This window comes from Zalophus californianus, chromosome 1, assembly GCF_009762305.2.
Source record: "Zalophus californianus isolate mZalCal1 chromosome 1, mZalCal1.pri.v2, whole genome shotgun sequence".
In the NCBI taxonomy this organism is placed as follows: Eukaryota; Metazoa; Chordata; class Mammalia; order Carnivora; family Otariidae; genus Zalophus; species Zalophus californianus.
In genome coordinates, this window is record NC_045595.1 from 123,481,250 (window position 1) to 124,022,298 (window position 541,049).

Here is a 541,049-nt window from a genome sequence, read left to right on the forward strand (position 1 = left end):
GGTTGCCCCCTTGATCCAAGAAGACTGATCAGTGTCGTGCATTAGAGTTACCTGCCTGTCAAGCCCCTTCCTAACCACAAGGTCTTTCAAGGAGTTCCTCAATTCCCTCAACTGGGAAAATTCTAGGAAGGCCCTAAGTGGCGCCCTTCCCCCTTGTCCCCGTGTTCAATAACCAGAGAGATGCAACACTGGGAGCTCCTCCTGCCAAAGGTCATTGTCACTCTGGGGCAACATGTTTGTCTTTTATTCGCCATTTCCTGGCCAACTGAGCTGGACAACTCAGAAGTTCTCTTCCTGGAGCCTGAGAGCAAGTTTTCCAGTACCAGAGTTTTGTTTCTTCCCCAACACCATCACCACCATCATATCCATCACCACTTGCTCCCAGACCAGTCAAGCATCAGTGTCTCCTCCTGAAAGAACCCCCACTCCAAACGCCAAAGGAACTTCACAGGTGCACCAGAAGCTCCAAACTAAAAAGCCTTAGCAGAGCATGGGGCCAAGAAGAAAGAAGACATAAACAACATTAAGGACACCCTGCCAAAGAAAAGAATCCTCCCAGATCCACATCTCTGGTCCAGACTCTGAGATTACCTATCTTATGGCCTTGGCCTTGTCCCTTAGTCCCTCAAAGTTCCAGTTTCCCCATCTGTAAAACAGGGATAACAAGACATCCTTCACAAGGTTGCTGGGAGGTGTGAACAGGGATCGTGAATGTGCAAATGTCCTTCCTACTGCTCAGGCTCAGGAAATGCCAGGCGAATGTGAAGCTAGTTAATAATAATGCTTTTACTTGCTCTGCACCTGAGCTAACATGTCCCAGTCTGGACAGCTGCACCTGGGAAAACAAAGTATCAACTGCCTTATCTGCCCGTGGGCATAGGGCATTATTAGCTGCTTCCTGTAACTTCTGGTATCAAATGGGGTCATTTCTTTTATCATTGTTTATTCGATGATGCTTTGAACAAGCATTAACTAAGCACCTACAATGTGCTAGGGGCAGAGATACAAAGGGGAAAAAATCACAACTGCAAGAAATCAAAGTATAGTGACAAAAACAACCAGATATAACTCATAATTAGCCCTTAGTCTAATACATCCTCGATCAGTGAATTGTAATGGAGCGCAGGGAAGCAGACTGATGCCTCCAAGCTAAACGGGGCCAAACAGATCTGGAAGGAAAAGGAGAGCTTTAAGTTCCACCTAAAGGCCGACTGGAAACTCACCCAGAAGACAAAAAAAAGAGATGCGTTTTACACAGAAGGCCCAAAAACGAAGCCATGGAGAAAGTGTCATGGTGCTTTTGAGGAAATACAAGTAGTTGGCATAACTAATGCAGGTGCTAGGGAGGGAGTGGGGCAGGGGTTAAGCTCCAGGAGAGAACGCCGCTTGGATTTTGGAAGTAAGAAGGGTTTTAAGAACTAGCGGGAGGTGTCCAATTTGGCTTTTAGAAAGAGAGTACCCAAGCAGCCTGTATGCTGTCCAGTTTCTCTCTCCCTCTCTCTCTCCACATACACACAAGGGCCCCTCCCTGAGGAGATGTGGTGAAAGGAATAGAATATTGGAGAAGGTGCTTGGGGAGGTTGAAGGAGCATAATGGAGAAGAGAAGGCGGCACAGACACACAGAGCTCCTGGCAGGACCTGTGGGCTCCAGATACTTTTCAGGCTGTAGGACTGATATCCCGGGATATCCACACCAGGGATATCCAGGAATGGCCTTGCCCTGCAAGATATCCCGGGATATCCACACCAGGGATATCCAGAAATGGCCTTGCCCTGCAAGGATCTCAAAAATGTGACATTCAGGTACAGTGTGGAAGAACCTTCTAAAAATAGGCTAGAATCAAGCTGCATTTTCGGCCTGTTCCTCCTTCTTTCTTTTAAAGATTAACTACCCTAAGGCTGTGCCAAACAAAACGAAACAAAAACAAGGGTGGGTCAGGGGAACAGACTCATGAAGGCCTGAGCAGGCACTGCTGTTTACTCACCAAGGCTGACAGCATCATATTGTTTCTATGCCTCAAACATGCCAGTAATTCCCTTAGGGAGAAGTAAAGTATGATGGGAGGGTAACTTGTATTAAATTTAAAAACCTGAGTCCTGAACAGTTGATCTTTATAAGTTTTGGGCATTTTGACCATCAACTGTCACAACCCCTCTGATGATGGAATCTATTACTTCTACTTGTACTCACCACAGATCACCATCAGTTGAGGTGACTTTCAGAGTCTTTTTGGGTTTTTTTAAGTTCAAGCCCAACGGGGGGCTTGAACTCGCCACCCTGAGATCAAGACCGGAGCTGAGATCAAGAGTCAGACACTTAAGCGACTGAGCCACCCAGGCGCCCCAGAGTCCTTTTAGAGAGAGATGATTAACAATGTGTCCCCTCAAACATGCTCTCCTAAAAGCCAATCACCAGCAACCTTCCATTAGCTGGGTTAATATTGGAAAATCTCTCTAATGCAAAAGGGTCTAGAACTAACACAAAAGGGGCCAGGGCAAGGTCACATTTTATTTATATTTCCATCCCCTAGGGCAAGTACAGTGCCTGGCATACTGTTGGCATGCAATAAAATTTTGTTGAAAGTCTAGACAAATAAAATGTGTAGATTGTTGATTAATTTAGTAAGACAATTTCCAAATTTTTGGATTTTTAAAAATTGGTGTATGATTTATATATAATAAAATTCACCCTTTTAAACTGTACAGTTTGATGAGTTTTGACAAATGTATATAGTCATGGAACCACCACCACAATCAGCCCCCCAAAATTCCTCATGCCCCATTGTAGTCAAGTCCCCTCCCCAGAGTACTGGTTCATGACTATGGTTTGCCTTTTCTAGAATGTCATATTGATGGAATCACGGAGTACATAGCCTTCGAGGCTGCCCTTTTTCACTTAGCATCATGATTTTAGCTCTGCCTATGTCGTTGCTTGTATCAGTACTGTATTCATTTTCATTGCTGAGGAGTATTCTGTTGTTTGGATGTTACACAAATTGTTTTCCTACTCTCCCATTGACGGATACTCAGATGGTTTCCAGCTTTTGGCTATTATAACTAAAGCTGCTAGGAACATTCCCATATAGATCTTTGTGTGGGCACATGTTTTCTCTCTCCTGGGTAAATACCTACAAATGGACGTGCCTGGTCTTATGGTACGCGAACAAATAACTTGATAAGAAATTGAGAAAGTGTGTTCGAAAGTAGCTGTATCATTTTATATTCTATCAGCAATGCATGAGAGTTCCGGTTGCTTCATATACTTGCTAACATTTGATATGGTCGGTCTTTTTAATTTTAGTCATACTCACAGTGAGAAGCATAGCTCATTGTGATTGTAATTTGCATTTGCCTAATGACTGATGTTGGGTATCTTTGCGTGTGCTAACCTGGCTGCACGTAACATGTGGTGAACCAAATATTTTTTTTTGAACCAAATATCTTTTAATGAAAATTAAAGCTACATTATTCATATAGATTTTTCCAATATATTTCAATTAATATTCGAAACTGAGAAAATACTTTTTCATTGTCTTCTGTTTTTCATGGACAATTTCTAAGATGAATTAAACACTTTTTTGACCCCTTAGCGTTCTTAACCATTTTCTTACAGAGATGACTGAGGCACGGCACCCATACCAGTCAACTATGTTAGTTTACAACTATGTTAGTCGAGTAAATTAGGTTTGTGTTTCATTTTCACAGTTTTTCTCTCCTTCTCATCAGGGATACTACTTGTCGCTGTCCCTGTGCTTGTCTAAAATTGCACATTGTAATCTGCTGTATAATTAGCTACGCGCTTGTGTAGTTACTTAAGAAATGAACATAAATGGCTCTGAGTACGAGCCTGAAGTTCGGTCTCTTCAAGAATCAGGCCCGTAGGCTTCTCCCAGGTACCTGATGACATACGTTTTATGGCTTATTTCCCGATCAGGACTCTGCTTGAGAAATAGGTCAAGTCAGCTAAGAAATGCCCCCCAGGATCAGTGAAGAGAATCTCTCTCAGCATTTCCAGATATACAGAAAGTTTGGGGGGACTCAAAGTTTTGGGGAATGCAACTCTGATGCACCCCAGAAGGAACCAATTTTTCTATTCTATGGCTGTAATGATACCAAGTAAAATACAGTTCATGCTCTAGTATGGTGTCTTTTTTTTTTTTTTTAAAGATTTGTATTTATTTATTTAACAGAGAGAGAGAGAGAGCATAAGTAGGCAGAGTGGCAGACAGAGGGAGAGGGAGAAGCAGGCTCTCCACCGAGCAGGGAGCCCGATGCAGGGCTCAATCCCAGGACCCTGGGATCATGACCTGAGCTGAAGGCAGCCGCCTAACCGACTGAGCCACCCGGCGCCCCTCTAGTACGGTGTCTTAAAATAAGTTCCCAGCTCTCTTTTTTGTTGGCCGCAACAACACAGTTCCTCCTGGCAGAGAGCCTCATGCTGACTGAAACTCCCATAGGGATAAGAAGCAGGGGCACCTCCTGCCTGGAAAGTTCTGGATTCCAATGCAACTCCACCCCTCCCAGCGACTGCGGCCCCACTGCTGCCAGTTTCCTCATCTATAAAATGACTATAAAGTACATACTGCCCACCTCAGAGCGCCTTGCGCCCGTCAAACAGGAAAGAGAACGTGACTTTCCTGCGTCAACAGTATCTGGCTACAGGAGACCAGTCTTACCACCATGGCTCAAAGGGAAGCCTGACTCATGCCAAGGCAGAAAGGTCCTATGAAGAAAAACAACAACAAATACACAAATACCCTTTGAACAGGACCGAGGAAGGACAAGAGCCTCCCAGTGAGACGGAGTGACACAGGTGCCGCCTCGGGAGGAGGAGAAACAAAAACAGATTTTGAGCAGAGAAGAAGCAAGAGACCCCGATAAGCAAGGGTAAGGAAGGGACAGGAAGTCCAGAGGCTGAATGAAGAAACAGCAACGCTGGGCATGGCTTAACCCTGGCCTGCTGTCCGCACAGCGACAGCCACAACCTGGAGTTTGCAATGGGCAAGGCTTCCAGGGAAACTTCAGCTCCTTCATTCCCACTTCAGTGTGGCTTATCCATCAGAACAGATGCTAATTACATATACTGCCCACCCTCTTACTGCATTTCCTAATAGAATTTTTATCCCAGCCCGAGTTTCTCAACAGTCTAAAGTAGATCGTCTGTTTAGAGGAAGTGCCTGGTCATTCGATTACTTCTAGAAATATTTTCTCAAGATTTTCCATGCAAGCAACAGACCTTCAGAAGGCAAAAAGATTCCTAGACTCTTCCCAGAGTGAGCACTTCAAAATACCCTTGGGATCAATGAGCCGGAGCCAAACTAAATAGGATGCCGACGGTGAACCCTAGTTCTGGGTCTTTTTTCCTCTAATACCATCCTAGCCGGAGCAGGAGGGAGAGAGGCTGTTCCCACAAAGAGAGAACAATAAATCCATTTAGCAGTTTAATCTGCCCCTTCAACCATGTACCTCCAAGTCTCTAATTCTATCAGGTCCTTTTATATGGACCCATTTTTCTGTAATTATTATCGCAGTGTGATTGAAGAAAGATAGATTCATCATGTGGCTTCCTCCCCTAAGTCTTTTATGTTCAATCAACCAACAATTAAATTTTAGATAATATTGCACATGCTAAATCCTCTGCTCTCCCTTGCCTTCTCTCTAAACTGGAGAAGGTTTTGTTTCAGTACGAATAGCAGGTGATATGTACAGATGGCTGTGCATAAAATTCCAACATAGTTCATCTTCTCTACAAAAACAGTAACCTTTCTCAATTTTCTGAGGTCATTCGTAGTGATAAAAAAGAAAGCCAGACTTTACCAAGGAATGTGTAATATGTTAATAATATCCCTCAGAAACTATTCATTAAAAATTATTATTGTTTTTTTATTAAGTTCCAGGAAATGCACTTAGCTCTTTACAAGAATTGCCTCACAACCCTAAAGTGTGGTAAGTACTGTGATTAGTTCAATCTACAGGTGAGAAAACTGATGCTCAGAAATGTTAAGGAATCGATTCAAGATCTCAAAGGCTTTGAGAATGGAAGAGCTGATATCTGAATCTAGGACTCCAGAGCCCAAACTCATAATGACTATGTCATAGCTATTTGTCTTATTTTCTTTCTCCCATCCCTCTCCCATAATGCTCATCCTTCTTTTCTCCAAAATTTATGCTTTCCCTTAACAAAACTTTTTTGAAAACCTATTAGACTACATGCCAGGCAGGAGGCTAGTTGCTGTAAGGCATCCCTGAATTCTCCATTTCGGTCACTGGCACTAAGTTAACTCCTATCTCCCATAACCTGATACGAACATCCAGGTACCAGCACTAGACCCCCATTTGTAGGATGAGCCAGGTGCTCCTTGTTTGGACCAATGCGACCTTAGACCAGAAAAGTGCATTTCCAGGCCTTTCCTCCATGACTTGATGGTAAGTCACCATTGCTAGGAGCTTGCCTCTGGCCTTGTGCATTCTGAGAGTCAACTCCGTCCCTTCCCCACACCTGACTCTGTATTCCAGCTCAATATTCCAGTTTCGAAAAACCCAGGGCTCTACCATGCCTTTTTAGTTCCATCCAAAGAAGATTTTCCTCACTAGGAGGTAAGTCCCCTGGGAGCAGAGATCTGCCTGTTCATGGAGGCATTCCAAGCTCTGAGCACAGCACCTGGTACGCAGTAGACCCTGGATGGTATCTGCTGGTGGAAGAGACTCGGGTCCTTCGGCTGAAACCCTGGCTGACTGATGGCCATGCTGCTTCCTGAAATAATCCTGATACTTACTTCCTCTTTTGCTGTCTTAAGACCATCTCAGCAGATTCTTGGGAAACTCTACAAGTCCCTGGAAACCCTGAAGCCAGGTGATGATCAGAATCAGGCTGGTGCTGTAATTTTCAGATTGTATGCCTTGGCTTCCGGACTAGGCCTTCTGGCCGCTCCTACAAGGTATATTCGTTGGCACATCCCAGGTCCCGGGCTGGTTTCCAGCCCCTCCCAGCCAGCCTTGTTTGGCAGTGTTCATTGGTTTTTGCCTAGTTTTATCTAGAAATAATTTTTATATAATTACATACAAAAATCATGTAAAATTCATAGAAATATAAGTTCAAAGATGTCATAGCAAGAAATTGGAATGGATAATAAAACTGTTCAATAAAATAGGGCAGATACACACAATGGGCTTTAATTTGGCCATCAAAACATCATAAAGAATTCTGATGACATGAGAAAATGTTTATACAAGAAGTTATAAGGTGTTACATGTAGTATGATCCTACCTATGAGAAAACACATTTTTAAAAAGACCAGCAATAATAGTGGATTTATGAATGATTCAGGTTTTTCATTAACATGTTTCTGCCTATTTCTATATCTCCACAACAAGCATATATTAATTCCATAATATAAAAAAAAAAACCCTGTAAATTTCATGTTACAAACGTGTCCTAAAGCAGATATCACTGTGCCTTGACAATACTGGATTCAAGCTTCTCAGCCATTAGAATCTGAATTACTAGCCTATGGTTATCAGGAAACCAGTTAGATAAAACAAAATGAATACAATTTGAATTTTAATTTACTCCCTTTTTATTTCAAACTAGTGAATAAGTCTACAGACTGGGGTAGGGTACGGCCTGCTCACGTGGCACAGAGCTCAAGTCTTATGGAATGCCTGACACCATGCCCTGTTAATTGCACGCACTTATGGACTTTACTCATTTCTCCCAAAAGGCTATCAAGTCCCTAAGGATATTCTTGGAGTGCCTAACACAGAAGCCACACGATGCCTATTGCGTGAATTAATTTTCAGAGTATACCAAACTAGTTCCAAAGCAGTCAGCTTCTTTCAAAGTTACCATAGAAAAAAAAAAAAATTAAAAAGCAAATAAACAAACAAACCCAGTAAGTCTAATGGAAAAAATCTCTATTCGGTCAAAATGTCCCTCCTCGGGGCACGTGGGTCCCTCAGTCAGTTAAGTGTTGGACTCTTGGTTTCAGCTGAGATCATGACCTCAGGGTCTTGTAGAGCTCCACCCTGAGCTTGGAGTCTGCTCAAGATTCTCTTTCCCTCTCTCTCCCCCTTTGCCCCTTCTCTCACATTCTCGTGCTCTCGCTCTCTCTCCCTCTCATAAATCAATCAATCAATCTTTTTTTTTTTTTACGAAGTTCCTCCTCTATCTCTTTCATCACAATAGCGTAAAAATCCTTGGCCTTTTAAAATAAAAAACAAACTACAAATTCAGAAATAAGCAAGCTGCCTCTGTAAGGCTGACCAAAGTTCTGAAAGAATGAATGAAAAAAGCTATTTCAGAGGTGGATGGGAGTTAGGTGAGGTATCTCAATAGTCCAGCTGATCAAACTGCCAAGTTACTGAGAGAATCAAATCAGATACTTATCATTGAGCCTATCCCAGGGTGATTTCAGGAGCCCAAATAGATTTCCTACATCATAAGCCTGCCAGAACCCCACATCCCACTCAAACATTCCCATTCACTAATGAGTGCTTTAAGTTTCCCAGTGTAGTAAACAACCCTTTCTCTAAAATGTTTCTCAATATAGGTTAGATGAGTAAACATTTTCAATGATACGTGGATTAATATTTCTAGATTAATAAATATGCATTGATTTTAATGTTGACTAGAAAGTATATAACAAAGACTGCAACACCTTAAGTTTATGGTTATCAAAATAGTTGTAAATCAGGCAAAAAGACTCAATTTAAAAAATACTCTTTAGTTAGTACAGTACAGATGAATTTGTCAAATCTCATTAAGTGTACACTTAAGAATTTTACATTTCATTGTATGGAAATTCTACCTCAATTTAAAAAAAGAAAGTAATAGAACAGAATGGGTTGTATGCAGATTTAGGAGAAATCCTAAGGTATTATATGGAAACAGAAGCCTGAAAAATAGTGTGCTCATTCCACAAATATTCACTGAGTTCATACCATGTATGTACTAGACATTGTTCTAGGCACTGGTGACATTTACAACCCAAACAAAGTCTTTCTCCTTGTGGTACTTACATTCTAGTAGAGGAGAGGCCCCGTATGAAAATAATCCCATATATTCATTCTGGTTCACCAAGCACTATTGAATTCACCATCTTTTTTGATCCTAGTAAGGAACCCTTGAAGTCTACAGAGCTTCTACTACAGGTCTACAAACATGGATCCAGTGTACTCCATCTCTAAGCAAGTCCATGTACCCCATCTCTAAGAATATTCTTCCACATCAGTATATTTTCAAGATTTCTTGTATCTTCATTTAAAAAAAAAAAAAAAAACAATCATCTTGGTTTAGAGTAGTTTTTTAATGTTTTCCTATGGAAAAACATGCATTAATCTAAACACAACCAAAAGATATACTGAGTTTATCACTCTTTATGTTACCACTCATAAAACTCATGAAATCTGTTAGTGGTTTTCAAACTTTAAGAGTGCATCAGAATCACCTGGAGGGTTTGGCAAACACAGGTTGCTGAGTCTCAGTCCCAGCATTTCTGATTCAAGAGGTCTAGAATGGGACCAGAGAATATGCATATCTAACAAGTTCCCAGGTGATGGTAATTCTGGTTCCAGAAACACAGTTTGAGAACCACTGATCTAAGATAAACTTCAAAACAAACAACTCTAGAATCTCATTGGCTTAACAGAATTTTGTTTTCTTCATAAGAATAAATGTTCTTCACAAGTTGGTAGAAAGTCTTTTCTTGTTGCAGTCACTCAAAGACCAAGGCTCTGGAGCATCCTGTAAGACCAGGAAGTAAGAAAGTGCTCAAAAAAACAAAACAAAAAAAAGTCTCTGGTATCAAAGGGACACAGCTGATAACCCAGTTTCCAATGGCCAAAGCCAGAACAATTTGAGCAACAAAATAAATAAGGTAGTACTAGAGTATAACCTGAAGTATAAAATACAATATCCCTGTGTCCATACTGATATAAATTAGAGAGAAAAGACAAATCTCATGTGCAGAAGAGTTGCAAATGATTTATGTAGATACTCGGTCCTCAAGGAGGAGCGTAACTCCCCACTCCTTAAGTGTGGGCTGGGCATAGAGATGTCCTTCCAAAGAGGACAGTATGGAAAGGAGGTAAATGTACAATGTAAGAACCTAACAGACACTACTTTAGTCAGGTGATCGTGGTCAACTTCAACAGGGACAAGTCATGTTCATAGTATGCACCTTTAATGATGTGATGAGAATGGTATTTTACCTCTGCAGACTTCCTCCCCAAAATCCAGTTTAATCATGAGAAAAATAGCAGACTATTGAAGGGCATCCCACAAAATATCTGATCATTACTCCTCAAAACTATCAAGGTCATCAAAAACAAGGAAGTCTTGGACACTGTCATAGCCAAGAGGAACCTAAGGAGACATGACAAATGTAATGTGGTGTCCTGGATGGGATCCTGGAACAGAAAAGGACATTGGGGAAAAACTAGTGAAAACCAAATAAAGTATCAACTTCATTTAACTTAAAAATGAAACAAAACACTCAGGTGCAATGAGCAGCCACCATCTCTAAGAATGTTGGTCATCTTGATGAGGGAAAGAGAAGGCTGAAGGTGCTGGCACCTGTAATTAAAGGCTTTACTCCATCACTTTCATTGGCCGTAACTAGTCACATGGCCCCACCCACCCAGAAGGGCACGAGGACATGTGAGAACCACCGTATGCCCAGAGTAAAGGGAGAACACAACTATTAGATGAATGGTACCAGTGACTCCCATAGCACCTGCTTTCTATCCTTTTATTAAAACAGAACCTTGGGCCACTTAGGCCTTGTTCTGCAGATTCTTTGGAGCCAACCTCTAGACCGATGGGCACCGTAACTGAGCATGCTGCATGGTCTCCATACGGAGATTATTTATGCTGCATCTAATTTTCTCCTGCTCCTCCAAGTGGCTCCTAGGTTATGTATCATAATTAATCTAGTCTTTGTCTCCAATGATTCTTTTGATTTTACCTCAGACCCAGCACACAATCACATCCAAGTGGGCTATTTAAGAGTTGTTTGGTGGTTTACTCAAAAGGCACAAATGAGTCTCAGTGCCTCACTCACTTGTTTCAGTAAAATGAAAAGGGCAGCCCCTTTCTCACATGAACCTGCTCCACCAATTTATAAACCAAGCCCTCAATGTGTCTGGTTTGAGAAGAAATCAATATTTCAAGCTTCGTGTGCTTCCCCCTTTCCCTCCCATTACTCAGTTCAGTTCTTGGCCTTTGCCTCTTCCTCGGAACACTTTCATTTCATTTCTCCTCTTTTCCATACCCATCCCCTCCCCCCAAAAAGCAAATACATATATACACACATAAACAAGTAAACCAAGCTTAATTCTCTTTTAATGCCTGGATCTTGATTCTGTTTACATTTCTCTCTGTGTGACTACAGGGAGACTTTAATTTTCATTTTGCTTTCTCCTGTCTGGGAAGTTAAACACATGTCAGTGGGCAGTCCTGGTAACTTCCTCCCAAAGGACATAGCTTGACCTTGAAATTGTCTACAAACTCCAAAAGTATCTCTCTCGTTCAATAAACAAGTGTTCTTTATATTCTTTATAGGCTATCAGACAGCCACAAAAAGATTTTGCTTCTGTGCTGGGGTTTTGTGGCGATAGTGGAGGTGGTGCGGAGGTGGTGTGTGTGTGCACATGTGTGTGTGTTCTCATCTTCCTTTTTTCCTAATGCAATAGTTTTTATAGCAGAGACATACTATGGCCATTCAGTACTGAACACTGTACAAAACATCCAAGCAAGGAATTACTGACGGCCTCATTTCAGCCCTCCCTACGTATTCTGCACAGCTCAGAATTCTCAAAGTGACAGCCTAAGTTTTGTGAACATTGCCCAAAAATATAATCACACCACGATCAAGTGGTTTAACCCACTAAATGTATTTTTCTTAAATTATCTTTTTTACATCGACATTAAGAAATCCGCATTTTTCTTAACAGACTCCTCCTGCTTGAAACTATCCCCATTCAATTAGGACAAATTTGCTACGATGGTTTAGGATTCCTAGCCTTGTGAAAATTATGGATTTTATTTTCTGGAGCAGGAGTATTTAACTCTTTCTATATTCACTATATTTATTTATTTCTATATGTACTTACATGATTGCCATAAGGACCAAACCGATTTAGAAGCTGTTGAGATTAATATCTCATTTGTACACATACCATGTACTTTGGCCCAGGCTCCAACACCATCAATACTTTTCCTAAATTGGCGTTCCCAATCCTTTTATTAGAGATAATGAATTCATCTCAAGGCTGGGAGCAGATACTGATTTCCATGGTCTCAACTGATATGAATCAATCCCCTCAGGGCTGGGAATATGTCTTAATTGTATACTTGTTCTTGAACAAAACTACTGCTTCCATTTGATTTCTTTTCCCCCTTTACTTACCCAAATGATTTTCCTTCTTACTTCACTCATCAGCTTGTCAATTGGAGAACAGGAGCTATTTCCTTTCTTTGTTTGGGATTCTGGCCACAACCCAGGCACCATTTCCAAGTAACTAATGAGCCCTGCAAGGTCCTGGCTTGTGACCACCAACCTCTTCCTCTGGTATATTATATCTCACCAGGAGAAGGACTGAATGCAAGAATAGGCAGTGGGCTGTGGCTTAATGAAGAGCAAGCTGCTATTTTTAAGTGAAAATACCCTAAGTTCTTTTAGTTTTGCCACATGGCAAAAGTATGTGCTTACAGTTAAATCTTAGGCTCCTGAAGAAAGCCCCAGAAGCACAAGTATTTAAGAGTTATAAACTTCTTATAGACTATCAAGAGTTGAAATGGAACACACGATCTGGTTGGGTGGGAGGGAACTTGACCTTTGCTCCTACACCTGCCCCTCCCCCCCACAAAGCTGTTTTCACTGCATCAGCAATGCAAAAACACCAGGATCCCCAATCTGGGGTGAAGGGCAAAAAGAGGTCAAAAGACGAAAGTGTACTTTTCTTTCCTTCCTTATTCCTTAGAAGCAAGGGGATGAAATGTTGAGGTTTTCTTTACCATGATCATTCATGCATTCAAAAACATATGCTTTTAGTGTCTGCTAGATACCGAACATGAATTTAGTTGCTAGAGGCGCAGTACTCCTCAAGAAGAATCCTTATCCTTAAGGGAGAGTTTAGTGGAAAGAGACTGAAAAGAATGAGTGAAGGAGTGAAGGAAGGAATACATGAATGAATGAATGGCAGATGGTGATGAGTCCTATAGGGGAAAAAAAGACAAGCACAGTAAAGAGAAAAAGAAATGGGAGGCCTAGAGGGTGGGACGTTTCTATGAGGTGGTCAGGGAAGTTCTCTCTAATAAAATGACATTTGAGCAGAGACCTAGAAGTGAAGGAGCAAGGAATAGGGGTATCTGAAGGAGAGAATTCCAAGCAGATGAAACAGCAGGTACAAAGGCACTGCAGTGACCTCCTGTTTGCACAGCTGATCATTAATTACTGCAAAAGTTTAACAGTCTACGCAGAATTGAGTCACTGTAGATAAATACTTGAAGTCCTCAAACATTCATTTGACCATTTTTGAAGAAAAATCATTGAAAATGAGTTATGTAACCCTCTGCCTTGTTAGCAATATGGTCTATAATTAAATCTTTTCTGATGATTCCCAAGTGTAAGTATCATTCTTTATTCATGTACATATTAAGCACATCATCTATGTACCATACTCTATTTCCTCCTTACCTATCAAACATCTACTCTTTACTAGGTACCATGTTAGTTACTGAGAATACTATGATAAGCAGAGCAGAAAGTCCCTGTCCCCATGGAGCTTCCAGTCTGATGAGGGAGAAAAGCATTATCCAACCAATATATACCACTATCATCTGAGCTTAGTGCCCTGAAGGAATGTGCAGGGCCTATGAGAGCTCAAAACAGGGCCTCGGATCTTCCAGAGGATGAAGAAAGGTTTTTGTGAGGAAATGACATGAAGGAATTCATAACAGCATTCCAAGAAGCTGGAACAGCATGTGCCAAGGCCCTGAGATGTGCAGGAACAAATTTGGCTTTGCTGTATTAAAGAAAGCAATGTGTCTGGATCCCAAAGAGTGAGGGGAACTGCAATAAAACTGATTTTGGAGAAGGAGACCTTAGTCACATCCTGCTGGACCTTGTTGGCTAAGTTTGGTCTTGATCAAATGGAGAGTCATTTGAAAGGTTTTAGGCAGGAGAAAGACATGGTCAAGTAAGCCTTTTTCTACGACCTCGCTGGCTGCACAGTGGGAATGCAGGGGCTTCAGGGATACTATTAGGGGGCAATCCACTGAGGTACTCGGCAGGTAGAGACAAAGATATTTATTGCCCACACACGGAGAACGGCGGTAGAGACAGGAAACAGAAGAGGGAATCAAGAAGCATTAAGGAAGTAGAGTCAGCCAAGCTTGGTCATGGATTTAAATTCAGGAGATTAAGATGGGTCATGGGTGACTCCTCCTTGGCTTTTGGAGGATACCCAACATTCTTTTGTTCATTTGCCAGGGGAAAAAAAGAAGGGAAAAAAAAAAGACAAGCTATCCTAGCTCAGGCACCAAACACACAGAGCACAGTATCTCTCTTCTTTTTACAGCCAGGCTGGTCCTAAGTTAGTACCCGGATCCCTGGTATTCAAGTCCTCAGTGCTCTTGGTTGAAAGGGTCTATCACAAAAAAATTAAAGGGAAGTCCATAGTCTACATTAGACTGGGGATAAATGAGCTCCTGATCCAAATGACTTCTGTGTCAACTCCATTATTGTGGCACTTAGCTGGTCACACCTACAAAGAAATCAGCAAACTGGGTGACTCATTAAGATTTTCTTTTCCAGAGAGCAAAGCACCTAAATAAAGCAGCTCACATTTAGCATACAATACCGAGAAGGCAACTGAGCTGCAACAGCAGGAATCTGGGAGAACTTCAAGTGTGGCATTTAGGTTTGAGAGGGGAAGTTAGAAATCAGAGAACTGATCTCACAAACAAAAAGCTTTTATAATAGCCTGTCCTGGGTAAGACAGTAATGAGAGGACAAAGAGAACAGCCGTCCTCCTCTTAATGCCAAGGAAACCTAGGGAAGTGACTTCTTAAAAAGGAGGTGAAAAGAAGAATTCTAGTGTCATCAAGAATGACTGTTCTTCCTCTTTGCTAGAAATAGCTGAAAAGAGTCTAAATCACTCACAGGGCCCTAAGAAAGGAGGTGCTCATAAATGAGCTTGAAACCAAATGGTGCTGTATAGATTCTTCTAGGCTCTTGTAAGAATCCTGATGGACTTCATTCACCTGAAGATCATCTGTTCATGGTCACAAAAGGTTAGGATCCCTGCAGTTTATTCGTTTTGTATGCGAATCCATCATAAACCCAATTCCTTTCCTTGACCATATGTTACTTAAAAAAAAAAAAAAAAGTCTTTCTAAGCCTTAAATGCATTATGCCTGTGTTTCCAAACCAGAGAATGTGTACTATGCGGGGGAGAGTGGTGGGGGACAGATGCCATCCTATGCCAAGTAGGGGCAGGAAATGACAGGTTTTTTTTTTAAGTCTACCTTTCTGTAGGAATTAAATTAAAAAAAAATTTTTTTTAAGATTTACTTGTTTATTTGAGAGAGAAAGGGAGAGAGAGCGCGCACACGAGCACAAGTGGAGGGGAGGAGCAGAGGGAGAGAGTCCCAAGCAGTCTCCCCACTGAGCGAGGAACCTCAGTGGGGAGGGACTTGATCTCAGGACTCTGAGATCACCAGCTGAGCCAAAATCAAAGATTTCGACCCTTAACCGACTAAGCCACCCAGGCTCCCCAAGTTCAAATAATTTTAAATTTGAAGCAACAATGACTTCCATAGTATAAAAGACAAACTCCAACTGAACTTTTAAGATAAAGCACAAGATTTCGAATACATTTCATTCTTGTGATTTCTCCACCACCACCTTGAAGGAAGCCCCCAAACTTCCCATAGGGATGGGCAGGTACAGGCTGACCCGTCCATTGGCAAGGTGGGCACAGTGCCTAGGGTCCCACAAGTGCTTTTTGGAGCTGTCAATAATGTCATGTTAATTTTTAAATAAGAAGAAAACAAATAACTCTTAGGTGGAAGAAATGTTTTAATATATAATATTAATGTAATTGTCTTTATGCCAAAATAGTTGTAAAATCTAATTTTAAAAAATTTTTTATGGACTTGGGTAACCAGAAAGGCAAAATTGCCTAGGACCCATGAGAGTCCCACTCTGGCCCTGGGTCCCTCCTGGGGTAAACCTCAGAACAAAAGTGACAGTTGATATAAGAAAGATGTTCAGGTTCAGAGCCAACAGCCAAGAAAGAATTCCTGAGACATCTCTGGTGCAAAAAGGTGGCTTTATTGAAGCACGGGGCCTGGACCCGTGGGCAGAAAGGGCTACACTGGGGTCATGAGGAGTGGCCCATTATATACTTTCAAGTTGGGAGGGGGTTAGAGATAGTGAAAGTCTCTAAGGAATTTTAGAAGCAAGGTTTCCAGGACCTTGAGGGGGCTAGCTATTGTTAGGGAAAGCTCATTTATTACTGTCTAATAAAATCTTAGTCATGAGACCCTTCCGATGTATATCACTGAGTCAGATGCTTGGGGGATGATCGCCAACATGTATCTTGGGAGGGGGAGGGTAGAGATAAAGGAAGTTTCCAAAGGAATTTTTAGATGTTAAAGTAGACTTACAGGATCCTGGGGGTTGGGCTAAGACTGCCTTTTGCCCTTAGCAAAGTATTAACATCTAGGCAGCTGAGTTCCTAGAGGAATGTCACTCTGCCTGTTTCAAGAACTTATCATTGGGCTGTAGATAGTAAGGAAATGCAGTTTTTCTTTTTGCCTTTGTTTACCACAACAACAATGGTATGGTTTAAAGTATGATGCTCCAAATATCACCGTGATTTGGTGGGACAGTGGCAAGCATTTTTAATTTGAAAAGTATGTACTGTTTTAAAGTGTGGTTAAAAATGGCGGGTTTCCTACTGATGGTGGCAATAAAGTTTCCTTTTTGGGAAGTTAGAATTTTTGAACTCTGGTCTGATTGCCTACTTCCATTTTTAAATCATATATCATAATGTTTTTCAGAATTAGTGGGTCGGACTGTTAAGAGGAAAAAATATTTATTGGCTGGGACAAAGCATGTCTCACTAGCACATGAAATGATTCTACATAGCTCTTGCATTATACAGATGGAGGCAGATAATTGATAAAGATTCCCCACAAGAATGAGATGTTCACCAAAAAATGAGGTCGGCAAGTCCAGTCCTACCAGCTGGGATAATTTTACAAGGGTCAGACAGCCCTGGGGCATAAACTGATCACTCTGGGGTCTGGAGGGAGCCGACTCCTGATTCCCAAGAGGCAGCATCACACAATTAGATTGTTTACCTGGGTTTAACACAAATTTGACACATTTTCCAAAAACCACCTGCTGGGGTCCTGTCAAAATGGATGATGGAAAGTCAGAATAATTTTCTGGCCCAGAATGCCTAGCATTCCAATAATCCATTCCATTTCAGTCCTGTTTTGGATGTAGAGAAGGATATTTTCTTCAGTAATATTTGAAATCAATCCATTCTTGCATGCTTTAGCTGCCCCCTGCCCTCCCCAAGCACAGATTCACGGGTGAATTAGAAGCAGCCAGTGGCATCCAGGATCTTCTAAAAGTAGTACCCTAAGCCTTCTTTTTTTTCTTGTATGTCGTGAAGTTGTTAACTCAGAGAGAAGGAACTTATCTACTCCCAAAGCAAGAACTCCTTATGTAATTTTTAATGGCCAATGCAATTTTTCCCAGGTTGCTGGAAGAAAGCTGCCCACAGAAAAATATTCTATATATTTCTTATGAACATTCGGACTACAAAATAAATAAGACACAGACTATGACATTATTACAAACACTTTTTTAAGATTTTATTTATTTATTTGAGGGAGAGAGCGATAGAGCATGAGCAGGGGGGAGGGACAGAAGGCAGTGAAAGAAGCAGACTCCTCACTGAGCAGGGAGTCCGATGTGGGGCTCGATCCCAGGATCCTAGGACCATGACCTGAGCCGAAGGCAGATGCCACCCAGGCGTCCCTATTACAAACATTTTTTAATAAGATTCTCAATTGGTTCATTCACCCCTGCCAATATTTGCTATACCATCATCCTTACCTAGTATTTGCATAAAATATTGTCGCTGGTAATAAGCAGAATCGGGATTTGAATTCAGGTCTGCTTAGGCCTAAACTCTTGCTCTTACCCTCTATATTAGAATAGTGCCTGGAACAAAGCTAGTAGTCAATATATATTGTTGAATCTGAATCTAAATTAGGAAGTGGGCTGCTTAATCCAGGATTCTGAAGTATTTTCTGGAGCTATTTTACAGGTAATCTCAACTCCCAGCATGAAAAGTTTCATTAAAACCTCTGATAGGATTCGAGGGCCGCATCTGATAATGCCCTAACTCAAATATTCTTTCAGGTTAATTTTACTCCTTATTGAAATTCAATTAGGATGAGAAAAATTAACTATTACAATTAAGTAAGCAAAAAGAAGTAAGAGAAAAGATTAAAGTTCTGTTGCTTTAAAGAAAGGAATGTCCAAAGAAACTCAAACCATTAACTGGATTCCAGATCACAGAGTGTACTGCATATATACAAAACTAATTAACTTTTTTTTTTTGAGTACTCATTTCATTCTTGAAACTCCTCTAAATGCACTTCACGCATTATCTCACGTAATCCTTGTGAGGTAGGTATTAATACTATTCCTATTTTTCAGCAGAGGAAACCACAGTGGAGAGAGGTGAGGTGATTAACTCCATGTCAAACAGCCAATAAGTGGCAGAGCCAAGATTCTGGACCCAACCGGGTCCAGATGCAAAAGCCTATGCACTTAACCACTTTGCTCTGTTGCTTCCTATGATAATAACTACTACTTATTGGACACGTCAATGTGTCCCATATATCCTTTATACACATTATCTCATTTACTATTCCCAGCAACCACAGGCTTGTATGTACAAGTGTATATATGAATGCATGCAGATATAGAAATAGGCTTGTGTGAATAACACGATCTTCTATCCCATCACTGTAAATCATCTGACCACTCTTTCAACCCTTTGAAAGAAAGTCACCTTAGATACGTTCAAAGAAAGTCATCTTAGATATTCTATGATTAATCACATGAAGAACTCACACAAAAATTGCTTATGTATCATCTTTCTCAAATTTCCATTAGGTGTTTTAAGTGAATCTTCATTTCAAGATTTCAAGTTGAACAGAATTCATGTATTGTCATGTTCTGTTTTTTTTTTTTTATTTGAATATGAAATACAACAGCACCAAAGGAAGTTCTGCAATATCTTAAAGGACAGAGTTTTAAGACTATCAGAGTTTCAGGACTATCACTGAACTTATAAAAGTTCAGAGGAAAGTCTCCAATGCATAGTTGCAACCAAATGCCTCAAGTCTGTATGTACGTTCCACTAAGTATTATAAGACTCCATTACATGTCCTGGTTCTCGCCAGAGCTAAGGCCTTCTCGTCTTCACTCACTCCAGTGTGCAGTTTATGTCTGTGGGCTGTGACAAGCCAACCAGCCCTGGGCCTCAAGGCCCTGCCCTCGTCCTCTTGCTTCCCAGAAAAACAGTTCAACACCGAAGCAAAATGGTCCATTCAAGGCACCAGCCCAGCCCGAATCTGGTCTGATACCTTCTCTTTAATTAGGAAAGGTGTTTCACCTAATCAAGTGATCTCTAGTTCTCAGGGCCAATGAAGTGGCCTAACTAAGTTCATGCTTCCCAAATCTAAATGTGCACATAAGTCACCTGGAGAATTTTATTTAAAAGGGTGTTCTGATTCAATAGGTCTGGGAGGGCCTGAGACTCTGCTTTTCTAACTCTCTCCCAGGTGGTGCCGGACAGCAGACCACACCTGGAACAGCAAGGTTCTAGTTAATAGGCAAATGCAAAAAATAAAGACCTATGTTTCTGTTTTTGAGAGGTTCATCTTGGGTTCAAATCCAGAGGGATCGAAACAATTTTTCATTACCTTCATGTGGCATTAAAAACTCTGGACAATCCTTAGAAATACCTATTCACTTTTTTAGCCGTAAGACTCCTCAAGGTGATTTCACCCCAAGGAGGGAGGGAGACCGTTATCCCAGACATAAAGTTAAAGGCTTCCCTTCTGTCGCTTAGCCACACGTCCTCTTATGTCCATTTAATCCAAAGAGTAAGCAATTAATGTCTTCCAAATGGTGACTCTGTGACACAGGTGTGTTTACTACTCAGCTTCTCTAACTCAGACTACTTTGGAGGCAAAGGTTGGTAATGCTATGTAAATAAAGGACGATTTTACTGTATAGCTTTATGAACCAAGTACAGGCAGCACAAATTCCTTGGAGAAATGCTTTAACACTGAAGAACAACTTGTGATTCGCATATCAATAGGAATAAATAAACAGTTTTAAGATACCTGAGGGTACTTAAGGACAGAGGTTTTTCAACAAACTTCTTAAACTTCTGTTTATACTCCTAAATTACTCGGTTAATTCTTCTTAGACACTTTAAAAGGTCAAGTTTAGCCCAGGTCTCCTGTCTGAAAATTAATAAGATTTTAATGTAGTCAGAAATGTAGAAGTGGTGTCAAGGTAACTTGATTGACCCAAGCCAAAGAAACTTCTAGAAGAGCAACATATTTTGGCTAGGTTTCTACCTATCCTCTTAAATGTGATATTTTAAAGAACATTTATTTCAACATCTTGGCAGAATTACTAGGTCACTTGCAAGAAGCTGGATAACTCTTTAACCATTTTTAACTGGTCAGAGAGGAGCCATAAAGCATGTAGACAACGCTGAAGGAAAAACAGCTTGTCGGTGTGGCTTCTCCACTTTAAAAGGGATCCTAAGAATCCTAAGAACTAGAGACAGTAGTTCTCCATTAAACCAGAAATGTTTAAATGTTCAGATCAATGAACACTTGAGTCAAGCAGGCAGCCCCACAATGCTTTCATCCTTCCAATGAATTATATCTGCTTAAATCTTTGATGTCAAAAGACTGTAGATGGCTCACCTCCAGACTGCACCACTTACTGTCCGTGTGACCTAGGGCAAGTCAAACTTTCTAAGGTTCAGATTCTTCATCTGTGGAGCAGGGATAATAAGTAGTAAGTATCTATCTTCCTCATGACATTGTGGAACGGAGCCTTTCCTGTAATGGGCAGAAGTACTATTTATATACTCTATACATACGTGCTTGCACATCAATATTGCTTCTACTGTTAAAAGAATGGGGTTCAGTCTGTGAGCTTTAAAAAGACACATGAACCACAAGAACAGTCAAGAACTACCACCTAAACTCCATATTAAATCTATGAAACTCCTGAGCACAGAGAAGATCCAGGGTAAAAAATATAAAGAGATTTTTCCTTCACAAACTGTGGGAAGAGTTCTGAATGCCACTTAACTTCTAAGGTTCAAGTCTAGAAAGACAGTACGTGACCTCAGTGTAACCTTCTACAAGCACACAAGCTCACAGGGCTATGTTTTCCCTTAAGTCAGTTCTTAGGCTTAGGTGTTTCACTGTGACGTCCAGTCCTTCATCTGAGTCAAGTTGATATTTGTTATTTCTTACAACTTTTATCTAGAGAATCTTTGTAAATAACCTCTACCCTCCAGATCTGCCAAAAAGTTGTATGTTAGTATAAAGTGCCATTTTTCTAGCAAAATCAGCTTTTTTAGGCCACATTTATACCTTAGGGTGACACTGCACCACCAGGAATAGAAGTGTCCTCAACTGCTACTTCTTCTTAGGGAAAAATCTAATTTGAATAATGCACAAACTCAGTCAACAAGAACACCAAATGGCAACATATACCCTTCTATATCTACTCTTCTTTCTTTCTTTTTTTTAAACTAATATTCAGCACTACACATGAAATTACTTCTACTCTAACCCAAAACACTAACTATGAAGAAGGGATTTTTCTCCCCCATATTTACTTTGGAAATAGACACCAGCCATAGAGAAGTTAGCTGACTTCACATGCCCACAAACTCACAGCACCTCAGCTGATCAGCTCCCTAAGCTGTGTTCCTTAAGGAAATCTGGAAAGAAAACCTCTCAGCTTTAACCAGGACCTCAGACAGCTGAGAGGGCAGCTCTAGCAGAGCTCTGTGAACTGACTCTAGGCCTAGGAGTTATGTGTGTCACACCCTTCCTGAGAAGTAAGATCCTGAGTAAGACCGTGAAACCTCTGGGTGTTTATGTTCTCACTCAGCAATGGGTAGCACAATCCCAACTAATCTCCAGCTTTGCTTGTTAGAATGACAGCATAATGACCACAGACTTGGAAATGCAAAGATGTTCCCTAGAAGATTATTTGCAAATCACATATCCACTAATGGGTTAATAACCAAAATATATAAAAACTCATACAACTCAATAACACCAAAAAATCCAATTAAAAACGGGCAGAGAATCCAAATAGACATTTTCCAAAGAAGACAGACAGATGGCCACAGGCACATAAAAAGAAGCTCAACATCATTAATCATCAGGAAGATGCAAATCAAAACCACAATGAGATATTGCCTTATACCTGTCAGAATGACTATTATCAAAAAGACAAGAAATAACAAGTGTTGACAAGGATGAGAAGAAAAGGGAACCCTCATGCACTGTGGGTGGGAATGTAAATTGGTTCAGCCACTATGGAAAACAGTATGAAGGTTCCTTAAAAAATTAAAAATAGAGCTCTCATATGATCTGGCAATTCCACTACTGGGTATCTATCCAAAGAAAACAAAAACACTAACTGGAAAAGATATATGCACCCCTATATTCATTACAGCATTATTTACAATAGCCAAGATATGGAACCAACCTGTGTCCATTGATGGATGAATGGATAAAAGATGTGGTATATATATATATATATATATATATACATATATATATATATATGTATATATATATATGCGAATATATATATATTGCCATGTATACAAATGCTGAATCACTGTTGTACACCTGAAACTAATATAATATTGTATGTCAGCTATAAATAATACATTTAAAAATAAAATTAAAAAGGAATATGTGAAAAAAAATTAATTAACTTAAAAAAACGAACAGAAATGCTCCCTAGAGACTATTGTACAGAATAAGGAGTCCCTTCAACACTGAGATGCAGATGACAGAATGCTGGGGGTGTGAGGTTAAGTGGTGAGTGGGTTTGATGAGAAATCTACTTACTTTTAGGTATTAACAAATATATAGATTTGAACAAGAACTAACGCTACGATGCACAGTATTCAAGCTAAATTTCAAAGAGCACACTTAACCACGGTGTTACTCATCAACTTAACCAGAAATTCGTAAATCTCCTGTGCTTCTGGAGTGAAAATCAATATTCAACACAAAGCTTTTTGTTTTGGAGGTTGCTATTTTGTTTGGGGGTTTGTTGGTAGGCTATTTTCTTGTTTCTATTTTGTGGTTTCCCCCCATGCCTTATCAACACTGGTTTCTTGGCCACATCTTAAATTTATAACATATTGACTCAGATAATTAACTGTAGGCATTAATCTTGTTCAAGCAAGTCTTGTCCTGAGCAACAGATAAACGGGAGACCCAAGGAAGAAAGTAGCCACAGCTCCTCCTCTGTCATGGGCTCACCTCATCCCATCTCCCCATCTCTCTGGAGACCAGTAAAGCTGGGGTTAGCTGGAGGGCTGGGTGCCAAGCATCTCCTCCTCTGAGCCCTCACACAGGGGCATATTCATATGCGGAGGGGAGCCGTTTGGGTAATTAGCTTCCATGATAAGTTTCTTCAGGGAATGAAAGGTTTTGAAAGTTTTGAAGTATCTCTCAAAGTGCTTAAGTGAGTACAAAATGGTAGAACAAAACGTACTGAACATTTAGGTAACAAAACATTCCTCTTCTGCTAAAATCACCAGAAAGGTTAGCTGAGGGAAATCAGGATCTGTTTAATTTGAAACTTTTACGAGAATCTACAATGGGGCGTCTGGCTGGCTCACCGGGAAGAGCCTGCAACTCTTGATCTCGGGGGTTCATGAGTTTGAGCCCCATGCTGGGTGTAGAGATTTAAATAAATAAATAAATAAATAAATGAGCAAACACACAACGCTTAAAAAAAGGGAGAATCTGCAATCAAGTCTGCCTCCAATCAAAGAAAAGGACACAGTGCCCTGTGTTTTCCCAAGCCTTCACTGTTTTGACACATAGTAAGAGAAAGAATGAGATCAACATGGGTAAAACTTGCCATTGAATCATCTGATAATAGCTTTTAGAGGTACTGCTAGTGTTCTTGGGTCATGGGTGCTACATACCTAAATGTGCAGGGAAAAAAGAGTGAACACTGTGGTCCTTAATGGTAACTACAACTTGCACTCATGATAAATTATCCAGTAAATAGTCTGCATCCTCATAATGTAGCCAGGTCACTCTCAGAAATTCTGTCCTGAGCAATGGATAAACCAGAAACAATAAACCAGAAATTCTTTCCTATCGTCTTCTGTCTCATTGTTCCTCCCAGCCCCCAGCCCCTAACACACAAACCTAGGTCCCCCCTGCCGAGAGGGGAAATATAAAAGCAAAGAGTAAGCACTTTGTCACAGTGCCATGCCAGGTTACAGCTACCTGGCTCTCCCTCTACTCAGGATAGAGGAAAGTACGGATTATGCACCTGGCAAATATTTGCATGGTCTCCACAGCAGTTAGATTCATCCATTTGCTCACAAAAGTATATGACTACAGCTGAGAGAATAAATCAATTCAATTCAACAAATATTTATCAAGCTCCAGTCTGATTACAGTCTTTTGCAAAGGAAAAAAACCAAAAACCAAAAAAACGCACCTGGCTATTGGAGCGGATTTTTGAAGAAGTCTAGAAATATGCTATTCTTTCCCCTCTCCCACCAAAAACAAATCATGAGGAAAGAAGCAACCAATTCCCTCAAATGATCAGCACAGCAGCATTTCATATTGTAAAATGTAACGCAAAGCCTGCCAATTCTTTTTTGTAAATGGAAAAGAATTCCCTTCTTATCTTTCTGGGAAAAGAGCAATTTTGTTTGTTGTATAAAAAACTGTGTCTCCACTTGCTAAGAAATCAGTGATTAATTACCCAGCCATCGATCACGCATCAGTATTTTGGATATAAAGATTAGAAGAACTGCATATTGAAATAAGTCATGACATCATTGCTTTAGGTTATAAATTCAGACTTATCGGGGATCTACTTAGGATGAATTCTAAACATGCAGTGGAAGGGAAGGGCAAAAGCAATCCCTGCCAAACATTTAAAGAGATTTAGGCTACTTGACCACGAGCCAGGCTCTATTGCCTACTTAGTGACATCAGGACAGCCATGTATAAGCTCTGAGGCCTCAAGTGCTCCATCTGTAAAACAGGGATAACCATACCTCTTTTATCTCATTTGTGGGGCAATTGTAAAGGTCAAGTGAAATAATGAGTATGAAGGTTTGGGGAAAATGGTTACAACCATCAGTATCGATGTTTAACTCCACAGTCCCAAAGACATGGCAGAAGGAAAACCTAAGAAAACTCATATATATGAATATATGTACTACTGTATAGCAGGGTCTTTACAAGTTCAGATGAGCTGTGGCCCCTTTTGTTTTCCCACATGAACAGTTTTAGAATCATGTCCATGACACTAGTTGTAGAAAGAAGGGAAGACATTCTTTCCTTATCCTATTTTCATTACACTTCACGGTCGGGGGACACTTTTTATTTAACTTATCGGTATTTAAGCTGCTGTTGGCTATTAAATATTACATATTTATATATTATATGATTATATAAATAATCCTGGATTCAACACTTGAGGTTAAGCAACAATGACACATATTCCACTGAGATAGAGCATTTCAAACTTAGCAAAATAGAAGAGTGGTATGCTCTTTTTCTTTTTCTTTTTTTTAAACCATCTACTCTGCATTGGCACTAGAGAAAAAGTAAGATAATGTTCTGGACCTCAAAGAGCTCAGAGTTTAGAGTGGAAACAAGCAGAACATTATAGAACCGTGAGGTCAGTGCAGCGAGAAGTCAGCAGGTGTCACAGGGTACAGAGAAGGGGGCTGCTGCCTGAACCAAGTGTTCAGGAAGTAGGGTAGCTAGCATGAATAAATAGAAAGCAAGTGGGCTATGCAGGAATGCCGAGCAATGAGATAGCACTGAAGCACCTAGTGAGTCAGGATGGGCCAAAGACGAAGCTGGAGGGAGAGACAGAGATCCCATCGTGAGGGACCTGGGAATGGGGGGTATAGAACCTAAGTGTGGGGCCGCTTGATTGATGCAGCGAGGGGAGTATCAGGTGAGTGTCACATTGATGAAGGGATAGCTACATGAAGGAGACCCCAACAGTCCTCCATCCAGAACATTCTGCTGTTTTGTGAAATACTGCATCTCCTATGAAAAAAGAAATTTCTTGGGGCGCCTGGGTGGCTCAGTCGGTGAAGAGTCTGCCTTTGGCTCAGGTCATGATCCCAGGGTCCTGGGATCAAGCCCCATGTCAGGCTCTCTGCTCAGTGGGGAGCCTGCTTCTCCCTCTCCTCCTGCCCCTGCTTGTGCTCTCTCTCTCTCTCTCTGTCAATTAAATAAATAAAATCTTAAAAAAAAAAAGAAAGAAAAGAAAAAAGAAATTTCCTGCTAAAAAAGAAAATAGTTGATACATTTAAAGGTAAAAGGGAACCTCATTTATAAAACTGTAATAAATATAACCACAGCCTAGAACATGTTAGTAGAGAAAACATTAACCACACTCTTTGAGGATTCATACAAAATGCCTGTACATTTTTTATTGGCCTTGACCTCTATTTCCACCTCAACCTGAGAAGGACCACTTTATGTCGATAAAAATAGAGTAGAAAAATCAAGGACTCAGCTGGTTTCAGCTTCCTAGAACAAGATGCAGCCCTACAGGTGCTGGGTGGTCAGTCACCTGGAGAATAAAGTGGGCTGTTAGTGAGTCATCTTGAGGAATGCCAACACATGGAGAGACAGATGTGCAGGACCTTTTGAGGTTTACTGGAGAGCCTGAGTTTCAAGAAACTACCCAGGAAACCATCACCTCCACAATTAAGTTAACAGGGAGTATTTTTTAAAAGAAAGACCAGAGGCCTAGGGGAGGAAGGGAAGTAAGGAATGAGGAGTTATTGTCGAATGTGTGCTGAGTTTCAGTGTGGGCCGGTGAAAAGTTCTGGATTTGGACGGTGCTGATGGATGCACAGCAATGTGAATGTACTTGCTACTACTGCATAGTACTTGGTGCTACGTATATTTTACCACAATAAATAAGAGACAGAGAAGCAAAACTAAAAAGTAGCAAGATTTCTAGTCAATTCAGCTAGGAGCCTCATACTATCTTCCTGAATGTGATGCACAGACCAAAACTAAATTGCTCAAGAAATACTTTAAAGAAAGGCGTCACCTGGAACATGCTAGTGGACTGCCAAAGGGGGCAGCTTGTATAACTAGGGCAAGTTTTCTAAAACAATTGAACATCTTCCCCCAAAGGACACTGAGCTCTTCACAGCATCTGGTTCATAACTCTTCCGTACAGCCTAGGAAGATAATATTGTTATTATCCCCATATTATGATGGTAGCTATTTGGTATTTGTTAAGAGTTCTCAGTGAGTCAGCTGCTCTTCATTTCTCCTTTGTTGTAGATAGGAACAACAACAACAAAAAAGACAAGTTCTGTGTGTTGCCTTGTAAAGTAAGCAATAGGACCCAAATCAGAAGCAACACCCAAGGCCATAGCACTTGGCAGGAGGGGTAGCACCCAGCCTGATTTGGAGGCCCTGGCAATGCTTTGTTCCCTCATTCTAAAACCTCACCACCAAGCAGGGCTCCAACTTAGAAAAGAGTATGTATTTGCTTGTCAAATAGCAGATACTTGTTTTTGCACATGCAAAATGTCCAAGTCGATTTAATAAAATTACATCTGAGCTTAAACCACAGAGATAAGAAATTCAATCTCAGGGCTCCAATTAATTAATTGGTTAATAAGAATTGGTTATTCTTTTTCAAAAGGATCTCAAACACTTCCCATGTACAAAATAGTTAAAACTGCACGGCTCTAAATTCTGTGCCTGTAATCCTGGCAGAGTTTTATTTTACAGGTTACAAATAACCCAAAATAATGGTCATTATACATAGTAAGTATTGACTGTTTAATTACTTGAGACTGCCTTATAATCACCAAGTCATTAAGGGTGTTATGAGATCTAAAAGCTACAAGTCACCAGGGTGTTGTGCATCAAGTTATTTGGCAATTCACTGATATGAGATGGAATGGAAGTATTTTGAACTAAAGCAATCTAAACACTTCCAATGGAAGGTGGGCACACACGTGCCAAGCCAACGATAGATGCTTATTATAAAGCCTGATGCTGAATAAATGAATAAGCAAGGTAAACAAAACTCCAAGACAGAGATAAGAGTGGCAGGGACTCCTTCCCAAAGGCAAAGACACCAAGAAGAGCCCCTGTATTACGTGAGAAGCAATACCTTAGTCCAGTGACTCTCAGTTCTGGTTGCACGTTAGAAGCAACTGGGATGTTCCAGAAACCAACTCTACCCAATCATACACCAAACCAATGAAAACCAAGTCGCTAGAGAAGGGCCCAGGTCTGTATAGTTTTTCAAAGGTATCCAGATGATTTCTACAAAAGGCAAGGGCTAAGAACCACTAGTAGCAACAAGACATCCCACATCATCCGCTGTGGCAAGTTTTGGTAGCCACTCTGGAGGTCCTGCCACCTAGCAGAGAAAGCGACCTTTCCATATGGCATGTGGGATACAGGTGCTCATGAAGGTCTTCCCTCTGTGCTCATGTGGCAACCATCTAATTCATTACACCTGACAGATCAGAGCACAAGGTGCCATGGTCTTGAGCCAAGTTAGATGCAAACAACATGGCGACCTATGAGGATGAAGAGCTCATCAAGACAACACATTTCAAGGGTAAATGATTCCTCTCACCCGCCCCCCACCCCGCAAAGTTCCAGAGTGCTACAACCAATTCTTCTTTCCTCTAATAATCTATCTTTTCTTTACAAATTACTGGGAAGATGGGTTTTTTTGAAATCCTAAAAATCAGCTATAGTATCTCATTGGCAATTACATCATCAAATGCCATGTAAGAAGTATTGTGAACTGGATTTAATATAAATCATGCAATTCTGAGCATACATAAATACCAAGAAATCCAAGGTAGAAGGGGAAGCACAACGCTATGTGTGTTTCTGACCTCATCTTCTAAGAATGCCTCTTCCAGGTCATAAAATTTATAAAAATAAGACCATGGAAAGAACTGGTAAGCTAGGCTCAGCTGGCACGTGTGTTTGGGAAAGAAGGAAAGGTTGCTGAGTGCTTACTGTGCATCAGGCACTGTGCTGAGGTCTTCCAGACACAGTACACCTCAGGCTTCTTAACAGCCCTCCACTGCACTATTACTAACCGATGAACAAGTCCAGATGCAGAGAGTGCGTTGGCTGTCTTCACACAACCAGAACAAGGCAGAACCAGACTGGGAATCCAGCTCAGGCCTGCTCCAAAATCCTTTTTACTACACGTCTCTCCACTTACTAAAATGCTAAATTACACTCCAACATGGGCAAACCCCAAGGCCTCCAGGCTTCTTCCATATCCCCCTTCCATAGTCCACTTGGGTCTCCACTCTGCCTGGGCAGCATTACTGCTCCACACTCTACACTCGTACTGTCTCTGCCCACCAATTTTAAGAGTTTTGCTATCTTGTCTTATCCTTAGAGAAGAGGTTCTCAACTGGGGGTAATTTTGCTCCCCAGGAAATATTTGGCAATGTCTGGAGAAATTTTTGATTGTCATGACTTTGAAGTGCTACTGATACCTCATGGGTAGAGGCCAGGGATGCTGCTAAACATCCTACAATGCCCAGGAGAGCCCCCCACAACAAAGAGTTAGCCATCCCAAAATGTCAATAGTTCCATGACTGAGAAACCCTGCATTGGAGTGATAATGTGGTTTAATAAATAGTGCTTTAGTTTCTTCCCCTACAAAATCATGAAGAGTAACTAAGACAATATATATGAAAACTTTTAGCACATAGGAAGCACTCAGAGTCCTAATGAGATAATCTGATTGCACACTTCTGTACAGTAGGACCACCTCAGTTGGCTCTACATTCTTCCCACACAAAGCACAGAGCTTTTTTCATTGGCACTCAACAACTGGTGAAATAATGCATTCTTTGTATTGGAAATTCTTGGTTAAAAAAAACAAATGCCACTATTATCTAAGAAACACAACATTCTCCCCACATTCCTTACCAAAAGAGAAGTGAATAGTATAATTTGTGATTCATTAGAACGGACTATGAAAAGCTACACTGCATCTGAGTATATCATATAGTCACCTCCATATCAAGACGATTGATAAGCTCACTATTAAAATGCTTTGTCTTACTTTAACAGGTTAATTAAGAGATCACAATATACAGACTTGAGGAAATCTGCAACAGGCTCAGATTCTTCTATCTATACCAAGTCTGTTTGACCATATTGATTCTCAGGTCTCGAGTTGAATGATTCAGGACAACCTTAAACTGTAATCACAACATGTCAAATAAAAACACCAAAAGCTTAATCTCTCAATGAGTACATCAAAACTGGTTTGCATCATATCTCAGGTCAGGATCTTTATGTTTTTGACTTCTCAGCTGATGTAAGTTGGAGTCAGCATGGAAATCCTAAAGTAAATGATTACAAAAAGCATTAGGACTAGCATTCATTCAAGTGGCCCTACAACAGGATAATCTACACTCATTTTTGCAGTTTCTGGAGGCATGGCCCCACGGCCCTAACCATCAGAATGAACCCATATGCTTAATAAAAGTGCAGATTCCTGGACCCCACCCCAGACCCATGAATCAAAATTTCAAAGATTGATCCTAGCCACCTATATTTTTAATAATTTCCCAAATATTTGTTTTGCACACTAGAGTTTAAGAACCTCTGCCAGGAGACTGAAACCCCAGACAATGGATTTGCCTCGTTTTGTAAATGTCCAGCATGGGTCTGGCTTCTATAGGCTATCAACAATTCATTTAACATAAAATCCACATCCACTTCCCACCATAAAATATAAGTAGGGCATTTTGTTAATTATTTTGTGCAAATATGCATTTCTGAATATTAATATTAATATTTTATGGGAATATTAATATTTTATGGGAAATGCTGAAAAACTGGAAATGAATATAAAAAGAATTACCAAGGAAAACAAAGCTCAATGCTGGGCCCCAGAATCATCAACATCTATTACGTACCAGACTAGGGATACAATGGTAGCTAGACACACTAGGTTCCTATCCTGATTTTTCCATTATTTATGCATTTAAATTGTTTCCTATGCACTCAAACAAAGAAGCAAGATGATTTCGGAGAGTGGCAATGCCATGAAGACAATAAAACAAGGTGATGTAATAGAGAAAGTCTGTGGGGGAAGGAGGCAGATGTAGTGGCCGTCGGTATTAGATACAAGGATGAAAAGTAGTTTCCTTGAGGAGGTAACATTTGAACTGAGACCCAAGGGAGAAGGAGCGAGTCATGAGGGGGTTGGGGGAAAGTGTTCTAGACAGAGGAAACTATTGCTATAAAGACCTCAAGTTGAGAACAAGGTTCTCAGGAAATTATTACAGGAATTAAATCAGAAATCAGATCACATATACAAAATGTTTTGCAAAACAGAAAACTACTTAAAAGTATAAAGTATTATTTTTTAGGGGCATCTGGGTGGCTCAGTCTGTGAAGCGTCCGACTCTTGATTTCAGCTGAGGTCATATCAAATGGGTCATGGGATCTAGCCCGGCACTGGTCTCCGCACTCAGTGGGGAGTCTGCTTGAGGATTCTCTCTCTCTGTCCCTCCCCACCACGTGCTCGCACTCTCTCTCTCTCTCTCAAATAAATGAATAAATCTTTTTTTAAAAAGTATAAAGTATCATTTTTAGTAGTATGTTAAAACAGTTCCCAGATACAGGCTGCAATAATGAAGGGCCTCAGGTCTGTGTCATATGAAGAATTCATCAAGCAACTTGAGGCTATATTGCCTAAAGAAAGGGAGATACAAGTATGTGTTTGGGGGAAGAAATGAGAAGTCTTCTTCAAATATCTGAGGACTATGTTCTTGTGGAAGGAGATGTAATGTTATTTTTCAAAATAGCTCTGAGAGTATGGAATGAGCTTGAAATGGTAAACAGTTTAGAAAGGCAGAATGTTGGCTCAAAATGATGATGAACATTCAAAGAAAGTTGCAGGAAAATGCACTGACTGGTAGGTAGTGAGTTCTACATGACCAGAAGCGATCAAGGTTGGGCTGAACAGACATCTGGCAGAGGAATGATTTGATTAGATGCCCTATAAAGACTTTTGCAATCCTTTCAAAGTATATGCACTCACTCACTCTCAGTGCTCCTCACACATGCACTGCAACACCCAAGGCCTCCTTAGTCCATGCTTTACAATCTTAAGGAGGTTTTGAGAAAAAACTGAGACATACTGAGGATTCTACCACATTTCTAATTCACACTGTCACCCTGGAATCAAGCATGTCTCCATCTCTGTAATAACCAATGTATATTTCAAAAGGGCAAATTAAGAAACAGGATAAACTAACATTCATTTTTGAAATCTGTGGCTAAGATTTAGTGGTGTTTTACAGTAAACATTAAACAATTCTCTGAACTTATTAAAATACTTTATTTTAACAAAAATATATCTGAATTCCAATAGCTCCCAATATGTGGCATGCCACTGAACAGCCAAAATTGTTAGTAAATAGGTATGTGGCCTTTGGTTGGTTTGGTTTTTAATGGAGCCAGGGCCCAGGAAGATGATTTCCTCAATAAAAGTCCTGACAGAGAATCACTACTCTATTATTTATGTACTCAGACCAATAAGTAAAGTAAAAAAATACTGAGTTGCCACTTGACCACCTGGGACCAAAATGCTAAAGATAAACAATCTAGCCTTCCAAGGACAGAGAGCCCAAGCCAGACTTGGGAGTAAGACTAAAAATAACTTTGAAAAGCTAAACATTATTATGACCTTTATATAAAATATTTATATTTCCACATCCAGATGTATGTGGCTCATATTCAAATAGACTGCAGAAAACATTCTCTTAATACCTACAATTTTTGTGCACATTTTTGTTTATTGTATTAAGTAGGTTTCTTAAAAACTACTTGTAAATAAAATTATATCATGACCCTCTTAGGACAACTTATAAAAGAAACTTATAATGAATCTTTCCATAAAATAAAGACAACGTCTATATAATTGTCCAAAAAAATTATACCTAATTTTATGAATTTCAGGAACACCAAAAACTGGATTTACAAAACCTTAAAATCAAAGCTTTAATACTTAATATAAAGAAAGAATTTATCATAGAATTTTTTTGTGTAGGAATCCCTTCTTAGGGCTATAAAATTACTATTTATGCCTACAGTATTTTAGAAATACACCTATTCCCCCAAAAGGTAAATATAACCTATAATGTAAATAATCCCTTCGTAACTTATTTTTCTTTAGATTCACATGTATCTGATTTTGCTATTTTATTTTTAGAGATTTATGTATTTATTTGAGAGAGGGAGAGAGCGGGGGAGGGGCAGAGGGAGAGAGAGAGAGAGAGAGAGAGAGAATCTCAAGCAGACTCCCCACTGAGCACAGAGCCAGACAGACAGAGAGCTCACTCCCAGGACCCTGATATCATGACCTGCGCTGAAATCAAGAGTCGGACGCTTAATGGATTGAGCCATCCAGATGCTTCTGATTTTGCTATTTTTTTAAGCTTTAATCCTTCAGAACTCAGGTGACAAAAGGACTGAATTAGCGGCTCAGGAAACCCAGGTATCTCTGTTCATAAGCAGGTGCCACTTAATATCATCTGAGTTGCCTAGAAACCAACCCCTTAAATGAGCAGGGAGTTTTAATTCTTCAGATATATCATTACAAGTCCCCAAAGCATTTCTAGCTATATTCTCACTTGACTAATGCACAGAAAAGCTGCGATGCCACACAACAATACTTAGGGCTGGTAAAAGAGACCAAGTCTTCTGTCCCATACACCAATGCGTTCGCCAAGACCTTTCTTTGCAGTCTCCCTTCAGCTTGAGCGGTGCCAAAGTTCTGTATCAACCACTAAAAGAATGGAATCTTTCCTTCCTTCCTTCCTTCCTTCCTTCCCTCCTTCCTTCCTTCTTCCTTTCCCTTCCTTCCTTTCTTCCTTCCTTCCTTCCTTCATTTATTTTAAGTAGACTACATGCCCAGCATGGAGCCCAACACGGGGCTCTAACTCACCACTGTGAGATCAAGACCTGAGCCAAGATCAAGACCTAAGCTGAGATCAAGAGTCGGACACTCAACCAATTGAGCCACCCAGGTGCCCCAAGAATGGCATCTTTAGAATAATATTAACAACATAGTTGGTAAATATCTTTCCTTTCTAAAAAGACCGTACACCTCTTGACACTTGTTTCCTTTTCTTTTCAGGTGACAAGAAAGTAGGGATAATTCTGAATTTTCCAAACATTCTCATCCTTAACTTAATCTTTGTTGTCTTCTTTTGCAAGAATATACAGTCCACCTCTTAGATTAGTAGGCAAAGCTGTGAATTGTCCCCCAAATGCATATTCTACAGGTGGGAAGCATCGTACAATGGAATGGTTCTAAGAAAAGGCGCCATAAAACCAAGAGCATGCAATAGAGTTGCAACTCCATACTGTCAGCAAATCAGAAGTAATTTTCTACCTAAATCAGAGCTTAATTCATTAGCCCACATTAATTCACAAGTTCAATCCAATTTCTCAAAATGCAATAACACAATCTTCCAACCTAATTATCTTCATTGACAGTATTTTAAAGCATTTGCTGAGACACATTTCTTCCTTGTGTCAGACAGGATCAACGTCAAATGAACAGCTTGGGTGGACTACATTCTGTCTAATTGCAAGGGGCTGACATTTTAGGAAACAATCATTTCTTGCAAGGGAGAAATTTTCCCCTGGATGGACACCAAAGGCTACCTTCCAATAAGTAAAGGTTTAAATGTATCTGTTTACAATTGTGTTCAGATTCTCAAGAACATCCTGTGTGTGTGTGTGTGTGTGTGTGTGTGTGTGTGTGTGTGTGTACTTTTGACATTCTGTAGAATTGGAAATATTACAATATGGATGACTTCTACAGTAATTTTAATCACTAAGAGAAGTTTAGGGATCAGAGAAGGAACTTTTAAAAACAGAACAACAAAAAGAGATCATTTGTAATGAAAATACCCTCCCATTTCACTACCACTCAGGAAAATGATGGATATTTCCCTAGAAACAATCATGAGAAAAGAATTGGTTTGTTTTGAAGGCATTTATTTCAATAGCTCATTTACTAAAACCTCCTGAATTTTAATCCAAAAACAGTGCATTTCTATTTCCTTTTAATAATCAAAAGGGAAATCAACCCACATTTTTAAACAGTCATATTTTTTAAGACCCTTTACCGGGGGGCAATATCTTTTAAAAGAATTTTTGAGTGAACTTACAAGCAAAAATTAGTAAAAGGACAAAAAATACCTCCTATTCCTCAACTCAAGTTTAACTTTTATTTATTGCCTATCTTCTAAAAGTCATTCTGCCATTAGGCTTTTGCTTTGTGAGGTAGCCAGGTTTCTCCTAACACTGTTCACTAAGCTCAGTTTAATTCATGCCCTGGGCCAATAACAAATCTACCTATCCAGCTGCAATACTTTAATAGCTTGAATTTCTAAAGTAAAAGTCATCCTTTACTCCTTTGAAAACCAGTTCTGGCAGTGTTAAAGTAAAGGAAACTAAATACGTAAAGAGCTTCAAATATGCAGCATTGAAATTCATGTGTCAGATGTAAACATCATAATACATAATGAAGGACAAGGCCCAAACTCCAGAATCCCGGTTAGGCAATGGGATTACAGATATATTTTAAAAGATGGAGAGTCAATTAAGAAGCACATTATTTTGTTTTGAATCTGTTGTAAGGCATATATGAGCAAGAGTAAACCACATAGAAGCCACGTTCGAAGTCAGTGAACTTACCTTATAAACTTGTCCGTATGTTCCATTTCCAACAAGTTCCACTAATTCAAAGATCCCTGCAGGGTCCTAAAAAAACAATAAACAAACAAAAATTCAAAATAACATTCCAGGCATTGTCTTAATCAAAAGCAAACACTTAAAATAAGCAAGTAAATAACAACTGTAGCTTTTGGGGGCGCTCATGTGTTAATATTAATTACTATTAAAATTTAAGTGAGCTGCAGCTATGCAACTAGTCAAAATCCACTTTGTTTCCATTTTACTCTCCTATGAGATGTGTTTAGATCAGACAAAAGGAGGTATGACTTCCACCAAAACCATAAAAAAGAATGAACACGTTTATCACTGCCAAATGGAAATACACTTGCAGGTACATCAGGATAAAATGAAAGACCCATCATCTAATTTTTCAGATCTTTCTCTCTGAAGCTTCTGAGCTGCCCATTCTGTTGAACGCAATTAAGAAAGGGGTGTTTCTGTATTGTGGGGAAATCATACATAAGGTAGTCAACGGTTCCCAAGCGCTGGTGCAATCAACGTAGCTGCCTCCCCCGAATGTTTTTCCTTGGCTTTACCTCCCCCTCTCTACAACACTGTCCCTGCAAAATATGTTTCTGTGCCTGGTCTTCAGATCCTGCACTACCGGCAGAAAGAGTCCCTGCAGGATTTTGAATACCAACTGAACTGGAGATTTATGCACGTCTTGGCCACCAAACAGGTATCTGCTAACCCTCAGAGTCAGCTAACTCTTAGGGTGCTCAGTAAATGTCCAATAATTGCTGCTCTTTATTACTGAATTCTTATCCCCTCAAATGGAAAAAATATCAAAGCCTGTAAAATTCAACTCAGAAGCATACACCGACTCTGAACTCCACTGCTACCTCACTGGAGAGAAACTGTTTCTTTAAGGGCCTAAATGAGGAATCACAAACTTAAATGTCCACAGAGGCTAATCAAGTAACGTAACAGAATGAAGGGGGCCAGCTGGGGTCTGTAACAACCTGGAGAAGCCATGTCTCCCTGTGGGGGTGGGGCTGGGGGTCACGTAGCTGGACCCACAGCTGTGATTATGTCCACCTCTGAGCACTATATTGCCTGGTCTAAAGTTTTCGTTTTGTTTTGTATGTTTCCAAGATGTCCTAATTTTTAAATGTTAGGCACTAACTCACTTAAAAAAATACTCTGAGGGAGGGACAAATAAAAAAGACTGCAAAAGAGTCAACACTTTTATGAGATAATAAATTGTTAGGGTGACTGAGAGGCAGGGAGGGAAAGCCTGGGCTTTGGATGCAGACAGACCAGCTTTCCCTCGACTGGCTGCATGAACGGAGGACACCCTGAGAGAGCAACTAAGTCTCTGGGCAGATAAAATGGGGATGACACTTGTCCTTGCAGAGCTCTGATGAAGAGTTAGTAAGGGCCTAGCACCACACCCTGCGCATAGCTGGCAATCTGCTCGTGTCTCATAGCAATCATTTTTAAGCTGAGGAACTGCACACCACTAGTAGCATTTAAAGGGCGAAGGGCTGCTTCAGGGCTGCTATTCACGGGGAAGGAGACAAAAGAGTCCAATGTGACAAGTAAGAGTTCTTTAAAGCTACAGTCTTTAGGGGCACCTGGGTGGCTCAGTAGGGTAAGCGTCCAACTCTTGATTTTGGCTCAGGTCATGATCCCGGGGTCCTGGGATCGGGCTCAGTGGGGAGTCGGCTTGTTTCCCTCTCTCTGCCCCTCCCCCTGCTTGCTCACTCGGTCTCTCAAATGAATAAATAAATCTTATAAATAAATAAAGTTATGGTCTTTAGCAAACCAGGCCCAAGACAAGCCCTTTGCTATGTGCCTTCAAAGATTCCACAAAGAAAACAACAAAATAAAACAAAACCCCAACGGTTGAAGCCCTTTATCCCTGAGAAAGAATTGTCATCCGTATAATCCATTGTTATAAAGCCAGGAGGGCAAAAAATCCCTCTCCAGACTCGACCTGGACCTCACAGCCTGAGAAGTCCGGAAGTTCCAGCTACACCCCCCAGGTCAGGGGGTGTGGACGATGTTCCTGACGGAACCGTGTGACAGAAGCAACGGCGAGGGCCCAGAGCTCTGGCAACGGAGACCCCGTGGCTGACAGACCACCTGGGAGGCCTCAGGATGGGAAGGAAAATGGTGTGTGTGAAACTGCTAGGCCATCAGAGCAGCAGGTTCTATTACAAACAGAATTAGAAAGAAATGACGGAACGGGAGGGGGGGGAAGCCCACAAATGGTGGCAGCTGCTGTTTGTTTCTAAGCTGTTCCCAGTAGTTTGTTTGCTCAGTGGTGTTTCTGCAACAAATTTTGAGAGAGGTTCTACATGTGCTCGAAATATCTCAATTGTATTTTCAACATTCTTTTTTTTTTTTTCTTGACTAAAAAACAAAATTTGAATGAAAGACAAAAGCAGGACGGTGACTACCACCGACCAGCTTCTATGCCCAGGGGCCACCCTACTGTATGGACCCATCCTCAGGGCTGAGGTTTAACGGGCTGGTCTCAGGGAGAGCTGGGCAACTGACTTCTAGCTCTTTCCTTTCCTTGAACAGTCCACTAATGGGCCTATGGCTCAGCCCATTAGTGGACTGATGGCTCAGAACCAAGGAAGGAAGTACAATGCCGAGATTTTTGTTCCAACTGCTAGGAGATGGGGTCTTTCCTCTGGACACATACATCCAAGGGGCTCAAAAGCAAAGGTCAGAGTAACCAGAGCTGGATTGGTGACCCACCTTGGGTAGGCAACCAAACTGCAAACAATCATCAAATAAGGGTGGTTCCCCTGGAAATGGGCCTCAGAATCGCGGAAATTTACAGAGGGAGTTTACTGGGGTGTGCCTCAGAATCAAGACCATTTGGCAGTGAAGGAAGAAGAATAGGACTGAGCAGAAGGAATGAGTTCGGCTGTGATGCAGTGGAACCAAAACTTCATCTGATCCCACAGGAGCTCCGGAGCTGGGGTGAACCTCCAAAATTATCCTACCCTGAGGCATGGGGGCCTTTGCGCCCCACCTCCATTGACTAGTGATTGCATGCAGACTGTCCCCAGCCCAGCGGTTATGATCTTTCATGAAATGACACTCTTCTGCTAAGGACAATCCCCAGGTGAGAACAATCACTGGCTGCCTACACTCCCAGCAGGTGGACAATGAGTGCCTCAGGTACAGAGAGGAGATCTGGGTTACACATCACAGCACCACTAGAAGCATCATGGCTAGAAATGAGTACAGGTTCAGAATTGGAAGAGAAGTCTATAAGCTTCTATCTTCTACAGAATGCTAACAGTAATAAGACAAAATGGCACAATTAGAGCAATGGTATTTGCAAGGAGGGGGCTCTCTGAGACCTTAGAAAGCAGAAGGCAGAGATATTGTTCAGGGGCACTTGAACTAAGCCCTGATCCTAAGCTTCCCTCTCCCCTACCCCCACTCCAAGTACCTGGAGAGCTGACGTTTGTGAATACTCCCTTCCACAAATGCAGCTAATTGCTAGGTAGGCTCTTGGGGAATAGTGTGATAGCTTGAATGTGGTAAGCACTCATTCATCTCTTTTCTCCATGCTTGTAGGCCTCTAAGGTAATTTCTCCCAAGGGTCACCAATGACTCAATCTCTTATCTATAATGGTCTCTTCTCAGGCCCAGCCTGGTTTTCCCCTTTGAGGCATTTACATTGTGGAGCACCACCGCTCTTGTTGAAATATCTCCCCTCCCTTGTCTTCCGGCATCCCGCCCAGTCTCTCTCAGAGACTCTGTTTCTTCCACCCAGACCTTAAAGGTAGGCTGACCCCAAAGTTCCAACCTCGTGCTGTTCACTAAGTGCTAATGAATTCATCTCCAAATGACCGTTTTATTCATGTACTCCACTCCATTCATGCAACAGGCCTCACCTTCTCTTGCTGGGACTACTTACTTTCAACCAATTCTTCCCTCCTTCACACTAACTTTCTAAAATAGACACAACACACCCTGCTTTAGAATCCTACACAATGTGGTTCAAACTGAAAGTCAAGGTCCTGTCTCGCTTAGGCCCAGTCTTCATTCCCAGTCTCATGTTCCATCATTTCTTACTATAACCAACCACCTCAAACCACCCGCCATTTCCCTAACACACCACACAGGCTGGGTCTCTTTGCCTGGGTTCAGGATGTCTGTCTGCCAAGATTATTCCTTCTACCATTCTCCACCAAGCAAGCCCATCCTTAAAAGCCCAGTATGCCACCTCCCGTGTGAAGCTTTTCTCAAATTAGCGCCACCAACTCTCTGCCCCCACAGCATGTTGTACATAGCTCTACGATAAGCATTTTCACATAGTGCCATCCCCTCTTCCATTTCTTGCCCTCGATACATTACAAATGCCCTGAAAGGCAGGGACTGTAACATATTTATTTTACTATTTCCCAGCACTTAGCATGGTGTCCAACACATAACTAGACACAATGATTTACCGAATAAGGTTGATGTCCCACTCCCAACTCTCCACAACATGTGTAGAGGAAGCTGCAAAACAATGGGATCAGAATGTTGAGCCAAAGGTCTAGCAAAATTACATCATTTCCTTTTCAATCTAGACAAACTGTCCCAGACCCTACACCCCTTCCATCCCCCTTACCCCGCTTCTAATTGCACAAAACCATCACATACATTAGCTCCCACGGGATTCCCAGCTCTAAAGAAAATGCACGAAGCCTGTTGGTGTGAGCTGTGCTTCAGGTGCATTGAGAAGATGGGCTGTCAGGATGTGGCCACGTGCAATGCAACAAGATGATGTACCTAATAATCATGTTACAAAGACAGGAAAGCTAAGAGACAAGAATCAGCTTAACTCTCTCTCTCTCTCTCGTGTTTGTTTAGCTACTCATAAGGCCAGGATGGGCAGCATGGAAGAAGGTTGCATACACCAAGGCAGAGAGAGCAAATCATTGACATTTACCAAAGTCAGGAATCCCTGTTGGCCATACATGCCTTTATTCAGATCTTAACCTTTGCCAGGAGATGGGGAAGAGAATTTAATTCTAAGGTAGGGTAGTTTACACTATTTCATAATGAAATATAACTACATATCAAAAGGCAAGCTGTTCCATAAAAGAAAATGTAACTTTTCAGCAAGTACTGATCAAGGCAAATTTGGTTAGCCACCATCATAAAGATCACAATAACACCTCACATTTCATGAGCATTTATGTGCCTGGCACTGGTCTAAGCATTTTTCACGAATAGGTCATTTCATTACTTCAATTATGTCAAGTAGATGCTATTGCTGTCTTTATTTTACAGATGAGGGCATCGAGGCACAGAGAGGGGAAGCAGGTGGTTAAGGTCACACCACCGATGGGTGGCTGAGCTAGGATGGGTGCCCGGCTGGTCAGACCCCAAACGCTGGGCTTTTAACCACTCGGTACTCTATCAGCTTCATGGAATCAGCATTCCCAGCCCTTGACTTACCACTTGTTAGCTCTGCTTTAAGTCTCGGTTTCTTCATCTTTAAAATGGGGATAATATTACCTCCCTCACAGGGTCACTGTGACGGCTCCAAAAAGATCTAGACTAGCTCAGGGCCTGACACATACTAGTATTTCAACAAAGAGTAACCTCCTTCCTTCCTTTTTTTTTTTTTTCCTCTTTGGAAAAAAAAAAAAAAGATCATTTAACATACAAGGAATAGGCCACAGAAAAACTCCATCTGTATTTTGTATATTTTCAACTAACAAAGCCAATAAAAGAAAACCTATCGTTTTTTAACTGACACCACCATGCGCTTAGCAAACAGGGTCAGATATTTATGGACAAACAGATGTCTCTTTAGAAATTACTGAGAAATTGGGAAGACACAATAACTTTTCTGGGCTCCTGGGATGTTGGAATAAATTCTCTCTTCCATCAGCGGATGCCATTCAGGCGGCATTGGCAGCTCAAGCCTGGCTTCGCAGCAGAGTGCAGAGATTTACGACATAGGGGTTAATAGTCCCCATCACTGAGTTATACTTTAATTCTTCCAAGCCCTCCGAATGACACTGGATTTATCAGAACACTAAATAACATCTCTAGACTAAATCCCAAAGATTGAAAAAGACAAACCTAAATATATAGCTAGGGTGACTATCTCCTTAGTATCATAAAAGGTGATGTCTATTCTTCCCAGCCCTTCTCCCTTCTCTGAAATGAAATTAAGAGAGGGATTGGGAGAGATTATGGCCAATGGCTTAGATTCTAAACATCCTTTCTCCCAAACTCCTCTCACAGACAGCCGTTCAGATCTTTCACTGGGGGTCACCAGTCCTTGGGCAGGGTGAAATAGACCCCGAAAGAGTATGAATAGCTGATCCGGCTCCCAGAATGACTGCCCACCCACAGATTCCCTACTGACATCTGCCAAATGACTGTGCTTACTCTAAACTTACGGGCCTTGAAAAGACCAAAATGTTATTTCTCTTAGAACCATATTTAGCAGCTGTTTTGTTCGGTTTCAGCCCTAACTGACAAGCATATGCTTACAAAAGCAAAACAGCACAAAGAAAACAAGGAACAGTAGGAGAACTCTCCATATTCATCTTGAGCCTTCAGGCTTTTCAACACCATCGTTCTTCCAAAGTAAGCACAGTGCTGGGAAACATCGTACTGATGCAACATGGCCCGATGCTAGCCCATGCTGTGCTCATAGACAGGCAAGCTCCCTCATTTTTTACTGACCTTCCCTCCTTCCAATGTAGGGATCTGAGGAGCCAAAGGTTTTACCTTTCACAGTGGGGTTTATTCAATCCCTGTGTGCTATCTACACCCTTCACACCCAACTACTTTCCAAGGTAGAAGGACGGGTACACTGGCCCCTGCCTCCTGGCGCTTCCAATCTGATGAAGGAATAGACATGAGCCCATAACTACACGTACAGAGTCATTAAATTACAATTAAATTATAGTGACAAGCAACATGCAGGAAAAAGGCAAGGTGCTCTGAGACTATACACCTGGGAGGTCTAGAATATAATCCAGACTTATCTTCATTAACATACTGCCCAAGCCAGCATCTCAAATAGAACAGATAATTCAAGTAAAAGAATATATTTAAAAATATAAAAATAAAACAACGATTGCTGGATTTTCTCATTTGATCATTTGTGCAGAACAAATTACACGCTGCAGACCTATCGGAGACGATTTACACAAAAAAGTTAGGGTTCAATTTGGGATTCTACTCTTTGCCAGGGTTATCTGACTTCTCATATTCTGGTTTTCCCATCTGTGAAATGGGATCATCCCCCTTGGCCTGCTTTCCTGGCAAGGCTCCATCCTGCATGTGAATGTGCTAGACACCTCCCTGGCTCCACGTGTCCAGTGTTGAGCTTTGGGAAGGGTGGTACTGATGGCAGGCTGACTCCAGGACACCCTCTGACCCCCTATAGTTGGGCCTGGCTACATGGTATTGGTATCCAAAACTGGCTCCTGGCAGGGTCAGGACAAGGTCTCAGCCAAGAATCCAGCAACACCTTCCTTGATGATGGTGGCTTCTAGCCCACGGAATAGGGAGGCCAGAGCCTCCTCACCTCCTGTTTGGTTTGCTACCTGTTTCATTCCACCTGCTACTGAGCAGCCGTTGGTAGTGAAACAGCTTCCCATGCACCTTGCCCCTGATCACCTGCTCACTCCAGACTCTGCAGCTCCAGCCTGTTCTCACAATGGCAGCCTTTAAAATTAGTTCTGCGTGGCTCAGTCGGTTAAGCGTCTGCCTTCGGCTCGGGTCATGATCCCGGGGTCCTGGGATCGAGTCCCACATCGGGCTCCCTGCTCAGCGGGGAGTCTGCTTCTCCCTCTGCCCTTCCCTCCCATGCTCTCGCTCACTCTTTCTCTCTCAAATAAATAAAATCTTTTAAAAATAAATGAATAAAAATAAAATAAAATTAGATCTGAAACCTGGCTCCTCAGAGTAATAGCTGCCAGACCGTAAGCTATAATGGTTATTATCGCAGTCTTGGGGATAGACAATGGCCTAAATACTTTATACTTTTGTTCATATTTAATCCTTACAGTAACCACGGGGAGTACACGTTACGAACCCTCATTTTCAAATGATGAAACTAAGGCTTCAAGGAGTTAAGTAACTTACCCCAAGTTAAATAGTATGTAGTGGAGGCAGCAGCTAACACCAGGCAGTCACACAAGGAGAAAAATGCCTCCCATGAGGATTGTTCTGAGCCCCCAGAAACAACATATGGAAAGCATTTAGCACAATGCACAGTAATGCTTCATAAATACAAGCCCCTGATATTATTATCACCATCACTGCTAGTATTATTAAAAGTTGCCCAAGATGACAGTGTTGGTTAGTAGTAGAGGTGGGAGTCAAACCCAGATATTTTGAATGCAAGTCTGTCATTACTTACTTTTTTACAAATAGCCAATGCTGAAATTAACCTGGGGTTACAGGGATGGTCAAGACCTTGCGGTTTAACAATGGAGCCAGAGAAGGGCCAGTGACCTCCAACCGGGTAGTGTGACCAGCCAAGCAGCTGGGAACCAGAAGTAAAATGTGCCAGGGTTTGCTCAGTGCTCCTGCCTTCCCATCAGAGCCTGGAAGGACTTAGAACATTAACTTGGATATTTATTCTGATTTCGGTAGACCAGTTGCTTGAATCCTTTGTCAACTGCTGAGATTCACCAGCCAGCTCTTCTCATACTTCCTGATGAACAGATCCTGAGCCGTGCCCACAGACCAGCCTGTGCACACATGCAATGCACAAAGCCCACTTCTCTGTTCAGAGACTATTTCCAACTTGTCCGCTGTCAGGGAAAGACATACTAACTCCATAAAGCAGATTGAGAAATTTCTCCAAGATAGTAAGCCAAAACTCAGATTTTAGACAAAGATAGGGGTCTCCACCTTCCAGAACTTTCCTCAACTCTCCCACAGTCTGTTTAAGCTCAAACATGGTAAGTTGCTCTAAAGGTCAGTATGTATGTAAGGGCCCCTACCCTGATCCCTCCCATCACAGGTTGTCCCAGAGATCATACAGCTGTTTGGGGAAATGTACCATACAGCATACAGAGACATGCAAACATAAGATCTCTCTAGGCCTGTTAGGGCAGAGTAACTTTCCAGTATTTGCAGCAACACGAGGCCAAAATTATGGGAACCAGACTAGCAAAGATTTGGGCATTTTGCCTTTTCGAAGATGCTTAGATTAAAAAAAAAAAAAAAAAAAAGGATAGCATTTGCAGCAGAAGGACTTTAAAGACAAGAACTGATTACCTAAATAATTAGGTAGGAAATATTAGGAAACCATCCAAGATTCCATTTTGGGAAGAAGAGCCTTAACCCTTCCCCCAAAGGCATTTATTTATCACCTGTTTCCAATAGACCGATGACACATATTTGCTTGAAAGCGTTTTCAGCACTTCTCCCAACACCTAGGGGCAACCATGTAGTTGACAACAGACCCTCTCTGAGGAGTGAGGAGGCTAATATTGGCTAGATGGATCCCCTATTACTCTTCTACTTCTGAAGAGGAGTGGGATGGCCAAGAGCCACATAGGAACAGACAAGAGCCCATCAACACGTACCTGGGGCAGGGGCCTGTCACCTGGCAGATGATTGTAATGAGCCCATCCCAGTCCATCACTTGGTGTCATCACTAATGGTACAGATGGCTGGCTAGTTAATACCAACTCTTACACAGATTAGTGTAACAGGGCTTCACTGGCGTCTGCTCTATTTTTTTTCCTCCAAGGCTTTTGTCTCTATGGCTAGGCTAGCATAAAGAATATACAGGTTTGTTTGTTTGCTTGTCTGTCTGTTTGTTTTACAAGGCAGATAATTGTTTGAATGGGGTTTGTTCAAGGATCTAAAAAATTTTTTGCCAGTTTCAAGAAGCTAAAGATAAATTTCTCTGTCCCTCCAGGCTTCCAAAGGTGTTAGATTTCCTTTGTCAAGTAAGTCTGGGAACACCGAGTCTAAAAGATTAGCAATTTAGGGGTGCCTGGGTGGCTCAGTCGGTTAAGCGTCCGATTCTTGGTTTCAGCTCAGGTCATGACCTCAGGGTTGTGAGATGGGCCCCATGTCCGGCTCCACGCTCAGTGCGAAGTCTGCTTGAGATTCTTTCCCCTCCCTATCCCTCCTGCTCTGTCCCTCACCCTGCTTGCGCTCACTCTCACTCTCTCACTCTCAAATAAATGAGTAAATAAATAAATAAATATCTTAAAAGATTAGAATTTAGCTCACTCTTTACTGGACAGCCTCTCAGAGCCTTTAACATGTTAATGTTCCCTGTGAATCTCCAAGAGAGGGCAAAGCTTTCCACATTTCCTAAACCTGTTTGGCTAGGGAACACTGTTTAAGGAAATTGTGTCTCTCTAAGCACTGGTGTTCTGTGGAGCACAGGACAGAAGACGATAAAGTATAGAGCAATCTCTCCCTTCTCATCCCCACTTAACCAAAGCTTGCATCTTACCTTACTATAGCAGGGCCTGCTCAATCACCCAATGTACATTTCTCCCATTGTGCCTTAGTAACAAAAATTCCAATTTTTTCTACCTTCCTCAGCCTACTAATATTTTAGGTTTTCTGTTTGATGCAACTGAATTCCAATTGATTTGCTTGAATTTTACCATTCAGATATTTTTATTTATTTATGTTTAACTAACAGTCCTTCTTTAAAGTACTCCTCTCCATTAGCCTTTTGATCTTTGATAGAGATGACAGTCATTACAGTTGTTCAACAAATATTCCAGTTCTCCTGCTGGTATGCTATATGATATCAACTCCCCCGCAACACACACTCTTTAAGTTGGGTGTGGCCACATGATTTGCTTTTGCCAATGCCATGTGAGTGAAAGTGATGTGTCACTTTCAGATGGAATATGTGATTGTTGTATAAAATACTGTGATGACTATGGAAGCATACATGGACATGAAATCGCCACTGGTCTGTGTCTTTGGGCAGCTGAGGAATAGAATCCTCTGGACATGTGGCATGGCCAAGAAATAAACTTTAGTCACATTAAATCTCTAAGACTGTCATCACAGCATATCCTAGCCTATTCTGACTGATAGAATACAAACAACCAAATGGTGGTGATAACTGATAATCTCACTGCATAATGCTTTATGATTTCTGAGACGATATTTCTGAAAAGAGCCACTTTTGACTGGGCACATCTTAATCCCCAGACACTGTGCAAGCCATTTTGCAACAATCATTTTATTTAATCTCTGCCTTGATCCCGTGAGGTACATTGTTTACAAAAGAGAAGACCAAAGCTAGGAGAGTAATCTACACAAGATCGATGTCCAATGCCAAAAATGCACATTCTCCTCACTGTCTCCAACCTGTAACATCTGAAGCCAGCCCTGGGAAAATAAAAATGCTGTACAAAGCTGGCTGGTGACACAGGAATTCCAGGAGCCCTTTGTTACCAGGAATGGGGAGGAAACATTAAAACATGGAGTGTGCGTTCACATGGCTGACCACGTCCTATAGGCCTACACCAGGGCACGCCGGGCTTGTAGTCCCTACACCCCACTGAGGATAGCAGAACTGCAAGTCCCCCAGCTGCTCATTTGAGTCCTTTGAACTCAAAACCTGCTTTTGAGCCACTGTCAAGGTAACCACGCAGCTGAAAATAACCAATTGGGCAACATTTTCTGACTGCTGCCATGGGCAGTTATAATCTCAGCATCTCCGTGGCAACCTGACTGGAATTCTGGATATTCACGCAAAGAAAAACCAGTCTCCGTTCAGACCGGGGCTGCATTTTGTCTCTATTCCACTTTTCTCATTACAAGTTGCTACTGAAGGAACAATGCTTCTTTTATGAAGAATGTTTATTGCTGGTCTGCGGCAGAACAGCATTTTCGTAATCTGGAAATATTTGGAAAGGGGGAACATGGTAATATATCCTTTATTGCCACACGCAAAGAGGTTTTATTGAGACAGGCTCTATTACAAACAACAGTAAAGGTCACCATGGAGTAAGTGACCCAGAATCAGGCCATGGAATTCTATGGAGATGTCAAAGGCATTGTCCAGGCAATGAATCCCTAACAACTACATTGCAATAAATTGACCAGTGCTCATCTCCTCGGCACCGACAAGATGCTATTGTAAACCCCTCCTCTAAATCCCAGTGGCTCCCCTGGCCTACTCTGCTCCACCATCCCACCCCACTGGGTACCTGTCAGGAGGGCACATTTGCTGGAGGAGCTGCTATAATCCATTTCTCAAGTACCCTGCTCAGAAAGGAGCGGGGATGGAGTGTCGGAACCCTGCTCCAACCAGCCAAACGGGCCAAACACAATGTAAATGCTAAGGGAGTTCCGATGGGTGGGAAATCAATTCAGACTGACCCGGCCAAGGAAGGCTGAAAGGAAAAGGTGGGCATCAAGTGGGACTTAGGAATACAAATAGGATTTGCAGAAGTAGAGAGAGCCAAGGAGAGGGATAAAAAATAGTTTTCTTAATGGTGTCATTTAAAAAGGATACATTTAATCACCTGTAGCACTTCTGTCAGAAAAGACAAAAGCTTAGAAACATGCCACCTTTGGAAGAGCATCTTCATTCAGCAAGTTTTACCTCATTTCTAGAAACCATGGTTCCATAGAATTTTATAAGGCAGACAGTTTTCAAGCACTGAACACACGTGCCTATAACAAAGGGGCAGACACACATGGGCTAAAGAGTATATAAAGCCACTGATTTTTTTTTTAAGCAAAATGCTACATTTGTTCCTGGCAACAAAGGGACCAGTATATAAATGGCACTGCTGTAATAATTTGCTTATAGCTACCTTCTCCACCCAACTATGCCCCTCCCGCCACAGAGCAGGGGCTAGGCTCTCTTGAAATTAATATCCTTAGCAACGTGCCCAGTACCCAGGCTACCGAAGGCACTTAATAAATATTGGTTAAGTCAATAAATAATTTTATCAAGACTGACAAGAGAATATATATGTTATTTATTTTTTCATCGGAGAAAATAAAGACATGAGTAAGGAAGACTGTATATCATGAAGACGTGGACACACATTCCTCAGGAGTACACAGAGAAAGTGGGGGCCACATTCAAACATGGAAAGGTTTCCTGGAAAGCTCATTTTCTACAAGGACTTAAGTGTTTGTTATTTTCATATATTTGGTTACACGTGGGTAAGTTTGTATCAGTATTTTTTCAGTAGAGATACCATAGTCAGCCTACCAGGATCTCTGCAGGTTGGGAATTTAGTCTCCTTTACCGATAGGGATGTCTTGGTAAAAACATACAGAAGCATATTGTCCACCTATACCACTTATATTCCTGATTCTCAAATACAGTAAGTGCTCTTTTTTTTTTTTAAAGCTGTGTTTATTTATTTTAGAGAGAGAGCGTGCGGCGGGGAGGGACAAAGGGAGAAGGGGAGAGAGTCTCAAGCTGACTCTGCCCGGCGGAGCCTGACACATGGCTTGATTCCACGACCCAGAGATCACGACCTGAGCCGAAACCAGGAGTTGGACGCTTCACCAAGTGGTGAAGCGCCCCAGTAAATGCTCTTTATTTCCCCTCTTTCATTCAGAATTTGCCATTACCTAGATGAGACCTGGACAGCAGTTTAATTTTCTAATGTCCACACAGAGAAGATTTTAAGAAAAGGAATAATGTGAAAAAGATAACAAAAGGAATACTTATTTAAAAAAAAAAAACAACCATTTCAGTCAAGTGTCATTCACATCCGGCTGGCTAATTGCAATCAGAGACATCTCTACTAAACTGGTGCTCTAGAACCCGTCTCTTAGTGATTGTCTACACTGAAAAGGGAAGAAGACTCTTTACAAATTATTATTGTCTTACTTTTCACCAATATAAAAATACCCCGTTACTCCCCTCCCAATTCCTTGGATTAGTGAGGTTGTCCTGTGAGGCAAAAAAGATCATTCTAGTTCTCAAAGAGAGAGATGGTCTAGTGGGGTCAAAAAATAATTTAATCACAAAGAAGGCAACTTCAATAGAAATAGATATAAGCAATTAAAATATCAGTTCCCTGTCCTGGGAGCCCCTTGGAGCTCGGTAAGTGAGGCCTAGTTAAAACCCTCCCAGGTAAAAGCCTTTTGTTACAGCACAGACATTCTTGTCCTGATTATTGAGTTCTACTCAGTAGTTACCATACCACACAGTACAATGGTAAGCATATAATTCTTGTAGATAGAGTACGACTTCATCGACTACTGTTTGCCAGTGAATATGTAAGTAAAAGAAATCTATGGCCGCATCCCCAAAATCTGACATCAGCTCTCACGTCTTGCATACTTGTAGCAAAATCTTCCAGGAATAGATCCTTCAAACAGCCGTCTCCTGTGCCTCCCCTTCTCAGCCACTACATTCAGATGCGTTTTCAAGACAAGAAACTTGGGGGGTATGTGGCTGGATATATTGTTAGGAAGGTGGGATTTTGTGCCACTGATTGTCAAGGCAAACAATGAATTAAGAATAATGACAATGACTGAAAAATCTGCAGGTCATCAGAATAAACTTTTTCTCTTGAGTAGTACCGTTTGGCTTGTACCAAAGCCACCTGCAGACTAAGATTCTAACCATTAAGTGTGAGGCATGGGAATCTCTAGCAAGCCCTGGTACAGAGACACTAGTTCTCTTTTCCGCAGTGCCTCATGGGTGAAGGTGGAGTAATTCTAAGTTCTCCGCGGGAGAAACACACAGTTAAGAGGGAGACAAACCATAAGGGACTCTTGACCTCAGGAAACAAACTGAGGGTTGCTGGAGTGGAGGGGTTTGGGAGGGATGGGGTGGCTGGGTGATGGACATTGGGGAGGGCATGTGTTGTGGTGAGCGCTGTGAATTGTGTAAGACTGATGAATCACAGACCTGTGCCCCTGAAACAAATAATACATTATATGCTAATAATATAAATAAATAAATAAATAAATAAATAAATAAATAAATAAATAAATAAATAAATAAAATGAAGCTGTATTTAAATTTTTTTAAAGATTTTATTTATTTATTTATTTGAGGGAGAGACAGAGAAACAGCATGAGAAGGGAGAGGGTCAGAGGGAGAAGCAGGCTCCCCACTGAGCTGGGAGCCCAATGTGGGACTCGATCCCAGGACCCTGGGATCATAACCTGAGCCGAAGGCAGTCACTTAACCAACTGAGCCACCCAGGTGCCTGAAGCTATATTTAAATTTTAAAAAATAAAAATAAGATAAAATAAAATAAAATAAAATGGCTTAGTGATGCAGAACTGGGGCTCCACACAAAACCAAAGCAATGGCAGCACCATCAGTAATACTGGCAGAGGAGGCGAGGCAGAGGGGACCTTTCCAAAGTAGAGAAAAGATCCCTGCCAACGAACTACCTGGTTATTTGATAGACTTATTTTACTTTAATCCTCTCCAGGAATAATAAAAAATGACTGAACAGCCTGCATGCGTTTTGGCGATTTCCATATACTACAAAGTGCTCAACGGAGACACTGTCCAGGCGCAGAGCTGGTGAGCCTGCACCTCATCCCACCGGAGGTCGGGTCTTCATCTCCTCCTCAAAAGAGCTGCCTCTTGCTTTGCTGGAGAAGGGCACCAGATCTCACTGCACTAAACAACCACGGCTGAAAGCCCTGGCTTAGAACCTCATTTTTATAACACAAAACTTGCTGCCGACACACATTATGAGCCAGAGATACTCTCCTCCTGTTAAAGTTGGGGGTCTAAGAAGTACTATAAAGAATATCTAAGAATGTAATTCACATATTTTTTAAAATTAGGTACAAAAGCTAGAAAGAGCACTGGCGCTGTAGAAATCATTTCAATCCAAATTTTAGACCCTGCTACTTAACTAGCTGTGTGACTTTGAGCAAGCTGCTTACTTTGTTGCTTTTCCCAAAGTTCTTGGGAATGAAAAGTATCGCCCACATAGGGTACTTCTTCCCTACCATGTCTGCACACACACACACATACACACCAGCCCCTGCTCTACTTCAACTACTTTTTTTAAAGATTTTATTTATTTATTTGAGAGAGAGAGAGAGATCGCATGCACATGGGTGGCGGGGGGGGGAGCGGCAGGCAGAAGGAGAAGCAGGCTCCTCGTCGAGCAGGGAACCCAACGTGGGACTCTATCATGACCTGAGCCTCTTAACTGAGACACCCAGATGCCCCTCAACTACTTTCAATTAGTCCATGCACAAGCGACTTCTTACAAGCTGGTTTTCACCTTCAAATCGTACGAGACCTCATATCCAAGCCTGTCCTCAAACCCACCTCCTTCTTCCTAGCAGAGCTTAGTTATTCCTCCTCTGTGTTTCTCGCAGTATGTGTTCTAGAAAAGTACCATAGCACGTGCCATATATGGTAATTACGTGTTTAAGTGTCTGACTCCCCCTCTAGACTGTAAGTAAGCAACTTGAGGTATTTCTGAGTCATACTGATATCTCTAGCTTCTAACAGTCACACACTCACAGAAGGTCCTCAGTAAGTGTTAAATGAATAAATGGATGTATGTTAACAGTGTTTGTTTCTTGAGCACTTACTTTGTGACTAAGCATTTACGTGCATTATCTGTAACCCTGGCAAGAGTTCTATAAGGTGGACAGGAAAATTGTAATTTTATAGATGAGAAACTAGAGGCCCAAACACAGCAAACAAGTGATGAAAGCCAGGGCTGGACCAACTTAAAATTTGCCTACAAAGAATCTAGTACAACACCCAGCACTTATTAGGGCCTCAAAAACATGGCATCTTCCTCCTATGCAATCAACAATAAGGGTGTGACTTTCATAACGTATTAGGAACTAGGCTCATTGGGGTTGGTTAACACTGTAACCTAGGAAATTTTAAAGAACAAAGCTCATTTCACCAAATTCTGCATAGTGGAATTTTGACCCGTTTTTTCACTCGCACATTAATCATTCCCAAAACATTTTCCAAGTGCCTGCTCCATGCCAGTACGGGGAACCTGCAGGTAAGAAGTCACAATCCCAGTCTTCCAGAAGCCGACACCAGGAGGTACCGGCCTTTGTAGAGCGCCTGCTATGGGAACTTGTGAGTGCCTCAGAGCACATATTCTTAATGAGCAGATGTTGCACTCCCATTAAGTCGGCCATTAAGGGGATCTATGAATCATTTAATGGAACACAGGGCAGCCTGCTCTGTGTAATGTATGTGGCCACAGAAGATTCTTTTAGGAAGATAATGTTCATGTTACAATTGAAGAGCAGCCCACATGTGGACTCCTGCCACCTGCAGTAATGAAGTGAGCCCTTAGGGAACTGATCAGAGTTTCCAAAGAAAAGGCAATATGGCTGCCGCCTAGCAAAGCAGTGAGCAGCAAGACATCAAAGCCACTCATCATTGAGATTTTACCACACATGCCCTGCCAACCTGTCCCTGGAGGAGTCCCTTGTTTCCACCAACCTATTACGTCCATCTTGAGACTGCAACCTGGTGTGCCTCTGCTCACAACACCAAGAGGCATCGTTCAAACAGCATCCTATGTAAATCGCAACCTGGAGCACAACACAGTGTGATGGTAATATACCTTGAATGATGTGTAACAGAAGTGGTCCTGGCTACCAAGGGAACTAAGATTCCCAGACACCTTCAGTGGCCACACCATGACCGGCAAATCCAATTTTTAGGCAACATGTGGGAAGTCTACTATGCCTTTCCAGCACTGAAAGCCTCAGCAAAGCAAAGCCTAATGATCAAGGTGCACTTTCTGCCCAAAAGCATGAGCATGCAATCAGCCACATATAAGACCCTGACAAATTACCTCAGCACTTTAATTTAGCTACTAAAATGCCACCCAACTGAATACAGTCTTGCCAGATCTCCCCTCAGTGTTAATAACTGCCATATCATCTTTGAAAGTAACATAGAAATGGTTGAAAGTGGATAATAAATAATAATGGTGCAAAAGTGTAGCCTCATTTTATGTCTTTTGTCACATAACCACACCTGATCTGTGTTCTGTACCTTCAGTTCTCCGCACCATTGCTCATGGACTGAGCACTTACTGTTTACAAACTCCTCTGAAGAGCCCCTGTTTCATAGGGTTTCCCACATAGTCACCCAACTAATAGAACTAAATGCCTTGGGTAGGTATAGAAGCTGCCAACAAACTGCACTTGGCATTTGCTTCCAAGGAAGAACGTGATGTTGGGTGATGTTGGTCATCCCACCTCTTTTAGGTGAAAGTCCAAGACCATCAACCTGATTAGCCAAAGGGATGCATGTTAATCTAACACCTGCCCTCCATGAAATGAGTGTGCTGGCTTGCGGCTATTGAAGGGGTTTAGAATATTCCACCCCAAAATATGCCACTTTGACATATGGATTATTTTGAACTGAAGACAAATGAAAGGAAGCAGACACACAGACACACAAACTCTGCCCTCTCCCTCTCTACCAGGAAGGGCAGAACAATTCTTATCAACCCCCAGAGACAGCTCTAAACTCTTACAGCCTAGAGACACACCAAAGGAATCTACACAGCAAATCTTACCAATAAGCCCTTATCTTTCATTATCTTCCTCTATATGTCCACCTTCCCACAGTTTGTGCTCCTGGAAGCTTTAAACACTTTTCCTTTGTCTTCTCAATTTTCTACAAGTTTATTGCTTTTCTGGTAAGCGATGCTATGTAAGTCCAAGTTCTAACCACCTCTTTGAGTTCTCATCACTGAGTTCTCTTGTTTGTATGCACAAGGTATGTGTTAAAAAAAAACCCTGTGTTTCTATTGTTAATCTTTCTTTTATCAGTCTAATCTGCAAGGCCCCAACCAATGAACCAAAGAAAAAAGAAAAAAGTGTTTTTTTCCTCCCCTACACTATATTCTATCAAATAATTCTTAACCTGTGCCCATGAGGGATACAAGGTCTGTGAATCTCCTGAAACTAGATTCCATGTTTTGTGCATGTGCATTTTTTTTAGGGAAGGAATCCAAACATTTGATCATCTGAAAGGACCCTATATCCAGACCCTCAGTTGACCCTTCAATAATCCTTCAACATGAGCTAAAATGGTGGCATATTCACCTCCATTTCACAAGGGAAGAACCAACTCTGAGTTATATAACTCACCTGAGTCACCTGAGAAAGGTCAGGGAGCCCTCCTACTCCTAATCCACATCTTTTATTTTAAAGATTTTATTTACTTATTTATTTGTTTGTTTGTTTGTTTGTTTGTTTAATTTGAGAGAGAGAGTGCAAGCATGCAAGCAGGGGGAGGAGCAGAGGGAGAGAGAGAGAGAGAGAGAAACCTAAGCAGACTTGAGCTGAGTGCCGAGCCTGATGAGAGGCTGAATCCCATGACCCTGAGATAATGACCTGAGCCAAAATGAGTCAGATGCCTAACCAACTGAGCAACCCAGGTGCCTAACCAACTGAGTCAGATGCCTAACCAAGCAGATGCCTAACCAACTGAGCCACCCAGGTGCCTCTCCTAATCCACATCTTTACATGGAATGCATCCACCGTCTTTAGGACCCACCCTGCACAGACCACCTTGGCTGGGATAACTTACTACTCACCTAGATTCTAAGTCCTGAGGACAAACTATTTTTATCTATTTCCTATCATCTCTGCATGTATTAGGGGAAGGGACATTTGTGTATTAACAATAATCATAATCAGTCAATTTGATGGCAAGCACCTTTGGTTTTTAGAAATAACTACTTCTATTTTCTGTCCCAAGATACTTGTAGGACAAAATTTCTTAGTATTTATATTAATTAATATTCATTATATACAGTCATATATAATGTATATAAGGCCATAAGGTGTGGGGGGACAAGACTTTGACAAACCTATCATAGATACCAGGATAAGCCTGCTACATGACAGAGAGAAACTTCAAGATCTAGAAGTTCCCAATACTCTAGAATTGCTGAAGACTGACTAAAATTCTAACAAAGTAACAGCTCAAAACCTCCTTTCAAGTCCTCACAAAATCAATTAACTCATTCGAAAAAATCTTAGGCAACTGTACCAGGGTCTTACAGAGAGCACAAAAATCAATCAGGTGTGGGTCCTGCCTTTGATGAGCTTAGGGAGTATGCTTAGAGGGAAAAAAACCGCGAAGCAAGAATACCTGCCCCTTCACGGCTTCCCAGAATGCCTCTTGGTTTTCAATCCTAAAGCTGCAAAGACTGTACCCAACTCTCAGTAAAACAATATCTGGTCAGGGGCGCCTGGGTGGCTCAGTTGTTAAGCGTCTGCCTTTGGCTCCGGTCATGATCCCGGAGTCCTGGGATCGAGCCCCAAATCAGGCTCCCTGCTCAGCAGGGAGCCTGCTTCTCCCTCTCCTGCTTCCCCTGCTTGTGTTCCCTCTCTAGCTGTCTCTCTCTCTCTCTCTGTCAAATAAATAAATAAAAATCTTAAAAACAACAACAACAACAACAATATCTGGTCAATGTGTACATAGAAAAAATGTATACTTGACCCCCAAGCTCAGAACAACTAAATTTAAACAAAACACAATGTGAGAGAAAAGTTTCAAGTTACACTTAAAACTCAGTTGGTGTAACAGCAGAATGATGTGTGCATGATTTTGCAAAGTGCCAAATTCAGCCAACAAAGAGGGTGTGGTCGGGAGGCTGCTAGCTGCAGCATCCTTCCTGATCAGGAAGCTAAGGTGTTAGCATTTCACAGCCTAACAAAAGAGCTTACTCATTGGTATTTTTGCTGTGTTTTAACTACTTGCTAAGAAATTGGTTGGGGCTTTGGAGTTGACATGTAACATAGTCTCATTTTTCTCATTAAAAAAAAAAAAAAAAAAAGATCTGCCCCAGGTAGCTTTCAGGCAGAACATTTGGTTTTAGGAAAAACTAATGCCTGTATCTGTGACACAGTTAAAAAATAATTAGAAGCACCCAAACAAGGACAAGGAAGCTTCAGCAGTTCAGAGAAGGGAGACATTATTTCTAATAGGTAAGAGGGAAGGTATATTTTGTTTAGGGGCCTAAGTTTGAGTCCAGATGTTGAAAGGCAGAATTTAGACAAATACACATTGGTAGGGATCACCCAGCAGAAGGACTAAAAATTGGGCAGGAAAGTTTAGGGCAGGGTAGAGCAGAGGCTACCTGAAGGGACTGATGGAGAGCTGGGTTTCAAGCAAGTTCTAATGTTCACGGTTCCCAAAATTTTCACAGTAGCCAGACTGGTGGCTATGAGAAAGGAAAGGAGGGGTTCGATGAGCATGACCAAAGTCAATGACAGAAATCCCCCCAAAGCTAACAAGAGTCCACCTCAGAGAAAGGCACAGTGACATAACCAATGTGCAGTAATTCAACATATGAAAACAGCACATCCTTGATCTGTCCAAAGACCATCAGTCTTGATTCTAACTTGTTGTTAAATATATATATAATTATCATACACAAGGATCTTTCAAATGCATTCTCTTGTCTCCTAAGAAAGGGAATTTTCAACCATTTTACTAGGCACAAAAATAACCATCCTAGTCTGCTTCTGTCTGTCCAATAAAAACAATGGCCCTCTCCCTTCGACACAATGTGGCATGCCCATATAAGTCACATTTCTAAGAACCATGGTAAGAGGGCCCCTTTATCAGTCTATCTGAGGGCAGACGGCCCTTTCAACCCTCTCTCCTCGCTCAGTGCTCCCTCTCCATTGCACAAGTACAAACACATGGAGAATGTGAAGAATGTGTCTAAGTTTGGCAGAGCTTACCACATTCTGCCTCGTAGAAGTGCCCCCAAATGGTGCGAACTGAAGCAAAACAGCCACAGAAGCAAAAATGCAATCTCGAGGTCAGTGCAGACCCAGCTGCCCTTGTCTCTTAGACATTCCTGGCTGGAATCCCACTGAGCAAATGTGGGGGAAGAGCAGACAAGACAGACCAGAGGATCGGGAAATACCCAGCTGCTGCGGGAGAGAGCAATCAGCAAACCCCTAAGCTAAGCAGGCAAACAGCAATTTCCCTCCAGGGGTGCCCCTGAAGGCGGACTTGTAAATTATCCCAGTCTACTTCTTTGCAATCATGCCCTGACCTGACCGCTGCTTTTCAAACCCCACCTCTTGAGTTACAGGGGGTCAGGAGGAGGTCCGCAAACGCAGCTTTCAGTATTCCGCCTAAATCGCAATAGAATAATGTCACCCCCATAGAGCAGCTTCCTCATCCAGCCACTTCTGAAATCTTTTTTCCCAAAACTTCTATCGTTACACTCACAAAAGGACAAGTGTTCAAGGAAAACCAACAGTTGTTTCTTTCTTTCGTAATCTCAATGTGTCAAGTAAAGGAAGCTGCACAACTTAGACATCGAGTGTAATGTTCATTTCTCAGGTATTTATTCTCTTCCAAGTCGACACAGGAAACGGGCAGGAAAGATCCATGCGTTCATTCTTTGACAAATATATATTAAGTGCTTACAAATGCATTTCATCGATTCTAAGATACTTTTTTTCACATGTTAACATCTCTGGAATTGAGATCCTTCTGAAAATTAAGATATTGGTGTCCTTCTTTTAGTATGTGAAATAAAATAGCATGTTACAGTCGATTACATGTGCCACACAGGGACTGTTTGATACTTCCCAACTGAGAAAAACCATCCTTCCATCTGACTTTGTCCTTCCCTCTCCAATGCATCCTTGCATACTGCTACCTGAGCAATCTCTACAGTATATTTGATCATGTTACCCTTCCCCTGGTTTGAATGAGCCAATGAATTCCCTTTACTTATGGGTACACAGGAAGTGAGAGGCCCTAGGTGACATGTCCCAGGACTATTTTCTCAGCATCATCTTCTCGCATCTCCCGCCAAATGATGAGCATTTTCCACAATGTACCACATTTCCCTCAACTCAGTGTAACTTTTGGGATTCAGCTCAAGTATTGACTACTTGAAATCTCTTTCTCTGACACCTACCCCCCCCCCGCAAGGTTGAAACAGATGTCCATCTTCTGAGGTCCCACCTGTGTACTATTACAGCATTATCACACTCTAATTTGGGCCTCTTCACCTATATCCTCCAACAGACCATGACTTCTGCAAAGGCAGACTGCATCTTGCACGTTTCTAATCAAAGCCCTTAAGACACTGGTACACTGCCCAGCATGGAGCTGGAGATCAGAGCATAATTAATGAACAGATGGGTGAACAAACCTCATAACATTCTCTTCCTTGGTTCACAAGATGACTCATAAGTTCACAAAGTTCATGACTTTTAGAGGTCATCAGCAATCAGAGTTTCATGTCTTCTTTGTTACTCTTAATTTCAGGCCCCTCTTCTCTGAAAAATGACACTCTTAAACTGGATGGTCTCTAGTCCCCTTCTATTCTACAATTCCATTATTTATACTCCAGTGAAGGCTACCTGCTATTCTGCTCATGTAGCATTGATCAAACACTGTTTGTGAAGATGGACTATCAGACTGGCAAAATAGCCTGGCACTCAAGATTCTCAAGGTTGTGTCTTGAGGGGAGAACATGTCTAAACTCCAGAGGAAATATGTCATTTGAAAATGCACATTCAGTATAATTCTAGATCTGGAAATCCAAACACTCCATCCATTATAAACTAAAGAATAGAAGGCTTAACAAAGTGATCTTAGCAGATAGAAAAGGAAAAATTTAGTGATTCTCAATTGAAGAGAGATGATATATTTTTATGAAGTTTACCAAAGGGGGCATGGGTTTTAGAAGTTCACAAAACACTGGTAAAGTAAATGCTAACATGGCATAGTCGTGAAGAACATCGACTCCAGTATTCCCCTGGGTTGAAATTCCAAATCTATCCCTTACTAACTAGCTCTGTGACCCTGAACACTTAATCTCCCCAAGCCTTAGTTTTGTCATCAGTAAAATAGGACTTATCATACACATTATCACAGGGCCATTATAGGAATTAGATTTAAAAAGATTGCACATAGGAGGGGAAGAATGAAGGGGAGTAAGTCGGAGGGGGAGACGAACCATGAGGGACGATGGACTCTGGGAAAAACAAACTGAGGGTTCTAGAGGGGAGGGGGGGGGATGGGTTAGCCTGGCGATGGGTATTAAAGAGGGCACATTCTGCGTGGAGCACTGGGTGTTATGCACAAACAATGAATCATGGAACACTACATCAAAAACTAATGATGTAATGTATGGTGATTAACATAATAATTTAAAAAATGAAGAAAAAAAAAAGATTGCACATGAAGCTCCTCCAACAGTGCTTGGCATTTAGCAGGCCTCTAATGAATGATCGCAATTATTACAGCTATTACTAATATCCTTCTCCAAACACAGATACCATGTTACATGCTCCATTACACTGCACAGGGCACTGGAGATGTACACAGGCACTCAAGAAATATTGGCAAATGGTGACGGTAATGATGATAATGAGACAAAGTAATAAGTATCCATGGAATGACGTTTGATTTTTAAAAATTATATACTGACATTCTATGATGTCACCAGCTTTTTCTTTTTGGATCAGAGATTTTTTTTTTTTTAATTCATGAAATACATCACAGATACCAAGAGTGTTTATGATATATGTGTGCTGTTTATATAAAAATTATAATACATTAAACACAGTGAACGTCCGTGTACTCACCACCCAGCTTAGAAAACAGAACATTACCACTCTCTCTGAAATCATCCGGATGCCCCACGCCCTTCCCTGGTAAACCCTCCCTCCCACTTCCCAGGGTAACTGCTACCTTGAACATTACGTTTCTCATGTTTATCATTTCTTGCTTTTTAAAAAACAAAAACAAAACAGCTTGACTGAGATATAATTCACAAATCATAAATCACCACTTAAAGTGTACAATTCAGTGCTTTGTAGCATATTCACAGACATGTGCGACCATCACCACAGTCAATTTTAGAATATTTTTATCACCTCAAAAAGAAACCCTATACCCTTTGGCTACCACAACCATCCCCTCCTGCTCCCCACCCTCGGCTCTAAGCAACCACTAATCTACTTTCTGCCCCTGCAGATTTTCCTGTGCTGGACATTTCATATGAATGAAATCATCTAATATGTGACCTTTTGTGACAGACATCTTTGACTTAACATAATGTTTTCAAGCTTCATCCATGAAGTAGCACGTATCAGTATTTCATTCCTTTTTATGGTGGAATAATATTCCATTGTATGGAGATACAAAATTTTCTTTATCCACTCACCAGCTCATGGACATGTGGGTTGTTGCCACCTTTTGACTGCTATGGATGGTGCCGCTAGGATCATTCCTGCACAATTTTCCTAATGGACATATGTTTTCATTTCTCTTGAGCATGTAATACCTAGGAACGGACTCGCTCAGTCATATGGTAACTCTGTTTAACCTTGTGAGGAACTGGGTTCACCAGCTCTTATACTGATTCCCAGAAGACAAAAAGATAAAAGCTTACAAATGACTTATGATGCTAAACCAACCTATTCAGCCAAAGGTCGACCCTCAGTGCCAGTGGCAACTCCTCATCTACCTTATAAAGAATTACATGCCAATTATTCGTATATGGGCAGGTACCATCTTGTAAGAATGGAAATTTTCTAGCTGTTAAAGACAGCCAGTAGCAAGAAGAGAAGTGGATTTAATAGAATCAAGGTGTCCCCACTCCCTGGCCATTACTGGTTGACTCCTTTCACTTACAGAAGGCCATTTTTAAAACATTTTTCTTTTAGACTCAGTCCATTATTTTTGTGGATGGCAATTCTAATGATGAAACTATCAAAGGTAGAATATAAAAAGGACCAATATTGAAGACTTAAAGAAATAGCAACCCATTAAGCATAGGCTGTTTTTTCAGACTTATTTTCCAGCAAGTGTGTTTGTAAAAATTAAGGAAAATTTACTTCCCACCAAGAGTCTGAACTGCCAGGAATATGTGGATATCATATGATGTGATATCATATGATGACCAGAAAGTGGGCGAGGGGTGGCAAGAGAGAGATTAAGGAACAAAAACTTCATTTGAGAACCTCTGAAATGTGACATTTGGAAACTCTATTCACACCCTCACAAATCACTGCAGGTCTGACGTGTTGGTCTCTAAAGCCTTCGATACAAGAGTGCTAAGGGCATCTGTCTGCGATTTTCCTACTGAATGCCTGCCTTGTTTTCCATGGTCTGCTGCACTCCTCTTTTATTAGTCATGGCTGGATTGATGGGCAGAGAGAGGTGACAGACCAAAGAGTACATTTCTTACCTTTCTGTTAGTATGTAGAGGGGGTTAAGAAGTTGGCCCATACAGAAATGTCTCTGAATTTTAATATGATATTTCTGAGTGTCTTTGACTCATGTTATATACCATTGCTCAGAAAAATGTGGAGTAGGCTTCAGGAAGCAAGGACTCTAAATACCCCATGGTAACTGGCATGAAAATATGCTGACTGCTCATCCCCTCATGTGAACTCCATGTCCCCCTACTCTTGAAGTGCAATAGTTAAGAACAAAGAGAAAATAAGACAAAACTCCTCCTTGTATTGACTATATTTCAGTTTAAAAAAAAGTGAAAAAAAAAATTTAATTCCTCCTTGCAATGACAAATGGACTTGCAAAGTGACAATATATTAAAAAATTGTATTTAGGGTGCCTGAGTGGCTCAGTTGGTTGGGCAGCTGCCTTCGGCTTGGGTCCTGGTTCCAGGGTCCTGGGATCGAGCCCCGAATCGGGCTCCCTGCTTGGTGGGGAGCCTGCTCCTCCCTCTGCCTCTGCCTGCAGCTCCCCCTATTTGTGCTCTCTCTCTCTCTCTCTGTCAAATAAATAAATAAAATTTTTTAAAAATTGTATTTACATTTGAAACAGAGATATCACTGTAATATACTTATATCTCAAAGGAAATACATCTACAAAGGCTTGCACGCTTTCCTAAAATTCAAATGCATTCAGACAATCCATACACACAGACATTAGTACATAGCTTATCAACGAAACTATTCCTATAACACAACATAAACACTTTTTCTTTTCTACTTGGTTCTGTGGTCGAGATTTACAACATTTACAAAACACAAAAATAGTAAAGCAAAGTGTGACCTAACACCCCTTTAGGGATCCTAACATTTTTATCTTTTTTCTTAACCTTGCTGCTGCAGAATTCTTAGATCTTAGAGACGAAGTGATACAGGTAGAATAGGAGATGCTGGAAAAAGAAAATACAGTGGCGATATGTGGAGGCTTAATTTATGTTGGCCAAAACACAATTTTCCCATTTACTGATTCTTTTCACACCAGTCACAGTAAATAGCACAGAACTTCTGGAGACAGCAAAATAACTGATGTTTTACTATTAGCACTTTTCAAATCATTCCTCCTTAGACTGTCACCTTGTGCCAGCTCAAAACAGACTTCACGACTGCAAGTTTCCACTGTGTAATTCCAACATTGCAATATTTTCCTCAAAGAGGTGTGAAACAGGTCAGTGTGCGGAGCTAATAGCATCAAATTGTTATTTAGGGGGAAAGAACGCACAATGTGGACTTGTTAGGATCACAGAATAGGAAGCCAGCCGCATGAGTCTGGAAGCAACTTGAGGACCCAATCCTTCCACAGTGGTCTGTCATGGAAGGACTGTCCCTGAGCAGCTGACAAAGGAATCCAGACTCCTCCTTGCAAGGCCCACAGATCAGCCCTTCACAATCTGCACCCAGCCCAACCTTCCACCTTATGGGCCAAGATCCTTTGGTCCTGTGCCCAAACCAATACTACCTAACTTTCTCAGATGGCACACTGAGGTAAAGGATGAACCGGCCCAGGGCCAAGGGGCTCCGGCCTTAGGACAGAGTCACTGCCTACACAGACCTGTTACCTTGTGTGGCACTGAGGTTGGGAAGTTCCGCCTAGATGCCACCTATGGGAATGTATTCCCGGGTTCCTGGACTTGTCAAGTCACCATCACAACTCTGTGCTGTGGCGTATGCCATTCCCTCCCCCGGAACACCATCCCCCCTCTGAAAAAATAAATAGTTGTTGTTCTTCAAGATTCCATTCAGATATCACCAGCGCAGCCCTTAGCCTGAAGAAAGGGAGACTCTTTCCTGTTCCCTCAGGGCAATTTTCACCCACAATAAGCCTTTTTCCCTATCTGTCTCCTGTGCTGCAAGTAAGCCTGTGGAGGGCTTATTTACTTCTGCAGCCCTGGAGGTAAGCACCGTGCCTGGCAAATCATAGGTGCTCCACTGCCGTTCTCTGAAATAATTTAGAACTCATCCAAAGCACGAGGAGAACAGAGTGATTTCAGAACCAATCTCTAGCAAACAGGGATTTATTCTGAAGCCTATGTGTTCAATTTCACTTGTGGTGGTGCTTGCCATTTATGGAATCCTGAAGAAATTCTTTAAAGCCTCCTTCTGAAACCCAGCATGCAGTCTAGAAGATCTCAAGCAGATGTGAACAGCAGCACGCAAATTCCCTGGGCCCCTGAGTCTCCCTCCCTCTTGGAGGCCAGTTTAGCTGGAGGCCAATCAATCACAAGAGTCCTGGTCTCACCCTGAAATCCAGCAACATTCAGCATCTAGAAATCTATGTCCTAAAGAAATAATCAGCAATGCATGAGCAATTATGTTCAAGGTTATTAAATGTAGCATTATTTGTAACAGCACAAATTGGAAATGGCCTAAATGTTCAACAACAGGGGATTAGTTAAATAAATTATGAACATCTCAATGCTGGAATACTAAGCAACCATTAAAAAAATCATGTTGATAAGAATTTTTCATGACATAATAAAGATTACTGCCAAAAAGTACAGAATAAACAACACTATATACAGTTTTATCCAATTTAATTAATAGAAACATATATATGAGTGTCTGCATAAATAAGACTAGAAGGAAATATACTAATGTGTTTGGTGGTGTCTATATCTGAACGATGGAATAATGAGTGGTAATAAACTTTACTTTCCTCTCCATTCCCTTTCAGTGTTTTCCAGGTTTCCACTACTAAGTATGCTCTACTTTTGCAGAAAGTAGGAGGTTGAAGTAAGATGGGATGGAAAAAAATCAAAGCAGAAGGAAATGAAGAATGCTCATTGATGGGTTGTCCTGCTCTGGGCTGCACATAATTGTCCAGCCAGGTTCTGGGAAACAGGTCCATTGTCAGTGTCCCAGGACACATAAATAGTAAGGCTCTTCCAGGAATATGTACACAAGGATGCCCAAGATCTGACCTAGCTTCCAGTAAATTTACCAGACTCAAAAATGGATCTAGGGATTGACAGACTTTCTTGAATTGGTAGAAACCATACTCTGGACCCATAATTCTCCTTCCATTCTAGGACTAAGCCAAAGACCTAAAATTATGAGTTTTCTGAATTTCATATTTAGAAATATACAGCGGTTTGAAGATATCACACCAAATTCTTCTCCTGAAGTCCTCATTTTCCTCATAGAAAATGCTAGATCCAGATCTCTGCCAGAAAGACATTTCTTCCCCATCTATATTCTCCTAATACTCCATTTTGTAAATAAAATAAAATTCTATTTTATTCTTAATGTTGTTGAAAAAATACTTTCTAGAAACACTCAAAATGAGGAAGAGATTGATCAGGACAACGAGGGGTAGATGGTGTCACAAAAGGTGACAGGAGAGTCTCCTGAGCATCACATGCTCCAAAGAAGCCAAATGAAATGAGACAGAGCCCAAAAGCACCCTTTGGATTAGGCTTCTAGTGAGCAATGATGATCTTTACCAGAGTGATTCAGGCAGAACCAATGTCAGATTCACATAGGGTAAAAACTCCGAACAATTCTTTCAGGGGCCTGTCTAAGAATGGCAGAACATAGGCCAGTGATCACACAGATCAACAGAAGAATTCAAATCTGTGTTTGAAGCTACGGTGAAGGACACGCAGAAAAGGAGACCAGTGAAAATTCAGGACAAAGGGGAATAATGGTGGAGCAGGTCTAGCCCTGGAAGAAAAGAAAGAGGGGCTAAGAACCAGAGCCTAGTGAGAGATCACTCTTGAGTAAGAGGCAGCTTATCTTCTGGAGCTCAACCTGGTGATTCTCACCCGGGGAGCACATCAGAATCTCTTGAGAAGATTTTACAACCACCACACATTTGGACCACACCTGCTGACCTATCATCTTCAAGGACAGGGAGCAGGCTAATAATGTTTTAAAGTTCCCATGTGATTCTGAGGCACACAAATGGGGAAAGAGGAGAGGGTGAGTTCAGAGGGAAACATGTCCATGGGTCTAAGGGCAGAAAACTGAAGGAAGAGAGGATTCAAAGTTCTGTCAACTTCGGAGGTAGGTCATACTGAGAATGGAGGCAGGAGGTGAGCAGAGCAGTGAAGTCTTAGAATGGTCTCTGGGTATGGCTCAGAGCAAGGCATCTGGGAGCAGGAGGTGGGAGCAGCCATCGTATGGAATGTCCAGGAGCGCCAATGAACACCATGGAATTGTTTCTCACCAGTAGGGCTCAGCGGTGCAGAGACCCAGTGAGAAGCAGATGGTCAGATGAATCTAAATGTGGGAGTTTCACAGGGAATTGGCATAAAAGAACAAAGAAGCAATTTCATGTCAACCTCATAGGGCTGTTGGAAGAATTAAATAATGTATTTAAACATAGCCCAGTGTCTCACACAAAATGAAAGCTCAATAAACGTTAGCTATTATTGTCATTGTTGCTACTGCTATTGTTATTTATTTCTGGAATCAGGCAAAGTGATCCCTGTTTCTTAGGGACCTACAAAATATAAGTCAGCAGTTACTCCTCAATTAACAGGAAAATTCACAAACTAAGTGGGGTGTTAAACCCTTCAAACAAGAGACGCTAATGACGACGTATTTCTATAGGTTTCCACTTATGCTTACTTTTGAATGGTCGGTGGTTGAGCATTCTTGTGATAATGACTAGAGATAACTGGTACCATTGTTACCACAAATATGGCAGCACAAAAGATTTAAAAAATTGAATGGAAAATAACGCTGTCTTTAGAAAGTCCACGTGAGGCTGTTTTCGGGTAAGACATTCGGAGCCTGTGTATTCCATTATTCCTGCCCCACCTCATTTTAAAAGGATCTGTGGAGGTGGTCAAAGACACATGCAGAACAAAATTAAGAAAAAAAAGTGAAGCAATTAGTCTAAGGAAAACTAAAGAGTAGGGAAATATATATTTGGCGCCCAACGGAAATGAATGGACATGCTAACAGGCCCTTTTTCTTGATGCCAGTAGTGGGTGTCAAACTTGGCTGTGAATCACCTAGCAGTGAACGCAAAGAGAAAAGCAGGACCCACAGCATAACAACTCGTAGTTTCCAGGAGTAAGAGAAAATGCTGGGACTGCTGTTTCTGAAGTATAAATATTTCTTCTTTTATACATTGACTGACAAGAATACAGTGAACAATGTCTACAATATCATCCTTATAGCAACACTTAGCTAATTAAAAGATATCATTCTTTCATCTTCAAAAACACTCTTAATTCCTGGAAAAAGAGACTAGGTACCAGAATCAAAGCTTAACTTTCCAAAATTCAGAATTTTGTTCTATATTGTTTATTAGTCCTTTTGGTTCCATAGTAGGCAGAACCACTTAGAAACATATCCAGTTCAAATCTATTAATGTTTCTCCTTTTTGGAGGAAATAAATTCACACATTATACATGTCCAATATGATCACTCCTCTACAAACAAAGTGTAATTTCCAACCTAGAATTCCTTACCAAAGAAAGCCATTCAAACAAAAAATCATGACAACATGATAATGACATGGTCAGACAGGCAGTGTCTAAAAATTATCCACCCTTTCTCTGAAAGTAACTGAAAGATGTGCTGCTTGACAATAAGGGAGTAAACTAAGAAAGAGAGGACATGGGATCCAGGAAAGATCCAACACAGAGGGGCAAAAGATGGCGGTGAAAGGGAAGCCCGGGGTCAGGCTGAGGGCACAGGCATTCCACTTGGAGTGATCAGAGGCTCCAGAAGAAATGACTCCAAGCAGATGGAAGAGCAGAATACCTGCTGTAGCTAAATATACAGTGACCAGGCAGTTCATACACAGGGCAGGAGTGTAAGGATCTGCTGGTCATAGATGACCACACGAGATACCAACCATATAAGCAAGAGCTCTGCATTACGAAAGGGAGGGAATTACTCCATACCTCCATTTCCGACATAAATAAACAATAAGAAATTCATAAAAATGGCTACTTACAGGAGGCAGAGGGAAATGAATAGGTTAGGACAAGCACAGAAGTGAGACTTTTTCAAGTCTACCTTTTATGTTGTTTTAATTTTTGGACCATGTGCATGTATTACCTACTCAAAAATAACTAAAAAGAAAAGAAATATTCAAAGTGAACAAAGAGAAAAGAATGTTGATTCCTTTAAAAAAAAATTACTTGTGCTGGTTTTTCACAGCAACAACTGTTGACCTACACCTGACTTTCTGTGTCGCACACATCTACAGAGAATCAAAGGCAAAAGGTCACAGGACGGGGCTACAGCCTTGAAAATGAAATCAGTGTAGATAAGAGAAGTGGGGAGAAGCATTTCCAATTTATCAAAACATGAAATACAGCCAGTCGGTTTCTATACAAGTAATACTGGCTATGTACCTGTCGTAGGACCTATGTCCATGAATAGAAATGGGGTACCAAGTTGTTCTTCCTGGGGGGACTACTGGAGTTCTGAGGGGTAAGTCTTTGTCAAGCTAGGCTGCTCTGCTCATCGCTGGGGGTTTAGCAACCCTGGCCCCGGCCCACCGAACGCCATTATGAGTTCCCACTCATCGTGACCACCAAAATTGCCAGCCCCGGCACCCCACATCTCCAAAAGCCTCTACTCCTGACTGAGAACCACGGTATGCAATAAGTAAAAAGAATTAAAATTAAAACTTGCCAACTTTTTTCCCATCACTGCAGCTAATTTTCATCAGTTAATTAATTTAATGAATTTTCATAACACATTCGTTAAGAAATCATGAGCAATCTGATCTGACAAATGTTTGACTGTTACTAAAAATAGTTGTGCCTTGAGTTTAAAAAAAAAACTGATGTAAAGAAAATCTGAGGAATCTAGAATCCCTGCCAGCTTTCAGTCAAACCTACTTCGCAGAGTGCACAGTTTAATTTTTTTTAAGTTCATATATATTCACTCATTGATTATGCTAATTAAATCTCTTAAGAGTCCTGTAAGCTTGGCAAGGAAAATATTATTTTCTCCATTTTCACAGGCAGGGAGTCTAAGGCTCAGAGTAGTTAAGTGATTTTTCCAAGCCCATAATTGACAGAACTTGGGGAAGAAACCAGAACTTTTGGTTGCCAGGCTGGTGGTTTTTTTTTTTTTTCTCTCTCTCTCTAGATAGTATTTCCTCTATGCCAAGCCGGTAACACATTGAGTCAATTCAAACATTTAACTCAATAATTATAAATTCAAAATATAGCAGCCTCTTTGTACATAGTTAAGCAGAGATAATGGTCCTCAGGACAGTGTGACTTGAAAACCAAAAAAGCCGACTTTATAAGCCCACACAGGTGGTAGAAGGTGGGTGCAGCTATTATTCCATTTTATAGGTGAGGAAATGGAGGTAGAGCAAGGGGGAAGCACTGTGTTAAAGGTCACACATTCATAAGAGTGGGATTTGAATGCAGGCAGTCCAACCCCGAAGGGAAAACTTAAAATAAATTAAATTTAAAAATAAATCACAAGAAAAATTGGTAGGTGGAATGCTTTAGATATGCAATGAAACGTTCTCTTTAGCTTTGTAAATAAATCAGTAGCCCTCATTAAATTTAGTTGATTTGTGAAAGTGATGTCACAGTATAGAAACAATCATGCAGAGATGCCTGGCGGGCTGGGTCCTTAGAGCGCGCGACTCTTGATCCTGGGGGCTCCTGAGTTCAAGCCCCACGTTGGGAGTGGAGAATTCTTAAAAATAAAAAAATGAAAAAAATCTTTTTTTTTAAAGATTGTATTTATTTATTTGCAAGAGAGAGCACAAGCAGGGGGAGCGGCAGGCAGAGGGAGAAGCAGGCTCTCCGCTGAGCAGGGAGCCCAATGCGGGGCTCGATCCCAGGACCCTGGGATCATAAGCTGAGCCAAAGGCAGAGGCTTAACCGACTGAGCCGCCCAGGCGCCCCAGAAAATTAAAAAAAAAAAAAAAAAAAAAAAACAGAAACAGGGACAAATGGGTGGCTCAGTGGGTTAAGCATCCAACTCTTGATCTCAGCTCAGGTCTTGATCTCAGGGTCATGAGTTCAAGCCCCACACTGCGCTCCATGTTGGGTGTGGAGCCTACTTAAAAAAGAAAAAAAAGGAAACAATCACGCGGCTAGTCCTTTGTCAAATTAACCAGTACTTTAACTACTCAAGTAGCAGACAGTAAGTTATTGATTTTCTACTCCAATAATGCTTCTGTGAAAACAAAATAACTCTGAAATAATTAAATAAGACTCTTGGACATCTTATATGGATGACATGAAAGGACTTAAAATTTTTCTACCCTAAACCTACCAATGTATAGCTTGAAAAGACTAAATAAGTAAATGCACAAAGAACTCCCTAATACCGATTTGGCACAAGATTGCAACAATAATAATGCAAGGCAAACAGCAGTCAAGAAAATAAATCCACTTAGTTCCAACAACTTCAAAAAAATGGAGAAGTTGAGTCCATTCTACTCCACGTAGCAGGTTATGATGGTCATGATGCATAACCAGTGCAGAAGATGATGTTTCCTCCCCCTTCAATTTCTACAGAGCCTCTCAAAATTCTATTTTTTTAACCAAATTTAATCTCTAGAAATAAGGGTATGACATCCTACTAGGAAATTCTACTTAAAATGGAAATTCACAGTTGTCAGATAGTTTAACAGAAAGGGTCATGCTCGTGTCTGATAATCCAAACCAGGTCAAGGGCAAGTGAGAAATTAAGGAAAAGCTCGAGCTCTAGCTAAAGAAATCGCTTGTCTGACTTCTCAGAGGAACTAGAGCTCTACAGAGGTAAGAACAAAAGGGCTGGAGAAAAGGCAGAGTTAGTAAAACTCTATGTGGCCTAAACCCTGTGATAATTTATGTTTGATGCCACAGTATAGGTTGACAAGTATATTTGGGTCTACAGTACCAGGATTACAAACACGCAATCGAGCTAATAATTAGGTAGTCAATGATCCATGACTAAAGAAGAGCTAGAAGAAAAAACACAGCGTCTACCTGCTATTGATTCACTGGTGGTCCCTGCTGCCACCAGACATTCATTAATCACAGAACCTTACCCTGTCTTCCTAGATGACAGAAATCTGACACCAGCGTGCATTCCAGGAGCTGCCTGGCAGGGCTCTGGAGCCAGATCAACACAGAGTCGGGGATGGAGAAGAACCCAGAGTTCTGCAGTGTGCAGCAGACACTCCACATACCAAGAGCAAGCATGGTCCAAAGGCTCTCTAGAAAAGATCCCCTAGATTAACCATCCGGAGAAAGAGACCATGTTCCCATTTTACAGATGGCAAACAGAAGCACCCAGAAGTGTGATATTCTTCAGTTCGCTGGGTCAATACTGAACACCTGAGACAGCAAGCCTAGTAATTTGCTGACAAGGATCATAATAGATCCCATAAGACTCAGGCCAAAGGAAAAGGGGAAGAAGGCAGAAGAGGAGTGTAGCAGGCCCTTCCAGCCATGCTTAGGTTGAGGGGTGGAAGTGGGGAGAGGTAGAAGAGCACAGGAAGAAGCCCTTCCAGTAATGGACAGGAGAGGCAAGGTCAGGAGGAGTTAGGAGGGGATGGGGACTGGGAGGGTGGTCTCCACTGCTGTTTAGTGGGTGAAAGGAGGGGGGAAAGAAAGCAGAAGAAAGAACAGCAGAAAAAGCTGTTAAGCTAAAGAAAGTGGGAGAGAGAAGTGGAAGAGAACAAGAGTGGCTCCCATAGCAGTCAGTGTGGAAAGGGAGGAAGGTAGGCACAGGGAATGATGAGGATCTTGGCAGGTGTCATAAGAAGAATGCAAACATCTATCTAGATGACCTTCAACAGTGCTAAGATTCTATTAACTTTCCAGAATTATCTGTTCCAAATTTAGAAACTCTTTTACTTGTGAAGTGAAAACTGCCTTGTTGCTGTGGTCCATTTTCTCTCGTTTTAAATGGAGTCGGGTTGGGGGACAGCTGACCACCATTACTGAAATAATAATTTTCACTGGCTTCATAGCACCTTGAATAGTCTGGGGGGCAAACACTCCCCCTCCCCTGTTCCGCATTGGCAGGGAGGGCAAGCCAGGCAATGAAGCAGCACCTACCCTCTGCAAATCGGCACTCAGTACATGCATGCCCTTTAGTGGGACAACAGAACTTACACCTCCGTTTTCCGGGGGAACAGAAACATTCAGGAGTTTAACGTTTTTAACTTGAATCTAACAAGTGTTTTGAGGCTCTGGCTATAGGCTAGATTTCCCTGAGTGTGCACAGGGAAACACCAGGACATCCCACTATGGAACACATGAGAATCGAAGAGCTGTGAGCTGTGCGCATCTACCTCATCAGGCTCATCCGAGCATCCGCTGCATCAGCAACAGTCCAGAAAGGAAGGAGTCCAGGTGCCTCATGGCTGCTTCTTGTCTCCAGTGCCTTCAGTAATTACGGTTCTGAGTCAGCTTTCATAACCCGCAGTGAGTGACACACCTACTCTGAAGCACACATTCCGATATAACAAAGCCCATAAAAGGCTAAAGATAAAAGAGAAAATCATAACAGTATGATGGGAATCATAACAAGATATAATTTCCATAAAAATCATCTCGGTGGCAGCTTCTTCTAAAAAAAGGAGCAAAGTAAACATAATATCCCTCGCATTATGTTTATGTTCTGTACCTGGTATAAACTCTATTTCTTCATTAAATAGAAGGGAGGAAAAAGTCTACATAAGGAGCTAAAATACTACATGAGGAATTTTTTTTCCCATTCAATTTGGAAAGTTTTTGCAAAAGTGGATCATTTATTTATGGAAGCCTTAACTTTCTCATCTTATTTAATGAGGAAAGCTTTAGCTTTGATGAAGGGAAAAGACCACAGTGACTCATTTAGCCAGGAAGGGAAGCTTAGGCAAGGGTGGAGACCAAGACTCATCAGGGAAGGCCCTTACAATAAGGAGGCTTGGGTAGTGGCCATCAGATTCATTCTGCCACTAAGGACCCTTCCTTGGCATCAGAAGATGGGCATTCTCTTCTCTTTGGGCTAGGAAGACACCAGAAAGCAGGCAGACATGGATCAAACCCAGGTACTGGCACTCATTAGCTGCCTCGGTTGTGTGACTTAATCTCCCTGAGCCTCAGGTCCTTTGATGGTCAGATGAGAATGAGACCAGTACCTGCCTCAGTGGGTCGTGGTGGTGACGTGAAATGTTAATGGTTTGGGCTTGTACAACACATAACAGGCATCTTCCACTTCCCCTTACCTCCCTGCAACCCCACGCCAACAGAACAGTATGTTAACCATCTCTAAATTTCACTTTCCTCAGCTGCAAACTGATGAAGGCTAATATATGGGAAAGCATTAAATCTATGTACCGATGTTAGGAAATATTATTAGTAGCAACCAGCACTCCTCCCCCAAAACTGTATTTCATGGAAGAAGAGAGTAAGAAGCCTCTCTCAGGCAGTTTCTCCCCCACTTGCTTACCACTAAATGTTGATATACTTTTATATTAGTATCCCCTGAGAGGGATTAAACCATGGTTTATAGTTATTTTCATTTTCATTTTGTGCATTTAATTAATGCTTTTATTTCCGTGCTCATACTCTGGGGCAAAATCTGAGAAAACCAGAATTTGAAATGCTAAAGATAAATATTAACAGTAAGCACCTTGATTTTTACTTCTCCTTGCACCCACAATCCAAAAGGGATATTTAGAAAACACACAAGATTAAAAAAAAAAAAAAAACAAGCATCAAGAGAAAAAGAATTGTAGGACGCCTGGGTGGCTCAGTCATTTAAGCATCTGCCTTCTGCTCAGGTCATGGTCCCAGGGTTCTGGGATCGAGACCCACACTGGGCTCCTGCTCCACGGAAGCCTGCTTCTCTCCCTCTCCCACTCCCCCTGTTTGTGTTCCCTCTCTCGCTGTGTCTCTCTCTGTCAAATAAATAAATAAAATCTTAAAAAAAAAGAAAAAGAAATGTGAGTTTGCCTGGGGTGAAACATGCCTTAGAGTCCTCAGCGCCTAGCAAAGGGCCCAGTACTTTCTCCATCTGGAGAAATAACACAACTTCAATCTACCATCACCCATTAATGAAAAGAAAAAGTTAAAAACTCAATCTGAAAGGCACTAACATCCTTCTACTGATAGGCATTTCCACTGAGTAAATAAGAGGGCCATCTGTAGCCTATAGATGTGCATGGCCTTCAACTCTGAGCTATTTAAAATACACAGACCTTAAGCCCCATTACCTGTACTGTTGAGAAGATAACCTTGATGGACAGGCAAAGCCTGGGATCAAACCTCATCCCACCATCTCCTACACACCACACATGCCTCATGGCTTTCAGAGACACCCCAGTGCACCTAGTCACTCTGAATTGTATTCTCATTCAGGACGCCAAATGTTAAATAATCATAATCAAGACCAAAAATTCTGGAGCTTTCTCTCTCTCTCCATTCTTAGTACAAGCACCACTTTTTCCCCTAATGGCTAATCATTTTTCCTCTCTCCTTTCTGCCAATCTCTGGGTTCTTCCCACCTGCCCCAGTGTTTCTTCTGGCCAGTGCAACACTAGCTTTGCATGGATATCATGCCAGAGAATGGAAATTTATATTCACAATTTTGTAACAAACAAGTAAGGCAAAGTTAAATAGAGAGAAATCAGAAGCCTGATGAGAGCAGCAATTTATACAGGGTTCTTTGGTCCGTGAGGAATCTTAAAAGAACCCCAACATCAATCTAAAGAGGTTCCCAGCATCTGGCTATAGAAATATACACTTCCGGACTGTCAAAGCATCTCCTCTGACAGTGAAGAATAAAACATCTCCTTACTCTGGTTATCTGATGCTGGATAACCAACCACTTCAAAACTCAGTGGCTCAAAATAACATCTTTTTACTATCATTCATGGTTCTAGGAGCTTGCTTCCAATCTAAAGCTGGAATCACCTGAAGGTTTTTCCTCACATGTCTGGCACCTTGCTGAGATCACTGTTTGGCATCCCTCTCTGCACACAACCTCTCCAACCAAGTGTCTTGAGCTTCCTCCCAGCATGGCCATCTCAGAGTAGCCAGACTTCCTACATGGCAGTTGGCTTCTCCCAGGGCAAGTGTTCTGATACACAGGAAATGAAGGCTGCAGGCTCTTAAAACCTTTGCCCAGAAAACTGGCACAGAGTCACTTCTGCCATACTTTATACAACAAAGCAGTCATCAGACCCGTTCAGATTGAACAGACCCCAGTTCTCAAGAGAAGAGCTGAGTTTGAAGACAGGCATTACCACCCTACGCTCAGATAGCCTTGCATGGTCTCTGTCACAAACGTAGGGCTGATGACAGACTGAGCCCCAGTGGATCAGATTTGTGCACATGTAGATACCCACTCCCACGAGACATCATAATCTAAATGCTGGGAGATAGAGGCACTGGTCAACTGTGCTAGTTAGCTATTTACAGTGCTTTCATTGCAGTGCGGGTCACCAAAGTTGGGGAAGTGATTAGAAAGAAAGAGTAAAAGAGTTTTCTTTGATCACTAACAATCATCAAATTTACATATTTACTGCATGTGTTTTAAAGTCTTCTGGGTTTGGGGTGCCCAGGTAGCTCAGTTGGTTAAGCGACTGCCTTTGGCTTGGGTCATGATCCTGGAGTCCTAGAATCTAGTCCCACATCTGGCTCCCGGCTAGCGGGGTGCCTGCTTCTCCCTCTGACCCTCTCCTCTCTCATGCTGTTTCTCTCTCTCTCTCTCTCTCTCTCTCTCTCAAATAAATAAATAAATAAATAAATAAATAAATAAAATCTTTTTAAAAAATAAATAAATAAAAATAATAAAATAAATTAAAGTCTTCTGGGTTTAAAAAAAAACAAATACCATTGGTAATTTCATGGAGGTGCAATAGGTTTAGCTTCAAATTTTGATCATTATAGGAGTTCACTGCTCATCTTCTTGTACTGGTTCTCCAAGTGCAAATGAATGGATAATTAGTTACTAGACAGATTTTCAGGACATTAGCAATGTAATCCTGAGCGTGAATTCCTATTGTGAATATTCATTTAGATAAGCTGCCAAACTTCAGGTTATTTTAAATTAGATCCAGAAATCAATCCCACTAGTACTGGAGACTAGATCTGTATATAAAACTGTTCATTAAAGCCAGGCAAGAAAGAAGTAACTCCTGGAAAGGCCAACTGAGCAATTACACCAAAGCTTATCCCTACCAGTGACTCGTCAATGACTATCTCTGGCATTCTAGGCCCTAGAAGAACACACAAAGGACAAGGCAAGGAGTTTTCTGTTTTAGATGACTATTAAGCCCTGTGGGAGTTGGTTCTCTTTGAATCCATTGTCTTCCCCCTTCCTGATAACTGCAACCAAGTAGGTGGCTTTTTTGCCCTGCTTCTCTGGTTTCATAACTGCCTATTTCAAATTTGCTGAGTGACGTCTTCAGAAATCTCAAACCATCAATTACTTGAGTTCATCCTTGCCCCACACAGTCAAAATAAGGTAGGGCAGCTCCAGTAACTCTTCAGTGTGGGGAAAAGCAGCTCTTCCCTGGTAAGGACAAGGCGAGGGGGACGGTGAGGCAACATCAAGTTCTTCTTGCTTCACCAGCGTCAGGTGGCCAGGGTACAGCACGAAACAACAACTTACGATGACTGGGACCGGCATGGAGGAGAGGGTGCATAGTATCAACATGGAAACCGGGTTAAGAAAATCCCAGGGAAAAAGAGCTATCTGATCAACACATACAAACCAGAATGAATTCTCAAAGATGTTGCCTTTTTTGTGTGTGCAAGAACTTAAGCCTTTTTTTGAGCACCAGAAAAGTTACAGCCGACAGAAGGATTTGGTGATAGAAAATAAGAAGAAGAAAATTAATCATGAAAGAGCCATTCATTGAGCCCTTAAAATAATGCCAGGTAGACACTATGACTAATCCCATTTTACACATGAGAAAAATGGAACACGAACCATACATTTAATAACCTGTCCAAGAGCACTTAGCAAGCCAGGGAGCAGAGCTGGCCAGCAATTAAGTTTATACTCTTAACTACCACTAGTATAGAGGAAGAAAAGGGGTTTTCTGATGAGACAAGGCTAGTTTCTAATCCCAACTCCACCATTACTGTGCTAGTCATGTGACTTTAATTGTTAACCTCTCTGAGCCTCAGTTTCCCCACCAACAAAAGGGAGATACCACTTAGTTCTTTCAATTGCTGGGAATTCCCAGAACATAGACGGTTTTCAATAAATGATAGCTATTTTTATTATGCAGGCCAGAGGGAAAATGGTCCAGTTAAACTAAAATAAACCACAAAAACGAGAAGGAAACCTGAAAGCATTAAGAACATGAACACCCCATGCTGAGCTCCTGAGGAAAACCATACCTTGAAGAGGGCTCCCTCTCTATAGCCTTGACCCTCTCCTCACATGTGGACTGGACACAATCTTGAGAGAGTATGTATAGCCTGTGTTCACAACTCAAGGAATTAATACAGATTTTCCTTTTCCTTTTACCTAGAGATACATAAATATATAATATATAACATACAAAAATATGTTTTCACTCCTATCCAATTTTTTCTAACTCTAACAGGTCCTTACATCTGATTCTAAATTGAGTTCTCTTCAGACACAGCTCTGATTAAATCTCACGGGCTTCAGAGACATCGAAGGATCTTTAATGCTAATAGAATAAAATCCAGTCTCTGAGGTCTGGCCTCCTCTATCTCACAGCAGAGATTCAGGCTTCCATTCTAATCCTATCTCCCCTCATGCCTCATCTGGAACTCCCCTTCGAGGAAGGACAAGGCCCCTCAGCCCACTTGTCCCTGGACATAGATACCTGGCTGGTTCCCCTGAGCATCAGCTCCTGCTCATCTTTTCCTGTTCAAATCCCTTCAACCTTTCCATGCCCCACTAAAGGGCCTCCTCTTCCAACAAAACTCCTGATGTGGTCTGAATGTTTGAGCCTCCCCTAAAACCCAAATGTTGACATTCTAACCCCCAAGGTGACGGTATTAGGAAATGGGCCTTTGGGAAGTGATTAGATTATGGGAGTGAGCCTCATTAATTTTTTTAGGGGCCTTATTTTTTAAAGGGGCCCAGACAGCTTCCTTGTCCCTTTCACCGTGTGAAGATGCTCTAAGTCTGTGACCCAGAAAAGGGCCCTTACCCAACCATGCTGGCATCCTGACCTCAGAGTAATAAATTTCTGTTGTTTATAAGCTGCCCAGCCTGTAATACTTTGTTACAGCAGCGTAAACAGACTAAGACACGCATCCCATAAGCAGTTTGGCCCCCAGTAAATCATTCTCTTCTTCCTCTAAATTCCTACCATGTACTAGCCTTTCTTCTCTCCATTGCACATATGTATAGTTCAGTATTGTGATGTAACTTCCTTCAGAGACAATTCTTCTCTCTCCAGCGATACCATATGCAACTTGAGAGAACATATATGATTTAGGGTATAGGTTTGTAGGCAGGCAAATCTAAAGTCAAACCCCAGCTCTGCAATTTTCTAGCTGTATGACCTCGAGCAAGCTATTGAACCTCTCTGAATAGTATTTTCCTCTCCCGTAAAATAGGATAATAATATTAGTTCCCACCTCTGATTTGAGGGATGGTTCATGCCAGGCACATATAAGTGCTTAATAATGTCAGCTATAATTATTACCAATACCCATTTTTCACACACTTTTCTACCCCCCACAGCACCAACTAGCTAATCTATTTATCTATCTACCTATCCATCCTTTTATCTTTCCATTTATCTGTGTAAGACACTCAATGAATCTTTGCCCATTGCCTAATTTACCTGCACCAATCTTTCTCACTTTTCCATTTCTCCAAGAAGCACAAAGCTGTTCCTAACTTATTAATCTGGCATTGAAACTCAAGAAGATTCTCCAGATAGGATCTCACACAGAGCATGCTGATTTCCAGGAGGCTGAAATGGGAGTGAAAAGTGATCATTTCCTTAGTACAGATATGCTGGTTTGAAGAACAGCTGAATAATTCATTAGGTCCTTTAAAGTGCATTGATCAGATTCTACTCTTTGAGAAGCATTTTACCTTGAAGTAAACTATTTTTCATTCTCCTTTGAAATGAGAGATAGATAACAGACTGCCTCTGTTTAACGAAACTATAATAAAGGTCTAAATGATAACAATCCCTTAGACTTGCAGAGTGCATCACAGTTGATAAAGCACACTCATATCTATCACCCTATTCCATCCTTCCAGCATCCCCATCAGACAACCAGAGAGCTTCTCTCAGTGTGATAAATGGGAATGCTCAGGAATGTTCAAGACCTTTCCCACATGCCAGTTTGTTGGTTCAAATCTTCCAGCTCCTAATTCAGTGTTCCTTTTACAGCACTACAGGATTTAAAACTATTTGCACATCTTTGTAAAGAGATACCCAGCTGGAAAGAATGGAACCCACTGCTAATTTGTATTTTGGTTAAAGTACTTGTGTTATCACCTTGGAGATTATGAATGCAAAGCAAAAATGTCAAATGGTATTTAATGCAGTTCTATACAACATGAGACTCAGTGGGAGACCTCAGTGGAGAGTCTATTTTAATGCTAGCCATTTTCAGGGTCTTTTGTTCTTGTTCTCCTGGCAGTAACACAGGAGTATACAGCTCCAGCCTCCAGGGATTTCCTGTTACGATACTCAGGGTGGACCACAACTGGATACTTTTCCTAGGTCTAGTGTTCTACCAGTCCCCCTCACCCACAGCCTTCCAGCTCCCAACCAGCTACCTGGCTCCCCCTCAGACATAGAGTGTGTTCTATCTGAACACCTGGGCCATTCAGGGGCTATTCCCATCTGCAGCCTGCTCCCTTACCTCATTCACACCTTTGCACAATTACCTCAGAGAGGCTTTCAGCCCATCTTACCTCATTCCCATTCCCCTCCCCCCACACACACACCCAGTCACACTTCCCTACTGTTCCATCATGGTACTTATCACTACCTGACATTTTACAAACTTTTTATCTCTCTGTTTATGACCGGCCTCCCCACTAGAATGTAAGCCCCATGAGGGCAGGGCTTTGACTAGTTCACATCTATACCACCAGTACTTTGAATAGTCCCTGACAAATAAGAAGCTCCCAATAAATACTTGTGGAATAAGGCAATACAGCCTACACATTTCCCTGTTTAGAATCTCTACTTCTTCCAATATGAAAAGATTCTTATAGATGAAACTAAAAGAACAAAAACAAATCTCGCAACTAGGAAAAATGCAAAGAAAATTAGTGCCATGGTAGGGACTCAGAACATGTGGGCAGAAACCCTGGGACCACAGCAACCATGACTGCAACTAGGTGACATCACTAGAGCTGATACCAGGCAGTTGGTAAGAACAGATTAATGACCAACACTCCTCTCCCATCCCAACCAACTGGCATCTCATGGCCTAAGGTAATTCCATCAAATGCCTCAGGCTATTCCTTTTGGAAAGGGGTCCAAGTTATTTCTTGAATTGTGCACATATGGCAGCAAATTGGCACTCATCATGTGGGAGTAGCCCAACATAACATTACACCCTTCAATCTCATGGGATAACAACTACTCAACATCAGTCATGAAGTATTCTTGCTAAAAATATTTAACCTGAATGTAATAAAGAGAAAATCATCACATGTCCAGAATGTGGGATATTATACAGGGCAACTGGCCAGGACTCCAAAAAAGTTAATGTCAGGAAGGAAAAAAAAAAAAAAAAGACAGGAAGACTCTCCTAGATGAAAGAAGAAAGAAAGAAAAAGAAGAAAGAAAGAAAGAAAGAAAGAAAGAAAGAAAGAAAGAAAGAAAGAAAGAAAGAAAGAAAGAAAGAAAGAAAGAAAGAAAGAAAGAGAAAGAAAGAAAGAAAGAAAGAAAGAAAGAAAGAAAGAAAGAAAGAAAGAAAGAAAGAAAGAAAGAAAGAAAGAAAGAAAGAAAGAAAGACAGAAAGAAAGGGTTGGATCCCGGGGTTGGGAATACAGCTATAAAATTAAGAAACCAGAAAAATTGAATATGGACTGCATAACTTACAAAGGTTCCATCAGCTATACCCATTGACTCTGTTATTGAAAGCCAAGATCCAATTTGTCACTAGTCACCTCTACAAGTAATCATTCTGCATTTTCCACATACATCATGTCCTCTGGTTGCATACATCTGGTCACAATAAAATCTATATCCTGAGTTCAATAGGGCTTAGCCTCCATGGAGCATCTTTAATGTTAATTGGAGGAGACAGAGTTTGTAAATCCTTATTTACAAGATGATTAGGAAAATTGTATTTCCTAAGCCTGCCTTTTGCATTTCTACTATTCTTTCCATATATTTCTCCACCCGCTCCCTCTCCCTTTGCAGCAGGGGCAGGGTGCCTATTAACATTTATTAAAGTTCTTATAAAATACTACTTCAGCCACTAAATTGTAAATTCCTTGAGAGTAGAAATGATACCTGGTTATTCTTTGCATTCCTCATGGCAAACACAATGTCTCACATAGAGTACATAGCTCATAAGTGGCTGTTGAATTCTAAAAATCACTATACTTTAAGTTAGAACATGTAATGACTATTTATTGGCTTGAATTTTTAAATGACCCTGACTCTCTGTACTATAAAATGTACTGAGGAACTAATACATTTCTCAGAGTTTGCAACTTTCATTCAATTACCAAGCCTCTTAAACATCTCATGAAATGTTTAACAATAAAGCTACTCTTCACATCTCAAGAAATATTTCTGAAGAAATTGGAAAATCAAGACATTCTTTCCATGTATAAAAAAATTCAGTAAGTGATTCAATAAGTCAGTATTTCAAAATGAGATGGCATGAAGAGCATTTGGTAATATATGTCTTATATCTATCTGTTAGAAAAAGGCCTGTTTCACCAAATAACCCTTGCATTATGATTTACCCACCTTTCTGCATCCCCATCAACTGCATCTTCCCTCACTCTCTTCAATGAGAAATTTTATACTTGCTTATTTCTTTAGTACTTATTGAATTGATGACGGTAATGTGAAAGTTATTATAACATTTAAATATCATTTAACTTTCTGCTTTTCAGCTCACACCTTGCTTTTTTAATTTCCATTTCCATTTGTGAATCTTGACATTTGTAAATGTCCTGCATCATCAGGCTCTGAGACATTCACGTTCTACTTTGCTGAAAACAGACTGCTCGTTGCACTTCAACAATTACATTTCTTTTACACTTGCTGACACTCTTTCATGACGATCTCCAAGACTAATACCTCCACTGGGGCCTCAGGTACCCCCTTCCGATAGTCAAAATGTTTTTCAAGACAAGCTTTCTCTCAGGCCACATAGCATATCCCGAAGAATTACCATGACCTAGTTCTAGAATGTCACTCCAGATAGATTTCAGCCAGCGGCAAACAATATACGAAGCATCTTTACTTTAGCCCCATTTCTAAGAACTGCTCCCTCTTTGAGAGGTTAACCAAAGGAAGTCACCCCCTCGGAGAAAAAGAGACCATGTGTTTGGTCCCTATCCAGCCACTACCTGGCTACACAATCCGAGACATGTGTCTCTGAGTTTTATTTAGTTTCCCCGTCTTTAAAATAAAGCAGTTATACTAGGTCACCCCTCACTTGCCTTCTACCTCTAAGATTCTGTAATTCCATTGAGTGTTCCTATGTGGGACAGAGGACAAACACGATTATCAAATTTTTTTTAAAAAGCATAAACCTTTGGATAGCGCTTCTGTATTTTGCTACCTCAAAGTATTGGGGGCACACTGGCAACTTCCACAAGGTTCTATTAAACCTTAGAGATTAAAACATGACCAAACCAATGCCACAGCAATTGCACTCTTAGGTTTATACCCAAGAGAAATCAAAACATGTGTCCACACAATACCTGCACACAAATGTTCACAGCAGCATTATTCACACTAGCCAAAAAATGAAAATAACAAAAATGTCCATCAACTAATGAATGGGGGAAAAAAAAAGGTGGTACATCCATACAATGGTATATTATTCAAAAAGGACTGGAATACTACTACCTGCCACAACATGAATGACTCTTGCAACTATTATACTAAGTGAGGGAAGCTAGTCACAAAGCTACTCACACATGTTATGTAAACCTATTTATATGAAATGTCCATTATAGGCAAATCTATAAATACAGAAAGTAAATTAATGGTTGCCTAAGGCTGGAGTGGGGAGAGAGTTGGAGGGAAATGGGAAATAACTGCTAATAAGTAAAAGGTTTCTTTTTGGAGTGATGAGATTGTTCTAAACATGATTGTGATGATGGTTGCACAACTCTGTGAATACACGAAAACCCACTGAATTACACATTTCAAATGGATGAATTATACGGTATGTGAATTACATCTCGACAAAACTGTTGTTAAAAATTAACGCCCCAGATTTCTGCCTAAGGATAAAAGAATAAAAAAAAAAAAACTTTCAAAGGAAGCCCTGGGTTCAAATCCCAGTGCCCCCACTCAATAGCTGTGTCATCTTGAGTCAGTCTCTTAAGCCCCATTTCCCTAGTCTGTGAAGTGGGGAAAGCCCTGCAATCTCCCCTCCCCCCGCTGGTGAGGATTAAATGAGGTAACATACAATGTCCAAGATATACTAAGCATTTAATAAATGATGGCTGTTGTTGGTGTTATTATGATCTCATCAATGGAAAATCTGGCTAGCTATTTTTTTAAATGAATTGACTTCAAAGCTCAGGCACTGGATTTAACTGCAAGTTTATAGCAGCTAGTGCCTAAGCAGAAACACTCAAGTTTTTTCATTTTCTGACAAAAGAAGTCAGTGCCACTAACCCATAAGCTGGCTATCCTATCAGTGTAGGTTTTTTTTTTAAGATTTTATTTATTTATTTGACAGAGAGAGCACATGCAGGGGGAGTGGCAGGCAGAGGGAGAGAGAGAAGCAGACTCCCCGCTGAGCAGGGAGCCTGATGAGGGGCTCAATCCCAGGACCCTGGGATCATGACCTGAGCCAAAGGCAGAAGCTTAACGACTGAGCCACCCAGGCGCCCCCATCAGTGTGTTTTGACTCAAGAAGAGGCAGGTCAGTAAAATCAAAATGGCTTTTAGCATAGATAGTTCCAAAGGAGAATGACAACAAACTTCCAGGTAGTCAAAATACTTCAATGACTTCTGCCCAAGACTGGTCCTCAGTGATTACCTTATTCATGCCTGATTTGTGAAGAGTTCTATTTCAACGATGACATAGTAAGTGTTGGTGAAACAGGTCTGGTGCTGGCCTTTGGTGGGGGGGGGAGGTGCAGAAGAAACAGACCTGGTCCCTGCCTTTGGGGGAGTTTGTATTCTAGCATTTAGTCCTAAACTCATGTTAAAATTTACTTTCACCTTAATTTTGCCACTATATGAAAAATAATAAATCTGCTCAGTACATGAAGGCAGGTAGTCAAAAGGAATAGCAACACTCAAGGTGGTGCTCAGGTCTCTGGGCATTTCTGAGGCTCAGTTCCCCTCAGAGCCTGGAGCACAGAACTCTGCACCCCGAGCTGAGAGGTCAGAGTTCTGTTCCTAGCTCCACCACTGGGCGCCATGAGTCTAAACCACTTCACCCATTGGTGTTTCTGTTTCCATCATTAAAATAGGCAGGGCCGAGCCTAGACATCTAATTAAATTTCTCCATCACTTAGGACCAAAAAATGCTTACACTAGTTGCACATAAATTTTTCCCAGCTTTAGTGATATAACTGACATAGAACCTTGTGTAAGTTTAAGGTGTACAACATGACAATTTGATATATGTAAAATTGAGAAATGATGACAATAAAGTTATTTAATGTATCCATCTCTAGCTGCATATAGAGTGCCAATGACAGTGACAGTTCTCAGTATAAATTAATAAATTGGTACAATGTTCCATACAAGATGTAGAACACTCCCCTGTACCCACCCGTGCATGCGCGTGCACGCGCGCACACACACACACACACACACACACACACACACACAACCCAGAAAACATAAAGTGAGGTCCCTGGCAGAAATGACCCATTACAGTAAATTCACCCCTGTGAGAGGTGTCCTCTAGGGAGACAGCCTACCAAACTATCCTCTAGAAAACACACATTTCTTTCCATGGCCCTTGTATGGTACTGCACGTAAAGTAATACTATAGTTCAACTTTGATGCATATTCTTCCTCTGAGGTCATACTATTATCGGCCTTTTGGGTATCCATGATTGTACGCCACCAATACACACACACCTTTATACATATGCATTCAAATTCACACACTGCTTCTAATTGGGCCATTTACTTCTGTGAATTAGTATATCAGACTGGAAATATGAAGATAATATTTATATGGTTTTTAAAAACTAGCTAAATGGTGTCTGCTTTAACTCAATACTTTATTTTTTAAACTTTTTACTCTCTCAAAATACCTTCTTTTGTTTTACTACTTTTTTAAGAACTGCTATCAGAAAATGGGAAAATAAACTTACTTTTGGCAATTACACAGTCATCAAACATCTAACATGGGGTTGGGCAAAATGGGGGAAGGGGAGTGGGAGATACGGGCTTCCAGTTATAGAGTGAATAAGTCATGGGAATGAAAGGCACAGCACAAAGAATATAGTCAGTGACATTATATAAGTATTGTATGGTGACAGAGAGTAGCTACACTTGTGGTGAGCACAGCATAAGGTATAAACTTGTGGAATCATTATGTTGTACACCTGAAACTAATATATTATTGTGTGTCAACTCTACCCAAAAAAAAAAAAAATCTAACATGTACAAAAGTTGTACTATGCACTCAGATACAAAGATGAAGAATATGGGACTCTAGTTAGCCTTAATTCTTAAAGAGCTCATTGTCCAGTGAAACTGTAGTAAAAAAATTTTTTTTAATTTTTTTCATTTAAAAAAAAATTTTTTCAGCAGGGCCTACGGGGGGAGCATGAGGGATGCCACGAATTCCTTTTGGAGGCATCTTTGAGCTTGCCAAGTAGACACCATGAGCAAAGCTCACTCTCCCGAGTTGAAAAAATTTATGGACAAGAAACTGTCATTGAAATTCAATGGTGGCTGACATGTCCAAGGAATATTGTGGGGGGTTTGATCCATTTATGAATCTTGTGATAGATGAATGTGTGGAGATGGCAACTAGTGGGCAACAGAACAATGTTGGAATGGTGGTAATACGAGGAAAGAGTATCATCATGTTAGAAGCCTTGGAGCGAGTATAAACAATGGGTGTGTTCATCAGAAGAAATCAACTGCTTCCACATGTCCCCTCCATAGTACCTGTTTTACTACAATATAAAAATCAGGTCGTGTGCATTTTCATATTGAACTTTTTTGTTAAAAATCTTTTATAATAGTCAAAAAAATTTTTTTCAGCTTTATTGAAATATAATTGACATATAACATTGTGTAAGTTTAAGGTATAAGAAGTGTCGATTTGATACACTTACATATTGCAAATGATTACCACTGTCGTTTCTTTTTTGAGGTGAGAACATTCAAGATCTACTCTCTTAACAATTTTCAAGTATATAATACATTATCGCTAACAATAATGCTGTGCATCAGATCCCAGAACTTATACATTTTCTAACTGGAAGTCTATACCCTTTGACCAACATCTCATTTCCCCCTGCCTCTGAAAAAAATTTTTTTAAACAACCAAATTAATTCTCTTCATTGGTATAAAAGAGTGAATTCTCATTAGTGTTCTAATACCTCTTAGGTGGGTTGACTGAGCAGTTGAAATCTTTGGAAGCTTAGAATCTTCCTATGCACAAATGAGAAGGCAAACCAAGAAGTCTATCACACTCCTTCTCCAATGAAGATATGTGCTTTTGATTGCCATTTTAAGCCAGGTTGAACTTTCCCTCAGTTTTTATAAGGTTCCAGGGCTAAAGCCGAAGATATTTTAGCCAATGTGCAAATCAGTCAATGTGTAGCACTGTGTCAATATGTGAATAGTTACCTATTACATCACTATATAAACCTTACACAAGCTACTAAATAGAGGAAATGACTACAATCACCCAGACCATTTAAAACCAAATTCTTCACATTAAAAAATCTCTGAATTCATATATATCAGTGTATTGTGTTTATATGCACTCCCATTCAATTTACACATGATTAATTTGTGTGCTTCAGAAAAAAGCAATGAAATCAATACCTGCTTTTAATATTCATATACTAATTTCAAAAACCACAATTTAAGCAACCTGCCAAATATTAAAACATGGGTATGTAAACTAATAATTCTTCTCAGATATCTGTTAGCAATGTTATAAATAGTAACACTAATTCACACTAATATAAATGCCAACTTTTTAGCACCTCTTGGCTAAATAGAGAAGTATGAATAATTTGACTATCTACAAATTCTAATTTTAAGAAATTATATTTATCGCTTATGCTATATTTATTACCCATACCTACATAGTATTATCCTAAATTCCATGCAGAAGATAACCCATTGGTAATTTTTTTCATATTAAAAAAAAGGTTTAATGTGAACAATATGGGTTCTACTTAATCAAAAAAAAGGAAGAAATAACAGCAACATGAATGTAAAAATGCACATTTTTTTTCAACATCAAAGTCATCTTGGAATACACACAAAACTATTTTAAGCAGGAATGAGTTTTATTCAGTCTACCTTGCTTCAAATCTCTGCCCATTTTGACTGGAGCTCCATCCTCTCTAGACCCTTTAAACTTTTAACCCTTCTCAGCACATCCTGCCACTGTTAACCCTGCCCTGCTTTCCTTATAAGGCCACAGATTCCTCAACTCCAGCCACAGGTACCAATGACTGAGGAGGGGCAGAGGTTAAGGTCACTGAATTTGGGGAGGGCAATGAACAGCAAGAGCCAGGTGTTGAATGGCCATCTACCTGGACAAATAATTAAGTCAAGAATAATGAAGACAGGTGCAGCCACTATGGAAAACAGTATGGAGGTTCCTCAAAAAAGTTAAAAATAGAACTTTCAGATGATCCAGCAATTCCACTTCTGGGTATTTATCCAAAAAGAATGAAAGAAAACACTAACTTAAAAAGATTTTGCACCCCCATGTTCACAGATGACGTACTTACAGTAGTTAAGATATAGAAACAGCCTAAATGGGTACATGGATCAAGAAAATGTGATATTGAGAAAAATCCTCCCTGATTTCTAGCATTAAACCATCTGCTTTTGATCCCCTTTTCTGATTCAAGTATAGTAGAGTACCTCCATAATCTAAGAGAATGGGCTAGTTTATTAAGCTTGTGAAAGTTCATAAACCTTCCCATTACTCAGCTTCCTTTGCTGTAAAATGGAATGGAATGTCCACTGTTCAAAGCAGTTGTAAGATTTAAATACAATAACAGATTAGGGTAGCTGCCACAGAGTTGGGTGCTTAACATATAGTAGCGACTATTGTTACCCTCTAAGGCCTGTCTCCCTCAGCAACCAAGCACACTTTCTCTCACGTTAATTAAAGATTGCATTTAGAGCCCACTTCCGAGAGGCATTCTAGCCACTGGGAATGTAGCCATGAACAAAACCAAGGGAAAATCCTTGCCCTCATGGAGTTCACAGCCTAGCAGGGGGAGACAGAAAAGCAATAAATAAAACAGAGAAGTAAATTATATAGTGTTAGAAGATGCCAAGCCCTATGGAGTCGCAATTTATGAAAGTGTGTTCTGGGAGGCCTCACTTAAAGATGACATGCGTGTAAGCAAAGACCTGAAAGAAGCGAGCAGCCAAGCAGATGTCTGGAGCAGAGAGGTCCTCGGAGGACCGGGGCAGGAGCATTCTGGACCATCTGAGGAATAGCAAAAAGGCTGGTGTGGCTGAAGCCTACCCACCTGAAGGACGGTAGATGAAGGCAGAACAATGAGGGGAAGGGGGCAGGAGGGTAGCAGATCCGGCCTGACAGGGCCTTGAAGGCCATTGTAAGGAATTCAGCATTTACTTCGAGTGAGTAGAAGAGTAGGAGCCCCTGTTGAAATCTGTACGGTGGCATGATCCAACTTAACCTTTGTTAGGATCACTCTGAACACTGTTGAGGACAGGTTCAAGGTCAAGGAAGGAAGAGGAAGACCAGTTAGGAGACTATTTCAGTAATTCAGGACAAAGACAATAGTGGCTGGCTGATGTCAGTAAAGGTGAGAAGTCGTTGGATCCTGGATCTATTTTTGAAGGGAATATAATACCCAAAGGATTTTCTGATGGATCCAATGTGCGGTGCAGAAAAAAGGAGGGGCCACTGATGACTCCCAAGGATTTTGTCCCCAGCAACTGAAGAGGACCAAGGGGTCCTTTAGTGGGTAATGCCTTTATCTCTCCCGGACCATTGCTTCCTGCCCACTAACAGCCCAAAGGTCTTCCTTGCTTTAAGAATAGAAGAGAAAGCATGTTAACTTTCTGCTGTCCTAATCTCTCCTAATGCCTGACACTAAATTTCCTTGCAAAATTGCACTGTAACCACTGCCTTCACCTCCCCCTGCCTCTACAACAGACACTTCCCCTTCCCTTCCAGAGAACACTCCTGCAGGGCCGGGAGGACATTCCAATCATCCAGCCCAGCCTCCGGAATTCTGTACAACTACCCTTCTTGCTACACTGTAGCATTTGGCACAGCCTCAATACCTCCTTGCTCAAATTCTGGCCTTGGTGGGAAGATCCGGTGTCCTGACTTACTGTAATGACTGTGACCATTCCTTCCACAGTCTCCTTTCTCCTTTACTCTCGCCTTCATTTCTGCTCTCAAGTATCACACTCTAAATTCCTCTCTGTCCCTCTGTGCACTACCAGGACCTTCTACTCACAGCCATTCTGACTGTTCCCTACATGGGGTCCCTAGCCACCAGCTCAGCATCTAGAACATCACTGATTGCACAAATGAACAAATCAACCCGTCCATCAGTCATCACGTCTCTATTTAGTTTTCACCTGTCTCCCAAGCTCCTGCTCTGTTATTACAGCCACAAGCTGCACATTATTGTTCAGTTCTCAGAGTCTAAATGAAACACTCCATCTTAACTCTCCTTCCACATAGCAAGCTGCTTCATTCTGACTACCGTATTTATTTTAAGGATGTAACGATCCCTGTATAAAAACTTTTATTTCCTCAAGACTAAGATTTCTGCAAGAGCCTCCCTTCGGCCCTCTTCAATTCTTTTTACAATGCTACCAGCTCAATTTTCTAAAACACTAGTTTGATCATGTCATCCATCTAATCAATAATGTTTATTGGCTCCACATTGCCTTCAGAAGTTGAGAGACAGAGGGAGACAGAGAGAGAGAGACAAAAGGAAAGAAAAAGAGGAAGGAAAGAGAGAGCGCAAGAGAATATTATCTAGGCTTTATTTTGACTATTTTTTTTCTTTTCTTTTAAATAAACTTTCTTCTTTTTGGCCCCACCTCGCACACCAGTTTTATTCCAAGCTGTTCCTCGGGGCTGCTTTTTAGATACATTTTCTCCTCCTAAATTCTGACATACTCCATCTAGCCCCTTGACTAGCCAAAGGATAATACAAGCCCTTCGCTATATATTAAGAGACTTTTAAAAGTCTAGTCTGTATCAACCTGTCCAATCTTACTCCCCACAAATGCCCGCCAAAAACCCATTTTCTCCCTTCAGATGGTCTCTCCACCCCTCCAACAAGCCTTATACACCACTGTTCTCACAGTTCCCTGCCTGGTTGTTTTCTCCTCCAGCTTCTCTTTGTATCTTGTACTACGTGTTCATCAATGCCACGCTCAAATCCTGAACTGCCCCAGAAGCCGTATACACCCAACCCGACCAAGAGTGGCTTGCAGCATTCCAGTCCTAGAATGTACTGTACTTGTCACTCCTATGCCGCTGATAACACTGGTTCTCAACGTGGGACCCTGGAACCAACAACAGTATCACTTCGTTGAAATACAAATGCTTACGTGTGCCACCGCTCATGGCCCCCCAGCCCTACTGAATTAGAATCTCTAGAAGCTGAGTACAGCAATCTGTGACTTAACAAACTCTCCAGGAAAGGCTAATGCACACTGAAGTTTGAGAACCATTGACGTTTTATAATAAAATTTATCATAAAATTTATCTTGCCAACCAAACAATATGCAAAATGCCAAGAGCAGTATCTAATGCATAGCGGTCCATCCAGAAACTTGAGTTTTGTGACACTGTTCTCAGTAATGGCATCGCATTAAATATCAAGTGAATTTTGCCCCCAGCCCCTAATTTTGAGGGAAAAAAATCATGAGAAACAACGAAAGTACTCTAATTTTTAATATGAACCAGGAAAAAAATTAATATCGTTTTAACCAAAAGTTTAAGCTTTTTAATATTAGCACAAAATTAAATGCTTTTATCTAATGCTAAATAATTTAATATGCAGTAAATAAAGAGACTCTTCTATTTCCTTTATAGTTCAGCTTTGGAAAAATAGTTCTGAAGTTTTGAGGTCTTACCTTAATCATGAATACAGGAGAAGGCACCTAAATAAAAATCCCTGCAACAAGATGAGACCTTAGTTTTAAACAATTTGTATGTTACAGAAGATGACAAGTCAAACCAAGTCAAGTTAGACATTCAGGTTTAATATTCTGCTTTCAGGAAATTCAGTAATAATGAGACACACTTAGGTCCAGCCTACTTGTTTCCACTCTGTAGACCGAAACATTTAAGAAAGAATTCATTAAAAGGCCCAAAATGAAACATTTTTTGTCCTGGATATAAAGGAAATAATTATTAACACTAAAAATGCCATGGGATAGTATAATATGTTCCATTTATTCCCTATATTGATGAACGTTTTTCATGTTTAATGTGAAAAGGATACAGTGGTAGCTATGCCAGGTCCTAGCATATTTTTGTATACTGAGCCTCTTTGGAGTTTTATTGCCAAAATGTCCAGGGTTCCATACCAGTACGTTCCTTTTAATATAATTATTTTTAAAAACAGAAAGACTGGAAAAGACTATGCCAAAACAGTAAAAGGAGTTACCTCTGGTACCACATAATTTTTTTACTTCTTGGTTTTTTTTTTTTTTAAGATTTTATTTATTTATTTGACAGAGAGACACAGTGAGAGAGGGAACACAAGCAGGGGGAGTGGGAGAGGGGGAAGCAGGCTTCCCGCTGAGGAGGGAGCCTGATGTGGGGCTCGATCCCAGGACCCCGGGATCATGACCTGAGCCGAAGGCAGATGCTTAACGACTGAGCCACCCAGGCGCCGCCTTCTTGTTTCGTAATAATCAATTTTTTTTTCAATGAGCATATATTAACTTTCAAAATCTGGAAGAAAAAAGTTTTAAGGACACATTTTTGTTTTATGTAAGAAACAGTACAATAGTTCATTTCTTCATTTAGGAGAAGTGTGTGTGTGTGTGTGTGTGTGTGTGTGTGTGTGTGTGTGTTTCACATCTCATTTAACACAAAAACTCTATGAGGTAAAATCATTATTCACATTTTGCGGATAAGAAAACTGAGTCACAGAGAAATCAAATACATTGTACATAGGACTCAAACGTGCAAAATGACGTTAAAGCTTACTAGAGTCACCCATCGGGAAGCTGCCATCCAGGCTGAAACTTCCACCTTGCCTTTTGGCAAATCCCAAGACTGGTTCATTCCTTCCTTTTGAGAATGTAGAAACAGAAACAGAACAGCAAAAACAACAGATCTGTAACATTGGGTCATTATCCCATTTCTCTTATTCTACACTATGTCCTGATAACTCAAAAGGAAACCTACAAAACATTACACATAGAAATTTGAGAATGCACCTTCATGGTGTCCTCAAAAGGGGGAAACTTCAAGAGGAGATGGCTTCCTTAAGACTGAAACAAATAGCAAAAAGGGAAGAAAAGACTGAGGGAGGGACAGAAATGAGAAAACACACACACACACACACACACACACACACACACACACACACACAGAAGCCCAAAATCTCACTGCAAAAGCAGAGGCAGTAAAGAACAAGAACTGGTACTGTGGAAAACAATATCTCTACTGTGAAAGACAAACAGGAAACACTCTACCAGAAGCAATTTAAAGGACAGATATAAAAATAAAGACAGGAAAGGTGACATATAAGGACCATAGGGGACAGAGATCCAAATCAAGGACACAGATATTTCACAGGATGAAATTCAATAGGAAGGAATACAATTAATAAAAATAGTAAGGGTAAATAAACATATGTGGACTAAAACCAGCTTCCAGGAGCAAAAGTACACTGAGATCTAAGCAAAATAACTGAAAACAGATCCCACCTGCGCCCAAAAAAGTAATTTCTATTTTTTTCAAAACTCATATAACTAACCAGGCAGAAAATGAGGTTAACAACAAAGTAATATCAAACTAGCCCCAAACCTCTCTTTCACAATATTAAACACCACAAGCCAATGAACCATCCACAAAATTTGGTGAGGAAAGGGTGGTGATAAAGTAACTGTATTCCCCAATTATTGTTCACGAAAAAAGGCAAAAGAAAAATTTGAAGCTAGGCAAGAACTCATAAATTATGACAAATACATAATAGTCATAAAAAAGTAAAGTATATATTCCAGCTATTTGAAAGATAAATCAAAAATAGAGAACTCAAAAATATAGTAAGAGCAAAAAACAACGAATTTAGTATAACCAATTTAATGCTAAACACAAAAGGTATCCCTGAAAAACAATGTATTATTTTTAATACCTTCAAATTTGAATTTAACATTTAATCTTTTATAAAATAAGTATATAATATTAAATTGAGATCAGATAACATAACATATATATATATCCAAGCTATAATGTCAGATTGAATTAAACACTGGAAAGAGCAGGAGAAGCATGGGATCAAGGTAGGGATATAAAGTTTCACTCTTTGTTACGCAACAGGGACATTAAAGGCTCCCATTTTACTATTAATTTGCATAATTTGAGAACTACAGGCTTAAATACATATTTAAATTGCATTTTTGAAAAAATTCTATATAGAAAAACAAAAGAAACACTAAGGAAGAGGGGACTTTAAAAAAGAGAGACAATCAAACATATCATAAGTATAAGTAATCAATAAACTCTCCCTCTGAAAGAAAACCGTAAGACTGGGTCCAAAAATAAAATCTTATTCACAATATATACTTTTATGAAATCCTAAAACTAATCAAATCCTAAAACCTAAAATTAATACACTGTCAAATATGTCTCATTTAAAAACAAACAAAACAAAATCATACCATGTATATGCTTTCTTACAGCAAAAATACATCTAGACAAAGTCTAGAAATTAAAAGAAAATAAAAAATATCAAGCAAGCACAAAGAAACACTCTTAAAAAAACAAAAATAATTTCTTCATGATAAGCACTGAGTAATGTATAGAATTGTTGAATCACTATTTGGACAACTGAAACATACGTTAACTATACTGGAATTCAAATTAAAAATGCAATTAAAAATAATAATAATTTCTAAGAAAAGCCATTATTGGGACAGTGTGTTTCTATATTCATAAAAATTATAATCTACTATGAATTTGTAACCCTTAAAACTTTTGTATAACAAATAATACAATTAGACATATAACACACGTGAATGACAGAAACGCAAATCATACCAGGAGACTAGAAAGCTATTTTTGTCTGGTCATTCTTCCAGATGAAATTTAGAATCATTTTGTAAAATCCTAAAACAAATTCCTGCTTGATATTTTTATTGGAATCCCATGTTAACATACAAAGAATAGACACCTTTACACTACTAAGTTTTCCTACCTAGGAACACAGGATATCTTTGCATTTACTCAAGTCCTCAGTATATCCTTTGTTAAGATTTAAATTTTCCTTCAAATAAGTCCTACAGAGATCTTGTTAAGTTCTTTCCTAGATATTTTATAATTTTTGTTATCACTGTAAAGGTATCATTTTTCAAATACATTTTCTAATTGGTTATTTTGGTTCACTAATAAGAATGCTATTGGTTTGGGTATACTTATTTTATATCCAGCTATACTGCTAAATTATTATTGCTCTATTTTTTTTCAACTGATTCTCCTAAGTTTAAGTTATCATCTGTAAATAATGAAAACATCACTGTCATCCTAATACTGATAATTCTTGTTTCTTCAGTCTTGTCTTATCTCAGTGGCTAAAAGTTCCAGAATAGTATATATTATTATTGGTCCTTATCTTAACCCTGACATCTTTGTGTGACACCTGTTTAAAAGGAATATACCAGACAGTCCCTGACTTACGATGATTTGACTTACGATTTTTCTACTTTAAGATGGTGTAAAAGCAATATGCATTCAGTAGAAACCATACTTAGAATTTGCATTTTGATATCTTCCTGGGCTATCAATACACAATACAAAGCTCTCTCGTGATGCTGGGCAGGGGCAGCAAGCGGTAGCTCCCATACAATCATGAGGGTAAGCAACCAATATACTTACAAACTTTCCGTACCTATACAACCAGTCTGTTTTTCATTTTCAGTACAGTATTCAATCAATTACATGAGATATTCAATACTTTATTATAAAATGGGCTTTGCATTAGATGATTTTGTCCAACTATAGGCTAACATAAGTGTTCGGAGCATGGTTAAGGTAGGCTAGGCTAAACTATGATGTTCGGCAGTGTATTTTTGACATAGGCTATTTCCAACTCACAATGAGTTTATTGGGACATAACTCCATCGTAAGTCGAGAAAGATCTGTGTGTCACTTAAGATGTTTACAAGTGCAAATAAAAGAATACACAACTACAGTGGCTTAAACAATGAGGAAATTGTTAGCTAACATAATATGAAATCTGGAGTCAGGACAGTTCTAGGGTTGATTAATTCAGCTGCTCAACAACAATGTAGGGATCTAAGTCAGTTTTTCTGTGATTCTCCAGGCTTTCCCTTCATGATTGTGAGATGGCTCCAGCAATTCTAAGTATCATGGTCTTCTATACAATATCCAAGGCCAGAAGAGGAAAAGTCTCATTTTTAAAAACTCACTTGTAAAAGTGAGGATATCCTTCCCACAAACCCCGCTGACTCCTTCATCAGCCCAGTTGTGTCACATGACTTACCCAAACTCATCAACAAAAGGAATGGAATCCAATCCTTAATCTAGTCCACCTTCTCCATGCTGGGGCCAAGGAGGTGGGGGGCTGGGGTTCACTTCCTCTGAGAATGTGGGAGGGGTAAATGTCAATGCAAATTTAGAGCACTGATTTCAAGAAAGGAGATGGGAATGGCTGATAGGTAGTTAACCAACAGTATCACCACAAGAGAATCTCTGGTGTTTGAAGAGTAGGGATGAAGTGAGCTGTTGGTTTTAGACACATTCTCTATCAAGTTAAGAAAGGATCTCTTCATTCTTAATTTAATAAAGAACAGTTGGAAGGGGGCACCGGCTGGCTCAGTCAGTAGAGCAGGCAACTCTTGATCTCAGGGTCATGAATTCAAGCCCCACATTGGGTGCAGAGCTTACTTTAAAAAAAAAAAAATAGAATAGAGGCGCCTGGGTGGCTCAGTCAGTTAAGTATCAACTCCTGATTTTGGCTCAGGTTGTGATCTCAGGGTTGTGAGATCAAGCCCCACGTCGGGCTCAGCGCTGGGCATGGACTGCTTAAGATTCTCTCTCTCCCTCTCTTTCTGTCCACCCCCCTCCCCAGCCGATAAATAAATAAATAAATAAATAAATAAATAAAGTTTTAAAAAAAGAATAGTTGGGTTTTTTTTTTTTTGGAGGGAGGGTAAATCAAGAATGATAGCTAAATTTTACCAATGCCTTTTGACTGTCGAAATGATTCCAGAGTTAACATCCTTTGGCCTACTAATGTGTTGTATTGTATTAATAGATTTCCCAAGACGGAAACAAAAGTGCTTAAAGGGCATTTTCTGTGTTTTCAGTTCCATATGATTTGCAATATTTAGGCTTCCTCATACAAAGCAGGACACATACACTGTTGCTTATTAATAAACAACACTTCATATATATATTTCCCCTCTCCCCAGATCCCATGTCAAAAAGATTCAAGAGGGAAAGACTAGAGTTAGGGGGTGGCAGGCAGGAGAAAAAGAGATAACAATCCAGGCATGGAGTAATTCAGCTTGGTCTGGGGTAAGGACGGCAGGGCAGGAGAGATGCAAAGGCTACTTCTAAGAAGAAACTCACACTTCATCCACACCAGTATTTGGCACCAATGGCACCTCCCAACACGGAACCAGTGAAAATTGCTCTAAGGTATTTCAGCCCGCTCACCATCTTGGTCCACTCCCCCCACCTCCCTCTCCCCTACACAGCTGGCCATCCACCCCCGAGCTCCTACCAAACATCTGTTTTTATGTCTGTCTCTACCACTACCTTTGGAGCTCCTTGAAGGCAATGCTGGTGTTGAACGTGTTGAAAATTATATCATGCATTTGCAATATGGCAAGCGCTGTCCTAAGTACCTTACATAAAAGATGTTTAATTCCTGCAATAACCCCACTCGTCTTACTATTATCTCCACTTTACAGGCGTGGAAAAAAACTAAAGAATTTACACAACTTGGGGCGCCTGGGTGGCTCAGTCGTTAAACGTCTGCCTTCAGCTCAGGTCCTGATCCCAGGGTCCTGGGATCGAGCCCCGCATCGGGCTCTCTGCTCCGCGGGAAGCCTGCTTCTCCCTCTCCCACTTTCTCTGCTTGTGTTCCCTCTCTCACTATCTCTCTCTCTGTCAAATAAATAAATAAAATCTTTAAAAAATTAAAAATAAAAAATAAAGGATTTACGTAACTTGCCCCAAGTTGCAAAGCTTTTAAGCTGTAGCGCCAGAGCCCAAATGCAAAATCTGACCCCTAAGGTAACCTCTAAGCCACTTTGCTTCCTATAACTCTGAAAATAAATGAGATAAGCCACAAGCTCACAATGAGTCTCAATTATGTCATGATCACCTCCCATATAGGTTACTCTCTGCGGAACTGCCAAAAATGTTCTGGCTGACTTCACTGCCAAGGTGTCATCTGGAGAATCCTAACCAGACGCCAGAGGCCATCATCATTCATTTTCACTCCCTGATTTTAGGACGGCCGAGAACAGGTGGAAGATTTGAACATTTCAGCACAAATCCACACCGGAATAGGCAGCGTGTCCACCTCTCCACCCTCTTCCGGGTCCTCATCCAGAGCCCTCGGCACATTGCCCCCCCAGCTCGCCAAGAATCTCAACACACCTCAAGAAAGAACGAAATCAAGTACGACTGTATCCCTGCCCATTCCCCTCTCCTTTTATTACCACCCCAAAGCCTAAAAAAGCTTGGAATCTATTAATTCTATGTTTACAGCAGGAATTTCTATTCGTTATTACCTGGGAAAGGAAGAGTCAATTTAATACCCTTGATTTCAAAGATTCTATCCAACGAAGCCGGAGCCCATTACAGTCATATCAGCTAATTACTGGAAAGTGCAACAGTCTGCATTTGTAAAAGAAAAAGGTATCCAAGCTTAGCAGGCCCTACCCAGTAGAGAACATAGAAACACGATGATGGCCTTTGTCATTGAATTGCATGTTCAGAGCTGATGGAAAAAGCTCCCCCTTCACCTTGCTCTGTTCCCAGAACGCCAGTTAACTGCCATGGGCCTTATTCCCCTATAGCTATAAGAAAAGAACCACAAGAGCCAGTGAGCACTCACTAAAGCTAATCAATATTTAGAAGCTGAAAATAAAGCAAAGAAATAGACAAGTGTCCACACAGGCAGAGAAAAGGGACTTTTTCCTTGTGCCCCCAAGACTCAGTTCTAGGCTAATTCCTGTGACTGTTTCTGAGATGCTCTGGGATTTAAAGCTGCACGAGATACTCAAGCACACCTTAATCTCTGAGGAATAGCTGAGACCAACCCAGCACGTGCAGAACTCTTTCCCACAGCAGTCAGGGAGGCGAGAGGGAGTCTGCGGCCAAGGTCGGCCTCATCACTCCCAACTTCTATTAGGTAACTGAAATCCATGTATCATCTGCTGCCACACCAAGAGGCAATCCTCGAACTTCATCTGATGCCTCTGGATAAGGGAAAGAGGATCTTTCTTTACATACACCTCACAAAAATAAGCTTAGAAGGTTCCAGCTGACTTCATTCGACAGATATGAGTGCCTACAATGTGCCATAAACGACAGGTGCCAAGGAAATCCAGGGGATTGATAACGAGCCCTTTGGCTAGTTAGCCATCTGCACCATGATGTAACATAATGTCCTTTACCCTGCCTTCCTGCTAGTCACTGGGGAAGCTGCCCCACAGGCAGTGCCTTTTAGAGTCCACGGAACAAAAGTGCGAATACACTGCTGTATGTTCGCAGCGACTTGTCAACAATAAAAATTCACCCGTGTCTCAATTTACTGAGCCTGGGTTTATAAGGAGGTTTATGGTCTGCTCTGTTAATGAGCCACTTTAACAACTGAGGGGAGATAGAAAAGCAATAATTAAAGGCCATTTTGCCATCTCAGAGCCCCTTTCTGCTTCTTGCCGTTAAAGTTCGTAGGACCCTGGAAGATTTCTAATCGTGCCGACATGAAGTCCCACAGTTGCCCGGGACATGGGTTTTTCAATTTCTCAGGAGTCACTACACTTTGATTTCCCAATATCACAATCCCTCCTCTTAAAGGCTGAAAACACACTAAACTGATAGCCAGTCTCCCATCCATTCAGTGCACTGTGGGGCTGCAGGATCCAAACAAGGTAGCTCCAGGAATGTACCTCACTCTGAATTATGTGTTAGGCATTCTATAAAACTCAGATGTAAACCAGACACTATTCTTGTCCATAAGAAGTTTATAATTTAAAGACACTAATGATTCTATGGGTAAATAATTCTAGAACAAGACACCGCTGCAGGTAACACTAAGTATGAACAGAACAAGGCAGGAGAACAAAGTAGAGATTAATGTTAGTAAGGTAGAGGGGTGTCTTACTAACAGGGGTATTGTAGACGGATCAGGGTCACAGAAATAAGAGTGGGTGAATTTAACAAGACCTGTCCAACCACCACTCACTCATGGTGGGATCAGCATTCTGACCTGAGCAGGGCACAGACCTAAAGATCAGGGTTAACCCCAGTCTCATACCAGCCACAGAAGGTCAATTTCTGATCAAATTTTCAGACTCCCAAGTCCCTCCAAAATCAGGAACACACTGCCTTGGAGAGCAGTCGTTCCACCACTTAAAAGGTATTACCGCTATATATTGAGAAAACAGGAAGTCGCAAAAGCACAATGCTCACATTTCATACTTTTCAAATCAGGCCAGCCTGGGTTCAAAGCCAGGCTCCATCATTTCCCACAAGTCACTTAACCTAAGCCTCAGTTTGCACATCTGTAAAATTAGAATAATAGTACAGATCACAGGGGAGCCTGGGTGGCTCAGTCGGTTAAGCGTCTGCCTTTGGCATGGGTCATGATCCCGGGGTCCTGAGATTGAGCCCCACATCGGGCTCCCTGCTCAGCGGGGAGCCTGCTTTTCCCTCTCCCTTTGCCCCTCCCCCCGCTAGTTCTCTCCCTCTCAAATAAATAAATAAAATCTTAAAAAAAATAGTACATATCACAACATTTGACTGTGTTAATAAGACAAGACTTTTAAAATAAGTAGCCCACGGCTTCACACATGGCAAGTGGTCACAGAGGATATTAGCTATTAATATTGGCATTATTATTATTATTAAATAAATTATATTCCAGAACAGTGTCAGGTGCATCTATGTGTCGGTGTGACCTGAGACTCGGCATCTGACCACATCGTGTTCTGGGAACGATAAGGCTGAGGACCAGATCTCTGCCCTAACCAAGGGCAGCATGAACCAGCAGCCTGTGCTGCCTTCCTTCCAGCTCCTCCCTCAGCACCTGGCACAAGCAGACCCCAAAAAGGAAACATGGATTCAGTCTCCACTGGTTTCAGGAACATTATACCCTGTACCCCAGCTGCTCAGAGGGAAGGTCATACTCTCCCAGCCTCCCAACCTCACTGGGGCACACAGGACAAAACTGCTCCTTATAGTTTTCCAGTGCATAATTTGACAGGTCTATAGCTTTTCTCTGCCTCTTTTTTTTATAATATCCAAGACCACGTGAGCCTGGAGGATGACCTCAGCGATCACTGGCTCTGAGCCCCCACCCAATTCTGTTACTTCTGCTAAGTTCCCAAGCCCCATCCCCTCCCCACATTTCCCATAGCGTGCCCTTGCGGCTATAGTGACTCTTGCAATATCCAGCAACTTGTCCCTCCACAAGCGATGACCCTTTCAGTCCTCAGCTGTCACCCCCAGAGCTCAGCTCTTCTGCTCCCACCAAGTTGGAGAATTCCTTTTGTCAAGTGATCATAGCTCCGTTTGGCATCTCGTCTTCCTCAAATCTCTCTGCAGATACCCAATGTCATTGAACTTGATGAAGAGCGGCAGAAGACGTGTCTAATTCCTCTGAGTGAAATTACAGGGTTGGTGGAGCAAAGGTGGGGCTTGGGGTTCCCCAAGCAGCAGGAGTAACAGCACGCACTTTTGCATCTTGTAGCCAGACTGTATCTTGTGTTTGCCAGGGCAAGGCATCCAGGGCCCCGGCGGTGTGCCTAGCTCTCAGAAGGTGTTTCAGAGAGGAACAGGAGGCTGCAGCCTGCTAGGCGGATGTCAGCAGCGTCAGTTTCTTAAAATGCAGAACACATACATCCCAATTATGTGTGGGTCACAGAGTTGCAGATTTGTGGGCCCCAGGATGGATTACTGAACTAGAATTTGCGAACTAAATAAATTCCCTCTAGGTGAAGTATGCAGTCTTATGAACTAAGCCAGAGTAGAGAACTTCAACCTTGTAGTGCCCTTCCCCTGTAAGAAATACATTCTACACTGCAACTTAATACACATGTATATACGATATATGCACAGTAATTTTTTTTAAAGCCAATCGCAACCCATTAAACTCACTCCCACAACTTGTTACACTCTGAAAGACTCTGGAGAGGGAGGAGGGTGGAAATTGCTGGTATTGTAAAAAAGTAGGGAATAGTTAGGCCATCAAAGGCATTGCTAAATTAAGGAGTTTAGCCTTATGCTGTAAGTCATGAGAAGTCATTCATTCCATTAAAAAATAGAGGCAGATCAACAAAATACAGGTCCCGCCCTGTGGAAATTAGAGTTTCCTCTGGGGGCGGGGGTAGTGGTAGGGGAGAAGACAAATGAATTGTCTGTGAACAACAGGGATTGGAGAAGACTTCTAGGCAGGGGGAACAGCATACAGAACAGCAGAAGGGTGAGCAGAAACATTGAGAGAATGGAAAGCAGTTCAGTAAGAAATGGTTTCAGACTGGAATAGCTATTCTAGTCCTTTATCTGGGAAGGAAATTACTATGATGATGTTTATAAAATAGGAGACATCCTTCAGAATACGAGATGACATGAAGGTAAGTACAAGGCAGAAGACTGGACCAGACTTCCCATCTCTCAAGGTCTTGAAGAGATGGTCTTCCTAGAAATACCAGAGCAGCCTGACTCATGGTGGTACAGCTGTGAAGCAACGTCTCAGACACTTGATATTTTAACAGGTGTACTGAGGTGTAATTTACATACCATAAAATTCACCCATGTCACCACCATCCAATTGTGGAACATATTCCATCGCCTCAAAAAGATCCCACATGCCTACGTGCAATCACTCTCTGTTTTCATTACCAGCCCTAGCCAACCACTAATCCACTTTCTATCTCTACAGATTTGCCTTTTTGGACATTTCATATAAATAGAATCATACAGCATGTGATCTTTTGCGCTGGCTTCTTTCACTTAGCCTAGCATCCGCATTGTAGCATGCATCAGCACTTCATTCTTCCTTACTGTGGGATGGTATCCCATTGTACTCCACCTTATTTTGTTTACCTCTTCATCAGTGGATAGACACTTGAATTGTCTCCACTTTTGGCTATGATGAACATTCAGGTTACAAGTTTTGCCTGGACATATGTTTGCATGTCTCTTGGGGAGATATTCAGAAGTGAAATTGCTGAGTCATAGAGTAAACTTATATTTAACTTTTTCAGAAACAGCCGAAGTGTTTTCCAAAGTGGCTTAACCATTTTATAATCCCACCAGCAAAGTATGAGAGTTCCAGGGTATCCACATTCTCGGGGCTATTTTAAAATGAGATTTACATTTATGATGGCATGAAGCATAGTCTGAATATAGTTTTTAACTAGCCGTTCTGGGAACCATGAGGTTCACATGGCCTCAAAATTTATTCATATTCCAAATTTCACTGAAAGTTAGAAAAGAAATGATCAGAGATGTTCATTTGAACCATGCTTGAAATCCCTTAGCATTGACATGCAATATCAAACAAATGATCACAGAAAATTTGACCAAACTATTTGTCAAAGCAGAGTTATCAAGGAACCAAGCATGGCAAATGAGAATGGGCCTTGCACATTAAACAGAGTCTCCGCAGGGACAAAATCTTAATTGTGAATCCCGCAAACAAGCAGCAACTTAGAGAAGGCAGGGACCCAGAAAGAAGGTTAGGGAACTACTGCTTTAAATCTGATGCAACTTGCCTTGGATCAGGTGATAAGCTACCAAGCAGAGACCCTGCTTTCAGAAAAGAAAAGAAACAGACCTGGCCCCTAGGGGACAAAGGATACTCGCAGTAATGCTCCTGCTGCTTTGTAAACCCCAAGTACCTTTTACAAACACACTCACAAATTAAAGGAGGGGGTGGGCACCCAGAGAACCAGCAAGAGCTTTGGTTCAGAGACCAGAGGGACACCACGCTCTCAAACCCCTGCCATTTACATTTTTCCAATCTAGAAAACAAACCCGTTATCTGGGGCTGGGATCTCTGCGCCTCTCACATTTTACTTTAAGTGTCATAGATAGTTCACTGAATGTGTATAATGCCCTCTCTTCACAGACAGGCTTCCTCCTTGGGAGGGACCCTTTTTCTTCCTAGGGATGAAGACCTATGAGGACCTATGCTAATTACCCGCTAGCACTCTTTCTGGGGCCATCAGCTAAGTGGGAGATTTAGGTACCCAGCTGGTCAGGTTCCAAGAGATTTCCCCTGCTAATTTTCAGTCACTCAAGGAAAACAAAGGAGTAAGATTGAGTTACCATGATTTTAAAGAAACAGTGTTCCTCTTCCCCTTCTCTCTCAGCTCCCCTCCCCGGCCCCCACCCTTCCCCCTATCAAAATATGTAAACTTCTGTATTTCACACTTTTACATCTGTTCTTCTCCCAAAATAAAAGCTGTTTATATTCAAGAAATTATGACTACAATACCAGTGCGAGTTACATCTTTAAAATACTCACCGACAGAACATACATATTATTCTGACCGAAGTGTGTGCAATGTTCTTTCCCTGAGTAGCATCCGGGTATTAAGTTCCAGGGGAGCTCGGTAGGGCTTTTGTTTATTCGCATGAAAAGAAAACCCTGTTCTCTCTGACTGGTGCTAGAGCTACCAGTTTTAAAAAAAGAAAACAGAGGGGTGCCCGTTTAGGAATAGCAAACACTTGGCTTTGACCTTATCACCTTATCAACCATACTTGAGTAGGACACCAGCACCAGAACCATCCGAGCTCAGTTTGTGGCCTCTAAAAGAGTCAGTCTTATGAGTTCAACTGGAAAACGGCAGCACTCCAAAACTCAGAGGGCCCTCTCACCCATGCAGATGGTTGCAGGGGAACCATGTCAAATTCAGAGTTTCCTGGGCCTAAACTACCACCACCAAAGGAAACAAAGCTTCCCAAACTTGGTCCCAGGAAGAACTCTTTGAATGACACAGTCACTGGAGAGTAACCCCATATAGAGAGTCACGAACATTCCTGAGTAAAATGCTTGCACAGTTCGATGATACTTTAATGATATTAGGACCTCTTCTGAGAAAGTTGGATCTGTCCCCAGAGCTGCAATATTACAAAAAACTGTATCATCTTTAACTAGGTATTTCTTATATCCAGGCTAATGATGACTACCTCACATCTCTTTTCCCTTTAAAATAGGCCTTCTAAGAGGGGGGTCTGTGAATTCAATTTTTTAAAGGCATCTTCCCAGCAGTAAGTATGAAATTTTGATACATACTCATTATCGAGTTGTATACAAAGTTACCTTAACAACCCCAAATAAAAAACCACCCAATATAAGCGGTGTGTTTATCTAAGACCTAAAGATTAAAATAACAACACCGGACATCTTGGTAGCTAGGTAAAAGGTGTTTATAGATTGTTGTTACAAGAAAAGTCAGATCCTTTAGCCTGCTGCCTAGATTCCAAAAGTCCATTTCATTTTTTGTTTCACAAAATACACAACTCAAAGATTTCAGGCTTCAAACAAAAGCAGAGCTGAAAGTGCTGTGAATATGGATTCCCTTTTCAGCTTCTAGGCAAATACCAGCATCTCCTGGGCTTCAAACTGAATCCCTACAGGTCCATAGGGAAAAACAGGAAATTAGCACTAAACAGATGCATCTTCCTGGTCATGGGGGTGGGGTTTCTGCCCCCTGAATTAAACTTGCTAAAAAAAAAAAAAAAAAAATGGCAACACAAAAAACAGTCCAGGATTATCAGTTGAAAGTGTTGACTTTTGCAGTTCAAGTATCCCCTTTCTTACAAACAACTCAAATGCATATATTAGTGTGAAATTTTAAATTCCGTATTCCTGAAAGTATGTGCCTTCCACAATTTGAAGCCATACGCCTTGTGAAAAAGTTCCAGTTACCTTATATAAATAAATCACTATTTTCTACTCTGCAACATTTTCAGGCATACTCAAATTTCTGTGGATATGCTGTGTTTTCTAAAACAACCTGTATTTAGTAAGTCATTCTTACAATTATTTCTTTAACATATGCTTCTCCCCATTCATTAGGCACCAAGATCCATGAGGACAGTGTTCACGGGTGTCTCCTTCACCAAATCCTCAGTAGCTAGCACAATGCTAGCCACACAGTAGATGCTCCATTAATATTTGTTGAATGAATGAATGAACCAGCATGAAAGAAACGAGAAAAAAAGAAAGCTGTATTTTAAAAATTTAGGCCAGTGATTCCAAACCTCAGAAGTACACCAAAATTACCTGGAGGGCTTCCTAATGCACAGGTTACTGGATCCCATCGCCAGTTTCTGATTCAGTAGGTCAGAGAAGCAGGACCTAAGAGGTGAGCGTGAAGGTACTGCTCCAGGGATCTCACTTTGAGAATGACTGTCTAGGCAGTTAACCTGTCAACCAGCTCTTAGAAAAATCACAATGCACAGGATAACATTTACTAAAAATCTGCCAACTGCAGACTTCTCCACTTCCTACTGAGTAAGCCACGCAGGTCCTTGCTCCAAACTCTATCGAAATTGCCAACACAGGACATACGTGCAAGGGGACGGTACACAGACACATGTCCAAAACAGCAAGAAGTCATTAGTACAGTCGAACTAAAGATGTTTCATTTCTCCAGTGCATTTCTTTATGATGTATCCTACTGTGCGGTTTAATCTATTTTTCTCAGATGGAAATTACTAAACCGCAATGCATAGCCGTTCTTTCTTGCACAACCCCACTTCATTTCACTTACTAATGGGAGTTTCATCTGAGGCCAGGACATGAAATGTAGCAAAGAGGCCCATTTTAAAGCTTACTGATGTTGTTTATATTTTAGTGTCTGTAAGGACCCGAGCAATGATCAACACTCAGTCCTTAATGATCAGAAAGTAAGCAGAGGCATTAATAAGGTACAGATTTAATCTAAACCTGTCACCAGGTTTAACAAAAGGATACACAAAACCAATCTAACAGAATCCCAAGCTCTAACTCTGATCATTGCATAAGTTTTTAAAGAATAGCTAGCATTAACTTTCAAATGTATACGTTTCTCATGACCCTGTTCTGAATTTAAGTGCATTTATATCCAGATTATAACCAGAGAGGGTATTTAATTAGATAATCTTTGCAAATACTTTGAAGATACTAAGTGCTCTATAAATGCTAAATATTATTATTATTATTTAAATATAGCTTGCAATTACTGCTTACAACCTATTCCACCCACCACACTGCTATAATTTGATTACAGGCAGCTAAAAAAAAATTAAAAAACAAACAAACAAACCCTAGAAGTAGAAATGATGAAACAATGTCCATGTGAAGTTCTGGATTTCTACCCTAGGCATAAATAATTTATAGGCATTTTAAATGGCAGGTTAAGGTATAAAATCAAATAAAGCAAGGCAGTTGGTCTCTGGTCTCCACAAAACTGACGACCCCAAAGGTGTGTCAATTTTAATAGTTTCTTACCTATAAACCTGGTGGAGAACAGATTGTGTTCCAAAATGCAAGGCCCTTTACCCTTCTGGTTACCAGTTGCATCTTCCATTTTCTCCACTGTAGTCTTAAAATATCCATAATCATCTCAAAGAAGGTACAACTTGAGATTTTGACTTTAATAATTATCTGACAGATAAAGGCTTGAGCATGGCCCCTGTTATAACATTATCTTCTGGCTCCTCTTGCTAGCTTCTGCAACAGTCGCACATTCGGTGGTCTCTAGTTCTTAAAAAATGGAAACCTTTGAGCCTGATTCCACATGTCTTCCAAACACACCTGTCGAGTGATTTTCCAAAGAGAATGACAGATTGAAGGTAAACATGCCTGATACCCAGTGTACAAGGAAATCCCTGCTAATCCCCAAACGGTTCACATTTTATGGTTTTACATTTTTAAGGCAAGAAAAAGAATAATTAACATATTCTAAACTGACCGTGGTTATTTAAAAAACAAAATCACAAGGAAATAACACTCAAACACCATAAGCTCATCAGAGAGAGCTTGTGCCCCAAAGAAAGGCTTCTGGGAAATCTAAACTTGAGGGAGATAATACATCAGATAATTCTGATGTCCTGACAAGGTCTACTGGGCAAATAATGGCCGTGTGAGTCACTATTGGCAGTGACTTTGGGGCAGGTCAGTTGTAAGCACAGCCATTTCGTAGCTCTATGACTTTTGGTAAATGAACTGATTTTTCTAAGCCTCATGTGTTCCCCTATAAATCGTAGACACCTCCCTCACAGGAAATTTAGAGGAAATCTGACAGTATCAAGAGCCTTAGAGGTCATTTACATACTTTTATCATAAACTGCACTTCTAAGAAGTTATTCTAAGGACACAGAGATGTATACAAAGACTATGTATGTTTATTGACCCACTATTTGTAAGACTTGAGAAGTTGGAAATAAGCAAAAGCTTCACCAGGAGGAATTGGTTAAACATAGTATGAGTCATCCCCACAATAAAATGCTAAGCAGTCATTAAAAACATGTGACTAGAAATTTGAACCCTGACTGAATACCTGAAGAAATTTTAAATTACATACTAATTTCGAAGCCTGATAATAGTATTGTGGTTATGTATTTTTAAGAGTGTTTATCTTTTAGAGCTGCATACTGGAATATTTACAAATGAAATGATACAATGCTTGAAAATAATATGGGGGAGGAAGCGGATGGAGGTGTGGATAAAACAAGACTGGGCATGAATGGATCACTGTTAAGTTGGGGGCTCATTCTATTATTTCTGTCTATTTTACATATCAGTTTTATTCAGATTAAATTCACACTCTATAAAATTCACCCTTTTGAAGTGAACAAGTGATTTTTAGTATGTTCAGAGCTGAGCAACCATCACCACTGCCTAATTTTAAGAAATTAGCAGTCATTTTCCACTTCCCCTCAAGCTCTAGAAACCACTAATCCCCTTTTCTTCTCTATAGATTTGCCTATTTGGGGCATTTCATATAAATGGAATCCTGTAACATATGGCCTTCTGTGTGCAGCTTCTTTCACCTAGGATAATGTTCATCCATCTTATAGCATGTATCAGCACTTCCTTTTATTGATGAATAATATTCCATGGTATGGATATACTACATTCCATTTGTTCACTCATAAATTGGTGGACATTTGGGTTGTTTCCACTTTTTGGCGAGGATGAACGATAATGCTACGAGCATTTGTGGACAAGTTTTTGGTTGGATATATGTTTTCAGTTCTCTTGGGTATATACCTAGGAGTGGAATTGCTGGGTCACGTGGTAACTCTGTTATTTAACATTTTGAGGAACTGCCAACGTATTTTACAAAGTGGATGTACCACTTGACATTACCACCAGGAATGTATGAGCATTCCAATATTCCTTCCACTTTTACCTAAGTTTAAAATTCCCCACGACAAAGAATTTTTTTTAATTACGTTATAGAAAAACATTAACAGCATGCAAAAAGGGTGACTATTACGTTTAAAAAACAGGATGCAGGGGCACCTGGCTGACTCAGTCATTAGAGTATGGGACTTTTGATCTTGAGGTCATGAGTTCGAGCCCCACACTGGATGTAGAATTTACTTTTAAATAAATAAATAAACAAAAGAAGCAAACAACTGAAAACACATTTTTGAAAAAATAGGTTGCAGATAATATAGACAATATGAACATAATTTTTAAAGCTATCTAGTTAGCGGGGCACCTGGGTGGTGCAGTCTTTGGGTGTCCAACTCTTGGGCTAAGCTTAGGTTGTCATCTAAGGGTTGTGAGATCGAGCCCCGCCTCCACTCCACACTCAGCGCTGAGTTGGCTTGAGGCTCTCTCTTCCTCTCCCTCTCTCCCTACCCCCCACCCCGCACGTGTGCACTCTCTCTCTCTCTCAGATAAATAAATAAATCTTTAGCGGGGGGAAGCTATCTAGTTAGCTACGCAGAGAAAAAACCTACTAAGCCATATACCAAAAGGAGTCCTGCAGCCCCAAAGGTCATCCTGGTGGTGAGTCCTAAGAGAATCAAATATATGCACTGCCTTCAGGAAGTTTACTGCCTAGTAGTGAATATAATCCAGGACAGAAAGTTCTTTTTTTTTTTTTAAGATTTTTATTTATTTATTTATTTGAGAGAGAGAGAGAGCTCGAGGGAGGTGAGGCACAGAGGGACAAGCAGACTCCCCACTGAGCAGAGAGCCTGATGCTGGACTCAATTCCAAAACTCCAGGATCATGACCTGTGTTGAAGACAGTCACTTAAGCGCCTGAGCCACCCAGGCGCCCCCCAGGATAGAAAGTTCTGAGTGTGAGGTCAGTTCCAAAAGGGCATACAAATGGGATAGATAACTACTACCTGAGAGAAATCAGGGACAATTTTGTGGGAAAGGTGGCATTTGAATGCTTAGCGTTAGGCTAGGAGGCACAGAAAAGCCCCCCCACCCACCCCCAGCAAAGAGCATCCATGGGGAGAAGGAAGTTGTTCTCTGTGGCAGGAGTAAAGGATCGGTGGTCAGAACTGCAGCGCATGGCAGGAAGCCCAGCTGAATCATAGCCGAAGAGTTCAGTCTTGGGTCTGTAGACAGTGAGGAGTCAGGGAAGGCCGTGAATAAGAAACCCCAAGACTGAAAATGTGCTGCTGAAGAGCAGTGTGGCTGCAGGGGCCAGTACAGGGAGACCACTCAGGAGAAGGCTGGTGGCAGAGTCAGAGGAGTCAAGTCTTGTCACGGCGGCTGCCCAGGGGACCGTCACTGAGGTGCTTGTAGGGAGGAATGGAGCAAAAGGCCTCGTGCCAGAGACAGCAAGGAAGGCCGTGTAAGACTGGGGTGAAATAAAATGTGTTTTGAGAATTTCCAGGCACCCCTAGAGACAACTGGAGAAGAGCCTGGGCGTGTAAAAAGCAGAGAGCGAATCATCTTTCTCTAGAGGGAAATAAGCTTCCAACCAGAATGAAAGAAATTACAAGCGGAATTCATCCAACATTTTCTATTTAAGTCCTCCCTCTCTCTCCTCTAGGAACCTTATATTTATATGAGCAGAATAACATTTCATTCAAAAAATATCACCCAGATTTTCTTGGAATTCTCAGCACACTGCTAGTTCAGGCCCTGTTCTCAGACAGCTACTTCCCCCACAGATATGGAAGAACCAATTTGACATAAAAGCATTTTTCAGACACAAGTTATCCCAAATTCCCTCAGAAACACAGACTCAGAGACTGGCGGTGCTCAGCTGGGCATGGCAGCCATGATCCAATCACAGTAGCTCAAAGCCGGGTGGATGTTAGAACCATACCCCTGAAGGAAGGAATGGCATAGAACAAGAAGGGCATGGAAGACGAATACCGGGGCAGAGACACAGAAACACAGAAAGAAGATTCAAAATTACAAGCTTTCAAAGAGCCTTACAGGTAAGGAAGCAGGCGGTGTGATATTTTCGTGAAGGAAAAATGCTGGGTATTCTTTCAACAACAAAATATTCTATGACCTGGGGCGCCTGGGTGCCTCAGTCGTTAAGCGTCTGCCTTCGGCACAGGTCATGATCCCAGGGTCCTGGGATCAAGCCCCTCATCAGGCTCCCTGCTCCTCGGGAAGCCTTCTTCTCCCTCTCCCACTCCCCCTGCTTGTGTTCCCTCTCTCGCTGTGTCTCTCTCTGTCAAATAAATAAATAAAATCTTAAAAAAAAAAAATTCTATGACCTCCTAAGTAGACAATTATGCAAACAGCAAACCATGACTTATATTCCATTTTGTACTAAGATTGCTCCAGTTAATAATGGATACTGAAAATGATTATGCATATTTCTCTGATATTCTGATAACTACCACTGCACACTATTTTATTATGAGGCAATGTCATGGCAAAGAAAACACCTGTTTAATATCTCTAAAAATCTACAAATGTATCTAATTAAAAAACTGCTCTGCTATTATCATTTTAAGATACTGTCTTCTTATCAATTCCTGCAACTTTACTAAATTCTCATTTAAGGCCAAATTTAATTAAGTGCTCTGGGGTAAAGAATAAATAATGTTTCAAGATTTCTTTAAACCCCCCCCCCCCCCCCCCCCCCCGCCCCGAGACCTCTGACCAGAAGGTTTTAAATGCGGGACTAGTATTGTATCATTTCAGGTGCCCACACTCCACCCTAATACACAAACTTTGTAAAGGCATAGGCATAATAAATGTAGTTTGATTTAAATAATGGTTAATCCATAAAGAGGGGGAAAAGTTTTAAAAAAAGAGAGAGAAGAAAAAAAGAAGAAAGTTTTAATGAATAATGCTGATACCTGATACTAGCTTAGAAATACGCTAGGGGCGCCTGGCTGGCTCAGCCATTACAGCATGTGACTCTTGATCTCAGGGTTGTGAGTTTGAGCCCCATGTTGGGTGTAGAGATTACTTAAAAATAAAATTTTAAAAAAAAAGTAATGAATGCTGACCCTGGGGCAAAGGTCAACCCAGGCGGGCAGAGAAATATACACTGTCATGTTGACACATAAAAAGGAAAAGGTACTATTAGAAAGTTGCAGGACCTTCTGTTATCTTTTTTTCAGGATCATTTTCAATTAGGTGAAATCATTGGGATCAAATGGTAGACTCAAGATTCCCATAAAATTCTATTTAATCATGGAATAGTGTATTTGTGTAGTGCTTTACGGTTTTCACAGTATTGCCATAAACACTTTGATTGTTGAAGTCAGCATATGAGGAAGGCAAGCAGTTGAGTTCATTCCCATTGTTAAATGAATTATGGTTACGTGACTTACCCAGAGTCACAGAAGTACTAAGACATGGACACAGAACCCAGTGCTCAGTCCACTCCACTCACCTACTCACTAATTTGTGCATATATCCGTTTATGCAACTAACTGCAATTACAGACTCAAAGATGAGCAAGACCTAACCTCCAGCCTCATGGAGCCCATAGTTTATTAAGTAGGAAGAAAATAATCCCCACACCATTTATAACACAAGGAGAAAAAGTGTAGCAGGAAAGATGTGTGCAAATCTTCCAGATGAAGTCAGTTCTTAAATCTAGGTCTTAAGAGACAAAGAAATAGCTGGGCCTAGAAGGCAGTGAGGGGCAGGGGGAAAGACAAGCAGAGGTCATCTAATTCTGTTCAAACAGAAAAGTGAGTGCGAGTCCTGGCAGAAACTTAAGAGTATGAAGTCAGCAGCAGCCAAACTTGGCCTTGAATGCCTTCCTCTGTGGGCCAAACTAAGGACAGCCAAAGTGCTCAGACTCAGATATATGCTAATCTCCAAAAAGCTTTCTGGGCTGATCTCACCTCACATGTAGTAAAGCACCCTGGTGGCAAATTTCATTTCTTTTAACACTGTGATGTCTTGAAGGGAGAATGACTCAAGCCTTGAGTTTGAATGAGTAGATTGTTTTCTGTGGCCTTTGTATGTATACACACATTTCATACACCCACATGGGTAGTTTATAACCATGACACTATATATGAGTATCCACATAGATTATGCAAAACATACATAGAACTCTATAAACCTCACATGCAGAGACATCTGAATAGTGTGCATGTCTAGACTGACCCCGTGGGACCAATTCAGATGGAGATGGGTTACTGAGAGAGGGTACTGTGCAGGACAACCATCTGTCCTAGATGATTCAGACAGTCATCTGCCAGGACAGAAAGAATTGGGAGTGGGGGCGGTGCTGAACAAGATGAATTCCAAAGGTATATTAATGCTCCACGGTTTTATGTAGTATGAGCTTACCTGCATGAAGCAGTTTCTCTATTCTCGATAAATACAATTCCATGACTCTGGTGAAATAATTCCTCACTGCCATTTTTTTGTGCTCAGGCAGAAAATGTGTTATTGATTTCTGATTCAGCCACAGACAGTGTGACTTAGAGAAAAGAACACAGAAGAGAAATCAGGAAACCTAGATTCTCTCCAAACCACCCTTTTCGCCTCCCTCACCTGCACGCCAGGGGAGACAGCGCTGTGTGACCTTGGACAATGACTACAACTCTCTGGGCTTCAGCTTAGTATTAAATGAAAGGAGTGGCTAAGGGTTCTCCAATTCTCTTCCAGCTCTAAATCTATGAAATTATGCCCCTCCCCCAACACTTAGTTTATCACCAGAGCTCTAAAAATCAGGACTAATAAAAATGGATTCATTTCATCTCTTTTCTAACCGAAGAAGATCCTATTTTATCTTACTTTCTAAAACCATCCAAATCTTGCATAATTTAAATGATCAGTGCTGTCCCTGGTTGCTCTGGTTTAAATTATGCATTGTTGCTATTTGGGGAAAATTTAGACTGGGTCCAGTCTGGGATCACTGGCTGAGAACAATAAGCCCCCAAAGTGAGAAGGATAAAGGCCTCTCCAGACAAGATCTGCTTTTAATGCATTGAGCTCAGGGTTTACAAAAAGAGCATTGATTATGTACATTAAAGAGCCACGGAAACAGCAAGGTACTGGTTAAGGCTGCAGCAAATTCTCCTAGATGCCACTGACCTTGGCTGCATTTCAGGGGTCAGGCATTCCCCAGGAGGTTCTCGGCAGGCAGGCTTTCCTGAGGGGTTAGGCACAAATGAGACCTCTCATCTAGGGAAACACACCTCTCCTAATTTGGGAAGACAGAGAGACATTATCTGCCCTCTGGTTTGTAGAGATCACCTAGGTGGCCTTGGACTCAACAGCCGGCCTGCACACCTCACCCCCTACAAGACTGGTCATACCCCGGCCCCAGCATCCGGGATGCATTTGTCTCCACATCTGCATTTAAGTCGTCCAGCCAGCAGTTCCCATCTCTAGAGCTGCCCTCAGCCCTCCCTCTTTACACACCTCCTGCAGGCAGAAATACAGAGGCAAAGCACTAAGCCCAGGCCACAAAGAGCAATTTCAGTGAAGCCGGCAAAGATATCTTTTCAAAATACAGGTCTCTTTTTTTTAAAGATTTTATTTATTTATTTATTTCACAGAGAGAGGGAACACAAGCAGGGGGAGTGGGAGAGGGAGAAGCAGGCTTCCCGCGGAGCAGGGAGCCCAACGCGGGCCTCAATTCCAGGACCCCAGGATCATGACAGAGCACAGGCCTCCCGTGTGTGAATCACACTCCAGGAAGGCCGGTGAGCCCTCGTGGTTGCTCACAAGCCTGAAGGCTCTGTGCTCCGTATCTCAGAAAACCTTCCCCAGGAAAAAGTCCACAAGGGACACCTTTGACCAAGCCCAACTTAAAAATCACATCGGAGCACTTTCCATTAAAGGAGCAATGTCGAAATTCTAGCTCAGGAAAACCACAAGCCTTGCCCATTGTTCAGACTCCTTCCCCCTACCCCCCCACCCCACCCCCTCCTGGGCTTTGCCACTTTCCTCTACCCTGTAGTCTGGGCCATCCATCCACCTGATTAACCCACTGGCAGCAACTCCCAGCGCAGAAAGTAGAGCAAATGAACACACACACACAGTCTATAAAGCAGGAAACCACAGACTTAGCCAAAGCACCCACCCTGTTACCAACCCCCACCCCCAGCTGCCCAGGGGGCAGCGGGGTTACAGCTTATTGTAATATCACATGAATGAGCTTTTGCTGCCCAACTATCAAAAAAGCCATTTCAAATGGCATCTATGTTCCTTCTCCACCCCTAGGCTGCCTTGCAGAAACCTCACCTCTTGGAAGGACTAAGGAGAAGAGCAGAAGTTAAAAAGAGAGACGATTAATGAGACTAAAGAAAAAGTACCACTTTGACGATAAAGGTAGCTCTTTAAAATAGCCGTGGAAAATGAGGCAGTGTCAGGAGAAGTAAGGAAGATTCAGGTCTATAATCCCAAGATTTAGCATCGGTCTAACAATGTATGCCTCAGGAGGGCGTGTGAACTTCCAAGCTTCACCCATCCTGCGTGTCTGTGTTGAGAGCCATCATCAATTCGGTCTCACCGACCCTCCATGCTTCAAGTATATATGTGGTTGCTTTTTTTTTTTTTAATTTTATTCTTGGTTCAGGAGAGGAAGAAGCCATCCTTAAATTGGTAACCAATCCTTCTCAAACCTCCGCTGCTGCCGCCACCCCCACCCCTCACCCTCTTTTCCGCAGGCAGCATCTAATTAAAATGGCAAAAAAGCTCTGCCCCCTTCCCCGAAAGAGTGTGTTGGGAGTCGGGGGTGGGGGTGGGGAGTCGTCGAGGCTACACTGGGATTCCTGGTATTCTGATCTCACAACAACAGCAAAATGGATTCTATAGCAGTGATGTCTTAGTCAATACAATGAAAAGGCGTCTGAGGCAATTCACGTGAAGGTAAACGCAAACCAGTGGGGCTGGAGGGAAGTAGATGCTCTCTACAAAGGACTGGCCACAGACACAGGGCGAACACGAACACACACGCGCGCGCGCACACACACACACACACACACACACACACACTCACGGGAGTTCCGGTCTGCCTGGGGAAAAGCAGAGAATACATCCTTTCACCTGCTTAAGTTCAGCCATAAAACTGAAATGTCAGAGGCACCAAGTCAGAAAGCACAGGCAGGGCTAAGTTAAACCATAAATAAAGGTGAGCGGCAGACTGCCATAGAAGAGAGCGCTGAGAGGGAGTCCGGGCGCGGAAGGCGGAGAGGGGGTAGAGGAGGCAGTTGCCATCTACAAGACCAGCATTGCAATAGCCGCCCCCTTGGAGCGGCAGTTTTAGCGTCGTGGGGACAGTCAGGCTCACAATGTCATCTTGCAGGTAGCTGGAAAAAGTGAGTGGCCAGTGCCTTTATTCACGCTGCGGTTATCCTTTTTGCAAAAAGGGACGGTGGGGTCTCGCGCCTTGGCACGAGATGACCGTCCGGGGCGTGTGTGCACACCACACACACACACACACACACACACACACACCAGGAACATTTCATTTTAATGCTCTTACACTGGTGTAAGATGAAACTGGCATAAGCTCCACTGGTTCTCGGGGGAACCTTGGCCACAACCGAAGGAGGACACGTACCGCACAGCCCTTGCGTGGAGGCTTAGCCAAGAGCACCTCAGCAGACCCCGAATCAAAACGAGAAGCCAGGTTCGCTCCGCGTCGCATTCGCCTCTACCCACCAGTCCCGGCCCCAGTTCACGCACCGAGCCCATTCACCCCGACCCAAACCACTGGAAAGAAATCAGAAAATGTTCTGCTCACCCTCAGAGCTGAGAGATCGATTTCATCCAGGCTGCGAGCCGGAGAGTCGCTCGCCATGTCTACTTCTTCGCGGGAGAAATGGTCCAAAACCACCCTGAAGCTTCTCCCTTGGAAATTCCACCTTGGTCTATTTCACTCGCGTCCTCATGCGGGTGTCGCGCCAGAGGCCCCGGGCCCAGCCTCCCCCGCCCACCCCGGCCCCACAGCACCCGATCCCGATCCTCCGCTCTTCGGTCCTACGGGTCCGGGAGCCCAACCTGCGCGGATCTCCAAGCCCGGAGCCGCGGTGCGTGTGGGCTGCGCGCCCTGCTCAGCTAAGGGCGCTGGGGCTGCGTGGGTGTATTTAAATGGGACATGCTTCTTTGCTTGTGCGTGGATGGCGGCTGCATTGGCTGTTATAATGAGACACATCAACTCCTCCACTCTGCCGGGGAGGGGGGGGTGGGGGGGTGGAGAACCACACAGAACTGTCTATCACCGCTTCCTGGGAGGAGTAAAGAAGGAGGGGGGGAGGTGGAGGAGGCGTGGTCTCCGACTGGGGAGAGGCCGCGCTTCCTGACCCGGTCCCTCTGCACCAGCCTGGATGGGGGAGGGGCGCGCACCCTTTCCGCCCAGGCTTTTGCAGGCTAATCTGGCTGGATGTGAAAAGCTGTTCCTGAACCCTGCCGCGCTTATCGTAGGGGCAAAGGGGCTTTATTTTTGTGTGTCCAGTTCGTGCACTGCAACACAATGGCTCTCAATCGCATCACGGGGGGTTTCGGCAGGGTTCACTGCTCTAGCGCTGACAAATCCAGAGGGGTTAAAAAAAAAAAAAGAGTGGGCCTCCCTCCCCCATTAATTATTTGTGGGGCTGGAGTAACACGGGCTGGTGCAACCGGTGCATATAAGGACTTGTGTGCAGGGAAGGGGATCCGCCTCCAGGCGCGGAACGAATGGGGGAGAAGCGCACTCGCACCCTGCGCTCCAGCGGTTTGCTTCGGCTGCGGGGTCTGTCCGCCAGCGACCCCGGGATCCCGGAAGGCGGGTCTCGAGGGCCGGTTACTCGCCAGTCAGGGACTGAGAAGGTTTGCCAGAAGCGGGAAGACGGAGATCTGAGTTCCCTGTTGGCACCGCCACACCCAGGACCTGCCCGTACCGCAATTCCCCCCACGGAAACGACCGAATTGAAACGAGAAGCTTTTTCTCTGGGTGCAAGAGCTTGAATGCTTCAGGTAACTCCAAAGGCAACACCGGGTAAGGAGCACACGCCGCCTCCCAACCCTGCGTTTCCCTTTCAGGCAGCATTTCCGCCGCTGACCTACTCAGACTGATGGAGAAAGTTTGGCTGATGGGTAAGATGTAACATACAAAATGCACAGCGTGAGAGCGATCTCACTCCACCCGCTTTCTCATTTAAAGGCTGAACGTTTACAGTGGTAAACATGACATTCCGTAATCAAAAATATGAAGTCACTTCCCCCAGCCCCCCGGTACAGCCCTTCCCCTCTGGCTTTGGCCACGCGAAATACATAGGAAGAAACGCTAAAATTGAACTTTTCCCCAAATACAGCAGTAGTTTTGAAAGCATTATCTGCACCTCTGTTAATATGAGAATTTACATCTGGCCAAGTGCAGTGAGGAGTTTTGAATCCTGTGGTGTGAAATGTCAGTTTCAAAATAAGACTTCTGAATGAATGAACGGAAGTCAATGCAGTTAGTTCATCATGACTGCAGACACTGGAAGACTTTTTAAACAGCATTCGCTATGCGCTGTGTTTTTGTTGCTGTTGTTAATACTATTGTACTTATTTATATGCACTGGGGAACATGAAACTGGAAAATTGTTCCAACATCTCAATGGCCACACAGTTGTTTAGGAGATTTTGCCCTTAAAACGTCAAACGTTTAAATGTGTTATATTCAGAACGCTCGATTTGATCTCTCATTTTCTAATGAAGTCATCCAGCTTAAGATAAGTAAGGTGCAGTAAACCACCAAGTAATGTAGAAATGACATTAAAAAAAAAACTGTCATTTCCCATCATGGTACTTCCCATCATGGTCCTTATTTTTTCCTTCTCTGTCCCTTTTTTACCCTTAATCTACATGACCAGGTAATGTATTGTCTCAGCGTTGAAAGAAATCATTAAGATCAGGTATTTAGATCTATGAACGTAACTATTTTTAAAACTCCAAACATGAAAAATGAGATAAACATTTTTTTTCATGGACAATCTTCGTTTTATACCCCAGATTTTATCTGAAACATCTTTTCTTCCCACCTTAATAAGCTGTTCAGGCCATGATGATGCTGTGATACTGGCACTAAATTCTACCCTTGGATTTAGAATTTGAAGACTATATGTTCAATACAATGATGGGTACTAAGTGGGGGAGGGCTTCGTAGAGGCTGACTGGATGAGCAGAGTCAAGCGGAGGCAGGGGGGTGGGGGGGCGGTGATGGATCAGGAAATACCATATAAGGAGAGATTACAGTAACCGAGGCACCTTCAGCTAGGAAGGGAAGGAGCAAACTCCAAGCTGTTCGTGCCCAAGGTGAGCTAATAGTGGTGACTGGGCTAAGAGAAGTAAAGGTCAGCTTCTCATGTCTCATTAAGGAACTCGAACATTATCCTTGAGGTCAAGTGTGTATCAAATTTCAGCCATTTCAATAGAAACTCCTCTCATTTTTTGTCATGTCTGTGTACCCCCATCCTATTATCTACTTAATACTTTTCTTTAAATCAACACTTTTCTTTTTTTCTTATTTAATTTAAAAGGAAACAAGGGTGCCTGGGCGTCTCAGTTGGTTGGGTATCTGACTCTTGGTTTTGGCTCAGGTCATGATCTCAGAGTAATGAGATAAGCCCCACATGGGGCTCAGCACTGGGTGTGGAGCCTGCTTAAGATTCTCTCTCCCAGTCTCTCCCTCTCCTCTGTCCCTTCACCCCCTCCCCGCCCACTGGCACGGATGTGCCCCCTCTCTCAAGTCAATAAATCAATAAATCACTACTATAAATGGAAAGGTAGCAACACTTGCTAAAAAATAGAAGGAAACCATCAAAATAAATATAATGGGAAATAAAGCAATATTATTTAATTTTCGCTATGGCTGCCTGCTCCAGGCATCTAGCCTGAGGCCTGCTATTCCTTTGTTAAAAGAGAACTTAGCAAATGCCAGAAAAGGCATTCAAAATTTGACCAAAGTGAGATTTTTCTCTTGGTGTCATCTGAAGGATTCAAAGAATTTATATCATTTATGTACAATTTGAAATCCTGTAAAACAGTACAATATGCTGTTTATGTCTATAAACATGTCTATGTTTATGAAACATCATGTATAAGAAGCATGGACACAGGCAGGAAGGACACAGATCAGCTTCAGGATAGTGAGAAGGGTGCACGAGGGATCTGATGAGAAGGTACGAAGGAGGCTCCAACAATGGTATCTAATTTAAAAAAAAAAAAATCTTAAGCAAATATTGCTAAATGTTTGGAATTCTGAAATCTGGATGTATGGTTCCTAGTTAGTATTTATTGTATTGTTCTCTGTATCTTTCTGTATATTTGAAATATTTTTCTATTTTAAAAATATTTATAAAAAGGAGAGAATCCCAAAGGGGGTTCAGTTCCCTCTATTAGAGTCAATGTTATTTCATGTCACATCCATCCTCCAACTAAAATAAACACTGTGGAAATCAGTAACACAGCTTGTAAAGCTTCTAAAAGCACACTCTGTATACCTTCTAGCCCCACAAATCCCTAGATATAACAGGAAATGTATTTTAAAAAATTCATAAGCATTCTGGAAGACAAAAAGGGGAGCATCAGTGGTCCAGCAATTCAGAGGACTTCCTGGATTAGATAAAGCAGGTAGGATTTGATTGCCAGTAGGTCTGTAAACCAAAACTGTACAGGGTGGGGCCAGGGTGAGAGCTGGGGAGGTTTCCAGCTCAGAGGCAACGGCTACAAGGGGCAGACACTTTCATCACGGTAAGCAACTAAAGAATGGCATTAATCCATTCATTGCATGAATACATAAATCATTTACTCTGTGTGAGGCACAATAGTAGGTCCTGGAGATTTGCTTTCACAGAGGCAAATAATCAAACTGTAAATAAATGATCCATAACTAAGATTACGTTAGATGGTGACAAATGATAGAACCAAAATCAAGCAGGATAATGAAAATCAGTGGGTGGACATGTCCACCCCCAACCCTGACAGATGCTCTCTCTGTAAGTATGGGTGCTTGGGTCAAGGAGAAAAGGTATCATCCCAAGGGCTGCTGACCAGTTGCCAGGAGAAAGGAGACCACATACACATGCACACGCATGTGCACAGACACACACAGAAGGTAAACTACCTGTATCCCCTGCCATGCAGGACACTCTGTGCTGCCCCCCTTCACACCACAGTCAGCAAAGCAAGCACTCAGAATTAGAATTGGCACCACAGGGGTTCCTGGATGGCTCAGGAGGTTAAGCACCCACTCTTGATTTTCACTCAGGTCATGATCTCAGGGTCATGGGATCCAGCCTTGAGTCGTGCTCCCCACTGAGTGGGGAGTCTACTTGGGGATTCTCTCTCCCTCTCCTGCCCCACCCCCGCTCATTCTCTCTCTCTCTCTCTCTCTCTCTCTCTCCAATAAATAAATAAATAAAATCTTTTAGAGCCAACACCACAGATAGGCAAATGAGATTTTCAAACAATCCACCAATTGTTCCTAAAAAGCTATTACTATGAAAAAAAGGAACCAACTACAATCAACAAACAGACTGAATACCCAAAGTTATTGTTCATAGGGCAAAAAGAGATTTTATAACATATATACATATATATTATCCTCAAAAAAATAATACAGGCTCTTACATTCATAAAATAACCAAGTTATTATGAAAACAAACTGGTTAGATGAATAATTAATATATTTATTGAAATTTTTTAAATGAATGTATAGGGGCGCCTGGGTGGCTCAATCGGTTGAGCATCTGCCTTTGGTTCAGGTCATAATCCCAGGGTCCTGGGATTGAGTCCCATGATGGGCTCCCTGCTCAGCAGGGAAGCCTGCTTCTCCCTCTCCCTCTGCCCCTCCCCCATTCGTGCTCTCTCTCTCTCTCTCTCTCTCTCAAATAAATAAATAATCTACAAATAAAATAAATGTATAGATTGAACAATAATTAAGTAATACTATGCCACAGATACTCCTCTAAGCATTCATGCATTAACATATTTAATCTTTATTATCTTCTAAAGTAGGCAATAACATTAGCATACTCATTTTACATATGAGTAAACTGAAGACTTGAAAGTTTAATTAACTTACTCAAGGCAACACAGTAATAAATGACTGAACCAGGATTTGAACTCAGGCTTTTAATCACCATGCTATACTGACTCAAGCTGAACTGAAAGGTGAATTAGTAAGCTAGAAGATTGGGCCCAGTTTTATCCCAAATTGCAGAAGAAAGGATAGATAAAGCAATGAGCAAAAATTTAAGTAATATGGAGAATAAATCAAAGTTCCAACATTCATCTGATATCCATCTAGAGAATGGATAGAAAGGAATACTCAAAGAAATAATAGAAAAATGTATCTTCAGGACGCCTAGGTGGCTCAGATGGTTAAGCATCTGCCTTCAGCTCAGGTCATGATCTCAGGGTCCTGGGATTGAGTCCCACATCAGGCTCTCTGCTCAGTGGGGAGTCTGCTTCTCCCTCTCATTCTCCCTTTGTGTTCTCCCTCTCTCTTTCTCTCTCTCTTTCTCTCTCTCAAATAAATAAATAAAATCTTTTAAAAAAGGGAAAAAGAAAAGAAAATTTATCTTCAGGCTAAAAGCTCCCATTTAGTGTATAAGTAAAAAATACCACCTTGAACACATCATGATGGAATTTCAGAGCATTAAGGATAAGGAAATTCTAACCAGTTCACCTATTTTTCATCAGCAACAATGGATGCTGGGACAAATCAATCTAACATATGGCATAATGGGATAATGAGACAAAGTATTCTAATGTAGAATTCTCTACCCAACTAAATTAGCATTTAAGAAAGTACAAAATAATCACATATTTTCAGAGACCTAGGGATTCAAATGGTTGGTTATTTCTTAAATTATTATTGGAAAATGTATTCTGCCAAAGAGAAAAGTGAATCCAAGAAGAAAACGTGTGACATTGAAAAGACAATGGGAAGCAAAGATAGCGAACCCTGTGTATGACTCATACAAAGTCATTCTCTTTCTTCCTTACTAGCAAAACTCTGATTTTGAGAATTTATCCTCCATGTATTTAAAGAATATGAGCTCTTCCTAGTACCAGAGGGAGACAACATTAACTGGTCTAAAATCATCATATAATTTTCTATTCTTTGTCCTAATGATTGCTTTAGGCACAGACATATCTTGCAACACTGACTTAAGGGAAGTGAAGAGAAGTCTGGTAGGGGGTTATAAAAACGGTTTTCCTCTTTGAAAACTGAAAAAAGAAAAGGGACCAAAGAGAAGAGAAGAGGGCCAGGAACAGCTTTCTGCCTGTGGTAATCATTCTCCAAGATGGCTTCCAACAAGCCTTACCTCCTGGTATTTACACCCTTGTGTAGGGCCCTCTAACATAGAATAGAGGACTGCCAAACCTGGGTAATAAGAGGCATTTCAGCTTATACCTTGTTCTCTTGCTTCCCAACTCGAATGCCAGGGTCCTCAACCTCAACACTATTGACACTTTGGGTCTGATAACTCTTGTTGTAGGGGGCTACCCTGTACAGTGTAGGATGTTTAACAGCATTCCTGGTCTCTACCCACTAGCTGCCAATAACACCTTCCCAGTTATGACAACCCAAAATATCTCCAGACATTGCTAGATGTCCCCTGGCAGGCAAGATCATTCCCAGTTGAAAACCACTGCCGTAAGGGGAACCAATCATCACACCCTGTGGACGTTTCATGCAGCCTGCCAGCCTTGTGAGTGAGCTGCCTTGAGATGGATGTTCCAGCCCAGTCGAACCTTCAGATGACTGTGATTCCAGCTGGCTCTGACTGCAATTTCGTGAGAGACCGTGAGCTACGACAGTTCAGTCAAGCTGCTGCCAAATCCCTGACCCACAGAAACCGTGAGAGATCATATATTTTACTGTTCTTTTAAGGCACTTGATTTGTTACACAGTAATAGGTAACAAATACATTGTCTTCAGATATGGGTGTGTACGGAAATAATTGCTAGAGCTATAGCAGCCATCTTCCTGCCAGGTCAGGATGAGCTTGGGAACGAAAGCAAAAGATGAAAGGTATTAGATCCTTCATGACATCATTAAATCAGTCACTAAGTTAACTAATCCAGGAACAAGATGACTGACCTTCTATTAATGGGACATAATAAGTCTTTCTCAATTTGTTTAAGCCACCTTTAGTTGGGTATTCTGTTATTTGTAACCAAACACTTCTTGTTACAGAAAATAAAAATTAAAACTTTTCATTGTCTTTATCATTGCTGATTTATAAAGTAAAAATGAAATAATGATAACCTATAACTAAAATCATCTTATCATGAAGGTAAAAGGAAGGGAGAGAGAGAAAAGCATGAGAAGATTTTTATCTTATTTGGAGATGTATTTACATACAGAAAAATGTAAGTCAATTATGCATGATTGATATAAGGGTCACCACACAGGCAAATATAAACTGGATGTTTAAGAGGCACCTGGGTGGCTCAGTCAGTTAAGCATCTGCCTTCAGCTCAGGTCATGATCCCAGGGTCCTGGGATCAAGTCCCGCATCTGGCTCTCTATTCAGTGGGAAGTCTGCCTCTCCCTCTTCCTCTGCTCCTCCCCCTCCAGCTCATGCTCACTCTTTTTCTCTCTCTCAAATAAATAAATAAGATCTTAAAAAAAAAAAAGCCAGTAAATCAGATATTTAAGTTACAAACTAGTTGAGTGGGAACAAAAATAGAACAAGGACAGCTTGACAAATTTAATAAAATGAAGAAGAAAGAAAATATAAACCATTGAGACTGAATAGTGTAAAGGATGTGTTTTTAGAGTGGCAGGCCTACTCACTATCCATTCTGCTTTTGTATACTATGATAGGTAGACTGATAGCCCCCCAAAGATGTCTATGTTCCAGTCCCCAGAACCTAAAAATATGTTATCTTAGATGGCAAGAGGAACTTTGCAGATGTGATTAAGTTAAGGAATTTAAGATGAGAAGATTATCCTAAATATCAAGGTGAGCCCAGTGTAATAACAAGGGTACCTAAAAGTGAAAGGAGGCAAAAAAGGAGTCAGAGGAAGATGTGCCATGGAAGAAAGGCACAGAGAAATGCAACATTACTGCCTTTGAAAATGAAGGAAGGGCCCATAAGCCAAGGAATGCAGACACCTGTAGATGCTGTAAAGGCAAAAAAAAAAAAAAAAACAGATTCTCCCCTAGAGCCTCCAGAAAGGGATGCAGCCTTGCTGGCACCTTAATTTTAGCTCTGTGTGACCCATTTTGGATTTCTGACCAGTAGACTGTAAGATAATAAATTTGTGTTGCTTAAAGCCACTAAGTTTGTGGTAATTTGTCACAACAGCGATAAAAAACTAGTAAGACTTACTGTATCCATATTTCCTTTTGAATGATTGTCTCCCTGTGGTTATATATTACTGAGGCTAGTTCCCAGGTTTTCTGCCCATTGGTAGCCAAAGGTTGAGTGAGTATCTGAAATCAGAACTGAGGCAGCTCCCTGCACCGAAAGCTAGACCTTAAGAAGAATGAAAATGGTTAGTGGTCATTTATTCCATTTGTGGTACCCTACCCATAGGTATTTACCAGAGTCCACTTCTCCTTCCTCTTTCTCAGAAGTTGCCTTGCTTCCTGCCCATTTTTAAGCTTGGTTCTCTGTGCTAGTTATCTATTGCTGTGCAACAAACCACCTCAAAACTTAATGAATAAAACAACAATTAATCTCTTTAGCTCACAAATCTGTAATCTGGCCAGGGTTTGGTAGGGAAGACTCATGTGCTCCACAAACCATCAGCTAGGGCTGGAGGACCCACTTCCAAAACGACTCACTCACTGACCTAGTAAATTCGGTGCTGGCTACCTTGCTGAGTGTTCAGCCGAAGCTGATGGCTGGAAACTTTAGTTCCTCTCCAGATCAGTCTCTCCATGGGGTGTTGGGTCTTCTTGACATGGTGGCTGAATTTCAAGAACAAGCATTCCATGAAAACCAGATAAAAGTTTTATCACCTTTTATGACCTAGCCTCAAAAGTCATGTGACTTTAATTCTGCCATTGTCACAAATCTACCTAGATTCAAAAGGAAGACACATATTTCCCATCTTTTGATGTGAGGAGTGTCCAAGTCACATTAAAGAAGAACATGTGGGATGGAAGTTGTTGCAAGTATTTTTGGAAACTAAGACCTACTGCTTGCTTCCAGCCTTACTATTAGTTTTGCATAATCAATATTTTTGTCTTTTGTTCATGTTAACCAGAGTTGGTTTCTGTTGTTGTTTGCAACCAAAGAGTAATGTAGCAGGCATAAGCACAAACATATCAGACTAAGTATAAATATTTAAGTTTCCTTATTAAAAGACAGAAGCTCTTAGAATAGGTGAAAGCAAAGCAAAACAAGCACAGTAAACTAAGAATACACATACTTTCCAAATCTGCCATAGGAAATTAATAAAATTTGACAAGGCCTCAAGGTAAAGTTTGATACTTTCCAAAAGGCAGCAATCATAGATACCACATTCTCAGACCACATCATTAGGAGGTTTCAATATTCATGCCACAGATTTATTTAAATAAGTGATTCACAATTCTTGGAGTTTCTTCAAGAAAACTTGTCTCTCATAACACTACACTTACTTCCAGGGACCCAACCAGAAATTTATCATCATCCTAAACAGCTCTGCCTTAGAAAATAAAATTCCAATTTCCCATTGTCCAATTACAAACCCAATCCTTCTAGCTTTCTCGTAGCCTTCACTAACATTACCACTGGTTTCAGCCACACAGACTCCATTTCTGTCCATTGATAGCATTTGTCATTCTTTTGTAATTGGTTTTGCTCTTACCCTTTCTTCCTTCCCTTTCCAAGCTGGACCTCAAAGTATTTAGGAGGCTGGAATTTAATTTGCTGCATTCTGTGCAGTATGATCTAAAGGAAAGACCATGGTCCCTGGAGTTGATCAGCCTGAGATCAAATCCCAAAATAGAAAAAGAAAAATAATACAGTTGTTTTATAGTTCTCATTTTTTTGTTTCAGATAAAGAGATAGATTTTTTTTAACCTTACTTACCCTTGAAATAATAAGGCCAAGTGACTACATCTCTTTTGTATTAAATGGGTACCAGAACAGTTTTCATAATTATCTAGCACCATTTAAGTCCAAAGACAAATACAATACTTTATCTAAAATATCATTATTACACTTTCCCCAAACACAGAAAACTATTTTTACTAAAAATTTGGCATCCCTTTCAAAACAATATTTTCTGTTTTCATTCTTTGGGAAATTCCTAACGGCAAAGATGTATAGAAATTTTAATATGCAGTATAGTCCCTCAATATTTATTATAAAAGTTTGTTATTACACTGTATGTTCACTAACTGGAATTTAAAAAAAACTGGGAAAAGAAAAAAAATAAAAGTTTGTTTATCATTTTTTTAAAGAAATTTCTTGATCTTTTTAAATCCTGAAGCAGTTTAATTTTAACTATATTCTAGCCGAATAATGGAATTTTTAGCTTACTTTTTCCCTCAGTATTTTTAGAACCTAACCTAGTGTCTTGCAACAGTGAGCATTCCTTACATTTCTGGTCAATGACCAAACATACTATAATAGAAATGATGAAAGGATGTCTATTCTGACCACCAGGCCTATCCAGACCATGTCAAAAGTCTGTGCTGCTTTGCTCCCTGCTAGCTGTCCAAACTAATTTCCACTTTTTCTTTTCCTTCTTTTTAATTTTATTTATTTATTTTAAGTAAACTCTATACCCAACAGGGGGCTCGAACTTACAACCGCAAGATCAAGAGTGGCATACTCCCCCAAGTAAGCCAGCCAGGCGCCCCTCAATTAGTTTCTACTTTTTCTATATAACTTTTCTACAGGACTGTATCTTTTTAAGTCTTAGATTCTAAGCTCCTCGTGCCCCAACATACATAAAATACTTTTCAGTTTTTCATTTCATGTCCATATATTTGAATGGCATGACCCCATAGGTTAGCCCAGAGCTGGGGGAGGGGAGGAGTAGCCCAGCTGGATCTTTACGTGAAGTCATAGTGTAGATAAAGCTCTTATCAGACCTTTCAAGCTGGAAGGAACATTAGAGATAAGCCAGGTCCAACCCTCTCATTTTACAGATAAGGAAACCAAGGTCCAGAGACTATGACTTGCTCAGTGTCACAGAGTTAACACAGGAAAGGGCTCCAGGGACTGAAGGCTTTGTGCAAAAAAGAAAAAAAAAAAAAAGGAGGAAAAAGAAAAAGAAAAAAAAGCACTTTTTTTGCGCTTTTATTGTTACGGTTTCCCCTCAGATTCCTGATTCTCCGTTCCTTCTACTATACCATATTGCTCCCCAGACATCTAACGTACTATCCACTTGTGTTATGCTTTTTATCTTAAGGAAACTGTAAAGTATGTAACTGATCGTATTCCCCTTCAAGTGTGCGTTGCCGGAGAGCTTCAAGCTAAATGTGTAGGTTTGCCATGCCTGGTACTGGCTCTGGCGTGGGAGGAAGAGCCAAAAATGGAGCCAAGAAACTTGTCTGAGTGGAATCTTTAAGCCACAGAACCCAGGCAACGAAATGAGGAATGGATAGTTGTTTTGATCACTTGACCACAGAAGATAGAAGCCAAACGTTTCTAGAGATTTAACACCCTCCGTTCATGCAATTACATGGATGACTTGTAAAGTCTACCCTGGAAAATGGATTCTCTCTCTTAGAACATTTAAAACACTATAGTGGAGTCATTGGTTTTCTTTTCTACCATGGAGCTATTGAGCACTAGGAATTTTCTTATCCAGCTCTATTTCTCTCGTGCCTCACATAATGCCGATAAAGTGGTGGTTATAAAATTAACCAATAAATCAGTGTAGTGAAAAAGCTGGTAAAGGTGGACAGAACTAGCCACCTTGAAGCCAGAAAACTTGAGGCAAGTCTCTTAAGCCCTGTGTCATCATTTTTATACTTGTTATGATTTCGCCTGACTAGTCGATTTTGAGAATAAAGCAAGCGACCTATGGCTATGACTGTGTCAAAAGCTGATAATAAAAATTAGTTGTGGATCCACTTTTCTCATCCATTCACAGAGAGTATAAATTCTTTCACTCATTAGTGTACCCATTCATCAGAAACATGTATTAAATACAGGGATCATCAAGATGGTGCCTTTATAATTTAGGTAGTGTTTCTAAAAGCATGGTCCATGAAGCACTTATATCAAACAAGGAGACAGAGCTTAATTAACATGTGGATTCCCAGAATCATGGGGGAGCAGGGCTCAGGAATTTTCACTTTGAAACAAATACCTTCCCAGGTGATTTTTTTTCCCCATTCCCAAATATTTATTGAGCATCTTTGATGGGCAAGGACCTTACTTGGTTAAACCAAAGGAATAATGGGAGTAAATTATGCTCTGCAAGTATCTTGGTCTGTTTGGGCTGCTATAACAAATTATCATACACTGGATGGCTTAGGAATAACAGAAATTTATTTCTCATGGTCTTAGAGGCTGGGAAGCCCAAGATCAAGGTATTGACTGATTCAGCATCTGGTGAGAGCCTGCTTCCTCAGAGACAGCTATCTTTTTACTGTGTCCTCAAAAGGCAGAAGGGGCAAACTAGCTCTCTGGGGTCTCTTATGAGGGCACAAATCTTAATCATGAGAGTCCCACCCTCATGAACTAATCACCTTCCAGAAGACCCAACCTCCAAATACCATCACCTTGGGGGGTTAGGATTTTAGCATACGGTTTGGAGTTGGGGAGATAACATAAATATTTAGTCATACTAACAAGAGACAAAATCCAATTTAATAAATATAATGAAATGTATTAGGTTAAATGCACAGGGGTCCGAAGAGCTAAGAGCGGGGAGAGGAATTCAGGGACAGAGCTCAGTTTATGAAGAAAAAAAATAGGATCCTAAAGCTGGTTAGATAGATATTCTAGACATTTTACATGTTGTAGGTGATCTTTCAGTGAAGGAGACACCAAAAATTTGCTTAAAATTCTTTGTCTTCTAGTATACACATTGCCTGTTTCTATAGTCATATGCATATTACTATAGTTAATTTTATCTATCTCCCCTCTCTATGGTTTTTTTTCTTTGCTAAAATTTTTTTTTTATTTTTTAAAAAGATTTTATTTGAGAGAGTGAGCAAGAGAAAGTACAAGTGGGGTGAGGGGCAGAGGGAGAGGAAGAAACAGACTCCCCACTGAGCAGGGAGCCCAATGTGGGGCTTGATCCCAGGACCCTGAGATCATGACCTGAGCCAAAATCAAGAGTCAGATGCTTAACCAACTGAGCCACCCAGGCACCCCTGCTAAAATATTTTAAAACAAATATTTAATATCATGTTATTTCATCTCTAAATGTTTCAGTATGTAGCTAAAAACCCTTTTAGGGAAGGTGAGTGTGGACTGTGCTTATCGACTGTTTCCAAAGAATAGTGTATGGAAAGAGGGGTGAAAGTAACTCTACAGTGGAAAAGTCTAGCAAACTGCAAACACTACCTTGGCCAAGTAATCAAAGTTAACATCATCAGTGATGTCATGTTGATAGAATGCACCTAATATGATATGAGAAAGGCACTAGTAAAATTCAAATAAAGCATATAGTTTAGTTAATAGTAATGTGCCAATATTGGTTCCTTAGTTGCAACAAATGTATCAGAGTAATGTAAGATGTCACAATAGGGAAAACTGGGTCTGGGATATATAGGAATTTTGTACTGTCTTTGCAATATTTTGGTAAACCTAAAACTATTCTAAAAATTTTGTAAGTTTATTATTTAAAATGAGGGGAGTGTTACAAATTGGATAGCCTGGAAGAAGTAGATAAATTCCTAGAAACATACCAAGACTGAATCATGAAGAAATAGAAAATTTGAACAGATTAATAATGAGTAAGGGGATTGAGTCATAATACAAAACCTCCCAATAAAGAAAAGCCCAGGACCAGATGGTTTTACTGGTGAATTCTATCAGATATTTTAAAAGAATTGGGGCACCTGGGTGGCTCGGTCGTTAAGCGTCTGTCTTCGGCTCAGGTCATGATCCCAGGGTCCTGGGATCGAGCCCTGCATCGGGCTCCCTGCTCTGCAAGAAGCCTGCTTCTCCCTCTCCTACTCCCCCTGCTTGTGTTCCCTCCCTTGCTATGTGTCTCTCTGTCAAATAAATAAATAAAATCTTTCAAAAAAATATTTTAAAAGAATTAATGCCAATCCCTCTCAAATTCTTTCAAAAAGTTAAATAGGAGTGAACATTCCCAAACTCATTTTTACGAAACCAGCCACATAAGGACTCAACAAAAAACAAAAAAAACAAGCAAACAAAACCCAAAAACAATAGGCCAACATCCCTTATAAATATAGATGCAAAAATTCTCAACAAAATACTTAGCAAAACAAATTCAACCGTCCATTAAAAGTATCATACACCATGATTAAGTGGATGGGACTTATCCCTGGGATGCAAGGATGGTTCAACATACCCAGATCAATAAATATGATATATTGCATTTAAAAAATGCCTAATAAAAATCATATGATCATCTCAATAGATACAGAAAAAGCATTTGACAAAATACAACATCCTTTCATGATAAAAACTCTCAACAAATTGGGTATAGAAGGAATATACCTCAACATAATGAAAGCCATATATGACAAGCCCACAGCCCACATCATACTTTGTGATGGAAAGTTGAAAGCTTTTCCTCTAAGATCAGGAACAAGACAAGAGTGTACATTTTCATCACTCCCATTCAACATGGTACAGAGCAATTCTGCAAGAAAAAAGGAAGAAAAAGCATCCAAATTGGATTGGAAGAAGTAAAATTATCGCGGTTTACAGATGATATGATCTAATATATTTAAAAAAATCCTAAAGGCTCCACCAAAAAACTGTTAGAACTAATCAACAAATTCAGTAAACTTGCTAGGATACAAAATCAACATTAGAAATCAATTGTATTTCTATACACTATCAACAAAATACCTGAAAAAGAGAATAATCCCATTTACAATAGCATCAGAAACAATAAAAATTCTAAGGAATAAATTTAACCAAGGAGATGAAAGATCTGTACCCTGAAAACAAGAAGATTTTGATGAAAGAAACTGAGGAAAACACAAGTAAATCCCATGTTCATGGATCAGAAGAATTAATATTGTTAAAATGTCCATACTACCCAAAGCCATCTATAGATATAATGCAATTCCTATCAAAATTCCAATGGCATTTTTCACAGAAATTTTTTTAAAAATCTAAAATTCGTGTGAAATTAAAAAAAAAAACATGAATAGCCAAAGCAATCCTGACAAAGAAGAATAAAGCTGGAGGCATTATATTTCCTGATTTCAAACTATATCACAAAGCCAGTTATCAAAACAGTATGGCACTGGCATAAAAACAGGCACATATACCAACAGAACAGAGTTGAGAGCCCAGAAATAAACCGTTGCATAAACGGTCAACTAACATTTGACAAGAGCGCCAAGAATACTCAAAAAAAGAAAGGATGATCTCTTCAATAAATGGTGTTGAGTAAGCTGGATAATCACATGCAAAAGAATGAAATCAAACCCCTATCTTGTACCATTCATAAAAATTAACTTGAAATGGATTAAAGACTTAAAGATTAGACTCGAGACCATAAAACTCCTAGGAAAAAAATGGGATAAAAGCTCCTTGACAATGGTCTTGGCAATGATTTTTTGGATATGACATCAGAAACCCAAGCAACAAGAGCAAAAATCAATAAATGGGACTACATCAAACCCCCAAATTTTCTGTACAGCAAAAGAAACAACAAAATGAAAAGGCAAACTATGGAATGGGAGAAAATATTTGCAAGCTATCTATCTGGTAAGGGGTCACTATCCAAAATACTTAAGGAACACATTCAACTCAATAGCAAGAAAACCAAACAATTCAATTAAAAAATGAGAAGAGGAACATAACAGACATTTTCCTAAAGAAGACATATGAATGGCCAAAAGATACATGAAAAGAACAGGTATATGAAAACATCACTAATCATCAGGGAAATGTAATTCAAAACCACAATGAGATATCACCTCACACCTGTTAGAATGACTATTATCAAAAAGACGAATGTTGGTGAGGATGTGGAGAAAGGGAATCTTTGTGAGCTGTTGGTGGGGTTGTGACCTGGTAACAGCCACTACAGAAAACAGTATGGAGATTCCTCAAAAAATTAAAAATAGAAATGCCATATGAGCCAGCAATCCCACTTCTGGGTATTGAAATGAAATAGGAAATAAAAATAGGATATGGAAGAGATCTCTGCACTCCTATGTAAGCAGCATCATTCACAGTAGTCAAGATACGGAGGCAATCTAAGTGTCTGTCAACAGATGAATGGATAAAGAAAATGTGATAAATATAGATTTCCTCCTTTCTAGTGGCCATGAGAAAGGAGGAAATCCTACAATATGGGACAACATGGATGTAAGTGAAGTAAATTCGACAGAGAAGGACAAACATTGTATATTCTCACTTCTCTGTGCAATCTGTTCACAGCTGAACTCAGAGAAGCAGAGAATAGAATGGTGGTTGCCAGGGGCTGGAACGGTGAGGGGCCGGGGAATGAGGAAATGTTGGTCAAAAAGTACAAACTTCCAGTTATAAGATGAATAAGTTTTAGGGATCTAATGTACAACATGGTGACTATAGTTAACAGTATGTATTATATACTTGAAAGTTGCTAAGAGAGTCGATCTTTTTTTTAAGACTTCTTTATTTGAGAGAGAGATTGAGCGCAAGCACGTTGGGGGAGGGCAGAGGAAGAGGGAGAGAGAGAATCTCCAGCAGACTCCCCGCTGAGCACAGAGCCCAATGCAGGGCTCAATCTCATGACTCTGAGATCAGGACCTGAACCGAAACCAAGAGTCAGATACCTAACCAACTGAGCCACCCAGGAGGCCCGGGAGAATCAATCTTTTTTTTTTTTTTTAAGATTTTATTTATTTATTTGACAGAGAGAGACATAGCGAGAGAGGGAACACAAGCAGGGGGAGTGGGAGAGGGAGAAGCAGGCTCTCCGCTGAGCAGGGAGCCCGATGCAGGGCTCGACCCCAGGACCCTGGGATCATGACCTGAGCTGAAGGCAGACACTTAACGACTGAGCCACCCAGGCGCCCCCTGATAGTCAATCTTCAATATTATCATCACACAGGCAAAAAATTGTAATAATGTGAAGTGACAGAGGTTTTAACTAACTCTATTATGGTAATCATGTCACAATATGTATGTATGTGAAATCATCATGTTGTTCACTTTCAACTTACACAATATTAAATATCAATTTTATGTCAATAAAGCTGGGAAAAAAATGACACAGAAATTAATAATATAAATAAAATATGTAATTCCAGCCTCATGATTTTCTCATTCTGTCCTAAATGAAGAGTAAACTTTTGGGGGAAAAAATCTGTTGTTTTCAATAGATCATTACCAAAATCTTAGTAAAAAAAAAAAAAAAGAGGGGAGAGGGCAGGATGACAATGCCACTCTCACACTTAAAAAGAAAACTTGTGGGACACCTGGCTGGCTGAGTCCATAGAGCATGCAACTTTTAATCTAAGAATCATGAGTTCAAGCCTCACGTTGGGTGTGGAGATTACCTAAAAACAAAAACAAAAACAACTTGTCCCAAACCAGGTCAGAGACAGAAAATTTTTACATAATGTAATTCATAACCACCTTCTGCAAATATATTTACACTCATGATAAAATTCTTAAGCACTTTTCTGATGAAACTAATGAGACTAAAGCTTGTCTGAAAACCAGTTATTTATCAACCCAAATGGCTGCCAGTCAAGGATCCAGTGAACTTTAGTTCTGGTTTTTTTATTTTTTTGTTTTTTTGTTTTGTTTTGTTTGTTTTTTGCTTTTTTAGTCTGTTCTATGTTGAATATCTTACTGGTCTCTTTTTCCATAAAATAAGAGTGAATCTTTGAATGGGCCCAATAAGACCTTTCTCCTTGAATGGTAGCAATGTCTTATGGTGAAAAATCTTCACATATGTTCATAATTAAATTATCTGAAAAGTTTTCTTTAATAGTAGCTAAAAATACATCATTCCTTAACATCATCTAATACCCAGTCATATTTGTATTTGGCTATTATATGCATATGGTTCTTAAACTCGCTAAGTTTGGGAATCACAGGCCTCTGTTGGACAGATTGGAAGAGCTGATAATAGTCTCTGGCTTTGTAAAAGGAACATCGAAGTTCATGATCAAGACTCTTTGGTCTACGAGTCCCGAACTTCTCTTATTTTATGGGCACTTTTGATAATTTTGAAGCTACACACCATCTTCCCAGAAATATGCACATCTGCACACATCTGACATTTTTTTTAAGTAGGCTCTATGCCTAACGTGGGGCTTGAACTCCTGACCCTGAGATCAAGAGGCATATGCTCTACTAATTCAGCCAGCCAAGCACCCCAGCACACATCTGAAATTTTTGCCCATAATTTCAGGGGAGTTCATAGAGCTCTTGAAATTCATCCAAAGGGTCTCAGACCCGGGTAAAGAACACACACTTTAAACATTCCTTCCAATTGCCACTCTGCTTCTCTCACAAGGAAGCCCTTATATACAAGACATGCATTGCTTTGTTTCTTGAGGAGAGGACATTGTGCCATTGTCATGGCCTCCACACTCTGTAGTCACATGATAGAGTAGAAAAAGCCCTAAGTTTGGTGATAGAAGACTTAGATTTTCCAAGATAGTTTTTCAGTACTTTGAGCAAATCACTTAAGGGGACAAAGATACGGTATCGGTTAGAAACTTACAGGGCAAGGAACTCTACAATATTATCATTTGCATTTTACAAATTGGGAACTGAGAATTGGAGAGGTTCAATAATGCATCCAAAGTAGTCTGCAGCTTATATATAGATATTAAGTCAGGTTTCATCAACACCGGGCTTGTCTGAATTCAAAACTCACTTTTTTTTTTTTTCAAATTATACTGGTGGTCTTCGAACTGTGCTTAAGAGAATTTTCTGGGAGAGGTTGGCCCCAGCAAGGTGGGGGTAAAGGGTACCTTTGGCCCACTGGTTTTATATATATGACTTTTTAATTACAATTTTCTAGGCTGCAAAAATGTTTGGAAACCACTGCATTTCACTCTGCTGTTCAGTCTCCAGAGGTATACAGCTAATATCCACTTTATTGTGAGGGGTAAGCAAGAAGTGCACGTGCAACAGCTGTGTAAACTTCAAGACATTATTCAGATGGGAAATATTAGTGTAATTGCTCTATTGTGGTGCAATGGAGAGTTTTCCACCTTAAAAATCTTTACTACAATCAACCCACAAACTTGGTGTCGTGTTTCATGCACGTGAGAAAGCATGTTGGCTTGCAAATGGTTTGGGCGCGCTAGTTTAGATCTGAAAGCTCTAAGTAAAGGGTGGTGTCTCTCTATATTTTGAAAAGTTTAATTATTAATACACTATTAAATGCATAATTGGATTATAAGCGACCATGGATACCTCTTCTCAGATGGATTTGAATTGATCCACCTTTCATTTAAAATCCGCAAGCCTAATTCAGAATTCCTGAGAAATTTCAGGTATGATTTGGGGTTTGTCATAATTTAAAAATATTATTATAACTTAAGTTAGGGACTAAAGGTCAATTCTAGGATTCGGAGCCTAGCCTTGTCTACCAGTCTTTCACTTGGTGACTTGGTGAAACCATGTCAGGCTGCTAACCTATTTTCTAAAGGGGCAGTACCATTTTGTATTCCCACCAGTAATGTATGTAATGAGTGAAACAGGAGAATGGCCTCCAAAAGTCTGCTGAAGCTCTCAGAGACCAGGCATCCGAAATCAAAGGAGAAATCTAGAGCGTTATTGTTGAGCTGACTTGTGGGTAGAAATAACATCTTCCAGAACTGAGACCTCTCAGAGGTGGAAAAATGTTTCCATTTCAAAAAAAAAAAAAAAAAAAAAAAAAAATTTTTTTTTGAAAAATCAAACAGTGAAAAAAAAAATACACCTACAAAAAAATTCCCCTTGTATGCTTCATACTTCAAAACAATATCACTTTCATTACTGAGTCATCAAAACTTCCTATTTCTTTTTTAAGTGAAAAGACCAATCATTAGCCTATTTTGTTTTCCACCCCAGCATCTACAGCAAAAACAACTCAGAAATAGTCTTTGGTAGAACTGCCAAGTAGGCAAGGTTTTTCTCTGGTTTCTTCCACCTCCTCTCTTTTAACCCCCCACCTCACTGATGGCCCAGCCCCCTCCCTGCTACTCTGAGCCCCAGCTGTCTTAGAGGATACAATGGGGATACAATGACTGTAACTGTGACTGTGTCTGAAACTTTCCAGGACCAAACCCACCGCCATCTTTCCGACAAACCCACCGCCCGCCATCTTTCCGACAAACCCAACCGCCATCTTAACCTGCTGCAGTCTGACCTTTCTATATCTCCTGTTCGTGCCTATCACATCCCAGCATCTTTTCCCAGCATTTTCCCACTGCCAGGCCCCACCACACACACTCACCTTGTGATCTTCGTGTAAGCCACTTCACCAGCTCCCACACCATCTGCTGACATGGGCAGCTGGTTGCCACCACTGGCTGTGGATTCCATGTAAACGGAGTCCCCTGGAGCTATGCATGTGAACCCAATGTGAATGAGGCCCCGGGGTAGGCAAATTCACTGTCCTGGATGAGGCTATCTAAAGGGAAAGTGCAGGGCTTAGCAGCCAGTCCTCCTCAGGATTCATCTTCATCTTCCTTTCTTCCTCCTCGTTGGACCCCTTCTTTCCTTGTAAAGCACACGCTTTGAATTTAGACAGACTGGTTTGAAGGGTGACGCTGCCACTTCCTAACTCTGTGACCTGGGGAAAGTCACTTAAGTCTTCCAGAAAAGCAGGACAATAATGACACTTACGTCTAGTGTGATCAGGTGGACTAAAACGAGGAAATGTTCGTCAGCTGGCCCAGGCGCAAGCTCAACAGTAACCTGGCGAGGGGCACCTGGCTGGCTCAACCTGGCTCTTATCTTGGGGTTGTGAGTTCGAGCCCCACATTGGGTGTAAAGATTACTTAAATAAGTAAGTAAATAAACTTTTAAAAAAAAGTTACCTGGAGAAGTAATTCTTAATTCTAAGACCTCTGAGGTTCCACCCATGAAGTCCACAAAGTCCCTCTTCAAACTGTGTGGAAATTATCTTTATGCTCCCCTCAGTTCTCCATACTAGTTATAATCTTTCTCCATAGTTTTTGAACATATTTTATCAGATTGATAGTTAATTCAATTAAATCAGACCTTATGTTCTATCATGATCAAATTATTAACACAGTCTCTGCTCCGAAGTTCTGTGCCCACTCTCTAATGTATTTTAGTCTTGAATCTCTTATCCTGTGCACTTCGTCATCCTGTGTTCTTTGTCAATAACAACAACAATAATAGTGGTAGTAGTAATAATAGTTACCATTCACTAAATGTGTTTTGTGTCAGACACCCTATTATGTTGCTCGATTTAATCTCCACAGAGGGTTGACATTTTTTTTTTAAAGATTTTATTTATTTGTTTGACAGAGAGAAACAATGAGAGAGGGAACACAAGCAGGGGGAGTGGGAGAGGGAGAAGCAGGCTTCCCACGGAGCAGGGAGCCCGATGCGGGGCTCGATCCCAGGACCCTGGGATCATGACCTGAGCCGAAGGCAGACGCGTAACCGACTGAGCCACCCAGGCACCCCAGGGGTTGGCATTCTTATTTCCATTGTAGAGTCAAAGACACTGAAGGCAGGAGTTTTTAAGCACATTGTCCAAGATTTCAAGGCTTGTACTGTTGAATCCAGGGATGGCTTATTCTAAAACCCATGTCTACCCTTTGCCCCAGGCAACCACTACCCCGCCTTCTATCTCTAGACACAGGGTCTTTGTGCCTGAGAGACTGGGTTTGCCAGTATATCTTTCCATATAAATGGAATCCTATAATATGTGATCTTTTGTGACTGGCCTCTCTCACTTAGCATATTTTTAAGGTCCATCCATGTTATTCATGTATCAGTAATTCATTCCTTTTATGGCTGAATGATAACCCATGGGATGAATATAGCACATTTTGTTTATCCATTCATCAGATGATGGACATTTGGGTCATTTCCATTTTGCCTATTATGAATACTGCTGTGAACATTTGTGTAGAAAGTTTTTGTGTGAAGAGATGTTTTCAAATCTCTTACTAAGAGTGGAATTGCTAGGCAGTCATATGGGAAATATAAGTTTAAGAAGCTGCTAACCTATTTTCTAAAGTGGCAGTACCATTTTGTACTCCCACCAGTGATGTATGAGAGTTCCAGTCTCCTCGTATTCTTGTCAACACTTGTTACTGACCATCTTTTTTATTATAGCCATCCCGTAGGTATGAAGTGGTATCACACCATGGTTTTGATTTGCATTTCCCCAATAACTAATGATGTTGAGAGCACTATCTAATTTTACATTAGTGTTCTTTGGGTGAAAACACAATGTCAAAGTTTAGTGGATGCTGAGTGAATAATGATCTAGATAGGGGCACCTGGCTGGCTCAATCTGTACAGCGTGTGACTCTTGATCTTAGGGTTGTAAATTCGAGCCCCATGCTGGATGTAGAGATTACTTTTAAAAAATAAAATCTTTTTAAAAAGATCTCAATAAATGTTTCTCTTGTCTTTAATTCCCATACTAAGCTTAATATAGCATTTAAAAATTAATCTGTGGGGGCGGCTGGGTGGCTCAATCATTTGAGTGTCCAACTCTTGATTTTGGCTCAGGTCATGAGCTCAGGGTCCTGGAATTGAGCCTCACATTAGGTTCTGTGCTTATTGGGGGGTCTGCTTGAGGATTTCTCTCGCTCTCCCTTTGCCCTTCCCTCTGCTTGTGTGCACGCATGCACTCTCTCTCTCAAAAACAATAAATAAATCTTAAAAAAAATTAATTTGCTTTTTTGTACTAGTCAAAAAAAAAGCTTTATCCCTGTTGCAGGGGTATGTGTATATGTATTTTGTCTGTAAATAAAGTGGTTTAAATACAAAAGAAATAAGTATATACCCTGGTGGTCTCTGGACCACATGCTCTCAGCCCACCTAAATTCAGGAGGACTGTGATGGTCAGTTCCATGTAGCTCCTGCACCCACCTTGAGTTCCTATTCCTGGCATGGTCTGGTTTGGGCCTCAGGGCTTTCTCCGAGATCACAGAAGGCTGCTTGCCTAATCCTAGAGCCCAGAAGTGCTGGGGCAGGAGATTGGAGGGTAGACTGACCTCCAGAGGGAAGCTCCAGGCTGTCAGGCTGGGAGTTGATGGATAAACATTCTCATACCTTAATGGGACAATTCTTCAGCCATGTTCTACTCAGTCCCTTAGAAGTCCCTTTCTAAGAGTAAGGCACAGTTGCTCACAGCAGAAACCTATCCTTCAACAAACATTTTTTTGGCATTTCTCCTTTCCCTAGAAACTTCCCAACTCCCACACTGCTGCCTGCTTCCTGGGATCATCTCACAAATAAGCTCCCTGATCACAAGTTCTTATCTCTGTCTTTGGTTTTAGGGAAACCCAAATTATGCAAAATTATATAAATGAAAGTTGGCTAAATGGGCAAAGTCAGCCTTAACTGGTTGAGAAGTTAGAAATCGTTTACTTTGAAGATTCCCTTTTATTATTTTTCCGCAGTGGACCTAATGTTTTAAAGATTTCTTCTACAAACTAAATTGCATTAATGAAGTAATAATAAACGTTATTGTTTTAAGGCCAATGACGATCTGCTTTCAATATCAGCGTTTCTCTGCCAGGATAACATCATTTTTGCCAAAGAGCAAAGAAGACTGCAATTTTAACTAGCCCACTTAAACTTATTGTGGCTAAATGTGTGTGTTCCATTAGATTTGTTCAAAACACTTCCCCAAATCTGTTTACTACTACTGTATTAATGATCAAATTGGCACTGAGTGCACGGGTGAACTCCAGAGGCTGGGAATTCCATGCTGCCAAGTTCTTCACGTGATGGACTTTTTGGGGACCAGGGAGGAGGGCGGTGCCCATCCTCAGTTCCTACCTGTATTCAGAGCTTTTTATAGCCTTGTCATGAGCTGCCCCTTCTTTGACTTGTGATATTCCAGTTTGGCTTGCTGTTCATGGCATTTCACAACTCCCCTGTCCGTGTTATCATAAGTCTGCACTCTTCCTACTTAACCCAGACTTGGCAGCTCTGTTCAGCCATCAATCCACATATGTTTGTCATCCCCTGATACTCCATTCTGCCGAACTGCAATCCTCTGCTAAGCTGAGAAATGAAGAGACTGGCTTAGATGGTATAGAGTAGTGGCAAGCACCCAGAAGTCCTGGATTCCAGTCCCAGACCTGCCCTTTTCCAGCCTTGAGACATTAGAGAACTCAGAAGCTCTCTGAACTCTATTTCCCCATTATTTTTTTAAACTAAGACTTAATGGTTTGTTTGTTTATTTGTTTGTTTTTAACTAAACTTTGCACCCAACGTGGGGCTTGAACTCATGACCCTGTGATCAAGAGTCATACGCTTTATGGACTGAGCCAGCCCAGCATTCCAAGGCTTCATGTTTTAGAGCAGTTTTAGGTTCATGGCAAACCTGGGGAGAAAGTACAAAGATTTCCCTTATATCCCCTGTCTTCCCACATGCATAAACTCCCCAACTATGAGCATCCCCCACCAGAGTAGTACATTTCTTACCATCGATGAACCTACACTGACATATCATAATTACTCAAAGCCCATAGTTTACATTATGGTTCATTCTTGGTGTTATACATTTTATGGATTTGGACAAACGTATACTGGCGTGTATTCATTATGGTATCATACAGACACCTTTCACAGTCTTAATATTTCTTCAACTCAAATGTGGCACAACAAGATCAATTCCGAATCCTCACAGGATTTGAGAAGATAAAGACTGCCTGGGTGACTCAGTCAGTAAAACGTCTGCCTTCAATTCAGGTCGTGATCCGGGGGTCCTGGGATCGAGGCCCCGAGTCAGGATCCCTGCTCAGCGGGGAGTCTGCTTCTCTGTCTCCCTCTGCCTGCCACTCCCCCCTGCTAGTGCTCTCTTCCTCTCTCAAATAAATAAATAACATCTTAAAAAAAAAAACAGTAAAGGCAAGAAAGTTCAGAGTAGTGTTGTTTTGAGAGTGAAAAATTAGAATTGTACTTAATTTAAATAACCAAACACAGGAACCCAGTTAAATAAATTATGATGTGATCAACAGACTCTTTGCAGTCATTAAAAATCATGTTGGAGAATAGTTAAAGGTACTGGAAAATTAAGTGGAAAAATTATAAAACAATAAGTACAAGTCGAGGTTATTAGGGTTTATGGGGAGGCAGGGCTGGAGAGTTATCATTTACTGGGTACAGAGTTTCTGCTTAGGATGATGGAAAAGTTCTAGAAATGGATAGTAGAGATGGCTGCACAACATCATGAATGTACTTGATGCCACTGAATTGTACATTTAAAAATGGTTAAAATGGTAATTTTATGCCATGTATATTTTACCACACACATACAAAAAGGTAGCTGGAAGGTTGCAGAGAGTTCTTGACAAGGTCAAAAACAATTCTCATGTGAAGGCATGGTGGTTTCTTACAGTTTGCTCCTGTTTGCATGATCACAATTGATATTCTATTAAATTATTTACTATTTTCAACACAAAAAGAAAAGTGTTTGGTTTAAAATATAATATGCACAGGATGAACCTATTCCTTAAATCTATCTATCTACCTCTTATATCTATGTCTCTATACACCCATATATAGATATATACACACATTACATGCATGCCTGCTTTTTTTAAATTTTCTGTGATGAATATATATTACTCCTACACCAAAACTTTATTTATAAAAATGTATGAAGCATTATATAAACCATAAGGAAATTTTATTATTCATATAAGGGCTTTGGCCTATCATAGTGTAGAATATACAACTGTTGCCTAAGAAATCTGTCTCAGGTCATCTCCAAGACAGTGGTTGACTTTAACTTACAGGAAAAGAAAACCATATATGCCAAGTTCAAAAAGCAATAGATTACATGGCTCATTTGAGACCTTGCAATAAGCTCATTATGTTTGGAGCATTAGTCAGTGAGTGGATGATGTTGACAACAAAGGGCTCTGGATAAGTCTGGAGAGGTAGGCAGGTAACAAATGAACAGTTGACCAAAGTAAAGAGTTTGGACTTTATCCTAAAGACAACAGCAAACCACTAATGGGTTTTAAGCCAATGATATGATTAGATTTGCATATTAGAAAGATTATGGTGTTTGCATCATGGCAAATGGTCTGGAAAGGAGCAACACTGGAAGCAGAGAGGTTGATTAGAAGTCTGTTGTAGTCATCAGGGCCATCTGGACAGGAACGGTCACAATGGATACAAAGCACATGGATCTTAGACCCATTAGAAAGTAGAACTGGTGTCCCACTTGGTATTGATTGGATATGAGAACCAGAGGATCTAAGGTGCCTCCTGACTTTAGCCTTGGGCAATCAGGAGGGGCTCTGACACTCACTGAGATAGGAGTTGAGGGAGGTAGAAAGTAACAACTTCAGCCTGGAACCAGATGAGCTTGAGATCCCTGTGCAGTTGGAAATCCCAGAAAGGGAGAAGTCAGAAGAAGGATCAAAAGTCAGCGGCACATGGAGAGCAACTGAAGCCAGAAGCGTAGGGAAGATTTCTGTGGAAAGAGACGTAGAGGACAGGTTTTTAGACTTTCTTGAGGGTGAAGGAGGGAGAATCTGATGAATACTATGAACATTTTCTCCGGAGATTTCTTTAAAGGATCTGGCTGTTAAGGGAATGAAAAAATCAGGATATAGTTGGGGATTGTCATAGGATCATAAGAGTTCCTTTTTAGCTGAGAGACTTGAGTAGTGAGGGAGTGATTAAAGAAACAGGAAAGTGGAGGAATAACTGGAAGACCAAAACCTTGGGAAGAGACCAATAGCCTCCATCCCAGAGCAAAAAGTGTGAGTCAGGCAGAGTAGGGACACATTTTTTTTAAGACAGGAAATAAGGGGGAAAGACTAGAAGAGAATGCAGGAGAGTTTGTGGGTTGCATGCCTGGAAGTTGAAGGCTTTCTTATCAGATGACCCCTCTGAACTCAATGAGTAGGAGGTGAGGTCATCTATAATAAGGATGGCCAGAGGTCATATATCTGTCAAATGGCCATAGCAGATATTAGGGCATATGATCAGGGAGACGTCATAGGATTTCTAGGCAGTGGAAGCCCAGCTGAATATTTACAAATAGGAATCAATCTGTATGATTTTTCTGCAGCAAACCTCAGGATCCTTGATGTAAGTGAGAAGAAGGCAATAGTTCAATTTTTTGAAGGCTATAGATTTGCCAAGAATCGTAAGTGGGGAAAAGGACAGTGGGGTAAAACAGATGAGGAGTCAAATAAGAATGGACCATAGATTCCGCAAAAAGCTAAAAATAGAACTACACAACGATCCAGCAAATCTCACTACTGGATATTACTCAAAGAATACAAAAACGCAAAAATGCTCAGCATCACTCGGCATCAGAGAAATACAAATCAAAACCACAAGATACCACCTCACACTGATCAGAATGGCTAAAATTAACAAGTCAGGAAATGACAGATTTTGGCAAGGATGTGGAGAAAGGGGAACCCTTTTACACTGTTTGTGGGAATGCAAGCTAGTACAGCCACTCTGGAAAACAGTATGGAGCTTTTTCAAAAAGTTGAAAATAGAGCTACCCTATGATCCAGCAATTGTACTACTGGGTATTTACCCCAAAGATACAAATGTAGTGATCCAAAGGGGCACCTGCACCCCAGTGTTTATAGCAACAATGTCCACAATAGCCAAACTATGGAAAGAGCCCAGATGTCCATTGACAGATGAATGGATAAAGAAGATGTGGTATATATATACAATGGAATACTACTCAGCCATCAAAAAAATGAAATTTTGCCATTTGCAATGGTGTGGATGGAACTAGAGGGTATTATGCTAAGAAAATAAGTCAATCAGAGAAAGACAATTATCATATGATCTCACTCATATGTGGAATTTAAGAAACAAAACAGAAGATTATAAGGGAAGAGAAGAAAAAATAAAACAAGACAAAATTAGAGAGGGAGACAAACCATAAGAGACTCTTAATCATAGGAGACAAACTGAAGGTTGCTGGAGGGGAGAAGGGTGGGGGGGATGGGGTAACTGGGTGATGGACATTAAGGAGGGCATGTGATGTAATAAGTGCTGGGTATTATATAAGACTGATGAATCACTGATTTCTACCTCTGAAACCAATAATACATTATATGCTAATTAATTGAATTTAAATAAAATTTTTTTAAAAAAATACAAAAACACTAATTCAAAGGGATACACACACCCCAATATTTATAACAGCATTATCTACAATAGCCAAGATATGGAAGCAGCCCAAGTGTCCATTGATTGATGAATGGATAAAGAAGATGTGATATATACATACAATGGAATATTACTCAGCCAGAAAAAGAATGAAATCTTGCCATTTGCAACAACATGGATGGAGCTAGAGAGTATAATGCTAAGCAAAATAAGTCAGTCAGAGAAAGACAAATACCATATGATTTCACTCATATGTGGAATTTAAGAAACAAACAAAAATGAGCAAAGGGAAAAAAGGGAGAGACAGAAACAAACCAAGAAACAGACTCTTAACTATAAAGAACAAACAGATGGTTACCAGAGGGGAGGTGGTGGGGGAGGGGTGAAATAGGTGATGGAGATGAAGGAGCACATTTGTGAAAAGCACCGGGTGATGTACGAAAGTGTTGACTCAATATATCATACACCAGAAACTAATATTACACTGTATGTTAACTGTACTGGAATGAAAATAAAATAAAATTTAATTTAAAATAATAAAGAAAAAAAAAGAGTTGACCATAGAATGATGTGCCCATTGTCAAAGCTATATAGAAAGAAGTGAGGTCGGGGAGGAAATGAGGGAAAGAGAAAATGAAAATATCTAAGAATTGAAAGTACCAATGTTCTCAGTGATTCATTTTAAAACAGGACATTTATTTTCATTTTTGTTATTTTTTAAAATCACCAAGTGTCTTGATGCATCTATGCTGTAGGTTGATCATGAAAACTTGGCCGGAATACTGAAACTAAGAGAAGCCATTTGAAATTTCCTTGCCTCAACATAATTGCAAAGACTACTGTATAATCACTCATTTGTTTTTCAGATATAAGACCAGAATTAGACATTAAAATGTATTTTCTTTTCCCATACTCAAGGCCAATATTACTCTGCATAAATAAAGTCTTTGGACTGGGTATTCAATAATATTGGAGATTTAGAAATATTCTTTTTTTTATTATTACGTTATGTTAATCACCACACATTACATCATTAGTTTTTGATGTAGTGTTCCATGATTCATTGTTTGCGTATAACACCCAGTGCTCCATTCGGTACGTGCCCTCTTTAATACCCATCACCAGGCTAACCCATCCCTCTACCCCCCTCCCCTCTAGAACCCTCAGTTTGTTTTTCAGAGTCCATAGTCTCTCATGGTTCGTCTCCCCCTCCGGTTTCCCCCCACTTCATTTTTCCCTTCTTATGTATAAAGGAACTATGGTTATGTAGGTCAATATTCTTAGAGTTAGGAGATGCCTTCTAAAATATATGGGGGTGGGGGGCACCTGGCTGCCTCAGTCAGTAGAGCATGTGACTCTTGATCTTATGGTTATGAGATTGAGCCACATGTTGGGCATCAAGTTTACTCAAAAATAAATAAATAAATAAATAAATACATTTAAAATTTTTAAAATACATGGGTGCAAACCACCAGCATATCTGCAAATTATTTTCAAGTGGTTTTGAGCAAAATCGTATAACAGAGCAAATATAGCAGGGGGAAGCTAGGCCCTGAGACTAGCTCAGTCAGCAACTCAAACCCAAAAGAACTCAGAAGCTTCATTCTGTTAAGGGAAAGCAGGGTAGTTTGGGGAATTGGCACCTTTGGGTCTTCCTATTATGAGCTGCAAGAAACCTCGCCTTTTTTTAAATCCTCATGTTTGCATATCACTTTATACTTTAGATTTGCTTTTATTTTTACTTTGGTTTAGTTCTCATGGGTAGTGCTATTGTCCCATTTTACAAATGAGCATTTCAGTGACTTACTCAGGAAGACACACCTACCAGGTCTTTGGATTCCAGTTCTTCTGCACTGACCTCCACCAAAATATTTACGTGAAGTAGGTGTGATCTGTGCCAATTGTTTTCAGTAGACATGGTGATTGTGTATGTAGTATATGTGTATTTATGTGTATGTGTATGCATGTGTGTGTGTGTCTTACATGCTTTTATGTCCTAGTTTTATTTTGTCAATACCACTTTTGCATGTCATCTGCTTTTTTTTGTTGTTGCTTGTTTTTTGTTTCTGTTTAATCACCTAGAATCTGCTCATAAAAATTAGAAAGTATTTTTGGTGAAAATAATCCTTGAAATATTAGGATTTAAAACAGCAGGAATAAAATAAAATTACTAGAATAAAATGAAATTACTAAAAAAATGTAAGTTTAATGGTGAACACTCTTACCAGTAAAAAGGACATTGAGTTGGTTTCAGGATCTATCATGAGTTTTTCTTTTTAATTAAGAAAACAAAGGTTCAGGAGCTCCTCGAAACATTTTCCACAAATAACACACATAGGACTTCCGTGAGGGAAGTCAGAGTGCTAAGTAAAGTAAAAAGACAGGCCTTGATCAGCTCCCTCTACAGCTAAGATAATCCAGGTCCACAAACAATGAAGGCCTCAAGGTTGGGTAGAGATCAGAGTTCAAATTCAGAAAGCCACCAGAAGCAGAACTGGAGAGACTTATGCCTGTGAGTAAAGCCAGCAGTGGGGAGAGGTACGCATCTAATGAAACACACATCAGTCGAATATTCTAAGCATTGCTTCCTCTCTTCCTGAATAACATCTGGCTTGCATGGAAGACCCTTAGGGTCATCAAGTTTTCACCTTACAAAGATATATGTATATAAGCTTACAAAAACCTGGGCTTAACAGAAGGTTTGTCTTTTTAAAATCCAGAGTAGATTTTTTAAGAAAAGATACTACTTTTCTTTTTTATTTTTTAAGAAAAGATACTACTCTCCTTGGAAACATAAAACGCCCTGATGCTAACTCAGAGCTTGTACATCATCCAGGTGAATACAGAATAATTTATCCAGAGTCACCCAGCCAAGTGGGCCCCTATTTTCCTAACTTCCTGCTTTGGTGTTCTCACTATGGTTCTTAGGAAATAAAAGAGATGCACACAATAATAACATGAAATATTTAATGGCATGGGGGAAATGTTTGCAATAAATTTTTGTGCAAAGAAAGCACATTCCATTATATGTATCACATGATTCTATTTTGGAGGGAAATAGAGAAGGCATGTGTGCTAGGTATAAAAAGCCTGGGGACAGGCTAACAGGCCTGAAGTCTCTAAGTGGGGCAATTAGCAGGACTTGCTCTTTTCCTCTTTTAGTTGTTTTTTAAATTTTTTGGATTTTTATAATAAATAAGTATAGCTGATTTCAAAAAGAAATTAATGTTATAAGCAAAGAATTAAGGGCATCCTAGGAAAGTCACGCTGGCACATTTCAGAAGTATAGAGACAAGTAGCATTAGAACTCTTTCTTCTCAAGGGTTGGGAGGGAGAGGACTCTATCTATAGAAGTGGAGTGTTTGACCAGAGTTGTACTACAGGATGGCTAGAGCTGATGGACAAATGTACACCTAAGAGCCAATGCATGGGCCACAAGACAAATCTCTGGGGTGTAGGAAGAAGTGAGAGCTTCCCTTTAGAGGGAGTATCAGCTTACTTACCACTTACCACTGCTCTTAACATCTAAACGATTAGAAAATATTGATCTATGAACCCTTGTGTTCACTTCTTTAGAGGCATGAAATATTCCTCTGGAACTGATACTTTCTGAAGGAAGCTAATCTTTCATGGCTACGCCAATTCTTTTTCCTACCTTGACTGTATAGCTGATACTCAGACCTGGTAAAACCAGGAAAAAAGGAACAAAGATAATAAGTAGAATGTTGGATGGATGGATGGATGGATGGATGGATGGATGGATGGATGGATGAATGGATGGATGGGTGTATGGACTACTTTCATTTACAGAGCACCTCCTATTTACTTGCCATACTAATTTGTGAGCTGTATAATTCCTAATCCTTGGCATTGCTGCTAATCCTTACATTATTTCTAACTTCAACAGGGAGCCATTATTATTCCCGTTTCAGAGATGGTAAAACTTAGGCTGAGAGAAGTTGACCTACCATAGAGAACAGGATTAGAACCTAGGCCTGTCTGACCCAAAGGCCTATGGCCTCTTCCAAGGTCACTGCCTCCTTTTCTGTACCCTGGAATGGTTCAGCCCTTCTCATTGGATCCAGTAGACTGCTGTAGGGGTAAGAAGAGCACTGGATTAGGAGTCTGTTTCTGGATGCACTCCAGGCATGGAGAGTTGTCTAAATGATCTCCAAATGGCCCCTGGCTGACCCTCTCCCATCTTCATAGGTTGCCCACACAACAGACATTCTTTGCCACAGTTGTTTTGTTTTGCTTTTTAATATGTTGACCCAAATTGACTCATTGAGATAGAAAATCTCCTGCTTAAATTAGAAAAGATGGAACTTGGAATGAAGTTCAGAAACCAATTTAGGATAGAGGATAAAGGTAGGATGGGTTTTCTGAAAAGTGAACCCCAAATGGCAGAGCCCTCGCTGTCAAACTTTATTTCCTTTTCTCATTTCCTTTTCATTTCATGCACCTCTCATAAATGCTTATCTGTCCTCTGTGAACCAACTAATGTTAGGACAGAAAGAACCTCAATTTCCTCAGAGCTCTTTTAAGGGGACCAACCCTAATGTGGTTTCTGTGTAGTTAACTGGTAGGCTCTTGTTAAGTAAACAACCCAACTTTGATACCAGAGAGTTTGTGGTCAGGATGGGCGTTGAGGTTGAAGGGGAGAAGAAGCAGGCTTGGGGGAAATTTTAAGTAGAAGATTTCTCTTCAAAAAAGGAAACAATGTCTTGACTAAAGCTATTCTCTATTCCACCAGTTGGGATCCATCTTCAAGTACTCTACACTGACCACATGCTGCACTCTACTCTTTATACTTGCCCTGCCTTCTACCCTTGACCTTGGGCTATAGGCTTACACTGAGTGATGTCAGAGAAGTTGCTCCATGTCCTACATGAAGATCATTGAGAATGTGTCTCTCTTAACCACACAAGAGAAATTCTTCTCAGTTCTCTGCTCCAGGGAAGCCACCTTTCTACTGATGACTGATATGTTTTATCTTATGAATGTTGGGAATCAAGTAGTTGATTTTCTTTCTTTGTGTTAGCTGCAAGGAAACTCACAGCCAAATTTGGGGATCCGCTTTTAGTAGAGTGTGCTGGGCCTCGTGGCATAATTTGAAGTACCAATCTTACCTCTTTTTTGTTGGATTCCTCCAACTACTTCTTTTCCTTTCCACTAGGTCTCATTGTTCAAATGCTTTAAAAAAAAAAATATTGCAAAATGGGGGCCTGGGTGGCTCAGTCAGTTAAGCATCTGCTTTTGGCTCAGGTCATGATCCCAGGGTCCTGGGATCAAGTTCTGCATCGGGCTCCCTGCTTGACAGGGAGTCTGCTTCTCCCTCTATCTTACCCTCCTGCCTTTCCCCTTGGCTTGTGCTCTCTTGCTCGCTCTCTCTCAAATAAATAAATAAAATCTTAAAAAAAATAAAATAATTTTAAAAATTAAAAATAAATTAAAAATAAAAAATATTGCACTGCTTGTGTCTTTGTAAGTTGCCTTAAATTATTCTGGAACAAGTAGGAACAACTATATATTTCCCACACCATGTTTATCCTAACCTACAGTAGCACCCTCCTTTTTCTTTAAGATTCATGGGAATGGGGTCCTCTGCAAACCTGTTTGCACCATGGGATCCTGCCTTTCTGGCCAACTTGACTGGAATTGACCCAAACTAAGCCACAGATTCTTTCCTCCAGAAATTTGAAATTGGGACTTGACAAATGATCTACTAAGCTGATTCTTTGACCATGTAATATATCTACAGCATTGATTCTCAACATTTGGGACCCTATAAAGTCACTTGGGGCACTTTTTAAAAATATGGATTCATCCCTGATTATCAAGGACGGCAAAGATACATACAGACATGTAACCAAATAGATCTACTGATTGAATTTACCTAGTGTCCTTTCTCTAAAGAGTTGTGACTGGAGAATATGAGCACAAACCCTTAAATGGCCCACCTCTCAGTGAAAATTGTTACCTAGGAAGCATGTGAAACTGAAGCACTTTCTATTCACTTAAGTCCCAACCATCTGTGTGTGGACAGACAGAACTGTGAATGAAGTAAAGGGCCTTTCACTACTGCTGGACTTTATTTTCTGATTGTTTTACTAGGTTTCACTCCCCCACATAGATTTATCTATTTAACATACATTTGTTGAACCCATCCTAAATTGGGAGTCCCTCTGCTGGATGCTATGGGAGAAGGTTGGGGGAGAGAAAGAAAATAGGCACCTAGATGAACTTGACCCTAGGGAGGCAGGTGACAAGGAATGTGGCAGAGGATGATGGTCACATTCTCAGGATATAGCAATAGGAAGGCACTCGAAGCAGCACTAGTGGGTTCTCCTTATCTTGTTTTATGTACAGTAATCTATTATTCTTTCCATTTGTGGAAATAATCAAGGGTTGGCTAAAGTGGCATCCCAATTATGTCCATGAAGAGGCTAGATGCAACCAGGCTCCAAAAACATCTCATTTAAATCTAGAGAAAAATCTATCTGGTATTCTGCATATTAGAACTCCCGCTTGAATTCCTTGCTCAACACCAATTTTCTCAGCTGTCCTTTCTTGCCCTTTCTTTTTATTGTTTATCTACCTTTGAAAATAACAAAGAAATGGAGTGGGAAATGGAAAATTACTCTGTTGGAAAATCTTACCTTCCTAAATGTGAGCTTTCAATGCATTCAGAAATAGTCTATAGCTTTGCTGAGTGCTCCCAGACATCTCCAGCAGCTAGTGTAACCGATACAGGTTCAGGTTGGAGAGAAAAGAAATAACAGTAATATTTAAAATTTCTTGAGTACCTACATGCCAGACATTCTTCTAAGAGCTTAGATGCAATATCTTACTTAACAGTCAGAACAGCCCTTGAATAATTCTATCTTTTCTGTGTAACGGAAGAGAAAACTGAGGCTTAAGAGGGAAAGGGAGATGACCAAGGTCATGCAGGTCATTAGTGGTAGAGAATGGAGCAGTATTTCAGCCTGTCCACTAGAATGCAAAGACTTTATTTTTGATAACTTGTTGTATCGACAGTGCTTCACGCGCACTTGGAAAACCCTCAATAAATATTTGCTAAATGAGTGCATAAGTGAATGACTCTCTGGCTACAGAAGCAAATCTTTAGCAAGGAGGTAGAAAGAATCACACAGCTAATGGATAAGTCTTGTACACCATGGTTTCTGAGCTTGGGTTCCATGTGGCACAGAGGTGTCCTCCTTCAGAAATGATTGGTGGAACAGGAACAGTATTCCATGACCCAGAAGAGCGAGGTGCTAATCTTGGTTCTCTTGTGTGACCTTGGACCCACGACCCCCTTGCCTTTCTGAGTTTCAGGTGTTTTGTCTGCAAAATGAGACCCCAAGAGTACCCCCAAATTCTCTTCCAAATCTAACAGGCTGTCATGCACAAGAATTTTACACTACAGAATTTATCTTCTGGATGAACCACTCTAAGGACAAACTACAACCGGCATCAGGAGCCGTGGGAAAAGAAGCATTCCCATTTTCCATTCTGTATTTGGCATCACCTCCTGTCTTCCTAGATTCTCCGCTGGGATGCTTTACATTGTGGGTTTTTTTTTTTTTTTCCCCTTTTCCTTTCTTTTTCTTTTTTCCATTTTTCTACTTTTGATTTTGAAATAACTTTTGACTTGCAAAAAAAGTTAGAAAAATAGCACAAAGAATACCTGAATACCTATCACATAGTTTCCCCAAGTGTTCCCATTTTTCATGCCACAGTGAAAAGATCACAATCAGAAAGTTAACATTAACAAAATACTATTATCTGATCCACAGTACTCAAGTTCACCAACTGCCCCACTGATACTCTTTTTCTGGTCCAGAATCTAGTCTAAGTTAACATGTTACATGTGGTTGTCTCATTTTGTTAGTCTCCCTTAACACAGAACAGATCCTCAGTCTGTCTTTGTCTTTCATGCCCTTGACACAACTGAAGAGTTACTGCCCAGGTATTTTTCAGAAGATCCCTTAATTTAGGTTTGTCTGATCTTGACTGAATCCATGCTATACACTTTCAGTAAGAACACCATAGAGGTGATTTTATTTCCTTCTGAGGGCATTTCTTCAGAAGGTACATGGTGTCAATTTGTTGCTGCATTACCCATGAGGTAACTTTGATTATTCCTTTTGTTTTTTTCATATTCTACCTACCTCATCAGAAAAACGGAGTAATAACAGTACTTGCCTCCCAGGGTTGTTGCAAGGACTAAATAGAGAAGAAAAATGGTATATGAAGCACTTAACCCAGTTCCTGGGACACAGTAGGACTTAACTATTATATTATTATCGCACCATCGTTTTGTTTTGTTCTTTCTTTTAAAAGCAGATCCAACAATTAGGAACTTGTTTAGGTAAAAATGGGAGTTGCTGATGGAACCGCACTTGGGCATCTGCAGACACACATTTTGCTTTTGCATTTGCTGTTGCAGCTGTGCCCCTAAGCCTGGAGAATTCCAGCAGGCTCAGAAGGATCACAGTCCTCAGTGTTTCTCTGTAAGGGCAGCAAATGTAACTAGAGTGTTATTTGAGTGTTTGGTGATTGTACACTCAGTGGCAGGGGACATGTCCATTCAGCCCCGGATCTGGCTTACAAGATGTCAGGTAACCTTTTCAAGGCCCTGAGATTTTAATAGACTTTGAAGTCGAGTTACCAGATAGGATGTTTTTGCCTGGGTAAAATATACGATTAATGTATAAATCTGGGTTTTACAAGTGACATCTGCACACTGTGTTTATTTAACTAATTGCAGACTGATTGACACATAGATATTCCATAATATTTATCTATTAGTCTGTGAATAGGGAGTCCGATGAATTATTTATTGGTCTAACACATCCTGGTGCTTTTTTTTTTTTTTTTAAGAGAACATTCTCTATTGGAAGTCCTGGCCTCGCCTAGTCAATTAACCTTCCCCTGTCCAGATCTCCTCTCTTGAGGAATAAACCATCAAATCCAAAGTAGCATTTTAGTGTGCAGAGGAAGGGATCATGCCTGCTCACGACCTTAGTCCCCTCCTGTTGTAATCTCCCCAAAGTCAGATGTAAACCTTATTCCCAAATCAATTGCAATTGATGTACACACATGCAGTTACTGTGCTTTTCTAGAAATGAGCTAAAGCCTCTGTTGCAAAGGAGAAAGAGAGATGGCAGACCCCTGTTCCTGCCAAATTTAGCCTCATTGCCCTGACAATAACCAGTGGTGCCAGGGATGGGAACAGGGTGGAGGGCAGGGGAGGTGACAACAAGAGCTAGTGAATCAGAAGTTGTCACTCTTACTTTCCCCTTTTCCTTTACTCTCTTGCTCCCTCTGGTGCTACTTTCTCCCCAGCTCCCTTCTTCCCCAAGGCTATGCCGGTAGTTCAAGTGAGACATGGTGGTGGCCTGTACTGGGTGAGAAGGTGATGATCAGTAGGGTCAAATTCAGAAGATACTTTGAAGCTAGAGCTGATAGGACTTGCTAATAGATTGGTTGAGTGGTGTGAGTGAAAGAGAGATCAATGATAATGCCAGATTTTTGGCCTGAGCAACTCGCTGGGTGCTAGTGCCATTTACTGAGGTAGAGAAACCAGAGAAGAATGAATTTGGGGGTGGGAAAACTCAAGACTTTGTTTTGGGACCTCTTATGTTTAAGGTACCTGTAACAGAGCAAAGGAGAAATGCAAATAAGCAGTTTGGGTACAGAATTTAAAATTTAGGCTAGAGTATAGTGAAAAGAGCATGGGATTTTTTATGGTACATTTGGAGTTATAATCCTATTATGAGACCTTACCAATATATTTAACTTCTCTGAGCCCCAATTTTCATATTTGTCAATTGCACTTATAATACCCATATTTCAGATGCTTATTGCTTTGTAAGAAATCACTCCAAAATATAGTGGCTTAAGATAGCAATTATTTATCCCGTTTTTATGATTCTGGGGGTGGGACTCAGCGGGGTAGTTCTTCTGCTAGTTTTGCCTGAATATCTTATGCACCTGCATTTTACGGGGAGTTTCACTAAGACTGAAATAATCTAAAATGGCCTCTCATCCCCCTTAGAACCTCTTTCCATGTGGCCTCTCATTATTTTGTAATTTAGCCTGAACTTTTTACACGGCAACTAAATCTCAAGAGGAAAAATCCAATGCCGAAGCACTTATCCAGCCTTGGCTTATATTGTGTCTGTTAATGTCCCATTGGGCAAAGTAAATCACCTGGCCAAGACCAGAATCCACGTGGCAAGGGAATACATAGGGTGTTGATTCTGGGGTGTATGGCTAACTGGGGGGCACCATGTGAGAGTCTACCACAATGGACCTGACTGGGTTTTTGTTTTTTTTTAAGATTTTATTTATTTATTTGAGAGAGAGAGGATGAGAGATAGAGAGCACGAGAGGGAAGAGGGTCAGAGGTAGAAGCAGACTCCCTGCTGAGCAGGGAGCCCGATGCGGGACTCGATCCCAAGACTCCAGGATCATGACCTGAGCCGAAGGCAGTCGCCTAACCAACTGAGCCACCCAGGCGCCCCTGACTGGGTTTTTGTGCAGATAAAATTGTCTGCTATGTGGTAGATACTCAGTAAATATTAACTGTTATTATTAAGACTTAACAACCTTCAAAATCAATCCCCAGGACCTATATTTTCTTTTTTACTTATAAAGGTACAGGGGAAGAAAACTAACCTGCTTTTTTGTCTCTTTTCTATGTTCTCCAGCAGAAGTAGAACTATAGTCTTTTTAACTTTGCACTCAGTTGTGCTGCCTAAGAGATGTACTGTGATTATTTAAAACCCAGCAAAGATGTGGTCTAATATTATGATTTTGGAAAAGTAAAAATTCTCATATCTTCTCATTAAAAATGGCTTTGAAACCAAAATTAAAAATCTGAACCTCCATGCTCTTCCAATGGTTTTTCCAAACATAAAAGTTGTGTTTGATTTTTGTAATTTTAACCTAAGTCCATTTTAAATCCTTATTTCTAACTGTAATTCTCCCACTATTTCTTTGCCATATGATATTTTTTCCTACATCAGTCACATCAAGGTCGCTACATATATTTCAATAGTAAAGGAGCAAATCATCCATGCTTTACCCATAGCTCTTCTCCTCCACAAAAACACACAAAGCAATTCATTGTTTAGCAGAGACATGGAAATATAGAGGTGGCACATATGTGTTTTTTATCCCATTCTGGGCCCCAGAATCTTGACTATAATAGTCACACAAAGAATCTGCCCGCCCAAATATCTCTATATCTCTATATAGCACTGTTCAGAAAGGTTCTGAAACTTGGGCATCTTTAAAGATGGCAAATGATTTTTGAGAATGATTGTACTTAGGCTTTGACCACATATATATGTATGGATGTACACACACAAACATTTTATGTATAATAACAAAAGCTCTATGGAGGAGAGCTCTGTTATCCTTGGTAGGGTAAAACTACTTAGCCAGTGGTATTTGGTGAATATTTCTTTCCTTCTTGTATTTTATTAAGTTCCATGAATTAATTCTGTTTGGATTCTGGCCCCAGATCTCAGGCCTACTCATGCTGAAAGGCCATTTCTTTGGGGCCCTTCATTCCTATGGTGGAGCATGTCTGGTCTATCTTCCCAAATGATTTGTAAAATGTTATCTCCTTGTTGTACATGTGAGCCTCCGTTTCCCTGCCCTACCCAACCTTCTGCATCCTGCATGTGTTTCTGCTTATGTGACCCTTGTCTTTCCTTTGACAAGAAAAATAACTTCCTGGTTAGGATCCAAACATAAAATGTTCCATCCATTGGCGGCAGCGTGATTGTCATAACATGTCCTGTGTAACACCTCTAAACACCTCTCTCCATCAAAGCAACACAGGGGTGCTCTTGCTAAATCACAATGCACACAATGTTGTCTGGGTAACAATAGTGAAAGGACCCAAAGCAAATTAGGTATGGATTAATTCAGAGTCTCAGAATTGACTTTTCCCTTTCTTACTGAATTGTTGGTGCCACTTTCATGAAAACCCATGGCTTACTCTATTTCTATGAGTCAAACAACTTCCTTTCTCCCCTCTATTTATAGAAAGGCATTAGGAAATTATTTTCAAATTGGAAAATCATCGGCTATGAAAACATGTTTTTATTCATTTCAGATCACACAGTCCTAGTACCAACTTATGCATTTTCATAAAGTGAAAAGACATTAATCCACTTTTCACCTTATTTTCATACAATAATCACATAGAACTGTATGAGTGAAGATAACCTCAATTATTTTGTAGTTACAATCAACCCTGAATTTCAGTGCTTTAATAAGGTTTATTTCTCACTCATTCTACCTCCCAGTGTGAATTGGCTGGAGACCTCTGGTCAACATGGTCACCCAAGGACCCAGACTGGCAGAGACTCTATCACAATTCATGCTTTCATGATCATCCAGGCAAGGAATAAAGAATGTGGCAAATTGTGCACTGACTCTTAAAGCTTCTTGCCAGAAATACCATATCACTTTACTCACATTTCAGAGGCCAAAGCAAGTCATATGGCCAAGCCTATCTTTAAAGGAGGGAAGGTCTAAACCTATGTTTCTAGCTGGACAATATGTGAAGGGCCCCTGTGATTGTTCTAGCACTTAAGAATCAACTTCACCAAAAATCCAAGAAACCTAAAACATTTGCATGAAGAAAAAAGAAAAAAGGTGGGACGCCTGGGTGGCTCAGTCAGTTAAGCATCTGCCTTTGGCTCGGGTCATGATCCCAGGGGTCTGAGATCGAGCCCCGTATCAGGCTCCTTGCTCAGCGGGGAGTCTGCTTCTCCCTCTGCCTGCTGCTCCCCCTGTTTGTGCTCTCTCTCTCTGACAAATAAATAAATAAAATCTTTATAAAAAAGAAAGAAAGAAAGAGAGAGAAAGAAAGGAAGAAAGAAAGGAAGGAAGGAAGGAAAGAAAGAAAGAAAGAAAGAAAGAAAGAAAGAAAGAAAGAAAGAAAGAAAGAGAAAGAAAGAGAAAGAGAGAAAGAAAAGAAAGAAAAGAAAAAGAAAGAAAGAAAGAAAGAGAAAGAAAGAGAAAGAGAGAAAGAAAAGAAAGAAAAGAAAAAGAAAGAAAGAAAGAAAGAAAGAAAGAAAGAAAGAAAGAAAGAAAGAAAGAAAGAAAGAAAGGAAGGAAGGAAGGAAGGAAGGAAGGAAGGAAGGAAGGAAGAAAGAAAGAAAGAAAGAAAGAAAGAAAGAAAGAAAGAAAGAAAGAAAGGAAAGAAAGAAAGAAAGAAAGAAAGAAAGAAAGAAAGAAAGAAAGAAAGAAAGAAAGAAAGAAAGAAAGAAAGAAAGAAAGAAAAAAGAAAAAAAGTTACTCAGTGCTACCAAAGTAGCAGTGATACGGTCACTCTCTCAAGGGCAATGGACTGTTACCCAGCCACGAAACATTATTGAAGAATTTATGATGACATGGTAAAATGCTCAAGATGTAATGTTAAGTGAAAATTACCAAGGTGTGATATTGTTTTTTTTTTTTTTAAGATTTATTTGTTTATTTTAGAGAGAGAGAGACAGAACAGGCAGGAGAGGCAGAGGGAGAAGGAGAGAGAATCTCAAGCAGACTCCGCACTGAATGCCTAGCCCAATGCAGGGCTCAATCCCAGAACCCTGAAATCATGACCTGAGCGGAAACCAAGAGTTGGAAGCCCAACTGACTGTGCCACCTAGGTGTCCCGGGGTAATATGTTTTCAATATTAGCTCATTAACAATGTTAACAGGAGTTATCTCTGGCTGGTGGGATTAAGGTTTTTGTTTTCCATTTTTATACCTTTCACACTTTCTAAAATACACATGTAAATTTTTATTGAAAATTATAAGTGAACTTAAAAAATACACAAAACTTGTGTCATAGCTTTATTGGAATATAACTTACATTCACCCTTCTAAACTATACAGTTACATGAGTTTTAGCAAATATATAGAGTCATGCAACTATCACCACAATAAAAATTTAGAATATATTCAATGCCTCAAAAGTTCCTTAAGTACCCTTTTGGTCCACCCTTGCACCCCCAACAAGCTGCTCAGTCTATTTTCTGCTGCTATATCATTTTGCTTTTGCTAGAGATTTCACATAAATGAAACTATACAATATGTAGTCTTTTACATATACAATATGTCTTCTTTTACTCAGTCTGATGGTTTTGAGATTCATTCATATTGTTACATGTATCAATAGTTCATTCCTTTTTATTACCAAGCAACATTCATCAGTTGGTAGACATTTGAGTTGTTCCCAGATTTAGGCTATTATGAATAATGCTGCTATAAACATTGCATACAAATCTTGGTCGTATACTTTGAGTTCCCTTGGGTAGATACCTATGAGTGGAATTTCTGGGTCATACATGATGTGTTAGTTTAATTTTTAAGAAACTGCCAACTTGTTTTCCCAAGTGGCTATACTACTTTGCATTCTTATCAACAATATGAGGGTTCTAGCTTCCCCACATTCTTGCCAAAACTTGGAATTGTCCATCTTAGTTTAAGCTGTTCTAGTAGATGAAAAATACATAGCACTTGGACAACTCACTCACAGCTATGTGGTTGGCATTTAGCATGATGGCAGCAAGCTTCATTCACACAGTAGCTGAAATCTTGAGCTCCAAGATTGCAGGCCTCCACCAATCTAACAAAGCTAAGATAAATCTTCGTTAACTACCAAAAGTTTCCTGTCTTCATTACTATAGACTTGGGCCGAGTAAGTTTCTTACCGTAACACAACATAGGCAACTCAGCTTACATACAAACTAACTAGAATAGGTATCTGTGCTTTTTGAAAATGTGTGTGTTGCAGGTAGGGCAATGGAGAAAATTATGTTGTGAAGTTTTCTCTATGCATTAAAGCTAATCAAGGAACAGTAACGTCACTGGATTTTTCTTCCTTTTGTTTTTCTCTTTTGGTTTGACAAGACCGAGTGTGGACTTAATTTATAATTATTTCTTGATGACTACAAGGACAGGAAGCAACTGCTAATGGGATCTTTTGGTCTGGGATGAATCTAGGGAAATGGGATACTTATGAGTAAGAAAGGTAAAGGAGAAAACTCCCAAGAGAAACTATGTGTAAGGTTTATGTTATGTATCGGGAGATGTGTGCACTGTTGTTGATGAACATTGTGCTAGAAGAAAAATGTTCTAGGTTCAATTTTAGGTCTTCCATTTAACAGCTGTGTGACCTTGGATGTGCCATTTAATATCTCTGGTTTCCTCATCTGTAAAATGAGTGTAATACTATCTGACCTACCTAGTACATACATGGTGATCAGGGATGCAAGCAGCCTTATAGAACCATATTTGTACTGAGATTTACATTGTTTGTACATAGTACATTTGTACTTTTCACTTCATCTTTTATCTTATGTGATTGCCAAGTAATCTATTGAAGTAGGAAAGAGTAGTTATTACCTCTATTTATAGACTAAACCAAGACTCTGAGGGTTTGAAATCCCCCAGGGAATTTGTTACAAAAGAAAGACTTCTAATTCCCTGGCCAATAGATTATTATTTTGTGTTGTAATTCTTATATGATATATGTTGTGCTGTAATCTGTAATGTTGTAATTGGAATACAGCCACAGTCAATTCATTTATGTGTTGTCTATAACTGATTTGTGCTACAAGGGTAGAGTGAGTCATTGCCTGAGAGACCACCTGTCTTAAAGCCTAGAATATTTACTATATTCGCTTTAAGAAAATATTTGCTCATCCTTGCTTTAAATGTTTTGTGTATGTATTGATTCATTTTTTCCTCCTAACAATCCTATGAGGCAAATTTTGTTAGGATCCCCATTATCCATTTGAGGAAACCGAGGCATAGAAAGATAGAGCAATTAGATCAAAGTCAAACAGTGAGTCAATGGAGGAGCTGAGGTTTGTCCCCCAAGTAGTCTGGCCTCAAAACTCTTGCTCTTAATCCCTTTCATTATTGGTCTCTCTTACTCCTGCTGGACTGTATTTCATTCGGGCAACAGAAACTCATTGAGCAACTATTCACTGCACCATTCTAGGTAACAAACACCATTCTAGGGATTGGGGATAGGGTAGAACGAGCTCTCATGGAGATCACATTCCAGTGGCAGAGAAAGACAATTAGAAAGTCACAGAATAAACATGCAAGACTGTCTCAGAGAGGGATGAAGGCTGTGAAAAAAGAGCCAGAGTGACGAGGACAAAGAAGTGGCTGGAGTGGGGGTGGCGGCATAGGGGACAGGAAGAGTTGTTGCCAGAAACTAACTGCATATGTGAAACACATTTTGACTGTGATCCTCCCCAAAGCAAGGTGCTTGCTTCTCCTTCTTTGCCTCTCCAGCCCCTGACACAGAGCAGGCCCTCCAAAATCATGCGAGTCCATAGGATCGCTCCTTCCTTCACCTGCCTTCCCCCCACCCCCCGGCCTTTGCCTGCCCCTTCATCTGGCTTTGTATCTGAGTATTCACATGGCTTCTTCTTTCTCACAAAATTATGAGCCTCCGATGGTCATGACCTCTGCTTGGCATTCCATGGACAATCCAGAGTTCTGCCAGAGAGGGCCCTCAAGAATAATTTCCAAATGATTTCTTATCAACTGCCAGCCTGGAGTGTTTCAAAAAGAGCCATGAACTTTGAAATGGCCATTAATACTGCATGTTGTCCATAGTTTTGTCTCTCTTTCCCGAGGTCATAGGGAGGGAGTGGCCGTCATGTGCCAACCACAGATCAGGCGTCTGTCCTCTGTGCGGCTCTGGGAGGCGCGGCGGCATCCGGACCTCGGCTCCATTTACCTGGCCCTGAGCCCTGGGGAGTCCAGCCTGGGGGGGCGGCGGGGAGGGGTTGGGCTTTAGCTTTCGGATACAGAAAGTGGGGAGGAGAGAATGACCCATGTCCCTACAGGTACCACACAAATAGGGTGCTACACTAGGAGCTGATTAAAGGTTGCTTTTAGATTGATACTGTCATCACATCGGAAACACTGCTTTCCAGGAATGATTTAAGCAGCAATTCCATCCTAGTGCCAAACTAGGCCTTTGCAAGCATAAGCAAACCCAGAGCCCCCGTGAGGTAGGATGGAAGGAATGACTGAATGCCTGGAGAGATTCTGACATGGGCATTTTCAGTCCTGGCTTCTGGCCTGACTTTGGATGACCTTTGCAATGGTCCTGGGCAGGCCAACTTCATGACTCCTGTCCTCGACAGCAACTGCCAAGGCCAGCCCCACTCAGCTGGGATGCTGGCTCCGACCCACTGTACCTGCAGCCAACCTGCTGATGCCCACATTTGCCTTTGTGCCTTTCCTTTGCCCTTATTTCCTTCACTGCTTCCTCTTGTTGTTTCTTTCTTTCTTTTCTTTTCTTTTTTTTTAACCCTGATGCACTCCTATGACTACTAGTTGCACATGTTTGAAAATGTCCTATTGCTGAAAAGTGTTTTGTTCTGGGTATGACACTTTTTCCAGAAAGACTGGGAACAAATCCTAGAGACTAGGAAAAAAGCTATTCGTATGTGTATTAGTTTCCTAGGGATGCCCTAACAAATTGCCACAAATTGGGTGGGTTAAAGCAACAGAAATATATTCTCTCACAGCTCTGGAGGCTAGGAATTTGAGATGAAGGTTTTGGCAGGGCCTCATTCCCTCTAACAGCTCTAGGGAAGAATCCTTCCTCACCTCTTCCAGCTCCGGTGGTTGCCAGCAGTCCTTGCCATTCTTTGACTTGGAGCTATATCAGCCTAATCTCTGTCGTCACATGGCCTTTTTCCCTGTGTGGGTCTCTGTGTCCAAGTCTCCCTCTCCTTTCTCTTATAAAGACACCAGTCATTGGATTTAGGGCCCACGCCCATCCAGTATGACCCCCATCTTAACTTGATTACATTTGCAAAGATCCTAGAAGGTCCAATAAGGTCACATTCCAAAAAAGGTCACATTCTCAGATACCAGGGTATCTGAGACTTGGGCATATCTTTGGGGGCGGGGCGCAATTGAACACACCGCATATGCGTTGGGTGTATTTAGGCATGCGAGGTCACGTTTGGTCCACACCATGCTGCCATCTGACATATGGATTGCACTTTGAAAGCCCACCCCCAGTGAGGAAGGGAGTGAATTTGGTGAGATGGCAGAAGCCCAAAAAGTGAGATTGGTCTCACATCTTCCCGCTAGCTGCAGATCAACAGGATTGGTTGGTGCCATAATGTCGTCTTCTGCACATTTTAGACAGGAGTCCAACTTGCCAGAATTTGAGGCGGTCTCCTCTTGCAACTTGTCTGTCCCATCTTTTATTTATTGAGCATCTGCTATGTAGCAGACCTCATGTGAGTCCTTTCTTCCCTGAAAATTCTGAGGTGGAGCCTCTTAGCACTACTTTGCAGATAATAAACCTGAGGCTTCGAAAGTGTAAGTAAGTAAACTGCCCACAAAACACAGCCGGCAAGTGGCACAGGTGGGAGCAGAATTCCCTGTCGTCCATGTCTTTAGTCCGCTTTCTGTTTCACACATTCATTCATGTATTCGTTCAGCTTACAATCATTAAGCATCAATTACGTGTTAGACCTTAGTGATAACACAGAGAAGCAGATGGCCATGGCCCTGAGTCCACATAGTAGAAGTAGAACTCTGGAGGATGCAGAGGAATGAATTATATGAGAAGTCAGGAGAAGAGCATTCCATGATTTCTCTTAACTGAGCTAAACTGTCTGAAAGGCTGTCATTTTTAGCATGGAGGATGTGACCTAGTTTGTCATTTGGGTACACCTTAAAGATCAATGAAAGGAGTTTATCTTTAGAGGGCAGGGAGTTTGTCAGTTAAGATAGCTTACGACTCAAGCCTACTCTCATTCCAGGGACCCAACATTTACAACTCTGTTGCTAGCCTCTCTTTGATTATGTTCCCAAGATTGTAAAACAGAGAGGGCAACCCCTTGAGTTAGTTCAAGGGCTGTGCAAGGAACATGTGGAGTATAAGACTCAAAAGCAAATATGATTGGGTTTTATAAATAACCACTTGGATTGACCATAATGTTTAATATTTATGTCCCACAAATATAAGAGGTTGTTAATTACAATCATTTTATTATCAAAATCCTTCCAAAGAAGGTAGAGAAAGAGCTACAAATTAGTTGGGCTGGCAAACAGGTTGCATGTCACCGAGAATGTTGTAAACCTTACTTGTGTGGTGGTCTCAGGAGACCTGGAGGCTCCTGGTTTGGCATTTGGAATGGGCCCAGTTGCCACCTTCGAGAGTACAGCGCAAGGAGAGATGGTGGGGAAGACCCTGCTGCTCCATATGCTGGAATGCACAGCCTACCCCTGAATGACAATCCCCCACACTGGCGGAGGTTTCATCGGATGGTGTCATTTTCCATCTCACAGGATGTTGGAGAGCTGCCCAGGGAGTGGAGAATACATACAGTCCAAACATCCTCCCTCCGCCTGGCCTCCAAAGCCCTCCGTGGTCTGGCTTCTATGTGCTTATCCACCTTAGTCTTCTACATCCCTCTACCTCCTCCCCGACCTGCCATGAGTCAGCCCAGCTGTCAGTGCACGTGCCCCTCATTAGGCTCGGCCCGGTCCAACCTCCCAGCCTGGCTCAGCCTTTTCCTTCTGCTTCTGTGGCAGATTGTAAAAATGGCCACAGTTAACGTATTTTCCTCGCTATAACCCTACCCCTCTGGAACTTTTCATTTTCCTTCACCAAGAAGTGGAACTTCTCCCCAGCCCTTGAACGTGAGCTGGACTTGTGCCCCACCTTGGCCAGCAGGATGCAACCGAAGTGAAGCAAAGCAAGTTCTAAGCCTAAGCCTTAAGAGGCTGGGCATGCTTTTGTTCACTCACTTGGAACCCTACTGTCACAGTGGGGGCAAGTCCAAGCTGGTCTGCTAGATGATAAGACATATGTGGCTCAGTCACCCTGTCCCTCAACCTGACAGCCATCCAGCCGCTAACAGAGCCACCAGAGGATTGCGGATAGTACAGTGAGTGATGGCTGCCGGCACGGAGATCAACCATCCTGGGCCCAGAGCAGCAGAGCTGTCCATCCCATCTGTGGACGGGCAAGCAAAAATAAATGGTGGTTGTTTTAAGCCACTAAAGCCTGGAGGTGGATTAATAGGCAGCACGCGATAACTAACACACCCTGGAATTGCTTTTCCATTCATCCAACAAACACACACACGACGCCTCCATGTCACTCCATCTGTGCTCGGCTTGGGGGGCTTAGAGTGAACACAGACTATCTCCAAGGAGTTCCCATTTCCTTTGTTTGGGCTTTTGAAGTTCAATTCTTTCCAGATAGGCAAATCCCATTTCCCAGATGTCTTCCCAGATCTTCCCAGTCAGAATGAGTCGCTCTCTTTCCCAGCCTCAACTGAGCGCATCTACCTCATAGCACGCAGCTGGATTCTCTCTCTCTCGCTCCTGGACTGCCGTGAGGGCTGACGACCTGGTCTCTCTGCCTAGCCCGTTCTCCAGTCTGTCCTCCACAGTCTAACAGTTAGCTTTCTGAATGCAAATCATTTTATGACTCCCTGAGCAAATCTCTGCACTGGTCTTCTCTCAGCCCCCAGACACAAGGTCCCAAGTACCCCCACCCACTGTGTTCTGACCCACTGCCCTCCAGCCTAATCTGCCATTCCCAGTCCCCACTCACACTTGTACAGTCTAGCTATCAGTAATTCACTCTTCCCAGTTTTCTTCCAGGAATTCTCCCTACCCTAGTCTGCCTGATATGCTGCTATTTATGTCTTAGGCTCAGTTGTCAACGCCTTCCAGCAAGTCTTTATTGAATCTCTCTCTCTGCCCCACCCCTCCAAAGAGAGTTGTTCACTTCCCATCTCTGTGCTTCGTAATATTGCTGTTGCGTACCATTGTAATTGCTTGTGTTTACACGTCTGGGGTCAAATACTTGTTCATTCAAGGCCTAGGCATTAATATTATCTATATATCTAGCTAGCCCTTAGGTAAAATCTTTTTGGTTAGGAGATAATAAATGTTCATTGAGTGAGTGAACCAATAAATGAAATATGAAACGAATAAAGACTAGCCCTACAGTTCCCCCCCACACACCCCAAAAGGGTAATTTCACATTAACTATATAGCACATGTATCTTATCCTTGTACAAATAAAATATCTTTATTTCCTAAGAGAAGATTTCACCGAGGAGATAAAGGAAGAGAATCAAAGTGTCTTGAGAAAGAGTGAAGAAATACCAGCTGTAATGGGAGATTGATCATCTGAAAACCAAACATTATCCACCGTCCAAATTTGTATGATCGTTGTGAATCCTGGGTCATGAGGTCCAGTCTCTGCATTTCTAAAAAGAGAATTCTAATTTTCTTTAACGTTTCTGAAAAATAGTAAAGAGGACCTACTTTATCCCAGCGCCATTGCCTACTTATTCTTGTCGTCCCTCCCTGAGTCTTAGGCACCACACGCCTTCTGGAGTCCGTCATCCCAGCACCACGCCCATCCGAGGAACACCACCCTCAGCATGCGGGATGCTTTTCCCTCTCTCCCACTTGTCTTCACCCCTCCTTCCCAGTTCTTTAATCAGCTTCTTTTTAAAAAAGCTATTTTATTTACTTATTTATGTTGAAGAATAATTGACATACAAATATTGTATTAGTTTCAGGTACACAACCTAGTGCCTCAATATGCATAGCTATTCTGAAATGGTCACCACAATAAGATGAGTTACCATCTGTCACCGGGCAGAGTGTTACAATATATACTGGCAACATTCCCCATACTGCACATTACATCCCGGGGTCTTATTTATTTTATAACTGCAAGATTCAACTTCTTCTAATCATCCCTGACTGGTCTTTCCCTCCTTTGTCTTTCTCTGACCATTTTCAAGTCACCAAAGCCAAGGAACATGTGTGGCAGAGAAATCTAACTTTATTAGAAAAGAGGACCTAGAAGAGAAGAAAATTTTATGAGGCAATGATAGGCATTCCCTTTATGACAGCAAGGTGGGCGAGGCTAGGAGCAACTAGACTCTAACACAGCCTGGTAGACTTAATTATTCTATCCCCACTTGGTATGATCCGATTCATTGGTCCATAACAAAATGAGAAAAATAAAGTAAGTAAACTAGAATGTTTATGAAGACAATTATTAAAATGAATTTTAAAAACTGCCTTTTAGTCTATTATCTACCTTCCTGGAGTTGTCCTTTCTTTAATGAAACCATTGTGATAGAAGATAGTTTTTTAATGTTCTTATCTGGCAAAAGAGAAAGTTGGTGAGCATATGCAAGTCCACTGTTTAAAAAAAAATTTTTTTTACCGGTCCATAAAAGCCTAAAGTATGGGAACTATTAATCTACTGTTAAGAATTAAGAAAAAAAAGGGGGGTGCTCCAGTTGAGAGGGAAGAACAAGGAAAAGAGAGGGGGATAGATGTCCCCAACTCTAGGAAAACATTTCCAAAAGCTATTCTTACTCTTTGCCCTGTTCCCAATCTGGACTTCTGTACCCTATGGACCTTCAAAGGCATTTTAAGGAGGGTACTCAAGCTATTGGCAATATTTCAAAAAGTCTAAAGAAAAGTATAATTTGCTAAAAAATAGTCTGAATAGACTAGACAGCAAATTTCTCTGCTTGTGGCTAAAAAAAGAAGTCACTATAGTAGCAAGGGTTACCTCATGCTGATTAGAAGCACCCATTAATGTTTATGTGTTTATTTAAAAAAATGGAACATTGCTAGTTAAATATTTTATTTGAAAAAGTTTGGCAGTTTCTTAAAAAGTTAAAGAGTTACCATGGGACCCAGAAATTCCACTCTTCAGTGTATATACCTGAGAGAACTGTAAACACACATCCATAGAGAAACTTGTATATGAATGTTCGTAGTAGCTTAAAAGTGGAAACAACCCAAACGTCCATTAACTGACAAATGGAGAAACAAAATGCAGTGTACCCATACTATGGAATATTAGTTGGCAATAAAAAAAGAACAAAGTACTGATACAGGCTATAATATGAATGAACCTTGAAAACATTATACTAAGTAAAAGAAGCCAGGCAGAAAAGACCACATACTGTGAAATTCCTTTTTTTTTTTAGATTTTATTTATTTATTTGAGAGAGAGAGCACAGAGGGAGAGTGAGAGGGAGAAGCAGACTCCCCGCTGAGCAGGGAGCCCAATGAGGGGCTCGATCCCAGGACCCTGAACTCATGACCTGAGCTGAAAGCAGACGCTTAACCAACGGAGCCACCCAGGCGCCCCGTGAAATTCCATTTGTATGCAATGTCCACCATAGGTAAATTCACAGAAGCAGAAGGTAGACTCGATTAGTGGTTGCCAGAGCCTGGCGGGGAGAAAGGAAGGGGGACGGACCGCTAATGGGTTTCGTTGTGGTAATAACAATGTTATGGAATTAGATAAGGGTGATGGTTGTCCTTTTGTGAATATACTAAAACCCATGGAACTGGGCACTTTAAAAATAAAAACTAAACTAAAAAAGTCATATTCATTCCCTAGATAGAGTTATTTAAAACATATCAGGGAAAATGAAGAGGGGGAAATCGGAGGGGGAGACGAACCATGAGAGACGATGGACTCTGAGAAACAAACTGAGGGTTCTAGAGGGGAGGGGGGTGGGGGGATGGGTTGGCCTGGTGATGGGTATTAAAGAGGGCACGTTCTGCGTGGAGCACTGGGTGTTATGCACAACAATGGATCATGGAACACTACATCAAAAACTAATGATGTGATGTATGGTGACTAACATAATAAAATAAAATTAAAAAACCCTATCAGGGAAAAGGAATAAAAATGAATCTTTGGAGAGAGGGTTGGGAAATACTGCTGTACATAGAGTAAATCTACATCAGGAGTCAGTGCTCTGTATCCTGAGCTTACCCACATCCAAACAAACAGGGTGGCATTCGCATTACCTCTAATGTCTAAGTTCAAAGGTTCCCCACCCCTTCCTATGTGACACTGTGAGTGCCCAAACAGGCCTCTCTGGGCCAAACCACATGGAGTCCCAGGAAGAAGGGAGAAAGGGTCAAATCCTGCTCTGTCTCTCTTTACCCCCAGGCCTTGTTCCCCAGAGCATCACAGGAAACCTTGTGAGCGTAAGGGCTTGTACTTTTGCCTACGGCCACCGGACCGTCTCCCCAGGACCAGACTGGTGGATGGGCCCTGCTCAGGACCAGAACTGGGCTATTCCCTCCATTTCCCTCCCCTCCCCGCCACTCCCCCCGCCCCCAGCCATTTACTCCCCCGCCACTCCCCCCCCCCCCCCCCCCCCCCCGCCCCCAGCCATTTACTCCTGCAGGACGGCTGGCTTCCTGACCCTCGTTCATCAGACACAGTTATACTCAGCCTCAAACTACGGTTTGGCTAAGGCTACCCCCGAACTCCTTCGGTATTACAATCCCAAACGATCTTCCCTACATCAAGCATTTTGAGGCCACGGTTAAAAAGAAAAAGAGATGAAATAAAGATGAAATAAAATTAAAGAGTGGATTTTCTCGAAGTTTTAGCTTTTCGGGATTCTAGTGTCCTATCAATTCCCTGACAAAATAGTGTTACGCCATCACGTGAGGAAAGGAGCCCCAGTCAAGGATTGTTAGAATTTCCCAGGGAAACCCTTGGTGTCAGAGAGTATAGGGCTGGAAGGGGCTTCACAGCCTCTCTGGTACAATACCTCAGCCACCGCAGGGATCAGTTCTAGTACATTCCTGGCTGAGGTCCATCAAGGACCTTTATACAGCTCAGGAAGAGGTGCTCTCCTCTTGTACATTGCTATATAAACTTTTGTGGGTCCCTGCTTTTCCTTTTAGTTAAAACCCACTTTTTATATACTCTATCACTAACAAAAGCATGCTCACCTATCTTGTTTCATTTTATTTTTACACCAATCCTGTAGGAAAGGCATGTCTATCTCTATGTTACCTTTGAGGAAACTGAGTTTCAAAGGCATTAAAGGAAACTCCCAAGGTTGCAGAGTCAGGATTCAAACTCTGAGCTTCCAATTTCTTTTTTTTTTTTTAAGTTTATTTATTTAAGTAATCTCTATACCCAACATGGGACTCAAACCCATGACCTCAAGATCAAGAGTTGCATGCTCCTCCAACTGAGGCAGCCAGGTCCCCCTGAGCTTCTAATTTCAAATCCAATATTGTTTTCACACTAACCTGCAGCCTTCTAGAGCTTTCAGAGAATGGAGACCATATGTTTATGCCTTTTTGTGCGGTGCCTTAATAAATACTGTTTTAGTAAATTAATTCCTTTTCCAGACATAATTTTACTTAGTAGATAGAACGTAGCACAGAAGAATCATGAAGTACTAGATCCGCGCTCCACCTTGGCTACCTACAAGCTGTTTGACCTTGGACAAGTAACTTAACCTTGCAGACCTTAATTCTCTCATTTATAATATGATTTCTTATAAATATTTATATTTTGTTATAAATATATATATCTGCTAGACTCCAAGGATGATCCCTCAATGAGTCACATGGCTTAGTATCTACACCTGTGAATCTGGATTGGTCCTGTGACTCATTCCTGACCCATAGAATTGGTGAAAGCAGCTTGGTATGACCCTGGAGCTAAGTCATGAGAAATCTTTCAGCTTCTACCTTGAGACCCTCAATCCAGGAGCTAAGTCATGAGAAATCTTTCAGCTTCTACCTTGAGACCCTCAATCCAGGGAAAGAAAGCTACCATATAAAAAAAAAAAAAATCTGAATCCTCTGAGATCGTGATGCTTTGAGGAAGCCCAAGCTGGTGGATGGAGAGAGACAGACAGCCCCCAGATGTCCCAGTTTCCCCAGCAAGGAGGACAGACATGAAAGAAGATGCCACTGTGGCTATCTAGCACAACTATATGAAATTCTGAGCCCACAGAACAATGAGGGATAATAAGAAATTATTTTAAGCCCCAGAGTTTGGGGGTGGTTTGCTAAACGACAGCAGAGAGACAGAATGCACAAGGGTGATAACCCTACCTACCGTATGGAAACGGGGCAATCACGTGACATAGTAGGCAGTCAGTAAACTGCAAATTATGATTATTGCTGCTGTACTTCATTCTAGGCCTCATTGAAGTCCTGACTTAAGGTAGCTAATTTATACATACGTCCCACAGATGTACATTTCGCAACTCTGAGAGCAAGAGTATTTGCCCCCCGGGGAAGGTGAACGTCCATCAGCCCAGAGCCCTAAGGAGGGCTGACACTCTGCCCTTTGCTGTAAGTCTTTTTCTCTATTCTTTATATCTAGTTTTGTTGGGTTGGTTCCTGCTCCCTCCGGTCTCAGCATGTCACTAGGATCTTATCGGCTGTGTTTAGGGTGTTCCTTTGATCCACCAATACAAACCACTTAAAATGAATCACCATTCACAGCCATGCCAGTCATCTGTCAGCATAAACTCCGCTCAGTTTTGCTCTTTCCAAAGTGGGGGAAAAAAAAAAAAACTTTTAAAAAATACATTGGTGCTACCAAAAATATTTGTTAATCAAAAGACCAGAAGGTCTTATTTTGTAATATTTAGACCCTAAATGCAACCTACACAGGCCTGTCCCTATGCTTTTAAACTCACACCAATATGTAATCATAAGTTTGCCCAGGAATGATGTCTAACACTCAGCCCATGTGATGAAATGTAGGAGGGCATCAAGACTCGTAAATTGATGATGAAGGGTTTGGGCTTAGGTGAACTGACGGAGCATGTGTTTTTTAAATCAGGAAGAATTCTGTAAAGCCAACTGAGTGGTCACCAATTGAAAAGCAAAGCCACCAATTGTATGGCTTGGCTTTGGTAAGTACATCTGATACTTTTGGGGTTGTTTCCCATTTCAAAGGGCTTTCCCATGTGAGTCTCAAACCTGCCCTGGAAAAAATGAGGACTGCAATTTTCATCCCCATTTCACAGAGGAGGAAACCGAGGCTCAGAAAGGTTAAATAATTTCGTTCAGGTGTCCCAACTTCTAGTCTAAGACTGGTTCCATGGCAATAAAGTAACTCTTCTTAAGCCAAGAACCAAGTTCCAGTTCAGTAAGGGAGAGAAATAGAAATTCATGAATGTGAAGATGAGGTCAACTTTTCATTAAGTTATTAAGTAGGGACTTTGATGGTGTTTTTACCTATGGGTCTATAATTCCTTATCTACAATCCCTGACGTTATATGTGCTTTGAGATTTAGAATATTTCAGATACACACACACACACACACACACACACACATACACACACACAGACTAGCAGGGTATACCTTATAATTGAACATTAATTTTTTGCAGCACAATCTGTAAATATTCCTGCTAAATAAGATAAATTTTATAAATAGCTTCATGCCAGTTCATGTCCGATTTTACCACCACATGAGCTTGCAGCAAACTTAAAAACAAAATAAAAACTTTTGCTTTTCAGAGCTTTTTAGACTTTAGGACTGCAGAAAATGGGTTGTGGAATTGTACTCACACTATGAAAATGATCATTTTCTCGGTGCTCTCTGCTGTCGGGAGTGTCACTTGTTGGCCTATCGGGCTTGTTCTCCAGCTTTCTGCAGGAAGACTGACTGGAACAAACAGTTTGCACCTGCTTGTCTGTCTTCCGTAGCTGGCATGCTCTCAAAGGAAGGGCCTTGGCTAAGTTTGAAGCATAGTTCCAAGCTTTGGGGAGACAAGCCAGTGAGCTCAACTAATAAACTCTTTTATCCAAAATCCCCAAGGGTGAGAGGAGAAAAGAAAAAGAAATTAAAATGAAATAGCAGCCTGCTTTCAACTCCACGAGAGCTGATCATATGATGAAGCCAGAGGCATCTCATCAAGAAAGTCCAAATCTGATGAAGCACTTTTGTTCTGGAAGGCTTTGACTCGTCAGACCTGCAACGAACCCATTAGAAGGTCATCGAGATGGGTTGATAGAAGTGGAATCCATGTATTAATATTCATGGTCGTAATAATTATGACACCACTCCCCATTTCAGTCCCTGCCTGTGAGACACGGCTGGGCCCCTCTCTGTGCCGAGAGGAGACGGAGAACATTTTCCATTGGACACTGAAGACTTGCTGTGTTGTCACAATTGGCCTCTCTTCTGTACTTCAAATGGAGCTGTGCCCCTCTGCTGGCTGGTCATTCCCAGTGACTGCACCCATTGAAAATCATTTTGTGTCCAAGGTGATGACACCTCTTACTGGGAGTGGTTAACATGACGGGGAGGTGGGTAAGTGGATGATATGGCGGTGAGCCCAGCACTCACAGGCCCCAGTGACCCGCACTCTGCAAGGGTCGGTGGGCACCTGAGCAAAGAGCAGGATGGTTGCTGTTGCTGACTCATTGTTGCATGCATGCTCAGCGTATGTACACTCAGTGTATGTATACTGTATATATATTCAGTGCATGTATACTGTATGTATACCCTATCTATGCTTGGCATCTACTCAGTGCATGTATACTCAGCATATGCTGGGAGGTTTGGGCAATTGCCCCACAAGAAGTGAACGGAAAACGCCCACCTGAGAGAAAGCATTTTGAACAAAGCTTTTCTTGTGCGCTCCCCCTCTTTCTTAACTCCACTCACATTCATTTCCCTTGTAGTTCATTCACAATAATCTCTGAAATCTAATCAATTATTTGGTATCTTCCTTGTTATGAAGGAAAAATGTCAGGGCCTCTAATCTCCTCAGGGCTAACTTCTTTTGCCAAGTGATTCCCTTATCTCTTGGTGCACCTGACTCAATTCAATTTTTGAAAAAACTGTTTTTGAGCACTTTCTGTGTGTGCAGAACTCTGATGGCACAGATAATCGGGTCTGAATTCCAAGCCGACTGCTTACTAACTGTGTGAACCTGGACAAGTTACTTACCCATCACAGGATGCAATTTCCTCAATTATAAAATTGAGGTGGTAACACAGGAGAAGTTTGTTGTGAGAATTAAATGAAGGAATAAGAGTGCTTATTTATACCCAACAGACACTCAAGAAAGGTTTATTATAACAAGATGCTGGGGGGACCATGAAGATAAAGAAAACATACATGTTTCTTCGGTGTGGGGAAAAGTATATAAAGGATCTCTACAATGGCTTGAGAGCACAGAAAGAAGTTCCATTAATTAAATTGTGCAGTGGAGGGTATGCATTTGATCTGGGTCTGGACAGAGACCAGAATATCTGAATATTAGAATATTAGAGATATATTAGAGAATATTAGAATATCAACAGGCTGGGGAATGAGAGTGAGGAGATTGAGGAAGAAAGGAAAAAATATGCTTCTAGGCATAAAAAAAAAAAAAAAGTGACACGAAGCAGGAAAGAAGTGGGAAGGAGAAATTACACCACAAGACCTAGACCTTTCCAGTACTGTACAGATTGAAAGTATTTTCCCTGCTAGCCTCACAATGATTCTTTTATTTGTCAAAGAAAGTGTTCTGATTTGGGGATTGAAAAATAGTCACACTAACATCCATTATGCCACTGCAACACATAATAGATGTGAGGTTGCACGTTAGCAGAGTGTGATTGCAAAGGCCTTGAGTGCCCGGAAAGGAAAGAAGATGTCCTTGAACTGTCCTCTAGCGAGAAGCCCTAATAGGCTTTAGGACCTGAGGGGCACGAGTGTGGGAAGGTTTTGCCACCAGTGCGCAGGATGAGTTGAAGGGGAGAGAGACAAGGCAGGGCAAGGGGATTCATCCAGGAGTTACTGTAGCTAAGGCAGAATAAATAAGAAATCATGCAATTTTCCAAACACAAAAGGAAAAGACAAGACTTCACAGCCAGAAGAGCTACTTCAGGAAGCAGGCTTGTGGCTAGAAGACTACTCAGGACTCGGGGAGGCTCTGCTCATGTTCCAGCCCTGCCAGGGGGCTTGTTCTGTCTGCGCTGGGGACTCAGCCATTCACCTCCAGTGACAGTGCTTGGCCCTTTCAACATACAGCAATCCAAAAAATGAGTCACCATGCTTGGCTACCACCATTAAGAAAGTTATTCTCATCACAGCCTGCCTGCCAGAAGAGGATCTCACAGTCCAGAGCATTTGAAACAGGTGAAAAAAGTGGGCAAGCACAACCTATTAAGCGTAGCTAGCTCCTGAACCACAGTGGCAAACAATTTTATGTGATTAGAGAAGCTTTGCAGTCAGTGTAGATTGTGGTTGTCTTTCTTTATATCGGCCTGTGTGTCTGTCTTGCCTGCCTTTCAGCCTTTTCCCCTTCCTTTCTTACAAGAGGTGAGACCAACCCATCTGTTAAGTTCTAGTTGAGCTTTGGAAGAAAATGCAGGAAAGTCAGGTAACTTGAAGATGGTTTGGAATGCGCTATGATCAGGTGGGAACTCCCAAATGTACTGAAAGGCCTTCTGAACAGCTATTCGTTATAACAATTATAACAAAAGAGTTTTCTACTGACTTGACCAAGACTAGCAAAGTACTTCTAAATTTGTACACCTGGGAACTCCCATGACTTTCTCTAGTAAGTTTGAGTTTTCCTCTGGGGAAATCATTCTGCTTCTCTCTTCTCTGAAGGTCAGCCATGAGTGCACAGTAGAAATCGCCTGCAGCTACAGTGCTATGCCTAGAAGCACCCTCCAAAAAGAAATTAAATGCGTTCAAAGATCAGCCATCCTCTTAAATGACATGAATAGGGATGTGAGGTAAGCTGAAGATGCTCCAAGTGTTTGTTTCTTCCTGGCTAGCAGGAATACCCTTGGCTGCTAGATGGAATGAGGTGTGTGATAGAGCTATGGTCTTAAGGGAAAACTAGATGTCTCTGGCTTGGTGTTAGCCATATCATCTGTCCACCCTGGACTTGGCAGAAGCTGTCACAGTATTTGTTTTACAGGCTGATTTGAGCAATTGAATTTGGGAAGAACTTCATAGAAGATGCTGAGGCATATGTTGATCAAGTTTGCAAACAGAGAGGCTCTGACCTTAGCATAGGACTTGCCTACCTGGGAATTATTCAACTTGTCTTAAGTTCTCCCTTTCTTTTTTTTTTTTTTTTAAGATTTATTTATCTATTTGAGAGAGAGAGAAAGTGAGCGGGAGGAGGGGCAAAGGGAGAGGGAGCAGACTCCCTGCTAAGCACAGAGCCAGATGCAGGGCTCGATCCCAGGGTTCTGAGATCTTGACCTGAGCCAAAATCAAGAGTCAGACACTCAACCGACTGAGCTACCCAGCTGCCCCAAGTTCTCCCTTTCCTATATTTCCTTTATTATACCTGGCAGTCAGCTCCTGCCACCCTCTGGGAGAAAGAAATGTGGGTTTCTTTAAATGCTGCCCAGGGACCTCTTTGGCATTCACACCTTGCCTTAAGTTGGCCACTCAATTCCACAGTCCTAGGAGTTATTTCCCTCAAATGTTTCATATGCCAGAGACGTTGTACAAGTCAGTGCATCCCCTTCCCCTAGTAGTCCATCTCCTTTCTCTACAAGTGAAAGTTTTAACACTTGCTCTGTTATGGCCTGCCAGGAACTATCAATACCTATCCCTAGTGATGAGGTCCTCATTGTCATCGGGTGAGTGAGTAAACCATCCCAGAATTCTGTCGTTAGCATCCAATTCCCAGAAACACTCAATGATGTCAGGTTGATTGGATAGTGTTGTTCAAGTCTTCCATGTGCTTACTTATCTCTGCCAAGTTGTTTTATCAGTTCACAAGGGAGAGGTTTTGAAATTTCCAAATATAATTGTGAATCTGTAATTGTGGATTTCTTTCTTTTTTTTCCAGTTCTTTCAGTTTCTGTTTCATGTATTCTGAAGCTTATTATTAGGTGCATACATGTTGAGAACTGTTATTACATTTTAGTGAATTGACCTCTTTATAACTCTATAATGTTCCTTTCCATCTCTAATAACATTCCTTGTTCTGAAATCTACTTTGTTTGATATTAATAATGTCACTCTAGTTTTCTTTTTCTTTTTTTTTTCTTTTAAGTAAGCTCTACACCCAACATGGGGCTCAAATTCACAACTCTGAGATCAAGAATTGCATGCTTTAGCAACTGAGCCACCCAGGCATCCCACTCTATTTTTCTTTTAATTTAATTTTATTTTTTTAAAGATTTTATTTATTTATTTGACAGAGAGTGACACAGTGAGAGAGGGAACACAAGCAGGGGGAGTGGGAGAGGAAGAAGGAGGCTTCCTGCAGAGCAGGGAGACTGATGCAGGGCTCGATCCCAGGACCCTGGGATCATGACTGAGCCGAAGGTAGACACTTAACGACTGAGCCACCCAGGCGCCCCTCTATTTTTCTTTTTAGTTAGTGTTTGCCTAATTATGTTTTGTCGCCCTCTTCCTTCAACCTAGCTGTATTGTTTCATTTAAAGTAGGCTTCTTCTGGACAATATATAGTTGCTCTTGCTTTTGTGCCCAAGCTGACAATCTCTGCCTTTTAATTGGAATGTTTAGACTATTTACATCTGATGTTATAGTTGATATGGTTACATTTAAATCTACCATATTGCTGTTTGTTTTTCATTTGTTCCATCTCTTCTTTGTTTCTTTCTTCCTCTTTTACTCCTTTCTTTTACTTTATGTTTTATTATCTCATTTTAGCTTCACTGTCAGTTTATTAGCCATACCTCTTCAGTTACTTTGTTATTGTTGTTATTTATTTTTAGTGATTGCTCAAGGATTTACTTATACACCTTTAACTTACCATAGTCTCCCTTCAACTTTACATATAGTATAAAATCTTTCATCTATTTCCCTGTTAGTCCTTGATGCCATTCATTTAAATTCTACATATGGTAGAAACCCTACAATTAAAGAATGAGAAAAAGGTGGTTTTTGTATTACCCACACATTTTCCATTTCCACTGTTCTTTATTCCTTTGTCGTGTCAGATTGACACCTGACATCACTTTCCTTCTGCCTGAAAAACTTCCTTTAACATTTCTTGTAGTTCAGGTCTTCTGGCTCTTGTTTGTGTGAAAAAGTAAGTATTTTGCCTTTGTTTTTGAAAGATTTTTTTCAGTGGGTATAAAATTCTAGGTTGCCTGTTATGCTTTCCCTTAGGGCTTTAAAGATGTCACTCCATTATCTTCTGGCTGCATAGTTTCCAACAGGACATATGTTCTTATTCTAGCTTGTTTCTTTTCACTGGCTGCTCTTTATCACTGTTTTTCAGCAAGTTAACTATAATGTGCTCTATGTAGTTTTCTTTCTGTTTATTCTGTTCAAGGTTCATTGAGGTTTTTGGATCTGTAGGTTTGCCATTTTTATTGAATCTTAGAGATTTTCAACTATTATTTCTTCAAATATCTAAGGTTTCCCCCTCTCTCCTCTCCTCTTAGAACACCATATATGCTAGGCCACTTGATATTTTCACAGAGTCCTCTGTTCATTTTTAGACATCCTTTTTCTTTCATTTTTAATTTTTTTTAGATTTTAAAAAAAAATTTAAGTAATCTCTACACCCACCATGGGGCCCGAACTCAACCCCAAGATCAAGAGTTCCATGCTCCACTGACTGAGCCAGACAGGCACCCCAAAAAGTCCTTTCTCTTTTTGTGATTCTTTTAGGATGATTTCTATTCTTAGGTCTTCATGTTCACTAATTTTTCATTTTGTAGTATCTAGTTTATAGTTAATTCTACCCAAGATAATTACCCAAGTTAATTCTTAAATTTATTTAAGAATTTTTTTCTCTAGAAGTTATGCTCAGGTTTTTTATCTTCCATTCCTCTTATCATTATATTCATGTTTTCCTTTACATTATTGAGCATATGGAGTGTATTTCTAATAGATATTTTAGTCTTTTTCTTCTAATTCCACCCTCTATGTCATTTCTGGACTTTTTTGTATTGATTTATTGTTATCCTGATCATGAGTCATATTTTTCTGCTTTTTTCATGCCTGGTAATTTTTTATTAGATCACAGACATTTTGAATTTTTTTGTTTGAGTGCTGGATTTTGTTGCATTCTTTTAAATAATTGGGGACTTTGTTCTGACATGTAATGAAGTTACTTGGAAGCAGTTTGATTCTCTCAAGGCTTTCTTTTAAGCTTTGTTAGGCTGGGTCCAAAGAAGCCTTTGCTTTAGGATAATTTAGTCCCACTAAGAAGGCAACATCTTCTGAGGAATCTGTTGAATGTCCTGTGTATTATGTGGTCTTCCTGCTCTGACTGATAGGAATGTGAATATTTCTCAGCCCAGGGTGAACTCCAGGAATTGCTCAGCTTACTTTTTTGTTTTTCTTTTTCCAGCCTCATGGTTTCACTCTACACTCTCACAGGTTAGTATTCAGTTGAAGATTCTAAGGGGTCTGTCTATAGATCTTCATGTCTCTCTTTTTGTGCATCTCTCTTTTTTTCTAGTACTTTGACCCACTGACTCTAGTTGCCTTGGCCTCCCTGAAATCTGATCTCTATCTTCTCACCTCAAAGGGACTGATGTACTCTGTTTGAGTTTCCCCTTTTCTGCACTGAGTCTGGAAACTGCCTCCTGGCAGTAACTAAGGTAGTCATGGGGAGGGCTCATATCGTATGTTTCCCTTCTTTCAGAGATTACTGTCCTGCTTTGCCTTCTGTCTAAAGTCTGAAAACAATTGTTGCATATATTTCATCTGTTTTCTAGTTGTGTATGTCATGGGGGCAATTCCTATTGCAGTTAATAATTCATAGGCTGAATCAGAAATCTAATTAACATTTTTAAGGCATTTTCTACCACTTTTCTTCAAAGTGACCTTCTAGTGTTCTCAGCATAACATCCAAAATAATTTTATGAGCTAAATGTGGTGTGTGTGCATGTGTGTGTGTGCCTGTTTGTGTGTATATGTGTGTAATTATCCTCCCTGTTCATAATCTATTAGATCCTAAGTTCAGATGGAAAGATTCTTGACAGAGTTTGGGTAGCAAGAGATACCTCGTTACCTGGATCATTCAGTTCTCAAATGAGTTAGTAAGTTAGCAGGATTGGGAAAAGAAAGGATTCTCAGTTGGGGTTTCAATTGGAAATAGATGGTACATTCAAAGGGCTTAATGAAAGAGGAATAAAGGAAGATACTGTTGGTTAAGAGAGCCAACACGAACCCAAGGACTAGCACCTTGGGTGGGGAAGCAGTTAACATCCCTAAACCTCAAGGACAAGGAGAAGGAATAGTGTTCTCAGGGCCTTCATGACAACTGGAGTCCTGGAAGGGGGAGCACCCAACAGAATCTGTAGCTATAGATGGAGTTCAGCCACCACTGAGGTTGTGATGAGGTTCTGAGGGAATGCATATGGGGGAGGTCTTAGTTGAAGTTCTCTAAAAGCAGACCCTGAGGTGAGAATTCATGTGTAAGTGAATTATTGAAAAAGTGCTCTCTGTAGACATCTCTGGAACAAAGATAAGGAAGGGAAGAAAGATTTTCAAGGGTACAGTTTCAAGCAAAGTCCTAGTCCTTGCCTCACCCCACGGATTTTTTCTGGAGTGAAATCATACCCCAGAGTTGTCATAGCTGAGCTTGTCCCACCTCAAGGCAAGGGAGCTGGGCTCTCATCTTCTAACACCAGTTATTGGCTAATCTCTGGGGGATGTGATCTCCTAGGCACTCCCAGCTCTCTACTTGTACTGGACGAAGTGGCTCTGGTGGTCCAAACGTGGTTTTCTGAAAAAAGTTACAGCTGTCAGCCAACAGAAGCAAAGGACACAGAAGTTTAGAAATGGACACATAGAAACGGGCATCTGGGCATAATACCAAGTGTCTACCACAGGGAAGGAGGGAAATAAATACCACAACCACACATTACTCTCTCATCAGCCGTACCCAACTAGAAGCTAGTGAGCAGGGTAACCCAGGTGATGCAGGCCTTAGGCATTAGTCTCCTGAGTCACAGAGTAGGCACTGGAGGGTAGAAATGGATCTGGAGAGCAAAGGGAACATAATTAGGACAGCAGGAATTGATCTAAAATTGTATACATATTTATTTAGTTCTTGAATTCATATAGTGATAGTTTGGAAAGCAAGACATATCTGTATGTGTGTCTAGATATATGTAATTAACATTTACTATACTAATAACCATCATATAACAGCATGGAGTATACCCTTAACGTTACTTCTGTGACTGTAGACCAGCTTCTCTGGGATGAATTCCCCATTTATAAAATTTTAAAAACCCCAAAAGGCATGTTTCCTAGCTCCAGCAGGGAACAGTTATAACAGTGTGCCAAGCGACTGAGATGGAAAGAACTACTTCTGAATTTTACTTGATACTTGAAAACATGTCACTGTGTGTGTGTGTGTGTGTGTGTGTGTATTTAAGTTCCAGGTACTCATGAGATAGAAATTAAAATGTATCCTGATAGCATATTTAAGAAGTTTAGATTCTAAAAAGGCATTGATGCTTGTGATCTTGAGAAGTCCTACATAAAGTCATTTTTGCTTGCTTTTTTGGGTATTTTGCCTGTATTTAATTTCCTTTCTGATATATGGCACTAACTCTGTGGCAAAATAGAACTACCGGTAAAAGCCAAGATTCCAAGGCCCATAATGAGCAAAAGTTTGCACTGGGAGGATATGGGCCAGGTATCAAGTGTTGAGTGATGTAGTGATCATATCCATTCCACAGCAGTGCCAAGGTTATGCACTAAAACTCCATTGGGCACTATTCCCAGTATTGATATAACTTACCCAAGCCTCTTCTTAAGCCCACTAATGGTATATCTAAAATCTGGACCCTTTATAAAAGGGTTTCCCTACATGGGCTTATATATATATAGGGCTTATAGGCCCAATGCAAAGTATATTGGGCTCATATAGGCCCAGTGCAAAGTATATGTAGAATTCTTTCTTTCTTTCTTTTCTTTCTTTCTCTCTTTCTCTCTTTCTCTGTTTCTCTCTTTCTTTCTTTCTTTATCTTTCCTTCTTTCTTTCCCTTCCTTCCTTCCTTCCTTTCCCTTTTCTCTTTCTTTCTCTTTGCCAGTAACAGCAAACCTAACTCATATTAGCTTAGGCATAAATGGGGATTTACTGGCTCCATAATTATACTGGGGAAATGGCAGAGTTATTGCTAGGACTTGGGGGTGTTTAGACCTCAGCTTTTCCTCCACCCGTTCTCTCTGCTCCAGTCTTTATGTTGATTTATTCTCCACGACAGGCTTTTTCCATTTGCGAGGAGGCATAGCCTGGCTCTCATCTCTGCTTTACCACTGCAAAAGGGTGGAAGCTCACCTTTTCTGGTGCCAAGTGAAAAACATCCCAGAGAGAGAGACTTGATTGACCTGATTTGAGTCAAATGTCTACTCCCTGATCAAATGACTATGGCCAAAGGGATTGGCTACTCTGATTGGGCCTTTTGAGTCATGTGCTCACCATTTTGCCAACCCATGGGGTCAGGAATGGTCACGTGAGAAGAGAACAGCTCTCCCTGGACCTCAGGGTTTTAAAGTCAGAGGAAGGAGCAAAAGAAGCAGTGTTCAGGCACCTGCTCTGCAAAGTAATTGTGACTATTTTTTTTTGAATAATTTTTTCAAGGTTTTATTTATTTATTTGACAGAGAAAGAGAGAGCATGCACAAGCAGGGGGAGCGGCAGGCAGAGGGAGAAGCAGGCTCCCCACTGAGTAGGGAGCCTGATGCGGGACTCTATCTCAGGACCCTGGGATCATGACCTGAGCTGAAGGCAGATGCTTAACTGACTGAGCCACCCAGGGACCCCTTGACTATTGTCATTTTTAAAGATGAGATAGCCATGTCTCAGAAAGGGTAAGGGACTCCTTTAAGTCTATAGAGGTAATAAGTGCAGAGCTGTGATTGGTGAGAGGCAATATATTATAGGGATAAGAGCTCACATCCTAAGACCAGATAGATCTAAGCCCAAATCCCAGCTCTGCTACTTACCTGCCATAGTCTGGGATGAATTACTTTTACCTCTCTGCCTCTGATTTCTCCACCTAAATGTGGGCTATATTTATATATACTATATATATGTATATATATATATTATAATTATAGTATCTCCTTCATTAAGATAATTATGAGGATTAAATGAGGTAATACGTGGAAAGTGCCCAGCGGAGTGCCAGCCATAATGTAATTGCTGCTTAAATATTTGCTGTTCTTATTGGCTAGGAATTGAACTTATTAAGTATGTCTGTCTCAAAGCAGCACCTATGTGGTTTGTGAGTCTCACAGGAATTATTGCCATTGCTTTGCTCTGTTCTTGGGCCCACTGACTTTGGAATTTTTATACATGGTCCACAGGCGAATGAAGTTATGAACATAGTCTCCATCGCCACCGATCAGAGAGACCACTACCAGTCACTAAATGGGCTTGAGCAATTGACTGGAAATCCAAACCCAGTCTCAGAAATCAAGGATTCCACCCAAGTCTTATCATCAGAGGACATTCTATCCATTTACCTGAAGAACTAATGTAGTCTCCCAACTGAGAGCGCTAACGTCATCCATGCTCCCCAACTGGACGCAGGCAATGGTAGCCTGTCACTCATTCACTCATCAAATGTTTATTCTGCATTTACTCTGTATAGCCCCTGAGCCCTGCATATTTGATATTTACACATCAAGAGAAACTCTCCTGGATGAAAAACCAAAAGGGTATTGCGTTCTTTGACAGAAGACGGGTCAGGGGAGAAAACCTAAAAATACATATTATCTGACAAAATTCTCCTTGAAACCAAACTTGTGAAAATTTGAAAAAGTTTCTCAAGAGTGAGAAATTAGCAATGGAAATTAAGTGTAGTATCCATTCTTACTAACTCACGGTGTATAAAAATATCAATGATGTTCTCTTAAAAGCACAAAATGTATTTTTTTGTGTTGGACAAAACTTCCATGAGCAAATTACCAAAGGAATGTTTCTGCCAAAATACATGAAGCTAAAAGTGCTTGTGTGAAAGATGCCTCAGCTTGATAACCTGTGAAAAATGCCCATTATTCTTAACCACAGTTTATTGATAGGTATTCATTAATTATAATAATATTTTGTTGATCCATGGATCCTTTCATCTCTAATTTTCAAAGTGCTTTACAACCAGTAATTAATTCCTCCAACATCCTAGAGACATATTTAAAAGGAACTTGCATCAAAACTTGCACTGATGCTCAGAATACCTTACTCAGGACTTTGAGACCCAGACCGTGGTTTTGTTGCCTGAAGCTTCAGAATGAAGAGCAGCCGGTTCCCAAATTGTACCCAGAAAGGGACCCAGCAGAGGGAAACTCTTCATGTGCTGTAAAAGGAAGACAATCAGTGTGTGGGGAAGGCCGCAAATGATAGTGGCACTTACGGCTGGCATGACCTGCTGGCTAAAACAGAACCCATGTGGAGTTATAGGAGAAAGGAAAGTTACAGGAGAAAGTTCTCCAGGTCTCACGAAAATGCCTCACCATTCATAATAGAAGAGAGATCCCATGACCCAACGCCACGCAACACGCGGGCTGTGATACAGAAGAGTAGGAGGAGCCAGGGGTCCAGGGACTGGGCTGTCACACCACGGCTTGGCTGTGTGACCCCGAGTGAGACACTTTCCCTCTCTGAGTCTTATTTCTTCATTCACAAACTTAGTTTGGATTAGTTTAAAGCCATATGTCACAAACGGGCAGCCTGCATGACAACATTGGCTGGTAGCCCTGTTTTCTTTGGCTCACCCAGTGTTTTTTAAAATGCATGTACTTCTGGTGTGCTTCAGCCCCTACCATTCCTTGCGACCTTCCACCCAGTCTTCCTCACTCATTTGTGTCCCTTTCCTGGCCCCTGTAGGCATCTGAGGTCACAATCGCTGGGTTAGATGATCTCAGATGCTACTTCTGACCCTGATACCCAAGTAGTCTAGATCCCAAGAGGTGACGAAGCCTCAGCAGTCAGAATTACAGGACTATGAAGCTTTGGGCCTCTTTTTAAAAATACTTATCAGACTCTTCTATCTGCAAGCTGACGGTATAAACTCCTAAGCTTCTTCCTGTAGATCCCCAACAGCCAAGCTCTCCAGTGTAGTCACACAGTTGGCCTTTCTCTCCCTTGTTCACAGCGAGTGATAGCACACAGCTTAGATTCCTGGGTTATTGTTTGTTTGTTTGTTTGCTTTTCCTAATTCTCTCTCCTTAACTCTTGGAGGCCAGCTAAGAGAATCACCCAGAGGGCAAAAACCTCTTGCCAGGAACCAGGCTTGAAGCAATGATGGAGGAAAGAGAGGTAAGAATGAAAAGGTCAGCACTATGGCAGAGTTTCCCTCCAAATTTAAGTTAGAAAGGAGTCACGAAGGCAGGCTAGCTATTTTAGGAGGATCCTCCACAGATTCCCAAACTTCCTGACTCTTTCGACAGCTCCAGCCCTTACTGCGTGCTTTCCTAGTGGGGCAGGTTTCCCGGAGCCCTCCAGCGCGGCTCCCCGTCTGCAGGGCAATTTGTTCCCGTTGACCCGAGGGCACACAGCTGCCGCAGACCCCTGGAACACAGGTTGTCTGTACAATGCAGCCCTGTTGTAGAAACTTCCCCACACATGTCTGCACACAGGAGTTCTGTCATGAATGCGGTCTGGGTCATGGGGTGAAATGCACAAAGGGTGGAGAAAAAGACCTCTTTTTCAAAAGTTTCTTTTTATAAGCTTTGTCCCCCAGACCCCTACCCCAGACAACTTGGAATTTTCTCTTGTCGCTGAAAAAACATATTTCTCTTAAACACGACCCAGGCGGTTGTGTGTCCCGAAGGAGCTGTTGGCCAAACAGATAAGTGAGAAGACAGTGGAAAAGGACCCAGCTCCAGGTGAAAATCAGGAAGCCGAGTCTATGAGCCACATAACGACTGTGGTTTAGCAATCAACTTTCCTTTATTAAGCGGTTAAGTGCCTTCTTCATGATCTAAGTCAATCGTACTCACTACGGAAAACAAGGAGAGTGAATAACAATCATCCTCAGTGAATAACAATCATCCTTAGCACATTTTCTGGAGACTTTCTATGCCCAGGAAGATTTCTTTAAATGAAGGTGAGATCATACTAGTGTCCTCACTTAAAGCCACACTCTTCTTTTCAGGACATGGTGAAATTTCTCTCAGGGTAGACAGAAGGCTTATGTCATTTAACTCATTTGTAATAAGATATTCAAGGTTTCAGGAGGGATGGAAACATTGGTCCAGAACCACAGAATCTTAGCCATCGAGAAAGGAGATTCAACACTTCCTAAAAAATGCCACAGGTTATAGTTTTACTGAACTTAAGCTGTGGAACCCAGATCTCAAATTCTTGCTCACACACATCTTCCATGGGACTCCTAGCCACCTACTGAAAGTCACCCTCATAGAAATACTTGGGAAAATACCTCTATTTTTCTACTGCTATTATTATCTCCTAACGAACCTCTGAGATTTGACTCAGAACCACTAGATTTCAAAGCAGGCTGGGGAGAAGTCCCAGTGTATGCCCACATCCCAAGGGTTTTGCTCTGGGAGCATAAACAAGTGGTCTATATGGGGAGGGAGAGAGGGTACACATAAGGGAAGGAGGGCTAATAAGTGCTGTTTTCAGTGTTAAAAAAATAAGTGAAAATGTTTATGTAAATGACCATATGTTCGGCCTCAAGCTTTAAACAGATCTCTAGGACTATCTAGAAAGCATGAGTGCAGCACGAGAACCTGTGCCCTGTGAATCCATCTCCCTTGTTATAGCCCTCTGCAAGGTGAAGAGACTCCCAAGATGAGTAGGCGTTGAGGAATTCGACAAAAGGGAAGAGCAGCAAACTAGAAGAGCTCTTGTTCTGCCCTAGCCTGGCCAGTCCCAGAGTCAGGGCACAGAGCCCCCTGGTGCTGCCACACAAGGCAGTTTTCAAGGGTGCCGTGCTCTCAGGGCTCTTTTTCCCTGATTAAAACATGCCCCGAACCACACCGGTGACAGCCTTTCCATGGGGGTTGTCACAGAGATGAGCATCGTTGACCCCTTCAACAGTGTAGACTGCAATCAGGAGGCAGAGAAAATGAAATTCAGCACAAATATGTGAACTTCCCAAATGGCTCAGGTAAATGACATCTTTCAAAATTCTAACACCTCATTTATCCAGGCCTTGGAAAACAAGCGATTCGTCTGAAACTAGATGGGCATAGTACTCTGGGGGCATTCATGGCTGAGCGCTTTGCTGAAGGACGAACACGACCCACCCACCCACCCCCCACAGTAAGGAAAGGGCCAAGGGAAGGCAGGCGCTGCTCCACCTCTGTGCTTACAGTCGCCAAATCTGATGTAGGCAGAAAGCCCACCTGTCTGACTTTCCGGGCTTGCTGCCACCTGACTGGCTCCAGTGGATGTCAGCTCTAGCTGGAATGGATGGAATGTCACCTCCCTCCGGGGGGATGCCTTGTCCAAAGAACCTGCTGCCACATGTTGCTAAGGGCAGAGTTCCTGCTGTATACCCGAATCCCTAGGTGGACCCAGTCAGGGCTTCCCCTGGAAACTTCCCTTCCCTAAAGTCTTACTTATTTAGAAAATTGGAAATAGTCTTGCTTGTCTTTTCTTATCACCAAAACAAAATCTGTTCATTGTAAAAAAAAAATTTGGAATATAAAATATGTACCGGGAGGGGGTAAAAAGGAAAGAAAAACCCCCACCCACTTACTAGAGATAACTCCTATTAGTACTTAGTATCTATCCTTGTTACACATACTTGTGTGCGAGTATATATATTGTAATGCCCATTGCTCGGTAACCTGTATTTTATCCTACTCTATGCTGATCATCTTTCTGTGTCAGTAAATATTCATTCCTCAACAATTGCGCTTTCTGACACCGTCATAAGTGACACCAACTCCAGCATGGACTGCCCGTCTAGGAACTTGTCTTGAGATATAGAGAAGACTGTCCATCTGCTAAGGACAGATGTCCAGGCACCTCGAAACATTCAAAGAAAGATCTAACAGACAGACACAAAATGAATACGGACCCAGGAAATGCACCTGCTTCTTATGAGGCAGAAAACAAGTAAGAATGACTGTCATCACCCAGAGCCTTGAAGCCACCACACATGCCAGAAAAGTGCCAGGGCTGCCAGGATAGTAAAGGGGGCTGCTCATTGCAGAGGAGTCATCCTGCTTAGCGAGGTGGAAGAAAAGGGGCACTTTCCTTCAGGTGGAGCCTTGCCTGCCTGGTGGAACTCTGACTTGGGGCCGCTTTCCTGACTCTTCCTTCTGCCCACGTAGAAGTCAGGGAGAAAGGGTGCCCTGCCCTCGTCAAAAGTGAGGCTTGCACAATTACAAAGTCTTGCCCGAGAAAAGACGATTGTTAGTTCAGAGAGAAGATGTAAGCCAAGTACCATACCGAGCTAGAAGCCCAGAGCCCATGACAGGAGTGATTGCGTCCCTAACACTTGGATTTTCAGGAAAGTTAAAAACCTGTCAAAATCTTGAAGTACACCAGGCACTTCTCTTCTCCACGGTGACAGACCTGCCCACTGAAAACAAACCCAGGGATCCGGGGTTTTCTTTTCTGTTCTGGTTTCTGTTCAGTCCTTAATGCACTGTTGCCGGTGTCATGGCTGAGGACCTGAACATTTTCCCTTGGTCATCTGTTTGTTTGTTTGTGTGTGTGTGTGTGTGTGTGTGTGTGTGTGTGTGTGTGTGTTTTCAGATTTTATTTATTTGAGAGAGAGAAAGAGAACATGAGCGGAGGGGAGGGGCAGAGGGAGAAGGAGGAGACTCCCCTCTGAACAAGGAGCCCAACGTGGGGCTCTATCCCAGGATCATGACCTGAGCCCAAGGCAGACACTTCACCAACTGAGCCACCCAGGAGCCCCTCCCTTGGTCATCCTTTATAGCCCATGTAGGAGAGGGCTCTTCTGTGACTGGGGACATCAAATGGAGCAGAGTATTGTGCTACCTACGTAACTAATTTTGTCTGAGGAGAAGTTCTCTTTCCCAACTTTGAATCAAGCCAGGCCAGCAACTATAACTGGGGACTTCCAAGTTTCTGGCAAGTGTCTCAGAAATGACCTACGAGTCATTTCTGCTTTATTCTTACTTTGCTTAGTAAGAAAAACTGCAGGGGCTTTGCTGTCCATTTATGTTGTTCAAGGTGAGTTAGCAATAAAATTTGTAATTTCAGTCTCCTAGATTGTTACTCAAGCCACAGATAACTGTGGGAACGATCTGGTTCTCCTGAAACTGTTATCCCTGATAACTCTGTATTATAATCCATGATTTCTAGCTGGCCCCATTTGGAGAGGAGATAAAAATGCATACTACTGTGTTAGCAAAACAGCATAACAATATCACTGGTTTTGATAGACATTTTTAGAAACATAAGGGATGGAAAATCTTTCAGCTTTATTTATGTGGATCCAACATTCATTTATTCATTCAACAACCATATGTGAAGCTCTGCCACTGCGCTGGGTGCTGTAGGAAATACAAAGATGAAAAAAGGCACAATTCTGTCCTCTTACCTCCGAGCAGGGAGACAAAACACGTTCACAAGCAAGCATGTAGTATAATTTAATCAGCGCTATAAGAGAAGTAAAGATACACTTTATGAGACTCCAAGAAAGGGGAGGAAGTAGTGAGAGGATGGAAGAAGACTTCACAGAGGAGATGACATCTGAGCTGGACCCTAACAGGTGTGTGGGGATGGGTGGGAGGCAATTCCAGGCAGAAGGAACAGCATTAGCAAAGGCACAGAAGTAAAATGTATGGCTCTGTAGCAAACAGTGAGGAGTTTTGTATGACTTGGCTATAGGATACCTAAAGGGAGGCACAAGGAGGCAATAAGATCAAAAGTGCAAGTCAGATGAATATTTTGGAGGATCTTGAATATCAAGCTAAGAAGTGTTGGATTTTACTCCAGTAGCTACATGACATCGTCAGAGCAGAGGAATAATGTGGTACGAGTGGACTGGAAGAGAGCGAGGGATGAGAGATGAGACTTCTGCTGGCTGTTGCCAGAACGTGGGCAGGAACGAACAGGGCCTGAGCTGGGACAAAGACAAACGAGAAGGCAGAGGCAGAATTCACAGAGCTTAGCATCTGGTTGTGAGGGTGGAGCCGAGGATTTATGCCCATGATGTACTTTCTCTAGGTCAGTGGTTCTCTAGCTTCATCAGAATCACTTGGAGGGCTTGTTAAGATACAGACTGCGGGCCCCATCCCCAGAATTTCTAACTGAGGTCTAGCATGGGCCCCCAGAGACTGGCATTCCTAGCAAGTTCCCAGGGGCTGCTGATGTTGCCGGTCTGGGGGCCATTCTTTGAGAAGACTGCTCCAAGTCCTGCGTGGCTCACCTTTGTGACTCTGGGGAAGCAACTGCAAAGGGACAAGGTGGGGGAGGGGAGGCAATAGTTAGAGTCCTATAAGTGATTTGGAGGGGACTTGTTCTTTGAACTTACAGCATCCTACATGTCAAGAGCAAAAGGGCTTAGTCGGAGATGTTTGCTGTATACGAAGACATTTGTATCCACCTCTAAGCTGGAGTACAGAAGGACATGAATCTAGGGCTCAGGCGGTTTGTCTTTCTTTGAAAATATAATCTTCAGGGAGGCAGGGTGATGATGCAATGTTAGACTCCACAGCCCCGAGTTAAAATCCTAACTTCGCCCCTTCTGCCAATGACTTAACTTCTTGAAGTCTGGGTGACTCTATATTGAAGTTGGGATGACAATGCGAGCACACAGCATTGTGGCGAGTACTGGGGAAACCGACGGGGAGCACTTGGCACCGTGCCCAGCCCGCCGTGGGGCTCAGTGAATTTTGGTTTCCTCCCTACCCCAACCCTTCAAGTGGGAGGGAAGAGGGTGTGGCCGGTGCCGAAAGCCTCAGACGCCCCTCTGGGGCCAACAGCCCCTTACGGCGGTCGGCCCCAAAGTGACCCAGTGACGCCTTTGGCTCCAGCCTGGCCACAGTGTAGCTCTCCTGACAAATGCCCGGACGCCGACTCCCTAGAGCATTCGGGACCGCGGACTGGTCAGCGGTCTTCAGGCTGCTGGGAGAGCACTGGGGAGGCCTGAGCAGGGGTCTCTGCAATGGACAAGGACACAGAGGGAGGAGTCGCTGGAACAAAGGGAAGTTTTGTCTCCTTTAACATTGTGTCCAGGCCCGGCAGGCCTTGATCAGAGCAGTTTCACTTTGGGCCTCTTGAGGCTTTGATCCTTGCAGGGAGGCCCGTGTGAACCGTACAGGATTTTCAGATTGCCCGGGGGCAAGAAATGAGCGGGTAAGCATTTTCTCCCTTAACCAGCTAAATCTGATGTCATAACAGCCCCAGACAGGAAAGCAGAATGCAGACTTGGCGGTGAATCACAGGGGGAAGGGCATCTCACTGAGCCTGTGTCACGGGAACTTGATGACAAAGAAGAGGGCCTGAGGCCCCCGCACCCCTAGCCGGGGAGAAAGAGTTTGGAAAACAGGCTGCTCCATCGCTTCAGCCAGCTGAAGCCGCGGTCGGGGAGGAAGACTGGAGGAGAATGGGGCGTCACACAAGTCGTTCCCCTGATCTGGGCCGACCAAACCAAGTGCGCAGGGTCAGAGTTAGTAGGGAGGTCAGGGCCCTACTTGTCCATTTAGTGGGGAGATGGAGAGAGGGCACGGAAGGGGTTTCACTAAATGACTTCTGGGTGCCCACCCCACGGGCCATTCTGTGGTTCTGTGATAGGAGCTGACAAGCCTGACCGGAGCCCAGCCTCCACTTGATGTAGATCCAATGATGAGTCATGAAGGGGAGCATCAATAATTCAGGTCCACTGGGTCCCCAGCTGTGAATTGGCACCCTTCATTTTTTTAAAGTTTATTTCTTCCCCCCCCAAATACATCCAGTACAGATACAAAGGAATACTACACAGCTGAAATAGGTGCCTTTGCAGAACACTGCAGTGACAAGGAAAGGAAAGACAGGTAACCAAAACAGTATAACCCTGCTGTCAGGTAAAAAATAGAATGAAACAGGGGCGCCTGGGTGTCTCAGTCGGTTGAGCGTCCAACTCTTGAGGTCGGCTCAGGACAATCTCAGGGTGGTGAGATGGAGCGCCCCCCTGCCCTGCCTTTAGGCTTCACACTCCATGAGGAGTCTGCTTGAGATTCTCTCTCCTTCTCCTACTGCCCCTCCCCCAGCTCTATCTCTCTGTCTCTCTTTCTCTCTAAAAAAAAAAAAATATATATATATATATATGTATATATATATATATATATGAAATAAAGCCTGGAAAAATGTCTCAGGGGTGACTCTTATGGTCAAATTACAGATACTTTTTCCCCCTTCTCTTTTCTGCATTTTTGAAATTATTTACAAGTAAGCATGTATTCCCTTTGAAGTAAGAAGACAAAATTATTTAATTAAAAAAATAGGTCCACTATACAAAATGATGCTCTCTTTTACTAAATATGAATATAAACTACTTGAAACTAATAGAACACTGTGTGTTAACTACACTGGAATTAAAATAACATTTTTAAAATTGTGAATATAAACTACATACAGTTTTGTGACCTGTACTTAAGCATTTTCCATGCTGTTAAAAAATCACTAGTATTATTTTTAACAGCTGCATGGTATTTCATCACATAAATACAGCATACATTTTTGTCTCAATCCCAATTGGTTGGCTGTTTATATTGCTTCTGCCTTTTTATTATTACAAATAATGTTACAATCAATATAACTTTCCCATAGGTTTCTTCGAAAATTAGCCCACCTACAGATTTTATCTGGCCCCTAATTGCCTTGGCAGTATTGAATTTCCACAGATTCACACAACTGCAGCAACATCTTTTTCATTATATAGCGATAAACTCTTAATCTTTTTTATAAGATCTCTCTCTCACACTAAGATTTTCTTGTAAGATTTTAGGCATTCGAATTACCAAGACAGTTGTCAATCACAAAGTTGAGTTTTCAAGGTTACTCAGTCCTATGTCCATTTACAGGCAGGAAGCTGAGGCCCGGTGAAGTGACATGACCAGCCCAAGGGCATACATGGTTAATTGTGACCCAGCTGGAGAAACAACTTCCTGAATAGTTTCCAAGGACCGGGAACTTTGGAGGATCGTGAAACACTAAATGATGATAGAGCGGAAGATAGAGAGAATGAGAAAAGACGAGGTGGTAAGAGGGGGAAGGAATGGAAAGATTAATAGGACAGAGGGAAGGCAGGTTTACTTAGGGGGAGAGGGAGAGAATGGGCTAAAAACAGCAACATAAAAGGAAAAAGAAAAAGTAATGAGAAAAATCAGTTGAGATCGTTTACAGCAGAGGTTCTCAACCTTGGCACTGCTGGCATTTGGGGCCAGCTGATCCTTTGTTGTGGAGGGCTGTCCTGTGCATCGTAGGATGTTTTGCAATGTCCCTAGCCTCCTACCACTAGATACCAGCAGCACCTCCTGCCCAAGCTGTGACAACCAAAACCATTTCCGGATATTGCCAAATGTCCCCTGGGGGGCAGGTCAGCCCAAGTCCAGAACCACTGCTCTACAGCATTGTTCTTCACTGAGACCACTGGAGAAATACTCCCCCCACCTCCACCTTATTGCTGGAAAGGAATCTAAAGTACCTCCTGTAAGAGGAAATTGGAAGCAAAACATCTGAATGCATTTTAGAGAATGTCCCAAAACCATAAGGTTGTGTGTGCTGCAAGGCAGGAAAGGAAAATTAATAAATAAAGCCCATTTTTCAGATAAAGAAAATAAGACTGGAAATATATAATTTGCTTTGGGCACTAAGATGAGTCAGAGAGAAACCAGTAAGAGAAACATGAACTTAGGCTCTGACCTTTAGAAAGAAGAAAAACAATTTGATCACTAACCCCTGCCCACTTCAATGCTGGATCTTTGTGAGAAAAAGGAAGGAAATTTCCACTCTACCCTAGAAGATGATGAAGCTCAGGAATTGGTAGTAACATTTAGAATTTTTTTTTTCCTATGAAGGATAAAAGCAGAGAGTGGTTAAGAGTTAGATTCCCTGATCTAAATTAAAAAGAAAAAGTCATTGTGTACCAAACGCTCTAAAGCGCCTTACGTGCATCATCTCCCCAAAACCTCACATCAGCCCTTTCAGTTGGTCCCTGTTATTATTTGACAGAGGACGAGCTGAGGGTCAAAAGTTAGGTAACCTGAGCAAGGTCACACATTAAGTGAAGAGACCGAGATTTCAAACCAGGCCTGCCCAATTCTCAAGGCAGGACAACAACCTCTTGGCATCCCTGCCTCTATGCCATTGTCAAAGCCTACTCCTGTAAGGTCGCCATTCTGTCTCATTTTAGAGTGTTTTTTAAGAAATCCCACGGTTCATTTCATCATGGACATGGACAAGAGTATTGGGCATTGCCTGTAACAGAGGCGTCCCGTCTGGAAGCTCCCGGGATGGGGCGGGGGGGTGCTCACCTACATCCTAACTATGCAGGAAAATCAACAGAATATATCTCATAAGGTGCTGTCAGAGTCCCAGTCCTGGGCTTGTGCCCAACCCAGTCCCTTCCTCTGGCTGCCTTTCCCCGAACACAGAGGATATCTGCCCTGCCCCAACCCCCCACAACCACCGCTGCCCTGGCCCAGCCGGGCTGCCATGTTCCTGGCAAATGCTTTGCTTCTTTTCTTTCATCAACACAATTAGGGCATCAGTGTCAGACTTTAGATTTTTTTTTCATTATTGAAGTATAGTTTCACATACAGTGTTATATTAGTTTTAGGTGTAAAGCATAGGGGTTTGACAATTCTATAGATAAGCATAGTCACCATTTGTCACCATATAACATTATTACAATACTATTGACGATATTCCCTATGCTGTCTTTTCATCCACATTTTTGTGTGTTTTAACTTAAATTCCATTAGCCAACATATAGTACATTATTAATATTTGATATAGTGTTCAGTGATTCATTAGTTGCGTATAACACCCAGTGCTCATCACAGCACGTGCCCTCCTTAATGCCCATCGCCTGGTTACCCCATTCCCCCCACATTTTTTTAAGGCCATTCTTTTTAGAACAGTTTTAGATTCATAGCAAAATTGAGCAGAAGGTGTAGAGATTTTTCATATACCCCTGTCTCCACACAGGCACAGCCTCCCTCATTACCAACACCCCCCACCCTGCCACCGAGGGGTACATTTGTTACCGTTGACGAACCTACACTGACACATCATCATCATCACCCAAAGTCCATAGTTTACATTAGGGTTTACTCTTGGTGATGAATTTTTTAATTTTTGTTTGAAGAACTTTTTTGGGAACCATCCTTGGTATTTTTAAAAAGAACTATGGGATTGTATTGTAAAAGCCATTTTGTTTCCACCAAAAGGAGGACTTTAGAAGGCAAGAGCTGTTTTTTCATGCCTTTCCCCTGGTGCGAAAATACTCTGTGAGTTATTTGGATGGGTAGTACAGATGTTTCATGCCTCCCCTTGCTTCCAGGATGACACAAATAGTTACATTTAGTTATAATAATAGTTATATATTATAGTTTTAATAACAACGGCAGACAGTATTATCTGCTTACTCTGAGCCAGGCCGTCTTCTGCATGAGCCATGCACTTTAGACTTTTGTACGTGAAGAACCGAGGTCCAGAGAAGGTACGTTATTTGTCTGAGGTCATACAACTAAGTAATGCAAAAACCTCATACAATGAAAGAGTGGAAATTTTTCATTATGCTTAAAAAGGATGTCTGCTTTCAATACAAGCCGCAGTTAGGCAGTTCTCAGGGTGCAGCCTTGCTTTCTTCCACGAATATTTATTGAAACCCTCCTATAAGCCATTCAGAGAAGGATGGCGCCTCGGGCAAGATTAGAATTCCTAGCCTTGCTGAAATCAAGGATAGAGATATGCAAGGTCATTAGAAAGTCTTTGTAACATGAAAAAAGTCTCTCTCCTCTTTCATGCCCCCAGGCAGCAATACCCCTCCCATTTCCCCTCTCAGGAGACAGGCAGCACCCGGCACCTCCTTTCTGTTCATCTTCATCCACTCAACCCAGGGCTTCTGCTCCTGCTTCGCCCAATGCCGCCCAAGGTGAACAGCTCCCTCTTACTGGCCAGGGTCCTCCTCCTACATCTTCTTCTCTGTGGCATTTGACACTCTTACCAACTTCCTCTTCCTGGAAACTCCCTTTTCTTGCAACTCTGGCTACTTTCTGAGACCACCCTGTGTCCCACACCCCTCCAACTCTTCTGAGGCTCTCTCAAAATCTCTTTCGGTACAATTAACTTTGAAACTTGGAACTTTAAACATGCTTTGTGCATCATTAACCTACAATGGTTTTGATGAACTAAATCAGCATCACGCCCACCGATGGGATGGGAAAACTGGGAGGGGAAGGCCTTGAGCTTGCCCCGTGATTCGGTGAGAAGCTGCATTCCCAGCTCCAGCACAGCGATGAGCTTGGCTGTGTCTCTTCTGGGCATTTACTGTCAACCTTCAAAGCAGGAGCAGCTCATTGTTTGCTGTGAACTATATTTGGGAAAGACAAAGCCTGCTGGGTATGGAAAGACTGCAGGTTTGGGCAGAAGGTGGGGCTTTAAAGGCCTGGACCCGTGAACAACATTCATTTCATTGAGTGCTAATTTTAAATGTGTATTTTCTAACAATAGGGCCCCAGGTTTTGCTGCCCTTAAAGGGTTGCAGATTTTCCCTCCCAGTGACAGATTGCGCAGCTACATCCCAGAAGACATAAAACTCCTTCCAGTCATCCCAGAATTAGGTCCATAGATTTCCAGTTATAGAAGAGAGCCATTCTGGGTAACGCAGCAGATGTAAATTGTGTGCCTGAATTGATTTTGCATTAATTTCTCGTAGGCTATTTCCATGCTGCTTAAATACCACTCTTTAAAGCTTTTATGGTATTGTATTTTAAAAGCTGATCTGTTTCCACCAAAGAGAGGGCTCCAAGAGGCAAAAGCTGTTTTTCAAACCCTTCCCCTTGTGGGAAAGTATTTTCACCAGTGACGAGTTCTTGGTAATGAGCTGTTTGCACAACTCCTGAGTGCATGTTCTCGTGCTTCTTCTGGATTCTTCCTTTTGCAAGACACATCATGGGGCACAAGCTTCAGCTTTCATACCTCCTTAAAGGACCAGCCCTGCACCCACTGGAAAGGAATAAAGTGGCCATGTAGGGACCGAGGGGCTCAGATAAGGGTACTGTGTGTCCTTGCTGTACGGTGTCTTATGCTGTGAGCTCTTGGCTCTCCTACTTGAACCAAATGCTTCTAGAAACCACCGGATGAAGAGCAAAAAGGTAATCTATAAACCCATCTTTTTTTTTTTTAAGAGAGGGGGTTGGACTCAGACTGAAGCTCACCTTACAACTATCAAAGCATACTCTCTCATATATAAAGCTACATAGCATTCATCAAAGTAACTACATCAGCTGTTCCTGCTACCAACATGTGCCTGGAGCAGGGGCTCTGGAGTTGCACTTCTCCATTGCTGTTGGCCATGTTTCATAGGCATAGGTTTATTTTTGAGACCTTTTCCAAATGGTTTGATGAATTCCCAGTTAAGTCTGAAAGTACTGAGAAAATTGAAAATGCAATCGAATCGGTGTGTGCAGCTATGATGAAACGAAAGTTTCCATGAAAATGTAAAGAAAGGGAAGATGAATGTGGATCAATGACAGGAATCCTTCCACGGGACAAAGAGGGAGATAAACAACAAGGAAGGAGCAATTGACAGTCGGCCAGTGGTTAAAACACCAGCACTGACGTCGGATTTCTTTTATACTAAGATTAATTCAGAAGAAGGCTCTGGACTCAAGGACAATTGGACTAAAAATTCCCTTTAGGGATCTAATCTCAAAGGGAAAGGTAATTTTGCACCAAGCCTCCGCATGTACCAGGGGCCTGCTCATTTTTAGATTCTAGCACCACCTAGAGGCGAGAATGAAATAATTTCCGCCCTCCGCTGAGCCAAAGGAATCTTTCCTCTATTAACCGTTTTCCCGTTTTCAAGGCACGTGCATTTTAATATCTCATTTGATATTCAGGTAATTTTCCTTGAGATAAGAATTCCTACTATCTTCATGGTATAGAGGAGGAAATTCATCTCTCAGCAGCTTACTGTACAAAGAATTTGACCAATTTTTCACGTGACCAAGGGTTCTCCAGGAGTTAATTTTTTTTTAACAATGGTATTCAAGTATAGTTTCCACACCGTGAAATTCACCAATGTTAAATATACAAGTCAATAATTTTTAGTCAATTTACTGAGTAGTGCAGCCATCACCATAATGCAGGTCTAGAACATTTTCATTAGCACCGGACGATCCCCTCAGCGTCTTTCCCACGGAATCTCCCCCCGCCCCCGCCCCAGGTAATCACCGCTCCGCTTTCTGTCCCCATAGATTTCCGTTCCTGGGTGTTCCATATGAATGGAATGATACAACACGTGCTCTTTTGTGGCTGGCGTCTTCCACTTAGCACCACGTTTTTGAGGTTGATCCAGGTTCAGCATTTATCAGTATTTCATTCCTTCTAACTGCTGAGTAGTGTTCTGTTGTATCGATGGGCCACATTTTACTTGTCCATTAATCCGTTGGTGGATATTTGGGTTGTTTCCAGGTTTTTGCTATTATGAATAATATTCATGTGAAAGTCATCTTTTTAAGCAAGAATCTTTCATTACTTAAGGGGGCAGTGAGTAAAATGTGTAGAATGAGATTGATTACCTAATTATGTGTATTGGCAGGAAAATTAGGATAAACTATCTGGAGATGCCCAAGAGAAAGACATCTGGGTCCTATGTTCAATATATATACCCAGGAACAAAGGGGTCTTGGAAATATACTCTTGCAAAAACGAAGTGTGGGAAAATAATCGAGACTGTCCTTTAATGGATTAACAGGATTCAAAGACAATTGTTGTTGTTGTTTAAGTGATCCCTATGCCCATGGTGGGGCTTGAACTCACAACCCTAAGATTATGAGTCACATGCTCTACCGACTGAGCCAGCCAGGCACGCCTCAAAGACAATTCTTAAAGAAAATTTTTCTTGTTGAGTCAATGCAATCTGTAGCAGATACAGACTTTGTTAACACATCTGAGGTTGGGGGTTCCATTATATTCCTCTCATCATGAAGACAGTGTCAAGGGGTCCTTTCAAGAGTTAAAAATAAACTATGGGGTCAGATGCATCTGAGTCTAAATCCAGGCTCTGCCAATATGTTTAAAGCCTTGGTTGGTCAGTATTCTCATCAGCATCCTGGAAGGCAATAGCATCCACTTCATAGGGCCCATGTGAGGACTCGCTAGGATGGTGTATGTAAAGCACTTAGCACAAAGCCTGGCACACAGTGAGTTCTGATGTTATTTTTGTAGGGTTGGATTGTGCCCTAGATACCCAGAAACAATGACCTTGACCTCTGCTTATTCCAGAGAATGTTTTATGTGTTTTCATTGGATGTTTCTGGCTTGAGGTCCCGGCAAACAGAGGTATAAATTTCTTTTAGAGGTGATACAATGTTTGTGGAAATGGAACCTTATTTAAAAAATATTGCTTATCACCCAGAATGCCATAGGCTGGTAGGAAGATGTGGTGCAAATCCGAAGGGAGTGCTTAGGACTTAGGGGGATAAACATCAGAGCAATTAGCATGATAAGTTAGCAACTCATTATGCATATAAAAACATTGCCTAAGACTACAGAGTTTTCTCTATTTATGGAAGCCAGTCAGAGGTCCTGGGGTTTAATCAAAATTTAATACCCTGTGAGGGGAAATATGAAGAATACAAATACTCAGTAAATAGGCAATATGTCAAATGCAGTAATTGCCAGTTTTAAACAGTCCTTTCTGCTGTCCCTCTCCTTGTCAGCCCGTGCACCTGATTTGTCGTTCGGAAAACATGGCCAGAGCCATATTAAGTCTCCGGGAAAACAGATTCTGACATAGTTCCTGCATCAGCGACTCAACAAAACCAGTATCTTTAAAATGACAAAGTGACACATTCAAAAGGATTTAAATCAGGGGATTTTCCCCCCGAGAACATTTGAAGGCTCTTATTTCATGTGAGGCAGGGCAGGTGAGACTTCCAGGAGGCGCACACACCCTGATATTCACCAGAGTGTAAATTTAAGAGGCTGAAGTATCCAGAAATCTTTCCGTTGAAGAAGCCAAGATCGGCGGAGGGAAACTCATTGGATGCGCTGCTGGGACCCAGAAGAATGCAAATACACAGGTGCTGCAGGCCCTACTTAGGGAAACACCGGACGGAACTGCCGTGGTGAGACACAAGCGTGGGGAGCCGCGATCCTATCAGACATGCTGGTACATTGACTTACAGGCACCAATTTTTGTCGCCTCTTCACCACACCGCTTGCCCTGTGACTCTGCAATTTGCACAAGAGGCCTGGGAGCTGGGTTTAAACACGAGACTTGCTGCGGCCCCTGGATGGTGGGCAGGGCGACCAAGTGCCGGTCGTGAGGAGGCGGGTGTACTTTCAGTCGCCCCACTGTGCCTCTGCCATTGTCATGAGAAGAAAATGTTGTGGTCAGCCCAGTGGTGTAAGGAGGAGGAGGAGAGACCCAGGAAGCGGGTCTGGAGGCACACTCAGCCTAGATTAGCCGCCCCCCACCCCCAGCCAACCCGCACACGCACCAGCCAGAGTAGGTACTTGTTGTGTAAAGCCGCGGGATTCTGAAGCTGTCATTATGGTTACTGATATAGATGGCTATTTTATAGGGCTAGTTGGAAGAAACACTGAGAGATTATTAACCTGAGACCTATCAGATCTTCCTCTTCACATTTATTCTATCTGGATAGTGGAAAGTTAAATTTTCTACAGAAACCTGAGCATATCCTATATCAAAAACTGATAGTTGGACCATGTGAGAACCTACAAACAATATCCGTGCAGATTGATCTAGGATGGGGCTTGGGAGCAAGGGTGCTTGGATCTTTATTTAGATAATTCTATCTCATGCAGCCTACTCTGAAGACAATCCTCTTTTCATACCCTCTTTCCCCAAATGACAGAAGACGTGTTAGTTTTCTGTTTTTCTACTTGAAGTCCTCTCCTTCCAAATCCAGCTGGGTTTTGTGCGTCATGAATTCCCATTTGTCAGCCTTGTAGACTAATGTTGGGGGACCCCTAAGAGCTGGCAGAGCCTTCTGGCTTAAAGTAAGAGGGGAGCAGGTATCAGGGCCATGCTGACAGCCTAAGGAACCCCTAATAGAGCTGATCGGACACAGGAATTGGGACAAATCTTGGGGCCAGGTCTAGGTTGGAACTTTATTCCTAATTGCTTATGAGGCTAGCAGGTCCAGATTTGCTACTTCATACATCTTAACTCCCTCTTGGATACATGGAGGGCTAGGGCTCCAGTTCCAGGCTGGAATTCCAGAAGCCTGAGTTGGGTATGAGGTTGGGGTGCTCCGGTGGACAGCAGAGGTATGAAGCAAGGGCCAGTCCCAAGCACCAACCGGTAAGAGGCAATATAGTCAGAACCAGACTGGAACAGCTGGAACATGCTGGAACAGCAGGTAGGATTGGGGCCTGAAGAGATGCTCTGGGCCCCGCTACATGGGCTGGGGTGGGGGTGGAGGGTTGGGTAGGTCCTACTGGCTTTGGCTGGCTAGGGCTCCCAGCTAGTTTGGAGCCAGGCTCAGTGAGGATGAGGTGGGAGAAGTGGTACTGGTCTGGGCCTACCAAGCACAAGTAGCAGCGAGAGCCCTTCCTTCAGGCTGGCTTGCTTTCCTGAATTCTTATCTCTGAATAAGATGAGTTATGAAGACAGAAATTGAAGACCAAAAAAATCACCTGGCATGTTCCAGCTTTTTGGCTGTTTAGAACTCGCGAGAGAAAGGTCTTTCTTCCACTGCCAACCAGGAATTTTTGTACTTCCAAATGTCTGAGCCTACTCCTGCATGCCTCCACCACTTTATTTTCCTGCCAGGAAATAACAGCTTTCTGCCTCCTTGAAGGGGATTAAGTCAATGTCTCACTGAGAGCTGAAGATAGAAGCTAAAGAGGAGATGAGGCATGATCCTAAGAAAAAGAGCTTTAGCTTCTCTTGAAGAGAGGAAAGACAGTAAGTGGCTATCTGCACGTGTGGTGACTTACCATGCCTTTGGGGTGACAAGCCATCCAGTTTGCTTTGGGCTGAGGGATTTCCTAGGACAAAAGTCTTTCTGTATTAATACTGGGCCAGTCACTGGATTTATGCCCTAAAAGATGACAGGGTTTTCAAAGGGTTAGCATATGGATGCAGAGGAACGGAATACCTGGTAATGCGGCTGTATAGGGTATACATTGCCAAGTAACAAATTGTATTAGTTCTCTATTGCTACATGACAAATTACGGCAAATTTAGTGGCTTAAATCAGCACACATTTATTATCTCACAGTTTCCCTGGGTTAGGAGTCTGGGTCTGGCTCAGCTGGTCCTCTGCTCAGGGTCACACAAGGCTATACTCAAGGTGTCAGCTGGGCTGCATTTTCATATAAAGGCTTGTCTGGGGGAAAATCTGCTTCCAAAATCATTCAGGTTGTTGGCAGAACTCATTTCCTTGCATCTATAGAACTCCTGATGGCTTGCTTCTTTAATAACAGAGAAAGAGTCACTGGCCTCAGAGAGGACCCAGTTCCTCTCTTAGGCCTTTCACTTGATTAAGTCAGGGTCACGCAGGATAATCTCTCTCTTGACTAACTCAGAATCACCAGACCTGATTTATATCTGCAGAATCCCTTCACCTTCGCCATATTCTATTGCCTAGAAGCAAGTCACATGTCCCATCCACACTTAAGGGGAGGGGCTTGTGTGGGATGTGAACGCCTGCGATTTGGAATCACGGCGACCATCCTACAAACCTTTGTCGTACAATTCATCTTAGAGCATACTGGCTTATAAAACACCTCTTTAAAAAAAAAATGTTATTTCCTCATGATTCCATGGGCCAGTAATTTGGGCTGGGTTTAGCTGGGCAGTTCTTGTTTGTTTTTTTTTTTTAAGATTTATTTATTTATTTGGGGGGGCCAGGGGTGGTGGGTGGGGGAGGGCAGAGAGAGAGAGAAAATCTCCAGCAGACTCCCTGCTGAGCATGGAGCCAGACGCGGGGCTCCATCTCACCACCCTGAGATCATGACCTGAGCCGCAATGAAGAGTGGGACGCTTAACTGACTGAGCCCCCCAGGCGCCCCTTAGCGGGGCAGTTCTGCTGTTACACCTGAGGTCACGCATGTGATTACAGACAGCCGGCGGATTGGCCCTGAGCATGTTAGTCTAGGAGGTCTCAGCTGGGACAGCATGATGTGGCTCCATAGGGTCTCATCCTCCAGTGGAAAGACCTGGGCTTCTTTATGTGGCAGTCCCGCAGTAACCAGAGAGAACAAGCCCTAGAGTGCAAGTTATTTTCCAGCTTGCAGCATGTTTTCTACTACCCCATTGGCCAAAGCAAGTCATCTGGCAAGAGCTTGAGTCAGTGTGGGAGGGAACTATACAAGGGCATGCGTAGAGGGAGAGGGATTCATTAGGGGTCATTACTGTAACAATTTACCACAATAGCACTGGGAGATGCAATCAAAAATCCTCTTGCCCAGCTGTGGAAGTAGGACCAATAATTACCCGACTCCTAGTGGAACAGGAAGGCTCTACAGCCCACATAACAATAGCAGCTACAAAGTCCTCAAGAAGAGAGGCCTGTCCCCAAGTTTTCTGGATAGTCTGAGCTTTATGGGTTTCACAAATGGCCCTAGGTAGAGGGAGGGACCTTCTGACGTTGGACCTCTCAGTACATTGGCAAGTGCAGATTTGGAAATGGCTTTAGTTTGACTTAGAAAAAAATAAAGCATAAGAGCCTTGAGCAATAGCTTTAGGCTATTGGGATCTTTATAGGGATTTTTATAATTTGAAATTATAATTTAGGGATCTTTATAATTTGAAATCATAACACCTTGTTGCACATTTCGCATCATGATCACCCCCTGGAAAAGCCCTTGATCGCTTTTTCCTTACAGCTCCGTTACTCAAACTGGATAAATTCCAGCACAGACAAGAATCTTTTATGACAATACCCAAACTCCTAATAACTGCAGTCATAAAGGTCACTGAAATATCTGCATCATAGGCTAAAAAGAATGAAAGCACAGAATTTTAAATGAGAAATGATGAGCAAAAATAACAAAAACTTCGAGATTTCACATACATCCTGAATAAATGAAGGAAAGGAGAACGTGGATGAGAGAAGGAAGTGGGAGAAAGAAGCATGGCACTCTTCTTCCTTTTCAGTTATTTACCTGGATTCAATAATGTTTTTTTTAAACGTTAATTCAAATTAGGTGGTGTATTACCTCAAACCAATTTGGTCTTTTCGTGTAGGTTCTGTGGTGGTGGGTATTGCGAGCTTCCCATGACTGGAGTTTGTGAAAGCCAGCGATTTCCTCCACAACTTTTCTACTGGGTAGTATGTTACAGCTATAGGGATTTCGGATGGAATGCTTCCATACATAAAAGCATGTGTTAGCAAACAGGCACACGAGAAGTCATGCCTGTTCCTTAAGCTCAGAAAAAAGACTATGGCCTCCTGCATGGCGGAAGGCTCCAATATTCCTAGAGTAGGATTTTGTTCTTTTTAGCCTAAAGCACGATGCGATAGTCTTCCACTGGATCATGCGACAGACTTGGCTGTACTTCTCTTCAATGTTGGCACATAGGACCTGATGGAGTCCTCGACTTGATGTGTTACTCTGATGACAGTAGGGCGTGGACTTGCCTGCTTCTAACACCATATATCTTAAATACCATGTGCCCATGAAAATATGTTTCTTATAAATATAAGGCACAAAGGCACTCTTGAAAAATTTGACACGTTAGAGACAAAGTTAAAATCTTCTCTGTGATAGTCCCCAACCTCAGTTTCATTCCCAAAGGGAAGCACTATTCTGTGTGAGTCTTCCTACAATGTTTCTCTGTGTTATATACTTAGATATGTACTTATAAACTTTTTACATAAAGGTCATGTTATTCCAAAATGCATTTTTTACCTTTTATCTCCCCAACTTTTTATTGTGAAAGTTTTCAAACATATGGAAAGTTGAAAAAGCATTAGTCCTCATATAATCTCCACCTAGGTTCGACAATTGCTTACGTTCTGCTATATTTACTCTATCTTTTTCTATAAATTCCTATATTTTACTGTATCTTTTGAGAGTTTTCATTCTTTTCTGAGTGAGAGAGAGTACACGCGCACATGCCTGTGTGTTGGGGTCGGGAGCGGCAGAGGGAGAGGGAGAGAGAGAATCCCAGGCCGACTCCATGCCCAGCGTGGAGCCGCACATGGGGCTCGATCTCACGACCCTGAGATCATGACCTGAGCTGAAATCAAGAGTTGGACACTTAACCGACTGAGCCACCCAGGTGCTCCAATACTTCATTCTTAAATACATCACATGCAGCTCTGAAAATATTTCTATCATCGAAACATAATTACCAAGTCCTCTGATTTTGATTCTGAAAGTGTTATAATAACTTTGGAAAGAAAGAAGAGCATAAAGAAGAAAAAGAAAACAGAAATAAGACCATCACCCAGGGCACGTGGGTGGCTCAGTTGGTTAAGCGACTGCCTTCGGCTCAGGTCATGATCCTGGAGTCCCAGGATCGAGTCCCACACCGGGCTCCCTGCTCGGCAGGGAGTCTGCTTCTCCCTCTGACCCTCTTCCCTCTCGTGCTCTCTATCTCTCATTCTCTCTCTCTCAAATAAATAAATAAAATCTTTAAAAAAAAAAAAAAGACCATCACCCAGAGATAACTCACTCACATTTTGCTCTTTAATTCTAATCTTCTTTTTGTTCTTTTTTTTTTTTAAGATTTGATTGATTGATTGATTGATTGATTGATTTATCAGAAAGAGAGCACAAGCAGGGGGAGAGACAGAGGGAAGAGAAAGAAGCAGGCTCCCCGCTGAGGAGAGCACCTGACATGGGCCTCGATCCCAAGACTCTGGGATCGTGACCCAAGCCAAAGGCAGATGCCCAATGGACTGAGCCACCCAGGCGCCCCTAATCTTCTTTTTGAAATACATATTTCTTAAAGTTGATTTTTAAGCAAAAATCAACATTTCCTAAGGTGTATTTCATGAGATGTTAAAAGGCATTCTGTGACAAAAAGAGTTCACTTGTTCACTAAATTTTAAATATATGGGTTTTTTTACGATTTTATTTATTTATTTGACAGAGAGAGACATAGCCAGAGAGGGAACACAAACAGGGGGAGTGAGAGAGGGAGAAGCAGACTCCCCACTGAGCAGGGAGCCCGACTCAGGGCTCGATCCCAGGACCCTGGGATCATGACCTGAGCCAAAGGCAGACGCTTAACAACTGAGCCACCCAGGCACCCCTTAAATATATAAGTTTTTAAAGCTTTCCATGTGATTCCAATGTGCTGCCTTATGCTTGTGCTTACCAAAATGCAGTGTCCGTAAAATCACTCATTTGTTAAAATGCAGATTCTGATCAGTGGGGACCAAGATCCCGCATTTCTAGCATCTTCCTAGTTGATGCTGAAGCTGCTGGTCTGTGGACTCTCTTTTGAGTACGAAGGCTTCACAGCACAAGAGAAGGGTGATGGGATAGGGCAGCGATGTAGTATACACTCAGAAGGCTCTTTCTAAATAACTACTGTACCTACCTGAGGCCTGCTGCTTTAAAAGTCTCAGATTATAAGTTTAGTATAATAATAAAAACAACCACCTTTTATTGAGTAATCCCTACTTCTATGTGCTCTGGATACATTATCCCACTTAGACCTCAAAATGCCCCTAGGGAGTAGTGCAGCAATGCTGTCGATGCCCCATCCCATACCCCCTTGCTCCACGTCCCCATCCACCTAAGGCCATGGTGGACGGTTCCCATGCACCTGCTTACCTTCAGCACCCGTGTTGCTCTCCTGCTCGGCCATGGGATCAGGGAAGCCTGGAATGCCAACCGCTTTCCGATCATGGTTTATTTCACATACACTACTTAAATACAAGAATGTTCGTAGAAATTTTATTAATAATAGCTCCAAGATGTAAACAACCCAAAAATCCATTAACAGAAGAATGGATAGAGCACAGTTTATTTATACACCGGAAACCTGCAGAGCAATAAAAAATAATGAACTGCTGCTGCATGTGACAATAAGGATGAATCGCACAGATACCGTGTCAAACAAAAGAAGCCCAACACATTAAAAGACGTTCAAAGACAAGAAAAACTAATTAACAGTGATAGAAGTCAGTATGGTTATGAGTGGGGGGAATGAGTGAGGAGTGTTAAGGGGGAAAAGGCACCTACCAGCGTGCTGGAAACATTCCATATCATGAGTTAGGTATTGGTTTCGCGTACATATGTAAACGTCTCTCAGGCAGTACTCTTTAATACTTATGTGTTTCCTGCACTTCACTCTATTTTTCATTTCACACCTGAAAAAAAAAAAAAAAAACACCCAGAAACCAAAACCAAAACCAACCAAACAAAAGAGTACAGACCATGGTGGCTAACGGTGGTTCTCTAGCAGCTTAGCTAAGCAGTGCTCCCAGTCAGGCTGTTCTGCCAGCTACGGCAGCTTTACTGGTCTGATCAGCCCAGCCCCCACCACTTGGTTCCAGCGTTATATTAGTTTTAGGTGTGCAATATAGTGATTCAACACTTGCATACATCACCTTATGCTCAACACAAGTGCCCTCCTTGATCCCCATCACCTGTTTCACCCATCCCCCCACCTACCTCCCCTCTGGTAACCATCAGTTTGTTCTCTAGAGTTAAGAGTCTATTTCTTGGTTTGTCTCTCTCTTTCCCTCTTTTTCCCCTTGCTCATTTGTTTCGTTTCTTATATTCCACCTATGAGTGAAATCATATGGTATTTGTCTTTCTCCGATTGACTTATTTCACTTCGCATTATACTCTCTAGCTCCAACCATGTCATTGCCAATGGTAAGGTTCCATTCTTTCTTATGGCCGAGTGATATTCCCTTATATAGATATAGATCACTTTTTTCTTTCATTTTTGTCAAACTTTTTATTTAGTATTCTGTAGTTGCTTAACACACATTTAAATGGTCTTATTAAAGGAGGGACAAGAGGAGGTGCTTGCAGATTCCCAAGGAAATGTCAGAAAGGCAAAATATGGCCAGCATTATCCGTTTGCTTTTTTGGATTACTGGGCGAATAGCACTTTCCTTACGTAAGCATCTGATCTCGGGTTTTTATGCTGAGAACACTGACATCTCAGTTTGAAGACATTCTGAAATCCTAAGAGTAGCATACCCTGGCCACCCTCTAATAGCTAGCTTGTTTGTATAGGCAGACGGAGTCACCTCTCCATTCTAGATGGCTAGATGTTTGTGGAAGGTCTTAGAATTGCTTGCCTCATTTACTAGGAAAAATCAAGATATAGGAAGTGGCCTTTAGGGAAGCTTTTACTTTATATACCACATCTTCTGTATCCATTCATCATCAATGGACACTTGGGCTGCTTCCATCATTTGGCTATTGTAAATAATGCTGCTATAAACAATGGGGGCATGTATCCCTTTGAATTAGGAACACATTCTTTTCAATTCCCAGCGGGTAAGAAGTTGACAAGCAGTTTTGTTTTTCATCAGAAGGACAGCAGGACACATTCACTTTCTTTCTTTCTTTCTTTCTTTCTTTCTTTTTTTTTTTTTTTTTTTTGTAAAGGATGCACTCCTTCCGGCTGATTGAATTCAGCCTCAGGACCTTGCTTTCTTTCTTTCTTTTTTTTTTTTTAAGATTTTATTTATTTATTTGACAGACAGAGATACAGTGAAAGAGGGAACACAAGCAGGGGGAGTGGGAGAGGGAGAAGCAGGCTTCCTGCGGAGCAGGGAGCCCGATGCGGGGCTCAATCCCAGGACCCTGGGACCATGACCTGAGCCGAAGGGAGATGCCTAACAACTGAGCCACCCAGGCGCCCTGACACATTCACTTTCTTGTCCCAGGGCTACGTTAACTTTCCTGCTCTCTTTGATAAAATACAGCCCAAAGGGGTGTTAATATTTTGACATTCACACAACATAGTAGTACTCCACTGTATTGATCACATCAAGTTAACTTGGTGAGCAGTAAGTGGTGAGTTCTCTGGATGGCTTGGTAAGACACATGTGAGCCAGGTGGTGTAAGAAAAACCCTACCAAAATCCAGGGGCAATTCTGTAAAGTTTTTAGAGATCCAATAATCTGCTGCATGCCAGAACATCCCCACTAAAAAAAAAAAAAAAAAAAAAAACAAATTATTGCATCTACATTAAGAAAGAAGAGCAGGCTTATCACAGCCCCTCAGAGAGATGATCACCAGCAGAGGTCTGAGGCCCAGGTTAATGGGTCTCCTTCTTCAAGCTTCTAGGTTTTAAAAACCCCATCTTCCCTTTGCTTTTCCAGCTCAGGGGTAGAAGCTGCTTCCTGCAGACACCATCTCTATGGTACTTCAGTATTACCACCTGGCCTTTTCAGTCCTCCAATGACAGTTTAGTCCATCCTTATGTTAAATGCTCCCTGTTCAAATGACCAACGTGGTTCCTTCTTTTATCAGTCAGGGTTCAAAACCAACAGGAGATTATATATTAAGAGATATCTTGCCAAGAATTACCTTATGCAACTGTGGGGGCTGGCAAGGCAAGGCTGAAATCTGTAGGGCAGGCCATTAGGAATGGGGGGGGCAGCTGGAGCTGTTGGGTGTGAACTCTTCTCTCTGCAGGCAGAATTTCTTCTTCCTCAGGAAAGCCTCAGTTCTGCTCTTAAAGCCTTTCAATGGGTGGACTCAGGCCCACTCAGAGTATCCAGGATAATTTCCCTACTGAAGGCCAACTGGTTATGAACTTAATCACATCTCCAAAATACCTTCACAGCCACATCTGGCTGAGGGTTTGTTCAAAGAACTGGGGACTGACTAGCCCTGTTGATAATCACAGCCTACCCCTAACTTCAAGCTGTGATTGACGACTATACACACGTAGAGCTTCTCGAGTGTCCGAGCATCTCTGCCGCTTTGCCTGAGGACTACCTCAGGCTACGAGAGTTGTGTTGCCTGCGCTACCTGCGAAGTGGGACGGAGCCCGCTGCTACAGCCGCAGGCTGCTCATGGATGTTCTCATGTCAGCGCTTCCCTTTCCCTGCCTCACTTGTCCCTCTCCTCCACTTGTGCTTTCCGGGGTTACCTCCGCAGCAAATTACCTGCATCCCAGTCCATCCTGCAGGGTCTGCCATTGAGAAAACACCGAGTACGACGAGTATCGTTGTCAGCTCCTTTCTATGCCTGCTTTCCCTCCATAATAGCCAAAATAACACCCTACAAATGTATTGCATCCGTCCTCCCGCCTCAACCCCACTTAGAATTCTCCAGTGGATTCTTAAGACTTAGGATAAAATTCAAACTCCTAGCTAAGACGTAAAAATTCTACCTGGCCTGCTGCTGTGACTTCATCACCCCCGAGTCCTCCCCGCCTCACGCTTTGCCCTCACGCTTTGTCCCTACTGTTGGAAACATTTCCACCTCTGCCTTTCTATGGATGACTCCTCTCACCGTCCAGATCTCTCTGAAATGCCACTTCCTTAGAGAGATCTTCCTTAATCATCCTAACTAACATAACACTCTCTCTTCCAAGCCTGGCAAATTCATTATTCACCCCACACCGCCACCATTTTTCTTTTAGGACTTTCTCCCATCTGAAATTCTTTTCTTCTTCTTCTACTTCCTTATTATCTGTTTCCTTTCCCTCTGTGGGCAAGTGTTGGCCTATATTGTTCATCAGTTATCCTCAGGACTCGGAATGGTGCCTATGATACTGTAGACCCTTGTTAAATATTTGGTGAATAAATAACTAATTAAAAAAACACACAAAGAGCCAGAGCTCTTTGAGCCTCTCAGACACTGAAATTCACTTCAGACCATGTCTGTGATTCATCATGGGGATGACTAAGGTGGAGTAAATGTGAATTTTACAAGCACTGGAGTAGAAGTCAAGATACTGAGAGGTCAAGGTGTTAGAAGCGTTACCCATCTGGATGAGATGACCCTAGTAAACAGTAAATAACAATGAAAAAGTCTCTGTGGTTGGGGTGGGAGTGAACAAAGGATGGGTAGATGATAGGCAGAGAGAGTAATAAAATATAAAATTGAGGCATTAGTTGTGTTTTGTTTTGTTTTGAAGATTCTCAAAAATCCCCTCCAGATTTTTTTATTGTATTGTTAATTCTAAAGGCACTCCATATTCCTATTGTTCATTTCTTACCACGTTTAGATGTTATAGATTTTCTTACCATGTTTCCCATAATACTCTCAAACATAGTATAGGGATTCACAGAAAGTAAGCACTCAATAAATATTTGTGTAGTAAAAGAAACTGGGGTTTAGAATGACTGTGTTACTTGCCGAAAGATACTGTGTAAAATATTGACAGAGCTGGGATTTGACCCCAGAGTCCATTCTCTTAATTATTAAACCATGCTGCCTTTGTCTGTGGACTGTTGTAGTAAATAGACTTATGCTTTCCTGCAGAGTTACAACTGTGTATGTTTTTAAAATTCCCCAAATCCTTTTAGGATAAGACTCAAGAATCAAGCAGATCATTTGGACTTCTGTAAATGGGATGGAGAAGGGCAGGAGAGGTCAATGAAGCATGTAAACCTGGGCTAGAGTTGTCGTGATTTGTAGCCTGACGGTGTGAGGGAGTGACAGGAAGCGGGGCACAGTTTGTAAGGCTGCTTTAGCTGGATGTACTCCATCAACCTCATGGGGTCAGCTCTAAATACTTGGGGGGTCTATCCCTTTCTCTGTACCCATTATTTAGACTTCATCCGTGTCATTTAATCTCTTAGTCCTCTGTGCCATAAAATGTGACAAAATAGCTGCTGCTCTGATCTGCTATGAACAGCCATTCTGGGATCATTCTTGGAAATGTTTTTGGCTCTATGGAGAAGGGTCAACTATTTGATGGCATTACACCGCTCTTCTGTAGGCTTACCTGGGCAAGATCTATTATGCATCCCAGGCATACTCTGATGAATGAATATCCTCAAGTGGTGAATGAAGTAGCAGCATATGGTCTGTGTGGAAAACACCCACACATACACTCCATATCATCCGAGACCCCAATTTTTCCCTGGTCGTGACTCCTTCTATCAGATGATCTATTTTACCAGAGAAAATGCAGGGTACTTGGGCCTGGTGCATGGTCTCTGGAATTACCAAGCCCGAGGCAATAATCCTGAAGTAATTCCGAAGCAATTTCTGGCCCTGGGTACAGGCTTTAGGTTTGTAGAGCCCTTTACAACTGGCATAGCACTTTCACTTATTGACTTATGTATTCATTACTACAAGTCCTCCCCTCCACAGGAAAATCAGAAGCTTAGCCTCTAACAGATTTTCAATTAACATTATCTGTCTTTAATTCCTCCAAATGTTCATTCCTAACTACAGATCTCTGGAGAGATCAAACAAGGCCCCCCCCCCCCCCAAAAAAAATCTATTTAGTCTTCCTTGAAGTTTACTGATTTTGGTGCCATTTGTGAAGGAGATAAATTAATGGTCCCTTGGCTTGTGTCTGCCTCAAGTTGGACACAGGTTGAGTAGTGCATACCATTTCTCATAGGAGGTTGTTAACAGTTCATCATGTGCTTATTTTAGACAGGAACAAAGAGCTCTTTGAGGCTCTCAGACACTCTGGGCACCTCAAAATAAAAAGAGTAGCCAAGATAAAAATTATGTTGGAGTAGTTTGCTTCTGTGCTAAGGCTCTCAATTGTGGTGATAAGGAAAATCTGTGTCCTAAGATGGCCGACCAAGCCAGCGGGAGAGTCCCAATCCTTGCCCCGGGGCTCTTCCGGGTTCTTCTCCCTGCTCTGCTTCCCACAAGCACCAATCTGGGTCCTTCTCTGCCCTGCTTCGTGCAGGCGCCAAAAGTGATAAGTATGTGGAAGTAGAAGTGTATAAATTGCCCCATTTGTTTGTGCTCGGGGCTCAGACCTTTGGAGACCACTCTCTTCTGAGTGCGCCGCCGTTAAATAAACCTCCTCTCCTCCAAGATCTCCGGGTGCCGCTTGGTTCTTCCGTCGGGTGATCCAGGCAAGGTTCCGTAATAATGGTAACTATCCAAACTCAGATAAGGTTCAGTAATTTATTTCTCTGGCCAACGTTATGGGAGAAACTCTCAGGCTGAGTACCTTTACTTTCCCCTTGGACCCTTCATGCTCCATCTGTATCTCACATTGGATAGCAATGGCTGTATTTGTGCTGAACAGCATTTTTGCTTCAATAAATAAAAAATGGAAGGGATAAATTTACATTCTTTTTATTTTTCCTAATGAAAAATGAATTTTTGGTTCCCTATTGTATTGCTATTATTTATGATCATTAATATTTGGTCTGATGTGCATCCTTGTCTTCGTCTGCAAAAAACACAAAGGCCAGAGTAACAGAAACAAAAAGAATACTTATCACTTAAACTTTTCATGTAGTATCATTTCAGAGCTGTTATGATGACCATTTTGTTTGTAGTAAAACATTCAGAAACCACTGCATTTGTTGTAGCTTTCTCTGACCAATAAAAGTGTCAAAGAGGATGCTTCTCTCTTCTGTATTTCTCTTAACTTCTAAAAAGGCAAGGTATCTTACTAATGTGTTATGTGTAAGTACATTTTAAAAATGAAATCAGGTGAAACCGATCCCACTACTTATAACAATAGAAAGAGTTGAGGTTGGCTTAAGTGAACAAATACCATGGCTTCATCAGAATTCAGGTTCCTGAATACAATGGGCTGCTTTTCCAGGTGTTGGAAATCTATCATGATAGAAATCTATCATGACAGCATTTGACAACCATTTAACAATTCTTACACTAGAACTCAGTGTGAATATGAAGACAACAGGCTTCGGAATTTTTTCAAGCCCAGGAAGGTAATGTACATCTTCTAGGATGCAGAGTTATCTCCAAATAATTAACTCATGAAAAGAATAGAGCAATAACTAGAGGCACCTGGGTGGCTCAGTCCATTAAGTGTCCTAATCTTGGTTTCAGCTCAGGTTGTGATCTCATGAGTTGTAGGATCGAGCCCCACATGGAGCCCTGTGTAGGGCTCCATGCTCAGTGGGGAGTCTGCTTGAAAGAGTCTCTTCCTCTGCCCCTCCCCCAACTCGCTCAGGGGCTCACTTTCAAATAAATAAATACATCTTTTTTTTTTTTTTTTTAAAGAACAGAGCAATAACCAAATATCTACTAGGAAAACAAATCTGGAAAAAAAACAAACCCAGAAGTATAATGGACAATATGTGTGGTGGCTAGCCACCGAGATGGTCCCAGTAATACTTGCCTCCTGGTATTCATGCTGTGAATACTCTTTTCCCACACTGAATAGGGCTGAGTGGTGTCATCGATAAAGTATTGTTATGATGATTGTTTACGATTTCCAAGGCTAGGTCATAAAAAATATGTGGCTTCTGCTTTGCCCTCTCTTGGACCATTCACTCTAAGGGAAGCCAGCTTCCATGTTGTGAGGTCACTCAAGCAGTATGAGGATTTTTCATGGGAGCATGTGTGTGGTGATGGGGAGCTGGAGGTAACCTGAGTGTCAATCTTTGGAAAAGTAATGGGTGAAGTGTGGTGATTACATAACATTAAACACCATGATTAAATTCAAGAGATTAAACCTAGATACATCAACATAGCTGGATATTAAAAATAGTGCTTTGTCAGAAATCTCACCCATGCAAATAAAAATTCTTCAAACAACAATACACATTTTGCAAGAAAAGATTCAAATATAAAAGATATACAGGGGCACCTGGGTGGCTTAGTCATTAGGTGTCTGCCTTCGGCTCCGGTCATGATCCCAGGGACCTGGGATCGAGCCCCGCATCAAGTTCCCTGCTGGGCGGGAAGCCTGCTTCTCCCTCTCCCACTCCCCCTGCTTGTGTTCCCTCTCTCGCTGACTCTCTCTCTCTCTGTCAGTTAAATAAGTAAAATCTTTAAAAAAAAACACACACAAAATATAAAAGATATACAAATATACATTAACGAATTAAACAAGAGAGAGAATCTTAAATTCCAGTTAACATATAGTGTAATATTAGTTTCAAGTGTACAACTCAGTGATTCAACACTTCCATATGACATCCAGTGCTCATTACAAGTGCACTCCTTAGTACGCATTACCTATTTCACCCATCCCCCCCACCCACCTCTCCTCTGATAACCGTAAGTTTATTCTCTAGAGTTAAGTTTCTTGGTTTGCCTCTGTCTCTCTTTTTTTCCACAATGATCTTTTGTTTTGCTTCTTAAATTCCATATATGAGTGAAATCATATGGAATTCTCTTTCTCTGACTTATTTCGTTTAGCATAATACTCTCTAGCTCCATCCATGTTGTTGCAAATGGCAAGAGTTCATTCTTTTCTATGGATGAGTAATATTCCATTGTATATATTCCGTTGTATATATACACCAATTCTTCTTTATCCATTCATTAGTTGATGGACATTTGGACTCTTTCCATAATTTGACTATTGTTGATAAAGCTGCTGTAAACTTTGGGGTGCATGTATCCTTTCAAATTAGTATCCTTGTACCTTTTGGGTAAATAGCTAGTAGTGCAATTGTTGAATCATAGGTTAGTTCTCTTTTTAACTTTTGGAGGAGCCTCCATACTGTTTTCCAGAGTGGCTGCACCAGTTTGCATTCCCAACAACAGTGCAACAGAGTTCCCCTTTCTCTGCATCCTCGCCAACACCCGTTGTTTCCTGTGTTGTTAATTTTAGCCATTCTGACAGGTGTGAGGTGATATCTCATTGTAATTTTGATTTGTGTTTCCCTGATGATGAGTGATGATAATTATCTTTTCATCTGTCTGTTTAAATTCCAGTTTTATTATGTTGAGGTATGTTCCCTCTAACCCTACTTTGTTGAGCGTTTTTATCATGAATGGATGTTGTACTTTGTCAAATGTTTTTTCTGCATCTATTGAAAGGATCATATGGTTCTTACACTTTCTTTTATTAATGTGGTGTATGATGTTGATTGACTTGTGAATATTGGACCACCCTTAGAGCCCAGGAGTAAATCCCACTTGATCGTGGTGAATGATTCTTTTAATGTGCTTTGAACTTGATTTGCTAGTATTTTATTGAGAATTTTTGTATCCATGTTCATCAGGGATATTGGCCTGTGGTACTCTTTTTTAGTGGAGTCTTTGTCTGGTTTTGGTATCAGGGTAATGCTGGCCCTATAGGATTAATTTGGAAGTTTTCCTTCCATTTCTATTTTTTGGAATTGTTTGAGAAGAACAGGTATTAACTCTTCTTTAAATGTTTTGTAGAATTCACCTGTGAATCAGTCTGGCCCTGGACTCTTGTTTGTTGGGAGATTTATGATTACTGATTCAATCTCTTTGCTGGTTATCAGTCTGTTCATGTTTTCTATTTCTTCCTGTTTCAGTTTTGGAAGTTTATATGTTTCTAGGAGTTTACTGATTTCTTCCAGGTTGTCCAATTTGTTGGCATATAGTTTTTCATAATATTCTCTTATAATTGTATTTCTGTGGTGTAGTTATTTCTCCTTTCTCATTTGTGATTTTATTTATTCGGATCATCTTCTCTTTTTAATAGGTCTCGCTAGGGGTTTTTCAATTTTATTAATTTTTTCAAAGGACCTGCCCCTGGTTACATTGATCTGTTCTATTGTTTTTTTAGTTTCTATATCATTTATTTCTGCTCTAATTTTAATTATTTCTTTCCTTCTCCTGGCTTTAGGCTTTGTTTGTTCTTTTTCTAGCTCTTTTAGGTGTAAGGTTAGGCTGTTTATTTGAGATTTTTCTTGCTTCTTGAGGTAGGCCTGTATTGCTATAACCTTCCCTCTTGGAACAGCTTTTACTGCAACCCAAAGGTTTTGGATGGTTGTGTTTTCATTTTCATTTGTTTCCATGTATTTTTAAGTTTCTTCCTTGATTTCCTGGTTGACCCATTCATTGTTTATTAGTATGTTGTTTAACCTCCATGTATTTGTGGTCTTTCCAAATTTTTTTCTTGTGTTGACTTCATTTCATAGCATTGTGGTCAGAAAATATGCATGGTATGATCTCAGTCTTTTTGTAATTGCTGAGTCTGGTTTGTGACCTAGTGTGTGATCTATTCTGGAGAATGTCCCATGTGTACCTGAAAAGAATATGTATTCTGTTGCTTTAGGCTGGAATGTTCTGAATTTGTCTGCTAAGTCCATCTGGTTCAGTGTGTTCATCAAAGCCATTGTTTTCTTGTTGATTTTCTGCTTAGATGGTCCATTGATATAAGTCCCCTACTATCATTGTATTATTATCAATGAGTTCGTTTATGTTTGTTATTAATTGTTTTACATATTTGGGTGCTCCCATGTTGGGTGCATAAATATTTACAATTGTTAGATCTTCTTGTTGGATTTTCCCCTTTATGATGATATAGTGCCTTTCTTCATCTCTTGTTATAGTCTTTGGTTTAAAATCTAGTTTGTTTGATATAAGGATTGCTACCCCAGCTTTCTTTTGCTATCCATGCACATGATAAATGTTCCTCCATCCCCTCACTTTCAATCTGCAGGTGTCTTTAGGTCTAAAATGAGTCTCTTGTAGGCAGCATATAGATGGGTCTTGTTTTTTAATCCATTCTGACACCCTATGTCTTTTGATTGGAGCATTTAGTCCATTTACCTTCAGAGTAATTATTGATAGGTATGTATTTAGTACCATTTTATTACTTGTTTTGTCATTGTTTCTGGCGATTTTCTCTGTTCCTTTCTTGTCTTTGTTACTTTTGGTTTTTCCTTTCCACTCAAGGAGTCTCCTTTAATATTTCTTGCAGGGCTTGTTTCGTGGTCACAAACTCCTTTTAGTTTTTGCCTGGGAAACTTTTTATCTCTCTTTCTATTCTGAAGGACAGCCTTGCTGGATAGAGTATTCTTATAGCAGATAAGGGATAGCAGATGTTTCCCATTCAGCACTTTGCATATATAATGCCACTTTCTTCTGGCTTGCCAAGTTTCTGTGGAGAGATCTTCAGCTAGCTTTATGGGTCTTCCCTTGTAAATTAGGGACTTCTTTGGTCTTGCTGCTTTTAGGATTTTTTCTTTATCACTATATTTTGCAAATTTAATTACAATATGTCTTGGTGTTGGCCTGCCTTTGTTGATTTTGATGCGAGTTCTTTGTGCCTCCTGGATCTGGATGTCTGTTTCCTTCCCCAGATTAGGGAATTTTTCAGCTATTATTTCCTCAAATAAATGTTCTGCCTTCTCTCTCTTCTCCTTCTGAGACTCCTATAACATGAATGTTATTACATTTGATGGAGTCACTGAATTACCTAAGTCTATTCTTGTGTTCCATAATTCTTCTTTCTCTCTTTTGTTCAGGTTCATTATTTTCCATTATTTTGTCTTCTAGATCCTTTATTCATTCCTCTTCTTCCAGCCTTGTGTTCATTGCATCAAGCCTGTTTCCAACCTCAGTTATTGTATTTTGCATTTCTGATTCTTTTTAAATTCTTTTATCTCGGTAGTAAGGGTCTCCCTGAAGTCTTCCATTCTTTTCTCAAGCCTAGCAAATATCCTTATGATTATTGTTTTAAATTCTCCATCAGGTACATTACTTATATCTGTTTTGCTTGGATCTCTAGCCATGGCCTTATCTTGTTGTTTCATTTGGGATGAATTGCTCCATCTTGGCATTTTGTCCAAGTCTTGGTCTTCTTCTCTGTGTTAGAAAAGGCTGTTATGTTTCCTGCTCCTGAGAGTAATGGCTTTATGGAGAAGAGGTCATACACTGTCCAGGGCCTGGTGCTTCAGGGAGTGTCTCCAGTGTGAGCTGCGTGCACTCTGCTGCTGTGTTTTGGCTGCTCTAGCCTTCAGGCCAATCATCTGCAGAGGCTCTCCCTGCCTGTAGTGAGCAGTGTTTGGTCCTTGGCCAGAGTGTGGCCTGTTTTAACTAAGTGTGCTCTGGTCTGCTTGTTACATGAGATCTCATACCACTTTCACTAGAAATGAAGTTTTGCAGAACACTCCAGTCAGGAGACATGGTGTGGGCAGGGTTTCTGCTGGTCTTCTAGGGAAGACGCCCACCACACTGGAGCTGAGGCAAGCTTGATCGAGAAGGGCGGTTGGGCACAGAGCGTGGGGGTGTGGGACTTGGAGCAAGCAGGGGAGGCAGCCAGTGTCTGGCTGAGCTGCCCTCAGCAGGTGGCTCTGGTGGCCTTTGCTGAGGGGCGTGGCAGGGAAATAGTGCCAGCCAACTCTTTTGTCCCCAGAGAGGTGCCTCAGGGCCTCTCAGGGACACACTCCTGGAAAAGTGAGTCATCTCCCCTCTGTGTGCCCCAGGTTTTCCTCAGATCATCGTTTCCCCACTGTCTGTCCTTGGGTTGCTTGCCTGCCTTCTCTGCTGGAGAAAGGCAGTGCCCTCCGGGCTCTATCTCAGCCAAGCCCACGGACCTCTAAAACTTCAGTCTTTGAGCCCTGCTGCTTGCAAGAACTCACAAAAATCAGCCCCTCTCATTTTCCCCGCCAGTGGCTTTGGGGAAATGTTCTCCTTGTGTGCTCCCCTGTGTGCTCCTCTCTCGTTCTCTCTTTCTTTCCTGCCTTTCTCTGAAACCACAGCTTCCTCTCCTCCACAGCACCAGTGATCTGCTTCTCCCCCAAACCATGTCTCTATACTTCCTACCTTCCATGATGTGGCTTCTTTTCTCCCTTTAGTTGGACAGTTTGTTGTCAGTCTTCAGGTCGATTTCTGGGGTATTTAGGACGATTTGATAGTTATCTAGTTGATAACTATGTGTGAGGGGAGCCTAGGGTTTTCTTACTATGCTGACATCTTAGGTCTCTTCTCCAAAAACCCAGACTTTAAAAAGAGAAGGCCATAGGAAAGAGTGACTAAAAAAAAGAAGAGTTGCATCCAGTGACCCCTCAGACCAGTTTCAAAACAAAGAGAAGTCTGATAGAGCTGGGTTGTTCTAGACAGAAAAGCAGTTAATTAGCCTGGTGAGGGGAAGGTGATGTAAGTCAAGAACTTTTGGATTTTCACTTCACTTTGAGGTCCCTGTGCCTTTATCTAGGGAATGCATCGTAATGTAAGTTTCTTAAAAAGGAAGAAGGGTTATGAAAAAGAGGCTCTGGAAATATGTCTTTAGTTTATTTTATTATTTTATTTTTTAAAGATTTTATTTATTCATTTGAGATACAGAGAGAGAGAGAGAGAGAGAGACAGCATGAGCAGGGGGAGAGGCAGAGGCAGAGGGAGAAGCAGGCTTCCCACTGAGTCAGGAGCCCAATGTGGGACCTGATCCCAGGACTCCAGGATCATGACCCAAGCTGAAGGCAGATGCTTAACCATCTGAGCCACCCAGGCACCCCATATGTCTTTATTTTAAAAGATTTTTAAAAAGTACTCCTTCTGTTGTTTTTCACAAATCACCAAATGTTTGCCTACTGAGTTATCTGGTGCAATTCTGACCTAAGTCCTTTGGGCGACTGCCCAGCAAGTGAATAGTCAAATATCATGGGGAAAACTATTGAATTTTAATTTTCCATGATTTTTCAAATGAGATTTTGACCTGATGTTTAAAAGTTCCATTATGACAGCTGTAACTATATTATATATATATATAATTTATAAAATATATTTTATGTTTTTAAAAAAGTGATTGAGACTTGGGGCGCCTGGGTGGCTCAGTCGTTAGGTGTCTGCCTTCAGCTCAGGTCATGATCCCAGGATCCTGGGATCGAGCCCTGCATCGGGCTCCCTGCTCGGCGGGAAGCCTGCTTCTCCCTCTCCCTCTACCCCTGCTTGTGTTCCCTCTCTCACTGTGTCTCTCTCTGTCAAATAAATAAAATTTTTTAAAAAGTGATTGAGACTTAACAAATACTAAAGAAAAATGTAGAAATCGAATTCTTACTACAGCACTCTAACATAAAAACAACTCATTTCTTTGGGTTCTCCTCTGTGCTTTCTGGATTGGCCCAAAGCACCCCACGCATCAGAACACAGACTTGGGGGAAGAGGGTAGAGAAGACAATTTTTCAATCCACTTTTCACATAATCTGAATAATGTGCTCGGCATGGTTAGAAGCCAAATGCAGAGTATTTAAAAAGTTAGATAATGCCTGCCTTCAGGGAAGTTACATACCTCTAAAAAGGATACAAATGACATGAAAAATCAGAGGCCTGTGCTAGGGGGCGCTGTTGACGCCTCACCCTCTATGCCCGCCGCCTGCCTCTGAGCTTCCCCGAGCCGCAGTTGCGGTTCCCCACCTTGTAGCTTTGCCTCAAGGGCTTCTTGCGGCTTCTCCACCAGCTTTCCCTGAGCCACAGCAGCTTGCTGAACCTGTCTGCAGGGAAATTCCAGAAATGCCCGGGGTGTGGCACTGCCGGGGGTAAAGTTCAACCAATGAGAAATGGAAGCTTGCGGATAAAGACAGCAGCCTCCCCAGCCTTCAGGAGTCCAAGCAGGATCGGGCCCTGCTGCCTTCAGCGGTAACTCCCTCTTTACTCTGAATTGGCTTTGCTGGTCCTTGTCTTGCTTTATCCCCTCCTCCACGTGTGCTTCCTGAGAAGGGGTTCTAAGCAAACGGGACTGCAGGTGAGCACAGAGCTGGCAGGGAAGCCGCTACCGTCCGTGCGATCACCTGAGCATTGTGCGGAATGAGAAGACCTCGGGAGCTCAAGCCGGAACCTGGGGTCGTGAAACGGAGAAAGGGGAGCCACGATGATTTTAAAGTGTGACCAGTCACCTGGAAGCGAAGGAAAGCTTCAAACAGGCCTAGTGAGATCAACACTTGAATGTGTCCTTGTTGAAAAAGCCAGCGAGCTACGAAAATACGCAAGAAGAATCTATGTTTCAAGAAGTCAGGGATTTGGTAGTAACTGGAAGGGGAGGGGAGAGAAGGGGGCTTCCCTTTCTTAATTTCGGTGCTGCTGAGCTGTGTATGTTAAGTTCCTGAAAAACATCAAGCTGTCTATCACATTGGCACTTTCTGTAGGTATGTTACCTATTAGTAAAAAGCGTAAAGAACCACAGGTAGGTCAGTTTAGGTGAATGGGCTGGAAACCAGTTGGCAGTAGGTTATAGAGCAGCTAGAAGGTGAAAAAGGAAAAACGGAATACCCTGAAGAAGCTTGACTTGATCCATTGTCTATTGTTGTCACAAACCATCCCAGAACTTAAGGGCTTATGACAGCAACTGTTCCATTTGCTTATAATTCTGTGGGCCAGCCATTTGGGCTGGGCTCAGCTGGATGGTCCTGTTGCTAGTTGCAGTGGCAGTTGGACTGGGTCAGGGTGATCTAGCATGGCCTCACACCCATGTGAGATAGTTGGTGCTGGCTGTCATCTGGTCCTTTCTCCTGGTCTCTCATCCTCACTTGGTGACAGCATTTAAGGAGGTTTAGAGTGGAGGCTGCAGTCTTCCTGGGGCATAGGTTTGAAAGTTGTACAATGTCATTGCTGCCATGTTCTGTTGGCCAAAGCAAGTCATAAGCCCCGCCTTGGTTTAACAGTAGGGAATGGTGGGGACTGTGGGGACCTAGCCAGCACATACCTCATCTTAAAGGGACAGCTGTTCAGCTCCAACAGGAATCGATGCTATGTGTCCCATTGTTCCTAGACATTCTGATTTTGCACAAAAGTCCAAAACCTAAAACATCACGTGAAATCTTTCAATTTTTATATTTAGCGACTAATTCACAATGTTAAACACTATATGGTCCAAATAAATATGCTTGTGAGCCTTGAACTTATAACCTCTGCCTCAGATGATAGCAAGATTTCGAATACTCGAGACCATCATTCTCCAAATAAAAGTGGAAGCAAATTTAAGAAATCCACTCTCTCTCTTTGGCCTGTGGGGCATCGGTCTTTCACTTTTGGTTTATTTCTGTAGTGTAGGAGACCCAACACTGTCAGCATAATAGGAATTTGGAGAAAACCACCTTTCATTTCCTCCCCTTAGACACCTCTCTCTGCCCTCCCTCCAGCTTAGAACTTACACTTGGAAATTACTATTATTATTTTTAGTTATTTTGTTTTTTTCAATTGAAGTATAGCTGACATACAGTATCCTATTACTTTCAGATATACATCATAGAATTCCACATTTTTACATCATAAAATGATCCCCAAGATAGTCTAGTTACCACCTCGAAATCACTATCATTTTATTGACTTCTGGAAGTGGGAAAGAAGTCCAGACCATGGGTGTGGGTGTGGGGTGTGTTGTCCTCTCTATTCAAGATGGTCTGGCTCACTTTCAGAGAGTAGAGGAAAGGCATCTGCTATAGCTTGATAGAAACACCTACTGTGCGCATCTGCTTTTGTGCTTTTACCTATGTATCTCATTGGCCTTCATGAGTGAGGCTTTATTACCACGTTTGAAGACCTCAGAGAGGATTATTTGCTGGCAGAGTCCCACTGCTGGCAAGTGGCAGGTGGAGATCTGGGGTGAGCTCTCTTGCATGCTGAAGCCCATGCTTTTCCCATTGGTATTTGATCAGTCCCATACCTGTACCTCATATACCTGGGGGTTGTATGTAAGCCCCTGGAGTCTTGAAGAGGTGGTAAAGGACAGTCTCAGGGCCATGACCATTCTGAAGTGTGAAGCTCTAGAGCTACTGAATGAGCTGAAACATGTAAAGAAGAGGTCCTGGCCAACAAAGTCACTGATAATAGCTATTACTGTTATCAGTAGTAGTAATATGGTTGTTTCCCGGTTCCTACTCTGGTGTCCTCAAAGACTGACACTTACTCTATTTCACTCTCATCTTTGCTGTTTTCTCCAGCTTGGTAATTCCCACACTGGCACTCAAATGCCTCTTATTTCAGGCACTTATTTTGAGAAGGGCAGTAACTTTGCACTCACAATTCACTAGAATGTGGGCAGCATGAAGGGCCCCCTGGTCTGACCTGTTCACTGATGCGCCCCAGCACCCCCCAATGGCCTTCTGAATATGTGCTTACTGGAAGCTGTCTCAGTTTTTTAAAAGAAATTTGCCGCCTCACTCTATCATCACACCTCACGGGGGACAGAGGCCTGGGAGTAGCAGAGGATGCTGAGACTCTGAGGCTGACCCCCCTGGGGGCCCACAACTGGGGTGTAGGGTGGGGTATCCACAGATACACAGTTCTGTCTCAAGGTCAGACATGCAGCACTCTGGCTTTCAAGACCCCGGTGCAGAATGAGGAATCTGGTTTTCAAATAAAGGGACGCTGCTGATTTCACGCTTTTAATTATTTAATTAATGAATATTTACATTTTAAAAAAGCAGTTAAGGAACCAGGCACAGAGAGCATTGATTGTGAGGCAGAGAATGGATACATGGATCATTTCCAATGCTTCACGGATGGAAAGCTCACAGGAAACGGAGTCTCCTGAGTTCACAGTTCTCATTCTGAATACAAACCCTTCAGCTATCCATCCTCATTTTTTTTTCTTTAACACTTAAACGTTGTCAACCATGTATGCTTATGAGTGCTCAGCTGGGAGAAGCCTGCTTTAGCTGACAACATCTCTTCCAGAGCCAAAACCACGTGATTTTATTCCTGAAAGGACTCGACCTTGTTCTTAGAATAAATCCGTTGTAGAATGTTGGGCTCTGGGATAAGGAGACTTGAAAACCTTGGTAGGGAAGAGAACAGAACTCATCCAACTCTGTTTGGTTGAGGTACTCTGTCTGGACATTCTTTGCTCTCTCTAGAGGAAGGACCAGTAGGCTTTTCTTAAAAGATGGTGAATATTTTAGAATTTGCAGATCATTTGGTCACGAATGCATGTAAATGAATGGACATGGCTGTGTTTAAATAAAACTTTATTTACAAAAACAGGAGGCCCAGCCTTGGTGTGCCAAGTGCTGCAGTAGAGGTGAGGCTAGGAGTCTGAGTTCTGTCCAGAATATCAAAATATTCTGAACGGATGTTCATTGCCAGGTATTTGTTTTTTTGTGTCAGTGACGTGCTCCAACTGCAAAACTTCGGTATGAAGTTTTAGAGTGGTTTAGGAGACTATCAGCACCTTTGGCCCAGACTATTTTGTGTGAAGAATCCAAGTAGGTCTACATCAGGAGGCATGATGTTCTATTTCTTTGTGTCAAACAGAAGTAGGGTGACATTCACTTATGTGCATTTATTAAGAATAAATTGAACAATTATAGCAGCTTGGCAAAAGAGTAAGTAAGCCTGCATTTTGGTTGGATTGCCATCCCAGTCTCTGACTTTACAACTTCCAAATGATCAGCGTGACAAATTTTCATTTACCTTATGTTTGACTACGGTTTGTAAGTTAAAAATTTAAAATAGCATAAAGGAAAAATAACCTGTAATAAATTAAGTCATAAGACATTCGGTTCCTTTAATGAACGCTTCCAGTCTCAAGTCAAAGTCAGCACTATCTCACATGTGAATTAGATGTCATTAGGGATCATTTTATAGTACCTGCCCACCCCCCTAAGAATAATGCGAATTCACTGACTTCTCGCCTGCAACTTTCTGAGAGCTGCTGCTGAATTCCTTTTCTAGTGTATTTCTAGATTCAAGAATTTCTCAAGGCCCATCCATTTTAAACCTCCAAACTGCCAGTAGTAATTGGCCTCAGAGGATCTTCCAGGGAAATAAAAATATATTCCTGAGCACACTTAAAGTCCTTTAGCATTTGCTCATTTTATACAAGACAGAGTAGAGAGGGATGAGACATGAAGGATCCTCTTTGCCCCTGTTATAGAGGGTGACAGACCTCAGAAAACCCTCAAGTGCCATATCAGATCAGGGATGTTAACAAGACAATTACCTCTATTAAAAAATAATATTTTGTCAGTCACTTAAAAGGGTAAGTTAAACAGAAGATTTGTTGTAGAGGCCTCATTTTGGGGTTTTTTGTTGTTGTTTGTTTTTTGTTTGTTTTCAGAAACCCTTTCCTTGTCCTCTAAAATGGTTTACATAATAAGGAGGTGCTCTGTTTGGGGACCGAGGCTGAAGGAATAAGGGGTGAGGAGATGCAGGAGGAAGGGCAGGTTCTTCCTGAGTATACAAATCTGGTCTGCCCACAGGCTGGCATCTGCAGAAAGGCTTCTCCACCTGCTGTTTTCATCACTCATGGTACATTACAATTTCCCAAGTTAGTACACAAGAGAGGAACTGCTCATGTTTTTGACTACCTAGAGATGAAGTTTTCTTCCAAAGGTGCTACTAAAAGAAAACTGTATTTTGTTTTACCATATGCCTCTCAACTATCTAATGACAGCCTCTCCAAGCCTCTGTGTGATGCCTTAAGAGTTGAGAATTAAGAACATCCCAAGGAAGGGCGAGTCACCGAGTGGACACTTGATACAGAGCAAACGCCTGCACCAGATCTGCTATGTTGAGTACTGTCCAACGACTAAGCTTGGACAATCTGGATAGTTTGAGTGGCTATTCTACCTTCTACCATTTTGTATAATTACAGAATTCTTCCTTCTTGAAAATAAAAATGATTACAGAGATAATCAGATTATGGGGTACAGCATTTGGGGTCATTTCGGAAGATTGCAGTTGATTTAAAATGTGGGGCAGATTCATAACAGCTTTTCAAGGCTTTGAATCTTATGCATTTTCAAGTTGATACCAGATATTGCAATGTTAAAGATAAGTTATTTGAACTTCCATTATTAGGTGGTAGTGGTGTCAGAATGATGGCTAATTAGGCCATGCAGTACACCTCGTGTCCACACCCCATGTGACTTTTGCAGAAAGCCGCCCTACGGAAGCTGCTATTGCAAATAGGCAATTATTGCACACAATCTTCCAGAAAATCCACCCAAGTAAAGCTGGTAGCCTCTCATCTTTGCAGAAGAATATCTTGCCTTTGAGAAGATGCAGTAGAAAGGAAACTGGCCCCAGACACGAACAGTAAGATTTCTTGTCTGAGATTCTGTAAGTTTGGCATTTCATGAGCTCGCCCCTCCACCTCGTTTATTCACCCACCAAGCAGTTACTGAGCACCTCCACTGTGCCAGGCACTGTTCCAGGCTCAGAGGATATACTATGAACAAAACACAGCAAAGTTCCTGCCCCGTGGAACTTACATTCAAGCAGGGGAGACAGATGAACCTTAAGTACATGATATCACGGTGTTCAAAATGGCTTAGAGGTATCCTGTCTGAAATCTGTTTACTGCCTCTCCTCACTTGTGGACAATGACCACGTCAAGGGAGAGGCCACGAATGAACCACAGCAATTTCACTGGTCCCGCCTCCACCATCTCTCAGCTGGGTGAACTCAAGTGAGTCCTTCAACCAACCTGGGCCTCAGTTTCTGAGGAGAGGCTGGATTAAGTGACTTGTTTTTTATGAGAAGGGGAGGACCTTTTAAGCTGTTCTTTTTCATGGTGTTAGGAGAGCATTTTGCACAAAATTAAAAGCCAGTGCATTGACTGTTCTACAGTTGAAAAACTATGTAAAAGTAAACCATAAGAAAGCCTTAGGTATTCCACGCCCACTCAACTCTCTAAATGCCAATCTAAACTTCAGAAATAGCAAATGTCTTACTTACAGCTGCTATAGAATGAAGTCACTACCATCTTCAGCCTTCCGAGAAATTCTTTATTCATAAAGCACAGTCCCACCTCATTTGTGAAATGTTCTCTAGCTGTGACATCCTCTCCTGAGTGTGACACTCTTTCCTACTCACCCAGATTATTGACTCTGTACTCCTGTTTAACCTCTTCCTGGCTCCATGAAAACAAGGATTGGGTCCTCGCTTTTTCTGAAGAATGACGCCAGTGAGATTCTGCCCCGATAATCCATACACGTGTGATAGATGCACCTACAGCATGTTTTATGGGCACAGGCCTTTTGGGAACCCACATCAGCTCTTCAGGCTGTAAGAACAGTTCTGCTTAGTAACATTAGAGCTGGGGTGTACCAAAGGGACTACTACTATTCACAAAGGAAACATGGGTTTCCGGAACAATTCATAGACTGGGACAATGTGAATTAATGAAGATCCTAACCTCTTTGGAAGGCTGGTGGAATGTTAAGGCATATTTAATAATACAAGTTAAGTAGCAAGTATTTTGCAATCAATTCTTCTTAAAGAAGGTAACATAGCTGACAGCTGAATGTCAAATAAGGTCAGGCTTCTACTTATTAATTTGGTAGGAGTTATGAAGCCTCCAGTTCTCTTGAAAGACAAATTGCATTCACTGGTTTGATTTTCAAATGGAGAAACTCAAATTTCAATCAACCCAGCAGCTAAGGGTGATAGGAAATTTTCCAGGACTATAAAGAATCTTTTCTTGTCTGGATCAGATCCCCACGGCCACCTTGGAGGCTTCTGAAGGCTGCGTGCTCTCAGTTTTATCAGCTGCTGTGTAATGAAATATCTTACACGTGTTTTCAAATTTGATCAGGTGGGCCCTACCAAAAGACCGTATCTTGTCATTGCCTTTGGAGGCAAAGTAAAATCTCTGCCTCAATAACCAAATTTAATTCCTTCCTATTGCTCTGTGGTGTTAAGATCTATAGTGTTGACGTTATCAGAAGCACCCAACTTGGGCTGCTGTGTACATAACGTCCACCCTGTCCTTCCAGTCACTGGAAAGGGATAAGGACCACATCCACATCCTTGCTTGGGTGGACACTCCTACTGCAGGACCAGATGGGCAGGGGCATCTCGCTGCCACCCTGAAGCACCTGGGAGCAGCATCACAACATCTTCTAGGAATAAACAATGTCTCGAACCGTGTCTGTATGTACTACGAAGTGAGGGCAGGTCCGGCAGTCATCGGCTGCATTAATGAGGGTCAGAGAAAAATAAGGAGGGTCCGACAATTTCTGGCAACCTAGATCACAGGCACAGGTAAATTCTTGTTAGCAAAGGAAATGCATTTTGGTGTATACCATGGAATTTGTTGTTGAGCATAGAGCTACCAATAAGAAGACAGTCCCTTTTTCACAAGGATAAGCAGGAGGAGTTAGAAAGCCCACCTGATGTTCAGTGCCCTTCTATCAGGACTGCAGCCCTGCCCAGCCAATCCAGAGGGTCCCTGGGGTGGATCCCAGCATGCGTCAGGGCTGCCTGCAGCTGTGAGGATCTCCCTAAAGTCACTGTGTACAGTGTACTTTTCAAGGTGGGAGTCCTTGGAGCTGCAAACGAATATCACCCTTAAGTCCAAACCTCTGTGGGCACTATGGCTTCTTTGGTTCCAACGGAAGGCAGTAGGCTTTCTTCAGACAGGAAATAAAAGGGGAACTGCACTAAGAACCCACGGATCTTCTTCAGTTCTTCCTCAGCTCTAATGGGATCTTCCCTTGCTAAGATGGGCTTGGTTATAAAGTCTCTCAATTGAGTTAAATTGTGTACTTCATCATTGGGAAGGCACCGGAACACCTGATTAAAACACAAATAGGAAGAAACTAGGTCATAAGTTTAAAAGAAAAGATATCTCCTTTACAGAAAATATGCATTCTGACAGACAAAATCTTTGCTAATTTTATGCCACAGCACAGACCTGATTGAAGAGTTGTTTCTCTTATTTGCTACCAGGAGATGACAAGATTTGCTTCCATCAAAAAAAAAAAAAAATCATAGATCCTTCTATCTGATCTACACGGGTCATCGACTTTAGGATAAAGTCAAGCTAGTGGTATGGGAATTCCACTGATGTTAGTCCACATTCAGGTTAGGATTTTGGATTATAATTCCCCGAATTTCACTGGAGGTTCTGGTCTAAGAGGAACATTGCAGATTATATTGCCTCTAACTTTTCATTTTCAAAAATGTTCATATCTGTACCTTTACTTAAAGGTATCAGTTGTACACTTATTTTGCTAATTGAAAATGAGCTCCCCATAGCAGAATACTTCCCTCCTAAATACGTCAGCATGTATTAAGAATACGGATGTGCCTATATAACCACGATAGCATTCTCACACCTCAGAAAATCACTTCCAAGTCATTTACGATAATGGTCCATATTCAGATTTATCCTATGTTCCCAAAATGTTTTTTATAGCTGCTATCCACCCTACCTCCAAGAGGATCCAAACAAGGCTGTGCACTTCATTACATTTTAAAAGCCTCCATGCATATGACCTATTTGGTCGTGGCCTTGAGTCCTCAGCATGAAATAAGGCTATGTCGACTGTCATGTTTCATTAGGAATGATGAATTCTCCGGGCTGGAAGGCACTCCAGCAGTCATGAAGAACACCAACACACTCTTACCCAATTTCTGATAGATGGTCAGCAGATCTCAGCTTGAAGATTTTCTATGACAGAAAGCTGGCTACTTCATGAAGTAACTTGTTCCCCTGTTGGACAACTCTTAACTCTGGTGCATTCTTTATCATAACCCATGGATAGAACTTACCAAAAGATACATTTGGCCTCCCTAACATATGGAGCTGGTTTTAAAACACCTTTCCAAAATTAGAGCTGCCCAATAAAGGACGTGTTTCATTATAATAAGTTCCATCATAAGGATGGATGCCATTTACTATGCTATGTGTTAAGTACATTTAAAAGACTATTCTTTATTATCATAACTACCCCAGTGAATATTCCTCCCAGTTGATAAGCGAAGAGAGGAGGGCTCACAAAGTCAAATCACTACATACAAAGTTCTATCACCAGCAACTGGGTGAGCTGGGTTGAACCCAGCCAGGTCTGACTCATTTTTGGATCTCATCTGCCTCTTTTCTCTTTGTCACTAGACACTTCCAAAGGCTAGGTAACCACCTTCTAAGGATGCTCATGATGGGACCCCAGAGTCAGATGAGAGATCAGAATGCCACTAATGGCTCTTCTAAACCATAATCCATGTTACTTTTTGACTCTGTTTTTTAATGTCTACAAAGAGGTATTTTATTACAACTTGGAAATGTACTGGTTTTTTACACTCATTAAGAATACTCTGTACCAATAATATGCAGTAATAATGATGTGCTTTTGTGATGTGATTCAATTAAAAAAGGTGGGGGGTGATATGCAAACCTCACCTTATCATAAATTGTAGCATTTCGAGCTGCCGTTGCAACCCACACCTCCTTGAAGAATTTGTCACACACTGGATCCTGAATGTTTTCACTTGGGTCAGAAAGATAGCCAAGGACAACCCTGAAATACAAGTACCCTCCAAAATGAGTAACTGAGATAAAGAAGTTCGCAGCAGGCATTGTTTCTAATGATAATGTACTTCATTATGTTACCATTCATGTAACCCAACCACAGAAGTTTTTTTTTTTTTTAAGAAAATCAGAGGAAGCCATTAAAACTGTGTGTGTATAAAACCTCAGTTGCAAAACAAAACAAAACAAATCTAAGCTGTTATAATGTTTGAAAGTTTTAACTATTGGATAGACAGAAAGACCTGAATTTAGTTCCAAGAAAGTCCTGGCAATTTGGCCCAAGGGGGTGAGAACCTTGGAGGATGGGGTTACATTCAAAACATGGGCCAGGGGGCGCCTGGGTGGCTCAGTCGGTTGGGCATCTGACTCTTGATTTTGGCTCAGGTCATGACCTCAGGGTCCTGGGATCAAGCCCTGTGTCACGCTCCATGCTCAGTGGAGAGTCCCCTTGGGGATTCTTTCTCGCCCTCTCCCTTTGCCTCTCCTTCTACTCTCTCTCTCAAATAAATCTTTAAACACACACACACACACACACACACACACACACACACACACACACACACACACACACACAAAACCCATGGGGCCAGCAAATGTGCTAAGTCCTTTCCAAGAACTGTCTCAGTAAATCCTCAACAATCTTATAAAGAAGCAACTATTATTATTTCCAGTTTACAAATAAGGGAACTAAGGCACAGAGAGAGTATAAGAAACTTGTTCAAGGTCATCCAGCTGGTAAGCTGCAGATCTGGGACTCCAGACCACCTCACTCCCAAACCTGTGCTCTCAACCAGGATGAAATATCCCTTTCTCCTGCCTCTCCCCCTATTTCTCTCCCTTTCTCTCTCCCTCTTAACTTCCCTCCCTCCCTTCCTTCTCTTGGGCCAAGAACTATGTCAAACTCTAGGGTACAGAAATGAATACAAAAGACATGGAGCTTCCCTGGGTAATTAAATTTGATGGGTAAGATCAACAATGAATAAATAATCATCCTCAAAAAGAATGAAGTATTGTGATAAATACTGGGTGTGCTTTAAAAGTATGAGATGAGAGTCATCAGGGAGCCTTCCCCCGCCCTTGCTGTTTGCCTGACCCCACCTACCATCTTTCAGCATTCAGTGCAAGGCTTCCCCTTGATTCGCTCCCCCTTCTCCCATCTCCCATTTCTCTGTCTCAGTCCTCAGAGACTTGAACATTGCCCCCCTCTGTACTTCATATATGCTTTGTTTTATCAGAACACCTATAATACTTCACTCACTTTTTGTTTTTAACAGGCTTATGTCCCACATCTAGCAGGTTAATTCTTCAAGAGAACATGACCTGGCTACTCTCATATCCCCAGAGTGCCTGGTGAAAACGAAGCCACATACTAGATGTTGTCTGACATGATCATATACAAACAGCAGACTGGAAACAACAAGAAATTCTTAAGCAAAGTAAGGTAAGTTTTAGAGGTCATATTAGAAAACGATACAAACCCTTATACTTATAGAAGGCTTTGGAGTTAAAAAAAAAACATTTCAACCTCAATCCTGTGAGGTACATGGTACACGATTCCCATTTTGCAGATGGGAAGCTAAAATTTGGAGACATACTACTAACAAAGTTAGATTTCAAACGGAGTCTAAAGCCCTTTCTCACATGCCTGATAGGTTCAAAGAAGATCAAAAAGGCTTATGTTACATTGAAGGCAGAAGTGAGGAAATTGGTCTTAGTAGGACTTTGGCTTTTATGCTAAGTGAAACTGGGACATATTGCAGACACTGGAGCAGACGAGTGGTAGGAGCTGACTTACAGAGGAAAATACGGCGACTGTATTGAGAACAGAGTGTGCGGGGCAAGGGCTGTAACAGGGAGACCACTCAGGAGCTCCTGCAGTAATGTGAGTGAGAGATGATGGCTTGGGCAGTGGAGGGGAAGGTGGAGCCAACAGGTTGTACTGACAGAGTAGGTGTACCATGTGAGAACAAGTGAGGCATCAAGGATGACAACGGGGGTTTGGGCGTGAACAACTAGAAGAATATGGGTGCCATTGGCTGACATGGGGAATTCTGTTGGTAGAGCCAGTTTGTGGGAGAAGACCAGAAATTCAGTGTTGAACCTGTTGAGACTTTCATTAAACATTCACAGGGTAATGCAAAGTAGGCAGCTGGAGAAATGAATCTGGAGTTGAGGAGAGGGGGCCTGGCTGGAGTATAAATTTGAGAATTGTCAATATATCTATATCTATATCTACATCTATGTATACATAAAGCCATGGAACTTTTAACTGGTGTGAGGAGAGAGTTTAGACAGAGAAGAGGACCCAGTGTGCCTCAGTGGGAAAGAAGAAGAGGAATAGCCATCGGAGCGTGGAGAAAAGCAAGGGTGTCATATCCTGGAACCACACAGAGTTCGCCAAGGAGAACTGTGTCAAATTCAGATGAGAAGGGACCACTGGATTCAACAGTGTGGAGGTCCTTCTATTGTTACCCTCTCTGTATTTAAATAATTGTGGATTGATGTCATCATTCTTAATGGTTGTAAAATTTCCCATCATGTGAAATTTCTTTAACCAAGTATTATGACCTCTTGGATGGTTTCTAGTTTTTCATTATTCTGAACAATTTTACAATGAACATAATTTATTCATCATGAATACTTTGTGAATTTACAGGACTCTTTCACCAGGAAAAACTTTAGAGTTAAAATTTACTTCAGGAAAGGCTGTTCCAACACAGACACGTAACCGTGCCTGTTCTCCCCAGTCATCCCCAACACGATTAATTCCTGAAAAAGCTCAGCCATTTTTACAAAGATAAAAGGACATCTCATTTTAGTTTTAGTCTGCACTTTTCCCACTACCTAAAAATTCTTTAAAATGAACGGATTTGACACCATGGGCTCACTTAGGATTTTTTAGAGTTTTATAACCTGAAAATTTTATTTCCACTTCAAATAATGTCTCCTTCAGACTACAGAAGAATAACTTTTAAAATGGATTTAAGGATGGTGTTTGCACACAGATGCTGGCTGCTCATTAAGACCTAATGCAGGGGCACCTGGGTGGCTCAGTTGTTAAGCGTCTGCCTTCGGCTCAGGTCATGATCCCAGGGTCCTGGGATGGAGCCCTGAATCGGGCTCTCTGCTTGGCGGGAAGCCTGCTTCTCCCTCTCCCACTGTCTCTCTGTCAAATAAATAAATAAAATCTTAAAAAAAAAAAAAAAGACCTAATGCAAAATCTGCTGCAAATCTGAAGGAGCATGCAAGTTATGACAATACATCAATTAAAACATTGCCTTTGATGGGGATCAGGTCTAACCAGCTGAAAACTTAGCAAAAAGAACACTTCTGTAACTTTGTTTTTAATTTAAAAACAAGAGGTGACACAATGTGTCCACCAAATTATAAGTTAAGAGCTTGTTTGTAGAAAAAGTATTTAAATAAGTCTACCACAGGTAATTTTTAGTAATAAATTACTTTCCCTGTCAGTTTTCTCATGTTAAAATGCAGAGTAAGATGAAATTCTCTGGATATTTTTTTGGGGACTAAGGTTAGGGAAAACTCATCTGATTTAATGTAGGTGTGTATAATGGGAATTATTTAATGGTTCATTGTTTATGCATCAGTGGAACAGGAGGAAAACTGCAGAAAATAGTTCCTGGTCTTTCCATTCCTCATGTCTGTTGCTTAATATGATTCTGAGCTCTACTTGGGTGGATAATGGTTTCTGTTGAGTGATGGTTACATCTGTACGGGTTGGATAATTTTGCAGGACTTAATGAACTGTTTGGCATATAGTTGCGACATTCAGTGCAGTACCCTGATGTTGACTCTGTTTAGAATTGATTTCACATTGAAATGTGTCTATTTCTATTCAAAAATAACCCAGATGGAAAATGGATTGAAGCTGCATTTTTTTTTTTTAGTGAGAAAATGGCTGTATCCTAGGCCCCGATATTATCTTTGAGAACATTTCCTAATAAAATCAACATGAGGTTTTTTTGGCGCTTTTTAATATATTAGCTGTGTTTGCCATTGGGGCAAAGTGAAAAATGATTGTTCGCGAACAAATGCCTCTTTAAAACAGTCTGAAAATTGTCAGTAAAATAAAAGCACCTAAGAATATGCTTAGCCTGAAATGTATAAGATCAGCATAAAAAAGTTAAAATAAAACTCCAACGATTCCTGAAGAGCAACAGCCCCATTAATGAAAACCCTAGAGCTTTATTAAAGAAAAATTCAAAACAAATTTGAATAAATTGAAGCCTATACTTTGTTCCTCAAGAGGATGACTCAACATTATAAATGTTAATTCTTTTTATATTAATCTACAAATCTGTAATTTCAACAATACCAACCAAAAAAATGAAGAGAACATGAATAAATAATTCTAAAGTTCATGTGGAAGAGTGAATGTTTAAGAGTAGCCAAGATTATTCTGCCAAAGAATATTGATTTGGGAAGTGGGGTGGCAAGAAGCAGTATTAAAGCACACAGCCACAATGATTAAAGCGGTGTCACACTGGGATGCAAGTAAGCAGATTATAATAGCACCTGATGGAGAGACTAGAGATGAGTAAGGATATATAGCAACGCGGTGTATCGTAAGAAGGCACTGCATGTTAGGCAAAGAGTACTGCACATCATTCAGTTCTGGATCAACTGGTAGGCTGCGTGGGGGAGGGGGAATGTTAGAGTCCCTATCTCATTTCTTACATTAAAATAAATTGCAGATGTTAAATGTAAAAAGCAGTATCAAATAAGTACTAGAAGAAAATACAGTATTTGATCTTGGGTTGGGGAAACTGTACTAGGCATGCAAGAAAAGGAGGCAAAAAACCTGGATAGATTTGATTAATAAGATTTTGAATTGCCCCCAAATACTCTAAATATGATTCAAAGGCAACTGACAGATCAGATTTGGAACCAGTGTGACAAAAGAATTAGCCTCGTAGATACTTAAATTACTTCTAAATCATTCAAAGAAAGGGAAACATTCCAACAAAATGGACAAAAGACATGAATAGGCCAGGTAATTTCTAAAAGAACAATTACAAGAACAATATGGCTAACGAACACATTTTTTTGAACCCTCAAAAATACAAATTAATGAAATTCCACTTGAAATCCAACAAATTGGCAAAGATTAAATAAAATAATAGAACTCAGTGTTGGTAAAGACAGGAGGAATAAGCCCCTGAGAGCATTACTAGCAAGACAGCAAGAAGTCAGAGGGTAAAGGAAGCAGCACACTTCCTTGGATTAGAAATTCCATAGTCAGGATTTAGCTAAGGAAACAAGAAGGGAAATAAGATGCTATCTACAAATATATCAACTTATTTATTTTAAAGATTTTATTTTTAAGTAATCTCCACAGCCAACATGGGGCTTGAACTCTCAACCCCAAGATCAAGAGTCCGCTCCACCAGCTGAGCCAGCCAGGCATCCCTATATCTACTTTTTTATATCCATGAAAAACCTGACTATCAGTGAGGTATTAGTTAAAGGAGTCACAGCATACTCACATGATGTAATACAATGCAGCCATTAAATGTTATAGAAGAATACTTAATGACACAAAACCATGTAACGTTATTTAAATAATAAAGAACTTCCTAGGACTGCAAGCTCCTAATTATGTTTTAAAAAAGAAATACAGTATAGTAATATATATGTACTGAACAAAGGGGAATGATAGCAAATGTTAAAGCTGCTAGCTCTGGGCAGTGGGATTACAGATGAATTTAATTTTCTTATTGCTTAACTGTATTTGCCAAATTTTCTGCCACAAAAATAGGTTGTAATCAGAACCACCTACACCTTTATCATTATTATACATTTAGAAAGTTATAAAGAACATCTCTGACTGTACTCTGTGTTTAAATGAAGATTACACAATGGGACTTAAAAATATGAAGGAGAATAAATGTGAAGAGGCCATAGAACCAGAACCAATGACCAGTGATAATTTCTTTGCCACTTCTGGCCTCCAGCAGTTGAAAAAAAATGGTGCTGACAATATGGATTCTCCCTTGGCACCTACATTCTGCACTCCTGGTTTGGAAATTCCTTCTACAAAGAACAGTACAGCTTTGGGGTCCACAAATTATCCATTATCAAAAACAAATAGTTCATCAAATGATTTGGAAATGAAAGACTGTACATCATTAGTTTTAAATTCAGACAGGTGTTTTGAGAGTTTTGTGGATCCCTCTTGTCCTGTAATTTCTTATGAGAATCTGTTGAGAACACCTACACCTCCAGAAGTGACTACCATTCCAGAAGATATTCTCCAGATTTTATCAAAATACCACTCCAACCTAGCAACTCCAGTAGCAGTGAAAGCTGTGCCACCCAGCAAAGGGTTCCTCACTAAATACGAAGGACCGAACATCCGAGGTGTTGGCAACAAAGAAAATTGGTGAAGAAATTCTAATGGATCCACCCATTGTAGAAACTGAACAGAAAGATGAAAGCAGAGCTGGACTTACTTTGTTATTCGCATTGCCCTACATCTTCCCCCTTTTTAAAAACCAACCCGTATTAAAGATGAACATGGACACAGGTGTCATAATGTGTGTGTGTGTGTTTTTTTTTTTTTAAGTAGGCTTCATGCCCAGTGTGGGGCTTGAACTCACGACCCTGAGAACAAGAGCAGCCTGCTCTACTGACTGAGCCAGGCTGGCACCCGTTATAGTACGCTTTTTATTGAGATTGGATTTAGTTTGACCTCGATCTTACAGTTTTCAAATATCATTACTATTTCATTGATTTCACACTGACACTGCCTAATCTGACAGAATGGCTGAGTAATATTAGGAAGCAGGGTAAATAATTTAAAATTTTTAAATGTTACTTAGGCAAGGCCACCCTGATCTTCTCATGGTGAGGTGGCATTGCTGTCGGCTGGAGCAGGGCTTCTCCCCTGATTCTGGCTCTGCCCTGGTCCTGTCTCTTCTCACAACTGTCCCAGAACCTTTCACACCATTTATTTCAGCAGTGCTTTTAAGACTGTTGTCTACAAATGGCAGCTTAAATAACTTGAGGAAAAGGGAGGAATCTGCAGGTCTGGGTAGCTGTACCGCAGAAGGTCTCAGTTGGAAACAGGGACTCACCTGTCAGGCTGTGGGTTTTTCTTGTTTTTACTCCCAGCTTTTTACTTTGTGTCAGTTTTATCCTCTCAGATCAGCTCTTTCCATCACATGGCTGCTGACCTCTCCAAGCGCCCTCTCCAGCTTGAGCACCCAGCAGACCCTGAGCCACCATCTGGAAGGTTCTGATGACTCTTCCTGGGCCCAGTGCCCTTCTATGGATTGTCACCTGAAAGCCCAGGAGGCAGGAGACCCTTAGCTCTTGAGCCTTCTGATAGCTTCAGGCTGCCCTGTCCATTGAGTCCAGGATTCTTCCCATTTAAGTGGGAAGTAGTTCTAAGTTCATGCAAGTATTGTTGGTGAACTCCAGATTATAGCCAAAGGGAAAATAGGACCTAGCCTATTGCAGAGACCAATTAAAAATTTGCAAAGAAATAGTTTGCAAGTATCATGACAAGGCGCTTCAAAGGCTTTGGTTTGGGAAATTTGATGCAGTAAAGACTACCCTCTTGTGGGACACCTGGGTGGCTCAGTCGGTTAAGCGTCTGCCTTCAGCTCAGGTCATAATCCCAGGGTCCTGGGATCGAGCCCTGCATTGGGCTCCTTGCTCAGCAAGGAGCCTGCTTCTCCCTCTGCCTGCTGTTCCCCCTGCTTGTGCTCTAACAAATGAATAAATAAAATCTTTAAAAAAAGAAAAAGCTCACCACTTTAAAGAGAATATTTAAGTTCTCACGAAACCTAAAAGACTGGTTTACACAAAGAAATATTTGCTTCCTCGTAGATGCTGCAGTAGGCAATCAGCAGGCTGATTAACAGGGTACTAATTTTAATCTCTTCCCCGCTAAACAAAACAAATTAACACTAGAAGCTAATTGAAATATCAATGGTTTGGGGAAAAAAAAAAGTCTTACTGGCAAAACAATTAGTAACGACGGCAATAAATACAGTCATAAGAACCGTGAGGAAGTACTGACAGTCAGATTTTGAGGGCTGGATTTGCCGAGCTCCTGGGGCAGAGAGAGCAGAATGACCCCTCTCTGGAATGGAAGGAACTGAAGCTTATCTTGCTTCTCAAAAGCTGGAGACTGGGCGGCTAGATAGGAGGGAAATGGTGGTGAGCATTTGCAGGGAGCGGAGTACCCACGAGGCGCCTACCTGCCAGTGAACCCGTGTCCAAGCTCCACCATTCACACCAACAGGGTTAAAACAATGGCGCTGTGAAGCATTTTGTGCTGCTTCACCTTTCCCCAAATAGCTTAAAGCCTCATCAGGACCGACTGCTGCATCTCACTGTGGAGGCCACAGGGAAAACCCATCCCTGGTGGATGCAGCTCTAGAATCATGGACTGGGGGGCTCACTGCGAAGTCCGAGGCGTGGGAGAGTGCTCGGGGTGTTCCATGGACCATGAGCGAAGTGACAGGATCAGGGCTAGGTTCTAGAAGGATCACTCTGACCACCGAGACTAGATTACAGGGCCTGGGGTGGGGCCAGTTAGAGCCCAGCCCTGGAGAGTTCTCAGAAACATTAAGGGAATGAAGGACTCATTTAGGGCCCCCGAGCCCTTGCTGCCCCACCCAGTGTTCTCTCAGCTTGAGCACAGATCAGTGCAGAACTCACATCTTCTTGGAGAAGATCAAGAATCTTTTGTGTCTGGGGCTGAAGTTTCCAAACTTCACCATCAGCAGTCACTGGCACCCTCCTTTAATACCTTCTCTTACATCCCTGTATTATTGGGACTATTATAATTTAAAAAAATGGACTCACTTTAAAAAACTTAAACAGGGGTGACTGGCTCAGTTGGTTAAGTGCCCAACTCTTGGTTTTGGCTCAGGTTGTGATCTTGGGGTGGTGGAATCGAGCCCCCAGTCAGGCTCCACACCCCGCCTGGAGTCTGCTTGAGATTTTCTCTCCTGCTCCCTCTGCCCCTCCCCCCACTCACTCTCTCTCTAAAATAAAATCTTAAAAACAAAAACACAGACACTAGAGGGGTTGACTTGGCCTGGCCCTAAATCAATGAATAAATTTAAAATGCTATTTTTCTTGATTACACATAAAAATAATAAAAATGATTAAAATAGAAAATATGCCCCCTGTAAAGTCATTTTGCACACTACTGGTGATTCGCATCCCAAACTCTGGGAGACGCCATTTTAGACAAAGAAGAACCTAGGGATGACATGTGCGCTCAGGGTGGGAAACCACGCAGTGAAACCACGTGAGAGGGACACAGCTCTGGGGGGCCCACCTGAAGCACTGCAGCCGAAGTCCCTGGGCGAAGCGGCCAGCCTGGTACTCTTCTCCATCCATCACTGAAGGGACCATCTCCGTGTCCTGCACAATGACAGCCACTTCACTGTCACGCTTTCCCAGCATGCTTCGGTCGTTTATGTTGGCAGAGCCTGTAACAGGAAACAGCGATGTGGAACAATCTTCTCGGCAAAGCACTGTCAGTTGCCCTCCCCGCTCAATTCTTCCTTGCTAAGAAAACCTTAATTTTGTTCAGCTTATCAACAGATGCTGAGTTTTGGGAAGGGGAGGCCCCCCCTAACCCAGGCATGCGTCTTGAGCAGTCTAAGCCAGCTATGGTAATTTTGTGACCTTTACCCATGACTGGCTTAGGAATGGGCACTTGACATCATTGTAGCCAGTGTGACATGAAGAAAAGTCTGCTGGAGGCTTCTGAAAAAGTCTACCTCCTTAATAACAGACACCAGACTGGGATGCTGTCTCTTCCAGCCTTTTGATATTTTGGTTTGGATGTTGGATGAGGCCATGATTCCAGGAGCTGCTGCAGCCATTTTGTAACCACTAGGGGACAAGCAGACCAGTTGAAGACAGCAGAGCAGAAAAAAGAAAGACCCTAGGACTTCAAGTCATTGATCTTGCCAACTTTCTTACCTGCTGGTATGTGAAATAATACATTTTCCTTATTGTTTCACATACTTTTAGCTGAATTTTCCATCTGGTGGCTCAAAGGATTCTGAGATAATCATTAAGCACACAAAGAAAAAAGACACACCGATTCAATTTGGTCAGCTTTTAGACTTACTCTGCGGAGTCTGATGACTTAACTCATGGCCATATAATTATGAATGTCAAAACCCAGAATAGCTTCACAATCAAGAGTCCACTCTCAAATACGGATTAGCATTAGTGGCTTTGGTTTTTACATTCTCTTGCCTCACTTGTGTGGCATGCCAACAGCTTCTGTATCAACTTCCTTCCATTCTATTTTTAAAATCCAAACAAGCTGAGAATGTTGACTTTCACATGTGAAGGGCAAGTATTTTAATATCAGTTCAACCTGTGTTTTCTCCACTCCTCTGCTGTGTATTCAGAAACCTCAGCACGTTTTTCTGCATTCATTTTTTTTTTTAATTCATGCTTTTGGATTCATGCCTTTGAATCCTTGAGGTATCCTACAAACTACAGAAGGAACCTGGCTCTTTTCTCTTCCTCTTCCCCTAGTCACACATTCCACTGCTTCGGCAGAAGGGTTGGACTGGACAGGAGCAAGAGGTGACCCTCTGGGATGGAGACAGTCAGGGTGTAAGGTTATAGTACAGCCCTGCCCTGAACCCAAATGGCAGCATGTTGTACATGAGAAAAAGCTGGCCCTTCCTAAGGAGATTTTACTGCCATCTGCCACAATACTATCCTGTACTTTACTTAATATGCAAATCTATGCTAACTGTGGATGTGAGTGGTGCCCCATAGTGGCCCTGGGTAAAAGAGAAAGGATGGAGCACCTCCCAGAAATTTGGGAGCACTACCGGAGCTCTTTGTAAGGTGGGAACGATTGACACACTTTGTTTCATTAGCAACAAATTGTCTTTTACACATGCGCTTACATTTTGATGATGCTATAAAATTTGCAGCCATATCTTTGGGCTTCACAGTTGGCCCAGCATTCATTTGGACAAAGTCATTTCATCTTTCTCACCTTTAATTTGATCTTTTATAAATTGAGATCATAATATAGATATTTTTCTTTTAAAGAAGGTTTTGTTTTTTTTTTTTTTTAAGATTTTCCTTATTTGACAGAGGAAGAAAGAGAGACTGCACACAAGCAGGGTAGTGGCAGATGCAGACTCCCCACTGAGCAGGGAGCCCGACATGGGGCCCAATCCCAGGACCCTGGGATCATGAGCTGAAGGCAGATGCTTAACCAACTGAGCCACCCAGGCACCCCCACAATATAGATCTTATATTTCACATGATCTTGTGAGAAGATCATGTGAAAGAACTTACTAATTTATAAACTGCTCTACAGTGTTAAATATTATTGGCATTACTATCAGATACTCTGTTAAGGCTACAACATCTAGAGGACACTGCCATAGGAAGGGGCAATTTACTGGCATGTAGCATTTGTATGAGACTAGCCTCCTCTCTGGGTTCATCACAACCCCCCTCTCCTCATCCTGCCAGGTGTGTGAGCCAGAAGGAGGAAGGGAACAGAGTGCCCACAGTGCTACTGCAGATGTGCACTACCTCGGGGCCGCCAGAGGCTTCTCTTGGGCTGGGGGCTGCTGGGCTCGGTGGACATTGCTGCTCTTCACTGTCAGGAAAACTGGGGATGTGAGGTCCCCAGGAAAGTCTCCTCCACACGCACACACACACCACACACACACACACACATTCACACCCCTCCCTCAGTCTCCCTCCTCCCACCACAGTGGGCTCCACATCCCAAAGGAAGGAATACATTCCTGGCATTCTGGGCTGGAGTTCTTAGAGAGAGTGTGGTCCTTGTACATCAGCAGCCCATCTGGAGTTACCCAGAGCACTGAATCTCAACCGTGTAGGGTAAGTGAGTTGGCTACTATTTAACAGGAATGAGAAGAAAAGGACGAGGGGATTTTAGATGGACTTAATAAATGAGAAGCTGAAAATGAGATATTGGTGTAATGTTATCTCCATTGTTATTGTTAAACGGTCCCATATTCTGAAAATCAAATTCAGAACAGCAGATATATTATTACCCTGTTTCTATATAACATATGAGGAAAAAGAGAAAGGGCTCTAGAAAGATTCACACTGAACTGTTAAGAGTGGTGGGTTCTTTCTAGCAAAGAGGGATTTTTGACCTTTTATTCAATATGTGTCCTTAGAGTTTGAATTGTTTGCAACAAATATGCTTTGTATTCTATGTGTTACATTTTATGGTAACTGCAATCCCTTGTTTTTATTAGGACATTGCCCCAATAATTTAAAACCACTTAATTTTGGGGGAATCTGGGTGGCTCAGTTGTTAAGCGACTGCCTTCCACTCAGGTCGTGATCCCAGGGTCCTGGGATGGAGCCCCGCATCGGGCTCCCTGCTCAGCAGGAGGTCTGCTTCTCCCTCTCTAATAAGTAAGTAAGATCTTTTAAAAAAAGAAATAAAACCACTTAATTTTTAGATTTTCTGTCTGCTTTTAGGGAACATTTTAAACATTGTGAGATATAGCAAAATACAAAAGAATATATGAAAACATATATGTACAATTTAGTCAATAAAATAAATATCACTGAATTTATTCACCCAGGCTGAAAAACAGAACATTACCACATCTCAGAAACCCTCAGGTGTCTTCCCATGCAGGCCTTTCCCCATCACAAGAGAGATTTTATATAGAATTTTGTGTTCATCATGCTCTGCATGTTTTCCTAGTCAAAGAAATAGTTTACTTTTGACTTGTCTTTAAATTGCATAAATGGACCCATCTAGTAGATAATCTTTTGAGATTTGCTTCTTTCATTCAATATTGTATCTTCGGGATTTATCTGTGTCTGATCATAACGCATTATTTTCCTCAAATGAGCACAGCAAGACTTATTCATTCTAAATCTGTTGGTGGATGTTTGGGTTGTTTCTAGTGTTTTCTATGATGCACACTTATGCTCTCCATATGTTTCCTGGTGTGCACATGTGGGACTCTGCCTGGGCTCTGTCCTAGGAGTGGAGTTCCGGGTGCTCCATGGCCTCATCAATACCTGGATTGTCCAACTTTTACATTTTTGCCAATTGGTATTTTTAAAAACTGTTGTCTCATTAGATTAATGAGGATGAATATCTTTCAAATGTTTATGGGCCTCAGCTATGTCCTCTTTGGTGACATTCCTATACAATTCCTTTGCCCCTTTTCCTTTGGATGTTGTCTTTGTTTCTTGGTATATAGTAGTTTTTTATAGGTTTTGAATATTTAAGTGTGTTGCAAATATCCTGTTTTCAGTTTATGGTTTATTTTTTTATTCTCTTTATAGTGCTTTTTAATGAATAGGTTCTGAATTTCAAGGCAGTCAGATTTATCTGTCTTTTCCTTTTTGGTTTGTGTTTTTAAAAAAGTTTCAGAAACTGTGAATCTTTCTGGGTTAGGCAGAATAATGGCCCCCAAAGATGACCATGTTCAAATCCCCAAAGCCTGTGAATATGTTATGTTACACGACAAAGGGGAATGAAGGTTGCTAACCCGCTGGCCTTAAAACAGGGCGACTGGCCTGGATCCAGGTGAGCCAAATACAATCACAAGAGTCTTTAAAAGCGAAGGGGATTCAGAGGGAGATGTGGTTACAGAAGTATGGTTGAGACTTTTGGGAACCTTCAGAGAGATGTCACATTGCTGCTTTCAAAGATGGGGGAAGAGGGCCCTGAGTCAAGGACTGCTGACAGACTCTAGCGCTGGAAAAGGCAAGGAACTGGATTCTCTCTGGAAGCCTATAAGGAAGGAACGTGGTCCTGCTGACCCCCTGATTTTAGCCCAGGGAGACCCACGTTGGATTTCTAACCTACAGAACTGCTGGATAATAAATTTGTGCTGGTTTAAGCCACTGAGTTCATGGCCGTTTGTCATAGCAGGTACAGACAACGAACACACCAACTCTACCCTGCTTCAGCTTAGTTGTTTTTAAGGAAAATGGACTCTTCTATTAAGCCCAGATGGACTACTTAGTACTTTCTACCCACTGGTGTTCCCTGTTCCTCCAGTTCAGAAGTTCTCAGCTCAGACTGCATGTGAGCAGCACCCAGGAGGCTCTTTAAAAAAATTCTGGTGCCAAAAACAAAAATAAAAACACCTTGATGCCTGGGCCCCAAACTGGACCAATTAGTCAGAATCTCTGGAAGTAGGAGCCAGACATTAGTATTTTTCCCCCAGTACCACTCCATCCCCTTATCCATTAATGCATCTTTTATGGGGGATCTATTTTTTTAATATTTCTTTTATTTGCAAAAGAGAGCCTTGCGTGAGGAGGGGGGAGTGGCAGAGGGAGAGTGAACGAGAATCTCAAGCAGACTCCCTGCTGAGTGGGGAGCTCGACTTGGAGCTTGATCCCAGGATCCTGAGCCCATGACCTGAGCCCATGACCTGAGCCAAAATCAAGAGTCAGATGCTTGAGACTGAGCCCAGCCAGGCGCCTCCTGGGGGGATCTATTTTAAAGTAAATTGCAGACTTGAATAAACCTCCCCCTAAATGATATACATATATTTAAAGCTCCCCAGGCAACTCAAATGTAGCCAGGGTTGAGACCCATGGGATTAGGTCAAGGGTAAGCCCTTTCTCCTGGGGCAGCCCTTCAACTACAGACTTTGATCAGCCACTCCCAAGCCTGTCCTTTAAGCACTGATACTCATTTCCTCTACATAGCTTCCCACCTATCAATCTCATTGGTTGCCTCTGGACCTTCTTACCCTGCTCAGCAATACCCACCCGATGTTTCTGGTGTTAAATGGAAAGAATACCTGCCTTCCCTGTAGCCCTTGAGTTCTGTAGGACAGAGGCACTGTTTGATTCAATTTTCATATTCTCCCCTTTGTGCTTTTTAGTGGATTAGTGAACACTGAAAAAAACTGTTTTGCTTTGTCAATAGGATAGGCTCAAAGTCTACTTAAGGATAGCCTTATTTTGTTTAGGAAAGCAAACAAAATGTTAGTTTGGTTAAGTGCCAATATTTAGATGGAATAGAAAAGTGGACTTAGTCACAGATTTCAGGACCAGCAGGGGCACTCAGGGCAAGGGATAATTAAAGCTCCACACAAAAGAGATCTTTAGTGTGAGAAAGCAGGTATTTCCTTGTGAGGAGAAAGGGAGAATAAACAATTAGTTGTTTTTCTTCTGTTAATTATTCAATAATTCTGGCATATATTTGCCATGTTAGAAAATTTAACCACAGGTTACTTTAACCTCTTTGAACAGCTGTAAAATATTTTCAACCTAACTTCTCAAACTCCTCTTTGAGAATATGAAATATTGTTCTTGGTGTTATGAATTTAAGCAGGGCTGATGTGTGAGAGCAGCAACAAACCTGCTTCTCTTAGAGTTTCCCCTGAGATACAAAAAACAAAAGGAAATCTGTTTTGTCCATGGGGAAGGAGAAAAAGAAATCCAGCCCCTAAAGACCAGCAAGTAAAACCTCTTCATATTCTCCAGGCCACTTCTTTGGTTTCAAGAAAATGGATAAGAATTATGTAACAAGATTGATCAATTATTGCTAGCCTAAACAAATTGTAGCCTTTGTGAGTTCCGAGAACTTTCTAGAAAATAAGTCAATTTAAAAACTCAACTTATTTAATCATTAGCTCTGTTACTGCAAACTGCTTTGCATTTATACTTAAAGTAAAGCCCAAATGACCTTTAAAAGGAAAATATTTACATCTGTCAATATTTACTTCAAGATTCTGAAATCTTGCTGAAGAAATCAACTGAATTTTATTTGGCTTTGTTTGTTTTTCCATTTCAGCAAACATCAATATTTTTCCTTTCCTACTGTCATTGCCAAACTTAATACGAAAATTTTCTGAGATTGGCTTCTGGAGAGCAAGGCCAGGGTAGGTTGGGGGAAATCAGAGAAACTTTGTTTACTGGGGGAAATAGGAGAGTAAATAAATCCCTAAAGAACTTTGACCTCTATAGAGCAAGAGATAGAAGACTCAGATACTTTTCTAAATGCCCTATGTAAGTATTGAGAGAGAGAGAGAGAGAGTGTGTGTGTGTGTGTGTGCGTGCGTGTGCGTGCATGTGTATGTGTGTACATGTGAGTGTGTGTGTGTGAGTGCGCGTATGTGTGTGTATGTGTGCATGGTAGGTGTGTGCGTGTTGCGTGTGCGTATACGTGTGTGTGTGTGTACATGTGCACGCATATATATGTATCACCACACTGTGGCCTATACATTTTCTGGCTTCAGAATTGCTTTTTCTTTCTTTTCAAATCATGTTCCAGATAAGACAATCTCATTACTCCTCGATATGAGATTTTTTTTTCCTTTGCTCAGTGGAGGATAGAGATGGAAACGGTGTATTTACTGCCAAAAAATTTCAAAACACTCTACAACATTTAGTTTCTCATAGAATAGGGAAGATAAGGAAGTATCTAATTATAGTTGAGAAACTACACTTTATTTTTTCTGGGAATTTATTTTTTTAAGTTTCTATTTAAATTCCAGTTAGTTAACATGCAGTGTAATATTGGTTTCAGGGGTACAATATAGTGATTCCACACTTCCAGATAACACCCAGTGCTCATCACAACAGGCGCCTTGTTTCATTCATTCCCCCACCCACCTTGTTCCCTGTGGGTAAGCGTCTGTTTCTTGGTCTTTCTCTCTCTCTCTCTCTCCCCTTTGCTTGTTTTGTTTCTTAAATTCCACATACGAATGAAATCATGTGGTATTTGTCTTTCTCTGACTTATTTCACTTAGCATAATACACCCTAGCTCCATCCATGACATTGCAAATGGCAAGACTTCATTCTTTTTTATAGCTGAGTAATAGTCCATTGTGTATATACACAATCTTATCAATTCATCAGACAATGGACACTTGGGCTGCTCATTTTCTCCCCCCATGTCTCCCCCTCCAGCCCCCGAAACCTAGGTACTTCAATTTAAAAAAAGGGGGGTAATAAAGAATTAACGAGAACAGGCTGATTACTGCTCTGCTGGGATAAAACATGCCTCTCTGGCTACTGTAATTTGCACAGTGGCCATTTAATTGCTCTGTGCCTCTGTTTCTTCACAGATAAAAATAGGGATTAGAAAGGACGTAAGTCGACAAGACTGCTTCAGAAATGTTTTAGATGTCACATTACGGTCCCTCTCAACTGTAAAGGAATCTTGGGAGGAAGAGAAAGAAGGATTTTTGCATGAAGTACATCAACTAGTAAGCAACCCAATTCTAGACCATGTACTTACCGATAATAACAGTGTTGTCATCAGCAATTAGCAACTTGCTGTGGACATAGATGAGCTCAGTGACTAGGTTTCCTTCAAGCTCTGCATGTGTTCTAAGGCCACAGAATGAGATGTAATTTATCCACTGATTGCCAACTATAAAGTAAAAAAGAAAGTACTAACATGAATATGACCGAGTTCATTAAAGGCACATTTAATTTTATTGTTTTTCAAAACAAATATACTAAACAGGTGGTTAAGAATAGATTGTATAATGTGTGTGTGTGTGTGTGTGTGTGTGTGTGTGTGTGTGTGTGTGTGTGTGATTTCAGAACTCACCCAGGATCTATTTTTGCTATCAGAAGAGTCTTTTATTATTAATCTGGATGAATATATATATATATATTTTTAAAGATTTTATTTACTTACTTGATAGAGAGAGACAGAGAGTGACAGAGGTAGCGAGAAAGAGCACAAGCAGGGGAAGAGGCAAAGTGAGAGGGAGAAGCAGGCTCCCCGTGGAGCAGGGAACCCGACATGGGGCTCGATCCCAGGACCCTGAGATCATGACCTGAGCCAAAAGCAGCCGCTTAATGACTGAGCTACCCAGGCACCCCTGAATATACATTTTTAAAAAAACATACTGGAGTGCTTTCCATGAATTACCTTTTTCCAAGGCAATCCAAAAATATTTTTAATGATTTGGCGAGTAACTATTGAAGAGTGATGATTAAAGCAGAGCCAGAGTAGATAACCCAAGACTTCAGTGTGACATTTGCATCTATCTTGGTTGACACCCACTGCAGTTTAAATCAGATGCAAAAATAATGCCCAAACTATTTGTTATATACATACTGTATCATATTCAATTCGGAGCAGCAGTTAAATTTTATAGACTTTGGATAAATAAAAATGTTGGTGATTAAATAACACCCCTTCTACATCAGTAACATTAGGAAATGGAAGAATCCTAACTACATTTGACTTTGGAGAATCTTCCTCAGAGCAAGCGGTACCAGGTTTGTACTTTAACATGCTGCCCCATCATCACGTGAGGGCCATTCATGTGATAAGAAGAAATGAATTCCATACCAAGCCAACCCATAACCATTATCCTGGCATGAATGTTAGTCACACAATTTTATGGTCTCTCTCCCACATAGTGGTTGTCCTGGATAAGGAAAGTCTTATACTAAGAATAAATGGAGCGGAACCAAACCATCACGAGTTCTAACAGAAAAAGAATATAAATTTTTTTTCTTTAAGAGAATCTGAAGCATACTAGTAGAAACAGTGGCAGTTCACGTTCTGCTTACTGAAGTTTCCATGTATTACTGATGCTTTCTATTATTCTGTTGATATTACTCAGTATTTCTATTAAATCTGGATACCTTGGAAAGCAATTCATTCATAGGTTAAATATAGAGATTCCTCCATTTACAGGTAAACTTTCCCTTATATATGTAAATAATATTGTAGCTGTTTGCCAAGAGTTGATGTGTTGATGTACTAGTAAGTACTTCATGTGTAAGAGATACACTTCTAAAAAGTTTCATGTAAATAAGATTTTTGTAAGTCAATTTCTTCCCCATTGTTAATGTTATATTGGAAAGATGCTTCATCTAAAGCATCAGCTTTAGATGTTCTCTGATCTAGGAGAAAGAGGTATTTCCTCTTTTAAGCCCATCATACCCATAAAATTCCTGGAAAATATTTCTAACAAAACATCTATTACTTTACAAACATTCATTTAATTCTCCATTTCTCCTACCGTTACAGAGGTCTTATACATTTTTGTATCCCCATCCTTGCATAGTGCTAAAAGATGCTGAATAAATGAGTGAATTGATGAATGGGTAGTCAGGTGACAGCTATTATTTTAGCTTTTGTTTTTTCTGTATCATCTGTTTTTCTGCAGCTGGCTCATGATCTAAAATTTCAAGATATAAAGCAGATTTTTAAAGGAATCATGGAGCACATTCTTTGCTAAAGTACATAATTTTTTGCAGTCACTTCCCATAAAAAGTCCACATTGAACAATATGATAGCCCAGTGGTTCTGTGTGCATAAGGACTGCCTCTGCAAGGGCCTGCGAGAAGTAAAATCTGGAAACCCTCCCCAGAGGTTCTGATTCAGTAGAAATCCATAATTCATAAGTTCCCTAGGGGATATCATTCTTTGAACAACACTGTTGCAGAGCTTTGGTATTTATAGTTTTAAGATTAGTGGCACACTTTCAGGAAATAATACACCATGATAAAGTGAGATGCGTTCCATTGGTGCAAGTCTGCTCAATATGAGGACATCCATTAATATAAAACATGATACTGATCAATCTAGGGAGAAAAATCATATGATTATTATAACAGATGCTGAAAAGTTTTTGACACAATTCAGCACCCATCCTGGATAAAAACAATGAAGAAAGAAGAAAATGATGAATACTGTCTTAACATGCTTAAAAATATATAATATATACATTATACACGTATAATATGTCTGTGCATGTAGAGTATCTTCAGTACTGTGTAACATTGCCTTGGAGGTATCAGCCAATACATTTAAACAAGAAAAATCACATAAGGAAAACCAGCTCCATTTCCAGATATGATAGTATGCTTGGGGAGTCAATGATAAAACTATCTCAAATGGTAAAAGAATTAAACATGGTAACAGGATATAAATTAACATATAGAAGTCAACAGCCTTCATACACACAACAATAACCATTTAGAGGATAAAATCAGACAAAATGTTGCTTACAATGGCTGCAAAAAAGATAAAACATAAACAATAAACTTATCAACAGATGTGCAAAATCTTTATGAAGAAAAAATTAAAATGCTATCAAAAGACACAAGAATAGACTTGAATAAATGAAAAGACATCCCTTGTTCTGGGATAGAACAATTCAACATCAAAAAGATGCCAACTCTCTCCATGTTAATTTATAAATTTAATCTCAGTAGAAATACCAACATGTTTTTATGGAGTTAGAAAACTTGACAAAGAATGTCTATAAAAAAGAAGCTGGGAAAGAAAAGCACCGAGGGGGCATAGACCGACTGCATATGAACACACACCATAAAGGCTGTATACTTAGGACAGTGCTGCACCAGCACATAAACAGACAACTAAACCGCTGAATGGAATAGAAAGTCAAGAAAGAGACCCAAGCACATACAAAAATTTTGCATATGATAAAAGTGGCATCTCAAATGCCAACGACTTTTGCATAAAGGCCTAGGGCTTTTAGTTTAGTTTTTTTTTTTTTTTTTAGATTTTATTTATTTGACAGAGAGAGACACAGAGAGAGAGAGAGGGAACACAAGCAGGGGGAGTGGGAGAGGGAGAAGCAGGCTTCCCACTGAGCAGGGAGCCCGATGTGGGGCTCGATCCCAGGACCCCGGGATCATGACCTGAGCCGAAGGATCATGACCTGAGCGGAAGGCAGATGCTTAACGACTGAGCCACCCAGGTGCCCCCAAGGCCTAGGGCTTTTAAATAAAAGGTGCTAGTATCATTGCATATTAGGAAAAGAAAAATTACCATGCATACCTCATACCAATCACAAGAATAAATTCCAAACGGACCAGAGATCAAAATGCAAGCATATGAAATGACACAAGTGTTGGAAGAAAACAGAGTGAATTCTTATATATATATAACCCAAGTGTAAGGAAGGCTTTATCTATAGGCAATAAAAGAAAAATATCAATAACTTTGCCTAGATTTTAAAAAAACACGACACAAAACACCACAAGCAAAAAAAAAAAGAGAGACAAATGACAAAGTAGGAGAAAGTATTTGCAGTGTACGACACAGATGAAGAGCTTAGAGTCCAAACCTATGAAGAAGTCTCAAAATCTTGATACAAAGAATGGGCAAAAGACATAAATGGACAATTCACATACACGAAAAGATATTTCAATGATATTCTTCCTCACTCATAACAGAAATGCAAAACTACACTGAGAAACCATTTCTTACCTATGATATCAGCAAAAAAATAACACATTCTGTCAGTGAGACTGGGTTAAAGCAAGCTCTCTCATACATTGGTGGTGAGAAACAAATTGGTACAAATTTTTTTGGGGGAGGAGTTTGGCAATATCTATGTATCTATCTATTACGAAAGAATGATAAAGCAAAGAAGATAAAAGGTTAACATTTGGGAAATCAGGATGAAGGTGTATGGCTGTTCTAGAATTCCTTCTATAAGTCTGAAATTATTATTATTTTTTTAAGATTTATTTATTTATTTGAGAGAGAGAGAGAGAGCAAACACAAGTGCCGGGGAGGGCAGAGGGAGACAATCTTTAGCAGACTCCCTGATGAGTGCAGAGCCCAACTCGGGGGGCTCGCTCCCACAACCCTGAGATCATGACATGAACAGAAATCAAGAGCCAGATACTTAAGTGACTGAGCCACTCAGGTACCCCAAGTCTGAAATTATTTTAAAATAATTTTTAAAAAGATTAGTGATGCTGACTAGCTTAGCAGCCTGAAGGTTTAAGACATGTAATAATATGTAATTTTCTAAGGCACCGATTTGTGCCATTCCCTAGCAAGGCTGGAGAATATCGACAACATATCAATTAGCTGGACAGCTTCACAGCCCACCATCTATACCTACTTCCCATCCATCCTTGCCTTTGAAATAACTCCTATGAAGTGATAAAAAACAAACAAACAAACAAAAAACCATTTTGTTTCTTTGTGAAAAATGCCCTTCACAGAAGAAGAAAGCTAAAGGTTAGTACCAATAACAGAACCCAAAAGGAAAGGGTCTTTCTGGGTCCTAGCCAGAAAGCGGACATTTTGGATTAAAGCATAGCCTGTCGAGGGCAGTGGGGGTACCCATCCAAAATGTAAATGATTCCACCAGAAAAGAAGAAAAAGCAACCTGAGAAGCTATTTCGGCCAGTACTGTATTCTGTGAAGAGAATTGGCTAAACAGCTGATAGATAGAAAGGTGGAGATGTGAACTTGAGGTGTGAGGATATACTGAGCCAACAGGTGCCTTCTGAAGAAAGTACGAGAGTACCAGGAGCATGCAGAGGAGTGATAAAGAGCCATTACTGGAAAAGCATCAGGTGGTTTCCAAATATTATGTCATGGAGGTATCTGAGAATCTGGAGGTGTGTATCGGCCCCTAGGACATATCTGTTAAGAACACTGGTGCATACATACCTCAAAAGATGGGAATTCAATACAACAGACTCTTGATATTTACAAGGAAGTTTCGTGAAAGACTTCCAAGAGTTGTTACAGGCTTTTGTTACTGGAAAAAGTTGTAGTGCTTTATATAGGTACATTTCTACATCCTGACTGAAAACCTCTAGACCTTGTGTTAAATTATAATCACTTGGCTGCTGAAGTGCCATAGTTCACAAAAATTATAAAAATGAGAAAGAAATGCTTTAAATTAAACCCTAAATCCCTAAAGATTGGTGTGTATGATAATTGCAGTCCACTAATACCTGCTGGTTTTCTTTTCAGGAATTTCAACATATTCATAGCAGAAGTTTCGTTATTTCTAAAGAATTGAAATAGTAGAGAACTACAGTTCTCTATCCAATTAGAGATTAGCTATTTCATGTATTTAAAACCCACTACACATTTACAAAAACAAAACCAACAATATAACATTGTACCTCAGAAAGGGGCATTCTGTAATTAATCTGTTCTTTATGTTTAGAGTATGAACATTTTTCCCACTGAGATGCCTGATTTTGACTTGTTCCCAGGGAGCTTGGAAATCTTTTCATAAGAGGGCTTAACATTGAAATTACTTCTTGTGTTAAAATCCAATTTTTCCCCTGAATAGGCAAAGACAGGCAAAGGGTCCCAGAGCCAAAGGAATGCTTTATAATAAGCTCAGGAATTTTTATGGTTGAGAGACTAAATAATAGGCTTGTTCTGACTTTTTGTTCTCCTAGAACCTCACCTTTGCATTTTCGCTAGTCCCTGTCACCACTGAATGGCTTTCCTGATTTTGTTTTTGTCAATACTTCTTTTAGAGACTTATTCATTCATTATCATCTTCATTTTAAGTCATAAGAACCAGAGACGGTGATAATGCTCTGGTAAATCTTCTCTGTCCTAGATGCAATTAGATACAACTTTTGAAAGTATTTATTATGGGTGATGTACATATCTCATGTCTACAGTTGTTTCTAGAGAGTTGACTGAGCAGCCCATTAGTGAAAAATTATTAAACATCCAACACACACACACACATGCACAGTATATATTTTAAATTATCCTGTACTAAAAGCTTAATTTTTTTGAAAGCTTCCAAATCATTTATAAATCCATATACCATACAATTCGCTCCTTTAAAATGTACAACTCAGTGGGGTTTTTTTCGTACATTCACAAAGCTGTGTGATCATAACTATCTAATTTTAAGACATTGGTATTACACCAAAAAGAAATGCCACACCCATTAGGAGTCACTCCCCATTCCACTCTATCCAGACCCTAGCAATGACTAATTTACTGTCCTGACTCTACAGATTTACCTATTAAAAACATTTCATAAAAATGGAATTATATAATATGTGACCTTTTGTGTCTAGCTTCTTTTTATTTAACATGATATTTGCAAGTTTCACCCATGTTGTAGCATGTATCAGTATATTTCTTTTTATATATAAGTAATATTCCATTGTATGGATATAAACATTTTGTTTCTACATTCAACAGTTAATGGATACTTGGGTTGTTTCAAGTTTTTCACTATTATGAATAATGCTGCTATAAACATTCATGTGCAAGTTTTTGTGTGGATATATGTTTTTCAATTCTCTTCGGTATACACTACGGAGCAGAATTGCTGGGTTACATGGTAACTCTGTTTAATTTATAAGGAACTACCAATTGCTTTCCAAAGAGCCTGTACCATTTTTTTAGAGTTTTTATTTAAATTCCAGTTAGTTAACATACAGTGTAATATTAGTTTCAGGTGTACAAGATAGTGCTTTGACACTTCCATACAACACCCAGTGCTCATCACTCTTAATCCCCATCACCTATTTCCCCCATCCCCCACCCACCTCCCCTCTGGTAACCATCAGTTTGTTCTCTACAGTTAAGAGTTGGCTTCCTGGTTTAACTTTCTCTCTACTTTCCTTTTGCTCATTTGTTTTGTTTCTTAAATTCCACATGAGTGAAATCATATATTTGTCTTTCTCTGAGTTATTTTGTTTAGCATCATACTCTCTAGGTCCAACCATATCATCACAAATCGCAAGATTTCATTATTTTTTATGCCTGAGTAATACTCCATTGTGTAGGTGTGTGTGTGTGTCTGTGTGTGTGTGTGTATACACAGCACATTTTCTTTATCCATTCATCAGTTGATGGGCAGTTGGGCTCTTTCCCTCTTTCCGTAAGTTGGCGATTGTAGTAATGTTGCTATAAACATGAGGGTGCGTGTATCTCTTTGAATTGATATTCTTGTATTTATTCTTTGGGTAAATACATAGTAATGAAATTGCTGGATCTATTTTTTAACTTTCTGAAGAACCTCTATATTCCTTTCTAGATTGGATGTACCAGTTTGCGTTCCCAAACAGAGCAAGAGGGTTCCCTTTCTTCCACATCCTCACCAACATTTGTTGTTTCTTGTATTGTTGGTTTTAGCCATTCTAACAGGTGTAATGTGATACCTCATTGTGGTTTGACTTATATTTATATTATTAGATTCAGTTTAGTAATATTTCACTGAGGTATTTTGTGTCTATATTCATAAGGGATACTGGTCTGTAGCTTTCTTATAGTGACTTTGGTTTTGATATCAAGATAATATTGATCTCATAGAATGGGCTGGGAAGTATTCTTTCTCCCTTATTTTTTTGGGGGGGGGGAAGTTTGTGAAGAATTGGTGTTCTTCTGTGGATGGTAGAATTCATCCACAAAGCCATCTGAGCCTGGGATTTTCTTTGTAGGAAGACTCGATTACTCAGTTTCTTTGCTTCTTATAAATCTACTCAAGAGTTTTAGTTTCTTCTCAAGTCAATTTTGGTAGTTTGTCTTTCTAGGAATTTGTCCATCTTATCTAGGTTAACTAATTTGTTGACCCATAACTGTTTGTAGGGTTCTTTTATACACGTTTTTTTGTAATTTGAATTTCTGTTTTTTTTACTTGGTCAGTCTAGTGAAAGTTTTGCCAGTTTTGTCAATCTTTGCAAAAAACCAATGTTTGGTTTCATAATTTTGTTTTTCCATTCTCTACTTATGTCCCCTCTGATCTATATTATTTCCTTCACTTTGCTATCTTTGAGTTTAATTTGTTCTTCTTTTTCCAGTTTCTTAGGGTGTAGGGTTTGGTTATTGATTTGAGATCTTTCTTCTTTAATATAGATATATGTATAGCTATAAATTTCCAAGCATTGCTTTAGCGTGTCTCCCATATTTTGATATGTTGTCTCCATTTTCATTCATCTCAAAATATTTTCTAATATCCCTGTTTCTTCTTCAATCCTTTGGTTATTCCATCTATTGTGAATATCTAAAATTTCTTTTTGTTATTAATGTATAATTTCATTCTACTGTGGCCAGAGAACACACTTTGTATGATTTCAATCCTTTTAAATTTATTGTGACTTGTTCTATGGCCTGCTATTTGGTCTATCCTGGTGAATGTTTCATGTGTACTTGAGAATGTATATTCTGTTGTTATTAAGTGGAGTCTCCTATAGATGTCTGCTATGTCTAGTTGATTTATAGTCTTTTTTTTTAAGATTTTATTTATTTATTTTGACAGAGAGAGACAGAGAGAGTGGGAACACAAGCAGGGGGGAGTGGGAGAGGGAGAAGCAAGCTTCCCACTGAGCAGAGAGCCCAACGTTGGGCTCGATCCCAGGACTCTGGGATCATGACCTGAGCTGAAGGCAGAAGCTTAATGACTGAGCCACCCAGGTACCCCTGGTTGATTTATACTCTTAAGTCTTCAGTTTCAGTGCTGATCTTCAGTCTAACTGTTTTCTACAATATTGAACATGGGGTATTGAAGACACCAACTATTATTTCTAAATTGTCTATTTCTCATTTTAATTCTGTCAGTTTTTGCTTCATGTACTTTGGGCTCTCTTTTAGTTGTATATCTTTATAATTCTTGTATTTTCTTGATGGATTGACCATAGTATCCTCTCATAAAAGTTTTTGTCTTAAGATCTATTTTGTCTGGTATTGCTATAGCCACTCTAGCTATTTTTTTGGTTACTGTTTGCATAGAATATATTTTACCATCCTTCTACTTTCAAACTATTTGTATCTTGAATCTAGAGTCTCTGGTAGATAGCGTATAGTTAGGTCATTTAAAAAAAAAAAATTCCAGGGTTGCCTGGGTGGCTCAGTCAGTTAAGCGTCCAACTCTTGATCTCAGTTCAGGTCTTGGTCTCAGGGTAGTGAGTTCAAGCCCTGTGTTGGGCTCCACACTAGGTGTGGAGCCTACTTAAAAACAAACAAACAAAAAACACTCCATTCTGTTCATCTCTGTATTTAATTGGAGAGCTTCATCCATTTTATATCTGGAAGGAGTTATTACTGCCATTTTGTTATTTGTTTTCCACATGTGTCATATCTATTTTGTTCCTCAATTACTCCATATCTGCTATTTTTTATGTTACATAGGTATTTTCTAATGTAACATTTTAATTCCTTTGTTGTTTCTTTTACTATATATATATTTTAACAAACATGTTTACTTTATTTTTTTATTTTAATATGTTATGTTAATCACCATACATTACATCATTAGTGTTTGATGATTCATTGTTTGCATATAACACCCAGTGCTCCATTCAGTATGTGTCCTCTTTAATATCCATCACCAGGCTAACCCATTCCCCCACCCTCCTCCCCTCTAGAACCCTCAGTTTGTTTCTCAGAGCCCATAGTCTCTCATGGTTCGTCTCCCCCTCTGACTTCCCCCCTTCATTTTCCCCTTCCTACTTTTTTTTTTTTAACATATAATGTATTATTTGTTTCAGAGGTACAGGTCTGTGATTCAACAGTCTTACACAATTCACAGCGCTCACCATAGCACATTCCCTCCCCAATGTCTATCACCCAGCCACCCCATCCCTCCCACCCCCCACCACTCCTAACAGATTTTATTTATTTGAGAGAGAGAGAAAGAAAGAGAGAGAGAATGAGCAGGGCAGAGGGAGAGGGAGAGGCAGACTCCCAGCTGAGCAGAGTGCCCACTGTGAGGCCTGATCCCAGGACCCTGGGATCATGATATGAGCCGAAGGCAGACGCTTAACCGACTGAGCCACCCAGGCACCCCTTCTTTTACTGTATTTTAGAAGTAATTTCGTTAGTGGTTTTCCTGGGCATTACAAACAATCTAGTTTGGATTAATATCAATTTAATTTCATAGTATACTAAAACTTTTATCTTACATAGTTCCATTCCCTTCCCCCTCTCTTATGCTATTATCATCATACAAATTAGATCTTTAAAAATTATATATACCCATCAACACAGATTTATAATTATTGCTTTGGACAGCTGTCTTTTACTTTTGATTGGAGGGGAAAAAGTTAGAAAAAGAAAATATATCTATACTTTTTAATTTACCTATGTAGTTATCATTATTGTGCTTTTTATTTCTTTGTGAAGATTCCAGTTACTTTCCAGTAACTTTTCATTTCTGCCTGAGGGCTCCCTTTAGCATTTCTTGTAGGGAAGGTCTGCTAGTGATAAATTCTCTCAGTTTTTGCTTATCTGAAAATGCTTTAATTTCTGCTTCATTTTTGAATGATAGTTTTGCTGGACACAGAGTTCTTGGTTGATATTCTTTTCTTCCAGCACTTTGAATATGTCATCACAGTGCATTCAGAACTCCATGGTTTCTGATGAGAAATTGGCTATTAATCTTATAGAGGATGCCTTGTATCTGACGATCTGCTTCTCTTGCTGCTTTCAAGATTCTCTTTTTGTCTTTGTCCTCGGATAGTTTGATTATGATGTGTTTTGGTATGGATCCCTTTATCCTTGTTGGATTTTGTTGAGCTTCTTGGATGTGTAGATTCATATTTCCCATTAAATTTGGGAAGTTTTCATTTTTTTAAAAGATTTTATTTATTTATTTGAGAGAGAGCAAGCATATGAGTGGGGGGAAGGGCAGAGGGAGAGAGAATCTCCAGAAGACTCCCATCTGAGCATGGAGCCTGATGCAGGGCTCGATCTCATGAACAGGATGTGAGCTGAAACCAAGTCTGACACTTACCCGACTGTGCCACCCAGGCACCCCTTGGTCATTATTTCTTCAAATATTCTATCTACACTTTTCTCTCCTTTCTTTTTGGGACTCCCATTATGTGTATGTTACTATGTTTGATTGTGTTTCACAGGTCTCCAAGGCTCTGTTCATGTGTCTTCTTTTTTCTTTCTGTTCCTCAGGCTATATAATTTCAATTGATCTGTCTTGAGGTTTGATGATTTTTCTGCCTACTCCAATCTGCCACTGAGCTCCTCTAATATAGATTTCATTTCAGTTATTATACTTTTCAACTCCAGAATTTATATCTGACTTTTTTTTCCCCCACAAAAAAGAAATTTTATAGAATTTTTAATTAAAACAATTTTATTTTTTAAATGTTCTCTATTTGGGAAGAAATTGTTTCTTTGTTCTCTTTAGTTCTTTAGATATTATTTCCTAAGTTCTTTGAACATAGTTACATTACACTATGCTCACACAGTTACACTAGTGAACATAGTTACACTAGGTCTTTTAAAGTCATTTAAACTGTCAGGTCAAATTATGACAGTTCCCTGAGACCTGCCAGAGGATGGGAGCTTCAAACCCATGGCTCCCTCTGGGAGCTGATAGGCTTCTGGTTTTCACAGTGATGAGTTGGTTGATTTTCAAGGCTACTGTAGAACTGAGGAGAGGGTGAGGGGTATATGGCAAATTAAGATGCCACAAAGCTTGCTGCTTTTACCAAGATTCTGCTGCCTTTTTTTTGAATAAACACTCAGAGTGTTACAAGCCTTTGGCTAATACCCAGTGTTCTAAAAAAGTTGATTTTGACAATCCCTGTCAGTGTTTTCGTTGCTTTTATGAAGTGGATTTCTGGAGATCCTTACTATGCCATTCCTGCTGATATCCCAATTCTTTATTTTTAAGTGAAAAATATACATACATGGAAAGACTAATATTCTCTCCCACGTTCTTTTTTTAAAAAAGATTTATTTATTTGAGAGAAAGAGAGAGAGAGAGCACGAGAGGGGGGTAGGCAGAAGGAGAAGGGGAGAGAAAATCCTTAAGCAGACTCCCACTGAGCATGAAGCATGATGTGGGCCTCAATCCCAGGACTCCAAGGTCATGACCTGAGCCGAAATCAAGAGTTGGCTGCTTAACTGACTGAGCCACCCAGGTGCCCCTCTTCCCACATTCTGATACATCATGATCTCTTGCCTGCCACCAGTCTCTCTCTGTTTTGCTTACCAACAGTAAGTGAATCTTTGCATAAGACACCATGGTGATAGGTTCACTCCAGGGAGCAGAGGCTTCCACCAACCTTATCTTGTCTTCTTCAGGTTAAAATCTAGTTCTTTTTATGTGGCCCTGCAAGTATGCACAATCTGTATCCAATCTGAACTGGAGGTCCTACAAGTTGGGTTCTGATCCCAACTTACTTCTTGTGGAACCTTCTGTACCTACTGTACAAGGTATAGAACATTATCAAGAACCTACTATGTGCTGAACTTAGTATCAGGAGATATAGATAAGTAAACCCATAGTTACAATACCTGCTAGCTGGGAGCTACGTAGAAGGGTCAATTAAGAAGATATCTGAGGGGCACCCAGGTGGTTCAGTCACTTGAGCATCTGCCTTCAGCTCAGGTCATGATCCCAGGGTCCTGGGATCCAGCTCCACATCAGGCTCCCTGCTTAGCAGGGCATCTGCTTCTCCCTCTGCCTCTGCCCCTCCCCCAACCCGTGCGCACATGCTCTCTCTCCTAATAAATAAATAAATAAAATCTTAAAAATAAAGAAGGTATCTGAGAAAGTGCCTTTGAAAATGTGAAGAACTACAGAAGTGAAAGTTATTACTGTGAGCTTATTTCTGATTTATTTACCTCTAAGTACAATACCTTCAAAGGTTTAAAGGTTTAGTCTAAAATAAATGAAATAAATAAATAAAATCAGTTTTCTTCCCTAAATATAAGGCAGTATTGTGACAACCTTGGGACTTCTGCATAATAGGAGGCCGTAGGAAGATCTGTTGACTTTGCAGCATTTGTGCCCTCAGCTTTAAAGCAGAAATGACACCTGTCCTGCTTACATCCCAGGACTGTGGTGAAGGACTGCAGAAGACACATGGAGGGTCCCTGTGAAGTGCCTTACAAATCTCACTTACTGTCAAAATAATTAGTATAAATACATAAAAATAAACAATAAAATACTCTTATTTTTTATAACCTATGCATCTGAGGTTGCGGCGTCTTCATTTGAACTTCGCTTTGGGCAATGTAATGAGAATAAGTAATTTGTCTCAGTTAAACATTTTGTAGGCTACCTTTTGTGAACAGAGGGTCACAATCACATTGTGAAAACATCAATGATTACGGATATGTCAACAAAAATAACTGTGGAGGAAAATAAAAGCTGTTACTTACGCTTTGCTTTTAACTGTCCAAGGATGGAATTTTCTCCTCTGCACATGGTCCTGAGCACATGTAAAGGAAAGAAATAATTATGGAGGTTTCAAAGGAACCAATCCCAACTTGCAATATCTGTGGAGTATCATCCTACCCCAAGTAAAAACAGAAATGTGCTTTTATGAGAAGATGCTACATGGATTTAAAAAGATAAAAAAAGGTGGCTCAGTTGGTTGGGCGACTGCCTTCGGCTCAGGTCATGGTCCTGGAGTCCTGGGACCAAGTCCCGCATCGGGCTCCCTGCTTGGCGGGGAGTCTGCTTCTCCCTCTGACCCTCCCCCCTCTCATGTGCTCTCTTTCTCTCAAATAAATAAATAAAATCTTAAAAAAAAAAACAAACTAAAAACAAAAAAGCCCCACCTGGATATCACTTTTGTAATGTCACTGATGGGACAAGATAGTTGTTTTGAGGTAGGTAAATGGAAAAGTCATAAAATTGATATTAGATTTCATAAAAAGGTGCTATTTTAAAAAGATGGGCTATGAATGAACTTTCCCTCTTAGAAAATTCAGTGACAGCAAAGATAAATTTAGAATACCTCAATAGGCAAGAACACTAACAGACTCACGTTACTTTCAGAGGTGCTTAAAAGGGCAAACACTTAGCAGAATAATTTCAGAGTTAAACTCTATACCGAGGCTGTCTCCACAAAGTTGGCAAATGCCTTAAAAGTGAAAAACAGTCTCAAATAACTGACTCTGCTAATGATTTTGTTTCTCACAACTGTGATAATAGTCAATGAATTATAAAGACTGACAAACCAAAAAAAAAAAAAATTCTATGCTCCATCTGCTTGCTCTGTAAAAATAATTAAAAATACAGTTACACTTGGGAAATACTGATATTCTTAAAGATGATGCCAGCAAATAGAGATGTTTTTGCATAATAAAAGGTTAGAATTTAGTTGCTGAACAAAAGCCAAGCATGTTATTTCATTCAGTTGGTTCAAACCCAAGAAAATAGTCATTGAAAATAATTACAATTGACAACATTCCAAAAATAATATTAGAATGGCAAACCAAGTGGATAAAATCCAATTAAACATTATGTCAGTGCCTTAAATACATGAAAAGCTTTGTCATGTTATAAATCAGATAATATCAGAAATGGGCAAATCTTCAATCAAACCATATAGACCAAAGCATAGTTAAAGTTCTCTCATACTGTAACCAGGCAAAATTACCCAAGAATCTAAAAAAAAAAAAAAATACACACACACACACACACACACACACACACACAGATCCCGGCAGACAGGCATACCTCAAAAAGTCCGTAAAAAATGAGAAGACTAAAAAAAAAAAAAAAAAAAAAAAAAAACCACTGCACAATGGTGCCCACCAACTGTGCCGAGGACCCTCAGATCCTGCAGGGGGTACCTGTGGGGGTGGGCGGCAGGAGGGCATCTATGCCCCTCCCCACCATTTGACCAAGTGCCTGAAACCTTATCTGCTTTACACATTAGGGGTTCTGTGTAAAGTCTCACTGCTTCCTCCCCGACAAAAGGGTTTGGTTAGAAAGTTGGGAAGCTACAGATGGTTCTGAAAGACAAGGGCTATTAAGAGAAGATATCCAGGTTCTAATTCTTGCTCTGACTTAGAACAAGTGTGATCCTGAGCAGAGCTCTTTTGTATCTCAGGTCACAGTTCTTGTTACTGGGAGCTGGGATTCATGCCCAGACCTGTCCACTTTCCTCTTCACTGCCATTCTCTTTCCTAGCTAAGTAACCTAGACAGAATGTTAGCGGGGCCCTTCCATCACTTGCCACACCACCTCTCTGTGTCTGCTCACCAGACATACCTCCCAACCCTCCTCATAATGTTCTACCGGCCAAGTCTGAAGCTTCACAGGTCTTTTTGAGTGAATATGGCAATTCTGCTTTTTAGAATATTGAGAATAGGATTTAATACTTTCCTTAAAATTTTAACAAAGATGTGGCAGAGAAAGCAGAATTAAAATCCCAGGAGGTAGGAAAGAACCTTCATACTTCATATATTGGCAAAGGCCATCATTACCAACCTTGTTGAAAACCTCACTACCTAAAGAATCATAAACACCTAGAAAACCATACTACTTGAAGCATTAAATTTTTTTCTTCACAGAATATGGAAAGCTCAATAACTGTGGTGGCTTAAAGATAATTTTTAAACCAATATTACACATAAATATTATTATGTATATATGTATGTACATATACATATAAAGTCCTTGTCTCCATTTATAAGATACATGTATATGTATGTCTTGTGTATAGGCAATGAATATAAAAGAGAGATTTATATTTCAGTTCTTTTTATATTTGCCATGTGTTCTAGGCCTGCCATTTACAATTTTAGGCTCTATTTGAATTTTATCAACTAGTAAACAGGCCAAGATCCAAAAGTAAAATAAAGCATTCATCTGTTCAACACTCCCCGAATAGATGTGGAGAAACATTTCCATTCCTTTCACCAGCTTACGTGCGTGACTGAGAGAAAGCTGAAAACAGATGACTTTAAAACTTTGGCACCTGTAGTTGAAGTGCATTATGGCTTGCAGAGCATTTCCTCCACCGGTTGAGATGTCGCCTTCAAATCCTGGAAGCAGTGGTACCACCACATACACCCGGTATCTACGGCTTTCCCTACAAAAGTCAGATGCAGAGCCATTCACCAAAAAATGATAGCTAAGCAGTTCACACGGTTTTAGAGACTGAGCTAATGGCTTCCTACAATACATTCTATCCCATTTCAGGGCTTGGAAGGTGCTGTTGGATTGGAGGCCAGAAGCTGCTATCGAGGTAACAGTTCATAACAACCTAAAAAATAAGCTGAACTTGGCAATAGAGTGGGAACTCTACTATCTCTCTGCAGCAGAATTCTTCCTAGGAGAAAAGCCACTGTAATCAACCCATGCTTGGATCCCATGGAAGGTGGGGTGGGGGTTATAACAAAGTTTTGAAAAAGACGTCATCATAATAGTTTTACGTATAACAAGTTGTATCCATTAGTACCTTGCTCAGAGCCCAGCAGGTATCCCTGTCTCTCTTTATAGGATACACAGCAGGAAGTGAAAGCTGAAAATGTCTGTGGTATCTATGTGGTCGAGAAATCTTGTCCATAGATCTGAGTGATCCATAGTCACAAAAAGATGCTGCTATTTAACCTCTTCTTAATACTTGATTTCTAAGGATCACTTTCTTCTAAACAACTACATTTTTCTTTCACGTGCATATTATTGCTCCTCTCTGAGGAGTCAGATTTCATTACAGTGTGTCTGAGCACCAATGTTTGTATCAGGGCGCATGGGCAGTGAAGTTCCGGGCAGAAGTGACGGCTAGCACCAGGAGTCTGGAGGCCCATGAGCCTAACTGCCCTGCTGAGGAACAAGGCATCTGAATTAGGTTGTTGCAATGGCATGAATTAATCACTAGATGGCAAACGTAGTTTGAGTTGGAAAAATTAATTTAAAAAAAGTAAACTCTTCAACTTCTCTGCCTGTTAAGGGTAAGAGGCTCACATCCTTAAATGATAAACAAGATAGCGGGGAAAGAAGAACAGAAGGAATACCTAAGCTACTTCCCCATTGCCAGCATTTAAAAGTCCAAATGAGTTAAGCCAGACACTTAAAAATGGACACCATCTGGCCTCAACTGCCTTTCCAGAATCGCCTTCCCATAGGATCTTCCCAGACCCACAGCCCAGTGCCAGACTACTGCCCTTTGCTCAGATGTACCCCTCCCTACTAAGGCAGGCTGGCTCATCTGCCTTCTGAGTCTGGAATACCCTTTCTGCTCACAGAATGCCACTTCTTCCAGGGCAGCTGAAAGGCACCTTCCTTGGTCAAACCATCCTGAATCTTCCAGTCAAAGCTGGTTTGCTCCTGCCTCTGCGCTCCCATGGCACATGGCAGGGATGTCTATTCAGCATTCTTTTTGCTTTACACGACAGTGACACACAGATCTGCTGCCTAGGCTATGGTGATAAGCTCTTCTGAAGTCCAGGACATATGTCCGCACATCTTTCTATTTTGGGCAGTGCGTACACAATATGCACTTGGTACTATCTGCTTTGGGAGAATGGGGTCAAGTTGGAAGCAGGTTTGTTTCTGGGAAGCCACTGGTAGAGAAGAGATTAAGCTGCAAAAGTTAAATTAAGTCTTTCTTTAAATTACATTTTATTTGAATTTTTATTGCAGTATAATATACATAGCACAAAAGTGGTCATTTTAACCATTTTTAACCATTCAGTGGCATTAATTACATTCACATGTTGTGCAACCATCATATCTACTTGTACAACTTTTTCATGACCCTAAGCAGAAACTCTGTGATAGTTGAGCAATAACACCTACATTTTCCCTCCCTCCGAGCCCTGTAACCTCTCATCTACTTTGCATCTCTGAATTTGCCATTCGAGATATTTCATCTAAGTGGAACCATACAATATTTGTCCTTTCCTGTATGACTTACTCCACTTAGCAAAACGTCAAGATTCATCCACGTGTCAGGAATTCTTCCCTTCTTGTGGCTGAATAAAATTGCACTGTAGGTGTAGTCCCCATGTTGTTTATCCAGTCATCGGTTGATGGGTACCTTTTGGCTCCTGTGACTCATGTTGCAGTGAACATTGGCATCCAGAAGCTCTGTCCCTGTTTTCAGTTCTTCTGGGTATTTACCCAGGAATGGCACTGCTGGCTCATAGATTTATTCTATATTTAGCCTTTTGAGGAATCACCAATTAACTTATATTTCCTAATGGGTAATATATTGCTCAGAGTACAAAATTTAAGAGGTGGAAGATTATATGATGAAAACAAAATTCTCTCTCTCCTTTGTCCCCAAGCACTGTTTCCCCTCCTTGAGGGCAACTCCTATTGCCTTCCATGTTCTTCCAGAAATAGTCTATGCATTTATAAGCATATATATGTACTTTTCTGTGCAAATGTTAGAATACTATAAACACTTTTACGAATGTTATTTTTATTTATGCCTGTACCTTGTCCATTTTTAACAACAGTGATACAGAATTCCACATACATCCTTACCATGATATTTAAAGCAGTTCTCTATCAAGGGGTGTTTAAATTGTTTCTAATTTTTTACTACTTTGAAATACCTACTTTCTCATTTTTTTAAATTTTATTATGTTATGTTAATCACCACACATTACATCATTAGTTTTTGATGTAGTGTTCCATGACTCATTGTTTGCGTATAACACCTATAATACATGCCCTCTTTAATACCCATCACCAGGCTAACCCATCCCCCCACCCCCCCTCCCCTCTAGAACCCTCAGTTTGTTTCTCAGAGTCCATAGTCTCTCATGGTTCGTCTCCCCCTCCAATCGAAATACCTATTTTCTTATGGATGCTGACCCACGTCAGTCATTTCTTCACAGTCGTGAAATGTGAACACCACTTCGGAGTGATACCAACGGTCTTAAAAACCAAGGGTTTGTGATTCTGTTTGTACAAGATGGATTCCTTTTATAAGAGCAGAAATGACCTCAAAACAGAGGACCTCGTATGTAGGATATTGGGAAATGTCTTCAGATAAAATATTCTTGCAAATTTAGTTTGTAGGAATCAGAATGTCCACGTTTTCTTGTTCTTGAGACTCTGTTAGCTCCATATTGAGGTCTCTGCCTTTTACAATGCAGCAGTTCTTGAATTTCTTGAATGATGAAAATTTTAAACTGTGTTCAGCCAGTTAGCAGAAATGACTTAGATTTTCACTGTTGTAGAAAAAGGGGCTCCTGGATTTCAAACCATAAAATTATGGCTGAGTTTAAGCCAATGGAGAGAAAAATTCTATGCGATACTATGTCTAATCTCCTTCCTTGATCACATCCCCAGAAAACAATAGCTCTCAGCTGCCAAGGATTCTGAAACACTGCATGCTCATAAAGTCGGGGTGGTGCAGATGGTAGCCATCAGCTTAGGGCAAGAACCTGAGCTCCTAATGTGCAGAATTATTTATGATCTTAAAAAACACAAGGTAAGAGCTAGTGGGCTCCAAGCCTTCATGCAGGCAATCGCTTCACCCACTGCAGTTCAGAACAATTTTATAAAATTGCTTTCTCAGGCTTTTTGTTAAAATAAGTTTTCTTTCAAACCTCACAGACTCTCATAGCAGTGCTGGGTCTAATATCTAAAAACTGGAAATCAATGTCCAATAATGGAGGATGGTTAATTAAATTATGTTACAGCCACTCAAAGAGTAATCATTTTGCAGCCACGAAAATGACCACGATGATGACTTACTAGCAAAATACTGCTGGGACTGTGTTAAAATGGCCCCTAATGCAAAGTTACAATCATAAGACAATTACAGATGTGGCAGGTTGATACTATGAAATATGCGATAACTTTTGCCCTTAAATGCATTCCCTTCCCTCACCCTGTGCCTGGAGATATGAAGCAGGCATTGTTCCCAGGTGGTACTCTCACAAAGGAACCAGGGCACAAGATATCAACTTCTTAGATCTGGGGAACTGGGTAGAGATCCTCTGAGCTGAGCCAAGAGTATAGACAAAAGAGTGAGACTCAGTGCAGGGATCCTGCCCTTCACTCTCAAGCAGAATTCCGGGGAGAACAGGAAAGACCCCATCACCTTCCAACAGAATAGGGGAGCCATGAGGATCTGAGTGTGAATCATAATCTTGCTTCCCAGGGAACCCCAGAGAAAGGTCCACCAGCCCCATGATGCAGCAGCAACAGAGGAGAGGTGGAGGAAAGGCAGGTCTGACAAGCGAAGGGGGAGGCCCCCACGTCACGGTAAGCAGATGCCGGAACAGGCCCAGGAGAGATCAACACTGAGGGCTGGAAGTCTCTTTGCAAAGATCCAGGGCCCCTTACCATCCATACCAAGGATCGGGTGTGTCAGCGAGGGGAAGAGAGGAGAAGGCTGGGCTGTGCTGAGTGACAGCATACAGAGCAGAAATAGCGGAGAGCAAGAAACTGCCGAATTTGGCCACACTTAGGTGTGGAAGTGACCAAATTTCCTTCTGTTGTATGGAAATGGGCTTTGAAATAAAAATTCAGGTGATCTACAGAAAGAGGAAATAAATTACAACTCAAGAGAAAATATATGTATATTAATATGAACAAAAAAGAAATAAGAAAGTAAAAAGTGAGTTTTTAGGGTGGGGAGGGTGTGGGACCTTTAATATTTTCCATTTTTGTGATTGCCGAAATGTTGCCTGTACCTTTAAAAACAGAGCACTAATTCACCATGTAAATGGTCCTGGCTCTCCTCTACACTACCCTCCTTGTTCCTCCCTCAGGAAAAACCCTCTCCTCCTTCCCTCTTCATCATGAAGGGCTGTCAGAAGTGGGGCTGCCTAGAGTGGGATCTCAGGATCTGTACGAAGGCCCCCGAGGAGCCTGTCATGTTTCTCCAGTGATGAGATGTTTTGTTTTTTGAGAATTTGGGATTCATAGATCATTGCTATAAGCTCCAAGAGCTGGTATAAATCCTATCATTATAGATTTTGCAGCAGCGAATGCTGCCAGGACTAAGCAGAACTGTGATTGGGGCAGAGTGTTCTTGCGGGGAGAACTCTATACCGTAGTGGTATCGGTTATGTGAGAACTGGATCTGTGGCTTCTCAGTGGTTTGGGACGTAACCCATTTTATTTTATGTTTGGCAAATCTTTAAAAGCGCAGTAGCCTTTTTCAGGCTTCAGTTTGCCCATTTGCAAATGAGGGGGTTGGCTAGGTCCACTAGAAATGCTGGCCCTATTTAGCAGTGACTTTGTGCATCGGATGTGCAACTTTATAGATTATGGCATAATACATATTGTGTGCGCACGCGCATGTCATTTTTTCATTGGTTATATTCTGGAGATGCAAGCTCTTCCATGTAAGGATGCTGAAGCCTAGCCCAGCACATTTGACTAAGACTTCACTCTGGACTTGATAAGCTTTGTCAGGGAGGCCCCTCTGTTGCCCCAAATAAGGATCCTCCAAAATGACTGCTGCCCTCTGCTAATCTTTACATCTATCTTCTGAGAGTACCATTTCTAAAATTTTTGGAATCAAACAAAACCATTAAATGATCTAAATCAAGTGTTCTCCTGCCATGATCTTGCGTCATCTCTGACCCAGGGTAACCTCTTCTCGGGGTATTTTACAGAGCTTGGAGGGTGGCCCATAAGAAAAAAAGATGAACCCAGCAACCGGCATACTTAATCTACATGCTTTTGGTTGTATTATAACTGCAGTTTAAATTTCTTTAAGACAGTGCTTCTGAAACACGCCCAGTGTGTCCTTTCCGCGTGGGACACAAATTATAGGATATGGGAATTACAGAGGCAGACTTTTCTGTAAGCCAAAGAACTTCTTAGCTATCAAGCAATTACTTTAAAAAAATAAAACATTCATCTGATTTCTTTATTTTAAAATAAAGTGTCTCTCATAGATTTCTGGGAGGCTTACTATTAGAACATTTCTACTTCCCTTGAAATGACGGCAGCTTTGTAGCTGAGTGGTACAGAGCACAAGTTGAAGTTTCCTAAAGACAGGGTTTCAGTCTCAGTTCCAACTCATCAATAGCTGTGTGACTCACATCTGTTACCTAACCTCTCTGGGCTTCACCGCCTCCTCTGTAAAATGGGAAAAATTATGCATCCACTTCATAAGGTAGGCGTGGGAATTAAATAAGGTAATGCGTATAAAGCACCTTGGATGTGAAAAGACTCAAACTACTTGGTAACGTTATTCAGTTTACAACCACAGATTTCAATGAGAAAGCCTATACACCTTCAAAGAATCATATAGGAAATAGTACCTAAAATTAAAACAAATTAAAGCGAAACTGAATTCATTTTACGCTACAGAATATCTTCTATTTTATTTTACATTTTGGGGGGGATGTTTATCAAATCAATAACAAGAAGTCCAAGAACTGATTCCCAGGAGGAGAAAGCGGCTACGGACTTCTGGGAGGACACCTCTCGACAGTGTTTTCATAACGTGTCTCTACTTGTCACAGGATGAACGAGCACCCGTGGTAGGAAACCCAAGTAACTTTTATTTACCCAGCAGTTGCCATCTAATAATTTAACACCAGGCATGTTAAACATGTCTTTAATTAAAACACTTGTTTCTATCATAAATACTAATTCTGAAAGTTAGATTTGAGTATTGTGCTTCTTTATCACTGCTCAAATTTACAGTGAGATACCAGATTTCCAGAAGATGAATTTCCTGGAAATAGCATAATCATTTCTCACATGAACTGATGTGTTATGGTTTTTAACTTGCTTTCACATCCATTCATATGAGCTAGGTAGAACAGGTATGATTTTCTTTGTTAGTGAAAACACAGAGTGCCAGAAAGGTAAACTGATAGATTGAGAGGTCACATACCTGTCGATAACAGAGTTGAAAAGAACTCAAGTCTCCAGACACCTGGTCCCCAAACAATTCCAGATTCCCCAGGGGAGTATTCCCCATGCCACCCACTCCTAGGCAAACTGCAAGCATTGTCGGGCACTGTTCTACAGTTATAGGAAGCAGGAAGAATTTGGGCAATTTTCAAAATTGTGTATTTTTCAATGTAGTCTAATATTAAAATATGGAGGCATTAAACCGACAGCCTATTTTCATTGTATGTGTCAACTCTGTTGATAACAATACCAAATGGACTCTCTCACTTCCTGTTTACCAAGGCAGAATTGTGCATGTCAAGTTTCCAGAAGCAGAACTGTTTCATCCTCAGAAATCATTTATTCATGGCACACTATGTTTTAAAATTTCTACCTGGATCAGTTGGTCCTCTTTCTCTTGGCTTAGTCAAACATGGTATAAACCAGATGATTTCTTCTCCCTGATCTGCAGTCAGATTTGAGTTGTCAAAGACGGGCTTCCAGTGGGTTGGGAGCCAGTCTCACCTCCAGGACAGTTTTCCTTATTTCCTATTTCCTTCTGTTTTCTGCAGAGATTCCCACAGCTACTCTTGGTTCGCCACGGGATGAACAATGTTCTAAGGCTCTGGATCATGGATCAGAGCATGAAGTCTTTGCAAAAACCTGTTTCTGCAAAGCATTATAGCTGTTGAGGCGGAACCAGGAGGAAGTGAGGAAAGCAGAGAACTGGTGTTCCCTGGATTCTAGCACTGGCAGAAAAATAAAGTCTCAGCCCGGTCGAAGGAGTTGGCAATTAAAAGACTCTGATCTCTCCAGGGTGGGAGGGACCTGGAAGAGAGCCTGTGTTCCTTGGTCAGGCCTGGCTGAATGCTGACTGTCATTTCCCTCCGTCTGCTTTGTGCTAGCTTCTATTCTTTTTCCAACAGCCAAAATTATACTTGTTGCTAGGCATGTGACATTGGCAGGAAGTTCTGAGTCTCAGAAGAGTGGAGCACAGAGGAGTCAATGAAGGAAGAGAGGGGGTGAACATGGGCACGCCACAGAGTGGCCCTCAGTGAAAGGGGGGTGGGGAGCATTGCAGTTCTTGAATCCCACCGCTCCTTTCCTAAGATTATTAAATTATTCCTAAGATTATCCTAAATTATTAAATGAAAACATATTTTACCATTACGATGAACACAGGAGATGAACAATAATGTGGGGCTACAGAGAAGGGGGAAAATGCAAAATATATTTCCAGGATAACATGTGTGTATCCATGGAAAGTTTTATGTGTGATAATACCTACCCTCTGAAATGTGATTGTCAAAGAAAGGGAGACGATGGCGAGATCAGAGCTAAATAGCACGGTTAATATGAAATTCAGTGGACTCATTTCCCATTTTCTACAAAGTAGGCTTGAAATTGCATCTTTAATGAGCCTTGTGAACTTCCAAGTGTGAGACACAGGCTGTAGCAGATGCTACCCTCCCGTGCTCTCTCACCGTAGACCCCCTTTCCTTTTAGGAGCAGCTCACAGGATCTTAAAGTTCCTTCCAGCCCTGAAATATTATGATTTCAGAAGAAGTCCAGATTTTAAAAGACAATATGCTAAGGAAAAATGTTCTTTCAGGATCCCAAACCCTTTAAAAACAAATCTTACAGGTACTTATTAATATACATACTACAAGGAACTGATAACTTGAATGAGTGAAGCTAAGATTCATCCTACTCTCCTTATTGGGCTGATCACGGTTACAATATTCATCATTCGCCGCTCAGCCCAGTGAGCTCATCTGTCCACTTAATGGATTTCAGCAACTCATTTCAATTTCATGAAAAAAATATCTTTCTCTTTTGTCAAATGTGCTTTATAGATAAAGTGGATACTCCTGTATCAATGAAATGCAAGAGTTGACAGGAAGATAATTTAATTTTGTAAATTAGACATAAATTGACCCACAGAATTAAGAGACCAGCATGATGCAAGAAATCTTTGCGTGTATGTGTTATGTTTAACTGTAAACAAGGCTGTTTATAAGTCATTTCAGAAACAGATCCCATGGTAACTTTCTTGAAAAAAGTATGAGAGAAGGCAAAAGATAGAGGTCATCTGGAAAAGCACAGATCGTCATTAATACTTAGGGCCATGCGTGCTCTTCTCTGTGAGTTCTAAGCAGTGCTGTTCTCCGTGAGTACTAAGCAGTCTTGGCTGTGCCCTGGAGTTACCCGTGGACCATTATGAAACACAAGTGCCTGGGCCCCACTCCAGGAAATTCTGACTCAGCAAGTCTGGATTGAGTCCAGCTCTCTGGATTTCTGTAAAAGTCCAGCGGTGAGGGGTGCCTGGGTGGCTCATTTAGTTAAGCGTCTTTGATTTCGACTCATGTTCTGATCTCAGGGTCATGGGATCGAGCTCTGTGTCAGGCTCCACACTGGGCATGGAGTCTGCTTAAGATTCTCTCTCTCTCCCTCTGCCCTTCCCCCCACCCTCCTGCACTCTCTCTCTCTCTCTCTCTCTCTCTCTAAAATAATAAATCTTAAAAAAAAAAAGTCCAATGGTGATTCTGATGTGTAGTAAAGGGCAAGATCTACTGTACACCTTGCACGATGTGGTGGGTACTGTGATGTGCTGCCTAAATGCCCTCACCATGGGCTCAAGATAGCCATTCCCTTCCCACTGGGAGTGTTGGCTGCTGACTACTCACAGGGAAGTCCTTCTCCAGGATTTGCCCTCCTTGCCCTCACCCAAGGTCATGCTCATTTCCTCAAGTCAGCCTGTACCTGATGACTGGTTAGTGGGAGGAAGGGACAACAAAGGCCCAACCCACTTGCCTCAAGTTGTGGCAACCCTGAAGGGGTCTTAAATCCTGTCAATGGACTGAAGTTATGTGGTATGGGGAGAGGCACTGGGTTGGAAGTCCAAAGGCTCGGGCTCAAAGCCATTTTTGCCTATTGCTTTAGTGGCTGAGTCAAGCCACATCACCTCTTGAATCTTAGCTTTTAACTCTACAAATGGGGACAGCAACGACAATAATAACAGTAACAACCACAAGGACTATATGATCTACTTTCAAGAGTAGCTGTGAAGATTCAGTAAGGGTCTAGAAACTACCGATCATATAAAATACTGGTAGTTACCGTTGTAAAATGTTCTTAAATCTAAAAATCCCCACATATTATATGTAAAAAAAAAAAAAAAAAGAAAAGAAATTTAAGTGCCATGTGACACTGGAAGTAAAACGATGTTTTAATCCCCAAATGTGTATGTACTTAACATTCTCCACTGCATGTGTTCAAGGAATTGAAATAATAAAATGTAATGGTGTTGTTTATTTTGTTGCCTTTACACAGAGCTAAGATCAGCCATAAAAAGAAGTAGTCTGGATGCCAGGACAACTCAGTGGAGAAAGAACAGTTTTTTCAACAAATGGTGTTAGAACAACTGTAAATCCCCACGTAAAGGAATGAAGTGGGACTGCTACCTCACACCATGTATGAGAAATGATTCAAAATGAATCAAAGACCTAAGTGCAAGGACTAAAACTATAAAATTCTTAGGAGAAAAGAAGTATAAATCTTCCTGATCTTGGATTAGGCAGTGATTTTGTAGCTATGGCATCAAAGCACAAGCAATAAAAGAAAAAACAGATAAACTGGACTTTATCAAAATTAAAAACTTTTGTGTTTCAAAAGGTATTATCATGAAAGTATAAAAGAAAACATCCTGAATAGGAGAAAATATTTGCAAGTCATAAATCTGATATGATACTTGTATCTAGACTATATAAAGAACTCTTACAACTCAACAAAAGACAACCTAATTAAAAAATGGACAAGAAATGTGAACATATATTTCTCCAGAGATAACACATGAAATAGCCAATAAACAAACAAAAAAATACTCATCATCATTAGTCATGAGGGAAATTCAAATCCAAACCACAATGAGATATCATTTCATACCTCTTAGGGTGGCTATAATCCAAAAGGGAGATAATAGTAAGTACTGGCGATGATACAGAGAAATTGGAGCCCTCACACACTATGGGAATGTAAAATGGTGTAGCTGTTTTTGAAAACCTTCTGGCAGCTTCTCAAAATGTTAAACACAGAATTACCATATAACCCTGTAATTCTACCTCTAGGGTAATAAAAATATGTCTGCATAGAAACTGATACAGAATATTTACAGCAGCATTAATCATAGTAGCCAAACACTGGAAACATCCCAAATATCTACCAACTGATGAATGGATAAACAGAATATAGTGTATCCAGAAAATGGAATATTACCTGGCAATAAATATAAATGAAATACTGTTAACATCCTATAACATAGCTGTGTCTTGGAAACGTCAAATTAAGTGAAAGAAGTCAGTCACAAAAGACCACATATTGTATGACTCCATTTATATGAAATGCCCAGACTAGGCAAATCCATAGGGAAAGAAAGTAGTTTAGTGGTTGCAAGAGGATAAAATAAGGAGAAGTAGACAGTGACTGCTAACAGATAGAGGGTTTCTTTCTGGGGTGATGAGAATGTTCTAAAACTGATTGGGTATAGTTGCACAACTCTGGGAATATGCTAAAAGTTGCTGAATTGTACACTTTAAGTGACTGGATTGCATGGTATGTGAATTATATTTTAATAACGTTGTTATTAAAAAAATAATCCCATGAGCTGAAGAAATAAGACAGAGGGTAACAAGCATTTAAATATAACCAATGGAAAAATTATATGACTATTTTGCTTTGATTTTTTAAGTGAACACAGTTCACTGTCTGCCACTAAATAAATCAAATCACAGCTCTATCAGCGTGGGAAAGAGACCGGCCAGGAAAAAATGAAGAATGCCCTGGAAGAGTTCTGACTGCTTCAAAAATGGACTCAAAATTCTCAGCAACTGAAATCAGATTGAAGGAACCAATAACCTACTGCTACCTGAACCTAATTTCTGCCTGCTAGGAAAAGATAGTATTTTAAAATGGGCTTTCAAAAGTTGTTTTAGCAGTAAATGCACGAACATTTGCAGTAACCACTCCTACCCAAATGCCAAAACGTTACCTGTGAGCTTTCAGTATCCTCTGAGCAATGGCATCACCTATCTTGTTGAATACAACTTTGTCATCAGCGCAACTTATGAAAAACTGGTTCTACAAGAAAGAGAGTCATCTGTAAGTCTTTCTTATCTCTGTAATAGATATATATATGGAAAGCGTGCTCTGTAACAAACACTACCCTGATGTTTAAAAAAAAAAAAATTTCACAGAGCAGACATGTTCTTATTACTAAAATCATTTAGGAAAGTAAATGACACTGAGAATAAAAGAAGCCTCATCTCACCCTGGGTCTCATGCATTTCTAGGTAATATCACATATCATATCTTAGTCCAGTGGAGGCTACACTATTATTTCATCCTGTGATTTCTTTGTAGCTGACATTTTAGAAAGGTAGGAACATTCCAAATTTAATCAGTAGGGACCCTAGGTTTATGTATTCATGTATTGTGTAAATGCTCATGATTTAAAATCCTATACTGGTAAATTTTCTGTCTCATGTTAAGTTTACCTTTCTAGCAGGGTAGATGGCAGAACCCTGGTCTAATATTCTCCACCCACTCTCTATCATTTCCTAGTATCTGCTTTTGCCTTGTCTCATTTGTTTGGGTCCCTTATTATTTCTGAACTCCTATTTTAAGGAGGTATGTTTCATAAACCAATAAACTGGAATAAGAAATGTTTTTCTTTTTTTCTTTAAGTAATTTGTACTATTCATTTACCTATAAAACACTGTTTAAAACTCTTCCTAAAAAACCCGGGTACAACGTTACTATCATAACGGTATAAAAGATTTAGTTGCTGCATAAAGGAAGGTCAGTAATTAGGTACAAATATAATCACTATTACATACTTAAATAAATTGTTATAATACACCTGTAATTTATAAGTATAATCATCAAAAAGTAATCTTTGCTAATCATCCTAAAGAGACATAGAAGCAATGACTCAAACTATGGTTCTCATCCCTTTGCAACATCATCATTTTTACTAGTTTACATGTTTTTATACTTAAGTATAAATCTTTAAACTGCCTCCATAAGACAAACTTACCAGGAGACACTCTGCGGGAACTCATTTGAGAATGTGTTTTCCCTTAAGGCATCACACAATAAAAATTTCGGTGGCAACCAAACCATGTTTGTTTTTCTGAATTCATATTACAGAGAAGCTTCACATTCCTCAGCGGCTGTAAGCACTCACTGGCCACATGTCACAGCCTGTTCTCCTTTTCTGGGCAGAGCAGGGTAGACCCCAACCACTTAGCTCGGCTAGAGGTGTAACAACCAGGGTTGTGCCCACAGCCATGTGTATCCACATGGCATTACGGACCTCATTTAGCACCGTGGTAGTACTCATTAGAAAGGCTGACCTAACACTATTAAAAAGAGATAAAGCAAAAGGACTCTGGGTAATGGATGAGGCAGCTGTTAACATCTTCTACTGTGATGGTATAACTGATGAAATTAATAATACTAATCGTATTAGTACTGCAAAGCTCCAGACTCTGATATTCAGAGTCCTTTTTCTGTTGCGTAGTCCCATCCAGGATACTGTAATGCACGTAGCCTGCTAATTTTTAAAATCAGCTTCTCTTTCTCCAGGCCTGTGAAATAAACAAAGCTCTAATTCTTTCCTATCTGCCCTTCGCGGGGTTGGTCACTGTATGGGGGAGGGGAGGGGTAGGAACATAGCCCAGGATGGTTTTCTCCAGGACACCAATCTCCCTCCACACATTTAAAAAAAGTCAATGAGAAAGACAAAATGAAAATAAAGAAGGGAGATGTGCATTTGTATTTGTACAAATTGTGCCTTCTCATTTTTTTCAGGATTTTCCACGTGCTCTGAGCTAGCTTTGTATCTACTTTGAAGTTCAGTTAAGGTTCCCAAACTAAATGCAGTGTCCCTAGGTTTTCTCCTCTTCTCCGAACAAACTCTGGGATCTGACCACGCTTTAAAATGAACAATGATTCGTACAGGATTGAAGGAGGTGGTACTTGCCCTCAATATTCTCACATCTTCCTTTTCCACGTTCCTTTCCCTGCACGCTCCCTATTCCAATAATGCCAAACCAGTGGCATCCAGCGGTCTCCACTTTAGCAATTTACCCTTGTGTGTGCTCTCCTGAAACAGCACACGCCTCACACTTAGACCCTCCAACTAAAGACAAATAAAAACTTACTCATCCGTGTGTGGTATTTCTGGCTAATAATATTACAGTGAGTTGACACACTTTAATAACAAGAACTTGGGGGACCCCTACTAGAGTCCTGAGTTAATGAAAATGCAAAGTGCACGTCAGGCATGTTGGGGAGGTAAAATTTCAGGGGACTTGAATTCACATCTCAACATACGCCGATTAATTGCAGCAGATCCTGAGTCTGGGGACCCTGCAGTCTCTGTAAGCTACTTACGGGACGGGAAGGCAGGTTGTCATACTAAATAACATGAGCAGGACTTACTTCTATATAGATATAGTACTTGCTGTTCTCTATCACGTGGATGTAAGCAGCATGGATGGACTCTTCATGGTACTTTATACCAGCCGACCAATCAGCAGCAGAGCGGAGCAACTACAAGGCAGCAATCAGAAATGAGCAAACAATTGAGAATGATGCCAGATGTAGTCATAAAATGAAACCAATCCTTTTTCTTCTACACAACTGAATGATTACAGGGGCTTGGGTGTCATGTGTGGGCCCAAGCAGAGGAGGTGTGTGGGACACTGGTCCCTGGACATAATCCATAGAAAGGAGCCTGGTTAGAAGTCAAGCCCTGAATATATCTTCATCCACCCAGGATTATTTTCATTCAAAACTGGAAATCATAAAGTGTAGTTTCTACAAAGGGTATCCCAGAGTACCTCTTTTGGGGGCTACGAGTAGGGTGACCATTGGTATTCTTTTTCCATAATGGTTCCACAATTACATCAGAATGTTGTTCTGGTGAATTTGTTAATAGTACTCCTTTTACTCTCTAAAGTGTCCTGTTTTGAACCATACGATAGGGTCACCCTAGCTCTGACTTGACAATGTGCTGATTCCTTTTCCCCCTAATAGGAAGTGTTCAGATTAATACATTTTAAAACACAAATAGGTTCATTTAGATATATAATCTTGGCTTTGCCTTTAATCAGCTGACTGATTCTTGGTGTGCCTCCTCATTGCTCACCTGTCTCATCCATATTGCCTCCCTCTATCCAGACACTCACCTGCTCCCACCTGGATTACATTAAGAGCTTCCAGCTCAGATACCTGAGTATCTGTTAAGTACACTGATACCTAGCGGGACTGCCTAGTCCAAAGCTCAGCCCAACCACTCAGTAGCTTCGATCTTGGTCAAGTTTCTCAACCTCCTGGTGCCTCAGATTTCTGTTCTATTAAACTGCATATGTATTTTATAGGGTTATAAAGAGGATTAGATGAATTACTATGAAGTGTGCAGGAGGCCTACTACCTGGTAAGCGGTATATAAGTGTTTGCTATTACTAATAAGAACATTAGAGGATGCATTCGAGCTACGGCACATCACGTCGGAGCTGAGCAGAGACTGTGGCTGTGCCGGGGACGGTGCACCAGAGGACATACAAGCCTTGCAAACTAAGAACCACCATTCATCACTTTTTCCAGTAGTCTAACTATGACTGCAGTACAATGGTGGACAGACAGTAGGTGCTCAGTAAATATTTATTGATTGATTTTCCTTAATACCATGATGTTGCAAAACAATCACTATAAAAATAGATTTGCTCTTCTTGATTTGAAATGAATATTGAAACTGTCTCTCATGAGGTCAGCCGAAATTAAAAACAAAATGAATGGCTCCATATTATTAGGAATCTATAAAGTGATCCAGTATGTAATTGATTTTATGTCTATTATATATAAAAGATCTCATAGAATTCTTGATCTAATCAATAACTTTAAAATTTGCATCTATAGCACTCATGAAATTCAAACTAGTACTTACTAACATCATTGATTTTATCCTCAAAATCTTACTCTTTAGTATGAGGTATTTATTACAAAATAGCTTCTCTCAAAACACTTGTTTAATTTTATCAGATGAATACATGCCATTGGAAAGTTTAATTGTGAGTAGCAATAGTCAAATATCTGAAAACTCAGAAGGAAAATTTAAATAAATATGACCCACACTGGGAAAATATCTTGATTTCACATCATCTCTAAGGAACTGCATTATTGTCTATCAGTAGAAGTGACAAAGTTCTGAACAAATAAAAGTTTCAGTTGTTAGTACTCCCAAATTTATGTTGAATTTGGTTGTGGAGGGGCATAGCCCTGAAAACGCAGGCTACCTTGAAAAGGTTCTTCCCCTCTGCTACACGTACTCATCTATTGATCGGGTTCTACAGAACTCTGGAGACAATGTATAAAATGGCAGAGTATGCTGGACAGATAGGAACTCTGGAGATCTGTGCTACAGCTCGGCCCTTACTAGCTCTTTCACCTTCAACAAATCATTTTAATATCAGGGAGGCTTGGTTTCTGCCACTGTACACCTGAGATCTCTCTCTCTCTCTCTCAGCCACCCTCCCCCCCCACACACACACACGCACGCAGCGTGTGCCACGCCGCTGGGTGAAGAAACAAACAGCATAATAAACACACAGAGCTACGTTACGGGGCACCTAGTAGATATTTGATATATAGGATTTCTACCTCTAAAAACTTACAGGCTTAGTTTATATACCACCTTTGGTGGCACTTCTCAGTCTTCCCCTCAAATCCAGAAACCTTATACTTTTCTTTCCTTTTTCACTTTCCAAATTTGCCCCGATTTAAAGATTTAATAAGCTAATTAACATAAGATATAAATGAGGACTGCCAAACAGGTTTCAAGTCTAATCATGATGTTTGAAGTAGTTTCCTGGGCAGCTATGCCAAAAAGAGGCTCCCTGGAAGGAGACACACTGGGGAGGAAAGCTAGCTAAGATGGACGGCGGACAGCTCCACGAAGGAAAAGGCAAGTCACGCATTTGCCATCTTTCCTGTGAAAGATACTGGTAAATGTTTCCCTTAAAGAGGCACTTAAACGTTTAAAATAAGGACATTTGTAAGCCAAAAGAAGAAACTGAAGGAGAGCATAAGCAACGTGGGGGGGGGGGGATGGGGGGAGCCTGACGCCCATTAAACCTCAGCATGTGGGAGGTGGCCCCCTCCTGGGGTGGGAGTCAACATTATCAATCCCATTGTTTGAGTCCAAACTCTATTGTTTTCTCACAATGAAAACTCATTTAATTTTAGAAAGTCATCATTATGTATTAAATTTGAACATATCTTTCAAGTAATACAGAAAAAAAAACTTGGTATTACTCTTCTATTACTCTTACTATTATTCTAATTAGTCAACAACTCTCACCACAAGAAAAACTAAAAATACAGATTTCCCTTTGGTCCTGCCTCTACCCTGGAATGAGGGACCCTGAAGTGATATACACTTCAACTCAACTGCTTTAAATGCTTGATGGTCTAGAAAGTTTGTAAACAGCCAAACAGGTCAAACACACTGTGACTGACTCCCTTCTGTTTTAAATTTAGGATTTACTCTCTCCTTTTTCTTAACTGATCTGACCAACTTGTCCTGCATTTCTGTTTTTTTTCTGTTAACTCAGACAAGCCTCAAACACTTGCTTACACATGCAGAAATGGGCCTTATCTTACTGCCCCAAGAATACGGAGAATCAATTCTAACCCTCACTTTTCAAACCTCAAGTCTGAATACACAATTTTAAAGCATATAAAAAAAACCCCACCTTTCTAATTTTATGTTTTAGCCTCAAAACCGTAACTGGAACTTGTCATTTTCCTTTGTACCCTGTCCTATTTTTTAACTCAGAAGATAGCCTTCTCAGGCAAAATAGGTGAAGGGGATTAAGAGGTCCAACTTCCAGTTGTAAAATAAGTAAGTCACAGAGATGGTACAGAGGATTGAGTCAATGATATTGTAATAATGCTGTATAGTGACAGACAGTGACCACATTTACCATGGTGAGCACTGAATCATGTACAGAATGGTTGAAATCGTTTCGTAAAGATAGAGAGATAGATAGATAGATTGATAGCCTGATAGATAGACTGATAGATTGATAGAGTGATAGATAGACTGACAGATTGATAGACAGATTGATAGGTTGATAGATAGACCGATAGATTGATAGGTTGATTGACAGATAGATTGATAGATAGATAGACTGATAGATAGGCAGACAGAAAGATAACCTTCTCTTTCATCCACAAGCCCGATTCCCTTATATAGGGTGGGCCCAATTTGAATATACGAATTGAAATTCAGAAATTTCTTCTTGAAGGAAAACTTTGAAAACTTCCTTAGTATTTGTCCCAAATTCCTTTTCTCTTACTATAATGCTTTTCTTCCCTATAAATTCAGCACATATTTAATTTCTTTGTATTTCCCTAAACTCCCAAGTCAGTCAGTCGTGGACCAGAGACTGCTAGGACCATTTATATGTCTCTCAAGCAGAAGTTGGCTTCCATGGAGAAGCCCATCAGTGGCACGGGTCAGGAGACAAGGGAAGCACTCAGACCATTGGGCCTTATTCTTCCAGTCTGTACCAAGGAGAAAAGCAGAACAGGAGCACCAAGAAATGGACTTAGTTCAAGAATTCACCTCATACTATCAAGCCCTTTCTTCTAATCACTACTTTGTCCATTGAGTGTCATCCATTCACCACACAACATGGGATGATCCTTTTGCCCGAACAACAGGGAAAAGTTAACCTTGAGGCTGAAGGAGAGGAAGAAAATAAAACTTAAGGGGAGAGAAGTCCTAGGAAGAAAGCTGTAGATGGGGGCTCTCAGGAGCCAGGAAGAAGCAAGAAGAGGGTTGGGGGAGGACTTGGAGCTGCTGCAACAGAAGAGGATCCTAAAAGGCAATCTCGACATGCAGCTTTGCCTTGCTGGAGCCCTTGGTGGTTACAACCAGCCAGATCTCGTCAGAAACAGCCTCCGCCTCATGGTTACCACTTCGGGCCCTGGTGACAGACTGCTCAGCATCCAGCCTCAGCCTCACTGTTCCTCCCTGGGCTATTTTAACTTCCCAAAGTCTTACTTCCCTCATCTGTGAAAATAAGAGGTCACACAGGAGTCCAGTTTAGAGGCTGGTGAATATTGAATGAGATCATCCACAAAAAGCTTAGTGCAGTGCTGGGCAGGGAGTGAACACCCCCCGTTCATGGGGCTTCTCCCTCCAAGAACCACAGCAGCAAGCACAGAAATTCCACTGCATGGAGACCTGGTCCATAAATGGGCATACAGCCTCCATGTTAGGAAACTGCCTTAGAGGAAGTTAAATGGCTTTCTTTTACCCCTCCCTATCTACTTTATTTTTTCACAACACAAAACATGTTGTGGTCCTTTGAAATCTACACTGATTCCTACACTGACATCCTGCAGAGAGTCATGTGGCCATTTTCCCCAAGTGTAAGGAACAAGTTTTTCCACTAATATAATTTGCATGTCATTCACACACTCGCCCGTATAGTTTCTTTTCTGTTTAATTATTTTTAAAGATTTTATTTATTTATTTGACAGAGACACAGCGAGAGAGGGAACACAAGCAGGGGGAGTGGGAGAGCGAGAAGCAGGCTTCCCGCTAAGCAGAGAGCCCGACGCGGGCTCAATCCCAGGACCCTGGGACCATAACCTGAGCCGAAGGCAGACGCTTAACGACTAAGCCACCCAGGCGTCCCTTCTGTTTTTTTAACAGACAGAGAGATCAAAGACGTAACTCCAGCAGAATCATTTCCCTCAATTTGGCAGGACTTCTCAACAATGATTGTCTAAGGACTGGCTTTTCTACAATAAGCTACCCGATTTAATAAAGAGGATCGTTCCCTATATTGATTCCATATTGATGCTAATTTGGCATCAGGCATTGTCTTTTACCCTGATAGACATGCCAGAATGTCCTCTGTCTTGGTCATTTACCTTACATGGCAATGATAGCATTCGGGCACCCAGTTTGTTCTTTTTCAGGAGAAAAGAAGTTCTTTTATACAATCTGTGCGTAAGTGGTTTCAGAGCCATCCTTCCTCCACCCCTCGGCCCCAAGCCTTTCTCCTGCTTTGTCTTCTCTAAATGTTTTTGGCAGGCTTCTGAGAATGCCCAGCTCCAAGGGGAAACACCCAAGATTATTTTAAGAGTGCCGGTGCAAGTTGCTGAAGTCAGCTTTCAGGTTCAGATGACTTTATTTTTTTTTAGTAGCAGAAATTCATGTTGGTGGGGGCAGCCTCTGTCCCCCCCTGCCCTGGCTCTAATCTCCCTAACTAGTTGCCCTTGCTGGTTGTGTCAAGCCTTCTGCGGTAGCTGAGCATCACAGCTGGTGTTGGAATTACCAAGGACGACTGGACCCAATGTTTTTGTGTTAAAAGAATTAAATCACTGGGTTCCTTTTTGCAAACAAAAGAACATGAATCTTACCTACTCTCTACTTTATTATGTCAAATGCTCTTTCTCTCCATTTCAACAAATATATGGTATAAGGATTTTGTATCCAGAACTATCCTTGTGACCCACCCAGAAAAATGTCAACTGCTTTGTTCCAAACTCTTGAAAACACTAGGGAGAGCTTGAGGACTGAAGCTAATATGGATATAATCCAAACTAGTGCACTTTCTAAGTGCTGTTGCATGGATTAATTTAGCTCTCACCACCAACCCTATGATCTCTGTATAGTTGCCTACAACACACCAGGTCCCATCTCCCAGCTCCCTTCTGGCTTCTCTGGAAAACCACGGATTCAGCTAGATTATTGCTTTGGGCCTCTGAGCTCTACTCACTCATGACTTGAAAACAATAATGTCTAGAACAAGACGAATAACATGGAGAGCCAGTAAATAAAGTGAAGTGAAACAACACCGTGGTCAGAACTTGACGGAAAGGGAGAAATGAAGCACACTGATTTCTTTTCTTTTTTTGGTTTCTGGTCCTCTCAGACTTTCCTGACTTCAAAAATTTGGCACTGTGCCCACTGTTTTCACAACTGGAGTGATTTTGGCAGTTCTGAAAAACATCTCCTGACTACGAGTAACACTTCTTAAATTATGGGGGAGTCCTCTTCAAGAAAAAGAATACTAATTTACAAACGCAAACTCTGTATATGCTAGAATTACAACCACAGACTCCCCACTGGTGTCCTTGCTTTCACTCTCTTTCTCGTCTAAGTTCTTCGTATGTACAACCTTTAGGTCCCCCAAGTGTGTTTATTCAGAGAGATGGAAACAGACGCGTGACAAAATGAGAGACCCTCCATCCATTCGGCTTGGGAAATTCTCACAGCACATTCATTCTTAGTGATTCCATGATACATATCAGCATAACAAGGGCCCTAAGAAATCCTGTGCTCAGAAAATCTGCCAAAACTTCTCTGTCCATGGAAATTTTTCTTGTGGCATAGCTATTAGCATTTCACAGGTAAAACCAGGTTTGTAAACTCTGATCTGGGTTAATTTTCATAAAGCATTCCTATATCATTCTGCATCCTAGGTGGAAAAAAAAAAGTTCCAAAGTTCACTAACGCCTCCAGGATCAGGTCCAAATTAACCAGGCTGGCACTCGGGGGCATCCCCAATCTGGCCTTAAGCCGTCTCAACTTCACCTGCCAACTCTTCAAGAGCAAATGGTCTGTGGCAGTCAGATCTACCATCCACGGAGCATGCAGGCTTATTACTTACCGGAGACACCCAGTTCTCTCGTCCTCACTGCCAGACTCTCACAGCATGCTGGGCCCTACTTTCAAGCTAGCAGTTAGTCCTGGACCACACCTAGCCTTGTTAACTGAATAGTTCAACGTCACAGCTTTCTCTCCCCCAGCTAATGAGGCTTCCAGAGGCCGAGAACTTGTGTCTTCTTCCTCAGCACCCAAGTATGCACTGATTACTTCACTGTGCAAACATATGGCACTTAATAAACGTGTTGACTGAATAAATGAATTAATGAGGAAGTCCTGGTAGACTTCCTTTCAAATCAATTGGCTCTAGAGGTTCCTGAGTCCAGGCCACCCGAGCATATCAAGCATATCAAGGATGAACATAGAAGCATATCAGGAGATACCACGGATCCAGCCCCATCTCTAACACCACATTCAGTGATGCAGAGAAGGTGACTCAAGGGAGGCATTTGATAGAGTGGACATGCAGAGTATCTATCTACTATGCCAGGGAACTGGATGAGAATATATAAAACAGGGCTTTACCCACAGGTAAGAGAAGACATATGTTTATGCAACACCAGCATACAACTTCCTTTGCTGATCACAAAAATATAGAATTCCCAGAAATTCCTTTTCAACAGATGCTTAATTCACATCTGCTAACTTTGATAAGTTGATCGCTGAGTCAACTTATTGACTTATTGAGCCATCTCAAATCTTAAATTCTCTTGTTTTCTTAACATGAAGGCTCCTATTTTATCTTACAGCATGGGTAATTTTTCCCTCCAAGTAGAATAAAATTAAATAGGTTCATAAAATATTCATTAACTTACATATGAACATACATATATCTGTGCCTCTAAGTTTAAATTGTCTCCTGTAGCCTGGGATAACTAAATATTTGCTATAGGTATTTCTCTCAAGTGGTTTATCTTTTGATTGTTCTCTTATTTGATCTATGGCCTGAAATGTCTTTTTATTTCTTAGATACAAATACTACTTGTATATAGTACAAAGTAACTGATTTAGGCATTTCACTAGAATCCATGTCCAGATTATACAAATCTGTATTAGTGATGTCAGTAGCAGAGACTGCTGGATCTTTATTTAAACAATCTTTTTTTTTTTTTTAAGAGGGGGGCTGGGGAGGGGCAGAGGAAGAGGGAGAGAGAGAATCTTAAGCAGGCTCCATGCCCAATGCGGGGCTCGATCTCACGACCCTGAGATCATGACCCGAGGCAAAATCAAGAGTCGGATGCTTAACCAACTGAGCCACTCAGGCGCCCTTACTCAGTATTTTTGATGCTGATAGTGATGACCTTGAACAAAAGGCAACGTCAAAGGCTGCCCATCCTAGTTCTGCCCCTGATGATCTCAAGATATTTGAGGTGAGGTAACAATGGACTAGAGCAGGATTTCAAGCTCCACTTCTACCTACAACCAGCTGGTGACCCTTGACAAGTCTCATAGCCCCACTGGGTCTTAATTTTCCTACATGTAATCTGAGATGCTTCAACTGGATGTGGTAAAATTATGTGACTTCATTAAGCAAATTCCATATTCTATTAAAAGAGCCTCTAAAAGGCATTTGGCTAATTAGGAACTAAAATTAGATTGAACTATAACTAGCTTCTTACATGTGAAGTTTCAGCCACATTCCTGGTGCTTACCCGGTATCAATCCCTGGTTCACAGGGTATCATGTTGCTAGGGTCACTTCAGAAGGAATAACAGAACAAGCCTTTCCTTGACTGGCCTTTCCTAAGAATATTTATTTATTTACACATTTTCCAATTATGAACACATTTATTAGAATCCTTGTGACATAAAGATCCTTAATTTACTTGTAAACTTAATACATTTTTGAGGAAACTAAAACCAGACCCTTTATAGCAAATGTTATGAATGGAGGACAAAGAAACTTCTTAAAAATATTTTGTAATTGTAGATGAGCTATTCCAGACTGATTAACCCTCTTGACTCATTGTGCAACCTACCAGTGATAATATCAAACAAAAAGTAAAAAAAAAAAAAAAAGAAAAATTTCTTGAGCATTTGATGTTTTTACAACTTATGCATTAAAGATTATATCGATTGAGAATACACATGCTTTCTGTGAGACCCTCTCATAAGGGAAAGGCTTCTTAACAATGACTGTTTTATATTTCAGTTATAAAGTGACTCAACTAAGAAGATTATCCATCACCTACTCTAGGATAAGTGTAAGTATAAGACCCTAGGATAGCTACAGTGGGAGGAACAGAGGCATAAAAGAGATGAGTGTGTCACTAAAGAAATTGATAATACAGGTGAAACAAGAGATGTACATGTAAAGATAATGATGAATACGCTGCAGAATAGAAGATGTATAACAGAGGTAACAAGCGGTAAGGAAGTAAAACTGTGTGTTTATTATATTTATAAGTTTTAAAAAGAGGATAAATGGAACACACACACTTTAAATAGGAAATATAATACTCAATTTTAAAAGGTCTATTCAGATTTGCTTTGGAGTTGTCCTCATTGAGAAATCTGAAGCCAATGAACTAAACACTTAATCCAGTAAGAGTAATTTTATTTAGTGGCATTTGGTGAAAAAGAAAAGCTAGCCTTACCTGTACATTGGCATGGACGGACCCAGGCACTTGATATTTCAACTCATGGGCTGTTGTTTGAGATTTGGGAAGCAGGAAAGGATAAGAAAGGGATCGATATTTTGACTTCATAATCTAAAATAAAGAAAAACAGGTAAAAAAAAAAAAAAAAGATCCAGATGAGAAAATAGCTCCATTCCTCCCTACTTTGTGATTATAAAAGAAATTCAGATTCATTTGATAAAGAAAAAGAAAAACATTAACAGTGGAGTTTCTAGTTGAAGAGGCAATAGATTATTTATTTTGTGTTCTTTCCATTTTCCGGAGGCAGAGAACTCCTTTTCTCCTTCTTTTTTTTTTTAGCTTTTGTAGTGGGCATGTATTGTTTTATATTTTTAAAGAAAGCTTAAATGCAACCTAGAGTTATAGAGGTATATAATGGCAAAAAAATGGTATTTTTTTTGTAAACTGATTTCTTACTATGTTGTAGATACCTTGTCACAGCAGTATAGCACTGTATATCCTATTTTAGTAACTTCCTAAGAAAATGATAAGGAACCATAATTTGTTAAATAAATTCTTATTAATGTGCATTTCAGTTATTTCTCATTTTATCAGAATTATTAGAAGCAATATCAAAATAAATTACCTATCAGATTACTTCTCTTTTTTAGATTTTATTTTTTTATTTACTTGCCAGAGAGAGCACAAGCAGGGGGAGCGGCAGGCAGAGGGAGAGGGAGAAGCAGACTCCCCGCTGAGCAGAGAGCCCGATAAGGGACTCGATCCCAGGACCCTGGGATGATGACCTGAGCCGATGACAGACACTTAACTGACTGAGCCACCCAGGCATCTCCAGATTACTTCTTTAACCTAAATACCCAAGAAACATTTTCTGAGTTAAAGGTTGGATACTTTTTGAAAAGCTTTCTGGGGTTTACCAGTTTATCCTGCCAGGAAGAGAGTATATAAGCATTGGAAATCCCAAAACCAATCATAGACAGGTTAAAAGTAGTATTCCTTCATTTATTCATTCATGCTCCCTCAATTTTCATTAAAAACATTTCCATTATTTCTCAGACTCCATGCTCAGTGGGGAGTCTGCTTGAGATTCTCTCTCCCTCTCCCTCTGCCTCTCCCCAACCCCCCACTCTCTCTCTAAAATAAATAAATCTTTAAAAAATATTTCCATTATTTCTAAAAATTTATAAAGTTTATGTAAATAAAAGCTTACGTAAATGAAAAATCAGGTAAGATTCTAAGCTGTTGATAAAACAATTTTTTCCCAAATTATCAAGGAGACTAATGCCTTATCATAATTTATAGTAAAGAAGATGGAACCTTAATGCCACCTGGGTGGTAGGTACTTAAGTTATTCCCATAATGAAGGTATATGACACAGTCTGAAGAAAAGGAAAATGGCCCCATCTTCTCACACTGCTCCCCTTGCTCAGAGCCACCTCCCAGAAGCTTGGACCGGTGTGAACCCCCCAGCGCAATGCCAGGACTGGGAGGACTTGAAAGCTCGAGCTCTCTCATCCAAACAAGGTCCCTGTCCCCCCTACAATAGCCCTCCAGCTGACCATCAGCACAGACCAGATGCTTAACCAACCCTGAGGATCCAAAATGTGAAAAGGATCACAATAGGCCCCGAAAGTGGCATCTATCTCTCTCTGTGCTCTGAATTGTCTGCAGTGGGAAAGTTCAGGAACGTCTTCTTTTCCTTCTGCCCGCCGACCCTGGCACTCTGGCAACCAGGCACTCAGGAGCAGATGGGTCACCGCAGCACCTTCTTGCCAACCCTCTAGGTTTCTCCTCTTCCAGGCTCTCTCTCTTTATGTGGGCTGAATCGTGATAAAGTCAACCACGTACCTTCGTGAAGTTCCAGCGCTGGATGAAATGACGGGCCACATCACGAGCCGCCTTCCCGTGGACTGCAGAGGCGATGTCATGCCATGGCATCCGGGGAGTGGAGTGTCTGTCAATGAAATCTGCCCAGGTGCCCCAGGCACAGATCATGACTAACTGCTCAGCCAGGGACAGAGCCATCTGATTCCAGCACTGACCCCGACCATGATCCGTCAAAGGAAATGTGGTAATGTTCACTACGCATATATTACTTGGCTTGTGTGGAACCATATCTTTATAGCCAAGGGAAACAGAGATACACACTGAGGTGCATAGTCCCCCATGGGCTTCCCCCCAGGATATGTCCATTTCACTTAGTATGAGACAATCACTAGGCAAGGCAAGATGCGAGTTGGTGTAAATTATCTAAGGTTGTGGACTTAATATTACATTTTTCTTTTGTGTCCTGTTGAAATAACCTCAGGCTATGTATACAGTTCCATCTCTATCTCCTCTTAGATATATAAGCACAGTGATAATCTGAAAATGTGCCATTTTCATGCTGGAAGATGAAGATGATAGGCAGAAAAGGAGAGGATCAAAGGAAAGGCACCATCTCTTGCAGAATTACAGATTATTACCCCCAAAATATGCCTAGATGAAACCTGGAGGTCTCAAACAGCAAGCTATATCTCATGCTCTTTTCTCACTGTAACTACGAGGAAAAGTCCTTAGGTATATGACTGAATCATAGTCTCCAAAGTTTTACCAAATATTCAAAACAAAACAAAGCAGAACAAAGGAAAGTATATCCTGCGCATGCATACTCTGTCAGATGCTGACAAGTAAAAAACAAAATATAAGCAGCCACCCATGATCATGGCACTCACCAGCAAAAGGTTTATCCAGTTGAACCCAGTCTTTGAACACAAAATTGCAATAGTCCTTTCCATGCCAGAACCTGGTTTCCCCGTGGAGCTCTCCCATGCCTGTTTGCAAACTGCGGATGGAGCTGGTGTCTGTGAAGGTAGCAGAGACTGTGTTCAAGTGGGCCCCGGTGGGGGTGTGGTGGGGGGAGTGGCGGGGAGGCCCATTAAACACCCAGGGAATTCTGAACTGTTCTCCTTAAGGCACAGAACTAGGGCAGCATGTGTTCATCCCATCTGAGGCTGTGGGCTAGCAGGGTTTCACACTGTACACAAGTTTATCACTAGTGGGTAGTTGGGGCTGTAACCAGGCTCATCACTTGACAGTGAAATTCAACATTCTTCTCCCCATCTACCAGATGACTGAAGAACGGATCACAGAGCTAACTGTGAATAAAGAACTCACTGGGAGGGACAATGAAAGAGCAATAAAGCCAGGTCAGGCAGAGAAACGTGAGAGGCAGAGGCCATAAAGAAATCATGCCCTTGGCTCTCCCCAGCTGATATGGTGCACACCCAGTACATAATTCTTGTCTTTTGCAACTCAAAAGCAAGAACCTCAAATCTGCAGGCAGCCCCTGTGCCAGCCCTGGAATTGTCAAGCTAAGGGACACTGAGCTTCATCTTTTGGGGTCAGAAATTCTTTATACATAAAAGGAAGAATTTGGCCTAGATGGATGGCATCTAAGATCTTTGGGCTCTCACATTCTACATTCCCAGCATCATAAATGACATCCATAAAAAATATCACAACAACACACAGAACTTATGATCACATAGGTGCAAAAGCAGCAATCCACTGCAACGTTTCACGTAGAGCTCTGCTGGGACCATTTTACTAAAGGGTGAATACTTTGACTTAAATAGTTAGTATATTTATGTTGACCACAAAGGCAACTAAGCAGGAAGACGAGCAGAACTACACATCACAAATGCAGCACTTGGCACAAAAGAGGCACTTAACAAATAAGACACTGGATGCAAAACTATTCGTTGAATGAATAAATGGGAGCACGTCCCAGTGAGACTAGCGGACTGGCCCCTACCACCGCACATCCCAGAACCGTCTTTCTAAAATGCACTGTTGGCTTAAAAGCATTTTAAGATCACCTGCTGCCTACAGGGAGTCAAATCCTAAAAGCTGAGTGTGCACAGAAGGCTCTTTCCCAACTGGTGCCAACCTCCCTCTCAGAGCCTTTATCCTCCAAGCCATATTTCTCATAGTATTCGGACAGGCATGGTCTGTTATGTCTTCGTGCGGCTGGCACATTATTCCTTCGGTCTGGAATGATCTTCCCTCCCTCTCATTCTCAACTTCACATCCTTCCAGAGCCACATTAGCTGTTACCTGCCCTACCGCTACCTCGCAGATCCCAAGAGGGAGAGGCAACCCCTAGCAGTGCTGTAGAACCATCAGCAGCTGCACCCCCCAGGGCTTCTGACTCTGTGACATAACCACGTAAGGATGCCCCCCACCAGTCTGTAAACTCCTCAGGGCTGGAGAGTGTCACTTCGTGGCTTGCTGTAGCTCCCGGTATTCAGTAGGCAGTCAGTCAGTATTTGCAGAGTGCAAGTTTTTAAACAATCACCACACACACTGCTGATATTCTACCTCAAACTGAGTAATTAACCCTCAAAGGTTACTGAAATTATCTATAAAAGAAAAGTGTCTGGGGCTGCGCGGGTGGCTCAGTGGGTTAAGCATTGGACTCTTGATTTTGGCTCAGGTCATGATCTCAGGATCGTGAGATGGAGCCCCACGACAGGCTCTGGGCTGGGTGTGGAGCCTGCTTAAGATTCTCTCTCTCTTCATCTCCCTCGGCCCCTCCTCGCCTCTTAAAAAAAAAAATGTGTTAAAGTGCTAATTATTCTTTTAGACATTTTATTGATTGATTGATTGATTGATTGAGAGAGAGAGAGAACATGTGCACACGCGTGCACTCACACACACGTGAGCAGGGGTAGGGGCAGAGGGAGAGGGAAAAAGAATCCCAAGCAGACTCTGTGCTGAGCTCGGCGCTGGACACCAGGCTCCATCTCAGGACCCTGAGATGACTGGAGCCCAAACCAAGAGCTGGACGCTCAACCAACTGAGCCACCCAGGCGCCCCTTAGCATGCTAATTATTAACAAAACTAAATAAGGTTAAAAACAGAATCCTATTGACTTCTCCCAGTGATTTATTTTCCTGCTCTGTTAAGACTAAAGGCCAAAGTACTGGTAATCTGTTTGCTCACCTGTAAAATCTTTACAGTAAGCATGGCACTTTGTAGTTAAAAAAAAAGTAAAAGAAAACAGGAACAAAGAATGAGATAAATAATGGGTCAAATTCCAAAATAAAAAAATATATATATATGTAAGATAATATACATATAAGCTAAAGCTCTATATTTACATACATATACTTATTTAAAAATTAACTTTCACCTAATAATCAGTTATGATAAGAAAAACAAAACAAAGCAAATTCTAGTCTCAGAAAATTATGTTGGTTCTAATTGGATCCAACCTGTTCGTAATTCAAATTTGTTTTTAGTTTCAGTCTAAATAATCTTGGCCTAAGTTATTCCAAATAAATCAGGGTCTTCCTCGGAACACATGAGATATTAAAGCAATAGAGCCAAGGACTCCTAGTTACTGTGATTACTGCTCAGAAGTGCGTATGCACCTACAAGTAGGAAGAGAGGCTTTTTACATCAGCAGTGCTGATCTGAGGGCTTCTCCTTGGTCTGCATCTGGCTCCCAACTGATTGCATGACTGCACCTGCCTTGTCTTTGGCATAGGTTTTCGTGCCAGTTTTCTGCCATCCTCATCCGTCAGTGGCCCAGACCCTGCCTGCCAAGGCTGCATCCCCTACACCATTACTCCAACCCCCCTTCTTGACCTACTTTCCTAGTTCCTTCTCCCAAACAAAGTTCTCCCCGACCTTCTCCAAAATGTGCCCCTCTAGCCCTGGCTTCTCCTTTGGCTCTAAGAAGTACAGCCACTTCCAATGTCTCACTTGGCCTCGTCCACCTAGTTGGTCGCACCAGCATTTGAAAGTGTTTAACACAGGAATCACTATTATCCTCACAAAATCAAGCCTTCCCTGGAGATTTCTGCTTTCTGTTCATAGTTACTCAAGCTCAAACCTCGAAATCTACGTTGGCTCCTCTCTTTTCTTTGCTGTCTTCTCCACCTACCTCCCGATTGCCACTTCCCAAATCCTAATGAAATTCTGCTGATTCTCTCTTTGGAAAAAAGTTTCTTCCATTTACTTCATTCTTGGGACAAGCTAGTCAGACTTCCTGTACCTCTAGTGTAACTTAGTAAAATACCACCCTTAACACCTCCCTCCCCCCACGGCCCCTCTTCTTCAAATCCCACCCCCACCTCTCACCCCCCAGGGATTCTCCAACATTTAGTGGATGAAATTCAATGCCGCAGCTTGATTTTCAAGGCCCTCCATATACAGGTACAGATCTATCCCATCAACCCAATCTATACACAGATTTACGTATCCCTTAACCAAAATTTCAAAACCCAAAAGCTCTGAAAATTCAAATGTTTTCTTACAGCTCATTTGTTAGTAAAATCTGACCTGAACTGACAAGAGATTGTAATCTTTATTTATCCCATCTGGTGCTGAACAAATATAAATGATTTCCTTACAGGGTATTTCCAGGACCTTGCAAGCAGCATAACATAATAAAGTATAGGTATTGCATTACCTTTCTAAAATCCAGAATCTTCTAATTTCTGAAGTACCTCTGACCCCTAGAATTTTGAGTAAGAAATGGTAGACCTCTGTGTATTTACCACATTCCACACCTACGTCTGAGATGCTGAAATAAACACTTTTGGCATTTCCCATATATGTGCCTTAAGATACAACATCTACCTAGGGTGCCTGTTTTTCTCCCTTCTTAGGCTCTACCTACTGAGTTTTTGCCTATAACCAGGGCCAGTTCCAAAACGGGTCCCCAATGAGTTATATTTTCAAAAAAACCTTCTGATTTTTGAAACTGGGATTTTAGAATTGTGGATCAGGGTTTACCTTTGTGGACAAGGTTTCACTGGCAACTCTTGCCAGTTGGGGTATCTCCCCCTGATGAATTACTAAGGCACTAGGTTAGTGAAACATTTAAAACTCATGCTTATCTATTAGATAATAAACTCTTTGACAGGAGAAAATAAGTCTTATACATCTTATACTATTGCATCCCTGAGAACAGAGTTTAGGAACGATTTAGCCTACTATTCTTTATCGCTTATGACTAGATATCTGGGGTTGAAACACTGTCTCACTAAATTGCAAAAATGAAAAAAAAATTGCAAAAATGATTTCCTCCTCTCAGCCATTTATTTAATCTTGCTTAAAAAGTAAGATCAGCAAACAGTTGTTGAATATAAGAGGAAAAAATTCAACTGTTTAAAAATAACATAGTTATCAAGCAAAGCCATTGCAACTTGAAATTCTCCCTCTTGCAACATCATTTTGAGAGAAAAAAATCTTGAAGATGGCCAAATGATTTTGAATATATATACTACAAAAATATACTACAGTATATACTGAAATATATATTATATATTCAGAAATATATATTATATATTCAAATATAAATTGAATATATATACTACAGAAATATATATTGAGAAATATTGAATGTATATACTACAGAAATATATTCAAAATACATTTTGAATATATATACTACAGAAATGATCATGGTATCAGTACATTATGAACTGATTTTAGTGAATTTTCTAATTAACCCATAGTGATCTTGTGTGCATGCTCCACACTGGTTCACTAGGAGCCCAGTTCATAATGGTCTTTTTTTTTTTTTTTTTAAGATTTATCTGTTTATTTGAGAAAGAGAGAGAGCAGGGGGGTAGGGGCAGAGAGAGAGAGGGAGAGAGAGAGAGAGAGAATCTCAAGCAGACCCCCCACTGAGCACAGAGCCCCACTCTGGGCTCCATGCAGGGCTTGATCCCATGAGCATGAGATCATGATCTGAGCTGAAATCAAGAGTCAGAGCTTAACCGACTATAACACCCAGGCACCCCCATCAAGGTCTTTTGCGCTCAAGTGAAACTGACATTACAAAGAAGCTAACTCAGCTTATAGCCTCAGGAAAGGAAGTTATTAACTCAAGCAAGTATTCAGTTTCAGTTTCTCATGAAGAGTTACTCTATGTTTAATTCGGGGTTTCAAGTCCTATGAGACAATAGAAGTTTAAGTCATTACACAATTTAAATGTAGAGCTGTGCTCTTTAAATTCCTTGTTTTTAATAGTAGACCCTTACTTTTTTTTTTAACACAAATTCATATGGAACTTCAATATATATATGGAAGCAGGATTTCTCTGCTTGAAGCAAGTACCAATAGAGGTGGGAGGGTCCAGGGCCCACCTCCTCAGTATTCCCCTCAGAGCCCCTGAGAAACACCAGGGTCCACAAGTGACTCACATCCAGCTGTGGTAACTGGGCTCTACATCAGTCTTCTAAATAGCACACTAGAACTTGACCTTGGAATTTAGCCGCATGCTCATGATGTAGCAATCTGCATTTTTGCTAAATCACAAATCTGAATTATGAGCTCTGGGAAGCTAATAAACTGGAATACCATTGTGCAAGTTACTTATCATCTCTGACCCTGAGTTTCCTCATCTGTAAAAAGGGAGATAACACTATTACTACCAAGCGCCACCAGTGCTCAGGGTCGTCCCAGGCAGTCTGCACACAATAAATTAGCTTCCGATTTTACCGTGGTTGTCATACATTATGATCATTACTTATTCCTCTATGTGATCCGCTGCCAAATCCCTCTTCATCTCCACCTCCACATTTTAGGCCCTGATTAACTTATTCAAATACCTTGTTCTTGCAAAAGCTTATCAGATTACAATTTCTAACACCACCAGGGATGTGAACACGGTGCAAACAGAAAGCCAGTCCAGAAACACACTCACTTTGCTCATGCAGCAAAAGCGGACACCTGAGGACATTCTGTTGCCTCATACATCACTTACCCACGTCAGGTCTAGCGAGCCCCTGCTCAGACTTACTGGAAGAGTGAAAGAATTTCAGGTGGGGTTTTAGACCATGGATTAAATTCTGACGACTTCTACAGTGATTACAATAACCTGGAGAAAGTTGAGAGTTTGTTTTTCTGTTTTTTTTTTTTTACAAAGAAATATATATACATCAAGTTTTCTAAACTGAAAAGTAGGCTCAATCATTTTTAAAACGAGGCAAGGCTAAAAAATCAGTCACAAATTCTGTGAACAGAAAATGCAGAGCTTTAAGGCAGATGTGAAAAGAGCAAATTTACAAGATGTAGGAAATTTAATGTTTGAAGATAAAAGCTTCACATATTTCTGGATAGGAAGAGAAATGAGATTTCTTCTATGAAAAGTGAAGGACGTCTGATAACTTTTCTTTTTTCTTTATAACTTGGCGTTATGTTAGAAACGCTGAGTCATTCAGCTACCACCAGAAGTATGAATTGTGGTTGTCATGACTCCTTATGTGAATAAAACAATAAATCTGTTCCCAAATGAGGGCAACAAAGCCACAAAATGGCAGGATATCGAATAGGGTGATATAGCTCCTAGGACTCCATTCCAGAAAGACCGGTTTTAAAGACTGGTACACAGTATCCAGCAGCGGAAGGATGGAACGTCACCAAGATACATTCTAGCAAAGACCAAGACTTACTCGAGACACTGTCAATGCTGCTGATGCTATCTGCATCCTGCAGGTGGTGCCTGTGGAGCTGCCTGTAGAGGCTAAATTTAGAGAACTTTCTGGACTTTCCCACTCCTTTCAGTTTTGAATCCATATCATCAGCACTCTTCATGGAGGGCAGATTTTTACTAGATTCATTTTTATCTTTGAGGCTCAAGGATTCCATGGACTCTGTTGTTTCAGCCTGAGAAAATTATTAAAAAAAAAAAAAAAGACAGGGCATAAGATATGCTGCAATGCGATCCTTTCATTCCAGTTGAGCTGAGGCGTCAAGTTCACATACGATGGAGGCTCTCTATCGGACACCCGATAATGGGTGAGGTCAGCCCCAGGTCAGTGAGCTGTTTCAATGCTAGCAAAGGGATACCCGGCATTCCATTGTAGTTCCTCCTTCAGTAGACCAAATTCTTGAAATTTCATACCAGCTAACCTTTTTATCTCAAACACACTTACATGAGTTATATTCACTGTTGAGCAACTGAACTTCTGCCTCTGATAAATGTTAAGTAGTGCTTCTTCTGTCAATTATTTTCCTGGCTACTTATTCACTAAATCTTTTTTTTTTTCCAGAAAAGTCACCAACATATCCAGCAGTAAAATAAGATGGAGCCCATCAAAATTTTTAATAAGTGTATGGATATGTTGGCAACGGTTAGAGTTGAAACAGTAAGTACTGCAATACGGATCTAGGCATATGGGTATTTTGGCAGCACCTGATTTGAAAGGTACTTTGAGAAGTTATTAACTTCCTGTATTCAGAAAGAAGTCCCTCCAGGACTCCAGACTGACCTAGCCTCTATTTGCATGTCTTTAAGTAGGAAGATTTCAAAAGCCTTGGCAGGTACTTGTAATAAGGCTGCTGATTTAACTTAAAACCCAACTGACACATATTTTTGTTTATGAACTTTTTTTTCCAAATAGGAAATGAATCTTTCGTTTAAATGGAAAACAAAGGAGCTGACTGTGAGCTGGCAAATGCACTATCGCATCTCTTTCCTCTTATAAGGAAAGAAACAGGGATCAAGAGATGCAAAGTTATAGACTTGCTAGATGGTATTTGAAACCAGGTCTGTCCATCCAGAAATAGGCCACTCCTCATTCAACCACTCAGTAAGTCATGCTATTAACACATACTTCTACAAACTCTGTACCTCTTAGGCAGTTCCATAAAGGAGAAACTTACTGTGAAGGAACCCAGAGACGATCCTACGGTGATGCGCTTCACACTACCCACGTCTGTGAGTCTGTGTTCATTGTCATCCCACCTTCCGTAGGCCAGGTCGATCCCACCCACAAAGGCCACTGACTGGTCGATGACAACAAGCTTCTCATGATGGGCCCACAGATACACGCTGGATGATACATGATCTGGGTGCCTCATCACCTTGGGAGGGGAAAAAAAACCCACCTGAAATGCACTTTTTAAAATGTCCTTCATGTATAATAAAAGAGATCTGTTTTCTCCCCTGAATAGCATTGTCCTTCCTCCCTCCCTTCCCTCTTTCCTCCCTCCCTCCCTCTCTCTCTTTCTTTTTCTGTTTTGCTTTAGTTTTCTTTCAAGAGTTTATTTAAATTCAAGTTAGTTAACATACAACGTAGTATTAGTTTTAGGGATAGAATTTAGTGATTCATCACTTGCCTATAATACCCAGTGCTCATTACAAGTGCCCTCCTTAATGCCTATCACCCCATTTACCCCATTCCCCACCCACCTCCTCTCAGCAACCCCCAGTTTGTTCCCTATAGTTAAGAGTCTCTTATGGTTTCCCTCCCTGTTTTTATCTTTTTTTAAAACCTTCCTGTGTTCATCTGTTTTGTTTCTTAAATTCCACACAAGTGAAATCATATGGTATTTGTCTTTCTCTGACTTATTTTGCTTAGCATAATACCCGCTAGTTCCATCCTCGTCATTGCAAATGGCAAGATTTCATTCTTTTTGATGGCTGAGTAATATTCCATTGTAGATATGTGCCACTTCTTCTATATCTATTCATCAGTCGATGGACATTTGGGCTCTTTCCATAGTTTGGCTATTGTGGACATTGCTGCTATAAACATTGGGGTGCATGTGCCCCTTCGAATCACTATTTTTGTATCCTTTGGATAAGTACCTAGTAGTACAGTTGCAGGGTCACAGGGTAGTTCTATTTTTAACTTTTTAAGGAGCCTCCATACTGTTTTCCGGAGTGGCTGCACCAGTTTGCATTCCCATCAACAGTGTAAGAGGGTTCTCCTTTCTCTGCATCCTTGCCAATATCTGTTGTTTCTTGTGTTGTTAATTTTAGCCATTCTCCCCTGAATAACATTTTCTATAATTCAAATACCAAAATGTGCCATGTATATACCAAAGTTCTAATTTCATTCTCAGTATTTAGAAGAGGAAGACTCCTAGTTATTTTTAAGCCTCTCCCTCAGCCCCATACCATACCACATTTTGGGGTAGCTGCCATTTAGCTAGAAATTTGGCCACACAGTTTAGCAAAAGTTAGCTCAACATAATTGTTGATTCTTTTTTCCACTTTAAAGAATTCTGTAACACCTGATATTACCTAAAAAACTCTAAAAATGTTTAACCAACATCTATCTCTGACAGAAGTTTTAATAGGTATATTGATATTTTGGTAGCCAATGAATTAAAATGGCAAGTGTATAGATATAGGATATACATGCTTTGGCAGCTCTTGATTTGAAAGATATTTTGAGAAGTTATTAACCTCCTGCTTTCAAATAGAATTCTTTTTAAATGATCCCAGACTGACCTATTTTTGTATATCTTTAAGTAGAAACATTCCAAAAACTTTGGAGACTACTTTTTTTTAGTAACCTACTTCTTTTGTGTGTGGTAAAATACACATAACATAAAATTTACCATATTGACCATTTTTGAATGTATAGTAGTACAGTGGTATTAAGTACATCTCATATTGTTCACTCATCACCACTATCTCCAGAACTCTTCATTTTGCAAAACTGAAACTCTATACCCTTTGAACAATAACTCCCCCATTCCCTCCTCCCTTCAACCCCTGGGAAACACCATTCTACTCTTTGTCTCTATGACTTTGACTTACATATATATCAATAGAATCATACAATATTTGCCTTTTTGTGACTGACTTATTTCATGTAGAATAGTGTCTTCAAGTTTCATCTGTGTTTTAGCATATGTCAGAATTCCCTTCCGTTTTAAGACTGAAATATATTCCACTGTATGTGCGTACCAATCATTATTGAGAGTGGGATATTAAAGTGTCCAACTATTACTGTAGAACTGTCCATTCTGCCCTTCAATTCTATCCATATTTGCTTTATATATTTTGATGGCCATTATTAGGTGGGTACATGTTTATAATTGCTATATCTTCTTGCTGCTTTGAAACTTTTATTAATATATAAAATCCTTGTCTACTATAAACTTTTCCTATTTAAAGTCAATTTCACCTGATATTAGTACAGACACTCCTGCTCTCTTCCGATTACTATGTACATGGAACATCTTTTTTTTGACCAAATAAAATATATAATTGTTATATATTTTAAGCCTGCCAGAGATTTATTAATTCATTGCTCTGATGTATCTCAGTGACTGAGGAATAACTATTGATAGGCTTTAAATCTTTGGCAAATATCAGATAGCTTTTTTCAAGCTGCTTATTGTGTTTATCTACTTTATTAGTTTTTTTATGCAAGTTGCTATTAAGAAAAAGCTTCTTAAATCCTAGAGGAGCTCTCTGTTGCTATCAGCATCAAGGGATGTCACAAGGAGATCACGTCTCAGAGGTTCCAGAACAATCTTAATGAGGAGCATGGGACCTTGACAGAGCTCCTGATTATTAAAACAATTCTAAGAGGTGTGTTCTTGGCTAAATGATCAGGGTCAGAAATGTGAACTCTGCTGATTCCACCAATACCAGAAGCATAAGAAAGCAGGTATTTTGTTTTATTTCTAAGAAGGATACAATGCTATTTATTCAAAATATACATTAGAGAATTCTACAGATTACACTACTCAAAGCAAAACACATCTGAAAAACTACAGAATAATAGAGAAGAAGTACTGTTCAGAAGGATGAACCTGATACCTTTATGTTGGGGTGTAGACGCATTAAAGTCCTCTTGCTGTATTCACTGTTGATTCCGAGGGCAAGTTCCACCTCTTTGTAGAGCATTACAAAGACTCTCACTCCCTGTTGCTGTCACAAAAGAAAACACAGGGAGGAATGAGAATTTCTGGAAGTAGGGGATGATTTTCTTTTTCTTTTTCCTTCCTGTGTGTTATAATCTTTCTTCTACAAACAAGTATAATAAAATATTTAATGAAAAGTACAAGAAGGTGACACACAAGCGTATCTTAAGATACAAATACCAAAAATAAAAATTTATCTCCCTTCCATTCCTATGACTTGTCATACCAAGAGACGGTATCAATATTTGATTCATTATAGCCAAAAAGCTGAAATGGTAACATCATCTGCTAAAAGTGTCTGATGATCTTACACCTCTGAACATTTTCAAACACTTAACATTGAGGAAAGTTTTGGCCTGATTCGTGTTACAGGATTAGGGTTTTTGCTTTTTATTATACTTCAGTTAGTTGAAATAGCAGTGACACAAAACTCTAATGCAATAAATTATACTAAATATCCCTTAAATGTTTCTGGAGCATTTTAATAGAATTTTTCTTTGCCAAAAAAACATTTAAGTTAAAAAAAATGTCTTTATCTTCAGAGATGAATATACTGATTCATACTCTTAACCCACAATTACATCATTAATGTCTGCTTGTGGAATGACTTCTTTGGAAGTCAGTTTCTCTAACGTGCAAAAATCCCTGATTTTTAACAACAGCACAAAATCAACATTGATCTAACCTTAGGCCCTGGACTTAAAAGAAGACACACAAGGCCATTGTGAGTGTCAAACTAAATCAAAAGTGCCTGGTAAACTTTAACATGCTATACAGATAACATTTTCTATTAATATGAACTATCAAAAAGACATGTCTAACAGCTGGTAGTATTAAAAAAAAAAAAAAACAAACTACTGGGGCACCTGGGTGGCTCGGTTTGTTAGGCATCTGCCTTCAGCTTAGGTCATGATCTCAGGATCCTGGGATCGAGCCCCACGTCATTGGGCTCCCTGCTCATCCGGGAGTCGGCTTCTCCTTCAGCCCCTCCCCCTGCTCATGCTCTCTCCTCTCTTTCAAATAAACAAAACCTTAAAAAAACCAACAAACAAAACCAAACTAGTATTTTCTCCTCCAGTTCTGGGTAATCATAAGGTTTTAGCCTGTACTAAACTGCCCCACACCTGAATGTCGGTCCTCTTCTTCCTGTCCAGTCACAGGGTTCCCTCACCAACATACAGTTCAGAATGTATTCCTCCAGGAAACTCTTACCTTATTTCCCCTCACTTAATGTATGACCTTTTAACTATTTTAGGTTTGCATCCTCAGTATTGCCGTGCAGTTTGCAACATTTAAATTTGCATTCTCTATATCCAGCAGCTCTGAAGGCATTCTGAAACATACCGCATACACCTTGGATAATGAATGTATCTACACCTAGGTACTTAATATCCTAGGGATAAAAGGCAAGAATTTTCCCATGATACAGTACTTTCTAGAGTATTAGAGATACAGGCATACCTAATAAAAGTGGAGTGACAAAGATTAATTTAGTTACAGTTTAAATTAACAATCCATGGTAATTAGGCAGAGGCATAGTTTATAATGGAAATCTGAGTCATTAATTTAAGAAGCCAACTGGGTTGAACACATCTAATTTATAAGAACTGGTTATTACTTTTGCAATGCTATGAACATGTGAAATAACATAGGAGTTAATATTTTTAGGTTGCAGGGTATAAAATCTTGGAGTAAGCCAAATATATATATATAGTTCCCCAATACTGGTCTGCCAGCATGTTTTGGCCCCTAAATCCTTATAAGAACATATCACTTCAGAATACGAACATTCTGTAACATGTGAAAAGTGTATTCATTTTTGGAGGAACATACTATATATATGCTCTAAGCTGCATTCATGAAATTTGAGTACTATAAGACCCATTCTGACTCAAAAAAATAGGATAAAAATATGTATGTCATCTTCTTTCTGGTTAACAGCTTACTTTTGGAACTTGCTTATTACTAATTATAATTATGCAACTATTATTGCAACCAAGTGTGTAAGTACAGATATGATTAAAGAAATAGGAAGTGAAAGTGTAAGCAAGAAATGAACAGATTAACTTCTGACAGTTTTGGCCACTGAGGGCTCTGCAATAAACCACTGATGGAGAGCTTTAAATGAAAACTAGAACATTATTTTCTTCCTCTACCGTTCATATTTACTCTGCTATTTGAATATTTTAGGATTCAGCACTGGATAACAGTGATAAAAAAGAGCCTCCCATTGAAAGATATAGTATAAAGTTTAAAACTCAAAATTGCAACCTAAATTATAAAATGTTACACTTGACATCTTTCATAAATGAACCAAGATGTCAGGTGTAACATTTTATAATTTAGGTTGCAATTTTGGGTTTTAAACTTTATACTATATCTTTCTAATTAGTTTTAAATGGATGAAATTCTGCTTCTCAGGCTTATGAAATTACTATTCTTTTTTTTAAGATTTTTTATTTATTTATTTGACAGAGAGAGACACAGCAAGAGAGGGAACACAAGCAGGGGGAGTGGGAGAGAGAGAAGCGGCTTCCCGCGGAGCAGGGAGACCGATGCAGGGCTCATCATGACCTGAGCCGAAGGCAGACGCCTAACGACTGAGCCACCCAGGTGCCCCATGAAATTACTATTCTTTAAGGACAGTACAGTAGTTGCAATTTAGAAACTGGCCTAAGTCTTATAGTTTTCTATTTACCTGCATAACTAATGGGTTTTTGAAATAATAGAGATGTTAACACTAATGGATTACATTACTACCCTCCATCTATTAACACCTGACATTTTCTTCTTTTTTTTTTTAAATTTTATTTATTTATTTGACAGAGAGAGAGAGAGACAGCAAGAGAGGGAACACAAGCAGGGGTTGTGGGAGAGGTGGAAGCAGGCTTCCTGCTGAGCGGGGAACCTGATGCGGGGCTCAATCCCAGTGGGATCATGACCTGAGCTGAAGGCAGACGCTTAACGACTGAGCCACCCAGGTGCCCCATCTTACATTTTCTTCTATACTTTGTCTTTTCTCCTTGAAATAAATTAACTCCAAAGGAAACAGGGTAGACACTTTTAAGTCTTTTGAGCTTATATACAAAGGACTAATAAGGAAGTAATTGAAGAAAACAGTTCATTTTAGGTAGTTTGGTTTACAATTATTTATTTATATCTACATCCTAATAAATGGTTAACTAGTGACAAGATTTCTATGATCATAAAGCAATAAATTCCTCTTCTTTTGGTCAAGGTGTTACAAGACTATCATAAACTCTAAACTACAGAGGGCAAAGGAAAAATGTTTCTGGACAATGACGGCATTTGCCAGGTCATAATAGTGCAGACTTACACAAAATGTGGGAAATGCTCGTGTAAAATGAAACCCAAATTAGAAAAGAAAAAAGGACTGATGTTAATTCTGTAATTTAAGAAATACACATTTGAAGCATCCATTGTTTTATCAATGCTTTTTCATGACCCTAGGGGAAGTTACTTTTTCTTAGAGAGGAAGAAGAACAGTATTAATAGGGCAAGTAGAAAAATGGATGGCTTTGAGTGGACTTTGTGATGCCATGTTTCTTATCTCTGCTGCAGTCATGTAACCCAGAGGTTAGCAGAATACACTTCATGGTGTAAACACAGAATAAACTTCATGAATCCTGAGTTTTAAAAGATGGAAGTTCTGTCCTCTTTTCTAATTAGTTTTGAATCAAGTAGAGCAGACATAATACTAGACACAGTAGGAATTTTTAGGAGCTTTACATATACAAAATACATGTAAAGACAATAAAAAAAATAAGAATTTTTTATAGTTGAAGTCAAAGAGACTTTTTTGAGCCAGTTTTTTCCTTTAATTATTCAAGGTACTATAGTCAAAATATTTTCTAAATGCAGCCAAGTTTGTCCACTGCTTCAAGATAACTTAACGCATCCCCAGGACAGTCCTCTTTTATCATTTGTCAAGGACTTCCCCAGAGGGCATGATATTTTGGGGAAAATGAAAAGTAAAGGACAAAAAGAAATCATATCCTCGTCATTCAAATGTAAGCAATGTGAAAGAGCACAAATGCTCCTATGCCATTTTTTTTTTTTTGAACGAGTTCTATTTGAACCACAGTTCTCAAGGTTGAAGACACATTTTTCCCTTCCCACACATGCCCTTCTAGCCCACCACTTTGATAAGATCCTGTTTGAATTTTCTGGGTGAAGAGGTGATTATTTGTCTCATTTGACAACCCTGAACATCTTTCCCTCCTAATGATCACTGATTGCAACTCTAGAACGTGTCTTCGTGTCTGTGGTCTAGGACAGAGAGAAACTGCCTGACAACAAAATCCCACCTGAGGACCTAAATCCTTTTCTGTAAGTCTCCAGGTTGCTGCACTTGAAGATTCTTTTGGTGCAGGTCCCATCAGCAATATCATAGGTTTCTAAGGTTGAAATATACACACTGGATACAGGAATACAGTTGCCATAACTATGATGCAACCTAGCTCTCGGGGCAGGGGCAGTAAATGAAGACCTATGGGAAACCCTGGGATGCTGACTTGAGTTGTAATCAGTCTGTAAGTCAAGGTTGCCTTATACTATTTTAAATGGTAACACTGCTTATCAAAAGGCCAAAGAAATAGGAAAAATATCGACTTGGCTATCACCAAAGAAACAAAATATTGTATTTCTTCCCTAAAAACCGCCATTATAAGAGATGTTTGCCTATATCTTGGCTATGAGGCAAAGACACTAAATTCCTCCCCCCAAATCTACACAATGAGATAGAAGGAAAAAGTCTTTATGGACCTTGTGGACCTCTGGGACCCATTAATGTAAGAATAAATGTTATTTTCAAGTCAGTACTTTGTGAAGGTAGTGGGTTTCAGAAACTATTTAAGGGAAACAGTATTTATAAGGATAGAGAAATGTCAATTTACAATGACCTGGGAGGTAAAAATTTATGACCAAAATAATATGGTGTAGCTAGATTAAGGAAGAGCAATTCTGCCAAGTGAACCATAGGAAATTAATATTTAATAGTGTTAGTATTTCCTTAGGAAATTTTTAAAATCATTATGTACAGTTTAAAAATTTCAAGTTTCATGAAGCAGATGAAATTGAAAGGAAGCACCATTTTTGTGCAATAATATTTACTTGGCCATGGTGTTCACCTAGGCCCTCATCAGGGTTTGTGGGCCATAAAAGCAAAGAAAACCCATGTTAGTGATAGAAAAGTCAAGTGGCCAGTAGCCTAAGGGGAAAGCAAACACAGGAGAGCTAACATGACATGGAGGGCCAGGCCTGCAGGATCTACTCCCTGAGCCTGCTCAGGCATTTATTAGCCTTCTGGAGTTTACTCAGATGTCCCGTAGGCACCTCACACTCAAGTCCACTAGAATTTAGCTCCTTGAGCCTGAGTTCTCCCCACTTCCTCCCCCTGCCAGATTCACCTTCCTCATACATCATCTGGATCAGATCATCCCTCCTCCACCAGGCTCTGTTCCCCAGTAGTTCCCCACTTTCTTCTATAAAGTCCAAACCACTGACTTGACTCACAAGCCCCCACGTCTGGCTGCAACTCCCTTTCCAGTGTGATCCCCCATCCTACTTAAGCTAACACTCAGCTATAATCAACGTTGTCACTCTACTGTCACTGACAAAGCCTTCAGAATCCCTGCCTCCAGAATGTTTCCTCACCACATATTCTACACCTAGAAACCTCTTCCTTTCATTTCAAACTGTTTTGCCCATTCTAAATGTCCTAAACTCCTCATATTGCGAGGGACTTCCCCACTAGGGCTACCCAATGGTCTCCTTCCTGCCTTTGAATCTTGGCACTGCCTCTGTACCCAGTTGACTCTTGTGTAGATAGAGTTTTAAGCTCTTTCAGGTCAGGAATCATGTCTTTTATTTATGTACATCCCATATGAAAAGCAAAGGGCCCCGCACATAGCAGGCACTCAACAAATACATGTTGATTGAAACCTACAGCAGTAAAGTGTTGGATAGGTACCAGGAAAAGAGGATTTACTAGTATGGTGACAATTGCTAGGCAAGACTGGAACAACTTAACTAAAATGGGATCTTGAGGACAGATGGGAAAGATGCCATTTTACAGAGAGAAACATGGAGAAAGTTACAGCTCATTCAATATACAGAAAGAAGTTTGATAAGGATAGGACTGAACCAAGTCCTTTAGCAAGCCCTCCATGGGCAGGAATGGAATGCTATTCACATATGGTATCTCTAGTAATTAGTGTAGTACTTGGCTCATAGGAGACACTCAGTAACTGTATGCTAAATTATTTAAGGAATATGCAAATAATGCTTTTCAGGACCAGAATTTCCAATTTTATGAACGGAATTCTTTTGAAACAATGAATTGGACTAGCCACAAAAATGATGCTGTCTGGCAGTACACATGTCTGAAATAAACTTATCAGCTTCTTTTTCCATCAATATTAGCAGTGAGGTCCTACTGTATCTATGGACATCTTCAGAAATCTTAAAGTAAAGGCATGGAGAAAACACACTGAAAGAAGGGAGATATGTGTGTAGGTAAACCAAAAAAGAATATACTTGCTAAATATTTTTTATACCAAAAAGAATACACCCAGAATCTACAGGATCAACTGGAGAGGAAACATTTCCCATTTTACCATGAACTGTCCCAAAACTGGAACCAAAGCAACAACCAGTTCTTAATGTCCCTCCTCTTTGATACTGTTCTACATTAGCTTGACCCCATCTGATTGAAATCATTCTCCTCATGACTTTATATTTTGCTCAAATGGCAGAATAATGAATAGAATAAAATGCTACATTTCATTTCATCCTTTATTATTCAATAATAAAATCTTGTTACATTTTTTTGCCTACAAAATTAACTGTCCATAACTGATTAAAAATCAGAAATTAGAGTTCCTAATATAATCCATGCTGTGAATTAGGCTAAAATATTTATGTAGTCGAAAGTAACAGGAAAAAAACCCGGAACCAAATAAACTTGAAAACGAGTATTCGACTTCGGTCAAACTCTAAAGAAAAATGTTGTACTTACATATGAAGGGCTCTGAAAAAGAAAAGACACTTCAGAGACAATAAACATTTAAAAAATATATCAGCATATGTTTGGAATACGTACTGCTTTTCGTTTGAGAATGCAGTCCAACCTCCAATGATTTCCTTCAACCACTGGACGTTTCAGGAAGATTTCTGGACTCAACCTGAAACCACAAAACCAAGATTTTAAGAAACTAAAACAAAATAGAAAGTTCTGATTGTGTCATAGGAAACAGAGGCAAATTTAGCCCAAATGCCATCATCCACCTCGAGTGTGGTGGGCCATTTAAAGTTCTGCTATGAGTTCACATACAACTTCACCTAGGAACAAGAGCCTCGAGCCAGGAAAAAAAAAAAGAAAAAAAAAATCAATCTGGCTTTCTGTCCTTCTCTCACATGCAAATATATACACATATGCAGATACTATTGATTGCCCAGCCAACAGCCACTCTCCAGCTTCTTTCTTCAGTTGGAACCTAAACCTAACTCCCACTCTACACTGTGAATATTCTAAAGACTTTTTTCCCAGCCTCCTGTGCACCTAGAGCACCATGTGCCCAACCTTGGACAATAAGACATATGAGAAGGCACACATGGGGTTAATGGGAAAGTTTTTCCTCTTTGATCTCTGTCTTACACACACACACACACACACACACACACACACACAACAGGAAAAGTGACTGTAGGACAGATGTTGCATGGGGATATGATGCTTAGAAAGGGAAAGCCATATTGAAATTCTAAGGGGAAGACCAGAACCCTGAAATCACTAGACCATTTCACCAGCTGCCTAACTGTGGATTTCATATTAAATGAGACAAATAAATCCTCACTCTTTAAGCCACACTTGGTTGAGCATTCTGTTAATCCAAGCCAAGAGTATTCTAATTGAAAAACAAAAACCCTGACTTCTTACACCAGCAAACAGTGTCCTGGGGCTTTCTGAGCCGGGAGGAAGGTAGGTTTGCTGACAGATGAAATTTTTCCAATGTAAGAATGGATCCCTGGGCTCTGCTCTTTAGTGCCATAGGCAGCTAAGAGTACAATCATTTTTTCCCTTGGGGTTGAGCTCTAAAGTCAGTGTCTGAGTTAAATTTGTATGTGATGTAACTCCCCTATGATGAGGAAAAACAGAAAAACGAACAATAAAGAAAACTTTGGGGTTCCTGGGTGGCTGAGTTGGTTAAAGTGTCCGACCCTTGATTTTAGCTCAGGTCATGATCTCAGGGTCGTGAGATCCAGCCCTGCCTCAGGCTCTGCACTCGGCAGGGAGTCTGCTTGAGATTCTCTCTCTCTCCCTCTTCCCCTCCTTCCTGTGCTCTCTCTAAAATAAATAAATCTTTAAAAAAAAAAAAAGACAAGAAAACCTTATCTGTTGAAATGCCAGACTTAGAGGAGCAGGAGTAGACTGTATAAGGATTAAAGCCTTGTAGAATTCTAGACTGGAATACTGCCAGGGAGTCCTTCCAGCATGTGAAACCAACAGGGTTTTAAGGAGCTAAAGAAATTTTAAAAATCTTTTTATGCTCTATTTCATTCAGTTAAAGAAAAATAAAACCCCAAAGATAAAGTACCTAAAGGAAACACATATTGGATAACATAAATAAGAAAACAGACAAATAGTGGGGTGTATGTAGTATAAATACTTGCATATTTAATTTAAAGTACGAAAGGAACACAAAGGTAATCTATGTCTAAACAAAGAAACAAAAATGCAGCAACTGATAGCAAAAGATCTAAAATGAATTAAAAAGAGGTCTCTTTTAGGTAGAAAAGTGCTTTGGTGTTTACTGCTTGTTCACTGAAGGTAAGAGATACCCCATAACATATAGATACTTGCAATTTTTTTTAAAGATGTATTTATTTGCTTATGAGAGAGAGCTGTAGCAGGGGAAGGGGCAACAGGAGAAGGAAAGAATCTTTAAGTAGACCCCCTGCTGAGTGCAGAGCCCCACGTGGGTCTTGATCTCACAAACCTGAGATCATGACCTGAGCCAAAATCAACAGTCAGATGCTCAACTGACGGAGCTACCCAGGTGCCCCTTGTAACTTTCTGATGTACACATTAATTGTAAACTCAGAGATCTTTCCTTTGGGGGCCACTTTTAAGGCTATACTCTGCAATTAAGTCTTTATCCTTTATTTAATCTATAAGCACTTTGTACACTGTGTGCAGAACATTCTATTAGATAGTTTGGAATATCTTAAGATAGCTCTTGAGGAACCCTCAGTTTTGAGGATAATGCATAAAAAGAAAAAAGACCAAAATTCATTCTTTAAACAAAGTATAAACAATGGTCTCACTGGCAAGGAGAAAGTAGCTATTTGAGTTATGACTCACAAGCATCATTATGTCAGGATCTTCACTCAGCAACTATTAGATAAGCAAAGTTCAAAAGAATTGTATAATAACCACATTTCATTGAATCTAGGAAACTAATAATTGTGAGATGCATCATTACTATTTGAATCACTGAGAAAGAAAAAAGTATGACAAGTATAGCTGTGAGATGAACTTGCGTGTGAGATGAATCCTGATTTCAGAGATGTGAACATGTTCTTCTACATAAATGTTCCTCTTAGAAGATTTTATAGCTTCCAATGCTTCTATCAGAAAGACCAAGTTTACAACCAGTAATCAGAGCTTCCATCTTAAGACTAAGAAAAGAGAGGGATGTCTGGCTGGCTCATTTGGAAGAGCATGTGATTCTTGATCTCAGGGTCATGAGTTCCAGCCCCACACTGGGTGTAGGGATTACTAAAAAAAAATTAAAAATTAAAATTAAAAAAAAGAATAAGAAAACACATTAAACCTGAAGTAAGAAGGAAGAGAATAAATAGACAAGGGTAGAACTCAATGCAATCTAAAACAGAAAAACAATATGGAAAACTCAATGACTGGACAACTGGGTGGCTCAGGCGGTTAAACATCTGCCTTTGGCTCAGGTCATGATCCCGGGGTCCTGGGATTGAGCCCCAAGTTGGGCTCCCTGCTCAGCGGGGAGCCTGCTTCTCCCTCTCCCTCTGCTCCGGATCCTGTGCTTTCTCTCACTCATTCTCTCTCTCTCTCTCTCTCAAACAAACAAATAAATAAAATCTTAAAAAAAAAAAACTCAGTGAAACCAAAAGCTAACTCTTTGAAAAGATTAATAAAACTGACAAACTTCTAGCTGGATTAAAAAAAGAAAAAAGGGAGTTTCACAATTTTAGATTCCTCATGTAAATGGAATCATGTAGTATTTGTTCTTCTGTGTCTCGCTTATTTCACTTAGTATAATGTGCTCCAGGTCCATCCATGTTATTGCAAATGGCAGGTTTCCTTCTTTATTAAGGCTGAACAATATTCCATTGAATGTAAATACAACACTTTCTTTATCCATCATCCCTCGATGGACATTTAGGTTGCTTCTGTGTCTTGGCTATTTTGAATAATGCTGTAATAAAAAGGACAGTGCATACATTTCTTCAAGATCTTGATTTCAATTCCTTTGGTTATATGTCCAGAAGTGGGATTGCTGGATCATATGGTAATTTTATTTTTAATGTTTTGAGAAACCTCCATTCTGTTCTCCATGGTGGCTGCACCAATGTATATTCCCACCAACAAGGGTTGCCATCTATACTCCACAATTAAGTCTTTATCATCCTTTATTTAATCTACAAGCACCGTGGTACCCTGTATGCAGAGCATTCTATTAGGTATTTTGGAGGATCTTAAAATAGCTCTCAAGAGGTCCTCAATTTTGAGAATAATGCATTAAAAAGATAAATGACTGATATTCATAAGTGGTGGTTACCAGGGCCTGGGAAGAGGAGGAAACAAGATCTTGGTCAAAGGGTACAAAGTTTCAGTTACGTAAGACAGTAAGTCCTAGAGATCCACTGTACAGCATAGTGCCCATAGTTAACAATGCTATACTGCAAACTTAAACATTTGCTAAGACAGTAGATCTTAAGTGTTCTTACTACAAAAACTAAAAATAAAGAAGATGGGAGGAAACTTTTGGAGGTGATGGATATGTTTATGGCACTGATTATGGCGATGGTTTCACAGGTTGGATGCTTATCTCCAAACTCATAAAGTTGTATATATTAAATATGTACAGCCCTTTTTGTATGGCAATCATACATCAATAAAATGTTTGGTTGTAAAAAAGGTGACTAAACAAACACATGGCCATTGAAAATATATAATATATTCTCAGATGGAGAAATACGTAATTTCATATATGCTATTATATATCAGGTTTTTAAAATAAATGTATGCATATATGCAAGGATTGGGAGATAAAAAAATTAAAATTTTGTTAACTTAGTAAAAAAAGAAAAGGAAAAGCACAAGTTATAGATATAAAAAAATGAATGAAAGACAGAAAATCACTACAGGGCCTGCAGACATTAAAATGATATTAAATAGATAACAAGGAAATATTATAAATAATCTTATAAGAATAGGATAATTTAGATAAAATGGACAATTTCCTTGAAAGAAATGAGTTACTAAGACAGAAGTAAAAAGAAGTTGAAACTTTAGTCCTATGTCTATTAAAAATTGAATTCAGAATTTAAAAAAACACAACTTATAAAAAGGATACTAGATCATGACAAAGTGAGGTTATCCTAAGAATGCAAGGCTGCTTTAAAAGTTGAAAATCATCAATACAATTCACCACACTAACAGAAAAAAAATGATCAATTCAATAATGCAGAAAAAGTTTTGATAAAATTCAATATCATTCATAACAAAAACTCTCAAATTATAGATATAGGCAGAAATGAATTTTCTCCAAATAATAAAAGGCACCTATAAGAAATCTAACTAAAGCCTAATACAACGAACTGAATGCTGATTTCTCCCAACACTGAGAACAAGGCATAGACGTCCATTCTCATCACTGCTGTTCAGCACTTTGCTGATGGTCCCAGCCAAAGCAATCAGGCAATAATATAAAATAGAAGGTATACAAATTAGGAAGGGAAAAGTAAAACTTTCATTATTCACACATCACACAGTCATCTATGGAGAAAACTCTAAGGCATCTACAATAATGCTACCAGCACTAATACGTGAACTAAGCAAAGTTGCAGTAGGTAAGATCAATATAAAAAATCAATTGTATTTCTATAAACCAGCAGTGAAAAATGGGAACATAAATTTTAAAAAATACCATTTATAGGAACATTAAAAAATATGAATTACTTGGTGATAAATAACAAAATGTAGGCAAGACCTGTAGAGTTAGCACCTCCTTATTCGTGGGGCATGTATTCCAGGACCCCCATGGATTCCTGAAACTGCAGACAGAACCAAACCTTGTATGCCTATCCTATATAGCCTATGTTTTCTCCCATACACACATTCCAATGATGAAGTTTAATTTACAAATTAGGGACAGTAGGAGATTAACAACAATACTAATAAAATAGAGCAATTATAATAATAATTGTAATAAAACTAATAAAAAAATAAAAATAAAATTATAAATAAAACTGTAATTTATTTTATGTGAATGTGGTCTCTATCTCCCAAAATATCTTATTGTACTGTAGTCACCCTTCTTCTTGTGATGATGGGAGATGATAAAATGCCTATATGATAAGATAAAGTGAGGTGAAGGATGTAGGCATTGTGATGCAGCTTTAGGCAGACTACTACTCACCCTCTGACAACAGGTCAGAAGGAGGATCATCTGCTTCCAGACTGTGGTTGACCTCGGCTAACTGACATTGCAGAAAGGAAAACCACACATAAAGGGGGACTACTCTGTGTAGAAAGTACAAAACATTGCTGAAAAAAATTAAGTAAGATCTAAAGAAATGGAGAGATATACGGTGTTCATGAATTCAGGAAGAACAGAGTTTGATGTACCATCTAACAAATGGGGACTTTACCATTTTTTTCCCATCTGATTCATCAGCCTGAAGGGAGAACTCAGCAACGGACACTGGCACAGGTAGAGAGAACTCAGGTAGAAGTCCTCTGCTTCGGGCTTGAGGAGAAAGAATGGGATCTCCTGGTAGTGATGGGGTGGCAGCAAGGGGCTCACAGGCACCAGAAACACTGAAGGATTGGAACTTTCCTCTCCAACTAGAAGAGCTGTGGTTCCAAGAGGACAACGTAAATATCCATTGCTTGGCTCTGGACACAAGTATCATTACAGAAAGCACGTAGCAGAGCAGGGAAAATAAAGCCCCACCTTTCTAGATAAAGGACTGAAAAAAAAAAAATTACAGGAAACCCAAAAGTAGTGGAGAGACCATGGAGAAAGCAGAGCTCAGGAAAGCAACCCTATAAAATTGTTTATGAACTTCTAGCTCACTCCCAAGCTGCTCTTGCATGAATTTCATCCTAAACATTATACTAAAGTTTTAGAACTGAACTAAGAATTAGACCACTGCCAAGGAATGAAAAAACATTCACCATGCAAACGGATGTGGGGGGAAAAAAAAAAGCCAGGGTGGGAATCCTTATATTAGACAAAATAGATGTTAAAACAAAGACTATAATAAGAAACAAAGAAGGGCATTACATAACAATAAAGGGATCAATCCCAATACTGGAGCACCCAATCCAGAAGGATTCACAGGTAAATTTTACCAAATATTTTAAAAAGAGTTAATACCTATTCTCTTCAAACTATTCCCAAAAATAGAAGAGGAAGGAAAGCTTCCAAATATATTCTACGAGGCCAGCATTACCCTGATACCAAAACCAGACAAAAGACACCACTAAAAAAGAGAACTACAAGCCAATATCCCTGATGAACACAGATGCAAAAATCCTCAACAAAATATTAACAAACCAAATCTAACAATACATTACAAAAAAATCATTCACCATAATCAAGTGGGACTTATTCCAAGGATGCAAGGGTGGTTTAATATTTGCAATCAATCATAATTATATAACACATTAACAAGAGAACGGATAAAAACCATATGATCATTTCAATATTTGCAGGAAAGCATTTGACAAGATTCAACATCCATTCATGATAAAAACTGTCAACAAAGTAGGTTTAGATGGAACACACCTCAACATAATAAAGACCATCCATGAAAAATCCACAGCTAACATCACACTCAATGGCAAAAAACTGAGAGCTTTTCCTCTAAGATCAGGAACAACATAAAGATGTCTACTCTCACTACTTTTATTCAACATATACTGGAACTCCTAGCCACAGCAATCAGACAAAAAAACGAAATAAAAGGCATACAAATCAGTAAGGAAGATGCAAAACATTCACTACTTGCTGATGACAAGGTACTATATACAGAAAACCCTAAAGACTCCATTAAAAAACTACTAGAATGAATAAATGAATTCAGTAAAGTCACAGGATACAAAATCAATGTATAGAAATCTGGTGCATTTCTATACACTAATAATGAAGCAGTAGAAAGAGAAATTAAGAAAACAATTCCATTTACAATTGCACCAAAAATAATAAAATACCTAGGAATAAACTTAAACAAAGAGGTGAAAGATTTGTACTCCAAAAACTATAAAACATTGATAAAAGAAATTCAAGACGACGCAAAGAAATGGAAATACATACCATGCTCATGGATTGGAAGAACAAATATTGTTAAAAAGTCTATACTACCCAAAGATTTAATGTAATTGTATCAAAATACCATCAGCATTTTCCACAGAGCTAGAGCAAAACAATCCTAAAATTTGTATGGAACCACAAAACACCCCAATAGCCAAAGCAACACTAAAAAAGGAAAACAAAACTAGAGGTTATCACAATTCCCAACTTCAAGTTATAAAGCTATAGTAATCAAAAGAGTATGGTACTGGCACAGAAACAGATACATAGATCAATGGAACAGAACAGAAGATGACCCAGAAATAAACCCACAATTTTATGGTCAATTAATATTTGACAAAGCAGAAAAGAATATGCAATGGGAAAAAGACAGTCTCTTCAACAAATGGTGTTAGGAAAACTGGACAGCTGCACACAAAAGAATGAAACTGGACCACTTTCTTATACCAAAATAAACTCAAAATGGATTAAAGAACTAAATGTGAGACCCGAAACCATAAAAATCCTAGAAGAGGAACACAGGCAGTAATTTCTTTAACATCGGCCCTAGCAACATTTTTCTAGATGGGTCTCCCAAGGCAAGGGAAATAAAAACAAAAATAAACTATTGGGGCTTAAAACTAAAAGGCAACTGGTCTTAACCCACACCAGCAGGTGGAGCTGCAGTTAAAGTTTCCGAGTCCATTCTGGGAGTGGGAGCCCATCTTGCTCCCCACTGAGGCCCTGCAGGAAGGCATATGTTTGTATTTCAGGCTGATGCATCTAATCCAGGACTCATTCCAGAAACAGATGCAGTAGTTGTAACAGTTGTTCTAATTACATGCACGTATTAAGATCGAGAATTTATTAGAGTTGGCTATTAATGTAAATAATGAATATACCGAGACAGAATTAAGGAAAAATCTGCCAGGAAAACCAGACTTTTTCTAAGGTTCAAAGGAATATTCTGGTATCTAATCCTAGAGTCACAAGATTTCACATTATTTGGGAAGAAAACACAGAAAAACTGGAAGATGTAGAGAGCAGTAATCCAAATCTACGATCACTTCTTTCAACAGATCCATTACCTTCAGCATCAAAGGGATGGTCCACATCAGAAAACTCACTAAATGGCATGTTAGAATCCCACATGATCTGCATGTGACCACCTGCCCTCCCTTTAGTACAAATTAAGCTATAAAAATACACAGAACTATTTCCCTGAAATCCCATAACACAGTCAAGAGACAATGAAGAATTTTTTTAAAAAGCATCCTGTAGAAAGTTTATAAGAAAAACAGTATTTGAGCAAATTGTGGAATATAAATACAACTATTTTTTTAAGTAAAAAACAAACAAAACAAAACAAAAACCCTAAAAGGTGACCTACTGAATGGGAGAAGATATTTGCAAATGACATATCTGATGATAATGGGTTAGTATCAGTTAGTATGTAAAATATATAAAGAACTGATACAACTCAACACCCAAAAAACAAATAATCCAATTAAAAAATGGGCAGAAGACATGAACAGACATTTCTCCAAAGAAGAAATACACATGACCAACAGACACATGAAAAGATGCTCAACATCATTTATCATCAGGGAAATGCAAATCAAAACTATAATGAGATATTACCTCACAATGGTCAGAATGGCTAAAATAAAAAACACAAGAGATAACAAGTGTTGGCAAGGATGTGGAGAAACAGAAACCTGTTGGTGGGAATGCAAACTGGTATAGCTACTGTGGAAAACTGTATGGAAGTTTCTCAGAAAGTTAAAAATAGAACTACCCTACAATCTAGTAATTGCACTACTGGGTACAACCCAAAGAATACAAAAATACTAATTCAAAGGAATACATGCATCCCTATGTTTATAACAGCATTATTTACAATAGATAAATTATGGAAGCAGCCCAAGTGTCCACTGATAAATGGATAAAGAAGAAGTGGTGTTTGTTTGTGTGTATATTATTTAGCCATAAAAAAGAATGAAATCTTGACATTTGCAACAACATGGATGGAGCTAGAGAGGATAATGCTAAGTGAAATAAGTCAGTCAGAGAAAGACAAATACCATATGATCTCACCCATATGTTGAATCTGAAAAACAAAACAGATGAGTAAGAGAAAAAAAAAAGAGAGAGACAAACCAAGAAACACTCTTTGTTTTTTGTTTTTTTTTAGAAGGAAAGGGAACTTTTTTTTTTTTTTTAAGAGAGGGAGAGGGTCGGGGCAGGGCAGAGGGAGAGGAAGAGAGAAAGAATCTTAAGCAGACTCCATGCCCAGTGCAGAGCCTGACTCAGGGGGTCGATCTCACAACCCTGAGATCATGACCTGAGCTGAAATCAAGAGTCGATGCTTCACTGACTGAGCCACACAGGCGTCCACCCTGGCTTTTTTTTTTTTTTTTTAAGATTTATTTATTTGAGAGAAAGAGAGAGACAACGAGGAAACAAGCAGGGGGGAGGGGCAGAATCTCAAGCAGACTCCCCCCTGAGCAGGGAGCCTGATGCGGGGGGTGGGGGGGCTTGAGCCCATCACCCTGAGATCATGACCTGAGCCAAAATCAAGAGTCAGTTGCTCAACCGACTGAGCCCCCCAGGAGCTTCCCAAGAAACAGACTCCTAACTATAGAGAACAAACTAACTGATGGTTACCAGAGGGGAGGTGAGTAGGGGAATGGGTAAACAGGTGTTAGGGATTCAAGAGTACACTTATCATGATGAGCACTGAGTAATGCATAGAACTGCTGAATGACAACAGTGTACACCTGAAACTAATATAACACTTAACTATACTGGAATTAAAAATTTTTTTAAATGAAAATTCTCTTTTTTAAAATTCTTAGGTTTTACTAATCCTATTTCTGACACGGTTAACGCACAGGCTCAGCACAGAGGCTGTGGCAGACCCCACTTACTCCCCTACCCCTGATGGGCTGGATAAAGAACCTTCTATGGCGAACACTCAACACGCTTGCTGCACACATCCCTGCTGCCTAGTGGTAATGAGAGCCACTACCATCAAGACGAAATCTGAACTAAGCCACAGTCTCTGGATCTGCCCTAAGAGCAATTAGCAATTTGGCAAGGGAGCTCGAAGCCACATCTTGGTGTCCAACCTCATTTTTGGACATACTCCAATGAACACTGGATAGTTAATTCATAGGTGACTTGAAATAGCACCAAGCACAGAAAAGGCATAAAACAAGTGTTCTTCTGGGGTTAATCCACATAAACAAGTCAAGAATGCTCACTAGTCTTTATATAGAAACTACCGCTTAGGACACCTTCAATATCCAACTGGAATTTACTCTTCACTTTAGTGTTCAGATAGTCTGGCTGTTTAATGGGTCATTATCTCTTCTAACTTGACAGCCTACCTCAGAATTTACCTCTTTAGAAAATTTCTCCAAGCCAAATCTACCCAAATCTGGTAACTAATTTATTTACTACCTCAAAACAGTTCAATCTGTTCTTAAAGAATTTCAGATCTAAAAGGAACCGCAGGGGCACCTGGGTGGCTCAGTCGGTTTAGTGTCTGCCTTAGGCTCAGGTCATGATCCCAGGGTCCTGGGATTGAGCCCCAGGTTGGACTCTGCACTCAGTGGGGGAGTCTGCTTGTCTCTCTGACCCTCCCCCCACTCGTGCACACTCTCTCTCTCTCTCTCTCTCTCTCTCTCACTCACTCTGTCAAATAAATAGAATCTTTAAAAATAAATAAATTAAAGGAACTTCAGACACCATGCAGTACAGCAGGCCCTCTCTGAGAGGCAGCTCCGTGATACAGGGGCTCTAGAGCAGACACACCTGGGTCCCAGCCAGCACTGGTACCTGCCAAGTGCCTGACTGTGGGCAGTTTCCTTACCTACCTCATGAGTCTCACTTTTCACAACTATAACATAGCCTCCGGCACTTGTAAGAATTTAACAAATAGTAGCTGTTACTGTCAATGTTACTTTGTGCCTTAGAAACCACTCGCCCCAAGTCTGTAATAGCTAGATCCCTAAGGTGGTCTGAGCGAAGACCCTCACCATTTCTCTCCTAGACTACAACAATAGCTTGCCAAGTGGGCTCTACAGCCACTGTTTAATTCCTCTTCTATACTATTACCAGAATGATCCCTTTTAGAAAACAAATCTGACTGAAATCCCCATGCTTAAAAATTGTCAGTGGTTCTCAGTGTCCACAGCACTAAGTGCAAACTCTTTAGCAGCTCCCCCACTGCCCTTCACAATTTCCCCCTGACCCATCTCTTCGGTGCCATCTCCACCCACCATCCCCAAGGATGCTATGCTTCAGCTATCCACAGCCTCCACCCTCCTCCCAAGTTGCTGTGCACTCTCACACTTCTATGCCTTGGTCCTGGCTATCCCTCTGCTGAAAACCTTCATCTGGTCAACTCCGTACCAAGCCCCAGAGAAGGCTTTCTCTTCCATGAAGCTTCCACAGCTCCTGTAGGCTCAGGCATTGCCCCGCCTCAGGGCTCCTCCTTCTTTACAGCCTTCTGCTGTCTTAATCCTCTCATCACTCACTTTTCCCCAATCGGTGGTTTTCCATATGACTTCCTGACTCTCTCTTGTTCTAGAGAAGGGGCTGCTTCTCAATCATCTTCATATACACATGGCCTAGTTCAGTACCTGTCACAGGGTGGGTGCTCACTAAATAGCTCTGGAATGACTAAATTAACAAGTGAATGGATGGGTGGTTAAATGAATGAACGAACTAGAAGGTTCCAAGTTGTTTCTCATTTCACTACATCCACCTCTGTTTGCACACTAATTATTTTATAAGCTTATCAGTACAGTTTTCACTTAAGCATATGATATCTCTTGAATTAGATTAGAAGCTTCTAAAGGACAAGTGCATCTTCTAACTATGCTTTTCACTCTCTCAGTGTACCAATACTAGGCATACCAGTATTGGTTAAGTTTCTGAATGCTCTCTTTTGTAATACACTTGCATGGCAAGAATTTTCTTCATCTGTTATGAGGGAAGTTACAATGAAGGCTTTATTTCAAAGGGAGTGTCGTAATAAGATGTTACCCTAGACAGTCATGGAAAAGAAATAACCTGGTTTATTTTCTTTCCAACAGCACAAAATAGTCAGGGTTCCATCTCTTTAGATGTTTAAATGGGAGCCTGTATTTTAGTGTTCAGAACCTTCAAAAGAGATATTATTTTCTTGAATAAAACATGAAAATATGGGCTCAATGGAAAAACTATCTTCAGTCTCTCTCGTCTTCATCAAACTTTCAGAAATATTATCTAAAGGAATATAGTACTACATTAAGCTTGAATTTATTCTCATAAGTGTTCATAAAGTATTTGACCAAAGAAAGAGCTCCTAAGTATGAAATTTATTTTTATTCCTGGTAACTGAGTGAAGAGACAAAATGTGACAATAAAGGCCAAGATTTAGCTCCTCCACACACATGAGAATAAACAGGCTCACAGACATGCTGACCATCACACACCCTGTCTATCGACCCTAGATCAACAATTCTCAACCAAGAGAACTCTACCCTCCAGGGGACATTTGGCAATGTCTGAAGACACTATCACAACCAGGAGTTTGCTACTGGCATCTAGTAGGCGAAAGCCAGACATGCTGATGGTGCTAAACATCCCACAATGCACAGAACAACCTCCCATAACAAAGAATTACCTGGCTCAGGGGCACTTGGGTGGCTCAGTCGGTTAAGCGTCTGCCTTCAGCTCAGGTCATGATCAGGTCCTGGGATCGAGTCCCGCATCAGGCTCCCCGCTCAGTGGGAAGCCTGCTTCTCCCTCTCCCTATCTGTGTGTTCTCTCTCTTGCTCTCTCTCTCTCAAATAACTATATAAAATCTTCAAAAAAAAAAAAAAAAGAATTATCTGGCTCAAAATGTCAATAATGCCAAGGTTGGGAAAGCATGCTCTAGAATTACAGACTTCCATATTACTGAGGCAAAAAGTAGAAGAAGATGAGTTCATATTCCTAATTACTCTCCCCTCTCCCCAAAATATAGAATCAGGAGGAAATAAATTATGATATTGTCAAAGTTTACATGTAAGATAGCATTTGAAAGGAAACAAGAAAGGGAAAAATAAGGAGCATTTCAGCAACTACATTCTTAGAAGGAAAACACATTTTAGACATGTTCATTTCCACTGTAGTCAATTTTGGCATCTGCAATTGGTTTTAACTGTCCAGGCAGATGGTAATTGGAACTATCGTCAAACTTTAAAGCCTACACCAACTCCAAGAGTACAATTTCCCAAGAGCTAAGTGAGTTCTGAGTATGAGATTTCCAGTGGCTCTGATAAGCATTGTAATTCTCATGGATATTTGTAAAGGGGGTCAAAAAGTTGAAATCTGATATATTTCCAAAAGGTTGACCAGGCCTAGTCATTCTGTAACAAACGGAACTATTCCAGCTTCAAAGGGACAACTCAGAAGTATAGTCTCTGGACCTGGGGACTAAAATACCAAATGAAGAAGGCACCCAAGGAAGATTATTTTCTATCACTTCCAAAACTGTATTTGCATTGCAAAATAATCTTTATTAAGATGAATATTTGGGTGTCTATTTCCAAATGGAAAGACAAAAATAGGGACACCTAGGTGGCTCAGTCGTTAAGCGTCTGCCTTGGCTCAGGTCATGATCCCAGGGTCCTGGGATTGAGCCCCACATTGGCTCCTTGCTCAGCGGGGAGCCTGCTTCTCCCTCTGCCTGCAGCTCCCCCTGCTTGTGTGCTCTCTCCCTCTGATAAATAAATACATAACATCTAAGAAAGAAAGAAAAGAAGGAGAAAGAAAGAAAGAAAGAAAGAAAGAAAGAAAGAAAGAAAGAAAAGAAAGAGAGAGAGAGAGAGAAAAAAGAAAGAAAAGAAAGAAAGAAAGAAAGAAAGAAAGAAAGAAAGAAAGAAAGAAAGAAAGAAAGAAAGAAAGAAAGAAAGAAAGAAAGAAAGAAAGAAAGAAAGAAAGAAAGAAAGAAAGAAAGAAAGAAAGAAAGAAAGAAAGAAAGAAAGAAAGAAAGAAAGAAAGAAAGAAAGAAAGAAAAAGGAATAGGGAGGGGGGAGGAAGACAGACAAAAACAAAATTGTTTAATCTAAATATTTTAAGGATATATTTGGAGTTCAAGTTTTTTGAAAAGACTTTTCACTGAAGCCTATTATATTTAATTGGTTGAGACTTTGGCCAAACCATCTATGGGTACTGCTGATTTTCATAATGTACGATTCTGGAACAGCACAACACTGTTTTACATGTCTAATTGCAGAGACCTCCAACCAAAATCCCCATGGATAAATACTAACCACCAGTCTGTGATAAAAATCTCTTCTTCCGCCTCCTCCATAGCATTTGCCACATCTTCAAAATACCCTTTGGCATTAACGTACCTGGAAGACAAGTTTTTTGTTTCAATTTTTTTTTTTTATGAAAAGAAAGAAAGGAAACATATCTTATGGCAAAAAGATAAAAGCACTGCCTGAGTCTCTACAAAGCCACCAGTTTACTTTGTATAACTGAAGACCAAGGACTGAAAATCCCATCTTCCGTCTGCTATGCAGGAAGTATAGTAAGGAGACAGAAGTAAGCGACCGGATTCGCTGAGAGAACAACAAACTGGTCTCATCATCCCATGAGTCAGATGAATTCTCTCATCCTGCTGAATTCACACCGTTGTTTGTCTGAGACTGAAAACAGACCAGTTTCCAATCCGTGGGTAGGAAAACATGCAAAGCATTTTATTTAAAAGAAATACCTAGCAAGTAAATTCTCATTCTTAAATTATAGCTAATAACTTAAATAAACATTCCATTTGCATCCTTAAAAAATGGAAAAGTTAGGTTTTCTAAAATCAAACTTCAAGATCTAAAGCTAGCTATTGAATCCTCACTGTGAAAATCTTAAATACAAAAATTGGAAAACTAATCTATGCTCAGGTAGTCCTATAAAGAAAGGCTCTTGTCGAGTATAATGCAGAATGTTTCCACAGCTTTGAAAATTGATTCCAGATGAACTTAGGCCTGCTATAATATTAGATACTATGACTATAAAAAATAGTCTTAGAGTAAAACGATCTTACCATTTAGCTAAAGTATTCTCTTGGATAGCAGCATATGACCCAAATCGATGGTCTTTGAGAAAGTTGGTGCCGTGTTTCTGGATGAATTCTTCTATAGCCCCTCCCCACCACCGAGCATGCCTATAGCTGTTGCATTTTAAAATAAGTGTCCTTCAAAGAAAAGCAAATGTGGAAAAGAATGATCACTCTGTGTTCAGTCTCTTTAAAAATATTTAACAATTAAACATGCGTCATTTTGTTTTGGTATTGCAGCAAACATAGGTTGAAAATTTTAAGCAAGGAGCATCTTATTTATATCAAAAAAGCAGACTTCTGAACATTTTAGGCAGGATTTAAAACTATATTCAATATAGCAAAAATAAATTTTCAGGTTATTTACTCATTCATTCATGCTAACATGCATAAAGTTACTTACTATGATTAGAACTGTACTAGGCTGTGAGGGAGATAATCTTAAACCTCCTACTGTCAGAGAAGATCAGGAAGTTCAGCATCTTTTTATACAAATACATACACACACACACAACACATGCCAATGTGTATTAGGGTGTGTGTGTGTGTGTGTGTGTGTCTGTATAAGTATATATATATATATTTATAATATATACATTAGTCAATGTGTGAAAAGAAAAAAATGTGTATTTGTATACATGAGGCTGAACTTTGTAGAACCAATGTATATACAGAGAAAAAACATACACATATTACATAACTACCATCTTCCAGAAAGAAACATTTATTAACACACACACACTCGCTAATAAAATCTATAGTAAATGTACACTTGAGTATCCTTTCAAGATTTCTTTCTTAAAATCTGTGTGTACACAGAATTTTTGTAAATCAAATCACTGTTTATGTGTTCCTGTTAATTAAAGGATATCAATTTATAAAGCAAAATTTTATTTTTTAAAAATATGAAACTATCATTCCTTAATTTATCTGTTTGGTAAATTGGTATTACTGAGTAATTTTGTAATAGGCATACATTTTGTTAAAACGAGCATAAATCAACACATGAGATTATTTATTCTGACTGTTGCACATTGGATATTTTATACTTAAAAATATATAGAAAGAAAAGTAGTTTCATTATTTTTGATTAAGAGGAGTTCTAAATAACAATTTTCTAACATTTAAATTATTTGACTTCCTTCTTCACTCAAGGTTGGGAGAAAAACTTTGTTTTTGAGAGAAATCTTTTAAAAATACTTGAAATTTCTACCTTGAAAGATTATCAATTCGGAGCCCATATTTTGTCTCTGTCTCCTTCTTCCCCACCTTAATTTTGAATTCTTTATCTACTAGCAGGACAAAGGCAATGGCACCACTGTCTGGTTTCATATATAGTAAAAATGAATCTTTCACTATCAACCACCTGTAAGAAGGTAATAAATATTTTTAGAGTTGCATTGGATTATTGAAACAAAAAGAACAAGTTATGACAAGTTAAGTAAACACTCTAGCAGGCTGCAGATATTTTATTTTTTTACACAGGGGATTTGTTTTTTAAAAATCACTATACAACAACAGCAATAACAAAAAACTAATAAGAAGTCTATTATGTTTTTCTAAGAAGAACTGGCACCAAGCAATTCAAAGTATTTCATTAGTTTTTTACACACTAATGGCAAAGCCTGAAAGAATGTCCCTGATATGGGCACGTAGCGCTTGCAGGATGTACAGCAGGAGCCTCAGCCGTTGGAAAAATGGAAATCCATTGGAAAAATGTTTGCTAAAATAAACTGTCATAAAAGAGGCAAATAAGTTTCTCGGGAAGTAAAAATCCTCCTTTAAAACAACCCAGTAGGGCGCCTGGGTGGCTCAGTCAGTAAGCGTCTGCCTTTGGCTCAGGTCATGATCCGGGGGTCCTGGGATCGAGCCCCGCATCGGGCTCCCTGCTTCTCCCTCTCCCACTCCCCCTGCTTGTGCTCCATCTCTCTGTCAAATAAATAAATAAAATCTTAAAAAAAAAAAAAAACAGTAAGCATCTAATACTCCACATATTCTGTTTTTCAATTTACTTTTCAAATTACTTGTGGTTTTAAGGATTATTAATAAATGATGCTCAATAGGACATGATCTCTCAGAAGCTTGTAAGTATTCAACAGGTAGGAACAGCACAGAGGGGGCACCTGGGTGGCTCAGTTGGTTAAGCGACTGCCTTCAGCTCAGGTCATGATCCTGGGGTCCTGGGATCAAGTCCACATCGAGCTCCCCCTGCTCTGTGGGGAGCCTGCTTCTCCCTCTGCCTCTGCCTGCCACTCCCCCTGCTTATGCTCTCTCTCTCTCTCTCTCTCTCTCTCTCTGTCAAATAAATAAATAAAATCTTTTTTTTTTTTTAAAGAAACAGCACAGAGGTAAATGAGACATGTTCTCCAAGTTGCTTTTTAGACTAGTGGGGCACAAAGAAGATACTAGAAACTATAAAGGTAATGGGTATAAGGAGGGGGGAGTCCTTAGTTCTGATTAAGAGAAAGAGGTAGAGGCACTGTCCCAAAGAGGTGGTATCTGAGCAAGGCCAGAAAGGATCCTATCAATCAACTAAAATCCAAAGCAGGGTGGCCAAGGCGTACACAAGGAGGGAAGAATAGGCAAAGGCACAGAGGTGTGGAAATGCTGCATGTGTTGGGAGAAAGTCTGGTGAGGCCAGAGTCTCAGGGAATATAGTTAGGAAAAATGGGCAAATGAGTATCGCGTGGGGAAAATGGGCAAAGGCCACACTGAGGAGGATCTAAAGGCTATGCTCAGGAGGCTGATTTCATAGCATGGGACCAGGGTTTCCTAAACTTGCTTTGCCATCAGAAGCTCTTGAGATGCTTGTTAACAAAATAATAGTTTCCCAGGCCCCACCACGGATCCATTAAAAAGGCCTGACAATCTGTGTTTTTAACAAAAACACCAGGATGCTTATTAAATAAGAGAATCCTCATGCCCTGGCAAGGAAGGGGATGAGAATATCATTGTAATTGTGTTCTAGAAAGAAAGGTATGAAGGATAAAGAGGGATGTAATGTGGCAGGTTAGCAAGCTATTACAATAATACAGAACAACTCTTCTTATACTTTACTGTGAATATGCCTCACATGGGTACCCTGTTGAAATGCAGATTCAGTGCAGTATCAAAAGGACAAGAAATAACAAGTGTTGGTGAGGATGTGGAGGAAAGGGAACCCTGGTGCCCTCTGATGGGAATGTAAATTGGTACAGCCACTATGGACAACAGTATGGAGGTTCCTCCAAAAAATAAAAATAGAAATACCAAATGATCCAGCATTTCCCCTTTTGGAATATTTACCTGAAGAAAACAAAAACATTAACTCAAAAAGATGTATGCACCCCTACATTTACTGCAACATTATTTACAACAGCTATTTACAATAGCTGAGATATGGAAGTAACCTATTGATTAATGGATAAAGAAAATGTGGTGGTATATTAGCCATTAAAAAAAGATCTTGCCATTTGCAAGAACACGGATGGACCTAGAGAGGGCATGATGCTAAGCGACAGACGTCAAACAGGAAAAGACAAATGCCATATGATTTCACTTATATGTGGAATCTAAAAACAAAAACCAACCAACCAAACAAAGCAAAACAGAACTAGACTCATAAATACAGGCAACAAATTATTGGTTACCAGAGCAGGGATGGGTGGAAGGACGGGCAAACAAGATGAAAGAGATTAAGAGGTACAAATTTCCAGTTGTAAAATAGTAAGTCAGACGGATGCAAAGTCCAGCACACGGAATATAGTCAATGATATTTTAATAACTTAGCATGGTGACAGATGGTAACTATATGTATCATCGTGAGCATTCGATGATGTATATGAATGTTGAATTACAATGGTGTACATCTGAAACTAATATATGCCAACTATACTTCAATGAAAAATAACAGTAATAAAATAAAATAAAAATAAAATGCAGATTCTGATTCAGTAGGTCTGTGGCAGGGCCTGAGATTTTGCATTGCTAACAAGTTCATGGGTGATGCCCATGCTCGGATGACATTTGAGTAAGGATGTAGAGGACAGGCAGAACAATGACCGTGAGAAGAGCAAGACCATATGGGATTGTTTTAAAATGAATGCAAATGGCAACTGTGTCATGCTGTCTATAACACCATATAATCACATTTACTTACAGTTGTGTAGTAATCAAATAAGTCAGTCCATAACAATAAATAACAGTGGGCATACTGTATCAAATATCAGACAAAGTAAAGCACATTATAGAACAGGAACGGCCAGAACACCTGAACATAAGTAATATTGTAAATGTGACATGGGAAGTCAGCATCTAAAAAAAAAAAATCTATAATAAATTGTTACTGAAATTGCTAACCACATTACGATTTAGTGGCTTTAGAGTTCAGGATTTAACACACACAAATCTATGTTGGTTTCCACCTAGTTTCATTTCACTCATTTGTTTCTTAACATATGGGCTGGCTTCTTCCGAACAAAAGGGGATGGGATGGATTTAGGATAACTAACAGTGAAGGACCTACATGTGACATGGTTAACAAAAGGAAAAACATTAAGGTCACAGAAAGCAAATACCGAACCACAACATTAACATAATTATGGCCTGCCATTGCGCGTCTGAGATTCCTGGTTTTTCTTACCCAGTGAATAAATTACAGAAATAAAAAGGTATTCCCCCCCCAAAAATTAAACTCCAAAGGAAGTTTCTCATTGGGGACCTAAAAGCAGGCAACTGAGTAGTATAATGGATAACACTGTCAGTAACTGTCAGCAAATGCAGGAATTCTGCATTTTGTAAGAATTCTCCTAACACTGCTCAGTGTAAATGCCCAAGCCATGATATAAACGAGGACTCAGCGGTTCAGAGGGCCTGAGTTATGAGTGCAGACAAGAAGCTGTCTATCGATAAACCTCAGGTCAGGATAAAAGAGCGTGGGATGGGTCACATGTCTGCTCAAGTTCCTTCTTTAGCCGCAGTCCCTTCCCCCGGCTGCACCTGCGGGACAAGTCAGCAGGCACGCAGCATGGCACAGGCCCAGAGCGCTGCCATGCTATCCTGCTGGCTGGGAAGGAGCCAGAGGCTTTGAAAACCACAGCTGTCGGGCTTGCCAATCTGAGAAGAATGTCAAACATAGCAGACTCGTGAACGTGTGCCTCGAAGTCAAGCACACCCCAATGGCAGCAGAGCCAGCTCTCACCAGAGTGCCACACCGGCGATCCCGGTGCGGGATGACGGTGGGGCAACCCCTATCCAGGTGTACCAGCTCCCAGGACTGGCATTACAGAACAAGTCTCAGAAATGTTTCTGAGAGCAGAGGCTGGTGGCACAACCACCAGGACAAAGACTGCAAAACATGGCCTTAGGGACAGGCCACAAGGTACCATTGTGCAGACAGGCCCTACCCCAGGACATCTGGTGCAGGGGGCTGTGACGTTGGCTGTGTCATCCTGCAGAAATGGGTACATTTCTCTATTTGGCACAGAGGCTCTGTATAGGCTATCAACAGCCTTGTTCAGCAATGGCAAGGGGATGGCTGGGTGTACTCTGGGGTGAGCACTGCTCAGCACTGGGGGTGCCATTCATGTGGTCTCCCCATATGCATTCCTCCCTTGCCCCTCCAAGATGGGGCAGCCTGGAAATACAGAAGAGTTTAGTAGTAACAGCTGGATTTTTTTTTTAAAGATTTTATTTATTTATTTGAGACAGAGAGAATGAGAGAGAGAGAGCACATGAGAGGGGGGAGGGTCAGAGGGAGAAGCAGACTCCCCGCCAAGCAGGGAGCCCGATGCGGGACTCGATCCAGGGACTCCAGGATCATGACCTGAGCCGAAGGCAGTCGCCCAACCAACTGAGCCACCCAGGCGCCCTGGATTTTTTTTTTTTTAAAGGAGAGTCCATGCCCAGTGTGTTGTCCAACATGGGGCTTGAACTCACAACCCTGAGATCAAGACCTGAGCTGAGATCAAGACCTGAGCTGAGATCAACGGTCAGACGCTTAACTGGCGGAGCCACCCAAGCTGGATGGTAGCTGGATTTTGAAAGCTGAATGCCAAAGATAATAATTTTTGTTTTGGTCATGAATTCTTTTTAATAGTCATTAGATACCAGGGTAAATTGACTCCTGGCCTTTATATAAAGCTCTTCTTAATTATGCCATTCATTAAAACTCTTCTGATTTTTTTCCTTTCTCTCTTTTGTCAGCATTTTTTTTTCTTTAAGGAGAGGATATGCATCAAGAAAGGAATTGGTCAACCCGTCTTCTGGGAGTCAGTACTAGCTGCACAGGGAGTAAGCGCCTAACGACCAGTCATCCTCCCTGGGCTCCGATTCCAGCTCAGCCACCCACCCGACTGTGTGAACTTGGGTAACTGAGCCTGAGCATTCCATCCATAACATGAGGGCAACAGCGATGCCCAGCTCACCCGTGTTTGTGCGAAATAACGGAGATGATTCACATACATTGCTCAGCACTACGCCTCACACCAATAACTAGGCAGTTTTACAAACACTCTTGTTCTCAATCTCAAGTAGGTGAGATCATAGTCCGTTCGAATGAGATGCCTCCTGCCCGGGGCCACTCCTTGCCATGGCACTAAAATGCAGACACACCACCAGAGCTGGTCTTCTCAGCCTCACGTCCTCCTGTTCTCTCCCACCCCCAAGGTCTGGCTGTTCCTCAGATTTGCCCAGGTTGTTCTCTGGGCTCCCACCTGTGCTATTCCGCTACCTAGAAATGACTTCTTCCAGATCCTCCCAGGGACGGTCCTTTCCTGTTTATTATCTCTCTGCTAAGACACTCCTCCCCAGGGAGGCCTTCCCAGGCTACTCAATCTTAAAAAGCCAGCCCCACCCCCACTCCACCGTTCCAGCACGTTTCGCTTCCTCATGACACTTCGCTGGAACTATCTGTCTGCTTGTTCACTGTCTGTAGAATTCTTGGTATAGCTCAAAGTTCAGCAAAATATATGCTAAATTTATTTCTTAAAATTTATGTATCTCCTTCCCCTCAGACCTTATTTGAGATAAGAAACTTATCTAGTCCACCACCCGATGCAGAGAAGTTGCTCAACAGATAGGCAGTTTAAGCAGATGTTTTAAATTGTGGGAAAAAAATATTTGCCATGTTTGTCTTTTTTTTTTCCTTTTACTTGTCCCTGAGACAAGGTCATCATGACACTTGATTGAAAGTTTAATTGCCCCATTTGCTTTATCTTGATTTGTCAATGTAGCATAAATGAGAAAGTGATCAGAATGCTTTATATGGGTACAAAAATAAAAAAGAGAGCGTTATAAATGTGTCATCCTTAAAAGTGACTCCTATTTAGATACTAATAGCTTCTACCATGAGAAAATTTCTAAACTAATTTTGTCAGCTGTATCTTCTCATTTTATTTGGTACTGATACTTTATCACCCACAAATGTAACTCAGGAAATACCTACTAACGGGGAACCAAAGCTTCAATCTTCGTGGAAAGATCTACACAATTTAAAACGATGACACGTTTCATTCCAGGGAGGATCATATCTCTTTAGATTGTCCTGGTTGAAGCCTGATTTAATCCCAAGTTTAAGATGCGAGGGAGCTAGGTTATTTTATATAACCAAGTCTGGCCCCCATCTTTTCTGGCTGCCCCTTCTCATGGAGGTTTTAACTCCAACAGCAGTTTCCTGACACCAGGAGCTAAAGTCACCCCACCGCCCCCTGCCCCGGCCCGGTTCAAGTCCCTCACCATCCCACTGCCTTCCGGTCACAGCTGCACGGACACCGTTCACACTGCTTGTCAGCTTCGTCACTGTCTTCCTTTCTCCTCTAGTAAAGCCTGAGGGCAGAGTCTTTGTCTGGTTTTTACAGGAGCTAGCACACAATCTGGCAAACATTAGGCACTCAATAAATGACTGCATGGACCAGACCAAGGCTTCCATTTCTTGAGTCGATGGCTCAGGTAGGTTGGCCCACAAGTCTACTCTGAGACAAGGAGGTAAGTAAAAGTCATTCATAAAGGGGCATATTAGGGAGTTATTAGGAGCCCTGGCAGGGAAGGAGGAGGAGGAGGAAGGGAGCCAGTGAGGATGTGTTGTGTTTACATGTCCTTTATTGTGGGCAGTTGGGACTCTGGAGACAGTGCAGAGCTTCTGGCAGAATCACCCCACCAGAGGGCTGCCAGGGCAGGATGCCTGCCAGCTCTTGGCTAAGGACTGCTCCTGGGGGCTGTGAACGCTTCCAGTCCGCTCTGCACGCATGCAAGCGGACCCTAATTGCCCAGAGTGTCTACACTCAAAGGCTCGCAAGTGTTTGCCTTTTGAAACCTCCTGACTGGCTCCCAGCAGCTAGCTACCTTAGCTAAAGCCGATGCGGGGCGGGGCGGGGGGGGGGGGTGCTCAGGAGGAATCTGCACCAGGGCCCTACTGTGTGCTTATGTAAGTTACAGAAGTTTATTTGAAAACATATTTTCTAGTATACTACTTCCTTTTTTATTTTAGTAAAACTGTTTTACTGGAACACACAAATTTTCAATTTCCTCTAATCTCTTCATCTTTTCCCTGTAATTTCTTCCATCCTTTCAAAACCTTTGAGATAATAAGAGCCTGACTTAATGGTGTTTTTAGCTGGTAGTGTACCTTAAATATGTTTAAAGGTAAATCTTAGTTCAGAGCTTATATATTTTTAATATACACTTAGCTCAATCTCATATGTACACATGAGCTCATATAACTTTTTCAAGGTTGGGGAAATATATACTTCTTAGTATTTTTTCCAAAATCCCAATGAAGGATTATTAACAAACAACTATTGTCTCTTATATTCAAAACGCTGTGATAAGTGCTTTGAGGACACAAATAAGAATCAGATGAGAATACTGATCCACAGGAGTCTTTGGTTGCGTAGGACACAGGATATGAATTAAAGTTCTCTGTCTATATCCCCAGCACAATATACATCCTCACAAATGTAAGTTTAAAATTATCATCCCTGAAGTCTGGCCAATTTTTCTTTTTTTTTTAGTTTATTTTTTAAGTATACAGTTCAGTGGTTGTTTAGTATATTTGTAAAGTTGTGTACCATCACCACTAATATCTAATTCAGAATATTGTCACCACCCAAAAGAAACCCCATATCCATTAGCAGTCACTTCCCATTCTCCTTTCCTCCCAGCCCCCGGAGATCACTCATCTACTCTGTCTCTATAGATTTATCTATTCTGGACATTTCATATGAATGGAATCCTATAATACTGGCTTTTTTCACTTAGCATGATGTTTTTGAGATTCATTCAGGATATAGCATGAATTAGCACTTCATTCTTTTTTTTCATTAAAAATTTCTAAACATTTTATTCACATGCTGTAAAACTCATTCTTTTAAAGTATATAGTTCAGTGATTTGTAATATATTCAGAAAGTTATACAACCATATATCTTCATCAAACCAGAAAGAAACCCCATATCCATTAATCTTCATTCTTTTTTATGGCCAAATAATATTCCACTGTAGAGATATACCACATTTTGTTTAATCATTCATCAGGTGATGGACATCTGGGTGGCTCACATCTTTTGGCTATTCTGAATAATGCTGCTATGAAGATTCTTCTACAAGTTTTGATACAGACACATTTTTTCAATTCTTTTGGGTAAATACCTAGAGTTACCATATGCCCGGTAATCCCACTTCCTATGTTTTGAGGAACTGCTGCACTGTTTTCTAGAGTGGCTGTACCATTTTCCATTTCTACCAGCAATGTAGGAGTGTTCCAATTTCTCTACATGCTTGTCAACAACACTTGCTATTGTGTATCTTTTTCATGATGGCCATCCTAGTGGGTGTGAAGTTGGACCCCACTATGGTTTTGAGTTGTATTCCCCTTATGACTAGTGATGTTGAGATATCTACTTGTACTTATTGGCCATTTGTATATGTTCTTTGGCTGACCAAAGTTTGAGTTCTATTGCCCACCGGGTTTTTATGTATATAATAAAATTTGCACACTCTGCCTACAAGTCCAGGTTTGAGTTAGAATGTTGACATGGATGCTGAAACCTGGAACTTAAAATAGTTTCAAGTTTGCTCTGCCATGACTTTCAAAGGATATATAACCGATTCATAACTGAAAACTAGTATGTGAAAATTCCCCAAATATCCAGTTTATTAAAACAAACACACAAAGCTCCTAAGACCTACCTTTTTGACCAGCGGTAGCAGGCTCTTCCCTGACCACAGCAATTCAAACCTGGTATTCTGTGTCCGCCAGATCTTTTCATTATCATACCTTCTCTGAAAGAGAAATCAAGTTAACCCAGCATCTTCAAATTTCCAACTTGCACTTTGCCGATATAGCCTCACGACTTCGGACTAAATAAACTGTTTCATTCGCACATCACTTTCCTCTCCTTCCTTCTTCACCCTCAGATAGCTCAATGTGACCTTCACTAGGCTGGATACTCTAGCAGCTGAACTCTAAAAGCACCTGGTCGGATTGGAGGCAGCAAAATTCTCTTGCACACACTGCAGGACCTTAAGCAGTCTGGCTTCTGGCTCCATATGCTGACTGTGCCCTCCAGTCATTGTGACAAGCTGAAAAAGACCCCACAATTGCCAAAGGCCTGCACAGGGACGTTTCAGCTGCTGTTGAGACCACTGGTTCCCAAATATTTGAAAGTCGCTAAGAGAACCGCTCTTAACAGTTCTCATCACCAGAAAACCTGAGCCCACAGGTTCCTAAATACTCCTCATCCTTTTACCTACACTTCTAGGACCAAGCCATACCAAAGGAACAGACCACAGCTATTAGAGCTTTGGAAAGAGAAATGTCTTGATTTTGAAAGATAGGACAAGAAATAACAATACTAATGGCTTAATAAAAGAAAAAAATTAAAACCCCTACTAACGATGCTCTTAGCTCTAAAGAAGCTAAGCTCTTGGTAACATTATGCTCTCACATTATGAAGGAAAATAATCATTAAGTAAATTTCAACTTGTAACCTAACATAAATTTTACACAGTGTTATTTTTAATCGTGAAAATGAGTGATAAACAGCTAACTTTTATAAGTTATTTAAAGAAGGGATCTGGTATATTTGATTTTTTAAACTGAGATATAATTGACACACAACATATACTAGTTTCAGGTGTATAACACATTAATTTGATATCTGTGTATATTGCAAAATGATCACCCCAATAAGTCTAGTGAACATCCATCACCATACGTAGTTATAAATTTTTTCTGGTGATGAGAACTGTTAAGAGCGGTTCTCTTAGTGACTTTCAAATATACAACACAGTATATTTATTTCTAATGCTTTCTCCCACATACCATATTTGCTACCTGTATTAAACATTCCTAATGTTGGGCCAGAGGAAATCTGTGCTGTAAGCACATAAAGAAAGAGGGTGAGGCAGTTGCTACCCTTGTTCAATAGAGCAAGGTAGCACCGTGTGTAAACAGATTCCCCAAGTGGCTCTGACTCTGTCGGGAATAAAAGGAACAGGCAGTAAAGTCAGGTAAGCTCTGTCACCACGGCATGCTGGTAAATCAAATGGTGATGCTTATCAACTTTCACACTTCTCTTTAACATGCAACACTGGAACTTACATGCCCTTTGGTCCCAAATCATGGATGAAAGACAGCTGGCTTATGCCAAGGAACTCTGTCTGAAAAGAGGCCAAAAATCCATACTTTAGAAACACAGAAAGAAAAAAGATAAATTTAGACATTTGAAAGAAAAAGAAAAAAACAGGCATTAGATACTGCTACGTGTCAACACAATCTGGGGGACTACACAGATCAAAACAATGGCATTGCTCTGAAAGAAGAGATTAGAAGTGTATACATAATTAAGACACAACCAAGAAAGTGATTTGCGCTCTCAAATGTAGAGAATGAATGCTCAAGAAAGTCACAAAGAGAGGTTTTACTCCCAAAATTCTTCTGTGTTTTTGTTGTTGGGGAAGGAGGATTGTGTGGCATAGTGTACGCACAAATAGTGTTGTGTGAAGGCAGTGATTTTGGTGCCCGGTTCTAGAAGGTGGACTAGACTTGTCATGTGGAAATGGAAGATGAAGGGGGAGAGAGGACAGGGAAGGTGTAAAAAGGGCATTGGATGGACAGTTGGGCTACAATGAGTAAGATAAGAGAGTAATGTAAAATTAAATGGTAGAGTGGGTTGAAGGGAGTTTGGGGAGATCTCTGAACATCAGGAATACCAGAATATTTTCATACAAATGAAATAAAATCAGGGGCACCTGGGTAGCTCAGTTGGTTGGCTGTCCGACTCTTTGATTTTGCCTCAGGTTATGATCTCAGGGTTGTGAGATCAAGCCCCGAATCAGGCTCATGCTCAGTGGGGAGTCTGCTCGAGACTCTCTCTCTCCTTCTCCCTCTGACTCTCCCTCTGACCCTCCCTCCGACCCCACACTCTAAAAAAAAGAAATAAAATCATTTTACATAATAATATAAAAATAATTCTATTTTTAGTGAGTAGAAAAGGAAGAGAATTTCAGGCCCACCCATACCATACAAATTAAGGGAAGATAAAAACTACAAATATTATGATGACATCAACAGCTAACATTTACTGAGTGCTTAATATCTCTCTGTTGGCCCTGTACTAATAAGCATTTTTCACACATTATCTCAAATCTCTCTAAAATAGGTGCTATTTTTCTCATTGTACAGAAGAGGAAACGAGGCTTAGAGCAGAAATAAGGAAACTTTCTCTGCAAAGAGTCAGACATAAAAATTTTAGGCTTTGGGGGCGCCTGGGTGGCTCAGTCATTAAGTGTCTGGCTTCGGCTCAGGTCATGATCCCAGGGTCCTGGATCGAGCCCCACATCGGGGCTCCCTGCTCAGTGGGAAGCCTGCTTCTCCCTCACCCACTCCCCCGCTTGTGTTCCTGCTCTTGCTATTTCTCTCTCTCTGTCAAATAAATAAATAAAATCTTTAAAAAAAAATTTTAGGCTTTGTGAATTGCATACTTTTACTATTATAGCATAAAAGCAGCCTTGGACAATACATAAATGAACAAGCATGGCTGTATTCCATTAAAACTTAATTTATGCATACTAAAATACAAATTCAACATAATTTTTATGTCATGAAATATTATTATTTTTTAAGACTTTTTCAAACATTTAAGAATGTAAAAGCTATTCTTAGCTCATGGACCATAGAAAAATAGGCAGTGGGCTCGATTGGTCCATGGGCCATAGTTTACCAACCCCTGGTGTAGAGAAGTTAAATAAATTGTCCAAGATAGAGGGCACCTGGTGCCACAGTCAGTTAAGCATCTAACTCTTGGTTTCAGCTCAGGTCGTGATCTCAGGGTCGTGAGATCCAGCCCCAAGTCGGGGCTCCACACTCAGCACAGAGTTTGCTTAAGACTCTCTCTCCCTCTCCCTCTGCCCCCTCCACCCCCACGTGGCACTTTTTCTCTAAAATAAATAAATAAATCTTTTTTAAAAAAATTGTCCAAGATAATGTAATTAGCAAGGGATTCAGAATTAGGTCAGACCAGACAGTATCCTCAAAACAAAGCTGCAAAAGCAGTAAATCATTCACCATGAGTGTTAGATGAAAACATGAAAGCACAAAGGGGAAAACCAATGGACATTACATAATTCTCAGCATATGCAGGAGTTTTACCTCATGTGTTACTTGAAACAGCTAGAGTTAGACATTATTCTGCTCCCAAATTACAGAATTTTCTTTAAAAGTAGGCACAGTAAGCCCAGATCTACCAATGGTTGTACACCATGTCAATAACAGCATCAACAGAAAATTCAAAATCAAGAAGATATGCTCCTGGCATCAGGAAGCACAGGAGAGACCAGACACGGAAAATACTCCACATCAACAAAGTTCTGTGGGCAGAACCACAACAATGACATGTCAAAGTAGTTACAGAGGGAAGGTTCCCAAGCTGATGTGACGCCTAAGAAGAAATGGCATTTGATCTAGGGTTAAAAATGGGATTAATAAAATGAAACCTAACAGTTTTCCTTTAAAGTTTTGTGTATGTGATTGGAAATAACCTAGTATTAGCCTTGTGAGCAAAAAATTATAAATCTCTCACTGCTGTCAGTCCTTACCCAATTAAATGTTTCCATTTCTTTCTTAGGGTTATTTGAGGAAGTATTTAAAATTCAGAAGGACTTATTTTTAACGTGTTGAGGAACCTCCATACTGTTTTCCTACGACCCCGTAATTGCACTACTAGGTATTTACTCCAAAGATACAGATGTAGGTGAAAAGAAGGGACACATGCACCCCAATGTTCATAGCAGCAATGTCCACAATAGCCAAACTGTGGAAGGAGCTGAGATGCCCATCAACAGACGAATGGATAAAGAAGATGCGGTCCATATATACAATGGAATATTACTCAGCCGTCAGAAAGGATGAACACCCACCATTTGCATCAACATGGATGGAACTGGAGGGGATTATGCTAAGTGAAATAAGTCAAGCAGAGAAAGACAATTATCATATGGTTTCACTCATATGTGGAACATAAGGAACAGAGCAGAGGACCACAGGGGAAGGGAGGGAAAACTGAATGGAAAGAAATCAGAGAAGGAGACAAATCATGAGAGACTCTGGACTCCGGGAAACAAACTGAGGGTTATAGAAGAGAGGGGGTAGGGGGATGGGGTGACCGGGTGATGGGTATTAAGGAGGGCACATGTTGTGATGAGCACTGGGTGTTATATGCAACTAATGAACTGCTGAACACTACAACAAAAACTTATGATGTACTGTATGCTGACTCACTGAACACAGTAAAAAAAATAAAATTAAAATTAAAAAATTAAAAATTAAATTTAGAAAGACTTGGGGCGCCTGGGTGGTTCAGTCCATTAAGCGTCTGCCTTTAGCTCGGGTCATGAACCCGGGGGGTCCTGGGATCAAGCCCCACATCAGGCTCCCTGCTCAGCAGGGAGTCTGCTTCTCCCTCTCCCTCTGCCCCTCCCCTGTTCGTGTTTTTTGTCTCTCTCTTCCTCTCTCTCTCTCACTCTCTCGCTTACTCGCTCTCAAATAAAGAAAATCTTTAGAAAAAATTTCAGAAAGACTTAAAAACCCCAAATCAAACATATCCTCACATTAAATTTTTATAAAGATTTTATAAAGTCTTTACATTTCATTTCTTGTATAAGTACCATATTTTTTAAATCTGATTTGTGGAAATGCTTCTAATTGGAAAATACAGTAACGCCTAAGTTATTAGAAGTGACACTGCAGACTCTGAGAACAGAATCCAAAATGTTTTAAAACCCTAAGCCATAACTTCTCATTTTATCTCTAGGGAGCAGAGAGAAAACATCAATCCTAGTTTACCCTGGAAGAAACTACCACAAAGGTGTAACTAATCTATATGCAAAGCTACCGAACAGTTAAAAGGAAGAACAGGAAATGAAAAGCAAAAATCAAGGAAACCATTTATCTAATACCTGGATAGTTTCTTATTCATATGGCTCTTATTGAGTTGACAGCAGAAGTATTCTTTGAAATAATTCAGAAACCATAACTTCAGAATATCATAGTAAAATTGCTAAGGGTAAAAAATTTCATCTAAACAAAAAATACATTGGTAATGCAGAAAATCTAAAGTTGTGCACCAGTATAAAATTTAAAATTATCCTAATCACTTTAGTTTGACTAGGGAGAGATTTCAAGAAACAACTAGCCCTGTTATAGGACCAAAAAAAAAAAAAAAAAAATCTGGCAATATATGCTCTAATACAGATTTATCAAATTAAAAGTAAATGTGGCAAGGTCAATTTAGAAGCAAACCCAAATAACACAATGTGAAATTGAACAAAGATTGTGTTGTCCAGACTTCTCAGTGCATCCTTAGTGATGATAACAATTCTATTCTCTATTTGCCCAGGTGAGTCTCAAGAACATGAATTTAATGATCAATTTAGCTGGACAAATACTCCACAGGGTTTATTGATCTCTTGAATAATGTATTAATCAATATATTTTTTTTCCAAAGGAACTTGTGCAAAGTACAAAGAAATGTTAGGCAAAGAAGGAAGTAAAGTTCCAATGACAAGGGACAAGCAATTAGCCCAAGAGGTAACAAACCCTGGAAATTACCTGGCAATCATGCATACGCTGTTCCTCTACCTCATCTCTGTACTGGAAGGGAAGGGGGGTGTTCAGAGGCTCCCTTTATGCCTGAGGTAGCAAAATTCCCAAGCAAGTGCCCAAGGGGGAAATTCTCAGAAGCGAGGGAGACAAGGGCATTGGGTTGGGCAGTGCCCTTTGGGGGGGGAGGGTGGAGGTAGGTAGGAGGTTGGCTCACCTATTCCAGGAAAGCCTGCCTTCCAGGTCAGACAGTGAACACAGCCCCAGAGAAAAGAGAAGACATCTCATCAATGTAGGAAACGGAGAGACTGGACTCTCCCAACTCTTAAGACTCAATCATGAGAATGACACGACTTCCCTTACTTTGCAGATGCAGCTTTTTAACAGTACAGCTCTTCTTTGTTGGCATGGAAACACTGTGTGCATCCTCATTCATCTTTACCTACTCCTCCCCTCAAACTAAATTCACTCACCTTATAAAACAAGGGATGGGTGAACTCATTATTAGTCTGTGGGATGCTTATCTTCTGATTTCCTTACTTCCCAGAGGGTGATTAGGTTGAAATTACCCTCTTGGAGGTAAGGAATCTGAGTTACAACAGTCAAATGATTTTACTGGAAGTTAGCAACACTCTTATCAACCTAGGATGCTTCTTCTGGAAATGATGCATTTTGTTCCATTTCTAGATTTTAATCTTCAGCTGGAAAAAAAAGTGCAATGACTGTTCCTAATGACTCTTCCTTTAAATTCCCTGCAAGCTAAACATTTTCCAGTTGCTAATTAAAATGCTCAGTGAGTGGGTTCAGTACTAGAGCTAGCACTAATACAATTTAGAATATAAAATGAATTCTGTTTGAGATTTTGTATGTTACAATTCAGTAAACATATCCCTTTTTTTAAAAAACATATTTATGCCTTGAGGAGAGTGCAAAGCCATTTATCCCTATTTTACAAATGAGTAAAGAAAATAGAATGAATTACCAATAATCCCTGAGGGAATTATCTGATGTTAAATCCACTAAAACACGAAGACGTGTTTTTCAGAACCTCAAGGAGGAGAAAAGGAATTAAAAAGTCATTCTCTTGGAGAAAAAAATTCCTGATCTAAATACCAACCTAACCAATGACTATAGGAAAATAAGAAAAGCTGTTCATGTCTGGTTTCATTGAAATTCTATGGAAATTAGAGACATGATCCTATCCGATCTCTTGACCTATGATCCATGATCTCTGCTGTAAAGACCCAAATTAACTTCTAACAGGCTTGTTTTACACTTATAAAAATATAAATTAATTATATGTGATTGTATAAAAATAACTTTTACTACGATTTCACAGACTGGAGTTTCAATATTTCTCACAATTATCAAAGGAGACACAAAGATGCCAATCTAATTTCACAAATATGAGGCAAAAGCCTGTAAATCTAGTCTCTAGACCAGATTACATTATGTGAAAGTTCAATAATGTTAGAAAATTAAGATAGATCAAATTGTATCTTATGTCTGAATCATTCTGGAGAATTCCATTCTTGGGGTAAATAAGTTGCCATCAAAAATGTGGAGGAACATATAAGTGGGTCAGCAGTAACCACATTTTCCCTTTCAGAGGAAATGTTTAGAAGACATTCTAGAATTTCTAGATACAATATGGCTCTACTGGAAAGATTTTTATGATTGGAAAATAAATTAAAACAAACATTAAAGAAAATGTACACATTCTTTAATCAACATTAGAACCCAAATGTAGTACTATACGTAGAAAGAGAAGACTAAACTCAGCAATTACTGTTCTAAAGCCAAAAAAAAATAGCACCGGTAAAGTCACAGGCAGGCAGAAGAGTAAAACAAATGGGGGGCTGCTGGGTGGCTCAGTGTGTTGAGAGGCTGCTTTTGGCTCAGGTCATGATCGCAGGGTCCTGGGATCGAGCCCCACGTCGGGCTTCCTGCTCGGCGGGAGTCTGCTTTCCCTCCTACTCTCCCTCTGTTCTCTCTCTCTCTCTCTCTCTCTCTCTCTCTCTCTCTCAAAATAAATAAAAAATCTTATAAAAAAAAAAAGAAGAGTAAAACAAATGGTAAATCATTGCATACTGGTACTAGTACACATTTAAATAATTCTCTATTAAAGAAAACAGCACATTTCACTTCAGAGAACACAACAGGAAGCAGCATTTTTAGCCGTAGCAATAGGAGTTATATAATTGGAAATAATAGCAGTAACATCCTTACTCGTTACACTCTTTCAAAGATGCGTGTTCCTGAGGCCTAGAAGGGAAGAAATTCCTCCCATCATCCTTCTCTTGAGATCTCTGGTTGGACCCAAGTTGCTGGTTTCCCTGGGAAAACACCTCCAGGATTATGAAACCACATATGCTCCTTCAAGTCCATCAAACGGAACAGAGCAAACTGCCGCAGAAACTGGACCATGGGCTCAGCCCCGGATCATTTGTGTGTGGGGACCAGGGGACCGGCTGGATGCTTGTCCAGCCTCCAAATAACACCCTGGCAGGTAGCAAGAGTGCAGTGAGTCACCAGAAAACTCCAAAGAGTCAAGGTGCTCTTGCTTCCTCTCCTAAATACACAGAGGGCTTCCTTCATTCTTTTCTAAGATTTTATTTATGTATTTATTTGAGAGAGAGAGAGAGAGAGCGCACGTGAGCACATGCATGTGGGGCGGGAAAGGAGCAGAGGGGGAGGGAGAGGGAGGGGGAAAGAATCTCAAGCAGACTCTGCGCTGAGCGCGGAGCCCCATGTGGGGCTCGATCACGGGACCCTGAGATCATGACCTGAGCAGAAACCAAGAGTCAGATGCTTAACTGACTGAGCTCCCCAGGTGCCCCTTCCCTCTTTCTCTTTAAGTATTAAGTAATGCCATTCTCTAAACTAGAGGCCACATCTACTAGGCCATGACTGCCTACTCTTAATTTCTGCACATATACCATATACATACATTCAACCCCACAGCGGTACAGTTTATACATGCACAGATGCAGAAATACAATAACCCAGTACAGTCTCAGTTATCTGGACCTTTGGATAGTTGAAGTTTAACCGTTTAAAAACACCCGTTCAAGGCCTCTAAGGGGACTGACGTTACTGTTTTCTGAGAAATTCTATAAAAGTCCACTCCCTCCTGCTCACCAGCTGTGTACCCCTTAGCTGCTTCTAAGCCCCACCACCTCTTTTCTTTTATTCCCCCGGGAGTTTTTTCGCCCCCTCGCTTTTCCCATGCTTCTCACTTTCACATGAAAAGAGAGGCCTTATTATAAGCATCACAGACCAATCAGATGGCCAACCAAGCAGGACACTCTCTCTATATAAGCTTTGGGTATTCAACTCTGCTCAGCTGTTTTCATGACTACCTGTTCAAATGTTTTCTCTTCAGGGTTAGAAGTACTTTCAGGCATTATTGTGGAAGCCCGAGGAGAAAAGAATGTTGATTTCTAGATAACCTAGCCTGGAGCAGTGTTCCAAGTTCGTCTAAATCTACTGTTCTGGACACATTAATTTACAGTTGATATTTTTTAAATAGCATCACCATGAACTACATTACTGCCGTCAAATCAATTTGGCATTCATTTCATTAATTCTAACTTCAGGAATACTGCAGAAGTGGATAAAAGCACTTGTGTTAATAAAATGAGCCGTTTAGCTGACAATTTATGATTTTACAAAGCATTTCAAAATTGAAGTCACTGAACAGCACTTACTGTCGCATGGTAGTTTCTATACATGGGCATTTTTAGTAGCCTTGTCAAATAATCTTCCAGTTGTTTCTGTAACACAAATACATTAGATGAGAGATAACAGTGACAGTGATGTGATCATTATCCCATTTTAATTTCTGCAAACTTATTCAATTATTTATTCATATTATCACTGGACAAAGAATCTTGAATAGCATTAAGGAGTTATTTCCATAGTTCCCCTGAACCATTATTCAGATTGCTTCTCAACTTAACTTCTCCTATGTTTAGGTCTTTTATAAACTGCTGACAAGACCCAAGCTGTATATTCCTTTAATCTTTCATAGTTACTAGCACAGGATTTACCCATTGTAGATGGTCTTAAGGCATTTGTTGACTTTATCAAAAACCTGAATTTCCTTAATTCTAACACTGAATTTACTGGTGGATATATTATAGTTTTTTTTAACAGCTGTTCAGGGTAAAAAAAAAAGGGGGGGGAGAGGTTAAAAAAAGGAGAGAGAGAGAGACTTTCTAGGTAAGTTGTACCCTGATTTCAAGTATGTTCAAATGTGGGAGGGTAATGTCAATCATATTGACTATGATGATGTGTAGAAGTGCTGTTAAAGCCACAGCTTCTCATTTTCAACTGCATTCATAAAAGTGCAGACAGAAACCCCAAGCTGTAGAGTTTTATATATCCAGTTATCTTGGAAAATATTTATTCTAGATCCCTAAAAAGATTTTAAACAAGATGACAACTATACAAAGGAGAAATCAAATATCCCTTTCAGAACATAAAAGTTTCAGATTACAAAACAGAACTGACATTTACTTGTTAATTTTCTAGCGGAAAAACAATCTCCCACCCTGTGTGGCACCATATCACTGAGGTGGAGCACCTGCGCCTGGGGCTTCTGTCCTACCCCTCTCTGACCCTAATGGCTCGGGAATGAGACTTCACATATATTTAGGACAAGCTACTACAAAGCCTGGAACACACAGATGGAAATATATGGTTTTAAAAGGGTAGATCTCAAAACCCTCAATGATGAGCTCAATCTTGATTTACAACAAGCCCAAAGAGGCTTCGGCTGGGAGGACAGCATCTTCATAAAACACTCCTCCTCTCATGGGAAATACAACCTCCCCAGGTCAGAATGGCTTGGGGAGGAAGGGCTGCTCGACAAGTTCCACAGAAGCCAGCCTGGGTGAGGGATCACGGGGTGAGAACACTTGCACCTAGGCCCCCCTCAGGAGCCGCCATGTTTCTACAGAACTGCAAAATTATATTCCGAACAGCAGAAGACTGGAAGGACTTACCCTTCTACCAAAGAATTGTTCTTCTCTGATCATGTTTTCAGATGAACGGGGAAAACTTGGCATCTCTCGAGGCTCTTCTTTGACATTCTGTCTTCTAAACGTGTGCCTAAGACACCCACGCAATGGAAACATTTGTTACATTATTCTTTGAATAATATTACTCTTGTAATATCTTTCATAAAATGGCTTATTTTTAGAAAAGCCTATTTAATAGAAAATATCCACTGACAATGGACACGTTAACCCATAACACTGATAAAATACTCTTTCCACCCAACTTGTATACTGGGATAACTTTATAATTAATTCTGAAACAGTTACCTTCTGGTGGGAATGGGGATTCGGATAAAAGCTTTGTACTTGAGCAGCTCTCTGTGAAATTCTTGAAAGTGCTTGAATTTCCTCTTAACTTGCCACTTAAATTCCCCATGTGTTAATTCAATAGTGTAAAGATTGATACTTGGTACCTACAGTGATCAAGAAAAATGATTGCTATTTTAGAGAAGAAAAATTCTAAAATCTCTCCATGGACAATAGCGAATTAATAAGTAACTTAAATCCAGCCTACATATTTTGGGTAAGTACTTAGGTAAAATGTTTTCTAAAACTACTAATTACAGAAATAGCATTCCCTCGGATGTTCACCTCATAATATACATAAAGACAAACTCTGAATCACACCGAAGACAAACTCCCACAAAGCATATTGCTCCAAATACATAAACACACACACACACACACACACACATACACACACACACACACACACAACCCTGAAAGAAGAAACCAGGTAAAGGAGACAACGAGTGAAGACCCTAATTAGTCATCAGCAGTCATTTTGCTTGTCCAAAAGTATAAGCAGTGAACAGACAACCGAAGGGGGAGGGGTGAGAGGAAAGCTGGAGGAAACAGAATTCCAGGAAAAGGATAAGATCTTAACCCACTTCTTGCCCTTCACAAATGACATTGAATGCCTTCTCCTCCTGAAACATATTCCAAGGTCTATTGTTGTCTACAACATCTCCCTGCCCTGAAGCACCAGCAGTGACCAGCAAGGTACAGGACAATTAGAGCGAAAGAAGCAAACGATTCTCCTACACACAAAATACTCTTCCCAATTACTTAACTGAAATGAATCCCCATTTAAAATTTTAAACATATTCCTTATTAAAATGCAAATATATTGACTAGTGAATTATTTCACAATCAGAAAAACTATCAGACCTGGGGGACAGTTTTGATACAGTACAAAGTATCAAGAAACTGAGGGATGTTTATAAAAGCAGAGGAGCAGGGCACCTGGGTGGCTCAGTTAAGCATCTGCCTTCAGCTCAGGTCATGATCTCAGGGTCCTGGGATCAAGTCCCATGTCGGGCTCCCTGCTCAGCAGGGAGTCTGCTTCTCCCTCTGCCCCTCCCCCCTGCTCATGTTAGCTCGCTCTCCCTCTCCCTCTCTCAAAAATATATTTTTAAAAATTAAAAATTAAATTAAAAAGGGTGCCTGGGTGGCTCAGTTGGTTAAGCCACTGCCTTCGGCTCAGGTCATGATCCTGGAGTCCCAGGATCGAGTCCCGCATCGGGCTCCCTGCTCAGCAGGGAGTCTGCTTCTCCCTCTGACCCTATCCCCTCTTGTGCTCTCTCTCTCTCTCATTCTCTCTCTCAAATAAATAAAATCTTTAAAAAAATTAAATTAAAAAAATAAAGCAGAGGAGCAGAGGAGATCTTGAGGGAAGGTCCATGAGTTAGGGGGGGAAGGGGGAGTAGGGGGATGGGCAGGGCATTGGGCACTCTGGAACACCTAGAGGACACTGGCCTTTGCTGGGAAGTTTAGGCACCAAAGGTGTTGGGGGTAGGAGAAAGTAAATGTCTGTTTCTCTGCTAGTTTATCCAGGCTCTGGTGTCAGCAAGCCCATGCGTGATTCCTGGCCCACTGTCATTCATTACTGATGTTTGGCACACTCTGCAAACTTCTAAAGCGTGACCACTCTGTGTAGATGTAGTATATAAAACAGGAGCACGAGAACCAATGCAACTTGTGCTCTTAAGTCTGAAATCCAAGCATATCACTGGTAGATATTCAAATCTAGCATTTGCTTTGCCTCTAGTTAGGATTCGTGGCAGTTACTACCACTGGAAGTTGAAAAACACCAGTTCTGGGGTTCAGTATTATATGCTGCCTTTTACTTTGACCAACATGACAGGCATCATCCTCCATCATGTTTCACACAGAAAAATGCAGGAAAACTCAGAGTGGCCAGAAATGTTGCATTCAAGTGGAAAACACTCAATTTAAGATGAGCCAAATGAATAAGAAAAATTATACAATTTAGGCAAGTGGCTACATTTCCTAGGATTATACCTCCCATCCTATGAAAACTGAATACTTAGAAAATACTGCAATTGCCAAGTTTTATACCTCACATATAAACCCCAAATTTCATACACTAAACTTCTCAGCAATTATGAGGCAGTATGGTACCATGGAAACAGGCTAGCGCAGACTTTTTGAAGCTTTTAAGGGTCTGAAACCCTGTGGTGCAGCCTACCAGCTGTGAAACTTCAGCCAGGCGTCACTTCCGTCAGACAACATCCCAGCAAAATTACGGGAATTCTTCGGAATTGGAATAATTTAAGGAGTTTTCATAAAGGAACTGCTTATGAAGACATGATGGGGTAAGGAAACCACAAGGGAAGGACAGTAACCTGGGATTCTAAAGGCATCCCCAGTCCTGAAGGGACAAGAGGCAGGACCACGTACTGGAACAAGGAGGAGAGAACCATGTAAAGATGGCTGCCTCGGGGGGAGGGGTGCCATTGCTCAAGGGACATAGCCAGCCCAAGGTGACCCCCATCTCCCATCTGGGCTCTCCACTGTCTGAGCCCTACCAGAGGACAAAAGCGGAGAGCCTTGAGGGGCAGAGCACAGGGTGGAGAAGGGTGGGAGGTGACAGAGGGGGCAAATGGAAATCTCCAGGCTGAGAGGACCCTAATAACATCTGCCTCATTGGGCTGTCATGCAAACAAAGAGAGAAGTGCCTTGCCTTGAGCTGGCACACAGAATGTATTCAGTAATTAGAAAAAGTATATTTTTATTTACCTGGAATCACACTGAAACCGCATCAATTTAGTTCGTATTTCTTAGTAAACTAAACACTAAGGAGGATAAAGATGATCCTTAGCTTTCTCACACAGACTAAGATGAAACAGAACTAAACCAAACTCACTCAACTTAACAGAAAAGTACAAGCAAAGAGAAGACCCTGGCTTGGGGACTTGAATATTTATCTTCGTGAATAACTTTAGAAGACACCTCATGTTGAGGGCCAAGGACAGGTCGCTTTGGCATGAAGATTACAAAAAAAAAAAAAAGGCAAACTAAACCCAGCAGATCCCGGAAAAGCTCTTTATCTCCCTCCTCGACTGCCTAGAAAGAATTTAGCTGGAGGACACGCTCCAGGAAGAAAGCTATCAGCACAGATGACTACATTATACTATGAACTAGCTGAGGTAGACAGGGAGGAACTAGCAAGGCCCGTCTGATCAAATTCCTCCAGGTCTCCTTGTTTCCGAGCGGCCCAGCAAACATCTGTTTACCAAACATTTGCTCTTTGTTCTGTTCAACTCCCTGTGAACTGCTTTCCTTCCCTTTGAAGTCCCAGACCCGTACCCAATTCTCCGTAGTTCCTAGTTCGGAATGACATACAGACTGCATTTTGCCTGTCTTTGGAATTTCCATGTCTGTGTGGATTTCCCATACATACAAAATTAAATTTGATTTTCTCCTGTTAATCTGTCTCATGTCAATTTGAGTCTTCGTCTGGCTAGAAGGACCTTTGAAAGGGACAGGAAGTTCTTGCTCCCCAATAATATAATATGCAATATTCTTGTATAATACTATGTATTATTATTATTATTAAATTCTCATAACAAACCTATATGGTAGGCACCGTTACACCCATTATTCACATGAGGAAACTGAGAAACAGAAAGATTAAGTAATTTGCTGGAGATCACAGAGCAAAGACAGGAATTAAACCATGCAGCCTGGCTCTGGAGTCTGGGCATTTAATTCTCCGAGCATGCTTATCCCCTCTCAGTCTAAAAGCTGGGAGGCACAATAAGAAAGCAAAGGTCATCTCAGAGACATTTCTGGGTGGGCTGTGCTCAGTGGTGTATCAGGGAGGTATAGACTCATCTCCAATAAAGAGCCTACAGGAAAGGCTGCACACAAAGGTGGGTGTAAACCAGGAGTCAAGATACACGCAGGCAAGCACAGGTGGATCAGGACAGACCACTAAGCAAAACTACGAGCACCAAGGTAGCATGTGCCCTCCTGCCAAAGACCAGGAGGAAAGGTGGGCATTCAGAACCAGCCTCTGGAGAAAGGTTTCTTCTACCCTTCCCCTGAGGCAGGAGCCAAGGTGGCCTTCCTCTGCGGGGACCAGGGCATAACCTAGGGGGACAAAGGCCGCCAGCCCGCAGCAATGTCCCCTACTTATCAGACTTGACCTCTGTGATACTCAGCCAGTAAGAGAACAAAGGCAGCCGCGTAACAGCCGCTAGTCCAAATCGTTTCAAAGAGGGATGCTTGGCTTGATGAAGTCCACCTTCACAGAAGACACCTTTCCAGGACTCAAAGAGAAAAACCTGTGAACAGGGCCCAAAGGGCCGGTGCTAGGAGCGAACCAGAGTGGCAGAGGACGCCGTCAGAATTCGCTCAGCAGTGCTTCCAGGTAGGGACTCGGGCCAACCCAGCATCCTCGTCTTGTTTTCTTTCAAGACCCAGGTGGCATCGTGATTTTCACGCTAAACAAACATTAGGAAAGCTAAGCTTTTCCTTGGCTTACATGTGGCATTCTAGGTGCAATGGCTCTGCCCCAGGAGCCCACATTAAACAGAAAACTGGGGAGAGAAGAGGACTAAGAGAAATACTCGGCAATTTAAATTGCCTTAGGTACCTTTTTTTTTTTTTAAAGGCATTTTCCAGAACGAGGAAAGAGGCATATGAGAATAAAGACTAAACGGAAAGCAAAAACTTGAGAGGCAGTGAGGGCTTAGAAGTGATTAAAAAAAATCTAAAAACATAGTCATAGCTACGAGGAAGGAAAATGGAAGTCAGCGTGCTGACTCGTATACAATGACTAACACAAGGTGAGTCCATAACATTCTGACCCTTGTTGTAGATGTAAAGCGTTCCACTTCCAGGACTTGGGCTTTTATTGGACAGCCAGAGAGATACGTCTGTATGTTAGGCTCCTTAAATCCTTGAGTCTTATAAATAGCCGAGAATGGAATACACGCTAAAAAACAAACAAGTAGATAACGTTACTGTAGGAATACAATGACATTGCAAGAATACACGATATTAGCCTAACTTGCCTCTTTTATGGGCATGTGCCCAAGAATCATAACCTGCTACAACAAGCACACAGCTAATGAAGCAGTCTCAGCCCCGGGTAAGGACATCCACAGGAAGATCAATCATTTGCTGGTTATTTCAAATCTGCGCTCTGCCAAGCAACCCCGATCAACTCTCTCCTTGCTCAGATCATCAGTCTTTACCTTCCTGTGTCTTGGGATCGCTGGGAGACACATCATAATCCACCTCCTCTCCCTCAAAGTGCAGCTCCCGCGTGTCCAGATTTTCTATCAAATTACTCATGTCAGCAGCGATTTTCTGCAGTGCAGAGGTATTTACTCTTGGCTCATTTTTCAGGGACATGTTGGCTTCCGACGGGGTAAGAGCAAAGGGGCTGGGGAAAAAAAGGGGGATTACAAGGACTTCATATTTTGAATGAATCCAGGTTTATTCTACAATATGATTCCAGGCTTAGAGACAGCATATGGAAACAAGTTAGCTAGCTGTGTGTGAGCCCCAGTTATCTCAAACAACCTTTTCATTTATTTTCCTGTTTAACATTTAAAGGATTCCTAGCTTGTAAATTAAATTGGAGTGAGATCCTTAATCACCAGCAAGTAAGAAAGAGAAACACTGTATTGAATAAATGCCAACATATCTTTCATCCAATTTCATTAACTTGGATAAATGAGGAGAGACTCCAGGGAGGCTGGTTTGGCAATGGTGATTCAGAGAAAAGGAATGGATTCTTAATTCTAACAAATACATGGAAAAACTGTCATGTAAAATTAAGCAACTTTTAAATATTTTCTAAAGAAAATTGAGGGCATTTTACAGTAATTTCAATAAGCTGATTAAAGTATTTTCACGACAGCATAACCTTTCCACACTTCCTCTGTAGGTGATAACCCAAGCAAAGTGTATATACCATCTTTCTGAAATAGGAGGTTTAGGCCACGACTATACATGAGTTATAATAATGTACGTGTCTTGAAAGATAATTGATGAGCATGCCTTTTCTGAAAGGTACTGGAGGTGCTCAAATTGTACTTCTCTCCTTTTTTAAGAAAACCGGTTCTATCTCATTTTGACATTTAATAACACAAGTCGTTGCACACCAGTACCTAGGGAAGAAGAGTTCATAGAGATTTTATTTTTCCTTTAAAATACGGAGATTTACGCCTTGAGCGCCGTCATCAGAGTTGGATGAAAAATTCCTCTTGCTGGAAATAATCGCTCTGTTACCACCAGGCCCTAAAATGGCAGGATTTTCATATGAGCAACTCCACCATACACGTTCGTTTATTACTGCACATCACAAACATTTACAGAGCGTCTGCCACTCACTCATTGTGAGATGTCATGAGTAAATACATAAAGATGAATAAGGCTGGTCCCTGTGATTAAGGAGCTCCTGACCCGGGTACATGACCCCAAGTTCATTCCTGGCCTCCTCCAAGGTCTTCAGCCTTCCTGAGAACGGCATGTGCTGAGTGGAAGACCCTCAGCCAGGCTCTCTCCTACCGGAATGATCAAGAATCTGGGGGAGGGGGGCCAGACAGGGGGGAGGGCTCTGTGGGCGACGCTAAGAGTCTTGACCAAACTTGGACGGCCCTTATGGTAATTCATCAAGTCTCTGAAACCTGTACTGCCATATCTGCTAGAAAGAGATCTTGTCTGGAAATTCAAAAGACTGGGGTAGAGGAATGTGGTTCTGGTCTGCCCAGATATACATAATTAATATAACAAAGTTCTCTGTGAACTCCATAATTGATCGTGTTTCTTTCTCCATGTTGGCTGTAAGGAAGCTTGGAGCCACATCGGTGGCCTACTATTAGCAAAACAGAGGTCTATCCTTGCCTACGTTGCTTCCTTTCACCTTTCTCTCCCACTTCTAATTTATATTACAGTAACAGTTAATGTATACTGATTGCTTCGTACGCACTTGGCTTGGTGATGGTTCCTTGTATACATTAGCATGTTTATCATCGATAATAAATCTATGAAGGTTTGTTATTTCTGCTTAAGAGGACAAGAGCTTATCATCCCCTCTTTACAGATAAAAATACTGAGGCATAGAGAGATAAGGTAATTTGATGAATACCTTGGACAATGTGTCCAAGGTCACGGAGCTTAGACGTAGTGAAAAAGGGATTTAAAACCAGGTCTCTCTGACCCAAGACCTGATGTTCTCAACCACATGCTTTATCTTCCTGTATATTTTTGATAGATATGTAAGTGTCCCTGCAATAGATGGAAGTTTTAGTAAACAAAGTACCCTTGGACAAGACTCAAATGGGAAAGAACAGGAAATGACTTCCTCTTGAAGCTCAGCACCTGAGGATGGAGCCATTTACACTCTGAGGGCCTTGGTTACTCCTCTACAACCTAAGGAGGTTGAGCATTTCATCTCTAGGGTCCCTTTAACACTAGAACCCTAACTGTAGTTAAAAAATGCTATATATTGTTCAGTTTCCCCATATAAGTAATTTCTTTAACCCAAGAAATTAACCCAAGTATTTTTCGTATGAATACGAGAAGCAGGTGGCAGATGTTTTCCAACCTGGATAATTTAATGAAGGTCTGTTCAGCTTCCATTGAGGAGCTTGTGGCCTCTGGTCACAATTAAAACATTTATTTCCTTCCCTCTCAACTCAACAAACACTTATTAGATGCCACCCATGAGTCAGATTTTGCTTTATTTAAAATACAAGGTAATGAAAAACTTAGAGGAAATGAGACAAGGAAAAACAAGTAAGAAATTACATCACATCATTGCTACTCATGAATCTGTAAAGCCCTTGGGTATTTTCTATTGATTGAACTGTCTTGTGGTTAACTCTGCCAACTTCCTTAGCCTAGCAAAGGAAAACAAGAGTTACTCCAATGACTTTCCTTTTGGACAGAATGTCAGTGTTAAAATGCATGTTAAAGTTAAGATATACAGAGATCAGAATAACTATATACTGCATGAAAACTGGAATAAATAGAACAGAGTCACTGGATCAAGCTAAAATAAAAATCCTTTTTCAGATAGAAAGAAAAGAAGCATATAAACTTGTGAAAAATTTAAGAGAAATAGGAATCCTCATCATTTATACTCAAGTGTTTATTTTGTGCTAATAAACACAATTTTAGCACACTTATGTTATTTCATACTCACAATGATACCACCTGCTATTTATGATTATTCTGAAAGACTTAGTTAAGTAACTTGCCTGAGGTCGCTCAATTTGTGTCAGTGTTGAGTTTACTTAGAGAGCAGATTTGTTTGGCTCTGAAATGTCATGGACTTGCTTAAAGAGGTTCATAATTATTGATTTTATTTAATGGTTGAATGTCTGTAAGTTAATCTTTTCTATAAAGCTTATGTTTCATAACAGCAAAAGACATTATCTACTTCAATCCCTACACCTTAAAAAGGATCCTACCAGCCCTATAGTCATTATAACTGTAGAAACAACATATCCCGACAGCCTCCTACATTTCTTTTTAGCCTTTTATTTTTGTGGTTCATAATATTTTATAAGATTGCATGGAGTTTCAGTGGACCCTAAGGGTTTGCAGATTTTTTCAAGCTTTTGTGAAGACTCTACCATTTAATAATGGAAAATGAACCAAACTGTCCACATTACTGCCTTCAACTCATGTCCATGGTTGCTTTGTGTTGACGTTTCATCCATCAATTGTATTGCTGGTTTCATTCTTGAATATCAGACTTGTAAGGCCATCTATACTCGTATGTTGTCAAATCTTAATTTATTAACCTATGTTTTCTTTTATCTAAATTAATCTATACTGGTGGGTGAACAGCTGCTCAGTTATAGCCTATCTGAGCCAGCAATGGGATAAGGCCTTCAGGGTTTACACTTGAGATAATGTAATTGATTTTGTTATCTCCTTATAAAATTACACTGCAAGATCATTATCTCTCTTGGTACCAAGTAGAGATGGTGCCAATGGATGATAACAGCAGCTGTGTTTTATTTCGGTTTGCATCTCTATCTGGGAAGTAAATGGGGTCAATTTTTTTTTCTTCCTGGTATTGAATACTAGAATTATAATTTTTTGCAGGGAACATTTTTAAATCACCTCCTGTTATTCAGTGGTGAAATCAGAGAACTCTAGAGTTTTCTTCTAATCTTAATGTTCAACATGACTGGGAAGTAGAACATCAAAGGAAGCAGACATTTTCCTTTCAGATAGTACATAAACAATGTCTACGCCAAAATATAATAATATTACAACTATTAATGTTAAAATAAATATTAATATTAATTAATATTTGCTGAGTATATACCATATGCCAGGCATTATTCAAAAAGATTAATTGCATGATCTCATTGAATCTCACAACATTAGGAGCTGGGCCCTATTGTTATTCCCCCCCCCGCTTTTTTTATTCAGAAAAAGATTGAGCACGGGGTAGGGAGCAGAGGGAAAAGGAGAGAGTCTTAAGCAAACTCCACGCTCAGTGCAGAGCCCGACCCAGGGCTTGATCTCATGACCCTGAGATCACGACCTGAGCCAAAAATCAAGAGTCGGATATTTAGCTAACCGAGCCACCCAGGAACCCCTGTTACCTCCATTTTTAAGATGAGAAGCTTAGAGAGGATGGGCAACTCTCCCAGAGCCTGTGGCTAGGAAGCAATTAGAGCTGGACTCAACCCTGGTTGATCTGACTCCAAAGTCCAGCTATTTAACCAACCAAGAAGTGGAACTGGGGGTGGCAGGAGGGAGAGACACTGAAGACTTTTACTCTTTACTTAACATACTCATAGGATAAAACAATTCAAAAAGGAACAACAATAACAAAAAAACTCAGCATTCATTCCGTGAAGATAACTGACTTCTTGCTTCCCTTTCTAACATAACACGCAAAGTTCTCCCCTATTTTTTAATACGTTATTTGTGCTTGCCAAGAAAAATAGATGCAATGTATTTCCAAACCAAAAATCACAGCATAATGTTTAGACGTGAAATGAATTATAATTAGATCATTTAAAACCAAACTGTGTCATGGGGATTTCTTGTTTTCCCATTTTTCATTATGATGAAATTAATTGGTGGACCCATACTATATAACCTCCCAGAACACATTATTATATAGCAATGATTTGTACAGAACTGACTTGATGTTCCCTGCAATGCAAACATCATAAATGTGGACTCAAGTACTAAACTCAATCTCTAGTGACATAGTAAACCTTGAATAAATATTTTTTGAGTTGAGCTGACTTTGAATAAAGTAAATGATATTATCATAGTTTACATTCCAGATGATATATTTTGAGAAAATAACACATCAAAAAAAAGGAAAAAAGACTCTTGGTGTTTACTTGGATCTTTGATTTTTTTTTTTAGAAAAAGGACATGAATTCCACAATATCAATGGAGGGCTTATTATGCACCTTGTACATACAATTAAATGTCAGTGGTGGAGGGGACAGGCCGGATGACCAAGGTTGTTCTACTGTTACTATCAGTGTAACCCGGGCAATCTCCAGGGTTTCAGCAGCCCCTCTGTAAACTGGAAAAAGTGCCACCTACACTTCCTACCTTAGGAAGCTGTGAGGAGCCACTGTTATGATGCATACACAGCCACAGGCAAAAGTAATCTAGGTTGCTAATACTACCTTTAAATTCTATTAACAGTAGGGACACCTGGGTGGCTCAGTCAGTTAAGCGTCTGCCTTCAGCTCAAGTCATGATCCCAGGGACCTGGGATCGAGCCCCATGTCGGGCTCTCCTTCTCCCTCTGCTGCTCCCCCTGCTCATGTTCACCCTCCCTCCCTCTCTCTCTCTCTCTGACAAATAGATAAATAAACCTAAAAAAATAAAATAAAATACAAATAAATTCTATTAGCTGGCAGCCCCTGAAAAATAACCTTAGGAAACTTTCTTTCACTTCAGTATTTTTCAGGGCTGACAGGCTAGGAAATATCCTGCCTTTTATCTCTTACTTCGATCCCAAATTAATAGACCATGTAGCAGCTGTCTTTCTGGCTGGGCTTCACTAAGAATGGGACTCTCCCATTCAGCCAGTCCTGAAATTTTCTGGACTTGACTCCTCCATTTGCTAGAAACCTTCCCCGGCAAACACAATCATGAGGCATCGAGCAGTCAAGCCCAGTTAGGGCACTTCCTGTTCCTTGCACATCTCCCTGGCATTGTCCACCTCTCCCTGTCTGGTAAGCCATCACTTCTGTTGTACTGTGTCACTTGTGTCCATTGTAGTGGCTTCTGCTTCCTTTTGGGTCCAGTGCCCTTCGTGACTTCGATGAAATCTATGGATCCCCAACCCCAGAAAAATAATGAACACATTTTGCATATATTTTCATAGGTTCATGGATGTCCCTTCAAAACCCTTAGGTTCAGAAGCCCCTCCACTGAGCTACAATCAAGAGCTGATATGCTGACATGTCCATCTTCCCACCAGATGGGGACACTCTGAGGTAGGGGAGGGTGAGAACCAGACCTTTCACCACTGACACCTTGCTGAGCACCTGCTCAAGAAATATTTGTTGGTTTGTTGTAGTTGGCTATCTACAGAGAAACCACTTGGCCCCAGGTTGTCCAGTGAATGCCACAAAGACACTTCGCTCATATGCCACAGATACTCTCAGATGTAAAAGCCTTCTGGGTGAAAGACCCTCTGAGAGGAGTATGACCTGCAAGAAACACACAGGCCACTGAAATAGTAGCAACTAAGACAGTGAATTGCTATCAGAGCTAACGGTGCACCAGGTTTCTGCCAAGGCTCTTAATGCATCCTCACAACAACGTCATGAGGGAGGTACAGATGTCATTCCCCCTTTACAGATAACAAGACAGGTTGACCAAGGCAACCGGCCAGAAAGTTAGCACGCCAGCTCTCAGCACAGCTCTGGCTGACTCAAAAACCATACTCCTGTTCTGCTTCTGTGTCCACTGGCACCCATGTCAGGAAAAGGAGACGCTGTGGAGTCACACACTCTTATTCTCCCGTGCATAACCTTTTGAGTCCAGACTTGCTATTATGTATATGGTTCCAGGAAGCAGAAGTTTGACTCCCAAACACTATCCACCCTCTGAGCTCCAGATCTTATCTGACCTTGGGGCCCGCTGAGCCTAGCAATCTCCCCTTTACTTATCCTTCTTTCCTGGTTTCATAACACACAGCCTCCACTGTGTCTGACCTGGACTCTGCTATTCTCCCCGAGGGGCCAAGATTGTAGATGACGGTGCTAAATAATCTAGACTCGCTGCGTCCATGGAACCAGGGCTGGAAACCATGCTCTCTCCCTTTTCCCTAGCTACAAACAAAAACAAAGCTACAACTACGTAAAGCCATTTTCAGCATGAAAGTCATTTCTTGATTCTCAGGATTTTCCCTGAATCCTTTGACCTCCTTGGATGGCCTCTCTTCTCTGCCATAAACTCTCCTAGCTATTTCCTCTGATGTGCCCTCTGGTTAAATATTCCCCTCTTTGCTGTAGCATCAGCTCCCTTTGTTTCATCAAAGTCAGATCCTTGAAATCAAACAGATGTTGTATTTCCAGAGGCAAATACAAGTGTTAAGGGAAATTGAGATCTCTTTCAAATATGGGTAGATAGGAAAGTATTATCTGTCATTTACTGAGGGCCTCCGCTGGGCCAAGCACAAAAGGCACATTATACAGATTTCTTCTAATCCTCGGGACGATCTCATTTAGAATCGAGGACATGGAGCTGTAGCTGCTTACCGAGACTGCACAGTGGTGAGTGGCAAGGCTGGTCCCAGTGCATGGGCCATCGCGATGGTTCCATATGGCCTGCCTCCCCAGCCTCTGCCACTGGCTCAGCGGAGATCCACTCCATTCTCACCTCTTCTCCTCACCCCACCATCCATCTCTGTCTCCTCCTGGCTGAGGGCAGGGCTTCCGCACAGCCTGCACAGCACATGGCCCAGCAGGGGCTAGTGTGGCTCCAGTACCCCAGCCCCACCCACCCCTGGCCAGAACCCCAGAGGCACTGGCTCATCCTCAGGCTCCTGGATTCAGAGGCAGTGCTGTACCAGTGCTGGAACCCAGCTTCCTCTGGAGTTGCATGTGTGTGGGCAAGGGGGGCATGGGGGAACTGAGTCACACAGCCTATGAGATCAGGGGAGTTAAGGCACTGGTGGATGCATGCCCTCCCCCTCTCCTCCAACCTGACTGCACTGAGCACTTGAGTATCACACAGCCAACCTGGAAGCTGTCCTATGTGACTGAGCAACTGGATGATTTTCTTGTGAAGACATGTCCAGCCAGGTAATATACCTGCATTCTCAGGGTTATGAGATCAAACCCTGAATCAGGTTCCACACTTAGTGCAGAATTCTTCCCCCCACTCTCTCTCCCTTCCCCTCTGCTCCTCCCACCCCTTGCTCTCCCTCCCTTTCTCTCTCTCCACTAAATAAATAAAATCTTTTTAAAAAGCAAGAAACAAATGGGGGCTATAAGACAGTGAAATGATATCCTAAAATTCAATAAATATGGAACCAAATAAATGAGTATGTTTACTTTTCCAGAAACTAATTTACTAATTCAAATTCCAAAGAATTTCTCACAGAACTTGACAATATGACCCTAAAATTCATAACAGAAAAGAATTAAGAATAGGCAGATAAGTTTTGTCCAACCAGATCTCAAGAATTATTATAAAGCTGGAGAAATTAAAATAGTGTGGTACTGACACAGAAACAGACACATAGAACCAAATAGTGACTCCCCAAAATAAGTCTATGTATATATGGGTCTTGGTGGATGACAGAAGTGGCAGGAAAAATAATTAGTAAAGAAAGAATGAGCCCTTCAATAAATAATGCTAGCACTATTGGCAATTCACAAAGAAATATAAAATAAAATTAGCTCTCAATCTCACAGCTCCTGTAAGAATAATTTTTGTGTGGATTAATGTCCTAAACGTGAATAAGAAAAATTCTAACCTATAGAAGAATATCTTTATGATCTCAGGGTCACAAAATCATCTTAACAAGACATAAAAAGCAAACCATAAAGAAAAAGCTAATAAATTTAACTACACTAAAATTTAAAACTTGTGTTAGACAAATGGTAAAATTTAACAACAAACCCAAATTTGGAGAAAACATACATAGAATATACAAAGAACTCCTATAAATACATAAGAAGAAGATCCAAAGACCAGTAGAAAATAGACCAGGAGCACATGCAGGTAGTTCACAGAGGATGAATTCTAAATTTACGGTGAATCTTTAAACATGTTTAACCTTTCCAGTAATCAGGGAAGTCATATTAAAACAATAAGATGTTTTTTCATATCCATTGAAGTAGTAAAATTTTTGCAAGTCAGAAATTATAATGTATTGGTAAGATAGTGGAACTCTCATGTACCACTTGGTAGAAGTGTGAGTTAAAATAACGTTTGTTGGAGGGGGCGCCTGGGTGGCTCAGTCGGTTAAGCATCTGCCTTCGGCTCAGGTCATGATCTCAGGATCCTGGGATGGAGCCCCATATCGGGCTCCTTGCTTAGCAGAGAGTCTGCTTCTCCCTCTCCCTCTGACCCTCCTCCCAACTTGTGCTCTCTCTTTCTCTCTCTGTCTCAATTAAATAAACAAAATCTTTCAAAATAAAATAACCTGTTGGAAAGCAATTTGGCAAAGTCTAATAAACTTGAACATGGCATAACCTTCCCCTGCAATTCTCCCTCTAAATATATTCACCAAGAAACTCAACCATGGGTGAGTTTATACAAGAAAATATATTATGAATGAGCAATGAAGCACTGTTCACAGTTAAGAAAGCTGGACAACCAAAATATCCACCTATCAGAGAATGGATAAGTGAATTATATTTTAATGAAGTACTATATGGCAGAGAAAATAAACTGATCAGAACTGCCTTTATCAACATGAATAAATCTCAACATAAAAGTGTGGAGAAAAAAAGACAACTTATAATTTTTGTTATGATTTAAAAACACACAGAATAATCCTATATGGTGTCCATTAACATATCTAGAAGTCGGACATACAAAGCAATTGAGGAAATAACATATAACAACTTCAGAAGAGCAGTCACCTTTAGAAAAAGAGAATGAGAAAGAATACAATCAGGAAGGGGTACTAAGAGGACTCAATACACCAGTAATATTTTCTTTGTTTCTTATTTTGATTCAAAAGGCTATATGTCTAAATGATAAAACTTGTTAAATTTGGATGTTATAGGTACACAGGTTTTTATTTCCTAAATGTTAATCTGTATTTTTAAAATATTTCATTTAAATTAAATTTAAAAACTATCAAATATAAGTGACATTTTACTAATGTCCTTAAATCCAATCTTGATGATTTTTGCATTCTTTGCAAAAACCAAGATTCACTATTCCTGCTAAATTGAGCCAATACTGGTGACCCACTAACAAGGTAATACATAAAATACCACGAAGTGCTTTGTCCCCCACTGTCCCTCACCCGCCCTTGGGAAAGCATATATATTTGTAGACTCCAATCTGATTTCCCTTAAAATCAACAGCCGGCATGCACAAATTTTGGCCATGCTTGGGGACTGGTTCAACATCAACACTAGAAAGATGAAGTTAAATGGGCCAAGTACTGGAACTGAAAGCAAATCTGGTCTTTTCTGAGGCAACTAAACCTTCCAAGTAAAGCCTTGATGATCCATGGCTCTGGTCTACAAAGTTAGAGTTTCCACTATTAATGGTAGTGATGCTCAGGCAAGGGAAAAACGGTCATCAAAACTGAAGCTGTGTTTGCTTTTGCCTTCTCAGGGGAGTTACTAAAATTGCTTCAATTAAATTTTTAAAAAAAGAAAGCCTTAATATATTCATTTGAAAATTTCCCCTCCTTAGCACCAGGTAATCTAACACTTCAAATTAGGAAGTGCCTTTCTTTATTCTAGAAGTCCAAGTATTTCAAATATAATGAAGCTCATTTCACAAGTTCCTCAAAAATACAGAAGTAAAAATAACACATATTATTAAAATTATAGCCAACATAGCATTTTACTTCTTTTAACACATTCTCCTATACTTGATCTCATTGATCTTCAGAACACTCTACAAGGGAACTATCATTGTCCCTTCAAGCAGAGGTGAGTAAATCGAGGCTCAAGGAAGAGAAGAAAGGGGTCCCACATCGGGTCATTCGACTATAGTATGCAGTGGGGCCAGGGCTCACTCCAGAGCTCTAGTGAAATTAAGAACAGGTATCTCAGATTAAAGACAAATATGGGGCGCCTGGGTGGCTCAGTCGGTTAAGCATCTGCCTCCTGCTCAGGTCATGATTCCAGGGTCCTGGGATCAAGTCTCGCATTGGGCTCCCTGCTCAGCAGGGAGTCTGCTTCTGCCTCTCCTACTCTCTCTGCTTGTGTTCCCTCTCTCACTGTGTTTCTGTCAAATGAATAAATAAAATCTTTTAAAAAAATAAAAGCCATCTGGAAAAAGTGAGTATTGTTGGATTTCCTTAAACACAAATCTTTCAATAAACAACCTTCTTAGATTTCTTCCTTTTACTTAGATTTGTTCTTTTTTACTTTTTTGATTTAAGACTCATGTTTCTCCCTAGATTTATTCTTATAATATTTGTATGCTAGTCACAAAAGTATTTATACTATGAATTTACCATTCCCTATTACATAGTTTCACTTAAGAAGCATTTATAGGAAATTGTTAGGAACCTTGTATCACAGTACTACAGAAAATGACAACCAACCACCTGCATATTATTTCAAGATTTCAGACCCTCTTTAGTTCACCCTTTTAACACTGTGACAAGTAGAGTCACCTGCATGTAGATATGTGGCTGGAAAAGATACCTGTGAAGATGCTGTTCTTTGGTTCAGAAACCTACAAAATGGCCCTCCCAGTCTACCAGCCCCCTACACACACACACACACACACACACACACACACACACACACACACACACACAGAGAGAGAGAGAGAGAGAGAGAGAGAGAGAGAGAGAGCTGGACCATAGCCCAAGATCATGATTATAGCCGTTTGGATTTCTGACCTGTACTCAAAATGCCTTTAGAGCCCAACTTCCTACTCAAGTTCTACTTATTTGCTACTATCTGGTCAGATGGGTCCTAGGGATTGAGCCTGGGTCTGATCAGGCATCTGGAGTCAACTACCAATTTACAGAAGCTAATACAGAGGGGCATGTTGAACTGTACCATGAGGATACAGTCAGCAAAACCCAGACCATGGGCAACTCCACAGGTCAAAGAGCCCGAGGTTTTATTCAAGAAAAATTGCAAGGAAAAGAGAAGGATGCAAGAGAATCTGTAGATTAAAACTGGTTCAAAATACATATCAAATAAGAAAATGATAAAACAAGCAAGATTAAATAAACCCTAGCATCTGGGGGTGCACACTCAGGTGATAAAACTATGAAGAAACACAAAGACAGTGATTACTTTGGGGACTGGGAGATTGGCACTGGGGCCGGCACGGTTCTTTTTCTTAACCTGAGTAGTAGTTACATGGGTGTTTGATTTATGATTATGTACTACACTATACATTTAGCCCTGGTCTTCCCCCCCCAACCCATGCATTCCCCTGTCACTTTAAATACCCCTCTTCCTGCAATTCTCCGCCTGCTGAGACCTTCCACATTGCCTTTTACTGAAACTTTCCAGGCTCTCCCCAACCCATCCCCTGCAGGCAGCGACATCATCTCTCTTGACTAAGCTTTGCATCATCTGGTTTCTGAATTTTTGGTAGCATTTGTCTCTCAGAGGTTTGGGGGCATGCCTCCTGTCCTCTGTGATGTTGCAAACTCTTGGGAACAGGAAGCTGGGTCATTCCCACAGACGAGCACAGTAAGCAATCAAAAGTTGTTTCCGAGTTAAATAAACAAACAATAACAAAAAAAAAAAAACTACTACTCAACTAAAATTAAAAATGAGAATCCACCAGGTTTACCTGCTCACAAGATCCCCATCTTCCTTAAGATTCCACAATCTATCCCCACTCATTCCTTTGGCTTATCTGCAACCAATGTCAGACCCTGAGCCCAGTGGCTTAAGAACAGAGGCACTTAATCCTGGCTCTGCCACTTAGGAGTTTTGTAACTAGTAACCTCTTGCTGTACTTATATTACTCTGGGCCTCTCTGAGCTTCAGTTCTGTCATCTATAAAATGAGACGAATCTTAAGGATCTAAGAAAGTACTTAACCCAGCACCTGACACAAAGTAAGAACACAATACATCATTGATTGTAGAAATATTATTGCTAACTATGAGTATCATTAAAGGTACATCAAATCATCAAGCACGGACACTCTAGCCAAGAGAAGTGAAAAAAACAAAACCTCATAACAGATATGTTTCCTAAATGCCAAGCAAACCACGGAAAGTAGAATACTCAGTGCATCTGTCATTCCTTTGGTCTCCATCATCAAATTTAGCAAAATTTTTTGCTAAAGCGAAGTTATCTGTTTGTGTCTCTTCCATTCTTCCTAAGCTGGGAGCTCCTTGGAGACCCCAAATGACCATGTCCTGAGCTTGTGTCCAAATTCCCTAGTCACAACCCTGTGGCCAGCATCGCTATGGGAGCACAGCCACTGTTTCCTCTGAGCCTCGGTAAAGCCCTTGAATTCTTCTGACCTCCCACTTCAGGGGCTTCAGGCTCCTTGCCATCTCTGAAGGAAATCAAGTACCGTCTGTCTCATATCTTTAGCATTTGTTGAGAAGAAATGAATTGAATGAACAAGTAAATTACACTATCAACGGTAACTATTTTACTCTGCGTGCATGCGTATGCGCATGCGCGTGCATCCGAGAAGAAAGAGGAGCTGATACAATCCAATTCAATAAACCCGTGGCACATGTATTTGGTCCAGCCACTAAGTAAGAATTGAAGACACAGTCTTTGGACTAATGAAACCGATGGATACAAACCTCAGTCAGTGCCATCTAGCACACGTGATGATCTACATCATCATTTGGTCCAACCTCCTCCCGTGCACTGAGAAGCAGAGGCCCGGGGTCACACGGAGAAAGCAGAGGCGAGTCTAGAACTCAGGTCTCTTTTGTACCCTGCACGCTCACACCAGTCTGTTTCGGGGCCAGCTCGTTTCCACAGAATGCAGATCTGAACCATGTCCAAACTGTGTAAGGAGGAGGACCCGACGGGCAGGATAAACCGCTTTTGTCTCAGCTGCAGCCAGACTCTGCTCCGGAGGTGTGGACATGCTGCCAGCCTCACTGGGAAAGAACAAGTTTGGGATTGCTCAAGAAACCGTCACTCCCGACTGTCATTAAAGAACGGAATTTTCTAGTGACACCTGCCTCTGCAACGTCCCTGAGGATCAAAAGCACGTGAGTGGCATCAATGCTAACAAGAAATGGCAGACAGAAGGACAGGCCACCAAACTTGAGCACGCTGGAGAGAGGCAGCGTGGGCCAGCTGGACCCGGGAGGCATCGTGCCTTCCAGCCGGGCTGCGCGGTCTGTGCAGCTTCTCAAGCGGCTCAGGACGATGGGGATTCCCCCAGCAGCTAGTCACTGAGCAACCACAATGGCTGAGCTCCGCGCGAGGCTCTGGGGATACAAAATGACCTCAAATATTTTACTTTACTGTGAAGAGAGGGGCTGGAGGAAAGGAACGCTCTCTCATGACTCCTCACCTTACTCTGTGTATTTACCTCCCTCCCACCCAAACCCCGGAAGCGGGTCCCTCTTCCCCTATCACCCACCCCCTGCCCATCCTGCTTTCAAACTCTCCTTTCCATTCATCAACACCGTTATCAACCTCACTGTTCTCAGGTTTCTTCCCGTGACCACTTAAAACATCTCGAAGCACTTCATTTACATGTATGGGTTCCCCTCTACCTCTCATTTCTCTTATGCTGTGACTTCACAGTCAAAGCTTCAGAGGGTATCAGGTTTCCCTGCTCAGCTGGACTGAGCCAAACATGCTCCATCCTCTCCAACTTCTCAGCCTCCCAGAAGGTGGCTCCCTCTACAGCTTTGCCTTCCTCCAACTTCCTTCTTTGCTGGATTAACTGTGCATTCAGGCTCATCACAGGTGCCACCTTCTCCAGGAAGCCTCCCCTGACCTCCCAATCTGTTTTAGATGCCTCTCCTCAGTGCTTCTATAGCATTTAGGGGAGTCCATTGAGGACACTCCTTTCCACTTAGCCTGTCTCCTCCGGAAGGTTCTCAGTTCCCCAAAGGGAGAGGTCATCTCTAGATTCCCAGTTCCTCGTGTCTTCTGGACTCTCAGGGACTATAGACCAATCAAGGAATGAACATGAATGAGACTTAGAACAGCTCACAATATGGGCCAAACAGAGAACATGTGCATAATGCTTTCCAAATTACAAAGCATCTTTCACAAATACATCTTGATTCTCCTCAACCTGCAGGCAAACTATTATTTTTTACCCTCTTTTCAGCTGAAGAAGCGATGATTCAAAACGATTAAGAGGTCTGACCAGGGTCATACTGTGTAAGTAGTAGGTATGAGATTCAAATCATGACTCCTGAACTTCACATTTCCTGCTTTGTCCATTCCCTAGAAGCTAATGTCTTCATATTCAGAGGTACACAATACTCTATAAACTCTCCTCCTCAAACCTGGTATCTGGAAACTGTTCTACATGCCTTGTACCTAACCAAACTACTTAATAGAAGGGACATAAATGGATTTTGTTTAACTTTAACAAAAGAAATAAATCTAGAAAAAAGAAATAATACAGCCCGAACAATAGAGATACCATTTCCATCTTCCTTTGGTGGGATGGATGAACATGGATGATTAGTGGCATCATAGCCTCCCCCAAACCTGCAAAGCATCCCAAATTTAGGGCTCATGATGAAGTGGCTACAGATCTGCCCTGTTATTCATTCATTATTAAAACCAGGAGACCATCATCTTTTTTTTTGGTGAAATAGCAGCAAAGACAACTTGTCTCCAGGAACACCTTTGACATCCAGCAACAACTGCGTCTCGGACAAGCCGTTCCTGTTCCCTCAGCCCATGCCAGGCCTCACAACCCCTGTTCATCCAGCTGACAGCACATGGTCCATGACTCTAACTCCCCTACTGTTGAAAACCTCTCCTTGTTGGTCCCCCACTGTCCTTCTATCATAGTCACCTGGAAAACCAAAACCTGGGCCAATCCAAGTCTCTGCCTTCTTGCTCCCTCCCCAAGGTTTCTAAACACAGGTGCAGAAAAAGCATTCAACTGCATGGACTCCAACCTCACTTGACTCTATCCTGCTCTCTCTCTCACCCCCATTTCAAGATAAACTGCTTAAAAATGTTATCTACTTGCTCCTTTGTATCTCATCACTCCTCCATCATTCTTGAACCCACTGCACCTGGCTTCGACATCCTGCCCACTTTCACCAAAGTTCATAACCACCTATATATTGTATAATCCAAAGGACACCTCCTTGTTCTTGTTTTCATTTAACTTTCTGTTGCATAACCCTTGACTCCATTCTTCTTGACTCCCTGCTTTCTCTCAGCTTTCATGCTCCCACTTCCTTCCAGTCATCTTCCTCCTTCTCCAGCCACTGAGATGGAATGTTCTTTGAAGCTATTCTTCTGCTCAATATTTACATGCTAGTATTTTTCAGGGTCCTGTAATCCTTTTTTCCCCCACTCTACCCACCTCTCAGGGTGATCCCATTCCTTCTGAGGGTTACGATACATATCCCATTCATTCTAAGGGTTACTATACATGCTGAGGTTTCCTTTCTTTGGGGTTTCAATGGCTTCCCAGTGATACCACCATTGAGTACATTCTTTTCCACAGAGTACATGCCTCTGCCTCTTCTGGAAGACTGGGAGCTCCCTGAAGGCAGAAACCAATCTCTGCATTCCCAGTTGCCAGTGTCTACTGGGCTCTCATGAGCTGTTTCCAGCCTATTCTTTCTCCTAAGCCTCAGATCTATATATCTGCCTATGAACTTCCCCATTGGGTGAACTTATTATGCTCAAATTAGAATTCATCATCTTCCAAACACCAAAACATTTCCTTGTCCTGTATTTCCTTCCTGAATGAACTGGAAACATCATCTACCCAGCTGCATAAACTGAATCCTGGAACTCATCCTTAGCAATTACCTTTCCTTAATTCTCTCCAGCCAATCAATTAATACGTCCTGCCAAATTCTAAACAGGTCTTCAATAGGACCACCATATTTTATGTCCATAACCATGGCAGGTTTGAAGAAATAAAAAAAGGTGCTGTGTAGCTGCACATTGGGTCCAGGCATGTGATTAAGGTATTTAGACTTTATCTCAAAGTCGCTACCCACCATCTCCCACTCCCTACCCTAGATGCTGAAGGCCTGGAGCTAAAAAGCATTCAATAATAATAAGCTTGGGCTGCCCCAAATAGAATTTTGTAGGTTAAGTAACATCGATTTCAATTGGTTACTTTTTTTTATTAGCCAGCTAAACAATGGTGTTCTTTCACAAATAAAAAAGATACTGAGCTGAACAGAAAACTGGTTCTGCTCTGCTTATGAAGTCACTACAGTGAACAACGATTTCCAGACAAGCTTCCACCATGGGGAGCAATGCCTTCATTTGTGTTCGGTTCAGTCACATTGTAGAACCAATGCAATATTTAAAGTAAACAAGCCAGACTGGATGTGTGTGGAGGGTGAGGTTTGCAGGAAGGAAGGATAGAGGAGTAACAAGAAACATGCCAGGCTTAATAGACATAGGCACAGTTGACAGATAATGATTCGTCATTAAAACAGCACTAATACAAAGTTAATAAAAAGCCACAATGTGATCAGTAAGTGTCGTCAGTTTGTAGCTTCTACGAATTCACTGTTATGACACCTATATATGCACCAAACTATAAGTAGTAAGAAGAGTCATTAAAGGACTAGTAATATGAAAAGGTAAGGGCTACACAGTAGAAAGAGGAAATAAAAACGTACTGGCAAAAATCTGCAAAGACAATTCTGTGCATATAGGAAAAACTTTGAACTCTACACTTCAAGTGGGTGAATTTTATGGTTTGTGAATTATAACCCAATGAAGCTGTTGTTAAAAAAAATTCGCAAAGACATGGAAATAATAAGCAGTTGTAAAAATCGATCAACATATATCAACACTCAAAGGAAGAGCAGGTAATTTTCCTTGATCCTACAGAGGAACAGCCAATGCAAAATCACTTCTACGTTTCTTACAACAAAAATAGACAAATCGCTACTTATAACCGGAAAGACACAAAGGAAAAAGCCATTGTCAAAGCGCTTAAAGAAAGCAATTTGTCTGTGCCTACAATGAATATTGCTCAAATTCCATTGTTTCCACTATCTGAAGACTGCTCAGTGAGATTATCGTGTTTTCACAAACACAACAGTCACACTGGAAAGTTTCTGCCAAATCAGTACCTTTTTAAAAAATCACAAAAATATATACCACACACACACAAACCATTGTAAGCTCAGAAAAAGCGTGCATGTCTCAGTTACTAAAATAAAACGAGATAAAGAAAAGATAAATTCTGAGTCAGTGATCTTTCCTTTCCAAACAAAGGTAGCAATGACAGTGAAAAGTGGAAATACCCAGCTCCCCACAGGCACACATACATTTGTGCTGGGTTGTTGGCTTGTTGTAAAAGAAGCAGGGTGTGTATTTTTTTAGTCTGTATTAGGAAAACAAGTTAGGTCATGCAAAGACATTTTGAAATCACTTTAAAAGGTAGATACCAAAACGGAAGGCAGATGTATGCTCAGAATTTGATCCACCAGAATAGAAACTGATGATGCCTATTCCTTTGATAACACTCCTTTCTTGCTAATCAAGCAAAACAAGGCAGCTGATAAGAAACAAAACAAAAACCGATCCTTCACCTTCTATCCTCACAGATAACTCATGCAAACCCAAGGAACCAAACATAACTTACTTTCGGTTTTAAAAATTAGAACATGTGGAATCCACTGAGACTCAGTGTATGGGTTCCACTTAATTAAAGTAGTCTGAAACCAGGTTGGCTTTAATGTGGCTACATATCATAAGAAACAGCCAATGAGCACACAGAAAGAATTAGGCAGGAAGGGCACCGGACTTGGAGTCCTAAGTTTTAGATCTAATCTCCCCCGATTCCAGGGACTCCCAAATAAACCGATTCAATCCCAATCAAAATTAAAGAGTTGCCTTTTAATCTTTACTTAGCTATCTTGACATGCTAGGCATGCGGGAGGTGTTCAATAAATGTTTTCTGAATTATTACTACTAATAACTACTAATAGCAAGCACTTAGTACTTATATGCACTTTATCATTTAATCATCACAATAATCTTATACATAGGTTTTCAGATTATCTGCCTGTCACAAATTCAGAAACTAAGGTTTAGAGAAATTAGTAATGTGCCCATGTGATTCAAGTGCTGGAGGGCAGAGGGAGGACTGCAGGTCCCAAGCTGTTTTTTTTTTTTAAGATTTTATTTATTTATTTGACACAGAGAGAGAGAGCGAGCACAAGCAGGGGAGTGGCAGGCAGAGGGAAAAGCAGGCTCCCAGCCAAGCAAGGAGCCCGACGTGGGGCTCGACCCAGGACCCCAGGATCAGGACCTGAGCCGCAATGCAGGCAGATGCTCAACCGACTGAGCCACCCATGCACCCCAGGTCCCAAGCTTCTTTTTTTTTCCTTTAAAGATTTTATTTATTTATTTGAGAGAGAGACAATGACAGACAGAGAACACAAGAGGGAAGAGGGTCAGAGGGAGAAACAGACCCCCCCGCCGAGCAGGGAGCCCGACACGGGACTCGACCCCGGGACTCCAGGACCATGACCTGAGCCAAAGGCAGTCGCTCAACCAACTGAGCCACCCAGGCGCCCAGGTCCCACGCTTCTTAATAATGTGCACTGCTGCCTCTCTGAACTCAGCTGGGCACCTGCCAAAGTAATCACAGTCGTCAATGTACCTATGAGGCTCCTCCATGTAATGTTTGTTTATCACCCACCCTTTCCCACCGCCTGTCTTCCTGGGAGCACTGACAGTGAAATCGGAAATGTAGAATCTTCAACCATATCCCAGAAACAGAATTTGCATTTTTTTAAAAGATTTTATTTATTTATTTGAGGGGGGTGAGGGAGGGAGAACACAGAGAGAGTGAGAGGGAGAAGCGGACTCCCTGCTGAACAGGGAACCCGATGCGGGGCTCGATCCCAGGACCCCGGGATCATGACCTGAACCAAAGGCAGATGCTTAACAGACTGAGCCACCCAGGCGCCCCTCAGAATTTGCATTTTAACAAGATCCCAGGAGATTCAAATGGATGGCAGTTTGAAAGACACTGGCTTAGACTACTCCAAAATTATGTATTTACTTTAATGATAGGAGGAAGGGAGGTCTGAGAAGCAAAGTACGACAGAAGGGTTGTATTCAGTGAGAACAGAACCAGGTTGCTATAGCTGCATCGAGACCGTAATTCACCTGGATCGTGGCACACGGATATTGTAAAGGACCTACACCGATCCCTAGGAAACTGCCGAGAGAGGCAAGAGCTGACTCTATAAAGGAATGTATCTCTAGTCCCACTGCTTTCTAAAATTTCCTAACCTGTGTCTTTAGAAGTCTCTAGCATGTAGCAAATAAACATACATTAAGTCTTTGGCAGATCCTGAATCACTCATCAGTGATGATGAGTAGTCTGGCAAAGAGTAGGGCTGTACTGTGGATTGATAAAACTCAAGATCTGTATGACATTACCACCTTCCCTCACAATCCAGGGGTCATTTCTTATCAAGGCAACTTTATCACATTTTTTGAACACAACACTGAAGTCAACTTACATTTGAATTTAGCTTGACTTAAACTTGAGTTCTTTCGATATGGAGCATGGTTTTCTTTTTAAGCGGTACACCTACACTTCTAGACAACAAGTGGCTTATATTCTTGGCCAAGAAGTACAGGACAGTAATGGTCCTCTCACAAGAAGCAGGAGTTAATGTGGGCTCAGAGTCAAAATATAAAGAAGCATCTAATAGAGTTAATTTTTACTCAAAATTTCTTACCTGTTTAAACTGAGTTATGAAAGCCTAATAACTCCACATATAAAACCCATGCACATAACTAAAAGTGGTCTTCTAGGTTAGCTGTATATTTGACTTTTTTTCTTTATTCCCATTTTTAAAATAAAAAATACATTACATCTGTTTCCTAGTCACAACTCTATACTTGCAGGAGCTAAGAGACTACACTGCATACAGGCGGAAATTCTCTTCTTCAGTTCCTTTTTGTCATCTGAAACCTACTAGGCAGGCTCTTTTCCTTAAAACCTTCAATTATACATTCTGGACACTTTCTACTTCCTCCCGGTCTTCATCTAGAAAGAACGAGAACAACTAGAATGGATTTCTTGCTAATTAATCATCCAGATATCTCCTAGAAAGTTTGCAAGATATTCCTCCTTCAACCACAATGGGTCTATAAAAAGAACTGCTTTTAATTCCCAACCCACTCATTCTGTACCATCTTGATCGTCCTCTGGATTCACAGATTTTCTATAAACTGCATCAAATAACCCAGGATTTTACAGTAAAGGAAAAGGAAAGATGTGAGCAAGCTCAAAGTCAGAGGGCAAGTGGGAAGCAGAGCAAAGTCTGGGGGCACTGTGGCCCCCAGGGATTCTGACTCAGAGCCAAGTCCAGAGGCCACAGAAACAGAGAGGCACATATTAACTACAAGGGAGCACTGCTCACAGGCCTGAGTCAGCCTAGCTTGGGGGCTTCAGGGAGCCCGGAGACAATCAAATGCATGAGTTTCCCACAACAGATCTGAATTCCCAGTCCCAGTGAGACCAGTAATGGATTGTATTAAAATATTATAACAATTGTGCTAAACCAACCACATTGCTGGTAGCATTATTAAGGAACACATCACTTTCAGGCATACTAAGTAATATGTTTGTAAAGCCACAAAAAAAATGTGTATATGCTTTGATCTGGTAACCCCACTCTAAAACATGGGGAAAGGAACATTCAGAAAGTTGTTCTCTGCTAAGGATAAATGCAGACATCTGCATTTAGGTTGAAACACACGAGTTCAGGCTGGATTAACCGCTATTTTGTGAGAAAGCCCTGGGAACTGGAGAGGAGCCAACTTCATCCTGAGCTCCTTGGGAGGGAGGAGCGAATGGTAGGAACACACTGCAGTCAGCACAACGGGGCCTGAACCCCTGGGCTCTCTTCTCCAGACTGTGGAGTTACTCTAATTCCTTCAGCTTAATCTCCTCACCTATAGACTGAAGATACTGTATTTCCCTGATTCTTTCTGTCCCCCTTTCCTCAACACATACACATTTTAACTCTTCTGAAGTTGGCGTGACTACTGCATTTTTTTTTAAAGATTTTTTTATTGATTTATTTGAGAGAGACCATGAGCCGGGGAAGGTTGCAGAGGGACAAGCAGACTCCCCAACTCAGGGCTCGATCCCAGGACCCTGAGATCATGACCTGAGCCAAAGTCAGACATCTAACAGACGAGCCACCCAGGTGTGCTGACTATTGTATTTTATATCTACATTCAATGTGATGGCATTTTCTTTCCTCTCTTTCCCTTGAAAAGCTGAAACTTAACTGATGATGCCGTCTTCAAATGTCTTCAAATCAAGGAAGTACAATAGTAATCCTGACCTCAGCATTGTGAAGATTAAGTGACATAACATATTTAAGGCACTTTGGCACATTGCCTTGAAATATAACAACTGTACAAAAAATGGCACATGTTAATATCGGTATTTTTACGATCTGATGCATTCTTAGAACACATTATCAGAAGAGCAGTATCCAGGAAAGCAACCGATAATCCCAGCCTGCTACTCAGTCGATAGTTGGGAGTACTGCGTTCAATCTGAGGACCACAGAACAAGGTCAAACCACGGACACTCAGAGAATAGGGACCGGGCTGGAAAAGAGTCTGCAAAACATGGTATCATGAGAAGTGGTCGAAAGAATCTGAGGTTTTTAGGCTGAACAAAAATGGGAATTCTTTCAAACAAGTAGATGTTTCCTCTGTGGATCCAGGGGATGGAGCTGGAACACTGGGATGGTTATTCCAGAGAGACCCATGTCACCTCAACATAAAGGAGAACTTTCCAAGGCTTTGGGCTCCCTAGAATGGAAAGGGCCCTGGGAAGCAGAAAGCTTCCTAAAACGGGAAGTGTGCCATCAGCGCCTTGATGGCACCACATCGGCCTCTCCAGAAAAGCCTCCTTGTTGGTCTCATGGCTGCACTCTGTGTCCGCTGCAACTCTAGCATTCTCTGCCTTGGTCTTCCTCCTCCAGACCTAGGCCAGACATCTGGGGACCACTCGGAGCAGTGATGGCACCCTAGGCCTCCACCAGGTGGGCTTTTTTCTAGGGGAAAAGCTAGTACAAAAGTGGCCAAAAAGCTAACAGAGAAGATGGATGCACTGGGGTGCCTGGTATCGTAACAACTCATGTGGGAGGTGAAGACTCAGTTTGGATAGAGAGGACTGGTAAATTCAGACTCATATGACAAGAGACGGAGCCCCACGGTCCACACAGTGGAGAAGCACGAAGTCTAGCTCTCAAAGCAGGCACTCCACAACTCCTGAGACTGGACCCCGCCAGCACTTCTCCCACTACATGTACACTGTCCTAGCTAGGGCCTACTGAATTCACTTAAGATGCACACCAGTTTTCTGAATTGCAGCAAACCCTTGGTGAGATCCACTTTCTTTCTTCCAGATGCAGGCCAGCTCCCCTTATTGCCCCAGTTATATATTTTTTCTAAAGTTAACCCTCTATCCAAGTTTTAAGGAAAAACTCCATACTCTATGAAAAACTGCCACAATCCCAAATTAAAACAGAATTATGACTTTGGACTGTATCTTCTTATCAGCATTTACATGAATACTGGTATGAAGCTTCCTGTGAACTTTGTGATTCAACCACATTGTCAACGTCATAATCATTTTATCTAAATCTCTCTGAGCAAAGGTATGGGTATCAGCCTTGTCCAAGACACAAGCAAGCACCTCGCTTATATCAGGCAGTGAGAGGATAACTTCGCCAAGTGAAAATGAACAGCACAGTAACCAATCGAATGAATGGTGCAGTAACCAACTGAAACCAACCTTCAGTCGGCTTCCCAAAATGATGCTACTTTTGGTCCAAGAGAAGCCACAGGCTACAGCTTCTTAGTTTTCTACCTCAGCCCTCAGTTAATCAAGGTTTACCTGCACATCTTTTGTCCAAAGACATTTATAACTAATAGCTCTGTAAAATCAGATATAGTTAGGAATCCATAGGATGTAAAATCAAAATTCTCTCTTCCAATGTACCGAGCAGTTACCCCATGTCCAGCGCACATATGGAGTTTAGGAGCACAAAGGTCAACAGCTCTCTGACACAGCCCGGGGTGGAGACAGACTTTTACCAGCTAATTCTCAGAGTGTGATGAGAAGTGTAGTAGGAGCCTAGAGGAGGAAGTGCTCAGTCTGGGGCCTGGGGAAGGTTACTGCTGGAAAGGCACATTGGAAAGGAATCTTGAAGACTGATTCAGAGCTCGCTGTGCATGCTCGAAAGGAACTCATTCCAGGAAAAAAGAAAAGCTACAGTGTGTTAAGCTATATAATCTAAAGAACAATAAAAAATAACCCCATGTTTGAGCAAGAGAATGATGATTGTCTTCAGATATCAGGGGACTGTCTGATTAGGTTCCTGCTTCTCCATGTAGTCGGTACTGTGAAAATCGGGAGAAGAACCTACGAGAGTGTGCATTTCAGTTCGTTACGTATGAGAGCATTCTGAAAAAGAACTATTAACGAGGAAACTGGTTGCCTTGAGCAGCGCGTTTACACAATAATTTAATGGTTTTGGAGTCAGATTGGACTCGAATTCTAGCTTAGCTCATGGGACGTGCTTAATAAATAGTGGCTATACACGTTGTGAGACGGTATGCTCACCTTGACACTGTGAGTTCCAACACCACACCAAGCTGTCATCTATGGCAAGGTCTCCTGCATGGGGTAGGAAGGTAGACTAGAGACCATCGAAGGTCTTCCCCCAGCGGGGGGCTCTCTCGGATTGTCTCTGCTCATTTCTGATCTGACATTATTCTCTCCGCTCACTAGGAAAGATGCTACTGAAATATCCACTGAAAACCTGCTACCTAAATCTTAGCTCTCATTACTGTTGTTTTTACACTTTCTTCTGATATTATCTTTCTACTAACCTGAGTATCCCTGGTTTTGTTTTACTCCTCCGTGTGTGTTTAATGGTAGGCAAATCCTCTTGCAAAGCCTACTCAAATCCTTAGGAGGGTAATAGATAAAGTCATTAAAAGACAAAGTAAAATAACATTCCATAGTTTATTGTAAGCGACACTAATAACAACAGCTAACATTCACTTAACACCTATGAGGCATCAAATGCTACGGTAGGCCTTTTATATATATTATTTCATTTAATTCTCACAAGAACCCTATAAGGTACTTATATTTTAATCCCCATTTTATAGATAAGAAAATTAAGTCTTAGTGAAGTCAAGTGATTCACTCAAGGTCCCAATTAATAAGCAGTGGTCTAACCTAACACTTCTGCCACATAGTCTGCAACAATCTCATATTAATGGGTAGGTACTCCCATATAGTTTTAAAATTTGAATACCAGATATTTTAATTTGAATCTTAAATACAGGGACTCCAGAAGGCACAAATGAGTCACTTAATCTAGTAAGCAGGTGACAACACTGAGCTCATTTTGTCTCAATCTCATACTTTAGGACACTATTGATAAGAAAGGGCCCTTACAGTGACCAGGTCACGTTCACCGAAGTGGTCCTTGAGCATCAAATTAAAATTCCCAGCTTTCTCACATAAGGTATGATTCTATTCATATGAAATGTCCTGCGTGGGCAACTCTAGAGAGACAGAAGGTAGAATATGGGTTACGTTGGGCTAGAGGAGGAAAAATGGGGACAAGGGAGTGAGTACAAGGCTTCTTCTTAGAGTGATGAAAATGTTCTAAAATAACATTATAATGATGGGTACGTAACTCTGTAAATACACTAAGAACCATTGGATTGTCCACTTCTAAGGGGTTAACTTTGTGATATATAAATTATACAATATAATAAAGCTGTGAGAAAACAGTTTCCAGGGCTCAGTATCAAGTGATCTCTAGTTACTCCATGTGGCTGTGGTCTTCCAGAATAAACATGAAAACCAGATGTGCATTAAATAAGCCTTACCCAAGAACAAAATGTTCAAACAATGATGAGAATAAAGACCATGCCTGTGAAGTTGGAGAGTTTTCTTTGGAAGCAGTAATGGGCCTTCAACCTCTTTCTCAAATGTCATTAGGTAAGTGGTGAACGGTATTAGCTTTTGATTTTTACCAAGCCAGAAAAAAAATGGAAATATTAGTTTCATTCATCGATACTAAAATGCTTTTAAGTGTACAGAATGGAGTATAATGGAGTATAACAGCAACTGGGGAATCAAAAGACCTCGAAAGGCCCAAAAGACTCCGAGTCGACCAGAACCTTGTGGCCTTGGGGACTCAATCATTCTTCAACTGTAAAATGAGGAGGGGGGACAATGAAGTCAACTCCTCTAAGATTCACTCATCTTCATTATTCCAGATGAATCATCTCTTCTAAGGATCATCTCACAATGTGACTTGTCCTTTCTAAATAGTACCAGCTGCTTTTACAGCAAGGAAAGTGTTAATGAGACACACTGGAAATCCATGAAAGTGTCTTTCCTAGACTGATGTTCAAGTATTTAAGTGAGCTTCTTCCCACATCCATTATGAAATAAACTATCTACCTTAACATTGGATTGGCTAAACCACTGACAAAAATTTTAAACCTGATAGATAAAATCAAAGGGCAACTTCCTATAACAATGCATAAACATAGCAAAAACAATTGTTCTCCAAAGTGAAATTATCCAGTCCTTTATAAAAATCGATCTCGCCTCAAATCTAACCTGTCATTCCTAATCTATTTTCATTTTTTTTTATAAAAATGATGATTTCTTCTTAAAGGAAACCTTAGATTTGCAAACTATTTGAGGAAAATTAAAATTATTATTAAAGCCACCACCTTAAATGGATTATGGGTGACATTAACCTACAATTAAACTTTGGTACATCTTGTTCTCATTTTTTTCTCTCCATAATAGTTTTTTTTCCAAATATAATCATTTTTAAAAATATTAGTATGTGGAAAAGCATATAGAGAAAAGAAAATATCAACTACCAGAAATTCCCACCTTCAAAATAATCCCTAAACCCTATTACCTTAAGGTACCATTATTTCTGCTCTCCCTAAGCATAACCCACACAAAGATAGGTCTATTTTAAACATGGCCCAGTATGTGACGCACAAATAGTTTGACTTGGAGTGTTTCAAGTTAAAGATCTATCATCACCTCTTCCTATTACAATCTTTTTAATATAGTTGCAAAATTGTCATAGTTACATAACGGTTCATCATGCACTTTTCTTCTACTGTATGTTTTGAGTATTTCCAACCTTTCATGATAGTGAGTATTTTTATACTTAGAGCTTTTACACTCCTCCTACCTGGAAAACTCCAATCTACTACCCTATTCCTTTTGTGATTTCTTCTATTGGTTTTAGAAAGAGAAAGTTCTTCCCCACCCAAAGATCAGAATATTTATTGTTTGATTTCTTTTCTTTCCTTTTCTTCTTTTTAAACTTAGTTCCTTAATCTATGGGCTATGTTTTTAAATATTGTTAAAGATTCCAAACTTACTTGTCACATGTTTAAGTTTTAGGAAAAGCTAAAGTTATTTGCCCAACATTTTCAAATGCACATTTACATTTTTCAAGGATATCCACGTCTCATAGTCTTGGCTTTCTACTAAGCCTCAGAAAGCCTTCAGGACTAACAAAATAACCAGAGCTTTGATTATCAACAGGAAATCACAGGGGGGGACAGGAATAAAAAGGACACTCATATTGGCCAAATTAAAGCGAAACAATCAAAAAGATCCAAGTTCCTAGCCTTAGTGGTTTTATTATTTTAGCCTTTAAAAGTCTCAGAAGTTCCAAGGTTAACTTAAGTCCATAGTTAAAAGACAGTTTTCAGTGCTCTGGGCTTATTCTCGATGTGGACTGGTCACCACTGATCTCGTTCAGTGACCAAGGGCAAACTCTATCCCTCGCCATTGGCCACGAGCAGAACAGGTGAGAACGCAGGGTGCAAGCTCACCTCCCGCTCAGTAGAACCCCACCACAAAGGACATGCCTTTGTTCTACTGCTGACAGTAGGTCAACAGAAGCATCTTTGAGTATGAAGAGCAGCACAGATATCAGAGTTTACATGGTTGTTTCTCATTAATAAAAAATACTGGATTATATTTCCCAAGAACATCCACTTCTCATACTAATTTTTTTTTCCCCCACCAGAGCATTCCCCTGAGGCACAACACTGTTACTGCTGCTACCTTCCACGACTTGGGATACAGTGCATAACCTTCCCAGGACCGTTTCCTCGGCCGTAAAATGATGAGAAGGACAACTGGCCTCTTAGGGTTGTTGTGAGTACCACCTAAGAGACTTAGGACAGGACCGCCCTTAGGAAATGGTTTTATATTAGCTGTCCTTGTTGATCTGTTACTACTACTGCCACCTCTCCTACTCCTGCTATGACTATTATAACCTCTCCTGCCAGAAATGCCAAAACGTAAAACTTGGTCGGGTTTTTCAGAATGAAAGGGGGAACTGGAGAGGTCTGTGGTCAGATCAGCCTCAGAAGTAAAGTCTGTCCTCAGGCTTTGCAATCTGTCTGGGAAGTTAGTATTTACAGTCACCATGAAACAGTGAGTGTCCGGGGGGGGGGCACCACAATCCCCCCCCCACACACACACACTTTCTGATATACCAGCACAAGACTCTTGCACATCAGCCCCTTCAGTGAGCAGAGCTAAGCAAGGACCCAGGGGTTACAGGGGCGCCTGGGTGGCTCAGCTGGTTAAGCATCTGCCTTCGGCTCAGGTCATGGTCCCAGGGTCCTGGGATCGAGCCCCACATTGGGCTCCCTGCTCGGCGGGAAGTGGGCTTCTCCCTCTGCCTGCCACTCCCCTTGCTTGCGCTCTCTCTCTGACAAATAAATAAATAAAATCTTAAAAAAAAAAAAAAAAAGAACCCAGGGGTTAGGTGTGAAAAAGGCAGTGGGTAGCACTCTTCCCTGGAGCCTTTCTGTGAATCCTATAAGGTCCGAAATTGCAACCAAGAGCCAACACCTCCCCAAACGGGCACTGTGAAGATCCAGACCGGGGGCTGGAATAAGAGCCATCGGGGCCATGAATGGATTTATCGAGGTTCCGCAGTCAGAAAGCTTACTTCTAATATCACATTTACGCCTACAGATTCATTTCCTTCCTCCTAGTGCCTATCTTCCACGGCCAGTGAGTTCTCCTGATGCTTGGAGTGTGGGCCAATTCGTACTGACACCGTTTGCCTAAGGATTTGTCTCTGACCTCGAAGCTCTGAATCCTTGTAAAAGAAAATAAGGATCACATGCTTCTGCATCACCAGCTAGGTTCATAAGCCATCTGAGATTTAGGAGACATGGAGAGGACTCTGAATACCAGCAAGAAGCCATGTTTGATAAAAAGTAACCAGCTCAAAGCTTCACTTAAAATTATATGGTATGGAATGAGAAAAATACCCATCTCTACCTGATTTCAGGCACAAGGCAGAGGCGTAACAAAACTAAACCAGCCCAGCAAGGTGAGAACAAGAATTATAGCACATGTTCCAAACCTAGAGTCAGGAGTAAGGTTAGCTCAGCTACTTCACGCTCAGATTCAGGGTTCTGAACATCCTACTCTGTGGTCTTTTTTTTCCTCCCCATGTTTGAAGGAAACTATTTTAATGAATATTCTTTGCGAAAACCCTAAAATCTGGCTGGCTTTTAGGGAGTTTCCCCCCTCTTATTCTATACTTTGCCACATTTGTTTATTTGTGCTTCTATTCAGTGGTATTTTGTTTGGTTCTCCTCTCTTGTTGAAAGGCTGTGAAGCCCTTGGGAACACAGAACCGTAGCTCCCAGACAAAAATGAGCTTTATGTGAGCTTTTTCAGACTCTTATCTGTGCCAATTAAGCACAAATAATTAATGAGCAAAACAGTCTTAACACTGTTCTTTAAAATCATGGGACAACTACAATCACATTGACAAAAGCCTTCCTTTAAATTTTAAACTGAGAGAATTTAGTAACAATAGTGTAATGGTACAAATATGGAGTGAGAGCATATATTAAGCAAGTTATAGCAGTCTTTGCCTTTTTTTTTTTTAAAGTTAAAATGACCTACTGGATTTGCTGTTAAAAAAAAGATCTGCAGAGGAAGGGGCAATAATATAACTGGACCATTGTGTCTCAGGGTATAAAGTACAGTCAATTTTGTAATCCTGAAATGGCATACAGTCCTAACTTTACAACTTCAGCCTCAGCAGATACGGAAACTGCGATCCTTAAGGCACTGAGGTCCTCAAAGATTTTTTGAAAGTTCCTTTTTGTCTCAGTTTTATTTTTTTTTTAACATGGAAGAACAGATCCTTTCTAATACATTGTATTTCCCAGTGGGGGTAAAAAGGGGCAATAACAAAGCAGCAATAACAGAAGCCTATCTGCATTATTTAAAAAATACAAGTACATTACCTCGAACTAAAGCATACTTAACATAAAAAGAAGAATATTTCATAGAGCGTTACAAACTTCCAAACATCATCCAATTTAACTACTCTTGCAGAACAAGTTCATGCTGGGTTGCTTTGGTGACAAATTAATAAAGGTAAAACTGCTCTCTACGTCTCTAATAAAATTAAAGAAGATACTCCCTTGGCACTTCATGTTATTCACTGAATTTCATTTTAGCAATACTTCTATGTTTTACAAGGCACATTCCACTGTTAGATTTACTCCAAAAGTAGTCTCAGATTCCGAGGAATTACATAAGAATAAAAACAGTGACAAATAAGGGAGGGTTTCAGTCTAGCTTGATCCACCTGTAACGCTCTGCCCACATCAATAGTTATTCGGGTATTTTATGAGGCATTCTAGAAAAATGCCAGACTTTTCAAAGAGAAAATTACAATGATATTCTGGTTCACTGTAACTATGAGAAGTAGGCCCAAGGGAAAACCGTGTATCAGGCCATCACACACAAGGGTGTAAGGCAGCTAGCTTAGCTGGACTGGCAACACACGGCTGCCTAAGGTTCAAGAAAACTACCATCAACCGTGTATAAAATCACAGTTATGCCTAGAAGATTTAATGGGAGGACACGAAGAAAGGAATTTGGAAAAAGGAATTGAAAATGCTTACAAAGGAGTACAAATCTCTAGACTACAAATCCAACACACATATGCCATTTCATCCTAGCTTCCATGTGCCCTTAATATTGTCAAACAACGCATATATTATATAGAGAATCGTAACCTCCAAACACTCCCCAGGATTAACGAACTCACATTATATTCTAAAAGAACACAGCAACGACACAAATGCTATGCAGAGTGTCATATCGCCCGGGAGTACAGAAAGAAAATCGGACACATGCAGCAGAAAGTTCAAAATGTGATTTACTAACCTGGTGCCCCTGTGAAAGTAGTCGCTTCATACTGCTCTACAGAAAGAATCTTTACTATGAAACTAATCTCCAAAGCAGCTGATAGCCCAGAGGGGAGGAAATGGACTACCCGGGGAATCCACATGCACAAGGAAAGCAGTTTGTTCCCAACTTGGCAACTTAAGTCCTAGCCAAGCCCACAAAGCACTTTAGCCTATAAGCTTTAGTAATGAACTTGAAACCACTCCCATATGTTAAATAGACACTGGGCTGCAGTGAGAAATAAAACCCACATACACAATTGAGCAAAGGCTTCAGGCTTCATTTTTGAACTTGCTGCCTAAGAAAACCATAACACACAAACTTAAAGAGAACCCTCACTCCTCTCTCACTCCTTAGATACCGTATTAAAGTGACTCATTCATTTTAAATAGAAGGAATACAGTCTCCCCCCACCCCACCCCCATGAGAGCCATGAAATGAATTTTACAATGTTGCCCAAGTGGTTAAGTGGTGGTGATACATCACCGCAATTTCACTTTACATAAGAGGGACATATGAAGTTACTATTTCTGAGAGAATCAAAGTCACATACTGTTTTCAGATTGTGGAGGGGGTGGGGATAGCCTTAATTAAGCCTAAAATCTCATTAATTTCTAAAGTCTAAAAATCAACTTAAGTTCAAAAGGAATATTTATTACAGAACCTAAGTTTTTGTTTTTTTTTTTTTTGAGTATAGTTAACGCACAATGTTACATTAGTTAGAAGTGTATAGCATAGGGGCGCCTGGGTGGCTCAGTCGGTTGAGCCGTCTGCCTTTGGTTCACTATCTCAGGGTCCTGGGATCGAGTCCTGCATCGGGCTCCCTGCTTGGCAGGGAGCCTGCTTCTCCCTCTCCCTCTGCCTGCATCTCCCCCTGCTTGTGCTCTCTCCCTCTCTCTCTGTGTCGAATGGATAAAATTAAAAAAAAAAAAAGTGTATAGCATAGTGATTCAATATTTCTATACAGTATGCTATGTTCACCACAAGTGTAGCTACCACCCGAGGATCTTTCTAACTTATGATTCTGACTTGGTGTCTGTAAAAATCACTCATAATTCAGTTTCACCATCTACCTTCTGGTTATATATATGAGATAAAAGATTCTTTGGTAGCATTATGGTTTTTAATGGTTTAAAATGGAACTGAATATGACTCTCCATGTTTCAAACTAAGAAATTTAAAATTTATTTCTCATTCTAGAAATATGCAATTGATAATTTCCTTAAGGCCTTTAGATCTTAAAACAGTCCATAATGTCCCAGCATTGAGACATTTCTTGATTTGAGCAATGGCTCAAGAAATAATGAAAATCCATGCTCTGATTTTTAACGTAATGTGTTCACAGTACCATACACACAGTTTGCCCCTAGTTTTCAACTCCAAGGACAGTTTTAATTGTCATGGCTTGCTTCCATGATTTCTACTTTATTTAAAGAAGGCTTATTTAACATAATGGTCAAGACTACCTGACTCTGTTGTTTCTTCTAAGCCAAAAGATTGGACCAAATATTCAAGGAAAACTCGATTCACTTGCTGCCAAACAAGATTTACATGTATTGCTGGCAAAATCAACTTACCCAAAACCTGTGAAACTTAAGCCATTAGCATATAAGCATAACAAGATCAGGCATGAAAACCCTGGGGACTCCCTGAGATCTCACACATGCCCCACCTGCCTCCCCACCCACATCCAGGTCAGGGCTCAACATTTTCGCATGGGTCACTTTAGAATGATAGGGTTAAGACAGTCACCTCAGGGAGAAAACGATGTTTAAGAGGCCCTTGCCTTAAAAAGGAGCCAGCACCCCACCTGGTGGCAAAACCGAGAAAAGGCTAGAACAGTTAAACCTCGGGAAATGTAACTCTCCTGCTGGAAGAAAAACAAAAAAGCAGAAAAGGGTCCGTTATAAGAGTACACTAATGTCACATACAATGTGTGGTAAGTGTCATGGAAAGTTGTTTTCCCCCCACAAGCACAGAATATTTCTTAAGGATATGAAAACACTCATGCAAAAAAAAATAATAATAATTACACTGAAAACCATCTCTCTTATGTAGATCTGGTTTGCAAACATATACGATGATTTACATTCCCAGAAAAATCCTCTGATAAGTAGTATTCATCACTCCTTTACTCAAAAAGCGGCGAGAAAAATGCCCGCAAGGTCAACATCATCTCTGAAATGGAAGAAATATGGATAAACCCCCAACTCAACTAGCTAAGTACTGATGGGATGGTGTCCATCACTCTCTTAAAAGGCTGTATCCCTAAGATTTTTCCTGCCTCTCTGTCACAAGTATTTCCTTTTGTCTCATATAAATTATTTCTGCCAACAATCAACGTACAGGGCGCCTGGGTGGCTCAGTTGTTAAGTGACTGCCTTTGGCTCAGGTCATGATCCTGGAGTCCCAGGATCCAGTCCCACATCTGGCTCCCTGCTCAGCGGGGAGTCTGCTTCTCCCTCTGAGACCCTCTCTCCTCTCATGCTCTCTCTCACTCTCTCTCTCTTAAATAAATAAAAATCTTTAAAAAAAAACAATCAATGTACAATATCAACCTCAATGGAGATGAAGAATAGTTAAATACTGGGTTTTAAATTACACTAGAGAAATAAACTCCAGAAAAAATAAAAGCATAGTAGGATGTGACTTTTAAATAAACCCAAGTCACACTACTGAAGCTAAAACTAATAATAATAGCAGCTACAAGAGCTTAAATGGTGGACATGGTTCTAAACTGCTTCACAAGTAGTAACTCATTTAAATTTCACTACTGTCTTATTATACATTTTACAGATGGGAAAACTGAGGCCACTAAAGGGTCAGTACTTGCCAAAGAGCTAGCGGTGGAGCCTGGATGAGAACGCAAGCTGTTTGGCTCTGAGGTATGTGCTCCTAACCATGTACTTTAATAATTCCGTCCTCCCGAGTGCATACCACTTGGGAAACCCTGCCAGACTCTGGGGAGGGGCAGATGGGAGAGAACTGCTCCGTAGACAGTCCTCATGATGGCGCAGAGTGGGAAAGGCTTCGCAGCCAAAGCAGCCACAGAACTGAGACCAGAAGACTACATGGCAGGTAAGGGATCCCCAGGCAGAGGGCACACCCACTCAGCCTTCCAAGGCAGAGAGTTTGGAAACGGGGAATGGGCCACTGGAGGGACCACAGGGAGCAGAAGAAAATGCTGCAAGGGAGACCGGAGCCCTCTGATGTCAATTTCACGGAGGCAAAGAGGCATCCCAGAGAGTTTAAACCAGAAAGTGACCAGATGTGCATGTTGGAAAGCTAAGTAAGGAGCCAGGCCTTGTAGAGTGAGTAGAAATTAAGAAGACATTCCAGGCAAAGGGCAGGGCAGGGCAGACCAGTGCTTCTAAATGTACAGGCTTACACTTTCCCAAGCATTACCAAGGAGGCCGGGGCTGTAATGTAGGCAGCAGGGATGCTCGCTAGTTCTCTTGTGTAAGCTAGGTTCGGGGCCTGAGCCACATGGAGGTTGTTGAGACCGTCCACAGAGCTGGGAACACGGGAGGAGGAGGAGCAGGCTGGTGGGAGGAAGAGGGATGGCGTAGCCAAGCCCAGGAGCTGGATTTTGGAGGCAGAGCCGGAGGTCCCGCGGGCCAGCCAGGGTGGGCGTGCAGGAGATATAGGTCTGGCGCTCCACTTTCCGGCCTGTACAGAAGGTACACAACTAGCAGACACTGCACAGAAAGGATGAAGGACTGCAGCTGGAGGACAGCAACGGGGCACAAATGGGTTTGCCCGGAGAGCACACGACATAATAGTAAAGGGTGAAGTTTGGGTTGTTGTTTTGGTGGTTTTTTTTTAAGACTTGTTATTTATTTTAGAGAGAGAGAGAGAGAGAGTATGAGCAAGTGAAGAGGGGCAAAGGGAGAGAAAATCCTGAAGCAGGCTCCCCGTGAGAAGCCCTACAGAGCACTGGAGCCCAGGACCCTGAGATCAAGACCTGCGCCGAAATCAAGAGTCAGACACTCAACCAACTGAGCCACCCAGGCACCCCAAGGGTGATGTTTTAAGGCAAGGGGTTTCTGAGGATCTCGGACAGAACTCAAGACGGGGCTGGGGAAAAATTTCGTTTTAATTTTTACTAACCTCCAACTGAAATTGAGCATTCCCTTCCATTACAAATGTATCCAACAATCCACAGCAAAAGTAGCCATACCTGTGACTTGTCACAGTAGAAATCAAAGATATCTTCATATCACACTACAGCTATTGAAAATATCTCAAAGTATCTTTTCCACTCATCACTACTTCAAAATTATAGTTATTACTACACCTGCCACTAGTTTTTGATATGTAAAGCATTAATAAACGATATATATTATAGTATTACATATTTTTTGGTATATGGATAACTGTATATCAGTATAATTGGCTTACTTTGTAATCCTATGCATTCTAATTTTATGCACTTAAGTTTAAGCATTTAATTTTATGCATTAAACATTATTCGAAAAGGAATTCATTAACTTCACTAGAATGCCAAAGGCATCCCGCGGTGCACACACAAAAGTAAAGAACAGGGCGCCTGGGTGGCTCAGTTGGTTAAGCGACTGCCTTCGGCTCTCGGGTTATGATCCTGGAGTCCCTGTATTGAGTCCCGCATCAGGCTCCCTGCTCGGCAGGGAGTCTGCTTCTCCCTCTGACCCTCCCCCTCTCATGTGCTCTCTCTCTCTCATTCTCTCTCTCTCAAATAAATAAATAAAATCTTAAAAAAAAAAGTAAAGAACATCTGGGGGCACCTGGGTGGCTCAGTCCGTTAAGCATCCAACTCTTGATTTCAGCTCAGGTCATGATCTCAGGGTCATGAGATCAAGTCCCACTGTGGCGGCCTCCCAGCTCCGCGGGGAGTCTGCTTAAGATTCTCTCCCTCAGACCCTCCCCCTGCTCACACGCACACACTCTCTTTCTCTATAATCAATAAATTAATCAATAAATTAATCAATAAATAAATTATAATCAATAAATAAATCTTTAAAAAAAGTAAAGAACATCTATCTGCTTTAAGGGGGGAAAGAAAAAAAACCACAGAAAGATAGTTTTAAAAGAAAATTCAGAAAAGGGGGGACCTCGTATGAGATGATCCAGTATTCAAACCCAGGCACTCTGACTTGTGTTCTTTACTCCACCAACTGCACACCCTAAAAATAGTATATAAAAATACATCATCCTTTCATTTGTGTCAACAAAGTGCTTTCACATGTATCAGCTCATTAGCTCATCACAAAGATCCAGAGTAGGAAAAGTCAACCCCAACGGTGTGAAACCTCAGAGACGCCACAACCCAGGAAGACACCTCTCCTGGGGGGTGGGGGTGAGAGGACGTGGCATCTGCCATTCTCGCTCTATGGGGCTGCAGTTGCGAGCACAGAAGAGTGTGTGAAGTCTAGCCCTTTTATCAAATCAGCTAGAACCTGACCTGGAGAGGAAGGAATAGTGAGTGCAGAGCCCAGTGAGTGGGTCCTGCTTCTTTCCAAGCTTCCATCTGCAGGCAAGGCTAACATTTATTTGGATTCTTTGCTCAAAGCTCTTTTATTTAGTTCTCATTGGTGATCCAGGGTGAGTTACAAAATTTACAATATTTCAACTGTTTAATTTTCCTTTGGCTATAACCAGAACAGAATCCTGTACTTAAGCAATTAGTCTGAAATTAGATAGACAAGCTGAAACAATGCACTCTCTGTTCTCTCCTCGCTGTGCCCACTAACTGGCGTTCATTATTTAATCTGTGACGCGTGTTGCCAGGGCCGCATTAGTAACAACATGGCTTATTGTCTTCACATCCATTCTCTATTCTGCAACATCTGTCATGGCTCATATCTATATTTTATTTATTTTGCTGCTTTTACAAGGTCATTTTCTTAACTGCTACAAATTGGTTCTAAACTATATTCTAACCCCCCAAAAGGTAACGACATTTTGTAACTTGGTAATAAGAAGAAAGTTAAGGTGGAACGGACAGACACCCTTTTAGGTTACTGCAAATTTACACAAAATTATATCATTAAGGCAGATTTTATCTCATGGTTGACTAAATAACCTATCTTTATTTTTTTTATAACCTGATCAATTCACAGAATCCTTGGCACCTTCTCATATAATGCATGTATTTCCTTTTTACAATGTGGCTTTATATGACTGACATAACATGGTCTTCTGAAAAACAAGTTGAGTATTTCTTAACATTCATGTTAAAACATAAATTATTATGTTTATTAATGGGCCTTTAATTTCTAAGTTCCCTTTTCTTTCTTTCCATAATAAGGAGCCATAGTAAAAATGGTCACTTGCCTTCTACTCACATTAGAATGGGAATTAGAATGGGAATTCCTGTGGGTAAAAACGGAAGTTCAAAATTGGTTTCGAGACCCTGAGAAAAGAATGGAACCCTCCTGCTGCTGCCTCTCTGTGGACACGTGGACATGTTGGACACACAGACTCAGCACAGCCATCTACTGTATGTGCTGTGAAGGGTAGGTAACACCCTGGCCACCTGCCCTGGGCTGGGGTGGGGGGAGGGGAAGAAGGGACTGAACCTGGCAGCAACAAGCCTGTGATGAACTTCTTTCCTAACCACCCAGAAGCACTTCCTGCCTTGCTTGCCCAACCTGAGTAGCTGGAAGGATTCCTGTGCCCCGGCAATTCCTGTCGCCTGAAGCCACCTGCTTTTGTTCCTGCCCTGTTTTCTTTACATTGCTCTCAAACAGCTTCCTCATTATACTTCTACCAGTCACAAAGGTTTAGTCAATTTTTCACACCCCCTAGTTCTTCCCCAGCTTCAGGTTTATGTCATTGCCCCACCTGTGATGCCTTTCTCCTTCCCAACCAGTAAATGATTAAAATCCTCCCCAGCTTTTCCTGGGGCAACCCAAACCCGTATCCTCCACAAAGCCCTCTCAGATCATCCAGATTTAGAAAAAAAAATTGTTTTTATTTATTACACCTAGAACAATCAGCAGCAAATGCATTAGACAATGAATCATGCCTGATGATGTTTCCATTGTTGTCTGGATTGGTTATTTAAATATCCTATGGCACTTAACTTTTCACGTAGTTTTATCTATTTCCTCCAACTAAGTTATCAATAATAGCAGATCATAGGCTATACCTCTAAAATTAATCACTGTAGAAGCATACACCAGGCAAATTAATTTTACCTTATATAGCATTCATATCTATTTGCTGATTATGAGACTTAATTTATATTATTAAATAATTATAATAACAGCCAACACTATCACCACACTATCTTACTATACCCAATATTTTATTTGACATTCACATCTGCCCTATGAGATAGATACCATTATTTTCCCCATTTCTCAGATGAAGAAAATGGGGCCAGCACGGTTAACTTGCCCATAGTCCTCCATTCTACATATATTTATTGAGCACCTAGTATGTGACATGCATTGTTAACAGCATTTAGTGATTCCAAGCAGAAATTCCCTATCCTCAGGGAACTTGTATTCTATTAGGACAGATCGACTACCAACAAATAAATATCACACCAGATAATGCTAAGTGCTAGTAAGAAGAAAACCAAAGCAGAGTAAGGGAGTGGAGAGTGATCATCAGGTAGGCGGCACACCTGAGGTAGGGTAGGCAGAAAAAGCCTCTCTGGGGAGATGACACTTAAGCAGAGACCTGAATGGAGTAAGGTAACAAGCCATGTAATTATCTGGGGAAAAGGTCCCAGGCAGAAGAAACAGAAACAGCAGAGGCCCTGAGGTCAAAACAAGCTTGGAGTGTTCACGAACAACAGAAAGGTTAGTGCAGGCAGAGCACTATGAAAGAGAGAGCAACCGAAGAGAATGATGTCAGAGAACAAACAGGGAGGTCTGATCATATAAAGCTCTGCAAACCATTGCATAGTTTTTCCCCCCACAATATAATGGAAAAGCCCCGAAAGGTTTTAATCAGGGGATTGGAATGCTGTGACATTTTAAAACATTACTCCAGTTGTGTGGCTAACGAAAAGACCAAGAGAAAGCAGATTACTTAGGAGAATCCTGCAGTAAACCAGGTGGGAGATGTTGGTGGCTTTGACTGGAATGATGGCTGTGTAGAGAGATCTAAGGTATATTGTGAAGATAGAGCCAAGAGAACATTCTGATGTGAGTTGTCGGTCTTCTGTGTGGGATGTAAAAGAAAAAGAGGTGTCAAGGAGAACTCTAAGACTGGCATATAAGCAATAGGGAGAAAAGTCCAATTACTGAGCTGGGAACGCAGTGGGTGGTGGAGAGTAAGGAGGAGCGGTGTGTTTAAGAGGCAAACCAAGAGCTCCATCTTGCATGGATTAAGTTTGATATACTTTTTATTTGTTTAAAGATTTTATTTATTTATTTAAAGATTTTATTTATTTTTTAAAAGATTTTATTTATTTATTTGACAGAGAGAGACACAGCAAGAGAGGGAACACAAGCACGGGGAGTGGGAGAGGGAGAAGCAGGCTTCCTATCTGGCAGGGAGCCCGATGTGGGGCTTGATCCCAGGAACCTGGGACCATGACCTGAGCCGAAGGCAGACGCTTAATGACTGAGCCACCCAGGCGCCCCAAAGATTTTATTTATTTATTGAGAGAGAGAGAGCACATGCAAGTGGAGGGACGAGGAAGAGAGGGAGAGAGAGAATCTCAAGCAGACTCTGTGCTGAGCACGGAGCCTGACACAGGGCTCGATCCCATGACCCTGAGATCACGACCTGAGCCAAAATCAAGAGTCAGATGCTTAACCAGCTGAGTCCCTAATATACCTTTTAGATACCCAAATGAGGATCAGTAGGACGTTGTATATATAAGTCTGGGGTTTGGCTATGTAAGGCCAGGATGCTGAATGGAGATATAAAATTGGGAGTCAGTTGGCTTCAAATAACATATTTACGCCATATGACCTAATGAGAATGGATAAGGCACAGAAGGCTAAGGACTGAGGCTCAGGGCCCTCTGACATCTAAATGTTAGGATGAAGAGAAGGATATAGCAAAGGAGGCCAAAAAAGAGCATATGGGAAGATGGGAAGAAAAGCAGGAAAGCATGATGAGACAGAAGCCAGGTGAACAAAATGCTTCAAGTATAGAGTGATCAATTATGTCAAAGGCAGCTGAGGAATGAAGAAAGAGGAAAACTGAACTTGCCACTGGATACAGCATTATGGAGGTCACTGGTGATGAGACAAGAGTGTTTCAGGGGAAGTGGGCACAAAAATCTAAATGGAGTGAGTTCAAATGAGAATGTGACTACAAGACATCTGCTGAGAGAAATTAAAGACCTAAATAAGTGGATATATCATGTTCATGGATTAAAAAACGAAATACTGATGGCAGTTTCCCACAAACTGATCCAATAATTCAACAATCCTAATCACAAACATCTCACTGGACTTTTCTGTAGAAATTGACAAGCTGATTCTAAAATGTGTATAGAAATGCAAACAGAACAGCCAAAGCAATCATAAAAATAAGACCAAAGCTGGAGGGCTTATACTACCTGACTTTAAGGCTTTGACTAGTAAGTCTACAGTAACCAAGACAGTGTGATACTGACATGGAGTCAACAAATAGACTAAGAAGACAGAACAGAGAGCTCAGGAACAGACCCATACTATATGGGCATTTGAATTTTCACAAATCAACAGAAAAATCCAGTAAAAAAAAGAAAGGATCTATAACTGATGTTAAAACAACTAAGTTCCTGTATGACAAAAATAAATAAATCTCGACCCCAACCTTGTACCATATATAAAAAATAATTTCAGATGGATCATAACCCTAAATGTAAATATGATACAAAAAGCAATAAACACAAAGGGAAAAAAATTAGACTTCATCAAAGTTAAAAATTTCTGTTCATCAAAAGACACCATGAAGAAAATGAATAGGTAAATCACAGCCAGGAAGAAAATATATGTAAATATATGTAAATCATATATCTGACAAAGGACTATATATTTCAGTAAAAAGAGAGCAAAAGATTTAATGGGACATTTCACAGAGGAAGATAAACTAATGATTGATAAGCACATGAAAAAAATGCTTAATGTTAATATTTATCAAAGAAATTTAAATAAAAAGCACATGAGATATCACTACATACATATGCACCAGAATGGACAAAATCAAATGCTGGCAAGAATGTGGAACAATCAGAATTCTCATATACTGTTGGTTCAAGTATAAAACGATACAACCATTTTAGAAAAAGTTCTGGCAGTTTCTTATAGAACTAAACATATACCTACCTTATAACCAAATAGTTTCACACATGAGTGTTTAGTCAAGAGAAAAGAAAACACATATCCACAAAAAGACTTTTGTGTTTGTTCATGGCAGGTTTATTCATAATAGCCCAAACCGGAAAAAGCTCAGGTATCCAACAAGAAAATGAGAAAAAACTGTTGTACAAACAATGGAATAATAATTAACAATAGAATACTTAATAATGGAATGATACTGAGTAATAGAAAGGCATGAAATATACAGGATATGGATGAATCTCTAAAATATTATGCTGAGTGACAGAACTTACAAAAAAGAGTACATACTGGAGCATGAGGGAACTTCCTGTGGTGATGGTCACATTCCATACCCTGATAAGGATTTGGATTGCAGAGGTGGTGTGTGCATTCATCAGACCTCTGAGTGGTTCACTTAAGATGTGTGCATTTCAGTGTATATAAATTTTACCTCAAAAGAGAAAATAGTATTAGCAAATACTAAACTCCAGTTAACAATATGCACACTAAAGAGTTTAGGACAGAGTGTACTGATGCCTGCAACTTAGTTTAAAATGTATCTGAACATAAGATGTGTTGATGAAAGCACAGGGGATGGACAGATGGCAAGATATGTGCTATAGTAAGTAAGACAAAACATTAATTGCAGGGTCCAAGTGGTGGTTATAGGGGTATTCACTTTAAAATTCTTTCAACTTTTATGTATGTTTGAAAATGTTCATAATAAAATGCTGGGCAGAGGAGAGAGTAAAAGGTAAGGAACAGGAGGCAGCGAGATCAGACAACTCACTCAAAAGAGTTTTGTTTTAAAGAGGAGCAGAGAGGGGTGCCTGGGTGGCGCAGTCAGTTAAGCGTCCAACTCTTGGTTCCGGCTCAGGTCCTGATCTCAGGGTTGTGGGACTGAGCCCCGCATCAGGCTCCACACTCAGCCTGGAGTCTGCTTAAGATTCTCTCTCCCTCTCCCTCTGTCCCTCTCCTGCCCCCACCCTCTCTAAAATAAATAAATCTTAAAAAAAAAAAAATAAAGAGGAACAGAGAGGCGGGGCAAAGCTGGTGAGAGACAAACGATTAAAAAGCATATTTTTAAAGAAGAGAGATATTCCAGAATGTCTGAATAGTAAGAATGACCCAGTGAAAAGAGGAACAATGATGAAGCTAGTGGGAGAATCCTGTAGAAACCAAGTTCTGAACAGACAAGAGCACAAGACCAAGTGAGTTGGGAGTAAGGTGGACTTCAGCCAGGAGCATACACAGCTCATCCACGGCAAAGAGCAGGGCTTTGGGGGACGGAATTATGTGTGAAGGCAGGAGGATTTGGCAGTGGGAAGAGAAGGTGCTGCTCTTCTGACTGCCTCTAGTTTCCTAGAGAAATAAGCAGCAGGATCATTAGCAGAGAGAGAGAGACAGGAGGAGCTATTAGAGGTTTGAGCAAAGAGGCAAAGGTGTGAAATAGTTACTCGGGAGAGGGAAAGAATGAATTGACTGGGGAATGTGATAGGATTGCCCAAGAGTGCTGAGTGCCACTGGAGAGGTGGAGTGATCAATTTAATGTCATCAGAGGTGTGTGTGTGTGTGTGTGTGTGTGTGTGTGTTTCCCAGGTATGCTCAGCTGTTTGGAGGGGAGTGCAGAGTAATGCCTGTATAACCCTGCTTTTTACCAGGACTGGGTATTGCAGGAAAGTAAGGCAGAGCAGGGAGAGGGGCAACGCAATGGAACACAGACGAAAAGGTGAGTAGAGGGGAAAGGCAGAACACACAGGGCATTGATGGAAAGCAAAAAGGTAGCAGTCAAGGGCTGGAGGTAAAAATCAATCTGGGAATATCAGAAGTGAGCAGAAAAGCTGGTGGATGGTGGAGCTGGGATTCGAACCTATGTGTCTGACTCCTGTGTCCACTCTCCTAACTGTAACACTCTCCAGCATCTTCAGCCCTCTGGCCTCTATAATTCTCTGTGCTTGGACAGTGTGTGTACCCATCTGGTCTAAGACTCTTAGGAACTATTTGCCCTCACTTGCTTAAAAATAATTTCTGTAGAAATGTTCTTTATTTTCATGGAATGGGAAATACAAGACAAAGAGTTGGTATGATTTTCCATCCTGACAAATTGGCTAGAAGAGAAAAAATCTATTCTCCTGCCTCTTAACACATGCCTTCTGGTCTTATATTTCCCACTCCTAAGGAGAATGAGTTGCTACTCAGAACAAAATAAATAGAACATTAGAAGGATTTGAACAAACTAGACTCAAAGTAATTATTTCAAAAGAATTGATTTTAAAAACATTTAAGCACTGGGGCTCCTGGGTGACTCAGTTAAGCGTCCGGCTCTTGGTTTCAGCTCAGGTCATGATCTCAGGGTTGGGGGATCGAGCCTGGATCAGATTCCACGCTCAGTGGGGAGTCGGCTTGGGATTCTCTCTCCCTCCCCCTCTGTCCCTACTCACACTTGCACACTCTCTCTCAACTAAACAAATGAAATCTTTAAAAAAATTTAAGCATTAAGTCACCTCACTCTCAAGAAAAAAAAAAAAGATGCCATGACTCTCTCGTGCATTCAAAATTTTAGACGGACTGCTCATTGGGTATTTGAGAAACTGTGTTAAAGCACCACACACTCACTGGCATTTAAGCACTACAGGGAAAAGTCCAGATTCTTTAGCCTGATCTTCTGCTATTCAAGTCCAGGCCTTTAATACCCCTCTGCACAAACATCATGTTCCAGGCAGGTGAATGGCCCCTTTCCTCCTACAAGACCCCTCCAGCCTCACCTCTCCGCCCAGTCCATCCCTTCCACCTGCCCAATCTCTGCCCATGCACATCCTCCTACTCTTCAGGTTCAGCTCAAACACACACTCCACGCCAGTGACCACACTCCTCTGGAGCTGCCAAAGCTCTACGTCCGTACCTCTTCAGACGTCTGTGCAGTTGTATCTGGTATCACAGTTACTGGGTGCCTATAGAATCTACCCCCTTTACCAAGAATCATCTAATATTCCAACCTGGAACTCTCCATGATTTATCTTTGTATTGGACTCAGAATGCTTCGCACAGTGCCTGGCATAATATCAATAAACAGCTATTGACAGTACAATAAACATTTCAGAGGAACTAATGAGGAAAAGTGCAACACAATGGTAGGTGTGCCTCAGCATTCTATGTCTGACAGTAAGTTAACTCCGAGAGCCAGATTTTTGAATCATGGGCTATTGCCAAATTATCCTTCAAAAAGTTTACCCCAATTTAAATGACCATCGTGAGGTTCTAGCAATTTATGTATGTGCCTTACCTGTATAATAGCAGGGTCCAATAGATATACACAGTGTGAAACAAATGTGAACCACATATGTCATTTTAAATTTTCTAGCAGCCACATTAAAAAGTAAAAGAAACAACTGAAAATAATTTAATGACATTTTATTTAACTGAATTTATCCAAAAATCCTACATAATTTCAACACATGATTCATATAAAAATTATTAAGGAACTATTTTACATTTCTTTTTTACTCAATCTTTGAAATCCAATGTGCATTTTACACTTAGAGCACATTTTCAGTTTGGACTGGCCACATTTCCAGTGCTTCATAGCCACACGTATCCATATCAAACTGGACAGCACAGGTCTAGAATGTCCTTAAAAGATAGAGGCTGCTTCTTTCAACCCTATATTCCCCACAGTGATTTAAGTGCCACAAGCATGTAAACTCAAGTGTGTAAAAGCACGAAGCTTGCACAAGGTTTGCAGCATAAGGGGTTCAACAGCTGTCGGCTCCCTTTCCTTTACATGCAACAGATACTCAACAAATGCCTCTGGGTTAGAACTTCCCAGGTGGAAAGGGTGCTTCCCGATTAAGGCCATCAGGGTCCCTTCGCTCTGTACTCTCCAAAGACCCCCGTGACCTTAACGTGGTTTCACGGCACATTTTCCTGGTATAAGAATATTTTACTCACCAATAAACCATCTGAACTACATGGAAATAGTAGCTTCTTAAATAAAATAGTATCCTGGTCTTCGTCGGTCCCCAGTGAGTTTGATTTCTAGCAAACGTGTAGGGTTCATTGACCCCTGGCTGAATTCATGAAAGTGGATTTCTGAAGCTGCAAAGCTGAAGAAAAGATTCAGGAAGCTAGAACCATGGGGGAGCCCATCTGAACCGGCTGGGCAGACCGACCCTCCGTTCCTGCATCAGGGGTTAGTAAAGCAACTGAGTGACCTAAGCAGTTACTTGGGCCTTGAATTCTCAAGGAATTAGAATAGGGTAAACAAGTAAGAACCCTAAAAATAACCTAACATAATTAAATACTATTTAAGAATTCAAAAGGCATTTCAGAATCTGTTAGGCCTCAAAGCAACATTATAATCATAAATTTATATTGGATGGCACCATAAAAATTGTTAATTTGAGCATTCATGTTGTTTGAACTGTGATGTTTGATTACATACTCCAAATGCAAATGAACAAGTCTATTATACATATACACATATATAACACATACATAATACAAAGCTCAACCTGACAAAATTTCGACTAGAATAGGTAACATGGGAATTTCCCTACCAATTCTGGTCTCTCAAGCAAATGTTCTAGCCAAGCAAATATATCATACAACACATGCATTGCTCTGTGGTTATGTCTCATGCTAATTAACTCTCTTTATTCGTAGGTCATCATTGCTTTAAATCTTCCATCCTCTGTCCACCCATTCTTTGCACCTTGTACATTCACCAATGCATCCATACAGCCATTCACTGAACAAACAGTTATGAGTGCACATCTCAAGCAGAATGCTAGGCACACGGCATACGACAGAGAATGAGAAAATTTGGTCTTGGTCCTGGGGAAGCTTACAGTTGAATTCTCACTGTTCATTCTGCTTTTCCACTGCTAGCCTCCCTCCGAGATGCCCAAGGCTGCAGGCCTGTGTGGAAGGAAGTACCTACTAACAGGAATCTGGCTGGGGTTTTACTGACTCCGTACCATAAATCAGGCTGTCTGGTGAATTTCCTTCCTTAGAATATGGTCATCTGCGTTCAACACAGGCTGAATTTCCAAACTAGTTTTGTTGAAATGGTCTATCTGCACTGAGTACTTTTTCCCCTTCTTTCTTAAGATCAAATTACTTTCCATTGACAATTCCTGCCGTTTGGGGTGTTTTTTGTTTGTTTGTTTGTTTCTCCATTTAATCAATACCTGGCTGCCCCCCAAGTAGCTGATGCTTCTCTCACACTGCAAAAACTGACTGTACAAAATGCAGCACCCCAGAAAAACCTCACAACCACAATAATAACCTAAGTGAATTTATGCACCAGTAAAGGAATCTAAAGTATATTTGCATATGTTATAATTTATTTGATGTCAACATGGCCCAGAAAATAAAACTAAGGACATTTTTCCCTTTTTAATGTTCACGGTAGGGTATTCATGTTCATGTTGTTTAATGTTCATGGTGTGGTGTATATTTTGGAGCAGGGGGATGGCAGTTCCAGTATAAGCAGGGTAGGTTGATGCAGGATGAGGGCAGACACCTCCTATGAAGCAGCAAATTCACTGTGCCTGGGTACTCATTTGGGAAAATGGAATATCTTTTCTCTGATTATCTAATGAAATTCAGATCATACAAGAACTAATTTGGATTAAAAAAAGAGAGAGAAAGATCTTTTTTAGAAAAACTATTATGTCTGTCAGTGGGAAGAACGAAAAGATCCCATGTGCTTGTGAGTGCACCCACTTTCTCTTTTCGAGAACTAAAGGCAGGATATGTGGACCTGTAAACAGAGGAGATGGCTGATAGAAACAGGAGTTATCAGTTTACCAACCGTCAAGAAACCAGGCCAGGTCCACAGGCTGACAAGGCCAGGGAGGTGGCAGGCATGAACTTTAGCTTCATGCCCAGGATTCCCAGATCACTCACACAGCTGAATTCATTCAGTTAGCACGTCAATAAACCAAACAGCTTGCCTCTGGTTTTCTAACAGCCTGTCTCTCATTAACTCCCCAAAGAAAAACCAAAACCAACAGACAAAAACAATGCAGCAACAAATAGAACTGAATAACAAACTTTTATTACACATTCTTTGAATTGCTCTCAAAAACTTCTCAGGTCCCCTGAACACTGATCCAGGAGAGCACTGTCAAAATGATGACGAAACTCAGCTCGGGCCTAGACAAAACAGCTTTGACACATTTGCTGAGCTGTGGGTGTCCACGTCTACAAAAACACATCACTGCCAAAGACACCTGCGCTTATTAGAATTCCGTTTATATACTATAATGGCCAAGTCCAGTGATGTGTCTGCACGTAAATTCTCTGTGGCCATTACAGGGGTTAGTTGGTTGGCAACCATTAATAAGACTGCGTATTTGAATTCGATCTCTTCGTTCCAGGATCTACTCAATGCCTACTCTCTGCTAGGCACTGAGGATTCAAAAATGAGTAAGACAGACACAGACAGTCCTCAAAAAGCTGGCAAACCCATGGAGGAGGTTGCCTACGTGGCCCAACAACAAAAGTATACTGGGCACCAGCACACCTGTGCAGGAAAGGAGGGGACAGAAGCGGTTCAGCATGCAGGGAAAATGGGTGGTCAGGGAACACTCCAGAAGGGCAGACAAGGGAGGAAGGGCACCTTATTCAAAGTGCCCGAAAACTGCAGAGCACATGGTATATGCTCTGGCACTGAGACTCCTGGGCTGGGGCAGAGAAAGAGACAGAGAGGTCGAGAGGATGTTCGCATGAAGCCATGTGACTGCCACCTTGAGAAAGGTCTGGCTTTGGCCTAAATGTCTAAATGTCCCCCCAAAACTCTATGTTGAAATGATAACCACCGAAGATAATGGAGTCAGGAGGTAGGAACCTTGGGGAGGTTCTTACGTCACATACCTCTGGGTAGATCCTTCACCCGTGCATGCAACACATCTTTATTAGCACTACGTGCCAGACACAGTACTAGACGTGGTTCTGGGGAGAGGGGCAGCAAACAAAACAAGACATTTGCTCTAATGGGGCTGGCAATGTTAACAACAGTGGGGAGGGGGGCTGCAATGACAGATATGTAACAGAGAGCTCAGAAGAAACAGAGCAAGTGATGGAGCAGGACAGGGCTCTCGTTCAGAGGGATGGTCAGGGAAGGCCTCTCCGAGAGGTGATGTTTAACGAGAGGACAGGAAGGAAGTGAGGATGCAAACCACACTGCAGTGGAAACCCTTCAGTTCATACCTCACTAACTGCAGCAACATTCACTGCACTTTCCAGAATCTGTGTCCACTTCTTGGAAGACCTTAGTAACTTTGCCCCTATCTGCTGTTACACCAGCCCCTAAGAAGACCTGCGTTTCTCATGGAATGTTCAGATGTGTTCTTAAGACCTGTGGTCCCTTCCCTCCTGCATTATGGGATCTCCACACATGGGGGCTCTGCCAGCTCCAGCAGCTTCGTGCCCCCTGGACTCGAAGTGACTTTACCAATCCCTCCACCCACCTGACCACAAGGTTTCTGACAAAGTCTCATCGGACACTAGCTTGACACGGAGTAACATTCGTTAAATATTTGTTGAACAAACAAATGAAAGCCCCGGTTCTGAATTACATCTGAGGGAATAATATACTTAAATTTGGTAGTAAATCCCATAATGAAGACCTCATGTATATTCTTTTCACAAAATTAAGCTCAACCACTTGCACCTCTGCCCTTACCAAAAGTCACCAACTTCTGTTTTCAAGTGAATTTAAATCGGATAACAGAATTAAATTTTTCAAACCCTTCACTGTCTTAAGATATTCATAGCTATACTTAATATAAAAGAATATAGCAGTTCTGGAATTAGTGGTGATTAATTCAAAGCTTCGTGAATATACTAAAAATCACTGAATTGTACACTCTAAAAAGGTGAACTCTATAGCATGTCAATCATATCTCAATAGAGCCATTATTTTTAAAAAGAACATAGAGAACTCTTCCAATAAAAGATCAACGAGCATCTCAGTCTCATCAGGAAAAACAAACTTGCAGTGCTAATTTTTCCTTTAGTTACAAAGCTATTTTTGGTTTGAATAAAGAATGGAAGGCACCATTCACATCTCTATATGCAGAAGATGGAAAAGGTACAGATGAGAAAAATGATTTGTGTGATTAAAAAATTGGACATCTTGCCATAATTTTAAAAGCAAATTTTAAGTTCTGTTAACTTTGATAAGCTCACAATGGCTGATGAGCCTCAAAGCCCTTTACTTGCTTAATGAAAACATGAAGAATAAAGTCTTAACTATCTATGATAAAGAGAGAGGGAAAACAAAGCAGAAAAATAATTAAAATGCAAAAATACCAGGCTCTCATTAGCTACCAATGAAAGATCAGTCCACCTTCCTCCAGAATATCAGAATTGAGGAAACACTGATTGGTTTTTACCCCAGCTCTCTCTAGATGACAACTAAATCATGGTATATGATGGCTTTGTGGTGTGTCAACTTGGCTAGCCTAAACTACGTGTCCCAGAATTACCTTTCTTGTATGTTTTCAGTACGAGTTGGTGGCAAGGAACAGTCTCTCTCAAGCACGGGAGGAAAGAAGGAAGGCAGGAACACACACACCTTTCCCCAATTATTCAATCAAATATGAATTTAGTGCTACTTGAAGGGATCTTGCAGGTATAATTAAGGCATGTCATCAGTTGAATTTAGTCAAAAGAAAGATTATGATACTGAATAGGACTGACGGAATTAGCTGAGAGCTCTTTTAAAAAAGGCTTAAACCCTCCCTGAATCCAGAGACTCCAAGCTTTAGCTCCTGTTCTTGAAGATCCAGTCCGTTCATGATAGACTCTTCTTGACTGCCTGAATGTCAAAACTCTTACGGATCTCAAGCATGCTTAGCAAGCCGCACAACTGAGTAAGCCAACTCCTTATAATAAATCCCTTAATCCATATAACCGACTAGCTCTGCCTCTGTGTTAACCCTGACTGGTTCATGATATTGCAGTTATTACTATTGAGAAGACAGAGGAAGACCTCTTGGCATAGAATCATCCAGAAAGAAACTAAAGAATCTTACTCTTCCATGAACCCTCTTGCAATCTCTTGCAATAATGACCAGGAGAACAGAAGATTGGGGGTGAATTAATTTTTCAAAAGATGAGATTTATAACAATTTAGAGGTGGAGTGAATTAATCACAGTGCTGCAGCTAGGCCATGGTGCTTCGGCTCTGGCCAATGAGATGTACGTAAGAGAGACAGAACTCTGATGCAGGTCCTTGGGAGACAACAGGCCCTTCTTCCCCCTCTACCTCCTCTGCCTGCTCTGTAAATATGAGGTTTGGAGCTCCAGCAGCCAACATGGACAAGAGCCACAACCTGGAGAGGGCAGACTGGAGAGCTGGAGAGCCACCAGCTGGGGATGCCTGCAACCATCATGCCGGGTCAAAACTGCATGCTTCCATGACAAGTAAAGCCACTATGGGGGGAGGGGGGTCTCTAAGCTAAACACAATACCTAGCTGATCCAAGGAATTTTTTCTCTAGTTTTCCTATTCCTGTAGCAGTCGACTAACACATCCATGTTGATGCATTATACGGAATAGCTGTATTTAATCCCACTGCTATGTGCATGGGGACACACTGAGCGTTAAGAGAACTAGAGCACACAGCTACAGAAGTCCATCTTTATTGCTCTGTGCTTCTATGCTTTGGCAAAAGAATACGAGAACGTTTTCACAGTCTGCGAAAAAAGGCCTTCAAAGCCACTAACTTGAATTCCCATGGAGTAGAATTTCATATGGCAAGCCTGTGGTCACATCCAAATCCACTTATTTGACAGATTTGTGATGTAGAAAATTCACTCTACTATCCCTTTAGACAGGCTCTGTCTTTTCATGGTGGCCTCATCTAATTTCTCCCAAACCAACAACCCTTGAACATGTCTAGGGTAGAGTTTTTGCTGAACGCACACCACACGGTCATCTCAAAGCCTGTAGTTCAGTTCAGTCGCCCTGGGCTTTCTGGATGCTCATGAATTGAACCACCAAGGGTGGCACACACTTTTGGTGGTAACCTCGCCTGCTCGAGCTCCATTGTGTCACTCTATCATGGTGAAAAACTGCCTGACACACCAGGCAGCTGACAACTGAGAGAAAAAAGATCAGGCCCATGACCAAGGGGGAAAATGAGTGATTAATATGGAAAACACAGCAAGAAACATCAAACAGGAAAAAGCTGACTTTTCCCTTTAACTTAAAGTTTGTTTACTCCTCACACAGACTGTAGAAGGCCGATCAAAGTATTGACCTGGTGCTAAAGTGTCAGGTGTCTTCCTGACCCTGGGGCATTTCTGATAACTGCAGAGTCTCTGACTCTTTCTTTTTTTTTTTTTTTTTTTTTTGAGGGAGGAAAGGAGGTGAGTGAGCATAATCGTAACTCTGAAGAAAGAAACTTGGGAAGCTGTGCGCGTGAACACAACGGGCCAAACCATTCCCAGCCTGAGCCACGACGGGTGGGCCTCAGCGCCGTTGTGCCGTTTCCTTCTGTTCGGAGTTCCCCGGACATTTCTCCCTGTCGGGTTCTCGGGCCCCTGGCCCCCGACACCATTCCAGAACGCTGAGGTTCCCTGGGGTTCTGAGCTCTGACCAGTCTACCTGTCGATGGCTCTCATTCCACATTCTCACGGGAGGAGCGTCTCCATCCCGGCCTCCCCAGCTTTCTGACTCGCAGTGCCCCCATTCCTCTCCTCTCTCTCCCGAATGCCTCCAAACCCCTGCACTGTTAGTTGTTCCGTAGGCATCTATTTTATCTAGTTCAAAACTGAACACGATCAAACTCTGCCTCGCCTCTCAATTCCATCCTCCTTCCCTTTCCCACAGTCCCACCACACACATGGCGCCCCCCCCTTTTTCCACACCTCAGTTCCTGGGTCCACCATGCACCCAGGGGCCATGTCCACCCTTGTATCTACTCCACGTTATTTTTCTACTCAGAGTGGTGGGGACTGGATGACCCGCAAATGAAATTCACCCACTCTGGGGGTGCGGACGGATCCGGGGGCTCCTGGCCTTCGGGCATTCATCTCCACCAGCTAATCTGCAAGGGGGAAGGCCCCCTTCAGACAGAGAGACCTCTGTGACTTCCAGGGGCCAAGCCAGGAGAGGGCAAAGGGGCTGTCTCAGGGCCCAGCTCCACAGCGGTGGAGACGAGCAGAGAGCAGCTGCGGGAAGACATGGAGAAGGCTGTCTGGCCCCTCGCCTCTGTGAGTCATGGAAAAACCTGGCAGTGTCAGGCTCCTGATGCAAATGTATGCAAAGCGTCCAAGGTACACACCAGGTTCCCCTATCTTTCTAGTGCCTCCTCCCTCAGATTTGCAAACTCAGGAATATAAGGCCAGACACATGGCTTCCTTGTCATGGATCCCATTCTCCAAGAAAGTACCCACAGCTATGGCAGGGGCAGGGCCTCACCCTCAAATCCTTTTGGTCCGTGGTCATCAACAAAGAAGCCAAAGCAGAAGACTGCCAAAGACATGGGCTCTGCAAGCACAGGTATCTCTCAGACTCCTAGAGCACCTGGAGGAGACTTTTAGTAAAGGTCCCTTACACATCCACATTTGAATGCAGACCAGTGAAGTCTGCATTATCCCTATTAACCTGACTTCATGTGAACCCTCATGCTAGCAGAGTCTGAAGACATTCCCCAAGTCTGTCTTCTACTTTTCACCCCTACTATAGTTCAGATAAACTTTTCCCCCCCACCCTCATTCAAAATATTTCTACAGATTGCTACCAAAGTGATCTTCTAAAACTAAAACTCCAGTAGTGTGCCGGGCTAGCTCATCCTGGCTCCTGAGATCTGACTGGTAAGTCTTTAAAAATTTTATGACTCGGTTGTTAAACAGCAATTATGAAAACTTATATTACATAAACTTAGAATAAAATAAGTTATATTAAATCCAAAGATAGTAAGTACTCAAAATTCATCACTTCTTTACTATTTTAATACATTTTACTAATATCTATGTCCTTGAGATTGTCTAGGTCCATTTTACCCATATGTGAAAATACTGTGAAATGTGCTATGGGACATCTACTCCCTATAACTTGAAATTGACTATAATGGGAGTGGTTTCACATGGAAACTGACAAGCCCTATAAATTATAGTTTGATTTTTGTTTTGTTGATAATCTGGGCTTAAAAAACTGATGGAGCAAACGTTCATTAAATATGTGGTGCCTATGGTAGGTACACTGTGAATAAAACGAAAAGTTGAGGAAATAATTCTTTTAATACTAGCCAATTCACAAAGATGCTTCATGAACAAGTGAAGTTCTTGGACACGCCTTCATTGTTTCACTTTGATCTTACTCCATACTGTAACAAGGAAACATCAACTATCCTCTTTCATCAGTTGTAACCATAGGTTGGGCTATACACACAAGAGTTCAGCAAAAACTAATGCTGGAGGAACTGGATTGAACCACTGAGTAAAAGTCAATTACTATCTGTTTCTTTAGTGGGAGACAAAATGGCAGAAACCTGTCAGAATCAATGAGCTATATGGACTTTACAATGAAGAAAATTGTGTGTTTTATTATTCATTTGTAAATTGTGTGCTACACATCCTTTACATCAGGAAAATTTATAACCAACACACACACACATTTATTTTTCTGGAGAGTTGGTTGTTAAACATATACCCCACTGCATAAATCTGATTAGCTGGTTCCTTTGTTTCAAATCCCTCCACAGCTCCCTATGTCTGCCACCTTTTATGCTCTGCTTCAAATCCTCTCAGACTCACCTCATATTCCTGCCATTGGGATGGCAGCCAGTCCCGTGAAGAATCCGACCAGCTTCATATACGTGCAACCTGACAGGGCCTCTACAGCCCAGGCCGCCCTGATATTGCTTCATGAGGTGCCCATGGGACTCCACCTGGCAATTAGGCACGCCCAATCTGAAAAAGTGAAGCTGCCTTCAATCAGTGGGAGACGAGAAACAGACAAAAGCTTCTCCCTTCACCTTCTCCAGGTGAGCTGTGCTGAGAGACATTTCCTAAGACCTCGCCTGAGAAGATCCCCTGGAATCAAGCAACTAGTTGCTCCTAGCAACAGCTAACTCAGTAACACCTGCTTCCCGGTGTGACTCTCCCTGGGCCTTCACTCTTGCTCCCAGATAGCATTCCTATTAAACCACCTCACACAAGACTTTCCCATGGGATAGAGTCCACGCTCCTTATCTGAGCAGTAATGACCTTCTGAAACTGGCCTCTAGCTAGCATGTCACACCCTGGTTACAAAGAATATACATACTCTTTCCCATCCCTGAAGCTTTGCTTTGCTCATCCCTGTTCACTGCTTAGAATTCTAAGGGTGTGCAGACAGGTAGAAAATTGTATAATTTATGACAACCACAACCTTAAAATGAGGAAATTGAGGCCCAGAGTTGAAAAGTCTGGTCCAAGGGGCTCAATGGCTAATTTAAGACAGAACTGACAGAACTGAAAGCTCTCCTGGTTTTTATGGGCTTGTGGTTCCTAAAGTGTCCATGAATATCTATGTTCTAGTCCTGAAAGTCTACTGAATTGTTTCCTCTTTCAACCTCTTAAAATACAAGAATTTCCATTTCTCTTTAAACTAATACTTTTTATTGCCTGAGCCATTTTGTCTCCCACTAAAGAAACAGATAGTAATTGACTTTTACTCAGTGGTTCAATCCAGTTCCTCCAGGACTTGCTGGCCACATTATGCATTCACTCATGATGAGTGCAATGAGGAAGACAAAAATGAGTAAGACATGTCCTTTACTCAAAAGGAGTTTATAATCCAGTGGATGAAAAGAGAGGGTTGTGCGGAAGTCTATCAATATATGCTGTGATTGTTATAATGGGAGAAAAAGCCAAAAAAGATTTAAAATAGCTACTCTACTTATTCAAAATATCTATATAGAAACACATGCAGAAAATGTCCACATGCATAGGATACAAAATAGGAGCAAGAACAAGTCAACATACTTGGAACACTGTAAGTTCAAAAAGAAGGCTATTTACAGATGTATTTTAGAGCCAATAATCATCCAGGATCAACCAATCAATCAATATATTAGTGCCTGTTACACACAGGCCATTTGCTTTTTATGCCAATAGCTGCCGCACTGTTTCAGACAAGCAGCAACCAAAACATTGATTACAATCAAACAGAAAGAAACCTTTAAAAGCCTCTGGTCCAAGTGCCCTCCTAAAGAAACCAAGGTTCCACGTGTTCGTTTTCTTATCCAATCTATTTCACTTGAGGGATCCGGCTACTCTCTTTCTTCCCCAACAACTCAGGCTTGAATCCTCAATCTCTCTTGACCTTTCCATCTCCCTCATCCCCAGGAGCCAATCAACTGCCACATCTGTGGCTTCTGCGCAGATCCATCCCATAACTGTATCCCTCCCAGCTTCATGCTCTTCTTCAGCCCGGTCCCCGCGTGGAGATTGGGCTGCCCCAATAATTCCTGAAGTCACCCTCTCTTCCCAAGGTATTCATCACAGTGCCAGGGTTGCTCTTCCTAAGCATGGTTCTGATCATGCTGTTCCCTTGCTGCCAAAATCCAAAAACCAAAAGCATGTTTAGTTTAACTGCCTGGCTCTCTCATTCTCAATTCCATCTGTTTCTGGTTGTTCCTTCCCAGACACCAACACTCAGTCCACCTATGCTAGACTACCCCCTGCTCCCACACACATCCTGTACTCCCCATCCCAACAAAAGACTGGGATGGTGCTATCCCCCAAAATGCCCTACCTGTCAAGGCTTTATCCACTTGCCAAGATCCTGCTCGACCTCCCCTTCTTCCATTAGGGCTTCCTAGATCTCCAGCTGTTCATTCATCTTTTGACCCTCTTCTCCACACCCTGTTTCCCACTATGAATTACTTATACTTACTTCACAGCATTTCATCTTTGAATTGTGGTTCCTGATGTGGCAGCTAAACCATTAGGTCAGTGCTTCTCAAATCATGGTCCCCAAACCAGCAGCATCAGCATCATCTGGGAACTTGTTAGAAATGCAAATTTTCCGCCCAGCCCAGACCTACTGAATCAGAAACTCTAGGGTGAGGCCCAGCACTGGGCTCTGATGAGCCCTCCAGGGGATTCTGATGCGCAGTGGAGTGTGAGAACCACTGAACTAGACTGTAAATCCCCCGAGCCTAGTGACTAGGACTAGGTTAATTCATTCCAGCTTCAGATGCAGGGCCTGAAACAGACAGGAGTACTAGTGGAATTTCCGAAATAAATTGCCCAGAGGTCACCCCAAGTCAGTTGCAGAGACAAAATCAGAACTCAGGTTACCATGAATATCAGACCAGAGTTCTTTCCAGCATGACCACAGTCTCTAATTGTGAATATAAGCCATTTAAGTTCATGTATAAGCGCCCGTGTGTTGTAGGAAATGCACTTAAATTGCCTAAGAATGACAAATTGTGCAATTAACAAATCAGGTCTTTTTCAGTCTGTAACTTCAAAAGGATGAATTAGTGGAGCTGGTCCAGGAGGCTTACTTAGAGATGTCCTGCTTGTGGAAAAGGAGATCCTGCAAGAACTGAAGAATAATCAGCCACTGAACTTGTGTACCTCAAATGTCTCACCAGGACTATGAAAAAGTAAATTATGCTCACAGAATGGATTTAGAGGCGGACTCAGAAAGTTGTCTTTTCTAAAAACATACCATACTGTAGCTATCATTCTTTTAAATGCATATTTTTAAGGAAGCAGCTTTTGACCAAAACATCTGCAAATACCTTAATAATGTGAAAAAAAAAAGCTGGCATTTACTGATGTAAGTTTCTAAATTTCTCACTTATTTATTTTGGGCTTCCTATTTAAAGTTGACTTAAGTTGGTTAAATTTTTTGAGAATTTATTCTTTTTCTCTCAATCTTTAAAGGCTTACTACTCCTTAAGTGCCATTCTTCCTTACGTTTTGTGATGGCTGTCATGTGAGCCATCACATGGGTAAACCCATTTTCCATTTTTTTCATGACTCATTTGTAAAACGATAGATAAATGGAAGTATCACTGATCCCTTAAAATGTGAAACCTAAAGACACTTTAAAGGGAAGGGGAAAGTCCTCAGGCTACTGAGTCCAGGTAACGCTCACCCATACAGGAGTAAGGCTGTCCTTTTGTTGTATAATCAGCCACAGCAGGAAAGTGGGCTTGATAAGATAAAAGGGGACCAGTTAAATGCTGTGGGAGGCGTTGCAAATCTAAATGATGAGAATGTGCTCAGCAAATTATGATCACTTAAACATATTCCACTAATGTAATTCTAAACTCATTTTTGCATTAAGCAGTGCATCTACGTTTTGAAGAAAACCAAGCCTCTGTTTTGGGAAACAATGTTCTCCAAGCCTACCCTCTGAGGAGAAGAGGCTCCAGGGTGCCTGGAGAGCCCAGAGGCTAATTCAGAGCCTAAAGACTCTCAGTTGAGGGGGGCACCATCCTCTCTACCCTGGGGCTCTGGTACCTGCCTTGCACATCAGCTCTGGGGGCGTGGTGAAGAGACTCCCAAGGCTAAAGAGGCCAGGCCTTATCTGAAGCAATGCAGCTCCATCCCTGCCCCAGACCTAGCTTGGCTTATGTGCTATGACAAAGAAAAAAAATTATATTCACTTCTGGTCATTCCTGCTCATTGAATATGCGATCATTTTAGTTATAGACAAATTTCATAGCCTCTCTAGGTCCTTGGCCCTAGGAAATCACTGTGTAAGGAAACGTTTACTGTATAGAAGTCATCAGATTAATGGTCTATGACTTAGTGAATAAACAAATTAAATTGAGAAAAAAAATCCTGGGTGGAATCAGAAGACAGTATTAATATAGGCACCAGTTTGATGAGAAAGAATGAGAATTCAATGTCTGATCTGGTTGTGTTAAAATAATTCTAATTACAGGCAATTAAGTGAGGTGCTTATCCTTTATGCTTAACTTGTGCTTAATTATCATGCAATATAATAATGACTTCTCAACATGTTCTAAATTAATACCGTTACTCTTTATGGATTGCAATAGTAAACCCCTTCTGCCTGTCTAGCCAGATGTCAAGGTCCAGCTCTGGGTCCTACTGGGAACTGATTCACAGGCCTGAGTTCACTTGTCCACTTATGGGGTCATCCATGCTGGAATGGGCCTCACACTCTTTGTAGGAGGACTAAGTCCTCAGTGGGGCATCAGAGCACTAGGGCTACATGCGTAACCCTCTGCACACTAAGCCACTAACCAATACCGGACTCAGAAGCATCTCTCCGGCCCAAATGGCCAGGTCACCTGGTCTCCACATATAATTGCCCACAAATTTGATTTTAAAAAAGGAGAACTTGCCTGCGAATAAAACCACTCTCTAAAGTATCTGTGTGTAAGGGGCGCCTGGGTGGCTCAGTTGGTTAAGCAACTGCCTTCGGCTCAGGTCATGATCCCAGGGTCCTGGGATCGAGCCCTGAATCGGGCTCCCTGCTCAGCGGGAAGCCTGCTTCTCCCTCTCCCACTCCCCCTGCTTGTGTTCCCTCTCTCTGTCTTTTTCCCTCTCTGTCAATTAAATAAATAAAATCTTTAAAAAAAAATAAAAAAATAAAGTATCTGTGTGTGTGTGAACTGGGACAGAAACAAGAACGCCTAAAAGCACTGAATTTTAGAAAAAAATTAACTAATAAAATACAAAAGAAAATCTAGAACGCTAAAAGAAGTAAAGGGAATGAAATATTTTTAGGATGCTTTTCCTTTATTTTAAGCCAGGTCAGTAGGCAGGTGAGGACACGTTCAACTTTTAGATGTTTTGCTTTTTGGTTTTTTTTTTAAGATTTTTATTTATCTATTTGAGAGAGAGAGAGAGAGAGAAACACCATGAGAGGGGAGAAGGTCAGAGGGAGAAGCAGGCTCCCCGCTGAGCCGGGAGCCCGATGTGGGACTCGATCCCAGGACTCTGGGATCATGACCCGAGCCGAAGGCAGTTGCCCAACCAACTGAGCCACCCAGGCGCCCAACTTTTAGATGTTTTAAAAAGGGGTGAGATATAAGTTTACATACAGTCTCTTTAACTTTATTAATAGAGAAAAATACTACACACCAGAGATTTGTCTTAAAAAACAGAAAGCATGGAAGACTGGTGTGGGGGCTCCTGTAGCAAGTCTACCATTCTCTCAGCAGTAAGACAGTATGCTGAGCAGCATTTTGAAAGTTTCTACTTAAGGAAAATCTAAAGAAAAAAAGACAGGAAGACCAAAAATTACTCTTAAACCCATGTATGTTTTTCCACTTCCTAAGGAGTTTTTAAAAGACAGATGCCTGCAGGGGCACCTGGGTGGCTCAGTGGGTTAAGCACCTAACTCTTGGTTTCAGCTCAGGTCATGATCTCCGGGTCCTGAGATCAAGCCCTGGGTCAGGCTCTGTGCTCAGCAGGGAGTCCGCTAGAAATTCTCTCTCGCCCTCTCCCTTCTGCCCCCTCCCAATTATGCTTTTTAAATAAATAAATAAAATCTTTAAAAGACCGATGACTACAAATCTCCCTAGAGCTGATCTCAGCAATAATTTAAAATACTGAGAGCAAACTCAGTATACAGTAGGGCAAAAGATGCCTTTTGACCTCTACTCCTCCAAAAAAAACCACTGAAATACATATATTTTAACCTTACTCCTACAAAAAATAAAAAAAATCTAAGTGATAATTTCATCTTTATTGCTCCAAATCAATATATGCATAAAAAGGATATTTAAAGGGGAAAAAAAAGAGGTAAACCTTTTTTAAAAAAACAATAGTTTTCTAACATTTTTAAATAAAAGGATTTTATTTGTTTGAATAAAATTCCTAAAAAAGCCAAATATAAGTAAATAACTGTTTTGGATTACATAATCAAAAGTATAAGTATCCATGTGTCCGCACTGATATAAATAAGTAATGGAATAACTAAATAAATAAATAAGGATGAAAAGATAAATCTCCCATGCAGACACAAACTAAATAATTTATAGAGCTACTACCCTTTCTAGGAGGTGGAGCATAACTTCTCATCTCAATAGTGTGGGCTGCACACAGTGACTTCTTTCCAAAGGGTTCAGTATTGAAAAGGGGAAAATAAATAACTTGACTATGAAGAATCCTAACAAACACTCCCTCAGCCAAATGATCAAAATTACCATCAGGAATAATACATCATGTTGATAATGCGTGCCCTTGATACAATGCAATGAGAATGGTATTTTACCTCTCAAAACCCATAATCCCAGTCTAATCAGGAGAAAAACATGATAAAAATTTATGCCTGAGGGACATTTTACAAAATACCAGTACCCCTTTAGACAATCAAGGTCATCAAAAACATGGGAAAGTCTGAGAAACAATCACAGGCAAGAAAAGCCCAAGCAGATAGGACTACTAAATGTAGCATGGTATCCTGGATGGGGTACTGGAATAGAAAAAGGATACTAGGAAAAAGCTAAGGAAATCTGAATAAAGTATGGACTTTAGTTAATAATGCATTAATATTGGTTCATTAATTCTAACAAATGTACCATTCTAGTGTAAGATATTAATAACAGAGGAAACCATACCTTACCCATATACACCATCTTTGCAACTTTTCTGTAAATCTAAAAAGCTTACTGGGGCACATGGGTGGCTCCATCCATTGAGCATCTGCCTTCGGCTCAGGTCTTGATCCCAGAGTCCTGGGATCGAGCCCCATGTCCAGGCTCCCTGCTCAGCGGGGAGCCTGCTTCTCCCTCTGCTCCTCCCCCCACTCGTGTTCTCTCTCTCTTGCTCACTCTCTTTCCCAAAAAAATAAACAGAAAATCTTTTAAAAAATAAAAATAAAAAGCTTATTTTTAAAAAGGCAAATATACAAAATTATGGGTTTTTAATGAGATGCTTTGGGTGTAAGTGGGGTTTAGAGAAGCTCCAGAACTCTGTTCCCTGCCTCCCGACCCCAGCCCAGCTCCAATCCTAGCCTGCCCCTGAAACATAGAGCAGCTCGAAAACCACTATCTTAAAAAACTGGGACATGTTATCATTACAAAATGCCAGCCCATTCCAGGTGATGGGGCATGCCTCAGCTGCATGACTCAGTCCTGCCTTCAGCCGACCGAGTGAATTACACCACAAGCCCCCGGCAGGCAGAACCGCACCTTACACGCATGAGCACATGCTGAGCACTGACGGCATCAAAGGACTCTGCTTCATAAACTCTCCAACACCAGCATGAGCAGGAACCACCACAAACACGGGGTGACAGCTTTCACTGTCAACCCTATTAGCCTTCTCGGCAATAGATCTGCAAAAATTACCTCGCCATTAGTCAAGCCTGCTCAGTGCCTTCTGGTGAGATCGGACAGGGCAAACCTCTCCAACATGCATTTCTGGCTGCCTGGTATCTTCCAGAGTGATGCACATACCCCAGGTTCCCCTCACCCTGCCAAAACTGCCCCTCCTAACACTCAAAAGAAGTTTCCCAAAATTGATCAGGTTTACTTTACAGTACTTTCATGCTTAATTGTCACAGATTATTCACCCATGGGACAGATGGGTGCAGCTGAATCAAATCCTTATAAGCTCTCTGAAAATGAAAGGTGACATTCACATAGAAAGCCACAGATTTTATTTCCCACTGGTCAGCAGTGACCCTTTTTCCAAATGGCAGTAACACTCCGCAATGAATCATTGACATGAACATGATAACATTGGCAGGGTCAGAGAAGAACAATTAGGAGAGCAGTTGGAACCATTTGGGAAAACAGGGTTCACACTAACATCATACACTCATGACAGCAATTTGGAGAGGCACTCGCTTAACAAGTTATTAGTGAGCACCTACTATGTGCCAGGCAAGTCCCTGTTGTCACAGAGCTTTTACGTTCTTACATAGAAAACTTGGTATTTGAGAAAACAAGCCCAAAGAAGAATTCAGACAGAGATAAGTGCTGGGATAAAAATAACCCATAATAACGGGCTAGGAGGGATGAGTCAGTGGGCAAAGCAAAGCAGACTGAGTGGGGAAGCAGATCTCACAGTCAGGGAAAGCCTTTCTAGGGGAGGTAACATTTGAACTTTTTCTCATGGACCTAAATGTTAAAAAGATGCAAGCCGGCCGCGTCTTCCTGGAGAAGTTACTCAGAGGGACGATCGAGGTGCCAGATGTGAAGAGCGGGAGCGTGGAGACTCAGAGCCCGAGGTTAATAACAAAAGGAGACGCACCTGGACTTTCCCCGGAGCCCTCTGCGTTTTTAAGCGTCGGGTGGAATTAGGGGTCTTTTGGCTGTAAACCGCGCTTGTTTGATGAAAATAGAAATCAGTCCTGCTCCCCTCAGAAGCCAGTTCGTTACCTATCAGGAGCATCTCCGACTGTGGGCTTCCCCCCCCCCCCCGCCCGGTTGTTCTTTAAGCCACAAAAAGCTGCCCACAAGCTTGTTTGACGTCTGTCCTCTCAAGTGTCCATGATGCTGCGCCCTGAGGGAGGTGACGGCTTTGTGGTCAAGCTCCGTGGCCTGCCCCGGTCCTGCTCTGTTGAGGATGTGCAGAATTTCCTTTCTGCACAATTCATGATGGGGCTGCAGGCGTTCATTTCATCTACACTAGAGAAGGCAGGCAGAGTGGTGAGGCTTTTGTTGAACTTGAATCAGAAGATGATGTAAAAATGGCCCTTAAAAAAGATAGGGAAAGCATGGGATATCGGTACATTGAGGTGTTCAAATCCCACAGAACCGAGATGGATTGGGTGTTGAAGCACAGCCGTCCAAACAGTGCCGACACTGCCAATGATGGCTTCCTGCGGCTTCGAGGACTCCCATTTGGATGCACCAAGGAAGAAATTGTTCAGTTCTTCTCAGGATTGGAAATTGTGCCAAATGGGATCACATTGCCTGTGGACCCCGAGGGCAAGATTACAGGGGAAGCCTTTGTGCAGTTTGCCTCCCAGGAGTTAGCTGAGAAGGCCCTAGGGAAGCACAAGGAGAGAACAGGGCACAGGCATATTGAAGTGTTCAAGAGCAGTCAGGAAGAAGTTAGGTCATACTCAGATCCCCCTCTGAAATTCATGTCTGTACAGCAGCTGGGGCCCTATGACCGCCCCGACACAGCCAGGAGGTATACTGGCATTGTCAAGCAAGCGGGCCTGGAGAGGATGAGGTCTGGTGCATATAGTGCAGGCTATGGGGGCTATGAGGAGTACAGCGGCCTCAGCGATGGCTACGGCTTCACCACTGATCTGTTCGGGAGAGACCTCAGTTACTGTCTCTCGGGCATGTACGACCACAGATACGGAGACGGCGAGTTCACTGTCCAGAGTACCACTGGACACTGCGTCCACATGAGAGGGCTGCCATACACAGCCACAGAGAGCGACATTTACAACTTCTTCTTTCCACTCAACCCTGTGAGAGTCCATACTGAGATTGGCCCTGATGGAAGAGTGACGGGCGAAGCCAATGTCAAGTTTGCCACTCATGAAGAAGCTGTGGCAGCTATGTCCAAAGACCGGGCCAACATGCAACACAGATACATAGAACGTTTCCTGAATTCCACAACTGGGACCAGCAATGGGGCATAGAGCAGCCAGATGATGCAAGGCATGGGGGCGTCAGCCCAGTCCACTTACAGTGGCCTTGAGAGCCAGTCTGTGAGCGGCTGTTACGGGGCTGGCTATGGAGGCCAGAACAGCATGGGTGGATATGACTAGTTTTGCAGGAGCATTTGAGTTACTGCACTCATTTTCACAGGCAGCCAACAAGCAGTGAAAAGCAATTATTACTCTAGAGGAAGCTGTGGGACCCATTTTGCACCATGAGTTTGTGAAATCTGGATTAAAAAATTACCTCTTCAGCGTTTTCTCATGCAAACTTTCTTCTAGCATGTGATATTGAGTAAACTAAAACTATTTTCAGCTTTTCTCAATTAACATTTTGGTAGTGTACTTCAGAGTGATGTTATCTGAGTCAAAGTAGTTTTAAGTACATTAAATGGATCTTTTACACCACATCACCGTGAACGCATTGGGAAGACGTGCTTTTTTGGAAAACTCAAGGTGCTAGATCCCTGATTCAAAGAGGAACATTTCTCATGTTTGTTCATTCTAGTTTATTTTCATTTAAAATCTTTTAGCTTAAGTTTAAGCTTTTAAAAATAAGTCAGTTTTGAAAATTGAGACACATTACTAATACGGTAGGAATTGGTGAGGCCTTGACTTAAAACTTTCTTTGTACTGTGATTTCCTTTTGGGTGTATTTTGCTAAGTGAAACTTGTTAAATTTTTTTGTTAACTAAATTTTTTTCTTAAAATAAAGATTTTTTCACACACACAAAAAAAAGATGCAAGCCATGCAGGGCCTTAGGACAAGGGTGTCCCAGGCAGAGGGAACAGCGCCAGGCAAAGGCCCTATGGTAGAACCCAACTTGGAGTGTTCCAGAAACAGAACCCTTCTGACAATCCCAAGAGATGGGCAGTGGCAGTTCGGAAAGGTGAAAACTGAGGCAGTGCCTTCACAGCTGCTCCTAGGAGCCCTGGGGTTCCAGAGCTGAGGGGCAGCTGATGCCAGGTGGTAGTCAGGGAGGGAAGACTGGAGGAGGCAGCCAGCTCACTGTCCCCATCTAGGAACTGTCAAGAACAGCTCTCCCTTGGGTATTTTACATACTAGGATTTCACAGAAGAGCGCCTTTAGAAAAGTGGTTCTTAGGGGTGGGGATGGAGAATGGTAACCATAATTTTTTTAAAAGCATGAAAATAGCTGGTCCAGGTTGTTGATGAATGGTCTATACTTCCATCCATGACTCGTGTGGATAGGTATTACCCACACCCCTATAAAGATAATGGTGTCAGCAATGCCCTTCTCCCATATAATGTGAAGCTGAAGAATGTGACGGGAAGGGGGTTTTTCTGACATACCATGAGCTAGTTCACTCCTACCTGGGGAATATACTCTGTTCTTCTTAATTCTAAATACATTTTAAAAACACACCTCTATACATACACTCATTGGTAAAGAGCAATAAACTGTGCTTCTCCTATTAAATACTATGCTTCTATTAAACAAATCAGGGTGGGGCGCCTGGGTGGCTCAGTCGTTAAGTGTCTGCCTTCGGCTCAGGTCTTGATCCCAGGGTCCTGGGATTGAGCCCGGCGTCGGGCTCCCTGCTCGGCGGGAAGCCTGCTTCTCCCTCTCCCACTCCCCCTGCTTGTGTTCCCTCTCTCGATGTGTCTCTGTCAAATAAATAAATAAAATCTTAAAAAAAAAAACAACGAATCAGGGTTCTTCTATTACATGCCATGCCACGCTTATGGATTAAGAAAAAGCAAATTTTCTAGCTAATGTCAAAACCTATGCCCTAGAAGTATAATTATCAAAGGCACACAGTTCATTTTCTCTAGTTATAACCAGCTTTGCTTCCAGAAGTCTTCCCACTACTTCTCATCACCGGGGTCTCATGAAATCTCACTCTCATTCAAGATTTCCTCCCAGGCAAAATTCATTTCTCCTTCGGCCATATTCCCATAGGGCCACATCTCCATGTCTACTCTAGGAGCAATTCCAGTTTGCTTAGTTATTTATGGATGTCACTCCTACTCAATTTGGGACAGAGACAGGAGGGCAATGTGTGAAAGAGGGGACCGAACATTTCCTGTGCCATTTCTATGTTCTAGGCTCTATGCTAAACACTTCCTAGGCATTGTTTCCTGCAGTCTTCACAACAGTCCTGTGAGACAGGTATGACTTTTAACCCTGTTTTACAGATGGAGAAACTAAGGCATAGAGAATTTTGAAGTTACCTGTCTTACACCATATGGTGCTAGAGTCCTCTGGATCTGAATCAAAGCTCTCTGGCCTAAGGTTGAGGCCCATAGTCATTCTCTCTCCCAGTGGGGACTTTGTGGAGCCCAGCTGTGCCTTACAAGCCTCAAAGACCTGCTTTGCTTAGTCAGTGCCCCATCACCCTGCATTTCCAGCCACAAGAATAGCAGGTTGGTGTTGGGATTGAGGCGAGGTAAAGGTTGGGGTTAGAGTCCTTGCTCCATGTTCCTAGTTTTGAAATATTACCATCTACATATCCCAACTGGTGGGTTTTTCCTTAGGATAAAAGGATTCTGGCTGGATTTCCCCTCTCCTTTTTCTGTTTTGTTGTGGTGGTAGTGGTTCTTTTTGACATCACAATCATGTTAGTATCACAAATATACTTCATCTCCAAATCCTGCACCCTAACCTTGGCTTCTACGTTTTTATTCCAAAGTGGGAACAATGGTGAGGTTTTTCAAACAATGTCAGATTTCATCTTCAATTTGTTATTCTTCCTACTCAGCCCTTTTTATCAAATTTCCCACTTTGGGTTCTGCATATTCATATCAACACTCCTCCATACATCTGGAACTGTTTTCCTGCTCCGAGCCATGGAACCCCCATCCATTGCTACCTCACCAATCTCATTTCAAAGGACTCTTCCATCAAAACTTGGGTAGAGAACATTGCAGAAAAAAAGGCCAAAAAAAAAAAAATGAGTACAGATGATAAATCCCACAGACTGTTCACTCCACATCTACAAATGTATTTGTAAGAATAGTTAAATGGCACAGTAGAACAAATAACTAAGTAAAACATTAGCCATAAAAACCTTCTTTTCAGGAAATATCTATGTGTTTTGAATAAAATGAATCACACCATCTTCCTTCATCCATTAAATGCACCTTTTCATTCAGCTCACAACTATTGTTCACCACAATGAACACTGGAGACACAAAAATGGCAAAAACACAGCCTATGGCCCCTAGGACCTTCCCCTCTCACAGGGAAGATAGATAACGAAGAAAACAATCACAAACCTAGTGATTCCAATATCATGCTCTATATAAAATCCATACATAAAAGTGGTACCAACAAAAATAGACTGGATTGGTATGAAGATCCCAAGCAAGGGCTAAAGAGTCCCCTGATATCTCATTGTCCCCATCCTTTGTTGATCAATGGTTTTAGTGCTCACTTCGGCAGCACATATACTAAACGTGATTAACAATGATTTTAAGCAACATTAAAGTCGCTTCAAGATAAACCAAAGGAAAGATACTTTTCAACTCCGTTTGGCATCTCAAAGGGCATCAGGAGGTAACACACTGAAACGCAGCCTTGTAGAAAGAACTGGTAAGGTTTCAGCACTGTCTTCTTCTGCATGCCCTCTTCCATCTCCTCCTCTCCCTGCCCCCACTTTTCTTTTCCTGTGTTTGGTCCTTATTCTCCCTCATCCAAATGTACTGTCTCTAAAAGCTGACTTTGGGGGAAAAAAATCACTAGTGAAGTTTGATTTTCCTGTTCTTAATATAAAGTTTGTCAGTTTATGCCCTTAGTTGCATCTTTCTCTCAACGAAAGGACCAACCAAAAGAAGTTATTTTTATTTCCATGTTGCTCTTGGCTGATTTTCTTTTGTGCGTCAGAGGTTTTCAAAAGGTTCCCAACTCGAGATCCAAAAAGCTCAAAAAATGATGGAGTACAGAATAAACCTATTCCCTTCGTGCCAAGGGGAGCCCAGGGCCACAAGCATCACCAACAACGGGGGAAGGAATCTGGGATCTGGAGCCCTAAGCAGCAAGCCTTCCCACGGCCCCACAGGTGGCCATAAGCTTCTGCTCTGTGCACCCCTGACATCCCCCAGGACTTAAATTTAGCAGATGAGCTCCAGGATGGTCAAAATGATTATTAAAATACTGAAGCATTTCCCCCCTGATTGGCAAATACTCCCCTCCTCCCCCCCAAACACACACACACACCGTGGCCTTTCCAGACCTTCCCAGGATCCCTATCCCAACCTCCTCAGTCAGGAGGTAAGGCTTCGTTAGCCCAATAGGTTTCCAGGATCCTGCCCTGGAAATACTGGACATAATCAAACTCCCCCTTAATTTCCTCTTCTGAAAAATAAGGGAGTCGAACTGATTTTCTGATTGCAATTATGTCGAATTATTTCTCCCTAAGGATAAGGACAAGCTAGGAATATCACAACCTGAAAAAAGTTTATTTGCTAGGAGGATGGAATCTCAGGTTCTACTGTACTGGTGATATAGCCATGCCCAGATGCCCAGATTCTGGGTACAGGCTGCTGGAGATGGGACTCCAGCTCTGCCATAGGCTAGCTGTATGATCTCTCTGCTTCCAATCACCTCATCTATAAAACAGAGATGATATTATTACCTATTTCCCAGGAATTAAAGGAGGATTAAATGTGTTCACGTTTGTAAAATGCATAGAAATAGTGCCTGGCACGTAGTAAGAGCTATATAAATGTTGGTTAAATAAACCGATCATTTTCTTCTGTCCCTGCAATGTGTATTTAATAAATTCAAAAATTAAGAAAATTTCACAACAGAAAGAGAAAAAAAAACAAACCCTGTGACACTATGAAACACTTACATAACATACACTATTGTTGAATGACCCAACACGAAACATCTGGGATCCAGATTTTACACTGCACTGTGAATTCAGGGAAACCAACACGCTGGAATGCATTCCCACTGCAGCAAAAGATACAATTTGTACAACTCTTTTTCTAATCAGGAAAGTCACGGGCTTTTGGGAAATTAGGTTATAAGTTTCTCATTTTCACTCTGCAACAACATTTATCCACAGCCCAGCTGGAGAATACATTTTATTGTGTGGTACTAAGACTTAAAGGATTGTAAACATACAACCAGGCCTGGCACGGGGACAGCTGTCTCCTGAACACAATGACTCAGACCAACTGTGAGTTTAAAGAGCCATATCTCATGTGCTGAGTCCTCTAGCATCAATGTTTAGTAAACACCCACCTGGAGTGCATTAGAAATAGCTACACCCAACAGCTAGCTTGGGCAAAACTGCTTCTAGTTACTAAAAAGGTGCCATGATCAGAGCTCAAGCATCATTTAGATACACACTACTGCACAGCTAAAGGACACAAAAGTATTTCAATGTTCTGTGAAATATTAAGGGGAGGAAACTATCAACAACAATAACTCCCTCCTGGATTCCTCCCTCCCCATAGCTAAACTTCACAATACTTTTTTTTTTAAAGATTTATTTATTATTTATTTTGAGAGAGTGAGAATGAGAGAGAGAGAGAGAGAGAGAGACAGTACATGAGAGGGGGGAGGGTTAGAGGGAGAAGCAGGCTCCTCGCTGAGCAGGGAGCCCAATGCGGGACTCGATCCCGGGACTCCAGGATCATGACCTGAGCCGAAGGCAGTCGCTCAACCGACTGAGCCACCCAGGAGCACAATACTTCAAAAGTACTTCACAATACTTTTATATACAAATTTAAATAGCTCACCAGCTTATCCTTCTATAGTAATGTCGCAGATCTTTCTTGATGGAGATAAGACTGACTAAACACAAACTGGCAGTGGCTTTTCACCTTTCCTCTTTAAAAGTGCATTTCTGTAGAGCTATGAGAAGGAACTCAAACTCTGCTTCATGAGAAAACTAAAGCCTGCAGCACAATCATTGTCATCAAAATGTTCTGAAAACCCTTTAAGAAAGAACAGTGTTCTGTGGATGGACAGTGGGGATGGAAGCACAACAATGAGAAAGTACTTAACGCAACTGAACTGTATGCTTACAAATGGTGAACGGGGCAAATTTTATGTGATGTATTTACCACAATAAAAATAAAACTTAAAAAGAACTCTAGAAGAGTTAAAGGTAAATGAATTTCATAATAAATTCTAATTAAGAAAGCCACACTTGGTCATCAGACAACTTTCAAGGAGCAGGGTCTCCCACTAGCCAGTTTTAAGTGAATCAACAAACCTAAATGAGCTTTATACAGCATTTCTCACTGTGATTAATAAATACTCTGACATCAGGGACAAACACAGTAAAGACACATCCTCCTCAAATCCTTAACTACCCCTGCTTTTTATACAGATTGTGAGTTACACAGGATCCTGGAAAAGACACACTGGGAGCTCGCACAATTAGTTGAAAGATCCCCAAACATTTAGAGACTGTAGACAAATTCAAGCTAAAAGCCGGTGTACAAATTCACTAGTATGTACCTTACAAAACATTTAATACTGGAAGATCTTTATTCAAACAGGCAATATGTAAATGTGGCTTCTGTGACCAGTTCAAGTTGTAGATTCTTTTCATTCTTTACGCTTTCATTACTCCACCATTAATTAGCCCTTTTAACGCATCACAAATGTCTCTGGGTACCTAGTCTCCCAAAAGCCCTCAGAAGGCCCACAAGGGGTTAACGCAACTGAAATTGGGAGACCTGGCAGATAAAGTTAGAGGAACTCTCCATTCTGGGGAAAGACCTAGGGATGCTCAAACACAGAAACCCTGTGGTCTTAAGCATCTACCTGCGTCTAGTACTTCCCAGAGTAAGTAAAGGAGGCAATAAGCCGAGACTTGGAGAAGCAAATATAGGCGTGGGGGTAGCTCCGGCAGTTCTGAAGGGCGTCAAAAGATCCTATCCAACGCTCCTGGATCTGAGACTTAGGTCCCAAACACCTCGAGTTGGAGAGAGAAAAACAAGCCCTTTAACACACGCCCCGCTCCTGTCCCCCTTGCCCTTGCCCGACTCCAGCGTCATCACCTCGTGGGCGCACAGAGCAGCTGTGTGCCCACACGCCCAGGGCCGTGCATCTGGCAGGCTGGGCTCTAAGCCTCAGAGCGCAGCATTCCCTGGTTGGTCCGGGATGCTGGTCCCCTAGCGCCGCCATCCCCGCCATCCCGCAGCGCACGCGAACCCCCGGCGCGCGAGAGGACCGGGGGGCACCAGCCCCACTGCACAGGCGAGGCCCGCGGTGCACCCTGAGGGCACGCCCCCAATCTCCCCTAGAGCCCGCGGCGCTCTGCGCTCCAGGCAGCGCCAGCCCCGGCAAAAGCGCGCGCCGCCGAAGTTGGTCCGCGTCAACTCTGCGAGAACTGGGACCGAAGGCGCGCACAGGAGGCCCGCCAGGGAGGCTGGTCCCGCGGAGCCGCCCGGCACTGGCGCCCGCCGCCGACGCCTCTGCCAAAGTTCCGTCCGAGCTGGGCGGGGAGCGGCCAGCCGCGCGGGGCCGGGAGGAGGAGGGACGGAGGGCGAGAGCAGCGGAAATCAGACGCCCGAAAGAGCCTGGCGCGCTCCGCGGCGGCGCGGCTCCTACCTGTAGGACGAAGGCGGCCGCGAGCACCTGCGCGGTGACGGCGGATTCTCCGGGCTCGGGTGCAGCTGGCACCGCTGGAGGCGCGGGAGGAGGGGAGGGGGGAGGGCCGGGGGTGGGGGAAGACCGCGCTGCGCCGCCGCCCGGAACTCGCCGCCCGGATTCGCCCGGGCTTGGCAGGGGTGGGGCGAGGCGGTGCCGGGTCCGGGTGCGTCGCGGCGCAGGCTGGCAGCCCCCGCGGGGGCAAGGAGGGTTCTGACGGCCGGGACTCTAGCCTCGTTCCGGTTTCTTCTCCCTTCTCCCAGAGTTTCGTGACTCAACCGCATCAACCTACGGAATGTTCACTAGCATTAATGTTATTCTCAGGAACGCTTATGTCACCAAGTGCCCAGGCACCGTTCCAGGAGCTTTGCCGGTGTTATCCTACCTCGTCTACTGCAAAGTGTAGGGAAACACGGGTCGGAAAGGTGAAATAACTTGCTTGAGGTGACGCAGTTAAGAAGCAGGAGCCTTGGTGACGTCACCTATCAGCCTTTTTCCAACTTCCTAGACTGGTGTTGCTGCTAATTTATAGGTAAGGAAACTGAGGCCCAGGAAAGTGAAGTAACCAGCGTAAGGTCACACAATTTAGAGAATACTGGAATTTGTGCTTTGAGTCTTTAAACGCAAGCTAATTCAGAAATCTTAGCATAAAATAAGTCGGGAGTAAAACATGGAAAATTCTCATTCTGCCCGTGGAACTGTACAAATACAGCAATTTTTATGTTTTTAGTCCACCTAGAATAAAGTCTTAAAAGAAAGAGAACCTGTTATCTTGTGGTTTGACTAGCAGGCCTTTTGGAATGTAATTTTGAATATAAGCCAGCCCCAGCCTCATTACACAATATTACACTGGGCCAAGGCCGAAGTAAGCAATCCCTCCACATACACCAAACTGTTAATAAGGATGGCCACTTTAAAGCACTTAGTGGATATTGCACAGCTGAGACTGGCCGAGTTACGTAATGTCTTACTGCAAACATGGAACTACATGAAATGAAAAATATAATGTTCCAGTCCAGGGAAAGGAAGGGGGGTGAAATTGCAGCCTGGAACTCTTTTTCCTGTAACCTATAGTTGCTCATCCCTCCCAAGACTACATTTTTTTCTCTTGAGCACATCTTTTCCTAATGATAGAAGAGTCACGCAGCCGTCACTCTTTCCTTGCTGACAGAAATGATTGATGTCTTTTAAATCCTAGAGTACTGACAGACTTTTACAATTAAACACATGGCCCTCTGAGCAAACGGAGTATTGCCTAAGAAGAGTTTGGCCAGTGTAAGACAGGCATGTTACCGAAAGGCTGAATCCTCTTTCCTCTTCTAATTTCTCAAGTTATATTAGTCACAGATGATTTGGTAAGTGTTCTACACACAATTAACTGCACTCTTACAAGCTTGTCTTTAGAAATTATAATGTTTTTGATTGAGAAGCAGCAGGCTATAAAACTGCATCCCAAATTCCTAAGTGTCATCATTAAAACATTTGGCACTAACCTACAATAGATCTTTCTATTAACTATAATTAAAAATAAAATTATTTAAGTGCCTTCCCAATAATTGAATTTCTGCTTCCCTGTGCTAGAGGAATCAAATGGTAAAAGGCTGTTGTGGACTGCCAAAGAGAAGTTTTAGATATGGTATGATTCTGTATGTAATTATTTCTATTTTCCTGAGCGGTTTGCTGATTGTTGTTGCTGTTATTTTTCCCAAATCTTGCCTATCTTCAGAGATGTCAAGAAAAAAATGACAACAAAATCCTATTATATATCCATCTGGATACACATTTGACATTTTTATCAGACAAATGATATTCTAAATCCTCTTTAATTTTCATCTTTTCTTCTCAGTATAAAAGTGCCCATTTTTTATAATTCCCACATTTATATTTTACAAAAATACGGAGTTTTGGAGATAACAGAAAACAAATTTTTTAAATTAAAATTACCTATAACCCCCCCAACATATTACCCCATTGTTAACATTCTGGTGTGTTCCTTTTTTGTTCATGTTCTATACATAAACAAATGTTTATTACAAAATTAACACCATGCTGTACAAGTTAGAGTCCTGCTTGTCTCATTGCTTGAATATTTATAAGTTGAGTATTTTTTACTCTAATTTTTTAAACATAATTTTTAATGGGGGTCTAAAAATATTCCAGCCATTTTTTAATCTATTTTAATCTATTGATGGCTTTGAGGATGTTCCCAGACCTTTGGGCAGTTTACAAACATGCTGGAATGAACACTGTAAATACCAATCCTTATTGAGATCTCTAAATTCCTAGGAGAGTCTCCTAAAAGTGGAACTCTTGCGTCAACATTTATAAACATTTTGAAGCTCTGTGAGATGTTGCAAAGATCTTCTAATATTAAGTATCGTTTGCTTATATTTGAAAATTTGATGGATCAAAATCATATCTTGTTTGAATCAGCACTTATTCAATAACAATAATGATGAACACTATTTTTTCATGTTTACTATTTGTACTATTGACTGAGAATGATATATTAGTGTCTGTTGCCTGGTTTTTTATGTAATATTGCTCTTTTTGTTAATTTGCATTAATACTTTTAATAGAAACATACTATTATATACACATACACATTACTTATAGAACACTCTATAATGAATACTAATACACATATTATTTATAGATTGCTCTATAAAATTTGTATACCAATGTGCTCTCCCAGATTTTCCCTCATGGTATTTTTTTATATGTACACTGCTGTCCAAATCATCTAGGTCAGTTTGGGATGCCCAACATCAATAATCTTTTATAATAGTCCCATTTTCTCTCTTCTTTTTTTCTTTGGGGGGGCAGAGGCAGGGCAGAGAGAATCTCAAGCAGGCTCCACACCCAGCACGGAGCCCGACGCAGGGCTGGATGTCACCACCCTGAGATCATGACCTGAGCTGAAATCAAGAGTCAGGCGTTTGACTGAGCCACCCAGGCACCCCTGATAGTTCCATTTTCTTATAAGGCACCTCTCCCCAGAAGTGTATAGTCTCAGCAAGAGAGCAATTTGGGGCAGCAGTCTCCAAGGCAAAGGGCAGATCCTTCCTCTGATTCCCACCACCACTCCATTTTCTCCAAAAGCCAGGTGGACCGAATCTCAAGGAACGAGGGAACAGATGATGTTTGGGGTAGGACTCACTGAGCAGAGGCAGAAGCAGCTCCAGCAGCAGCTTTGCCCTGACCAGGGCAAGCCAGTGAGAGACAGTTTCCTACTTCCTGGTTTTTTTGTTTTTAACCTTTTGCACTTCCTTAGTATTTGCTGTTCCCAGCCTTGCCTTAAGTCTATGAGCCCCTGGTGCTCTTTTCTTTCAGATAGCAAGAGTCTGCATCCATTGTTTGCTTCACTAACATAACCTGTATGATTTCTGTGTCTTTTGGTCCACCTGATAGTCCCCTGATTGGCAACCATTCACTCCATTTATAAACATTTAATTATTAATGCTAATTAACTAACCACAGCACATACCTACTCTGAAAACAGAGTACAGAGGAAGATATTTTATCCTTAATCACCTGCTGACATAAATCAATTCAGCCATCATAAGAGTGACAGAAAGATGAGAACAGTGTGGTTATCAAGATTTAACATTTTTAAAAATGTATGACCATGGCTAAAACCAAAAATCTCAAGAGAGAATGAGGAACAGAGTACATATTACCAAGTTCTGTGTCTCTATATCTTTTTAGCTTTCTGTGGAACATACATGTTCTATAATTTCTCCCAACAATGGTCAGCTTGTGGGCTGTCTAGCACATGACTCTTTAAAAAGGGGCCACCCTTGACACCACCAACCCCAACTGAAACACCTGAGATGAATCTTCGCAGTTGCCCTCAGCCATTCCCTTTGAAGGGTTTTCTTATCCAACAGTCATCAAATCTAGTAACTTGTTTAAAATATCTCTATATTTTCAATGTTTATTTGCTGTTTAAAATTGTACTCATTTTTGGGCACCTAAGTGGCTCAGTCGGTTAAACGTCTGCCTTAGTTTCAGGTCATGATCCCAGGGTCATGGGTTTGAGCCCCATGTTGGGCTCTCTGCTCAGCGGGGAGCCTGCTTCTCCCTCTCCTCCCCAATAGTGCTCTCTCTTGTTCTCTCTCTGTCGCTGTCTCTCAAATAAATAAATAAAACCTTTAAAAATAAATAAACAGAATGTTTTGTACATATGTATAAGGTAGCATGATTATGAAATAAGAAAACATACAAAATAACTTAAAAGTAAATATTTATTTAGAACAGTACAAGTATATGTCAATTGATTGCTACAATTGTATTGAAGTAACTATAGAAGCAGCTATACTCAGTTTCCCAAAAATCCATAAATTGCACAGTAAAAAAAAATGATCCCAAGAAAGTAATGGCCCTAGGAACCCAAGAAAAACAACCTATTTTTTTCAAAGCAACTTTATCCAAACATACTCATGTATTTTTGACTTTTAGACGTAACATCAAATACAAGTATTTATTCATTCATCCTGAAAACCTACTATATTGCAGGTACTGTTATTAGGAGCTGAGGATACCGCATGAACAAAACTGAAGCCTCTGCTTTTCTGTAGGAAGACAGACCTGAAATACAGAGGAGATGCTGGGTACAGTGAAGAACTATAAACCAGGGTAAACAAAAAAGCTTCCCCAGTGGGGCTGGGGGAGATGGACAGGGAAGGCTTCTCTGATAAGATAACATTGGAGCAGAACAAAAGGAGCAAGCCTTGCAGATGCCTGAGGACAGATCATCGAGGCAGAAGGACCAGGAGGTACAAAGGCCATGAGGTGGAAGTGTGTTTGGTGTTTTCAAGGAAGGGTAAGGAGGCAAAGGTGACTAGAGTGGTGTGAGCAAGGAGAAAAGTTAACAGAGAATGGAATCAGAGGGACAACAGGGAGCAAGTTCCTAAAGGGAAGAAGTCTGAATTTAATGTCAGTTGATGTAGAAAGCTGCGAGCCAACGAGTGACATATCTGACTTTTGTTTCAGAAGGACCACACTGCTGTATGGAGAATAGACTGCATGGAGGTGAGGGTAGAAGTTTGAAGACACAGCAACTGTCCAAGCAAGGGTGGACTCGAGCGAGAGTTGTGGAGGTGTTGGAAGTGGTCAGATTCTGTATCTTGGTAGGGTTAGGAAAGAAATCAATATTCAGAAAATCAAATATTCAGGATGAGCCTTATTTGGCAAGGGTATCGGTTACTATTCCCTGATGATAAAAAGTTCATGGGGAGATGAATTAGTGAAGGCATCAGCAGGGCCAATTAGTTGCATTAGTGTTGCACTTTTTATCTTCAGCTAGGCAACTGTTCTATTTGTTTGTGAAAGGAAAGCTTGAGCTCTTGTAGTTTTGCCCTGTAGAACTTAGTTCTACCACCTTCAGACCAGTTCCTGTACCATACATATACCCATTTCAAAATTACAGACAGATTTCTTTCCCATCAAGTTTTTGACTCAGCCTTCACCTAAATACACATAGAACCAAGTCAGCCTTTTAGTTCCTAACTGCAGTTCTGGTTGAAATCAGATATGACAACTTTAGCTTCAAAATCATCTAGCTTCGGACTCCCTTCTTCTTCATTCTAATTAGCATTCTTTTCATTCTTTAAGAAAAATATTTCTGCAAACACTCGTTTGGCTTTATACTTTCCTGGTCCAGTTTAGATTTAGAAAGTTATGTTTGTCATACCAGCAAATGTTTTTGCTTAGAATAGAAATAGAAGGACTTGTTATAAAAGGTTTCTTTAATGATAGTAAGAAAGGCGAAACTTCCCAGGGTGAAAGCCACTTGGAACCCTGCCCGTGTACCTTCTAATCTTTCAGAACCTCCAGAGAATTATGGAAGTATTTTCTTGGCAAACATTTGCTAACAGCTAAGGGGTTTGGAAAACATTTTCATCTCCCTGCAACATTTTTCATTTTCTAGGAGAAATGCAATCCTATGGATGGACACTCACTCTAAATTGTTGCTGGTATAGGTTCTCACACTTGTACAGTCTGTTGAATGGGAGAGGCACTTTCGAACTTGTGCCTTCGGCTAATCTGTAACACCAGTCAGGACACCCTTATGCTCACGCCCCAGATAAAGCAAAAGCAGCTCTCAAAAACCTCTTAGCTCGCAGCTTCAGTTGAGTTCAAAGTGTTCCCAGGAATCAGAACTTCCCTGTAAGGACAAAGTGGAATGAATGAATGAATGAATGAATGGTTTCTTTATTAGGACAATTTATTTGGCTTACATTTTAATTTTGACTTACAGACCCTCTGTCCAAAAATGTAACTGCACTGTCCTTATAACAACAAAAAAATTAGGGAGCAAATTTCAGAATTATAGATCCTTAATATAAAAATACAATGAAAAAGACCCCTGCATAACATCAAAAATACTTTCCAATTCTTTACTCATCTCCTGTTCACTGCTGGGAATCTGCGCAGGCCCATAGGCTCCAAAACCCTTAGGACCAAAAAAATTAGGATACTCAGAATTTTATAAATTTGGGAAAATTCATATAGCATATATGATATTTCACCCCCAGCAAGGCCTGGGCTAGCACCCCATAACTGAATCCTTTATAGTTCTGCAGCAAAAGATGTAATAAGCACACTGCATGAAAAAATAAAAACTGTTAATAGCCTTAAATCAATGCAGGTCAGGTTTTGCTGTCAAGTGAGTTATGAACAAAACTTGATTTTCAGAGTTTTTTGAGTTTTAGAATTGCGGATAAGGCATCAGGGAGACCTGAATTAAAGCAAAATTGAATAGACTCTACAGTCAAAGAACACTTTAAAAGCCTTTTCCTACTCTCACCAATTCATTCAGTATCTTAAGGAACAGTATTTTCTTGCCAACTAATCAGAGGTTAGTTTTTGTAGTTTTATAGTTTTTATAGTTTTAACAATTGTATTTAGCAAGGAGATCCAAACCCCATTTGATAGTCATTTGGGGGAAGATTTCTAAAATGAATTAGTAATGTCTACCTCCAAGTTTTTTAAAGTGGGCAGATATGAGCATTTTTTACAGGTGACACGTTTTTCTCAAGCCAGTCAGTTAGGAAGGAAGCACTTGCAAAGGTGTGTTATCATTATGCTCACACCACAGTCCAACTTTCCTTCAAAAGCAGAAACTCAGGGCGCCTGGGTGGCTCAGTCAGTTAGGCGTCTGCCTTTGGCTCAGGTCATGATCCCAGGGTCCTGGGATGGAGCCCCGCATAGGACTCCCTGCTCCGCGGAAGCCTGCTTCTCCCTCTCCCACTCCCCCTGCTTGTGTTCCCTCTCTTGCTGTCTCTCTCTGTCAAATAAATAAATAAATAATCTTTAAAAAAAAAAGGCAGAAACCCTCACTTGCAATCAAAGAAACACTTTTATTTTGAAGGTATAAGGTATTTTAAAATTCTGCTATCCTATCACAGAATTGCTAGGCACTTGTTATCCTAGAATAGACAGAATGTGGAACACTAGTGTTTTTATTTATTTTTTTATTATTATTTTTTAAAGATTTTTTATTTATCCATTCATGAGAGACAGAGGGAGAGAGAGAGAGAGAGAGAGAAGTGGAGGGAGAAGCAGGCTCCCAAGGAGCAGGGAGCCCGATGCAGGACTTGATTCCAGGACCCTGGGATCATGACCTGAGCCGAAGGCAGATGCTTAACCATCTGAGCCACCCAGGCGCCCCATCACTAGTGTTTTTAAAAAATAAGAACATGTAGTTCCTTTAAATTGGATTGTTCTGCAAGGTACTCAGCCATGATGAAATTAGAGACCTTGTCCATGATACAAAATGTTTCCAACATCACTCGTCATCTACCAAGAACAGTAAATAGTTTACAATAGTTTGAAGACCTGGCTTTTATACTGTTATCTCTATCAGCGACATCTCGTAGCAATTTGTACACTTCTAGCTTCACTTCCTTTGCTGCAAGAGCTTCTTACCTCTGAATGACACAGTGAATAAATTTATTTTTGAAGCTATTTCTATATCTTTATCCCAGAATACAAATTTTACTCCAGACAAAGCAGTTCTTCCATCAGTGGTGACATTGACAGTTTTTCCAATAAACTTTGTTTTTGTTATGGAAATCATATATGTTGGGAATATATTTTTCTGTCAGTACATCTCTCTATTATCCAGCAGCTCTCAGCCCCTATCAGAGCAACCAACATACCCTGTGTATTGTGGCAACATCCTCTTTATTATCTTGAGATGGAATTAATTCATAGTTTCAAAAACCACATATAATGTATTGGCAATAAAGGAGAGGTAAGAGAAAGTAAGTTATAGTAAAATAGACTATTTCTCAATATGTAAAATTTTCAGACAAACCACACTAGAAGACATGAATAAAAGGATCAGATGTTGGTATTACCTATAGTGAATACATTTTTATTTAAGACAGATTTCCATCTAATTGTTGTCTACATAATTGCTCCTCAAATTTTGATGTGCATACAAGTCACCCGTGGTTCTTGTTAAAATATGGATTCAGATTTCACAAGTCTAGGACAGAGCATCTCCAGTAGGTTCATGAGTGATTACAGTGCTACTGGTACCCTCAAACCTGGACATCTTGAATAGAGAGGGTCAACACAATTTCTTTATGTTGACATTTGAATGTGACAGTTACAGCTATTGACTGATAAAGGTGTTGCCGTGAGTGACATAATTTTCCAAATAGCCTCAAATCAATTCAGGTCACATTTTGCCGCCAAGTGAGTTACAAACAATCAGCTCATGATTGATGAATGGACAAGAGTTGTTGGTAAATAGCTCTTAGCAAAGTTCCAAAGTATAGTTTTTCCTCAATTTGTACACTGGTTACATTCTCCAAAAATGCAATGTATATGAAAAGTGTGCAAACAATATTTTGAATTTATACATAAAACCATTTAGGTTCTAGGCTATTAGCAGGTTTTTCACTTGCACACGTGTCCAGTAAGACCTTTGGAAGTTGTGTGGGACAAAGGACAACTTTTCATTGTATAGAACCATTCCACACATAGGAACTTCTAGCATCCCTGGCTTCCACCCATTACATGCCAGCAAGTGGCCCCCAATCACTGTTGATCAAAAACACCCCCCATTTCCAGAATATTCCAGTGAGGCAGGCAGTTTGACCTCTGCTGATTGATTGCCACTGCTTAAGTGAAACTCAAAAATTACTTTTAGCATTTAATTAAAGTGGAATCCAACAGAAACCCAGACATTATAGAAACATTCATTCTTTCCTCCAACTGTATAGCAAACCTCCCACACTGTGTAATTTGTTCTAATATTTGTTTCTCAAATTCTTCCACAATTTGATTTATGCATCTTCCACAATTATTTGCTGATGTTTGGTTGCCGTATTGTTTTCCTCACATTATTTCAATTATTTTTACTTCAAGAAAAACTTAAGGGAGGATGCCTGCATCTACCAAAATATTTTATTGAAACAATTTGCTTCTTGGGGCACCTGGGTGGCTCAGTTGGTTAAGCGTCTGACTCTTGATTTCGACTCAGTTCATGATCTCAGGGTCATGACGTCAAGCCCTGCATCAGCTTCTGCCTGGGCATGAAGCCTGCTTGGGATTCTCTCTCTCTCCCTCTCCCTCAGCCCCACCCCTTGCCCCCATTCACACATGCATGCTCTCTCTCTCAAAAATAAACAAACAAATAACCATTTTCTTCTTATTAATAAATAACAATTTAATCTTTTCTTCCTACTCTTCTGAAAGTTGTAAGACAAGTTATCTCCTTTGGGTTGTACAGTTTATTTTTTTTTTATTTTTAAGGTTTTTTTCATTCGAGACACACAGATACAGAGAGAGAGAGAGAGAGAGCATGAGCAGGGGGAGAAGCAGGCTCCCCACTGAGCAGGGAGCCTGATGCCGGGCTCCATCCCAACACCCTGGGATCATGACCTGAGCCGAAGGCAGATGCTTAACCATCTGAGCCACCCAGGCGCCCCCATGGGTTGTACGGTTTAATGTTTGCTCTCAGAAATTCTGATTTTTAGGTAATAAATAAATTATAGAGTGTATTCTTATGTTAATCCTATTCTTACATAATCACTGTAAGAAAATTTCTATAGGCTTCAATCTTATGCAAATAGGTTGGTTAATATATAATGTATACAAACAAAGGAATCTTTTCTCATCACTTTGTTTACAAAGCAAGAACTTTAAGAAGTCTGTTAGGCTAACACTTAACGGAGATTGATATTTGCAATAAATGTTAAAATGCAATTTAGGTTCAATAGTTACAAATGAGAAGTATATTAACTTTTTTTCCTTCGAGCTTGGGTTTATATAATTAAGCTAGCTGTGCACCAATTATAGCATGTGGGTAGTAAGCAATATAAATTTTTAATTTTACCCAAATTACATATAGATCATCAAAATTTTGCATATAAATATTGAAGACAACAATGCATAAGTTAAAATCTGTTCAAAGAAATAAAGAAAACGAAAGAACTAGTTATGTGCAAGAGAACACGCATAGGGCTATCCACTGATTTTTCAGTAAAAAGTCTGCAGTCTAGAAAGGAATGGCCTGATATAGTCAAAGTGAGGCAAGGAAAAAAACTTACAGCCAAGAATATTCTGGCTGGCAAGTTTATTATTCAGAACTGAAGGAGAGATGAAGAGTTTCCCAGGCAAACAAAAGTTAGAGGAATTTATCACAACTAAGCCATCCTTACTGGCTTAAGTGGAAAAGAAAAAGCCTAAGTAGAAGAAAATTATGAAAGAAAAAAATTCATTGGTAAAAGCAAACATATAGTAAAGGTAGTGGTTCAATCACTTGTAAAGATTTTTTTTTTTAAAGACAAAAGTGGTAAAAGCAGCTATATCTATAAAATTAGTGAAGGAGGTGACGCTACTTTCCCTCTCCCACAATACCTCTCACTCTTCCTTTCCAGCCAGGGCCTGGTAAAATGGTTCCCGCAAAGAAGGGTGGCAGGAAGAAGGGCCGTTCTACCATTAGAAAAGTAGTGACCAGAGAATACACCATCCACATTCACAAGCACATCCATAGACCGAGTTTCAAGAAGTGTACCCCTTGGGCGCTCAAAGAGATCCAGAAATTTGCTCTGAACGAAGTGGGAACTCCAGATATGTGCATTGACACCAGCCTCAACAAAGCTGTCTGGGCCAAAGGAATAAGGAATGTTCCATACCACATTCATATACTTGTCCAGAAAACGTAACAAGGATGAAGATTCATCAAACAAGCTCTATACATTGGTTACCTATGTACCTGTCACCACTTTCAAAAATCTATAGACAGTTAATGTGGATGAAAACTAATCACTGATTGTCAATAAAGGTATAAAACTGAAAAAAAATTAGTTAAGGAATACAAAATAGAAAGATGTAAAATATGACATCAAATTCATAAATTGTGGAGGGAGTAAAAATGTAGTGCTTTTAGACTATGTTTGAATTTAAGTGACTTAAAACTTAAAATAGACTGCTATCTGTAGGATATTATATATGAACCTCATGGGAACCACAAACTAAAAACCTATAATAAATAAACAAAAAATATGAGCACCTGGGTGGCTCAGTCAGGTAAGCGTCTGCCTCTCACTCAGGTCATGATCCCAGGGTCCTGGGTTCAAGCCCCGCATCGGGCTCCCTGCTCCTCAGGGAGCCTGCTTCACCCTCCCCCTTTGCCTGCTTCTTCCCCTGCTTGTGCTCTCTCTCTCTCTGTGTCAAATAAATAAAATCTTTTTAAAAAATAAGCAAAAAATAAAAGGAGTCAGAATATCATTAAAGAAAGTCATCAAATCACGAGTAGAGAGCAAGAGAAGAAGAAATAGGGAAAAACTACAAAATTAACCAGAAACAATTAACAAAATGGTAACAAGTACATACTTTTCAATAATTACTTTAAATGTAAATGGACTAAATGCTCTTTTCATATGCTCTATATCAAAGATATAAAATGACTAAGTGGTTAAAAAAACAAGACCCATCTATATGCTCCCTACAAAAGACTCACTTCAGAACTAAAGACACATATAGACTGAAAGTGAATGGATAGAAAAAGATTTCATGCAATGGAAACAGACTAACAAGCTGGGGTAGCAATAGTTATATCAGACAAAATAGACTTTAAAACAAACTAGCAAGAGACCAAGAAGGGCATTACATAATGATAAAGGGATCAATCCAACAAGAAGATATAACAATTATAAATATCTATGCACCCAACATTAGGAGAACCTAAATACATAAAGCAAATATTAACATAAAAAGAGAAACTAACAGTAATACAATAATAATAGGGGACTTTAAGACCCCACTTACATCAGTGGATAGATCATCCAGATGGAAAATTAATAAAGAGTAGTTTTGAACAATACATTAGAAGCAGATGAACTTAACAGATATATACAGAACATTCCATCCAAAAACAGCAGAATATACATTCTTTTCAAGTGCACATGGAATGGTCTCCAGAATAGATCACATTTAGGCTACAAAAGAGTCTCAATAAATTTAAGATTGAAATCATATCAAGCATCTTTTCTGACCACAACAGTATGAAACTAGAAATCATTTAAGAGAAAAAAACAAAAAAAAATGAGAAAAACAGAGGCTAAACAACATGCTACTAAACAATCAATGGGTCAATGAAGAAATTAAAGAGAAAATTTCTAAAATACCTGGAGACAAATGAAAATGTATACAGAACATTCCAAAATCTTTGGTACACAACAAGTGCAGTTCTAAGAGGGAAGTTTACAGTGATACTGACCTACTTCAAGAAACAAAAAAAAAATCTTAAATAAACAATCTAGCTTTACACCTAAATTAATTCAAAAGAGAATAAAGCCCAAAGTTAGTAAAGCACTGCCTTTTTTGTCTGGTTTATTTTACTTAGAGTAATGTCCTAAAGTATCATGCATACTGTGGCATACTACAGAATTTCCTTCCTTTATAAGACTGAATAGTATTCCATCATATATGTTATAACATGTATTATATATAATATAACATATATATGTTATATCACATTTTGCATTTTGGTAGGTTTTGTGTTTCTAGTAATTTGTTCATTTCATCTAGGTTATCCAATATTTTGATGCACATTGTTTAGTAGTCTCATATAATTCTGTTTCTGCAGAATTAATAGTATTGTCTCCACTTTCATCTCTGATTTTAGTAACTTGGGTTTCCCCTCTTTTTTGTTTTCCTACTCCATCTAGCTAAAGGTTGTGAACTTTGTTGATCTTTTCAAAGAACCAACTTTGGTTTCGTTGATTTTCTCCATTGTTTTTTTCATCTCTATTTCACTTATCTCTGCTCTAAAATTTAGTATTTCCTTCCTTCTGCTAGCTTTGCATTTAGTTTGTTCTTGTTTTTCTAGTTCCCTAAGTTGTAAAGTCAGGTTGTCAATTTGAGATCAGAAAGTGTCTATTTTTTTCGTTAGCATTTACAACAGCCCAAAATGGAAACCCTGAATATACTCACACACAAACTCTAAACATTAGAAAAGCAGATTTCAAAAAACATTTAGAGAAACTCTGACATTGCATAGCAAGAGACTCTTCAAGGAATGTTCTTGGAGTTTCTTGGTCCTCAAAGTAGAGATAGAAAAGATGGAAAGAGGGACCCAAAATTCAAGAGTAAGAATTTTATTAGAAAGTCTCAAGCCCTGAATAGGGGACTCATGATAAAGACTAAGTTCAAATTTAAAAGACTATTTCCCAAAGTAATAGTTGGAGCAAGAAATAGGAGGAAGAAGAGATGAAATCATTGCTGGGTCAAACTGGGCAAAGAGAAAGCAAAACAATTTTATTTCTATTTAAGCCTTGTCTTTATGAAAGGGAATAACTTTCAAGCTGAAAAATAGAGAACAGCCCCAAGGGTTAAGGCTAAGATAAGTGAAGAATCAGATAAGAAGAGAACTCTTAACTCCTCTAAGTTCCAGTTTCTGAACAGAGATGTTTGACATTCCAGGGTACTAAAAACATCGTAGTTGCAATTGCAGAGTCTGTGCTTGATAATGAGTCAGGAAGAAGATGAAGATCACCAGGAGACTGGAAAACAAAAACTGATGTCCAAGTGTTCAGCAAGAAAAAAAAATGTGACTCTAGGTAATATGAACTCATTATTCAGCCATAATTTATTGAACACCTAACCTATGCTAAACACTGAGCATGGTTTGGGGACTACAAGAAGAAAATAGAATCCCTACCCTACAAGGTAGCTTGCATTCTAGCAGGAGACCCAGATTGGAACATGAAAATTTACAGTGCTGCAGTAGAGATCAGTGTTAAGAGTGAAGACAGGAAGTGGGTACTGTGCAAGTCAGGGAGGGACAGCCTAACCCTACACTGAGAGAGGTAGACAAGGCTTGGGTGCAGATAGAGAGACTGACCTTCACCAGCTGATAGGTGGAAAGGCTAGGGAAGAAGAATGAGGAAAAAGCAGGGAGAACATGGGATGGAAGTTTCCTCTGATGGGTGAAGAAGAAAGACTATCTCCAGATTGGGAGACGTTCTGGCAACAGTCACCTTAAGCTGGGCTTCTGGGTCATATGTCAGACTAAACATCTATATATTGGAGGGCAGATGACAATGGTTTCACTTGGGGGTCCAATTCATTTGACATAAGTAGGGCTTTAAACTAATGAAAGTTGAGTTATCTGTTCCTCTGATGTTATTCAGAGCCATTGGAGAGAACACTCTGTCAAGTGGGGCAAAGCCTTGGCCACAGAAGGGTATCCTCGAGGCAGTTGACTGGCCACTATTGACTGGTGGTTTCCACTGGACATCAGCAAGAACACCTAGGCACTGACTTGGCCCCCATGCAACTCCCTCGTGCAGATGACAGACTGAAATGGGTTTCATGATGGTGATATCTCCAAGTCAACACCTCAGCCTTCCTTGACTTCCTCTGACTTGTTCAAGAATACTCACTCTGCAAGTATGTATGCAGACGTTTCTATTTTACAGTTAGTCTTGCAGCTTTTGACCTTAAGGGTCAAAATTGTCTTACACTTTTTTCTGGTTTTGTTGCACTCATATCCCCTCAAAGCGCTCTGTTACTATTGTTTAATTCTTTGAGCTGGGGGAAGGGAAAGCAACAGGGGACTGAGTAAGATGTGTGCATGGGAGAGAACATGAGAGGGGAGTGGAGATAGGAAGCCAGCTGAAAGGAAATTAACCAAACTGTTTACGAGGTGAAGTAGTGAGATTTTGAGTGGCTTTTGTTTTCTTTTTTATGCAACTACTTTTAAAAAAAACCTGTTTGCAAAGAGCCACTTAGTACTTTTATAAACAGAAAATTACTCATGAATATTATTTTTCTCAGATGAGGAAGAATCACAATGAGCTAGCAAGAGTTCCCCTGAAATTAGTTTAAGCATGATATAATATTTGGATAGAGCTACTGGATGGATAAATCAGAGGATGGCATGGTATTTCTAATTATTTTATTATATGGAACCAAAATTGATTGAATAATCATATTCAAAAAGTGTTTGTTATAATGTGTGACTATCGACCTAAACAATGCTTCTAGTGTGTTGCCACAAGACTCCACATAACTTCATCTAATACCTTACATGGAAATAACTAATTTGTGTTTATTAAATTTGCAGATGGAAACTGAGGGAACATATCAGAATCAAGATTCACAATGACTTCAGTAGAACGGGCAAACAGGTCAAATTACTGAGATACCATGCAGAGATAAGTGTCCAGTTTGACAAATCAGCTCTCCACATCTGGGATGGGACACGACTGGAGAGAGTGTGGGTACAAAACCCCAAGAGTATGATCCACCCGCAGGCTCAGGATGATCTGCAAGCACTTCCCTGGCCCAAAGCTACTGTGATGTTAAGCAGCGTTAATGAAAATGCCACACCTGGAACAAGGTGAAGAATATTCCTCTGTTGTCTGATTAGATGACAACCTTCATTACTTGTGTATTTGTGTCCTATTGGCCCAATTGCATTGAGTGGAGGAGGAGGAAAAGGAGAGGTGTTCCTTATCATAGAGACTTCGAGAGATATTTTCCAGTGCCAGTGGACCAATACTATGGCTGCAGTCTTCTTGAAGTTCACACATTTGTTTGGATCCAATACTTAGATCAGCTAAAGAACAGATACCTTTATGCAATTTCCCTAACTTGTAACTTCCTCCCCTTTGAGAGTATTTGTGCAAAAATATTGCATAAGGACTTTCAAAAAGTGTTAAAGCTAAGCTTGTTTCTGAAGTTCAGGCCACAGTTGAATTTGAGATTCATGGATAGAGGATATTTTCTACCCTCCTGTGCTAAAACCATGAACCTGGATTTGGTCCTAGGCAGAGAAGATGTTCTTGCAATGACATCTCTAAGAGGAGCTTCCTGGCTAGCTTGACTGGTATTGATTGACTGTTTGCCAAAAGTCTTTATGTTGGCATCTAACACGCCTAGGTGGCTCAGTCAGTTAAGCATCTGCCTTCTGCTCAGGTCATGATCCCAGGGTCCAGGGATAGAGCTCTGCATGGGCTCCCTGCTCAGCAGGAAGTCTGTTTCTCTTTCTGTCTGCCCCGCCCCCTGCTCAAGCACTCTCGCACGAGCTCTCTATCCCTCTCTCTCTCAAATAAATAAAATCTTTTTAAAAAAAAGTTGGCATCTAGATATGCTCTCTGATTTAATCATCTTCTGAAATCTGCAATGTATTTAGATATGAATAATTATAACCAAGTAGATAATAAACTTCTTACCATCAGGAAACATGAACCTTTTAGGATTTTCATTTTCTAGTCTTTTCATCTTTTTAAAATTAGCTTGCTTTCTTTCTTCCTGTCTTTCTTTCTTTCTTCCTTCCTTCCTTCCTTCCTTCCTTTCCTTCCTTCTTTTTTCTTTCTTTCTTTCTTTTCCTTCTCTCTTTTTCTTTCTTTCTTTTTTCCTTCTTTCTTCTTTTCCTTCTTTTCTTCTTTCTTTCTTCCCACCCTTCTTCCTTCCTATCTTTCTATAGAGTCAAACAGTAATAAACACAAAGCAGTTGATGACTGATAGTGACAGCACCAATCTTTGTGTAACAGAGGGCCCCCCAGGCTAGCCTAAACTGTTGCAAACTCAGACAAGCCTAGGGAGGTTCCAGAGCCAGCTATATTTGTATGAGGCTGAGGAGTCCCCTGGGAAAGAAAACTCACAAGGAAGGAGAGTCAAGGCCAGAGGCCTCGTCCAGAGATAATGGGCTAGACCATCTGCCAAGGACATGCAGCCACAGAGCATCACATCAGCTCTTGGATGAAGGCCCAGGGCTCAGGGCCGCCTAGAGGCAGCTGGAGGAAATGAGTGTGGGAGCCCATATGGAAGGAAGAGCAGACTCCCAGGAGACAGGGGATGTTCTCCTGCTGAATGCTACAGGAGGGAGTAAAGTCAGAGGAAAATTGTATAGCCTAGGGAATCAGAGTGTTCTGAAATATTTTAGAAAAAAAATCTGAAGGGAAAACTGATGTACATCAAAAAGTATATTCCCTTATCATTCATCATAAGAAAATGCTGATCAAAGGTAACTCACTTGTGCTATAGAAGTAGGCCCTCCGTTTACAAACACCACACTTAGATTAAGGAGACCCTATGGATTGCTCATTCCAAAGTTACTCTAATGTGGGTATTCAAAAGGAAGACTTTAGCTCGCTTAAAAGTGAACCCAAAAAAGTTGCAAAGCTCTCCTCTAAGGAAACAGAGCACAAAGTTTGCCTAACTGAAATTATTATACTTTTCAAAACGTAACTAAATCTATGTTGTAAATACCTCCTTTATTCAACAAAAGTGCAAGTGCTCTTTGAGATGTGTTTTTTATAATTACTGTCTTTAACCCAGGATTAACAAGAAAAAAGTAAGTTGATTTGGGGAAATTTTTTATTGCTATTATTATAAACATATAAAATGTATTCTCCACAGTGTGTGTGGGCTTAGCTGGTTGTAAGCAAACATTTCTAGACTTCAATAATGCTAGACTGGCGTTCGCTTTTTAATAGCACCATGCAATAATATGGTCTGCCGTCATCACTCCATTTTCTCATTTGTGGACCTCAGCAAGCACATCCCCAGGCTTCAGTTCAGGCCAGCTCCAACACTGCTGGGAGTGGTGAAAACTTATGCTTTATCATTGGCTCCAAAAGGCATATAGTTGGGTTCTATAATGTTTTCCAGGGTTTTTTTTTTCCTTTTTCTCTATCAAGAGGGGAGAAAACATATAAATTGCATGTGGCCTAAAATGGACGTCTTCTAGAGATCGCACCTTGTGTTAACTACATAACCTTGCTTCCCGTCCACAGAACATGTGCCCATTTCAATATTTACAGAATGTATTATTAAGAAACATAGAATAATAAAACATGAAATGAGGCAAAAGCATAGGAATGTGGCTTTTATTTTGCTTTTGGTAGAGAGATTTTTGTCTCAATCTTGGAACGAACTTAAAAAATAGAGGTTGTTAAGCTAGGCTGGAAACAATTTTAAGCAAGAGCAGGAGCTATATTCACCTTTTTGGAATTATGCAAATGTAACCTGTTTGGAGAATAAAAAGCGATGGAAGAAATTAGCAGATGACACTAGAAGAGCTCATAAAGTGCATTAAAAAAAAACTTTGGTCAGTTTAGCATTAAGAAAAAACAAAGGGTAAGCATTTTGTGATTCGTGTATGCGTGTCTGTGTGTGGAAATGACAAATCTATTTTAATAGCTCTTATGTTTCTTCCCCCTACACATGCCAGTAGACTTACCAAAAATGGTCCATGCAAAAGTGGGTCTGACTAAAGATGGCAGAAACTTCCTCAGCGTCTATCACACGGTGCCTCTGCCTTCCTGCCACTCACTAAAAACATGATTTCCAAAATGGATGCTTTCAAAAATTCTTCTCTACCTTCCTTTTATAGGAAATAGACAATTTTCCTAACACATAAACACCTCTGACCCCACATTTACAAGAACATGGATCAGGAGTCTGACCTATCCCTTTTGAAAAGTTGCCCATCTTTAATATGGGGTATAACAAATGAAGTGCAAAGATCCTAGAGGATACTACTTTACATCATCATCAAGCCTATCAGGAGTGAGGAAAGGGGAACCTCTGTGAAGAGGGAACTGGGAGAAAAAGTGGAATTCACTCTGTTTTTAAATACCCTGAGTGAATACGGTATAAAAACCACAATGCATAGTTTTATCCTCAAAGGATGTAAAGGAAATAGAATCTTCAGAAAAGAAAGGCTGGTTTGTGCTGGGGAGAAAGCTGAAACTAACATTTTATAAGTCACACTTCAGCCAAGTACTTAGTTTTTTCAGCCTGAGGCCTAAACTATAAAAATTGGAAGGAACCCTCTCTTTAGGACTAGACTGAAGAGTTTATATTATGGATCCTAGCAGCTAACTTTGTGTGAGCTACCTCTCTCCCTCTACGCTAAGCTTAGTAATGGGATTAGGATGCTTCCACTCTGGCTTCCTTCTTCCATTTTCCTTCCTGCTAAAAATCCAGGACTGTTATAAGCATCATTGCCTGATTATTGGTATTACAAATAGTTATTGGTAAATAACCAAAACTGAAAAAAAAACCCATGTTTAGCAACAATGTACTAGACATTGTTTTGTTACATGCATGATGATTTTAAACTAAGTATTAGATGATTACAACATTGGACTTGTAGAACTTGAACATTTATACTGAGTTTATGTCAAATTTATCCGGGTTGAGGGGTACCTGGTCTTAGTTCGTTAAGCCTCCAACTCGTGGTTTCAGTTCAGGTCATGATCTCGCTGTTGTGGGATCGAGCTCCGTGTCGGGCTCTGCGCTCAGTGCAGAGTCTGCTCCAGATTCTCTCTTCCTCCTCCTCTGCCCTTCCCCCTCCTCTGCCCTTCCCCCTGCTCGCAAGCACTCTCTCTCTGTCTCTCTCTCTCTCAAAAATAAATACATAAAACCTTTAAAAAAATATTTATCCAAGTTGAAACCACTGAGTAATGATGTTAAAGATTCATCTTTAATAGCTGAATTTCATTCCCTTTAAAACCTAAAGGTGAATTGAAAATTTGCCCTCTTCCTGAACAATGAAATTCTTAAAGCGGGACCTGTTTCTCCCTATGCCATTACCATTCAAACTGAACAACTGAACTAATCTAAGTAATGATGCATCTGTCACTAGAGGGGGTTAAAGCATTTCTGTCCTCGGCTGCCACGGGGAAAGCAAGGTTCTAGAAAGATGCCCTTTCTCCCCTTTGGGATGTGTGGGAGTATTAAACCCCAAATAGAACAGTGCTAAACTTTCCTTTTTCATATTTTGTTTTTCTATAAACAAACTTTATCTGTGGCCTTGTAGCAGACAGTCAGTTCCAGGAAGCACACAGCAACAATGTCATTCCCCTTGTGTTGCACATAATATAAAAACAGGGTTTAAGTAAATATTTGAATTAGGACAATTTGAAAACTGACTTTGGAGTCCCCTTTCCCTGGCATGTATCGATCCCCTTCTTTCCAGAGCGGCTGTTTCAGCGAATTCAGTATGCCACACCTGAGCCATTTAAATGAAGCTGCTTCCGGGAAACCAGTACTGAATACTAGCAGGGTTTCATCTTAAAAGCAGCATTTGCAGAATGGAACTCAGATTAGGAGGCTCGGCTTCTGTTGTGCAGCAAAGAAATTGGGTCTAGAAATAGCATAGAGCAACACCTAGTGCTAAACGTGGATATAGCAGAAAGGTCGTCAGTTGCAGCGGGCTTATTCCACTATGGGTGAAGGTTGCAGTTAGCTCTTTGTTTGGGTATTTTAACCGTGGAATTAGTCTGTGAAATGACAGGCGTGGACTGGCTGATTTCTCAGGTCCTGTTCCATTCTGTGATTCTCCAGTTGGGTCGTTACTGTGTACTTTTCATTCTCATTGCCCCACATGCTTTATAGTGAACCTGTCGTTGGATCAAGGAGGCTTGCCTAGTATCCTAGCTGTTATCTTTAATGTCAATTAGCTTTGGGTGGATCAAGAGAAAGTAACAGAAAGTCTTACGTACTGGGACAAGGAGATGGGGAAGTATCAGGAAATGCCCTTTTCTCCCCTGCCCTTTAAAATAAATATATAAATAAATAAAAACCAGGGCAGGACATCTGCATTGTTGAAAAGAGAAAGGAAAGTGTGGGCCTTTGTATACAAAAACGATACCACCATCTGGTAAAAGTAGGCAATGTTTGTCCTAGGCTACCCAACTCCTTATATCAGAACGATGCACTTAGTTTGTCTGTTGTCCTGGCTCAGAAAACATCACAACATCATCTGTGTGGAAATACAATAGTCTTAGTTTCTATAATCAGATTCGCGTGAATAAAAATTTTATTTTACTATTTTTTAATTTTTTTAAAGATTTTATTTATTTGAGAGAGAGCTCCAGAGAGAAAGAGAGAGAGAACACAAGTGGGGGGAGGGGCAGAGGGAGAAGCAGACTCCCTGCTCAGCAGGGAGCCCGATGTGGGACTCGATCCCAGGGTCCTGGGATCATGACCTGAGCCGAAGGCAGAAGCTTACTGCTTACCGGACTGAGCCACCCAGGTGTCCCTCGTGAATAAAAATTTTAATATCTTTGCTATCATTTTTCTAGAGAGTAGGGGAAAATTGTTATCTATGAAAAGTATTCAGACGAAGAAGTAGATAAAACTTTGAATATACAGAAATACGTAAAAGCCATTCAATTAGACAGATCACCAGTGAACATGAGCTGCTTTTAAAAAGTTGGCATCACCCTTAGAGCTTTCCCCCAGAGGCGGAAGTTCTGGCTAGACTCACGCGGTTGGTCTGTGACCTTGCATCTTCCTCTGTTTAACACAGAGTCATGTGGCAGTATGTCACATGCCCATATAGCAAGGCCAGAATAATCCCAGCATGGGCACGCCTCTCCCATATATTCACATACAATGCACATGTATTTACAGTACAGTCTCACAGCTGAGCGGGCTAACCTGGAAGATTTCCTTTGTGTTTCGGTGTGGATTTTCATGGAGAAGGGATGGAGAGATTTAAGGTACCAAAACATTAATTGTTTCTAAGTGAAGGCCTGAGGAGCTAGCTTTGTCAGCAAAATGGTCTAGATAAGTTAGTAACTGTGATAAGCAGCTTCATTCATCCATCCATTCATCCATTCATTCATTCATTCATTCATTCATTCATCAATGCTTCCTAAGCATCTACTATGAGCCAGGTATTGTTTTGGGCTCTGGAATGTAGCAGTGAACAAAACAAAGTCCTTACCTTCATGGAGCTTTCATTCTAGTTGGGAAAACACACAGTAAACAAATGAGCCAAGAGCGATGAAGAATCGAGTCAGGTGGTAATGAGTAAGCTCCATAGAGGGAGAGGGAAAGAGATTGATGAGAAAGGTCTGTGATGAGGGGCTTTTTGAGCAGAGACCTGGATGAATTGAGGGAGCGAATCAACTGTTGTACCATTTGTAGCTCACCTTGCTTCCCTGCATTATAAATATACATAAAACTGAGGTTTCTAATATTTTAACCATGGCTTGGAAAATAGAGTAAGGACTTTGTTTCCTGGCCAATCAGAAGTTGATTTAGAGGGGCTCCTGGGTGGCTCAGTCGGTTAAGCATCTGACTCTTGATTTTGGCTCAGGTCATGATCTCAGGGTCGTGAGATCAAGCCCCAGTGGGGCTTCCGCACCAGGTGTGGAACCTACTTAAGATTCTCTCTCCCTCTCCCCTGCCCCTACCCCTCCTGTGCTCTCTCTCTCAAAAAAACAAAACAAAACAAAACAAAACAAAACAAAAAAACAAACCATGATTTAGAGAGGTTAACCCTACTGGTCACTCTCAGCCTGTGGATGGGGATTGGTCTTTGAGTTCTGTGCACGTCCAGATCCTCACTGAATTCTCACCTCTCCATCCACCTACACTAGTCACTCTATGACTTCAGATGTTAGCAGGTCCCTCCCAGTTTTGCATCCCTTTTCAAGGAGCTAGAAAGAAGAGTGATTTAGCTTTATGCTCCTTCAGTCCTTGCCCTTCCAGGCCTCTGCTGTGTCGGTTGACAAGTTTTAATTATCTTATGACACAGTCACCAGAGCTGGGCTGAGATCACCAATTTGTTACTCAAAGGCTGTTGACTATGCGGCTGGTGGACGCCGGCTCCCAGCTGGTGGATGCTGGCCTCCCGGCTGCCTATTTGTGTGCCAGGAGGGCAAAGGGAGGCCTCCATGGAGGAACTCTACACGAAATCTCTCCCGCAGGAATCCGGTTGGCCAACAGACCATGTACAGTGCAGACTTTGTTTCCATTGCTTCTAGCAGCCAGCAGTGGATCCAGATGGTGGTTCCCAGTCCTCCAGGAGATAACACTCTCACTGATAAAGGCTTCTGGGGGACAGGCATTTTGGCCATGCAGGCACTTTAGCTCCTTGGGGATTTATTTCAAGGCACGGAATCTGAGATATGGAAGGAATCTGCGAAATTATCTAGTCTAACCTCCACATGTCGCTAAGAAGGACACCGAGATTATGAGAGATTTTGATTTACTCGAGGTCACACAGCCAGAGTCTCTTCCTACTGCATTACACTGCCCCTCATCTTACTCATTTGTTTTAGCCTATGCCCCCTCGGCCAGCCATGCGGGAACAATCCATGCAATAACCGTGATAGTTCATCTCCACACGAAGGGCGAGAGCGCACACATGGAGCACTGAGAAATGGAAAACTAGACCAGCAATGCTCTAGATAGAAAGTCCAGAGGTTTCCTTCAATACATAGGAATGAAACTTTGGCTGTGGTTCTCCCGTTTGTCCTAATTTTATAAAAAAAGAAAGGGTGAGGAATATCTCTCTGTCTCTGTCTCTGTCTCTCTCTCCAACTAGGAGTAGAATCAGCAGTTCTAAAAACTGTCTCCTTTGTGCACATGCAGCATCGTCTCCATTCCTATTATGTCCTGGGTTTGAGTACAGCCCTATTTGGTATACGTCATGGATCAATCTTCATCTATGCATACATGTTTTATTTATTTATTTTAAGATTTTATTTATTTATCTGAGAGAGAGAGAATGAGAGACAGAGAGCACGAGAGGGAAGAGGGTCAGAGGGAGAAGCAGACTCACTGCTGAGCAGGGAGCCCGATGCGGGACTCGATCCCGGGACTCCAGGATCATGACCTGAGCCGAAGGCAGTCGTTTAACCAACTGAGCCACCCAGGCGCCCTATGCATACATGTTTTAAAAGGTGTAGTACACCTATGTCCCGATCTGGTAGTGGAAAACAAAAATTACAGACTTCGGAGTCAAGCATTTGTAGGTTCAAAACCAGAATTCAACGCTGATTAGCTGTATCACCTTCACTATTTACACCTTAGAACTTCAGCTTTGTCATTTGTAAAATGGAAAAAATAATGACAACTGTAGAGGGCTTTAGTGAACCCATCCCCACAATTCCCGCCTCTCTTGTGCCTTTTACGTGGATATATTTGGATCCAAAAGTATGCTTAGTTTCTCACTGAACAGTTTGGTTCTTTCCTTTCCAAAAATGCTAAGAGAAGGAACTAAATGAATATACATTTCCTGTTTAAGAGGATTTAAAGGTTTGTCCCTAGAAGCAACTTAAAAACAAGCATAACCTGAGAATATTTCAGGATACCTAGACTTCCTTCTTTCTCATCCCCTTTTGTTTTGTTTTGCTTTGTTTTTTGCCCTTTCCCTCTACTTATTTCTCTTTTGTCCGCCCTACAAGTATCTTTTGTAAAATGTACACGAGTGGCCCGTGGCTTCCATGGCTCCTCTGTCCCGGAATCAACTCTGTCCAGACCCAGGCTTTGGATCTGTGAGTGACGCAAGAAGCTGTTTTTGGCTTCAGGAATGTTTTCCTCTACGTTCTGACTCCTCTCTTGTTGTTCTTCTTTCCTCTCCGTCTTCTCTCCTCCTCTCTTCCCCGGACACCCCCACTGTTTCTCTCTTCCTGTTTTCTTAGTGTCTTCCCCCACTCCTTGGTGGCCAGAGCACTGATCAGTCTTAGCTGCTGTCACGATCTCACTTCTATCTGCGGCCCTTCTAGTCCGTGATTAAACAAGATAGGAGCAGCCTTCCCAAAAGACAGACAGTCCCCACAGTAGCCTGTGGGAGGCTGCCTGGTGAGGTCAAGTCTGCCAGTAAGAGCATTTCCTTGCAGCTGCAGGGCTTGGGAGGGCAAACTGACAAGGAGCTGCACACGTTTGCTGGTGACACACTGAAGTTGTTTTGCTTTGCCAAAACATGGGAAAATTCTGAGAAATTCCAGATGATTGCAAAACACATCTGACGGTCAGATACACAAAAGGCAGATAATGTCTAAACTAGGTAAGTACAAGTTGATGCACAAATCTCGCTTTGGGTCCAAACATCTTGCAGATTGGAAGGCTTTAAATTTGACAATTCCCAGTTGGGGATGATAAAAATTGAACTTTGCTCTCCTTAAACCCCAAGCCATTATGAGAAGAGAGGGTTCACTCAAAGTTGAAGTCGAACAGCTAGTAAAAAGCAGAAGGAAATGTGCATTATGAAGGAGCTTTAGAAAGGTTTTTAAACCAGTAAAGAAATTGGAATAGCTGGAAAGACAAAAGCGTATATAAACGATACCCATCAACGTGTCTGCAAGAGTGGTTCACCTTCACAGTGTAACCTAACGTACCTGTTGCATCGTCCCTGTTCAAGAAAGACAGGTGTCATGTTGATGCTAAAGGGGGGACAGAGCAGCTTTTCCTGTGACCCACAGGCGTCAATATTCTCGGGGATTATTGAGCCAGCATGGCTGTGTGTCTGCGTAAAAGTTAGACCTTTCATTTTATGCAGTTCGCAAAGGTATTGTTTTTCCTTTTGTTCTCTCACATTTTAATTTAAAATTTTCAGATCTATAGAAAAGTTAAAAAAACATAAAGAACACTAACTTAACTAGTTTCACCAATAAGACATTCTCTTATATAATTATCATGTCATTCATACTCCCAAGACACTCAGCATTGATACACAATTATCTACTATAAAATCCATATTTATTTTTATTTTATTATTTTTTTAAAGACTTTATTTATTGAGAGAGAGAGAGAGCAGTGGGAGGGGCAGAGGGAGAGAGAGACTCTCCAGCGGACTCTGAGCTGAGCACAGAACCCGATGCGCGGCTCGATCCCAAGCCCTAAGATCATGACCTGAGCCCAAATCAAGAGTAGGATGATCCACCGACTGAGGCACCCTGGTGCCCCATAAAACCCATATTTAAATTTCCCCAAATATCTCAGCAATATTTTATTATCTTTCGTGACATGGACAATTTTTGAGGAGTCCAGGCTAATGCTTTTTAAAGTGTCCCTGTAATCTGAATTTGTCTGATTGTTTCTTTATGATTAGATTCAGGCTAAACATGTTTGCCAAAAACACTATGCACATGATGGTGTGTGCTTTCCTTATATCAGGAGGCAGTGATGTCCCTTTGTCCTGGTGTTGGTGATATCAAGTCTGATCATTTAGTTCAGGTGGTGACTGCCATATTTTCCATTGTAGAGCTATCATTTTCCGTTGTGCTTGAATCGGTTACTGCACTGGGGTTAGCAGAGTGTTAATATTCTAATTTTTCATTCCTTTTGTATGTCTTAGATGGAATCCTTAGTCCTAAACCTGGGTCTTTCTGATGTCAAAGTTCATGCTCTTTCTGCTACAGGAGCTACGTCTCTATACTATATAAACAAATGAAGCGAGTCACCTGAAGCTGCTAGGACAATAAAGCATTTTCATTTCATCTCATGTTTAGAGCTCCATTCTCTTTCATCTTGGCAAAAACAGACCCCTTCTGGAACTTTGAAACCTACTTAAAAAACAAACAAACAAACCTGAGGCTGTAACACAGGCAAAGCTATTTCCAAGGCTCACATGTAAAGGAACATATCTAAAGAGGTACAGAGGGTCGCTTGGGTGGCTCAGTCAGTTAAACGGCTGCCTTTGGCTCTGGTCATGATCCTGGGGTCCTGGGACCGAGTTCCGCATCGGGCTCCCTGCTCAGCGGGGAGCCTGCTTCTCCCTCTCCCTCTGCCTGCCGTTCTGCCTACTTGTGCTCTCTCTCTCTCTCTCTCTCTCTCTCTCTGCGTGTCAAATAAATAAATAAAATCTTTTAAAAATAAATAAATAAATAAATAAAATAAAGAGGTAGAGAGTGTCCAAATCAGCTTCTCTCCCTCAGTCAACATCACTGACATATCCCATCTCTTTTGGGGGGTCTAGATTACATTTCTTTCTCTTCTTTCTTTTCTTTTCTTTCTTTCTCTTCTTTCTTTTCTTTTCTTTCTTTCTTTCTTTCTTTCTTTCTTTCTTTCTTTCTTTCTTTCTTTCTCTCTTTCTTTCTTTCTTTCATGGCAAAGATGGATTGAAGAGTTTGGTGCAATTTCTGCCATTCTTTCCTGAGCAAAGATTGCTGGACCTCCTTGGGTAAGAAGGAAGGTAGGGTCTGCAAAGCAGCCAGCAAACACCTTGACTCCACCACCTTCACAGAGGATTGCAGACGTACCTTCCAGCAGTGCTGAAGGGGAAGCAGAGAGCCCTGGAGGGGCCCGGGGCCCTGGACGTGGGCAGGAGGGGGCAGGGCCTCTGTGAGCCTTGCTGGCTGTGGACACTGGGGAACACAGATGACATGGCTGAGCTGAGAGGAAGCCCTGGTCAGAAGCAGAATTATATTTTCTCTTCTTTCCCAGTAGTTGCCCTCCCTGAAAATCTCTATGCTTTAAAGAAATGAGCGTGGACAGATTCCTGCGGGGAAGGGGCGGCTGGTAAAACACCCACCGAGAAATCCCTAGCTCTACCTCTGTCCCTTCTCTTCGTTACATTAAGAGGCAAGGACGCTTCTAATCATGAATACACTCCAGTTTATAAGTCACCCCGGCAGCGTCAGGGTTAGCCTGTCAGTGTTACAAACACTAAAAGAGCCCCCCCAGATTAAAGCAAAAAAATATTCTCTTGTGTTTGCCATCTTTGTACTGTTTAACATGAGTATTTCAACAGTCTTTATTTTCCAAACATGCAAACAGAGGAGAGTGATCTGACCCACAGTATATTGACATGTCATGTAGCTATAACCTTGAGATAAAAGTGAAGGAAAAAGTCAAAACAGCCCAAACCAAATACTAACACAAACAAGTCTTTCTGCAGCCCAGACCCTTTCCCTCTGTCACGAGGGGACACACTAACATTGGCACACAGCGGCATGCTGGACACACATAGCTCTGGGTTGGGGCAGACCCTCGGGACCGCAAGTGCCCAGCTGGAAAGTCTGGAGTAGTCATTCATGAATTCAACAAATGTGTGTTAAGTATCTACTCTGGGCCAGACCCAAGTCTAGGTGTTGGCAGCAATGTCTTATTACATCTAGGGGATGCATAAGACTCACAAGGCCTCTACCCTCGTGGAACCTACCTAGTGGCATGAGGAAGAAAGAGAGAGAGAGAATATACTCCCACAGTGTTGAGAGGAGATGGGAAATAATGGCTATAGCAGAACAATTGAGCTGCTTTCCTGGGTCCTGTATATCCAGCAAAGCAATGGCTTCAAAATCGGGGTCACCCGGTGGAATGGCTATTAAAGGCAGAAAGACAGAAAGAAAAAAAAGCAGAGGTTCTGAGAGCAGCTTCCCTCCTCATGGGACATGGAAGGGTCCTTTGGGAGCTGCGTAAGAGACAGTAAGATGCGATAAGATGATGCATAAAAGCAGTAGCAACCACAGTGCCTCTGTCCTTTGCTGAAAGAACTTCAAAGATGGACCGTCCAGTGTAATGATAGGGAAAGGAGGAAGCTTCTTCGCTATGCAGGGCTTGGTGCTGAGCATTTTACATGGATTGCCTCATTTCGTTTTCTCAATCACCACCTGGTGAGATAAACACTAATTTTATTCCCATATGAAGAAACAGACCTAGAAAGGTAAGTAACTTGCCCTTGCCCAAGGACACATCCCTGGCAGATAATGGATCCTAGCTCAGTCTCATGCCAAAATCCATGTTCTAAACCACTGCATTTCCATCCAAAAAATTATTTTTTCATCATCTTATTTAAGGGAAAAGGCATTAATATTGAACAGGAAAATTATTCAGGTAGCTTCAGAAAGTGGTCTGTGTTTTCAAGATCTTATCTTAGTAGAGAAAAACATGTCCTAATAGTCAAAAGCAAATACGTATCACTTTCTCAAATGCATGAGGAATTAAGAAATAAACTTTGACAGTTGCTTAAATGTACATAAGCCCAACATCTAAAATTTGAATTATGATTCAAGAATGATTGGAGATCCGTATTTTATTCAACTAATAAATTACTCCTCGAAGTTTATTTTAAAACTGCATACACTTCCATCTTTGTCCTCTACTTGATGATTGAATTAGTAGTAAAATAAGGTAAAGCTGGTCTCGTGAAAACAAGACAGAACTCCATAATGAAGCCTATGCTTCTTTGGGAATGAAACCATGTCAAAAATCTTTACCAAAAATTAAAAAATAATTGTAGTAGAATTGAACTTTGAAAGATGGGGAGAGGTCTTGTTTTTGCTCTAAATCATTTAAATTAGATGTAATGAAAAGTGATCGGGGTGCTTATTTTTACTTTGTTTTGTGGGAAATTGTGCTGGGAATGTGGATCTATTGTGCACAAAGGATGTTGGCTTTATGCTGGAACCACTAGGCAGGTTGAGTTGAGAAACAATTAGCTCAGTCAGCAAGCCTTTGAATCTGATTAAGCCAGGAAGTGGGCACTCCCCACGACAGGGCAGAATGAAGGGAATGGAGGCAGTAATCCAAAACAAGGAATGATTTCTCTCTCTCTCTCCTCTCTCTCTCTCACTCACTCACTCTCTCTCTTAGTAAACTAGTATTAGAATTCATTGTATCAAATTTATGTGAAGGATTATTTCATTACATGTTATTATCTTTGGTGAAACAAACAGAAGCTTGTTTCCAAGTAGATCAACAGTCCACATGTGTCATGGCTACTGTCTCTAAGAAACTTCTGTTTACTGAGGCCTGACATACCCTCATGTTTTGGTAACAAAACATCTTTGAGATTGAGGACCCAGGTCACAGAGGAAAACGCAGAGCCTATACCAGGCTGCTGGCTGAATTCTCATTTCCCTGGGGGCTCTCAGTGTATTCTCTGGAGTTTTCGCTTTCTCCCCTGTCTCTTCTTACAAGCTTTGGTTCACCGGACCGAGTGTCTGGATTGCTTGTCCCATCTGGAATAGAGCTTTGGTAGAAAAATATTTTATTACATATATTGAGAGAATAAGGAAAGAAGGGAGGGAAAGAAGAAAAAGAATACATGTCCTTTTTAGGTTTTCCAACAATACAGAGAAGTCCAAATTCTACAGAAACTAGAATTTACCATAGAACGTTGATTTCCATTAGTTGACTCTTAAATGTAGGATCTTTCTTAATATCATTTTATCACATATACCATCATTTGTACTATAATGAAATGCTGTTCAAGAAATTCTTAAAAAGCTATTTTAATCTTCTCACCCTGGTATTCTGAGAAACTGGAATCTCTCTTGTGAAATTTGAATTTAGAAAAAAAATATAAACCATAAAAAATAATGTAAAAATGGGGAACAAAAATAATTTTCAGACTAATGCTTGCACTGGAAACACTGAGGTATGTCGACATGATCCAAGATCTGCAAGCCCCAAATCTCAGTTCTCCCACATTTGTCCTTGCATGCAACTGTGTGAACTGAAAGTCATTCAAGAAGCTGGGTGATGTACCTCTCGAATGTCGTAGTTCATGAGGAAAGGGTGCGCGGGCCAAGTACAAGTCGGCACCAAGTAGGTGCTCCCTGTCTGCTGACTGAATGATTCACTGCACAAATGAAGGGTTGGCCTGGTACCGCAGCTCTCTGGGTCAAAGAAATGAACACATCTAGCCTTGCGAATCAATGTCTTCCATGGTGGTATGGCTTAAGGGGAGTTACAGAGGCTTGCAATAAATCCTTCTCTCATTGCTTCCTGTGATGCCTTACATTCACCATTGGACTCTAGAGAATTTCAAATTTAAAGGTCTTTTGATCTTTAGGAGTTTTCTATTAAAACGTAGCCACTCTTGAGAGAGGCAACATTTTAAGTCTTAAAAAAAAAATTTCAGCTTTTACTGGGATATCACCTAAAAGTAAGACCCTAGAACATATCATTTTAATCTACTTATTAAATAAATATGTACTGATACTCTACTGCATGCTTGAGTTACAATGGTACACAGACAAACAAACAAGGTCTCAATTTTTAAAAAACTTCATCTAGTGGGGTTCAAGGACGGTGAGTAGATGGGAGAAAACAGAATGGTGGGAATGTGGAACTGAAGGAGGAAAGTGTGGGATGGTGTTTTTCTTTTTTTCTTTTCTTTTCTAATACATTCTTTTACATCTACCTCCCCAGGCTTGCCCATCTGCTCTTTACCCCAACTCCTGCCTGAAGCCATACGTTCATTCAAAGAAATATTTATTAAACATCTACTGGAATGCAAAGAGTAGGAAAAACATTTTATATCAGTACCTAGAATGTATATAAATACATCCCTATAATTCTCTCTAGGTAAATAGATAGATTTTGATATATATATATAACTAAATCTATATAACAAGTTTCACAAAACAATATTTAGCCTTCTGTGTGAAACGAAGTCTAATATTTTCTATTCTATTAATTTTTTTAGTTCTGATTTCAGAACTGACCCAAAGTTTAACAAAACCACAATTCTAGTCCAATTCAGCATCCCTTTTTCTAAATTCTTTGTCTATCCCTGCTGTCTATCATAGAACATCCAACAGATACTGAGATTTGATTAGGATCAAAAATTATTGAATATAGGTTTGTTCTACACCAAGATCTGTGTTATCAGTTAGACCCAGAGAAATGACAAGATCTGTGGCCAGCGCACAGATACTTGGTGGCTATTTGATTCCGAGATTGACAGCATGGGGAATTGGAATCCAAAAGATAAGACTGGGGAGATGGAGCCTACGTTTAAGTCCTGAGTCTGACATTTTTGGCATATGGCCAAGAGCAGGACCCTCACTCAGCTAGTTCTTCATTGCTTTTACCTAGAACATGAGGGATTTTGCAGGTAAAGAGAGTCCGTGCGACACTATCTGACCCTAAGATGCTCAGTGAGAATGACCAAATTGAACAAAGCTTGTACAATAAAGGGCATCACCAGTTTTAAAGCTCTACACACATGCTAGTTAATACCATGCCTTTCGTTTGTGCTGTGAGGGAGGAAAATTCCTACCCTCCAGCGCAGGGAGGGTACCCTTCACATGGGGAATTCATTTCCTGCTTTCAGGGGGACAGAGGAGAGTCAGTGTTCTTCCTGCACCTGTTGTTTCCTAAATAACTTTAATTCAAAATAATCAATATGCCAAAGTCACATACTTGGGGGCCACTTGTCCTGAATCCCATCAGTGCCCAAGCTCTGTCCAACCCTTCCTTCCTAACCTCTTGCCATCCGCTCACTTTCCCATCCCATTCCCTGATGAGCAGCTGAGTTCCCCCATCCTATTACCTCCCGGGACCTCATCTCTACCACCCTTCCCTTCACTCATTCCATTTCCTCCATCACATGGCTCCTTGTTGTGTTCAAATATTCCAAGGTTTTTTATTTGCCTCAGTGCCTTTGCACTGTCTATTCTCCGCCTGAAGCCTCTTCCCACACATGGCTTGTTCCCTAACTTCCTTTAATTCTTTGAAGACATGTCACTTTCTCCTTGATGCCTTCCTTCATTACCCTCATTACCCTATTTAAAATTACAAATTTTATAAACTTATAATTTATAAAATTTATAAAATATTTATAATTTACTTATATTATTTATAAAATAATAAAATTATAAATCTCCCCCACAGAGAGATCCCCAATTTCTCATTCCCTGTTCTATTCTTTTCCCCATGGTCCTTATTACCATCTAATATACTATATAATGTACTTACTTATTGTTTGTTTATACCCCTCCCAAAAAAGTATATATTATACAAGGGTGGGGATTTTTTTTTCTTTTTGTTTACTGCTCTACCTGTAGCACTCGGAACGGAGTGAGTCACATACTAAGTGTTCAATAAATATTGTTCAATAAACATGGTTGAATAAGTGAATGAGTCCCATGCTCTGGTGGCACAAAATTTTTCACACCATTGAACTCTGATTAGGTTGCAAGGACTAAAAGTCAAGCTGGTATTTATACTAAAGCAGGAAAAAAATCCTCAGGAGAAGGAAAGCAATAAGAATGCTCTCTCTTTCAATGATGTCTAAGTGTGGAACAATGTGATTTTTTTTTTCTTTTTCTGGTGAGTTTCCTAGCGAACCAACAGTTCTATCTGATCGGGATCAACTCCAAAAGGTCTCTGACTCATTCCACAACCTTCTCTACCAGCCACTTTTGTTTGTTTGTTTGTTTTATTTTGTTTTTAAAGATTTGTTTATTTATTTGAGAGCGGGAGAGGGGCATGGAGGGCAGGGCAGAGGGAGAGAGAGAGAATCCCAAGCAGACACCCCGCTGAGCTCAGGGCCGATGCTCCATCTCACAGCCCTGAGATCATAACCTGAGCCAAAATCAAGAGTCAGACGCTTAACCAACTGAGCCACCCAGGCGCCCCTACCAGTCACTTCTTAAGTTGCCTGCAGAATGAATCTTCCTCTGGTGGAAAGACAATTTGTACATTTCAATCATATTGATATTTCCTTTTACAAAAGACTCCATATCCCTTTTGAGACTTATAAAAGATAGATTTTTACAGGTGATACAGTACTTTGTATTTGTTCAGTGCTTTCATTCCAGACTTTCTAAATTCTTCGCAAATATTGGTCCTCAGACTCTCCTAGCTCTCTTCTGACAGCAACATGATAAGCAGATTTCCTACAATTTCTGAACTAGGTTATTTAAAGGCATCAGCTGCTAGAAAGTATGCAGCAAGGAGATTCAGTGCCTTAAGGACTGAGCTCTACTTGAATCCTGGAGAACGTGGCTTGGCAACTCTGGTGACTTAGTTAATGGCAGGCAGCAGCGCTGCACCCAGAATCCTGCCTGGAGACAGGAACTTGGGAGAAAGGCCCCAGTGCCCTGCTCAGTCACAGAAGGGATTTGATTATACCAACACTCGAGCCTCTTACAGCTTCAACAGTCCTGTGATTGCCAAACACCTGATGGCCAATTTTCCATGTGGATATCCTAAATTTCTTTTTTTTTTTAATTATTTTTAAAGATGTTTGTTTATTTACTTGAGAGAGAGAGGTGGGGGGCAGAGGGACAGGGAGAAGCAGACTCCCCGCTGAGCAGGGAGCCTGACAGGGGGCTCGATCCTAGGATCCTGAGATCATGACCTGAGCTGAAGGCGGACGCTTAACCAACTGAGCCACCCAGGTGCCCCTAGATAGCCTAAGCTTCTTTAAGCTCGGCTTCTCCCCCCAAAATCATATCACCACCAAAAGCAATGATTTCTTCTCCTGACTTTCCTGGTTCTGAACCCAATTTCAAACCCCAGAGTGACTTTTGACTCAATCCTTCCCTCCAAACTAGTGCTTCTCAAACTATAATGTGCATATGAATCACCTGGGGATCTTGTCAGAATGTATACTCTGATTCAGTAAATCTGGGATGAGGCCTGAGACTCTGCCTGTCTCACAAGTTTCCAAGGGATGACAATGCTGCTGGTCCTAGGATTGTGCTCTGGGCAACAGTGCCCTAAACCAACCTACCCTCAGCCCCACTCCTACCCCACCGCATCCAGTCCATTGCCAGCTAACTTTTATTTTTCCTGTGAAGCATATCCCTGTGCATGCTTTCCTCTCGTTCTCACTGTGAACCAACCCCGCTCAGCTCCTTATCACTTTCCACCCCCACCCAGGTCTTATGCCTTGATAACTTCAATAGCTAAACTGTGGGAACCCATTCATTAATGAGTTATAAAATCAATCTATTGGGTAGCTAGCAGCATTTATAAAACATGGATAGAATAGAATAGAATAGAATAGAATAGAATAGAATAGAATAGAATAGAATAGAATAGAATAGAATAGAATAGAATAGAATAACAGAATAGAAGAGAATCGGTGTATCACATATAATAACGGTATTATGATTTGGGTTAGATATAAAATTTAACTTGGCCATGATGCAAAATATATTTCTTGCTATGGATAGAGGTTTAAAAAATAGTTTGGGGCGGGGGGCACCTGGCTGGCTCAGTGGATGGAGTGAGCGACTCTTGATCTCAGGTTGTAGGTTCAAGTCCCATGTTGGGTGTAGAGGTTACTTAAAAAAAGGTAAAATCTTGAAAAAAATAATAGTAAAGAAAAAAATTTGTTTCCAGTTTGAAGACCAAGTTCCTACAAAGACACCTAGGCCTCCCTGCATCCCCACCCAACATGCACATGACAACAGGCTCATCTTTCTAAACCTCTGCTGCGTCAGTCAGGCTCCTTCTTCAAGAACCTTCAGTGTTGCTTCATTGTCCAAACAAAGTTCAGATATGTTAGCCTGAATTTCCAGGCCCTTCTCAACCTGGCCTCATGTGGCTTTCAAGCCTGATTTCCTACTCGTTTGTGCCCAGAACCAGCCCTGCCCCCCATCTGGGCGCCTGTCTCACTGTCCGCCCAAGCTTGGCTGCTATGTTCCCATCTTTGCACATGTTACTTGAGCTGCCCAGACTGCTCTTCCCTCTGCCATCATCTCCTGCTGAAATCACACCCAGCCTCCAAACCTGCTTCGGCTCCTCTTTCCCCCATGGTGCTTTCATCAGCAATCCTTCCCCCAGAAGTGGTATCTTGTCACTGGCCTCTTGTCGCACGGAAAGCACTCACTCTTCTTGCCGCATTTGGTGGACGTTCTTCTAAGTGCATTTCTTTCACATCTGGACTGTAAATTCCAATGGAAGTTGGAACCATTATATCTATAATTATTACTTGGTGAGCTTGCTCATCCAATTTAGCCTCTCTGTGCCTCATTTAGGAGGTAGGAGGAGGAGATCGCCATCATTGTAAGGATTAAATGAGTTAACACATGTCAAGTGTTTAGTGTCGTGCTTGGCATACAGTAAGTGCTCAGTAAATGTTAATTGTTATGATGCTGTCTGCACAGTGCCTATCACATCCCTCGATCGTAGTAGACCCACAATAGATGTTTGTAAGTGAATAAATTAGGGCATATTAAAATTATTCCTCTACAAGTTTCTATTTCTGTTGTGACTGCTCCCCGCTTCCTTCAATTCATCTGCTTCTGGGAACAGCATCCTTTACGTGGGCAATTTAAAGATTCAGAGGGAGGGCTCACAATTATCCCATGCAATTAGAGTGTTAGCAGCTTCTCTTGCAAAACCCAAGTCAAGTCCTAGGAACTGCCCCATGGAGCAGAAAGCTAGCCTGTCAGAAAGAGCTGTGGGAGGAGGGAGCAGGCGGAGGGCCTTCCTTCCTTCCAAGCACCTCCTCCTGGTCCTTCTTGAAACCTGGGTGCCCCGCTGTACCCAGCTCTTGTCTCTCAGACACTGCCTCTCCCATTTCCTTTTCCCACTTGACTTCTCTTCCCTACCCGCAAAACTCTTCCTTTTACATTCTTTTCCCTCTCCCTAAGTATAATGTTTTTAAAAAGAAAAGAGGGTGCCTGGGTGTCTCAGTCAGTTGACTGTCACACTCTTGGTTCTGGGCTCAGGTCATGTTCTCAAGGTGGTGATATGGAGCCCAGCATCCGGGCTCCGCGTTCAGCAGGGAGTCTGCTGGAGACTCTCTCTCCCTCTGTCCACCCTCCCCCCACCCCCGCTCACGTGTTTGTGTGCTCTCTCTCTCTCAAATAAATAAATACATACATACATAAATCTTTTTAGAAAAAGAGAAGAAAGCAAGAAGAGGGAGGCTGTGACTCAGGGGACACCTCGCCCTCTGGCTCACAGGCACTGGGCGGGGGAGGCGGGGGAGCACCAGGAAAGATGGGTGTGCTTGCTCCTGAGCCACCACCGTCCACAGGGTGGATTTCACAAGTTACTGAATGGCATTCATACACCAGCCTACTCCATGAAAGATCTTTTCAAAGTTTTGTGTAAACAAAGCAAAATTCAAGCTGGCAGCTACAACAGAAATAACAGGCCACTGCAATCCTGCAGCATTTTTCAACTTTTGAAAGGAAAGCAACAGTTCGTGCTAAAGTAGTTAAGGCAACCTGGAATCTAAGCATCTAATAATGCCAGCTATCTACTTGGAGTTACACCAGCAGAGGAATGTCTCTTTTGCTTTTCTCTTGTTTGGTCCAGTGTTTCTCTCTCAGAGGAGTGACGTGTCGATCAAGAGGGCCTTGCCTCTGAAGGCAAAGACCGGCCCCAGGCTCAGCATCAGTGCTCAATTGCTCTTAATAATTCTCCTGTTTTGTTGTGCTATTGACGCTGGCTCAACCTCCACAGTGTCCCTTGGAAACTTTCCTCTTGCAGAATCAAGCCAACCTCCTTTGACTACAGATGGTTCTGTTTTTATCCACTGGAGTTTTATGGTATGGCAATGCCATGTCTGGAATTTCAGACTTAGCTACATGAGAAGTTCTGTGTGAGCATACACGTGTGTGCTTCTCCCCGCCCCCCCCAAATTCTCTAAGTCGGACATTCAAAATAAAATATGCCAGGAAAATGAAAAGCTGGATCTCAAAAAGACAAAACAAAACAAAAATACCAAACACCCCCTCCAACAACAACAACAAAAAACCCAGGCTGGACACAGAAGCTACAAAAGCAACATACCCCAAAACCAAATTGGTAGAAACTGATTTTTTTCCCCTCGAATTTATTGATACTATACATACAGTCATATTTATTTCTCTGTCAAAAACCTAATTTGTAACTACTTTTAGTCCTGCCCTCATTCTATATCTTGTTTCAGGCACATCTCTTTCTGGTTTTCTCTCTCAACCTCAAGACATTCCTTGACCAGGAACAAATGATTTATGGGTCAGAAATAAGTGGTTTCCAGGCTCAGTGACCACAAAGGTCTCCTTCATCAGACTCAGAGCTGAGTTAAAGATGAGCCCAGAATTTTTTTTTTCAATATATATTGCTCAGTTCTGGTGACACCATTCCCTCTTTAACTATTTTCATTCTGCACTTTGGGTCTTTTTTCCTCAAAGGAGACTTAAAAAAAAAAAAAAGCTCTTGAAAAGCTGGACACCACTGCACCCAGAACGATTAACGTCCCACCATGCATTCACTCTAATTATAATCTTTGTTACTTGAGAAACAGGAATCGCATATTTGCATCCCACCAGCAGGCTGAGGCTGCAGAATCTCAAAAGAAAAGCAGAAAGTAAAAGATAACGCCGTTGCTGGGCAGGATTTCAGGGTTCTATGACATGTTTCCTTTCCGGTTCCTCCCATTTGTAATTTTAGCAATTTGTGAGAAAGATGAACGGTAGACAATGAATCAAAATAAAACATACGGCAAGGGTTATAAAGCCAAGCTTTTATGCTAGTGACAACTTACCTTACTAGTGAAGGTTATAATTGTGATGGCAAAGGCAACACAGAAAATCAAAAAATGAGCTTGTATGAATCATGTCTGTATGACACTGATGGCTTCTTGACCTCATTGTCATCCCAGATGAGGAGGAGATCTGAGTCATAAATCCATTTAGCCATTTGCTGTTCTTTCTAGCTCATAATGAAGTTGTCAAACTGTGAGACAGATTGAACTTTTTCCAGAGGTACATTCTATCACGGATGTTATTTTTCCATTTCCCTCTCACAGGCCACCACGACTGGTATACTTCTGCTGTTGGCTCACAAAGAGTGGACCAAGAGATACCTGGTAAATATATAGACATCGAGTAGGATGGTTGAATAGGTTTGAAGGTCAAATCTCTACAAGTTCAGGATGGAACATAGAGAACTTGATTTCCAATTGTCATCGAATTCTGTCTGATTGATGCCTTAGTCTGATGGATTTCAGTAATAAACTAGGTTTTAAATGAATAATTTTGATCTGATTTCTTCTCCAAACATTTTCTACAAGCTCCTGTGATTATTGTAAATAAGTGTTCCAGTTTGGAGACAACACAACCAACATTAATGCTCCTGAATTTCATTTTGAATAAATGGATCTATAGGCTCCTCTGTTTTTAAGCATGTATTTAAAGACTCAACTGCTCAGTTTGGGATCTCCTTCCAATGTCTCTGTTACTTCTCCCCCACCCCAAAAAAGGGTGAAAAGTCTATGATATCTTGCATATCAATAGTGTGAGCCAAGTAATCCCATGGTATAGAAAGACTACCTTGACCTGATCATAGATCTTCCCATGGCTCAAACTTCAATGTACGTGTGAATCACCTGGGAATCTAGTTAAAACGCAGTCTGATTCAGTAGATCTGGGTGACCTGTGAGATTCTAACAAACCTCCGGGGATGTCAGTGCTGCTGGTCCGTAGACCATGCCCTGATTAGCAAGGTGCTAGGACAAGGCAAGGATTCTGTGTACTCATGTTTGTTTTTCCCACCCCAGACTGGCTGTCAACATATGATAGAAGAAAAACAAACACATGTTTGCTGAATGGAATTCATTTCAATTTTGGCCCAGTTGGCTGATATGTTATTCCCCCATATTGTAGATTCAAGAGGAGAACAAAATGGCCTAAAAGAGAAAGTTGTAATGCATTTCTCCTTAGCTTCCCAGTAAAAGAGATTAATACCTGACATCTTCTTTCTTCGTATTGCTGAGAAACTTTTGAAGAATTCAGTTCCCAAAGTAACAATTTGTTTTTGCTTTATTTTCAGTGGGAAACTAGTTTCACCTTTGTGATCCTGAGCATGATGAGATGTCCACTTCATTTTGCAGTAGCCTTGGAATCTGCTCTCCTTGGCCCATATTGCTTCTACTCGTTTTCAGGGATAGCAGAGACCAATTACCTTGGTTATGCCGTTGCCTTTCCCTTTTCCATATGCAAACTTCCCATCAGCTCGTGTGGACCCACCACACTATGAAGAGTACCACCTGACACTTCAAGCCTTCCACCTGTGCCTGAGATTTGCCATGCTCTGTGTGTCCCTGACTGTGTTCATCAAGCTTTCTGCAGGACTTATCTGGAAGAGACACTTACATGTAAGTTTCCAGAAAGGAGGAACCCATTCTTATTCCATCCTGAATGCTAAAATTGGAAGTCTGCCATATCAGTACTTAATCTGCCTCTCTTATTTATCACTGTGTTTCCTATAACCAAAATTTTCCCACCCTTTTTACTTCTGCCCCAGCAGAGGCTGATATATACCAACATCAAATTTAGCTTTCTAACTTTTTCCCAGATGGCTAAGAATAATATTGATAATATGATAGTAATAGAAATATGAACAGAATGTTTACTCTCAATGTTCTTCCCATTTTACAGATAGTAGACTGAGGCTAAAGAGTTTATGAAACTTGCCCAAGGTCACACGGTTAATGAGTAGTAGGGCCAGATTCAGAACCCGGAGCTATTTCTCTTAACAGACCAGATATATCCTGGGCCCTCTTGTCACCCACCTTGTACCCTCTCTCTTCCTCTAGATCATCAAGATGTATGGTTCTGGCCTCCAGGAGGGTTAGAGCAGAACCACTGGGAGTGATTTCTGATTCCAAATTCCTATGTCTGATACTGGGTCACTCCATTGCGAGTTGCACAGCCTCCTCCTGGAAAGAGATATTTCCCACAACAAACTCTTATACTGGCGTTATGATTCAAGTTAGTATTACATTAAGGTCAGGTGAATTTGGGTTATGTTAGCCAATTTTTTTTTCCAGTTGGATCCTATCAACACAAATCAGCAAAGCTAAAAGACAAGAACTTGGCACTCTCGATAACTTTTGTGGTCAGTCTTGTCCTCTTCAACTTCTACATAAGTCTGCAAAGGAAATCCTGTACATTCTTAGGAACAGGGTTGATTTTGCAAGGAGGCCTCCTGAGAATTGGGGCTAGCAGGCTGCTGTACTGCCAGTGCATCTAGAAGTTTAGAATGTGAGATTTCTCCCTGGTAGGGACCATCCCAACTCCCCAGAGCCCTTTGTTAAAAGGAACATAAACCCAGGAAAACCACATATTAAAGCATCAGCTACCCATAACCCCTTGGCATGGATAGCTAATCAGACATCTGGCTGCCATCTTGGGCATGACACCCAAGATTTAACATTGGATGGAAGGCAGAGAGAAAAGAATGAAAAAGTATCTGCAGAGCTTGGTAAGTCAGCCTCTTGGAAACCCAATAGTGAGGCCACCTAAAGTGCCTGGAAAGAGAAAATATTAATTGAAAACAGAGCAAAGTTCTCCAAGTTCAGAATTTTGCCTTTGCCCATCTTGCTCAGAGCAGTTTCTTGGTGTGTGATTACTAAACTAGGTATAGGACACAACACAACTACAACATGTTTTTCAAAGTGGATCAATGACAACAGAATCACCCATGGTTCTTGTTAAACCATATGTCTGGCTTCCATCCTGGCCCATTCTTATGGCAGAAACTCTGGGCTGAAGGCAGGGAATGTGCATTTTTAACACATGCCCCAAGAGATTCTGGTCAAAATTCTCTTCCTAGCACAGGATTCTCTTAGTGTAACTTCTGGGCAGGATCTCCGTTTTCCCATCTGCGTAAAATGCAACAGTAGTTTGGGTGAGAGTTCTCGATAAATTTAATAAGCAGCAAATCTTTGGTGAGCGTTTTTGGATGACTTGAAACCATGTAATCCATGATGGTGGCAGATCATGTTTCATTAACAAGGATGAGTGGCTGACATATTGGGATATGAATTTTTGTATTAATAAATACACCACTGCCCCCAAGGAGCACGTGTAGCTTGCACAAACCTTTGTTACTATGTGGGGCACCTTGGTGGTTCAGTCGTACGTGTCTAACTCTTGATTTCTGCTCAGTTCATGATCTCATGGATGTGGGAGAGAGCACCACATCAGGCTCCACACTCAACATGGAGTCTGCTTAAGATTCTCTCTCCCCCTCTGCCTCTGCCCCTCCCCCCACTAGTGTTCTCTCTCTCTCTCTCTTTCTCAAAATAAATAAATAAAATCTTAAAAAAAAACCTTTGTTACCATGTTACCATGTAGAAATAGCTACACGAGGCACAATTTCCAGCAGTGAAATAATGTATTGTTTGTCAAAATTCTAGAAAACGCACAACTTTCTTAGAAGAAATGGCAGATCACTTGTTAAGATACAGAATTCTACATGGTGATTCTGCATTTAATGAGCCTCCGTATTGTTATATTGTTAGGTTCCCTTCAGGCTGAAAGAGATAAGTAATATTTTTATTTTTTATTTATTTTTTAAATGTTTTATTCAAATTCAATTTAGTTAACATATACTGTATCATTAGTTTCAGAGGTAGAATTCAGTGATTCATCAGTTGCATACAACACCCAGTGCTCGGTATTTCAAGTGCCGTCCTTAATGCCCATCACCTATCAGGAAACTAAAGAGCTATGAAAATTTGTAAAAAAGAAAAAAGTGATAGTTTGATGGAAGATTTGGAGGAAATTGTAATTGTATTGCATTATAGAACAAAATCATTTTTTTCCTCAGCTCTGTAATAGTCTATATTATGATGGAAAATATTCACTTCTAAGAACTTTCCCGTAAATTCAAAAACACGTTTCCAGAAACAAATCAAACACTGCCTTAGGAATCACCATTCATTATGTCTCCGCTCTCTGTGTCTTTTCATTTTAGGAGAATTAGAGTCATCTTGCATCCCAGTCAGCTCAAGCTGTTATAACAAAATACCATAGATGTGATGGCTTAACCAACACATTTATTTCTCTCAGTGCTGGAGGCCGGAAGCCCAAGATCAAGGTACCAGTATGGTCGGTCTTTGGTGAGGCCTCTCTTCCTGGTTTCTGGACAGTCACCTCACTGTGTGCTCACTTGGCCCTTCCCGTGCCTGCTCCTGGACAGAGAAGATCTCTGTGCTCTTCTTATAAGGACACTTATCCCATCATGGGGGACTCATCCTCATGACAGTATCTAAACCTAATTATCTCCCAAATGACTCACCTCCAAAGACCATCCCAGTGGGGATTGGGGCTTTAACATAGGGATTTGGGAGGGAGACACTAACAGCTGATAACATCTCATTGAAGGTTACACAGTGTTGGTGTGTGAGCATGCAGTCAGCTGGTACCCAACCAAAATCATGGTGAGAAATGCTTGAAAGAGGCATAAAGGATGTGATGATTTTGATAAAAAAAAAATGTATATGAGTGCTACAGACTGAATGTTTGTGTCTCTGCAAAATTCCTTAACCCCCACTGTGATAGTATTAGGAGGTAGGGCCTTTGGGAGAGAATTAGGTTTAGTGAGGTCAGGAGGGCAGAGCTCCCATGACGGGATTAGCTTCCATGAGGCCCTTATAAGAAGATGAGGAGGACAGAGTTGTCTCTCTCCACCGTGTAAGGAGACAGCAAGAAGGTGGCCATCTGCCAAATAGGAAGAGGGCTCTCACCAGACGCTGGATCCGCTGACACCTTGATCTTGGTCTTCCAGCCTCTAGAACCGTGAGAAATGTTTGTTGGTTAAGCCGCCGAGCCTATGGTAGTTGGTGATAGCAGCCCCAGCTAAGACCGCGAGCCCTTCCAAGTTTCCATCCTGGCCCAGGATGGAAAAAGAGGGAACTGGAAAAGGCATATGAGCCCCCGCCCTGGCCCCCGCGCGCGGCTCCATGCAACACGCTGAAGTGACCTTGGCAGCTTAGGACTCAGTGCAGGGGGCAAAGAGCACCACATAGGATTAAGTTGAGAAAGCAAAATGCAAAACAACCATAGCCGAAATTGTCTACATTCTTGGTCCAGTAAGTAATAAAGTGATGGGAAAGGAAAGAATTGGGACACCAGACGCGCTACAGCTGTCCCCTGCAGCTACTCTGTCCCTCCTCCACGGAATGGAACGACTCCGGCTCCATCTGTTTTCCTTTCATTATTCATTGTTATGTTTGGGGTTTGCTTTTTTTTTTTTTTTATGAAAGGGGAAAGAAAATATTTTCCCCCTTATCATGTGATACAGTGGTTTTCTTTCTTTTCTTTTTTCAATGAATTGAGAAATATTTACTTCCCATAAAAGATGGAGGTAAATGCTTTAAACAGTTCAAAAACATATGAGGACAGAATATTTATCAGCGGATGAGGCTCTTCCTCCAAACAAAAAACAAACGCAGAAATGCACTGGCTCCAAATCTTCTAGCGGATATACCCTGTATCATTAGCAATACAAAGGGGTTTTGGAACACATTCATCTATGACTCTCATCCTAAAGGTCTGAAACCTCATGTTGGGCTTTAGCAAGTTCTCTCCGGTGCTTCTGGGAACTAAATCCCCTCGGGGAGATTCAAGTAAACCTCAAGCAGGACCACACAACAGTCAGAATCCACTGTATTTCTTCCTCACCAGTTCCTTTATGTGGTCTCTTCGAAGTGGTCAACAGGAAACTGAATCTGGGAAAATAATTGCAATTCAGGGCATTAGCATTCCCTTTATCTCATTAGGTCATCTGGAATGATAATGGTGGTGACATGAGCCTGGGCAGGAGCAGGGTAATTGTAGATGCTATTTATTGCGCAGTTACTACTTGTCAGGTGCTTTGCCTCCTTCCTTCCTCACAATCTTGCAAAGCTCATCAGCCCCGTTTCACAGATGACGACGTTGAGTTGGTCAGACGGAGTTAGGATTCTCTCCCAGTCTCAAAGGGTCTGGAGGTCAGGCTCCTCCCTGCTCGCCCACACCTCACAGTGTTTCTTCAGCTTTACAGACTCCAAGTGGTTTTGCACAGGCATGCATTTTTGTGGACAGCCTTTCTTATGTCTCTCACAGACAAAAATTAACTCACATATTAGAAATGGAAGCTATTTTTTTTTCCAGGATATTTTCATTTCATTTAATCAGTGAGACCACACCACGGGTGATAGCAACTTACGAATAGAGGAAATGAGACCAAAGTGTCTTTTGTGATGTATGAAAATAAGCTTGATATTTTGTCAGAGCAGAAGCAATAGGTGAGGAGGTAACTGGGCAACTGCTTTTTGTCATTTTTTACTTTATAATCATTGTGAACATCAACATGTTTTCCTTTTGACGTTCAGTCAGTTTAATCTTTTAATATAAAATATCCTACTGGGGTTTTTTCCCCCTTGCTTCTTACTTTTAATCTAAAATGGTATTATTATGGGGCACCTGGGTGGCTCAGTGGGTTAAGAGTCTGCCTTCAGCTCAGGTCGTGATCTTAGGGTCCTTGGATCGAGTCCCGCATCGCGTTCTCTGCTCAGCAAGGAGTCTGCTTCTCCCTCTCCCACCCCTCTGTGCTCTCTCTCTCTCTCAAATAAATAAATAAAATCTTTAAAAAAAAAACCACACACAAGAAATTTTGGCTTTGTGAAAGGGCAGAAACTTGAGTAGAAATCAGAAGCCTCCATTCTCTATAATCATATAAATTCAGTTTCAACAAAGAAAACTGAATTAATACTAGTGAATATTTCAGAAAGGCCATAATGGTGCTAATATGTGAACACAAAACCATTTAGGAAAGTAACAATGTTGGTTGGACACTTTGCGCTGTATTAATTAACCAGGAGAATATGCGGTGGTTGTTACTGGGTGTTAGTGGGTTCATTCCCCCAGGAAAGAAGAGAGAGACACAGACGAGGTAATTAGGGTAAAACACAATGAAGGCCAGGAGAGGTGAGGAATGACACAAGGTCACTTCCCCTCCCAGACTGGCCCTACAAGTCAGGGACTGTGGACAAGGCAAAGGTTCACCCCTGCACGTATCGGTAGTTGTGGATTTGAGCTTCCTCATCTCAAAGACTACGGGGCTTGGCCAGGCACATCCAAAGACCTTTCCATCTCTGTCTCAGTCTGTGACTTTCTTTCTTTCTTCCTTCTGTCCTCCTTCTCTTTCTTTCTTTTAGATTTTATTTATTTGAGAGAGAGCACAAGCAGGGGGGAAGGGCAGAGGGTGAGGGAGAAGCAGATGCCTCACTGAGCAGGGAGCCCAATGCAGGGCTCGATCCCAGGATCCTGAGGTCATGACCTGAGCCCAAGTCAGATGCTTAACCAACTGAGCCACCCAGGGGCCTCTCCGTCTGTGATTTTCAAGTAAAACTTTATTCCACTGGAGAAGATTAACATTTAGAAGAGAGGACTGTTTGTAGCAAGGAGTGGCTCTTTTCTTGTCCTAAGCCATGCCAATGTGTCACTGGGGTCCATCACACTGCCTTTACTCTGCTAGCTCAAGAAGTATATATGCCAACTCTATTACTCAAGCAAGACGGGTATGAGAGTTGTTACATAGATCACTTTAATCGCTTTAGAAAAACACCTTTCTTTGCTCAATATTCAATCTGTCAGCGCGCCTGGGTGACTCAGTCGGTTAAGCATCCCAGTTTTGATTTTGGCTCAGGTCATGATCTCGGGTCTTGGGATCAAGCCCCACGAAGAGCTCTGCATTGGGCGTGGAACCTGCTTAAGATTCTCTCCTCCTTCTCCCTTTGCTCTTCCCCACTTGCACTCTCTCTAAAAAAATAAAAGAAGAAAAAGTTCAATCTCGTATCAAACCAACCAGAATTGTCTTATTGGTTGTCTTTCTTTTTTAATTATTCAAGTATAATTAACATACAGTTATATTAATTTTAGGTGTATGATATAATGATTCATCAATTCTATACATTTCTCAGTGCTCAGCAAGAAAGTGTACTCTTTGTACTCTTGACCGCTTTTATCTACCTCACCCATTCCGCCCCCCCATCTCCCCTCTGGTAGCCACCGGTTTGTTCTGTGTTTAAGGGTCTGTTTTTTTCATTTGTCTCTTTTTTTGTTTGTCTCTTCTGTTTCTTAAATCCAACGTATGAGTTATTTGTCTTTCTCTGACTGACTTATTTCCCTTAGCATTACACCCTCTAGATCCACCTGTGTTGTTGCAGAACTTACCATTATATTTCTAAATAAGTATGGAACTTAAAACTCCAATTTATATGCAAAAACATTGTTCCAAATTTTTTTTCTCTTATTTCATATAACTAACCTAGTGTCGTGGATGAAAAAGAAAGCTGCTGGGGCGCCTGGGTGGCCCAGTCAGTTAAGCGGCTGCCTTCGGCTCAGGTCATGATCCCAGGGTCCTGGGTTCGAGTCTTGCATTGGGCTCCCTGCTCGGCGGGGAGCCTGCTTCTCCCTCTGCCTGCCGTTCCCATTGCTTGTGCTCTCTCTCTCTCTCTCTCTGTCAAATAAATTAATAAAATCTTTATAAAAAATAGATAAATAAAAAAAAGAAAAAGAAAGCTGCTACTGAAAGCAATAGAATTACTAGGTACTGGATGGTAATTAGGACTTATTTGACAAGAGGAGTATCTTGTGTTCACTAGTATGTGACTTTCTCCTTGTCATGGGTTGAGGAATATGGCTCCAAAGCCCTAAATACAACATTCATTATTTATACTTGCCTCTCAACATTTATTGAGCATATATGATGTGCCCCAGATATTGTGCTAAGGACTAAAGGTAGAGACAGAAGGATGAACAAGACATAGTCTCGTCCTCCACTGACTTAGAGGAACTGAGGGAAATGTCACCTGGGCCAGGAGGACCAAGAGCCTAGATGAGGAGTAATGGAATTTGAATTAGAGAGTGTTAGTGAGCATGGAGAAGAGGTGGTGCATTTGAGAGATATTTAGAAGGTTGAATCAGTGGCGCCTGGGTGGCTCAATTGTTAAGCGTCTGCCTTCGGCTCAGGTCATGATCCCAGGGTCCTGGGATCGAGCCCCGCGTCGGGCTCCCTGCTCGGCAGGGAGTCTGCTTCTCCCTCTGCCCCTCCGCCCTACTCATGCTCTCTCTCACGCATGCTCTTTCTCTCTCTCTCTCGCAAAAATAAATAAATAAAATCTTAAAAAAAAAAAAAAGAAGGTAGAATCACCAAGATTTAGTAGCAGTTAGCATGTGGGACAAGGAAGGAGCCCAGGGAGATATAAAGGGGTTTCTTGACTATGAGAGACAAGACAGAGTGATTGGATTTAATCTGTGACTCCCACTCTTGTCACTTAGGGTTAATTCAGTTTCACATCTCATCATTAATAAAAAGCCATGTTAAGAACCTAATAGAAGGCATCAAGAGGATTCCTGTCTGGGATTCTAGACAGTGAGGTACTGAAGCTTGCCACAGGACACTCCACAGCTTTAGAGGGTCACACATCAGATACAAAGGAAGCCTTGCTTTGAGTTCATAATAAACCTTGTGCGGAAGAGCATGGGCTATAAGACAGTTTCAATCGAGGCCATATTTAACAACTTATCTCTTCTTCTACTGATGTTCCCATGACAAAGATTGCCAATGAATGACCTGTACGTGGCCAAGCCCAATGGAATCTTTTCGATCTGTGTTTTCCTTGACCTCTCCACAGCCTTTGAAACTATTGACCACTTTCTTCATGAAATCCTCCCCCCTTTGACTTCCACACACCATTTTCTTTGGTTTTCTTCCTTCTCCAAGGCTTTTCCTCCTCAGTCTATCTGAAGACTCCTTTGCTCTGCTCACTCCTTAAAGTCTGGTGGCCTCGGTTTTCACCTTTGGGCTGATACCTCACACTTCCATATTTATAACCCAGTCCCTTCTCCTGCTCTATTGAGCTCTACATCGGACTATTTTCTGGACACTCTCCTGGGTGTCCCACAGACACATCAAACTCAAGTTGTTTATAATGGAGCTGATCATCTCCTTGTCCTTAACACCTGCTCGTCTTCCTGTGCCTCCAGCTCAGTTGCCAGCACTCATGACACTCAGGACAAGCTCATGACCCTAAGACCTAGAGTCATCCTTGACTCCTCACACCTGAGTTGATCACCATATCCTGGCAACTGCACCTCTTAAATATTTATTCACTGTGTCCCCCTTTCTCTGTACTGACCAGGGTGGCCCTGATTCAGCCCTCCATCTTCTCTCACTCATACATCTTTGCTTCCAATCTTGTCTTTCTTATTTTTTTTGTTTTTTTGTTTTTTTTAAGATTTTATTTATTTATTTGACAGAGAGAGAGACACAGCGAGAGAGGGAACACAAGCAGGGGGAGTGGGAGAGGGAGATCCAGGCTTCTCACTGAGCAGGGAGCCCGATGCGGGGCTCGATCCCAGGACCCTGGGATCATGACCTGAGCCGAAGCCAGATGCTTAACGACTAAGCCGTCCAGGCTCAATCTTGTCTTTCTTAAGAAGTATCCTCCACAGAGGCTCTAGAATGAGCTCTCTCAAGTTCAAATCTGCTCTTATTACTCCCCTGCAGAGTAATAGTAATAGTATAAGGAATAACTATTATCTTATGCTAATAGTATAAGGAATAAATATTATCTTATTACATCCTTCTGTGGCTCCCCTTAACACACAAGCTACAGCCAAGCTCCTTTACGTGACATTCATGTGGGTGCAGCTCCTCTCCAAGAACATGGACTGACTAAGGTGAGCAGAAAAGTGGGACTGGGAGCGTGGAGGTCAAAAGACTAGCAGAGAGGCGGGGTGCAGTACTAGATGTCACTTTTACGGCTTCCTAGCCATAGCTAAAATCTTACCTAAATGTCTGTGTCAGGAATATTTCAAATTTAAAAACAATTCACACATCATGAGGGAATTTACTGTGGTTATGGAATCTCGAGGAAGGGAAACAGAGAAAAGGTTGATTTGAATTTCCATACTGCGGAACGGTGCCTTACTGAAGTAGCATTGCGTTCAGCATTATTTATGACACATGGAGAACTTGATATGTCATGGTACGTTTGAAGTCAGACAGTTTAAGGTATAATTGTTTCCTCCATCACCTACCATCTGAGCAGCCTTGAGCAAATCAATATTGAACCTCTTTGCACCTAAGAGACAACACGTACCTCACACATTGCCAAATGAAATGGCGCAATGACTAGTAAGAGCCTTACATGGGCTTGGCACTTGATAGTTGCTCAAGAAATGCTTGCTTTCTTCCCCTTCTAATAAAATTTAAATTCTTGGCTCTCATTCGAAGATTTTAGAAAGTACCCTTTAACCTTCTGTTAATTTTCAAAAAGCCCCAAACCAACCCAAACCAGACAAAACAAGTAGCAAATGACGAAAAAAGATATGCAACAGAGAAATCCCTCACTTCCTTAGACAGTCCCTGCCTACAAAAGTAATGGTTCTTCTGAATTATTTTATGATTATGCCGGATATTTTATTACACATCTATTTCTTTTTTATATCTTTCTGCCATGCCCCTCCACCAATATCACCAATATTGTTCTCTCTGGTGATTCCTCTTAAATCCTTAAGTGGTACCATGGTGCTGTTACTTGAATCATCCTTCACTGGGTTCCTGTGACATAAAAAAGGCTAAATTAAATGTCAGAAGTGACACTCTATTTTCTTTGATAAATTGTAGAAATAAACACTACTTTATTTTTTTTTCTTCCTAGGGTCAAAAGAATGGACAATAAATTTGAAGCAGTGATCCTCTTAAATTTGTTATATTTGTGGCCATTATTTTGAAATATTTGCAAAATAATTTTTATCTTCAAACTTTTCCCTCTATATTCTTATGAAATAAAAATTGAGATAATTGTATATTGTAGCCCTTTTAGACTGTTAACCCCATTTTTTCTGGTTTACCTGTTATGATTTTTAAAATGGAAATTTTATCATCATTATCATAGAAATTGTAAAATCTGAAATATAAATTTGCAGTGAATGAATGTTTTCTTTAAATTCCTCTTGTCCCTGTGTGGTGTGCCATTAAACTATAATTCTATACTACCTAAACTAAGGAACCATTTTTCTCAGCATTTCTTCATTGCCATTTATACTGAGGCAACTATAGATCTTCAAATACAATTAAAACATGGAATAGTAGCCATAATGAGAAGGGCCTCCTACAGGGGGAGATTGACCCTCCCTCCTGGCCTCTCCGTAGCTTGTCTATGGCACTCATGACAGTTTAATAGTTAGAAGGGACCTTAGCTGTCTTCTAGGCCAACTTCTCATCAGATGTCCCAAGATCTAAATGCCCCTGGCTGCTGAACCATTCCCAACAGGCAACCTCATTCGGCTGTTTTATGGCTCCAGGTAAAGCTAGGGTGCCCAGCTAGCTCAGCCAGTAGAACATGTGACTCTTGATCTCAGGGTTGTTGAGTTCAAGCCCCACATTGGGTGTAGAGATTACTCATAAATCTTAAAAAAAAAAAAAAGTAAGAAGTCTGTCTTAACCTGTCCAGAGATTTGCTTCTTATATCTCAATGTCATAAATTCTCTTTTTTTAAGATGTATTTATTTATTTATTTATTTATTTATTTATTTATTTATTTGAGAGAGAAAGAGCATGAAGGAAGGAGGGGCAGAGGGAAAGGGAGAGGGAATCCTCAAGCAGATTCCCTGTTGAGCTCAGAGCCCCACGCGGGGCTCCATCTCACAATCCTGAGATCATGACCTGAGTGGAAATCAAGAGTCATCTGCCCAACTGCTTGAGCCACCCAGGCGTCCCTTTATGTCATATATTCTTTCATGTCTCTATGTCTCTATGCCTGCAAATACAGCACAGGGGTTCTCACATGTGAATCCCATGCCAGCAGCATCAACATCACCCAGGAACTTGTATGAACTGGAAACTTGGGGGTCGGGTCCCAACAGTCTATGTCAGGAAGCCCGCCTCCCGGTGATTCGGATGCATGCTAAAGTCTGAGAAGCAGTCTTGGAGGGTAGCAGAAAGTGGGTGGGACTTCAGAATGAGAAATACCTGGTTTCAAATCCTGACCCTCTTGTGGGTTTAGGCAATAGCTTCAGTCCCTCCCTGGTCCAGTGGAACTTATGAGGATAGCTAACTCCCAGGCTTGCTGAGAGAATTCCTTGGCACTCTAGAGGTAAACCACCCAGCAGAAAATCTAACACTACTTAAGCACAAAAATAGTCTCTAGTGTTATTGATTCAATTCAGTACATTTATTAGATGCCTTTGAATATCAGTCTCTACAGAGTCCATTTATTTGAGAATGCACAAGTACAGAATGAAAATTTGAGACATATCATGAAAACTATGATATGTAAAGAAGCTAAATAACATGTTCCAGAACACACAGCTCAATCATTGGTGTCTGGAAGTCCTTAGGGGCCACCCAGACCTCAGCTTTTCAATCAACGCATGTTCATCTGCCACTTAATGAAGCTACAAGACGTCTAGTTCTGGGCCTGGTGATTACACGAATAGGGATTTAAATTTTATCAGTATACTCTCTGACTTCATTTTCACTTTATTGGAGCATTTCCACCCAGTACTGAGTGCCCTGGCAATTTATTTATTTACTTCCATTTTGCTTTCTGATTTGTATTCCTCTCAGTTCTGAAAGCGTTTCAGGTAACCATTGGACATTCTATCAAGAGTTGGCATTCCCAGCTGCCGTGGCACCGACTGTGGGACCAGTGAGGGGCAGTGATTGCTTCCCAGAACTTTTGTGCTCAGCACAATGTGCACAGTTCTGCAGATCCCAAGCTGCTACATAAGTGAAGTGATCTAAGACCAAGTGCTTTAGGTTAACTGGGATCCCATGTATAACGTGTTAAAAATTATATTCAGTTGTCAAGAAGTATGGGCGGTTATTTCTTGCCCTTGCTTTCACAAAGAAATGAGCAGACATTTTACTATGCCCTTGCCGGGGAGAACTAAAGTGTTACCGTTCACCGTCACATGCCAAAAAAAGTCTGCTTTACAGGCCTTCCGGAAGGAATAAGCCACCTTTACTTTTGAACAGCCTGTTTCCAGTTTTGTGTGGCTGATGATATTACTGGACCAGTGACAGAGGCCAAGGCAGGAAAATAGACTCGGTTACTTATAACTCTTTGAATGTGGACACATCAGCTTGTGGGAAGGAAACTATTTAAAATGGGGCTTAGGGAAAGGGGGGGAAAAATCCCCTTTCTCCATATGAGATTCTTCCACGGTGTTGTCATGCAATCTTGAAAACCTCCATAGAACAGTGGATCACTCTCATTGGATATATGCAAATTATCTGAGACCCAGTGGTTTCCTGCCAGGCAAAAAACTTATAATAACAGAGCAAGAATGCAATCCGAGCCTTTGCTCTCTGAAATCCCTGAAAGAACAGAGTCGTTCTTGACAGGGCAAATTCAGCCCTTGACATTCCAGGAAATAGCTTAATAATGTCATTTAGGCTGGGCTTGTAACCAATCCTAAGACGTGGAGACACAACTGCCGTATGTAAGATTTAAAATATCAGTTCAGGAACCATTTTTCATTTTCACAGAGAGTTTAACAACAAAAACACCACCACCACAAAAACTAAGCAATGCATCCTAATTCAATTTAGCCTTGTCCACACTAATTAAACCCAATCTAGGAAAAAGGAAGGGTTTCTGCCAGGAAATTACAGACACATCCTGACTACCATTTCTTTTCCATTAATTTCCTAGGTATGAGGTCCGTGTCATATCCAGGATGTGATACCCAAACAAAACTGTTTTTTTGATCATTAACATAGGTAGACAAGTGAACCCCACCCTGGGGCCTCAAAGGCCTTTATGAGACACGCTGCCCTTTACATTTCGATGTGTTTCATTTACTCTGGGTGCAGGACAGCTGAAAAAGGTTACAAGACTCAGGTTAAAAGTCAGGAAGTGGGATCAGGGCCCCACACTATGACATCATTCTCTTACAATACAATGATGCAATGACATTTCCTACAGGAAAATGATTCGAGCTGACAGGCAGCCTCGGTTCCCTGCAGTGGAAGGTGTCGGGCCTCCCTCCCTCCTGCCCCTTGGCTGGGGCTTCTCAGAGGTCAGAGAGAGAGAGAGACCCAAGCCACTTACATTTTACAGCAGCCCTGGTATATTTAAAATGAAGGTGTGCTAGAATTTAGTTACAAAAATTGTGGAATGTTTTAACTGTTAAAGCAATTAATGCTTTTAAACAAAACATATACAATTTTGCCATTCACAAGACAGTTTCTAGATCTATTATTAAAAGCGACCTATAGGCAGAGCCACAAGGGATGGTTGTACATATTGGCCAAAGGGAAGAGCAGGGATTAAAATCTGGCTCGCTCTCTGATTGCCAAACCATGCTTGCTGGTGCAGTACTAGATCTGCCTTCTTCTGATTCACACAAGTGTCCCACCGCCGGTGATAGATGATGGTCTTGTAGCAGACACAGGTTTAAGTTGAAGGATGAATCAGTCTTCTGCTTTCAGTCCTGGGTGTCTCTTCAGAGGAGTCTCCAGAGGCGCACATTTGAGGACCTGCCTGATTCTGAATTCTGGGCAAATGAGTCTCCTGAGAGCCTTCTGGGGAGGGGGGCGGGTACTGCCAATGAGCCCCCATAGGCTGTGTGAAGGACATGGCTTGGTGAGTAGAAGCTCTGAGCTAGGTTTCAGCCTGGCCAAGTAATTGTATGCTCCAACTGTAATACCGTAATGGCACTCCTCACCCCCAATATGTAGACAGTGCTCTGGACTCCACATGCAGACACAACCGCTCCAGCAATTAAGACCAGTTTAGAGACCTCAGTCAAGGCAAGACGAATTTAAGGGCTTGTGCCGGTCCTGGGACTCCACATCAGACTGTCCTTGTTTTTCCATCCTTGGCCTGGTAACTCAGGTCCTGGGTTTCTGCCTCTATGTGAGATCTAGCAGCTGGGTGCCTGGTGAGTGCCGCCCGGGATTGAGCGTTGATTGCCTTGATTTACCTTGCCATGCCTCTTCTAGAGACCTCAAGTCTGTCCCATAAACAACGGAAGGAGGGGTCCAGACTTAGAACCTTCTGTCATTTTTCTTCTGCTCGTCACCCTGCTTGGATCCTCTCGGGAGTTGGTGGAATCTGCCAAGCCATGACTGCAGATAGGATGAGAGAACAAGCTTCCTGATGCTTCTTTTGTCCATTTCAAAACAACATTCATACCAAGTCCCTTTTATGTCAGAGGAGAGTCAGCGGGGGGGGGGGGGGGGGGGGGGAGTTTCGACCACAAAAGAACCAAACAGTTATGACTTCAGAAATGTAAAGTCCTGGTATCCATGATAGCTTATGTGCCTAAAGCAATGTTTCTAGATAGTGCGCTAAGTTTGCCAGACAGATTTAAGCTCTCTGTGGCAGCTGAGTGGCTAGGTGTCAGGGATGCTTCGAGGCCCAGTTTATGCGGTGCCCCAAAATTGGGAGTGCTTCTATAAATCATCACACAGTAAGTGGATGGAGCTTGCCGTGACAGATAGACTATCTTCGGAAAAATTCGCAAATATCTGAAGGCCTACTACATTTCTTTAGGATGAGTCAAAATACAAGCGTGGTTGTCACATCTTTTCCCTGTTACCCCTGGGTGTTCTCTCAGAGGTGTGGGGTCTTCATAAGTGAGTAACTGTTTCCAAAGTCTGTCAAAGTATCAGTGGTTACAATCTGGGAAGCCTAACATGCCTAGAAAGGAGTATAGAATGTAAAATGTCCGAAATTACTGGGGTTTTATTACTCTGCCAAATTTGCATTCTTATACTATCTAATCACTCCCTTTTAAGGACTCATTATTTCCTATAGTTAAACTTACAAGGAAAACAAGGAATTTATTTTACATTCTGTACATTTGTAGAGTCACGAGATCTAGGGCCTGTATTTTTCACCATTTGAGTAAACTTCTGCTTGCCCATACATGTTGAAAGTGTCATTTCACCTGAATACACAGATCAGACTTGCTGAAGACTCTACCCTTTCACCTTGCTTGAGGCGAGGAGAAAGATCAAAGCTTCCTGTATTTTTTAGGGATGACCCCTTCTTTGTTCCGAACACTGCTCACATCTCCTGTTTGTGGAAGCTTCTGCAAGGACTGAATTGTTTTTCTATTCCATAAATCTGCTTCGTATAAGCAAGACTGTCATTGCCCATTTGGCCTCCTAGAAGAGGGAACTTACCTATGTGGGTAGAGCCTTTAGTTTATAATTGCTCTTGAAAATCATAGTAGTTAAAACACATGTTTTAGGAGAAAGAATTGTTGGAATTAGATTTTTTTTAAAAAGGTATTTGTGATCAATATGCTATAATGATAAGAAGGATATAGAAAAACGGAAAAACTCATCTGTTATCAAGTCTGCTGTGAGCGAACCAAATGACTGAACGGCTTTCTGTGTTTATTTGTTAATTTCATTAGTTCTTTTGGGCTTGAAGTAGAATATAAAATAAACCGTGATATGTTATTTCACTTAGTTCATTCACTAATTCTTGATTAAGAACATGTGGAGTGACCGCTAGTGGACAAGGTGCAATGACTCGGGAAATGAAATCTCCTAGCTCACAAAACAGAGATGATAAGAGACAAACGTCATAGAGACCACACACGTTCAATACTGCCCAGGCTAAGGACTGAGAAGCAAATCATTTCACCTTTTTTGGTCTTAGTTTTCTCACCTATAAAACGGAAGAGCCAAAATTAATTGTACAGTCCCTTCAGCTCTAAAATTCTGGGACTATGGGGCGCCTGGGTGGCTCAGTTGGTTAAGCGACTGCCTTCGGCTCAGGTCATGATCCTGGAGTGAGTCCCGCATCGGGCTCCCTGCTCAGCAGGGAGTCTGCTTCTCCCTCTGACCTTCCCCTCTCTCATGTGCTCTGTCTCTCTCTCTCATTCTCGCTCTTTCAAATAAATAAATAAATAAATAAATAAATAAATAAATAAATAAATAAATCTTTAAAAAATAAATAAATAAATAAAATTCCGGGACTAAAAGAAATACAGGCTAGCGTTAAAAGCAAATTTAAAAAAGCGCAAACCCTCACAGGCTTTGTTTGGCAAATATCATGAGGGAGATGAGCTCAAATCTGACTTAGGACCACTGATAGGGAGATGAATGCTATTACAGACACAATGAACAACAGAAGGAAAAATATGGAGCTTGGCCATAAGTGGGAGAAAATATCTAAATGGCATAGACAGACTGGCCAGGAGGGAGCCAGAGCAGAGGGCTGTAAAGCAGGATGGGGCTGAGTGCACTGCAGGTCTCAGATCAATCAATCAACAAGGATTTTATTCTACTCGGGTTACTCTATTTGTTAAGGGATTCTTAAGGGGGCGCCTGAGATAACATGGCTGAGGATTATAAGCCATACTAAGTATAGAAGACTGCGAAAATATCCTAGCCTCCAGCTCTATAAGACTAGCGGACGAAGGGCATCTGTAAGTAAAGCGGGCTTAGAAAATATTCTGAGAATGCTCTGAGGTTCAGCTTCAAACAGAGGGTTCTGGTAAGGATTGTGAAGAAACAGCAGTTACAGGAGGCCAGGGGACAGTAACCAAAATGGAATTACTCTCTCTAAGCAAAGACGTTGGAAACCCACCATTTGGGATGGGTATTACCAAACTGTTTCAAGCAATTAGTCTGGCTGCCAACCAAGGAAGAATCTTCACATGTCCTCAAGACACAAACGACACTTTGGTGTCGTAGAAAGTCTTCCCACAAGACTCATTTCTCTCAGATATAGAAAAATATGCGATGCCCAGTAATGCTGTGTTCTCGTCCACAAAGAGAACTAGGTGAGGCCCACTGCATTGCCCTTTCTGCTCTGCTTGCTAGGAAGCTGGAGACAGAATTTGGATTCAATCTCAGGACTTAACACTTCAGTATCTAACCTACTGTTTTAAAATTTGTAACTTCTTACCTGTTCTTTTGCGCTTAACGATTTTGCGATATTTGTGTGTTTAATTACCTGCCACCTCCTTCATTCATTTATTTCACAGATTATTTACAAAATATTTATTATGTGCCAGGCACATCCAGTCATTTAGGAGGGCAGGTGGAATGTGGCTCTGGCCTGGCAGGCAGGAGACTCTGTCTCTGGCTTGTGCTGTGTTTAGCTATTAGGGCTTGGTGTTTATATTTGGGATACAGTTCAAGCATTTTCCAGATGAACAGGGGTTCTGGGACATATAGCTAGTTTTCCTAATAACTCACTCCATTTCATCTCAGTTAGGAGTGGATTTTTCCCCTGAGGGTCTTTGATCCTGCAGCTGCAGACATTCTGGCACCAGGGAGCCTTAGAGGTCAAGGCTCCAGGACACACAGAGGTCAATGAAATCAGGGGACATCTTAGAAACTGCTGACAACCAACGGGGGTGAGCACTGTGGCTTCCAAGATGGATGGATGATGTCATTTGTGGTATAAATAAGTGTGTGCTTACTAGGCTCTGACTGGGAGCCAACAGGTGTGTCCCGGAACAGCCCTCTTTGGAAGACACCCTCTGAGGAAAAAATAGTCAATAAACTTTGTGCTTCCCTTAATCTAGGAAGTCTCCTTTTTCATGTCAGAGTCCCCAGAATTGAGCATTGTGAAGTACAAAGGCAAGAGTATGAACTCGAGTTTCAGTTTCCCCATCTGTAGAATCAAGGAGCTGGACTTACCAGTCTTCTAGCGCCTTCTAGCTCTAACCATCTGGCACTTTATGACCCAGTTCTCCTTCCAGCCCTTTGGCCACGCCACTCCACACAGATAATCATCATTATCATCCTCTTCAAAACTAATAAAAAGCAATACGCAAACAAGTCCAGTGGTAACACCTGTCTAATGGCAACCCTGAAGGACAAGCTTGAGACCTACTGAAAGATTATTGAGTTATGGCAAAGACTTCCTAGATATGGTTGCTTTTCAGGATAGATCATTTCCTTCGTAGCATATCCAAATCTATGGCAAACTGTTTACACAGAATCTTAATGTACACCCATATTTTGTACCCACATTCACATGTTAGCACAGCAATGTGTATATAATACATTGAGGAGAATCCGAATAACTTGTGAATTTAGGAAGTGGTTTATCAACACTTTTATTTCATGTCAGTGATTTATATATAAAACAAACATCTGGGAGTATAAGAGACACAAGTAAAGGGAGGACACAATTTCTGTCCCAAAGAATTTATGATTCAGCTGAAGTGCTTAAAAATGTAACCAGCGTTGTGTGCCAACCATTTTAATAGGTTCAGTGGTATTTGAAATACGTACATTGGAAAGTGACACATTCATTGATACTGAAATATCAATACTGAGTGCTATCCACTATGCTAAATGCTGACTAAAAATGGTAACAGAGATCTCTGCAGTTTATACCCTCATCATCTGATTAAAAGGATACTGTTCATTCATTCATTCATTCTGCAAACAACTACTGAGTGCTTACTACAGCAAAAGCACGGTGATAGGCACTTCGGAGGATAGAGGCATGATCTCTTAATGATTCCTGTCTTCAAGGATCTTAAAATTTAGTGGCAGTGAGGAAACAGCTAACAAAGCAGAATGGAGAAGAGGTCTCAGTAAAGGGCTAGAGAACACTTCGCGGACCGAGTAATTATGCCCACAGGTTAGGAAAGCCTCCTAGTGGAGATGGCCCTGGAGCAAGAAAGACGAAAAACATGTTAATGGTGGAGACAAAGGGGAAGGTCATCTCAGAAAGAGAGTTCAGTGAGAACAGAGGCACAGAGGCGTGAAAATTAACGCATGCCCTGGGAACAGTGAGTAGCCTGGGATGGCTGGGGCATGGTGTCCAAAGAGAAGAGGGCAAGACGAAGCCAGGAACTTAGGACAGAGCCGGCACATGAAACACGTCCAATGCCGCCTTAAGCCTACTGATTCCACTCAGCCAACAGTAGGGATTCAGGAGAGGTTCGTAAGGGTATGAACAAAGAGGAGGCTGGACACATCCTCGGTATTGAACGTGGAACTTCCGTAATGAACTACTGCTCCAGAGTAATTAAGTAGGGTAGGAAAAAAAGGGGGGTCTTCTAAACTAGGAGATTTAGAGGCTACAGGGCAACAAGAGGAAGTCTTGTGTGGGATGTATTGATGCTCTTGACCTAGCCAACTCCAACACATCCTTTAGATATCAAAGTGAACACTTCTTCCTCTGCCCCCTGATTGAAGCCAGCCTCTCTACTGTGGAACCACGGAGATCCTTGTGCCTTTCCTTCACAGTACTTCACAGAGTTTGTAATTATATACTTACCTGCACTTGATTCATGTGTGTGTCCTTCATTGGACTGTAAGCTCCACAAAGGCAGGGATCATGTGTTTGTTTTGCCCTTCAATTTTACTATAGGCTACTCAGTATGTCTGACTCAGAGTTGGGGCTGAAATATTTGATGAATGAGCGAATGAATGAATGGAAGGAAAGAAGGATGGAAGGAAGACAGAAGGAAAAAAAAGAAAGGAAGGAGGAAAGAAAGATATATGGGAATGGACACATTGTTGGAGAAGAATAATGAGAAATAATATTTGGGAACTTATAAGTAGGTGTGGTGGTTTTAAAACACGCCTGCAAAATTCTTTGACATTGCTCTCATTGAAAGGTGGGATCTATAGCCTTTGCCCTCGAACCTGAGCAGTCTTCTGATGAACAGAATGCAGCGGAGAAGATGGTGTGTGATTTCCGAGGCTAAGTTGAAATGACTTGGTTCTCTTAATATGCTCGCTCTGGGAGAAGCCAGCTACCGTGTAAAAAGTTTGACCACCTTGAGACCGCCAGGCTGAAGAAGCCACCTTGCTGTACATTCCAGTCGGCAGACTGAGCTCATCTCTGCCAAAAAAAAATGTGAATCAAGTTGTCTTGAACCCTTGAGACCGTCTCATCTGCCAGATGAATGCCTTTGAGTGACCTTAGTAATTGCCTCGAGAAGCAAAAAGAATTGTCCAGCTGGGCCCAGCCTGAATATCTAACCCATAGAATCTTTTGCACAATAAAATGGTTTTTGTTTTATGCCAGCCAATTTGGGATAATCTGTTAATAGCAATAGTAACTGGCCCATCAACCAAAGTCTCAATAGAATCCTCCCTAATCACCGCCTGCCCATAGCAATTGAGGAAACTGAGATCCAGAGAGATTAGCTTGTTTAACCATGTTTCTAAATAGGCAGCAGTAAAACAAGGCTGAGGAACTAATCTTCTGACCCACCCCAGGCCATTGCCTTTTTCTTTCTAATATATGATAATGCATTAAGAAAAATTTCTGTTTAATTATATGCAGAGTCCAGAGAACAACTCTTTGTCATGCCACAATTTTATCCCCATTGATGCTTTCTTCCCATTGATGATTAAATGGATTGGTCAAATTCCTTGACGTATATACAAAAGGTGAACTGTGGGCTCCCGTGTGTGGAGCTTACAAATGCTGTCGATGATTTGGACATTTGAATGCAACTACTTCCCAATTAGAGGAAGAAGCATGTTCAAGTATATAAAACACAATAACATTTCTTCTCAAGTTTGTGGCATTCGAATTCTTAGCTGACTAGGTTTTTCAAGGCCGTCAGTTCCAAATTCACTGAAAGATCTCTTCTGCTGAAAGAAAAACGCCACCTCTATTAATATCCACCTTTTCCTTTGCAGAACACTTGCTTGCTGGTGATTTATTATGGACAAGCGGCTTCCTGTTCCTTTTTGAAAGTTAGATTCTTTTTTTTTTAATTCTTCAAGTAGAGGAAGAATTCCTCATCTCTTGTCCCCAGGGCGATTTAGTTAAGGCTAATCTTCAGGACAGAGGTTGGGTATTTACAACTCACAAACTGATACTGCCTGATACCACACAAAAGAGAGAGGGTCTTGCTGCTATATCTGATGTCAATTGGGAACTAATCCGAGAAACAAATAAGGAAGACCAGCTCTCGCAACAGCAACGTGTATGGGAGAAGATTCTTTGAGATTTTGGAACTTTGCAGTTACATTATAAAGATGGAAACATTTTCCCTTAAAACGATCAAAGATATTAATTAACCTTTTGGTTGGTGATAATGTCATTATTTTTTAAAGAGACTCTATCTGAGGAAAACAACTGAATAATCTGATGCATGTGCTCTCCATGGACTATATCTCAAAGAAAACCATGTACACTGATGACTCAAAAGTTCATGTTTATCTTATTACATTTTTTCCTTTTCCTACAGTGAAACCGATGAAAAATCTAAGGAAAGACAATGTCGAATTCAATTCAGAGTTTCTCACAACCACAGCTTCACAGATTTTAACAAATGTTAATCTCTTTAAAATCCCACTCGTGATGTAGAAAGTACTTGAGTAGAGTGTGTGTACATGGCTTTAGGTGATGTTAGGTATTAGGACTCTCTCGGTTGCAAATGCCTGAACACCCGACTCAAAGCAGTTTTAACAAAAAGCTGAACTGATTTGCTTACAGAACAGAAAAGTACAGACTTAGAATGTGCCTCAGCCACGGCTAGAAAAGGGGGCACATGGGGCGAGGCTTCTACCTCCAGACTCCGTCTCTCTCGCTCTGTTTTCCTCAGTGTTGGTTGGCACCTTTCTCAGGCTGAACCCGTGTAATGGAAAAGTTGACCACTGGCAGCTCCCAGCTCCTTCGGCCAGCTTCCAAACTCAGCAGAAGAATTCTGGGTCACTTCAGACACGGGCCTGGGGCCGATCCTGTCTCGGCCCTCTTGAGTCACGTGCCCACCCTTGTGGAATTCTCCCTGGCCACCCCTGCAAGGTACCTGAGGATGTATTCTAGAACTTACCAAGAGTCGTAGTTAGATTTTTGGCATAATTTATTTTGAAATAAAATCTTTGCCTTAAAGACGGTGTGTAAAATGGCACGCCAAGTTATACAGCTAAGCTTTCCAGAAACTCTGCCTTTCTCTTAATCTTCCCATACATATGTCACCTTCTTTTCGATACCAAACTTACCAAAAGCTTAATCTATATTTGCTTATTCCCCTTTCCTGCCACAATCCTCCCGCCATCTAATCTCTGCTAAAATGGCTTTGCCGTTTGGGGAAAAAAAAACTTTCCCGTTTTGTTTTTGTTTTTGTTTTTGTTTTTTAGATGGAGGTGAAGGTGTCAACAATTTTATTAACATTTAGTTTAAAAAGCTTTACACCTGTGCCATGCCAAGACATAGAAGGTTCTTAAAGCAGTTACCCATTAGGGTTTGCTCCTTGGTTTAGGAGTCGTGGGGTCTTGGTATTGTTTTGTTAAGCGGTTTAAGAATTCATGATCTTGGTCCAGGGCTGGTAATACTGTGCCACTTTCTTCTCCCTCAGAAAAATGGTTCTTGATAATGTTCAAAGCAGTCAGGGCAACCTGAGGGCTCTTATGAAATTGCAAAGCCTCAATTTTATCAATGCCACCCATTTCCTCTATCAGAAGACACAGGTTTTCCTTCTCCGAGAGCTTCTCTGCTGCCTGGAGGATAAAAGAGATAACATCAAGGATGGTGATAACAATTTTGGTGTCTTGGATGGCAAGCAGATTCACCAGTGGCTCCAGGACGCCAGCGTGGACAAGCTGGATCAACTGGTCTATGGTGCCTCCAGTTGTGAAGTCAGCCACGGTCCAAACGGCCTCTTTCTGGACTTTAAATTCTCCGTTTTTCAGCAAAGCCACCAAAGGAGGCAGCATGCCGCAAGCTATTAGCCGCTGGATGTGCTGGTGAGGCCCTGCAGCCACGTTGCTCAAGGCCCAAGCTGCCTCCTTCTGGATGGAGGACTTGGGGTGCGCCAGGAGCTGGGGCAGCACGTTCAGCTCGTCACCTCTCCACAGTCACGTCCAATGGCATCTTCCCGGTCTCCTCCGGCTTGTCCCCTTGGCAGCCTTAGACACTCGGGGCCACTCCCCTTTTTCCTGGCTCACTCCATTCCTGCAGCTTGTGCTCCTTTTTCTCTGACAGATTCTTCTTGGCTTTCTTTACTAGCTCCTGCTAACATTCACCAAGTTCCCTAAGCATACATGTTCTCCAGAGTTCGGTCTTCGGTCTTCTTTTCTTCTAACTTTACAGTCTCTCACTGGGGGCACCTTCATTCAGTTCCATGGCCTCGACCTTCTCCTATCTGATGTTGACTTTAGGATCTCTAAGTTTAGTCTTTTGTCTGTTCTTAGGTGTTAGACAATAATTTTGGGGTGTTCCTCTACACTTTGATGGCTGTCTTCGTCTGTTCGGGCTACTGCAACAGAATACCAGAGACATGGTGGCTATAAACAAGAGTTCTGGAGGCTGGGAAGTCCAAGATCAAGGCACCAGCAGATTCAGGGTCTGGCAAAGACCCGCTTCCTGGTTCATAGCTGTCTTTTCACTATGTCCTCACATAGCTGAAGGGGTGAAGGCACTCTCTGAGGTCCCTTTGATAAGGGCGTTGATCTTATTCATGAGGCTCCACTCTCATGACCTAATCACCCCCCAAAGATCCCCACCTCTAAATACCATCACCTTGGGCATTAGAATTTCAATATCTGAGTTTGGGAGAGGACACAAGCATTCAGCCTATAGCAATGTCCTTCTATCATCAGAAAGTCAGTATTTTCAGAAGCAAACTTATTCATTTACCCCACGCTGTCTTTTGTACCCTATGAAATGTTACCACCATTCTTCCAGTCACCCAGGGCAGAAGAAAATGGAATAATTTCCGCTGTTCATTTTTGCCTCATATCCAGTCGGACCCCCAAAGACCCCAACCTGCTCTTACCTCTTCCCACTGCCACTGTTCTGGTCAGGGCTTCATCCACCCTCCCCTGGCTATTACAATAACATCCAGATTTCCTATTTATTTTATCTACGCCATCTTACTAAGAAGTACATGTTCACCGCTCTCAAAATTGTTCATTCCATCCCATGCTCTAAGTCCAAAATACTTCATTTTCAAGACTTTCTATTACAGAACTCAACGCTTCTTTCTAACCTCATCTCCCATACGTTCATTTCAGACATTCTCTGGTTGAGCCACACCACCCACCCCTCCACATCTCTGCTCATCTTCTTCCTTGGGTTTCAGCAGTATTCTTTTGTCACCTGTCAATACTCTGCTCATCTTTCAAGATCCACTTGTGGTAGACAACAGAGTGGTTCATCAAATATTCTTGGTTCTCCCCCTTCCAAACATAGGGTAGATTGCACTCTACTTACCCTTTGCATTTGGCAGAGTCATGTGACTCAGTTTGGCCTGTGAAATACAAGTACAATGACACATGACGCTTCTGGACAGAAGCTATGTAAGTTCAGTGTGAGATGGGCTATTTTTTCTTTCTTCTTCTTCTTCTTTTTTTTCTTTTTGTTCACTAAAGTAATGGGCAATGTCCCAGATAACTGTTGCTCAGACAGTCTAAAGATGTCATGGAACAAAGCTCCCACCCGAACCGTGATGGACACATAACATGAGCAAGAAATAAATGCAGGTTGTCTTCACATAATAAAAAGTCTGACTCCATATTTCGATGTCGGACTGCTGACATCTTTTAAGCCTCGCCCCTCCCTCTTCCCTTTTGTCCTACATCTGCAGTAGCTGATACAAAACCCCTGGGTGCACCTTTCTTTGATGGGAAGTTCAGACCATGCAAGCCTCTTCTCAAATGAAAGAACACTCCCCTGGCCCACCTTCTAACTATCAGTAAAATCTCAGGCTAGTCTCCTTTTCTTGTTCTCTCAAGCCATTTTTTTTACCAGTTTGGGAGAACTTCCCTACTCCCCCCAGAGAGCCTCACTATGTGACAAACCTTCTCATATCATCTTGCTATATGTGTGGCATTATTAGTCTTGACATCTGAACCAAATTTTGTTTGGGAGGCCCCATCCTGCTTTTGAGAAATGACCATAATAGTTTGTGATTTAGGCTTTGGTTTCCTTTGTAGAGGTCATAAGTAGGCTACTAAAAAAGTGCTATTTCTTGATCTATGTGTTCATTATACGGGATTGTTCACTTTGTGAAAATTAAGTGGTCTGTATGTTTATGATCAGTGCACTTTTTATATGCATGTTATACTACCGTACAAGATTATTTTAAACATTTATTGGGAGTATCCTTAAATAATCTCAACCTTGTTTTCTTTATCACTATCTGAGTATATTTATTGAAATGAGGCAGTCTATATGTATGTATAGGATGAAAAAGTAGTTGATGATAGAGAGAAGAAGAAAGCAGATATTTAACAAGAAAGCTAATCATTAAGAAAGGCAGAATGAGATAAATTTTAAATAAAAACACAAGCAATATTCCTTTGTCATTGCAGAAGGAGAATATCAGGTAAAACTTCAGAGAGAAGGTGGCATTTTTGATAGTGTATCGGTCAGGGTGGGAGAGATTATGCTGCATAATCACTATCTTGATTTCTGTTACCATGACCATCAGTGAATCTTGCCTGTCTGTGAACTTCATATAAATATAATCTTGTGGTATATTTTCTTTTCTGTCTAGCTTCTCCTGCTTAGCATTACATTTATGAGATTCATTCATTTTGTTGCATGTATCAGTAATACATTCCTTTTTGTTGCTCTGTAATATACATTGTATGAATATACCCACAATTCATTTCTCCATTTTCATGTTGATGGCGAGTTTTTGGCTGTTATAAATAATGCTGCTGTGAACGAGTCTTTTGTACACATATGAATGCATTTCTATTATGTTTATACGCTGGAGTGAAATCATTTTGGCATATGATACACATATGTCCTGTTTTAGGAGATACTGCCAAACTCTTGTCTAGAGTGATTATACCAACTTACATTTCTACCAGAAGTGTGTGTTATCCTGTATCTTTGTAAGCTCTTTGTACTGTCAATCCTCTTAATTTTAGCCATTTTAGTTAAAGTGTAGTAAAATCATGTATGTGTTTCCTTGATGGATAGTAATAGTTACTGGCCTTTTGAGTATCCTTTATTGTACATCTCGGTTCCAGTCTTTTGTGCATTTTTTTCTACTGGATTGTCTGCTTTCTTATTGATCTTTAGAAGTTCTTCAAAAATTCTGGCTCTGGGTCATTTTTTAGTTCTATGCATTGCAAATATATGCTTCTGTTTTGTGGCTTGCCTTTTTATTCTCTTCATGGTGACTTTTGAATGACAGAAGCTCTTACTTTTATCAATATCTAATACACCAATATTTTCCTTTATTGTATTTTCTATGCCCTGTTTAAGAGATAATTTTCTACTTCAAAGTCACAAAGATATTTTTCTGTTATTTTCTAAAAACTTTATTGTTTTTTCCTTTTACATTTAGTTCAACAATCCATCTGGAATGGCTTTTTCAGCACGGTGTGAGGTCAGGGGTCAAGATTCATTTTTCACACACGCACATACACACACGCACACACACACATATATCCAATATATGTAGGCACATGGATTCTTGGTGTAATTTAATCCATTAAACACATCACTTATTTCTCAAATCTCAATTTCCCTAAGGTTATTATATCACTCTTTTTTTTTTAAAGATTTTATTTATTTATTTGAGAGAGAGAGAATGAGAGATAGAGAGCACGAGAGGGAAGAGGGTCAGTGGGAGAAGCAGACTCTCTGCTGAGCAGGGAGCCCGATGCGGGACTCGATCCCGGGACTCCAGGATCATGACCTGAGCTGAAGGCAGTCGCTTAACCAACTGAGCCACCCAGGCGCCCTATTATATCACTCTTGAGGTCCCAGAACCACTGACTATAAAGTGGCAGCCTCTGTTGAAAACTCCTCATGGTTTCCTGAAATCATTTTATTGATCAGGAGTAGGGAGAAACAGTTATGCCTCCTTATCACTAGTCCTAGAGATTGGAGGGCTTGTCCTTCCTCTCGAACCAGCAATTTCAAGGCTTTGAAGGGATAACAATAATTTTTGTGCACCAAAATAAAGACCCTCTGTCCTTCTTTCTTGGTCCTTTTGGCCCACCAGCAAATATATATTCTTTATCATAAATTAGGTTCCATTCTCTCCCACAGTATTTTGCAAAAAATATTTTTTCTCTTGAGTTTATGAGTTCTAGTGGTCTACGTAGAGGGAGTACTCAGCAAATAGTGGACCACAGCCTCTTACCTATGGGAAATGTTCTCTTACCTCCCAAATGATAAGGAGCAGCTAGATGCAGCTGTGGGAGGGCCAAGGCCCATCTCTGGATAAAACTGCCCAAGTTTTGATTGCAATTCTATTTCCCATGAGCAGTGCGACCATATGCAATTCCCTTAACCATCCAAAGCTCAGTCTCATTCATCTGCTCACTCAGGACGCTACCCTAGTATTATCATGGGCTCTGTATTAGTATTATCATAGGGTTGTTGTACAGAATAGTACATGTAAAGTGGTGGTCTCACTGCCTCTCATATAGTCTTCATCTAATAAATGTCAACTACTATTATTTTCTGCTATTAATGCAGAAGCCCAACCAATCTTCATCCTAGGGGCCCTTCACAAAAGGAAATTAAAAAAACAAAAACTGTTACAAGGTGGTGAAATGCTAGTTTTTATTAGTGTACACATACCCAAATGCCCCACGACAGGTTCTCAGGTTTCTTCCTCACAACCCAATGACATACTTTGAAAAAAAGAAAAACATCTTTGAAGTCAAGCTTTTTCCAGAGATAGACAGAGTGAAATAAACAGGTAATAAACATGGCAGCAGTGAGATGAAAAAAAAAATGTGTTTTTTGGTTACATTCTCCTTGGATTATCACAGTGACATTGCTCTGGGTGTCACTCCCAAAGTGACTTTTTCATTTGACTTTATATCTCCAGGAAAAGGAAAGTCATCTCTAATTGAATAGGCCCTTAATGGTATGGGTGTTGGGGGGGGTAATTATAGTTATCAAAAGTAAGTCCATATTAAGATTATGGAGTTTCTTAAACTTTAATTGATATAGTAATAGGGATTGAAGGCCATATTTCTAAAGATGAGGTTTTATGCAGGTAGAAGATAAATGTAGCTATCAGAAGGGCTAAAGACAACTTTTATTTTTTCTTCCACATAAATCCTAAGAATTATTGTGAACCTATATAACTAAGGTAGCCAAAAAGTCTTTCCTCAGAGAACGAAGGAGACTGGCCGCTTCAAATAAACACAATTATCTCTTCCCTAGAAGTAATTTTTGAATGATTTTGTGCTTTGATTGATTTGATCCTTTTTCTCTCCAAATATATCCAGGGTTCCCAACACCCACTTGATGAATAGTTTCAAAGATGAGGCCAAAACTATCTGAGCTGTGAAGACTTTATTAAGTATGCAAACTTCTCTTCCTTCTAAAACATTTCTTGATGTAGAGAGAAGCAGAGGAAGGGTAAGTGTTAACTCTCCATCCAGCTTTTCTGGAGCCTCACCAAAGAGGGGATCCCTTAAAACCTAGTGATTCTTGGCTAGTGGACTTGAAAAAGGGCGGGATTCTTTAGCATTATTGGGTTTGTGGGCCAAGAATTTAAATACTGCAGGGACTCGATATGATTCTTCATTGATGATGTTTAAGTTAGAAGCATATCATCTGGGGCACCTGGGTGGCTCAGTCATTAGGCGTCTGCCTTCGGCTCAGGTCATGATCCCAGGGTCCTGGGATCGAGCCCCGCATCGGGCTCCCTGCTCTGCGGGAAGCCAGCTTCTCCCTCTCCTTCTGCCTCTGCTTGTGTTCCCTCTCTCGCTGTGTTTCTCTCTGTCAAATAATAAAATCTTTTAAAAAAATAAAAATAAAAGAAACATATAACCCTGCTCCACAAGCAAGAGAGCAACAAACCGAAAACCAGGCATATCTGAGCAGAGATAGGATTTAACTTGGATAAAAATCAATTTCATTAATAGTTGCACCTCTCCAGTTGCAGTCCATCTCCCAAGAGGGAAACCAGTTACAGCACAAGAGGCCTACTCGGAGCAAAATAGCATCCCAAGATGGATTTCTTCGGTTGTGTGCAAAGAAGCATCTATGAATCACCTGGACAGATCTGGAGAAGGAAAAAAAATCTAAGGCTCCAGGTCATTCCAGGTCATTTACTGAATTCAGGAGTGATAAGTCAATAGGTTGGGGTCCTGGGGTTGGCCTCTAGAAACTGAGATTAGTGAGAGCAAGTCATCTCACCAATAGCCTCCGCACAACCCCAGTCGTCTGACCCTGTCCCCCTACTTCTCTCAATGCGTACAATCATCTCAAATAAAACAGAAGGCAATTGCCTAGAAAGTGTTTAGCAAAGGAGAGCTTTGTTGTTAGCTTTTACACTGAGGTTTGATTATTTGGCTACTGGGGCGAAAGAGTCTTATTGTAGCTTTATATGCCCCTCTATACCACAAAATGATTTTCTTCATGCACTACGTTCCTCAAAACTTCTTTAATCAGTTTTATTTTGCTGAAGTAACTTCTCACCTCTTAATGAATAAAAACTACGAACCGAATACTTCTACCACCCTACAAATCAAGAGATAATGGGTAGCTCTGGGATTATTTTTCCTTCAAAATTAGAAAGGAAACATGCATAACATTTTTCCCTCAGGAATGGTGGAGCATTAATACTGGAGCACTACTAGTAACATACTATTACATTTCAGGCAAGCCACTTAACCTCTCTGCCCTTTCTCCATCTGGAAATTCAGAAGATAAGTAGCCTACATCAACGATGCTGTTTCAAAGGCAAACTGGTAAAAGACTGGTAAGTACTTTACAAATATTAAGTGCTCCATAGTTACTGCCTGTTGTGACAAACTCTATTTGAAACCCATCCAGGATACAAAAAAAAAAAAAAAAATACTTCCCTGATTTCTAGTCTAAGCTGAACAGTATGATCTGGACAAAAATATAGCAAAAAAAGGAAAATTAATCCTTAGTAGATCTTTGGCTACCATGAAGAATGGTACTCTTGAGAGAAATTTGAAGAAGCAAACTTTGATATATTGAAGGAGGATATGAAAGCACAAATAATGCTGCTCCAGCACCGATTCCTTCTTTCCCTCTAACCGGTTCAACACAGATCTCCTCAAAACCTCACTTTTGTTAAAATATATAACTTGAAATGGATACTGCAACTAGGGTGGATCTTTGCCGATGAAATGTAAGGCATTATGACCAGAGCAGAAGTGGAATTATCCTCAATCTGAAATCACATAAATTTAAACCTTGAAGGAGTTCAGTTCTCCATAAAGAAAAAATGTGCATGAAGATTCTTAAACCCCCATCTTCTTTGGGCCAACAAGGTGGGCTTGCAAAACATGTTCCTTTCCCAGATTTTTAATCAATTAACAATTATTGATTGACCACCCACTACTGTGTGTAAAGTACTGTGCTAAACTCCTATGTGTGATATGGTTTAAAAAAAATAAAATAGAAAAAAACAAAAGATAGCTGCTCTTGCTCTTAAGAGCTCTGAATCTAATTGGACAGATAAGACATACACATGGGACAAGATAAGTGGCACCATCAGGCTGTCATTGATAGGGGCCAAATGGCTAGTTCAAATAGTAAGTGAGGGACCAACAGGGCAAACTGTCCTGGGCCAGGGTGGTCAGAGAAGTCTTCTGAGAACAAGCAGGATAAGCACTGGATCTTGGGGTATTGGGGTGGGGGGTAGCCCTTGGGGCGCGTGATTGAAGAGAATGAATGTAAAGATGACTGTGCGAAGTAAATGAAACGGAGGTCAAAATATAAGCCAACTGTACCAATTCCCTTCTCTCTCCTCTTTCTCTCTCTCTCTCTCTCACAAGCACACACACACATACACATGAAATATAAGGGGAGAAAGTGCTCAGAGGTAAGTATGCCATACTTTTTGGCTCTTAAATATTAAACAAATTTCCATGGTACTTCTTTTTCCTCTCTTCTCCATCCTCCAACCCACCGCCCCACCCCCCCACCCCCAGCTTTCTCTTCCTTCTTCCCTCTTTAGCCCTAGTCTGCTTGGGAATTGGAGTACTGGTCACTTTCAACTGTCCTGGGGCACCACAAAGACTCTAGAAATTCTTGTGGCTGCTTCTGGGGAATTCCAAGGCTCTGGGTCTCAGAACTACAGAATCCTATCAACAAAAGAGCTTTAAAAGCCCCTTAGTTCATGCTGCTCTAAACAAGCCTGACACTGAACCCTTGCAACAACAAGCATGACTTTCTGGCCCAAGCCTAACATGGTTCTGATGCTGTTAGAGGAAAATACCTCTGCGGACCCTTCAACTTACTTTGTGCAGAAACTAAATCCAAGACTCTCCGATTGTGATCACATGCCACTTATTGTTTGTCTTAAATAAGTTATTATATATCAGTGAAGTATTTAGGTAAAATGCTGAGAGCATCAGTTTGAAGATCTAATTTCAAATCCAAGAGCAGGCTGCAGCTTACCAGAAACCATTTGCATACATTGAAGTGCCTTCCCTGATTCTGGCCAGTAGACATCAAGGAAGAACAGGAGAGAAGGGGAAAAGGAAAGAAGGGAATGCCTTTAATTAAGGGCTTCCCCTAGGAAATCACCCAAAACGTGAGTTGAGGTGCTAGAGAGTTCTGGTGCTCAGATTCATGTTCTGTAATACTTACAAATAATAGTCAAGTCAGCTTGCTGGACATTTAAATTAGAGGAACAGTAGCTTGGCTTTTCCAGGTTTGACTATCTTACAAGCTGCACTTCCTTAGACTTGAGTGTGTCATATTCCTTCCAACCTCCCCACCCCCACACATCCACAGAGAGGGAGACTGCCACCACCACCACACGTCATATATAGCAGGATCCAAACCTAGAAAATGAAGAAACTGAGACTCATTCCTAGAATAACAGAAAACTAGCATTCACCAAACAATGGACAAGTGACTTTTTATAAATCATGCTGTTATAATAATTGTGTTCTTTAATGGAAGAGTTTTTTCACCAAATATATCCTTTGCTGCTTAAGCAAAGCATTTCAATCAATCCGCAGAGGGGATTTGTGGGTCATTGTGGTTTTGAGGACAGTTTACAGACTGGCATAACCCTGGATACAAGTTCTGAACAAAACTCAGGGCAGTATAGAAGCCTTTAAAATTGAGTTCTTAGCTATTTGGATTGTACCGTTTGGTAAAGTAGTCTGTGAAAATCCAGAACTAGGCCTGGTCTTTTCTATCACCTTTGGTAAAACCTAAGAACTTAATGATAAATGGATGTTTCTTTTAAATTATTAATTGATTGGAATTAGCAGTTTTTATTCTTTTAGGAAAATTTAACACAAGAACCTAAAATGGAAAAATGAAGAGATTGTGGCATTCAATCAAGCAGGATCAAGCAGTGCTTTTCATTTTAAATACCTGGTCAAAGGTAATGAATTTTGAAGAATTTTTATTGTTATACTACTAACATGTTCATTTCTGTATCAACTCTTTTCTTTCATTTGTTTGTTTGCCCGAAAGTATACTCAGTATCTTACTGCAATACAGTGAAATTCTCCATACATCCAAAGACTTTGTAAAACTGTCTTTTTTTTTTTTTTTTTTTGAGGCGACTCTCCTCAAAGCCCTGAAACGCAAGGGAGTTATTGATGTCTTCCAGGACTTTAATTGCAAGAACAGCTTTATCTCCCAGGCAGACAGACACTACACAAATGTTTGGTTTACTGCGTATCACACAGTTAACAAGGTTCTTGTAGGTTCAAGGAAAACAGATTGTGAGGCTTTGCCAGGAGGACTTAACATTCTGGGGGGCGGGGATCCCTGACAGATAACTCTGAAGGGAGTGAAATCTTAAAATAATTTCAACTTAGTCATAATCCTCCAGGAAAAAGTAGAGTGTGGAATGGGAGTTTTTAGAAAAGATGGAATAAGTGTAAAAGGTAAGGAAAGAAATTGTGTTTTTTAACTCCGATGCCCTAAGTACAACCATCCTAAGAAGATGGTCTGTGTTTTGCAACTGCCCTCATTTCTGACCTAGTAATCCAGTCTTCTTAATTCCAAATTGTTCAAACTATAGAAAAACCTGATGAAAATAGCCCCTTCGTCTAACTTGCCTGTTCCAGTTGAATGCTAAGTGTATGTTTCGAGGAAGCTTTAAAAAACGGATTTCATGTGCGCATGGCGGGCTGGCTCTCTGCGCGGTGCTCGCAGCAGCACCGGGACGAGAAGGTAGTGAAGTGTCTTCACGTGCCTATTCGGAGCGTGCCTCCCACCTGCTTTTACTGACTTACTTACCAATGGGCTCTGTTTGTGAGGAAGTTACCAGGCTGACATTTATGGCTCTCCAGGCAAATGAGAACCAAAAGAAGAGATTCTGAATCTTAAAGCTGTTTACCAACTGTGGGAAGAGGTCGACTTTGGGCACCAACCACTCAGACAAAATCGAAAGGTATCAGAGCCATCTCTTCTCCTTTTCTCAAGTCAAACTGTAAAACAAAAGCTGCACAATTATTGCGATATATTGCCAGACTAAATTAAGGCATGGGGAAGAAATTACACGTACTTCTGTGAGAGTTGGAGTCTGGAAGACCAGTTCTTTGCTCAGAACTCATGAGTTAAATCGCTTAAAAGCAGACATTGTGGTTATGGTTCCCTGCCATGTGGTGTTTGCTGAGCTCTCTCTGGATATCCTAAAACACTTAAGCCTAAAGGGTTTAGGATGTCTTTGGAAGCCATAATTTGGAGAGAACAACTTTATCTTTGTGGGAGACGCAGGACACAACACAAATGTTTGTTGGATTCCTTCTCTTTTTCTTGACAAGGAGCTTCTCAAATAGTTCTCAAGCAAATGATATGGGAAAGCAAATGATTTTCATGGAGAAGAATCATTGTGGTTTAGAAAGCTAAGGCTCAAGGCTTCAGTCAGGTGATATTCTAGGTTTACAGAGAATTAAAGACAAGTTGGAACATAGTTCATCAAAAGTCAGTAAGGTACGGGTGATACACCTTGATGTGGGATTTGTAGGGAAATGCCAAGAAATTTCAAATGTAGGGATTTGTCACAATGGTAGAGGGGTAAACATTCCAGACAAATGGGAGCAGAAATTGGCAGGAGAGGTCAGCAGATACCTAGAAAGGGATTGTCTAAAACAAGGACTACTCTTTAGATTACAGAATTTTCTCTTCTACTGAAGGGTCTACTTGGGCCAAAGAACTAGGAATGGGTAGTCAGAATAGAATTTTCAAACTGACAGGAATGTTGAAATATTCATAAACCATACAGAGATCGTCTCATCTCTGCTTAAAATATTCCAGGGGCTTCTTCCCACTGCTCTTCATGTGAAACTTATGGCCCGGCTCCCCCATACATGCTCACCTCTGCAGCCTCCTCCCACGGGGGCAGTCTCTCCAACTCCGCCCCCCCAACACCCTTACTCCCCCTACCCCCTGCCCCCTGGCACTCCCTCTGCGGGTGGTCCTCATACTCACCTAACTTGCCAGCCTCAGGGGCTCTATCAAGCTACTTTGGCCTGAGTGCTCTTTCTTTGCCTGAGGGACCCACCATCATTTGTAATCATTCATTTAGTTGTTTATTTGTTTTCTGTCTATGTGCACTATACAATAAACATCATAAAGTCAAAGACCCTGTCTCTCCAGTTCTTTGTTTTGTCATCAGGGTGAATCACAATACCTGGCACCTGATAGGTGCCACACAAAACAAAAGCATGCGAATGAAGGCACTGAGGTTAAAAGAGATTATTTCCTGGAGCTCTCCCAAACGGTTGAGAGCAGAACAGGGACCCGGTACTCAGCTTTCCTGAGAAATCCTGGTTTCCTAGGGTAGCTGGAATACTCTCAGGTAAGAGTTAGCATCAATATTTATACAGGAGTTGTGACTTACGCTTTTGGAGTGATCATTCAAGAGAACAAGTTTTGAGAATGAGACTGAGTGAAGTCACCTGCCCTGGGGTTGTCCGGAGGGTGAGCTGACACCCAGGACCACATCCCACCACCTCCCACACCCACTTCAAGGTTTCCCTCCTCTCTTCTCTTGGACTTACTCTCCCATGATTGCTGGTCCTCACTCTCTGGTTTTCCTTCTTATTTCTAGCACATGCTCTGCTCCGCCCTTTAGAATGTCCTATCCATATACCTAGACCATGGCTTTGGGGTGAAATTACAGCTTTTCTTTTCTAGGGATTATTTGGGGGGTGTGGAAGAGCAAGATGGAAGGAAGGGGCAAGGGATTGAAATAACACTCTGGTGTCAGTCAGCCCAGGTACGAAGCCAGCCATTTATGAGATGTTATCTTATATTAGGAAGAGGATACTTCATTTATTTACTTTTTTGATACTGTGTTAAAGGAAATCCTCAGGCTTGATTTTGTAACTCCCCAGAGGACCTTCAGTAGCACAAAGGGTGTTACAAAATCTAAGATCTCAAGCAGCTAAAATCATTTAAACTAATAAACATGTCACAGGATACTTTGTGCGGTCTTGAGAAGGGTAGTATCGTGAAATCAAGCGATGATCAGCTTTTAAAAAAACTCCCCAGAGGACAGTCGTCCAGGTTGAGTGATTTGTTGTCAGTGTTCATTTTTTTTCACCTCGTCTTTCCTTCGGAATCATCTTGCTTATGGTCATAGACCTTTTCGCAGGCAATAATACTAGTAATAGCTACCCTTTACTGAACCCCTACTATGAGCCAGACACTTCACATTTTCTCTAATCCTTTTTTTTAATTTTATTATGTTATGTTAGTCACCATACAATACCTCATTAGTTTTTGATGTAGTGTTCCATGATTCGTTGTTTCCGTATAACACCCAGTGCTCCATGCAGTACGTGCCCTCTTTAATACCCATCACCAGGCTAACCCATCCCCCCACCCCCTCCCCTCTAGAACCCTCAGTTTGTTTCTCAGAGTCCACAGTCTCTCAAGGTTCATCTCTCCCTCCGATTCCCCCCCCCTTCATTTTTCCCTTCCTTCTCCTAATGTCCTCCATGCTGTTCCTTATGTTCCACAAATAAGTGAAACCATATAATTGACTTTCTCTGCTTGACTTATTTCACTTAGCATCATCTCCTCCAGTCCCATCCATGTTGATGTAAAAGTTGGGTATTCATCCTTCCTGATGGCTGAGTAATATTCCATTTATATATGGACCACACCTTCTTTATCCATTCATCTGTTGATGGGCATCTTGGCTCTTTCCACAGTTTGGCTATTGCGGACATTGCTGCTATGAACATTGGGGTGCATATGGCCCTTCTTTTCACTACATCTGTGTCTTTGGGGTAAATACCCAGGAGTGCAATTGCTGGGTCATAGGGTAGCTCTATTTTTAATTTTTTGAGGCACCTCCACACTGTTTTCCAAAGTGGCTGTACCAACTTGCATTCCCACCAACAGTGTAAGAGGGTTCCCCTTTCCCCACAACCTCTCCAACATTTGTTGTTTCTTTCCATGTCCATTTTTGCCATTCTAACTGGTGTAAGGTGGTATCTCAATGTGGTTTTGATTTGAATTTCCCTAATGGCTAATGATGAGGAACATTTTTTCATGTGTCTGTTAGCCATTTGTATGTCTTCTTCAGAGAAGTGTCTTTTCATATCTTCTGCCCACTTTTTGACTTGAATATTTGTTTTTTGGGTGTTGAGTTTGAGAAGTTCTTTATAGATCTTGGATACCAGCCCTTTATCTGTAGTGTCATTTGCAAATATCTTCTCCCATTCTGTGGGTTGCCTTTTTGCTTTGTTGACTGTTTCCTTTGCTGTGCAGAAGCTTTTTACCTTGTTGTCCCAAAAGTTCATTTTTGCTTTTTTTTTCACTAGCTTTTGGAGATGTATCTTGAAAGAAGTTGCTGTGGGCGATGTCAAAGAGGTTACTGCCTGTGTTCTCCTCTAGGATTTTGATGGATTCCTGTCTCACATTGAGGTCTTTCATCCATTTTGAGTTTATCTTTGCGTGTGGTGTTAGAGAATGGTCAAGTTTCATTCTTCTGCATGTGGCTGTCCAATTTTCCCAGCACCATTTATTGAAGAGACTCTAATCCTTACAACAACCTTAACAGGTAGGACGGTTATCAGCATTTCAGGTGAAAAAAAAAAAAAAAGAACGTTTAGAGAAGTTAAGTATATTGCTCAAGATCATATAGCAAATAAGGTCTGTCAGATACTCTAAGCCTGTACCTAACACTGGAGGTGGGGGGTTGGGGTGGTGGGGGGAGACTTCAGTCCTGCCCCACATCCCAATCTCTACCAGCCCAAATACATAGTCCAAAAACCAGAAAAATCTGTGTTTGCAAACCCGACTTTAGAATAATTTGCTTGATCTCCTCACCCCTTCCCAACAAGTTTGCCACATCTGAGATCATCTTACATGTATCATTATATTACATATCACTATGTCCTATAACATGCAAACAAAATCAAGTGCCAGGGAAATTTGAACTTGAACAATTGGATTCAAAATCTAGTGTACTGGATTTTGCATCATGGCCAGCAAACTAAAATTTTTACACAGCAAACTGAGTTTTTTTACTTATTTTCTTCAGCTCTCTGTATATCCAAAATGCTTGTGTTTGATGGTGTCTATGCACTTGTGAACTACATTAGGATGAGGTGCATATTCGATCTTTTGGAAAGCATCGGGATCCTGGGAAGCCCGTTACATTAGAACTTCTTTGTTTAATATAAACAGGGAGAGAAACCAAATGTGTCTAAATGATGTACGTTATCTCTGAAGTCTGATTGCTAGCAGCAGTCAGAAGCTGCTGAAGATCCTAGAGTCGCAAAGCTTTGATACAGAGCCCCTCCCCTATTGCCCCTTCCATGAAGCCAGCCCTGGCAGAGCTAGCTTGAGCGGCCTGCACAACCAAGAGAACACAAGAGACCCTACACCTTGTGGGATTTAAGCAACATAGTACTAGACAGGTATTAGGAATTGTAATTTTAAAGACTAGGTAATAATATGTGATGTGCATATAGTCAATTTAAAAAGCAGAAAGGAAAATTTTATGTATGCTGGGTCAGAAGAGTCTTTTCAAAATATTAATTTTCCTCAATATTTCCTTTCTGCCTTGACCCCTCCCTCTGCTCAAGCGTCCAATTAGACCTTCACCGTCTCAGGAGAAGGTCACAGTAGCACCAAGCAGAGAAAGGGAGTCTTCAGATTTCTGAGTAGAGTTCCTTAGGAGAAGAGAAAGGGCCCAGACTAGAAAAAGATTAGCAAAGGAGAATTGGAACGGGAGCAGAGAGAACAGAGACACCATTAGGTCTCAGCGACAGGGGCCTGTCCTTCACACCACAGGCGGAGCTCTGGAGAGGAGCTGAGGCCCCAGAGAAGAAACGGCAGCATATTTCATGGTTGATAACCTCCCCCGCACAGCTCCCCAGCCCTGCCATGGTGTGAGAGTTCAAGAGTGATCGCCCCACACCCACAAGTGGCACAGAAGGAGTCCTAAAATCCAAGGGGCCACACGGGTTGTTAGGATGGGAGTCTCTCCAGTGGCTCCTTCAATGGATGGCACTAAACACTGCTCAAGGAACAGTGGGGCTGATGGACATCTCAGAAGATGCCAGTGTGGCGAGATGAAATTGAGGAGCTAGCTCAAGCCCTCTGGAACAAAGATGCTACCCAGAAGAAGGAAGAGAGCTACGACGAATCCACCGAAATGACATTTCTGCCACACCCAGAAGAATTTATCTCCTGAGTCAGAGCCAAGTAAAGAAAGTTAGGTATCTTGCTATTCTGCATTTAAGGACTACATTTCATACCTTCTAACCTGTGATTAAAACCGCAAGTGAGATTTGTGAAGTAACATAAAAAAAAAAAATGAGGAAACATTATGATTTCTCTGAAATGTGTCTTTGTCTTCTAAATGGGTAATAATAAAAATGTCTATAATCTAAAAAGAAGTCTATAATCTAGAATTAGTGTGCACATAAAGAAATATTAAATTGCTATCAAATGATACTAAAGTAATTAGGCGTTGGGGCTGTTGGATTGTGAGTTTTTCTTTTCTTTCATTTTTATGTCCCATGTTTATGGGTTTTGTTGTTGTTCCTGTTGTTTTAAGAAATAGAGATGAAAGGGGGAGAAAGACAAAAGAGATTGAGAGAGAGAGAGAGAAATGGAAGAAAAGGATTAGGAAAAGAAGAACCTTGAAGTAACATTATGGAGCTTGAACATAAGGCCAGTGGTAAAAGATGGCGTGGGAAATGCGGCTGGGGAGAAATTGTAGAGGGTCTTAAATCTCAGACTAAGACATTTAGACTGTATCCTGTAATCCATGAAGAGCCTCAAAGGGTAAAATACAGGAGTAACATGATCAGGTCTGTTTAAAAACAGCACTCTGGTAGTTTGGGGGGGTACTCCTAAGAACAGAGGGGTGGGGAGATATCAATTCCCAAGTTACTGCAGTAAGTAGACAGAAAATCCCGGAACAACTCGGAGAGTGGTAGCAGGACCGGAGAAGCAGGGGTAGAGGAAAGAGCTATAGGAGGTAGCAAGTTGGTGGCCAATTGGTGAAAACCATCACTGCTGAGAATGACACTGAGATCTCAAATCTTCAGCCTTGTCTTGTCATGGCTGGGCTTTATCGAGAAGGTTGGGCACTTTGAAAGTGGGCAGAACTGAAGATGGCTCAGGAACGCTGGACACTTAGTGCCTGCCAAGTTAGCAGCTTCAGACCACAGACCTATGGGCTCGCGTGCGGCTCTAGGCCTCCTACTCCCCCACGGCTCCACGCTGTCTGGCAGCGCATGGGAAATGCCTGCAACCAGAGCAAAAAAAGCGCCGAAGCTTCCAGATCCTCTCCTCACACTGTCCCAACTAGGAGAGAAAAAGCTGAGTCAAGAGTTCCTGCCTCCGTTTCCGTGAGATTCATCTCCTCCTCTCAGCAGCTCCTTTGTACCATGGGAGCTGGGGGGAGCAAGGCTCTCCCTAAGCATGGCCACAGGGATCTTCCCTTGCTGCTCTCCAAGCAGAAATGAGGCCAGTGTGTTTGAGCAAGATTTTAGTGAAGGCTTGGGTATTACAAAAAATAAAACCATTTGGAGAACAACATGAATCCCCCCAATTCGTGAGGTACAGCCCATTCTCCTGGATCACGCACCCCACTTCATCCCCCTGGGCTCCAAGATGGAAGCAGGAACCCCCTGCATCCTCCATTCTTAGCCTCAAACTTCTCCCTCTTGGTAGATGCCATCTCCAACTCCTGCACCCCCCCCCCGCCCAGGGGCATAACATTCCTGAGCATTTGTACTCTGGATTTACTGTTTTGTTCACAGTTGCCCTTGGTCCCTGAGAATTCTGAAAAAAAAAAAAAAAAACTAGTATCATTTTTATTAATATTTTAAGTTTTGAAGTAATAAGCAACCTTTAAGAAAGGTTAAAATTAGGGGCAGCTGGGTGGCTCAGTCAGTAAGCGTCTGCCTTCAGCTCAGGTCATGATCTCAGGGCCCTGGGATCGAGCCCCGTGTTGGACTCCCTGATCAGTGGGTAGCCTACTGCTCCCTCTGCCCCTCCCCCTGCTCATGCTCTCTCTCTCTCACTCTCTCATTTTCTCTCAAATAAATAAAATCTTTTTTTAAGCAAAGGTTAAAATTAGAAAAAAGTTTTAAAATTGCTCATAGATTTTAAAAACCTTCAGAAAACATTAACTATTAGTGGTTTTGTGTATTATTTCTTCTAGTGTTTATATATACTATATAATACAGAGTTTTAATCATACTGGATATACATATACCTGCTTTTTGTAGTACTTATTATATCATAGTCATGTTTTCATATTGACTTTTATACACTTTATCTTATTTTTTTTAACAATTCCTGAAGTTCCATAATTATATTAACGTTTCTATATTTGGGGCTTTAGATTGCTTCCATTATAAAATTATTTCTAACTCATTTTTTTCTGCTTCTATAAATAAAAATTCTTACTGTAGCAAATTTGGACTAGAAGGAAAATAACAAAAGCCACCGATACATGAAATTGTGATATACAGAGGTACAGATTTGATTTCAACTTTTTCTCATTTACTTTAGCCTTATATGGTTACGTGGCTTGCATGATTATAAGGATTTAAGCTTATATGGTTATTCCTCACAGAGGAAATGTGCTCTAAGTTTACCGTAAGTCATTTGATCCCGATGAAGCTCTTGTCTCAGCACAAAGTCCCAGACTGTCCTTCCCCACGTTGAGGCCAGCCCAAATCTCAGTTTCTAGATAGTGCTGCTGCCATCAGCAGTCACCGGGCCCCAGCCCTGTCCTCCTGGTGGCCCGCCCCTGCAAGCCACAGATCTTAGGCTCCCATTTTCTCTTCTTTCTCCCTGTGGAAGAGACACGTTTGTGTAGACTAGCACCCCTCTTGTGAGACCAGCAGGATCTCCTATAACGTGTCTTCTCCAAGGTCAGTGGACCTACATCAAGCGCTTGCCTGGGAGCTCCCAGCCTGCAGCCCCCAAAATGCTCAAAGCAGGAACTGGCAGATTTCTTAATTTCTAGATTATTTTTTACGTCGCTGAGTGTTTGATAATTGCTTTACTCAGCAAGCCTAGGAAATATGTAAGTAGTCATCAGTTTTACAAACGTGGGAATTAAGGTTCAGAAAGGTTAAATGACTTGCCTTGAATAGACACAAAATGATATCATTAGAGAATCAAGGAAGAACTCTCTTTTCTATCAAAATTACTTTCCTCTTAGGGTAAAGAGAAAGGAAACTGTAATAAAGAAAGTACACGTGTTGGTCTAATAAGGGGAGGGGGGAAAGAGCAGAGAGAAGGTGTTGGAGAATGGACAAGCCGAGAGATGGAGTGAAAGGCAGAAGTTGTAGGGAGAAAACAATTTTGTAGCCCTGTCCTCTTAAAAATGCTCATTGTTCGTGTGTGTGTGTTTGTTTGGTGGGGGGGGGGCATGTTGGTTCTTGATTTGATCCACATGCAGGCTGTTTGCCAATTGGCTCCCTTCTGGTCCTGTCAGAGCAGGAAGGAGCCTCCTCCCCAGTCCCCCCCCACCCCCCTACCCCTTCCCTTTCCACCAGGGGTCACTTTTCAGTTGCACACTTGGAGACAGAGGCTTTGACCCTCACACCAGCTTTGCATCAGTGCACACTGCAACCTGCCCCTTCGCTAGGTTTTCAATGATGCCTCCAAGCCATGCCATGGTCTTCTGTTAACCCGGCTGCTCAGCACTATCCCAAACTCCTGGACAGCTGTCTCCCTCCCACCCTACCCCAAATCATGCTGCCACTGCCAAGCTGGCTTTGGAGGAGGGGTCAGCCTGCAAGGCTACATGTCTCTTCATTATCTCAGCCCTCAGGTCCTTGTAGCACCATTGAACAAGACTGCTGTGTTCAAGGTTTGAGGTTGATCAGAGGAAATGTCTGTGGGTGAAGGGGGAAGAGAAGGTTTCCTTTCCCTGTGTACCCTTTGTGTAGCTTGTGTTTTGTATTCGGTGTGTTTATTACTTACTCAAAAGTAAAAACTAAGATAAAGCCACGAATACTATATATAACTGCTTCCAGAGTCCAAGTGAAGGAAACCTCTTGCAGAGTTCTACTCAGTGGTTCTACCTTAGTTCCAGGTCTGACTTTTTTGTCTTGGGATCCCCTCTCTACATCCTCCCTCTCCTGAAAAGGGTCACATTCCAATCCTTACAGTGAGGCTCTCCATTCATTCATAGAAACCCTAACCTCCTGGCCACAGTGGTATGTCTTGACCTATGATTAGTTTCAATAACTAAAACAACCCACCAGACACAATAATCAACAGAAGTTTAGTTCTCAAAATCTGAATGATTCCATCTAGAATAACCATTATAAAATTGTTATCTAGAACAACAGGAATCCAGGATGGCCTTTGCCAACCCATTTCCCAATATTTTCGGATTCCCTCTGCCAGGGTCAAGTGGAGACACGACTTATTCTCTTTGTGATCTTCTGATCTTGACTCTGTGTGTCCTTTGGGTAAATACACACCCATACACACTCTTGAAATAATTCTTAGAGATCATATTGTCTAAATCATATTAAATGGAAAAAGCTTTCTAAATGTTCTGATAATCTGCAGTGACTTACTCGGAAATAAACTCTGAAAATAGACCTTTACATTATTACCCAGTGTCATTATTCTTTTCCTTTCTTCAGTATCCAACTTCCAGGGTATGCCCTCAAGGTTTACAGGTGACAAACACACTACAGTCACAAGTCCTGCTCAGACAGAAGAACTATTTACCTCTCATCTTTATTCTAACTACATTAAAAAAAGAAAAAAACCAACCCTGACAAACACTTTGAATTCACAGGTTCTGATAAGGTCATTGTCATCTGCAAATAGAGATAGCTTTACTTCTTTCTTTCCACTCTGGATGCATTTTTTTTTAAAAGATTTTATTTATTTATTTAACTGACAGAGAGAGAGAGAGAGAGAGAGAGACAGCGAGAGAGGGAACACAAGCAGGGGGAGTGGGAGAGGGAGAAGTAGGCTCCCCGGGGGAGCCCGATGCGGGACTCGATCCCGAGACTCCAGGATCATGACCTGAGCTGAAGGCAGTCGCTTAACCAACTGAGCCACCCAGGCGCCCCTCTCTCTGGATGCATTTTTTTTTCTCTTTAATTGCTTAATTTCCTTGGCTATAACCAAAAGTACAATGTTGAATAGAAGTGGCAAGAACAGACATTTTTATCTTGTTTCTGATCATAGGAAGAAAGTTTTCAGCCTTTCCCTATTGTGTATGTTAGTTGTGGGTATTTTGCAGATGCCCTTTATCTGGTTGAGGAAGTTCCTATTCATTTCTAGTTGGTTGAGTGTTTTTAACATGAAATGCATTGGGGTTTCCTTCAAATGTTTTTTCTCCATCTATTGTGATGATCACATGGTTTTTATCCTTTATTTTATTTATGTGATGTATTATAGTCATTGATTTTCGCATGTTGAGCTAACCTTGCATTCCTGGGATAAAACTGACTTGGTCACGGCATATAATCCTTTTCATATGTTGCTGGATTCAGTTTGTTAGTATTTTGTTGAATTTTTAAGATCTGTATTCATAAAGGACAGTGGTCTTTTGTTTTCTTTCCTTGTGACGTCTCTGTCTAGTTTGGGTTTCAGGGCAACACTGGTCTCATGGACTATGTTGGGAAATGTTACTTCCTCTTCCGTTTTTGGAAAGAGTTTGGGAAGGTATTTGTGCTAATTCTTCTCTAAACATTTGGTAAGAATCACCCATGAAGCCATCTGGGCCTGAGATTTTCTTTGTAGAAATTTTTTTGAGTATAGATGACTTTAATGGTGAAATCTTTTCTTGCTTCTTCACAAATATAGAATGATTCATGCTCCCCAGAATTCCACTCTGTCTCAACTCCTCTTGGTCTGAGTTTGAGGAGAAGAATCACTGTGGAAGAGATTGAATATGATTTGTTCATTGAGCTCAAAAGTGATTTCCTACACTCTCTGTGGTGCTTTTGCCAAGTGAGAATTTTCAGTCTTTTCTAACAAAGAGTTAGGGACATGGATAACAATGAGAATTGAACTGTTATAGCTTCATGAAGAAAACTTTCTGTTATAAATTACAAGAAAATTTAGACATAATATTTATAAATACTATTCCTATTTATTTTGAACCCTCATTAATAGATATTAAACTAGTGGGCACCTGGGTGGCTCAGTTGGTTAAGCGGTTGCCTTTGGCTCAGGTCATGATCTCAGGGTCCCGAGATCGAGCCCCACATCAGAATCCTTGCTCTGCGGAGAGTCTGCTTCTCCTTCTCCCTCTGCTGCTCCCCCTGCTTGTGGTCTCTCCTTCTCTCTCAAATAAATAACTAAAATCTTTAAAAAAAATAGATATTAACCTACTTATTTTTTGAAATGTTAATAATCTATTCAGCTGTAAAAATTTATTATTAGCTACCTATCTGCACTAGAAGTATAAAAACATACATGGAAGGGATACAAACAAGATAATAGTTATTTCTGGAGAGTGGGAAAAAATTGGAGGTAGAACTTTAGTTGTATGGATAAAGATTTGTTTGTTTTTTTAAAAAAGAGAAGACAGAAATTTGAAGCAAATGTGGCATTCATGTTGACATGTAAAATTTGGGTAGAGGGTTCCTGAGTGTCTAGTTCTGATGGGCAGATCAAAACAGGGAATATTTACATAAAAGGAACATTGATGTTCTACATGGTGCTTTTTAAATTTAATGTTATGATAATAAGTGAAGGAAGTGAACAAATTACAAAGAGGAAATGAAATTGCCCCACCCTGATTACCCTTCTAGACTGGGGGACTTACTCCCCGCCAGCTTTGGGAATTGCTTTGGCTGAAGAAAGTTGCCTTACCCGTGAGCATGCTCCCCTCTCTCGGTCATCCTTCATCCAGTGATTGGTCAGTGCAGGTATGAAAGTCTGTTCCCCTTGCTCTAATTCGGAACAATTCTGAAGAGACAGCCCAGCTTCAAAATCCCCTAAGGTTCATCTGAGACATTTGTGAGACTGCCCCTCAGCCCAGCTTCTCCCTCTGTCAAGTCCTGCATTTTTCCCCTCCCCCACAGGTAGTGACCCCAAGAACTTTCCTGATCACAAATCTCCATCTCCGGGATGTGCATTCTGGGGAACTCAACATGTGACATATACGTATGTATATAAATATAAAATCTCACTAATAACAACAAAAAAGCTCAAGCTTAAACCAGTAACAGAATCCTGATTTTATTTGAGGTAGCAGTGTGCTCTAATGGAAGGATATATTTTCCAGCCTCCTCTGTAGCTAGATGTGGCCATATTTACACTATATTTACATTATATCATATTTCCATGACATTATATTATACATTATATCACCTTCACATTTACATTAAGAAAACAAAGCTATTGGGCGCCTGGGTGGCTCAGTTGGTTAAGCGACTGCCTTCGGCTCAGGTCATGATCCTGGAGTCCCTGGATCGAGTCCCGCATCGGGCTCCCTGCTCGGCAGGGAGTCTGCTTCTCCCTCTGATCCTCCCCCCATCTCATGTGCTTTCTCTCTCATTCTCTCTGTCTCTCCAATAAATAAATAAAATCTTTAAAAAAAAAAGAAAACAAAGCTATTGAAATGTCAAAGTATTGCTGGACTTCCAGATAGGGTCTTTTATTTGCAGACTTCCCCTGAGCACGGAGCCTGACGAGGGGCTCGATCCCACCACCCTGAGATCATGACCTGAGCAGAAATCAAGAGTCGGACTCGTAACCGACTGAGCCACACAGGTGACCCAAAATAGGGTCCTTTAGGAAAGTAGACTCAGACAGTAAGTTTTCCTCTTTGGGCAGCTCTCTTCCTCTTTCCTGCTGCCTGGAAGGGGGATAGAATAACTAGAGCTCCCCCACTCATGCTGTGCCCCTAAGGATGGCAGCCACGGTGAAACATGTAGAGAAGCTGGGTGCTTGATGATTTCATGAAGCACCGTGTCATTCTGTATTGCTACCTCTGGACTTAACAAAACACGAGGTTTTTTGTTGTTTTTTTTTTTAAGATTTTATTTATTTGACACACATAGAGAGAAAGAGAGAGCACAATAGGGGGAGTGGCAGGCAGAAGGAGAAGCAGGCTTCCTGTGGAGCAGGGAGCCCAATGGGGGACCCGATCCCAGGACCCTGGTATCATGACCTGAGCGAAAGGCAGACGCTTAACCAACTGAACCACCCAGGCACCCCTGGGAGTCTTATAAATGAAACTTTGTCAACCTTAGGTATTTTAGCCACTTCATTTAGCTTAGTTTTTTTTTTAACTTTTAATATCTTTATTTTTTTCAAGTGTCTGTTGCAGTGACTTTATTTATTCGCTTGTTCCTTTATTTGTTTTTGCCACTGTTAGTTTTTATTTTCTATCATAAACTGCCAAACTTAATTATAATTGAAACAAATGGATTATTTTATGGTCTGCAGGTGAAATAGAAAGTGAAAACATAATTTTGGAAAATGATTTGGCTTGTAAATGTTCTTATGGAGTAATTCTATTTGCAGAAACACATCCTAAGTAGTGTGTGTGTGAAGCTTTAACAACAGAAACATTTACATTATAAGGAAAACAGAAACTACTTAAACAGCAACATAATGGAGTGGGTAATAAAATATTATATATTCATTGAATTAAGGAATTAAAGAAACAAAGAACATTTTTATTTTAAAAAGCATTTTGTGGTAACAATTTAAAAATATAGAGGTTTATGAAGTAAAAGCAGTAGTCTCCCTTTCCTACTATAACATCTTCACTCCCAACTGTTGACAGTCTAGTGTATATCTTTCCATAATTTTTCCTTTGTCTGTACAAATCAATACAGATATGCATTCACATTTACAAGATATTTTAAAATTAGATAATACACATATAAAAGAAAAATTATCATTAACATGGAGAAATGCTCGGAGTACAATAAAAAGTTTTATAAATAGTATATACATTTGATATACAGCAAGATCTCAATGACTTTTCAAAACGTGCCTAGAAAAAAAAAGACTGGAGTGAAATATATAATAAATGTGTAAATGAATGACTAGTAAATTCTAATTTTCAGTATTAATAAATAGTTTACTATTAGTAATAATTATATTTTCTCTTAGAACTAATGCAGGGTTTTTTTCCACAATCCCCATGAGACTGAAAGTAAAAAACATCTTACTAAATTTCAGGGGAATTATGGGAGACTGAGGGCACATATTTGAACCACCTGCCTCCCAGTCCCATCCAAAATGACCTAGAAAATTTAAAAATATGCAAAACCCTAAATCAGTACTGGAAGCTAGGGAAGGAAACTATACAAATGCCAGAAACTTCAAAGAATTTCTTCTAAATCCTGTGCAGTTGGGACCAGATTTAAAAAAGACATCCAAGGCCAATTTGCCAAACACCAAAGGAGTGGCATAACCTGGAGGGGTGAGGCCTAGAAGCTGACTGTGGGACCACATCAGTGATTTGGCTCTGGAAAATTGTGCAAGTGTGAGAGTAGCAAAGGCGGCAAACAACAGTAAAGGCTTCAAGCAGAAAGCTCATGTATGGTGGCCATGGTTATATTATTGGATGGTTTCCCCCAAGCTTTGGAGGCCTTCACTGCCTCTGCAGAGCTGTGCATGAAGGCAAGGCCTAAGTGCCCCTCCTGCCCCCGCCCCCCCCACCCCCCACCCCCACAGGGAGCAGACTGTCACTAGCAGCAGTATTCCTTGATGATGCTGTGGGCACTGGGCTAGAAACCTTGGCCTGGGTAGTTATATCACCCACCAGCAGGGAGCTTGGGGGTGCCTCTGGAAGCCCTAGATAGGAAGCCCGCCGCAAAATCTGTCAAATAGCACAGCCCTTTCACCAAATGTGAGAAAGAAACTTTATAAGTTGAAATTTAGGTAACCATATTTTTTTTCAATTTTGACTTCACCTTCACACAGTACATAAGAATTACTTTGAGATGGATCATAGACGTAAATGTGAAAAGTAAACCAATAAAGCTTTTAAAGGAAAACATTATGTCTTCATGATCTCTGGACAAAATTTCTTAAATAGAACATCAAAAAAACCATCCAGAAAATGCAAGATTAGAAAACTGAACTTCATTAAAACAAAGAAGTTACATTTGTCAAAAGGCAACATTAAAAGAATTAATAAGGCAAGCTACAGATGGGAAGAAGATATTTGCAAAACATATGCCTGACAAAGGACTCATATCCACACTATATAAAGAATTCCCCCCAACCAATGAGAATAAAACATGAAAACAAACTAAAAATGGGTAAAATACTTTAACAGTCACTTTAGAAAATGACCAATAAGTGTGAACATTATTAGTCACAGGAAAGCAAATGGTTAACAATACCAAGTGTTGGTATTGATGAGAACACTCATACGTTGTTGACATAGGTGTAAACTGATTTTTAAAAAATCGCTTTAGGAAGATGTTTGACGGTGTCCAGTAAAACTAAACATATGTATACCTAGGGCCCAACACTCCACTTTTAGGTATGCAACCTACAGAAATGAATACTTGTATCTATTGAAATACATGACCATAAAAGGATGGTCATAGCTTTATTTATGAAGCCCAACAACTATAGAAGAATAAGTATATGTACTTTAGAATATCCATATCCATATGAAAGAAGAACAAACTATTTCTATATGCAGATACATGGATGAGTTCTCAACATCATATTGAGCAAAATGAGCCAGACTCAAAAAAGTAGGATGACAGTTGTGTCCTCCAAGAAGCAAATGCCAAAACTGAGTTAGAAGCACAAAAGATTTGCTGGAAATAGGAATGGACAGGGAGAGCCTCCAAACCTGACATTTAGAAGAGAAAGGACACAAGCTGGGTAGAAAGAGCCTCAGCCTTCAGTGCGGCTCTGGGAAAATCTCGGCGAGCTCAGTGAGGAGCTTCAACATAAAGAAGGGTTTCTCAGTAGCCAGAAATGGAAAGCCAAGGTACGGCCATGTTCAGTCATTGACTGGTGCTACCCAGGAAGTACATGACTTTAACTCAAAAGCTGAAGCGTCACCAGGATAAAAAGCCCAGCTTAGGGACTATAGTCAATGGTATTGGAATGGCATTGTGCAGCGACAGATGGCCACTACACTGTGGTGAGCAGAGTATAACATATAGACTTGTCAGATCACTATATTGTACACCTGAAATTAATGTAACACCGAGGGTTAACCATACTTTGATATAAATGAATAAATAACAACAACAACAAAAGCTGACACACACACACACACACACACACACACACACACCTGGAGATGTGGTGGGTCATCTCTTGAAGGTGATCTGAGTGACACACCCGGGTGGCTGCCACAGGTACACACCACGTGATTGCACGTGTACGATGTCCAAAGTTGTCTAATCTCATCTAGTCCACAGGGACGGAGGTCAGAAGAGCAAGGATTGTGACTGGGAGGGAGGCAGGAGGGAGCCTGCTGGGTGGTAGTAAATACGCTATTTCTAGATTTGAGTGATAAATACATACATTTGCATCGATATAATTTATGCAACTTATGATATGTAGGTTATCCTTCTGTTATAAAGGGGAGGGAATGATAGAGATGAAATTTCCTTTCCAGAATTGCACATGGCCCTGACTCCCCGAGGTTGTTTGTCTAAGGAACCAGCCACACATCTCCTTTTTAGACTTAAGAGGTCCCTGAAAGGATTTTTAAGAAAAAGAGTAAAAATAATAATAATAATAATAGTAATAAACCCTTTCCTGGTTTCTGGTAGAGATAGCTAAAAAGAATTCTCACTATTTAAATATAAATAAACAGCAAAGTCCCATATCCGGCAGGACTAGGTTTGGCTGTGACAGACAACCCAAAGTAATACTGACTTAGAAAAGATAGGATTTATTTAATTATCACCTAAAAGAAGTCCAGAGGTAGTTGGTCCAGTCCTAATTTGGTGCTGCTCAATGGGCTCCGTTTATCCTACCATTCTGCCATCCTGCAGCGAAGTAAAAACCATCTGCACATGGTTTTTACCTCACTGTCCAAGAGGGCACCTTCAGCGGCAATCATTACACTGCCTTCTAGCTACAAGAAAAGATGACAAAGCGACACCTTCCCTTCCATTTGGAGACACTACCCAGAAGTTATACATAGTGGTGGAACTCGTTCTATGAGCATGCCTAGTTACAAGGCAGTCTGGGGCATGAGGGTTTTATTTCAGGAGCCAGGTGCTCAGCTAGAAAGCAGAGTTCTATTACTAAGGATAAAGGCAAAACAGATACTGAGGGATAACATGCTAGTTCTGCCATAACCCACAGAAGAATTTGTAGGATAAAGGAAAAAAAAAAAAAACCAGCATACAATAGAGGAGGATCATATCAGAGAAACATGTATACTTTAAAAACAAAAATTTTTAGATGCATCCGTATTATGCTCTTATTTTTTTTTTAAGTGCTATACACGCAAGGGGTACCTGGGTGTCGCAGATGGTTAAACGTCTAACTTGATTTCAGCAAGGTTCCTGATCTGGGGGTCGTGAGATCGAGGCCAGAGTCAGGCTCCGCACTCAGTGCAGAGTCTGCTGGAGATTCTGTCTCCCTCTCCCTCAGCCCCTCCTGCTCATGCTCTCTGTCTCTAAAATAAACAAATAAATCTTTGTTTAAAAATGCTGTATATTTGGAAACAAGTGATATGAGATAAACTGAACAGAAAGAGTTTAGGAGGGCATCAGTTAAGAAATAGAAATGAAAAGGGAACTGGGTGACTAAAGAAAAAAGTATCTTGAAATTAATTCTGCAAATTGTGAGATTTTGTACTTCATTAGAGGCAGCGGAGAATAGAACTGACAATGTAGAAAACCGTATCATTAATACAGTCGACAAGCTTGCTGAATTTTTGCATGGCAACAAGAAAGGGAAAGCAGACAAGAGAAATGTGCCTTCGGAGAGAAAACAGTTGTGGAGCACTAACCATGAGGGGCCACTATGTGGATAATGGTAGTTTTGAAGAAAAGATCTAAACAAATGGAAGAGGAGCAATATTGAAAGCCACAAAGAAAGAAAATGTTTATAAGCTAAAAGTAGAATTTTTAAAAAATATTTTATTTGTTTATTTGTGAGAGAGAGAGAGAGCAAGAGCAAGTTGGGAGCAGAGGGAGAAGCAGACTCCCTGACGAGAAGGAAGCCTGACACAGGACTTGATCCCAGGACACTGGGATCATGACCTGAGCAGAAGGCAGACGCTCAACTGACTGAGCCATTCAGGTGTCCCTAAAGGTAAAACTTAATATGCAGATCAACATAACTTCCTAGATACTAGGAAAAAAATAATAAATGAAGAAAATATAGACACATCCTGGTGAAAGTCTGAATGTCAAGGTAAAATAAAGATTCCTATGAGAATCTGGCAGAAGAAAAATATCCTTCACCTAGAAAGGAAGGAAAATAATTTTTTCTTCACTTTCTCCCTTGCCATATTTGAAGCCTAAACATAAGGAGCAACACTTATGGTGTGAAAAAGGTGAGAGCAGGAAGAGCTAATCCTGTTGGTGACTTTGCAGGATTGGGATACAGAGGTTGTACACTTGTGTGAAAGAGAGGGATGCTCCCTTTTTTTCATCGATCCATTGTATCTTTAGATTTCTAAGTAAACACTTCAAAGATGGGGATAGGTGAGTACCTGCAAGAAAACCCAAGTGATTTCTGCCAGCTATTTTACAGTGGATGAGTCACGCAGGGCGAAAGAAAGTGACTGGAAAATAATGGTGGACACCTGGTCAGAAGAGCAGGAAAACCTTGCAACTTACATAAATGTCATCCCAGCAAACTGAGAGTGGTGGCGGTACCACCAGGCCAAGTGGACTTCATGTGTGTGCAGGCACGCTCACTTTCTGAGCCTCTCTCTCTCCCCTGCTCTTTGATATTGAGCAAGGATACAACTTCCTTTAGACCAGGAGGCTCTCGCAGGGATGGGAGCTTTCATGTAGGGATCACAGAGATCTGAAGAGTTGGTCTCTGAAGTGATATGTAACTTTACGATGTGGCCATTTTGGGGGGGGAATAGAATCCAACTTTAATTGAGTTCTCATAAGAGTCTATGACCCCCAAAAGATCCAGAACCAGTCCTGATGGCTTTGTAAACAAACTGAGAAAAGTGATAAAATGAGGAGAGAAAATAAGGAAAAGGGAGAGATCCTGGAAATACAGTGAACATGTCCTAAGCATCCAAGAAAGAGAAAACAGAAGAGATACGGAAGAAGCAATATTCAAAGGAATAACTGGGGGAAATTGCCGAGTTTATAGAATTAAAGGTTACCAGGCAGTAAGGAAGAGACAGAGACACCTAGACATACCCTGTTGAATATTTCAAGATTTAAGGAGAAGAAAAAAACCTCTACAAGCATCCAGGCAAGGGGGAAAAAAAAAAAAAAACAGCTTATTTCTTAAGCAGTGGTTCTCAACCCCAGCCATGTATTAAAATCATTGGGTGAGCTTTTAAAAAATACTGGTGTCTGGGCTCCATCCTTAAACATTCTGATTTAATGACTCTGGTATGGAGCCTGGGCATTGACATTTAAAAAAATCTCCCTCAGTGATTTGAATGCACAGCCAGGGTTGAGAATCACTGCCCCAAGGGAAGAAAAACCATCCACTTCTCCTCCAGAGAACCAAAGAGCAGCAGTAAACGGAGACTGACTTCCAAGCTGGGGAGGAAAGCAATGATACGCTCAGTCAAGAGATCATTTGTAGGGAGACCAGGCCGGTGCTCAGGAAGTATTGCACTCACAGTTTAGAGGTCCGATCCAGCCAGCCTAGAGCTGGATCAAGATAAAGACCCCAAGAATGAGGGTAACATGATAAAAAGAGATGTTAGGAACGAATGGAAACTAAGTAAACCTAGAGTAACGTCTGGAAAACAGTCATTAATATGGTTATAAGACAAAATAAATTTCAAAAATCAATCTCCAAAGAAAAGTTAATAATGTACAATAACAGTAAAAATTTAGATCTAGGGCACCCGAGTGGCTCAGTCGGGTAAGCATCCAACACTTGATTTTGGCTTAGGTCATGATCTCAGGGTCGTGAGATCCAGTTCCCATGTCGGGCTCCTTTATCAGCGGGGAGTCTGCTTGAGATTCTCTCTCTCCCTCTGCCCCTCCTCCACCCTGGCTTCTTGCCCTTTCTCTCTCCCTCAAAAACAAAACAAAACAAAACAAAAAACACAAACATTTAGATCTAAATTCCAGAGTACATCAATCGTAATTAGGGAGAGGCAGTAAGGACAGTAAAAGCCTGAAAGAGTTCTCATTTTACACGGATGATAATTAATAGTTATATTCTTAAGCTTGATAAGCAGAGATAAACATATTTCGAATTATGTTTAATAACAAAAAGATTATCACTATTAGAAAAAATGTAATTATAGCTTTAAACTACTAGAGAAATAAGAGCTAAGAAAACATAGTTGGTGAAAATATAGCAGGATATAAAAACTATTACACAGTATGATACTGTTTTATGAATATATATATAAAATACACATAAAAGAATACAAAAAAGAAACAGCCCCATATTAACACTGGTTGTCTTCAACAAGTTGGGATTATGGAGTTTGTGGTTTGTTTTTTTATCAATATGTTTCAACTTTTTCTAAATATTTTACAATTAGCATGCTATTTTTTGTAATTCAAAAAAATCAATGAACACTAACATTTTAAATTAATATTTGTCTCTCTTTTATCTTCTATGCAATTTCATAGTGCTTATTTACTACCCAGGATAAAAGTTAAGTTTTTTAATGTGCTAATTTTAGCAATTACAGGATTTAAAAAATCTGATCCTACATATTTCTGAAGACTAAACACCCACGAATATCATAAAGGTGTTTCTATGAACATTTCTTACTAAGTCACTTTCTCGAAGTAACATGTTTGTGTAAAATCTTGCCAAAAACAAGAATATTAAAATGTGTTCTGCATTAAGAAGGAATCCACATCACAAGTATATTAGAAGTTAACAAGATTTGGGAGTAAAAAACATGAAACCAGAAGAACTTGGGAAAATGTGCTTGCAACTATAAATTCTGTAATTAATTTGCTTTGCAAGATTTTTTGGAGATGCTAGGTCACCAAGTAACATCTTGGATTTGCTTTTTATTTAGTCAAAACATACAAAAGCATACATTATTTGTGGCAGGACTGTGGTCTCAATGCATTTTCCAGCCAACTCTTCAATTTTGATATGAAGAATGCTGCACAAAGTCATTTGTTCTTTAATTTCACTTCAATTATTCCTTACATCTGTCCCACACAGAATGCGGGATTTTATTTAATCCGTGTTTTCCCAGGCTTCCATAGCTTGAGGGTACTAATGGAGTCCCATGAAGAAGAATCCAAATTCTATGGGCCTCTAACTTACCTTCCATGGGTACCTTCTGCAGGACCTCAATTGCCTGCGGCTCTTAAGGACTTCTAGATGCCCCTGGGTGTATATACTCCATGTGCTCCCAGAGGGGTCTGCCTTTGTTGCTTGAACTTCCTGCTGTGCCATCCCACATCCCACTGGGCAAGCTCTGCGTGGCTGCCATGCCTGCAAGTCTCACTGCCTTTTGCCACAGTGCAGGTAACAACATCCCTCGTGCAGAAGGCTTAAAGCTTCAGAGTGCTGTGTTGGGAAGAAGGCAAGAATAGTTCATTCCTCTCTTGCCATTTTGTAGCCAGCCAGTTTTGCTCCTGCCTTGGCGTCCTGTTTTTAAATAAAGCTCCTCTTGTTTTTTCTTTCTGATAACCCTGCTCTGTGTGTGTGTGTGTGTGTGTGTGTGTGTGTGTGTGTGTGTGTGTGTAGCTCGGATAAAGTTCCAGTGGGGCTTGGGCCTGGAGTGAAATCTAAGTGCTAACCACCTCATCGAACTCATTCTTCCCTCCCCTCCAAAGTCTAAAGTTTCTTAGACTCAAGCTGGGACTCTAGGTGCACTCATACTCCAAAAAAGCTACATCTTCCATCTAAAGAAATGTTTCATAATCTTGGTGTCGGATAAGTTTATTTTCATGAATTCGTTGTGAAGAAATTCGTCTTTTTAAAATAGCACATTATTAAGCCGTTGAGTTAGCCATTATTGGTCTCATTCTTGGGAGTTGTTTGTGGTTTCTTTTCTGGACTCTGTTCTATGTTGGTTTTCATTTTAGAGAAGATTAATACCTGGTCTAGTACTACACAACTAGGGGATAAAATCACCCTGGGGGGCGGGGGGCACCTGGGTGGCTCAGTCGGTTAAGCCGCCACCTTCTGCTTGGGTCATGATCCCAGGGTCTTGGGGTCGGGCTCCCTGCTCGGCGGAGAGCCGGCTTCTCCCTCTCCCTCTGCCTGCTGCTCTGCCTACCCGTGCTCTCTTTCTATCTCTCTGTTAAATAAATAAATAAATCTTCAAAAAAACAAATCACCCTGGGGTTAAAATGCATGTTACTCACCTGGCTAGTTAGATAGTTCTTCTTATCAATATAAATAGATGCATTGCCAAAATACAGGAACAAGCAAACAAAAACCTCCTGGGAATGATGAGGAAAGCCCTTGGCCCCTAAAGATCTAAAACAAACAAAGCATTGTGAAGTATGTGAATTAAAAAAAAAAATTTGACTCTATTATCTCTTAACCACATCCTTTTTGTCTTCTAATCAATCAAAATCCTTGTGATCTTTCCATATTCAGATATTAATTTTGTATCATCACTCACTACTACATAGAAATTCATGGGAAGTCCTTAGTCCCACCCCCCACCAGCTTCACAAGGTCTTGAATATTTGCGGCTTGCTTATTCCTTAATTTCCTCAGCAGCCAATATTTTTATTTCCTGAAGGATCCCTCCTTCCAAAGCAAATTTTTCTAAGAGAAACCAACTTCCCCCTCCGATTCTGTGATTTTTTATTTTAAAGAATTTCCCCCCCACTGAGCATCTTCCTGGAAGAGTCTTAAGACTTGTTCCTCAAGAATTACTTTTTCTCCTTGATTCTCAATGGGAATTTCTCCTGAATTACTCTAATATATGTGGAATTTTAAAAAGTACTCTTCATACATGGAATTTTAAAAAGTCAAACTCTTAGAAACAGCAGAATGGTAGTTGTTGAACGTTGGGGGGGAAATGGGAAGATGTTGGTCAAAGGCACACAAACTTTCAATTATAAGACGAGTAAGTTCTGAGGATCTAATGCACAGCATGGTGACTACAGTTAACAATATTGTATTGTATCCTTGAAATTTGCTAGCTGGGTAGGAAAAAAAAAGAAGATAACTATATAAGGTGGTGGATATGTTAACCAACCTTGTTGTGGTCATCATTTCACCATGGATTGATAGATCAGATCATCATGTTGTACATCTTGAATTTATACAATATTATATGTCAATTATATCTCAATAAAGCTGGGGGGAAAAGAATATTTCACTATCACAATATTGATATCAATATCACAATATTGATATCAATATCAAATATTCACACAATATTTTATCCTAGGAAAAAAGCTATAAAAATGTAAGACCTTTTTAGCTTTTGTTGGGAAATACCAAAGAAAATATAATTTCAACATCATACTTATTGATTCAAATACTTACTAACATCTTGGGTACCAGCCTAGAGCCTATGATTATGGTAAGGTATGAGATTCTGCCCAGGGTCTCAAGGAACACACCGTCTATTGGGGGCTCATGCCATGCTCCAGGGAGAGTGGCCTCTCTCCTTCCTCCAGCATGCCAGGCTCAGGTCTTCCCTGGGGACTCATAATCCATCTCCCCAGTTCGGTGTATAGTTTTCCTCTCACTATGCTTCTGGACTCTACTCGACTATCATCTCCCTCAGAGAAGACTTCCCTGATTCCCACTCACATACCTGCAACATTAGGTAATCAATATTTCACTCTATTTATTTCCTTCAAAGATTTGTATCACATTTTTATTGGAAAACAAATTGTTCCTATATTTATTGTTCATTTTCTTCTGCTACAACACAAATTCCATGAGAGCAGGAATTTTTTTCCTGGCTTATTTATGGGCACCTGTATCTCTAACATCAAAGAGCGGCTGGTAAGCACACTAAAACAGCATTGAAAAAGAGAATGAATGAATGAATGGAAGTTGGATGCATGAATGCAGCAATTAGCTTGTTGCAATCCAATATGATTATTGCCATGGTGGAGGAAAGATCTGGGTACCGCCTTGTATCTAACAATTGACGGGTGTGGTAAACAAGGATGACTCTCTAGAGGGCATGGAAACATGGACTTGGGAGAGGGCCCTGCTCTGGAGCATCCTGTAGCTTAGTATGTCTGGACATAAAAGAAAGAGGGGAGAGGGGAAAGGCCTGGGGAAACAGAAAATGGGCAGAAAGCAGGGACTCACCTGGAAAGGGTTAGGGAGCCTCAGGGGGGGCATTCCAGCCTTTATCCAGGGAGCAGCAGGGGAGCAGATAGACCCTGAACACTGACAGGTGAGGGAGAGAGAGGGAATAGGGACAAGATCTATTCTATAGAACACTCACCTCAGAAGCACTATGGAGAACGGCATGAGATGGAAGAGACCACAAGTCAGCCTGGTGATTCAGGAGTTCGGGCAGGAAATGATGAGGAATTGAACTAAAGCCAGGGTTATGGGAACAGAGTAGAGGGGACGGTGTAAAATCTGGGCCTAAAATCAGTTGCAGAGGGAGGAGTCAAGTTCAATTCCTCAGGTAGCTACAGCTCCTCAGTGGAAGTTCTTCGTTTTCTATAAAACAGTCCCAAGGCTGCTACTTGTTCTTTGGAGACTAGACTGAGGCTGAGAGAGCACCTTCTAGATCAACCTGATGGTTGAAAGGACAGCCTCAGGGGTCAGCCACTCCTGCTGGAGGCAGAAAACATGGACCAGATCTCTTTGTTTTGGCCCACAGGTCAGTTTCAGGGGTGGGGGGGCTTATATTCTGATATATACGGTACGGTAGGTTTTCTGAAGCATCTCCTCGTTCACCAAAATTCCTTTTAGGTAAGGGTGTCTATTCACTTCTACACTTATCTAACGAGTATTTGGTGAAAGCCTCCTAAGTGCTGGGTTCCAGGAACAAAGCCCCCCACCCTCAAGCCATCCAGAATTTATTTTTTTAAGGTTCATTTATTTATTTGAGAGAGAAGAGAGTGCATGAGTGGGGTGAGGGAGGGGGCAGAGGGAGAGGGAGAGAATCCCAAGCAAACTACCCGCTGAGGGAGAGCTGGACCAACCACAGCGGGGGCTCCATCCCAGGATCCTGAGATCATGACCTGAGCCCAAATCAAGAGTTGTCCTCTTAACAGGCTGAGCCACCCAGGTGCCCCAGCAATCCGGAATTTAGTGCAAGAGACAAAAAGACCATTCAAATGCCCTGTGATAAGTACTGTAATAGATGCCCTCACACAAAAAGCACAAAGCAGAGACCCCTTAAGTCAAAAATGAGTTTAGGAGTGGGGGGTCTTAGATCAGCCAAAGATAAGAATCCTCAGACCAAAAAAACAACTTGTAACTAAAGGATGATAAATACTCATTTAAAAATAATGCAGGTATAAATAAACACAAGTGCATCAAAAACAGCCACAGTTACTATGAATACGTGACATTTATTGAGTGCATGAAATGTGCCAGGAGCAATAGATCTCGTCTATGTTTTCCTCATTTCATTCTCATACCAACCTTATGAGGTAGTCACATACTCCTCAATTTGCAGGTGAGAAAGCCACGGTTCACAGAGGTTAAATACCTGGCCCCAGGTCACACAGGAGTAGAGCTGGGATTCACACTGGAGGAGTCTGAATCCAGAGTTCTTAGTGGGGATGTGGCCCTACCCTCCACGGTTAGAGCCATCTGTCTACCCATTGGTCAGTCCTCCACAGTGTTTAAGAAACTTGCCCACCATCCCCTGTGGTACTTCTGGGGGAAGACTTCAATCCAGTTGGCTGAGCTCCAGTGCATCTGCTCTTTCACACAGCCATGTCTTCGGGCTGAACAGACAGCCTCCATGAAGAAAAAGAATGAGGAAATACACTAGTAGAAAATTCACTTTCCCCTCATTTTCTTTGTCTCAATTCTCTACAGGAGGAGCCAAGTGCCGCCTCCTGCCTAAGTGCCTCTGTTCCACAGGGGACTTTGTCAGAGGTTACAAGGCCAGGGGCAGGAGAGGGTGGGCTGGCCCACACACTGCTCCACCATTTGCCTGAGGGTGCTGAGAAAGCTGGCAGTCTATGATGGGAAGTCATTCTAAAGGAACATTTACCTGTAACTGCTGTATTATGTGGACAAATACTTTTTTTTTTCCCAAAAAACAATTGGGACCGTGCAGTTGCTATAGTGTTTATGAAAAAGTGGAAGGTTAGCCAAAATTTATGTTGAGATTCTTCTGTATTTGTACCTCAGCATCCCAAGAGCTGGCTCATGATGATAACAGTGGTCCATATTGTCACATTACCATTGATAGCTCCTTCCGATATAGCTGGAAGACCTAGGTCTTTCCCCACCTGAAGGAGGCCCCAAGTTATTTTTGTGGGAGTCTGGGATGCCTCTCTTGGGTATCCCTCTCAGGCCTCCAGAATTCAGAGAGACTCCTGCTCTCCTGAGGGAGAACTGCTTTCATGCCCCTTCCTGCTGCTTCCCTTAAAGGTACAAATGAGCTGGGCCTTCTTTAAGTTTCCCTCTGCAAGAAGGCTGGCTCTTTCCATCAAAATTCGGAGATGCCTTTCTCCACACTTCTCCCTTACATCCTTCCAGCCAGGACCCGACCCAGCATTACTTGAATCATGAGTCTCGGGAAGCTACTTGGGAAGGCAAGGCCCTCCACAGCTGCTCCCAGCCCCTATTCTCCATGCTCAGACTGGAAAAAGGTGCCAGGATTCCTTCCCCATCCTGCTCCCCACCTCCCTCCCAGGCATCTGCATCAAGGAGACTCTTTTGCCCTTATGCCTACAGACGAGCCCAAAGTGAGGCCTTGTTCAAAATCGGAACCCACGTGGCCCATTCACCCCACCCAATCTAAACCCTCACCTTGGCCCAGAAGCTACCTTCTCTAAGGAATACAATAGCCTAAAAATGACTGAGGAGACACTGGATTATCTATAGTAGGAGTAAGGCTGTCACGGGAAGATAAAGAAACGTGAGATGACATCGATACTTAGATGAATCCAAGTATCCGTGAATCATGGATTCGTACAATCCATGAAGTACATGTATATGTGGACTTCAGAAAATGGAGCCCAAGAAAGAAGCTTTCTCAAGTCTTTTTGGACATTGGGAAGCCTGGGTAGCATAATGTAGAGAAGATGCCATAGCCTGCGTGGTCACAGAGCCTGCACGATTGGTGGTGGGAACCCAACAGGAAGAACAGAATGACATGAATCCATCAATGATTCTGCAACCTGAACATGCCACTGGCCCTCTGAGCCTTACATTTGTTTTTATGCCCAACATAGATAATTATACCATCCTGACCGGTTTGTTTGTGTCCACATAATTATCTACATTTTGTAAACCACAAGTGCCAAAAAATATTAGTTATTATAATATTGCTTGCAAGGAAGAACCAGAACAAAAGTTGAGTTGGGGGCAAGGGTGGGGAAAGGGGAAGGGGCAGGCGGTTGAGGCAAGAGGAGTGGTCTCTAAAGACTATGGGACACAGTGTGTGTAGCCGAGGGTGGGGGGGGGGCGGCACCAGTAGAGGCCAGTGGAAGTACCTCAGGAGGGAGGAAGATGTCCCAGGAGACAGGAAGAGAAGACTGAAGGAGGCAAATGGGGCCAAAGACACAGTGCAGAGGGAGGTTTTCTCAAGCGTCCTAGATGCTTTTCAAATGTTCCACCGCCATTCCCAGCTTGATGTCAGAGATAGTTCCTGCTTGGCACGCTGCAGAAACCTGAGGTCAGGAGCCTCAGAAGCCGAAATACAAGCCAGGAAGTATGAATCAGTGCCACTCAGACTTCCCAGCTTACAACTCCATGAGGTGTGGGTGTGCGCACCTGTCTCACATGGACAGGCCTCAACCCCAAGTCTGAGCTACACAGAACCAACAAAGCAGAGGCTCGCCAGTTCACCTTTAACTGCTGAGCTCTTTTTCGTATTGCTGAGGTAATATTCAAAATTTCCTTCAAAGGGCCAGTGTGATTCTGGCAAGAGGAGACGATCATTAAGCCTGGTAATGAAAACAAGTTGTTTTGGGGCACCTGGGTGGCTCAGTTGGTTAAGCGTCTGCCTTCGGCTCAGGTCATGATCTCAGGGTCCTGAGATGGAGCCCTATGCTGGGCTCTGCACTCAGTAGGGAGTCTGCCTGTCAGACTCTCCCTCTGTCCCTCCCCACCACTCATGCTCTCTTGCTTTCTCTCTCAAATAAATAAAATCTTTTTTAAAAAAAGAAAACAAATTGTTTTGAAGGGATGGTTAAAATTATGTATGGTAGGGGGGCACCTGGGTGGCTCAGTTGGTTAAGCAGCTGCCTTCGGCTCAGGTCATGATCCCAGGGTTCTGGGATCGAGCCCCACGTCAGGCTCCTTCCTCAGCGGGGAGACTGATTCTTCCTCTCCCTCTGCCTGCCGCTTCCCCTGCTTGTGCTCTCCCTCTCTCTATCTCTACCAAATAAATAAAATCTTTTAAAAAATTATGTATGGTAGGAATTAAATATTCAAGGTAACATTTAATGAATCATAAGAGTGGTTTTTTAAGACTAATGCAATAAATGCTTCCCTTGAGACTTCTGGTTGAAGTACAGGGTTTCACCTCAGGAAACTTTTAAGTATAAAGTATTATAACTGTAGAGGTTGCGAGGGAGGGCATTTAAAATATGCAGAGTGATTGGCACGCTCTCAAATCCCAGGTGCGACTCTGTCCCTAACTGATAAGGCGACAGTTAGTATCCAGACGCCCCCATTCAAGAAGTGGTTTTGCCTCCATTTTGGGGGGCAAAAAAGACTTTGACAGTCTTGGATTCCAGTCATGGTGGGGCAGCTCTAAGGAATTCCAGGTGAGCCCATTCTCACAGTCGGAAAGCAAACAACGCAGAGAATAAACTGTCTAATCTCAGTTCTTCCCATCCGCCTCACCTGGAGACTAAATTACTCTCTGTTGTGTAAAAACAATTCACACCCCTCTCATGAAGTAGGAAGAAGGAAGAGTGGGCAGCAGGGACAAAGGATGCACTTGCTTAAAAATCACCCTTTCTCATTTGTGCCTCAAGGGTTTCTGTGCTAGGAGCAAGAACTCAGCTTTTGGTAGAAAAGAGCTTGGATGAAATTCTACAATGTCCCCCTACCCTAGGGTTAGTTAACATTGTAAGGAAATTTTAGGGTGAGTATAATGCTGACTATAAAGGAAAGAAGCAATAATGGTTGAATCTCAGGCACCCAGAAATAGGCGGTCAGAGAAACTTTGGGATGATTTCCCTGGCTCCTTTCACACTGCAAGCAACTGCCTGACACACAGGACTGGCCTCTGTGCATATAGACGTATGTTCATTGTGTAGGGGGACATTTGCTTTGGCTTCTCTTGGAGGCATCCTTTTGTCCAGGGAGGTCTGGATGGCCAGTGAAGGCACTGCCTTCCTTGCCATCTTAGCAGCTTTAAGAGGGTGAGTATTTTTCTTTGAGACCAAGGTTGGCACAGACAACTTCCTCGCTGAAATTTTCTGCCAGGCTGGGTTGCTTTTCTTGCATAATTCCACCCCTCCTCCCCCTCCCACCACCAGCCTTTGGTCAAATTTCTGGAGACTTTGGCATATGTTTGTGGGATTGTATCTATTCCTTCCTGATGTGGTGGATGCAAAGATATGCTTTCTCTTGGGTGAAATTTACAAGCACGTTTTCCTCCTTGACAGGAACAAAGAGCCACAAATATTTCCTAAGGGGAGAAAAAGGCTTCCAGATGCAAGGCTCCAAATGTGAGGGTTGTTGGGGGTTTTTTTCCTTTTGGCATTTTTAAAGCTTAATAATTACACTGGACATATTCATCCAGAAGAAGGTCCACAATTTTCATCCTAACAAGGACTTCACGAAAACCTCCAAGTCACAAATACATCTGCATCTCTGATCGTCTTCCTGAAGCAGAGACCACAGAGGCCTTGCGTTTCAACTCAGACTAGAGACTGCAGAAGATAGGAGAAGGCCCCTTTTCCTCTCCTTTTCCTTAGCCATGGTAGCACAGACTGCAGAACAAGAAAAGGGAGGAAAAGGGCGCCTGGGTGGCTCTGTTGGTTAAGCGACTGCCTTTGGCTCAGGTCATGATCCTGGAGTCCCTGGATCGAGTCCCACATCGGGCTCCCTGCTCAGCGTTGAGTCTGCTTCTCCCTCTGACCCTCTTCCCTCTCATGCTCTCTATCTCTCATCCTCTCTCTCAAATAAATAAATAAAATCTTTAAAAAAGAAAAAAGAAAAGGGAGGAAAAAGCATTTCTAAACTCTTGAACTCTCAGCAAACTATTTTGTTTATTTTATTTCTTATTTTTTTAAAGATTTTATTTATTTATTTGACAGAGAGAGACACAGCGAGAGAGGGAACACAAGCAGGGGGAGCAGGAGCGGGAGAGGGAGAAGCAGGGTTCCCACCGAGCAGAGAGCCTGATGCGGGGCTTGATCCCAGGGCCCTGGGATCATGACCTGAGCCGAAGGCAGACGCTTAACGACTGAGCCACCCAGGCGCCTCAGCAAACTACTTTTAAATTGTCTCTAGTTAAAGGACTACTGGGAAAAGAATTATAAATGTCAAGAAGACCTTTCAGCAAACTTTTACAACCCACGGCATAGTTTTGTATTTTTAAAACTAAACCATTCTAATTGGTATTATTTTCTATTTTAGAATAGTATTTTCCAGGGCTAAAGAAACCTTTAGTTTATATGACCTATAATATAAAAATGTTCTGTCACTATGATCAAAATAATTATGGGAGATACTTCGTTCACATGTGGAAAATCACTATCACCCACAATTAAAAAAAAGTTTTGAAGAAATAAGCTACTTATATTTAATTAGAAAAACATGTCTCTTTTAAGTGTTGGCAAAGAAAAAGACTAAGTCCTAAGAAATCTTTTTGGCTCTTTATCTTACGTTGACTTATAAGCAATCGTGGAGACATTTAATGCAGGTAAATGGCTTTAGCCCATTTTTATTCTAACAGGGACAAAACTCAGGTGCATATGAATCATATTCTGCTTTAGTGGATCTGGGTCTAGAGCGATATTCTGCATCTCTAACAAGCTCCCTGGGATGGAGACACTGCTGGTCCATGGAGCACATTGTGCGGAGAATGTACGGGACAGTTCATCTTCCTTTCCCTCAGCCTCCAGTCAAGGGTGAGACGGTGGATACTGGAGTTACACAGCCCCAAGATGGTGGGAAAGGGACTGGACCCTCTAGAGGTATTCTTGGCATGTTCTTACAGTGTGGTGAAAAGTAGTTTAATCTGAGCTATTCAAAAAATTGGTAAATCCCTCCTAAGTTCAAAGCCCTAAAATAGGTACTGTATAACATTACATAATACCATATAATTTAAAGAAAATAATCTCTTTAGGGGCGCCTGGGTGGCTCAGTTAAGCATCTGCCTTCAGCTCAGGTCATGATCCCAGGGTCCTGGGATGGAGCGCCGCATCGGGCTCCTTGCTCAGCGGGGAGCCTGCTTCTCCCTGTCCCTCTGCCCTTCCCCCTGCTTGTGCTCTCTCCAAAATAAATAAATAAAATCTTAATAATAATAATATCTTTTTTTAAAGATTATTTATTTATTTGAGAGAGAGAATGAGAGATAGCATGAGAGGGAAGAGGGTCAGAGGGAGAAGCAGACTCCCCGCCGAGCAGGGAGCCTGATGTGGGACTCAATCCTGGGACTCCAGGATCATGACCTGAGCCGAAGGCAGCTGCTTAACCAACTGAGCCATCCAGGCGCCCAATAATAATATCTTTAAATTTAACATCTGTGCTCTGGTTATCACCTCTGTTACTGTTTCTCCTACACACACACTTTTTATTTTGAAAATTTTCAAACTTGAAAAGTTGAAAACTAATATAACAACTTTAGTTTAGATTTATCAATCTTTTCTTTTTAAAGATTTGATTTATTTGACAGAGAGAGACACGGTGAGAGAGGGAACACAAGCAGAGGGTGTGGGAGAGGGAGAAGCAGGCTTCCCGCCGAGCAGGGAGCCCGATGCTGGACTCAATCCCAGGACCCTGGGATCATGACCTGAGCCGAAGGCAGACTTAACCGACTGAGTCACCCAGGCGCCCCTAGATTTGTTAATCTTGAACATAAATAGACATATCCATGTATACATATATAATATACATTATACATATACATATATATACCATATATTTCGTTTATTTTAATGTTTGTGGTCATATTTGTTTGAAAATAAGTTGCAGGTCTCGGGGTGCCTAGCTGGCTCAGTCAGAGGAGCATGAGACTTGATCTTGGGGTCGTGAGTTCAAGCCCCATGTTGGGTGTAGAGATTACTTAAAAATAAAATTTGGAAGGGAGGAAGAGCGAGCGAGCGGTAGAGCATGCAACTTGTGATCTCAGCATTATGAGTTCAAGCCCCACATTACCCATAGAGATTACTAAAAAATAAATAAACTTAAAAAAAAAAAAAAACTAAAATATTCCTGCTTAAGCAGCGGCACTGCCTTCAGTTCTTCCCCAAGGGCAAAAATCAGCTTGATTTAAAAAAAAAAAATCACAAAATCCAGTTTCCATCCCATAATGCAGAAACCATGTGCCACCTCCAAAACGGTGCTAGGTAGCCTAGCTACCTCTAGAAAGCTCTTTGCTGCATTTACATAAAGTTATCCCAGGTCTCTCTAATATTCTGCAGTGGTTGTCTCCTGGGTTCCACTGGTCAGAATGGGTATATGGCGCTAGAACCTATACCTCAGAGCGGCTTTTAAAGGAACTTCCAGAAAAGAAGCACATTTCAAATAAAAGAAAAGCAACATTTCTCTTTCTTCTTGTTTGTTTTTGTTTAAGAAAAAATCACATTGAGAACTAGTAGTGAATTAACACAAACGACAAAAATTTAGAAAAGCTTTTTCAGCATAGAAACATTTCAGGAGTAGAATAAAAAATATTTTACACATAAAAACCCATCTTGATGATGTAGAATTTGAAACTTCTAAGACTTAAAAAAATAAAGCTGTTAGTCTACAATTTGGACTCCCATTGAGGCAAAAATAGACGAGAAGAGTTTGAAGAGGATCATATCCTTTTATATTAGATTTTTACACATGCTAGAGAAACACAGCACTAAAATTCCAGCCACTGCCTTATTCATAAGAATGCACACTGAGATGTTATAATTCTGTCTCCATGATGTTTTCTTTTCAACTGACTCGATCAACACAATAGCGTAGTGGTTTATAAATTTGGAATAAAGTAGGACAATATATCTGACTGCCTTAACAACAGCTACTTGGCTAAATGTTTTGTAGAAGGCATTGAGTTCCACTAAATGTAAAGCTGTGCTTTTATTTAGTCATGGTCAAACCAGTCATCTAGTGCTAAGGCAGCTGTCATGGTCAGTTGTCCAGAACTCTAGCCCGTATCTGTGAACACTAAACATGAACAATCTAGGACACTAGGTCAATCATTTTCAGCTAATTGGCAGTAAGCAACTGTTCACAACCATACAAGTAGGATATCTCCGAAGCAATATCTTCAAGCTCAGAGCTGCAATCCATTAATGGTCATGAAATCAATTTAGTGGATTGCATTCAGCATTTTTTAGAAACTGAAATAGAATAAAAAATATTATTAACACAGTAAAATAAGCACGGCTTTGTGAAACTTAAGTTTCATCTCTATATACACTCATATATAAATCATTACATATGGATATATAAATATATAATTATATATAAACCTCTCTCTATATAATACACATATTCCATGGTTACTTTGGACAACGTATTTCTCATTGTATGTCACAGTCAAAAGAATTTAAAAGCCACTGTTCCTAACGGTAGTGGGAGAAACCATAACTACCAAATCTTCTTTTACCAATGGAAAGCATTTTATTTTATTTTTTAAAAGATTTTATTTATTTATTTGAGAGAAAGAGAGAGAGGGATAGAGAGAGAGAGAAAGCACAAGCAAGGGAGAGGGGCAGAGGAGACGGAGAAGCAGACTCCCCGCTGACCAGGACCCTGGGATCATGACCTGAGCCAAAGGCAGATGCTTAACCAACTGAGCCACCCAGGTGTCCCTGTTGGAAAGCATTTTAAAGAAATACCAAACATTCTCTTTGTTCAGCCTTGGATTGTGTTCCAAACATGTTACTTTCCTCAACAGGTCATGAAAACCTCACAAGGAACATCTCTGTCTGCAAAACTATGATGTCAACATTCCTAAATGCACCATGTCTCAACACTTTTACTCCTAGAACACACAGGAGAAATGACATTCACATGAGTCGAACCACACAACCCTTTGGCCACGTCTGGATTTCACAGCTGTGGCAGAGATAAGGTCTTGGTCATGTGATATTCTTTCAGAACTCTCTATAACTTCATTTCCTTCTCTCATTCAAAAAAGCAAAGGTAATAGATATTAGTGATAGTGGCCGGGATACTTGAATCCACTCTAATACTTTAAAGAGAGAGAGAGAGTTAATCATTTGCAAACTTCAATTTCTTAGAACCCTTATTAATAACAAAGATTGGAGACGCCTCACCACCGTGTCATTGACACAGTGTAGTAGAGCAGTGCTATAGAGAGATGAGGGTATATTCATGTATCTCTCTCTCTCTCTCTATTTTTCCACAACTGCTCACGGTTTTCCATACAACTGGCCAATTCAGTATCTTTTGTAGAGGACATCGAGGTACCAAACACAAAGGAGCATACTCAAGGAGTAGTGTCTAATTGCTGCCAGAACAGGGAATGGTCATGATTAAGAAAACTTTATCGGCATGAATGACTTTACCTCAGGTTCCTTTTCTGGCTTAAGATCAGTTACGAAACATATTCATCTTCTTCCCTGATTTTCCCTCTCTTTCAGTTTAGGGCTTTGGATAAAGAGCAGATCTGGGGTTGGAAGGTTTGGGGGTGATGGAAATGCAAAGAGCAGATCATAACAGGTGACAAACCCCTGTTCTTTAGAACTCAAACTTCATCTGGATTTGATGGGAAATGGAAATTCAGAGACTCGAAAGGACTTGCCAAGTCATGAGGCTTCCTAGTGGCAAAGACAGGAAAAACGGCCTGGCACTGAGATTCCTGAACAGTAGCCTTTCTCCAGGGGGTGGATTAGGCCCCAGCCTGCTTGATTTATTAGCGGCTCTTTCAACTGATAATAGTTGAGCCTCTCAGAGTGAAGAGTGTCAGGCGTGGTGGCTACATTTGGGAAAGAGGTAACAAAGGGAAAATTTTGAGACACTAGAGAAGTGCCACTTAATTTATTAATTTAATCAACCCCAATTTAAGTCACAGGTGCACAAGATACAGTGATGGACAAGACCAGGCCCGCTCTCATAGAGTGTATACCGTAGCACAGTAAAAGGTCATATATGCATTTAGTTATGAACCAATCCTGGGAGGTTATAATGGTGGAATAAACCAGGGCCATATCTAAAGAGAAGCTGTGGTTAATTTTGCCTGGGCTTGAGCTGGTGTAGGGGGCTTGGGGGTATGTGTGGGTGTTAGGGGCTCATCCAGAAACCAGGTCAGCTGTGAAGAGAAGCAATTATGTCAGCAGTCCGTTTGAGAGGCCAGGTGGTCTTGCGAGAGTCTCAAACTTTAATGTGGGAATCTTACTAGAACGCAGATTGTCCTTTAGTAGCCAGAGGGGTGAAGCCTGAGATTCTGCATTTCTAACTAGATCCAGGTGGTTCCCTTGCTGCTTCTCCACAGACCACACTGTGAGGAGCAGAGGTTTAGGAAAGTGAGTAGGGATTTCACATTAGAGAGGAGAGAGTTTTCATCACGGTCCTATCTCCCATAGTTGGTGATGTTTGGGTAAATTCTTGAGACTCCCCTTCCTTATCTGTAAGGACGGCCATAATGTTATATACCTTGCAGCTTGTAAAGATTGAATGAGAATGTAAGCACAGTGCTCAAGACAAAGTAAAACTCAATTAAAATTAGTTCTTTTTCTATTGATTTTCAATTACCCAATATAATTTGGCTCCAAAGAACAAGATTCACGTAGAAAGCCCTCTCAAATCAATCCATTCAAAGTCTCATAACCCTTTTTCAAAGTAAATATCCCTGATATGTATTTGTTTTCACAGCAAATTAAGGCATTAAGATTTTCCCTGAGGCAATAACAAAACAATGGCCAAGTCAGATAAGAATGCAGGAAGTATTATGCCTAGTCCCATAACCTAACCACTAACCCACTCAACCTTGCCCTTAATGAAGTAACGTAATGAAATGGGTGAAACATGGGAAATTTTGGAACTTCCCTATATAGCCAAGGGAAAAGGACCTGCAATCATGCGGTTTCATAAACCTAAACTTTCTTTAATGTGTTCGGAAATTAGATAATCTGGAATAAACAGTAACCACATTTGCAAAGGGTTTTCGTTTGTCTTTTCCTCATGTATCAAGACATTGAACCTCAGAAAAACTGTGAGTCAGGAAGGTCAGATATTTTCACCTGTTTTACAAGTGAGGAAACCGAGGCACAGAGCGGCAAAGTGACTGCCTCACTGTACTGTAAGTTTTTTTTTTTTTTTTTAGATTTATTTATTTGAGAGAGTGCGCGTGCGCATGGTGGGGCGGGGCAGAGGGAGAGAAGCCCAAGCCGACTCCCTGCTGAGCGTGGAGCCTGCTCAGTCCCAGGACCCTGGAGATCAGGACCCCGGCCGAAGCTAAGGGTCGGCAGGCACCCCTGTATTGTAAGTTCTTAAGGAACAGAAAGCCATGGCCCAGTATGGCGGACCTCCAAGGAATCTGCTTTGGTTTGCCAGGGGTGGGAGGTGAGCATAGGAGGGAGGTGGGAGTGAGAAGGTAGAGGTTTGTGTTGAGGGTGGGCAGCGGGGCAGCAAAGATTTCCTGAGAATGGAGTATGGCTTTTGCCTTCTGGTCGACTGTGACTTTGACTTAGTGCCTGTATTCGCCGCTCCGTTTGTTGGGCTAGAGTTAAATAAATCACATTGGAGGGGGAATGAAATCTCATATGAGATTTTAAAATGTTTTGGCAAATTCTCAAGGAGCATTTTTGGGATTCACCCAATTTTTTTCTTGATTTCAATATGCCTTTTTTTGGCTTCAGTTTTTTTCCTGTTTTCTCTGTTTTTTTCTGATAAAATTCCAATTTGAGGAAGTTGGCAAATTATGAAAACACATACGAAATTCAGATTTCTTTCTTCCTGTATATATTTCAGTATTTATTAATACCTGGGAAGTATAAAGTTATTTTAATGAAGAACATTTAAGTAATGGGATTAGCACTTTAAAGGTAGAATTGCTATTTTGTACACGATGACAAGTTATTTTGATTCTTTTTTTTCTTCACATGAAATTTGAGTGTCCTACTAGAATTGAAAAATGAAAAAAAAAAAGTAATACTTTAGAAAACTTTATAGCATAGACCACTAGGAGATAACGTAGTTTATTTGACATCCTACTACCAAGCGATCTTTAGTTATTAACTTTTAGACTCCGTGATCATGGATGTTTATAAAAATAACACAAAGGGACAACAAGATTCATTGGACAAATACCCTTGATAAATAATCCACTGGGCACAGCTGAAACTGTGATAGAGAAGCTCCTGGCCGTAAGAAGCAGACATTCCAGTACTTTCTCAAATATTTCTTTTCTTTTTTTTTTTTTCTGATCATGAAATAGTCTGTTCATAACTTCGGAGTTGAATATTTTATTGTATTTAAAAAATTGTAAATTAGCAATTGACTATAACAGGCTAAATGTTTATCCTTCACTATGTATTAAAGAGTCTTGAAAGCAGGAACCATATCTTGGCCATCCTTTTATATTTCTGTAATGACCAGCAGAGTGCTTTGCTTATAGCAGGCACTCAATATTAACACTTGTGAATTCAAGTTTTTGGATGGAATTATTTGGAGAATTTGATGAACTGACTGCATTAAGTGCCAGAATTTATTAGATAAACAGATTTTTTTCATCCTAAAATCTCTGTTGCTTTTCAGGATCAAATATGAGACTGGGGTGAATAGCCAATTGATCTCTTTGAAAGCATATAAATAGTCCTCTTCTAGCTTTAAAGAGGTAAGAAAAAAGCTGTTTGAACATTTTCCCCCTATAATGACCGCTCTGGCCCTCATCATTTGTTCATGGTTGTTATAAAGAAATAAAACCTGGTCAAAATACATAGGTGCCTACAGGTCAGCACACGTCAAAGCTCAAAATCCCAAATATGTTATAAGAGTCATCAGGTTGGATTTACATAAGCAATGACATTTGGGAATTCCCTACAATCACAAATATTACTCACTGGTAGAGTGAGTGGTTTAAATGAACTTGCCTATCTCAAGAGCATCAAATATCCAGATAATAGAAGGGCTTATACACTCCCTGATAAAGACAACTGTCTCTGTGGAAGCTTGTGATCCAATTCTAATCTAAATATGAAGCCTAATATTTGCTTCCGTTACATGTCTATTTCTTCCAAGCCCTATAAGGATCTGGCAAATGATATGATTTCTTGAAGCAAGGATTATTAGGATCATATTTTATAACAGTACTGACCCACAGACTTTCTTCTCTTTTATACTCAGCGCATTTCCATCTATTTTGTCACCCTTGCTCAAATAATTTAGTAATTCAACTGGATTATCTGGATCCCAATAAAATGTAACAAAACAAGCTTTCCTACCTTGCCAATTGTGCTGAGGACTGACCAGCTGTAACAATTTACATTTCCTATTTAGGAAAGAGCCATAGGTGGTGGCAGTTGAATCTAAGACCATCCAACATATCTAAAGCATCAGATATAACCAGTGGTGTGCTGGTAAATGTTTAACAACCAACTCCCTGAAAAGAAAAGAAAATAACAGTGATTTATAGTGTTTGTTGATTTCATGGTACGGATGCTCCCACTGTGGCCGTTTTCAAGCTGACAATGTGAAGTCTCTGAACTCAGTCTTGGGGAGAGATGCCACAGTGGGCTCTCTCGACTCGGTAGGAGCAGGCTCCATCACACTACTCAGTAAAAAAAAAAGCACAAAATGGATCGTCTTTTCACAAAACTGCTAAAAAAGTTTTCCAAGGTTTGATCTAATGATTGACATTCAGAAGACAGGCATTCCAAGATGTGTCTCAATATATAAAGCCTTTATGGAATAATAGGGATGACATTTCACCAACTCAGAAGTCTGCAAAAAGAGAAAGTTCAAGACCTCAGCTTTGGTAGCAGAGGTAAGTGTTATTATTTTTCTGTATCAAGATATTATCACCCAACGTTGTATGATTTTGTTGGGTCAACCTTCATTAATCTTAAGAAGTAAAAAGTGTATTATTCATTGTTGTATTTTACAGAAGTGTTTTTTTAATAAGTAGAATTTATCCCTCTAATCAAAAAAATGTTTAAATGTTATTCTAATTGCATAGCATTAAAAATTTGAGAAAATATAACAATTCTCTGACTCCTTAGAAAATGTGTAATATAATGATGCCATCACATTCCTGGTTCTTCTTTTAGGACGTTAAGAAAAACTCTAGACCGATCCGTAAAACACTGCAGTGCACTGAGGAGTTATTTAAATAAATTGAGCTGTGGGGATTCCCCACTTACTGTTGTGTGCTTGAGTATTTAGGTTGGCTTTTTATATTTCTCCCCTCACTTCATCCTTTGTGCCTGCTGTGAGCTGGCACTTGCTGTCTGAGTGACGGCCTCTGGCTGTTTCACTGTCTCCTCCCCATTTCTAATTTGCTGCTTCCAACCTGCTGAGGGCTGGGAAACAAAGCAGCTAGCCCACCTTCTTTCGCCTTACGTATCAGATAGACTCAGAGAGAGGGCCTGGGGCGAGTTAAAGGGCAATGATTTCCATCCATCAATTCTGACAGCTAGTTTCCCTGCTGGAACTGAATCTCTACATTTCCTAAGACAAAGGGGAAAGGTACCAGTGTGGCTCTCGTCCTGTCCTGTACCATTGAAGTTGGGGCTGAGATCTATATTGTCCACAAATTCACTAAGATATTACTATTTTCTCTCATCTTACAACACCTTGAAATATTAAAGAGTGTCTTTTTTCCTATCTCAGGACGTCTCAAAGAATAGACCCATCCCGCTATTCAGAGTTGGATTCCTGACATGAAATCTGTCACCTCTGCCCCCCTCCTATTCGGAGTTCTCGATTGCCTCTAACTTGTCATCTGTAGTCACACAGAGAAAGACCATTCAGCCTACAACCTGGGATCTTTCTTCCCTAGCCACATCCTCCTCTCCCCACCGTAGGTAAACCTTGTATACAGGAATGTGCAGATCTTAAGTGTACAGTTCAACGAGCTTGGATCAAGGTATACATCCGAATATCCATCATCCCGATCATGATATAAAACATTCTGTCAGCCCAGAGAGTTGTCTCATGTCCCTTCCAATCAATTCCCACCCTTTACAGTCTGATTGCCTGTTTCCGAGTTTTGTCTCTAACTTCTTTGGTAGAGCTTTGGGGATTTAGCCATCTTGCTCTACGTATTAGTGGTTCATTCCTTTTTGCTGCTGAGTACCACCCACAATTTGCACACCCCTACTCCCGGTGATGGACACCTGGGTTGTTCCTAATTTGGAACTATTACGAAGAATGCTGCTGTAAGTATTCTTGGATTAGTCTCTGCGTGAACGTATTTTTTTCATTTCTTTTGGGCACGTACCTAGTAATGAAACTGCTGGGTCATAGGGTAGGTGTATATATTTTTTTCTCAACATTTTTTAATGAAAAATTTCAAATATACAGAAAAAGTGGAAAGAGCTATACAATGGACAACCGTTTCCCAGTACCTAGCCCCTAAATCCTACGAGTAGCATTTTGCTAATTTGCTTTATCCCGTATCACATATCTATTCCTCTGTCCACCCATCTATTCGTCATATTTTCTGATGCATTTCAAAGTCAGTTGCAGACTTCAGTCTACTTCAAACACTTCAGCATGTATCTCACTGACTAGAGTTCGGTATTCGTTTATAGATTTTTTAGATATAATTTATATACAATGACATGCACGAATCTTAAGTGTGCTTTTGATGAATTCGGGCAAATATAACCCAAAGTCTCACCAAGATATAGAACATTCCCATCATGCCAGAAAGTTCCCTCAAGAGAGTTCCCTCTTCCCACTTAATCCCCACTTTCGTTCACCATATGCAATCACTGATTTTTTATCATAAGTTAGTTTTGCCTGTTCCAGAACTTTATATAAATGGAATCCTCTCGTGTGTACTTTTTTTGTTTTGTTTTGTTTTTATTATGTTAATCGCCATACATTACATCATAAGTTTTTGATGTAGTGTTCCATGATTCATTGTTTGCATATAACACCCAGTGCTCCATGCAAAACGTGCCCTCCTTAATACCCATCACCAGGTTAACCCCTCCCCCCACCCTCGTGTGTACTCTTTGGAGTAAGCCTTCTTTGACTCAGCATAATGACTTTATGTTGCATATATAAGGAGTTGTTACCTTTTTTTTTGGCGGAGTGGTTATGGATATACCACACACTTGTTTAGCCGTTCGTCTGTTCATGGATACCTGGGCTGCTTTCAGTTTTAGGCAATTATGAATGAAGCTGTTATAAATATTCTTTTTTTCCTATTTTATTTAAATAATCTCTACACCCAACATGGGGCTTGAACCCATGATCCTGAGACCAAGAGTCACATGCTCTTCCGACAGAGCCAGCCAGGTGCCTCCCCCCTTTTATTTACAAATATTCTTGCACAGATCTTTTTGTTTTCATTTCTCTTAGGTAAATATCTAGGAATAGAATTATTAGGTCGGAGAGTAGGTATACACTTAGTTTTACAATTGTGGGACTGTATTTAAAGTGGTCGCTCCATTTTACATACCTACCAACGTGTATGAGAGTCCCAATTGCTTCAGATCCTCGCCAACACTTGGTAAAATCAGTCTTGTAAAATTTAGCTCTTCTAATGGGTGTGAAATGATATATTATTTGTGGTTTTTATTTACATGTTCTTGATGACTGATGATATTGGCTATGTTTCCATGGCCATTTTGGCCATCTGTACATCTTCCTTTGTGAAGTGGTTGCCCATTTTAAAAATTGAGTTTATTTTTATTGTTGGATTGTATCAGTTCTTTATATATTCTGTGAGATATACATTTGTAAATATCTTCTCCCAGTCTGTGACTTGCTTTTTTATTTTTTTAACAGTATCTTTTGATGAGCTGTTTTCATTTTGATGAAGTCCAATTTATTACTTTTTTAAGGGTTAACACTTTCTGTCTTGTATTTAAGAAAACTTTGCCGATTCCAAGGTTACAAAAATTTCTCTGTTCTCCTCTGGAAGCATTACAGTTTTAGTTTTTATATTTAGCATGGTGATTTTAAAAGCCTTTTCTGAAGTCCAGAAAATACTACTGATACATGTATTGGTAAGATACAAAAGTGAGAACCAACAGCTAAGTTCATTATCTTCATCTTAAATCTTCTTGATTCTCTTGTGAACCATTTGTTTATATTTCTAAATGCTACTCAAACCGTTGTTGTTGTAAACAAGAAGGAATTCGTGTCTCCTCATTCCTAACACCAGGAGAAAATTTATTTTGTAGTCGTGTCGAACCGTTGAGCGAATGCTTCCTGGTTTGTGAGCTGACAGGGACGGGAGTCCACAGCGAAAGTGCCCAGAGCAACAGGAAATACACTGCAACGCAGGATTGTTTCAGGCACAGTACCCCAACAGGTGTTGTGTGGCTCGTTTGCCTACTTTGAGTAGCAATCTTCTCTTTTTTTCATTTTTTTAGGACTTTATTTATTTATTTGAGAGAGAGAGAGAGAGAAAGAGCACAAGCAGGGGGAGTGGGAGAGGGAGA

General features: G+C 41.0%; 3 protein-coding genes, 2 long non-coding RNA genes and 2 pseudogenes across 18 annotated transcripts in view; 5 read left to right on the forward strand and 2 right to left on the reverse strand.

Moving 5' to 3' along the window:
* The window catches only part of TNIK (TRAF2 and NCK interacting kinase), a 380,205-nt gene extending 262,549 nt beyond the window's left edge, over positions 1-117,656 (reverse strand). For 4 of the 8 annotated variants that reach the window (XM_027583491.2, XM_027583490.2, XM_027583487.2 and 1 more), the window contains exons 1-2: positions 117,151-117,656; positions 36,132-36,197 (exon numbers count right to left, since the gene is read on the reverse strand). In XM_027583491.2, the coding sequence (XP_027439292.1) occupies positions 36,132-36,197; positions 117,151-117,207 (123 nt within the window). In that variant the 5' untranslated portion in view covers positions 117,208-117,656. Of the gene's footprint in view, positions 1-36,131; positions 36,198-72,564; positions 72,661-91,687; positions 91,729-104,520; positions 104,605-107,493; positions 107,513-117,150 lie in introns of those variants that run through there. The other 4 variants (XM_027583489.2, XM_027583493.2, XM_027583488.2 and 1 more) reach the window with 4 other exon arrangements.
* Positions 86,228-86,567, forward strand: LOC113916705 (annotated as a pseudogene).
* Positions 117,657-224,779: 107,123 nt separating the features above from the next.
* On the reverse strand, positions 224,780-424,490 carry PLD1 (phospholipase D1). Of its 7 annotated transcripts, none has more exons than XM_027583304.2 (28): positions 424,050-424,169; positions 353,208-353,337; positions 352,287-352,477; positions 351,897-352,024; positions 347,047-347,192; positions 346,726-346,831; positions 345,427-345,492; positions 337,220-337,278; positions 335,806-335,898; positions 326,856-327,008; positions 325,631-325,780; positions 324,858-324,941; positions 310,089-310,170; positions 302,862-302,972; positions 299,963-300,163; positions 298,750-298,963; positions 298,062-298,175; positions 292,012-292,140; positions 291,146-291,264; positions 289,295-289,408; positions 279,450-279,560; positions 276,994-277,082; positions 265,102-265,215; positions 262,550-262,599; positions 248,930-249,064; positions 241,003-241,156; positions 231,555-231,672; positions 224,780-229,945 (listed from the first exon to the last, which is right to left on the reverse strand). In XM_027583304.2, the coding sequence occupies exons 3-28, from the start codon at positions 352,444-352,446 to the stop codon at positions 229,721-229,723; spliced, it is 3,225 nt and encodes a 1,074-aa protein (XP_027439105.1). In that variant the 5' UTR covers positions 352,447-352,477; positions 353,208-353,337; positions 424,050-424,169; the 3' UTR covers positions 224,780-229,720. The 7 variants fall into 7 exon arrangements, with proteins under 7 accessions (XP_027439105.1, XP_027439104.1, XP_027439098.2 ...); XM_027583303.2 differs by lacking the exon at positions 424,050-424,169 and adding an exon at positions 383,670-383,803; XM_027583297.2 differs by lacking the exon at positions 353,208-353,337 and having other exon boundaries at positions 424,050-424,490.
* Positions 415,380-417,235, forward strand: LOC118356841 (annotated as a pseudogene).
* A 31-nt stretch (positions 424,491-424,521) lies between the features above and the next one.
* LOC113916643 lies at positions 424,522-438,172 on the forward strand. The gene is made up of 5 exons (XR_003517993.1): positions 424,522-424,620; positions 425,287-425,443; positions 428,607-428,726; positions 429,084-429,122; positions 438,036-438,172. It is a non-coding gene; the product is annotated as an uncharacterized LOC113916643 (long non-coding RNA).
* An 8,996-nt stretch (positions 438,173-447,168) lies between these two features.
* Positions 447,169-486,953, forward strand: TMEM212 (transmembrane protein 212). Its single transcript, XM_027581846.1, is given in 6 exon segments — positions 447,169-447,296; positions 454,112-454,283; positions 462,796-462,855; positions 463,818-463,967; positions 463,969-464,142; positions 486,867-486,953. Coding segments are annotated over 6 exon segments (771 nt in total).
* Positions 486,954-534,808: 47,855 nt separating this feature from the next.
* LOC113918762 lies at positions 534,809-537,388 on the forward strand. The gene is made up of 3 exons (XR_004820235.1): positions 534,809-534,912; positions 536,188-536,266; positions 536,929-537,388. It is a non-coding gene; the product is annotated as an uncharacterized LOC113918762 (long non-coding RNA).
* The last annotated feature ends 3,661 nt before the right edge of the window (positions 537,389-541,049 follow it).

Bases quoted from the DNA above. Each gene is read 5' to 3' on its own strand.
- PLD1 (XM_027583297.2), bottom strand. From the start codon at position 424,372: ATGCGGTTGAGTCACGAAACTCTGGGAGAAGGGAGAAGAAACCGGAAC. The intron at 262,600-265,101 runs GTGCCAAAGTTT...ACATGTGCTCAG, and splicing joins ATAATGCACTTCAACTACAG to GACCATGTGCAGAGGAGAAA. The intron at 231,673-241,002 runs GTGGGCCCCCCA...CTTGTATTTCAG, and splicing joins CTTCGGCTGCAGTGCTTCAG to GGTTGTCCTTGGCTATCTTT.